Source organism: Lontra canadensis, unplaced genomic scaffold, assembly GCF_010015895.1.
Source record: "Lontra canadensis isolate GAN:19392208 unplaced genomic scaffold, GSC_riverotter_1.0 scaffold91, whole genome shotgun sequence".
In the NCBI taxonomy this organism is placed as follows: domain Eukaryota; kingdom Metazoa; phylum Chordata; class Mammalia; order Carnivora; family Mustelidae; genus Lontra; species Lontra canadensis.
Window position 1 is genome coordinate 7371814 of NW_022631085.1, and position 576716 is coordinate 7948529.

Genomic DNA, 576716 nt, shown 5'->3' on the forward strand with positions numbered 1-576716 from the left:
CAGGCTCCTTTGTGATAAGGTGTGTGCATGTGACTACATTTTGTCCAGTGGGATGTGAGAGGAAGTGCTGGTGAACAGCTTCTAGGTTTTGCCTTATGAAGCAAGCTGTGTTTCTTCCTTTTGTCATTTTTTCTCCTTTCTATTGATTGGAATGTGGACTTTGGGCGGGGAGAACAAGGATAACACCTTAGAGATGGAAAACACAATAAAAATGAAAGCCTCCAGGGGTCCTGACAGCTTTGCAAAGCAGAAATGCCAAAGCCGCTGGCATTTTGGGGGAAAAGAAAAATACTCTTATGTGTTTGCTCTCATAAGCCATTGTAATTTAGAGTTTCTTTTATTCATAGGTGAGTGTCTGTCCTTACTGTGAACATTATTATGAGATACGATTTCCCTGTCCATAGATAGGCCCATTTTCTGAATGAAAAGAAACACCGGTGAGGAGGATTGAAGCAGAAAATTTTTAGATTTAGCCCAGCAGGGTCACCAGTAGCCTGCATAGTTTTGATGAGGGTCAAGTACATGCTGTTTATACATCTTAAAGGGCCTCACAGCTGCTTCTACATCTCACCGATAGTTAATATCAGACTGAATGATATGCACCAGAGAAATCTTGTGAAAGTAGTTTTATGAGTAGAAATTCGAAGAAGACATTTATGGTCTGATATTCCCTGCGTGTCCCCTTCCTCTTGAGTACTAAGCAAAGGTGCTTCATACAGTAAAGGTGCAGCCCTTTCTGCCCACAGGTCCTGTCCCTGTGCTACTTAAATAAACTTACTAAGTTACACCATGTGATGTCTCAAGAATTCATTCTTGGCTGTTTTGCTTGACAGCCCCACAACATCAGGATTAAATTATGAATGTTTTAAATTCATATCACATGAATGATGCTTAAAATTATTCTGGGGAGGTTAATTCCAAGGGAAAAAACGTGAACTTTAACAGGGGGAGGAAAAAAGCAGTTTCTTCCCCAACTTCATCTTTAGTTTCCTCTTCAGAAAACAAGGACAGGACCAGAGGGGCCCCTTTGAACAGAAGACTTTTTGCTTACGGTACATTTCCCACTTAGCCAGTAGCAGATTTTCTGCTCATTTGCCTCTGAACACGGTGACTTTCTTTGGAGGCATTTGACTTTCCAATAGAAACTGAGGTTAATAGAGACAGGCAGCAAGAAGAAGACATTTTAAATACAAGAGTGGCCAAAGCAGAAAGGGTGAAGATCCTGGTACGTACGCTTCTCTGTTGTCTGTTTGCATTATGAGTCACATCCTTGAAAGCTGGAAAGAAGTTCATGTCCCCAGCTCTGGACCAAGTGTCAGACTTGATTATTGCCTGGTGAGAAGTTCCCCATCTTTGTCCTGACCGGACTTGGGAGCAGTAGAGAAATGGGACCACAGGAAAGCCCTGGTATAGGGATAGTTGGGGATTCACTGAGAGGACCAAGGGGCGGACACACGTTACCATGTACAACAACAACACTATTAATATGGGGATTAAGGTTTGCTAAGGAGAACCATCTAAAACATGGAAATAAGGCAAAAAGGTGATCATAACCAGCTAGAACATCTAAAGAGCCTACCTAAAGCTTAGTTGACACCCTGGGATAACTCAACTCTATTTGCACAACTGATGAGTGCCAAGATATCTCATCATTTTATAGAATTAGTAAGGTGTAATGACTTTCTTTTCTGTCTAATAGAGGTAGTTAATCCAAAGGTTATGGTTTTATTGCCCTGTAGGATATTAACCAGTTGTATGTCTAATTTGGTAATAGCAATTCTATCTCAGCTTCTTTTTTTTTAAGTGTTTACCACATTTCAGTCTCACAGTGAAATAGTCTTGTCATTATTTTGCTTCCGTCATAAATAAGTTAAATAAGACTTGGACACGTGCATAGTATCTATCTGAATGAGAATTATATTTTAAAAAAAGTCTTTTGGAGACTTACGCTTTGATGGAGTATAAGCTTTGGCCTCAGCCTTCTTGGTTGTGAGGACTGGGTCTGACACTTAAGCTGTATGATCGGAAGCATGTCATTTAGTCACTCTGGGCTCATTCATAAGAAAATAAGAATAGAGCCAATTTCAAAGTGGAGCTGGGATGACAACTACATGAAGGCTCTTAGCGCCATAACTGGCTGAAAGTACAAATCTGTTAAGACAGCCACTATTGTATGTGCCAGGAGTTGTGTGATAGAGAATGAGGCAGAAATCTCCATCCCTCATTTCCACCTCCAGCCCCATCTCTGTTCCTTGAGTCAGCCCCTACCCAGCCATGATAGCAGGAGGTCTTTTATGACGCAACTCAAGGAGGAAAAAAGAAAGATGCACTTATAGTATGATGAAGCCCAGATGTTGGGAAGAGACCCTGCCTCGCCTCTTGGGAGGTCTGACTGTTGTGTAGATGCTCTGCCTTAAACTGGGTAAGAGGCCTTTTTTCTTCATCCCCCAGCTTCTCCCCCCAGGGGTCCCAGGTCCCCTTCAAGTCTGTTCTAGGGAGCCAGATGCAATGTAAACACTGAAATACTGGCCGAAGACACAGAAGGCAGTCACAGGGGTTTGGGGAGTTGAGTGCTCATTGGAAAGACTCTGTCAGGTGGGTTGGGGGTTCAGGGAACTAATCAGAGGTAACTCCCAAGACAAGGAGGCCATGCCAGGGACTGAGCATCCTGGTCCAGATTTCCAAATGAGTGACTGAGGCAGAATTTGAACCCACTCACTGAGAGAGCTGAAAGAGGCAGAGGAGGGGATCCACTCACTTTCCCCACTTTCCTGCAGAAAGTGTAGGGGATAAAAATATTTTCCCTCCATCCTTCTAGGTTCTTGGCTGAGACACGCCCAGATGAACAAGAGAAAGCCATATTTAACTACATACGTATGGAAGCCCCACAAAAATATAAAACTCAAAGACGTGACCCAACCAGGAGCTTTTATACATTTCAGACAAAGAAACAGCATGTGAAGAATTGATAAGACAAAGGGATTCGGGCAAGGGGTAGTAGAATGGTGAAGAAGTAACAGGTTTTGTTTGTTTATACAGTCTTCTTGGCCCTAAATTCCCTGTCTCTGGTGATAAAGATGCCTTCTACCCTCCTGGCACAGGGAGGGTACCTTTCACTTGGGGGATTTATCTCCTGCTTTCAGGGGGACATGAGAGAGTCAGAGTGTTTTTTGGTACTGGCTATTTCCGAAATACCTTTAATTCAAAATAATCAGTATGCAAAAGTGGTGGAGTATTTTGGGGTGACATTCTGAACAAAAGCAACTAGATTCTCTAGAAAAGACCTTTACATTCTTTTGGACCTGAAAACATTTAAAAATTATTACTATTATTATTATACTATTATTACTATTATTATTATTAAAATAAAATCCCATAGACACTTAATTTTTGGATCTAGTTGACTTTTTTTTTTAAAGATTTTATTTATTTTCTTGACAGAGATCACAAGCAGGTAGAGAGGCAGACAGGGCGGGGGGGAAGCAGGCTCCCTGCCGAGTAGAGAGCCCAATGCGGGGCTCTGATTCCACAACCCTGGGACCATGACCTGAGCTGAAGGCAGAGGCTTTAACCCACTGAGCCACCCAGGTGCCCCTCTAGTTGACTTTTTAGAAAGATTTTATTTAAGAGAGAAAGCATGCACAAGTGGGAGGAGGGTGGAAGGGCCGAGGGAGAGGGAGCAAGAGATTGCCCACTGAGCAGGGAGCCTGATGAAGGGATTGATCCCAGAGATCATGACCTGAGCTGAAGGCAGATGCCCAACTGACTGAGCCACCCAGTTGCCCCAAATCTAGTTGACTTTTATTTAGGAATTCATGAATTGGGAAGCATCCAGTCTAGAGAACAGAAAGGAGCTCTGAAGGTTAGACAAAGCAACAGGGTTTGATAGCCCACGGTAAGCAGAAAGAAGGAAGTTAGCCAGGGCAAACACTGATTGGTTAATGCAGAGTGACCTTCCTTATTTGGCATAACAAGGAAACTTTTGGTTGGGTTAGGTACCCAGCTGAGCAGGCAGCTGACTGCCTGGCTTAGATTTTGGTCTGCTTATGTAGGCTGCTAAGGTATTAGAATCAGCCCCTTGTTTAATTTATTTAATGTCATTATTATTGCAATGAACTATGCCTGGGGTCAGCAAACTTTTTTTTTAGAGAGCCAGTACGTAAATCTTTTAGTCTTTGGGGCCATGCAGTTTTTGTAGTAGATACCCGGTTCTGCCATTGTGGCCAGAAAGTAGCCATAGACAACATGAAAATAAATAGATGTGTCGTGTCCCAACAGAGCGTTATTCACAAAAACAGGCCGCAAGCCGGATTTGGCCTGCGGGACTGAGTTTGCTTTGCCATAATGCCCTTTCGTTGCTAAGGACACGATAAAGCATAAGTTATTTTGAACCTTCATAGCATCTTTTGGACCCAGAGTATTATTCCCACTTACAGATGAGGAAATTTTGACTTAGGGCAGACCAGCGTCACCTTTCTGAGGCTTCACAGCTGGGAGGTGGAAGAGTTGGGATTTGAACCTAGAGGGCACTGTGCCAAAGACCATGCTCCATTGAGTAATATGAAGTCACATCCTAGATGCAAATATCTTAAGTAAATTCAGTGATACTCACTCAAGAAGGAGAGGGAGGGAGACAAGGAAGGAAAGAGTTTAAAATCGTGCAGGGCATCTCACATTCCGATCTGTGATCTGTGCTCTGGGGGGATTGTGCAATGGGGAGATGTGGCCACGGGTCCCTTGGGCAGTCAGGGCCAGCAGAACTAGAGTGGATAAGCAGATTGCCATATAAGAAGGGACAGTTTATCGTTAAGGTACACCCTGGCCGCTCCGTGTAGCTCACTCATACCGTCTAACACATCACAAAGGAACTAGTGAGGTTTCCCTTTCCTGGGAGCAACTGGCTGGACTGGCCCCAGCAGAGACAGGTCACGATCGGGGTCTCCAAGTGGATCGTGCAAGGGTAATTCTCTTTACCTATGACGGTCATCTTGCGTGCTGACTGTAGAACCTTCTCCGCTGGGTTCAGGCTGTCTGGTGGTAGCAGCAAGGTGACTCCAAGCTTGGTGAAACATGGTGTTCATCTCCTGGAAGACAGAGATTCTTGCCTGGGAGCTAGTGAATCCTGAGGCTCATAAGTGCCGTGGGGCTGAGCAGGACCCAGGCGGGTTGATGCATGGATCACAGGAGAGACGAAATGGTGGAGGTACATCCCATAGAAGCCGTTCTGCTTGATTTGTAGACACGTTTCCTCCCACCAGTGATTTTTGTTCAGGGCTCTCTCTTGACAGGTACTGTAGCTCTGACGGATAGCGTAGCGTGTTAGAGCTTGAAGCGGGAGGTGGGGACCTGAGTTCCCCAGCTCATTCTGTCACCTCGGGTCTGTCTGTTTCAGGGCAGCAATGTCTTCATCTGGTGGAGGTGGAGCTGATGTCGCCGGGGAAGGAAACGAGTATTAGGGTAACAGACGATCACAATGAGAAGGCTGTTCTAGACAGGTGGGCCATGGCCACGGTACGGACTTTGTGGGCTCCAGGCACTTTTGCCGTCAGGGGCCCTTTCCTCCATAAAAAAAAATTGAAGATCATATTTTGCAGCTCTGCAGGTACAAAGGTAAATAAAATCCAAGCTGGGATAATTATTGCCGTATTCATTTCTTTCTTCTGACTTTACAATGAAATGGAAACATGATACTTAAATGTATCGCAGGCCCTAGGTGGCCACTGTGCCTAACGGGGAATTCTGCCCTGTCTTGGGCACAGTGAGTGAACACACACACATACGCGCACACACAACACACACGTGCCTGTGTTACACACCCGAAGCTTCTGTCCAGTTCCACGAGTGTTTGACTTTTCATTTCCTTGAGTCTTGGCCGATCTGCCTACAAGTCTGTTTCCTCTGCTGGGCAGTACTGAAGGACGCTGTTTTTAGCGTGTGGGATTTGCTCTCGGACACTACCAGTACCACCAGTTGGATCCACACGGGGTCCTCCCGGCCCAGGGAAGTGCATTTTCACCATAATTCATTCACTTTGATCAACATCAGTAGGGAGTTGCTGGTCCATGTTTCTACTTTCTCAGCTTCCTTTGCTTCCCAGACCTGCCCCTCTCGGAGGCTTCAAAATCACACAGTCACTTCCAATGCCAGAGTGGCCCTACAGAGTTCCCTGTTTGTTTATCCAGGGCAGAGCTCTCTGACTAACTGCTGGGATTCCAAAGCCTACAACCCTGACAATAGGATGGTGATGACTGGGGGAGAGACTACAGCTGAGGAAACAAAGCGAGCAGATTGGCAGCCCCTCCGAGGCTGAGGAGACCCCTGGCTGACCTGATGGGCTGCTCTTTGGGGAGAGCTGGAGGGGCAGCCCCAACACTCAGACTCACACCAGCTCGCTCCATTGCATAGTTAATACTGACCAAGCTAGAACTAACATGTGGGGTTAGAGGAAGCGTCTCTTGGCGGCCGCCTCCCTCCCCCAGAGCTTAGGTGTCCAGGGAATGTTTCCACAGTGTCATCTGAACACTGAACTGCTCCCGGAAGTTGTCTGCAAATTCTCTGCGAGAAGAGACCCCTCGTATCCGCTTGTGTCATGGCATCTTGTGTGGCACATGGTAGCTGCTCAGGAAATCTTTATTAGATATCTTTGTCTGTTTGGGCTGCTGTAACAGAGATGCCCCGGACTGGGTGATGGGAACCACAAACCTCTTTCTCACTGCTCCGGAGGCTTGAATCTGCCGGCAAATTCAGTGTCTGGTGAGAAGCTGTTGCTGGTTCACCAATAGCGTCTTCTTGCCGTGTCCTCCCGTGGTGGAAGGGGCGAGGGAGCTCTCTGGGGTCTCTTTTATGAAGTTGCTTATCCCATTCATGGGCGCTCCATCCATATGACCTAATCACCTCCCAAAGGCCCCACCTCCTAACACCATTACATTGAGGGTTAGGATCGCAACATATGAATTTAACGGGTGGACATAAACATTCAGTCCATTGCATTAGATAAATACCTGAAATTCCTCCATCATTTAATTAATTTATTTACTTGAGGGAGAGCAAGAGAGCACGTGCACACTTTTGTGAAGGGGAGGGCAGAGGGAGAGGGAGAGAAAATCTCAAGCAGACTCTGTGCTGAGTACAGAGCCTGACATGGGGTTCAGTCTCATGACCCTGAGATCATGATCTGAGCTGAAATCCAGAGTTGGACACTTAACTGACTGTGCCACCCAGGCACCCCTGAAGTCCCACCATTATTAATCAGTTCTACTGGATGATACATTGCCATTTTTTAAAGGTGCCTCTTAAAATGCAAACCACCCTAGTGACAAAAATACATTCAAATCTTGGGTCCTTAGTTATTTAATTTTGTTAGTTTATAAAATCAGTGGTCTATTCCCATGGTTCAAAGTTATGATTGGTTGATAACCCAGCATCTTGATAATATTGGGTGCTTATGAAAAAGGAGCCTGGACATAGAGAGGAATGGAAAAGGAAGAGTGATCTGGCCTTCTGTTTGCTTTTTTGTGTTTATCCTTCTGTTCTGTGTCTATACTATATTATGTGACTAACTTAAAAAACAAAACAAAAGGGACGCCTGGGTGGCTCAGTTGGTTGGACGACTGCCTTCAGCTCAGGTCATGATCCCGGAGTCCCGGGATCGAGTCCCGCATCGGCCTCCCAGCTCCACGGGGAGTCTGCTTCTCCCTCTGACCTTCTCCTTGCTCATGATCTCTCTCACTGCCTCTCTTTCAATAAATAAATAAAAATCTTAAAAAAAAATAGCTATACTAACATACTAAAATCATTGGTATCACTACATGATTGGACATGGTGAAACACCTTTATATTTGCCTATATACACATACATATACACATACATATATGTATGTGTGTATATATGTATACATATATATGTATACATGTATGTATATATGTATGTATATATACATGTATATATGTATATACATATATACATATTTATTTATTATATATTATATATATTATTTTAACTGATATTAAATCATACACATGCATACACATACACACATACACACACACAAATCATTAAATGGTGTAATTAAAAAGTTCATAAAGCTTCAGGCATGGCTGGATCTAGGTGCTTAAATGATGAAATAAAGACCCAATAGTCAGCCTTCCAGGCTAGCAAACCCAGGGGAAAAAAATATGCATTTCCCAATAATTTTGCAAATATTTTCAGTCTTGGGACTAATGCTGATTATTTCTGCCTAGTTCCTACATTCCCTCTTGAGTAAAGAACAGGGAAAATCAGGATACTGTTATCAGAAGAAAGAGGGATAGATGCTGGGAAGGCAGAACTACATCCATCCATGACATCTGCGCATTCATGACTCATCCAAGGCCTGGGACACAGCCTACCAATCCATTGGCTTTAGATTTACTTTCTGAGAGCTCATAGGTCAGGGATGGCTCAAAATTTCTGGAATATCATTAGGATAATTTAATTACGAATTCAGGGTGGAGAAAAGAGTCAATTAGATATGATGACTAATTACCAGTGAGACTGACTTCTGTTCAAATTAGAGAATCTTGAAAGGAGGGTGGAGATACCCTCATCGGAGTATACTCATGGTTCTATACATGCCTTTTTTTTTTTTTTTTTTTTTTTTTTTTAGTTTTTTGGGTGTTTTTGGCCTCCCTGGTTTTTTTTTTTTTTTTCAGTCAATGGATTATACTTTCCTTTCAGAGATCTGCCTCCCCATAGTACACAGCCTTGTGAGGACCAGCCCCTGGCCACAGATGCACATATGATCCACCCCAGGGGAATCTGTTCCATGGTGTCAAAAAACAATGATTCTGACACTTGTTGAAGAGCAATACCGGGGCGCCTGGGTGTCTCAGTGGGTAAAGCCTCTGCCTTTGGCTCAGGTCATGATCCCAGGGTCCTGGGATCGAGCCCTGCATTGGGCTCTCTGCTCAGCAGGGAGCCTGCCTCCCTCTCTCTCTCTGCCTGCCTCTCTGCCTACTTGTGATCTCGGTCTGTCAAATAAATAAATAAAAAATCTTAAAAAAGAAAAAAAAAAAAGAACAGTACCAAGGACTTTATTCAAGGGGCCACTGCAGTGGGACTTGGAAGTAGGGGAGGGAGATTGGACTCAACTCCAAAGGCAGCACGAAATGTGGAGATTTAAAGCAAGGAGTGGGTTGAAGAAAGGGTAATTCTTGCTAAACCTACCTAACGGGATTCTTGATGAAGGCAGCCCAAGGTGAGCAGATACCCTCCCCACCCCACCCCCCTGCGCCCCAGAAGATGGTAGGTGAGGAATTTGATCAAATGTGGGAGGTGTGGCTTGAGGCTAAACTTACTTGACAGGATTTTTGCTCAAATGAGGCAGTGCAGTGATAAGCAAGGACACCAGAGTTTGGGGCCCAGAGGAACCTGACTACAGTTTGGTTAAGGACAGAGCCTTGGTCAGCAGCACAGGGCTCTAAATTTCGAGGACAGTGTTGGAAGATAAACTGAAGCAGGGTACGTAGGTGGCTCAGTCAGTTACGTGTCTGCCTTTAGCTCAGGTCACAAGACTGGGGTCCTGGGATCGAGCCCCACGATGGGCTCCTTGCTCAGTGGGGAGTCTGCTTCTCCCTCTGCCTGCTGCCCCCACTCATGCTCTCTCTCACATTTATTCTCTATCTCAAATAAATAAATAAATAAATAAATAAATAAATAAATAAGTAAATAAATAAAATCTTTCAAAAAAAGAAAAAAAAAGGTAAACTGAAGCTTAATGGGGTGCCTGGGTGAGTGTCCGACTCTCAGATTAAGCCTTGACTCTTGGTTTCTGCTCAGGTCATGATCTCAGGGTTCTGGGATTGAGCCCCACGTCCCTGAGGGCAGACTCTGCTTGTCCGCCACGCGCTGCTCCTCCCACCGTGTGCTCTCTGTTTCTCTTTCTCTCTCTTACATAGGCAGATAGATAAGAAGATGGATAATCTTAAAAAAAAAAAAAAGATAAACTGAGCACATTAAACATTTGAAGAGTTTATTTGAGCTAAAACTTGAGTTAGGAAGCATCCAATCTAGCAGACAGAAAGGCACTCCAAGTTGCTGTACAAAATGAAAGGCTTTCATAGGCAGAAGGAGAAGGAACAAAGACATGATACTAGGCAAAAAGCAGGTTGTTTATTGCAAGATCGCTTTCCTTTGGCGGATGGCAGGTGTGTCGGGCAGAGGACCTTATTAGTGCTGACCAGGTGATTCCTGATTGACTGGCTTAAAATTCCATTTCTGGGAAAAGCCAAAACTGTGATCAAAGTGCGTTCTTGGGGCTTAGCATAAGTAACTCCACTTTCGGTCTGTTGTCTTGTTTTCAACAACAGTAATACAAAGACTGGGTGGGGCGGGGAGGGGAAATGTGGACCTGGAGAGCTGCCCTGATTCCTACTGTTTTGAGCCCAATTCCATAGCCTTCTTTTTGATTCTCCAAGTTACCTGATATCTTCTCCATTCTTTCCTTTTCGTCATGAGCTCGCCAGAGCAAATTTCTATTACTTGCACCCAAATGACGTAACTAATGTCACAGCAGCTTGTAACAGGATCCCAGCACATTCACTGACACTCTTGTTTGTTGGTTTCTTCCCCTGTAAAGTGAGACTACGAATCCCTCCTCGATGGGTTGGTGTAAAGATTCAAAATAAAAGGCTTATTAGGGCAATGACAGCGTGTTTCATGTTAATGAATGACTTTTAAATTGGGAATCCGTGGATAGGCTCCCAGGAGTCAGTGCATCTACCAGAATTCATAGGCTGAATTGTGCTTCTGTGAGGGCATGTGCATATACAATTACTTAATTCAATTTTTTTTGTTGAGAAGAGGGTTCATGAGATTTGCCAAGTGGTCCCTGACCCCAAATTATGTAAAGGCCCATCCCTTTTGCGGTGCTGGACTGTGAGTTTTGTGAGGTCAGTTTCCCTCTCTGTCCCAATCTCCTAGCACAATGCCTGCCACTGACTAGATTAGTCAGTCAGCAGATACCTGTTGACTGAAGAAGAGATGAACTTAAAGTGCTCTGAGCTTTAGTTTCCTCCTTTATAAAACTGCAGACCTGCAGAGTTGTCTCTGAAATGTATTTCATTTGAACCATTTCATTGGACCACATGACCAATGGTCCCTGGAATTCTATATCCTGGAGTAGTGAAATGGCATGTCCAAGAGAGCAAAAACCAGGGCTCCTGTCCATAGCTTAGGGCTCTGGCTTCTATATACACAGGACACTAACTTGCCCCAAAGCCTTCCACTCCCACTGAAAGTCTGGTGTTTCCAAGGGTTGTTGCAAGGTATAGTTGAGATAGGTGGTTGGCAGGTGTTGCTGGTTAGGTCCTTTGGGAAGGCAGATACATGGCAGATATATGGCAGATACATGGCTGATCTACAGTTGATAAGTTCTTCTGGTCCTTCCAAGAAGTGGCATCCAAATTTAGGAAGACTTGGTTGATTTCTCTTCCCCAGACTATCCCATCATTCAGAAATGATATACCTTTGCTTTCTACGGATCACAGCAGCAAAGGTGATAGTGAACCCAGAGCTGGAGTGTGGGTCTGTGTGAAGGGGACATGCTTGTGCTCTGTGGGTGTCCCTGAAAGTGCCTAAGGCTCCGAAGGAAGGACAGCTTGATGACATGGATCAGAATTCTAAGGGTGCAAACCTTTTTTCTCACTCCCAAAATTTCAGTTTCCAAAAAATCAATTTGAATCTTAAAAAGTTTCAGTTTCAAAATTTTATATAATTTTCACTTTGAAATTTATGTAAATTTCACTTTTCCTTGAGAAAATTTTGTTAGCACAAAGAGTTGACGTGTCAAGTCAGACTCATGTGAATCACACAGCTAATCTAACATAATCCTAACTAGTGATTAAAAATTACAAGCAAGATGGATGTGCACATGTTACATTCCCTTATGGAAGAGCCCAGATATGTCAGCTGCGGCTTGCTAATTGCTCTGAGTTGGTTTTGGACTAATCAGGAGTACCCAGTGGTGGGTACGGATCATTGTCTTCAAAGGAAGCCATTTTGGCCTTGTGGTTTCCCAGTATGAAACTCCGTTTGCTTGATTGTTTATCCTGTCTAATTTGGTCAACCACTCTTGGTCAGTCTGATTAATTAATGTGGATATCAAGAGATGTTTCACGCTCTTGGGGGCCTTAGGTGACTTTCTGAATCTCCTGAAGTTGTTGGTTAGTTGAAAACAAACTCCGGATTCCAGGATGCATGCTTATATGAAGGAGGGAATTAGTACTTACTGATTTTGATTATTCTCATGTTCTAAAGAGAAAATATGTCGTATTTAGCACCTCTGTCTTGTACATGTATCATTTTTGTCCTGCTTGATGGTCCAGATCCCATCAAGATATCATTTAAGGATGCAGAATTTAAGAAAAAATAAAGCTCCTTCTTGGTTAAATGCCAAGAGTATGTTGAAAGATCCAGAGCAAACCAGTCAAGTCTTAGCCTCCTTCTACCATCTGAACCTCTGCTGCAACCCCAGACTGCCTCTTGTGACTTTGGAAAGTTACAACTCTGCTGAGCCCTCAGATGAAAGCAGGAGGAAGATAGAAACATTTCTCTAATCATTATTAGTGATAAGAATGGTTAACACTTAACGGGTACTTGGATACTGTGATCAGACCAGCACCCACATCATCTTGGTTCTCTCAATGATGCTGTGAATTAGGTTCGATGAGTTATTCCCATTCTACAGTCCAGGAAAGTGAGGCTCAGAGAAATTGTATCACTCCCCCATGCTGCCCCCATTAGCCTACCATTCTCATTCTGCACAAGAACATAAACTTCCTTGCTTTCAAATAACAACTATTCAGTGCTCTCCCTCTTACCAATCTCCTCCTCACCCCCAATTGAATCCAGGGTAACTGAGAAAAGCTATTAAGATTTTTTTCCAATCTGGGATGCCTGGGTGGCTCAGTCGGTAAAGCATCTATCTGCCTTTGGCTTGAGTCATGATCCCAGGGTGCTAGGATCAAGTTCTGCATCGGGCTCCTTGCCCAGTGGAGAGCCTGCTTCTCCCTCTGCTTCTGCTGTCTCTTTCTCTCTCTGACAAATAAATAAAATCTTAAAAAAAAAAAAGACTTGCTTTCAATCTAACATGAAGTATAGAAGTACAGTGGACGTGGGTTTCATTGTGACATTTTGCAATTTTTCTTAGGTTTTTGATTTTTTCATAATAAAAAGCTTAATTAAAAAAATACACAAAAGGAATCCAAAGCAGGGACTCAAAGCAGATTTCCACATCCATGTTAGCAGTGTTATTTACAATAGCCAAAAGGTAGAAAGAACCCAGATGTCCATCGATGGATGAATGGATAACACAGTGTGGTCGATCCACACAATGAATATTCTGGTGTGGGATACAGCGTGGATGAACTTTGAAGACACTATGCTAGGTCAAATAGGCCAGACACAAGAGGACAAGCATCGTCTTCTCCACTTATATGGGGTACTCAGAGTAACCAAATTCGTAAAGACACATGGAGGGCAGTAATTACCTGGGGCAGGAGGGGAGGGGATAATGGGAGTTTTTTTTTTGTTTTTTTTTTTTAAAGTTTTATTTTTTTTAAAGATTTTATTTATCCATCCGACAGAGAGCGATCACAAGTAGGCAGAGAGAGTGAGAGGGAAGCAGGCTCCCCACTGAGCAGAGAGCCCGATGCGGGACTCGATCCCAGGACCCCGAGACCATGACCCGAGCCGAAGGCAGCAGCCCAACCCACCGAGCCACCCAGGCGCCCAATGGGAGTTATTTTTAATGGGGGCAGAGTTTTCAGTTTAGGCTGTTGGAAAGTTCTAGGGACAACAATGTGAATGTTCTTTCAAGCCACTAGACAATGGTTAAAATAGTAAATTTTATGTTATAGGTATGTTTTACCACAATTAATAATAATTATGAAAAAGACAACAGCAAAAACATTTGGCTTCAAAAGGAATAATTCATTCAACAAGTATTTATTGAGCATTAGTGTGTGTGAGACACAGGGGCGGGCCCTAGAGACCTTCCGTGCGAGTCACTTCTTTCTTCTGGGAGCTAACGCTTGACTAGGGGAGGCAGACATTCCATAGAGAGCCCCGAGAATAAAAGCATGATCCGAAAGTCAGGTCATTAACACAGAGCCTTTTTGTTATCTGCTGTTACGTTGGAATGGCAATTCTGGCCATTGCTGCCTTGATTATAACTTTCAGGATCACAAGGAGTGTCTTACTTTCTTTCTTCTTCACAACAACAGCCGGAGTGGTATTCAGAAATGTCAGATCGTGTGACTCCCTCGCTGGGAGCCTGCCACTGAGGTCTCTTCACCCAGGAAACAGAGGCAAAGTCGTTCCTCTGGTCTGCCAGGCCCCAGGGACCTATCCCTGCCCTTCTCTTTCTTAGAAGGCTGTGGTCCAACGGCAGCTCACCCAGTGAGCCTCCTGGGAAAGAAGGGTTCCAGCTGGCCTGTCCTCTGCCCTCCTTCACCTGGGGAAGCCAGGGGAGAGAAGACAATAAAAGAAAGAAAAGATAAGGTCAGATCTCCTAGTGAACCATCTCCTTGCTCCTCCTGCTGGCATTGACCACGGAGAGATAAGGGCCGGTCCTCATCAGTAACACAGGGCTCTGTGGTTAGAACCCCCCCACCTCGGTTTAATGTTCCGTATCATCATCGTGAAATTCTTCAGTCATTTTTGGACACAGCACCCCTCATTTTCTTGTTGTACTGGGTCTGGCATTGTGTTGCCGGTGCTGGTCCTTGTTCTTGTTCTAGAATGCTTTCAGCAGGTTACACCTGGCCGTTTGAATTTACGAATGGTAAACAAACTTGGAATTAATGGACTTCTGGCAAATGTCTGAGTCAGCCATATAATGACTGGAGTATAAAATGGACATGTTGTAGTCCTGCCTGCATCACTTAGAGGCCATGGATGTAAATCCTCGGCTGGTGTTGTCCTAATACACAAGGCAGGGTCTGAGGAGTTGGACTGGCGACCCCAGACTCCCCCTGGCTTCAGCTGGCTCTCAGGGGCACTGGTATCTTTTGCATTATTAGTAGAGACAGCTTTTGGGTAAGATCTCTGTTACGGGGGCGCCTGGGTGGCTCAGTGGGTTAAGCTGCTGCCTTCGGCTCAGGTCATGATCTCAGGGTCCTGGGATCGAGTCCCGCATCGGGCTCTCTGCTCGGCAGGGAGCCTGCTTCCCTCTCTCTCTCTCTCTGCCTGCATCTCCGTTTACTTGTGATCTCTCTCTGTCAAATAAATAAATAAAATTTAAAAAATAAAAATAAAATAAAAAAATAAATCTCTGTTACGGGCTGAGTGTAGGTATGGCCAACACCCATACATACACCCGAAAGACCCCCAGTGTGGCTGTATTTAGGGTAAGGAAATAGTTACATTACGTTTCCACACAAAGGGGAGGTCATGTGAGCACCCAGTGGTGGGAGGCCTCCTCCAGTCCAAGAGGTGAGGCCTGGGGATGAAACTTAACCTCTCAGCACCTTTGAGCTAGTACTTCTGGCTTCCAGGAGCGTGAGAAACATCTGCCAGTCTTAAGCCATTGGGTCTGTGGTATTTTGTCATGGCAGCCAGAGCCCGGATAAGGTCTGTGGCACTGAGTTGGCAATCCCATCTTGGTGCGCTCTCCCCTGGCTTGGCCCCGTTACTGGAGCTAGCCCCCACCTCAATTACCCTTCCTCCCCTTTTCCTGCTTACTTTTCTTCAGACCATCTGTCACCCTCTGATACCCTGTTAGGGGTTGTTTTCCTTTCCTGGGGTTGTTGGGCAAACAGAGATGCTTAAGAACAACAAGTTTATTCTCTCATAGTTCCAGAGGCCAGAGGGGTGAAGTCCAGGTGTCAGCTGGGCCATGCTTCCTCTGGAGGCTCCGTGGGACCGTCCTTCCTCGCTTCTCTTCTCCCTGGCTCTCGGTGGCGGCCAGAAATCCTGGCATTCCTTGGTTTACAGATGTGTCCGTCCAGTCTCTGCCTCTGTCTTCACACAGCCTTCTCCCCTGCGCATCTGTGCCCCAATTTCCCACCTCTTATAAGGACACCAACCACGGGGTTTATTGCCTACCCTAAACCTGTAAGACCTCACCTGAACTTGACATAAACCAAGACCTTGTTTCCAAATAAGGTCATATTCACAGGTACTGGGTTTTGGGACTTGAACTTATCTTTTAGAGGGACATAATTCTACCCATTACAGACGTGAGTTTGTTTTGTTTATTTCTCACCCTCTGAGATAAGCTTCCATGGAGGCAGCCCTGGTCCTGTTCTTGCCCTGCCTCAAGCCTCAGGGTCAGGAGCAGCATTCTCTGCACGAAGCAGTTGCTCAGAAACAGTTTGTTGAATTAATAAATAAGTTTTAGGTGCAGATTCAGATTCATAATATTCAGATTACATTCATATTCAGGTGAAAGTTCTACCACTGACGCCTCCCCACCATCTCTCTCCCTCCCACAGTTTAGGACTTGTGCCCTGGGAACAGCATCAACCTTGGAAAAGCCCTGGGAAAAATGGTCTTGCCTTGAGATTTTTGAATATTTTCAACCAAAGCAAGAAAGAGCTTGTAGCGATTGATGCATTAGTATTAGCTTTTCAAAAGCAAGCAACAGCTAGCCTCCAAGATTTTGTGTTTGAATATGACAAAATGTGTTTGGACCCAAAAGAAATGAAACCCACAGAGAGGTTTAATGTCTCTGCTTGATCTGTATTAATGTGGGAAAGAGAATACATTTTTTTGGGTACATATCACATTTTTTTATACATCACATAATAGCATTCTCATTGGCGGGAAGGATATCAGAAGTGTTACTATTAATGTATTTTTATAGGTTTACAGGTTACAGTTTCACAGCTGCCCTGGGCCCTCCCCCCGCCATGAAGTTCGGTGATCTGGCCTCTGTCTTCCCCCATACACATTCCCTGATGCATAGAGTTACTATTACTTTCTCTCTGCTGACCTGCCAGTCTCATCAATAAGCCTGATGGAGCTCAGGACAGACACAGCTATGCAAATAGTCACAGTTCTCAGCTAGCAGAACCTCAAGTTCAATAACATTTATAACATCTCCAGCCCTCGTGAGAACATGTGACCAGAAAAAAATGTTTTTTTCCCCTGGGGCTTTGGGGTGAATTTACCTTAAATTACATAAGGCTGCAGGACCTAGACTTTTTGAAGACAGAGACCTGGTTTAGAACCGTCCCCGTGGTGTCCTTTCCTAGCTGTTGTGACTTTGGGCAAGGCGGTTCAACCACTGTGAACCTTAGTCTCTTCATCTGTAAAATGTGGACTGTGCTCTGCTTTATCGATTAAGCCAGGGATTAAATGAGATACTATGGGCAGTATTACTACACTGATTTTTCTAAAGGGATCAAGTAATTTTGGGCGTGGGTAGGGGGGAAGGCCGGGGTGAGGTGGGGATGTTACTGTTCTGAATGTCTCTGGGAACTGATTCATTACAATTGTGCAAGCTGAGCTGACATCCCAGACGTTTCCTGTTTACTTTAAGCCTTTTTGGACCATACAGGGTGCATGAAAGAAGCCAGAAAGGGATAGATTTGGTAACTCCCTCTTACTGCTGAATGGTAACTACCCCTCGCCTTGTATGTCATCCAGGTCGGAGGGGAGCGGAGCTACTGGAAAGAATCTAGTACATCTTGGGGAGAGACAGGGACTCTTTCTCCCCACATGTTTCATACTCCTAGCAGATAATTAAGCCAGGCATTAGTGGTATAAGTGCATGTTAAAACTTTTCTTAAAAACAAAAATAGCCTTGCTGATTCGTGCAAGTTCCTGAGGCTGCAGAAACTAGTGTTGACCTTGATTCAAAGGCCAGCTCCCGCCTGGGCCCACTTTATTCTCAGCGTTGCAATGGGCTCCTCTCTGAAGTGGGAAGGATCCTAGGACCCCACCCTTGCAGGGCTTCTGGGAGGACTGGCTGAGCCTGTGCTTCAGAACACCTGGAACAGGATCTGACAGTGAGCACAGGGCAGATGGTGGCTCTCAGGTCAACAAAGATCCTCTTTGTGCCTCTGGAATGCATCAACCACAGTGGTTTGTTTTGCTTACTGTGCATCCAGGTGGATATTTTAGCCGCAGACAAGATGGGCATTTGTCTAACCACATATACTTGAGAAACCAGAACCTGGAACTGAGTTTGCAGTTGGCAGTTGTCTTGACCGTTGTCCTAAGTGCCATGGGACAGAGTTGTCCTTGAATAGAACCGGGACCTGGGAAGAACAGCCTCTGGGGTAGGGGGTGGTGGTAGGAGCCATGGCCTTGGTGCGACAGATGCTTCCATGGATGGGAGGAGTGAGGGGCTATCACTTGATTAGCCACTTCACTGCACACAAAATGGCGCACGGAGTGCCCCATTTCTTAAAATAGGGAGTCCTTTTGTCAAGAGTCCCCAAGAATGCATTTTCTTTCCAGTCTCTCTGGGCTCCTTTTGGAACTAAAATAAAATGTTTTCAGTTTCTTTCGAGGTGGACATGAAGTCCTTGGGAACCGTAGAAGCCAGGAGTGAGCATTGCGGGCACCCTGCCTGTGTAGTCTCTCACCTTTTCCTCGCCATCTTGAGGAGGGCCTCATTTTCCAAAGTGTGTCTGGGGATCTCCAGTTGTAGGGGATCTCCCTGGTGGAGTGACCCAAAAAGTTTGGGAATGCTGCTTAAAGGACAGCCAAGCTGGCTTCCTTAATGAACAAGCTCATCCATGTAGATACTCGTTTCACGGATTGACTGGCCACATGCTCCTCATTTCGTTCAACACTGTTCAAGGAGCGGGGATACTGTAGGGAGCTAGGCTTGGCCCCTGACTTCCCAGAGTCAGGGAAACCAGTCTCTCAGAGCCTTTATTCACCAAACACGCTTAGCTGGCTCAAAAAGGAATGGGGGTCTCTGGCATTTTCTGGACTGAAAACCTTTTCCAGGAGAAATGCCTCTCAAGGCTAGTATTCCTTGGAATGCACCTTTAGGAAATTCTTGGGTTGGGGGGGTGTATGACTCACATTTGTCAAGGGCTCCCTGTATGTCCAGCCTGAAACCAAGCGCTCACTTCCTTCAGACAGAATGGTGCAGACAGCTGACAGTCCCCACGTGCACACTTCCCGTGAATCACTGGCTTTCATTCTTAGAGTGACTTCCATGTCAATCCTTTATGGTCCCTACTTGATAGATGAGGAAACGGAGGCACAGAGAAGTGACCTTCATGTTCCTCATTTATCGATTGGGGACAGCAGTCTGCTTGAGGCACCCAGCTGGGAAGTGGCAGAGCCAAGATTGGGTAGAAACGCTTGGCCCTTCCCTTTGACCCAGAGGTCCTCAGCCAAGGGTGACTTCATCCCCAGGGGGACAGGCGGCAATATCTGGAGACGTTTTTTGCCAGACGCTAGTATTTTTCCCTGATGGGATTACTGCTGGCATCTGGTGGGTGTGACAGGGACGCTGCTAGTCATCCTGTAACGCACAGGACAGCCCTCACAACGGAGCATTGGCAGCCCCACATGTCGTTAGTGCCAACGTCGAGAAACCCTGCTTCAGCGGATACACGATACGGGTTTTAGTTCCACTTGAGTCTCAATTTAGGCAGAGATGTGACAAACGCACGCACTCATCCTGATGCAGGCCGAAAGCCGTGCTGTGGGAGCTGTAAATCGCCTTTACAGCCCTCATTCAGGCCTTTTTCTTTCTCTATAAACTTTTTACCTCTCTAGCCCCCCCACGGCCAACCGCACTTGGGGCCGGCTCCCAGCCAAGGGCAGCTACTCCAGCCAGTCCCCAGCTTGACCTGGGGTGCCTCCTGGGGACCTGAGGACAAATGCCAGCCCCCTTAGAGACCCCATCGCCCTTCCCCACCAGGCCCTCCCTGCCCTGACTCTGGCCTCAGTTACTTTGCCCCACACCGCCCGCCCCCTGCGCCCCTCACTGGCTCCTAACGCAGCCATGGCTCCCTGTTGACGCTCCTCTCTTGCCACAGCCCAGGGCTCCTGGGGCAGGCTGCTGTCTCTGTTGGGGGCCCTCTTCGTTCCTCTCTTCGCTTTGCCAGCTACTCACCCTTTAAGTCCCCTCCTCCTGGATGCCTTCCTGGGTTTCCCAGAAAGAGAGAATTGCAGGACCTTTGTGCTTTTATAGCTCCTTGGACATAGCTCTGGGATTCATCATTACAACTTATTTTTTTTTAAATTTATTTATTTTAGAGTGCACAGTGCCGGGGGGGGGAGGGGGGAGATGGGCAGAGGAACAGGGAGAGAGAGAGAATCTCAAGCAGACTCCCTGCTGAGCGGAGTTCAACGCAGGGCTCAGGCTCATGATCCAACGATCATGAGCCTGAGCCGAGATCAAGAGTTGGACGTTTAACCAACTGAGCCATCCAGGTGCCCCACAACTTTCTGATTTATAAGTCTTCCTGTCCATCCATCTGTATCCCTGTTCCGTGACCTGTGGCTTCTAAGGATCGCTAAGAATGCCCTTGAGCATTCATTAAAAGAAACAAAAAGTACAGCCTTCACCACTGCATTTTGACACAGTAGATCCAGGGTGACGCTTGGGAATTTATGTATTTTTATATCCCCAGGGGGTTCTGAGGTGCCCCAAAGTATGAAAACTGCTTCATATGTCTGGTCTTTCTTATGAGTCACAGCTTGGCTCATGTCACCTCCTCAGACAGGCCTTCCCTGAGCATCCCTCTTGGCCTCGCCTGTCTCCTTCATGTTACTTAGGTTCTCTCTGTGCGGAGCACTTCCCACCATTTGACATGTTCCTTGTTTATTTGGATGATTACTAGGGAGACGGGATAACTTGTTCAGAGCATAGATGATATGGTCTGGCTTAGGGTCTTGGTCCACTTGGCGTTCACAAGCGACATGATTTGGTCACACTGTGGAATAGCAGCAAGCCTCTGTCCTCATCTGTGAAATGGAGATAAGCACGCCTAGGGCACGAGATAGTCATGAGGATTAAATCAGCAGGGGACGTGATGTGTTTAGAAGAACACCTGGAGGGGCGCCTGGGTGGCTCAGTGGGTTAAAGCCTCTGCCTTCAGCTAGGTCATGATCCCGGAGTCCTGGGATCGAGCCCCGCGTCGGGCTCTCTGCTCAGCGGGGAGCCTGCTTCCTCCTCTCTCTCTGCCTGCCTCTCTGCCTGCTTGTGATCTCTGTCTGTCAAATAAATAAATAAAATCTTAAAAAAAAAGAAGAACGCCTAGAAACTTGTCAGCCCTCCACACACATTAGGGGTAATTATCATCTGTCTTTCCCACTAAAATGTAAGCTCTGTGAGAGCAGACACTGTGACTGCTTTTGTCATTGCTGTCCACCCAACCTGAGCAATGCTTGGCATACAGTAGGAGCTCAGTCATTGTTTACTGAATGGATGGAAAGGTGGATGGTTAGATGGATGGACGGACAGATGGACTTCTGAGCTTGACTGTGAGGCTCTTGAATGCAGGGGACTGTGACTGACGCTGAGCAGCCGGCATGGTGCTCAGATAATGTTTGTCAAACGAGTGCGTGAGTCTATGAACAAGGACTGGGTAGAAGTCCATTGGGGATCTGATGGAAGACACAATGGCTAGGGATGGATCTGACAGAATTCTTGATGGACATGATGCTTTCAAGAGAGGCCACGAAGAGTCTGAGGATGTAGGAATATAGAGGACATTCCAAGCGAAGGCCCAGTTGGACCAAAGGTTATGAAGGCACGGGAATGAATGTTGGGTAGAGTGTGAGCTAGGGAATGGGCAGTTGGGTTCTGCGGCAGCCAGGGGGCAGGGAGGCTGTGGCTGGGAGCATAGTGGTTCGGTGCCCAGCTCCCGGCATGGCTGGCCCTGGCTCTCTGCTCTGGCTATGTGGCTGGTAGCAAGTGATCATGTGTCTGAGCCTCCGTGTCCTCAGCCTATAGGCTTGTCCTCCAGATCACGTACAATCTAAAGAATATTCCCAGCGCACTTGTGCACCACTCAGCCCAGTGATCGCTCCTGCATGGTGTATCTGTGAAGTAGCGTGAGTGGGAGAGGCAGTTGCTGTCGGGGCCCTGCGGGGCGTGCGGCCCCACCTGGCACAGGGTAGAGCTCCATCCACCTTTTCTATCACTACCACTATTACTCTCACCTCCAGTAGTATTACAGACAAGGCTAGAAGAGCTGGTTTGGGGATTTATTACTGGGGGCCTTGAATGCCAGGCTAAGGCAAAGCACTGGGCTGTGGCTCTGTGAACCATCAGGGCTTTTATGAGTGGGCTCGAGCATTGAGCCTGTGGGAGAGGACCATGAGGATATGCTGGCTCGGACGTGTCTGGGCCTCCAGCTGGCTTTGGGGAGGGTGGGCTGAGCGAGATGACCCCCGGGCTTCCACTACCGGTCCTGGGGAGCTGGTGCTCCTGACTGAGCTAGGGAAGTCAGGGGTAGTGCTCCTCTCCCAGGGGTGGATGGTGAACCTTCCCCTTGACCCCCTGAGTTCAGATCCTGGTAGGTCACCTAAAGGGAAATGCAGCGGACCAAGTGATGGGTTGCACAGATGTGACTCTTGCCCTGTAGTGGGGCAGACAGACAGAAGACATGTACCACACATTTCGTGTAGTTAGTAATAAACGTAAGTGCTCTGAAAGAGACCAAAGTACAAAACAAGAGCCAGCCTGTCTTAAGTTGGACTCCCCAAAAGCAGACACTGAGTTGGGGATCCCCATGTAAGGGATTTATTGAGGGAGAAAGGACTGTGAAGGAAGCCAGGGACAGCAGGGAAGGAGCTGCATGAAGATGCAACTTCAGGAGAAACCTAGCTTTGACCTGCTCCCATGGGAGCTCTGGGGTCCTGCCCAGAGGTAAGAAGGCTGCAGTCCCACATGTCCCATAAGTCACGGGCATGGGGAGGGCCTTACCTGCCAGCATTTCTGGGTGAGGCAGCTACTTGAGGCCAAGGCTAGTTCTCTGGAGGAGGGCGTGGGTGTGAGCCAGGAGTGGCCAGTACCTGCAGGGCCTGGTGACAGGGGTCTGGATGGGACACAATGGTATTTGCTCCCTAGTGGTCAGGGAAGGCCCCCAAGGAGGTGGCACTAACGCTGAGACACACGGGGCGGACAGGCAGGAAGGCAGGACTCAGTGTTCCAAGCAGAGGGAAGAGTACCGCATTAGCTCCAATGAAGGAATGAGTTTGTGTGGCTGGAACTTTCTGAACCAAAGCAAGTGTGGCCCAACATGCGGTGGGAGGATCACCAGGTCCGCACAAGCTGTAGAGAGGTATCTGGGTTCTATGCTTAGAGCCACAGGAAGCCTTTGTGTGGGAGAGTTTAGGTGAGCTATTGCCAAAACCTAATTTATGTTTCAAAATCATGCTCGCTGCTGTGCAGGAAACAGATGAAGGTGGGACAACAATGGAAACCCACCATGCCAGATACTTTACAGGCATCCGTGCATATTCCACAATTGATTCCCATTTTACAGAGGAGGTCACTGAGGCCCCATTCTAAAAAAAAGATTCACGACAGCTGTACTTTCTGTTTGGAAAGGGAAAAACCCTGGATTAATATTATAAAAATCTAATAGGAATAGAAGAGGAAAGGATCTTCACGTAGATGAAAGCGATGAAGGTAACAGTAGGCAATAAATGAGAACAAGGCAAAATTACATCGCATCAGGTGCTTACAGCATCCAATCTCGTCTGCTGGGCAAGCCCCGTGGAGACAGTCGGGCTATAGTCCTAAGTGAGGCCTGGCTGGAGCGTCCTCCCCTCAGCGGAGACTGCTGGCTGACCATCCCCATAATGGCTGGATTTATAACACAAATGATGGGGTCTGAAGTTAAACATTTCTTCTCCTACATCCAGTTTGGAGTGAGCTGCATTTCTGTTATGTTTGTACATTTTCAAGGAGCGTGGGCTCTGAGTGTCTGCCTCCCCTCCCAGATTCCATTCGGGGGGCCAGCCCAGCCTGGAGCAGGAGGTGATGGAAGGCAAGATTGATCGCTCTTGGCATCCAGAACAGAAGGGCCAGTTCTGACCTGGAGGCCAGCTAATATATTTCAAACAACCAGTCTCCTGAGGTCATTCATGCAGCACGAGTCTCACGAACAATGTTCTTAGCCTGCCTGCGTACGTGCAGGTCTGGGCGGTCGTGTATGCAGGAGAAATCCCAGAAACCTCCATCCATTTAGTACTGGTCCAGAGAGGGTAAGCAGGCTGCCTGAGGACACACAGCTTGCAGGCTGGCAGAGCTGGGATTTGATCCCAGGTGATGTTGGTGCCGTCTCCTACCACAGAAGCATGCTGTTGGAAGGGTCTGCCCTGTTCTTCATCATGTCCCAGCAGTGTCTGGTTTAGGGGAGGACCGCATTACGTGCTGTGTGGAAGAGTGTGGGAGTGAGTGAATCTGTACAGGAAGGGGCAGAACAGCGGGAGTGTGGGGTCAGAGCAACAGAGAGAGAGAGAGGAAGAACTTAGAATAAGATCGTGGGGAGGTGATTGTCCTCAAGATTAAATATTCCTAGGAGACACGCAGGACCCTAGAAAAGCTGCTGGATGTGGCATGGGAGAGGCATTATGGCTGCGGCTCAGGCAGGTCTGGACAGCTCAGAGAGGAAACCAGACTGTGATGCATTAAGGAGCGAGGGGTAGTGAGGCTTGCTCTCCTGATTCAGCTTTGGCAGTTGGGCGCTCCTCCCACAGGTGTGGGCCTCATGGGAGCACAGGTGGCCATGCACGCCATATGCAGGCAGGTGGGTGCTGGAGGTGGCAGGGGAGGCTGGAGGCGGTCGTGGGGGGTGGGAGGCTGGCCTCGGGCGTGCACGGCCTGATGTGGACAGCAACATGGTGTAGGCTGCAGCAGGACCACGTGTGCTTGGGTAGGGTGTATGGAGAACCCTGGGGGGGGGGGCGTTTGCACAAGGTCATAGTCTAAGCAGTAATGCATAAGAGCTAACGTTTATTGAGGGCCTACTATGTGCACTGTGCAGAGTGGGCTTCATCTTCCTGATAACCCCAGCCTTAAAAGAAACATATTAACAGCATTAACAGTAACATGGGGAGACTGAGGCCCAGGTTAAGTCTCTTGACCACGTGAGTCTATCATAGTGCTAAGATGGAACCTCGGATTGTCAGGCTCAAAGCTCATGCCCTTAACCTGTTTGGTGCTGTTGCCTTTGCCAAAACTTTCTCGTTAGAGTGTAAACACCCTTCTGGGAGGGGCTGACACATGGGGTTTGGAGGCAGGCAGATCTGGGTGTCAGTCACTGCCAGGCGACCTTGGGTCCTTCCCACCCCACAAGGCTCCATTCCTTCATCTGCAAAGTGGGGAGACAGAGAAGCTTACTTCGGGAAGGTTGATGTGAGAAGGAGCTGGTGAATGGCAATTCATTCTTTCATTCTCCATTCCTTCATTCATGCACCGATAGGTACGTATTGAGCACCTGCTATGTGCCAGCTGTTATGTTAGTTGCTAGGAATACAGTCCTGAGCTACACTAAGTCTGTGATCTCATGCAGCTGAAATCCAGTGGAGGAAGGTGGATAGCAAATGAGTAAATAAACGACGTAGATAATTCCGAGTGGTAATAGGCATACAGAGAAAAAATAACAGAGTAATCAGAGAGTGAAAGCACGTTGGCCGAGGCCTTTGCAAGCTGTTATCTGTGGAGCAAATGGCTATCATGATGCTCTGGCTTCTGCCCCAAACACTAAGGTCCAGAAACCTCAGCCCGAAGATGCTGGATCATGAGGAATCCAATCAGAAGATGGGGACTGGGGAAAAGACTCCCTGCCCTTCCACTGGTTATGTTATCTTTTGCACAGAGAAATGAAGGCTCCGAGAGGTTGATTGATCACAGAGCTAACCGCTGATGAGGCCAGACTTTGACCCTGGACAAATGGATTCTGCGATCATGACTGTCACCAGTGGGCTACTGGAGAGGACAGACATTTCTGGTGAGAATGCAGACATCAACCCTGGGAAGAATAATGCCCAGAGCATTTCATAGCTGTTACATGTGCCTCAGAGTATGACGGGCACTGGAGTGATCATTTAGGGCTACAGAACATGAATATCAGACAGGAGATATCCCTGCCCAAGGTCGTACAGCTAGGCTGCCGGGGAGCTGGGTTAGGAGCCCGAGGACAGATGTCTGTACAGGTTATGACCCTGTCTGTCTCCAGCATGAGGCTCATTTCAGGTGGTGCATGTCAGCTGATCATACTGGCCGCGTCAGCCACGCTGGCTATACACAGCAGCCGGTCTTTATGGGAACGGACATTTTTATGCCCTTTATTCAGGCAAAACTCATTCCAGCATTTGAGTAACTTTGCATCTGGGGACACGCTTCACGGAGCCCCGGGTGGCTGAGTTGGCTCTTGCTGGGTGACGATGACTCACTTTTATTGCCCTGTTGCTTTCAAGCCTGTGCTACAGATAACCTTGCAAGAGGTTGCCTGGCAAAGTGGCCACTCCCACCACTCTCCCTCCCTCTGCAAAGGTGGTAAAGTGGCCACTCCCACCACTCCCTCCCTCTGCAAAGGTGGCGTCCAGTCTTCCCACCCTGTGCCCTCCTCGCTCCCCCCACCTCTCTCCTCTGGTGTCTGTCCCCCTGGGAAGGGAACTTGCCACTGTTTGGGTCCAGAATGAGTAATTGGTACTCAGAAGGAGAATAAGGACGCCAAACAGACATGTCCACACGTGTATTAGTGACCTGTGTTTTTTCAGACCCTAGTTTCATGTGGCCCAGAGTGTTCTGACTTGCTTTCTCCAGCACCGTTTTCCATACTTCTCCCTGGTTTGGATATGGCTGGAAATGGGAGAGACCCCTAGTGGGCCCATTGGCTTTGGGGTACCAGATGATGAAGCCAAGCAGACAGAAGAAAAGGTGACCCCCACAGGTTGGGGGTGTGACCACCCAGATCCTTGTAGGCAGCCTTGAGGACAGCCCTTCTCTGGGCATCTTGTTTGTCAGAGCTACATTCATGGGGATCTGGTTCCCTTAATGCAGTCATCACCTGTGATCACTTACTCACTCAACCAATAACTGATGAGCATTCCAGTCCTTGCTGGAGATGCTGCAGTGGGCAGGACACAGTAAGTGTCAGTGTCGTGGAACTTAGGGTGTGGCATGGCGTGGCAGGAGGAAGATAATCCTTAAATGATATAATGATATAAATATAATGATATAAATCCTTAAATGATAATACCAGTTGGTATCATACTGTTACAAGTGCTATGCAGAAGAGTGGGGCACTTAAAAGGGGGCCTGAGTCAAGCTGGGCAGTTGTCAGGGAGTGTGTCTCCTTCCCAATTCACTGCCCAGTTGGGGACTGTTCTGGGCGACTCCCTAACCCCGCATCCTTTCCACATGCAACTGAGGCAAATGAGATGTGCCCACAAAGCAGAAGTGGCTGTGATGACCTAATCATCGGATCTGCTTCCCAGCAGCTCCTTGCTGTGGGTTAGCACCACTCTCCTGTGCAAGGTCTCGTAACCTTGCTTGGGATGTGCTTGTCCTCAAAGTAGAATGTGAGATAGTTTCTCTCATTGTAATTGTCCCAATTACAAACATGACTGATGGCACAGGGGTTATCTGTGTCTTTCTTTCAGTCTATCTGTCTATCAATCACCTATCCATCCATCCATCTACCCACCCATCCATCCATTTATCCATTTACCGATTTTATCTTCTACCTACCCCTCCACCTTCATTTTTTTTTTTTATAATAAAACAAATCTGAATGCTAGTAGACTGAAACCAGTATTATTCAACTATGGCATTACTGACATCTTAGGCCAGATAATTCCTTGTCATCTAGATGTTCTACAGTGTTCTGTGCATTGTAGGATGTTGGCCTCTACCCTCCTGGCCTCTACCCCTCTTGCTGGTGCTCCTAACACCTCTTACCCAAGCTGTGGCGACCAAAAAATGCTTTCATACATTTCTAAGTGTCCCCTGAGAGGCACAACTGTCCCTGGTTGAGAACCTCTGCTATGGGCCATTAACCTTCCATTGCCACCCAGGACTACCAGTTTCACACTTGACCTATTTTCCCAACATGGCCCCAGTTTTACTCTTGAACTTGGTCTTGAACACCTCTTGTGCACCTGAAGACCCTGAGGCTCCCAGTGGGTGTCATCATCCACCGGGTTAGGGGTAGAGCCAAGCCTCAGCTGATCACCCATCTGCCTCCTGTCCTGGGCTGCATCCCAAGGGATATCCCCGAGGATTTACACACCCCTGAGACTTTTCCAGCTACTGTTCTCCCTAGCCCCAAGCCCCTCTCCCAGCTCTGGGGGATTTGTCATTTCCCCCAATTTCCAGGCAGCGTTCTTCAGAAACTGATATGGCTCTAAAAGATTTCCCCAAATTTAAAGGGAGTTTATGTAAACACACTGGAAATTGATTGCCTTTTAGAATTATAGAGTCATAGAGTTTAATGAGACTCAGGGAAGAAACCAGTATTTCATACAGGTGGGGGATATTTCTACCAGGGGCCTCTTCCAGCCTTTCTGTCAGTTCCTTTCAGTCCTTTGGAAACTGTCCAGACTCCCTCTTTTCCCAGTCTCCCTGACCTTCCTCCATGCCTCTCTTTCAATGCATGGTTATCCAACAAGATTACCACCTGCCAGTGTTTGCTCTAAGTACCGGGATCCAGAGGCATCCTTGCATTCATGTTGCTTAAGGTCTATTGGATATCCACTCATTTTGTATTCTTGACTCTAAAATGCTCTGGATAATAAGATGTACCACTAATTGAAGGGTGACTTTTGGTAATTAAAAAAAAGGGGGGGGGAAGGAAAGGAGAAAGTGAAGGAAAGAACAAAGAAAGGAAGGAAGATGGTCCATATTCATTGTAAGTAGTTAGAGTAAGAAGTTTCAGAAATGTGAAAGTATGGTAAATTTTGATTTTGGCGGGGGGGGGGGCGGGACTGAAAAATATATGCCTACAGCTACAGAAGTGCAACATATTTAGTAACAGTATTCCAAAAATCTGGTAGGTGTGACTTGATGAAAGTGGGTGTTTTGGGTTACTAGGGCTGCCCTAGCAAAGGATCACAAACTGGATGGCTCGAAACAACAGAAATGTGTTATCTCACATGGGTTCCTGGAGGCTGGGGGTCTGAGGTCAAGGTGTTTGCAGAGCCACACTCCCTCTGAAACCCATAGTAGTCCTTTCTTGACCCTCCTCAGCTTCTGGTGGTGGCTGGTGGTCTATGGCCTTCCTTGGTTCGCTACCGTATACCTCCAGTGTCTGCCTTTATCATCACATGGCCTTCTCCCAGTACCTGTGCCTGTGTCCAAATTTCCCTCTTCCAATAGGATCACCGGTCCTATTGAATTAGAGGCCTTTCCTACTCCAGTGAGATTTGGGGACAGCCACCCTATTTCTTAATAAGGTCGCTGGGGGTTAGGACTTCAATATACTTCTTTTGGGGGAACACAATTCAGTCCCCATAACAGTAGGTATCTGTTGTACTCTGTTTTTGTTTCTATTTGTGATGGCATCTCTCTGTTTCTTTCTGACTCTTCTCCCACACTGCTGCTTCTTTACATCTCCCCTTGCATGAGTGTAACGCAGACCTGAAATAGCTTTTTATTTGCTATTTTGTGAAATGCAGTTTTATTTTAAGCCAGGAAACCCATTGTATTATTTTTCCAGGGCTGCTATAACAAATTAGCACAAATTTAGTGGCTTAAGACAGCACAAATTTTTTACCTCACAGCTCTGGTCAGAAGTCCAAAGTGAGTCTTAGGGAGGCCAAAGTCAGGGGGTCATGTGGGGAGGCTCCAGGGAAGAATCTGTCCCCTAGTCTTTCCCAGCTTCTGGAGGCTTCTTGCTTGCATCCCCCTGGCCCCTTCTCTATCTTCACAGTCCATCTTCCCGACCTATGCTTCCTCCCATTATTCCTCTTTTTTCCAACCTTTCCACCTTACTCTTACAAGGAAACTTGTATTACACTGGGTCCACCTGGATAATTGAGAATAATCTCTCCTTCTCAAGATCCTTACCTAACTACCTTTGCTAAATCTCTTGGCCAGATAAGGTAAGATATGTACATGTCCTGGGGACTGGGATGGGAACCTCTTGGGCGAGGTTCTTCTGCATCATGGTGGGACCATAGCGACAATGAGCTGCCTTCACACATGCTCAAAAGATCTCTTTCTAGGGAGGGCATCCCTTCATACAAAAATGGGCAATAGGATAGGAATAAATACCAAACTAGAGGTTGGGATAACCACCTGTAACTGTTTAAGGGGCTCATAGATTTTGAGCCAAAAATCAGTCCAATAAGTTCAAATAACAGAACATTGCATTCAAAGTAGGAAGGCTTTCAGATGTCTAGGACATCTGGTCACCGTTGACCCCATGTCCAACTCCATCGAGTTCTCTTCCTCTAGACATTTTCTAGTTTTCCCACTTCCTTCTCTGCGGCAGTCAAACTGTCCAACCCACTTTTGTGTCACACCTGGGTGACTCCAGCGGCCTCCTAACTGGTCTCTGCAGCCACCCAGAAGCCCAGAGAATCTTAAACACAAACCGGTCATGGTAGGCCCCTGCTGGCAGTCTCCAGTAAGGATTCAGTGCTGTCAGTATCATGTTAAAAAGCATACGCTTGGCCTCTACAGTCCTGTGTGGTCTGGAGACTGAGTGTTCTCTGCTGCCCCTGGTCCAACCAGCAGATGTTCCAGCTGACACCAGTCTCTAGCCCCTCTTTCTTTCCCCAACACTTGTTCTTCTAGAGGCTATCACACTAGCCTTGTCCTTCCTCATTAAGGACATCTTCCTGGACCACCAGAGATGTTCTCCCTATGGCAACAACGACTCACCTTTGCTCTTATCGCTTGATTAACTCTGTCCATTCTGTCAGACTTTAGGCTCCGTGGGAGCAGGCCTTGTCACTAGTGCCTAGCGCTGTGCCTGACACGTAGTAGACCCTCAACACATAGTCCTTGAATATAAGACCAATGAATTCTGATTTCAGCTGACTCTGTGACTTAGAGCAGGTTTAATTCAACCCTTAGGCACTTCAGTTGCCTCATCTAGGAAAGTGGGTGGTAGAGATATGTCTTCCATTTTATCACAGGTATTTTCAGTTTTCTCTCTTTCCTCTAGCTAGCTAGCTAGTTATCTCTCTATTATCTGTATGTCCATCCATCTCTAGCCTGCCTATCTCTCTACCTACCTACTTACTATCTCTATTTTATCTATCCTCTATTTTATCTATCTCTATCCTTTCTTCTAGCCATCCATCCATCCATCCATCCATCCATCCATTTATTGAGAAACAGAGGTGAATGGATTGTCTGAGAAGCAGCTTTAGAAGGGACAAGCTCAGAAGTCAGAAAGGCCTACCTTTGAATCATGATTCTGCTGTTTTATTCCGTCACTTAACCTGTCCGAGCCTCACTGTACTCATCCTTAAACGTGCGGACACTACCAGTATCACCAGCATTAAACGGAGCCATGTTTGTAAAGTGTAGAGCCAGGACAGAGTAGCTGCTTTAAGAACGGTAGCAATCAGCATCACTGCTGGTAAGAACGTTTGACATCCTGGAGTCCACCGCAAATCCTTCTCCTCCGCCAGAGCCTGCAGTTGGGCGGAGCAGTGCAGTTGACGTCCCATCATCCCAAACTCCATCTCTCCATCAGGTCCCTATTCCTCAGCTTGTTGTGTTCCAGAAACTTGGCAGGTAGTGAGCGCAGTTATTTTCAGAGGGATGAGTGGGTAAAATCAGCAGCATTTCCCCCGGAGTGCCTGTGCCCGGGGAGTCTGAGTTTCGGGTGCATCTGCTTTGTGTACAAAAGCCTTGTCCTCCCCCAGCACCATCCCCTGCCTCCGAGGCTGAGCAAGCAGGGCCCCAGGCTACTTTCTGCACTCCCCTTCCCTGCCAGGGGAGGGCTGGCTGACCAGCCCGCAGAGCTGCGGGGAGAGAAACAGCAGGGCGGCTTTGCTTCGGGGTGGCTGGATGAGCCGAGGAAAGAGGTCAACACTGGAGGGTCAAAGGCTTGGGAGGGACTTGAGAGCAGAGCTCAGGGGATTCTTCCAACACCTGCAGCCCGGCCTGGGAGGATGATGAGTGATAGTGACAATGATAGCAGCTAATGGGATGGTGACATCCACTCACCATTGTCTCAGCTAAGAATACCCAAGCAGGATCTCTTTAACCTACCGTCCATGCGTGCGTGTGTTTGGTGTGTTTCTCACTACCCTTCTAAGCACCCAGAGGTTGCCTTAGGCCTTATGTCTGTCAAGGGGTGGGGAGTTGTGTGCCCTTGGGCCATCTACACACAGCAGGAATGAAGACCTTGACCCTGGGACAGATGCCTCTCTTGCCCTAGGGGGTCAGCTGGAGAGGGTGGGCAGCAGGCGAGCCTCTGGTCTAGCAGAGAGGGTCCTGCTCACCTGGCATTTCCTGGGGACTGGTCCCACTCCAAACCTCTCTTGGTGCAGGGCCTCTGACACTGGGCTCCCACGACCCCTCATCCTTTTACCCTGCGAGCCCCAGTCCTGCCTGCCTTCCCATCTCTCACGGTAACCTTTGTCGGAAGTAGGGCAGCACGATCCTTCCTGACCATTAACAGTGGTGCTCACATAATATTAGCTGTAAAAATTTCATTCTTTTTTCTATAAGGCAGGGAGGGCCCAAGCTTCACTAAACACAAGTCTAATTTCCACTTTCTATACTGGGGATCTGAGTCTCCATAATGAAACAGATAGGTTGAATCACCATGTTGGCCTTTATTCTGTGCCTTCATGTTGTAGGAGGGACGTCCAGGACTCAGATAGGGAAATAACTTGCCCAAGTTGGCATGTAGTTACTAAAACAGCCAGGCCAGGGTTGGAATGTCGGGTTCACCCTGCGTTCCTGCCTCGATCGTGGCCTGGGGCAGATCAGTGTCTCTGAGCCTCCGTTTGCCCTGCTGTTCCACGGAGACAACGTTTGTCTTGCCAGGCGGTGATAATAGCAGTAGTTGTGATGATGCTGCTGATGGCGAGCACTGTCGCATTTGCCCCCTCGAAGTCTTCTTTTATGTGATGACACGACAGTCTTCGGAAGGGGTCCACCGGTTACAGGGTTAAAGACGGCAAAGGTAAGGAAAGCCATCACTACAGTGCCCCATACAGTGGGCCATGGCAGGTCTTCTCACTGTTATTAACAGAGACATGAAGGGAAGCTGGCCTCAGGTCTGCCAGGCCTCACGGAAGCACTGCCTTCATCAACCCCGGCTCCTACGTTTTGGGAATGTTTCTAGCATCTTCTCTCCAGTTTGGCTGCTGTATTCTCTTGGCACTTTGCAAAATACAGACATTCCCAGACAGCGGAAAAATTATTTTTCTTTTCCAAGAGTCGCGATCTCCCCCCTTGGCCACCATTTCCCTCCCTGTGTTGGGGAGTAGAGTCACCAAGGGCAGCATGAGTCTGGGGCAGGGCCCAAGGATCACCACGTCCCATGTGGGAGGGCCCTAGTGCTTCGCAGTGGGGGAACCAGGAAGAACTAACCCCTGCCTGGGAGAGAGGGAGCCATGCTAGGGGTCCAGCCACCTGCTGGGGGTCCCACTGCCCTGAGCACGTGAGCAACATGCCTCTTTCCCTTCAAGCGGCTGCCGCCTCCCGGAGCACAGGCCCCCTTCTCCAGAGGAGAAATCTGGCTCCGGGGAGGCAGCATCCCACTGGTCTCGGAACGCCAGCTGGCGCACTGGGACCAGCTACAAAACCGAGTTCTTGTTTCCTTCGGATCAGATGGGAGGGAGTCCAGGCCTCCAAGGCAGTGGGCATGATAATAGTGATGTTGACAAGGACAACTGTGACAGAAGCACCTACCGTCTAATGAGTGGCAGACTCTTCCCTAGGCACTTGTCACTCATCATCAGAGGGAAGCCTCAAACCACCCCGGGAGGTGGGCACCTGTCCCCATTGTACAGGTGGGAAGAGAAGCTTCAATGGCTTACCAGCTGGTGTGCCCCCGATCTCAGGGCCTGAGTGAGGCCTCCCACCGGGTCTGAGTGTGATGACAGATCGGGGTTCTCACTGCCTAACAGGGGGTCAGAGCGTGTTGTGCCCCCTAACTGTGAGGTAGATGCTAAGAGCACAGGCTTCGCGTCAGGCCTCCCGGGTCTGAACCAAGTCCCTCCTTCTTCCTGGCTGGGGGCTGTGGGCAGTTGGCCTCACTGAGCCCCAGATTCCTTGCTGGGATGTAGGGACACTGAAGGGCTGTCAACAGTGCCTCTCCCATAAATTGTCATCGTGAGGATTCAGTGACACGGTGCTTCTGGTGCTCAGTGTCTTGGAACATAACGGGGTCTCTCAACCTTGACACCATTGATATTGGGTATTGGATCGTTCTTCGTGGTGGGGTGCTGTCCCGTGCACCCTCCCCGCTGGGTGCCAGGAGCACCAGCACTCCCAGTTGTGACAACCGAACATATCTCCAGACATTGACAAAGGTCCCCTGTGGGGAAGAAATTGCCCGCACTTGAGAATCACCGGCGCGTACCAAGTGCCCGTTATGTGACAGGCATTTTATGATTTTTACTCTGATTGGCCCCTACGCTACCTCAAAGCCGGGCTGCTCGAAGCCCTTTTGGAATTCCTTAACGTCTTCTGCAGCCAAGATTGCAACCTTGGAGGAAATCTGGAGCTGCTCCCTGGCTAGGGTGGTCTGAAGGGAAAACCATCTCAAAGAGCTGTGATTTTTCCCGGGCTATAATCCTCAGTTTCTGTTCCCAATTCCTTTCAGGGGGATTATTTTAATTAAATTTGATTTTTTTAAGTCTTCATTTTAATTCTAGTTCGTTCACATATAGCATCATATTAGTGACAGATGTACAATATAACGACTTCTCACTTCCATCCATCACCCAGTACTCGTCACGACAACCTTCAACCCCATCCCCTGTTTCCCTCTTCTCCCCCCACCTCCCCGCTGGTCACCATCAATGTGTTCTCTCTAGTTAAGAGTGTGTTCGTTGGTCTGTCACTCTCTCTCTCTTTCTTTTTGCCCCTTTGCTTGTTTCTTTTGTTTCTTAAATTGGACATATGAGTGAAATCATACGGTATTTGTCTTTCACTGATGGACTTATTTCACTTGGCATTTTGCCCTGTAGATCCATCCAGGTCATTGCAAATGGCGAGATTTCGTTCTTTTTTTTTTTTTACGGTTGAGTCATATCCCATTGTGTGTGTGTATTATGTGTGTGTGTGTAGCCTACGTCTTCTTTTTTTTTTTTTAAGATTTTATTTATTTATTTATTTGACAGACTGAGATCACAAGTAGGCAGAGAGGCAGGCAGAGAGAGAGAGAGGGGAAGCAGGCTCCCCGCTGAGCAGAGAGCCTGATGTGGGGCTCGATCCCAGGACCCCGAGATCATGACCTGAGCTGAAGGCTTTAACCCACTGAGCCACCCAGGCGCCCCAGCCTACATCTTCTTTATCCATTCCTCAGTCAGTGGGCAGTTGGGCTGCTTCCATATCCGTAGACACTGCTGCAGCAAACACAGGGGCGTGGGTGCCCCTCTGAGTGAATGTTCTTCTATTCTTTGGGTAAATACCCAGGAGTGCTGTGGCTGGATTGTAGGGTAGCTCTACTTGTAACTTTTTGAGGACCCTCCGTTCTGTTTTCCACGGTGGCTGCACCAGTTTGCATTCCCACCAACAGTGCCAAAGGGGTTCCCCTTTCTCCACATCCTCGCCAACACCTGTTGTGTCTCATGTTGTTGATTCTGGCCATTCTGACAGCTGTCAGGTGGTATCTCATTGTAGTTTTCATCAGAATTTCCCTGGTGATAAAGGATGTTGAGCATTTTTTTCCTTTTGTTTTATTTATTTGTTTTGTTTTGTTTTTAGAGAAAAAGAAAGAGAGCATGTGAGTGGGGAAGGGCAGAGGGAGACAGAGAATCTTAAGCAGGCTGCCTGTTCAGTGCAGAGCCCAGCACGGGGCTCGATCTCACAACCCTGACATCTTGACCTGAGTGGAAATCAAGAGTCGGATGCTTAACCCACTGAGCCACCCAGGCGCGCTAAGCATCTTTTTATGTGTCTTTGATCCCATCTGATACCTTCTTTGTGGAAAAATGTCTGTTCCTCTCTTCTGTCCATTTTTTTACTTGGATTATTTGTTTTTCTGGGTGTTGAACATTTCAAGTTCTTTATATAGTTTGGATATTAGCCCTTTTTTGGATATGTCATTTGCAAATATCTTCTCCCATTCAGTGGTCTGCCTTTTGGTTTTGTTGGTTGCTTCTTTTGCTGTGCAGAAGTTGTTTATTTTGTTGCAGTCCCAATAGTTTATTTTTGCTTTTTTGTATCCTGTGCCTCAGGAAACTTATCTACAAAGAAGTTGCTATGGCTGATGTCAAAGAAGTTACTGCCTCTGTTCTTTTCTAGGGTTTTTATGGTTTCAGGTCTCACATTTGGGTCCTTCACCCATTTTTAGTTTTATTTCTGTGCATGGTGTAAGAAAGTGGTCTAGTTTCATTCTTTCATTTCTTTCATTCAACAAACACCATTTGTTGAAGAGACTGTCTTTGCTATTGGATATTCTTTCTTGCTTTGTCAAAGACTAAGTGACCATAGAGTTGTGGGCTCATTTCTAGATTTTCTATTCTGTTCTATTCTGTTTTTGTGCCAATACCATACTGTTTCGAGTACTAGAGCTCTGTAGTATAACTTGCAGGCTGGAATTGTTTTGCCTCCAGCTTTGCTTTTCTTTTTCATCATTTCTTGGGCTGTTCAGGGTCTTTTGTGGTTCTATACAAAATTTAGGATGGTTTGTTCTAGTCCCATGGAAAATGCTTTTGATACTTAGCTAGGAATTGCATTCAGTGTGTAGGGTGCTTTGTGTAGTATAGACATTTTAATGATATTTGTTTTTCTAATCCCTGAGCGTGGAATATCTTCCCATTTCTTTGTGTTGTCTTCAATTTCTTTCATTCGTGTTTTGTAGTTTTCAGAGTACGGGTCTTTCACTTCTTTGATTAGGTTCATTCCTAGGTGTCTTATTATTTTTGGTGCAGTTCTAAATGGACTTGTTTTCTTAATTTCTCTCTCTGCCACTTCATTATTGGTGCATAGAAATGCAACAGATTTCTGCAACATGGATTTTGTATCCTGTGACTTTACTGAATTCATTTATCAGTTCTAGCAGTTTTTGGGTGAAGTCTTCAGGGTTTTCTATATATAGTATCATGTCATCTGCGAATAGTGGAAGTTTTATTTCTTTCTTACCAGTTTGGATTCCTTTTATTTCTTTTTGTTGTCTGATTGGCTAGGCCTTCCTGTACATTCTGAATAAAAATGGCGAGAGGGGACATCCTTGTCTTGTTCCTGACCTTAGGGGAAAAGCTTTCAGCTTTTCTTGGGGAGATTATTTAAAAGGGCCTGGTTCTTCTGTAGCACCATGATAACCCAAGGGTACTTACTTTAAAGAAAGTTGGGTCTCCTTTCATTTTAGGAATTCAAGCAGCAATAACTGAGCACCTCTTGTATGCCCGATTCTTGCCATATAAGGAGAAATAACTAACACTTAGTAGGCCCTTGAAGTGTGTGTACAGCACTGGTCTTTGTTTTCAGCTGGTGTTATCGCATGCCATCCCTGAAACACCCTGTTATTACCCTCATTTTACAGATGAGGACAATGAGACACAGATAAGCTAAAGCATCTTGTTTATGATTCAATAGTCAGCAAGCAATGGAATAGCAGTTCATCCCCAAGTGGGTCTGGTTCCAGGCCATTTTAATCATCTGAATTGGACAGATAATAATAATCTGAGCGTCCTGTCTCAAGGGAGCTCACATTCTAGAAAGGAAGCCAGGCAGTGGAGCAAAGGGCCAAGATAAAGGCCAGCCCAGGAGACTGTGGGCACCTGAGAGCGGGGAAGCATCTGAGTCAGTGTGGTTAGGAAGAGCTCCCCCAGAATGTGGGCTGGAACTCAGTCTTAAAAGGCCAGGTGACGAGTGAGACAAAGGCATTCTAGCTATAGGGACATGATGTCCCAACGTCCCCAAGTCCAGCGACACAGGACAGTATACTGTGTGTGCTGAAGCACAGAGAGCTGGAGCAAGGGCATGAGGCAAGGAGTGTTGGGGGATGAGCACCAGAGATGGTCCAGGGCTGGGGGTGCAAAGTGGAGGCGAACCAGAATGTCAAAGAAACCCCTTATTCTCTGAAAAACATCCAGGATGAACTGGGTTGGCAGAAAATGGTTAAATGAAAAGGACAGCAGGTACATATTGGTTAAGTTGAGGGAGGGAAGAAGCCAATTCCTTTAGAAATGTTGCTTAAAAACTTAGCATAGGCAGTTACCCTTCGTGCCGGGAGACCAGGGCACAAGGTAGCTGGGTCACTGGACCAGGACTGCTCCATCACGCAACTCCAGGGGGCGCCATCTGCTTCATGGTCTATGTCTGTGTTGCCATCTAGAGCAGTGCTGTCCATCAGAGCTTTCTTCAAACAATGAATTGTTCTATGTCTGCACTGTCTATGAGGGCAGCCACCGGCCATATGTGGCTGTAGAGCATTCAAAATGTGTCTTGTGTGACTGAGAAACTGCATTTTAAATTATATTCAATTTTAATGAAATTTCACCTGATTTTAGTTAGCTAAAATTTAAGTTCCAGCAGCAGCCGCTGTCTGGACAGCACAGCCCCGGAGTCCTGCAGTACCCAGCCTGTGTGGCTAAACGTTGTGGTTCCGACATCTGTGTTTCTTGGGCACACCACGTGACTTTCATAACACTGCTGTCTGTCTTTGTGTCACCGGGAATGCTACAGTGAAACAGGCAATGGGACAAATTCACAGGCATCTCAAAGATAATTAATGGTTTGAATGATGTAAAAAAGCCAAAACCAACCAACCAGCAAACCAAACAACAAACAAACTCAAACAACGGGTCATGGAGAAACTTGGTGTGCTTGATATCCACGGGACAGAAAGTGTCAGCTGGGTGGCTTTGGTGGCGGTGGGGCAGGATGGCCCTCCCAAGTTGTGGTCTCTGACTCCCACCACACGGAAGCATCTGCCAGGTAGGGTGGTGACCACTTGTGAGTGAAATTAATGGCCCCAGTGTTTCAGACCCCTTGACACATGCCTTTGCAGCTCCTCCCATTAAAGAGGGAGGATTGCCCCTTGCATTTGGGTCTGGTCACATGACTCACTGTAGCCAGTGGAATGGCAACATGTGTGATGTTGCCAGGAGTCAGAAAGTGCTTGCATGAAGAGACTTGCCATCTTGTACACTCCCATCACCGTAGGAAGAACTTGTAGAGCCCTAGCCCACTGGTCCCGGGGAGAGGACGAGAGGCAAGGGGGAGGGAGCCACCGTAGCTGCCCACTGAAGCCATTGCAGCTCGGCCTCGCCCGTCCAAACTCAGCCAGCCCAAAGGAACCCCAGCGAGCTCAGCCTCTACCAGCCGGCCCCAGTCAGCTCAGACCTGTGAATGTCACAAATGACCTCCGTCATATGTCACAGAGATTTTACACTTATTCTGTGGCAAAGGTTAACTGATACATGGCTGTTAATTATCTGATTTGAAATGCCCTTATTCTCCGTGAATATTTGAAATTCCAGTATTTAAGGGTCTGTATTACTCTCCTCTCTACCCTTTGACATTCTGGTTTCTCTCTCGCGCGCGCGCTCACGCTCTTTTTTTTTTTTTTGCATGTCTATTTTATTTTAGTATTTTATTTTATTGTATTTATTCTTCTGTGTGTCTGTTTTAGATTAATCACTCTCCGAGGCAGCATGAGGGATGAATTGGAATGAGATCATTCTAGATATGTCAGAATAATGACATCGCATGTCCATGCACGCACACACACAGTGATTGGTAAAGACAATAAAAGAACAGTTGAATTACAGTAAAGTCACAGTCTGGTTTCTCTTGATAGCATTTACAATTTAAATGTTTCTTTTAAGGGGCACCTGGGTGGCTTAGTGGGTTAAAGCCTCTGCCTTCGGCTTGGGTCATGATCGATCCTGGGGTCCTGGAATCAAGCCCCGTGTCGGGCTCTCTGCTCAGCAGGGAGCCTGCTTCCTTTCCTCTCTCTCTGCCTGCCTCTCTGCCTACTTGTGATATCTGTCTGTCAAATAAATAAATAAATAATCTTTAAAAAATCTTCAAAATCTTTAAAACATAAAATATAAAAAAATTAAAATAAAGTAATAAATGAATATAAAAAATAAAAAATAATCTTTAAAAATATTAAAAATATATTAAAAAACATAAAAATATTAAATATTTCTTTTTAAGAACTATACCTACTCACTTCAGGATATGGTACTAGTAGGAAAGCTTTTAAGTTATCTGTAATATTAACCCCCAGAGATAATCACTATTAACATTTTGTTGTATGTCCTTTCAGATGCATACGGAGATAGATGGCTTCATACGTATATATGCACTTACAAACACACACATATGTGTGCGCACACACACCCCTGTACATGGGATCATATTACACAGAAACCTGTGTTCTGCATTATTTTCTTTAGCTCAACACTATATACCATCAGCATTTCCCCATGTCCTTAAATATTCTCCAGGAACATGATTCTTAGCAACTGCATATTAATATTCTATGGTATGGTTGTATCATATTTTATTTAGCCATTCCCTACTTTTGGACGTTTCGATTTTTTGCCATTTTTCACCATTATAAACGGTACTGCATTGTTCATCTTTGTACATAAATCTCAGTGTGCTTTTATGATTGTGCCCCCAGGCTATGTTCCTAGAAGTAAAATTCCTTTGTGAGAAGGTCTGGACAGTTTTAATAAGGTATTGCCAAAACGTCCCCCAGAAAAGGCAATTTATAGCCCCACTAGCAGAATGAGAAAGGGGTAGGTATTGGTCATTTATAAGGGAACACTGGAGAAATTTCAAAGCAGGGAGACTGGGACTGGGATGTCTTTGAGTTGGTGGCTTACACAGGACCCTCAACCTGGAATCGTGTGGAATTCCATTAAAGATAGCATTGAGGGAATCCCAACACTCTTGACCTGCCTCGTCACCCCTAACTGTGTGATTTCTGGCTGAGCTTGGGTAATGTTGTTTTGAATAGATAGACATATCTGATTTTTTCAAGAACAGGGGTGGGGGTGCCTGGCAGGTGTCTTCTTTGATGAAAACACCTGCCTTTATGGAACACCCCTATCACCTGAGGGCAAGCCCCAGGTCCATCACTCTGTAACTTCGAGATTTAGCCAATCCACTTACTCTCTCAAAGCCCAGGTTTTGTCATCGGTATAATGAGGGCAAGACTATGTCTTAGGGCGCCTGGGTGGCGCCCTAATGGCCTCTGCATTCGGCTCAGGTCATGATCTCAGGGTCCTGGGATCGAGCCCCGCATTGGGCTCTCTGCTCAGCAGGGAGTCTGCTCCCCACCCCACCTGCCCAAGCCCCTCTGCCTGCCTCTCTGCCTACTTGTGATCTCTCTCAGTCAAATAAATAAATAAATAAAATCTTAAAAAAAAAAAAAAAGACTGCGTCTTAAACTGGCAAATCATCTAGCAAAGGCCATGACATTTAGAAGGTACTCTGGAAAGAAATAATTTTGTCCCTTGGTTTCTAAAGAGGAGCCACACCTGCCAGGGTGGTGGGAAATGGTTACAAATTCAGAATCATTTCCAAACTTCTTCTCTGACTCTTGTATATCCCAGATGAAGTTTTCACAGGTTTGCGACAAAATGAAAAAGAGTGTGTAGGTGGTTATTAATAGAGGCACGTATATCTCTCAAGGCTTGTCCTTTATTATGAGATACTGCGCTTTTGATTTGTTTTTGAACTTAAAATCCTTTCTTATGTGAAATATGGAATTTTGTTTTATTAATAATGGCTATGTAAGTGCTGATTGAACTGATCTTCCCACAGATAACAAATGCCAACTCCGGAAAAAAAAAAAGATTTAAGAAAAAACGCAACTCCCCACAGGAAACTCCAGTAGGAAGCCTGCACTCTTTCTGTCCTGAAGAGACAGAGGACAGAGTTCTGGACAGCTGCCCTCAGAGGAATGGAGACAGAGTAGGGATCCTTAAATCCATGGATAAATTCTGCCCAAAACTCCAGCTGACTTCTGAAGCATCCTTGCTTTTGGAAAACCCTAAGCAGCCCAGACAACAGCTAAAAGAGAAGAGCACAAACTTCTGTTGATGCCCACCTGGTAGAATTTGCAGTTTGAGTCCAATTAAGTTCACTGGCTCCTAAAACAAAATTAAGAAATCAACACCCTTTGGGGGAAAGAGAACAGAATCCAGTCTCGACAGCATAGCATTTGAAATATCGAACATACAATCCAAAATTACTCGAAATGCGAAGAAATAGGAAAATGTGACTCATTCTCAAAAGAAAAGACAATCCGTGGAGGCTGAGCCTAAGATGACCCAGATGTGAGAATTAGCTGACAAGGACTTTTAAAGTAGCTGTTGTAACTGTGTTCAGGCATGTGTAGGAAAATCTGCTCATGATAAATGAAAAGATAAGAAATCTCAGCCAAGAATAGAAATGATAGGAAAAAAGCAAATGGAGAGTCTAGCTCTAAAATCTATAATATCTGAAATAAAAGACCCACAGCAAGGAGTTAAGAGCAGAATAAAGATAACAGAGGAGAGAGTCAGTGAATTTGAAAATAGATCAGTGGTATTTTTGAAGAATTAGTTGATGTGCTTTTTCTCTTTTTTTCTTTTTCTCTTCATGCTTCTTCCACCCTAAGCTAAGCTGATGGCTGGGCTATTTCCTTGGTGAACAAATAGCAGGGTATAAAAATTATAAGGGACGGTATAAAGAAGAAAGTCTGCAAGTGCCTGACTCTAGTGTTTGGTGTTCAAACATCTCAGCCATTGGGGGCATGAAAGGGATTCCGAAGAATTCCCAAGTGGCTGGAATGGAGTTTAAGGAGAGCGGGACTTCTCCCTTGTGAGTGGCGGGGGGTGAGGCGAGGGGAGTTTAGAAGAAATAATGGTGCATTCTGGAGAAAGACCAAGGTAAAGAGAGCTCTGGAAGGTCTGTGGTGTCAGTTAAAGTCCCAGTCCAGAAGTGACACATGTCATTTTGTGCATGATTCACTGTGTAGAACCAATCACATAGTCCCACTCTTTGGCAAAGGCCCAGGAACTATTATCCCACCATGAACCTAGAAGATGGAAACCAGAGAACATCTAGTGAAACAGTGCTGATGACCACAACAGGCACCTTTGGGACCCAAATACTCTCTGACAGGGATTATTACAAATACTTGTCACAAGATCTCCTGTCACCCAGTTCCCAGCCAGTCATCTTTCCCAACCCAGACTGACTACTTTCCAGAAAGCATCATCACAGGAGAAAAGGAGATGATCCAAAGTGGTACAGGTTGACCCACATTCGTCTGGATCACATTTTCCACAGATCCCTTCTTTTATGTGACTGTGTGGCCTGGTCCCATTGGTCCAGACTCAGGGTGACCTACAATTTTTTAGAATAGCCAGCTGCTTACTCTTTCTGTATCTTTCCCTTCTTGGCACACGGGAGGTTTCTTTCCTTTAGTAGCCACAAGGATTCTTCCTTTATCTCAGGAGAACTTGGGACATGCAAACCCACTCTTTCCATCATCACTCAAAGATACAGATGCAGCCAGTAATTGTAGGGACCTGCCTAGCTGGCAGGGAAACCGAGGTGATGGAAAATTTCCATCCTGACCTCCCATCTTCCTTCTCTTACCCTGTCTCAAGTGTCCTTTCTCCATGTGCACATTATTCTCTTGGCACACTCAACAGTATGTGACTCCCCAAAGTTTTACTAGTTTTGCATATGTTCTTAACTCTCCTGGGAATCTCCCTTTCCCTTATCTTGCATGCCTCCTTCCACTGATCTATTTGCTCACAAAGATTTATTGAACACTTACTGTGTGGTAGGAGGCCCCCTAGGAGCAGAGGATACAACATTGAAGAAGACAACTGGTTCTTGCCTTCATGGAGCTTACAGTCTAGTGGGGAGAGGCAGGCCTTAAAGAGAGGATCCCCAGAGAGTAAGAGAATGATGACAAGACGCTTGGAGTGAGAACAGTAGGGAGACCTAATTTGGGTGGGAGTGGGTCAAGGAATAAATGTATGGCTGAGCAATGGCATTCCCACTGAAACCTGGAGTGTGGTCAGAAATTAGCCAGGTGAAGAACAGAGAAGACTTCCCAGAGAGAGAGGGAACAGCGTCTGTGAAAAGGCCTGCATGAGAAGGAGCTCTGTGCTTTCGAGGAACAGTCCAAACAAGGTAAAGACTGGCGTGCCAAAGCTCAGCTCACATACTCTCTCTTCTGGGGAGCCTTCTCTGGCTCCCCTGTACCTCTTGTTACATCCTTCCTTTATGTATGCTGTATCAGTATCACTTGTTTGTGTCACCCAAAAACCATCTGGGGCTCCCCTGTCCCTGAGAAACTCATTTTCTCACTCAGCGAGTGATTGATGAGCATCTACTATGTGTCCCTATAGACACATTGGTAAATAAGATAAGGTCTCTGCCCTTCATGAGGCTTATGTTCTGGGGACAGAGAGATAATAAAGAATGCATGAGCCAACAGTGTAAGTTCGGATGATGGTGTGAGTCTTGAGGACATGGATATAGAATCATGTTGTATAGACTGAGGGGAGGTGCCCAAGTACACAGAGTGGTGAGCAAGGACTTAAGTGAGGAGGTGATAGTTGAGCTGGAAATTGACTGATGAGAAGCACTTGGCCCTGGGAAGGGCTGGGATTTGAGGGAGGGGTGCAGGCAGAACAGATAACCCTGGGCCGGTAGCAACACGGGTCTTTTCAAGGAACCGAAAGATGGACTTTACAGGGTCATGAAGGCCGGGGTAGGGATTTTGTTGTAAATGCAACAGGAAGCCATCAGGGGGGTGGACACAGCCCTGGACTCAGGGACTTTATAAATGTAGATGTCAAAACCTGGTTGCGTCTCAAAAGCTCCCTCTGGCTCCTGGTGGAGAACTGACAGTGTGAGAGGGGGCAGGCATAGAAGAAGGAGGCCACGTAGGAGCCTACTGCAGTCTTCCTGGTGGGCACTGGTGGCAGCTTGCACGCTTACCTCAAAGATCCCTGATACGATGGTGTGAGATGGTTCAAAGCCCTCCCATGATTTCTCAAGGGCCTGCTTCCTTGTGGTCTCTTTTGCTTCCAATCCCTGCACCTGCATGCTGGCTCCATGACTTGTAAAGATGAGAGGATCATGCCACGGGACACTGCTCCTGGCCTCCCCGCCATGCCTGGCACCCTCCTCCCTTTTCTGCTCTGGGGAACAAACCAGTGCTTGTCGTGGTCTCTCACAGAGCAGTTTCATCCTCTTCTCTTGAAGTCTTGGCACCAGCAGCACTCATGCCCATAGGGAACCGATTTTGCCCCTGGTGAACTTATTAAGACATCCTTCCAAACAAATATAGCACTTTCCCCAAAAGGAACCTTTCCCAGATCGTGGCATGCCAGCCTCTCTGCTTAGCAGAAGAGCCGCTTGAGGGCAGGAGCTGGGTGTGAATGTTTGTGTCCTTGTTACGTTCTCCCAGAGTCCAATCCCGGGACAAGGATTCCTGAGCACGTGATTTATTAAGAACGTGTTCCCCAGAGAAAATGACAGCAAGGGAGCAGGGAAACAGGACAGGGAAGAAGATTCAGCCAGAAAGGGCGCGATTTCAGACCAAGTTCAGGCTGATCTGTGGGGAGCTCTGGAGCGTCAGTGACATCTTCAAGTCTGTCCCATCTGGAGCCAAGCAGCAGCTGGGCTTGTACACACCTGCCCACGTGAGTCATTGGGGATGTCAGTTCACAGGCCCTCCTATGGCCAGGAAGTGGGCGATGGTGATCCCGTAGCTCAAAGGCAGTCCTCCGAGGAAGGTCACAGGAGTGTGCTGGGCACACAGAAGCTGGGAGAGGAGCAGAGAATGAATAAAGGGGGTTGGGCAGAACATCAACAGTGTCCACACACCATCTCTCCTCTGTTTCCAGAACCACTGGTGCCAAACGGGTGCTCAGTGGCTGTTTGTTGAATGAATAAGTGAACCAGTGTCCAAGATTTCATACTCGTGTGTATTACGGTGTGCACAAGGGGACGAGAAAGGCAGAAAACTCGTAGTGAAGAAGGCTCTTACGTACTTCAGGGATGGGGCGTGGACCGGCAGGGCTGGAAATCCCAGTGACGATGACAGGCGCGGTCTCAGATGCATCACTGATGTTTCACCATGCCCCTCTTCTCTCAGAATGTCCCAGTAATGGTCGTTAGGTTTGTGCAGTGTTTTGACACTTGCAAGTTGCTTTTCCATTTAATGTTCTCATTGGTCCCTTAAAACGTGCCCATGAAAGAGATTATTCCCATCTCAGAGAAAACGAAAGTACAGAGAAGTTAACTCACCAAATTTTCTATAGTGGAGGAGTGACAGGGCTGGACTTGAACTTGTCAGTAATCGTGGTTGATGATGATTAATTAGGTTCCTAAGGACGCTTAAGATGATTATTTAATGAAGTTGCTCTTTGCTTCTGAGGCAGCCAGATGTAAGATGAAGGTTGCAATTTGGTGGCCCACACGATGTTTCTCAGATGTATTCTGGCTCGCACAGCGCTGTGGTCTGAATGTTTGTGACCCCTCTTCTCCCAGTTCATCTGTTGAAATCCTAACCTCCAAAGGTGATGGTATTAGGAGGTGGGGACTTCGAGAACTTTCAAGTCATGAAGATGGAGCCCTCACGGATGGGATTAGTGCCTTAGAAACAAGTCTCGAGAGAGCTCTCTTGCCCTTGAATTCCCCTTGGATTCCTACGGACAGTGCCAGCCTGCGTTCTCCCCCATCAGGCCAGCTTCGTGCACTTCTGCCGTCTGCCAAGCTTACTAGGCACATGAATTTGCAGTCCCTACTGAATAAGAAGGAAGTATATAGCTTGACAAGGGGAGACTAGAGTTCAAGTCCTCGTGCTTAACACTTGCTGCATGACCTTGGGGAATTATCTCTCCTCTCCATGCCTGGTTTCATTTCATGATGAGGACTTTGGGCTTAATTTCCAACTTTCTACGACTGAAACTTTCTCTCCCACACACCTCTGAATTTACCCTTGGTGGGATGCTGCCTGCCAGCGCCAGTCTGAGCTTTCTCTGCTGCCGGCCCCTCCTCCCGCCCTGATTCACAGCTCCCTGGCTGCTTCTGCATCTTTGGGGAGCCCTGTCTTTGTCAGGGCCCCCCTCCACTTTCCACAGGGGTGTTGCATTCTGGATCATTCTGCTTGGCTTGTTGTTTACCAAAGGAGAGGTTGACCATGTTTCTCTTTCTTTTTTGGTTAATATCTGCAATTTGCCCTCATTTAATTCATATATATCCGCTATTAGTTTGCTCACCTTCCACAATTATTTTCATGCACCCTTGGGCTCATAAACCATTGTTCCAAGTGGTGTGTGGCCTATTTTAAGAACTTAATTTGTTTGTAATGTGCACATCAGCTGCCTGATTTGTTTCTTGCTTGTAATTAACTTTTAAGCTGATGCCATTCCCCCGCCAAAAACGAAACTCAAGGTAAAGTCGGTAAGATTAATCATGCTGGCTGCATCCAAATCTTCCAACATCTTCCTCGGACTCAGCAAGTTTGGGGGAAATGATATTTTTTTCCTTCCACTTCCATCTGTTAGCCTGCCGATCTTGGAGCTCGTCCATCCATTAGTGGGCTTGAGTGTTGGAGTTGGAATCTGACACTTTTCAGTTTCTGTACCAAGATAAGCAGCCTCTTCTTCCAAACCCTCTCACCCTGCAACTTGAACCCATCTCTTCCTTCCTGAGAGGGTTCCTGGACCCATGAGTCATGAAACAGTTGTATAATACGTCCTGCCTTCCCGTATCCCTGTTGCCAATTTCCACCATCTTCTGCAATGATATAAATTGGCAGTGTCTTGGATTCATAATTGGCACTGGTGGGGGCTGGATATAGATGACTTTCTTCATCTTCGCATTTAACGACACCCTCTCTGTGGGTCCTGGGTGAAATCGACTTTCCTTTGTGGCTAAAGCCGATTTAGAAATTGGGTTGTACTAGATCAGGGCTTCTCAAGACTTAACGTGCATCCAAGTCCCTGGGAGATCTTGCTAAAATAAAATACGGATTCTGATTTAGTAGGTCTGGGATGGGCCCTGAGAATCTTCATTTTTAACAAGCTCCCAGAAGAGGCCAACGCTGCCGGGTCTAGGACCACACTTAGAGAGGTGGGCACTAGGTTGCTGGCTTCACGAAGACGGGAATCATATCCGTTTTATTCCTCACTGGGACCTGGAAGCCCTTGACTCCTGGCAGACTGAATGAGTCCGTGAATGAGCTGCACTTAGGAATATGGATTAATCCCCTATCAGATCGATCTTGCAGGAGTGAGAGGTCTTACTTCTTATTCCCACACTTAGAGAGAGAAAAAAAAAGTAGTAATTTATATATTTCCCAATTTAGGAAGGGCTAAATGTCATACGCTGATTTATCTCCTGCATATATATGGTATTTATGTGTGTGCACACACATATGTTTGGCTTTTGGAGATGAATTTATAGTAACAGAACCGCTCTTCACCATGCGTCTCTTTCTAAGTATAGCCTGCCTGCCTTCATCCGAAAGGGCCCGCTTCCAGAGAAGCCTGCAAACTGAGAAATCCTTGTTCCTGTTTTAAAAATTTCTTCGCAGAGCTGCCTGGTTCTCCCTCTGAAGCACTGGCTTTTCCAACATTCTTCCAGGTCTCCGATGACATCCGTGGAAGAGCTTCAATTAAGTGCTTTCCGTAATCCTTCTTCTCCCGAACATCCTGAAGCTTCTGGTATTTTTCGGCTACTACAGATGGGTTGTTAATTTTTCAAGAGGCCGAGATCGTAAATCCACGCATATCCAAGGACTGTTTTTTGGAAACCGGAAGTCAGGATTTAGGATCCGATGAGGGTGCTCATTTAGAGTTCGAGGGGCAGAATACTTCAAATTGGACCCATTTCCTAACGCCTCTGATTTTATATTTGCAATTTCATATCTGTTTTCGCTAGGAGGGCCTTCAGATTGTTTCGGTGTCAAGGTTCACCCGAACCTCTTCCGCCACGACAGGCTGTGGGTCCTCTTGGATTTTCCCCACCCGGCTTCCTGGAGGATTGTGGACTCCTGGGGTTTCCTGGCTTAACCCCACTGTGGGATGTGGGGAAAAGCCAAAAGCAGGAACAGAGTCGATGAGAGGTGGTTGTGTGCCCAAGGCCTCGTGGCTAAGAGGTGGTGGAGATTCTCCAGGGACTCAGGCAGGCTGACCCAGAGCTGGCAGTCTGAACTAGCATGTTCCACGGTCCTGCTTCTCAACCCTCCTGTTCCGAGGACTTTCACAGGGACCTTGTGAAAATGCAGAGTCTGACCCTGATGGGTCTGGCATGGAGTCTGAGACCCTACAATTCCAGCAAGCTTCCCAGTGACGTTGGTGCTGTTGATCTCTGCCACCCTTGATCTAGCAGGTCTCCCCCTTGACTGCACACTGAAAGCTTACGAACGATAAAACCTGCCACCTTGACCCTACCCACCGAAGTTCTGATTTAACTGGTTTGGGATGCCGCAGCATGGATGTCATCAGTGTGAAAGCTCCATGGGTGAAACGAGTGTGCCGCAGGGCTGAGGACCACTGCTCTAGTTCTGGGACACCCCCCCCCCGCCCCAACCAGAGACCCCGTCCGTCTGCTCTGCAGAACAGTTCAGCACCCACTTCCAGGATGGAGACCAGACTAGGGCAAACTCAGGCTCTCCTCCTCACCCTGTCCTGCCATAGGCTGGTTGCTTGGACCAGAGTGCTCTGGGTAGCATGGCAATGAGGGGCAGGCAAGTGTTGGGCCAAATCTGGCATGCATACCACAAGGAGAGGAACAGAGGTCTCCCCTCAGGGAGCAGGGGCAAGAGACACTTCCAAGCTGTTTTTTTGTTTGTTTTGTTTTTGTTTTTTTGCCAAAATGCCCAACGGCTGAGCTGAAAATAGCTTCTACTTTGATATGATGCTACTGGGGACTCCCCTTCTGTCAGAAAGAGGGGCAGTGGGGGCCCTGGAGTCCCAAGGAAGCGGATACCGCTGGACTAGGACGTGTCAGCAAAGCCTGGAACACTGCCCGCCTAGGAGGTGGCTGTGTAGGGCAAGTGTAGGGCAAGCTTAGCGCATCTCAGCCGTGGGCACGGATCCGTGCTGATGAAGGTCATCTAGTCCAGCTGTGCTCTGTGCTTTAGGACTTTGCAGGAGATGCTGCTGGGGTGTGTTTGTTTCCTATTGCTGCTGGAGTCAAGTAACACAAACGCTGACTGCCTGGTAAAAAAACCACACGTTGACCTTACAGTATCGGGGAGGCTGGGGGTGGTCAGAAGTCTGTTGTGGTTCTCCCTTGGCTAAAATCAAGGTGTTCTCTTCTCGGGGCTTTGGGCAAGAATCCGTTTCTTTGTCCTTTCCGGTTTCCAGAGGCTGCCTGTGCCCCTTGGCTCATGGCCCCTTCCATCTTTGAGGCCAGCATCAGCGGGGCGAGCTCTCACATCTCTTCTCTCTGACCTCTTCCACTTTTAAGGACCTCCTTTGATTTATTGGGGTCACCCAGGTAATCCAGAATGATCTCCCTATTTTAGAGCTAGCTGATTAACAACTTTAATTTTATCTGGAATCTCAGTTTCCCTTTTGCCCAGTAACAGGACATATTCACAGCTTCTAGAGATTAGGACATCTTTCGGGGACTGGGATTCTGCCACACGTGGAGGCTGGGGATGAATGTGGGACCCCCGTTTCCGATCCCTTACTTCCTCTAGACCAGTTCTGTTAAAGCTCTTTCCATGTAAAATTTCCTTCCCTTAAAGTGTCCGAGGCTGGGGCGCCTGGGTGGCTCAGTGGGTTAAGCCTCTGCCTTGGGCTCAGGTCATGATCTCAGGGTCCTGGGATGGAGCCCCACATCGGGCTTTGTGCTCAGCAGGGAGCCTGCTTCTCCCCCTCTCTCTGCCTGCTTCTCTGCCTGCTCGTGATCTCTATCTGTCAAATAAATGAATAAAACCTTTAAAAAAAATGTCTAAGGCTAATAACAGTTTTTCAACCAGGAGTCTAGTCCCTCGCTGCTCCAGGTTGGCTCCCCGGACCAGCAGCACGAGCAGCACTTGCCGCATGCTAGAAATTCAGACTCTCAGGCTCTACCACAGAACCTGCTGAATTAGCATCTACATTTTAGCCCAGACCTAAGACAGTCCGTACAGTTTGGGAAGGCCCTGGGTGGTACCAGGCAGCCATGGCTGCTCACTGAAACCACCTGGAGGGTTTTAAAAACCCCCTGCCGTCTGGGTCCCACCTGATTCATCAACCTGGAGTGCAGCCTGGGCTTTGGGACCGTTCAGATCTCCCCGGTGATTTTAATGTGCAGCACCGTTTGGGAACGGCTGGTCTAGTCTAGCTCCCTCCTTGCGCAGAAGAGGATGTTTCCCAGGGAGTGAAAATGACTTGCGCGGGGTAGCTCAGAGGGTTGCTCGTTCTCCGAGGAGAAGAGTCAACCTCTTGCCTTTCTGGATTGAGGATTTCTGCCCCTACCCAGGGAAGCGAAAATAATAGCAACAACATCGGTGACAATTTGGGGTTGGAGAGGGAAGAGGGGCCCTCCCTCCACAATCCCCCTTTACAGTTTGAATTGTTCTTAATATCCAGCATGTTGTAGTTTTCATAATATAGAAAATACTAAAGACTGGTTAAGAAGCAAATCATAAAGGAAATAATGGTGTCCGTTTTTGGAAAAGCCACACCGTGCACCAGTAACTTTGTACGCCTCTTATCGGGCAGTCCTCACTGGGGCTCTGCCAGGCGAGAGATGGTCATGGCCCTGTTTTGCACATCTGGGCAAGGGTCTCCAGAGTTCTGTGGTTCAGGCACTGGAGCCGAGCTGGCAGCTGAGAATGTGAGTGGTCTAGACTAGCTGTTGACTTGGCCCCTGATGCAAGGTGGGGGGTGTGGGTGTGTGGAAGCCCCCCAAATTCTTGTCCCGATTTCCTGTTTCTGCCAGCTCTCCTGTCCTGTGCTGTGTGGGTACTGTACTTTGACCATCAGCGTAGAACCCAAAACGAGTCTCTATGTATCCACTGACCACCTCCTCTTTTGCTTTTCTTTTTCCTCTGCTCTGGGTGGAGGCTTTAAGAAACCACCTGCCTTTGCCTTTATTAATTTGGTTCCCAGGTAGCCTCCTGGCACAACCATATGTTGTAGAGAAAACAATTGGAAACCTTAATTATGATTATTAATTTTTCGAAACTCACAGCCTCTACATCGTGCTTACCTGCATTGTCGGGTTAGTGGTAAGGATAATCATAATGACCATAATCAATAGCTAAACCTTCACTGAAATGTCCTCCTCGCCAGGTTTTGTTCTTTACCCGTTTGAACTCATTTAAATCTCACGAGTCGACGAGGCAGCGCAAGGACAGCCCCATTTCGCAGGTGAGAAAATCAAGGCTGAGGGCCTACATCGCCTGATGCTTGGGAAGGGCCCAGCCTGCGGCCGTGGGCAAGTGGGCAGTCCTGGGCTTCCTCTCTCCCTCTCTGCCCTGTGGCTGTCTGGTCAAATCCCAGAGCTGCTTCAGAGGATACCTGCGAATTCGCCTCGGCCGAGGGGTCCTTACTTGGGGAGACCTTACCCCCTCGGCTTCACCTCAGTTTCCCCTCCGAGGCTCTGCCTTTCTCTCCGAGGTGCTGGGAGGATTCTGTAAATAGTTCCCTCGAGGTGCTGGAAGCACTGGGTGGAGAAACTCACTATAAATATCCGGCATTTATAATTAGTCTTCCTGGCGGCACAGTTCTGCATGTGGGGGAGGCAAACACCTGCAGGGGCAGAAAGTCAAAATGCAGGGCCCCGGGGGCTCTGGGGAGCTGGCTTCTTGGTGCTACCTGGGCTGGAGAGAATCCTTGGGGGAATGAAGCCCCTCAGAGGAGAACACAGTGGCAGAGGCCCCCTGGCCTTGCAGTAGGCTCAAACAAGGACCGTGGGGGCTAGGACGGGCTCCTAGCTCCATTGCTCCTTGTCTGTGACACCTCCTGCAACTGAGTTCACTCCTCTGAACCTCAGTTTCCACATCTTTAAGATGGGGATAATATTTCTATTGTGGCAAATTCAAGATAATATATATGAAGGTCCCGATACTGGTGCGTTGAGTAGATGCTTAATCCATATAAGATTCTTTCTGTTTCCTTTGCTTGCATAGCTGGGCAGATGTCCTCTACCTTGCAGATCAGATGGGCCTCTTCTACTTCAAGGCTTTCTGAGACTCCCCACTGGTGGCAGAGAGTCCCTGGTGTCCACACCTTATCCCTGTGGTCCTCCTCTGAGCTGAGACTCATGCTTGCTATCTCAAGGGTGTGTCCAGCATCTTCCCTTTCTGCCCTGGGGCCTTCTCAGGTGCTGCCAGAGCCTGCTCAACCTGTGCAAAAGTTCAGGGCAAACAGCCCAGGAGGCCTCCATTAACCAGTGGGGAAAGGGAGCTGGCGGGTAAATGCACTACCCTGCCTCTTTCAGGAGGAAATTTCTGGGGGGCTCCTTGCTCACTTGGAGGTCCCAACAGCTTTTTGAGCTTCTGTTATCCTCATTGGTGAACGTGTATGGCTTTTCCTCCCAAATCTTTCTATAGCCTCATTCCTACTTCTTGAAATCATCTCCCCAGTAAACCACCTGCACCAAACTCTTGTCTCAGGCTCTGCTTTTGGGGAACCCAATTCATGACATCCTCAGGCCTGGAGTAAGATCTAAATTCCTCACTGTTGCTGCAGGACCAGGCATGGTGGGCTTTCAACATTCCAATCTCCCTCCTACCTCTGTCCCCAGCACCTGCTGCCTTTCAGCCACGCTGCCCCCCTCCCCCGCTCCATCTTCTTTTAACTAAACAAGCATTCCCTCTGCAGGGCCTTTGCACATGATGTCCCCCCCGCCCCCCCGCCACTGGAATACCCTTACATCACTCTTCATCTATGTCAGTCCTTTGGGTCTCAGCTTAAATGGCAGTCCCTTAGAGAAGATCACTGCCCTTGGCCTCTGGGCTCCTATAGGCTCCAACCTCCTCCATTCTCTGTTATGATAACCTGTTTCCTTTCCGTTGTATGGATTTGAAGTTGTATAGTTAGTTGAATGTTTGTTAAATGTCTGTCTTCCCTACTAGGCTATAAACTCCGTGTAGATAGGGATGGCCTCTGCCTAGTGCCATGGGCTCAGTAACATCTGGCATATCTCTTAACCTACTGGGAATGGTTAATAGTTACTGAATGAAGATGGAAATCAGGTTGGTTAGTTCCAACTCCATCTCAAGCTTTCTCTGCTCCATCAGGCTGTGGCACGTTGGCAGAGAGCTTTTACGGGGGATAGTGGGAGAGGATGCCGGAGGGAAGAGGCAGAAAGGTAGCTTGTCCTCACCTCCATTGCTCCCCCTTGGCCAGAACCAGAGGATCAGTGGTCACAGAAAGGGACACTCCAGTCCGGACCCAGCCTCCAGGGGGACGTATTCGAATGTTTTCCCTGTGACCAGGAGATTTCTTTCCCACTTGGCACTGTTCTTATCTGGAGCCTTAGCTGGGTGTGATTTCCAGGAGCCCAGGAAGGCTGATTTTCAGTGTTGGCCTCTGTAGTGATACCTGCACCTGGTCTGTGTAACTCTCTGCTTATCTCAAGACGCTAGAACCACAGACTCGGCCAAGAAGGGATAGGATGTATTAATCAGTGATTTATAGTGTGCTCTCTGAAGCCCCAAACTGCCCAGAGGTGCGTACAAACTTGCTACATAGTTTACTGTAAAAATACAGATGGATGGTCCGCACCTGGCTTCAGCGACTATGCTGGGTAACACAGCCCAGTCTGGGGAGATAAAATGAACAAACGTCTCATTGAAACTTATGCCTTGCCACCTTGAGGCTCAGATCCTCCACGTGCATTGAGGTGATAATGGTCCAGGGATCAAACTAGTCCTGTGTGAATGAGAGGGGCCCTTAGCAACCGCTCATGGATGTTGAGTATCTCCTCTGAGCCTACTCACTCTCTTGTTCAGTGTCCTTTCCCCGTAACTGAACCTTAAGCGACTCTTTGTTGGGAGTCTTGTGAGTTGTTTCAGCCATCTGACCCGGCCTCTCTTGTGTGCTGGGTGTTGGCTCCTTGGCAGTTTCCTCTCTGGACACCAAAACTGTGGAATCCTGGCACATAGGCCCTGGCACTTGTTTCTTATGGAGAAGAAGAAGTCTTGGGGACCCAGCCTATGCATCAGGGAGGAGGGGGTGGAGCTGCTGGGACCCAACCCAAAGGCATTAATGGTATATAATCACCAAACTAGATACACTCAGAGGCGAGAAATGTTCCCTATAATCCCATTATCCAGAGACAACAATGGCTAACATTTTGACACATTACCTTTTAGTCTTTTTTTCTCTTCCCCCTATGTATTTAAACAGAATTAACATATCAAATAAATTCATATCCTACCCTTTACTTCAACATTACATTATGAGCATTAGTCGACGATCTTATAAAAGACTCAGTTTCTTCATTTCTAACCTGGGAGTGACAGCAATGATGGTAAGGATAATAATAATAATACCAGAACCTGTATGATAGGGTTATTGTGGGGATTAAATGAAATAAAATAATGCATGTGAAAGCTTTTAGCCCGGTGTGTGGTATATACTAAGTGCTCAGCAAAAATGATCATAATAGAACATTTTAAAATCATAAATGGCGGTGGAGTAGTCTATTGCTGTCATTTTTCATGTGACCATTACTCTACTGAATCCACAGGTAACAGTTAAGAATCAGGGAATCAAGTTAACTGTCAACCCTGTTTTTTCCATGTAGCACCACATCACCTTCTAGAAAAGCAAAATACCGATGTAGAGGCCACCAGAGCCCCTGCGTTTGTCCATTGTGATGGTCACAACTGCGACAGAATAAGGAGTGTCTTTAGCCACTAGACTTTATGCTGATGAGGAGATGGTCTCAGTGTCCAGGCATCCAGGAGCAAGTGCACAAATGCCCTGTGACTGTAGGCTGGGATGGGCTCTCTGCTCAGATGTTGGACACAGCAGGAAATGCAGGATCCAGTCCGCCTGGGGTTGAGGTCAGCAGGTCCTGTCCCTGAAGCAGGGACAGGGGTGCTGTCACTATAGGTTTAATCCTAGTCCAAGCTTCTCTGAAAGTAGAACCTGGGTCAAGGATGTGGGTGCGGGCGATTCATTTGGGAGAGGACCCTAGGAGGCAGGACAGAAGGACATGAGAGGGTGTGTCTTGGAAGGGAGGACAGTGAAAGTATATTATTGACCTGTGGGCAACTGGGCCTTGTTGCTTCCAGGACCCAAAATATCCTTCAGAGTTGTCCCTCTAGAGCACGGAAGCCTGGGTGTTAGCTGACGATGGCTGACAGTCACACCAGGGTGTAACTCCTTCACGAGTCCAGACGGCCCTGTATGTGGAGACCCAACTGGGTGAGCTTCTATAGTTCTGGAAAAAGTCCTGAAACAGAAATATGGAAGGACATGGAAGCCTGAGGAGGGAGGGTGTCAGGGACAGCTGCAGCCAAAGCTCGTGGTGGGGGGAGGCTAGAATGGAGGAAGGATCTGCTGTAGAAGAGAGGAAGATGCAATGCTCTGTGCCCTTGTGCTGGAGTCCCATGCCTTCCCCTGCAGCCAGGGAGTTCTCCCTCGTGTCTCCTAAGGCTCTCTCTGCATTTTCTGCTTGTTCCCCTTCGTGTTAGCTGAAAAGGAGATGGAGAGCGGCTGGACATGAGCAGACAGAAGTCCCAGAAAAGCTATAGCTTCTTGGCAGCCTGACTCCTCCAGGCTCATTTCAGGCTTATACTAATGGTCTGAGGACCCCTCTCTTTTCTCCTGCTTCTCCTTCTTAATCCACTTATACATCCTGTGAGCACAGAATGTGGCCAGATTATTTGCTCCATCCGGTTATTATTATTATTAAATATTATTATTTCCTCCACCCAGAGGCTCATGTCCCCCCTTTAATGATGGTTACAGCTGACATTATTTGAGTGTTCGCTGCAAACCAGGCTCTCTGCTAGGTGCCCACCTTGTCTCAATTCTAATAGCTACCCCCATGCTAGAACATTCTATTTTCCAGGTGAGGCATGTGACATCCAGAGAGGTAGTTGGTTTCAAGCATGAGGTGTACCTGGGTTTCAAGCCATCACCACGTCACCTGCTCCCCTCCCTTGAGCAGGTGTGCACCTGCCTCTCCGAGACACGCTGTGTGCCCAGATGCTCAAGGGGGCAGCTCGGGGTTTCACTAGGTGTTGTTCCTTGGGGGCCCTCTGCTAACCTGCCTGGGCTCGAGCAGGAAAAACCTCTTAGCAAGAGACTTACTCTGCAAAATGAAGCCGGATAGTTACTATTAATTAGCAACAAATGCCTCTTCTCCTTGTACCTGTCCAGTCCCCCTCGGGCAGACCGGGAAGCTGAGAGTCTGGGAGATGGAGATTTGCCCAAAGCCACACAGAGGGTCAGTCTGGGAATTGGTTTGGAATTCAGCCTATTGGGTTGCAAAGCCCATGAGATTTCCACCATCACATATGTACAGCGAGGCCTTCAAGTCCAGAAACAAACGTGAGAATGTCTAACAGATGATTTACTGACATTAAAATAGGACCCCAGGTAATGTGGAGTGCCAGACCTTATGGCCTCCCTGTGTGTGCCTGGTGACGGAGGGACGGGCAGTTACTAAGGTTGTAGACTACTTTGGGTGGTGAAAATTCTGATGGTGGCAAGGGGATGGGGGCTGCGGTATGCCTGGAGATTTTTTGGTTAAAATATATAGGTTTGAATATAGATATTCAGGCTGTGTGGTCTTGGGCAAGCATCACACCTACCCTATGTCTCAGCTTTCCCATCCGGAAAATGGGGACAATGACCCACGTCTCACAACCCATGGGGATTTGGGTGAGGATTAAATGAGTTAATACACATGAAGAATTTAGAACAGCGCCCGGGTGGGGGTGTGAGGACGAGGCACATGTGTTTCCTGTGCAATGAAAAATGTGCCAGTTAGAGAACATTTGGCTCAGAGGACCTCTGAGATGATCCCGTTCTTCTGCCACTTTCGGGAAGGGGCAGGGGAGCCCTGCGTAGCGGAAACGAATGGTCAAAATGCTTTTCTGGGGCGCAGCAGGGTCCCACCCACCGAGTCCTGGCTCTGTGCGCATGCTTGCCGGGATGCCGGCGTCCCACCCTGCATCAGTGGAGAATGCGAGGGGACTCGCAGTGACCTGTGGCTCCTTCTCCATGCTTGCCTCCCCCAGCCCAGGGCTGCAGCCCCCTCTTGCTCATTCCACCCCCTCTCTGACTAAGAGAACCCCGGAGGCCCCCCTTCTGCCAACCCTCAGCCGCCCCCTCTCCTCTGGAGCCCCCAGGCCGTGAGCAGTGGCTCCATGGAGAAGCAGGGCCGTGGGCGGGGCGAGCCAGATAATTATAATCTTGGAAGGTTTGGATCTCGGGCTGAGAAGCAGGGAGGCAGTTCTTCCTGCAGTTGGGGAGCTGGGTCTGAGTCAGAAACCATCTCCCACAGCCCAGCCTTCTAGAGAGGCTGGTCCCATTTTGCCCTTCCCCCTTTGAGCCCGACTTAGATCCAGTCCATTTATTTATGTGTGTTATGCATTCGTTTATGAAATGCTGATTCTGCACTGACTGCATGCCACGCTCTGTGTGGAGCCTGGGGACATTGCAAATAGGGCAGTGGCGATGGTGCAAGATGGGTTAAGAGTGTGTTCTGTCGCTCAGACGCCATAGGCTGTGGTCTCGCCTCCCGCATTTATTAGCAAGCGGTACAGTGTTCATGCTTTATTTAAGCTCTCCGTGCCTTTCTTTCCTCCTCTGAGCAATGGGCATTATAAATATCTCCCTTGGAAGGATTAAAAGAGGCTATATATAAACCACTAAAACGGTGTCCGAACTATACTAAAAGCATATGAAATGTTAGTTGTTGCTGATATTATTTTTTAAAAAATTGTATTAAAGGGGGCACCTGGGTGGCTCAGTGGGTTAAGCCTCTGCCTTTCGGCTCAGGTCATGATCTCAGGGACCTGGGATCGAGCCCCGCATTGGGCTCTCTGCTCAGCGGGGAGTCTGCTTTCCCCCCAACCCCTGCCTGCCTGCCTCTCGCCTGCTTGTGATCTGTCACTGTGTGTCAAATAAATAAATAAAATCTTTTAAAAAATTGTATTAAAGGGTTGAAAAATGTACAGTTCCTGCACTGGAAACAATCAGCCTAGAACGGAGATGGCCCAGAGGCTCTATCTAGTATGTCAACTCTGACTGATCGATAAAGCGTGCTTGGGGTACCGTATTAAGAAAGATTCTGAGGATCTATTCAGACCCATCGGGAAAAAAAAAAAGAAAAACACATGATTGATTAGCAATGTCTGTGGTGGGTTTTCGCTGAGGGAGAGGTGGCTTGTACACCTGGTGTCAGCTCTCTGTGCTACTGAATAAGTGCTGGAGAGGAAAAGAGGAGGGAATAGCAGGGCTAGTAAGAAATTTAGAGCAGTGTATGGTCAGACCGTATCAGGTATTTGAAGCGAATGGTGAAGAGGGTCAGGGCTGCCCAGGAGCTGTTCTGATGTGGGTATTTCTAAACATCCTCAAGAGATGGGGGTCCTCCCCGCTGCGGTATGCCTGGAGATTTTTTGGTTAAAATATATAGGTTTGAATATATATATTCAGGCTGTGTGGCCTTGGGCAAGCATCACACCTACCCTATGTCTCAGCTTTCCCATCCGGAAAATGGGGACAATGACCCACGTCTCACAACCCATGGGGATTTGGGTGAGGATTAAATGAGTTAATACACATGAAGAATTTAGAACAGCGCCCGGTACATCATAAACACTCAAAATGCTTATTTTGGTAAACAAAAATATTTGGTACATGGTAAATCAGCCATTAATATTTTGTCTGCCTCAAAGAACCAGGGGTGGGGAGGAGCTTTTCTTCTTCTATAAACCATTATCAGTCAAACAGTGCTCCTCTGTGTGAGCACTGGAAACAGTCAAGGATTGGGTGGAAAAATAAAATTGTTCAAAAATAGAGGATTAGTCGGAAAAAGCTTCAACTTCAAACAATCAGTGAATTGTTCAAATAAATTGTGGTAGGTTATACATTATATAAAATGCAGTTCCACCCTTATGAAAAAGTGTTAATTCATATATGACCAGAAAAAGATTTGGAAGCCTGAACCCCATGGGGTTAACAGTGATCAACCCTGAGTAGGTGGGTCGTGGGTGTACCCATTGGAGTTCTTAATAGAAGCCAGCTTGGGCTGATGAAGCAGAAAAGGAACCTGTTTAAAGTGTGTTGGGGAGCCCCAGTCCTCCCGTGAGTGTCTCCGCTCTCAGGAGCAGCATCTTGTCTTGTCTGGTGTCTTGCCTGGAGCCCTGTGCATGCCAGAAACCTGACCCTGCAACCTCTGATTTCTAAGTATCATTAACTCAGCTCTGCACCCAAGGAAGGGCCCCACCTAACAGTCTCTGTGACTAAGTGTTCGGGAGAATGCACAAGGAAGCCCTTCTGTTCGGGTTTGAGTCTTCTCTTCCATCTCATGGGGTCCACAGGGGTCCACAGGTGGGCCGCTCCCCACCACATTTCACTGGATCTCCGCTCCCTGGTGAGCAGGCTCTTCTGGCCCCATTTTGGGGGCTTCCCGGGTTGGTGAAGTCTGTCCATCCTCATGAGGGAGCAGTGTCCCTCGGCCCTCGCTGATCCCTTGGGCCCTTTCTCTCTCCTCCTGTTGGTTTAGGCTGTCTGTCTTTCAGACTCAGCCAGTACGAAGACCATCAGACCCTATCATGCAGCGTTTTTCCATATGAAAGAGTTCTGGGGAAGAGGTCTTAGGGGGAAGCGTCCTGTTCAGAAAGGTTCATGGAGGAGGAGGCTGCTGGGATGGATCGCAAGCGATAGTGGGGGTGTTCATAGACAGGCAGGGTGTGGAGACGAGGGAGGGCCGTGGAGGCTAGAGGAGAAAAGCACGAGATTTGGGGGAAAGGGATTTTGTTGAAGACCAGTTGGCTGATACAACCATGGGTCATGTTTTCTGTTCTGTCTATAATGCTCAAGCAAAGTGCCTGACGCTCTGTAGCCGTTTAATATTGAAGTATGAATGCGTGAATTAAGGAATTGAGGACTGTTCCGTCTGCAGGGGATGGGAAGTGGGGATCTAAAGCCCAGCTGGGTGGTCACTGTTTCTCAGGCATCAGCACGGTCATCATTCCCTGCCTGAGTGTCCGCAGTGATGCCAGCTGCTAGCCACGGGGAGAAGGGGAGGAAGGAGAGATCCCTTCTGCGCCCTGAGCTTGGAGTGAGAGCCTCCGACCAGCTAGCCCTTGTCTCTTTAAAGGCCTCCAACGGGCCAGGTCTTGATGCAGAAGTCCCTGTGCACCCGGCTTCTGCCTCCCTCTCCAGGTTTACCTTCCTGTGTTCCTCACTTTCAACCTTTCTGAGAAAGAGGAGAGCAGCCCCTGCTGGCTGGGAGCTGGCCTGGTGCTCACAGCTGGGCTTTGGCGGTCTGTTGAGTGGAAACGGTTTCCCAGATCACCAACAGCAGACAAGGCCCCTCTGGGATGGTGATGGGTAAGACAGAGAAGACCCCTGGGCTGTGTCTGAACACAGACAGCACAGGAACAGTGTCCAGATCACAAAAGCGACCCAACAGCCCCCATCCTGGCTAATATGAGGGACCGCTGCGTCGTCCTCAATTACAGCTTTAGCCTTACGTCCCTCCTTTCCAGATTAAACACGAAGCTACCCAGTTATAGATACAATATTTTATGGATAAGCAGCGCATCACAGGCCCTGGTCACACTCGGGAGAGGGGACCGTGCGGGGCATAACTCCAGGGTGTGGAGATCGTGGGGGACATTTGAAAATTCTGGCTACAAGGCAGACCTGAGGTGGGTTTGTAAATCTCACTGTAATGCTCCCACTCCCTCCGTGTGCCCAGTGGTTCAGGTGCAGGTGGAAAGTGTGGACCTGTCCAGGAGATAGTACAATGTGGTAGCGAGTATACGCAGGCTGCCCGGGTCCAGATGCTCTCCTGTGGGACCTGGGGCAAGTTACTTAAACTTCCGAAGTTCCATTACCCCTACTTAAAGAAAAAGCGGTCATCGTAGTAACAATAACGACTTCATAGGGCTGTTTTGAAGATTAATTGAGAGAACACGAAAAACTATCCCGACCAGAGTAAGCAATCGATAAACATTAGGGTATTGTCCTGTGATGTAATTCTTACTCCCAGCTCAAATTGGCAGGATGGTGTGTTTCCAGGACCCTTCTCACTCTGTCCTTCCTGGCTGGGTCTGGTGTTCTTCCTTGGGACTTTCAGCAGGCCCTTTGCTCTCCACTGTCACAGCCTTCTCTGTCTATGATGTCTTCCCCTTTGGACCAAGAGCATCTTAAGGCAACATACTGTGTCCGTTCCCAGAGGCTGGGTTTTGCTGCAGTAACAAACAACCCCGAAAGCTTCGTGGCCTCCAACCCCAGAGGTTAATTTCTTCCTCACGTCGCATGTTCACCAGTGGCCTCTCTCCATGTCCTCTTCACCCTGGGATCTGGCAGATGGAAGAGCCTTCCCTTGGAACACTGCCAGCTTCACAGCCAAGGGGGAAACAAAGTGAGTGATGTTAACTCTGCCTGAAAGTGACACGTGTCCGTTTCACCTGCAGATCAGCAGCCAGAAAATGTCACGTGGCCACTGGCTGAGTTTGACAGGGTGGGGCCATAAAACCCTTGTAGGAGGTAACCCAGAATCCTTGGCAAGCGTCGTGAAAATCAACCGTGGAGACTTCATCAAATTCATTTTATAAACAATAACAATACTAACAGTAGCAAAGTACCAGGTGTGGTTCCAAGTCCGTTCCATGGGGTAACCAACTGAACCCCCGTCACAACCTCGTGAGGAAGGGACTGTTATCGTTCCCATTTTACAGATGGGGAAGTTGAAACACCGAGCAGTCAGAGTTCCAGGCCCAACATTGTAGAGCCTAGTGGACCCTCCAGGGCTGGGTAGGGAGGGGCAGCGAGGCTGTGATGGGAATGAAGTGAAGGACGAAGAAGGACCCACGGGACAGAATTCCTGGATCCAGCTGGGGAGCCATGAGGCTCCTTCCCCCTTGGGCTGCTCCTTTGTGACCTTCCTTTGCACCGGGCTCCGTGGGGCCCCCTTCCCTTCCCATCGCTCACATTCAGCTTCCCACTGAAAATGTGGTGTTTAGGGCCTTCCAAACCCCATAAAAATATCAATTAAGTTGATTTAAAAATGCTTCAGTCTCATTAACAACAAACTGTGAGTCCTGCTGAAGACAGGCAGGACGAAGAGTAAATAATATGAATATTAAAAGGTTTCTGGTGTCATGGATTATCAATAGTAAATTATTCCCCACCCCGACCCGCTCTCTGGCGATCAGGGATCCCTTCTTCCCGGGGCAGAAAGAGTCATCACTGCAAGGCTGGGATTTCGCTTTTTCATCTTTGGAGAGGGAGTTCAGACACCGTAGACTCACTGTTCTTGAGACTTTTGGCCCAACTTATTTATTTATTTAAAAGATTTTATTTATTTATTTGAGAGAGAGACAGTGAGAGAGAGCACGAGCGAGGAGAAGGTCAGAGAGAGAAGCAGACTCCCCGTGGAGCTGGGAGCCTGATGAGGGACTTGATCCCAGGACTCCAGGATCATGACCTGAGCCAAAGGCAGTCGTCCCACCAACTGAGCCACCCAGGCGTCCCAAGCCCGACATATTTAAATTGTTAGCATTCCTGCCAGAGGCAGGAAATAGTGGGCCACCCCCACCTGACCCTCTTAATGTTTGGTGAATAAATAAATGAACGGAATTAAAGGAGCGAGCTTACATTTGTACCTCTGAATAGGAGTCTGGGCTCTGCCTCTTCCTAGCTGTGTGACTGTGAATAAGTCAATGAACTTCTCTGAATATTGGTTGATAAGAATAGTAGAGACTTCATGGGTTGCAGAGATTAAAAGAGATGTTGTGTGTTAAAGTGCGAGGCACGCAAGTAAGCACTGAGTGAATATTAACCATCAGCATCATTTTCATTATCATTATTAATATCACTTAAATGAAAATTATAACTTACCTATCCTTACTGTTGCCATTCTGTAGGTGGAGGATTGTAAAGGTTTCCTGTTTCTCAAAAGAATATTTTGTTTCCTATTCCTCAAAAGAATATTCTGCAGCCATTAAAAAGGATGCTTGTAAAGACATTTTAATAGCAGGGGAAAATGCTCGTGTTATAAGTTTACAAAAAGCAGACTGAAGGATGTCACGTATTTTGTGATTGCTGTGATGTTAAAACAGACCAAAACAGGATGGAGATACAACGAAATATTTTTAGGGATTTTTTTTTTTTTTTTTTTTTTTTTTGCCTACATGGTGAAATTACTGTTTTCTTCAGTGTTGTTTCTGTAGGTTTTAATTTTTTGCATAAGTATGTTTCGTTTATTATGAAAATTTCCCAACATACCCCAAAATAGAGCGGCTAGTTATGAATGTGTATTATGAACATAAACCCATCCCTTAGATTTAATGATTGTTAACATTTTGCCATGTTTGCTTCATCTTTTTCTTTCTTGTGGGTGACAATTTATTTAAAAAAAGATTTTATTTATTTATTTGAGAGAGAGTGTGAATGGGGGAGAGAACAGGAGCAGAGGGAGGAGAGGGAGAAGCAGGCTCCCTGCTGAGCAGGGAGCCCCACGTGGGGCTCGATCCCAGGACCCCGAGATCATGACCTGAGCTGAAAGCAGACACTTAACAAGCTCAGCCACCCAGGTGCCCCTTGGGTGAAATATTTTAAAGTTACTGATCTCATAATACTTTCTTCCTAAGGATTTTAGTTAGGTATCTCTAAAAAAATAAGAATAGCTTCCTACCTCGCCATTATACCATGATCTCATGTGATAAAATGAGGAATAAATCCTAATGGTACCTGGTACAAAGCCTATATTCAAATTTCCCCATTTGTACTTCAGTTTTTTTTATTTTTTTACAGTACGTTTGTTGGAACCAGGATCCATTAAGGACCCTAGTTTCATTTGGTTGTTTAATTTTTAATCAAGCAGAACAGGGGCTCTGGGTGGCTCAGTCGGTTAAGTGGCAGGCTCCAGGTTCTGGCTCAGGTCATGATCTCAGGGGCCTGCGATCAAGCCCAGCATGAGGCTCCACACTCAGGTGGGAGTCTGCCTGAAATTCTCTCTCTCCCTCTGCCCTCTCTCTCCTCCCACTCTCTCTCAAAAAAAAAAAAAAAAAATCAAGCACAACACAGGCCTGCCTTTCTATCCATCTCTCTGACCGTTGACCAGACCAAGCCAGCCGTTCCCCTGAATGTCCCACCTTCTGCATTACCTTTTCCTTTCCGGTTGCATCGCTTTTTGTAATATGACAACAATGGGATACAAAAACTACCCCCTCTGTAGTTCCCAGCCACTCTTCCAGCTCAGAAAGCAACAACAGCACCTAGGCATGCTACGTGCAATGCAGGCGAGTTCTAAGCGCCTGATTTGTACTATCTTACTTAATTTACGTCATAAACCCAAGGCATAAATACTCTTTTTTTTTTTTTTTTTTAATCAATCATCCTAGAAGTGATGGCGGCACAGAAGTGAAATAACTTGGCAGGGCCGGATCGCTGGGCAGACCTGCTCTCAAGCCAGCATGCTTCTCTGCCATACGGTGTAAAACTAGCTAGAAGAGGCACTGAGAGCTACGGAGGAAGGTAGGGCGGCCAACTGTGCCTTCCCTTGGGGATGCTCAATGCCATCTCCCGGGGGGAACCCTGCCATGATACCCAGGGAGGAGTCTGGAGGGAGGGGACGGAGTGGCATCTGCAAGGATGGAAGTCTTTTCTTCAGCTAGAGCTTGGAGCCGTTCTGGACGTCTCCAGGGTTTCCTTCTGCTTCCCTTCCTTTCCTTCCATTCTTAGCAGGTGGGAAGGGCCCTAAGAAGCTTGTGCTTTTCCTTGTCTGGGCTTGAGAGTCCCCGAGTCTGCTATTTATAGGCAGGGAGACATCAGACCCAGAAAGCAGCCCTCGAGAGAGCCTCTGCAGTTGCCAGAGTAAGGGACACGTGGGATCACCAACTCTTCCCTTCTTGGGACTGCATTCACGCTCATTCTGGAAAAACCAGGCAAAGGACACAGTGTATTTGGGAAAGGACACAGGGAGAGGGCAGGCACCTGGGTTCTTAGCTGGATTTGCCTTTGCTACGGACAGGCCCGGCTTCCCTGAGCCCCAGTGTCCTTCTGCAGTATGTCCGATTTAAAGCTGTTTGTTCTGTTTCTGCTGTGAGGTTGTCATAAAGATTATATGGGATTATAAAGATTATATGGGAGCGCTTTGAAAAGTAATGATGGGGCTATAAGAGCCCCCTCCAGGGTGCCCTGCAGGAGTTGCAAATTCAGATGTGCTGCTCTGGCTGGGGCAGTGGTGGCATGTGCTTTCCTGGAGAGCTGCCGTGTTCTCACACAACCCTACCCCCAGTGCCACAGTTGATGAGTCAAGGTGTCTGCTATCGAGCCAGGCTGGGCCGAGGAATCATGGCCTTGGGCTCTTTTGGCTTGGGGAAGGAGGGTGACCCGTCATTCTTTGCTCTGGGTTTAGGTTTCACTGGAAACAGGGGGCACTGATACGCTGTCTGGCTGTAGAGGAAGGCAGCGCTGTGGTGAGGGAGGGTGAGTCCAGCGAGCGAGAGAGAGGCGGAGAGACACGTGAGAGCCGGGCTCCAGCTGTTCTTGGGATCAAACTGCATCCCCGGGGATGGACAGTTCAACCCGTTTTTGGCTTTTCTGAGCCGACCATTTCTCCTCTCCCCCACCCCCTTCTCTTGTTTTTGGCTTCAGTGGTTTCGAGGTTCTGTTTGCCCTTTAAAAGGGTAGCTGAGATATTAGGCAATACGGCCCTCTCGGTATAGTCCAATGAAGGAGAAGGCTAGAGTGTACCCAGAGCTTAGAGGTCACCTCCTGACCCCTGCACCTCATTTTGCAGCTACCGTCCAGCACTCTTCACCACCTTGCCTGGGTATGTGGGCAAGGAAGTAGCAAAACCAACACAAGAATCCAGGCCTCCTGACTTCCATCCCAGGACCTTCTCTGACTACTTTTTATTTGGGTAGCATTTGATAATAAAACATGTTAAAAAATAGTAACTCTTTCTATCTACCGTGTATGTACTAAGTTCCTCCGTGCGCTAGGTGATGTGATTCTCACGCACTCTCATAATAGGAACCCAATGAGGAAACCGTTTTTTGTTGTTTTTTTTTTCTTTTTTCCCTCATTTTGCATAGAGGAACACTGAGGTTCAAAAAGGTCAAGCAGCTTGCCTGGAGTCACACAGCTAGTGAGTCCCAGAGCCAGGATGCAAACCCAAGTCCTCGTGTGCAACCGTGGAGCTCTGTCTGGTCTTTGACTTCCTGCTCTATGGAGAGCAACCATGACCACACCGTCCTTGGGGCCAGTGCCTTGCTGAGTCTGGCAGTGAGATTGAACGGCCCCAAGAGATCTGTCATTTCCAGCATCTCGTGGCTACTGGCATGGGAGTATTGTTCTTGGACTTGTGTTATTTGCCCAAGAATTTGCAAGGCTGCTTCTTGCTTAGGTAACAAATACCTCAGCAAATATGGGTGGAAAATTGGCATTGCTTATTTAGAAGTGGGGAGAACTGCCGGCATCCTTGGGAAAGCCGTTGGTGCAAACATACGAGGGTAAAAGAGGCCCAGGTTTTGCTTATCCACCCCATGATAGAGAAAGGGATTCTTGAAGTTTCCCTGCGAAGGTGGCTTTGGTGTTTATAAACCCTGTGCTTCCCAGGTTCACAGAGGTTGGCCAAGGGCATCTATCCCGAACTATTAACTTCTGGTCACCTGGGACAGAATCAGCTGGAAGTCTTGTTAAAAATGCAGTGTAACACACTGCCCCAAGTCTCAGTGGCTTAAAACAACAACAGTTCATTTGCTGATGAATCCGCAGCTCAGGCAAGGTTCAGCCCAAACAGCTTCTCTTGGCTGGGGCGGCTCAGCTGGGGCCTGCAGGGTCTGCTTTCAAAGTGACTCACGCGGCTGGAAGGTCGGTGCGCTGAGTGGTGGCTATAGGCTGTGGGCTGTGGGCCATGGTTCCTCCCTATGGAAGGCTCTCCATCTCCATTGGATGCTAGGGCTTCCTCGCAGCATGGCAGCTACACATTCCAAGAGCAAAGGAGAACAAGGTGGAATTACACTGCTTTTTGGCAGTCTAGCCTCGGAAGTCACTTAGCAACACCTGTTCTGTGCCATGTTGACCTGAGGAGGTAAAAAAAGGCTTCATACCCTGAAGCTCTCTTGATGGGGAAATGGCAGTGGCGGGGGCCCCTGGGGAGGGAAGCTAGGTGCCTGGGGCAGGGAAAAGAGGGAGAGGAGAAAACGACAGCAAAGAGAGACACAAGTGAGAGAGGAGAACTCCCTCTCACCGTAGGTCTTGATTTGTCTTTGATGTGCACATATATTACCCTCTGTTTAAGAAATGAATAAAAGGGGCGCCTCGGTGGCTCAGTGGGTTAAAGCCTCTGCCTTCAGCTCAGGTCATGATCCCAGAGTCCTGGGATCGAGCCCCGCATCTGGCTCTCTGCTCAGCGGGGAGTCTGCTTCCCCCCTCTCTCTCTGCCTGCCTCTCTGCCTGCTTGTGATCTCTCTCTCTCTGTCAAATAAATAAATAAAACCTTAAAAAAAAATGAAAGAAGTGAATAAAAGGCCAAGATGGCAAGGGGTGGTTGGTGGACTTGTTGGCCTGTGAGTGTGTGCGTCTGCGTGTGCTCACAGTCGTAGGGTAGGCATCGGCGATGCGCTGAAAGCAACAGCCCTGACGGAAGCAAAGGGGAGGCTGCCTCTGGGGCCAAGGCAGGGCCTTGAGCTCCAGCATACCCTTGTCCCCCGGCATCCCAGAGGAAGCTCATTCTGCCTGACTTGCCCCATCTCTTCCAAAGGAAAGAGATCCAGCTGTCTGCCAGGGGCTGAGGAATCCTGGAGACGGTGAAACACGCCCAGAGGCAGAAAGCATGAAAACCCCTCACTTTTCACTAAGAGTGAAACAAAACAAATCTTCAGACCAAAAACCTCCCCAAAACCAAAACAAACAAAAAACAAAATAGCGCACTCAACAAAGAAAGCTATGAAGTATAATAATAGTCCCTACCATTGATTAAGGACCCAGTACGTGCCAGATGCTTTGCCTCATTTCATTCCCACTGCAACTGTGATTTTGCAGACAAGGAAACTGAGGACCCGGAGGGCAGGGCGGCTTGCCTGCACTTGCACAACCAGAGGGGAGGCACGCAAGTGTGGTTGCAGCCAGGTCTGTTGGCACCTGTGTCTGGTTACTGGGACTTCAGTCTTTCCTCCTCTCCCCATAGCCAGGATCCTTGGGCGCCTTTGCCTAATGAAAAGAAATGTTCTTTATGCAATTTGGACCTGATCGCTGGACTTGGCGACAATGTATTTTCTGACTTCCCAGTAAAAATGGAGTTCTTTTGGGGCGCCTGGGTGGCTCAGTGGGTTAAAGCCTCTGCTTTCAGCTCAGGTCAGATCCCAGGGCCCTGGGATCAGGCCCCGCATCATCGGGCTCTCTGCTCAGCAGGGAGCCTGCTTCCTCCTCTCTCTCTGCCCGCCTCTCTGCCTACTTGTGATCTCTGTCTGTCAAATAAAAAAAAAAAATGGAGTTCTTTTTTAGGAACAGTGACTCTCAGAGGGCAGAGCTGGAAACTCCAGCTGGGGGAGAGGAGCAGCAAGTAGCAGAATTAGCACCAAATAGCTCGGGGGAGGGGGTATTGGGTGGGGGATGGGGAGGAGGGGGCCATGGAAGGAGCCAGGAGGCACGGATTCTAGTCCTAACTGGCTGTGTGACGTTCAGCCATAATATTAATGCTCATCAATAATAGGGAAAGCCTCTACTTGTCCATCTCTTCTGTACCAGGGGTTGTGCTAAAGAATTCATGTGTATCACCTGATCTCATCTCAGCAGTCCTTTTGGGGAGGGAGGTACAGATATCCTCCCCATTTTATGGATCAGGAAACTGAGGTCTCAGGCTTGGAGCCAGCAGCCACACACATCAGAAGAGATACATCCGAGATCTGGCCCTGGTCAGAGGAGTTGCAGTCTGTGCTTTTATCACTGTGCAGGAATTTTGATACAAATATGAATGTGACACAGACCCAGACAGCGGCTGCCGTGTACCGAGTATCTTCTGTGTGGCATACACTCTTCCGTGCACTGTATGGAATACAGCACTTAATCCCCGCCTGTGAATTAGCTATCACGGTCATTTCCATTTCCAGTGGAAGAAATTTCCTTCTCATTAGTCTAATGAGAGGCTCATGCCTTCCACGGCATGGCTGTGTTCTAAGAGCTGCGGCTTTCGGCAGAAGGGTAAAGGTAGGCATGGACTCAGGTCACGTGCAGTGGGGGCTGGCTTCTGACCACATCCCTCCCTCTCCCTCTCAGAGAGAAGCTGGGGTGCCAGAGGAGGTTAGGGAGCTGGCTGGACGAGTGCCTTACCTGTACCTTCTCCAGAGGCTGGAGGCACAGGCAGCTCCCTGGGGCTCACCACGCCTGTCTTCCATCAGTCTGGCCTGGGCAGCCTGCCTCCTTGGCACAGTGGGCTATAGCCCGAGGCTCCTGGGCCCTGTGTGGCTCGGTGAACTGTGTAAGGAAGGGACACTCTGCCAACGTGTCACTGGCCAGCTCCCCTGTGGGCACCATCTGGGATGTACTGAGCCAGGGAGCCAGGGCTGGCCAATGGCGTCCTCCTCCGCGCTGTGGGCCTCACGTCCCTGAGCACACACGGCAAGCGTTTAGCTGAGGGAAGTATCTGTCAAGGGAGCTTCTTCGTTAGGCCCCTAATGGCCCTATCAGGCAATAACGAGCATACTAATCACGGACATTGGTTAAACCCTGACTATGGCTGCCTGCTATGCTGACTGCTTACGCGTACTGTCCCACTGCATTTACTCTGATGCATCCCTACATTTAAGTACTATTATTATTATTCACATTTTATGGATGAAGAAACTGAGGCACAGAGAGGCCAAGAGACTTACGCACAGTCATGCAGCTTGTAAGTTTAAGAGCCAGGGCTCACAGTCTGTTTCTCAATGTCTGGCTGACTCGTGAGTCCTGGATTCTGATCTTTGCCCCGTCATTTGCTGATGAGCAATTCCGTGTGGCCCCCCTGCTCCTTCCAGTTCTTCGGTGTCTTCTGTACAGTGCTGGCATTGGACCCCATCCTCAATATGGGTTCATCAGAATCCTAGCATTCTTTCAGGAGCTATGTGTGCGTGGGGTTGGAGCTGGGAAGGGGCGAGGAACCTTCCAGCCTCCTCCCCTCTTTCAGCCTGGGATTGGGATCAAAGCACCGCTTTCCATTGCTTCCTGTGTGAGGTTTAACGAGAGAGGGATGGCATTCAGAAGGGGTTCTGCTGCTTAAGATAGAAGTTCGAGCCTTGGCAATTGCCGACCCGACATTCTTGTATCCTAGAAGAGGAGGAAAAGGAGCCCCAGAGAGGGCAAGGGACCCATCAAAAGAGGTCCAGCAAACGGGTGACTTAGATGATGTAGTGGTTCCAAGTGCAGGTCCTGGAGCCTGACACAAATGGGCTCAAGCGCTAGATCTGCCCGGTACTACTTGGCGTTCTCGGTCTTGACTCCTGTACCCTTTCATTGCTGTTAAGTGTTCCAAGTGGGGTGGTAATGCCCCATGTTCCTTCTCTGGAGAAAGAACTCGGTGACTGGGCCATCGTTCCTTCCCCACCTCACCCCTAGCCCCAACCTCCAGTTCAAATGCCGCCCAGCATTTGGACCTGCCTAGTTAGATGCAGAGACCAGGGCTGCCCAAGGACTCTGCCCACCTTAGGGAATAATTGTAGTGACTTTCCATGGGGCAGCCTCTACTGGAGTTCATGCCCCACAGAGTCTGTGTTCATGGATGGGGAAAGAGACATCCCGATGACAAGAAGACACAAGTAAGAGACTGTGTGTGACCCGTAATAACTGTGTGGCCTTCAGCATCTTCCTTCGTGTCTCCAGACTTCAAAGAACGGTATTGGAGGTTTGATGACCCCCATGGGCCTCTCCAGCTTCGAGGCGGCATGCTTCAGTGATCTTCGGCACCAGGAAATATGACCTCTGTCCTTGGCATCCAGACATTCTCCGAGAAGTCTTCTCCCTGCACGCAGACTCGTGAATCAGGCAGAATCATAATTGACTGAGTCTCCCTCTTTATCTGTGGGGTGAGTGATGAGATGCTCTGAGTATTCCTGGCCTTGGGAAATTGGCCTCGAATGGTCTGGCTGCGTGCAGGGCTCTCAGAGCACTGTCCCGAGGGTCAGATGCCAGAACACAGAGGGAGCCATGTTTCCTAGTGAGCAGGGTGACTGGTTGTTGAGAGGTGACACACCTGTTTGGCTTCCTCCTCTCGGAAGCCCAGGTCGTTAAAAGGCTCGGGCTCATTTCACATCAGATGCTTGACCCACTCTCTCCCTCTGTCTCTTCTCTTCTGTCCCACTCACTGAGGTGCCTTCGCTTGATCCAGACCCTTGTGATTGGTTGGGCAGTGTGATCCCAGCTCCACTCACGTCTCCCTGGCCCAGTAGGAAGCCCATGTGCTCCCCAGTGGCTTCCTGCATGTCCCTGCCCAGTGGACCCTGCAAGGGTGGGGAGTTACAAGTTTCATCCAATAATGGGTAAGGGGATGGGTTAATCCTGCCCCCCAGGCCCCATTTCTTGCCCCTGAGTGGGATAACCCGGAGGTGTATTCTGTATAGTTCCAACTGGTCTTCAGCTGGATTGGGGCTAAGTTGACCCTCTTGGCCCCTCTCTTATGAATGTGCCTTTTATTGGCTTCCTCCTACCCCACTTCCTCTTGTGCTTTCTAGATCACCTCCCAAATAAACTAAGGTTCTCAAATCCTGATCTTGGGGTCTGCGTGAGGTATTGTGATTTATAATAAGAAATATATAATTTGGTCTTTGTTCCTATTTCTGGCAGGGAACTCCTAAAACCCTTGGGATTTCCTAAGAGAAAGAGCAAAAGGTGTCTTTTGTTATGTGGTTTTTGGCCTGTACCCAAGGGTGGGGGCTGGTTGTCTGCCCAGTGGAGCCAACCATGTGATTAGAAGGTTGGAATGTTCAGTCCCATCCCTAGATCTCCATGGAGGGGAGACAGAGTGGAGGTGTGAATTCAGTCACCAATGGCCAATGATTTAATCAGTCATGCCTATGTAATGAAGCCTCCATAAAACCCCAAAGGACAGGGTTTGGAGAGCTCCCAGATTGGTGAACATGTGAGACGCTGGGAGAATGGTGCATCCGGGGAGGGTGTGGAAGTTTTGCACCCTTTCCCCATACCTTGCTATATATAATAATCTTTAATCTATTTCTATGTATTTACATATCTCTAATCTATATGTATTAGATATATATCTAATATATGTAATCTCTTCATCTGGCTGTTGATTTGTATCCTTTAATATCTATCACTTTAAGCCAATAATCTAGTCTGTAAGCTGGTTTCCTAACTTCTGTGAGCCTCTCTAGCAAATAACTCAAACCCAAGGAGGAGGTTGTGGGAACCTCTGATTTATAGCCAGTCAGAAACACAGGAAACAGCTTGGACCTGGCCGTTGGCATCTGAAGTAGAGGGAAGTCTTGTGGGATTGAGTGAGCTCTTAACCTATGAAGTCTGATGGATCTCCATGTAGGGTCAGATTTTAGTTGAACTGTGGGACACCCAGCTGGTGCTTGGTTGTGTGGGGACCCCTCCCCCACTTTGGAATTGGGTACAGAACCCTTACTGCTCTTGGAGGGGTTCACACTAAAACATACCCTTACACAACATTCGCTACAGCGCTAGGGGAGGGAGAGTGATTTTACTCCCATTTTACTGATGAAGGAACTGAGGCCTGGAAAGGTTAATGACTTTCCTCAAAGTGGTAGAATGTACAATCATTCTTTTCTCAACGGTGTGTTTTGGTGTTTCTCAAGCTCCCGTCTGATCTAAGGAGGACACTGGGTTGCACAGGGTGAAGACCAACAACATCCAAAATCTTTTGCTGCTGTCTTAATTTCAGTTCTTAAGCCTAGCAGTGGATTTGTTTAGAAAAAAAAGCCTTAAGCTCTATTTAGAACTATTGATATCTGAATGGGTTATGGGAGCAGGAAGGGAGTTTTAGCCTTTTGGATAAGATATTATGGGAGGGTTAACTAGCATCTCGGTTGATCCCAAGGTCACGACCTTCAAAAAAAGTTACAGAATCACTGAACATAAAACGTGGAAAGCAGCTCTGAGGTCTTCACGGCTAGTGTAAACCTTTGTTTCTACTTATGGAACTGCTACCATGTTAAAGAGACAATCAAGAAGGGACCATGGTTAGCATGCGAGGTAGGAATTTGGAGGGATGGTGAAGGTGGATCACCATTGACAAAACAAAGACTAAAGTGGTGGCTAGACTGGTGTTTCAGGATTTTGGCCACCCTCAATGTCTTTTTCACCCTCTCTTTCTCTCTCAGGATTGTATTATACTGCTTTGGAATCCCAGTAACCCTGTAGAATGCGAACACACCCAAGCTTGATTTTTACACAGCACACAGATAAAACAAAAATTCTGGGTCCTGGCCCAAATTTTGCCTTTGGCCTCTTGTCTCACAGTACTAAAGTTAATTAGTCTTATTTTCCCCATATGCATAATAAAGGTTTTGGGCTCGGTCTGAAATTCTCAAGAAGCGTTCAGGGAAACATTGGTTCCATAGGATGGCAGCAGCTATTCTGTGGAATAAAATAGGTTTCCCTGATCAATTTCTTCTGGAATATTGCTGGATTCATAAGCACATTCATCTACAGGACTTCTTCTAATGTAAGAATTCACTTTAAAGTGACTCAGGTAGGCAGAGTTCCCCAAACTTACTTAGAAACATAACACACACTACAGGATCATCTCTAACGGTCTTTCAGCCAAAATGCTGCCATTCTTTATTCTTTTCCTTTGAGAATAGAGATATTAAGAGAAGCACAATCAATGATCGGCTCATTTTACTTCTCTACTATGGACATGATACGGTGCTTGGTTTTTAACCACAGTGTTCATGTGCCTCAAAGCAAGTGGCAACAACAGGAGTCATTTCTTTAGTGAAGCATTTGAAGATAAATCAATCGGATTGAAAACAACAGAAACAGTTTGTTCCTAAAGACTAGACTAGGTAATTTCAGTCTCTTTAATGATGTGACTGGCAATAAAACCAATTGGCAAAATTGACTGCAGAATAGTGTGACTAGTGGCTCTTTTTTTTTTTACTTTTTTCTTCGCGCATAGTTTTTGTCAGCTTAGCTGCTACGAAGGTTTTTATTTTCCTTTTTTTTTTTTGAAGATTTTATTTATTTATTTGACAGAATGAGAGAGATCACAAGTAGGCAGAGAGCCCAGAAGCAGGCTCCCTGCTGAGCAGAGAGCCCGATGTGGGACTCGATCCCAGGACCCTGAGATCATGACCTGAGCCAAAGGCAGAAGCTTAACCTACTGAGTTACCCAGGCGCCCCTGCTATGAAGGTTTTCCATCTGAAAGTCTTGAGTAGCAAATCCTGCTCAGGGTCCTAAGCTCTGTAGTTGGTTTAGCTTTTGCAGACAACACGGGGTTCATTGTCACGATCACATACACACTGTTACAGTCTCTACCTGCATGCTGGGGTTCAAGGTGTGTGACCCTAAATGGCTGTCCACATGGGGGAGGTGTCTAGCCTGGGGCAACTCTAGCTGTCTGTTCCTTCAGATGGAGAACTGTCTTCTTTCTTTATTCAGAAGAGACCACACCTGTTTGATCTACCTTTCTATGAGTCTGGTCATGAATGACTTCAAACTCTCCATGCCACTAGTTGTTATCAAAGACTATTGTGGAGTCTGTTTTGATGTACAAGTGTGGAAAGTATGGTGGGTTATTAAACAGGGCATCATCAGAGTCATCTCTGGATTAAAACAAATACACATCCTTGGCTTCACCACTGAAGATTTTGATGGGGAAGATCTAAAAATGGGTGCAACCACCTGTATTTTAAAAAGTTCCATGGATAAAATCCACATGGCCATCAGTAGGAGGCTAGATACACAAAGTGTGGTTTATTCATACAGTGGGATGGTACTCAGCAACAACAAAGGAAAAGTAGCTGTTACATACAGCAACATCGATGACTCTCCCAGACGTTAGGTTAAATGAAAAAAGCCAGTCACCGAAAAATGTACAACGTAGGATCCATTCGTATGAGGTTTGGAAATAAGCCAAGCTGATATATCACGTTAGAAAAAAATTGTGGTTTCTACTAGGGGGATGTGGGATTAACAACAGAGGGACACAGGATACTTTCTGAGAGTGACTGGTTGGGTACAGAACCTAACATTTTTGGGTTGAGGGTCTACACAAATGCTTATAATTTTAAAACTTGAGCTGAATTCTTAAGAGATGTATGTTTTATTGCATATAATTTATACATCCTTTAAACAAAAGAGCCTCATTTCCCTGGAAGTCTCCAAACTAGGGTCCTATACTTGCGTCAGAATCCAGGAAATGATCATCTTCACTCAATCCAGCTCAACCCAATTACAGCCTCAAGAAATGGAATGCTCCTCTGTTCTTTGCTTTCTTCCACACAACCCACCATTTTCATTTACCTTCCAGAATTTCTTCCATATTCTTTCCATCTTTTGAATAATAAAACTCCAGAGAACTTAACATACAACAGCCAGCTTGATAATAAAACTATAGTTCTCTAAACTTTGTCCCTTTCCTGTCTCCATTCCAGTAGTCAGTATTCAGCATTCCTGGAAAGAGGCCCTTCCCTCTTAGGCTACCTTGTAGGGCCCTCATGTTGGTTGAGCACCTACTATGTGCCAGACTTTGTTGGCTCCTTTACTAAGGCTATCTCATTTTCTTTCTGCAATAACCCTGAGAAATAGATATTTTTACTGTCTTCACTTTCCAGATTAGCAATGGATAAGGGAAGATAAATGTAGAGCAAGCCCAAAGGTGACATCAAGCTAATGAGTGGAGATTGCAGGGTTAGAAAAGAACATGATTACAAAAACCTCGTGTAATTTAAGGCCTCTTTCTTTCCAGGCCTTGAGGTAAGGAAAGTGGGGACCGGAGAGCTGGAAGGAGAGATACAGCTGAGTGTAAAGAGGGCAAAGTTCCTCACTGCACAATGTTTTTCATGCGCAGTTGCCAGAATTCAAACCAGCCAGGCCTCATACACCCAGGCAGTCCCATGCTCTCTGGCTCACCCCTGCTGGTAGCTTAGAAGTGGCAGCCTCAGGGCGACTTTTGTTTGCTATAACTTAGAAAACAAGAAGGAAGCAAGTGGGGGATGTAGAGATGTCTTTACTTTTAGGATTCTGGCTCCCTGAGAGGAGAGGAGTGGGTTCCCTTCCGGGGGGTGGCGATGCACAGGGAGAAGCACTGAAGCAGATTCTGTGGTGTGTGTGTGTGTGTATGTGTGCGTGTGTGCGTGTGTGTGTGTGTGTGTGTGTGTCTCGGCGCGCCTGTGCGTGGAGGGGGATTGCTGTACCCAGCGCGAGGCACTGGGGGAGGAGGAAGCGGTAGCAGAGATCTGAATAATTGATTCTTCAGCCGCACCAGACGCTCAGGAGCGGGCGGAGAGCGTGGCTTCAGCACCGCGGACAGCGGCACGCCGCCGCAGGCGCCCCCTTCGCCAGGCTACCGCCTATCCTGGCCCTGTCGCCGCCGTGCGCTCCGGGAACCCGTGGCCGTGCTCCGCGCCGCCGCCGAGGGACTGCGGGGTCTGCCTCGGCCCGCCTCCGGGGAGGGCGGCTACGGGCGGGAGATGCTTTCACCCACTGGAGCTCCAAGCCTCTCTGACTGTCGCGGGGGCTGCTGCGTCTAGTCGACTGAGAACAAGTCCCTAAGTTGGCGTGGGGGCGCCCCTGCCTTCCTCCTCCTCTTCCTCCGAGGCGACCGCATCAGAAGCACGCCCCAGAAGCCCGCTTTTGCCAGTGCTGTGAGCCAGGGTGGCTAGGCGCTTTCCGACTCCCGTCGGGAAATGGGGAGCTGAAAGCCTGGTGGCGAGCTGGCCCCGCAGCGAAGGGCCCAGAGGGAGCTGCCATCCCCCGCCCGCGCCTCTCTCTGGCGGGGACCGCGGGGATCCCCGGCCACACGCGCGCGCGCGCTCCCACACTCACTCACACACACACTCGCCCTCACACACACCACCAGCCCGGAGCCTGGGCTGCGGAGAGGGCTCTCGGGCGCGCTCAGAGGACCGGGCAGCTGCTGTCCGGAGTAGGGCTGGAAGCCGAGCTCCGGCTTTTGAAGGGAGGCGCCGCGGGGCTGGCCGGAGCATGGGGCTGGGTGAGCGCTGAGAGTCGGGGCCGCAGCCATCAGCCCTGGAGATGACCAGGAGCGGCCACTGCTGAGAACTATGTGGAGAGAGGCTGCGGTGAGTGCTGGCGCGGGACGTGGGGCCTGGGCGGCCCCTTTGAGGGAAAGACGGTGGGAGGCCTGAATAGGAGGGGGCGGCAGGACCGCAAGGGGGTCGTTGCGTGGAAATGATCGCACCTCCCTCGGGGATCCGAGACCGCGGGAGCCCGAGTCCTTCCCTCCCCCTCTCCTGCCGGCTCATCGCAAACTCAGCCAGCCGCCCCCCCCCCCATTCCCTCCTCTTTTTCTCCCTACCCCCCTCGCTCAGCAGCTCCTGGCCGAACAACTCCCAGCAGCCGGCGCCGGGTGGTAGGGGGTGAGGGTGGAGATGCCTAGTTAGCTTCTCGTGCGTGTTCAACCTGGGGCTCCGGTTCTCCTGTGCGCCCCGAAGCGGAGATCTCCATATCGACCGCGGGGTCTGAGGATCCGCACAGGGGTCTTGGGCACCGAGCTTCAGCTCCCCCTCTCCGGTCTAGCCCCCTGTGCGCACAGGGGGCTGTCAGCATTGCGGACTGCAGCCTGCCCCCCAGTCCCCTTTCCCCTGCCGGTAGGCTGACCCTGCCTTTCTGTCTCTTCTCCACCCCGATAGAGCCCTGCTGCAGAGCCTCCGGCTGGGATAGCCGCCCCCCGTGGGGGCGATGCGGACAGCGCGGGACAGCCAGGGGAGCGCGCGGGGGCCGCAGCATGCGGGAACCCGCTAACCCCGGTGGCTGCTGAGGCGGCCGAGATGCTCGTGCGCGCAGCGCGCCCCACTGCATCCTCGACCTTCTCCGGCTACAGGTACGTCCCAGCGGGAGACCTGGGCTCGGCCAGCCGGGGAAGAGGAAGACTCGACCGGAGAGAGAGCGGGAGAAGGATCAGGAGAGCGAGGGAGAGGAAGCGGGAGAGGGAGCATCTGTTAGCGAGGCGCGGAAGGAGCACCAGGGGGCGCTGCGGCTCCGTGCTCCGCGACGCTCACCCGAAGAGTGCCGCGGCCAGAACGAGTTCTCCTCAACTTCCCCCGGCTCCGGCAGCGCCGGGCCCGAGGGGCGCGCGCCTGTGCACGCGTGCACGACTGTGCTGGTATTTGCAGGCACGCGCAGTTGTGCACCTAGCGCGATACATGTGTGTGCACCGACTGAGGACGTGTGCGGACTCCGGATGGCTGTGGGTATCGCTACGGCGGCCTGCGGCTGTGCGCAGAAACGCGCGAGTGCCTGTGAGGTTGTGCAGCCCACTGCCCACATGCCCTTACGACTTGGTAACAGGATCTGGGGTGGGAAGCCTGGGGAAGGGCTGTACAGTTCGCGTCCGTCGGAGAGCTGCTTAGGAGCCTACCTTTCCCCCCACGCACGTTCTCTGCCAGCTCCCACGCGCCTTCCCTCCTCTCCGGGGTTCTGCATTGCACGCGGCGCGCGTGAGAGAGGGCGTGTGTGTTTGTGTGTGTGTGTGCGCGCGCGTGTGTGTGCACGCGCGAGAGTAGGGGGCGGGCCCTGGGGCCCGCCTTCTGTTGAGTGGTTCCACGCGAGGTGGAGCGAACCCTAATTTCCCCCTAGGCACCCGGGACCCTGGGGCGCACGAGCGAGTGTCCTCACTCTCATGCACGGGGCCGGAGTGGGGGTTCCGGGTCTGCAGCGGGGGCCCTGTGGAACCAGGTCTGTGCTGCACCCGGCAGGTTCACAGGGGGCGGGGTCGAATAGCCCAGCGCGGGAGCGGGGATGCGGAGTCTCAGCACCGCCTCCGCACACGGGGGCTGGTCTGTAGTTCGCTCCTCGCCAGCGGGGGGCGGGGTTGGTAACTTGGTCTGCACTAGGCAGGTGGGAGACCGGTGGATGGAGGGTTTGCTCTGGGCGCCTACGCTCAGGGGCTGTGGTCCACAGCTAACTTGGGGATGTGGTGGGAGATGTGGGCAGAGTTACGTATGGAGAAGAGGCTGGAGACGGGGTGAGAAGGAGGTTGGATGCAAAGATGAACTTGGGGACCGGGGATGGAGAATTAGCTCCGACGGGAGTTGTGGATAGAGTTGGGTGGAGGGATGTGGATGGCATCGGGAATGGGGAATGGAGGCAGGGACTCTGTGAGCTTGCTCAGGGGATGGGTGCCTTACCTGGCTCCTAGAGCCAGGGCCTGGGTCATAGTCCCTTCCCTCTAGAATCCTTGCTCCCTGTGGTGCTGACTCTCCCTCTCCACCTTGCAGGGACCGTAAGTGGCGACTATGGGCAGACTGGGTTATTGGACCCTGCTGGTGCTGCCGGCCCTTCTGGTCTGGCGCGGCCCGGCGCAGGGCGCGGCGGCGGAGAAGGGTACCCCAGCGCTGAACATTGCGGTGCTGCTGGGTCACAGCCACGACGTGACGGAGCGCGAACTGCGAAACCTGTGGGGCCCAGAGCAGGCAGCAGGGCTGCCCCTGGACGTGAACGTGGTAGCCCTGCTGATGAACCGGACGGACCCCAAGAGCCTCATTACGCATGTGTGCGACCTCATGTCTGGGGCGCGCATCCATGGCCTTGTCTTTGGGGACGACACCGACCAGGAGGCCGTGGCTCAGATGCTGGATTTTATCTCTTCGCAGACTTTCATACCCATCCTGGGCATCCACGGGGGCGCGTCTATGATCATGGCTGACAAGGTAAGTCGGAGAGGGGATAGACTGCCAGGACCCGGGAGTGTGCCATCATAACACAGCCTCCACAGGTCTTTGGGAGCCCCTGGCATCTGTTTTGATCTGAAAGAGGGTCGTGGTCCTGGTGAGAGCCAGGTCCTGCCTCTTCAACCCAGAAATGAGTGGAAATTCTTTTTCCCTTGGTTCGGAGAGTGGGGTACTCAGAAGCACTTCGGCTGAGCCAGGAAGAACTCAGAAAATGCAGATGTGTGATGTGTAATGGGGTGGTGGAACGCTTGGAGGTTTCCAAATAGTGCCCAGAGGTGAGCCTGGGGATACTTGGCAATGCTATGGCTCATGTTTCTATAATATCAGCTTTACCCGATTTGTGGGGAAATGTCAATTTTTCCCTCTGTGGTAAGTGTCTAAAACTATTTTTAAAACGATTAAACGTGGGTATGTTACAGAATAGAATGCATAGTTTTTAGGTAAAGCACAAAAGGGCAGAGAAATGTCATGTTTCCACAGACTGTCTGCTGTTGGGGAAAATGGGGTAGAGGGTTTGAGAAGTCCTGGGCTAGAGGCACACAGGAAGGTGTTCCTCTAAGGATTGAGTAGAGAGAACTGAGCACAGACCCTGAGCATGGAGGGCCTGGCATTTCCCTACATGTTCCCTGAGTGGGACTAACAGGGGTAAATGGAGGGGTTGCCTCCCCAGGATGGGTTTTGGTAGGAAGTTGGAGAGTGTCCTAATGAAAGGTGTGTCCACATCTCTTGGCTTAGGATGAGAGATAAGGTCTTTCTGTGGACCCCCTGAGAGTATTGGTTTGGGGAAAAGTAGAGAGAGAGACTTCCAGACTGGAATGAGATGTTACGAGAGCCTGATTTGAGGGTCATGCAGAAGCGGAGGGATGGAAGAGGGCCAGAAGGGAGAACCAAAGTAAGGAAGGAGAAAAAACTAGACTCATGGATGCACTGTATCTTGAAGCCCCAGGGAAGGACTGGGGTGGGGTAGGAAGGGGAGGAGGGGGTGCTTGGCCTCGTGTGCCATGGTCCCCAGCCCTGAGAGCATCTTGAAGTGTGTTCCTTAGATAGCAGGAGACATCCAAATGGAGCAAGCAGACATTTGTCAGGGCACTTTCTTTCTGACGCTCTCAAAGCACTTTTGTATTCATCAAATCAGATTCTGCCTCTGCCTCAGCAATTCCCACCAGCTCCTTTGGGAACCGTATTAATTCTTTCAGGTCTCCTGGGCTGCATCACATTCAGCCGAAGTATACAACCAATGCAGTATCTTATTAAACATTCATTTGAACTGGTTTGCAGCCTAGCAGGATTTCTACGTGTGGCTGAGCCTTTTCCCAACCACCTCTCGGTTTTGGGGGGCTCCTTTCTTGGATGAAATAGAGTAGGGAACAGGTGGCCCTGCCACCAATTGCTCAAGCTGGGAAGGGTCTTGGAGTCTCCTAGATCATCCTACAACTTTCAGATGAAGTGCCTGAGGCACAGGGGGGCAGGTAATGACTTGGCTGAGGCCACATGATGGGCAACGGAGCTAGATCTCAGTGTTTTGTTCTCCAGCTGTGATCTCACATTCCAGCAAATTAAGCCTATCTTCTAATGTTGTCATCCCATCTTCAAGAGGGTCAAGGAATTAATCTCATTTTATAGGAGGTTCTAAGCCATGGAGAGGTGCAATGAATCAGAGCCTAGGGCTTGTGCGTAAGGAATGACCGACCCTCTGATGAAGGCATGAAGAAGAACTACAGTTTCTAGCAGGGGTTTGGAGTGTGATTTGGGGATCTAAATATTACCACTGACCCCTCCTCCCTTCTGAAGTTTTGATGAAAGAAGCAACACGCAAAAGACAGTAGCCATGTTGAAAGTGAAATTAATGGATTCATTAGGGCCAGCATAATCAGTGGGGAAATATGGTGAAATCTGACTTGGAGAAGGTGTCTTGAGGCTGGGAGGGCTGAGCTGGCAGGTGTGTGGTTCAGGCTCTTACTTGACTTACCTATCGGACTGGAGGCAAAGGAGCAGGAACAGAGTGTGCTCATAGTTGAGCACTTGTTTGATATACAGCTACCCTGCCTACTGTGAATGTCAGTCTTGGACCTACTGGACCAGCAGCTGCTCCTTCCTTAAAGGAGTATTAGAAGGGGAGTTTTGAGGGTATGGGCGGAAGCATCCTCCTCTTCTGTAGAATGAAGCTGCCTAATGGGGGGATTGGGCAAGAGCATGACCCCACTGAATAGTACAGAAGGAAAAGGGAATCAGGAAATGGCAAGAGAAAGATGAGAAAGGACATTTTCAGAGAATCAAGATTAGAGAAAGATTTAAGAGCTGACAAAGGAGAGAGGAAGGAAATATACATTGGTTCAAAGATGGTGAAGGGAATTGGTTACTCCTCATTATTGTCGGGGCTTTCCGAGTTGGTCTTAATGGCAGGGAATCAAAGAAGTGAGCACAGATAACGTTGGGGTATATGTTGGGCCCCATGTGTGGGATGAGCAGGTGATGTTGAGTGGAGGTGGGTTAAAGAGTGGTATTTTGAGAAACTTGGATGTGTTAAAAAAAGGAAAGAGATTGTCTGAGACGTGAACAGCCCTTCCTTCCATTAGTAGCACATCTAGTTGGCTTGTGCCTTTGCCACCTGTTTTTTTGGGAGCTGAATGCTGAATGCAGTTTGTTTGGCTCTGAAGAAGCAGCCATGAGACGTTGCCTAAAACTTACCTTGTGTGGTTGAGTGTGCCCATGGTGCTGTGGCCACAAAGTCTGCATCTCCCCAAAGGGAAACGGCCTTTCTGTCTTCCCCTAACATGATGTTCATTTGGTAAAGCCCAGAACATACTTGTGTTTGTTTTCACTTCCAAATTGGTAACATGATAGTTACTAGTGTCCCTGTGGACAAGAATGGTAGTTAATTTGATTATTATTAATTTGATTAGGTAAATGGAACACCGCCCCCCCGCCACACACACAACATTTTTACCTTTCCTTCAGTCTACTTGACCCAAGGAAAAAAAGAACAAAGGCTTATAATAATGGAAATGTGTTAAGTGGCACATTTTTGTGGTGTTAATTTACAACACAGATGTTAATGTTTCCTTCTATCAATGGGTGGTCTTGAAATATAGTTAAGTTAGAGGTGAAAATAATGGTTGCTGTAGAGATACAGTTCTACTCTTATCTTGGTTTGGTCATTTTGATCCTCTCTGAATGGAATACATTCTTGTTGCTGCAGAAGTCCCTAATACATCAGGCATATGCCCTAGACCTTCACATTTCTGCTCAGTGTCCTCACGTCCTCAACCCTCCTCTCCACTTCTAATGGCTCCGTGGGGAAAAGGCAAGGCTTGCTTAGATTTTAGCTACATCTGTCCATGGACTTTGTTTTATATGACATTTCTATCCATACCTCATCTCCTCTACTAGAATGTAAGTTCCTTGAGGACAAACCCTTTTTTAAAAAAGTGTGTTTATGTGTATTTGAAATAATGAATACTCTTTCTCCACAGTTTATAAACCTAATGCTTCACTGTAGACTGCTTAGAAAGTATATTAACGTTTAAAGAAAAAATAAAGTTCTCCCCTCTAAGTTCTGTCACCAGAGTAACCACAGTTGGACACATGGGTCTATTTCCTTCTAAGCTCTATTTAGTTACTTATCAGTTCAGGATTATACTGCATATATGGGATTTTTTTTTTTTTTTTGTACTTTGCACTCTGTGGGCTTTTTTTAGTCAGAAGATCCAGGGTTTTCTTTAATTCCGGAAAAAATCTCAGCCATTATGTTTTGGATCTTTCCTCTCCAACATTTTCTCTGTTCTCTCCATATGTAGTTTCTCGACCAGTTGTCCAGGTATCTTAAATTAAACTTTTTTTTTTTTTCAGTTCTCTGTCTCTCTGTGCAATGTTTGGGAAGGTTTCCTTAGTTCTATATTCCAGTTAACCAGCTCTTTTTATTTGTACCTGGTCTCTTATTTTGCCTCTCCGTTAAGTTTTTTTTTTTTTTTAAAGATATTTATTTATTTATTTATTTGACAGACAGAGATCACAAGTAGGCAGAGAGAGAGAGAGAGAGAGAGAGAGGGAAGGAAGCAGGCTTCCTGCCAAGCAGAGAGCCCAATACGGGGCTCGATCCCAGGACCCTGGGAACATGACCTGAGCTGAAGGCAGAGGCTTTAACCCACTGAGCCACCCAGGCGCCCCTCCGTTAAGCTTTTAATTTCAACAGTAGTTCATCATATTTCCAAGGTGAATGATTGGCCCCTTTTTATACCTCCTTGCTTTTTTTTGTTTTATAACAAAACTCTTTTCACTTTGTGAATGTAAATCCTTCCTCTGTCCCTTTAAGGATTAGAGGGGGAAAAAAAAAGGACTGCGAAGTTCTTCTCTGATTGCTTTAGCATCTTTGTTTCTTCAGGTATGAATTCTTTCATTTTGTAGATTCTGATCATTGGATGTCCTCATATGTCCCCTGATTTTTGTTTGTGAATTTTTAAGGTGATTTTATGGTTTCTTCTGCCCTTTGTCTGCAAGGGTAGTAAAGCTCATGTCAACAGCTAAGCTTAGAGCTTTCTCCCTGCACTGTATACCCTTTGGTGCAGGCTTGGCTCTAAGTCTAATGTAAGTTGCTTCATTTTGGCTCCTTGCCACAGACAGGGGCATCCTTTTTGGCCATGATTCCTAGCAGCATGATTCTGGGTACAGTTTTGCCTCTTACCCCTGGGTAGATGTTGGGACCTCTGCTTCCATGTCTCATATTGAGCCCATCCCCCATGAACCATGTGACTTTGATTCCTACATGAAATTGTAGAGTCCCATCTTTTTTTTTTTTTTAAATATTTTATTTATTTATTTGACAGACAGAGATCACAAGTAGGCAGAGAGGCAGGCAGAGAGAGAGAGAGAGGAGGAAGCAGGCTCCCTGCTGAGCAGAGAGCCCGATGTGGGGCTCGATTCCAGGACCCTGAGATCACGACCTGAGCTGAAGGCAGAGGCTTTAACCCACTGAGCCACCCAGGTGCCCCTAGAGTCCCATCTTTTGATTCACTTATTTTCAGGGAGTTCTCTTTATTTTTGATCTGTGATTCCTTTTTCCTATTTCCAAGCAGTACTATGTAAATTTTAAAACATCTAAAGATTTATCTATAAATTCTGTGTCTTAGGAGCAGAAGAGGAAGGTTACTGAGGGTGTTCACTCTGATTTTGACCCAGTTATATTTCACGTCCTGCTTTTATTTTTTTCAAACTTGATTATGTATTCATGGAATTTTCCCTTATTATTAAGTAGACTTCCCAAATGTTATTTTATTAATTATTATTATTATTATTTTAAAAATAATTTTAAAAATTATTTATTTGACAGAGAAAGAGAGAGAGTGTGTGTGCACGAGGAAGGGGAGTGGCAGGCAGAGGGAGAGGGAGAAGCAGGCTCTCTGCTCAGCAAGGAGCCTGATGTAGGGCTCAATCCCAGGACCCTGGGATCATGACCTGAGCTGAAGGCAGACGCTTAACTCACTGAGCCACCCAGGCGCCCCTGAAATATGATTTTAAAGGGCTGTGGAATATTCTGTTTTTACCACATTCATTGAAACGAATATTTCTATTTTTCCACCTTTAGTAAGGTTGATTTCTGGTTCACATGTGTGTTCTTCTTGGCACCTTGTGCTGATCTTGCCCTTCGCATTTGTTTCTTGGTAAACGTTTGTTGACTGAATGAATCAAGGTGTTGGTTCTGATGCCAGCTTGCTCCAGTTTCCAGATGAACTTGCCACACTGTGGTTTAGGGCTTTCTGTGCAGTGTTCGTTCCCTAAATGCCGGTTGATTTCATGGGTGTGTGCCAAGTCTTCTCTTACGTTATCGTTGGCAGATAATTACTAGACTAGCCACCCTTTCGATTAACGGAAACTGGGGGGTTCCATACAAAAGGCCCGGATGGTGCTGCTGAGTAATAGGTCATCAGCAGGAGGTGGAACTTTCTCTTATAACCTGGTAGCTCCCTTGTTTGGCTTTGAGTGAAACACTGATAGCTCATGGAAAGGGCAGACGCACACATTGCAATGTTGGTGGAACCCACTCAGCCCCTGCCATGAAGGCATCGGGTAGTTCCTGAGAGAGTGGGGAGGCCTATCTTTAGCCTTTGCGATGAGGCATGTCAGATGCAATCATCTACTCCTCCTTACATAAGTCATCGGAGAGCAAAAGGCATCACCCCGAGAGAATGACTAACTTCCCAAGTGGCCCTTGGAGTCATTGATAATCACTTGGACTCTGGATAGCTGTGTTCTGATGGGTTCGGAGGGGGCAGTGTGTATATTCTTTATGGTAGTCCCAGGTGGGAAATGCTTCTCTGGTTGGAGTGATGGAGGGGGGAGGAAGGGGCAGATAGGGAGGGAGGTGGAAAGGGAGAGAGAGTGAGAGAAGAGGAGAGGAGAAATACAAATAGAATCTTGGGTTTGTAACACAGAGTGATGGCTTCTGGTCAGGCCGTCATGAAAACAAGAGGTTATAATGTTATTAGCGGGTGTATTTTGTTTGTCCTGCACTGCCTGTTTATTATTCACATTTGAAGTTGTTGCCAGCATTAATGTTAGGAGACATCGCAGTTTTTAAGAAATCCGAATTTCATGCTTTATTGGAAAAAATCAGGCTGGGGAACACCAGCCCCATCTCTCCCCTTGGCAGGCAGCGGCTGGGTGGAGGTGACTGGCACCCCACCCCCTAGGGCAGGTGCTGTTCCTTTGTTCATTTCTCCGCTTGCCCACTTGACTCATTCATGTTAGAGACCTGGCCCTGAAGGTGCTGGGGTTTGAGATCCCTGATGCAGGTGAAGAGCATAGCTGGTCTTTATTAAGAAAGCCTTCCCCTGGCATTCTCCTTCTCTTCCAGGGGCTACTTCTTGGTAGGTGGCAAATTCCTGATGGGCACGTGGCCAGGCTGCTGTGTTCACTGCTGCCGTCACTAATCTGCTGTAGCATTTCTGAGCCCACTGGCCTTAGACCCTTCTCAACACAGTACTCCACAAAGCCCCTACCAAGCAACTTGAGTCCGAAGGCCCCAGGAAACCTTGCACAAAGGACCTACATTCCGTTTCCAAATATAGTATGACCTGGAGAAAGGCCCTTCACCTTTCTGGGCCTTAGGCTCTCCTGCAAAACAAGGCTTGAGGTGATATTATCTCTAAGGCCTATTCCAGCTCTGAAAATTCTTTCACCTTCAAGAAAAGACCAACAAGAAACATCCCCAAATGTGAACAGTGGTTATCTTTGAGTGGTAGACTCGTGGCTACGTCAGTCTTTGAAGAAATGTCATTCCGGCATGGTGAGTAAGTTGAACCTTTGAGTTAGGTTGTCTGAGTTGAAATTCAGGCTTTCACTTACCAGCTGGGTGATCTTGGGGACCCCCCTCAAAGGCTTTGGGCCTCAGTGTCTTTTGTTTGTTTGTTTCTGACCCCAGCCTGACCTCAGTGTCTTCATGTTCCAAATGGAGACAGAAATAGTACCTACTGGGGCGCCTGGGTGGCTCAGTGGGTTAAGCCTCTGCCTTCGGCTCAGGTCATGATCTCAGGGTCCTGGGATCGAGCCCCGCGTCAGGCTCTCTGCTCAGTGGGGAGCCTGCTTCCCCCTCTCTCTCTGCCTGCCTCTCTGCCTGCTTGTGATCTCTCTCTCTCTGTCAAATAAATAAATGAAATCTTAAAAAAAAAATAGTACCTACTTCATAGGGTAGCTCAGTGCTTGGCTCATAATAAGTATTTACTCCAGGAATGCTCTTGTTGTTGTTCCTGTGTTTTGTAGCTTTTATTTTTGTCAAATGTGCATGTGCTTTGTCATCTCTAGAGAAATGATGAAGGGCCATGTAGGGATACGAAAGTAGGGATAATTCCCTGTAGAACTCTGAGAAGTGGACAGTCCAGCACGAACCAATGCACATTTCCTTGATATGAACATGGAGAGGAATATGAATTTCCTGGGACAACCAGGTGCTTTTAGTTCTGCACACTTGCCGGGGGCTTTATCCTGGCAAAGTGAAGATAAATGTTGCCAGTGCAGAAATGACCTCGAGAGGAGCCGGTCTCAGGGAGCTTTGCAGTAAATAACTCCCCCGATCAGACCTTATGTTTGCACTGGGGCTTAAGGCTTCAGGGTGTGGATGGACACAGTTTCTCATTTTGTCTCTGCCAAGGATAAAACAACTCAGTGATAGCCCAGGGAACCTGGCAGCCCCCGAGGTATTTGATTAAAGAATCCTTACATGGTTCTATTTACGCTCTGATTTCATTGCCTTCTTAAGTTAATGATTGTGAATCCAGCTGGTATAGGCAAGGGGCATAGTTTCAAGAGGGACAATAGACTTTTATGTTACTATTTCGGTTGTCTTAACCAAGTTGGTTAAGATGTTGGCTCATGGAATTAGAATTCAGGACTGTCTTTCTGGATTGAAGGGAGGGACCCATGCTACACTGGAGGACTTCAGAAGAAATGATACTCTTACAGGAAGGGGGAGATGTAGCTTCTAAACCTGAGAATGATTTTTGCAAGGGTCATGAACTGGGGGACTGCCTGCTGAATCTGCCTCAGAGAGACATTAGTATTTTATTTCACTAATACACTATTTAAAATGCTTGAATTTCAATGCCCTTGCTCCCTGTTATCTCCCATCTATCCAGATTCACCCAGTTATGTTAATTGCAGGGTCTCTGTGAGCATTTGAGATTGTGATCTCCAATCACAGGGATTTTGTTTATTTGCTTGTTTGTTTTGGACCAGATGCACAGCAGATTCTAGGTAGTGAGATGGCCCTTAAAAAAGTGAAGGCCACATTTCTGCAAATATAATGTCAAATCAAGGGAGGTAATAGCCCCATTATACCTTTTCTGTTGTTAGGAGTGCTTTTAGCTGCAAATAACAGGATGTTTGACCAGTAGTGGTTTAAACAATTAAGACACATATTTTGTTTGTTTGTTTGTTTGTTTAACAAGGAGCCCCATGTCTGATTTAGTGACTCAGTACCCCATCAAGGACTCAAGTCCTTTCTATTTTTGTATTTTGCCTCTCTCAGCTGTTGTTTCCTCTTGGTCACAAGATGGCTGCTTCTGTTCCAGCCATCACATCTTCATAAGCCAGCATTCAAAAAGAGGGAGAAGAAGCTTTCTTCTAGGCCCTCTCTTTTTCCATTAGAGTTGATGTCCCCTTACATTTCATTGGCCAGAACTGGGTCCCATACCAACCCTTGAACATCACTGGAAGAGTTCAACAGTCAAGATTCTGTTTCAAGAATGGATAATTGCCAACAATGCAAAGATTGCTGCTATTAGCAGGGGTGTAGAAGCAATGGCTAAGTGGCATAACTGATGATGTCTCCAGCAACACAAAACACCATGATCTGTAGACTTGACTTTGTTTTGGGGGATGATATTTAAAGATGGATGTTGAAAAACTACAGTGCGTCCTGGGTCAGGGCCTTCGGGATTGCATGGATATAAATGACTTATAGAAAGAGTCTCAGAAGAAAATATTTAGAGAAGTCCAGCCTGGAGAAGTCTCAGAGACGATAGGAGAGATGGGCTGTTACGGGGTAGAAGGCTTAGTCTTATTTTTTGTTTTTATTGTTTTGGGAAAGAACTGAGGCCAGAGGATGAAATTATCAGGGGTAAAGTTCCAGCTTGATGTGAGGGCTAAGCTTTGGCCATTAGGTACTACCGCAGGCCGTGATGTTTCATGGAACAACGTCTGTCAGATGTGGCTGAGCCGAGAGTGACTGCCCGTCTATCAGGAGTGGGGCAGTGAGTTGGACTCCTAGTGGCAAGATTGGATGGGGTCACCTCTGAGGTTCTTTCTAACTCAGTCACTCTGCATTTCTCAAATCCTTGAATTTTTTTTTTTTTAATCCCCAAGTCCCGGTACTTTAGGCCCTTGGATTTGGCTGAAAACCAACATCCTCACTTTCTGCAAGCGTGTGAGTAATTCAGTATAAATTTGCCCGGCATGGGGGAGGAATTTATGATCCTGGCATCATCACCTCAAATCCCCAAAGGACTTTACATCCTCTTGAAGGGTAGATGGTATTTGAAAAGCAGAAAACCTATGTATATATCAAGTCACACACACATATAAAAATATAAACATAAGTAGGTCAGCCGGCGTCATATTTACTAGTGGGAATGTTTTTGGCTAAGAAGTACAGCTACCAAAGACAATGTTTAGAATAATTGCCAGCAATCTTCAAACGAGGAGTTTTGCTACTGCATCCAATTAATGTGATTACTTCCTGAAGTATATTCATGTGTTTGTACACGTTGTTGTATAAGGATACTTTCATACTGTAAAGAGAGAGAGCCAGAACCCTCTCTGAATTTCCAGTTGTCAATTTTTTCTTTCTTGTCTGTTGTACCCCCTGCATTTTGCATTTCCTTATGGCAGTAATGGCTCTGGATGGTAGTCATTAAGTTTACTTACTTCCTCTGTGTCTCCTTCACATCTCCCAAGGGGGAAAAAAAAATCCAGAATTGCTTTCCAAACGCTCTATCTTTGCATTCCAATTTTACAATGTTCCAGGTGATGGAAATGGCTCTCTTCTAATTATTTATTTATTAGAAGTAGGTAAAAAAAAATCCAAGTAATTATAATACAGAATTCAAGAGAAAGAATATTTGCTCAATTTGTGCATGACAGCCCCTCAGACGTGTTCCTCTCCGTGGAGGTGACCCTGTGACCCGTTCAAGGAGGAAACACGAAATGGGAGTGGCAGTTTGTCACCATCTGTAATTTTTGCTGGAGTTGGTATGTTTTGAGGATCTTTTCTTCTTAAGTCTCACTAAAGTGAGAAGACATCAATCATTTTCCCCTGGTCGCCAGCTGTGCTTGTTTCCCCAAAACAAAATAAAAACTCACTCTAGAATATAAGGTGACTTCTTAAAATCACTGGCACCTCAAAGCTAGGCCCACATACTCACCCAAGGAATATAAAATAATCTGGAGTGAGTCAGGGAGGGAGTCATGATCATTTTATACACCAATAAGAACTATGGACCCTCCCCCCACCACCCATCCCCCACCGAGGAATACACGTCCAGAAACATGCATGGCTCATTCGCGTGCAATTGTTGGGGGTTCACAGATTCTCTGAAACCCATTCGTCGACCTCTTTGGAATTGATTTATTTATTGGCTCATTAATAGGTTCATTCTTCAATCATTTATTGAGCCTCTACCCTGTGCCAGAATGCTCTGCGGCTGTATCTGTGATCACGTTATCTGCTTTGATGTGCATCTAGCTGGAGGAGGTGGGCAGGTAGAGCCCAGAGTGATGCATCTGGGATTGGGGTAACTCCGGGGAATGGGGAGGGGGAATGGGATGAGGGGGACTATGGGAATCTAGCAGAGGGGGCAACTCATCCAGAGCTGGGAAGGCGGGGACTTGTCGGAGAAGGTGTCCTGGAGGGCTGTGGTCTAGAGTCGCGTTTGAGGACTTGGGGCCAGAAGAGAGAGGCTGGCCTGCCACGCGTCTGCCCCTGCAGGTCACAACCGTCCGCGGCGGGAGAGGGTGAGCTGCGGAGGGGAAGAGACTGGCTCACGGAAGCCCCGGCGCCAGCTCACAATCCAGGCCTTTCCCTCCCGTTGCCGTGTTCCTCCAGGCTGCCAGCCCTGACTGTTGTTTTGAAAGCTCCTGAGTTTTCCTCTGGATGGCAGTTCTCACAATCAAAACATTGAGCTTTTCGCCGATTTCTGTTTTGTTGTCACCAATGGCTGGATGTCTCCTGCTCTATCTTGTCTCTTCCAAATTAGGAAACTCTAGCCAGAAAGAGTGAGTGGCATTTGAAATCCATATTGTCTTGCATGTCTGTAGTCCAAGGGCTGAAAAGCAACATATTTTTCTAGACGAATTGCTTTAAAGCTATTTGTCGGACCGAGGAAACGTAATATCGGTTGACTCGGGTGAATGGAGCCGGAACACGGGGAGAGGGAGCTGAGCTCAAGAAACTGACAGGTTTGCTGGGGCCCTGGTGCCAGGTGGCGGGCAAGGCTCCCACCCCCGGGGTTCTGAAAGAGGCAGCGCCCCCTACACCCCCAGCACCCCCCACCTCCTCCCGCACCATGAAGACCCAAACTTCACGGTCCAATTGCACTTGAATTAATTGCCGTTCGTCTTGCCCGGGTTAATTGATACTCATTTTTGGTACTGTTTTTTTCCTTATTTTTTTCATTCCTTCGTAAAGCTCTTTGGCAGCATTCGAAGCAACACTTTTACCATGAAAAATTCCAAACACATCCCAAAATAGAGACAATCCTGTGAGCCCTCCTGTCCCGATCTCCTGGCTTCAACAGTTACCAAAGCATAACTGCTCTTGTTTCAACTCCAGCCCCCCGCGGGGTCAGACCTGGTGCATTTCACCTGCAAATATGTCAGTATACATCTCGGCTAACATGAAAGTAGTCTTACGGATGTACAATTGAGGGGACGTGAGAGATCGAAAGACCTAGAAAGGAAATAAACATGACCTCTGACGTCACCAACCGCAGGAAGCTGCTGTCGCCATTTTCGTGTGTTTCCTTCTAGTCTTTTCTGTACCCGCTCTATAAGCATATATACGTGTCGATTTTATAATTGCATGTCTGCCTTCTGACTTACTTCCCGTTCCCTCATGAGCATTACAGATTACTTGAAAGCATTTTTACCTGCTACCTTTTCTTTTTCTTTTTCTTTTTTTTTAAGATTTATTTATTTGACAGAGATCACAAGTAGGCAGAGAGGCAGGCAGAGAGAGAGGGGGAAGCAGGCTCCCCGCTGAGCAGAGAGCCCGATGCGGGGCTCGATCCCAGGACCCTGGGATCATGACCTGAGCCGAAGGCAGAGGCTTAACCCACTGAGCCACCCAAGCACCCCTCCTGCTACCTTTTCCATTCTGTGGACACTTTGTGAATTCCTTCATAATTTAGATTTTTTCACATTTGTTTTTGTTAAAAGCAACACCTCAGTGAACATCTTCATAATAAAATGTCTGAGTTGCAGATTACTGAGGTTTGTTTTTTTTTAAGATTTTATCTATTTATTTGACAGACACAGATCACAAGTAGGCAGAGAGGCAGGCAGAGAGAGAGGGAGAAGCAGGCTCCTGCCAAGCAGAGAACCCGATGTGGGGCTCGATCCCAGGATCCTGGGATCATCACCTGATCCAAAGGCAGAGGCCTTAACCCACTGAGCCACCCAGGCGCCCCCTGAGTTTTTTCTTAAGGATTTTTTTTTTTTTTTTAAAGAGAGGCAGGCTCCCCACTGAGCAAGGAGCCCGATGCAGGACTCGATCCCAGTACCCTGGGATCATGACCTGAGCTGAAGGCAGCAACTTAACCAACTGAGCTACCCAGGTGTCCCTTTTTTAAAGGATTTTATTTATTTATATGACGGGGGGAGGAGCAGAGGGAGAGGGATAAACGGACTCTCCGCCAAGTGCAGATCCTTATTGGCGGGGGGGAGGCTCAATCCTGGGACCCCAAGGTCATGACCTGAGCCGAAGTCAGACATTTAACTGAGCCACCCAGGCGCCCCAAATTATGGGTTTTGAATTGAATCCGATATCTGAAATCACTGTGTCCCTGGTCATGAAGAATTTTAAGGCTCATGAGGCATCGCGCTGATTGGTTTCCGGAAGGATTGGACCCCTGGACACTTTCGGTAGCTATGCTGAAGTCCCTCCCTCACCTACCTGTGGCCTGCATTGGAAACAAAAGTTGTCCCGCTTGGTTCCATGGAAATGGTACCTCACTGTCTTAATGTGCGTCTCTCTCATGGCACCTGCTGCGGAATCCAATTTAATTTAGCCAGACTTCTACATCCCTAGGTGTTCCACGTCTTCACCTCTCTGATACTTCTCATCGTGTAAGTGGAAAACCTCAGAAAACGATGGATTCCGATATAAGGTGTGGTGGAATAATTTGAATTTCTAAAAAATAATAAATATTTTGAAGCCTGGCAGGGAGTTCTGTGATTATTCATTCTTAGTCACCAGGTATCGCTCCGTCATTGTGTCTGTATCAATGTTGCTTCAGAAAATTGCTTTACAATGTAAGCGTTCCCAGCAGAAAATCAGTTCGTGGGATCTGATGATGGCGGGAGGCCAGGACGTGCGACAGAGACCCTGGTCCCGGTGGGGCCCAGGGTGGGCTTGTGTCGCGGGCTTCGTGGTGAACCATGGGGATGTGGAACGGTGGGCCCTTCCTTTCTCTAGAGGAGCGAAGTCAGGTTGGTGATGTGACAGGCACATCCCTGTGATCGGAAAGGGATAGCGCGTAGGCGGCATGGAAAGGTGCTCCTTCCCGTGGCGGGGGTGAGCGCAGTGAAATGAATTTCTAAACAAAAGTAGAAGGGATTCAGGGCTGATACGAATGGGCGTGGGGGCAATCTTCAAAATATTTAACTACTCGTAAAGATCGATCATTCGCATGGACTGAATGTTTGTGTCCCCCATTCCCACAATCATATGTCGAGATTCCAACCCCAGTGACATGGTATTGGGAGGTGAGCCTTTGAGAGGTCATGAGATCATGAGGATGAAGCCTCACGAATGGGATTCGTGCCCCGATTGCAGAGACCCCACAGAGCTCCCTCGTCCCTTCCGCCATGTGAGGACACGGTGTGAACGTGGCCATCCGTGAACCAGGAGGTGGGGTGTCCACGGTCTTCAGACACCGAATCTGCCTGTGCCTTGATCTTGGACTTTTAGCCTCCAGCACTGTAAGACATAGACGTCTGCGGTTAATGATCCCTCCCCCACGCACCCCTCTCTGACATCCGGTTATAATTGCGACAGTCACCCCCCAGGAGAGCAGACATCCTGGAGCCCCTGCTGGGTCAGCTGTCAGTCCTGTAACGCTGCTTATGAGAAGATGGTGGGTTTCTGAGGGAGGGACTGAGTGGCAGAGGGACATGAAGACCCAGGAGGCTGTGGCTGTTCACTATTGAAATCAGAGCGTTCATCGTATCAAGCAGAATGGTTGTTCCCACATGTATCAGCTGGACACGGGGCTAGGACATGACTGATACCTCTAATGTCTTCTGTGCCGAATCCTGTGCAGAAGGTTTCCCCTGGGACAGAGGGACAGAGGGACAGAGGATGGCTGTTTCCTCTGCCATAGTCCCCCCTGCCATAGGTCATCTGAGTTGGGGAGGCGGGGCTGAAAACACGTTGAAGCTCCTTTCCCTAAAATATGGAGCAAAAACGTCCTTCATCGGCTTCCACCTCTGAGCCCAGGACTCTTCCCTTCTCTCCTGCAAGGTCATTGTCCAGCCGTTTCCTACAATCACGCCTCCCTCCCCAGAAAGAGGCAGGCATGGAGCTGAAGCCAGCTTCTGTCCTCGGCCCCTTAGCCTCTTGTCCTGCACGGCAGGACCTTCTCAAGGAATTGCTGTTTTCACTGGGGTTGGATGAAAAGGTCTGTTTCAGTCTCTGGTTTTGGAGTGTGAGGTGGCCATTTGCAGAAGCAAAAAAAAAAAAAAAAAAAAAAAAAAAATCTTAGTGGGAATACTCAGCAACCTAATGACACTTTTAAAGATCAGTTTTCAAAACAGGACCATGGATGTGCCTTAGTTGGAATCATGTACTTGATTTGCCGGTAGTGTCTGTGGCTTCCCTTTCTCCTTCAGAATGGGAAATTCTCTATCCCCTATGCATAGAGGCTTTCAAATTCTAGCGGTTTCTAGGAGAAAGGGGGCACATCTCTTGCTTTGTCTGAGGGTGGGAGGAGCCCGGGGCTGGAATTGATTGTTTGCAAGGTTATGGGCTGAATTGTGTCACCCTAAAAGTTACATATTGAAGTCCTAACACCCAGTATCTCAGAATGTGACTGACTTGGAGTTGGGGTCTTTAAAGAGTTAATTAAGGTAAAATGAGGTTATAATTTAGGGTAAAGTCAGCTCTAATATAATAGGACTGGTGTGGGGTACCCGGATGGCTTAGTCCGCTCAGTCCCAACTCTTGCTTTCAGCTCAGGTCTTGAACTCAGGGTTGTGAGACGGAGCCCCACACTGGGCTCCACGCAGGGCTTAGAACATGCTTAAGCTTCCCTCTCTCCCCCTCCCCTCACTTGTGTACACACGCCCTCTTTCTCTGTCTCTCTCTTAAAAAAATAAAAAATGACTGGTATCCCTATATGAAGAGAGTAGGACACTGACATGCGCAGAAAAGAGATCGTGTTGGGGCACAGGAAGAAGACAGCCATCTATACCCCAAGGAGAGGGGCCTGAGGAGAAACCAGCCTGCTGACACCTTGATCTTGGACTTCCAGCCTCCAGAACTGTTGTATGAGCTGTCCAGTGGGTGGCACTCTGTTTCGGCAGCCCTCGTGGACCAGCCCAGAGAAGCTGGAAGGTACGTGAAGCTCGGTTCTAAGGCTCCTTAGTGCTCTTCTTCTGCTGAATGGGGAGGGATTAGGTACCCCACCTCAGAATCCCGACCTTCATCTACTCCAAAACCGACTTCATCCTTCTCATGACAGGGTCTCCATTCTGGTAACAGGGCTCCTGCATGAGAAACTGAGTCCTTGTTTTGGATTCCTTCCTGGAACAAGTCTAGGACATCTAGGTTCAATGTTGCCTCAAATCTTTTACTCCAGGGGCCATAATAGACAGAATAACAGTCCTCCAAAGATGTCCCAGTCCCTGGACCCATAAATGCATTACCTTATATGGCAGAAGGGACTTTGCAAATAGGAGTAAATTAAGGATCTTCAAATGAGGAGATTCTCTTGGATTATCGGGTGGGTCCGGTGTCATCACAAGGATCCCTAGAAGAGCCAGAGAAGGAGGGGTGATGACAGAGCAGAGGGTGGGGTGATTTGCTGTGAATACAGGGGCGGTGGCCTCAAGCCAAGGAGCGCAGGTGGCCCCAGCAGCTGGGAAAGGCCAGGAAATAGATCCTTCCCTGGAGCCTCCAGAGGGAACACAGCCTCATCGACACCTAGATTTTAGTCCAGCGAGGGCCATTGCAGACTTGGGACCTCTGGAGCTATAAGAAGACAAATGTATGTTGCTTTAAGCCACTCAGTTTGTGTCGATTTGTTGGAAACCAGTATGGGGAAGAGTCTGGTAAACTTAGGCTGGAGGCCAGGCTGTGCTCCAAATGGCCTTCTCTCTGCACTTGACCTTGGAATTTCATGCAGATTCTGCATCCCATCTCATAACGTAACTGTGTCGGTATTAAGGCCACAATAATTTGAAAATGACTTACCAGATGGATGTGTCCATTTATCCCTTCACCAAGTAGTCAAGCGAAAGTAATACTCTAGGACACACTACTATATCCATTCCCTGCCCATGTACACTGCTGGGCTGTGCACGCCCCTGTCCGTGAAGCCTGGAAGAGTGTTGGCCTTGAATCCAGATGACCCAAACCCTGGCTCCTGAACTTACTAGCTCTGTATCCTTGGGCAAGTCACTGACCCACCCTGAGTCTCAACTTCCTTATCCATAAAATGGGTTCATAGTAACATCTGTCTTGCAAGGGTGTTGGAAAGACCAGTAATTACCCGTGAAAAGTACACCGCGCGTTGCTTGGCGCGTAAGGTAGACAATGCCATGCGGTGAGCCCCTGCTCGGATACAAATCTCTTCTCCATATTAACACCTTTCATCCCTGCGACAGCAGGAGGAGGGAGGTTTCGACATTAGATCATGTGTGTGAATTCACAGAGGCGGTAGGTGGTGGGAGCCAGGACGGGAACCCAGCTCCGATGGCGTTCTTGCAGGGTTTCTCAAACTCGCACTACCAGCTATGTTGGCTGGCTAATGTTTTGTTGTGGAAGGTGTTGTGTACTTTGCACGACGTTTAACAGCATCCCTGGCCTCCACCTACTGGATTCCAGGAGCACGCCCCCACCCCTCCACCCCCAGTTGTGACAACCCAGAATGTCTCCAGACGCTGCTAAATGTTGCCTGGGAGTTGCTCTCATCCCGGGTTTGAGGCCGGATCACACAGCAGGTGTTCAGGAAGCAGAGTCGTCATCGCACTCGGGGCTCCACGTTTCCTCAAACCTGCAAAGCTCTGAACGGACAAGGGGCGGTTCTTGTTCCCGTCTCTCTCTCTCAAGCCGGCGTCCTGGGGAATCTACTCCCCTCTTTGGGGGCTGGTGTCAAGACCAAGAGAGGCATTTTGTGCAAGGGTGTTGGCACTTCTCGTTGGCTTCTCTGGCAGCTGAGAGAGCCGAGGCAGAGTAAGGGCAGCGAGCAGATTGCAAAAGGTACAGACGCTTGTGCACATGGCGCTTAATATTCTTTTGAGAGGGATGATTCACGTCACTCACACAGGGCCTTACGGGGAGTTGTCTGAACAGTTGCTGTGCGTCCGCCGAATTCTTCATGAACAATTTCCCTATCACTGTTGGACCTGGGCGGGGGAGGGGGAGGAAGAGTCAAGAGATTTGGGATACCTGGGGAAGAGAAAAGAAAAACAAACAAACAAATTTTAATAATGAGCTTTTTGTAAATGTAGGCATCTCTCCAAAATACATTGAGATCACATTTTATTTCTTAAATCGGTTAACTTTTATGGGTGATTTGGGTTAGTGCGATTGGTTGGAAGTGTTCATTAAAGCAGCCAAGATCTCTGGCTCGCCTGCACTCAGGAAAGCTTTTGTTCCCTGACCATACGTCCACCCCCAAGCAGTTGTAGCAAGGAGTACGAATCCTCAGATCCACAGTGACAATGTGAGGGATCTAGGCAGATCGCTGGTCCCACCTGTTATCAGGAATCCTGCCACATCCGGTATCCTGGCTGGGGCTGAACTTAGAAGCTGGTTGCTCAAGTCCACGTCCCATCCACAGTTCACCTGCTCTAGGTCTCCTCCCCCTGTGGTGTGTGCTCCCTTTTATTTGGTTTGTGGGGACCGTGCCTCACTTACATGTATGACTCCATCTATGATCCTTGTTCCCAGGATCCAGGACACTGGTTTGGGGGAGGGTGGGTGGTCAGTCGATGTTTAAGTAAAATAGTGGGTAAGTAGGAAGGGCCAGGACTGTATTAATTTCCCATGACTACTGTAACCGGTTGCCACAAACTCGGTGTCTGAAAACAACGCACTGTCATCCTCCTACAGCTCTGGAGGGCAGAAATCGGAATTCGGGTTCGTTGCACTGAAATGAGGATGTGGACGAGGCTGTGTTGCCTCTGGAGGGTGTATGGGAGAATCTGCTTCCCGGCCTTCCCCACCTTCTAGAACTTGTGGCCCCTTCCACCATCTTCAGAGCCAGCAGTGCGGCCCCTTGCCTCCCTCGTCGTGTCTCCCGGAAGGACCCTTGTGATTTTATTTAAGGCTCACCCGACTATCCACGATCATATCTCCCCATCCCATGACTCTTCATTTATTTATTTTCATAAAATAACAGATGTACATTTATGTATGTATGTATGTATGTATTTAAGAAGGCTCCATGCTTAATGTGGGATTTGAACTCAAGATTCTGAGATCAAGAGTCAGAGTCGCATGTTCCGCCAGTTGAGCACCCCCCACCACCAAGATCCCTAATTTAATCACACCTGCAAAATCTCTGTTGACATTTAAAGTAACACTTGCAAATTCCAGGGATTAGGGCCATTGCGAGTGACTCAGCACAGGGCACGGCATTTTGGTGCTCGTGAGTGACCTTCACGTCACCGTGTTGATAGAGTGAGCTTGGGTGGGCTGGCGGGGCAGACTCTGGGGCTCAGTTCCCTCCTTAGTAGGTGAGGAGGTTGGGCTGGGTGCTATTCCAGCTTTAACATCTTTCCTCCTCTGGGTGAGCTGTGGGGTGAGAACCACAGGTCATACCAGGAAATCTGGGGGCTTTGAGTTAGGCCGACCTGGGATAGCATCTGAGCTCCAACAGGTTCCCCCATCAAAAAGGAATTTTATATATATGAGATCATACATCGATAATATATCTTTATTCTTTCTTTCTCCTCTCTGGGCCTCACCTTTTCTCATCTGCAAAATGGGATTGGGATTGGCTTAAGGGTCCCTCCTTGATAATGGGGGTCTGCTGCTTCTTGGAGGTCAGGAATCGCTCCAGCTTGGCTGAAGATAATCTGCCTTCTGCCTGGTAGAAGGTAGGACCTGTGCCCCCCAACAGGTGAGACAGGTCCTCCCTAAAAGCAACTCTGACAATTACTCTTGTCCAGATGTGGTCTTCCTTAGCTGGAGTTGCCTAGGGGCACAATCTGCCCTAGTCCCAGCCTCTTGCCCTGGCTTATGTCCCATTCCTCCAGCTGCTTGCTGGCCTCCTCCCCTTGACATGAAGTAGAACATTCTGTGTAGTGATCACTGTAGTGATCACTCAAACCAAACCTGTCTAGAACCTGTCCCCTCCTGACTTGTCCTCCTACTAGGTTCCCCATCTGTGTCATTGATGTCCCTGCTGTTCAAGTTATCTGCTCTCAGAAGGGGAAGGAAGGGTGGATATCTGTTGAGCTCCTAGATGTGCAGGCGCTATGCTGCTGGCCAGTATTGGAGGAACACCACCTTCGCTGTGTGGAAGGAGGTGAAACCCAGTGGATAGCAACGACTTGCTCTTGGTCACACTGCTAGTGGGTCACAGGCCCGGGACTTGAACTCAGGTCTTCTGACTCCACAGCCTGGGGTTTTTCCCACAAGAGCTGCTGCTGCTGCTGCTTCTTCTTCTTTTTTTAAGATTTATGTATTTTTTTAGAGAGAGAGAGAGCATGTGCAGGGAGGGGTCTGGGGAGGGGGAGAGAGAGAAACCCAAGCAGACTCCGTGCTGAACGCAGAGCTGATGCAGGGCTCGATCCCATGACCCTGAGATCATGACCTGAGCCGAAATGAAGAATGGGACGCTTAACCAACGGCGCCACCCAGGTGCCCTCTCACAAGAGCTTGTTAAGCTTCAGTCCTTCCCATGCTACCTTCACAACTTTTTGGCCATTTTGACTTTTTTTTTTTTTAAATTGTGGTACATACACAGAACGCTAAAAGATGTTGTTGTAACCACTTTAGAATCAATGATTCAGCGGTGTTTAGTGTCTTCACACTGTTGTACGACCTTCGCCTCTTTCTGGTTCCAAACATCTTCATCACTCCCCATAGCAACCCCTTAACCCTTAAGCAGTCACGCCCTCCCCCCCCCACTTCCTTCCCTGCTGCCCTGGCTTCTGCTAGACTTTCTGTCCCTATGGATTTACGTGTCCCAAATGGAATGGAATCATATGCTCCGTGGCCTCTTGTGCCTGGCCTCTTTCACCGAGCGTGATGTTTTCCAGGTTCATCTGTGCTATGGCAAGCGTCAGTGCATTATTCCCTTTTATGGCCAAAGGGTATTCCGCGGTGGGAAAAGACCACATTTAGCATAACTTTTCATCCCTTGGTGGTCATTTATGTTGTTTCTATCTTTTGACAACTGTGAATAGTGCTGCTGTGAACATTCTCATACAATTTTGTCATGTGAACACCTATTTTCAGTTATTGGGCATATATCCAGGAGTGGAATTGCTGGGTCAAATGGTAGTGCTATGTTGAATTCATTGGAGATTGACTTTTTTTTTTTTAACTTTTCTTTTTTTCCCTGCAATGCTTTTATTCACATCTTAAAAGAAAAGTAAATATATTTAAAAAAGAAATGCCATATTGTCACCAAAAGTAGAAACCAGTTTCCCTTGCCATTAATAGATGGCGGCAGTAAACTAACAAATAAAATTACGGAAATTTAAAAAAAAAAAAAAGGTCAAAGAAGAAATAAAAAAGAGGAAACACAATTGTGCTATTAAAATATAATAAGGTACCATTTCCCACTAAAGGCTCAGCATGTTACATGCGCCTTAAAAAGGAGATTAGCAAGTGTTAGAAAGGTGTTGAAGACCTATTAGCTCCAAAATGAGACTTTCTTGTCAACTAATTAGAAGGATCGAAAGAGGATCAGGGTTTTGATTCTCTGTGCTTTCATATTACTGCATGCCTCATAGGACAGAAACATCTCTGGTTGCCCATCTGGCCCTGGGGTTCCATCCATTCTTCCATCCCCCACCTCCTGGTTGACCTCCTTTCTTGCCTTTGTTACCCGGTCCTTATCACCTCTCCCTCGGACCCTGACTTTGCCTTGAGTCTTCTCATTTCCCTGCTCATGTGCTCACCATCAGCCTCTGCTCCCACCAGACAAGGCGGGGCTTGGAGCATATTGTCCTTGACTCTTCACAGCTTTGGTGATGTCTCCATTATTTACAGGGTCAAGTCTAAACCCTCCGCCTGGTGCCCAAGAAGTCACGGCTGTCTGCTCCCCATCACCTTCCAGCTCTTTCTCTCCCCTGTGGTGTCCCCATCAGGTGAACTAGAGTTTGTCCCACTGTTCCAGCTCTGTCCCCAAGGGCCCTCCCCACCCCTCCTCACCTGTGTTGATCTTCATCTTGGTTGACCTAACTCTCAGGGCTCTTGGGAAGATCAAATGATGTGTGGAGCCTACGGAGACCCTGAACCCTCTGAAAGAAAATGCAAATGCAAAACATGTCATTGCCCATCCTGTTTTCTCTTCAGTCCTTAGGTTTTCGATGTTAGGGGCTCCAAGGTGCCTTTTTCCATTTCATAGGTTCGAAGCGATTGCCTTCCCCACATCCCGTGCACTTGGTATCCTTCATGCTATGTGATGGTCAGAGTGGCCTCCCCACATGGCCAAACACATTCCTCTTCTTTGTCCTTGCCACACTGTGTTCATCTGCTCTTGCCCCTGGTGCCCAGAGCATGTGGTTTGAAAGAACAAATCTGTGCCCGCCAGTGAGAGAGCATCTTGTCTCCTAAACCAGGAGTAGAGGAAGATAGCAGCAGCTCCAGCTCCATCCTCTTTCCTGATTCTTCTTCCCCTATCAGTTGCACCTTTGAATGTGCTTCCTCTACTAGGAAGTGACAATTTAATCATTTGGACTTTGAAAAGTTTATATCGTACTACACGGCTGATCACACATAATGAGCAGGTAGCCCCGCCTTGTGGCAGGATTCCTTCCCTCCTGCTCTCGGTATCAAAGATTTGGGCGGAGCCACAGAATGGCTGATCCCATGAGTGACAGGAGTGTTGAAAATCATCTAACCTCATGTCCCTGTGAGTGGCCTGAGCTTCCTTGGGGAGGAAGGAGGCAGGTGTATGTGCAGGCACAGAGGTGGGGCACAAAAACAGACAGTTCTGGCCTTAGGCCAAGCCATCCCTTTTGTTGTCTGGGGTCCTCTCCACTTAAAATGGATTTTCTGCATACTTATTCACTCTCTCTGTTTCTTTTTGAGTCTTTTGAGCCTCTGAGCTCTTTCAGTGGGGAAAGATGGTTCCTTAGACCTTTATACCCCACACTGTAATCATTGCTGGTATCAAAGTCCTGTTATCAAACATAGTAATTCACAGAGTCCACAGAAAGGATATATTTAGCTGGGTCGTCATGCAAATGTGAAAGACGAGGCACAGAGAGGTGCAGGGACATGGTGAAAGGCACCCTCCTTCCTGAGTCCCAATTCACGAGCTTCTTGGCCCAGCAGATGTTGTCTGGTGCTGTCGAAAGGGACAGCAGTGACATCCTTTTTCTGTCAAGAAGAGAAAACCTCTTCTTGCTGCATACTCATCACTTACACCATATTGCTTTCAGATAAAATGTAAACTGCTGGCCACACAAGTCTTCTTTCCCTGATCTTTGACCTTTGCCCACCTCTCTCACCTATACTCAGTTCTCTCACCCTTTTGCAGTTTGCTGTAGTCCAGCATTTCCCAGAGAGACTTCTGGAAGCTGTTCCCTCCAGAGAAGAGGTACGCCAGAATAAGTTTAGAGGATGCTGAACGTCATGAAACTCTCAGACATTTACAAAACATGTCAGCCCATTCAAGGCTCTGAGAAGTCCTGCACTACAGATGTCTTCTCAACTGTGCTTTAAATTGTTTCCTAAATCAATTTGACCATAAAACTCCCAACTTGTTTTTTATACAATTATACAATGTTTTATTCTTGTTGGCTTGCTAAAATATAAGAAAACCCAATGCCCCAGTGGCTTCAGTAGTCTGAAAGTCTTTCATGTTTTCTGGTGCTTGCCCGTGTTGCTGCTCCTGCCTCTCTCACATCCTTCAGAACTCATCTGAGAAGTCATGCCCTTTGGGAAAACTTGCACCTCTAACCCCCAGGGGATGAGATGTCTTTGCTGTGCTTTTGTGCTTCTGTAGCTTCTGTAGAGAATATTCTCGCTGAGGATAGCAACCATGTCTTATCTATTTCTGTTCATCCACTCACTGCGTCATTCCTTAAATACATATTGTGACTCCTGCATCCCGGCACACTGTTGAAGGGACTCCAGATCCCGGGGGGAGACAAAGTCCTTTCCTTCCAAGAGCTTACATTTAAGGGGATTGGGACAAAATAGGAACTTAGGACAAATAGATAATGTCCGATTGTGGTAAGGGTTAAGGTAAAAGCTGGGAAAGAGACAGAGGGTGACAGGAGATGTCCTTGGGCTTAGGGATGTCAGAAAACTTGCATCAGCTAGGATGAGTTAGGTTATGCTGCAGAAACAATAACCCCTATAACTTGGTGGCTCATAACAACGAAGGCATAGCTCTAACTTATGCAGCGTGCCCACTAAGCGTCAGTGAGGAGCTCTGCTCCACATCCCTTCACTTGGGTGGTCAGGGCCTGTGCCACATGGACTGTGGCCAGTTGTCACAATGGAGGAGAAAGGGTGTGACGAGTTCACATACTGGCTCCTAAAGGCTTCAGCTTCCATTCGATTGGCCACAACTAAGTCAAGGGCAGAGGAAAGCGCTCTCCTCCTTGTGTCCCTGGAAAGAGAGGAAACTAGAGTGGTTGGTGGACACCATTAATGAATACACAGAAACCCTCTCTGATAGGATGACATGTGAGCAGGCCCCTTAGTGGGGGAGGAAAGGAGCCATGGGGGTACCGGGGAAGAGGCATTCCTGGTGGGGGAAACCACACATGCAGAGGCTGACCCGTCAGCCCTCAGCACAAGGTTTAGCACTGAGGAGGTCATCCAGCAGTGTTTGTTGAATGAATATTTTGAATTCCAGGACTCCCGGCATTCGTGAGATCTTGTTATTCCAATTGCACGAGTGACAGGTAGAGGTGCATGGACATTTATAGGAACAAAACATCTAACCAGCCCAAACAATGATTGTTTGATATTGGAGTCTTTTACCTAAGGGACTTAGATTATTAGTCAGTTTATTGAACTTGTCTCTGGCACGTGATTTATTTTGACCTGTCCTTTGACTGAGGGCTTTTTATTCAAGGATCTTAGGCTCTAGCCAAGAAACAAGGCAGAAACAGATAAAGTCACTCTAACCACATAATATGTACTAAGTGCATATAGAAAGGAAAGTGAATGTTTACTCATGTGTATACCTGATGGGTTTATTATCTTTTGTAGTGAGCCTATCACAGTCCAGATTCCCTCGTCTGCTCCAAAAAGGCAGGGGGTGTCTGTCTCCTTCACTGAGTATCCCCGGCACCTAGATTAGAGCCTGGCAAGCGATGGATGGCCAATACCTCTAATACTTAGGCTGGTTGGCTGAGGGAAGGGAAGGCTGTGCATCATTCAGGGTTTGGCTATGGAAAGAGCTCTGACTTCCATGCCATTGCCTGATGACTGGTGAAATGGTTGTAACTCAAGAAAGAGGGAATTTGTCTGGGAAGGGCAATGGTGAGCTGAACACCAAGTCAAAGGAGGATGATGAAGGCTGAGAACAATTAGCTGCAGCCACAGGGAAACAAACCAGGTTGGAGCGAGAGCTCGTGGGGCGGAAGAGCAGACCTGATGGATGAGTGGAATTTCAGTGGCGGAGTTTGGAGGAGGGGATGGAGGTTGCTACATGGGATCCATGGTGTTTGACCATAATTATGTCCATATTAAATGCTGACTTTGGCAAAAATAAGCCAATTTCCCTGAGCTTATCCAGCCAGAGAGGACAGCATGAATAAAGATGTAGGCGGCCAAGTACATGATGCGTATGGGGAACCATATGTGGATGGTTGTGGTTGGAGCATGGGGGGTTGCCTCTTACCTCTAACTCTTCTTGACTTTGATTCTAATTTGGGGCAAATGGAAATGGCACCAGCCGTATTCCTGAATCTGCCAGGCATCTTGATTTTCTGGGAATAGCTTGCTCAGTCCTGTGGGCCTCTCTACTCAGACCACCATCGTACCAGCTTCCCTGGTGGCCACTGCCAGGGAGAAGCTGCCTGAGACAGGCTCACCTGGGCATGCAGCGACTCCTTCTCAGAATGAGTGACAAGTTCAGCATCTCTGTTGGCATGAGGCTAAGTCAGCAGAAGGTTCTAAGTACGCAGGCTCAGCATTTATCTTCCTGCTGGTGTGGATAAATGTGTCGCCTGCAGCTTCCTTGAGAAAAGCTTCAGTGCCTGATGAGAAGGGTCAGGGGTCACATTGGGCCGGGGCCACCTTAGTCACTTTTTTTTTTTTTTCCCTAACGTGTTGGTATTTTTACCTGGAAAGCCTTTAATGCCTTGACCTCAGAGGCTTTGGGGGTGCCTCTGTGTTAGTGGATTTGGGAACTCTTTGAAAAACTGAAATTACTAGACAAACACAGGATAGGAGTGACTATCAGAGTAGTTATGGCAAAGAGAAGAGGAAAGTTTCATCTATCCAGTGGATTTCATTTTAAGGATGAAAAAATGGAGGCTGACGACATTGCCCCAACATTGATCTTGAAGAAATTGTCCTGTTTTCCTGCAGGTAAGAGATGTTATAGGAAAATAGCTCTGCAGCTTTCGAATCGAATGTCTAGGGAGTCTCCGGGTTTGGGGACAGTACATCTGTACCTTGAAGGAACATTGGATTTCCATGCCTCATTGTTTCCTTTTGTGTTATGCTTACTGAAGCTGGTTCAAGTTGTTGCCTGTGTCTAGGATGTCCCTTACAAAGTCACTTGTAAGCACATACTCTGGCCAGTGGAAGAGAGGTTGATTAGCTCCTAAAATGGAAAGGCTGAAGGGGCAGGGCCAAGAAAGCTCCTGAAGTTAGGGAAACAAAAATGACTCAAAACCCTCACACCCCTCCCTCCCAATCCTGTGGCTCAGATCTTGACCAGGAGAGGGCATGCAATAGATTCTTTCACCAAGATGGCAGGTGGTAAGAGTGAAGATTCCCCAGAGGCGTTCGTTCATTCATGGTAGCTGTGGTTGCTGTGCTGGCAAAGAAATTAACATATGAACATTTCATCAGCTTTCAGGCCCCAGCTCAATGGTGGTCTCCTCATGGAAGTTTTCTTTGACTTCTCTAGGCAGAGTTCATTCAACATGTAACCCTGGGAAGATATTTGAGCATTTGCTATGCTTCAGGTATGTTCAAAGCAACCAGATTCAGCAGTAAACAAGATAGATAAGGCCCCTGCCAACAGAGAATTTACTCTCTAGTGGGAAGATATATAATGAAGGAATGAATAACCACTTAAGATAAATTCAGGTAGCCAGCCATAAGTGCTGGCCAAGGAAATAAAGCAGGGTAAGATGAGAGAGGGCACTGGAGATGGCAAGGTGGAGGACCTTAGATAGACTGACCAGGGAAGCTCTCTCTGAAGGAGGTGGCATCTCAGTAGAGACTTGAATTGGGGGAGTGAGTTGTGTGGAGGGTGAGAAGAAGATAGCAACAAGTGTCTCGCCCCTGGGGTGGCAGTGGGAAGGCTTGGCACATTCGGGGAACAGGCCTGGGTGACTGGAGCTGAGTGATCAGATGGAAAGTGGGAGGAGACAGGTTCTGGGAGGTGGGCAGAGGCAGCTCCCATGAGACTTGTGGGCCATGAAAAGAAGTTTGGATTTTATTCCAAGTGTGATGGGAAGCCATTGGAAGTATTTCAACAAGGGTTGACATAACCTTATCTATGCTTTTTAAAATTAGTCTGGCTGCTGTATTGATAGTTAGAAGTGTAAGAGGAGGAGGCAAGAGGGGCACCAGGGAGGTCGGCAGGGAGGGTGTTATAATAATCCAGGTGGGAGACTAGGCTGGGGCTGGGGAGAATTACTTGGGCTGGCAGGTGCTGGTGGGCATGGTGACAATGATCAGATCTGGGATATGCTTGTAGGTGGACTACTCTTACTTGTGGATTGATTCAATATGAGGAAGGAAAGAAGGAGGGATCAGGAATGAGAAAGAGTGACTCCTAAGAATTTTACTCAGTGAACTTTTTGATTTGGAGAAATTTTAGATTTATGGAAAAGTTGTAAAGGTAATACAGACAATTTCAGTATACTCTTTAGCCAGTTTTCCCTAATAGGTAAAGCCCCAGAGTTCGTTTGTTTTTTTTAAGCCTTTATTTATTTTAGAGAGAAAGAGCCAAAGAGCAGGGGAAGAGCATGGGGGAGGGAGGTGGGGGAGAATCTCAAGCAGACTCTGTACCAAGCACGGAGCCCACCGTGAGCCACATCCCACAACCCCGAGATCATGACCTGGGCTGAAACCAAGAGTCCAACAACCCAACCAACTGAGCTGCCCAGGTGTCCCCAAACCCCAGAGTTTTAATGTGATTAACATGGTTGGATAGAGTTGCTAGTTGTTGATATGGGGGAAGGCGTAGAGAAGACGGGGTGTCTCTAGTGCTCCTTGGGCCATAGTTTCTTGCCATTTTTACATCTACATGGAGAGAGATGTCAAGTAAGTTGGCTGGATATGTGAATCGGGAAGTCAGCAGCGAGCCTGGGTTATAGACACTGCTGTATGCATTTACATGGTCTTTAACATCATAGAATTCTCTTCTCTTGTATATTCCATAATGTCTCTAATGAAAAACTCATTTAAAAATGAAGTCAATTTAAGCAATAATAATTAAATTCAATAGTAACATGGGGCAGGGGTCAGCACACTTTTCTACAAGGGCCAAATAGAAAATATTTTCGGCTTTGTGGGCCATACAGTCTCTTTTGAAATGACTCAACTCTGTGGTGTAGAGAAGGCAGTCTAGACAATATCTAAATGAATGGGTGTGGGTTCTAATGAAAGTTCATTTACAAAAACAGGGTGCTGGACTGGACTTAGCCCCCAGTCTCTAAACTCTTAGCTGTGTCCAGTGTTGAGAGGTCAGGAGGATGTGGAGGGATCAGCAAGGAGTCTGAGCCCATAGGTGGGCAGGAAGTCACAGAAAGGAGGAATCCACAGAGTCACATGTCCAGTCGGATCTCACAGCTTGGAGGTGGCAGAGCCCTTCACGACAGACTTAGAGCAGCGTGTTGGTGACCAGAACTGCCTGGAGTTGGTAGGGGACAGAATGGTGGGTTGAGAGGCAGACACAGTCGCTAGAGACATCTCAGATCATTTTTGCTGTAAAAGACAGTAGAGAAATGAACTATCCAGAGGGGGTCATGGGATCAAATATGGGTTTTTGTTTCTTTCTTTTTGAGGTCAAAGCTACGTTTGTATTTCAGAACTGATCTCTCCCCTTTACTGCTCTTGTACCCTGCACACGCTTCTGTAATTGATTCTTTCGCATGGCTATTTGTATAAAATCTGTGTCTTCTATGAGTAGGGTTTCTTAGTCTTGGGGCATTTGTATTTTGGGCTGGATACTTCCTTGCCATGGGCGCCATGTTTTGAAGCATTTAGATGACTATAGCAGCCCCCCTGCAAACTGGTTATGATAACCAAAAATGTGTTGAGACATTGTCACGTATATCCTAGGGATGCCACTGCTCCTGGTTGAGAACCACTGAGTTACAAGGTGAGCTCTGGGAGGGCAGGGACTCAATGCATTTTTCTTGTTCTCCCTAGTTCCCAGTACTGGGCCTGGTGCATTTTAGGGGCTCAATAAGGATGTGGTTGAGCGAATGGTATTTTGATGATCTGATGACAAAAACCACATCATCCCTGGGTGGTGCAAGGGGGAAGGAGGGGAGGTCTGCAGGGAAGAGCCCAGCACATCTGATCTTTGCTGGGGATCCAGGATTTGCTCTGCACTTGAGAGGGCTGTGTCATCTACAACATGGGGACAACCACAACCAGCTGTCTTTTTTTTTCTTTTTTTTTATTCATCTGACAGAGAGAGATCACAAGTAAGCAGAGAGGCAGGCAGAGAGAGAGAGGGGGAAGCAGGCTCCCCGCTGAGCAGAGAGCCCGATGCGGGGCTCGATCCCAGGACCCTGAGATCATGACTGGAGCTGAAATCAAGAGTTGGACACCCAACCAGCTGAGCCACCCAGGCACCTCGGGAAGCTCTTTATTTTAACTGTGACTATTAACTGAGGGTTCTAGAAATCAGGCTAGTGCCTTGAACCCTCCTGGAGTCATTTCCCCAATACTGGCCTGTCCTTCACCTCTAGACAGAAACCCCCTAAAGTAGTGGACTTTCGGAGTCAGAACAGTAAGAATATTAATAGCTCTTACTCTGAAATAGCGGTACCAATTTATACGAAGGGGTGGAGCTTTTATTCCCACACTGGTTAGACACAGTGGAGGGGACATCTGTGAGCTGGTCTCGGCAGGAACTGGAGATGACAAGGAGTGGGTTAAGGACCCCCCCCTTGCACCATCCCCTGGTGGTGTCATGACATGGCGTCATCCTTTATAAATTGTTGTTGAATAAGCGGCTGGATGGAGATACTTCTCTGTTCCCACCTTATCCTTCTTTCCCTTTTATCTGTGTCTCTGTCTAGCACATGCCTGGCTGGTAGTTGCCTCTCAGATTGAGTCCATAAGAACTGATTACCCTAAGGCAAAGAGTCTCAGGGTTCCAAGAATTGAACACTTTTCTCCCTGTTCCAGCCTTTTCTAAACTACCTTCATGATTTTTGCCATATCAGTGTATTACCTAATCAAGGATCTGTCCCCGTTTTGGTAATACAGTTTAATTGGAACAGAACGGCACCCATTCATGTACGTAGTGGCCATGGCTGTTTTTGCGATAGCTCCGCAGAGCTGAGTGGTTTTCATGGAGTCTGTATGACTCCCAAAGCCTAAAATGTTTACCATTTTAGGCCTTTTACCGAAAAGTATATTGATCCTGGGCTATATTATGTTTTCTTTAAATTGACTTGATTTTTAAATAATTATTATGGAAATTATCAAACACAAAGGTGTGGAGAGAAGATACAATGAAACCTCATGTACCCTCGATTCAGCTTTAACTTATGGCTGATTTTGTTTTGTTTTCCTTCTTTTTTTTTTTTAAGATTTTATTTATTTATTTGAGAGAGAGAGAGCATGAGTGGCAGAAGGGGCAGAGGGAGATGGAGAAGCAGACTCCCCACTGTGCAGGGAGCCCAGTGCAGGGCTGGATCCCAGGACCCCAAGATCATGACCTGAGCTGAAGGCAGATGCTTAACTGATGAGCCACCCAGGCGCCCCTAATTTTATTTTCTTAATATCCTATCCTTCTTAATACCCATCACCTCAATTATATTAAAGCACATGGCAGAGATTATTATCATTTTATTGTAAAACTTCGGTATGTATTTTACAAGATAAGGGCTCCATTTGTTGAATATAAACGTTCTTTTGTTATTACATTGAAAAAGATAATAAATCCCTAACACCATCAATTACTCAGAAATTGCCTCAATGTTTTTAAGCACAAATATCTACTGAAGCTTCGTCCCAAGCAACGATTTGCTTGGAATTATGGTTTGGAAATGCTGTTTATATATTTTTTCTCATACACGTTAGAATAACTACTGAATTATTAAAAAACTTGGAAGGAAAATGTATCCATGTACCCTTACTTTGGAACATGTCAAGGAGGCACTTGGTAGAAAGTTCTACCAACTTTCTGCTTTGTTTGTGAGAGGGGTCTTAGCATGTCCTTGTTTTTATCATGGTCAGTGCCGGCAGAGCCGGTCAGTGCCTGCAACGAACACCAGGGACATGTAAACCAACCATGACATCTGAAGGAACAACAGCTTTCGAGTCACCTTCAGGAGCTCCACACAACTTACAATACAATTAAGACCGACGGATATAATTGGATAAACAGAAAATAGAATTAAGGTAATCTATCCTAAGTGTACCAAATTCCTATAATGAGTTGCTTTCAGCAGTTGTGGAAACATATAATTACCAAACAAATTACATGTTATTTTTATCTAAGAAGCTAATTAAGTGTTCTGTGTAAATTATTATGTGGTGGCACAAGGATCCAAGTTGTATTAAGTACCTAATTGGAAAAAAGGACGAGACCCGAGAATTTTACATGGGAACACGATTGAGGACCGTCAGAGCAAGGGGGTCCGATTCCAAGGCAGGGGCTGTGTGTGCCAGGGAGGGAACTGGAGACCATTTGGATGCTTAAGGTTGGTTGAACTTGAGCCTGGGTGGCTGAGGTAAGTTAGGGCTCTTGCCTTTGTGGCGCCCTGGATCCTTACTATTTATTTGTTTTGAAATTTTACTCCCCTTTCTAAACATAAACATCTAAGCTGACTTTGATCCTGGGCCCTGTCTTTTCTGTAGCACTACGTTGTTGTCTTCTTGTGATTCACTAATTCTCCCAGTTTCTCCTTGTGGGCTCGTGCCCTTCCACTCCTTGGAACCTGTGGAAACAGGTATGGGGGGTGTCCTGTTCTTTCCGTATCTCTGAACAAGCAGGCTGGAGGAATTTTGCAGTGGAGCTTGGGGCGGGAGCCAGCCCCCCAGACACATTGGGTGTTGAGTGTTATGGGAGAGATGGACACATCTCCTAGTTGAGGCAGGGGTGAAGGCAGAAAACATTCTGAACTAGAGTCATAAGATTAGATTTATTGTCCTTCTCCCGCCGTGAGTGAGCTCTGTGACCTTCTGCAAGGCATCGTTCTCCTCTCTGCCCTGGCATCTCGTCTGTAAAATGTGGAAAACGGCCCTTGGCCTGTTTACCTCATAGAGCCGCTTTGAGGATGACACGCCATAATGCAAACGAACATTAGCTGTAAAATCTCAATCTCCGTACAATAAAAAAACAACAACCCAGTTTTGCGGTTATTATTCACCGCTGACAACTGTACAAAGTGAGACAAGTGGGTGATGTACCTGGAAACACTGGGAATCACCTTCTAGTCTGGCTAGAGGAATCCCCATGTCATTGGTCTCTCCCGTTTCCCAGCTTGGCTCTTCTCTGTATTGGCTTCATTCCCCTGGGGAGTACCCCTCACCCCAGCTCTCAAGGAGGAAAGATGGTTGCCAGAAATTCTGGACCTTCCCTCCACTGGTTTAATGACTCAGAGAAACAAGAATGCAGAATTTTCTTCCTGGTAGCTCCATCCAAAGAGCCAGGGCCGAGTCTGATTGGACTGACTCCTCCATATCATGTGACCATAGCTGAGCCAATCACCGTGACCAAGGGACAGAGTGCACGGATTGGCCAGGGGCAGCCGGAGTGCTGCCAGGCCTTATGAATATTCAACATAACCATGGATCCCTATTTCTTATCTACTGAGCCCCAGGAGTTACAGATGGTTGCCTGCAGATGTGTTAGTTTTGCTCACGCAGGAGTCTTAAAATATGTCAAGACAATTCACCGAAAAATTGGAATCTGGAGTTTCTGCTGAAAAATCAAAAGATCTCGAAATATGCAACCTGAATTTCCTCATGGCACCATCCGACGTGAGCAGAAAACTCGCTGCCTCCTTTAGCCGAGGCATGCTGCTCCGAGTTTATTCCAGTCTCTGTTGTTACATCCAGACAGTTTACATCACGGCTTTCGGGGTATTTGAATTTGCTTTGCCGGGCACAGACCACATTAGTGTTTCCTAAACCTCCCTCATGTCAAAAATATTGGGTGTTCGGTTATTTATTTATTTATTTACTTACTTACTTTTTAAAAATTTTTTAAAGATTTTATTTATTTGACACAGAGAGAAAGAATACAAACAGGGAGAGTAGCAGGCAGAGGGAGAAGCAGGCTCCTCACTGAGCAAGGAGCCCAATGTGGGGCTCCATCTCAGGACCCTGGGATCGTGATCTGAGCCGAAGGCAGCGGCTTAATCAACTGAGCGACCCAGGTGCCCCTACTTATTTAAATTTTTTTTTAAGAGAGAGAGTGAGAGAGAGCACGCAGGTGGGTGTGCGCGAGAGTGGGGGAGGAGCAGAGGGAGAGAATCTTAACTAGACTCCAGGATGCCGCACCAATGTGGGGCTTGATCTTACAACCCTGAGATCATCACCTGAGCCAGAGTCAGTCACTCAACCAACTGAGCCATGTCAGTGCCCTTGGGGTTTGCTTCTGGGATATTCCCCCCATCCCCCTCCCCATTTTGATTCAGTGGGTTTGCATGGGCTGAATAGTTGCCTTTTATTTTTTTTTATTATGTTCAGTTAGCCAACATATGATACATCATTAGTTTCTGATGTAGCGTTCAATGATTCGTTAGTTGCGTATAACACCCAGCGTTCATTAAGCCCTCCTTAATACCCATCACCCGGCTACCCCATCCCCCAAATAAACAAGGTCCTCCCAGGTGACTCTTATAAAGGAGGTTGGGAAACAATGGCCAAGCCTTGCTATTCAGAGTGCAGACTAACAGGATCTGCATTGCCTGGGGTGTAGTGTTTTGTTTTGTTTTTTTTTTTAAAAGATTTTATTTATGTATTTGACAGACAGAGATCACAGGTCGGCAGAGAGGGAGGCAGAGAGAAAGAGGGAGGCAGGCTCCCTGCTGAACAGAGAGCCCGATGCGGGGCTCGATCCCAGGACCCTGAGATCATGAGCTGAGCCGAAGGCAGAGGCTTTAACCCACTGAGCCACCCAGGCGCCCCGGGTGTAGTGTCTTGTTCAGATCACCCCTGTCAGCCCTACCCCAGAACCACAATGGGAATCTGCATCTGAACAGTGTAGTAGTTTGGCTTTTGATCTGACCTCTTTTCTGTTTTCATTTTAGTAAGGTTCCCCCCCGCCCCCCCTTTCCCTGCCCCCTGCCTCTCCCCACCTGAATGCCCCATTCCTGGGGGATGCTCTCCCCAACCTCCCACGGCTCAGAGACAGGGAAAGGGGCTCTGGGAAGCCAAAGAACCCCAACAGCTGTAGATCTTGCCTTGTTGGAGAAGGGCCGGCGTGAGCCCCGGCTCCTCCGACTGCAGATTCCAGACCCCCAGGCCTGGCTCATGATCTCAATTTTGGCGCAGGCTGCTCCGCTCGGTCTCCATCAAGTGTTCTGAAGTCTTTCACACCCGACTGGGCTTAGGCCATTTGGCCAGGCCTGATCTGTTCTCTCTCGGTTTCCTTAATTGCGAGGCTTTTTGTTTCCCCAGTGGAGAACTTCCATGTGAAGAATTCTGAAATCCAGGCCCTGCCAGGCCTTAGCTGATAATGTTTCTTTCACAGCTTTCATTCATTCAGGCCTTCTGCTAATGATGGCATGCTAATACTGATGATGATGATAATATTTGGCATGTACTAGAAATTAACTATGTGCCAGGCCTTGTGCCGGGTGCCCTAAATATCTCGTTTAATCCCCATACTAACCCTGTGATGCTGTTGGTATTCTTAGCCCCATTTGGCAGAGGACAAAACTGAGGCTCACCAGCGTGAAACCAAGGACGCAAACAGCCGGTAAGTGATTGGACCTGGATCCAAACCCCGCCCTCCCTGACTTCTGAGTCTGCGTTATTAACCCTGACACACGTGAGCATGAGTCAGAGGTGAGGCAAGGATCTCACGAGGGTTGTCGGTCTTGCTCCCGCCATGAGGTTGATGCTGTGCCCACTTTTAGGGGGAACTGTGGGTAAGTAGGCAGTCCTTTGTCTTTTAAGTGGAATGACTGGGACGCCGATGTTCTGTGCTAGATTCCAGACGTCGTAAGTTTCAGTGGCCCAGAGCTGGCTTTACAGGATAGCATTTCTCACTCCCTTTTCCTTCCCTGTCTCACTTCCCTGTGGCCCTCCCAGCATCTTCCGGGGTCATTTCTCAGATGTCTTATGTGTATCCTTGTGTCGGGGTCTCCTGCTGGGAGAACTCAGAGTATCCCAGGTTACAAAAATGACCAAATTAAATACTGTATGTAAAATGCTTAGCACAGTCGCTTGGCCCAAGCTGGATGGCACCCGCCGTCATCACCATGGTCACCGTCCTGAAGGTAGAAACGAGCTCACTCTTTCAAGACATTTGCATTGACAGATAAGTTCATATCCAAAATTATGAAGAAGAATGTGAAGGAAAAGGTCACCCAGCGTGTGTGCGGCAAAGTATTGAAATCGTTTTTTTTAAAGGAAGCAGGTTATTAATTATTAATCGGGATTTTTAACCTTCAGTCTTGTTGGGCACCGCAGTTAGCAGGTCGATGGTCGAGTACGATTAGTCAAGAACTTCTGCATCTGAATTGGTCGTTCGAATCACCCGTTTTGCTTTTCTTGCAAGAACTGGTTTCGTTAGAACCTGGTTGGAAACAGACCTCGTCTTTGAAGTTTCTGCTAGTATTCCAGCTTGCAGCCCTTGTTGGGGGCCAGAAAAATTTACTCGTGGATTTTCACTGTTTTTAGCTTCTATCCGTTGAGGCGGGAGGGTAGGGTCTGTGCCGTGGGTTGTTATGCTCTGGTGTTTGCCGTATTGGGTTCTCAGCCTGTAAGATAATACACCACCAACTGGGAGGGAAGGACAACGAGGAGCCTTTAAAACCAGGGAGGTTGGGTGGTGGAGCACGAGCGATACCGGAAGCTTTTTTGCCTGTAAACTTGCTCATTGGACTTATGTGTTCTTATCCTGGACGCCAGACCATGGGGAGGGGACAGAGAAATGCATGAGAGGCTGTCTTGAGTGTTACGAACATAACAGGATGAAGCTGGCGCCTGTTGGATGGGTCTTACGGTCTGGTTTCGTGAGTCAACTTGGCCAGGCTACATTTGCAGGTGATTTTAATCAAACCCTAATCCAGGTGTGGTTGTAAAGCTGTTCCATAGATATGATTCAGGTCTGTAATCAGTTGTCTTTGGGGGAGATTGTCCTAGATAATCTGGGTGGCCTTAATTTCAATCTTAAATCCGTGGAAAGCCTTGAGTGGAGCTGAGGCTTCCCAGAAGGAATTCCACCAGGGGATAGAAGCTTCCACTCATGTCCTGGGTTCCAGCCTGCCCTACAGATTGCAGACATGGCTAGCATTCCCTGCAATGATGTGAGAAAATTCCTTGGGATAAATCCCCTTCTCTATATAGCATACTGGGCTGTTCCTCCGATTAAACCCTGACTCAGATATTAGAGCCCGAGGCAGGCTCTAATTGTTGCTGTAACAAATACGTGGGAGAGTAAAGTGGCCTTGGAAGTGGACAGAGGCTGGAAGAATTTTGAGACCCATCCTGGAAAAACTCGAGATTTCCTTGAACCTATTGTTCATTGAAATACGAGCACCAATAACTCCAGTATCAAGGACTAGAAAAAACAGGGGCATCATAGAGAAAACACATAACACCTTAGATATTACCTAAATCATCAGGAACACGTTGTTGGTAGAAGTATGGATGTTAGAGGCCCTACCCTTGAGGAAGAGCAAGCTAGCTAAGACAGAAGTGAGGAACGTGTTTTTGGAAACTGGAGGAAAGGGGATCCTTGTTGGGTAGTGGCAAAAATGTAGCTGAATTGGGTCCTACAGTTATGTAGGAATCTGAACTTGAAAGCGATGAACTTGGGTAGTTAGCAGAAGAGATTTTTGAGCAAAGTGTGGAAGGGGCCGCCTGATTTCTCCTTACTGCTTTTAGTAAAATGTGAGAGGTCAGCGATAGATCAAGGGAAGAACTGGTAAGGCAGAAGGGCTGACTTGGGACATTTCTCAGCCTCCCCAAGTTGTAAAAGATGCTAAAATAGGAGACTCACTGCCGGGAGAGGCAGTCTGCAGAGAAGGCCAAGGGCGTGGCTAGATAACATTTTTGCCATTGCTTGGACAGGATCAGAAAGTCAGAGCATTTGATCCTACAGACAGATCTTGAAAGAGATTATGTGTGTGACTTGTGGAACCCTCAGCGATCGCTCTAGAAGCCAGGATGGAGATAGAATTATCTAGGAAGGTTCTCTGGCAGAGCCTCCTGTCCTATGCAGTGAATTCCTGTGAAATATGCAGGAGACCTACAAGGTTCTTGAACTCTCAAACCAGCAGAAACATTGCCAACTTGGACCAAAGAAGCAGGGAAAAGAGGAGATGAAAGAAGGCGGGGTACTCCCCATGGGCAGGAGATGGGCTTCCTAAACACGAGGCTGCGGACACCTGCCGCCTCTCCTGGGAAAGGAAGGATCACTCTGAAGGCAGAGCCAGGAGCCCCCAGGGATGGTCCCAGAAACCCTGATGCTACTTTGCCGAACTGGATTTCCACATTGCTTGGATGTGGTAACTAGTTTTTTTCTTTCCGGTTTTCTATTATTGTTGTGGTTTTGGCTTTTTTATTTTTATTTCTATTTTATTTTATTTGGTTTTGGCTTTTTCAGATCAGGAGTGCCTATAGCCAGAATGCTATGCCTGCCCCATAATTGGATGTTGGGGGAAGATAATTCATCTTCTAGTTTCAGAAGTCCACAGATGGAGAGAAATTGTGCCCCAGGAAGGCATAACCCCAGAGTCTCATACCTAAGTCAGATGATGGAGCTGATGAGATTTAAAATGAGATTTTTGGACTCTGAGTTGATGCTGCAACAGGTTGAAACTTTCAGGGATGACGTGGATGTCTTTTGCAAGTGCGACCATTGTGATCCTTTCGGGGGCAGACAGTAGACTCTGGAAGATAGGATCATGGGTCCCCAAAGATCTCCACCTCCTAACCCAGAACCTTAAGAATATGTTCTCTTTTATGGCAGAGGGACTCTGATGATAGGATTACATGAAGAATCTTCCCACATTGAGATGGGAAGTATACCCTGGATGATCCAGGAGACCCAATGTAGCCACAGCGGTCCTTAGAGGGAAGTAGGAGGGTCAGAGTCCGAGCAGGAGCTGTGATGGTGTGGGCAGAGTTCAGAGTCACGTGGCCATGAGCCAAGGGATGCAGGCAGCTTCCAGAGCTTGGAAAAGGCAAGATTCTGCCCAAGAGCCCTCAGAGGGAAGGTCTCGGAAGCCCGCGGGCCCGCTGTGGACCTCCAGAACGTGATAATAGACTTCCGTTGCTTTTAGGTGGCGATGCCTTCTTACAGCAAAGGCAGGAGGCCAATGCAGCCTCCCCGACCTTCTGCTGCACTTGCTACCTCGTTAATGTTCCCAGCAGCCCTTCAGGCGTGGCCATCGTGGTCTCCACAGTGTGACTGTGGAAACAGAAGCTTTTGAGAGTCCAGCAACCTTGACTGAAACAGTGGAGCTTGTAGCTGGTGGGTCTGGGGTTTAACCACACCCCCCACTGATTCCAGCATTTGCGGGCTGGGTTCCAAGCGGTAAATGCAGAGGGATGTGAGGGGCACACACAGGCAGCCTGGAAGGCCGCGAGGGCCAAGTTCACTGGGACGCTTTACACAGGCTGTGGGTGGTGCTCAGTGAGACGTGGTAGACCCAGGTCTAGGGCCCTCGAGTCACATTGCCGGACTCAAATCCAGCTCCGCCAGGGGACCTTTCACCTCTCTGGCCTCAGTCTGTCCTCACCTCTATATGGGGTGGGAAGCCAGTACTATCTGTCTTACAGGGATGTGGGGCTTAACAGAGAAAATGTGGGTAAAAATGCCTGGTGCGTTGCCTGGCACATAATACAATCATAATAACAACGGTGGTCGTGGTGCAAATAGCAAGGCAGAGTTCTCTCGTAACAGTGACCAATTACACTCCTGTTAGAGGTTTCTCAGCAAAGTGGTCTTCGGGGAAAGAACATAGGATCCTGGCAGGCAAGGGGTACACACGGGTAACGACGGGGAGGGAGATTCCGCAAACCATTGTTCATGCCACGTTTCCCTCTCGGACCACCCTTCTCTGCTGTGTACATTGGCTACTCTCTTTGGATTCATTGCTCAGTTCCAAAGCCACTTCCCCATGGGAGGTCTTCCCTGACCTTGGCCGGAGTAGCTGCCCTTGCCCGGTGGGCTTACAGCTAGGACTTACGTCCCTACCGAATGTCGTCAGTATGCTTGACGCCTCCCCCAGGTGCGTAGAAGCTCCCTGAGGGTACAGCTCCCCTCAGTATCTCGTGTATTGCTCTGGATGCAGATATTTATGTATTTATTTATTTATAATTGAATGAATGACAGGATGAGACCTGAGCGGTGCCAGGGAGGGGAGGGGCCCCTCAGCTTCCAGCTTCCCCATGAATTTCCTCAGAGTTGGTTTGCTTTTCCTTTAGTGACGAAGAGCACCCCAGGGAGAGGTGGACCCCGAGACACGTGGCGGTTGCTTAGCACCTCCATGGCCCTTTACCACCACAGCCCACTCTCTCTGCGTTCCTGGCCTCGTTAAACCGTGTTCTCCTACCAGCCTTGGTGCTGAATATTTATTGATTTGCCCACAGCATGTAGGCTGGTCAGTAAGCATGTTTGGGAGCCTCTCTCCATGCCTTCTCCGCCTGCTCCTTTCCCTTCCTCCATCCCCTGGCTCTTTGCGACCTTGCAGACCTGCCTTGACTTGTTTTGTTTTGTTGACCTCTAACTGGGGTCCCAGCCATGGAGACACAGTCGCTGAAGTTCTATTCCATTTGTCTCCCGAGCCTTGAGGGCTTGGTTTTTATATAGCAGCCTCTTTCCGTCTTATTTCTCAGTCCCCACACTCCTTGGGAATGCTGACAAGGAGGTAGAGCCCACGATGGGGATTGGCTCCGAGTTCCAGCTCCCCGGTAGCTCTGCCTGTGTTAATAGCACGTCTATTAGCATAATCCTTTGGACTCCCCCAGCTGTTTGCTTTTCTGGGGATCTGCCAGAGCCACACTGCTCCTGAACTTCCTTAATGAAGATGTGACAGTGGGTGGCTGGAGGGAGACAGGAAGTCGGAGGAGAAGGGAGAAGGGGAGAGTCCCTTGGGTTCGTTCTTTGTTACTCAATATTGTTGAATTGGATCCTCAACATTCCATCACGTGATGTTTGGATGCTGGGAGGGGAGTTAAATATAGAATTCCTCCTTTTGGCATTTCAGAAGGTTTATATAATGTCCTGTTCCTTTTGACAGCGAGGGAGGAGGGGGGGAGGAAGCGGATAGGTTAGTTTGGAAGATGGTTCTGTGTCCAGAGCTCCATTCAAAGCAAAGTCTACTCAGCAGCCTGACCTACCTGCCTACTCGGGGGATGCTTGGTGAATCATGTTTGCAAAGACGCAGGTGCCCTTTTGAGCCTAAGGATCTGCTCAGCTCGAAAATTCTATTAATTCTACGATTCTACAAGTAGCCCTCTCACAAGAGTGGGTGCTGCAAATAGATCAGCCACGTGGTGTGCCCTGAATTTGCCTGGGTTACCGATTGGATTTCTCCCTTCAAGTCCTCTTTGAACCTGGTTTGGAAATTCTGCTTGCTTTGCCAGTTGGATTTTGCCCAGGGGGCCTGTCCACCGGTGTTCAAACCCTGCCTCCATCCTGTCCCAGCTGTGTGACCTTGAACGGATCTCTGGGCTTTTCTGAGTCTCCTTTCTTACTGAGTCTGTTCCCAAAACTAGGCCTCCATCTACCCTTCCTGTCTGAGAAAATGACCCCACTCTCCATTTAGCTGTTCAGAGGAACCTAGGAGTCTTTGACTGCTTTCTCCTTTACTCACTACATCCATATCATCAGCAAGTGTGGCTGGCTCTGTCTTCAGGACATAGCCGTAAAACATTTCTGCCTGTCCAGTGCAGTGCCTTAAGCCACATCTGATGACAGCAACATCTTTAAGGGGTCTCGGCTTCCAGCCTTGACACTCTGTAGTCGATGATGTGCTAGCTGCCTGTGTGATTAAGAACATCAACAACAAAAATCCATAAACCCAATCACATTAAACCCTACTAAAACCTTCCTACAGCTTTGCATTTTACCAAGAATTAAAATCCATTCCTCCCCATGGCCCGGAAAGCCTGCCATAATCTCTTGATCACATACCATACCAATTCCTATTCTCCTTTCCTCTGTTCCTTCTTTGTCTTCCTGAAACAACCCTACCACCTACCTTGGGGCCTTTGAACTTGCTGATTCCTCTGCCGGGGTATTCTACCCCCAGGTCTTGGTTAGCTTCTTCTCATCATTCAGGTTTCTATTTCAGATGTCACTGCCTCTGACAGGCCTTTCTTGGTCACTCAAGTTCAAGTTGCCTCCTCCTTCAGCATGACTATAATAGCTCTCCCCCCCCGCCCAGCTTAGGTCTATCGAAACATTATTCTGTTTGTATTTTTATCTGATTCCTTCTATTAGAATGTGTGTCCTTTGAGACCAGGGAAACTACTTGCCTTGGTCACCTGTATATCTCTAAACCTTTATTTTAAGAAGAGAGTTGTGCACATAGTAGATACTTAATAAATACCTACTAAAAGAATGGATAAAGAATGAGCCCAGGGATGAAATAAAAGTACACACACACACACACACACACACACTCACTTGTATATGTTTTGGAGCTGCCGTGGTAAGACAGGCTATGTTAATAGCTGCGAGCCAGAATTTCCATGGCTCACTGGCTGCCTTGGGCTATCTTGGGTCACACCATACTCCCAGGAAACTTTTCTGCCTCTTGTTGAATAAAAATCCTTTAACTTCTCAGCTACCTGATGGGCCATTGCATCTGTGGTGCATCTGTGTCTTAGCAGACTAGCTTGGCACAGGGTGCCTTTTGGAGACATTTAGCATGTAAAGATATTTATAAAGGAGGAATTCTCATCTATTTTTGCCCAGTCATCTGTTAGAGAGAGAGGGAGCAGTGTGAACTAGCTACTCATGATTCATTCTCTTGCCTGGAGGCTGCTGCCCATCTTGATCCTGGAAGGGTGGGACCCAGAGGAAGAATCTGTATTCCAAGACTCGTTTTAATGAATGAAGCATGCACAGTGGTGGCTTTGCCAGTCTCGACGCTCTGTACATTGGGCCTGCCCTCTGTGGTTCACATTTTCCAGAAGAGTTGTTCTCACAGGCACCGCCTTCAGCGCATCCTTAGGAGCGGAACTGTGAAGTTAGAGGGGGTGGTCTCCAAAACCACCCCCATTTCTGGGACCTGGTTGCAAGTTTGGGAGTCCCCAAGACCACCCTTAGCATCAGCCATTCACGGGAAGCCCACAGAACTCACCGGAAGCTGGTACACCCGTGGCTGTGTGTTATTATAGCTAAAGATCCGGACCAAAATGGACCAATGGGAGTGTACGGGGTGGGGTCCAGGGACGTTCCAAACGTGGAGCCTCCAGTTGTCTATTTCCTAAGGAGTCCTGAATCACGCTCCTCTTCCTGCAAAGCAGTGTGACAATAAGCACGCAGTATGGCCAACCAGGGAAGCTTGGCTGAGCCTTGGTGCCCAGAGTATGGACCCAGAGTGATTGACGGCCCACGTGGCTAATCTCAGTCCCCAGCTGTGCCAATACTGTGGGACTCAATGTCCCCACCCTACATCGTATTGTTAGACAGATTACCCAGCATGAGCCAAGGCTCCCAGGAAGACAAAGACACTCCCATCAGCCGTGACGTTCCAAGGGTTTTTTGAGAAGCCAAGGGAAAGACCAGATCTCTTTTGGGCAAGATTTAATTCTTTACTCTATAAAAGGTAAACCTGATATTCCTGGTGTGGGCTTTTGCAGATAGCAGTGGGTCTAGCCCCTTTTCTTGTTCCAACACTTGAAAAGATCCATTGATTCCACAAATGGGTATTGATCGTGAGCCAGGAGCCCGGCTCTTTGCTAGTTGCTAGGGATACAGCGGGAAAGACATAGTTCAAGCCATCAAAGGCTGGGGAGACAGATGGGTAAACAGGCAATTATGCTCAAACATAATTATACAATAATGGGGCTAGAAATTATTCTAAGGCTTCTTGGTGGAGGGATGCTATTTCAGCCTCGTTGGGGGCGGAGGCTTTCCAAAGGCTGTGGTGGTTAAGGTGAGATTGGATGCATGACTAGGAGGTGGCCAGCCCAGGTGGTGCATGGGAGTGGGAGGTGGTGTTTAGGTAGAGGAAGATCACTGCCAAGGTGTGGGGGTGGGAAGGCATGTGATGAGATGAGGCATTGTACATTTTTTTTGGGGGGGTGCTACAGCTCACAGGTGATTCATACTCAGCGTAGGGTCAGCAGACACCATCAAAGAGCCAGTGCGGTTGGGTTCTGAAATCCAGATAATGGGGTTTCTGCGAGGGAGTTTTGGCCCTGTGGCTGTTAGGATGTCTTCTAGACAAAAAGCAATGGAGGGGAATAGGGGTCGAGTGGGACAAATTAGGTGAGCTGTGGTTTCTCATGGATGTCAGGGCATCGCCAAGCCATCCAGAAACCGTCCTTGGTCTTTGGTGACCTCAGGACTTCAGAGTTTAAACCAGAAGTTTCCTAGGTCTGGGCATAGGCTCTAGAGTGGAAGAAAAGAGTAGACAGGTGCTGTGGGCCACAGGGTTGTTTGTAAAAGCAAAGGCTTTCTAAGACATTTTGGGCATGGGAGCAGGTGATTCATGGAGATTCTAAAACCATATTTCTTTAAAAAAATTTTTTTTTATTTAAGTTTTAGGTGGCTAACATACAGTGTGATAGTGGTTTCTGGAGTAGAATTCAGTGATTCATCAGTTACATACAATACCCAGTGCTCATCTAACAAGTTCCCTCCTTAGTCCCCTTCACCCATCTAGCCCATCCCCCGCCCACCTCCGTCCATCACCTGTCAGCTTGTTCTCTATTGGTAAGAGTCTCTTAGGGCTTGTTTCCCTCTCCTTTTTTTTTCTTGTCCACCCTTCCCCTCTTTTCATCTGTTTTCTTTCTTAAATCCCACATATGAGTGAGATCATTTGCTATTTGTCTTTCTCTGACTGACTTATTTCACTCACCATAATATACTCGGGCTCCATCCCTGTCATTGCAAATGACAAGATTTCATCCTTTTTTTTTTTTTTAAGAATTTATTTATTGATTTGAGAGAGAGAGAGGATGGGAGGGAGAAAGCACTAGTGGGCTGGGGCAGAGGGAAAAGCAGACTCCCTGCTGAGCAAGAAACCTAACATGGGACTTGATCCCGGGACTCCGGGATCCTGACCTGAGCCGAAGACAGAAACTTAACTCACTGAGCCACCCAGGTGCCCTGACTTCATTCTTTTTGATGGCTCAGTATTATTCCATTATATATGTATGTACCACATCTTCTTTATCCATTCATCATTTGGTGGACGTTTGGGATCTCTCCATAGTTGGTTATTCTGGATAAAGTTGCTATAAACTTCAGGGTGCGTGTGTCCCTTCGAATTTGCATTTTTGTATCCTTTGGGTAAATACCTAATAGTGCAATTGCTGGGCCATAGGGTTGCTCTATTTTTAACATTTTGAGGAATCTCCACACTGTTTTCCAGAGTGGCTGCACCACTTTGCATTCCCACCAATAGTGTAAGAGGGTTCCCCTTTCTCCGCATCCTCGCCAACACCTGTTGTTTCTTATGTTGTTATTCTTGTTTGTTTTAAAAAAGATTTTATTTATTTATTTATTTGAGAGAAAGAAGGAGGGAAAGAGAAAGCATGGGAGGGGGTCAGAGGGAGAAGCAGACTCCCGGCTGAGTGGGGGAGCCCGATGTGGGGCTCGATCCTGGGACTCTGGGATCATGACCCAAACCAAAGGCAGACGCCCAACCAACTGAGCCATCCAGGACCCCTCTTACGTTGTTGATTTTCGCCATTCTGACAGATGTGAGATGGTATCTCATCGTGGTTTTGATTTGTGTTTCCCTGATGCTGAGTGATTATCGTATTTCAAAGACAGTATTTTCTTGACAATTAGATGGCTGCTTCAAGGTCCTTTCAGAGAGTTCAAGATACCATGAAAAATCAATAGAAGCCAGCCGACAGGAGGGGATGAGGTTGGCAATATTGAGCAAAAGGGTTAATATTGTTTATACAAAAAGCTTACCTACAAATGAAGAAGAAGGCAAATGTGTAGAAAGAAGAACAGTCCAGGAACATTAATATGCCGTTAGAGAATAAAAACAGGAAGGTTAAATAACGCCGCCCCCTACCCCACTGATAATGTGAGATTTTCAAAATAAAGTAACAAAATCAGTGTTAAGAAGGGCTCTGCCTTCTGTTAATAACTTCAGGACAGCAAAATCACAAGCACGCAAAACAAGACAGTTGGAAGGAATTCTCACCCAGGCCTTCGTGCTTCATTTTGGTGGAAAGCAGGGGGTAGGGGAGGGAGGTCTAGCTCCCTCCCTGTGCCCTCCTTTTGTCTCCCACTGCCTGCCCCCTGGTTTCCCAGCAGGTGTGTGTGTGTGTGTGTGTGTGTGTGTGTGTGTCAGACCTCCTTCTGTTCTGCGTGGGAGAGAAATGTCTGTGCTCCAGTGAGCTGAGGACAGGGAACAACTCGCCTTCAAGCCTCCTCCTACCCCAGCCTCTTCCCTTAGGCCTGCTCCCTGCAGGATGCCCGAGTTTCCTGGCAGAGGAGGAAGTAGCCTCCCTCCCTTTTCCCAGGACGCCTGAAACATTGCTGTAGTGGGTAAGGCAGCCGCTTTGCCCTTGACAACCCAGCCTCAGATAGACATACCTAAGGCTGAGCTAAACAGCCAGGGGCCAGGGGACGTGGGGAGCCCGGCTTCCTTCTGGCTGTTTGCGGTGTGGGGATTAGATTTTAGCCTCTATGCTTTGCTCTGGCCTTTATGAGTCACTGGAGGAAATCTCCGTAGCTCCCTGTCATGTCTTGGATTTGTATAATTGAGGAGGCTGCCAGGGCAATTGACGGTAGGATTTACTTACTCCATTGGAGTGCAGAGCCCGTGATGGAGGCGTGATCTGTAGCCTGTTTGCTCAGCACCTTCTCCCAGGGCGCTCACTAACCAAACAAGCCCTGGGGACAGATCTGTCCAGCGCCTCCTGGGACTTCCAAATACACCTGGCTTCTCCTGTTCTTTCGAATTGAATGCAAACGGCTTTAAGAAATTCCATGGGGGCAGGGAAGGGGGCTGCTTGGGTGGCTCAGTGGATTAAGCCTCTGCCTTAGGCTCAGGTCATGATCTCAGGGTACTGGGATCGAGCCCCGAATCAGGCTCTCTGCTCAGCGGGGAGTCTGCTTCCTCTCTCTCTCTCTCTCTCTCTCTCTCTCTCTCTCTCTCGGCCTGCCTCTCTGCCTACTTGTGATCTCTCGCTGTCAAATAAATAAATAAAATCTTAAAAAAAAAAAAAAAAAGAAATTCCATACCGGGATGGTATCCCTAAGGTCAAGGACTTTCAGTTTCTAGAGGGAGATAGAGGTTTTTTGTTTGTTTGTTTCTTTTCTTTTTTTTTTTTTTAAGTTTATTTATTTATTTGACAGAGACCACAAGTAGGCAGAGAAAGAGGAGAAAGGGGTAGGCAGGCTCCACTGAGCAGAGAGCCTGATGCGGGGCTCAATCCCAGGACCCTGGGATCATGACCTGAGCTAAAGGCCGAGACTTAACCCACTGAGCCACCCAGGCGCCTCTGTTTCTGTTTTTTTAAAGTAGGTTCCATATCCAGTGTGGAGCTCAAAGTGGGGCTCAAACTTATGTCCCTAAGATCAAGACCTGAGTCAAGGTCAAGAGTCAGATGCTTAACCTACCACCTGAGCTGCCCAGGCACCCTGGAGGTAGGGGCTTTTAGAAGGCCCACACCCCGTGGCTTCAGTCCACTGTGGGACTTGATGTTTGCAGTGTTCAATCTGTGGGTTCGTAGGACAGATGCATGGCGTTCTTCTGTTTAAAACTTGCATTAGGCTTTGATTCCTACCATTCTCCTCCTCCTTTCTAACCCCAGGGCCTTTGCACTTGTTCTTCCCTCAGCCCAGAAGGCTCTTCCACTACTTTTTACCTGACCAGTTCCTTCCCATCCTTCAAGACTCCTCCTTTCCCTGTCTTGTTTCAGCCTCTTTCCCCCAGAGCCTCTCCATGACCGTTCTGCTCACTGTCCTACGAGTCCTGCACCACAGCTCCCACTTTTGTCTGTTCCTTTGTGTGGTTCTGTCCCCTTCATGACATGGGCACTCTTTGAGGATGGTACCCCTGCCTTGTTCACCATTGGGTGACGGGTAGCGTAGCTGGCCCATGGGCCAACTTGAAATGATACGAAAGAATGGTAACTCTCTTGGAAAGCAATTGTGAGGGCATCTTTCCTGCCACACCCGGGCCACAGGAGAAACCACTCGCATCCGCTCATTTCAGCACCCCTGTATCTCAGGTCCTGGAAAAGCTCCGTACCCAAGCACGGAGCAGTCCTGTCAGCCTTGTCTGGTGGGCCAAGAGCTTCTGCCTGTCCTGGGTGGACAGAGCCATCCCGGCTGTGTGGCCACATACGCTGGTTTCCTCTCCTGTTCATCACTGCGCATGTGGGGTTTTGGTGGACGCATGTCACCAGCCTCCAGTTCCTGAGTGTCGGCTGCACGTGGGGGCAGACGCTTTGCCTGATTGTCCCTGATCCCACTAGCTTTCCTGGATGGAAAGTTTGACCATCCCTGTCTCAGAGGTGTGGAAACTGAAGTGGCCAGATGTTCCTTTGCATAGGGTGTTGCCAAACTCCAAAGCCTGTGCTCCTTGTCTACTAAATGGTGCGGCCTGGCTTCTGGAAGACACACACACAGACAGCCCTTGTCTAACTAGGATGCTCTGATGAGCTAGCAGCACCTTCCTTGTTGAAAAGATGAAGCGGGTGGTTTGAGATGTGAGGGTCAGAAACTTTCGATTTCACTTCTCCACCTTGGGGCCTCTTCCGATTTCCTTTGGCCAGGGACGAGGGGACCAGAGGGGATCGGGGGAAGATGGCAAGCAGTAACAGCCTGCATTGGGGATGCTTACTAGGGGCCACAGGCTGGGATGACTGCTTTACACACACTGCTTCATTTAATCTTCGTGGTGATGGGTATTCTGGTGACGTCAGAGATCTGTCTGCAGCCCCTGAAGCCATGGGACTGGGAAGGAAGTGAGGCCTTCATGAAGTCAAAAGCTGGAGGTTTAGGGCCTGTGTGCTGTTGGAGACAGCCCGTGAGTTCCCTGTCTTACAAATGGTGGCATGAATGAGCACTCGCTTCCTTTGCTTGGGCGTGAGTGATGACAAATTAATTTAGTACCTTCCACAAAAATAAAAGCAAAGTCGAACTTGTAGAGTTGATCCAAGGTTTACAAAAATAAATAAATAAAAGTAGGCTGCTGTAGTCTACAGAACCCTGTTGAAACCCTGTTCCGTCCAAGTCCCCAGGGAGTCGCTGAGCTCGGATGGCTGCAGGGGTCCAGATTAGCGGTGAATTTTTGGCAAACGGCCTCTCCACGGACTGGAAAGGTAACCATCACAATTGGGTCTGCCTGTGACTCACACATCTGCCAATGTGGTGAGCCCAAACAGAGCCTTTGATCTAAAAGGAACTGGCTCTGTCTTACTGTGTTGGGGGAAATACTTTGATTTCCTTCTTTGATTCAGGACCTGGGCTTTGCGAGCCATAGATTTAATCGCTGTTAGTGGTCAGTCACGGAGCTCCATATTCTTTATTTCATCAGGTCCTTCTAGATGCTCTGAGACCCCTGCATCCTTACACACAAGGAGACGTGGTTTTTGTTGTTTTTTTTTTTTTTTTAATATTTTCCAACCCATAAATGCCCCAGAGGCTGTGAAGCCTTGTGAGGTTTACTAAGGATGTATGTGATCATGTTGGAGTCAAAAGATGGGTGCTTTGTGGACAGGATGATTCAGGTCAAGTACCTCTAAGGCACCTTAGTTTTGGGCTATGCTCACCCTGCGTCTGCATCTGGAAGGTGGGCCAGCAGGGGACCCCAGCAAGGTCCGAGCCATTTCCATATTACTTGGCTGTTTCCTTTCATCTTGCCAAGTTCCATTTAATAGGTTATTCATCGAATTCCTTTTTCAAAATGTGAATGCTCCTCATTTTTCTTTTCTTTTCTTTATTTTCTTTTTCTTTTTTTTTCTTTTAGGGACAAAAAGAGTCTTTCAGGAAATAAGTATCAGGAAAGTAGTCAAAGCAGAAACTTTCTGGGAGCAATCTGACAGCAGCATGACTTTAATGACCTTGAGGAGATCACGTGCTCCAGGCAGTTACAGGATTTGGGAGAAAATAGCTCGTTTGAATAGCCTCGCTTGCTGTAATGTTCCTTCACTTTGCAGAGGCCCCCTGTGTCCCCCCCCCCCTCCCCCCGGCCATTGTAGCTTCTCTACCAAGAGTCTCCTGAAAGAGATTTTACTTGGATTAATACTTTTCCAGCTTAAACAGTCTGCAAAGCGGACAGCGGATGCTAAAAGGGGACCTTTTGCACCGTGCCAGGTTTCTGAGTTTTTGGCTCTGGCTACAGGAGGTGCGTAATGCCTTCTGACTCGGGGCCAAGTATTATTAGGGAGTTTTGCTGCTTAAGCTCCCGAGGATGGCTGCAGCTGGAAAAGTAACCCGTTCCTCAGTAGGTTACCAGTCTGACAGCTGGCAGTGCCTGGAACAAAGAGGTGTTGGGTGAACGGCAGCGGGGCCTATGCCCCTGCATGACCCGTGGAAGCCCCTCTGACTCGAAGCTCGTGGAAAGGGTTCTCAGGAGCCTGGAAACAACCTTTAACTTTCTCTTAATTAAACCACGCTGCCTCTCCTTTGCCAGGCCATAGATTTCACGCACATTCCGCTTTGCCCCCAACCCCGCCTTTTTTTGCCCGACCCAGTTCCTTTTATTTGAAATCTTTCATCCCCGAGTCAAGTTAGCCAAGGCCAGTGCTGTATCAGTGTCAAAAGTTTTTTTTTTTTTTTTAAGATTTTATTTATTTACTCAACAGAGAGCGAGAGAGATCGAGATCACAAGTAGGCAGCGAGGCAGGCGGTGGGGGGGGGGCAGCCTCCCTGCTGAGCAGAGAGCCCGATGCAGGGCTAGATCCCAGAACCCTGAGATCATGACCTGAGCTGAAGGCAGAGGCTTTAACCCACTGAGCCACCCAGACGCCCCCCAGTGTCAAAAGTTTTAACATTAGCTCACCTTTCCCAGGGAAGATGGGTTCTCTTCATGTCTGCCTGGGTGCTTTGCTATGAGTCATAGTTGAGAGGATCCCCCCACGTTCCTGTGCAATGAAAGACAATGCATGATGATTTCAACTCAGGCACAGTGGCCTGGAAACTCTGGATGCGTGGCTGGGCTGAGCCAGTGCCTTCGTTTGCGTTGGTGTTAACGGAAATCGATGAGCTTGTGCCTTTGTGTTCCCGAGTTTCTAGAGAGCTGCCTGATTGCCATGGTCACAGGCGCGGAGAATGAGAGCCTCTGCCTTGACTTCAGAGGAGTCAACTAGCTGTGGGGTGATCTGAGTGTTACCCTGAGAAGCCCATCTTCTTCCCCTTCGAGCTGCTGTGCCTGAGGACCGAGAATTGGGATCCTCTAAAAAGGTTCCTTTCCTGGAGTGCCTGGGTGACTCAGTTAAATGTTTGACTCTTGATTTTGGCTCAGGTCATGATCTCAGGGTCCTGGGATCGAGTCCTGTTTGGGGCTCCGTGCTCAGCGGGAGGTGAGTCATCTTCTCTCTCGCTCTGCTCCTCCCTCCACCGTTTGCCCTTTCTTTCTTTCATTCTTTCTCCCTCGCACTCTCTTTCTCTCCCTCTCCTTCCTCCCCCCCTCTCTCTCCCCTACCCCATATCTCTCTCTCTCTCTCTCATTCTCAAATAATAAAAATCTTTAAATAGGTGTCTTTCCTACTCTTTACGAATAAAAATGTGCTTGCAGATGTTAAGTTGGTGATGAAACCAGCAGCTTCACTGAAGGGTCCCTAACTTTCACTGAAGGTTGACTACCCTGGAGACCAGTTATGTGGCACCTCAAACCCATAAGAAAATCACAAAGAAGAAAGGAGGGAAGGAGGGAGGAAGGAAGGAAGGAAGGAGGTAGGAAAGAAAGGGAGGGAGGAAGGAAGGAAGGAAAACTTAGATCGTGGACCACAACAGTCCTAAAGTCTACGTGCTTTATTTAAAGGAGGACCCTCTCACTGGACACACCATTCCAGCCGAGGACTGGGAGTACCACATTGTAAGCGGTGGGGAATACCAATGGTCAGGGCTGTAAACACAGTAATTAAAGCAGACAGTTGGAATTGATGACGAGAAGCCAGTCACCTGGTCAGTGCTACCGGGAATATGGGCCCGCCGTTGTCACCTCTTCCAGTTTTTCAGGAAAAACTGGAGATTAGGATTCTTAAATGCGATCTATAAATATTAGACATATGTATATATAATATAAATATATATATATACTCAATATTTTTAAAATATAAATATTTAAGGGAAGTACATGAAAACCTTACTTTTACATAAAAACTATTTAAAGAAGCTTTTAAAACAGCATGACGCTCTGATAGATCAGGAGCCTGACTTGGCCTCATGAAAGGAGGCATGATTTCATCCTTGGCCGTGATGCTGGCTGGGCTCCTGTAGGACACGTTCATTTGCGATTCCTCGGGTAGATCAGCAGATGTGTGAGCACGGGCCTGGATTTCGTTTGGGAAAGGCTTGCTGGAGAAATCGATGACTGCGTAACTGTTTGCAGAAGTCACTTTGATTTTGGTTGAGTGAGCAGTGTTTTTAGCTCCCCAAAACAGACTAGCCCTGGACGTGCTGGGATCGATGTGGTAGGGGCCAGGGGACAGCTGGGGAGCACAGAGGCAACGCCTTCCTCCTCTCTGTCCTGTGTTTACACAATCGACTCTGAAAGGTTACGGTTCCTCTGTGGGTGACTGGCCTGCGGCCTCCTTTCTGCTCTGCTTCCTTGGGCTCGTTTCATCCAGATTGGAACTTCCAAGTCTGGAGTTTGCTGGGCTTTGCACACCTGTGCCTTGTCGGGCAGGTAGTAAAGAACCCCTTCAGCTCGCTCTCAGGTGTCCAAGCAGATTCCCCCAGGGGCTTTCCCAGGAGCACATTTCGGCAACAGTATTGCGAGACACAGGGACATTAGGTCCGGTGGTACAGTTTCATGAAGGGTTGACCCAGTCCTTAAGATGCTCGACAGGATTCTACTCCAGGTCACGCGATGGTGTTTTAAAAAAGTTAAAAAATCGGGACGCCTGGGTGGCTCAGTTGGTTAAGCAGCTGCCTTCGGCTCAGGTCATGATCCCAGCGTCCTGGGATCGAGTCCCACATCAGGCTCCTTGCTCTGCAGGGAGCCTGCTTCTCCCTCTGCCTCTGCCTGCCATTCTGTCTGCCTGTGCTCGCTCTCTCTCTCTCTAAAAAAAAAAAAAGAAAAAAAAAAAAAAAGTTAAAAAATGATATTCATTGTATTCCGTTTATTTTCGTCTGGTCCCAAGAACGTTATGTGTTCATTGTTTGGGAAATAATGAGTAAAATTAAAATGAAAACGATCAATAATCCTGCCACGCGTATTAAACACAAAAGCATTTTTCCTTCTGTTTCCTTCTGTGGATGCGTGTGTCGGGGTGTGTATGGTTGTGTTTGAGTCTGATCAGGCTGCTCCAACAAGGATCCCATGAGCTGGGTGGTTTATGAACAGCAAACACTGCTCACGGTTGATGAGCCTGGGAAGTCCAAGATCACGGCGCTGGCAGAGTCGGCATCTCAGGAGGACATGCCTCCTCGATGGCGGTCTATTTCTCGTGTCCTCACATGGCGGAAAGGACGGGCGATCTCTCTGGGGCCTCTTTTATAAGGACAACTAGTCCCATTCTTGAGGGCCCTGCTCTTTGACCTGGGCACTTCCCAGGTGCCCCGCTTCCTAATACCGTCCCCTTGGGGGTTAGGTGTTCAACATGATTTCTGGGGGAACAGAAACACTTCATAGCGTGTGTATGTATGCACAAGTGTGTGTTTACACACACACATAAACATTAGCTACGTGTATACCGATCATCGAGAATAGTTTATACATGAATTTTGTGTCTGCCTTTTTCACTTGCTATCAAATTCTCTGTAAGCATCATTTTTAATGCCTGCCTGAGGCCATACCCTGATGGTGCTGTTTAACTGCTTATCCAGTGTTGGACGTCTCGGCTGTTTTCGTGGACGCCGTAACTAAATACGAGTGACACTGTCACAAACCTCTCTGTGCGTATATCTTTACCTTCCTCGTCCTTTTTTCAGCGTAGATTCCTTTTAGAAATGGGATCAAAGTCGTCTCTTGGGAGCCCCCAAACTGTCGAACTTCTGATACATTCAGTCATTTCTTCTTGTAAGAGCCGAAGCCAGGGCACAAGCTGAAGCTACCTTCGGTCCGCTGGTCAACCCAGTAAACTAGTCTTTCTTCATTTCTCTCTGGATTCAGTAGGTTGACATAGCACAGAAAGCCCTGAACATCAGGGACTTAACCCAGTAGAAATTTATTTCTTGCTCCTTTGAAGTCTGATGTGGGGTTTGTACTCAGAGGGTAGGTTTGTTGTTGTTTGTGTGTTTGTTGTTGTTTTTTGTTTTGTTTTGTTTTTGCCTAGTGGCAAGTTAGGAACTTACTCGAACTTACCTTCTATTTCCTGCCTCTGCCTGCTCTCCCGGGTGGCTTCTGAGGCCACTGGGCTCCTCTGCATTGAGTATGGAAGTGGAGAATCACGGGAGGTTTTATAAGGACCAGATGTGCCCAGGAGGGAAAGGAAGGGAGTTTTGTGTCACTTAGCCAGGCCTACTATGCAATGTCTCATCTCCTACCTCTAGTCCCTGCTGGTTTCATCTTCAAAGTACACCTTGACTCATTCATCCCTCTTAGCCTACATTCATGGGATGAACCCACTTGGTTATGATGCATTACCTTTTGATATTTTTAGATTTGGTCTGGTAATATTTGGTGGAGCTTTTTTGCATCTGTGTTCATGAGGGGTATTGGTTTCTAGTTTTCTTATCAAGGCCTTTTCTGGTTTTGGAATCAGGGTAACACTAGCCTCATAAAATGAATTGGGAAATGTATCCCCTCCCGCCCCCTGATTTAAGCAATGATTTGTGTAGGATTGGTTTTTTCTTCCTCTCTTAAATGTTTAATAAAAATTCATCAGGGAAGACATTTGGGATTGAAGTTTTCTTTGTGGGAATGTTTTATTATTTTTTAATTTTTTAAAGGATTTTATTTATTTATATTAAAAATATAATATTATATTATATTTATTATTTATTATTATTTATTTATTATTTTGAGGGAGAGAGCATAAGCAGGGGGAGCAGCAGAGGGAGAGGGAGATGCAGGCTTCCTGCCGAGCAGGGAGCCCAAATCCCCCGGACCCCAGGATCATGACCTGAACTGAAGGCAGCTGTCCAGCAGAGCCACCCAGGCACCCCTGTGGGGATATTTTGAATTATGAATTCAATTTTTAAAACTGGTATAGGGCTGTTCAGCTTTTCTGTTTCTTCTGGGGAGAGGTTTGGTAATTTGCATTTGAGATATCGTGATTTATAAGAAGAAATGTATTTTTGGTCTTTGACCCCATTCCTGACACCAAGCTCCTAAAACCCTTGGAATTTTCTAAGTGTTAAGCGTGATAAACGTGTCTTTAGTTATGTTAAATCAGGTGACCTTTGGAAAGCATGGGTGGGGGTGGGTGTGGGTGGGACGTTTGCCTGTGGAGCCAGCCTTGTGATTGGAGGGGGAGAACTTTCAGTCCCATCCCCCTTCACCCCTTTCTGGGAAGGTGAGAAGGGGGATGGAGGTTGAATCAGTTATCAGTGACCAGCGATTTAAACTCATACCTGTGTATTAAAGCCTCCATAAAAATGCCAAAGACCTTCCAGATGAGTGATTCCATGAGACGCATGTCTGGAGAGAGTATGAGAGCTCCGAGCTCTTTCCCCAGATCTTGTCCTATGCTTCTTTCTCTTTCATCTGGCTGCTCCTGAGTTAGATTTTTTTGTAAAGTAACTTTGTAAGGAACTGAACCGGTAATCGAGTAAGTAAACGGTTTCTCTGAGTTCTGTGAGCCACTCTAGCAAGTTAATCAAAGGTGGGAGGATGTTGTGGGAACCTCTGATTTTTAGTCAGTTGGTGTGAAGCACGGGTGACAATCTAGACTCGTGACCAGTGTCTGAAGGAGTGAGGGGCAGTTGTGTGGGACCGAGACCTTCACATGTGGAACCGGGTGTAGTCTCCAGGTGGATAGAAGTAAAATTGGGTTGAGTTGAATTGAATTCTCAGACACCATACTGGTGACCAAGAATTGCTTGTTGGAATGGGGAGACCATCCCTGCCAAACACACTGAAACTGGACCCAGAACACCAGAAGAGTGTCCTTCAAGGAATTTGTCCATTCATCTAGGTTGTCAGAACATTATAAGTTGTTCATAATATTCCTTTGCTATCTTTTTAATATCAGAGGTCTGTAGTGATGTCTGTTTTATTTTTGTTACTGTCTTCTCTTTTTAGATACTTCTAAATGTATAGATATTATCTTTTTAGATATTTCCCTATCAGTTTTATTGTTTGTTTGTTTTTCCCCCAAAGAACCACCTTTGGGTTTCATTGGTATTTTCCTGTTATTTTTTTCATTTCCTTCTCTGCCTAAATGTCTTTGCAGAAGACTGGTTCCATTCTGCCTGTGGTGGTGTGTGTAATTATTTTTTCATTTCCTCATCGTCTGTTCGTTGTGTACCTTCCTTGCTTTTGTATAATTTTCAGATATTCACAAAGTTATATTTCTACGCAACATGCTTACGTGCGTTGCAGATTTCCAAGGATACGCAGGGCAGTTTCTGAGTGTGTTGGAATAGCACTATTTACAGTGGTTAAGAATACAGGCTCTAGAGTTGGCCACTGTGGACTTGACTCTTGGCTCTACCATTCACTAGATGTGTGACCTTAGATGAGCTGGTCAGCCTCACTTTTTGGTAAATGGAGATATAATGGTGCTTATCTCACGGGGGTATGGGAGAGAGGGGAGTTAATGTGCTTTTAGCAAGGTACCTGGTACACAGCAAGAGCTTAATAAATGCAAGCTACCTTTATTTACTTATCTATCTATCTATCTTTTCAAGAGAGAGTGCTAGAGAGAGCATGTGCTGGGGGAGGGGCAGAGGGAGAGGGAGAGAATCTTAAGCAGATTCTCCAGTGAGATGAGCACAGAGCCTGATCCCAGGGCTTGATCCCAGGATCCTGAGATCGTGACCTGAGCCGACATCAAGAGTCAGAAGCTTAACTGACTGAGCCACCCAGGCGCCCTGAGCTGCCTTAAAAAAAAAAAAAAAAAAAAAAAAGCCTCTTTGGGAAGCATCTTGCAGAGTAAAGTTATGTGGCGAACATTTGGGGAAATAGACGTTTGCCCTGAATGTTTATGATTTTTGACAAAAATGGCACGAGATCCTCTGAATCATTGCTGCTAAAAGCTTGCAACCGAGGGAGCCCAGTGGGGCTCCCAGAGCATGCCAGACTAGTGCGGTTTGGGGAAATCTCATGATTCCTGTGACAAGCCACAAGTACCCTTACTCCCATCTCACAGAATGCTAATGCCAAGAATTGTGCGCGACAGTGCAGGTTACAAATGTTGTGAATCACAGAGTCCTCTCTCCCGGATTCTGATCTTTCTGGGATGAGGGCTGTTCTGTGTGGCAGCGGAGAGCACTGGCTCTGAGAGCCGGAGGCCTGGGGGGTGAGTCCTGGCTCTGCCAGCTTGCTGGCTGGCTGTGTGACGTTGGAGGTACCACTTAACCTCTCTGAGCCCCAGTTTTCTTTTCTTTAAAATGATTTCCTACACAGAGTACTTAACTGTGGGGTTGTTGGGAGACTTGCAAAAGGAGGACCTAGCCCAGCATCTGTCTGTGTGCATGGAGCCCTCCCTCAGACTCCTTCCCTGGGGGGCATCAGCTCTTCCGCCAAGGTGAATGTCACGGTGGCAGACACTTGATATGTACTGCCCACCCGTGTACCCCCACCACCTGGAACGGTGCGGTCAGAGAGCAGGCACTCAGAAGCACTTGTGAAGCGGATTCTTCTTCCTGTTCATGAAGCCTGTGCTCCGACTTCAGTGCCTCGAACCTCAGCAGGTAAATAGTAGCCCTTGGTCACGTTCGCCGGCACCTGCTGGTCTCAGGTGAGCTGCTCATTTTCCTCTCGGGAATCTTCTAGATGGCTGGGATCCCTGCACAGAGGCAGGAACTTCGGGCGATCTTGGGAACCCCAGGAGAGCAGTTCCCTTCTGCGGGAGCTCCCGCCTCCCGTCCGGGGTCTGCTTGTTCCAGACGTGGCACTGTGCCGTTCGCTAGCCTGGCCTGGCAGGAGCCACGGTCATTTATTCCCAGGCTGTAGGACTAAGCGATAAAAAGTGCAGACGGACTCAGCAGGGGTCCTGTAAGTATTCCCCATGCAACTAGCTTCAATTTCAAGTTGGCTCCTGGCAGTTTCCGTCCCAGAACGCAGGAGAGAGTAGAGTTTCCACGTGTCATGTTCGCGGGGAAGGCGGTGGGTGGGTGCTGCGGTCTCTTTTGGTGCAGATGGACCTACATTGCCGTTCTCTATATTCCTATACCAACGTGTTCTGTTCTCTGGTAGAGGGAGCAGGGGCTGGAAACCGTGCTGAAGACACGGCTGACGTCTCGCAGCCCACCCTTCCACCTGCAGAACTTTTCTCTGTGGGCTGAAGAGGGTAGCACACCTGCCTGGGGCAGGGTCCCTTCAGTAGGGAAGTGTGGTCCTAAACATCCACCTCCCCCCCCCCCCCCATCTCCCCGCCCCATGATCTCTAGCTTCACGGTGCTCCTTTAGGGGTAGAAGCCTGGGCTCCAGTCGCCACATGTCCATTTATGAACATTATGTCTTTATTCTGATTCCTTTGTCTTATTTTCTTCACTTGAACGTGGAGGTGACAGCCTGTCCCCCTCCAAGGGTTCTTCTGTGGATGGGAAAAAAACAGAGCCTGCCCCTCCTCCTTTTGCTCCCCTCACGGCCCCCCTCACCCTCCCTGCCCATCGCATGGCTCTGGACCAGAGTATTTAGAATTTCTGCCCCTGATTCTCCCCCTCTCTCCAGAAGTGAAGGAATGGGCTTCCTGACATTTCTTGGAATGCCATTTGACTTTGTTAAAAAAGCACATCTCCTATTCGTTCACATTTGCTCATTGAATAAGCATCACGGGAGCATCTCTTGGCACCAGACTTCTTCCAGACACCAAGGATTCAGAGACAAACTAGCCACACTCCTGCCCTCAAGGAACGCAGAGTCCACCCTAGAGCAAGGCACTACAGACCACCCCATGTGTGTTGGTGTAGTCAGCGTGACTCTGTGAAGGTGGTTGGCATTAGAGGACTAGGTCTTACTTTTAAAAAATACTAAAAAAGAATTTTTTTTTAAGATTTTCTTTATTTATTTGACAGAGATCACAAGTAGGCAAAGAGGCAGGCAGAGAGGGGGGGGGAAGCAGGCTCCCCGCTGAGCAGAGAGCCCGATGGAGGGCTTGATCCTAGGATGCTGAGATCATGACCTGAGCTGAAGGCAGAGGCTTAACCCACTGAGCCACCCAGGCGCCCCTAAAAAAGAATTTTTTTAACAGGAGTTTAGAAAAAAGAAAAGGAAAACCCCAAGCCAAAAAATATTTTTTTTCCCTTTAATTTCTTCCTCTAGAATGCTCATCATCTCAGGTATTTTAGATGGGGATGTAGGGCTGCCTTGCTTTGCAGGCAGAGTTCCTGGGAGGGAAGGTCTTGCCACATTCATAATTCCATGTGTACGAGGCGGCTGGAAAAAAAATTTTAACACAGTGGTTTTCTATGTAACTTTGAGCTTGCTTTATCTGTTTGGAATGTCATAAGGAATTTCTGTGGCATTGAGATTTCTTATCTTATAATGGCTGCGGGCGCATCTTTTTTTTTTTTTTTTTTTTTTTTTTTTTTTTTTTTTTTTTTAAATTTTTTTTTTTATAAACATATATATATATATATTTTTCCCCCAGGGGTGCGGGCGCATCTTATGGCTGGGTTCTTTTGCATTTAACCTACCTACCCCCATCGGGTTTTTAAAATTTTTTTTATTTTAAAGAGAGCTGCCCATGAGCTGGGAGATGGAGGAGAGGGAAAGGAAAAGGATGGAGAGAATCTTTAGCAAATTCCCCGCTGATCGCAGAGCTCCATATGGGACTTGATCTCACGACCCTGAGATCACGACCCGAACCGAAACCAAGAGTCAGGCGCTTAACCGACTGAGCCACCCAGGCGCCCCCATTGTGATTTGAAAATGGAGTTTCCTTCTGTTTGTATATTTTTAATATCTCTGTTAACATTGGGTCATCTGGTCCTAACATCCAGGCTTGGGATGATGCCCGCCTCACAGGCCAAAGTTCTCCTGGCTTTCATGAGCCCCCCTAGGCCTCCCCTCTTATGTTTTTGTGTCTACAGAAAGACACAGTACCCATTGCTACCTTTGGAGGTTTTGGAAGTTTTACAAAAGGGTCAGGGTTTTCCTCTCTGGAGGACTATCTTTAAGTTTTAACTGTTGCTGTCAGAGTTGCTGGGTGAAGGTCCCTAGGCCCTTTATCGGGATTCCAGAACCTTCTTGCTTCTGATGAACAACTTTTCCGGGCTTCATCTACAGAAAAGATTTAGGATGAACCCTGGCTCCTTTGGGACCATGACTATGGGCCATGGACCCGAGGCAACACTGTTTTAATCTTGGCGGAGAAGAGCAAAGACTTTTTTTTGGCAACTAATTAAAAGTTGACCTCAGGCTTTTATTTTATGCCTCCTCTGTGCTCTCATAACACTGAGCATGAGCCTCTCTTATATTGTTTATCACATGGTGTTGTCTTTTCATTTTGTTTTATTTCGGCTTGCCCAGCAGTCTTCCTCGTAGGCTCTGGGCTCACAAAGGACTTGGGAATGTGGCCTGTTTCCTTTCCATTCCTGGCACCAGCTGGAGCACTTGTACACGTGGTAGGGTCTGTCACGTTGACTTGTCCGGGGCCAAGGGATCGTTTTATCGATTTTTAAGTCTGAGAATGTATGTATGTATGTATGTATTTGTAAGTATTCCTTGCACTTTTTCTCCAGGGACTCAGGATTCGGTGTAGAAAGTTGGCATTGCTGGGGCACTTGGGTGGCTCAGTGGGTTAAGCCTCTGCCTTTGGCTCGGGTCATGATCTCAGGGTCCTGTGATCGAGCCCCGCATCGGGCTCTCTGCTCAGTGGGGAGCCTGCTTCTCCCTCTCTCACCCTCTCTGCTGACTTGTGATCTCTGTCTGTCAAATAAATAAATCAAATCTTTTAAAAAAAAAAGTTGGCATTGTTAGGTGGGCGACCCAAAGCAGGCAGTAACTGGAAAAAAATGCCTGTGGTTGCATATACACACCCAGAGGGGATGCCATTCCTCCCTACTGAGGTCATACCCATGTAAGCTCATTTCATGATGAAATGCATTTCATCAAGTGGAAATCCAGTGGCAAAGGAGAATTAATGTAGCCTATATATTTATTATTTAGTTATTTCATGAAACAATCTATCCCAGCGGTGTGTTTGGGATTCCTATGCTGTTCAGGGCCCCCTGCGAGGCACCGGGGATAACACGACTGGAAACACTCTGTTCCGTGCTCATGCAACTCTCACATCAGAAGTCGTTCGTATAAAACATGTATTTATTGAGTGTCTGCTGCGGTTTGAGGGGGTGGGGATACCTCAGTAAACGAGAAGGATGGAACTCACAGACTCTCAGCCACAGTAGGGAAATAGAGGATAATGGCAGGAGCATTACTGTCACGCTGGGTTCTTGGCAAAAGAGCAACGTGGGGGGCGCCTGCGTGGCTCAGTCAGTTAAGCATCTGACTCTTGATTTCAGCTCAGGTTGTGATCTTGGGGTTGTGAGATGGACCCCCAAGTCGGGCTCCATACTCTGCTCTCAGTGAGAAGTCTGCTTGTCCCTCTCCCTCTGCTCCTTCCCCTGCTGTCTCTGTCTCTCTTTCTAAAATAGATAAATAAAATCTTTGAGGAAAAAAAAAAAAAGCGGAACACAAATCTTAAACAAAAAGTCCACCAGCAAACATCGTGTTCTGGATTCTCTTCCTACCTGCCCACCTCCGGTTCTGTTTCTTTTGGGGTTGGGAGAGGTTGCGGGAAAGAGAGTTTTTCCAGGAGTTATGGAAAATGAGCGTCATATTTGGTGAGAATCTTTTGGGAACCCGAGGTTGAAATATAAATAGTTCATAACCATGTCTGAATCATGCTTGTGTCTATATACATAAGCTGGTTAAAAGGAAAAGTTTGAACTCAACTTTCTTACCCAGCTTTTGTATTTTTGCTGGACTTGAGTCACACTTGTTCTCTTCTGTATATCTGCCATACCGGTATTTTCTGACTTTGAACCCCTGTTCATACTTTGATCAATCACCTGTTTTATACAGTGCAAGGTACTAGTCATGAGGGATATGTAGGAAGGCAAGTCTTAGCCTTTATCAAATTTCTAATCTCATCAGAGAGAAATACTACATGATGAAGAATGCAATAAATGATTTAATTGTAATCGCCATATTGCAGTGCGTGGGCATTACAGGCTGCTGTGAGAGGGGTCTCTGGGTAGAAGGTGGTGGCCAAGGAAGGCTTCTCCAAGGAAGTGATGTTTGGACCCTTTCTGAAGGGTAATGAGGACTTAGCTAGCTACAGACATGGACTGGAGTAGAGAGTGGCAGAGGAGCAGAGCATTCCAGCATGTGCAAAGGCCCCGTGGTTGAAAGGAATATGGTGCGTTTAAAGAACTGAAAGGTCAGAATAATGATGCTGAAGATCAGGGAGTGGTAGTAGAGGAGTAGAATGATGCTGGTGGACTCTGGAGAGTTTAGGCCATGTAGGGGTACGCAGGCTACTTTGGGGAGATCCGTGAAGGTTTTTTTTAGGCAGGAAGCAGCCGTGATCATACTTGTCTTTTTAACAATTTATTTTTTTAAAGATTTTATTTTTTATTTATTTGACAGACAGATGTCACAAGTAGGCAGAGAGGCAGACAGAGAGAGAGGAAGCAGGCTCCCCGCTAAGCAGAGAGCCAGACTTGGGGCTCCGTCCCAGAACCCTGGGATCATGACCTGAGCCAAAGGCAGAGGCTTTAACCCACTGAGCCACCCAGGTGCCACTAAAAATTTATTGATTTATTTGGGAGAGAGAGCATGAGTCGTGAGGGGAGGGGCAGAGGGAGAGGGAGAAGTCGACTTCCTGCTGAGCAGGGAGCCTGATGGAGGGCTTGATCCCAGGACTCCAAGATCATGATCTGAGCATTTTTGTTCTTTAAAAGGTGGGTCTCCTGGGCGGCTTAGTCCAGTAAGCATCTGCCTTTGGCTCAGATCATGATCTTGGGGTCCCGGGATCTCCCCACATTAGGAATCCCTGCTCAGCAGCAAGTCTGCTTCTCCCTTTCCCTCTGCTGCTCCCCCTGCTTGTGCCCTCTTGCTCTCTCAAATAAATAAAAATAAAATCTTAAAAAAAATAATCTCTGGTTCCTGGTGGGGAATGAACTATAAGGGACAACCATGGGAGTGGCAAGAAAGGCTAAGATGTTACTGAACTTGTCCAGGTCAGAGATTACAGGCAACTGGGCCAAGAGAGAAAGGAGAAATGTGGATGGATGGGTGGATGGTTATGACTGGTATGTGAGAGGCATAGTGACGGGGCATGGGTGTGAGGGAAAGGAAGGAGGAGAGAATCCCAGAGTTTCCAGCTGGGCACGTGGGAGGATGGTGGTGCCATGGACCGAAGTGGGGGTTAGTTTAAAGAGGGGGAAGTGAGGGATTTTTTTTTTTTTTTTTTTGAACGTGTTGGGTTGGAGGAGGCTGTAGGTGATCCTGGTGGAAATGTCAGGGAAGCAGTCTAGAGCTGGGTGGGGGCTGCTGAGCATTCTGGAAGCTTCACTGAAGGTAGGTAAATCACACTTAGGGAGGGAAGAGAAGAGGGTTGTGGACTGAGTCTTGATGATGACAATAAATATTGAGTTTCTTGGCCATTCCATGGCCTGCTCTTTCCTTAGGCCACCGCTGTAGAACCAGCACAGATCTGCGAAATGAATGAGCGAATGAATGAATGGGCAAATTTAATAGTTGGTTCAAACTGGTTTGTATTAAGAGAACTGTTGTTTTTATTCTTGCTTTGCTCTGGGTTGGGGGTGGGGATGGGGAATTCTTTTGCTTCTGTCTAATATATTATAGTTTTCAAAGCTCCCTCACAAATATGTTTTCTTTGGCTCGTTTCTGGGTTCTGTATTTTAAGGACAGTGATAAACTGAGCTTGTTCAGAGGAAAATGTCTTGGGGGGAGTGCGGGCTGCTGGAAATGGCTCCCTCGGAACCTCAACGGGAGGATAAATGTGTGTGTTTCTGGGAGTGGAGAAAAATGGGGGAGGGAGAGGATTTAGTAGCTTGTTATATTCGATTGTTTGAGAGGCTTTAGATGTGTTCCGTGGTGCTCTAGAATCTCAAGGAAGAAATAGAGCCCAGAGGAGACCAAATCTGGTTCCAAAAAGTACAGAGAAGAGCCATGAGTGGACTCATTAGGTTTAGAGTTCTTTTTGTCTTCGGAGGGTCATCAGGCTGAAGGAGTGTGTGTCCCAGAGGCTCCTATGGGTGTTTCTGTGCTGGGTTTGACTTGCATGTGTGTCACCTTTCCGGTCCCTCAGGTTCCGTGAGGCTGTTAGGTCATCTGGCAATAGTCCCATCATATGGATGGGTATTGCTTCAGCTGCCTAAACTAGTGTCTCCTTGTACCCCCCTGCTCCCCAAATTCTAGAACCATGGCCATAGAGTTTCAAGGAGAAATACTCTGGAGGTTAGTTAATACCCTTGACTGTTAGAATGATGGGCTGTTGTGATTCTCTTTGGATCTATTCTGGTCTCACTCAAGGTGGAAACAATTGATCATCGCCCTTCAGAAACCCCTGTGTTTTCTGTCCCACAAAATCTCTGGAAGTTGCATCCTGACTTGTGCAAGGAGAGCCCTCCCTGTCCCCATGTGTGTTGTTTCTTTGGGCGGTGGGGATCCAGAGGCTGTGATACGTCGGCCCACCCGGTTTGGGCTTGGAGCTTTGCTCTGACTTGAGGTTCATCTTTGGATAAGTCTGTGTCCTCCAGTTCTCAAAATAATGTAGCCCCTGGGCATTGAGGGTGGGTCTCTAATGCGAGAGCAGAAGAGAAACTGTTGCACAGCATCTCCACTGGTCTGTGAGCTTCTTGGTGTCAAGCATCATTCATTCTTTTCCTTGTCTGGCACAAGGTGTGGCTCAGGGTAGACAATGTTTGTCACATGACGCAGCAGCCAAAGCACCCGTGCACGTCTGTGCTTCGGGGACTGTCTCAGAGAGCGAGCGAAATCCCAGCGAACGAGAGCTGTAGGACGTTGGGGGAAGAATGAGAAACGTGGTCTCTGATTCTGGAGAGACCTCCGTTTGAATCCGAGCGCTGCTCCTTTCTAGCTCTGTGACCTCAAACAAGTCACTTCCCCTCTCTGAGCCTTTGTGTCTTTATTAAACAAATGGGTGACAGGATCACCGACGACAGGACGGTCCTGTGATGAGCAGATGAATTAATTATATCAGAATAGCCCACTCTGTGCTAGGAACACATTGGCTGCTCCAGAAATACTAATTGCTAACATGATCTTTAAGATTCCCTTCCTGTTGCCAGTTTTGCCTGTCGAAGGTGACTTGATGTCCTGGAAATTGAGACTAAACTTTGAGTGGATTTCCCCAAATCTGCCAAACTATCCCCCAAGTTATAGCAACAACAGTTCATTTTTTTTTTTTTTAAGATCTTATTTCTTTATTTAGTCAGACAGAGAGCAAGCACAAGCAGGCAAAGTGGCAGGTAGCGGCAGAGAGAGAAGCAGGCTCCCCGCTGAGCAAGGAGCCCGATGTGGGACTCAATCCCAGGACCCTGGGATCATGACACGAGCTGAAGGCAGAGGCTTAACTGACTGAACCTTCCAGGCGTCCCCTAACCGTTCATTCTTAGAGGATTCCTGCGTCTCCAGTAGGAGGTGCAGAACTTCTGTTAGAGATTGGGGTATGATATGTGTGTATGTTTTTTCCTTTTCCCCATCTGATTTCTCTTAGCCTGAGAATCTCGCTGATTTTCAAGGCAGGGAGAGGTAGAGTAGACGGACGTCCCTGGGTTTTCCTTGCTGGAAGATTAGGCTTTTGTCCCGGGTTTATAATTAGTATCCAGAATAATGGATCAAGAGGTGTTGGCCAGGAGGGGAGAAGAAGTGCCTAATCACAGCCCTAAATGACCCCTGGGATTCTGGCCAAAAGCAGGGAGCCATCTTTCCTGGAACCCCAACATCTGCTATTACTCAGAGGGCTTCCTGGTAATTTGAGCCAAGTTAATTAATTAGACTGTTCTCTTTTATAGCTCTTGGAGTTTTTAATCTTTTGAGCGAGCAGACAGTGTTGAGTTCGTTAGCTCATCTCCTTCTGTGCCTGTCATGTGGTCACGGTTCATTTCCCTTTTGGTGGGCTGGTTGCCTCCTCCAGGAAGCAGAGGCTGCGGGTCAGGAGTGCCAGAGGTGTGTTGGGAGGGGTGGGGTCAATAAGATGAGGGAGGGGGCAAGGAGGATTGGGCTGGGGGAGAACGAGATGGGGATCTGACAAAGCCTCTACCAACCCAAGAGAAAGTTCTGGGGCCGAGGTCACCCACTGGAGGAATCCTACAATGGGCAGGAATGGCCAGGCCCCAGTGTCCCCGCTGTGCTCGGTCACTGGCTGGGGACTGCCCCAGGAGAGCCTAGCCTCAGCTCCAAAGTGGGAATGATCTGGAAGGCATCTCATTGGAGAGCTGAGTCGGCCATGCTGGTCTGGCGGAGCCACGTGTTCTGGAAGGTGGATCCAAGCGGAGCGTGGACAGAAGGCGTAGCTGGAGGCCAGCCGGTCCACGACGGATCAACTCAAAAGATTAGGGAGGCTGGCAGCACTCCCTGCCCAGAGAGTCACTCTCTGCCCTGATGCTGGTCACCCTGGTGGGCAGCCTGCTTGGCTGTCCAGGGAATCCAGCAGGGACCTTGCCTTCGAAGAATCTCGAGCCTCGCAGATGAAATGAGACGTGTGGACAGGCCATCACTGACAGGGTGTAACAGACAAGGGTCTCATGGGAGCTGCAGAGAAGAACATTGTAACGATCGCTGACATTTCTTGAGTCCTAACGACCGGCCAGCTGCCCCAGGTCAGCTCATTTCATAAGAAAGTGTGGGTGTCGGTAGTGCTCTATGATCGGGGACGCGGAGGGTGGAGAGAAGTGACCGGACTGACCTCACATAGCCTGTGCAAATACTCGTCTCCGTCCCCATCCCCTCCATCCTCTCGGCCTGGCCCCTCAGCAGTTCTTGCCAGAACCGTGGCGGGTCCTCAGACCTCCCCCAGGCATCTTGGCTCTCTCTCAAACCCACCTGTCCGCTGACGCCCGGGCATCTTTCCGAACGCAGACCTGTCCTGTCCCTCCCTACTTCCCTCGCCTTGGGTGGCCCCCTTGCTGTGGAGACTGGAATCAGCGAGTCCTCCGTGGTCGTCCAGGCGCCATGGGACTGGTCTCAGCTACTGCCCCAGCCGCGTCTCTCCCGTGCTCCCTCGCTCCCTGCACAAGTCCCACTTGGGTCCCTTGCAGATGGTCCCCTGCTCCTTTCTGACACAGGCCCTTGGCACCCCTGGCATTCCCCGCTCTTCCTCCTCGATAGCACTCACTAATATTTGTGACTTTGGTGAATTATTTGCGTAGCTCCTGTCTCCGTGTACTCTTAAGCTCCAGAGGGTAGACAACTACTTGTCTGTCTTCCCTGTTTGGGGTTTTGCCCCTAGCAGGTGCACAAGAGCATGGTCGAAAGGACAGATGTTCTAGCCCTGGGCTTGAGCTGAAACGTTCTGACCTCACGCCAGGCGAAAGCCGAGTCCCTGTCAGGTAGTGAGGGAGGGTCCTGATGGCGTTCTGGAGGAAGTGGCACTGACATCCAGCCTTTGAAGCAAGTTACTTGGATTCTGTCTCTCGGCCTTCGTAAACAAGGCCGCAAATCAGAACAGAGAGCAGGACTGAGAAGCAGAGTGCAAACAGATCTCTTCTGACTCCTCCTGCTCTTGGAAGAAAACGGCTCCAGCTAGCACGGCCCCGTGAAGGAGCACCTGCTTCTGCATTTTCCACGGGCCAGGGGAGCACCAGTGAGCTGAGGAGGGGGTTAGGAGAGAGGGAGGAAGGATAACATCCTCTTTCCTGTCCCCGAGAGTTCCTTGTTTCCCCCGAGTGCTGAAACTAGGTGCACTGCTCCGGAGACAGGGCCTTGAAATGGGAGCTCTGGTGATTTGCATTTAATTACTGAGAATGTCTCTCTCTTTTAAAATTGTAGTGCTGCTCGCAGCATTAAAAGAAGTTCCTTTTGGAATGAGAACACCAAAAGCATTAGAGTAAGTATCTTTTATGCTGCACAAGTGGAGTTGTCTCAAAATAGGTAGTTGATTTTCATAATGGTTTTGCAATTAGCCATAATGATGCCCTTTATAAGTCTTTAAGGTCAAGGAGGAAATCTTTGGTCAGAGGCACATGGTCCAGAGAATTTTAGAAACCTCTTTGCTTTGATCCAAATTCCTGTAGGTGGGGGAGTTTAAGAGAGAATGTAAAGGAAGCCGGCGTGCAGTTTAAGGATCTGGCCACATGCATCTGCCCTGTCCTGTCTCCTCTGCTGTCCACCTGTGGCTCTGCAGCATCCAGGGTCCCCTGAGTTTCAGGGATGAGAAGGAAGGGCAGAGATGGGGTCTGCTGTCTCTTCTCCTGGAACGGGTACTCCGGGCTGTCCGGAGGCTCTGTTCCTTCCCTGCTGCCTCTCTTCCTTCCCTGCTGCCTCGTGGGTTAGATCATGGGACGGTGCCATCTCTCAGGGTCCTGTGTGTGCTGAGAACCTGCCCAGGGAAGAGGCTCAGGTCCTCCTTGTCTCAGAGTTCCAGCTTCAAACGTCTCTACGGTTATTTGCTTAATGTGTGCTTTAAATCATTTGCTTTTAAATTTAAGTACATTTATTTTAAAAAAAGCAACTTGGCATCAGAGCCGTAAATGGAAAATCAGTATCACTTCCCACAAATAGAAAATAAGTGCCAAAATAAACACAACAAAGAACAAACATGCTTTTCATTTCTAGCTGGGACCGCCGCCTGCCTAAGGCTCTGAGCCCGAGGCCTGATCTCCGTTTGAAAGGGGAGATCAGCAAGTGTTGGAGGGTGTTTGGGACTTTGTCCTTGCCGGTTTCAGAAGGGTGAAATGGACTTGAAAGGGAGGAGCAGCTTTCTCACCATGATTTAATGTTACTTTCTGTATCCTTGCGTCACCTAAACACCATCACAGTTAACACCAAGTGTTACAGACTCACGCTTTGGGAAAGGGTTCTAGGCTTTTCCAGCAGGTAACCCTGAACTGGTTGATTCTGTCAACTGGTCCTTTGTTTCCAGGGGAGGCTGGGGGAGCCTGGAATGAAAGTGATGGCGCGGAATGGTTAGTTTCAAGGAGTTGGTGGTCCTTGGAGCAGGGGTGGTGCATGGGGTGCTGATCCGCAGGGGCAGTAAAAAAGAGGGGACATCTAGCATGAGTAGGAGGGAATCTGGCACAGGTAGGAAGAGGGGAGGCTCAGTGCATAATTGCCCGGTTGTCCCTGGACTTTGTCCTTTCGCGGGTATTTGGGAAAGGCGATCTAGGGCTTGCCCTCTCCCCTGATTTAAAACTTTTCTGAGCCCCTTTGTCTGCTCTCATTGGGTCTAGACCTTTGCTGTTCAGAATGGGGTGTGTAGACCCCCGGGATCAGCATCACCTGGGAGCGTGTTAGAAATGCAGACTCTGAGGGTGCCCACCAGGCTCTCTCGAATCATGATGTGAAGTGCCCCCCTCTTCACAAGTGATTTGTGTAAACATTCCAGTTGAGATTGCGCACCGATGAGCGTATCAGCATTATTCGCAGAAGCCCAGAGGCGGGAGCAGCCCAAGGGTCCATCCACGGATGGATAGGCAGACGTGATGTGGTGTCTGCAGACAATGGAATATTATTCAGCCTTAAAAAAGGAAAGAAATGATGTTGCGTGCTATAATATGGGTCAGCCATGAGGGTGTTATCCTAAGTGAGACAAACCAATCAGAAAAAAAGCCAATACCATATGGTTCCACTGAGATAAAGTATCTTGAGTTGTTGAATTCATAGAAACACAAAGTAGGATGGGGTTGGTTACCAGGGGCTGTGGGGAGGGGGAAATGGGCAGTTGTTTAATGGGCACAGAGTTTCGGTGCTTAAACTTGCCCCAGTTTGGCCGATCAGCCCCTCTTCACCCCGGCACTTGTGTTCTTTTGCCATGTTCCTGTCGTAGTTGGCTAGGGCTGCTGTAACAAAAATCCCTTAGTCGGGCGCGATGGTTTAAACCACAAAAATTTATCATTATCGTTCTAGAGGCTGGAAGTTCAAGATCAGGGCTCCAGGATGGCTGGAGTCCGGCTTGCTGTGGTTCACACCTTTCCCGGGTACATGAACTTGTGCATGGACAGGGGTGCAAGGCTGGCAGGAGGGAGGGTGGGTGGGAGAGAGAGAGAAAGAGAGAGTGAGAGAGAGAGAGAAAATATTTTCTTGTTCTTATCTGGCCACTAATCCTGTCGGATTAGGACCTACCCTTGTGATATCATTTAACCTTCATTTTACCTCCTAAAAAGCCCATCTCTAAATACCATCACATTAGAGGTTAAGGCTTAAACACAGGAGTATGGCGGGGGGAGGGGTAATGGGCACCGTTCATTTCCTAGCATTCCCCTTGGTTTCTTGCATGCTTTCTGCAGCAACAAGGTGTTTCAGGCTCATTTTGTACTTTCCTTGCATTAACCCTGGAGTCAGCAGTCAGCCATTTCTCTAGGTGTCTAGGTTCCTTTTTAAAACTAGGCTCCCCAGGTGAGAATGAAATGCAGCCAGAATCAAGAACTATAGTTCTAAAGCAACCCTCTCATGCAGGCCCACGTCATGTAGATGAGGAATCCGGGACCCAGAGACCAGGAGGGACTTGTTCGAAGTCCCATAGAGCGGGCGAGCGGCAGAACTTAGCCAACAGCCCATCTTACTTACATCCTCGTTCCCAGGTCTGCGCTTGTCCAAAACCAAACCCCGCTGCCCCCTAACTGCTCTGGATGTCGCCGTCTCCGTGTTTCAGGGGTAGGACTCATGCGCTCCGTCACAGGTTAATGTACCAAATGCTCTGGGGGTTACGAATTAGGAACACGACTGGGTCTCTGGTTAGAATGTGTTTCCCTCAGAACACTTGTCCCAGCGCTGAGCAGACGGTACCTTCTTGTTCCAGGGCTGGTGTGCCCCTCCCCCACACTGCACCCAGATTTGTCTATTGAAATCCTAATCCCTAGCGCCTCAGAATGTGACTGGATTTGGAGATAGGGTCTTTAAAAAAGAGGTGATTCCGTGAAAATGAAGCCAAGGAGGGTGGGGCCCCCATCAGCTACGACTTGTGTCCTTCTAAGAAGCAGAGATGGGGGCACAGACGTGTACAAAGGAAGGACTGTGTGAGGACATGGCAAGGGGATAACCTCCTGCCAGGCAAGAAGGGGGCCTCAGAAGAAACCAACCTTGCTGGCCCTTTATCTCAGACTTCAGCCTGCAGGACCGTGAGAAAATAAATTCTGTTGTTGAGGACTCTAGCCTCTGATAGTTTGTTTTGGCGGTCCTAGCAACTGAGTATACTGTTGAGTAACATCCTGGGGTTTCGGGTTATTTGATTGACATCGGGGATCTCGGATGCTGGAAACCTAGGTTAGGAAGACAGAGGATGGTTGTGGGTTTTCATCATAGATGACTGGTGACACATCATTTCACCTTTTCGGGCCACGTTTCTCATTTATAAAAGGGGAGAGACCAGACTGCCTGAGCTCTGTACTGGTGTCTTGGTCCGTGGTCCCTAGGACCAGCCCCACCCTGGGCCCCCTAAGCAAGAGCCTCATGGTAACAAAGTGCATTGCTTAACCATTGCTATGAAACAAACCACTCTGAAAACAATAATGACCTTTTATCGCTTGCGAACCTGTGGGTTGGCAGGAACTTGCTGATCTTGGCTGGGCTTAGCAGCTCTGCCAGCCCTGGGCTCAAGGCTGCTCTGGTGTGTGTGTTCTTTGGCTTAGATGAGCAGGCGGCAGCTCTCTGGGGAAGGTCCTCTTGATAATTAATTGGGGCTTAAGAGAACAGAGCAGAAACATGCGAGGTCTCCTAACACCTAGGCTTGGCCTCGTGCTATTGGCCGAGCCAAGTCATATGATGAACCTCAAAGTAAAAGGGTAGGAAATACAGCCTGCCTGCCCCTTTTGTGGAAGGGAACACAGAATCCCATGAGAAGGGACATGTTTACCGTTAAGGAGTGAAAGATTGAGCTGAAAATACAATCTTCCACAAAAGGCTTCGGTCTTTGCTTTTTGGGTTGCCAAGGTGTCCCTAAAATAACCAGAGACTGTTGGTCTGAAATATAAAGCTGGTTGACGCCACCTGATTATAATATAGCACTTGTGTTCCAGGGCGAGAGCTGTGTGGCAAATGGGGGAGTAACACTGAGTGTTAGCTGTGTGCTTTGGAACCTGTGGATGCCTGGCCCCTCCTGTAAGTCAGGTCTGAACTGGGTCCAGTAGCTGGGTCCAGTACGGAAGACATGGTGAGAAACAGGACACCCCCCGCACCCTGTTCCCCTCCCCCCCAGCTCCCCCACCCTGGGGAAGTGCCTCAGAGAGTTGGGTTCTAACCAGGCAAGAAATAAAGGATAGTTTTTTCTGGGACCCACAGGCTGCTGGAACAACTGGATTCCCCCAGTCTGTAGTGTGTCTTCATTTTCTTAGCAATGTCTTCTGGAATGCAAAGGATTTTCATTTTAATGAAGTCTCGTTTATCCATGTGTTTCTTTTATGGTTCATAAAAACAATATGGTGCTCTCTCTAAGAAGTCATTGCTTAACCCAAAGGTACAAAATTTTTTTTTGTCTGTGATCCATTTTAAGATTTGTGTGGTTTGAGGGGCACCTGGGTGGCTCAGTGGCTTAAGCCTCTGCCTCTGGCTCGGTCATGATCCCAGGGTTCTGGGATCGAGACCCACATTGGGCTCTCTGCTTGGCGGGGAGCCTGCTTCCCCCCTCTCTCTCTGCCTGCTGCTCTGCCTACTTGTGATCTCTCTCTCTGTCAAATAAATAAATAAAATAAAAAAGATTTGTGTGGTTTGATATAAGGCATTAGGTTACCCAAATATATATATATATACATTTATATACATATACAAATATGTACATATATATATATTTGTAGATTCTTTGGGATTTTTTTTTTCTTAAGATTTTATTTATTTATTTGACAGAGAGAGAGAAAGAGAGATCACAAGTAGGCAGAGAGGCAGGCAGAGGGAGAGGAGGAAGCAGGATCCCTGCAGAGCAGAGAGCCCGATGCGGGGCTCGATCCCAGGACCCTGAGATCATGACCTGAGCTGAAGGCAGAGGCTTAGCCCACTGAGACACCCAGGCACCCGTTTTTGCGATTTTCTACATAAGGTATTTTCTACATAAGATATTCTACATAAGGTCACCTGTGAATAAAAACAGTTCTATTTCCTTTCTTATCTGGATCGCTTTAGTTTATTAACTAATTAAAGATTATTTACCAAATTGTGGTGAGCACAGTCTCTAGGACAATATTGAATAGAAATGGCAAAAGTTTTGCCTTGCTCCTGATCTTAGGAGGGAAAACATTTAGTTTTTTTTTTTAAACATTGACTGTGGTGTTAGGTGTGGATTATTTGGAGCATCCCTTTATCAGTTTGGAACTGTATCCTCCTCTTTTTGAGGGTTTCTTATCATGAATCATTTTTGGATTTTATTAAATTTTTTTCCCAAATCTATGAAGAAGATGAGGAGGCTTTAAAAAAAATCTGTTGATATGGTGCATTGTATTAAATGAACTTGTGATATCTAACAAACCTTGCATTCTTGGGATAAATCCAACTTGGTCATGGTGTACAATCCTTTGTAATATATTGCTGAATCCATTTTGCCAATATCTTGTTAGGGAATTTTACATTGATGTTCCTGAGAGATACTGGACGGTGGCTTTTCTTTTACTGTCAGTGTTTGGTTTTGATATCAGGGTAACATAGGCCTCATAGGTTAAGTTGGGGAGTGTGCACGTCTCTGTTTTCTGAAAGAGTTTGCAAAGGGTTAATATTATGTATTCTCTCACTAACTGATAGAATTGAGCAGTAAGCCCATCTAGAGTTAGGCTTTTCTGGAAAAATGCCTTGTTACTAATTCCGTTTCTCTGCATGCTATAGGTCTATTAAAATTTTCTATTTCTTCTTGAGTCAGGTTCAATAATTTGTGTCCTTCTAGAAATGTGTCCATTTCATCTAAGTTGTTAAATTTGTTGCCATAGTGTTGTTTGTAGTGTTGTTTCTTCTTAATCCGTTTGATTTCTGTATGGCTGGTAGGAATATCTTTTTTCGTTCCTGCTTTTAGTAATTTGAAATATTTTCCTATTTTCTTGGTCAGTCTAGTTAAGTTTATTTTAAAAGAAATAACTTTTATGAAAAAGAGTGAAGAAAGGCTGTGGGAATTATGGGATATCATCAAGTGAATAAACTGTTGCCTCATGGGAGTCCCAGAAGGAGAAGAGAGAAAGAGGCAGAGACTTTATTGAAAGAAATAATAGCTGAAAACTTCCTGCATCTTGGGAGGGATGTGGATACGCAGGTACATGAAGCTTAAAGGACTCCAAGCAAGATCAACCCCAAAAAGATTACCCCAAAACATATTATAATCAGTAAGTGTAAATGTCCATACTACCCAAAATGATTATTTGAAACACCTATTAAAATCCCAGTGGCATTTTTCACAGAAATAGAAAAATATCCTAAATTTCATTTGGAACTGTACTATCCAACTTGAGCCCCATCTTCCTGCTGTTGAGAAAAGGTGACTTGCCGGTGCTGTAGGTCTCCTCCGTCTCACGGGGGGGATAGTGGTTTCTGCCTCTTGCCCTCACTTCTTCTGATTACCTTCATTTTTATTTGAAGTTATCCTCTGCTGTTTGTTTTTAATCTCATTTTGTGGCAGCTCTTGGAGATGCCTCCCCTGGCATCTGTTAAGGGGTTGGGGATGGGTAGGATAAAATGGAGGACAGGGAGATAGAGACTCTGGCATTGTGGGTCTTGGTCCTCCCTGCATCTTATCATCTCATACATGGTCTGCCAGAACCCACATACTCTAACATATCTGTTAAGGAAATGGATAAATATATTCCAAGATCGTTTTTGGTCATGTAGCATCCTTTGTACCTTGGGAGTTGGCCAAGGTTCTGGCCCAAACCAGAGAGAGTGAAATTTACAAACATTCTTATCTGCTGTAATGTGAAAATACTTGAGCGTCATTTTCAGTTTCATTTCCCACCTGTCACAGTGCTGGAGGAGGATGGAATTGATCACCGGGGATTTGGGAAATTATTGCGGTGGTGTTGATTATACATTTTTGAGAGAGGGAAGAACTTTATCAGGATACCTTGTTGGTGATATCTTCTAGTTTACCACTTAGATCTGTGTTTGGTTATTGCTGTAAGTCGGAAGGTTTTATATGTCTGAAAATATGGTACTCGTGTTCATGCTGCTGTTTCGCCTGTAACAGCCTACCCACCTCGGCTCTGGATCACCCCGACCCCCAAACCCTCACATACATACTTTGTAAGCATCCCTCAGTTCCATCATCCTTTCCTTACAGAAGAATCTCCTAGATCATTAGCCCATGTACCATATACCCTCATAGAACCATGTACTTCTGGGTAATACTTAAGGATAGTTACATTTAAAAATAGGAATCAGTATGATTATTTGATTAATGTGTATCTTTCGCCGGGAATCATCAACTTCATAGGGGGAGGACTTGTATTTGTTTTTACTCATCATTTTTATCCCTAGGGCCTAGTACAGTGCCTTACAAAATATCAGTCAAGCAAGTCCTGTATGTATATTAATATATTTCATCACTACTGTGCCTCACTGGCTTTGAGGTGAGAAACTGAAGCTTGGAGAGAGAGAGAGATTGTATAGCTTGCCCAAAGTCACATAGGCAATATGTGATGGCATATAGAAGTTTCTCAATAAATGTTTATTTTGAAAAAAGATGGTCAAATAAGGAATGAATGAAATGATCCCTTTTGTTTCAACTTGGAAACCAGGCTTCTGCACAGTGTTGAGTTGCCTCTTCAGTGGGAGGATAGAATTATTAGGTTATGGAGAGGTATGGGGGATCTGTTTGGACTCCAATGCTTTGGCCATAGAGAGGAGTAATGGGGAGGGTTGCGATGGAGTGCATGGAAGTGCTGGGTTCCCACCACAAAGCTGAGTAGGGAGGAGCCAATGGTGGCCACCATTTGGGGACAGTCTCCCTGAGGGAAGAATGGTTCCTTTGAAACTGGACAGACAGTAACTAGTGATAGCTAATGGAATCTAAACATCGGGGAGCTGCACGTTCCCCCGTGAGCTCTGGACACCTGGATCGGGAGCCGGGAGCCATGTTGCGGGAACAGAGTGAGAGGTGCCATAGGTCTCAGGGATATCTGGAATTTTCTCTGCGCCGTCCTTGCTGACTGTCCGACTGCAGTAGTAAGGACTAGCACAGCCAGTTCTCTTCCACACCTATGGATTCATGCCTCCTTGTCATACCTTTGAGACTGATTCAGTCTTGGCCTGTTGGCCTCAGACAGAAAATGGGCCTGTGGCATTTTTGCCCATCTGGACCCATGATCGTTGACACACTGTGACACCCATCTCCATGCTGAGGCTTAGGGAATCTGTTTGAAGACTGCAACCTGTGTTTCTCAACCTGGGTTCCTCTGCCAGGGCCTGGGACCTGTGCGTCATTTTATCTGCAAGTGCATTTCTTAAGGGAGAGGGTCCGGAGCCTTCACTAGTTCCCCAGTGAGGTATGCAGCATCTCCGAAAGGTTGAGAATCAGGGATGACAATATGGATAATAGTCATGATAAGTGGGCTTTTTTGAGTCCTTGGAAAAAGCCAGATGTGTGGTAAGTGCATTAGGTACGTTATCCCTTTTAATCCCGCTATCAGTCCATTGAAGCTTACTTATGCTGCAGTAACAAACAACTCCAGAATGTCTGTGGCTTACAGAACAAAGGTTTATTTTTTGCTCTCACGGGTTATGTTCGGTTAGCTGCTGTTCTGCTGTGTATCTTAAAGCCACAACTCAGGCTGAACAGGTAGTAACTGGGTCATCGCTAGTCTCAGGGCACAGGAAAAAAGAGAAGGGTATAGACCATGAGGTGCAGCTTTGGGGTTCTTCTTAGGGGTGCCTGGGTGGCTCCGTCAGTTAAGCCTCCAACTCTTGATCTCAGCTCAGGTCTTGATCTCAGGGGTGTGAGTTCAAGCCCCCTGTTGGGCTCCATGCTGAGTGTGGAGCCTACTTTAAAAAAAAAGTGGTTCTTGGAAGTGGCACACATCACTTCCACTGGCTTCTGAGCTTGACATCAGGGGGGACTCTCGCTGCCCAGTACAGAGGGATCTTACAGAGGATTAGTGAGTATTTGAACAACAGTATAATCTCCTGAACTCTTTATAGGAATCAGTGGGGTGGGGGCTCCTGGGTGACTCAGTTAGTTGAAAATCTGACTTTTAATTTTGGCTCAGGTCACGATCTCAGGGTCATGGGATGGAGCCCTGTATCAGGCTCCATGCTCAGTGGGGAGTCTGCTTGGAACTCTCTGTCTCCCTCTCTCCCTGCCCTTCCCCATACTCGCACTATCTCTCTCTCTCTCAAATAAATAGTCTTATAAGAAAAAAAATCAGTGAGGTAGTTGGTGTTACTACTATCGTTCTCTTTTTATGGATAAGGAAACAGGCTCAGAGGGGGTAGATTTTTCTCAAGTGGGGTGTAATGATGGGGGGTGGGTCCCACATTGAAGTGGACTCAGTGTGAGCCTGTGGCTTTAACCCCTGCCTTCCACTGACTTCCCCTGCCCCAGTGGACGCAGACCTCTCCCCTTGCCCTCCTCCTCCCTTCCTCCAGCTCAGGGCGATCCAGACACACCAGGGTCTTCAGCCTCCGTCCGTCCCTGACAGTGTGCAAGAGAAAACCACTTCCCTAGCTGGCTTGCACGTTTTCATAGTCCCCAGCCCTGCGACTTGTGCTGGAGTGTCCGGCAAGGCATTGGTTGGGCAGGATTCTTGCCCACTAAGCGCTTCCCCTTTGTGCCTCGGGGGGAAGGTGCTGCGTATTTCTAGACGTTGGCGGCCTTGCCACGCCGCCTGCTCCTCTCCACAGTCCGTGGATTAACCCAGGAGTGGCAGGTGCCCCCCCCGCCCCGCCGCTGCACTGCCTGCCTATTCCTGGTACATGGTCCTCTCCACTGTTGGGAAAACAGATTGTTCCAGGTAGATCTGGAGCCAGATTTTTTTCCCCCTCTGCTTCCCTCCTCCTCTGAGCTCCCCCCCCCCTTTGTACGGTGTCGCTGCTCCTGGAGACCCACCAGGAATTTGCTGCTGCTCCGGAGCCAGCGGAGACAGTGGCATTTGCTCGCTTGCAGTCAAGTCTGGCCAGGAAGCTGCTGGTTCTTGCCACAGGCATCTTCCGTGTTTGCAGCTTTGCCTACCCTCCTGGGCAGGCAGAATGCACATTCTGGCTCAGGGAGAATGGGAGGATTCAGAAAGCTCAGGAAGTGATGATTTCCTTTGGCTTCATTGCTCCTCCAAAATCAGCTGCAAGGATGGAATACTCGCGTGGTCCTGAAACTGGTGGTGGTGTCTCTGGGAGGCGTAGTGGCTTTGGTTTGCTTTGTTGTCCAAGGCTCCGGATAAGGACCCGCGGCGCCACATCCGGTTGCCTAGGTGTTGTGAATCTCCATGGGTTGGAAAGCTGGGGATTTGCATGGAAAGGAACTTAGAATACTGAAAGCAGTAACTCAGGTGTGATCCAGTTCAGGAAACGCTTCCTGAGTGCCTCCTCTGTACAAGGCATAGGATTTTGCTTCGTGTAGAGGTTGGAATGTTCCAGAAGACACCTGGTGCAGAAAAGCACATCCCCTGATAACCCCGGGCATCACATTTGTAGGATGTGATAGACATTAACTTTTCAAACCTTCCTTCTTCCTCCCTCCCTCCCTCCCTTCCCTCTTTGCAGTGTTGTGGTTAAGAGCATAAATTATGGAGCCAGACTGCCCGAGTTTGCATCCTTATTCTAACCATGCAACGGGACAGGCGACTGAGCTGCCCTGTGGCTCAGCTAATAACAGTATCTTGCTCCCAGAGTTGTTGCATGGACTGTGAGCTGATATCACTATATGACAAAACACACAAAAGGCCCTCAGAGCAGTTCGTGGTCTGGAGGAAGGACTCTCAAAGCGTTGGTGCCTCTTCCTCCTGTCTTTGACTCCATAGTCACTGAACGTCTTCTACAGGCCAAGGTCTGACCTAGGTCCTCGCCCCAGAGCAGTGAGCCACAACCAGCCCCTTGACCTTGTGGAGCTTCCAGTTCAGAGATGGAGGCAGAAAACAAAGTAAATATATCCTGTGCATCAGCTGGTGATGCAGGTTTGGGAGAAATGGACACAAAACAGACTCTAGAAAAGTCGGAGGAGGGAGGGCCTCGTTGCTAATGAGCAGAGGCTACACAGACCTCCCCGACGGGGATGCTGGTGGCCAAAGATGCTTGCACACAGCATCCAGTCCCCAAAAGAGATTTCATTCAGACTTTGTGGTATCTCCTGCGGAGCCATATTTGTCCCATCCTCCTTCCCTTCCCTGCCTGTCAACAGGGATTCTCAATGACACCAGGATCCGGGGCTTATTTCGGGACGTAACGACGTTCGGGTTCGGTTAGGGTTCCCAGAAGGCCTTTGTCCCAGCTTCACATTCCCGGAGAGGATGCCCCAGCTTGCTAGCGTGACCCGAGGCCCAGAGCTGTCCCCTGGCTCCGTGCAGGGGACCGTGCTGGGCCCACACCTCAGCTGCTGGGAGAAAGGGCAGGGCCAGTGCCCGCTTGGCTCTTCAGTGACCTGCACGATCTTCTGTACTTAGTAGGTGCTCAGTGAAGAATAGAAATAGTCACCGAGGGCTTGTTCTGTGCTGAAGACATGTCGCCAGGGTGGAAAGCACTTGATCGGTGTTAACTTACTTAATATTTGCAGCTGCAGTGCTGTTCTCGTCTCCGCTGGGCAGGTGAGGAATCTGAGCACAGGCTCTCCTGAGATATCTAAGGTTCCATGGGAAGAGTCAGGGAAGGCTTCCTGGAGGCAGTGACAGCAGCACGTCTTGAGGGACAGATAGTAGCTGTCCCAGGAAGGGCACAGTTAGCAGAAGCAGCTTCAGGAGAGACAGCGTGGAGGGCCTGCAGAAGGGAAGGCAGACGGAAGTGAGGGCGATGGGGGTGGGGAGCTGGGCGCGGTGGGGAGCCCAAGGGGCTCTGGAGGCCGCGCTCCAGTAGGACTTCCAGCCTGACGGCATCGGGTAACCCCACGCAGGGTAGCCGCACACGTAATTGCTGGCACGCAAGTGTCCCACGGTCGAACTGGCTCCGCACAAAGGTCACCGCTGAAACCCACTGACCAGCAGTTGACACTTCATTAAATCCCATCTCGTGCATTTAATCCCACCTCCCAGCAGCCAGGCCTGTCTACCCACGTGCACAGGCACCCGTCAGGCGCCTGGGATGAGAAGCGCGTGGTGCAGGCAGTGCTGTGCATTGCACACCTGTCAAATTTGCACACGCCGAACGCGTTCCCTTTTGCATCATCGCCTCTAGCTCCTGCAAATGCCAAATGGTGGGAGTTTCTTCTTGGCTGAAGTTGTTGTTTTTTTAGGTTTGAGACTCAAATGTTTCCTTTGAAAACATGTTCCCCCGGCCCCCCCCCCCCCAAAGAGCAACTTGTTCCTCCTGTGCTAACAAAGTCCTCTTAACTCTTAGGGGAGGCTTATCTACCCCTGCTGGGATCAAGTCAGCCCAGGGTGCCTGTGTCAGCCTTTAATTTTCAAAAAGAGAACCTCCGGTAAAGGAAATGGGCCAGTTGGGTTTTGAAGTTTTTTCTCTTTTATTATAATTGAAGGTGGTTCACATAGGGGCCCGCCTGGTGCTAGCAAATTCCTCGTTCGGGTACTGCTGACGTCATCCCCACCTTGGCCTCTTTAGGAACTGTAGGTTCTCAGCTGTGTGTTGCTGCGTCATGAATTACCCCAGACGTCATGGTTAACGCTTGTTTATTATCTCACAGATTTTGTGTCAGGAGCCTGGGCGTGGCTCAGCTGGGGTCTCTGCTGAGGGCTGTCATCCAGGGGTCGGTGGGGCTGGGGTTTCCTCTGGGGCTGGGGTCCTTTTCCAAGCTCACAAGGTGGTTGGCAGGGGGCAGGAATCATTTCCCTGCAGGCGTGGGACTCATTGAGGCTTCCTTGTTCAAAACCGGTGGGGGGGGGCAGGAAGAGGAGGAAAGTCTAGCCCCTCTTTTTTTTTTTTTTTTTAAGATTTATTCAATTATTTGCGGGTGGGGGTGGCAGGGCAGGACCTAGGGAAAGAGGATCCTAAAGCAGACTCCACGCTGAGTGCAGAGTCCAATGTGGGGTTCAGTTCCACAGCCCTAAGATCATGACCCTGAGCTGAAACCAAGAGTCAGACGCTGAACCAGTTGTGCCACTCAGCTGCCCCTCTAGCCCTCTTTCATTTAATTTTTAAAGATTAATTGATTTTTTTTATTACGTTCAATTAGCCAATGTATAGTACATCATTAATTTTTGATGTAGCATTCAACGATTCATTAGCTGCCTATAACACCCAGGGCTCATCCCAACACGTGCCCTCCTTCATGCCCATCACCCGGTTACCCCCTCCCCTCTCCCTTCTGTAACCCTCGGTTTGGTTCCCGGAGTCCAGAGCCTGTCATGGTTTGTCTCCCTGTCTGACTTCTCCCCCTTCAGATTTCCCTCCCTTCCCCTGTGGTCCTCCACACTATTCTTTCTGTTCCACATATGAGTGAAGCCACACAGGAATTGTCTTTCTCTGCTTGACTGACTTCACTCAGTGTAATCCCCTCCAGTTCCATCCTTGTCGATGCAAACGGCGGACATTCATCCTTTCTTTACGTTTAGCCTCTCTTGTAAAGCACTCACCCGAGGACGTCCGTCCCACCTGGGTCACTCTCCCTTTTGATTTGCTCAAAGCTGACCGATTAGGGCCCTTCATGGCATGCGTGACCCTCTTCCTTTAGCTCGTGGTGGAATCCTCACAGGAGCGATCCCCGAACACATGCAGGCACCACCCCTACTCGGGGAGGAGATGATGTGAGGGGTGGGTCCGCAGCGGTCCTCTTGGACTACTGCGTGCCAGAGCTGGAACCTAAGTCAGGGAGAGATTCTTTCCTGTCTGTGGATTAAGTGTGCGGCTTGGAGAACAGCTGTATGGTTAAGCCGTCTGATAATGCCCTTTGTCGAAGAGGAGGTGGAGTGTGACATACAGTGTTGTGGGGTTTTCAGATAGGGACGAAGTGGATGGCGGCGAGGCATCCCTTGTTTGAGGAGCCAGGTACAACCCGCCTGTTTCTGGGCGGTCTTCGTTAGAACTGATTTCTCTGCTGGAGAGAGTAGGGCAGTGGCTTTGTAACCTTTTGGAAAAAGAAGGGTTCTGGAGGCTGACCAGTTCTGCGGGGGCAGCTAACCTCGGGCCTCCCGAGGCCAGGTCTGCGTCTGTCAGCAGGTCTCAGCTTCCCACTTGGAAAGGGGGTGGAGTGGGATCCGAGGGGGCGCGAGCTTCCTCCAGATTGTCATAACCTGGATGTGGCCAACCTCAGCCTTGGAGCACGTGCCATTTCGGAAGCGGGCAGGTGTGGGGAGAGGTACCTGTGGGCGCATCTCGGGCATGTTGCCCTTTAAAAGTAACCAGTCCCAGCGAGACGCTTTGTCTTTGTGTGGGTAGAGAAACCCTCTCAGCAGAGAAATGTTTTCTTTGTATTTACAGCTGTCCCCAGTTGTATTTGGAAACGGCGGAGAGCCAGGCTCAGGGGCCCCCTGGGTTCCTGCGCTTGCGCTCTTCATGCCTCCGTTGGACTTTTAATCAGAACAAACCTCGGGCATTCATCTTCGGTGATTGTTCCTGCCATTTCCAGCCACTCGACACTTTTTCATAAACAAGGTGACCGTTTGATTGAATGTGGTTTTTAATTAAGCTCCTTCCACTTGGAGCGACTTTCTGGGAGCGTTAAGTAAGGAGCAGGAGTGAAGTGCCATCGGAGGCTGAACTTAGAGACGCATCATGGGCACCAGCTCCCGGTTGGTCTGTCCCGGGTCCCAGCCCGCTGTCCCTGTAACAAGTGTGCAGATCCTCTGCAGTGGGGTGGTTGCCCCATGACACAGCCCGTGGATCTTCAGAAACTGCCTCCAGTGACTTGATATCCATGGATTTTAAGCTCTTGAAGGCATGTCACTATCTTCCACAGTTGGGACTTTGCAAAAACAAAACGGGAATAACCACTGTTACTCTGCCTTCAGGCACAACTCAGAGTTTTAGGAGCCACGGTGAACTCCGCATACAAGACCTGTCGAGATCTGAGAGCCCCACAGGGAGGTGAAGCCCCTTCACGGGGAAAGAACCCACGATAGGAATTGATGAATGGCTCCTCAGGCACAGACCCCGGGGCGGGGGGCAGCTGCGCACTGCTTTTCCAGCCCTTCCCAGGACCGCGCGTCTATAGTGGGGGCAGGGGGGAGCAGGTCACAGAACCTCATTTGGCCTCCTGCGGTGGGCATCTGCGTGGAGAGAGGGTCCCCAGCGTTGCCTGGATACGATACAAGGATGCAGGTGGGGGCTGGTACTGTCCTAGCATCATCAGACCGGAACCACCCCTCCTTTGGCGGTCTGGTGCTCTGTGGCCTCCAGATCTGCCCCGGTAAATAGCTACCTCGTTGCGCAGAAATCCATCAAGCCTTTCCCCTGTGCATGACTCATCTCTCTGTGGCAGGCGCGGCGCTCAGCTTCCAAGAATAGCCTAGCCGGAGGGATCCAAGCTCGGAATCCCTTCCAACTTTCAGGGCTCTGAAGTTCGGCGCCCACGGAGGTCTCTGCTTAGGTAATGGGCTGCAGATGGCTTGGTGTTTGCAGAGACGGTGGCTAACAACCGTCCCCCTTCCACCTTTTCTCCGTGCAAATTCCAGCAGCACAGAATTGCAGGCCAGACCCCACTGCTGACGAAGGAAGCCTCAGTTACAAGGAGGCCTGACGGTGCATTTCAGTGGCTTAGAGATAAGGTAATCAGGAAGCCCACTCATTCATTTATTTGCTCATTCAACAAATATTTGCTGACTGCCTCGTAAGTGAGAACCACAACAAGGAACTCAATGGGGAAATCTTGCAGGGGTGAATTGGAATTAAGTGCGGAGCCCGGGACGTGTTCTTTGGTATCAAATCCCTGCCTCCAGGCCACGGTGGTGGTGGTTGGGGGGGCTGCGGGGGGAAGATGTTAGAAATAATAGCCAACATTTATGTGCTCAATAATGAGCACTTACTGCATGCCATGGTTAAACCTTCAAGCCTTCCCTTGAGTTAACTAGATCAATCCTCACAACGATGGGAGGACTTGGGTGCCATCAGGAACCTCATTTGCTGGTTGAGAACAATAGGGTAACTTGCTGAAACTCTAGCAAGCCGGTCCGTGGGAGCGTCGGGAACTGAACCCAGGATTCTCTGATACAAACCTTGTAAGAATTGTCATGCTTATGCTGTTCCATCAGCACAGCAGCCTTCTGTCACTTCTTTCTAGAACAAGCCAAGCTCTTTCCGACCCCGGGGTCTTTGCACATCCCACGGCCCGAAACACTGAGTTGGCTCTTTCTTGTCTTCCTGGTCTCAGCTCGAGGACCAGGCCTTTTGCAGACCTGCCCCTGTGCAACTGCTAAGCACTTCTGTTTTGTCCTGTCACTCAGCACTTTCTTTCCCAGCCCTTACTGCATTGCGACTGTCTCAGGTCTGCTTTAATCCGCTTGTCCCTCCCCACCAATCCCCACTAGCATTTACACTCCTGAAGGCATGGACCTTGTACATCTTGACGACCTTCGTATCTGCGGCCCCATGATGGAGCCTGGCCCAGGGCGGGTCCTCGGTAAATCTCTGCGGGGTGGTCAGAGAAGGGACGCAGGCACAGAGCTAATCTCAGAACTAATCGTGGGGGCCTCGTTGTTGGGATGGATGGAGCCGTGACGGTGAGGCTGTGCGGCTTTTGTTACTCCCGTCATTACCGTGGCTGGTGAAGAGGAGAGATGCCGGACACTCCGAAGGTGTGACAGGACATTTGGGACCAATACACAACCAGCGTCGTGAAAGTCCGTCAACAGGTGCCTCTCCTCTGAGGTGACAGGAACCAGACTCTGTCGGCCAGCTGCGGGGTGGGTCGGTGGGTTTCTGCTTCTGCATGACGCATGGGTGACGGAGACATCATCTCCCCGACAGCGGGCCCCCACCCTGACCACCGCACAGCTTCCCCCCTTCCCTCCGTGAAGGGGGTGCTGTCCTGAGTCCTGAGCAGCTCTGCAGGCAGAGACAGGGAGTGGTCCCCTACACTGGTTACACTGGCTACACTGGTCCCTCGCAGGACAGCAGTGACCCAGCAGGGAGCCCTGGGGGCAGGCTGCATCCTCCCTGAGGACATCACTTCAGGAGGTGGGGACCCGTCTGGTGCTCAGAGAATCTTTGATGCTGTTGGCTGCCTCCCTCACAGCCCCTTGATTTATTTCCTTCTCTTATGCCTTATGTCATCTGTCACTAGTGCCTGCCAGAAATAGGACTTTGTTCTAGAACTTTCTACGTGTGTGGCGTCTGAGTCACACTTTGTTCCTCTGTGACATGGGGATTACGCCGAGCAGTGCCACCATCGTGAGGATTACATGCTGCCATTTGGGACTCTTGGCCAATCAAGGTCTGTGGTGCCTGTCGCATCCCACTAAAAACTGCAAATCAGTGTCTCACGCTTCATGAAGATGTTTCCGGTATTGGAATAAGTAGGTTATCAGTATTATTAAACGTCTGTGGTTTTAACAGCTTTCCTGAAGCACCGTTGCCATGCAGAGAATTGTGCAGCTTTGCAAGTGTTGACGCATACACATGTACACGGAGGAAACCATTACTGCTATGTTACCCACGCCTCCTGCGTCCACCCGCTGCAGATGAGGAAGACGGACATGGAGAGACATAAGCATCTTCTCCTGGATCCCACAGTGGCCAGAGGCAGAGCTGCCTGATCTGTATCTGAGCCCCTCACCCCTGCCTCCTCCTGGGCTGGTGATGTCACAGGATGGGCGATGGCTCGCTCCTGCCTGGAGGTCTGTGGCAGGAAGAGCGCAGCAACCTGGGTTGTGTGCGGTCGCCTGGCCCATAACTCTACCACCTACAAGCGTGAAACCGTGTCGCTGAGCCCGCTTTGCAATGAGATGGACAGCTCTACGAGGGGAGTGGGTGGTCTCAGCAAGTCAGGCCGCCCAGATCGACAGCTTCCAGCTTTCCAGGAGCTGATCCACCTGCTGGATGTGTCCGGAGACCACAGACCGAATCCAGGCCCCTCAACTCAGTCGCATATGGGGATGCTTGGGAAAACCCTGCAGGTGTTATTAGACATAGTATCTCAGTTGCCTGGACCTGCATTCCGGAGGTCCTGGAAGGTTCTGGAAGGTTCAGAGGTCCTGGAAACTGCAAAGGTGTGAGACCTGGTGTCTGTCCACTTTGCCTTCTCCCCCAAATCCTGTGCGTGGACCTCAACTCAAACTCTACGTAGTTTTTGGAAGTTTTCCTTAGATTCCATGCATTTGTCTAGACAGTTTTGCACCCCTCACCCCCCACACTGACCAGGTATCTTTTCTCCATCTCCTTGACCTGTCTACTCCATGGAGTCATGCTGCCTGGCTTAATTTCCACCTCTACTGCTTGCTAAGTTGAAGACCTCGGATGAGTAATTTAATCTCCGGGCTCTCCATCTCATCAGTAAGGATGCCAGTTGTGCTGACCACGAGTGTGTGTGTGTGTGTGTGTGTGTTATATGCATGGATTGCAGCAACACCCAATGAATGCTTAGTATGTGTCCAGACCAGAGCAGAGTCCCCACGCTCTTTGTGTCGCCGTCGTTGCTGTTGGTGGCCGTTTTTGTTACTAATACCACATGTTTGCCCTGCTGGTCCCTCTTCTCGAAGTAATTTGTCCTCTTGCCACCTCTACCTCCTCCATGTAGACCATTCCACTGCCTTCTCCAAACCTTCTCTGACATGACCCACCCTTTGTGTTGAGAGCCCCTCTCCCGAGGCCCCTTCCTTCATCTCGTCAACGGATATTGACTGAGCAACTACTCTGTGCCGGGGAAACCAACAGGATGGACAGAACTCCTGCCCTTGGCTCTCTGCTTGAGTGGGAGGAAGGGGAAGAGGCAGCAGATAAACAAGGTTGACGAGTAAAATCTGTAGTTAAAAAGTTGTAAAGCTGCTGTGGAGAAAAACGGAATCGGGGGAGGTTTGGGGGTTTTGTCCCAGTTTCGGTCTGTTGTTACAGAATGATCATTGTTAGACTCAGAAACATCTCAGTTGGGACAATTATATCTTCATCTCAGAGACACCCTAAGACATGCATCTTAGAGATTAGAAGTGTCAGAGATGAGGCTGTGGTTTTAAATAGTATGTCAAGGAAGTTGATAGGTGAATAAAAACCCCAAAGAGGCAAAGGAATAAGCCATTCAGAAGAGCATTCTAAGTGAGAACAGCAAGTGCAAAGGCCCTGAGGTGGGGGCATTTCAGGTATGTCTGGGGAGCACTAAAGAGGCCAGAAGGGCTTGGGAAAGGAATAATAGCACAAAGGTAGGACTGTAGCTTGACTCTAGAAGGTCTTGTAGGATGGAGCGAGGTCTTACCTGGGCAACCATTGAAGGGTTTGGGGCATATGAGGGAGGTAGACTGACCATTGGGTCCATCATGGCTGCCAACCTGGCTGTTGGTACTGGATTGTAAGAGGGCATGGGTGGAAATGGGGCCATCGTCCAGAGAGAGGTGAGAATGTGGACCAGACCACTAGTGTCTACCAGATGTTGGGTGGATTTGCTGATGGATGCCATGCAAGCTGCCAGAGGAAGGGAGGAGTTGGAGATGCTTCCAGAATGTCTGGGCTGAGCAGCTGGGAGCGGGGGGCTCAGGGATGGACGGTGAAGGGATGATAGATTTGAGAAGCCGTCAGATGTTGTATTTATCTCCTGTGACTGCCTGAGCAAGGTACCTCAGACCCAGTGGCTTCAAACACCTCCATTTCCTGTCTCCCAGGTCTGGAGGTCAGAGGTCCGACACAGGTCTCATGAAGCTGAAATCAAGGATCAGCAGGGCTGGTGCCTTCCGGATGTTCTTGGGGGAGATCTGCCTTTTCCGCCTGCCTCCTTTGGCCCGTGGCTCCCTCCTCCTTCCCCAGAGCCCACACATGGTGTCCCTGTGCCTTTCTCCTACAGGCTCGTCTCCCTCCAACCAAAGCTGGGAGCAGCCCTCTGCTTCTAAGAACGCATGTGATTACAGCTGACCCTGGAAGGACCTGGATTTAAACTGTGTGGGTCCCCTTTGGTGGTTTGTTTTTTCTTTTCTTTCTTTTTTTTTTTTTTTTAAGATTTTATTTATTTATTTGACAGAGATCACAAGCAGGCAGAGAGGCAGGCAGAGAGAGAGGAGGAAGCAGGCTCCCTGCTGAGCAGAGAGCCCGATGCGGGGCTCGATCCCAGGACCCTGAGATCATGACCTGAGCCGAAGGCAGCGACTTAACCCACTGAGCCACCCAGGCGCCCCTGTTTTTTTCTTTAAAGACAGTACAGTACTGTCGACATATTTTCTCTTTTTGACTGTCTTCATAGCATCTTCTTTTTTCATCACAGCTGCAAATTCGCCTTTGCCACATAAGGTAGCAAATGCACAGCTTCCAGGGACTTGGCCGTGGACCTGTCTGGGGTCATTACCCTGCCAACCCGCACATGGATCCAGGTGGGGATGCCGGGGGACGGCTGGATGTCTGAGTCTGCATTTCAGGGGGAAGCTGTAGCTGAAGCTACAGCTTTTGGGGGGCGGGGGGAAGGGACACAGTGCTCTCTGCTCTTTCAGGCTCACACTTTGTGTTCTGTGCTCGTCGTTCTCCAGACCACGAGAACAGTGAGGGCAGAGATGGCAACGCACTGGGCACGTGCTTCATCTCTGCAGGTGGGTCTCGGGGTGAACGTCCTCATGGTGTGTGAATTCTCTCCCTGCCCTTCTAGAAGCACCGTGGCTAAGAACAGTTCCTGGAGTCCCTCTGCCTTCATTCAGAGCCTAGATCTGTCCCTGCTAGCCTCGGGATCGTAGACTGGCCGCGTCCTCTCTCTGAGTCTGATCCCTCGCCTGATCGTGTGTGGTTGTGAAAATAATCAGCACTCACTGGATGGTTACTGTGTGCCAGGTCCCGTCACAGATGTCTCCTCCAGTATGCAGAGTAGGAGACTGAGGCCCAGAGAGATGAGATGGGCAGTGCAACACTCCACAGCCAGCAAGGTCAGGGCTGAGGGCTTTTTTTTTTTTTTTGGTCCAATTTTTTTTAATGGTCATAAAATACACTTAATGTAAAATTTATCATCTGAACCATTTTGATGTGTGTGGTTCTCTGGTATTTAGTTCATACTTTGGTGCAATCGCCTCCACTAGCCTCCACAGAACTCTTCTTCCCGCATGAGACGCTCGCTCCCCGTTTCCCTCCCTCCAGGCCCCTGCACCTGCCTGCCTGCCTGCCTCCTTCCTCTCTCCCTTTCTCTCTCCTTTCTTACCCTCCCCCCTCCCCTCCTTCCTCCCTCCCTCATCTCCCCCTTTATCCACACCGAAGTTTTTGGTAACCATCGTTCTACTCTGTCACTGGGAGTTCAGCTTTTATTAGTTTTATTATTCATGATAATTATGCTTAGGTTTCACACAGAAGCAATTATTTGTCTTTCTCTACCTGGCTCAGTCCAGTTAGAATAATGTCCTCCAGGTTCATCCACGTTGTCACAAATGGCCGGGTTTCCCTCTTTTTAAAGTCTAAGCGATGTTCTGTTGTGTCTACCCCCTCGTCCATCACCAGCGCTTAGCTCGTCCCCCCGCCATCTCAGCCTTTGTGGATGACGCCGGAGGGAACGTGGGACGGCCCGTCCCTCACCACCAGGGACGCTGAGCATCTCCTCTTGTGCTTTTGGGCTGTTTGTGTTTTGCCTTTTGAGAGAAGTCTACCGAAGCCCTTGGCCTGTTTTTCAGTTGGTCTGTTTGTCTCTCTCTCGTCGAGTTGTGGGCGTTCTTTGTATGTTCTGGATAGCAGCTCCTCTCAGACGTCTGATTTTCGAACATGCCCTTCCATTCTGCGGTCTGTCTTTCCACTTCTTGGCAGTGCCCTTTGATGCAGGAAACTTTTTAGTTTGGATGAAGCTTGCCTCGTCTTGTTTAGAATCCATTTCCCACTCTGGTTCCTTTTCTTGTCTAGAAATTGGCTCGCGCGCTATGCTGGTGCTGGGGTGAGGAAGAAAAGCAGCCTTCTGTGCCTCGGCGGACCCCAGACTTGGGCTGGGCAGGGTTGTGTGGTCCCTCGAGGCTGGCCCCTCGCAGCCTCCGTCACCTCCCTGGCGTCAGATGCCCGTCCCCAGGCCCATCCCGCCTGACATCAGCGCGTGACGGAGCAGCTCCTTGGGTCTACGGAAGCACCTGACTGTGGCTGGTTTTCCCTGTCTCCCTCAGGCCTCACTGGCAAGCACCTTCCCTCTCCCTCCCTAGATGTCAGGACCGCTCAGGAGTTACGGGGCCTTGTCCCTGCATTTCCTCAGTCTGCCTTTGCATCTGTCACAGTTCATTTGTCCTCTGTGTCCCCACCGCCTCCTCCATGAGGCCAGCTGCAGGCATCAGCTGCGCTCTAGTCTTTGGGGTGGGGGGTCCCAAACCCTTGGGTGTGTCAGAACCCTCATCCCCCAGAAACGTCCTCATAAACCTGCAGCTGCCTGGACCATCCCCCAGAAACACTGAATCCGAATTTCCCAGGTGACTCGGATGTTAGGGTCCACGGGCCACATAAAATGAGAAGCACCTCCCCAGTTTGCCCTGAGGCCCCGGAGATGGTAAGCCTAGTGGTTCTTGAGCTTCGCTGCATGTTAAATCCCTTGGGGAACCTTAAAACCTCTTGACTGCCAGGCCACAGGCCACACCGCCTGGCCTGGTCCGAGTCTCTGAGCGTGGGACCCCAGCTCCCCGGTGGCTCCCAGATGCAGCTAGGGTTCAGAATCCCAGGTTATGTAATCTGCCTTGACCAGCAGCCGTAGAATTTGATGTGCTGTTTCCCTTTCCTGAGCCCTCGACCCTGCTCCGCTAGGCCAGACTCTGGAGTTGACCCTTCTTGTTTCCCCGTGTGATGATTCCTTCCTTATTCTCACGCTGCAGACTGAGGGCACAGAATTGTAAGGGGTGGCGTGGGTGCACGTCTCCGAGTTCCTATAGCAGGGGTTGGCTCACCACCCAGGGCAACCCTGGACACATGGTTGCTCGTTCTCATGATGGCGCTCAATGGACCTGGACTTTTGGAGGGAGCCGCTGATGGCGCAAGCCCCCCGATAAAGGGCTTGTCTTTTCTGATCATGAGCCTGTGGCACAAGAGTCTTTCTGGGGATGGGTCAAGAGTGTGGGCCTCAGAGTCAGGCTTGCCTGGTTTGAATTCTGGCTCTGCTGCTTAGGTGGGTGAGCTGCCGGTCCTCCCTGAGCCTCTGTTTTCTCTTCTGTGCAGTGTGGGATATAGAAAAATACTGCACAGTGGTCTTAAGTAGATGGATGGAGGGTGTTGTATAGACGTGTAATGGGTTAATAGCCTTAGAAAAGAAGGAAATGTTGCAGTGGCCAACTTGGATGACCCTGGAGGACATTATGCTCAGTGAGACAAGGCAGTCACAAATAGTCTGTGATTCCAGTGATGCAAGGAATCTAAAGTAGTCGCGTTCGTAGAATCAGAGAGTGGAATGATGGTTGCCAGGAGCTCGGGTGAGGGGAAGGTCGGGAGTTACTAATCACAGGCAGTCAAATTTGGTTCAACATGAGGAAGAGGTTCTAGAGAGCTCCTGGACAGCAAGTATCTGTGCTCGGCACCCCTGTGCTGTGTCTTTTGAGGGTAGATCTCATGTGAAGTGTTCTTTCCATAGTAAAATAAAAATAAACATAAGAAAGAGAGAAATAAGTGAATGTGATTAAGCTTCCAGAAAGAAATGAAAAAAAAAAATTGTCTTAAGAATGAAACAAGATGAGCCTTCGAAAATGTTTAGCCCCATGGCTGGTGCCAACTCTCCTTCTTCCTCTGGGACTACCTTCCAAGCAGCAGTGTGGACAGGCAGGGTGGGTGCCTGGGGATGGCTGTGCCGGGGATATAGACAGTGGCCTGGTACCTCGTCCGGAATGTTCTCAAGGGCACACGCGTGCTAGATCCCGCTCGTTGACTGCCCCCCTCCCCAGCCCTGCTAGTGAGACTCACCCTTGCCCTCCACTTCACACCTTCGCAGACTCCATGTCAGTCCCTCTCTGAAGGCACAGCGTGCGGTCTCACTGTCCAGCGCCATCCTGGCTATCTAACGCACTGCGAGTTCTCAGTTTAATGTCTGCAACATGAGCAGGGGCCATTCCCGTTGAGGCTGCCAGGAGGGATCTGTCTCCCTCTGCTTGGTGAGATCATGCCTCACCTGGTCAGATTCCCAGCTACCCTGTTTGATTGTTTTGCAGACGGAAACTAGACTCTTAGGGCTCCTTCCCCTCACCTGGATCAGCATCCAAGTGACTGACAGTGACATGTTCTCTTCGAGCCCGGAAATGTATGACAGTGCACTTCTCCTAACATAGCTTATAGAATATCTCCAGGTTTATGTATCTACACGGTTCTGCCTTTACAAACCCCCTGACCGCAAGCCCCAACTTTTCATTCAACAGTATTCAACGTTGGACCACGTGCCGGGCGTGGTTCTTTTACGTACCATTACATTAACTGGTTTCCCAGGTTCAATACGCTGGATTTCCCCTTCCGATCAACGCCGCCCGTCGCTGGCACGGGGAAAGTGTCGGATACGTGACGGTTGTCACTCTAGGAGGACGCGATCTCCACGCCTGGGGATCTCAGGGCACTGCTGTGGTGATGCTAGTAGCTACCCCAGATGTGGGGGTCAGGGGGAGAAAGGAGGGCAAACCGATTTGGCAGAAGTGAGCCGACTTCTTGGAGGGGAACGTTCCCCTGAGAAAATCAGACGAAGGAAGGAGGACCCTTGGAACAGGTCTTCTTTGTAAAAACAGGCCCAGATGGTCTGTGCATGACACGGCCGCAGAGCTGACCCACCCCACCGAATGATTTGAGCCAGTCCACGAAATCTCAGGAAGCAGCCACAGAGATGCAGACGAGAGCAGAGGGAAAAAGAAGGGCCTGCTTAAAATTTACTATCTGGCAAGTCTGGTGATTAGTGCTCAGACAACACAGGAGGGGGAAACTCATCACCACGTCCACATCCCCAGGATCCTGGGCCCCTGGTGCTGCTCAAAGTTTAAGAACAAATCATCTCAGGCCACACTGGTAGCATTTTTTACCATAATTATAAACAGCTGACATAGAGGAGTGTTCTAGAAGGCTGGCTTCTGAGCCGTAGACCAGCGCTTCTCAGCCTGTAGTGCGCTCACGGATCTGGGATCTGGTTCAAATGCAGATTCAGGTTCAGCAGAACTGAAACGGAGCCTGGGACTCTGCATTTGTGCAAAGCTCCCAGGAGATGTGCCGGCGGGTCCATGGACTGCACCGTGAGTAGTGAGGCTAGAGGAATGCAGGGGTCTGAGTGGAGGTGCCTCCTGGGGACATGGAACCAGCTGGGCTACCTAGAAACCATTGCGGGCTTCCCTGGGGCCCTTGCCTAGGGGAGAGAGGCTTGGAGAACCCTGCAGGGGAGGGTGAAGAATCCACCTCTGTGACTTTGTCTCAGAGAAGAAAAGAGGAAGAAGTTGCTCTTGAAATCTTGCTGGAGTTGAGAACATTGCCACTAAGCTTAGGGCAAGGGAGGAGGGGGAGTAGGAGAGGGTGAAGGAGGAAGCGGAGTAGAAAGTGGTTAGGGAGGAGGAGAGTAGAGGGTGGTCAGGGAAGAGGGGGAGTAGGGCGTGGCCAGGGAGGAGGAACCCACAGATAGTGAGTGTTCTTGACCGTCTTTCCTCTTGCTTCCTGCCCCCAGCTGTTTCTTCTCTCGTCTTTCTCTGCTCCGTAATTGGCACCCACCATTCACCCAACTGCTTAAGCCAGAGACCTGGGAGCTGTCTGTCCTCCCTTCTCTGCTAGGAAGCTTGGACTCTTTGTGTGTGGCTGAGTAAGAGCAGCCTTGGGTCCCGAACATTTCCTTGCAAAGAGAGAAAGGGCCCTCATAGCCTATGCTGGATTTGTCTCCTTGCTTGGGCATATCTTTTTTTTTTTTTTTTTTAAGATTTTATTTATTGGAGACAGAACAAGAAGAGGAAGAGGGAGAGGGAGAAACCGATTCCTGCTGAGCAGGGAGTCCACTGTGGGACTCAACCCCAGGACCCCAGGATAATGACCTGAGCCAAAAGCAGACACTTAACCAACCAACCCAGCCAGGTGCCCCTGCTTGGGCATATCTTGCACAGTTCGGGGCTTGATGTGTTCTTCTTTGTTCTGCTTATGCGTCTGTGTCCTACGGCACCCAGCCACCCCCCACTGCTGTATTTGTTCCCAGTGGGAAGGGACTGGGGTCCTTCCCTGCAGCACGAAGTGGTTCATGCAGCCACACTGCAGCCTCAGCTCCGGGATGGAGCCCCTGGCCATGGGGTCTGATGTATTGCAAAGGACTGGATCTTGTACATTCTCTTTCTCCTCTTGCTGTAAGTAAACACTGGGCCATCTGAGCCCAGTGTGCAGGTTTTCTGTTCTCAGTGACCTTGAGTCATGCATTCATCTCTTCCCTGGGTGACACTTAACCTTTCAACCTTGGTCACACAGCCTGACTGCTGAACAGGGAGATGACCCCTTTCTCTCTTCCCTCATACCCAGTCTAGTGCAATTTATAATTATTAACCTTCAAATGTGTGTCTCAAATTCCTCTCCATTGCCACTGCCACCACCATCATCCACCCCCACCCCCGCCCCCGGACCTCTGGGATCGCCCTCTCTGTGGTCTCCCTGTCCCCACCTCTGCCCCTCTCCAGTCCATCCTTCCAACTGCCGTCGGGTCACTGCTCTCCTTAATGGCCTTCAAAGGCTTCTCATGACCTCTCGGCTGGAATCCAGGTGCCTACTCTTGACCTTCATGGCCCCACCTTTCTTAACCCCTCTCCCTTTTGCCAGCTGTGCCCCACCACATAGGCTCTCTCTCAGTTCCGAACACACCCTTGTGTTCTTCTTAAAGTCTTTGTGTATTCTGTACCCTTAGCCTAGAACCAGCCACCTCCCACCAAGTATTTCTTGACTGCTAGCTCCTGCCGCCTTTAGAACTCTGCTGTGTTTTCCTGAAAGGCTTTCCCTGACCTCCCTGTAGGCAGTGCATCTCAGACCTGTAGTTTACCCTCATGGCATTAATCAGAAATCTGGCTCATGCGTCATCGATTGCCAGCCTGCGTCTCCTGCTTGGCTGCCGGCTGCACCAGGGCCGGGATCCTGCCTTTCTTGTCCACCCTTGAATACCCAGTGCCTGGGTCTAGGCTCAGAGCAGACACTCAACACAGAATGATTAAAGGAGAGTGTGAATTCATGAATAAATAAGCTTTGGGAAAGTGGAGGACAGGGATGAGTGCTCTCAAGAGGCTCACATTATCGAAGCACCTACTCTGTGCATTACACATCTCCTGTCTCATTTTCTCTCTCCCACCAATGGCTGTCTCATTCATCCGTGGCCCAGAGACTTGGATCATCTTGCCCAAGTTACCCAGCCGCTGAGCAACAGAGTTGGTTTGCAGCTGCTTTGTTCTTAGCCTAGGGCTTCTTGACCTTGGCTTTATAACGTTTGGGTCCAAGTAATTCTTTGTCATGGGGTGGGAGAGGTGGTCCTGTGCATTATAGGACATTGGCCGCTACCCTCTCAATGCTGGTAGTGCCCTCCACCGTACGATGACTACAGTGTCTGCAGACATTGCCAAGCAGCCCTTGGGGGCCACACTAGACCCTTATGGAGGATCAGTAGCTCAGCTTGTGGATAATTTCAGCCTCTCATCTGCCCCCTACTTTGATGGCTGCCTGTCCCGGACCTTTTCGAGAGCCACTGTTCTTCTTGTGGGTTCTTGCTTATCCCATCATATCCTGCAGCTTTTCTGTGCATCCCTCTGGGAACGCAGCAAATGGATGTTGTGTTCCGAGTGTTGCCATGAACATTTGTTTTTCTGGTTTATTTAACATCAGCCCTCCGTTCAGATGCTTGTGTCATTGGCATGGACGCTAGCAGACTGTCTAGAAAATGTGCAGCGTATTTTTTGTCCTTTGCCTCAATGGCACGTCTGATTGTTTAGCAAGAGGTAAACCAGGGTGTTTATGAGGAGATAACTTGTCAAAATAGACTCATGGCTCCACCGCTGAAACAGCCTAGCCTCCCAGCCTTTCTTCATTCAAAGACGAGTGTGGCTTTTTCTTGGGTGTTTTATGTGCATTTAAGGTAAGGATTTATTTCCTCCCTAATTTGGGGGCAGATGAAAGCTCCCAAATGCAGGTGTCTTTTTACGCACAAGAGATGAAGCTTCAGGAGAAGCACCAAACACAAGTGTCTTATTAAGTACAAGGAATGAAGAAAGGCATAGAAGAGGAATATGTATGCCAGAGAGAGAATGTGAGTGAGTTCCTGGCCAGGGGATACAGTTAGAGGGTAGAGCTCCCTTTTTGGTTCATTCATCCATCCCCCCATCTACCCATCCATTCATCCTTCTGTCCTTCCATCCATCCATCCTTCTGTCCTTCCATCCATCCATCCTTGTGTCCATTCTTCTGTCCACTTTTCCTTCCTTCCTTCCATCCATCCATCCATCCATCCATCCAATTCACTTGCCTGTCTTCCCATCTGTTCATCCATCAGACATACTATGCTAGGGACCTTGGTAGTGCTGGGGGCTGGGTACACATTTGTTCCCTCTCTCTAGGTGTCTTTATGGAAGACACACAAGTCAACACTTATTACATTATGACATACTTTGTCAAATGGTGGGGTGGAGGGAAACATAGGGGCTAGGGTAGTCCGAGGAAGGGCCCCCCGTATTTGCACAGCACACACCTTCCTTTACCGTACCATCTTTACCCCACAGACACTGGCTAACCTTGAAACTCTCTGCCACTTGTTCCCTCTGTCCTTTTTATGACCGGGGCATAAGTAAGTTGGCGATCTCCTCAGAGGAAGGACATGATGAGACAGACAGGATCAGAATCAGGGAAGGACCCCAGGGGCCGCTTTGTGAGCTATATTCAGCCAACCCTCACCAGAAGTGCAGTGTAGCAGAAGACCCCTGAGAGGCACAGAGGGGGAGACACATCCTGAACTCCAGAGGCTGTCAGATTCCTGCTTCCACACTGGGAGATAAGAAATCCTGTGGCAGGGCAGAGGGTCATCTGCTTTTCAGAGACTGAAGGACGTTTTCACTCAACTCCTCAGATGGGGTTGGGGTGTCAGTGGCGACAGAAGGTGCGAGGAGAAATGATTTCTTGGCTGTTGAAGTCATGATGTCTCAATCCATTTCTAAAAGCTCCCCAAGGAGCCACCTTTAAGGAATGGGCAGGTAGCTTTCAGCATGCTGTTAGTACGGTCTTGCTTTAGGCTGGGGTTCCAGTAAATGGTACATCCAGCCCTTTTCCGGTTTAGTGTTCTACCGGGTGGCCAACGAAATCTTCCCTAAGTACCAACACCGTTGATCTCATGCTGCACACCACGCCCCGTGCCAGGTGCTGCTTCCTGTCCGTGATCCCACTGAACTCTTTTAAAAACCCTATGAAGTAGAGGTACAGGCTATTACTAGCCCCTTTTTACAGATGAGGAAACTGAGGTTAAGTAAGTTGCCCAAGGTCACACAAGGAGCAAAGGACAGTGATCTAAATGTGCATTAAATGAATTTGGGGGATAGGTGGATCCTGAAGGCACCTTGGAGAGGTAGGTAGCGATAGAGAAAGAAACAGCGGTTTGAGCAAGGAGCCGTAAATAGAAAGTCATAAGGGTAGATGCTCTGAGCTGCGGGGGCATTATTTTGCTAACTAGTTGTTTCCTATGTGGGTACCTCCACACAGCAGGCTCCCGGGTGGGTAGTAGCCAGCTTATATTTATTTAAAATGAAGGACAGAACTCGGGGCGTGTGGGTGGCTCAGACGGTTAAGCGTCTGACTCTTGATTTCAGCTCTGGTCTTAATCACAGGGTTGTGAGTTCAAGCCCCACGTTGGGCTCCATGCTGGGTATGATGCCTACTTTAAAAAAAAAAAAAAAAAGCTAAAATAAAGCACAGAACTTACAGGCTGTGTGAATCACAATTGGGTTAGAGATCTGTTTCACCCTTTGTGTGGAGAGCAATTGATCTCTAATGTGTTACGGTAATTGATCACGCGTAGGCACTGGTCAGTTTGAATGATTGCACTGAGAAAATGAATGGAACCCCCCCACCCCCCGCAAACGACTGGCTGGGTCTGAGTTCTGTCCTGAAGCTTCAGAGATTCTCTTCTGCTTTAGTCTGTGGATCCAAACGGACTGAGCCAGCGGGAGTCAGAGACTGGCACACGTGGCAAAGCTTTTCAGTTGAGACCGACAACGTATCTAAATATTCCTGGGCCGGGGTTGTCGAGGCTGCTGCACACGACTTGGTACGTTTTAGTCACAACGTTAATTTATCTTGAAATTTCAAATAACGTTGGAGGAAGATGCAAGTAAGAAATGGATATCAAGATGAACGAAGAAAGAAAAGCTCAGGGACTATTCAGCCTAAAAAAGAAGGAAATCTTGTCCTTTGTGACGATATGGTTGAACCTGGTGGACACTGTGCTAAGTGAAATAAGCCAGTCATTGTCAAATTCATAGAAGCAGAGAATAGAACCGTGGTGATCAGGGGCCAAGAGGTGGGGGAAGTCGTCTAACTGGCATGAAGTTTCCGTTATGCAAGATGAATTTGTTCTAGAGACGTAATGCCTGTGGTTAGTGGTTCTATATTATGTGCTTGACCTGAGCTCCGTCTTCTTAAAATGTAAGTGTTCTTACCGCAAACAAAACAAAACACACAGAGACACAGGGAAACACCAAGGTGATGGATAGGTCAGTTGTCTTGGTATTATGGTGACAGTTTCCCGGGTATAGCCATCTATCCAGACTCACATTTAAGCTTTCAGTACAGACAGTTGGTTGTATATCACGGATATGTCAATAAAGCTGTTGAAACTGTGTATCAGAGGGGCATGGGTTATAAAACTTGAGAAACACTAACATAAAGGCGTGAGTAGTTGATAGAAGCATTGGTTTGATTTGACTGGGGTGACACAGACCGAAACTGTTAATTTTTTTCTCGTTGTTCTATAAGGTCCTCATTGAAAATGTTTGAGGATCTCTGCTGCCAGGCTTTGAGGGTCAGGCCTGGCCTCAGTCTCCAGAAAGCAGAGTCAAGGAGAGGTCTGTGGAAGTTGTTCTGGGGCGTGAAAATGGGCAGGGGAGGGGAAGTCCCTGGTACTCAGCAAGGAGCAGTCATCGCCTGCCTGTGGGGGCAGAGCTTGTGGATGTGGCTGTCAGTCTCTGCTTCTCCAGGAATTCCTGTTCTAGCAAGAGAAACAGAACACTCCCCCAGCAAAGATAGTGACTTCTACAGGTATCGATCGAGGGCCTACCATGGGTTAGAAAAGCTCTGTGCTTGAGATCATTGCAAAATGACAGCTCAGTGGGAATCGAAAGAAGCAGGAGAAAACAGTCTTAAAGTGTTGCTGTGAGACACAAAACCCCAGAAGTCCAGGAAGGCTCTAATTAGGAAAGGCTTCCAGAATGAAGGGACTGTTGGGTCGGGGATGTAGTGACCGCCTCCTTTGGGAGCCTGAGGGAGGGGGATTTTGTTCCATTACCAGCCTGGCTCTGGGTAGTGATAGAAATGAAGGCTACCATATGCATAGAAATTTCCAGTATTTTCACCCCCAAATGTGGTTCTTATTTTGGCCCCTCTGGACATTCTGCTTGGAAGAATCATCTCTGTTAATCAAATCTCCCTGTAACTTGCAATCCAGATTCTTCAAATTTGCTTGCGGTTGATTTACTCATTCAACAAATATTCACTGGACAATGAGCCAGTTGGATTAGGTTTGGTGGTTTATGATAGAAAACTCAAATTTACAGTGGCTTAAGTAAGACAGAATTTTATTTTGCTCTCACATAAAGGAAATCTGGCAGAAAGCTCCATTCCTATAAGTTGGCCACATAATGACAAGGGTACAATTTTCTTCTGTTGTTCCTTACTAGGCGGCCTCTATTCCCAAGGTGGCCTCATGGTTCAAGATGGCTGCTAGAGCTCCAGGCATTATGTCTACCTTTCAGACAGAGGAAAGGGGAGGAAAAGGCTGTCTTTTAATGGAGCTCTCCAGGAGCTGCCACTCAGTTCTTTCTTTCTTTCCTTTTAAGATTTATTTGACAGAGATCACAGGTAGGCAGAGAGGCAGGCAGAGAGAGAGAGAGATATGGGGGAGCAGGCCCCCTGCTGAGCAGAGAGCCCAATGCGGGGCTCGATCCCCCTGAGCTGAAGGCAGAGGCTTTAACCCACTGAGCCACCCAGGTGCCCCTGCCACTCAGTTCTTAACCTTACATCTCAGTGGTCAGAATTTTGTTCTCTGGCAAAACTAAGCTGGTAAGGGACCCTGAAAAGTGTAGAAACATAGGCTTTATTCTGTGCAGCCGTAAGTCCAGTTGAGGCTGGGGATTCTAACAATAAGAGAGAAGCGTAGAATAGATTCTCTGGATGGGAAGCTAGTAGTTGCTGTCACGGGCACCTGCCACAAGCCACACAGCAGACGGTGTACTCCGAATGGCTACGCAGGGTAGTGAGTTGCTATGATTCTGCTGGAGCTTGATGGTTTTCAAACTCTGGTGTGGTGTCAGAATCATCTCGGGGGCCTGTGAAAAAACATGTGTAGACGTCACCCTTGGAATTTATGATTCAGTAGGTTTGGAGGCGGGAGACCGAGGATTTGCGTTTTTAGCAAGTTCTGGATGCTGCTGATGGTGCTGGCTCAGGGACCACGTGGATACAATGACTTTGGTAAGGGGACAGCAACCTCTGGTGGGGGGAGGTGTCCAATCCAGCTGTTGTTTTGAACACATGTTGTCGGAACATAGTCACGCCCACTGGTCACTATCTACTCTCCTCCTTGTGCTACGCCAATAGAAGAGTTGAGACTTGCCGCGGAGACCCTGGGGCTTGCAGACCTAAAGTAATTTGCTCTTTGCGCCCCCTACAGTGGGGTTTGCAGACCCTGCCTTTGGGAAAAGCAGAGTCTCGCAATCCTTGAGAAAGCAGTGTATCAACAGGGAAGTGGTAAATATGGGGGCCCAGATTCCTGTCCTAGTCCATTACTTTTCTGTGTGACTTTGTTCAGGATGTTACCTGTCTGGGCCTCAGCGGCCTCACAGAATGGGGACACCGAGCAGCTGATTTCCGAAGCCCCTGGTGGACCTTGCTTGACTTTAGCAAGAAGCCGATTTTATGGGCTGACAAAATGACAGGCACGGGCTGAGTACATACCACCCGGCGAGGGAGTTGGAGTTGCCTTTGTGTTCTGCTCCTGGTGAGGGAGTTGGAGTTGCCTTTGTGTTCTGCTCAGGACGGGGTCCCCTTCCCCAGCCTTAGTGGGGACTCCTTACTTTCTTTGCTTTGGGTTGACAGCTGGCATTTGTTGAAGCAGACGTTCCTGAGTCCCTACTTCCCGCCGCCACTCCAACATGATCCATTCATCACGTGACTTTTTGGTGCTTTCACTGCCACTGACCTTGTCCGAGTCAAAAGAGGCCCTTAGAGTTTATGATGACGTATGTAATGCCACACCACCTCTCTGTGCCCCAGAGTTCCTTCCCTCTGGGTTGGAGAGTCTTTTTCCAGAGCAACAAGGGAGAAAGGGTCTCCTTTGGATGGCACCCAATCAACCAAAGTGAGACACACAGTTGACTGTATTTAAACCAGAGAGAGTGAGTGGAGGTGCGCTTACGAGGTTCTCTCTTCATTTGGGTTTTAGTAAGCCCTGTGGGCCCACACCTGCATGGGGTAGGGGTTGTGATCGCCAGTGGGCAGGTCTGAGTTGCTAATGGGAAGCAGAAGTTTGCTTCCTTCTAGCTCAAAGCAGCCTGGAGGCAGGTGCGGGAGGCTGGTTTGAGGGCTTGGTGGCTTCATGGTGTCATCCTAGACACAGGTCCTTTCTGCATTTCTCTTGTGTTCCTAAGCACATGGTTTGTGTCAGCAAAGTGGCTTCATGGTCTCGAATGGCTGTTGGAGCTCCACGGTCTTTTGTCAGGACATATATTTCATTTATTTTCAAGTAATTCCGTTTCTTTCACTCCATGAGCCTTCCTTAGCTGCCAGAGAAAGTCAGAATTCCCTTCTCAGTTTTTCAAGACCCTCCACGGACTGTTGCATAAGCTCCTTTCTAAAATTATTACTCACTTCTGAACTTTAGATTCCCAGAATAATTTTTTTTTTCTGTCTTGCCCATTACCTCCAAAATATATCTTCCAACTGCCCACGTCTTTCTATCTCTGCCACCAGTACAAACCAGGGCTATCTGACCTTGCACTTGCACAGCCCGGAAAGTGAGTGCTTCCTGGGATTTTGTACCCTGGGTACCTCACCCGCCTCGCCCCAGCCCCAGCCCCCCGACCCAACACGCGTTGCCTCTCACTTGGATGAATGTGATCCCTCCAAACTGGTCACTCTTGCCAATTATCTTTTCTCCTCTATCATTCATTCTCCACTCAGCAGCCAAAGAAGTATTTTAAAGCAATATGATCAGATCCTTTTTTTTTGGTGTGGGTTTTTTTTTTTTTTTTTTTTGAGAGAGAGAGAGGGAGTGTGGGGTGATGGGGGACAGAGGGAGAGAGAGAATCTTAAGCAGACTCCATGCTGAGTACGGAGCCTGATGCAGGGATCCATCTCACAACCTGAAATCATGACCTGAGCCAAAATCAAAAGTTAGAAGCTTAACTGACTGTGGCACCTGGGCGCCCCTGATCAGGTCTTTTTATTTCCCTGCTTAACCTCATTGGCTACGCACTGCGCTCCAGGCCAACCTAGTCCTCTTTCCATGGACTCAGAGGTGCAGCTGCTGTCTTCACTCCAGCCAGATGAGCCTTCTTCCTGCTCCTCGGATCCCAAGCTCCTCTCCTGATGTCGGGCCTCTGTGCTCTGCATACTTCCCTGTGTGTGATGGTTGTGTGGTGTGTGTGTGTGTGTGTGTGATGGTTGCCCAGCCTCTGGCATGGCTCAGGCCTTGTAGGTTCTCACCCCAAGCGTGCTTCTCCTCTCCCCACCGTAGTTTGTCTCTACCACATCACCTGAGGACTCCCTTCCCGGAAGTTACGGCATTCTGTAACTGTCCTGTGTATTTACCTACATCTCGACTGTTGATGCCTGAGGCAGAGACCCCATCTGTCTTGGTGCCAGTGTGTTCCAAGCACGTTATCCTGTTGTCAGGCATGCCATGAGCATTCAGGATGTGGGAAACAAATGAATGGGTACATGAATGGATCATGGGATAAATATTTAAATGCTTAATCAGGGGTTCCGAACCTGGGCTCCAGGTTCCCCAAGGGGTCTGTGGATGGAATTCTGTGGTCTGTAAACTTGGATGTGAGGAAAACCACCTATTTCCACTCACCTGTAACTGAAATTCCCAGTTCCTCTCATTTTGAATGGTAGCAACAGACCCCAGAGATAGAAGCAGTTCTCGATTCTTTTCACCACGAGAAATCACTTTTTCATATCACATCACCATTGTTGTAGAGGTCTCAGAATTATTACCTTCATCAAATTACTTTGTAATCACTGTCTTTAGTAGACAGAGCATAGATCTTTTTATTTAACATGTTAATATCGATGTGCATGTTTCACAGATGTATTATCTTTTAATTATTATTATTTTTTAAAGATTTTATTTATTTATTTGACAGAGATCACAAGTAGGGAGAGAGGCAGGCAGAGAGAGAGGGGGAAGCAGGCTTCCTGCTGAGCAGAGAGCCCGATGCGGGGCTCGATCCCAGGACCCTGGGATCATGACCCAAGACAGAGGCAGGGACTTTAACCCACTGAGCCACCCAGGCACCACTATTTTTTTAATTATTGATAGGACTGTATTTTGATGTAACTTTGTAATTTGATGTGTGTTTCGTCACCCAATAGCTTTGTTCTCAAAAAGAATCTGAAGGTCTCACCAGCCTGTCAGTGTGGTCCTTGGTACAAAAACGTTAAGATTCCTTAAAATGGATAAATAATTTCTGCCCTTGAGTTTACTAAAGGCTGCCCCAAGAACAGGAACATCTGTCTCTCCCCAATCACCCTTCCCCAGTTACTCATTTATCCTTCAGGGACCAGGCAGATCTTTCTCCCAGAAGCCTTTGCGTCCTGCAGCGGGTTCCTCCTCCTCTGCAAGCGTGTAGCACTTACCCATATGTTTGGCAAACCCAATAAACCCCCGATCCGGCATTAAGCCCCTTTGGGAGAGCTTGTGTCAGTTTTTAGGAGTTTGTCTACATTTTCCTACTCCTGGAGGCCTTCCTGTTTATCATTAGCACCCTGGCCCCCTGCGGTACTGCTGTCTTCTTCACAGGCTTGGGATTTCTCCTTCACGGAATTTAGCATAGCTTGCAAATATGCACTTATTTGTAGGATTATTTATTTCATGTCTTTATTCTGTAGGAGAAGAGGACACGGGAGTTTTGCTCCTCACCTAGTGAAAGATTGAGAACTTTAATTTCAGAAAGGCCTAAGTGCCACCATTGCGGTTGTGGGTGCCAGGGATGACTAGGGAACTTGCCTCGAAACACAGTTTGCTCCGCAAGCCATGATATTTGCTTAGTTTGTATTTGTACTTGGGTTCTGGGGATATTTGTGGGGATGTTAGCATGTATGGGAGGCAAAACTCATGACATCTTGCTACTGCCATTGTTACTTGTATACCTAGCACGCAGAACAAGACCTGGCACAGAGACCCTAAATAGACTGTGGTTAGATGGATGGATGGATGGATGGATGGTTGGATGGATGGACAGACAGAGTGAATGGTGGGAGGATGAATGAAATGAAGGATGGATGGATAGATGAATGGATCGGTTGATGGAATGAATATTGGATACGATAGATGGTGGAGAGTTGGATGGTTGGAACAGTTACTGGTTGGGGATTGGAGAGGTAGAAGAGTAGTTGGGTGGAAGAGTGGTGTATGGGTCACATAAAGTTGCTGAAACAAAGTACTACAAATTTGGTGGCTTAAAACCACAGAAATTTATTGTACCAGAGTTCTGGAGGTCACAAATCCAAAATCAAGATATTGACCAGTCTGTGCTCTGTCTGAGGACTCCAAGGGAAGGTCCTTCCTTGCCTCTCCCAGTTTCTAGTTGTTGCCAGCAATCTTTGGCATTCCTTGGCTTGTAGACACATCAATCCATGTTATATGGCATCTTCCTTGTGTGTGTGTCTGTGTCTGTTTTCTTCTCTTACAATGACGCCAGTCATTGGATTAGGGCCCCCAGCATGACATCCTCTTAACTTGTAAAAACTCTGTTTCCAGATATGGTCACATGCTGAGGTTCTGGGCAGATGTGAATTTTGGGGGCACACTATTTAACCCAGTACAGATGGTCAGAGAGTTGAAGTGGGAGGAGTTGGGGAGGTGAGTGGAGGTCATAAGGGAGGGTGGATGGGTGAAGACGTTGTTGTATGGATGACTAGAAAGATGTCGGATTGAATGAAAAGTTGGACAGGGTGGAGGTAAATGAGTGGAGAGATGGCTGGCTGGTTGGTTGGATGGATGAATGGATGAATCAGTTAGATTATGAACTTCATAGTAGAATTCATGGCATGTATGTCTAACTTTTGTCTTTATTACCTAGTATGACACTTGACATTTAGGAAGTGCTCATTAAATGTTTGTTGTCTTGTTTTCTCTGCATTTAGAAATTCACCGGAGTGGCTACTGACTGCTTTCCTGGTCTGTGAACCTCCATAGGAAAGGGGTGTGTGTGTGTGTGTGTGTGTGTGTGTGTGTGTGTGTGTGTGTGAATTCACTTGGTTAGATGTCCAGTCTGGATTTCTGTCCACACTGGCATGTGCTTCTAGCTTCTGGAACAACTCTGTTAAGACATTATATGTTGGGTATAATTTGTGTGGTTTAGGAACTAAAAATATATATATATATACACACTGTTTGAGATCCTCATTATCATATATTTAAAATCTTAAACCTGATGTCAGGTAAATGGGCCATACGGCTGTGCATTTGCTCTCATGAGTTCAGATCCGACAACATTTCACGTTATGGTGCTGATGATTCCAAAGTCTGGGTACTGGTTTCCGGCGCAGGTTTTATTGTATTTGTCTAAAGAAGGGCTTAGTTGGATTTAAAAGCACCTGCTCTGATGTTGTCTATAGAAGTGGTTTGCATTTGCCAGCCCTCTTTTAGTAGGAGGCTTGCTGGCTGGTGCCCGATGGATGACTTCATCCCATGCCAACAATCTCCCATGTTTTGTCTGCTTGGAGCATTCCTCAGCGCTGGTCCAGATACGTGAGCTCGGAAGTCTCGGAAGTAGTCCCATCGCTGTGCTTGAAAGTTTTCTGTTTAACGAGAAAAGATTTATAAATGCTAGATTGCTTCAGACCTCCAGAGAAATACAGAGATGAAAATAACAAAACCCTATAAATCAATTATTGAGATGGAACAGAAGTTCCCATTTTTGTCACATTTCTTTCAGATTTTTAAAAATACAAAGGAAAGTCTACTTGAATCCCTCCACCCTCATGCCATTTCCTCGTCTCCCTCCTCAGAGGAGACAGGTCTTTCCATATGTGTGCAAATCCCGACAGTATGTGATACTAGTATCATAAAGCGTTTTAGCAACAGTATCCTATTTGACGGATCCTTGCGCAACTTGTATGTTTCTCGATAGGAAGTTACTGAGCTTCGTTACGGTTTACGTCCGTTCCTTTCACTGTTTTATAGCGACTGTTGTATGGATGTGTGAAAGTTTTATCTGTGCGTTAGCTGGAGCAGTGAAGATCCTTGCACATCTGAGAGATTTTCTCAGGCAAATCTATCCGTACATGGAGTTTCCGAGACACAGGGGATGGCGTCTTTGCCGCCACTGGAGATTGCCAGTTTGTTCTGCAGGATGACTTGAGTCTTCGGGGCGCCTGGGTGGCTCAGTGGGTTAAGCCTCTGCCTTCGGCTCAGGTCGTGATCTCAGGGACCTGGGATCAAGCCCCGCATTGGGCTCTCTGCTCAGCAGGGAGCCTGCTTCCTCCTCTCTCTGCCTGCCTCTCTGCCTACTTGTGATCTCTGCCTGTCAAATAAATAAAATCTTAAAAAGAAAAGAAAAAAAGGTGACTTGAGTCATCTTACTCTCGCTCCCACAGCAAAGAACGAACAATGCTTTGTCCTCGCATTCTTTTCAAATCTTGTCTTGCCCTTTTTTGCGTATGGGATAGGTGTGAGGTGTTTTTCAATTTGTGTTTATCTTATTACGTGGGAAATTGAACACATTTTCCCGTTTATTATCCATTTGGGTTTCCTTTCTGTTGGGCTGTTTATTTTCTTCTTATTCATTTGCAGGCATTTTTTTTTTAAATATATCCTAGATACTAAGTTTTGAATCTCCTATAATCATTGTAGAATTTTTTTTTTTTAAATCCCAGTCTTTAGTTTGTCTTTTAAACTTACGAATTGGGTCTCATAATTTAAAAAAAAGAATTGATCAAACTTTCTCCTTGTGGGTTTTGCTTTTTGCATCTTTTCAAAGAACTCATTTCATACCCCAGTGACATAAAGATGGGCCCTTTAAAGTTCAAAGGTTTGCATTTCATGTTGAGATATTGATATCCTCTGGAACATCTTTTGTATGTGGTGTGAAGTAGGGACTGACTCTCACGTGGGGAGCCAATTACTTCACGCTGTTCCTTGATGACCGCCATGTTGTCAGTTAACACCTCTGTCCCATCACATAATTATCGTTTCTTTGTTGTGGTAGGAACAATTGAGATTAGTCTCTTAGCAGCTTTGAAGTTTAGAACACAGGGTTGCTGGAGGTAAACACTCAGCTATGCTTCCTTAGGTCTCTAGAGCTTCCTTATTGGCTAGGTTCAAGTTTGTGCCCTTCGATAACACTATTATCCCCCATTTTCCCACCTCCCAGGCCCTGGTAATCACCACTCTGTTCTCTGTACACGTTTGGCCTTTTTTTTTTTTTTTAAGACTATACATATAAATGATATATCGTACAGATTTGTCTTTCTCTGATTTATGTCCCCAAGCTCCATCCGTGTTGAAAATGGAAGGGTGCGGAGATCTCTTTGAGATCCTGTTTTCATTTCCTTTGGATTCCTCCCCAGAAGTGGACATGCTGGATCATATGGTCGTTCTATTTTAAAATTTTGAGGAACCACCATGCTGTTCTCCATAGCGGAGCCCAGGCTTCTTAACTACAGAGCGCTGATACCTGTGTCCACCTTGCTGGTGTTCAGGGAAAGATTGAACATCATAGGCTCTTTGAAAAGTCGTTTCCTCTTCCCCTCTTCCAAATGGGGAATTGCTTAAATTATTGCAAGAATACATCTATCATTAAGATTATCTTCCCATTATTTTCCTCCGTGGTAAGATTTAATCACCTCTCACATTTCCTGATGGCATTGTTTTCAGCATGTGTGATGTCTTCTGGCCTCAATCCGTGTCCTGCAGGGACTTACTTTCCAGCCCATTATGATTCTGCAGTTTCTCTACTTAAGTCTTTAGTAAAACAGGTAGCTTGGGATCTCTTAGCACAAAGTAAAGAGTTTTTTGTTTTTTTTTTTAAAGTACTTCACAGCAATCTGAGAAATGAAAATGCATCATTCTGATGATCACCCAGCCACAAGCACACTCTCTTTATTATAAAATACCGGTCACTTTCCTGCTTGAATGTCTGTGCCGGCCCCAGGGCTCACAGGACCAGGTCAGCCCGGCTCGTCAAGTGTGACCTGGTCAACCTGTCTCCTGTCTTTCGGGCCACCTGCCCAGTGTTGCCTTGTCCTGGAATGCCTTCCTTTCCCTGGCAGTTTCCCACCTCCTTGCTCCGGGCTTGTGCTGGTCCTCTGCTTGGAATGGCCCTTCTCCTGGACAAATCTTACGAGTCTTGGAAATTTCATTTCAAATGGTTCATTCCTTGATATCTCCTCTCCTGTGCCCGTAGCCATACAGCACACCCAGGGCACAATTAATCTATTCCAGCTTTGCATGCCCAGAGCACTTTAAAAATACTCAGATGGATGAACCAGGGCAGGGGGCCATTCTGCTAAGTGAGATAAGCTTGACAGAGAAAGATAAATATCATGTAGGTGCCACTTACACATGGAATCTTAAAAAAATAAATAAAAAGGAAAAAGAAGTCAAATTCATAGAAACAGTAGAATAGAGAGTAGCTGGGGGTTGGGGAGCAGTGGAGAGATGGTCAGAGAGCACAAACTTCTAGTTTTAAGATGAACACTGGGGTGCCTGGGTGTCTCAGTGGGTTAAGCCTCTGCCTTCGGCTCAGGTCATGATCTCAGGGTCCTGGGAATGAGCCCCACATTGGGCTCTCTGCCCGGCAGGGACCTGCTTTCCCCTGTCTCTCTGCCTGCCTCTCTGCCTCCTTGTGATCTCTGTCTATCCAATAATAAATAAATAAAATCTTAAAAAAATAGATGAATACATTCTGAGGATCTAATATAAACCATGGTGACTGTAGTTAATCATAGTATATTATGTACTTGAAATTTGTTAAGAGAGTAGATCTTAAATATTCTGATGAAAAGAGGAAAAATAAAAGCTACTGGGTGAGGTGATGGATGTTTTAATTAACTTGATTGCAATAATTTCACAGTGTATACACATCAGGCCACATTGTATATTTTAGATATATACAAACGTATTCATCAGTTACACCTCAATAATAGCTGCCACCCAGCTGCCTGCAGGACCTGGGACACAATCCCCAGTCCTGGCTTCGGCCTCTGAGTGATGGGTGGATTCGTTTCCTCTGGCTGCTGTAACAGGGGACCACGAACACATTAATTTAAAGTGACAGATAGTTATTATTTCCTATCAGTTTTGTGTTCTAGGGGACAGGGGTCCAAAATGGGTCTTAGTGGGTTAAAATCAAGGTTTGTAACAGCAGGGCTCTGTGTCCTGTAACAGGGGCAGAACGGACTTCCTTGCCCTTTCCACCTTCTAGAGGCCCCTGCTGCATTCCTTGGTTCATGCTTGGTTCCTTCTGTCTTTAAAGCTAGCCACCTCGTGTCCTCAAATAACTTTGTCTGACCCTCCTGCCTCCCTGTTACAAGGACACTTGTGATTACATTGGGTCCGGTCAGATAATTCAGGATAACCTTCCCATATCAAGATCCTTAATCACATCTGCAAAGTCTCTTTGCCATGTAAGGGAACATTCACAGGTTTCTGCTATTAGAGCATGGACATCTTTAGTGGGGGGGCAGGGGGCATCTTCTGCCTGGCACTTATGAATAGTATGGTATGAGGATAACCTTGGCTTTTCTATCAGGTTGTTGGAAGGGTGCCAGGAGATTGATTGATTGATTGATTCATTCATTCATTCATTCTTTCTTTCAGCAGATGCTAATCAAATGTTTCCTATGAGCTAGGCACTGCTAACACAAAAAAAAACACATACAGGGGCGCCTGGGTGGCTCAGTCATTGGGCGTCTGCCTTCGGCTTGGGTTATGATCCCAGGGTCCTGGGATCGAGCCCCACATCGGGCTCTCCGCTCGGTGGGAAGCCTGCTTCTCCTTCTCCCACTCCCCCTGCTTGTGTTCCCTCTTTCGTTGTGTTTCTCTCTGTCAAATAAATAAGTAAAATCTTAAAAAAAAAAAAAAAACAACCATACAGACTTCCCTGTCCTCATAGCGTTTCCATTCTAATCAGGAGAAATAGACCAGCAACAGAAAGGGGAAGGACTGCTGTTTTCCCTGCTAGCTCTGGGTTGGTGCAGCGGGGGCCCTGGTGTGTGCACTGACCCAGACAGATCATTTGTGTCTATCCTGTTTATGTAAATAAGCAGAAGGCACTCGAAGAGGGGAGGCAGATCCCTGTAAGCAAGGCTGCTGAAATCCCGCAGCTGCAAAGATTCGAGACTCATGCTCAACAGTTGTACTTAATATATTTCTTGAGAAAAGAGAAAATGTACTCAAGAGAATGGAATTGTGTTCAGTCCCGGGATAGAGTCCTGGTCCAGCTCAGATAGGAAGATGTCATCCTCCCTCCTCGTAAGGTTCCCATCATGAGTCGATAATGTTGTATGCCATGGGAATGATACCTCAATGAAAAACAAGGACCCCCAAAGACACGAAGTGGTAACCAAAATCTTCAGGAAGGAGAGGGGAGTGAGAAAGGGGAGGGAAAAAAGACATGCCCTGATATGAGAATCAAATATGTGATTCTACTGTGAGACATGCATGAATAGAGGCTTCTGATCTGTGTTAAGAGAAACCGAAGCTTTTTTTTTTTTTTTTTTAAAGATTCTCTGTGTGTGTCAAATAAATAAATATATATATAGAGAGAGAACCTATGAGCTCAGGGAAGGGGGAGAAGGAGAGGGAGAGAGAGTTCCAAGCAGATACCCTGCTGAGTAGGGAGCCCAATGTGGGACTTGATCCTATGACCCTGAGGTCATGCCCTGAGCCAAAACCAAGAGTAGGGTGCTCAACCTACGCTGCCACCCCGACATCTCGAGAAATAGAAGCTTTTTGTTGGCATCATTTAACTGAGTCATGAAGATGTGTGCCTCCCAGCTTCGGCATCAGAGTTAACAATGAAATACATTTATGTCAGAAGTTTGCATCTAGTTCTTGAGCAGTATAAAAGAAAGATTTTTGGTGGGTTTTTTTTTCCCCCTTTCAATACAGAATTTGTTGTGGAAGAAAGAAGCAGATTTTCAAGTTCGCAATGGTCTCTACCATAAGTTACTTGAAATCTTGTATCTGTTCTCTGTGGTAACGTCTTTCACATAAATGACTTTAATAAGATCTGAAATACACATTTCGTTCACCTTATAAGTTGATGAAATCAAATTTGAAGTTAAAAAACCCCCAAAGGAGGGGCGCCTGGGTGGCTCAGTGGGTTAAAGCCTCTGCCTCCGGCTCAGGTCGTGATCCCAGGGTCCTGGGATCAAGCCCCGCATCGGTCTCTCTGCTCTCTGCTCCCCTGCTTCCCTTGCTGCCTACTTGTGATCTTTGTCTTTCAAATAAATAAATAAAATCTTTAAAAAAAACAAAAAACCCCAAAGGCATGAATGATGTAATATATTGGAGGGTGCTGAGTGTGATGGACAAAAGTCAAGGCAGGGAGGAGAATGGAGAGTGCTGGGAAAGGTGTTGGCCATTTAAAGGAGCTGGTCTTGCTGGGGCTCCCTGAGAAGGTGGCGTTTGAGATAACGTAAAGTGCTTAGCACAGTGCCTGGTACAGAGTAAGCACTCTTAAAGGTAGTTTAGAAATTAAGTTCAATACATAAATAGGCAATCCATCCCCTTATTTTCACCCCACCACCTATAAAACAAAATCCAGGCCTTTCTGCATGGTAATACTCACTGAAGTTCACTGGGTTAACTTGGGAAGGGCTCTGTCAGTATGGAGTATGGCATGCTAGAAAGTTAAAATACTTTTACAGATTTTCCTCCCCTTTGGCCCCCTTTTGGAAGAGCAACAACTGGGAGGCATATCGCTCAGAGGAGGGAAAGTAAGTTTCTGATGCAAGATTGTTGAACAGGCTGGGGCCAGAGAAGTCTCTTCCTGCTCCTTCCCCTATGTCAGCAGGAAACGGACTTGTAGAACTTGGCCCTGGAACTTGCACTGAGATCCCAGATGCAGGGTAGAAAGGTTTCATGAAATTGAAATCCTACAGGGTGAAAATGAAGAGAGGAAGTAGGGAGAGAAATCCTTAATGGATCGGAACATTTGGGGCCACTTACAGCACCAGCCCAAGAAACACCAAGTGTGGTTGTGTTGCTGTCTTACAGGATGGATGGCTGCTTGCCCATCCCATGACCTGGGGAATGAATGCCTGTGTCTGCAGGACACAGTGCTGGGGTGTGTCAGCATTTGCGGACACGGATACCTCTGGTCTTCCCCAGGTCAGAGGGATTATTCATCAGATGCAGATCTAACCTGGCATATCTCCTGAGTGGTAATTGAAATTCAGAAATTGAGGCCATTTGCAAGCAACATGTCCCCACATATGTCTCCACCAGCAAAGACTGGCATTGTGCTTGGGGCAAAGTTGGTGAAGCTTCCTTCTCGCTGTTGATTGTGTTTGAAAATTAGATTCTCAAAGGGCTCCTAATGTGTTTGGCTTGAGATGGGAGGAAGCAATCCTAAGCCCTGGAAACTTGACCTAGACTGCCAAGGAGACAGATATTCATTACGAAGGCATTTAAAGGAATAATTGCTTATGTGGGGCTTACTACATACACAGCACTGTTTGAAGTATTTAATGCAGGTGAACCCGTTTTGTCCCCATCATAACTTTGTGAAGTAGGTATTATATTTTCTATTTCACATAGAGAAAACAACATCCTGGAGAGGATAAATAGCTCTCCCAAGGCTGCAGAACTAATGAATGTGGGAAATGGGATTCCAACCAGACAGTATAGCTCTAGAGGCTGGACTCTTAATCCCTAAACTCAAGGAAGAGTCTAGGTCCCCTAGAAACAGATCCTGACCAAAGCCAGTGCCCATGGTTGGTTTATCTGGGGCCAACAGAGGAACCAGCAGGGGAGAGCAGAGACGATGCAAGGAGGGTTACGTTACTAAGCCAGATAGCAGAGTGGACAGCTAAAGCTTAGTCATGTAGGGAAGTCCTAGGAACCTGTGAACGCATGCCGAGCAGTGAGGTGAGTGAGGGTATTTATACTCCCATGCCCGTTATCATTTATCAGCTCAAAACTGTCTGAGGGTGGAGTACGCATGGGGGTCCAAAGGGTCTGGGGAATGTGGGGCCCAGCATCTGCAGGCTTGCCCTCTGGCAAAGACGCAGGTCCTGGCTAGTGGAAGTCATGCCAGCGTTGCTGGAAATGGTAACATCTTCAGTGGAGCACCAACGACATCTGTTTTATCAGGTGTGGGACCCAAGTCTGTAAAATCGAGGAATGAAGTATAGAAAGTTAATAGGAACTAAGGCCTCATTCCTAAAACCAGACGGTCTTTGAACTGGGATCATAATAAGCAGAGCCAATGTATATTAAGTACTGGTTGTATGCTAGGCATTTTTGTTAGGAGTTTTCACACCCTATCTGATTTAAGTCTGAAAATGATCCAGAGACGTAGGCCTGGTTGTCCCCATTTTCTGGATAGGGAAACTGAGTTCGAGACAGTAATCTCCCAGGCCAGTAGAAAGTAGAGAGAGGAGCCAACATTTGATTCTAGATCTTGGATCTGTCTGCTTCCAGGTAATGGTTGTGGCGGTTTTATAGTATGAAAATAAATGTTGAATTACCCAAGAGTGTCAGTTTCTCGAGGTCAAGGAACAGATCTTTTCCTCTGTATATCACCATCTACGCCAGTGGTTTTGAAAGAGGGGCCATCTTGTCTTTCAGAGGCAAATGTCCCCTCTTTGGCAGTGTCTTGGAGGCATCTGGGGGTAGTGGGTGCTGCTGGCATCTGGAGAGCAGAGCCAGAGATGCTGCTAAATCCCCCACAGTGCACAAGTCAGCCTCGCCCATTGCAATTACCTGACCCAAAATGTCAGCAGTGCTGGGGTTGGGAAACTGATCTACATGGTGCTTAGTGCAGGCTTCATAAATGGTAGCTGAACGTCTCAGTGTTGGGTGATGGGATTGAAAAGGAAAGGATACTCAGGAAGGATTTAGAGCTCACCAAAAGCATATTTATATGTGTTACGTCTTTGGACCATCTTGAAATCCCAAAGGGATACAGAATTAAGGGTATTATCACCGTCGTAAAGATGATGGAAATTGCGTGACTTCTGAAGGTGTCACAGCTGGGTGTGGACCTGCTGCTTGAACTTAGCTCTGTCTGACTCAGAATCCAGAGCTCCTTAAAAAAAAATTTTTTTTTAACTGATAAAATTGACACATAACATTGGGAATTTTCCATGTGTACCCCTTGGCTTAATACATTTATATGTTACAATGTGATGACTAACATTGCATCCTGGGCCCTTGAAACTCTCCCATGTGGCTTTTGAGTACATTCAAAGGTGACATTTTGATCTGCTTAGAAGTGAGAGAGGCAGAGTAGGTTTGTGATGGAGAAGACAGGAAGGTGTATCTATTAGTGTGCTTTTGGCTGCAAGTAACAAATCAACTCAGGTTTTTTTATCAGAAACTACATTATTTCACGTAACAAGTTCTTAAGCTATGGCAGCCTTCAGGTTGGTTGAGTCAATGGAGGAGCCATGGCTTTTAAAAAATAACTTTCTCATCTTTTTCGCTGGCTGCATTCAGGGTGGTTATAAGATGCCCTTAAGATTCCTTCCTCTCGTGTTTCATTGTCAGAACTGGGGCATGTGTTCACCTTCCACCCAGTGACTGCCTAAGCCAATGGGGCTGCCATATTGGCTTTGAACAGTGGTATTTGTTTTCCTTTCTCCGAAGGGCAGTGTTTTCAGATATTTCTGGTTGTCACCACTGGGTGTTGCGGATGGGGGGTTGTATCAGTATGTAGCACAAAGTGACAGGGGGGCTACAAAATATCCTGTTACTGCACAATCCCACAAAGTCCCCACAGCAAAAAATGATGAGATTCAAAATATCAGTAGTGCAGAAGTTGACAAACTGTGGTGTGGGGCAAAAGGGATCGAATCCCGAGCTTCGTGGTGGGGGCGTGGACCCCTGAAAGAATGGGGGCTCCATCGGCATGGAAGGAGGGAGGCATAGAAGATGGATGGGCCACCAGGAGAGTCTGCTGCAGAAGCACTTTGCACATTTTTGATGACTGATGTCACAGGAGACATATAAAGTTCTTTTCTACAAAACCTCTCTGGATGCCTCTGTCAAGACACTGCTGTGGCCTGAACAGGCCATTGGTCTGACCCAGTCTGGCATTTCTTATCTCCATCAGGCTTGCTGCCAAACCCCGAGGATAGGACGTCACCTCTGGCAGGAGATCAGTCAGGATTAATTGGTGGTGAAGCTGTGTCCCCCTTTGAACCTCTCTCTTCTGCAGCCTGAGCAGTACCGACCAGTTTCCAGGAGGCCTGGGAGGGGAGCCTCCTGTGTGGAAGGCCATGGTCCAGCTGGATTCCCCTAGTGAACAAAAGGGGTCTTCTGGAATGTAAGGAAGAACTTTTTTTTTTTTTCTTTACAGATTTTATGTATTAACTTGCCCGGGGAGGTAGAGCAAGAGAACACAAGCACGGGGAGCAGCAGGCAGAGGGAGAGGTAGAAACAGACTCCCTGCTGAACAGGGACCCCAATGTGGTACTTGATCCCAGGACCCTGCGATCGTGACCTGAGCCAAAGGCAGGTGCCTAACCGACTGAGCCACCCAGTTGTCCCAGGAAGAACATTTTTAACTTGCTTCGTTCATAGGGAAGGAAATAATCATTTCCCGGCCGAGGGTTATCTGTATGTTTTCAAATGCCACTTTGTGATGCTGAATCCTGGGATGCATTTTCATAGGCAGGACTTACCAGAAAACTTTGGGTCAGGTCTGCAACCTTCCGATGCAAGGCACTAAGGAAGGCTTTGGCCACTTGGCAAGAACCTGTCACCAACTCAAGTTTGGGATATCAACTCATGGTCCCTCTCCCAATATTTTCTAAAAATTTTGAACTGTATCCCCCAGGTCTTGTGTATAGCAAGTTTTTAACTCAAGACCAATTTCTTTGTATTGTCCAATAATTCGCTGGTGACCGATGGAGGAGCAGTAACCCCTTTATGCTCAGCTAAACACGTAACAACCATTATCCATTCGTGTACAAATACTTGCATGCTTGCCTTGTGCCCTATGCTTGATTGAAATATAATCAATTTTTTTGCTCTTGGGAACTCTCCCCAGTAGAGGAGACCGTCTCAAACATGCAACTGCAGTGTAGGGGCTGAGAAGGCGGTCTCTGTTACAGAAGCAGGAAAGACTCTGGATATCATTTGAATCATAAATGCATTCGTTTCATCAGCATTTATTAAGCAGCTACTGAATACCAACCTTTTTGGTGCTTGGGAATTGAAAATACATTTTTCTTTCTTTTATTTTTTTAAAGATTTTATTTATTTATTTGTCAGAGAGAGAGAGAGCACAAGCAGAGGGAACAGCAGGCAAAGGGAGAGGCAGGCTCCCCACCGAGCAAGGACCCTGGGATCATGACCTGAGCAGACGCTTAACAGACTGAGCCATCCAGGCTTCCTGAAAATATATTTTTCACATACTTGATTCCACAAGAGCTTTTCAAGGGCAGATAATCATAAAGCAATAGGATTCTTGCTTTATTAAAGATATATATATATAGAACCCAGTGGTTGCCTAGAAGGAAACTTACTTAATTGGGGGGTTGAGGATGGTGTTAGGACAGACTTCACAAAGGCTGAGCATAGGCACGGGAGAAAGAAAAGGCATAACAAAGGGCAGGAAAACCAAAGTTTTTGATGCAGCAAAGAGCCATTTATTTAAAAAACAATGTGGAATGGGCCCTGGGCGGCTCAGTGGGTTAAGCATCTGCCTTCGGCTCAGGTCATGATCTCAGGATTCTGGGATCAAGCCCCACATCAGACTCCTTGCTCAGGGGAGAGCCTGCTTCTCCCTCTGCCTGCTGCTCCCCTTTTTTGTTCTCTCTCTTGCTAACAAATAAAATCTTTAAGAAAAAAAATTATAAGGCAGCCCCTGTCCATTGATCAGTGTGAAAGCGTATGTCAGTCACCCCCATTATGCCTAATGCTTTGATACGTAGACTTGGGGGCCAAACAGAGAAGAGTTTGGCACAGGCACTTGATCCGAAGAAGCAGACAGCTAGGATGATGGAGGCAGGTTTGGATGCTTGAAGCAATTTGAAAACCCTTTCAGCACGAAACTACGCAGTTTGGGTTGTCATACAGTAGGGGTTCAGAGCAGGGAGCCTTCCGTGGGCTAGAGTGGTTATGGAATCGGACCCAGCTGAGATAATTGAAGGTTGGTGGTGTCTTTGCTGGAAATTGAGAAATAATACCTTGTACAGCAAGAAATGGAAAACCACATCAAGGCCTTTCCAGCTTTGGGAGGCTGCCTGGTTGAGGGCAGTGCTCAGCTCTACGCAGAGATAAGGAGTGAGCATGTAAGGCTCAGTCTTGCTGCTGATGAAGTCCTGGCTGCCTGTCTCTGTGAATCTTGGGGAGCTGTCCCAGCATTCCATTTGTTCGCTGGTGTGGTGTGTTGGAAAGGATGCAGAACTGGGGTTTCCGTAAAGCCATATACTGAATCCCATCTGTGCCTCCCGCTGGCTGTGTGACCTCAGACAAGTTAGTGATGCCTTTGGGCCTTAATTTCCTCATCTTTAGAATAGGGATGGTAGGGGTGCCTCGTGGCTCAGTCGGTTAAGCGTCTGACTCTTGGTTTCAGCTCAGGTTATGCTCTCGCAGTTGTGAGATCGAGCCCTCGTTGGGCTCCATATTCAGCATGGAGTCGGCTTGACATTCTCTCCCCCCTCTGCTACTCCCACGCACCCCCCTTCCCGACTCATGTGCTTTCTCTCTCGAGTAAATAAAATCTTAAAAAAAAAAATAAGGATGGTAATACCTAAATTGTAGGATCCTGCAGAGATTAGAAGTAATCTTCTAATTAGAGGAAGTGTCAAGGACAGGATCTTTTAACGTGAAGTACGGGGGATGCATTGCCCGTAGCTCGTTGCGTGGCTTGGTATGTGTCTACTTGCAAGTGAGAGAAGTTTGACTTGAAGTAGCTCGAACAGTGTGTCTGTTTGTTATCTCACGTGACCAGAAAGTGAAGTAGACCAGCCTTTGGGATTGGTGGATTCTATGGTTCCATGTTTTCATCCAGAACCAGCTTCCTTCCTTCTCTCTACCCTCCCGTCCGTGGTATTGGCTTCATTCACAGGCTGGTACCAAAAGGCATCACATCCAGACACAAATCTGTTGTAGCAGAAGACAGACTTTATCTCCCTCTGGGCCCCTTAGGAATGAGTAAAAAAGCGTTTCCCAGATCCCTCTCCCTTAGCTCTTTCCTCTAAGGGCATCATTGTCCAGGATTGGATCAGATTTCCAAACTACGTCCTGATGGAAGGTGTTAGCTAGCTGCCAGCGCCTATAACACATAACCCCCAAACTTAGCAGTTTGTGACAACAAACATTTATTATCTTCAAGATTCTGCGGGTCCGGAATTCAGGAACAACGTAGTTCGCAGATTCTGGCTTGGGTGTTTCCTGAGGTTGAGGTCTGTCTGTTGGTTAGGATGCATTGGGTAAAGGTTGGGTTATAGAAGGAACTGGTTTTACTTCAACTAAGCACATGCGTGGAGAGACTTCCCGGAGGAGGGGGGATTTCACCTGGCGGATTTATAGTCAGACATGGGAATTGGAGCTGGTGAGCATGACTATGTATACCAAAGGTGCTAGCTAGCATTTATTGGACACCTAATGGATCCACACCTTGTCCACGCATATTTTTAACGCTTATGACACTTCTGGGAGACAGGCAATATTATCCCCATTTTACAGATGAAGGAACAAGCTCCTTGGCTTAAAGTGATTCCCCCCCGCCCCCCAGAGGACCAGTTGCTTGTGAGAGGCTGCACTGAAGGCTTGCCTCTGGGATCCTGTTTCAGCCAACTTGTGAGCCAGAGTCTTGCCTCCCGAAACGTGACTAGCTTGTTCGAAGTCAGGCTTTTTATAGAATAATTGAGTTTTAGGAAGTAGGTACAGCAGTGAGTAATTTCTTTACAAAAGAATTTGTCGTTTTATTGAGCCTTTACTGGAGATTATCCCTAATTATTAAGCCCACACCCCACCCAGGGCATTGAAAATGTGATTCAAAATTGATTAAGATTTACTTCGCACATCTCTCCCCCTGGAATTCCTCCTCTGTGTTCTGGCTCCTGTGGATGAGAAAAATTAGCTTTGGAAAATTTAGCTTGTAAAACTGGGAAGGTCTCATGGCAGAAGTGAGGTCTTAAAAATTAAGTTCTTTTTTTTTTTAATGTAAAGATGACAAGGTTTATTGAAGTGAAAACCCCATTAATTGTTGTTAATTAACACCTGGTACTCCACCCACTTACTCGGACAGCACTTTCGGATGGGAGTAGAACATTGGAGGCAGGAGGGAGTGCGTTCTCCGGGATTGCTTTCCCTGGATGCTTTAGCATCAGGCAGGGGCTGGGAAGGGCTCCCAGGAAGCGTGGAGACCTCCCCCGCCACAGTCCAAACCCAAACAACCTGAGCCCGAAGGGAAAGTTACGGGCTCTGATTGCTCTGGCTAGACCTCCCCTGGACCCCACAACTGGAGCAGTGGGGGACCCCCCCAGTAGCCCTCTGATGGCTGTGTTCACCCCACAGTCATATCTCAGCCTCTAAAGTGGCTTTCTGAGGAACTGAGAAGCCGATATAAAGAAAACAAGAGGTACAAATGTGAGAGTGTGTTGCATGTGTATGTGCCTCCATGTGAATTTGTGTGCAGAAGTGTGTGATATGTGTGTGTGTGTGTGTGTGAGTCTGACTGTGTGCTGAGTGTGTGTTGGTGCCCACACATCCCTGCTTTGAGTAAGTGGGGAGAAGGGGCTTCTCTGTCTCCCCTCTAGCCTGGCTCCTCTGTCCCTAAGAGGGGACTGATTTCTGCCTAGCTCCCTGTTCTCAGAGATTTTCTGCAAGGCAGTCTCCTCCCACTAGTGGTGGGTCAGGAGCCGGCCCCTCTGAGGCGCTGACCCCCTCGCCCACACCCTCCTTCTGGAGGGGTGCCCTCGCCTGGCCCCTCCATCCCCTTCCCTGTCCCGCAGAGCTCCTGGCTGCTGCACTGTTCTCTAGGCAGCAGCGTTGATAAGCCTTGCTCCCATCTTTGCATCTGGAGAGATCAGCTTCAGCAAAAAGCCTTTACGATTTTAGCTTCTTGCCTTTAAAAAAAAAAACAAAAAACAAAAACAAAAGTAAAACCAAAAACCTATCTTTTAAGAAAACCTAGAGAGCAGGGTTGAAAGAAGGCAACGTATATTTGAGAGCCCAGGGATAAGAGGGCAGGTCTGGTGTGGTTCATACAGGTGCCTCCTTACTTGCCTGTGAATGGTGAACCTCAGCAGGACTGAGAAGACCTCCCAGACACGGTGAGACCTCTCCAGGTCCTGGCACCTGGGGGCAGGAGCAGCCCCCCTCCTCTCCTTTTCTTTCCCGCTCACTGGCTTTTTCATTTGCTGGGTCCACACACAGCACCTGCCAGGTCCTGCTGGGCACACACTGTGTTAGCACCAGGGGCATGAAAGAGACACTGACGTGGTCCGTTCTAATTCGAGGGAGACCCAAAGTAAACAGCCAGCAGTGTGGTAGGCACAGTAAAAATGGGACACTGCATGCTGAGGGTGGGAGGAGGGCCTGGAGAGCTTCCTGGAGCTGGTGATGCTGCCCTGATTTTTAGAGGACCGGTTGGAATTATCCAGGCCAGGGGAGTTTGGCCATGTCCAAGGACATCTTTGGTTGTCAAGACCAGAAGTGGGGGAGTATTGCCACTGGCCTTCAGGGGAGAGAGACCTGGGAAGCTGCTAAGCGTCCTATAGTGCCCAGGACAGCCCCTCCCCAGGCAGAAGTATCCAGCCTTCAGTGTCAACAGGGCTGAGTTTAGAAACCCCGGGATCAGGCAGAGGAGGAGGGAAGGGCATTCCAGGTACCATGAGACAGGAGTTGCAGGGAGCTGGTCCTTTCTGGAAGGACTGGATGTGGGGGAGGGCTTGGAAATGGGAGTAGAGACAGTGTCACATGCAGGTTAAGGAAGACCCTCTACTGTCCCTTTATCTGGGGGGGGGGTCTGCTACTGTGTTTGAAGCGGGGGAGTGTCATGGTCAAGTTTGGTTTTAGAGAGATCACTGCACTGTGGGCTGGGCCGGGTGGAGGGGCGGTGGGATTGGCCCATGAGATAGAGGGGGAGGGGCTGCCCCCTGCACTTGCCCTCCCCACCATGGGGTGGGGGGTAGAGAGCCCCTTACTGCAGGCCCAGCCCAGAGGAAATCACTGTTCCCAGAAAAAGGGCTTAGAGTCGGCTTAGTTAACTCTGTGCAGTGGAATGCAGTTACATAACAGGCTCGTTTTTATATTTCAAGAAGAAAGCTCTGGAAAGACAAGCATTGGTGAGATGTACATCCAACGTTTTGCATGGCTGCCAGCGGGCTTTCATTGAAGTTAGCAACCGGGTCAGCACATTTCACAATAACACAAGCAATTCGCTTTTGCTAACCCGAGCAGAATTCTCCAGGAGCCCAGACCCTGATACTCGGACTGGTGACCAGGGATGCCTATGTGATGATGAGGCATCACAGCAAGTGAGTGGTTTGTCTCCACGGCCTGGGTCTCTTGGGATTGGAGGTGTGAACCGATGGGCTATCGTGGGTCCCCTTATGTCCACTCCCCCACCATATATGTTGGAGTCCTAACCCTCAAGACCCCAGGATGGGACCTTATTTGGAGATGGGTGTTTATGGAGGGAATCGGGTTAAAATGAGGTCATGAGGGTGGGCCCTAGTCCAGAATGACTGGCTTCCTTAGAAAAAGCAGAGATTTGAACACAATGTCAGACACGCATGGAGGGAAGATGATGTGAAGACATATGTAATTTTTTAAAAAGTAGTCAAGTATTAATATTCTTTTTATGGCCTATATGGGAGAGTACCACTTACAAGCCAAGGAGCGCCCAAGTCTCCCAGAAGCTGGGAGAAGGGTCTACAACAGATTCTCCCCCCTGGCCTCAGAAGGAAACCAACACTGCCTACACCTTGACCTTGGGCTTTTGGCCTCAAGACTGTGAAAGAACAAGGGTCTGTTGTTGAAGTCACGAGCTGGTGGATCTTTGGTGTGCCGGCCCTGAGAACAGAATATGTCGGGGTGCACAGATGGGAAGGTCCTGGTGTATGTCAGAGACCCCCTGATCTCAGTGTCACAAGCGGGGGGTTGTTAGCAGGGGGATCTAACAACAAAGTCACCACTGTCACCGGAAGCAGGAGGCAGAAAGGAAGTGAAATTCCACAACACCTGTGGATTGCCTAGCGCAGTGCTTGGTCCCCAGATCAGCAGCATCAGCATCCCCTGGGAATGCAAGTTCTCAGGCCTCCCTCCAGACCTCTGGCGTCAGAAACATCCAGGGGGTGCTACCAGGTGCTCAGGGTTGAGAGCCAGTGGCCTGAGGTCGGGGAGACCCAGGGGAAGCCGTGGGCGGGGGGCGGCTCCCTGGTGGTGATGTTCCCTGAGGGATGGGCAGGGTTTCAGGAAGGGAGCAGGGAGGACGTTTCAGACGGTGCAGAGTCAGGGAGGAGTGGACGCGGGACACACGTGTAGGGGAAAGTGAGTGGTCCGGTTTTGCCTGGGGGCGGGACCCAGGAGGAAGAGAGCGGACAGGAGGACAGGCTCCTGGTGGGGAGTGAGGAGGAAGCCGAAGCTGTCATGTCCTCGAGGATTTGAAAGCCAGGAGAGCCCCTACCTAATGGAGAGCCCCTGACGGAGTTTTTGGACAACTTCTGTGGGATGAAGCATTGATGGGCACTTTGCGTAAATGACACTCACCCTGGCTGAACACGTGGGGAGGCTCCTGCCAACAGGTCCCCAAGGACACGCCCTGGGCTACCATCTCTCCCAGCGGGGGCTGCAGCCTGGTGCCTGGCGAGATGAAGGGAAGGGCCACGCCCGCACCAGAGAAAATCGCTGAGCCACAGACCGGTTCTTTCCCAGTTTCCCAGATTGCCTTGAGGAGAAGATGGTACTTGGAGGTTTCCCTGCCTCTGGCACTGGCTTCTCCCTTCTTAACAAACCATCAGCAGATCTCCAACTGAGGGCCTTGGCTCCCTGTGGTCAACAGCTGGAATTCACCCCCTTTGTCTCGTATTCGTGGTTAATTGTTTTTATGGTGGCCTTGATGTCCTGGTGAATGTCGCTGGTGTTTCACTGACGGTGCTGCAGATCAAGTTGTCTCTCAACACAGATTGATTTATGTGCAACCCAACTTAGTTTAAAAAAAAAATAGTAAGTTGCTAATACAATAGGTGGTTTGCGCATACGGTAAAGATCCCAGAGATGGTTTCTGAACGAAGGACGCTGGAGAGATACCAGGGTGGGAGATGCAAAGAGAAGTGTTCAGCGTCACAGAAGGGAATGGTCAGACGTGAGGAGGGTGAGGTCAGATGGGGGAGGTCTCGGCCACGGAAAGTGTATTCTTCATGGAGGACCACTGGGTGAGTGTGATGGGATGTTACCGCAGAGCTCATGTGCGTGTGCATCTGTAGACACGTGCATCTGTGTGCGTACACATGTGTCTGTCTCTACATGTGTGTGTTTATGTATACGTATGTCTCTGCATATACGTACCTCTTGATATGTGGGGACACATATATGTTTACATGTTTGCATATATGTCTATACAATGTGCATGTCTGTATACACTGTATGTATACATATGTTTGTCTTTATGTACATGTACGTGTGTCCATATATGTGTGTCTGCATATGTGTGTAGCAGGGATGCCAGGAACGCCTTCATTCGGGGCATCTTTAAGAATGCCACAGCCAACAGATCTCCTAAGTCGATGTACCCGTTTTCTCCCACCTGGGGCTGTTAAAAGGTGAGCCACCCCTTTATCTCTTGACCTTGACCATTAGCCAGCAAATCAGGATTCTTCCCCCAACCCCTACCACCAGAGCCTGGCTCTATCATATCTGAGTCAGTTTTGACCGGATTTGCAGAGCTCCCCTGATCACTGACCCAGTCCGAAGGCAGGAATGAGGGGCTGTTGTTGTTTCTGGAGCAGAAGGATTTGGTCACATAGCTCGCAGTGCTGTCCGCCTGCCACTCTGCTGATCCCGGCTCTCATGGCAGCCTGGCTTCCTGAAGACATCCATCTATGCCAAGCTCTGGCCTCTTCCCATGAGGTCTCTGAGCATCCTTGCTGGCTTTTTGGCCCTGGGGCGAGAGGAAAAAACACGGGAGAGGCAGAACGTGGGCCCATCTTCCTCTGTCTCCTCTTTGCTCGATGACCCAGCAAGGTGGGAGGACAAAGGTGCATCTTGCTGCCTTTCTCTCATTGGCTGCTGGGCTGGGTCGGGCTGGAGAAGCTCGCCAGTTCCAGTGGGTGGCAGACAGGCACACAGGAGGCTGCCTTGGGAGGAGCGGGGCACAGGGCTCTGGGGAGGACTGATTGTGGCTGCTGGCACATGGCTCCCTGTGGTCTGTGTCCCCTCCCAGGCTGCAGACAGATAACTACCATCCGCACTCCTGGGTCTGAGAGCCGTGGCTTGGTGGGTTAAGAGTCTTAGCCAAGGGCACGATCTTGTCTGGGGCACATGCCGGCCTTGATTTAAAGGTCTCCCCAACCCTCCAGTCTCGGTGTCCTCCGGCCACATCTCCTGGCTTACTTCCTTCACCGCAGGCGGTGCACGTGCCAATTTTCCTGTGTGTTCATGTGTGGAGTGTCTCTGTGGCTCTGAGTTCCTGAGGGCAGCTCCCCGGTCTCTCGGGTTCACCTTGGTATCCTCAGTGCGTCCCAGAGCCCCACCGTGTGGGCAGGCTTCTGCAACAGAATGAATGAAGGAGGGAGCGAAGGAATGAATTACTTGAACACAGGCCTGACTAAAGCCTCACTTGGTAGCCTTTGCTCTCTGCCCAGTTCTGTGCAGTAGAATCCTGGTGGATGTTGATGGAGTGGAAGTACTGCCTGCGGTTGACCTGACCAGTGGGGGCACTGGGTCCTTGCACCTGGGGAAGTCACAGAAACGACCCCATAGGGGTATCGACATATGTCCAGGAAGGCAGGGGATCTGTACCCATAGGTGCAGCCTGGGTGGGACATCGGGGGTGTCCTGGGAGCCTGGTGTGCAAGGGAGGATGGCATGGTGATGGGCTCAGGGGGCTCCCCATTGGCAAGGACGTTGGACATGGGTCTCTTTCATGGGCGTGGTGGCTTCATACTCTGAGTCAGAGAGAACATGTGGCCAACTCTGTCTAGGCCTCAGTTTCCTTGTTTGTCATTTGTATGTGGGTTCCATCACTGCTGAGGGATGGTTCAGAGCATAGACTGGCATTAGAAGGCATAGGTTCAAACCCCAAATCCACCACTTTCTAGTTGTGTATGTGTTGGCAAGTCTCGCTCTTCTGTGCCTCAGTTTCCCCATCTGTACAATGAAGAGAATAGGTTACAAGTGCTGAATGTGTTCATTATATAAAACATTTAGAACACATAGTAAATGCCTAACTTACTGGCTTGGTGAGGAGATCCTCTGAAAAAACTTTTTAAAGGATTTTATTTATTTTTGAGAAATAGAGTGTGTGAGCAGGCAGAGAAACTGGGCGGGAGGGATAAGCAGACTCCGTGCTGAGCACAGAGCCGGAATCAGGGCTTGATCCCAGGACCCTAAGATCATGATCTGAGCCAAAATCAGGAGTCGGAAGCTTAACCGACTGAACCAAGGAGGTGTCCCAGGAGATCCTCTGAAACACTGACTTTGAATAGTGCAGTGGAGTGATAGACTGAGCGGTATTTCGGTTCTCGCGTGTTATGGAAGCTTCCAGATTCAGTGGCTCAGATGAGAGATGTAGAGGTGGGTGGGCCCATGTCTTTGAGTAACCTGTTCGTTTGTGTGACGCATGCCCATTTCTGTTGACAAAGCCTCGTTCTGACATAAGTTTTCTCTCTTCAGGGACCCCCCCAAATCCCTGCTATTGCTGCCCCAGGATTGGCAAGCCCATAGTAGCTTGTTTGAATATCATGTTCCTTTAGCTGTTGGATCACGCATTTCTAGAATGCCTGCCATGTGCGAGGTGTCAGACAGGGAGTAAGAACAGTGCTCTCTCTGCTCACCTGAAGCTGACAGTCCAGAAGAGGGGGCAGATAGGAAGAAAAGTATCACCCAAATACAAATGCGGTACCCAGAGCAAGTCTTGGGAAACCGCAGGCACCATGAGAGCAGGTGATAGGGGCTTTGACCCATGAGGGAGGTCAGAGGTTGCCTGAGGACATGGACAGAAGCCAGCATATGAGGACGAGCAGGTGGTGAGTGAATGAGGAGAGAAGAGTGTCTCAGGTGGTGGGAGCGACCTGGGCAAAGGCCCTGTGGCAGGAGGGACTGGAGGAAATATAAAGTCTGAAAAAGTACCGCAGAAGACTGGAGCTTGGAGGGTGAGGCTGAAGGTGGGCAGGTACAGGGGCGTGCAGGCCACCTTGGGAAGCTGCCTCTGTGACCTGACTACAGAGAGAAGCCCTCGAGCTTGCAGAGCCATGATGGAGGGTGGCAGTGAGCCTCAGATGTGCCTTCTGGAAGCTCCCTCTGACGCAGAGTGGGCGCGGTGAGTCACAGCTGCTGAGTGGCATGCACCATCCACAGATCAGCCTCCGAGAGCTGATGTTCTGGAGAAGGAGAACGGACCACAGAGGCCAGCAAGTGCGCAGACAGCGTGTCAAGGGGTGGCGCGAGCTGGGAAGAAGAATTGGAAGCTGGTGTCTCAGCCCTTTCAGGCCTACTGCAACCAGTTACAGTAGACTGGGTGCCTCAAACAAGAAGCACTTCTCTCTGCTCTGGAGCCTGGGTAGTCCAAGATCAAGGTGCCGACAGATTCCATTCCGGGTGAGGACCCATTTCCTCATTTACAGATGGTTGCCTTGACCTGGCAGAGAGCAGAAAGCAAGAGGGACACCGGCAGAAAGAAAGCTTTTCTGTCTTTTCCTAAAGGCACTGACCCCATTCATGAGAGCCTTACTCTCATGACCTAATCATCTCCCACCTCCAAATACCATCACATTGAGGGTTAGGATTTCAGCATGTATTTTCAGGGGACACAAACATTCAGTCCATAGTAGCAGGGCAAGACGGTAGCTTCTTGACTGCTGTTTAGATACGAAAGATCTCTTGAGATGCTGACATTTGAAGTGAGCGTGGCAGCCCTGTGAATATCTGGGGGAAGAGCAGCCAGGGGGAGTGCACAGCAGGTGCAAAGGTCCTGAGGTGGGGCCAGGCTCTGTCTGTATGGAAAAGAAAGAAGCCAGTGGTCTGGAGAGAAGAAATAGAGGTGTGTAGGGAGAAGTAGCAGAAGCCTATCACATCGGGGTCTTGAAGTCCACCTAGAGGATGAAGATGCTATTCAGGGAGTGAAAAGAGGCCCACAGAAATTGGAAACAACATGACCTGAGTGTCAGAAGGACTCCCGCTGAGGCCATTTGGTCTCTGATTCTGAGACCCCCAGACCATTTTCCCAAGTTCAAATTTCTCTCTGCTCCCTAAGATTTCTTAACAACTGAGGCCAGTATGGCAGAGCCCACCCTGTGAACAGTGTAGGGAACGTAAACCCAGAGAGGCTTTGCTTTCAAATTTTGGGGGTGACACAGTATACATGTATTGTTTTCCCCACTAGAATGTAGGCACCTTGGTAGGGACTATGATGAGCTCAGCACAGTGTCTCCAGAGGCTGAAGTTGTCTGTGAGATTGTAGATGTCAGTGACTATTTGCTGAGATGAACAGACGGTCACCCTGCACTTAATGTGTCTAGGTAATGCCTCCCGGCCTGGGAGTGGAGGTTCGGCAGGGAAAGGGGGAAGATGGGGAGAAAGAAGACAAGGAAAGGAGAGAGACCCTTTTGCAATTCCTCCCTCTAAAAGTGCAAAAGGAAAAGCCCTGGGCTTGAGACAGAATGCCCAGTTTCTTGCGCGGGACCTTCCCTAGGTCCCACATATTTGTAGAAGAACAAGTGCGGGCAGGAGACCAAATGCATACCTGTGGGTTTCACAGCCCCGGTGCCCATGGAGCACCTGGCTGCAGAGACCTGATAGGTGGCATCCCAGCTGCACAGATGCCGCGAAGGCAGCCGTGTCACCATCTGGAGCAGAGAGGGGGAAGGGAAGATCAGCAGGTGCCTATTCCATTTCCTGGAAAACTGGAGAGCGCCTGGAAGGATTTCTTCCCGCCTGTGGGCAGTGGGGGCAGCCCCTTGCCCGCACTCCGTTCCCATCGCTGGCAGCAAAGTCCGTGTGCATGCGGTTTCTACTCTCATTGGCTACATTTTGCAAACAATCAAAAAGCCGCTGTAGGAGTAAGGCGGGGAACTTTCTAGTCACAGACCAGGGGAAACACATGACATATGCTTCATTGCCTAGATAAATGTTGGGACGTTAACTTTTAAGTGCTACATTGGGGTTTTCTATTTGATATTTTATTCGGCATTTCTGTCCTCTTTTTCATTTGACTTTGCATGACTGCAGCCTTTGGGAAGAGGTGCGAATGGAGTGGGAAACTGAGTGCCCTCTTTGGGGACTACCCCTTCTGGTTCTCCACAGGCAGTGATGCCTACGGCCTGGATTCAGGGCCTGCTCAAGGTTTGGGGAGGAAAGATGGGGCCATACTGGGAGATCCCTTTCAGTGTGTAGGGTCGTGGATGATCAGGGGACCAATGAGGACTATTTGTGATCATTCCTCTCCCTTCCCCTATACTGTTTGATTCACATTAGCTGCAAAGACCAGTACTCCCCCCACCTCCCAATTTCCATGTCTTAACACAAGGCTGGGCAAACTGCAGCCTGTGGGCCACATCTGGCATGCTGTCTGTTTCATTTGTATACAAAGTTTCATTGGAACAAGGCTACACTTGTTTCTTTACAGATTACCCAAAGCAGCTTTCGTGGTACAATGGCAGAGATGGCAGAGTTGGGTCATTGTGACAGAGACTGAATGAAATGTAAAGCTGAACATGTTTGTTCTCTGGCCCATTACAGGGAAATGCTGACCTCTGATTAATGATAAAGCTTATTTCTTACTCATCCAGTGGTCTGGTGTGGGACAGCAGGCAGCTTTCCATCATGTGTGGATTTAAGGACTCAGTCCCTATCATCCTGTGGCTCTGCCATCCTCCAGCACCATAGAGTGTTCCACACCCAGCCAGTGGAGCAAGGAAGCAGAGGAGAAGTCTTCTCACCTTTTAAAATGCTCACCTTTTAAAACTGGCTTGCATCCTTTTGGTCAGAACTAGTCACATGGCCACACCCAGGTACAAGGCGTGCTGGGAAATGTAGTCCGCGGCTGAGCCGCTGCCTCCAGTGACAGGGCTGTACTGTTTCTGTAAAGGGGAGCACACATCTGTTTTGGACAGGTGGCTGTCACCATCTTACTCTTTTGTGGCTATGCTGGATGCCTGGCTTTGAATCATCATGGCCACTTATTGACTGGGGAACTTTGGAGAATTTAATTAAACACTCTGTGCCTCAGTTTCCACATCTTCGAAGTGGGCATAACAGCAGTGCTTGCCTCATAGAGCTGTTGCAGAAGCTAGTGACATTGCGTGCTGCATGGAGTGCTTCACGCAGGGCTGGCCTAGGGCAGACAGAGAGAAAAGTGGGTCACCAGTGATCATGGTGGCATTTCCAGTGACTGCCCAGAAACCAAAGGCATATGAGCAACATCTGTAGAGTGTCCTGTAATAAGTCGAGCTCTTTTCTGGGGGGAAGCCATGTGGGTGTGAAAGGGTATGCTTCCTGGAGAGATTTGTCCAGGCCAAGGGCAGTCCCTTGGAAGATGTCCTCTGTCCAAGCCACACAGTGTCTAGGGAATGTTTAAGGAGAGAGGGGGAAGGGCAGGCACACCCAGGCAGAGAGAGTGCTTGGCTTGTGGGCATGGCAGCATCCCTGCTTCTGTCCTTTACTGAGACAACATCCCCTTGCTTGTGACAAGTGGCGGGGGAGTGTCTGAATGGGAAGTCACTGAGGCACGGAGCCAGCCCTTGCTGGGAGCACACTGACTTTAGCACTCCCCATAGCATACCAGCAAGGGTTCCCCATGTCTCACTGGGTTCTCTTCTACCACGGAAGGCAAGAAACTCTCCAAATTATTCAACTGGTGCTCAGTGCAGCACTGGTTGGTGGTGAGAGCAGAATTTACTGTTCCATTGTGCAGATGGCCAGATGGAATCACTGAGGGACAAGCCAACCTCCCAGAGCCAGACCCAGGACTTGCATCTGGGCTCCCGCCCTCCTGCAGCGATCACAGACGTCATTTCTGAGACATGGGAGATGAGCATTCCCCCAAGCACTGAGGGGTAATGCATTGTGTTCCAACACTGGTATCGGGGTGTTCTCGCCAACCGAACTGCTAACCTTGGCTGTGAGATCTTGGACCAGTCCCTTCTCCTTCCTAGGTGTTGGTTTCCTCTTCTGGAATAGGGGCAGCTGCTTTATAAGGTCCCGTACATCTTCCTGCTGTTGCCATGAAGGTCTGCATGAAGGGGGAGCTCTAAACACTCCTGTGTTCTCTCTTCCAGCTCTGAGTGCTGTGGGTACATAAAATGGGCAAAAATCTCTCTTTTGGGCTCTAGGCTAGTGAGGGCAAGGCGAAGAGAGACGTAAGCAAGGACAACGCATAATACGGGAGCTAGGAAACACTAGGGAGAAACAGAGCAGGGAAGGGCACGAGGGAAGTTCAGGATGCTGGTGTTGGGTGTTTTGATTCTCTAACTAGAGCCATCCGAGGGGGGCTTCCCTGAGAAGAGCCATTTGAGAACGGACGGGTCAAGTAGGAGCAGGCGTGATCCCCGCAGGTGCTGGAGGAAGGGCATTGCGAGAGAGGGAGGAACAGGTGCAAACAAGGACCTTAATCAGCAACAGCATCAGCTTCTTGTACATGCCAGACCATGCATCAGGCATTTCATTTTGTTTTCTCGTTTTGTCACTTCTGTTGAGAGCTGATGAGGAGACAGGTCCAGGGAGGTGCAGTGCCTTTCCCCCAGATCACCCAGTTAGTGAGCACCTAAGTCTGGATAGGATCCCAGCTCTCCACCCGCCGAGCTGTGTCCTCGTGGCTGACCCTGGGTCCGGGCTTCCGGACATCTCTGCATCCTTCTGCCTTTGTGTCTGCTCTGTCTGGTTAGCTTACAGGGCTGGTACAACCAGGAAGGAGGCAGGGCCGAGCACAGCAATGCCATGAAGCCAAATAGCGCCATGAGCCGGACCAGTGGCCTGGGGGCTGAGTCATTGAGTCCAGGACTCTGGCCACCAAAGTGTGTGTTGTGGGGCTGGATTAAGCCTCTTGCCTCCCTTGTTCCTTTGGAGGAAACTTCCACTGCTTGCAATACGTAACGTCACAGTGCAACCGTGTCCACAGCCCCGGTCTGGAAGTCTCCTGGGTCTGCAGCAAAATTCCTTTTGAGCCAGGCCTCGGGCCCACCTGTGAGCCTTTGCCTCCGCTTGCCTGCCTGTCCCAGCCAGGCAGGACCCGGGTGGTGGCTCTTGTCAGTACCCTTGGGTGGACCCCACCCGATAGGTTACCTTTGCGTCCTTATTTTTACCTCTGGGGCAAACTGTCCTTTTCCTGGAGTCAGATTAGAAGGCACACGGGCCTCCTTCCTTGGGCAGATTCCAGAAGTCCTGCTGCTTCCTCAATCAGGCAGGTTGAGGCATGACCCCTTTTGTGAAGCCCTGGAGCCATGTTTCTAATAAACATGAGAGTTTCACGATTCAGCTGCACCAGTGATCACTTCTTGTCCTTGCCAGCCCCCCCCAAATCTGCCGTATCTCTTTATTCTCTCCTGCATGGTCTCCCCCGCCTTGCCCCCTGCCAACCCCCCCCTCATCTTGTCCCACCCCTCTCCCCTCCTCACCCAGCCAGATGCTTCTGTCTCCCCAGATCCCCTTCACTTCCCCTGTCACCTCCTCGTTGTTCACTCTTGGGTTCATTTGTTGGAGGCTGTGTTTAAATTAAAAGCTCTTTCCGTTTCCTCAAAAAATGAACAGCCAGCCAACCAAAGAGCTGTTCTGTGTCTACAAGTGGTCTCATGCCACTCGATGATTCTCATTCGACATAAAATAAGGCCAAGCAGCAGGAAAGCTGTTGTGCCTGTCTTTCCGGTGAGCGGGGAGTAGGGGGTGATGCTCGAACACGGGCCTCCCCAGAAGTGTTGAGGCCTCTCGTGTTCATACTGCTCTGACTCTGGGGCTCCAACGGGACTGCCACAGGCAAATCCCTGAAGGCCACGCCCGCCCGTGGTCTGTCGTGTGGCTTCCAGCAGGCAGCAGGACACAGAGAAGAGGCGGCAGGGACCCAGGTTGGCTGCGACCGAAAGGCGGCTTTGCTCAGAACAGTGTGTGGCATCCCGGATATGTCACAAAAGCCTCTAATGAGCCACGAATCCAAATGAACTGGCAGGTGTCTGGTGGTTTCAGGTGGAGCCCTTGTCTGTGCTGGGAAGAGGCAGGAGGCCTTGCTGGTCAAGGGCATGTCTTGGGGTGACGGTTCTGGCTCTGACGACCACCTTGGCCGTCCTTGGGTGAGTCCTTTAACGTCTCTGAGCCCCAGTCTGCTCTTCTAAACAGTGATAACTTCCCACGAGTGGATTCAACTGCATTATGCACCAGGTGCATGCTCGGTACACATTTGTCATCACTGTTCTCACCATTGGGGGATCTCATTTCCTTTGTGAAACGGCATCAGCCCCCACCCACCCAGGGCCACTGGGGGATTAGCTGAGGCACCGTATACCAAAGACCTCCTAGGAATGCCTGTGGAAATGTGTGGACTTGGTCCCACACCTGTTAATTCTATCTGCAGGTTCAACCAGCAAGACGACTAGGTCCATTTATATCAACACACTGTCCTCCCAGGACAGGTCATTGAACCCGGGCAAGAGGAAGTTCCAGAAGGCTTTCTCTACCCTGCTAATTCCATCATCCCCACTTCTTCCATCTCTGGGTGTTGAGGATGTTTTAGTACTCTGCCGTCAGTGTTAATAGTGGAAAACGAGCTCGTGTTGGGGCTTAAATCCTGGTGTGTCCCCTTAAAGTGGTTTTAAGACTTCGCCAGATTACTAAACAAATGTCATCCTTAGTTTCCTCGTCTGTAAAATTGTGACCATGATACAGACTTCAGACCATGATACAGACTCTGTACTAGAAATAGCGAGTAGGCTATTGTGATATCTCCCCCATATTTTCTCCTTGGCTCCTGGTGGTATTTGTAGAGCCATTGGCTTTTTTGGCTGAATTCCTCTGGATTTGGGAAAACCTAGCTTTGGAACTCACCTGAGACCAGTCAGTGGTCAGCCTTTAGTTTGCTTACCGTGTGGCACAAGGTCAACTTCGTTGGAATCTCCCATCTTGATGTCTGGTGGTGGCTCATTCTGTGGTGTATTGCTGAGGGGAAACTCCTGGCTTCCTCACTTACCCACTGCTGGAATATGGGGCCAACTGCCTGGGCTCCATTGTCCTCTCCTTGAAGATGGGGTTACCAGTAGATCTTTCCTTCCAGGAGCGTAGAGCCTGGCACCCAACAGGTGGTCAAGAAATGCTGACTGTCCTGTTGAGTTTCTTCATTTGCTTTCTGATCTATCTCCCCTATACGACTCTCAGCTCCATGGGGGGACAGGGAACCGACTGTTCTATGCATGGCTGTACCCCAGTACCTAGTGCACTGCCCAATAGACAGTGGGTACTCGATAAGTATATTTGAATGGACTCATGCTTGGTCACTGTGTCGTTCATGTGTGTTCCGTGGCTGCCTCAGAGCTGGGAAGGCACAGGTTTCTGAAAGGACCTCATTCTGGTCTTCCTCTCCCAGCCCGAGTGGCTGCCCCCGCCAAGGCCATGGGTATCTGGGCATTCTGGCAGCCACCTGCTCCCTGGAAGCACTTCTCCCAGAGCCCAGCCTGCTGGATCGCAGCTAATTATGACTGATGAGATGTTAATGAGTCTGAAGCTGCTTGGTAAGCTGTTTCGCACATACTGAGAGGTGCGAGAGAGAAACTCATGGGATGGGACCGCGCAAAGGCTGCCAAGGTGCAGGCGCCCTGACTGAGACCCATAGCAACTCCCACTGATGTGGCCAGACTGCATCCACGGTCCCCTGTGCATGGCTGACACAGGCAGGACCCCGCCACACCTGGCAGGAGAGGAGCAAGGACAATAGGGCTGATGGTGGTTATTATAGTGCAATACCGCTATTTACACAACCTGTAACTGGGGCCAGGCACGATGCCTGGTGCTTTATATGTACTTAATTTTATCTCATCCTTATAATGTCATGGGTTACACCATGATTATTTACCCTCATTTTGCAGCTGAGGATTCGAACAGTTAATTAATTCACCTTATATCCTAGAGCTGAGATGCACGTTTGCTCTCTTGGCTCCAGAGTCCGTGCTCTCCTTGGTTAGTCAGCAGCTCAGTAGGGAAAAATCTAACCTTGCATTTATTGAGCACCTACTGTGTGCCCTATGCTTTGAACTTCCCTCTTGTACTATAGTCATAGGCAGAACTTCAGCGTTATCTTTATTGGTCTCCTACGTGAAAGGTGTTTTCTACATAGATGAGTCCTGGACTTGTCAGAAAAATAACACAGGGCGGGTAGGTATGTTCCCATTTTCCAGATGAGGAAACTGGACCCAAAGAGCGTCAGTGAGTGCAAGTGCATGCCAGGAATGAAGGGCCAAACCTGGGTCTGGATAGAGGTTCACCTGACTCCATGGCTGGCCAGTCTGCCCTACAGCAGCACTTCTAAATCAGCAGCAGTGTGTGTGTGTGCGCGTGCGCACGCACACGCACGCAGACACGTGCGGGGGAGGGGCGTCCACTTTTATTTAAATTATGAACCCTTCATTGTCAGGAACTCTTGTAAAATGCAGTAACCTTGAGTTACTACACGAATGACCCTAGCCTTGGACGCTGCCGCAGTGCCAAGTTATTGATGAAAGTTTCTAGATGCTTCTCTCTCTGTTTCTGTACCGTCTTGTCAGGGACCCATAACCAACGGGTCCGGGACGCACTTGGAGCACCGCCCCGTGAGAAGCACTCGCTTGTCCACGACCTCATCTTGTTGCCCGCTGGCTCCTGACCCCGCATACCCCTTAGCAGCCCTAGAGCTTTCTGATTTAGTTGTCCCGAATCTGAATTTTTAAAAAGGACCCAATGGGGTGCTTGGGTGGCTCAGTCAGTTAAGCGTCAGACTCTTGGTTTTCCGCTGGGGTAGTGATCTCGCGGCTGTGGGACTGAGCCCTGCTTGGGGCTCTGTGCCCAGTGTGGGGTCTGCTCAGGATTTGTTCTCCCTCTCCCTCTACCCTTCCCCTCTTCTTACCTCTCTATCTCTCAAATGAATAAGTACATTTTTTTTTCTAAGAAAAGTACCCTACATCGTGCTAATGTGCAGTGAAAGTGGAGATGGCCCTTGAATGTGTCCATCCGGGATTTCATGGGAAACAGTTCTTGGAAGGTGGCAGACGGGGATCGTTCCCTGTTTTTCCCGTGCCTTACAGACCCAGAAGCTGAGGGCCAGAGAGATTGGGTTCATGCTAGAGCCAGATCTCGTACTGTCTACAGTCCCAGCTCAGGGCTATTGTTTTTTTCCTTCCAGTAGCTCATCTCCTTCCTGCAGGATCCTGGAGGGCACCTCTGCTTCTTAGTAGGAGACTGGTTTCCGTGGGCATCCTCGTGCATTCGCAGGGCCCCTGGCTGGATGGTAGGAAAGGAGAAGGGACGGGGAAATTAGTACCTGGCAGGAAGGACAGGTCGGACCAGCCTCTGGAGGTCGAGCTGCACCTGAAATGGTAGGGAGAGTTTGTGGGCACCCTCGGGGCCTTGCTGAGAAGCAGGGCTTGGACCAGCCAGCAGCTGGACCAGTTCTGTGATTCCAGTATTGTTGACCTCCATAGCCTTGGTGCCATGAACCTGCTTTTTTCTTCTTCCTCTTTATTGACAAACTATCTCCAACACAGGACAAATGCAGGTCGCCACTGTATAGCACCGTCTCCCAGACTGACTATTTCCTCCAATCTGTGGCCCAGAGTAGCATCTGTGACAAACTTCTTTTAAGATGGGAGACTAAATGTCTCAAACCAGCCATCCGTGGGGAAAAAGTACAATTTTGTGGTTTCAGACCCTGAGCATGGAGCTACGGAGACTTTTCATTTCTTTGGGGTGATTTCTGAGTTGGTATGGGGGTCCGTGGGAGGCAAATCCACAAGCGACTACTTCTGATGCCTATGGTTCTGAAACCTTTCTGGGCTAGGCTAGAATGGATCTGGCTGCAGGCTCAGAGGAAAGCATTTGCCAAGCAAATGAGCAGAAAGAGGAAATGGAGGTGCGTGGGTGCCCCAGTGGTCAGGCAACTGCCTTCGGCTCGGGTCATGATCCCAGAGTCCCAGGATCACGTCTGGCATCGGGCTCCCATCTCCACAGGGAGTCTGCTTCTCACTCTGACCTTCTCCTTTCTTATGCTCTCTCTCTCTCTCAAATAAATAAATAAAATCTTAAGGAAAAAAAGAAAAAGAAAGAAAAGAGGAATTGGGGCATGGGCGGGGGTGGTTTAATCCACTTGAGAGCAAACTGATTTTTTTTGTTGTTTTTTTGTTTTTGCCTTGGGTAGATAAGTTGTCTTACCTGTAAATAATGTTGCCAATTATAAATGCAGTTTGTATCTCTATTTCGTTTTCCTAGAAAGGGAGAGAAATGGAGAGAAAGAGGGAGCAGAGGGAGAGGGGGAGAGAGGATCCTCAAACAGGCTGCATGCCCAGCACCTAGGCTAAAATGGGACTTGATCCCCTGACCCTGAGATCACAACCTGAGCTGAAATCAACAATCGGACGCTTAACCGACTGAGCCACCCAGGCGCCCTGAAGTGCATTTTGTCTTTATGTTGACATGGGCCTGCAGATTCTTCTTGGAAATACTATCTCCGCTCTCCTCTTTGAAGTGCCTCCCAGATTTTTGGTTTCCTCCCCATCACCCTTATGACAATGCCTGCCATTTCTTGTGCTCCGGCCGTGTGCCAGACAGGGATGGCTCTTTCCCACACAGGATCTAATTCTGATCCTCATAGACCAATAGTAATGATAATAGAGATGATTGGAAAGGAAAATTAGCAATAACTGTCTCCTATGGAACCCTCGTCATGTGCCGGGCATTGTGCTGGATATTTGCTTTATCTGTTCGATCACCATGGAGGAACCTCTTCCGGTGTCTGTTTCCCCACACTCCCCCTGAGCTCCCTGGGGGCAGGGGCTGAGTGCTTTTTAACCTCCTGTCCGCTGCAGTTGCAGGAGCCTGGTGAATAGTACGTGCTCAGTAAATTCAAAGGAATGCAGTGAACCAATGATGGCACAGGTGAAGGGCTTAGCGCGCTTCGAGCGCACTGTTAAATGTAGGCAGATTAACGTAGCACACACGGCGTGCAGAAGGGCAAAGTGATTTTCCAAATGTGAGTCTATTCAGACATTGGAAGTGCTTTCAGAATCAGCAGGAAGCCTACCTCCCCTCCCAACCTTTATGGAGCTAGTCGTTGTCACTGACTTGAAGTAAGTCACCAGAAAGCAGTCTCTGGTGGTATGTCGCAGGTTTCTGTGCCTGGGTCTGTTCTTCGTTATTTTACGTGGCAAAGGGTACTTTGTAACAGGGATCAGGACACGGACATCTTTGGGGGCCGTTACTCCATGCACCCCACATGGCCACCCCCGTAGAGTACCCAGAGGGCTTTCTGCAGTTCCTTTACCTCTCCTCTCTAAACGTTTGCATTTGTGATCTCTGAATTAAAGGACTTGGATTAGATTGACTGAAATTGATTTCAATTAGATTGATATCAGATTAGATTGAAAAGATTAAATTGAAAGTAATTCATAGGTTGATCTCAGCGATGCTCTGGAAAAGCACATCTCTACAAGAACAAAAGGAGGGGGCCGCCTGGGTGGCTCAGTTGGTGGAGCATCTGCCTTTAGCTCAGGTTCTGATCTCCTGGTCATGGGATCGAGCCCCATGTCCGGATCCCTGTTCAGCAGGGAGTCTGCTTCTCCCTCTCTCTCTGTCCCTCTGCTACTGTGCACTCATGTGCGCGTGCTCTCTCTCTCTCTCTCAAATAAATAAAATCTTAAAAAAGAAACAGGAAGGAGGGACTCTCTGGGGACCACCAAGGCAGGATCTGATGGGCAGTAGCTTTAGCACAGAGCAACCAGGGTGGATCAGCTCTGAGCTTGTGTCTTCCCCTTGAGATGTGAATTCTTGGGGGAATGAGTCTGGTTGGTTGGTCTACGCTGCCCCGGGGAGGGCAGGCGCCTTGGTTGATGCCCTCACCAGTGTGGCTGGGGGATGAGCCCCAAAGGGAAATAGGATGTTGCTGCTGGTCCAAGAGGAGTTGGCTACTCATGTCAGCTTTTTGTTTGGAATGGTTTCTAGGTTGAGGCCCAGGTAATTCCAGAGATCCCTCAGCATCTGACTGAGTATGGAAGGGTAAGCTGGCGATGTGACAGTGCAGAGGGTCGCATGAGCTCCGTGGACTTGGTCAAACCCATTTTCTTTCCTGGGTTTCACTTTCTCCTCTTCAAGCAGGGAGTACAGCGTGGAGCGTCTTTAAGATGCCCCCGCCCCTGCTCCGCCACCTCCCAGCCTAGAACTCTGTCTGGCATAAAACCTGGGCAAGTCATCATAGCATTCAAAAAGTTAGTTTAACATTTTTCTGCAGTTAATGTTACAAGCCGTCTTCACAGGAAAGGCACAGATATTCCCGATAATTTCAAATTGATTCGTGAATCAGAAAAACAGGGGGAGAGGTGGGTGTATGTATCTGCCCAGGAGCTGGTGCATGACTGTCGCTAAGGAAGGAGTGTGGCATCCATGATGGCCATGAAGAGTGAGGGCGAGGTCCCCTGGAAGCAGATGGTACGGTGATAACCCAACACACCCGAAACTTGAACGTGGGAGGGTTGCCATGTTGCACGACCCACAGATGCCCGTGGAAGACTATGCTCATGGATTACAATCTCAGCGCTGCCCCCTTACAGTTGTGCGTGGTGGTAAGTCATGGCCGAGAGACTAGCACGATATAAAAACACAAAGGGCTTGGGACCAGGATAAGGGCCTTAGGTGGGCGAGTCTGCTCTTTCAGTTAATTATCCTCCCTGCCTTTTTAAAAAAGGATTTTATTTATTTACTTAGATCATGAGCAGGCAGAAGGCAGAGGGAGAGAGGCAAAGAATCCCAAGCCGGCTCCATATATAGTGCCAGGCCCAAGGTAGGCTCAGTCTCATGACCCTGAGATCATGACCTGAGCCAAAACAGAGAGGCAGGTGTTTAACCCACTGAGCGAGCCAGGCGCCCCTGTTACCCGTGTGCTGCATACCCGCGGCATTCCTGCACAGGCGGTCATGAGGGGAAGCCTTTATTGAGAATCTACAAAGTGCTAGGAACGGCGTTAGGGTAATTTTACAGTAGTTTTCAGAGGTAGGTACAATTGTTAACCCTCTCAAGACTAAAAAGTAAGTTGGTGCCTGGAACATTCTGGAGGGTTCAGAAGCACAAGGATGTGGGAATTCACCTGGGGTGGGGGTTACTCTTGAAGAAGCGTATAGAGTAACGTGAAGGGCTAGACATACAGGCTGAAATGAATACCTGGATAATTCAGTAATAAAATGAGGGTGCCGGTCAGGTCTTGTGTGAATCTGTCTTTTCGTCCGGAGCTGGGGGTTCAGAGTTGTTGGTTGGTGTGCCCCGGGGCACAAAGCTAGGAAGTAGAGAAGGGAAATGTAGATGGAGTTCAATGTTCATGCCTGTCTCGTCAGGCCTCGCCACCCACACATAGAGGAGAGGGGACTGGGTTGGCGTCTCGCCCACGATAAGTGTCTGCCCCATGCCAGGCCGCGTCTTCAGGAACCTCGCGTCCGGTCTCCCTGTGCTGGCCGTCATCCCGACTTATTTCTGTCTCTTGCTCACTCTGTCCCGTAAGATCCTCTCCCTGCTGAGTTTGCCTCTGGTCCCAAGACCGCGCTGTCTGGACTCCTCTCTGGTCTGTGCCGGAGTCATTTATGTTGGTTTTCATTTCCTGCAGGATGGATCGGTTAGTGGGTTTGCTCATTCTGGGGAGGCACTGAGGACATGAAGGGTGACAGTGGGAACCGACCTTTTGCAGTCCCTGCTGGGACTGGAGAATCGAGGGCAGCTCAGAAAGACCCACGACGAGCATCAGTGGGAGCAGGTGTGCGGTGAGCTGAGGCACAGAGACAGAGCCCCTGCGCTCCATCCTGCCCGGGTCTGTCCCCAGTTACCACTGGTCTCCCCCGATCTGTGTCCAGGGGTTGTGCCATCCTTAGGGACCGAGTTCAATCACGGATAAAAGGCCACTCTTAAGTTTCTGGCTGAGCACACCTGTGTCACTGTACTGGCTGATTTTTGCATTAAAAAAAATTCCACCTGTTCTTAGCTCTTAACCCTCACTCCGTCCCTATCTACATTCTCCCTCTCTGTGTGCCAACTCCGTTCTGCTCCTGTGATTACATATTTTAAAGTATTTGTTGTGAATAGACATTGCATGCGTGTGATCAAGTAATGAATCAGCCCACCATGTGAAAAGCACATTTTTCTCCTCCTTAACTCTCCCGCCCTAGAGGACCCGCTGTTTGTTTTTGTCTCCCCTTGTCCGTGTCTGTGTGAGGTTAGACCTTCTGAAATTACCTTCTAGGTCAGAGTCGTCGCATGCTGGTGATTTCACATGGTTCAGTTGAATTTGAGCAAAAATAGGGTACCTGTATTTTCTCACCGCCTATTACAGAACATATTTTCATGTGTATTTCCTGTCTCTCTCCATCAGATTGTCGACTCCACGGAGCCACAACCTGTTTGGCTCACTGCTGTTCCCCCCCTACTCCCTCCCAGTGCCTGGCACCAAAAAAGGCTCTCAAAGTCACAGGTGAACAGACCACCCACTCTTCTGACGAATGGGACTGTCTGGTGACGCCGGTCTGGCCCTTGCCTTCCTCGTTTAGCACTGTGCTCCTTCCATAGCTCTTTCCCATATGAATCTGCTTTGCTTTCTAATCAGCTGCAGAGAATGTGCACCCATGATGAGAAGGTCCCCTAACCCATGGGACCGGTCCCCTTCTGATGGCCATCTAGGTTGTCCCCCATCTCTTGCTATTAGAGTGCCATGAACATCTTTGCACACACCTCCTTGTATAGATTTGAGCACATCGAGGACGCATCCTCCAAAGGGCACTGCTGGCTTGTGTTGCACATGGTGATTGGTGTGACCTGGAGTGGACGCTGCCTCATTGTTTCATTGTATGCGGGTGGTTACTGTTAGAAACACTCCCCGCGCTTTCCCGGCTCCGTAGAGTGGCAGTGATGGGGGAGAGTGGTTGCTCACCGAGTTCAACCTTCCCGAGACTGTCCCGCTGGCCCCCGTGGTCACCAGCAGGCCATTCTTTGCCTGCTCACCTGTTACATTTGTATTAGGAGATGGATTTCTCAGCGTGATACAATCAAATTAGTTTTCCTGTTGGAAGCCGCCGTAGGATGCTTGTTGGGGCACAGTTGCGGCGTTGGCGTGAGACATCGAGTCAGGGGTGGGGGTGGCACTGCCTCATCATCGCAGTCTCTCTGGGGGAGCTGGGGCTGTCGGGGATCAGGAGAGCCCTTTTTCATAGCGTGCCTACTCTCTGCCAGATGCCTTCTGCCTAAGATCCAATTTAACCATCTAAAGCATCCTATCGACATGGATTTTAGCCATATCTTAGAGGGGGTATAATAGAGGCTCAAAAAAGTAGAATGACTTGCCAGAGGGCATTTTCTAAAACCCTAGGGAAGACAAAAATCACTTCCTGCTGAAGACCGTCCACTTGAAAGCGCTCCCCTGTACTTACCTGGTCTCCGCCAGTGGCCTTGACTTCATCTTAACCCCACTCACTTCCTCTCCCACCTTGCTCCAGGTCCTGTGCCTTCTTCCCATGATGCAATTCTGCAAGTTCATTCCTACCACAGACCTTGGCATTTCTGCTCCCCTCTGCCAAGCATGTTTAGCCCCTTAAGTTTTACATGATTCGTTTCTTTCCTAGCACGAATGTCACCGCCCCAGGAGTGACACATCTTTCTTGACCTACCCTTATGATCTCACTCTTATCTTACGGCTTTGTTTTGTCTTGCCCAGAGCTCTCAAATATCTGAAAAAAATCACTTTCAATGGTCACATTTTATTTGTTGGTGTGGGCTTTGGAGTCACTTTCAAAGAAACAAAAACAAAACCTGTGTTTTGAAATCTGGGTGAATGCTTGTAAGTCTGGGATAGTTCCATTCAAGACCTAACCATAGGCCAGGAGGACACGGCCAGCGACCTCTCTGGCTGCAGGTTTCTGGAACTATTTTGCCTAGCTTGGTCTCTGAGGCTGGGTATTCAGGAGGATTGTCTTCTCTCCCATGAAGTAGATTATTATTACAACCACCAATAGCTCTAGATCTTCACTGTATGAAAACCAGTGATTGGGCAGTGCTGGCCAAACCTGTAAGAGGAGGATAAAAGCTATCCTTTAAGAATTTATTGTTTCAAAAGTCATTCAGTCACACAACCATAGGCTTATGTAGGTATAGGTGTGTATGTGTGTGTGTGCAAGTTGTTGCATTAGAAATAGCAAAGTCAATATATACCACATCTTCTTTATCCATTCATCTGTTGATGGACATCTAGGTTCTCTCCATAGTTAGGCTATTGTGGACATTGCTGCCATAAATATTCGGGTGTATGTGCCCCTTCAGATCACTACATTTTTATCTTTAGGGTAAATACCCAGTAGTGCAATTGCTGGGTAATAGGGTAGCTCTATTTTCAACTTTTTGAGGAACCTCCATGCTGGTTTCCAGAGTGGTTGCACCAGCTTGCATGCCCAACTATGCAGCCATCAAAAGAAATGAAATCTTGCCATTTGCGACGACGTGGATGGAACTAGAGGGTATTATGCTTAGTGAAATAAGTCAATTGGAGAAAGATGACTATCATATGATCTCCCTGATATGAGGAAGTGAAGATGCCACGTGGGGGGCTTGGGGGGTAGGAAAAGAATAAATGAAACAAGATGGGATCGGGAGGGAGACAAACCATAAGAGACTCTTAATTTCAAAGAACAAACTGAGGGTTGCTGGGGGGAGGGGGATCGGGAGAGGGTGGTTGGGTTATGGACTTTGGGGAGGGTATGTGCTATGGTGAGTGCTGTGAAGTGTGTAAACCTGGTGATTCACAGACCTGTACCCCTGGGGCTAAAAATATATTACATGTTTATAAAAAAAAAAATTTAAGAAATAGCAAAGTCAACACAAATATGGCCATGTCTTGCCACTAGGTGAAACCTTTGCATCCTCAGGTTGGAAAGTAAACATGTTCAACAGAATTTATGCTGGATTTTACAGAGTATCAAGCCACAGGTTGCACGAGCTTTGGCCCGCATGGTGTTTTGAATCCAGAAAATACTGCATGAAATTCTGGGTGATTAATGTCCCTCAACTGCTTAAAAGCTGGAGGTATTGCTTTCTGAAATGGCAATAGCAAGATAGAGGTGAGCACTGGCTTCTTTCTCGAGGCGGGGCTGGTGGACGCTCCTACCCCACACCACCCATTGGCCACGTCTCCCACCTGCACTGCTTCTGGGACTTCACGTCACATGCTTGGCTCCAGTAGCATTTGGTTTTGTGACCTTCATCTTGAAATTTCTCATCCATTGCTCTTCAGAATGGGACATAGCTTTCATGTGATTGATAAAAAACCAAGATATCCGTGTCTGTTAGTTGATACAATTGCCCAAGCTTACCAGTACACACAGCAGACGTCTGAAAGAGAGAGAGCAGGTGAGGGGCAACATTTTAGATGACACTGGCTTAGCTGCTAAGTAGCTTATTTCAATATGTGAAGCTTCTCTTACTACTTTGCCCATCAATACTTGTTTAAAATAAGTGCTGGCGAACAAGTCGTTACTTGAAATGATGACTTTTAATGATGCATATGGCTGGATGCCATCCCCCCTGCCAAATGATTATTTTAATTGGTGAATGTGTGTAACCTGCATATATGCCTGTGCCCCTTGTGGTCCAGCATCAGATCTGTGTTACGTTCAGAGGAATACAGCTAACAGTTATTAAAAAGAAATCCCCATCTTTACTCGTATCTTGCCAAAAACATTAACAGGGTTCTAACTTACAAGGCACTTCAGGTAATGATTCATAAAATCACCTTGCCCCTCCACGTCTCCTCTCTCTTGTCCCATGTTGTAGGCTGGATAATGACCCCTTAAAATGTCCACATCATGATCTCTAGGCTCTGTGAATGTGTGAACCTGTTACCTAATATGGCAAAAAGGCATTTCGCCGACGTGTTTGAATTAAGGGTCTCGAGCTGGGAGATTATCCTGGACTATGCAGGTGAACTAAAAATACAATCACAAATACCTTACCAAGGGGAAAGTAGAGGGAGACGCTTCCGTGGGAACAGAGGAAGGCATTTGATGGCCGAAGTGAAATGCTATACTTCTTTGAAGATGGAAGGAGCTACTAAAGAATGTAAGGGCTACAGCTCTGGGAGCTGGAAAAGACGAGGGAATGACTCTTCCTTGAGAGACCCGGGAGTCCTGGCACCTTGATTTCAAGCCAGGGCCATTGATGTAGGACTTCTGACACTTAGAACTGTAAGAGAATCTACGTGTGTTGTTTTAAGCCGTGAAGTTGGTGGCTATTTGTTATAGCAGCTGTGAGAAACTATTACATTCCATGACCAGCCTCTTTCGTTCCATGCTGATAAGCCACTCTGTGGAACTTTCCCACGTTCCTTTTGATTCTCTTTTATGGGCACCAGTGAGATGGCACTCACCCAGGGAACCGGGACAGTAAACCACCATCTTTCCCCCTTCCATGGTTCCTTCCCAGGAGCGACACAGGAAAAATAGAGCTGATGAGGCAATGTGGACACATGACTCTATTATCTGTTGCCCATAATGACCAGAATCAATGGGAGAACCAAGTCAATAAAACTCAGTCTTTCAGGGCACCTGGGTGGCTCAGTGGGTTAAAGCCTCTGCCTTCTACTCAGGTCATGGTCCCAGAGTCCTGGGATTGAGCCCCACAACGGGCTCTCTGCTCAGCAGGGAGCCTGCTTCCCCCTCTCCCTCTCTGCCTGTCTTTCTGCCTACTTGTGATCTCTCTCTCTCTCTCTGTCAAATAAATAAGTAAAATCTTAAAAAAAAAAACAAAACAGAAAAACCTCAGTCTTTCTCAAGCATATTCCCTTTTATTCATAACTCAATTTCTTTGCTGTTAGGACCGCATTCTTTGCCGGACAGGCCCCACCAAACTGTATTCTAAGCTTTCCTCGGACACGGTGTTATCGAGACTACATGTGGCCATGCCTCTAATCACTGTGTACTTCATTTGCATGGGGTTTTACTCATTCTAATGTCATTAGTATAAAGTAGGAGTCTCATTGCCAAGGCAACCAGAAATGCAAGCATGCACAATTCCAGTCTTGTCCAAGAACTTAGCGCTACTTGGTACGCTCCCACTGTGTTCTTGGTTTTCCTGTCTCCTGGAGCCGAAATAGTACAAACCATTCCATGGTCAAGGCCATTCATTTTTTTCTCTTTTTAATTAATGCTTTAGTGGGTCTTCTACCGTTTTTCCTGAATCTACTGACTTAGTTCTCTAATTCCTCCTAGCTAATCCTGTCTTTTCCTTTTCCTGTGTAATAGATTTGCTCTCCAAAGTCCCTCTGTGATAATTACCTCCGCCATCTTCAACATGGGCTTTTTTTCTCTTTCTTCCTCTCCACTCTTGACCACTCCGTGCCTCCGCCATTGGAATCGACACCCAAGATTTCTGTTTTTCTGCTTCTCTACACCTGGACTTCACCAGTCGACATGGATGGAGGATCAGGGGCTCTATATTCCCCATGAACAGACACATGGAGGGCTCCCAAGAAATGTGGTTCTAATTTTGCAGTCGCTGCTATATTCTTTATTTCAGAGCTAGTTTGGGCCTTAACGTCCATAGGGCCAGTCCCTGCAGCTCCATGCTCCCTCAGCAGAAAGATGCCAGCCATTTTTAGTACTTAATGCTGAAAAGTTTATCACGTTTTATAAAATGTTGATGAATTTTGACAGGAATGAAAGACCTCACGGTGGCATATATGGAAATTATCTTTCCCTAAGAGGCCTCAAGAGGGGGATGTGGGGTGGGGGTGGGGGTCCATGGGATGGTTCTGGTTCATCACTGGGTTCTCTTTGACCTACACGAGATCTGAAATATGAGTGAGTTGCCGACTTTTAAAAATAGGACCATTAAACACAAAACCCTGATTTCTGGATTATCTTTAAAATACTGAAAGATCTGGCAACGTGACACTTGTATTTTTACGTGGCCGTGGATGGCTGGATTTGAGCAGTGGCTGCCCACAGGGATAAGGCAGCAATCTTTGGTTCATCTTGATCTGGTTTTTATCTACCCTACATTGCTGCGTCATGTTAGCTGCTTGACGGAGGCATATGAGTTTGTGGCTTCTCTTGTGGAGTTCTGGGCTCACAGACTCCATACAGGCATCGACACTAATCCCTCCCTCTCCTACCTGGTCCCTGAATGTTCCTTTCTACACCTCACATCTGATCATCGAGCCTCCACAGATGTGCATATCACCATCCCACCTAGCTGTTCCTCCCATCACCAGCTCTCCCTGGAAGAAAGTTCTCCCGCAGATGGAAGTAACATTTTCATCTCTTAAACCCTCTACGCTTTGGTTGGATGGAGAGTCATGGGGCATTGATATGGATTATGGTACCCTCCCGAACTTGATTCCCACTGCATTGCCAAGGGCTCAGGCCCACTGAGGGCTGTAATTCAGCATAAATATTTACACTGTGTTGGGGTGCCTGGGTGGCTCAGTGGGTTAAAGCCTCTGCCTTCGGCTCGGGTCATGATCTCAGGGTCCTGGGATCGAGCCCCGCATCGCATCGGGCTCTGCTCGGCGGGGAGCCTGCATCCCCCTCTCTCTCTGCCTGCCTCTCTGCCTACTTGTGATCTCTGTCTGTCAAAAAAAAAATATTTGCACTGTGTTGATTATAAAGTATTAGGGAATGCATGTTCTTTCTCTAGTTATATGCCATTTGAAAGCTGAAGCCTGATGTGTGTGGCCATCTGAGAGATTTCTCAAGGCTTACTTGGCAGGACCTAAAGGAAGATGTATTAGTTTCTATAGTGATGATGGTGTTGATAATTTTAATGCTATTAGTAGCTACCTTTTATTGGAAAACTGCAGCCAGGGTAAACCCTTTGCCAGGATAAGTGATTCACAAGCATCATTGTGTCTAACCCTAATTAAAGGTAGGTATTATCTTCGTTTATAGATGAGTTAGCTGAGGATCAGAGCAGTTAAATGTATTCTCAGAGGCCATTGCGGTAGACATTGTGTTTGTCTCTCCAAGAGTCCTCTGCCTTCTGGGAGCTGCCATCATTTTCCTTTGGCTCTCCACCCCCGCCCCACGTAGTTCATACCCTCCGGGGAGGGCAGACTGTGTGACTCAGGCTTAAACTAAGCAGCGTAATTCCCATTCACTGACCTCAGTGACTGGTTCATTGCTTAGTATGAGCCACAGTTAAAGCAATGACCTCGGAGAAGACTTGGTCACGGGGATTCTGAGAACCTTCCAAAGCGACCCTCTTATCATTATCCAGGACATGGAGGAACAGGCACGTGGCTCCTGGAATGGTTGGTATGTTCCTGTCTTGTGTCCAAAGCCTTGTCTTAGCATTAGACATGCAGAACACAAGAGTTGGAAAAAACAAAATCTTGGTGGCATCTTCAGTCCACCAACTCAGAATAATCCGGAAGCCTTCTTTGTCACTGGTCATTTGGCCATATGCACTGATAGTCACATGATCACATGATAGTCCCATGAGCTGTGATCTTTTTTATTGTTTAAGATGGTTTGAATTTTCTGTCCTTTGCATCCAGATGAATCCTGACTGATGGATACACTCAGCTAGTACACAGTGGGGCCATGATTCAAACCCAGGGCCATCTAGTCCACAAACCGATGCCGTTTCTACTCTTCTTAGCTGGGTTTGGATAGACCTTCTTTGCATAGAATCATAGCGTTTCAGAGCTGAAAGAGACCAGTGAGATCGTATTGTCCAGACAGAGCAGTGGGGACGGAAAGCTACAGAAGCTAGTGTTGCAGCAGGTTTTGGAAAATGAAAGAGGAGGGAGTACGTGAGCACAGTGGGAAGGGAAAAGGAAGAAAAAGGCCAGAGAAAGAGGACACGGGTGCTCATGAGTTGCTGCCTAAGACGGAGTGTGGGGAATAAAGAAGCAGCTTTGCTTTTCTTCTCTTCAACACAGTGAAGTCAGCATGGTTTCGCTAGGCTGAGATGCCCAGAAGGCTTCTTCCCTCCTCTCTTCTTCCTTGCACATTTTACGCCACAGTCCCTTCAAATACTTGAGGGCCACTGGATCGTGCTGTAGAACTTAACTCAGTGCTTAGTACTTCAAACAGGTGGCCTACTGGCAAAAAGGAAGATGTTTTATTAAGTAATTTGAGAGGGTAAGAGAGAAAGATACTGGTTCTTGATAGCTCGGCTATCAAGACTGCTTCTCATTTTCCTTGTGGGAGGACAAGAAGTCCTCTTTCTCTCTAGTAGGAGGAGGGATACAGAAACAGCAGTGGCTAATACAGGCGTCTTACCATATATGGTAGGCACCGTCATGGGTTCCCAAAGATGTCCATGTACTAGTCCTCAGAATCGGTGGATATGTTAGTTCATATGGCAAAAGGGACTTTGAAGTTGTGACTAAGCGAAGGGTCTTGAGATGGGGAGATGGTCCTGGATTGTTTGAGTGGACCCCATGTGATCCCAAGGAGCCTTCTAAGTGAACGATGGAGGCAGGAAGGTTAGAGGCAGAGGAAGCGGAGATCTGAACATTGAGACTGCTGGGGGTCGTGGGGTAGGACCCAAAGGATGTGGCAAATCCTAGAAACTGGGGAAAAAAACAAATCAAGGAAATGGATTCAGTCCTAGATCATCCGGAGGAACACAGCCTGGGGACACTTTGATTTTAGCCTGGTGCAGTTCATTGATAATCTAGGACTTTCAGAGTGGTAGGATAATAAGTAGCTGTTGGTCTAAGCCCCTCCTGTGCTTATGGTAATTTGTTACAGCAGCAGCTGGAAACTGATAGGCCAGCTGGCAAGGCGTGAGCTCAACATTGTATGTGCATTCTGGCTTAGTTTTCAACCCAGGCTTCATTGTAAAGATTACAAAATACTGCTCAGAGCGGTAAATTAATAGACCTAGAAGTCTTAGACATGGAAATGTCCTTTTCAGGCCAGCAGGTGCCTGGGAAAGATTGCCTTACATGTTGTGCTGTTCTTAGGGAAACCCTTCACCTGTGTCGTAGGGATTCTGGCATACTGGGGCCCCTGACCTCCCCTGGCCTATATTCTACTGATGCAGTATTTCTGCTGCAGTCAGGTCTGACCTGACGACGGGGATAAGGTTTCCCTGCGTCCTCACCGTGCTTATGTTCTTCGTCCAGCCGTCTAGGGAGTCCCCTGGAGGCCACAGGAAGGGGAAACCCAGCCGTGTCATTCCAGCCGATATGTCATCGGGGTGTTTTGTGGGGCAGAGGGAGTGTTTGTGACTATGTGATTAGGGTCGGAACTATTTGTAGAATGAGAGAGGAAGGTGTGTGTGTGTGTGGGGGGTTCCCTGATCAGAGCTTTGAAGGGGTGGGGAGGGAGGAAGAGAGAGGGACAGGGGAAAGGGAGAGGGAGTGGCAGACCCTGAAATAAACCGAGAAAGATACATCGAAAGGGATACGCAGGGTTACAAACACCAGAGAAAAGGAGGAAGGTTTTGCCCAGCAGTTTGGCGATCTTTATTAAAATTAAAGGAACCTGTAGTCTGCAATCCAGCAGGTTTTATTTTACTCAAATACCCGTAATGGAATAGAATTAGTTTACTATTGTAAAATGTACTATTGTAAAATTTAAAATAGAATAGTTTACTATTGTAACCATCTTTAAAGTGTAAAATTCACCAGCATTAAGTACATTCACTGTATTGTATGGCCATCGCCCCTCTCTAGTTCCAGAACCTTTGCCTGACCTCCAAATGGAAACCCTATGCCAGAGAGAGGTCACTCTCCATTTCCTCCCTCCTCCAGCCCCTAGCAACCACCAGTGTGTGATGTAGCTCTAGGCATTGACCTATTCGGGGCATTTCCTATAAACGGAATCATACAGCATTGTGTCTGGCAGCTTTCACGTAGCACAGTGTTTTTGAGGCCAACAACTAGCTGTGGGCTGACTATTCACTGTAGGGCCGTGGCTAACCTATGACACACGGCACCACGCAGGGAGGGGATAAAAAAACTTGATAGAATGAACTAGAGTCTTGTGCTGATGTGGAGAGTTCACTAAGACACCATTTTAGGTGAAAACAGCAAGTTACAGCACAAAAATGCGTATCCTATTATTTAGGATAAATTATGTACTTATTTATGTAAAAAGTTATGAAACGGGGTGATTTAACGCTCTCTAAAAATACAGGAACATTACGTGCACAGGCTGAGGTTTGGAGGGATATAGGATATAAATACATAACACAACGGGGTTTGCTGGGGGGGCTTGACCTGGGATGAGGGATGGTGGTCAGGGGACGTCCGCTTCGTTTCTCGGTGTCTGGATTTGCTGAAGGAGAACGTATTTCTATATGGAACGTGGATGTATAAATGCGTCAGATTGAGAGGAAGAAGACCGAGTGAACGACAGAAAGAAACCAACAAAGAGGCACAGAGGGAAGCCCACAGAGGCAGAGACGCCCTGGGGTGGAATTTGGGTGAAACCATCCATCACATCATTACTCTGCCCTCTGGAGCCCAACAGCATGAGAGGGGGAGTGTTGCACAGCGAGAGATTTCTAGATCCGGCCTTCTCCCCATTGTAAAATCCGACTTTAATTATAGCATCCCCCGCGCTGGCAATTATCACTCTATTCCAGTGTTAGAAAGTCTAGAGGCCGGTTCAGGACACATGTCCTGTTTTGAGTCCGACCCAACAATCAGTGTTTCGATTTTTCGAGCAAGTTTTTCAAGTTTAATCAAGTTGTTCTTTCTGTGTTGTCAGGATGATAAATTTGGGGGATGGTGGTGATAAAAAAAGAGAAAACTGCGGTTTGCTTAAAAGAATGGAGGAGCTTAGCTTTAGGAATTGTGTAAAGATTGGCACCTTTTGTTGGCAACTTTCTGGCGATTAACTGTTCAATGTGGGAGACAGAATTTTCGGATTTTTTTTTTTTCTTTTTTGGAGAGAGGGAAGACATGAGCAAGCCCGGGGGAAGGGGGGGGCATGGGGTGGGGACAGAGGGAGAGGAAGAGAGAGAATCCTAAGCAGACGCCACACCCAGCACAGACTCCACCAAGGGGCTCGATCTCAGGACCCTGAGACCGTGACCTGAGCTGAAGGCAGAGGCTTAACCCACTGAGCCACCCAGGACCCCCCCCACCCCCATTTTCCTTGTTAAGAACTGTGAGTTCTGGGCTGGAATTTCTACTCCTATTCATTTGCTCATTCTTCAGGATTATAGAATGAGAGGTTAGCAGGCACCAAATGGTAGGGGATTAAAAAATTAACCATGGCTTGTCCCCATGGACGGAGTTTATCGTATATGGGGGGAGACAGACACTCAGCAACCATCACCCCAGTTATGTATATGCGATTGTAAATCTCAACAAAGGAAATTCCGCATAGACACACAAGTTTGGAATATTACTTACAGGTGCGCCCACCAGGTTCCACTCAGGGACAGATAACCTGGGAGTCAACGTCTAGTTAGATTTCCATCTCTGGCCTCAGACAGTTTTCTCTCTTAATGACTACCATAATGGCAGGAACCAGTTTTTTGGAGACTGGTGCGCGTTTAGTTGAGCTCCGTTTCCATGCATGCCCGAGTCGGAGTGAGTTGCTGTTTGGGGGGCACAGGAGCATGCATGCCGGTGGTGGTCTGACACAGTGCAGTGTTGTAGGGGAGGCTCTGATGTCCTCCATCTGTGGGTGACCCCCCGAGGCAGAAAACAGCACGTAAGGACCCCCGCTGGATGTAAATTGTTGGAGATGACCTTCCACCTTGCCTAACTCTGGGTTTCTTGGTTATCTTGCTTCCCCCCCCCCACCGTATCTTAGACTCACTGAAGGTGCTACATGGACCCCACAAGCGTTATTACTTGGGTCGCAGTGAGGGTTCTAGGGACCACTTACCCTTGCTTGGAAAAAGCGTTCTGAGGACAGAGTCAAAGAAAAGGGAGAACATTGGGGAATGTGGATTAAAAGAATCATTAACATTTTAAGCACAGTGTTATTCATTGTGTTGCTGGGTGAGGGCAGGGCAACAAGGACACAGTGGGGGGTGTTATTGGGGCACCAGAAGCTCAGGTACATTTATCCGTTTCAAGGGGCTTCATTCTGGCCATGGGTCAGACCGGTTGGAACCCTTCTTCCATTTGCTCACCCAGGTCCCAGCCTTCCCTCTTGAATCTGGCCAGTGTAGCTGGAAAAAGTGGGACTTTCTTGTGATATCTTGTCTTTATTGAACCGCCCAAGGGGGTGAACACCTAGGAAGTCTTTTAGAAATCCTTTTACCACCTCTGTCCCCTCCACGAACCTGCTTAAAAGCCTCTCATCTCTCATCCCCCACTTCTCTTGATCGTCCATTTATCAACTCCGTCTGCTTAGCCTTACCTCTCTTCAATTTCCCCCAACTCCGCCTGGTTTCTTCTTGTCATCTGGGTCCTCAGTGGCCATCTCTCAGGATTCTTTCTTGCAGTTATTCTTAACCTTTCGGGGGGTTGGGGGACAGGAGACATCTTGAAGAATTTGATAAAATGCAGGGACTCCCTCCATGGGAACATGCACGTACGTATAGGAATTTTCATTTTCCCCAGTTTCAAGGGATTTCTCAATTCTCTGAAGCCCAGCCCTGGACGTTTTGAGCATCTGTACCATCCGATGAGGCTCTAAGAGTACCCCCCTCCCTCATCACACCCCATCCCATCAGCTTGATGTATTTGCTTCTTAACCCTTATAACCAGCGGGAACTGGGTTGGTAATTTGCTTATTTATTGACCTCAAGATCCTGGCCAAGAACACCTTCATTACCATAGCAACTGCAGGCAATGGGAAGCACTTTCAGGATACAGGAAATCTGATGACACGGAGATGTTGAGCCTGGCATTTTGCTTAATATTGGTTCATGTTATGGTGACGTAGGTGCCCCTGGCCTGAAATGGAACTCAGTCCAGAAACTCTCAGTGTTATTTTCCATTGGTATTCTAGTCCATCCCTGTCCATAGTCTTCACTCCTATTTGCTCTTTGTCTCTGCTGATAGAAATCAGTAGTTCCTTTCATCTTGCTTCTGCATCTAGAGAAGCAGATCAGCCCTCCAGTCTCCCCACTGCATTGGCACCCAAAGGTTAGCATCTTTGGGAAGTGGATCCTTGGGGCAGAATTCAGTTAAGAGAATGTTTTCCTCCTAATTGATTGGATCCCCGTGCTGAGAACCTTTCATTCCACCTCTCACCTGGGGACGTGGAGGACTCCATGGTCCCCCGAACAATGACATTTTGCTTTATTGCCTTGGAGAGAAGGAGATGCTAGACACAGGCCCAGGCAGTATGAGATGAGTAACCCAAGTCACCTCTTCAAATAACTGAAGGGAACCATCCAAGAGCCGACAGATGGGTTTTGTATGCTGACAAGGGCAAGGCCCCCTTCGGCGGTTTGCCTTGGAAATTGGGAAAATGAATCTCCTAGTTGAAGATCTAGAGGTTTTTTGTTTGTTTGTTTGTTTGTTTTTGTTTGTTTGTTTTTTGTTTTTTTTTTAAGTGGGAAAGGAGGTGTTTCACGGTGTAATCCTTACCGCTCGGTGCTTACCCTAAAGATGTGAGGGTATAGGATGCTGGATGGTATCCCCTGTGAGGGATTTCTTCTTCCCTTGCTCCAGAATGTTCAAGAACCGGTTCTCCTGCAATTCCTGTACAATAGCAAATACTCTTTGCAAGTAAGTAGCAATGATAATGCAACAGAGCACCAGACAACGGCATGATGCTTCTGAAACGTGAGACCATAGCAAGGACAAGGACTGCATTCTCTTCCTCCCACGGGCCGTGCTTGGTGCACCGTGAAGCCTCTTGCCTCTGCTGATGTGGAGCCTGGGGTCTTTACTAGCAGGGGAATGGTTGGCAACGGGGTGGGTGTAGGTTATGCCCTTAGTTCTCCCATTGACAAGGGTTTTTTTGGTGCCTTTGGGGAAGTCATCCATTTACCCCCTGTCTTCGTGTCATCACCTAAAATATAGGACAGAGACGTGTTCCGTGCATGGGAGAGATTCGAAATGGAACAGTCTCCACTCCTAGGGAAAATAATATTTTAAAAAATGAGTTTATCGTCATTCTTTATTGCAGGGAAAAGTAGTGTTGGAAGCGAGACTGAGAGGGGACAGATCGGCACCTGGGTGTGGCTCCCCTTGTACTTCCTGCCGGGCTCCCCTCACTCAGTTGGTGGCACGTTGCCTCTTGGTGTCCTCTTTGCCCCGTGTCCACATTTCCCCACGAACTGCATTTTGTGTGGCTGCTTAGATTCCTCTCGGGCCTGATTTATTAGGCTTGGTGGACGCAGAACGAACCTCTGTGCAAAATCAAGGACAATTTATAACCTGCGCCATCAGCACATACCCAGAACATTATTCACAATAAGTGAGTTGGTTGGTCCTGTTGAAGGAGCTAAAACAAAACAGGTTATTCCCACCACGGATACCGTCTCCTTCGCTTTGGGAACCGAGAGATAGATTGGCCTGTTTCTTACCTGTGATGGCACAAAGACACAGGACACAAACACTTTGCAGTTAACTGGACAAGAGGGAAGCTGGCCCTCTTTCTTCTGAGCGGGTAGAATCTCTCTTGCCTGTTCCAACTTCACAGGCGAACATGAACTCCAAGGACCTCTAGGCACATACGTCCCTGTCTTCTTCCAGCTCTCTCTAGAAGCTGTCTTAATATCTGAGAAGGCTTCATACTAAGAACTCTGATTGCAACTTGAAATTTCAGCATTTTTTTTTTTTTTTTTTTTTTTTACCAGTTGGGCCATTGAATAATTCAGAGCTAGGTTTCAGGGTCTGACAACCAAGGTTCAGTTTTTTTTCTCTACCTTGGGCATGTCGTTTCTTATGTTTCCTAAGCTGTAAATGGAGTTAGTAATACCTGATATTGTGAACATTGGGGCGCCTGGGTGGCTCAGTAGGTTAAAGCCTCTGCCTTCGGCTCAGGTCATGATCCCTGGGTCCTGGGATCGAGTCCCGCATCAGGCTCTCTACTCAGCGGGGAGTTTGCTCCCCCACCCCCGTCTCTGTCTGCCTCTCTGCCTACTTGTGATCTCTGTCAAATGAATAAATAAAATTAAAAAAAAAAAAACAAAAGATTATTGTGAGCATTAAATCTGAGATCTTCCCTGATCTGCTGAGTGGAGAGCCTCATTAAGAAATGCCAGGCACTTGCCTTTTCCTTTTTTCCTTTTAATGAGGACATTGGCATCTTATAAATACCAGGTTATTTGTTAAACCAAGAAAACCGTATTATCTAACACCTACGTTACAAGCTCTGTTAAGCAAAATTTCTCCTACACTTGGCCTTTATGAGAAAGGCAGGTGAAAGAAATGCCAATGTTACGAATATAGTCGATACCCTGAATCTAGGCAGAATCTAGCGTCCGCACCCATTTTCTCACATAATCCTGTATTCTCAGTCCTTCGCCAAAGATCCTTGGTGTTCGGAGTAAGAGTACGAGAGCCCTGCCTGAATCCCCCATCACACCTCAAGATTTCACACCCATTAAGATTTCATCTCCTTATTAAGGCTGGGAAATGGACCAACACATTAAGTTTTCAACATTGACTTGGGGTGAAAATTAAGGCTGATTGTAGGATGAAAACGCTTAGCTAGGTAGGTATGTTGATGACATCTTTCTTGCTTCTCATCTCTCTGGTTGGTAACATTTGGTTCTTGGGGATCGTCAGCTATATTATGTCAAAAGCGGGTGTGCTAGGAGCTCCGTGGTGTGGAAAGACCATGGCCTAGGGGTAGTCTGATTTGAGTTCTACTCAAGCCTTGGCTCATTTCTAGCTGTGTCATCTTGGGGAAGTTATTTGCTATCTCTGAGCCTTAATTTCCCTCCTGGTCATATTGGAGGTAACAATGGCCTTTTCAGAGGGCTGTTGTCAGATGAGAGAAACTGAAGGTGTTCTTGAGATATTCTTTGTCCTTATTAAAAAAAAAGTGTGTGTGTGTGTGTGTGTGTGTGTGTGTGTGTGTGTGTGTGTGGTTGAAAGGGAGAGAGAGAGAGAGAGGTATAACCAGAGCAGCACACAACCTTTGGGTGGAGTAGACTTGGAGGCAAGTTTCTGTCTATGACTTGCTTTGGGAAGTGACTATTAGGGTGTGTTCATATTGTAGAAAATTAACTGAGTGGTGTACCATCATGATTTGTCCATTGTCCTCACGTACTACAGTTTTACTAAGAATGTGTGTCTCTGAGATTTATCACACCCACACACGCAACTTTGTAACAATGGGCCTCTTTCTTTCGGTGTCCAGGAGAGAGACGATCCCAGAACATCTTCGCGCCTCCTTCCTAGCGCTGTTGGTCCCTGCCCCTGACGAAGGATGTGACTTAGGCTCATATCTTCCTTTTGACGCAGCATTCTTCTACTGCCTCTGTTAAGTGGTGGGTTGGGATAGCGGGAGCCATGCAGACCTGGGAGGCAGAGAACCAGCGTTTGAATCTGGAGTTTATTTTGTACAAGATTCATATTTCTTTTCTGCAGAATGGTTGCTGGAGGGTTGAAGATGATTCAGGTAAACCCTTCAGCACAGTGCTGGCTGTTGAAATATTAGCCTTACACTTTTTGGACTTAAGAATGGGTAGACTCGACCCCTATGCCCAATCTGGAAAGACATCAGCTTTTATAGCACAACCTCTTGCTGTTTATTTAACTGGCTCTGTGCTTGGGAAATGTCCCCTCCTAGAATGGGTGTGTATATACTCAGTGTAGACCTGAGTTCATCTAGGTCCCCCTAGAACTTTCTAAGATCACTGCCTCTGAATTGGGCTCAGCAGAATGAACAGATCTTATGTGAACAATGTGTCTTTTTTCTGCTTGCTTTTATTTAAGCCAGATGTATACAACTTGAATGTCTAATAATTTGCTTCTCTTTGGGATTGATGGTTTTGTTTTCTCAGCTTAGCTCCAGGTGGAGGTGACTAGGTATTTTTAGAATGCCACTTTTAATATATGTGTGGGTATATTTGTTTACCTTCACATGCCCGCCTGGACAGAGCATAAACTAGCCGTTATCAGACAGATACTATTCTTAGTAAAAAGGTAGAATTTCCATGTAGGTTCCTAAAGGAATACAAAGAAAACCACATCATTCTAGCTGTTTGCCCCCACTCTGCTAGTTTCTGAATCACAGATGGAAGTGAGTAGACTTTGATATGCAACTCCACAAAAAAAGGAAGAGGTAAGCACATTTTTGGGTCTTTATGGGTCTGTTGCCCAGAATAATTTTAAAGGGTTCAGGGACAAGTTGTGGCTCTTCTTCCGTAATTACTAACCTGGTTGCAAGCCCTAGACACACTCCATCATTGCAGACAGCCATACCAGTATCTAATTGTATGCCCAGTACAAAGTTAGGTCCTTAATACAGTGTCTCAAAGTGGGGTCCGTGGAACACCTGCATAAAAAAATACCAGATATAGGGGGTACCTGGGTGGCTCAATGGGTTAAGTCTCTGCCTTCGGCTCAGGTCATGATCCCAGGCTCGTGGGATTGAGCCCCACATCGAGCTCTCTGCTTGGTGGGGATCCTGCTTCCTCCTCTCTCTGCCTGCCTCTCTGCCTCCTTGTGATCTTTGTCTGTCAAATAAATAAATTAAAAAAAAAATACCAGATATGCTGGTTCAAAAGACAGATTCCTGGGCGTCCTCTTGAGACCTGGTTCGGTGGGACGGGAGTGGAACGCAGACATACATATGCCTTTTAAAGAGCTCATTTGGGTGATTCTGATGCTCATTGAATTATCAAATTAATGCTTTAGCGCTCTCAAAATTTAGAGAATGGAAAATCCCTGTGTGGGCTTGTAGGGTTTATGGAAGAGGGTGAGTGACCTCTGAATCTTTTTTTAAAGTGACCTCTGAATCTTGAAGAATGAACAAAATGTTGACAAAATTGGCATATTTTATTTCTTTAAAAAAGCCTTTTGTCTGTTATAATAAACGTGTGTTGTTAAAAATGGAAAGTACTGAGGCACCTGGGTGGCTCATTCAGTTAAGCATCTGCTTTTGGCTCTGGTCGTGATCTCAAGGTCCTGGGCTGGAGCCTGGCTCAGGTTCCCTGCTCTGCGGGGGGTCTGCTTCTCCCTCTCCCCCTTGTGCGCTTGCTCTCTCTCTCTCTCTCTCTCTCTCGCTTTCTCTCTCTCTGACTCTTGCGCTCACTGTCTGTCAAGTAAATAAATAAAATCTTTACAAAAAAATAGAAAGTACTATAAAATATAGTAGAAAAAGATCCCTTTTCCTGCCATCACTGTTGTAATATTTTGGTCCGGTTTCCAGTGTTTCTTTTTGCTAACTTTTAAGTTGCAAACTTTTAAGTTGCTAACTTTTAAGATTGTCTCATACATAAACTTTGTGACCTGCTTTTCATCCCCTGATATCTTAGCATTTCCCATGTTATTACAACCTTTCCACCGACACTTCTTTCTTGGTTGTAGAATTCCTTTTTCATTGGGTATAGGATGTTCTGTCGGGGGGATTTCCTTTCTTATCAGCATATCTTAGTACCCAGGCAGAAGGGACAGAGTTGCGGATGGTTTCTGTTTCCAGAGGAAGATGGATGCTTCTATTTTCTTTCAAAGTTGTTCCCGCCAAATGGTTGAGGACGCGCCATTTGCCAGGAGCCAGGTTGACTGTGATTACATATGGTTTTGTCCAGGTAACAGCCTCATTCCGATATATTTTCCTTTTCAAACCCTTAGTAATGTTTTAACATTACTTCCTGATGGTGAAGGCAGATAGGAACCAGAAGGATAATTTGAAATTTCTTCCCATTCCTTATGGAGAACCCGGTAGAAATGAACATGCAGATTATATGTACCCACCCATAGCTGCATGTTGCAATAACACCATTTAGTTTATACTGATGGCAAGGGAATTGATCTCCCTAGGAGATCCACTGTGGGGTACAGTCAGAGCTGATGAATCAGGCAACATTGGTCAATAGTTTAGTTTCTGGAAGAGCCTCACAGAGAGCCGTTGCTCTGAAGGACGTGTGTGCACGTGTGTGTGTGCGCATGCATGTAGGTGGGTGTCTGTGTGGCAGAAGGGGGGCATACTGGTATGCGTGCTTCTGTAGCTGGAAGATAATCCCATCTAGGGCAACCTGGAGGGGAGTAGTACCTTGGCTTGTGAGCCACTTTGAACCCAGTCTTCAAAAAAGAGCATCGGAAGTAATAAAACACACAACACTCATGGGTAGTATCTACAAAAAAGTGATGAGATGGGACTCCCCGCCAGCATCCCAGATGAGTGTGTGGATAAAACCAGTCAGAGCTTCGTGACGAAAGGTGTAGCCCTCAAAAGGGTGTGTGAGAAAAGAGAGGACTGTTGCTTACCTTGACACTGAGCCTCTGAGAAGGCCAAAATCACCATCAGGCCCTCCTGGAAAGCTAGGCAGGCCATTAACGATGACAGCAGAAATGACGGTTGGCAGGGAAGGGAGTATCTCGCAGGCTCTCATCAAGTTTGAGGGCATGGGGGCTGTAGGCAGAGCTGCAGGCGTGGGAAGATTCTGGTGGGTCAGGCCTACAAACTCTCCATAAGTGACCGACTTGAGTCTTCTCCTAGGACCAACTCCTGTGCCAAGGAGAAAGAGCTAAAGATGGGGACCAGGGCAGGCAGGACAGAGACAGTAGGGCGTCGTAGAAGTCCAGACAAAAAACGGTGACAGGAGCAGAGAGGAAGCTCTCCCAAAACTAGAGGCCATAATTTTAATCACTTTATGATAAAAACAGAACAGGGGACTCTAGAGCCGTGAAGGCAAGAAGCTACCTTGGTCCATCTCTCCCTCCTGAAGGTCTAGGACAATGAATTTGCCTTTTAAAAAAGCAACAAAAAAAGGGATCATAGTTGAATCCCATACAAATGCAGACTAGAATATGCGGGCATGCATTCGAAAACACTTGGGAACTACCATGTTCTCTATGAGTGGAGGGGAATCTATGTATTCTTCTGTCCTTTTAGGTTCTTGGCTCAGATGCCCCTAGAATAAAAGAGAGATTGAAAGGAGAAAAACAGACAGGAGTTTAATAACTTGTATACCTCCTACAGACATGGGAAAACCAAGGAACTCCCTGGAATGGCTCAAGCCACCAGCTTTAGCACCATCTCAGGCTAGAGACAAAAGAGTTGTTGGGAGGCGGGGTGGTGAGGCCAGTGCTGGGAGGTTCTCAGGAAAAGCACAGTGAATGAGGGTGAGGTTGTCACACAGATTTAGGTCCTTGTTCTCTCTAGAGATTGTTACCTCCTCTTCCTGGTAGCAGGAGGGACACACCCCTACAAACTTCCTTATAAATGTGTCTTTCACAAAAGGGTAACTTTTTACTCTTTACTCAGTTTTCAGAGCTTCTCCAATGCCTGCTGTTTCTGGAAAATAACCAGCCCAGTGTAATCAGTATACCAAAGAGGCATAGTTTGGGGCCATATACTTTGTTCCCCTTTGACGTTAAGAATGCACATTTGGTCCTAAAAAAAAGAGATCTGTGGGGCTGAGGCCTGAGCTTGCATAAAAAGTATCAGTATGAACTTGGGATGTATTTTGACTTAAAATACATTCACTCTAGAAGTGACCAGCCCAGTAACAATAACCACCCCGTAGCATTCAGATTTGGGTTTTTAAATAACTACTTACCACTGAGAGACATTTTTTCCATTGCAGAAGTGACTGTTTCAAGGTGAGGGGCTGGTCCTTCTTAGAACAGATTTCCTTCCCTTAATAGCAGTTACCAAAGGAACTGGTTAAGTCAAAGAACTTGAATCGAACATGAAGTCCCTCCTGGCCAGAGATGGAACAATGTGGGCATCAGTACGAGTATTGGCTGCAAGGGACGGAAGCCAGAAAATCCGTAAGTTTCTAATAATCATTCACGAGTTTATAATAAAATATTTTTTTAAAAATAACTCACAGAGAACCTTTGGAGGAAGCTAAGAAACCAACCCCTTGCTTTTAAAAACCTACCTAAAGGGAAAGAATCAGCATTTATTCTGCCTTTTTTATTTTTGTTTTAAGATTTTATTATTTATTTGACAGAGAGGAGATCACAAGTAGGCAGAGAGGCAGGCAGAGATAGAAAGAGGGGGAAGCAGGCTCCCCGCTGAGCAGAGCACCCGACGTGGGGCTCGATCCCAGAACCCTGGGATCATGACCTGCGTGGAAGGCACAGGCTCAACCCCCTGAGCCACCCAGGCGCCCCTTATTCTGCCTTTCTTAAGATAAACTGCCCTTAAGGCTAACCAGATCATTGGTGAAGGGCGCATTTCTCTTTTTGTCATTGTTCCAAAGGTGACCGTTGGCGTGGTTTCAAGGTCACGAGTGAAGGAGATAGAGTTTGCAATGTAGTGACTTTCCGATTCTATTCATGAATGGATGGATCTGGGCAGTGATCATCATTGCTTGTTAATGTTACAGAAGGAGACGACTAGGAAATTTTCATCTCTTAAAGAAAGTACACGGATCACCTATGAGATAGTCTTGGAAAAATAAATGAAATCTGGATCCAAGCAAAGCTTTAGATTAAACTACCAATTTCCAACAAATACCAGAGGGGGCATACATCTGATAAATGACACTGTTAACACAAATTGAACTGAATAAATTCAAAGACCGAATTGGCTTTATTAAGTGATTCACGAGTTGAGGAGAGTCCCATCTAGTAAGCAGAGGGGAGCTCTGGGGTTACAGAAAATAGGGTTTTAGAGGAAGGAGGGAGAGGCAAGGAAGCTATTAGCAAAAGGAAAGAAAGAATTGCTCAAGGCAAGGTCAACTTCCCTTGGGGGTGGGAAGGGCAGGGGTTTTTACCAAGCAGAGGACCTCCTCTCCTTCTGGAGGTTAGAGAGGCCCGGTGGGACCTTATCGCACTGGTGCTTATCAGAAAATTCCTGACTGATCAGTTAAGACTACATTTCTGGGAGTATTTGAAATTGCCCTTAAAATAGCCATTGAGCCCCAGTTTGGTGCTTTGGCCTGAGTGTCTCCATTTGGGGCCTGTGGTTTTCTTTTTAACACCACATGGGAATGCCATCGGCAGATTCCAGACTGCTGGAAGCTGAGACAGAACACCCAGTTTTCTTGACTGATGAAATACCAAGGTGGGGACGCCTGGATGGCTCAGTGTTGAAGTGCCTGCCTTTGGCTCAGGTCACCATCTCAGGGTCCTGGGATGGAGTGTCCCATCGGGGCTCCTTGCTTGGCAGGAAGTCTGCTTCTCCCTCTGCCTGCTGCTCCCCCTGCTCGCTCACTCCTTCTCTCTATCTGATAAATAAATAAATACATAAAATCTTAAAAAAAAATGCAAAGGTAGAAGGGGAGCCTATACATTAGAAGATTTGAGTCATATTAGTCAGCATGCTATATGGACCCTGTTTGTGTCTAATTAAAAAATAAACATTTTTAAAGGTTTATTATTTATTTGGTGGTAGGGGAAGGGGCAGAGGGAGAGAGAGATCAGGCTCTGTGCCCAGCACGGAGCCTGGCACAGGCAGGATCCCACAACCCTGAGATCATGACCTGAGCTGAAAGAAAGAGTTGGATGCTTGACCGACGGCACCATCCAATTTTTAAAAATATTATAGGAGAATCAGGGAAATCGTGAACACAGAAAACATACTTGATAATATTAAGGATTTAAAAACGTGTTCTAGTGCGATGATGATGTCTGAAAAGGACAGTCCTTGGCTCTTAGAGATGCTGAAATACTGACACATGAACCAGCATGACATCTGGGGTTTTTCTCCAGAATCATCCAGGGAAAGGAAAAGGAGGGAAAGGAGGGAATCATCCAGAATCATCCAGGGAAAGGAGGACATTGGTAAGAATATGAGTGAAGCAGGACCATCAGGAATTGAAAATTAGTGAAGCTGGGTGATGGGAAAGTAGGAGTTCATTGTAATACCCTTTCTCTTGCCTCTGTTTGCCATTTCTCCTCATGGCAAGTTTAAAAAGAATATAGTGACCCGAGTTTACATGAACATTCCTGTGAACGACTTAACTGGGCTACCGCGAAGCCTTGCAGATGGGGAAAAAATCTACCAACCCAATTTCTTGTAAACGTCTTTGGAATCTCTGAACAGCATGGCCGCGCGCTGCCTTCAGATTACAGAGGAGAATCCGGGGAGTCAGGAAGTTAATAACAGACAGCCCGGATGGCATTTCAGTTTTTATTCTAATGCTAATTTGTGCATTTCCTGGCGGGTGCAGGACAGGTGGAGAGACTGGTGTCTTTTCAGTCTGGAGCTCATGACTGTCTCTTTTCCTCCTCTGAGTTAGCCCGGGTTGAGGGACTCCTCGGTGAGATGGTCTCTGGTCTTCCAGGATCAGCAGCATGAATCTGTGCTGTCACTCTCTGTCCGCTGTGTGGGGGTGTGTATGACGTGACAGGTCCCAAATGCCTTCTAGTACATTCATTCACTTGGTGAATATTTACGAAATGCTGAGGTAGGACTGGATTCTAGTTTACTTCTCATGTAGGGAGACGTGGATACGCAGGGGAGTAAATTAAGGACAGATCTGGAAACATATTTTGGGAAACAAAGCCGAGAGCTGTGTCCAGGACTAATGGGCAGAGGCCCTGCTCCAGAAAAGGAGGACCTCTCAGAGCAGGTGACGCTTGAGCTAAAACCTGAAGGATGGAAAGGAGCCGCTAGTGATGGGAAGAGCTGGGGGAAAAGCATTCCAGGCACAGGGAACAGCCAGTGCAAAGCTGCTGAGCCGGGAGCCCGCTGATCGCAGTATGCAAACTTTTGAGGTCTTTTGTGGGTAGAGCATCATTAGTGACAGGGTGGCCCAAAGCATGGGGTCTGATTTGACCTTCAGACTAACTACGTGGGGCCGGTCTCTTGTTCCTCCCCGTTTACAGATGGTGGAAGTAAGGCAGCCGTCCCTGTCATTTTGCCAGTAAGTCACAGAACAGGAGAGAGCTGGAATCCTTTTCCTAGAGCTCCCCGTGTGCTTACCAGGCGGACACGATAAGCCCTCTAGCATGTGGGTCTCCTCTGGCTTTCCCTTTCTCCCAGCCAGGGAGGTCAGCGTGAGCCGGGCGTGACGTGACCGGACGGAGCCGCTTAGAGAGAAGCAGGATGCCACGTGCGGCTCAAACCGACATCAGGATTTCTTCACGGGCTGCGCTGTGGGAGTAGGAAATGTGGGCACAACTTTTTAATGTCTTAGAAGCGTCTGTGGGTACATAGCAGAATTTACTGTCACATCCATCTGCCGCTCTCCCTCTGTCTCGCTGAGTAACCTGCCATTTGAGATGAAGAACCCCGAGCCACGTGTCGCCGTCAGAAGAGAGATGAAGGCATCGCTCTGATTCCGGGGGAGCCTCAGCCTGGGATATGGAGCAACTTTTATCTTGTGAGAGATGCCAACTGTTGGTCCCTGGCTTGCTTTTCTTCAAAGGGAAAAGCGATAGAAAGCCTTCTGGAGGGTGCTTCTACTGACACAGTTGTTTCCATGGTGAACTTGACCCAGGTCACGGAGCGGGAGACATGTGATGTTAGCACTGAGAGTAGACCCTTCCTTTATGGAGGAGAGCCCGAGGAGGAGGAGGAATGGGAGGACGGGGAGGAGGACGCCTCTGGAGCATTTCCCATGCTCCCATGAATCGCACAAAACCCCAGCCAGGCTAGGAATTGATACTCCTCTTTCTACCAGTTGAGGCTCCATGAGGTTAGTGGCCCGCCCACATTCACACAGGCGGGAGGAAGTGGAACCAGGCCTCTGCACCCGCTTCCCTGCATCCCACAGCCTCTCCACGAGGGCTCTGAGAAGTGAGGGGTTGGTGCTTTGCTGACGCTCTAGCCTCAGACTGTTCTAGAAACGTTGCACCCAGCTGTCTCGCGTTGCACGCAAGAGGAGGCTCAGAGAGGCGAACAAGGTGTCCACACTCGCCCAGCTAGTTAGCCGCAGAGCCAGGATCCAAATTCTAACCCCACGTCCACTGCCTTCTCACACTGTGGCTGCCTTGTTCTCGCCAAAGGTCTTTATCTTTGTTCCCCGTGGGGTCAAGCTCCAGGGGTCAACGGAATTAAGGGCATCCTTCCTTTGTGAATTGGAAAGGATTTTCAGTTTGCTAGGCGTGGGGACTGAGGCTAAGAGAGGTAGAGTCACCATGGTCTACTCTGGAAAAGCCAGCCAGCTGAGCTGGGGCGTGTGTGTGTGTGTGTGTGTGTGTGTGCGCGTGCACACACAGTGAGGGGTAGGGAGGGGAGTGGGCGCATTTACGCATGGCCTGGATAAAATTCAGTGACATTTGCCTGAACACATGCTTGAGTTCTGCCCTCGACACAGCCTTGGCGTGGGCTGAGTACCGCGAGCGCCCGGACGTGTGGCCAGAGCTCCTTGACGTTCTGCATACGCGCTCCAGGAACACAGGAAAGGCTCAGCATAGCATCTGGCAGATGGCACGCAACGATCGTGATTAATCTTTATTATAATTTTCCCATTTTGAGAGAGGCAAATAACATTTCCTTAGTTTTGTGGATGAGGACATTGGGATGGACAGATCGCGCTGACCTCCACAAATGACACGGAGAGCCAATGGCAGGCCCAGGACTCAGACCCGGGTCTGTTTAATTTCTGAGATTGGCACCTGGTGTGCCGGCTTTCCGTGAGTGGGGCCGGGTAACAGAGTGGCTGATTGCAGATTTGTCCCCGTGATCGGTCGGTTTGGGAACCTGGAGAGTTAACTCCCTCTTTGTTGCTGGAAAAAGCAAACTTGCTTTGAGCTCCCGTGTTTCAGGCCTCAAAGGTTGTACAGAGCAGGGAGCCGAGCATAGGCAGGATAAACCATTTAGTGCTCCATGGATATGGTAACCCTTCATCTGACCAGGCTTGGACCCTGGGCTCATTCCTCACCCTGTGTGTCCCCAGTCAGGCTGCCTAATGGTTAGTAACACCCCTCCCCACCCCCAAAGATCAGCTCACAAGTCACACCAGCTGAACAGCTTTGGAAGAGGATGGTACATCATTTGCAAGGTTCTCGTCGGGGTGTCAGGGGGCGAGGTGGGGAGTTACCTACTTGAGAGTCCATTCCTGGAAGTGGAGGGGTCGCTCCCAGTTTTGTGTAAGTCCGCGGATGACCTCAGTCATATTAGAAAGACAGTGTAGACTTGGTTCTGAGTATTCTTGGATGCTGGCTGCTACCCGCACGCTGAGAGTAGATCCTTCCTTTACGGAGGAGAGCCCGAGGGGGAGGAGGAGTGGGAGGACGGAGAGGAGGATGCCTCTGGAGCACTTCCCATACTGGTCTTAGTCTGTAAAGGTGATCAAGTGACAACGTGGGGAGGCCAGTGCCATTGAAAGAAAGTGTGCATGTTACTTATAGAGACACACAACTTGTGGGAGGACCACCAGGTTTTGATCCGGAAACAGAAGTGGCAAATTTTGGCCAGAGCTTTTATTAGGGTTTCTGGGGGGGGAAAGGCAGGACAGGATGGGGTAAACAGTTTAGGATTGGCTTCCAAACCACAAGGGCAGGGGTACCAGTTGTTTGGTAACTAGTCCTTGGATGATTAAGGCAGAGGACTATTGTCTCCTAAGGGTGCCCTGCCCAGATGGGAGCTCCAACTCAGGCCTGACTATTAAAGCCATCATCCCACCGAGCCCTGGGTCATCTCTAGGAATTGGTTAGCCCAAGAAGCACAATCTTTTCTGAGCCAGAAAGCTTTTTTAAGATGACAAAGCCTCCTAAGATACAGAAAATTAAAAGTATATGCAGTACCCAGAGCTGACTCTTAAGTTGGTTCTGGATCTGGGAGCCTGGGGTTTCTGCTGGGTTCTCAATACCGACTTCAAGGGCGGGGAGTCTTGGGGTTTGCTGACTATGAATAGGAAGGAGATCGAACAGAACAGGGCAGAAGAAGGAGCACCCAGCTAAGGATGGGGAGGTGGGGGTCTGGCGGTAACTTGTTTTATGGCACAAACTCCGTTAGTTATTCCCCCACTTGGCACATGTGAGGGAGTTGGGTTACATCTGCGTTTCCCAGAATGTGGGCTACATCCGGTGAGTGGGGCGGTTTCAGGAGGTGCAGCTCCAGAGAAAGAACACGGATCACAAAGCAGGGACGGATCATGCACTAACTCTGGGACCTAGGAATACCGTGTGCTTTGTTTTCACTTGGATGATTTAAGTGACACAGTCTCCCATGGATGCATGGGAATAAAAGTTACATTAAAATATCTTAATTATATTTTAAAAAGTGAGCTGACTTATAAGCAAACAGGGGTAACGGCAAATGTCTGCGATTGAAGTTGAAGAGGACTGACTGTAGAGTGGTCTCTGTCTCCGTCTGTATTTTGGGACTCGGTTGTTAAGTGCATACACATCTGTGACTGTGATATCTTCCTTTCATCACTCCTAAACGTCCCTCTGCTTTGACTCTTCGTCTTGAAGTCTGATGCCTTGCGTGTGGGGTGGCCTATCTTTTTCCATTAATTTACTTTTAATCTGTTTGTGCCTTTAAAGTTCATCTCTTGTAGAAAGCAAAGAGTCACTCTTGCTTTTTTTTTTTTTTTTTTGGATCCATTATGATAATTTCTGCCTTTTTCATCCACTGCCTTTTAATGGGATTGTTGATGTGTTTGGACTAGATAGACCATTTTATGACTTGTCTTTTCGTTCATCCCTTCTCCCTGTCCTGCTGTGGTATTTTCTATGGCTGCTGTAACAAATTAGCTGGCGAAAGGTGGTGGGTCCGAGATCTGCACTCACCTGCTGGCTGTGGGACGGGGGACTGGTCTCTGGCAGCCGCCTGCTTCCTTCTCAGGCCTTCCCTGCGGCCCCTCCAGCAATGGCCAGTGGTGTTCCTCTCCCACGTGGAATCTCTGAATCTCTCCAACTTCTCTGCCCCGTCTCTCTGCTTCCAGATGGAGAAAGCTCTCTGCTTTTAAGGACACATGCAATTAGATCAGGCACAATAGGATAATCTCCTGCATTTAAGGTGCTTGGATACATCTTCCGTCTTTTTTCCATGTACGGCATATTCACAGGATCTAGGCATTAGGGCATAGGCATCTTTGAGGACTATTCTATCTACAACATCTGCCTTGAAATTAAAAAACTTTTTTTTTTTTTTAGGACATTGGAGAGTTCCATTTTAACTTATTTATCAGGTTTAGCCATATGTCTTGCATTTTTAAAGGAACTGCCCTGGGGATTACGTTAAACATCCTTAGATTTTCACAGGACTACACAGGGTTGATACTGTACCAGAGTAAGTGAAATGTGAAACGTAAAAACCTTCCATTGTATAAGCCCATGACCACCTCCCTCGCCCCTCGGACTGTGTAGTGTGATACGCACTGCATCTACGTTCATTTAAACCCCAGGAGACAATTTAAGAATTTTTGCTTTAGACAGTCATATGCATATGTATTTTTTAAAATCGAGGACAAATAGTCTTTTACATTTACTCAGATATTTACCAGTTTTAATGCTCTTCATTTGTTCCTGGAGAAATCTGGGTTTCCCTCTGCAATCCTTTCCCTTCAGCCTGACGAACTTTTTTAGCATTTCTTGGAATGCTTGGAATGGTGTTCTGGCAATGAATACTTTTCATTTTCTTTTATCGGAGAAGTCTTTAATGTGTTTTCATTTCTTTTTTAAGATTTATTTATTCATTTGAGAGGGGGGGACAGGGAAAGGGAGAGAAAGAATTCTAAACAGGCTCCATCCCCAGCAAGGAGCCTGACGCAGGGCTCGATCTCACAATGCCAAGCCAAAATCAAGGGTCGTCCACTTAAGCAATTGAACCACCCAGCTTGCCCCAGTTTGCTATCATTCTTGATGAGCATTTCCACGAAATATAGTAAATTTAGTTTTCTTTCAGCGCCTTAAAGATCTAGTTCCACTGTCTTCTGGACTCTATAATTTCTGATGCTAAGTCTGTGGAAAATTTGGAGCCTCGTGTTCTGTATATAATGTGTCCTTTTTCTCTTGTGAGTTTCAAGATTTTCTTTTTCTTTTGATTTTCATTAGTTTGACTTTGTTGTGACTGGCATGGTTTTCTTCACATGTATTCTGTTTGAGGTTCTCTGCGATTTTTGTGGTTGTAAATTTATGTCTTCCGCCAAATTTGGGAAGGTTTAGCCATTATTCTTCAATATTGTTTTCCACTTCATTCTTGCCCTTTGGGGCACTTTAATCACATGTACGTTAGACATTGCTCTGCTAATGTTTTAAAAAGATTATTTATTTACTTATTTATTTGAGAGAGAGAGAGAGAGAGAAGAGCAAGAGGGAAATCAGGAGTGAGGGGGAGGGCAGAGGGAGAGGCAGACTCCCTGCTGAGCAAAGAGCCCAATTTGGGGCTCCATCCCAGGACCTTGAGATCATGACCTGAGCTGAAGGCAAGATGCTTATCCGACTGAGCCACCTGGCTAACATCTAATTTTTAAATATCTCTTTTTCAGGTTGAGTAATGTCTATTGCTTCACCTTCAAGTTCTCTGATTCTTTCTTACGTCATCCTCATTCTCATATCCAGTATCAGTCTTTAGGTCAGATACTTTTCAGTGGTCCTACGGTCACAGGGCCAACCAGATTTAAGAGGAGGAGAAAGAAACCAATACCTGTCAGTAGGGAGGGTGGCAAAAACATGTGGCCGTCTTGAATTCACTCCACTTGTCACTGACTGCTCTTCCCTATCCCTAGCACATGGCCTTGATCATCAGGCCCTCATCATCTCTTTACAGGATCCTGAAATACTGACTTGTCTCTTTCCCTTCCTTCCTTTTTGCCTCTCTCAAATGTCTATCTGCACAACTCCTTGCCTTCTTGAGAAAGCCTTTCTTAATCCCCCAGAGTGAACGAACTTTCCATCTCTCTGTTATCATTAGCATTCTGTGCATACCTCAGCATTTACCACATTGTTCTGCAATTACAAGATCTGTTTGCCTTCCTCACCAGCCAGGTTGAGCTACTCAGGGGCAGGGACCATATTTGATGCATCCAACATTTCTTCAGTTGTGAGTTCACCGGACTGCAACCTCTCTGAGGTTGGGGACTATGTGTGCTTTGTTGATTATATATCCAGTGCCTGGCTCATCAGAGATGCTTGACAAACATTTCTTTTTTTTAAAGATTTTATTTATTTATTTGACAGAGAGAGATCACAAGTAGACAGAGAGGCAGGCAGAGAGAGAGAGGAGCAAGCAGGCTCCCTGCCAAGCAGAGAGCCTGATGCGGGACTCGATCCCAGGACCCTGAGATCATGACCTGAGCCGAAGGCAGAGGCTTAACCCACTGAGCCACCCAGGCACCCTTAATAAACATTTCTTGAGCTAGAATGATTTTTTTTTTAAGTTCACACAGTCAGTTGGCAGAACCAGAAGTAGATTCCAGATTTATTTTCCTCTAAGTTAATTCCTCCTAGGGTTCTCTGGCAGCTGAGTGAATCTCAACAGTCCTTAAGGTCCATTTTCCTTAGTATATCCCTGTTACATCCTTATCCTATTTCTTAGAGCACATCCTTTCATAAACGATAAACTGAGTTTAATAGGGTAGAAGGGATTGGGGATTTTCCTGCATGGGTCTCTGTAATGGGCAGTGCACCAAACACTGCTCTGTTTCTTGGTTTCAGACTTGAAGAAATCAGCTCTAAGTTCATGACCAAGAAGCAGATTGTGCATACAGTTCTAGTTGCCTTGGACCATGAAACTTACAGGTTGATTTCTTTTGGAATAATGCTAATAAAGGGAAAAAAGAATTAAATTATTTACCTGGAGGTCCAGGAGGTTGGATCCTGAAGGCTGAAGTCATGTACCCACTCAGATTTTGAATCCGACCTTCTTTTTCTGTATCAGTGTCCTGATGCTGGTCCCAGGATTAGGGACCCTAACCCTAACCCTAACTCAGTAGATGTCTTTGACATAAAGGTCATCTCACTTAAAGGAATAACTCTCAGACTTTAGTGTGCATCTGGAAAGCTTGTTAAAAAATTAATTCTGGGCCCCACTTCAGAGATTCTAATCTTGTAAGTCTGGGTTGGAGCCCAAGAAGAAGCATGTCCCCTAGGCTCCCATGTGATGCTAAAGCAGCAGGTCCCTCAGCAACTCCTCAGGCGACAAGGCTTTAAAGCAGTGTTTCTCAACAGTGGAACTCTTGATATTTTAGGCTGGATAACCTTTTAAAATTATTATTATGGTAAGAATGCTTAACATGAGATCAACCCTCTCAAACAGATTTTCAAGGGCATTCTACCCTATTGCTGACTGTAAGCACAGTGTTGTCCAACAGATCTCTACAACATATTCATCTTGCGTAACAGAATATACCTGCCAAATAGCCACTCCCCATTTCCTACCACCACCAGCCCCTGGCAGCCACCACTCTACTCTCTGCTTCTATGGTTTGGACTATTTTAGATTCTTCATTTAAGGGCTGGCACAGAGTAGTTGTTCTTCTAGATGTGTCTGGCTTATTTCATTCAGCATAATATTCCAGGTTCTTCCGTGTTGTCACAAATGGCAGAACTTCCTTTGTTTAAGGCTGAGTAATATTCCATTGTACATATATGCTACGTTTTCTTTACCTATTCATCAACTGAGGGACATTTAGGTGGTTTTCTGATCTTTGTTATTGTGAATAATACTGCAGTGAACATGGGAGTGCAGATAATCTCTTTGAGATCCTGATTTCAATAGGTTTGTTCTGTTTCCCAGAAGTGGGATTGCTGGATCATACGGTAGTTCTAATTTTTTATTTTTTATTTTTTGCAAAGCAACCGTAGTGTTTTCCACAGTGGCTGCACTAATTTCTGTCTCCATCAGCAGTGTGTAGGAGTACCCTTTTCTTCACATCCTCTTCAGCCAACACCTGTTACCTTTGTTTTTTCAATAATAACCACACTAACAAATGTGAGGCAATGTCTCATTGTGGTTTTGATTTGCATTTCCATGATGATGAGTGATGTTGAACGTCTTTTTATATACTTGTTGGCCTTTGGAGAAATATGTTCTTGGGAGAAATGTCTATTTAAGTTCTTAGCCCACTTTAAAAATCAGGTTATTTGGTTTTTTGTTATGAGCTGTAGAACTTTCTTATATACTTTGGAAATTGGCTCCATCAGATATATAGTTTGCAAATATTTTCTCCCACTCTGGAGATCACCTTTTTACTCTGTTGGTTATTTTCCCTTTGCTGTGCAGAAGGTTTTCAGGTTGATGTAGTCCTACTTGTCTATTTTTGTTTTTGTTGCCTGTGCTTTGGTGTCATATCCAAGAAATCACTGCCAAGACCAATGTCATGAAGATTTTCCCTTATGTTTTCTTCTAGGAATTTTACAGTTTCATGTCTTACATTTAAGCCTTTAATCCATCTTGAGTTGGTTTTTGTGTATGCTGTAAGATTAGAACGCAGTTTCACTGGAGAATTCTGTGTTGTATGGAGTTTTCTGGAGCACTGTAGGGTGTTTAGTACCAACCCTGGTCTTTATCCATTAGTACCAGTAGTACCCCTTCCTCCAAAGCTGTCACAACTAAATATGCCTCCAGATAATGCCAAATGCCCCCCTGAGGCAGGAGTATAATCCCCCCCCGCGCCCCTGCTGAGGACCATGGCTTGAAGTTTTCTGGACTGGGTGGCCCATGGATTGATGTATCTGTCCTTCACTGAACAGGTTTGAGTAATGGATTATAAGGTCCATTTTAGAGCCTGTTGAATTCAGTTGACTTCCAGGGTACTATGAATGCCTAGTGATATGGATTTGTGATCCATCAGCATATAGTTAAAATGGCAAAGAATGGATACAAGTTCCAAGTAAATGAGGAACAGAGAGAGGGGCAATGGGTAGGAAATAGAACCTTTGAGAACATCACCAACTCTTTAAGAGGTGAGTGAAGGAAGAGGTCTTGTAAGAACGAATGTTCGGGGATGTAGGAGGACAAGGAGAAAAAAGGGTCTCAGAAAAAAGGTGTTTCCTCTAGTGTCTCCACTAGAGGATAGTGGACAAAGAAAAAAAGGGTAATAATCAGAAGAAAGATTCACTAACACCGCATCTGAAAATGGTTCTGGTAGATGTGCGATATGTCTACAAGAAGATCATCTTCGACACAATGGCTACTGACCATGTGAGGCTCTTGGCAGTGGAAACATGACTTGACATGTTGGAAAGCTGACATGAGCCATAAATATAAGATTCACATTGGATTTCAGATTTGCTATGAAAAAGAACATGAGATATCTCATTAATGATTTTTTGGTGATTGCACATTGAAATGATAATATTTTGGATAGAGTGGGTTGAATAAGATACCTGATTAAAATTGATTCCACCTGTTTGTGGAATACAATGTAAAATTCCATATGTGGCTGGCGTTATGTTTTTCTTGTCGTCTTAGGAGAAGAGGCAGCGCTACAGAGTTTATTTTTGGGAAGGGAGACTTGGGCATATTTGAGGCCAAGGGTAAAAGGGTCAATAGAAGAGAAGTGGTAGGTGAGGCAGGAAGAAAGAACCAAGCAAGACAGGCCTAGAAAGATTGCCAGTGATCACGTGGGTGGCATGGAAGGGAGAGGATCTCATCTCGACCCTCCACCCTGTTAGCCTCATTCTTCTCTCCTGAAAAATGGGGAGGAGGATCATACAGTAATAATCCTTCCCCACAGGGTTGTTCTGGGGTTTAAATGAGATGATTGATGAAGATCACCTTTGTAGGAGATGAAACATGGTGCAAAAGTAGTTTAGCCACAGTCACTGAGCACCCTACTGACAGTTTGCTGTCAGCTTCCTGATGTATTCATAGTTTCCATTTTTTATTGCCACAGAGCTGCCAGAAGAATTCACCCCACATGTCACCCCCACCCAACCCAGAATCTGCAGCTGACACTGGGACATGAATGACTCTTGAACAGTGATGGGTACTGGGTTATCGTTGTACAATTGTTCTCAAAGTGTGGTCCCTGGACCAGCAGCCGCAACAGCATCTGGGGACAGGACTAAAGAGTGCATCTTCTTGGGTCCCTACGAGTCCTACTCTTATCAGAAATTCTGGGAGCAGGGCCTGTCAACCTGTGTTTTAACAAGCCTTTTGGGTGATTCTGGTTTAATGTCAGCATTTAGAACCCTGTCCTCGTGAAATCAGCTCAGTGCCCTTTTAGTGCCAAGGTCCTCAAATTTGCAAAAGGAGTTAAAATACAGATCCTGGCCCTGTGTGACTGCACATTTAAAATGTCCCCAAATTATCCTGTTGAGCTGCCATAATATATTGTAAAGCAGGGGTCCACACATGTGTTCTGTAAAGGGCCAGACAGTAAATAGTGTAGACTTGGCAGACAAAGAGACCACATGCTCTGCTGTTGTAGCAGAGAACAACTAGGGACAATATATTACAGAATGAGTGTGGCTGTGTTTGGGGGCTGTAGACAATAGGCTGCGTGCTAGTTTGGCCTTTGGGCCACAGATTGTCAACTCCCACTTTAGGATCTAAGTATCACTCCTGGGTGTGATCCTGGTTTGCTCATCTTTCAGTCATTCTCTATCCGTCCATCCCTTCATTCTTTAACTGAGCACTTTTTGTCGCATCCCAACCGTGTGCCTGACACTGAACCAGGCACACAGGGAAATTGACTACTGATTCCAGGCAAGCTCTAATGGAGCTTGTGGTCTCATCCGGTGTGTGTGTATGGGGCGGGAGAGTTAAACAGTGCCAAAGTCGATTGCAACATCTCATTATAACGTGGGGGAGAGAGTTATAGCCATCTGAAGAGCCTCTGTTCTGTAGCCCAGCCCTATATGCTTGCACTCAGTTGCCTGGCTTCCTAGCTGCCTAACTTTTAAAGAGGTTGAGGCAATTTAGGGGAGCTTTCTCAGTTCCACCCCACCAGTTGCTGGGGGTTCTTTGCAAATGGCTCACATAACTGTCGTCACCCACCACCAGACCATCATCATTTCTGAGTCAGACCAGACCAGCTGGTTGATCCGGCACAGGGAATTAGGAGAGGAATCTGTTCTTGCTGTTGGTATGGAAATGCTGAAACACCATCAGTGTTCTGCCAGCAGATGAGCATGCAGTGGAGAGTACTGAGTGAGAAAGTCTTACTTTATTAGAAACTTTGTCCAAATGGAAATTCCAGATTTGCGCATCTTTCGGAGCAGCTTCTTAAGACCTGAGCATTCCCAGGATTTACAACTAGTCTGCTTTCAATTTGCATGCCTTCTGGCCCCAGGGGCTCTGGCATTTCCTGCCATATTTCTTTGAATCTGGTGTCATAACAAGAGCAATATCGTAGCAACGAAGCATTCTCCAGCACAATTCTTTTTTTTTAAGATTTTATTTATTTATTTGACAGACAGATCACAAGTAGGCAGAGAGGCAGGCAGAGAGAGAGAGAAGGGGAAGCAGGCTCCCCGCTGAGCAGAGAGCCGGATGTGGGGCTCGATCCCAGGACCCTGGGATCATGACCTGAGCCGAAGGCAGAGGTTTTAACCCCGTGAGCCACCCAGGTGGCCCTCCAGCACATATTCTGAGCCAGCCGTTGTGCTCGGTAATATGGTATGTGGTAGGCACAGTAACAGCTCCCAAAGCTGTCCATGTCCTCATTTCTGGAATCTGTGAATTTGTTACTTTACATGGCAGAAGGGACTTCACAGTTGTGGCTAAGGTTAAGGACCTTGAGATGGAGCGATTACCCTGGATTAGCCAGCGGGGCCTCATTTCTTTCACATGGATCTTTAAGAGCAGAGAACCTTTCCAGGCTGTGATGGGGAAGGATGTGATGATGGAAGAATGGTCAGAGAGATGGTGTACAACTGGCTCTGAATGTAGAGGAAGGAGCCACGGGCTAAAGAATCCAGGTGTCTCTAGGAGCTGGAAATCATGGGAGTGGATTCTACCCTAGAGCCTCTGGAAAGGAAGGCAACCCTGCTGACACTTTGATTTTAGCTCAGAGACACCCTCTTTGGACTGTGACATCTAGAAGTGAAAGATAACAGACTTGCACTGTTTAAGCCATCAAGGTAATGGCAACTTGTTATAGCAGCAAGAGGACACTAATACACCATGGTTGACCTTACTAAATCCTCAAAAGATCCCTATGAGTTAACTACTAACATTACTAACATTTTAAGGAAGAGGAATCCAAGGCTGAGTCATCACCCAACATTCCGTGTTATGAGTGGTAGACCCTGGATTGGACCGGTGGTCCCAGAGCTGTACTTATACTGAGACATCATGTTGGTGCCTGGTATCATACTCCGTGTGGACCCGTGAGCATCCATTCCCCACCATTTTGTTACAGCTGTGCTTCTGCCTTCACACGGATCTTTGAGATCCACTGGGGACCATTGAGAATACTCCCTCCTCCTCCAAAGATCCACCTGGAAACTCCACAACGTCCCTCAACTCTTAGGCTGTGTTGTGTCTCCAAAGGTGTGGTCAGGCCACAGGCTCTGTTCCTCCTGTGCGTCAGTAGCACCAACAAAGTCCACACACCCCATCAATGCACTTTCTACATAGTATGGCATCACCTGTGTCCGTCTTCCCACTAGACTAAGTTCTCCCAGTTTGCAGATTGCACTACCTCTCTTTACTGGGATGTAGCACTAGTTCTGGCCCGCCCATCATTGAGGTGTTCCAGTGCCTAGAACGGTGCCTGGCACATGGTAGGTACACAACAAATGCCTGTTGAATGGGTGACTTAGTGTATAGCACCTTCTTTTTTTTTTAATATTTTATGTATTTATTTGACAGAGAGACAGAGATCACAAGTAGGCAAGAGAGCCAGGCAGAGAGAGAGGGGGAAGCAGGCTCCCTGCTGAGCAGAAAGCCAGATGCGGGGCTCGATCCCAGGACCCTGAGATCATGACCCGAGCCGAAGGCAGAGGCCCAACCCCCTGAGCCACCCAGGTGCCCCATATAGCACCTTCTTAATAAATGTACAGAGAATGGGAGTTAGTGAACCTGGAATAATTGTTTAAAAGCCTTTTATTTATTTTCTCAATGATACTTTATGGAGGTATAATTTACATATACTATAATATACAAATCCGAAGTGTACAGCTCAGTGGGTTTTTACGTGTGTGTATAACCATGACATCCCCACCCGTTTCAAGATGCGGAACATTTCCAGTGCCCCAGGAAGTTCTCTTTTGCTCCCTTCCCATCAAACCCAAGAGCACCACTACTCTGAATTCAGTCACCATAAATTAGTTTTGACTGTTCTTGAGCTTTATATAAAGTTTCTGTCCTTTTCTGTTATAAGTGATTTGTATAATATGCATTCTTTTTGTGGGAAGCTCTTTTAAAAAATGTAGTGTAGTGTTTTAGAGGTTCACCCAAAATGTTGTGTGTAGAAGGCTCTTTATTTCTGCTTTCTCCCAGTGACTCCCATACTCTTACGATGAGCTCCCAGTATGGCGGGTGAGCGCCTTATTGGATTATGGGTCCTTCTATACATCCGAATGGTACCTGGTGATTTAGGCTCTGAATGTCTTGCTCATGGGTGACAGCTTCAGTGGGAAAGTGGCTGCTGGTACATATTTGAGGCTTAATGAAGGGCCATTAACAGAATGAGTATATGAGCAAGCTCTAACATCTATTGGGTGTTTATTAACCAGGCACTGAAGTGCTGAGTATTTTGCATTCATTGTCTCATGTAAATGAAAACAACAACTCACTTGAATGGTAGATGTTATGACCCATAGTATGTAAGTCAGGAAATTGAGACCAAGAAAGTGGCAGGTTGGGCCCGGGTCCTATGTTAAAAGGGGAGAGACTGGTTGATTACAATGAATATGTTCCCCTCACCTGTCAGGGCTATTTTTGTTTTTATTTTCTTAAAGATTTTATTGATTGGTTGGTTGATTGCACTTGGGGGAAGAGCAGAGGGAGAAGGAGACAGACTCTCAACTAGACCCCACGCCGAGCACAGAGCCTGATGTAGGGCTCGATCTCATGACTCTGCCATCACAACCCAAGCCAAAATCAAGAGGCAGATGCTTAACCAGCAGAGCCACTAAGGTGCCCCTGGGCTAACTATTTTTAAAGTAAATGAAATGGAATTTTCCTTTGTAAAGGAAACAGGATAATCATAGCAAATTTGAGAAAAGTAGAGGAAGAAAACATAGAGACACCTCTGGGTCGACCCCCTCAGGACAGTCACTATTAATATTTTTGTTTATGTTACATCTTACATTATTTTCTATGCACAGCACAGTACTTTTTTTTTAAAGATAGTTATATGATCATGGTGCATCTATAAAATTGCATCTTCCTTTTTTTTTTAAAAGCTTGAAAAAGTTTGCATTTATTTTTTTTTCCTGTTGCTTTTTGTATTTTTCTTCTTAAATATATTTTAATTCCAGTGTAACATAAAATGTTATATTATTTTCAGGTGTGCAGTCATGATTCAACAATTCCATATATAACTCGGTGCTCATCATGATAAATGTACTCTTCATCCCCTCCATCTAGTTCAGCCATCCTCCCACCCTCCTCCCCTTTGGTAACCATCCATTTGTTTTCTGTAGCTAAGAGTCTATGTTTATCTCCTCTTTTCTTTGTTTGTTTCTTTTGTCTCTTGAATTCCATACTGGAGGGCACCTAGGTGGCTCAGTTGGTGAAAGCCTCTGTCTTCCGCTCAAATCATGATCCCAGGGTCCTGGGATCGAGCCCCGCATCGGGCTTTCTGCTTGGCGGGAAGCCTGCTTCCTCCTCTCTCTCTACCTGCTTGTGATCTGTCTGTCAAATCAATAAATAAAATCTTAAAAAAAATCCATAGTGGATGAGAGAAATCATACAGTATTTGTCTTTTTGGGAGTGACTTAATTCACTTACCATAATACTCTCTAGGTCCATTTGTGTTGTTGCAAATGGCAAGATCTCATTCTTTTTTACAGCTGAGTAATATTCTTTATACACACACACACACACACACACACACACACACACCACATTTTCTTTATCCACTCATCTACCAAGGCACCCTTGGGTTGCTTCCATAGCTTGACTACTATAACTAATGTTTCAATAAGCACACAGGTACATATGTCTTTCTAAACTAGTGTTTTCATATTTTTTGAGTAAATACCCAATAGTGGAACTACTGGATTATGTGGCAGTTCTACTTTTGATTTTTTGGGCAACTCCATGCTATTTCCCACAGTGGCTGCACCAGTCTGCATTCCCACCAACTGGGCAGGAGGATTCCATTTCTCCCCACATCCTCACGAACACTTGAAGTTTCTTGTATTGTTGATTTTTGCCATTCTGACTGGTGTAAAGTGATACCTCGTTGTAGTTTTAATTTGCATTTCCTTGATGATGAGTGATGCTGAGTATATTTTCATGTGTCTGTTGTTCTCTCTGTAAGTCTTCTTTGGAGAAATGTCTGTTTTTGTCTTCTGCCCATTTTTAATTGGATTATTTGGTTTCTTGGTGTTGAGTTTTATAAGTTCTTTGTATATTTTGGATACAAACCCCTTATCAGATACATCATTTGCAAGTATATTCTCTCATTCAGTAGTTTTCTTTTTGTTTTGTTGATCATTTTCTTTGCTTTACAGAAACTTATTATTTTGATGTAGTCCCAATGGTTTATTTTTGCTTTTGTTTCCCTTACTGTAGGAGATACATCTAGAAAAATGTTGCAGTGGCTGATGTCTGAGAAATTAATGCCTGTGCTCTCTTCCAGAGTTTTTATGGTTTCAGGTCTGTCATTTAGGTCTTCAGTGCATTTTTTTTAAAGATTTCATTTATTTATTTGACAGACAGAGATTACAAGTAGGCAGAGAGGTAGTCAGAGAGAGGAGGAAGCAGGCTTCCTGCTGAGCAGAGAGCCCGACGTGGGGCTCGATCCCAGGACCCTGGGATCACGACCTGAGCTGAAAACAGAGGCTTTAACCCACTGAGCCACCCAGGCGCCCCTTCAGTGCATTTTTAAATTTGTTTTTGTGTGTGGTGTAAGAAAGTAGTCCAGTTTCATTCTTTTGCATATAACTGGCCGGTTTTCCCAACATCATTTGTTGAAGAGAATTTTTCCCATTGCATATTCTTGCCTCCTTTGTCAAAGATTAGTTGACCATGTAATTGCGAGTTTATTTCTGAGCTCTCTATTCTGTTCCCCTGACCCACGTGTCTGTTTTCTTGCCAATACTGTATTGTTCCAATTATTACAGCTTTGTGGTATAGCTTGAAATCTGGGATTGTGAGATCTCCGGTTTTGTTCTTTTTCAAGATTGCTTTGGCTCTTCAGGGTCGTCTGTGATTCTGCTTTAGGATTCTTCTAGGTCTGTGGAAATGCTCTTGGTATGTTGATAGGGATTGCATTGAATATGTAGGTTGCTTTGAGTCATATGGACATTTTAACAATATCCGTTCTCCCAATCCAGGAGCCTAGAATAACTTCCTATTTGTTTCTGTCATCTTCAATATCTTTCATCCAAGTTTCATAGTTTTCAGAATACAGGTCTTTCAACTACTTGGCTAAGTTTATTCTTAGGTATTTTATTGTTTTTGCTGCAATTACATGTGAGATTATTGACTTAACGTCTCTTTCTGCTACTTCATTATTAGTGTATAAAACTGCCATGAATTTCTGTGTATTACTTTTGTATCCTGCAATCTTACTGAATTCATTTATCTGTTCTAGTAGTTTTTTGATGGGAGTCTTTAGGTTTTTCTTACGGTATAGTATAATGTCGTCAGCAAATAGTGAAAGTTTTACTTCCTCTTTACCAGTGTGAATTCCTTTTATTTCTTTTATTTGCCTGATGGCTGTGGCTAGGACTTAAACAGTACTATGTTGAATAGCGGTGTTGAGAGTGGACATCCTGGTCTTTTTCCTCATTTTAAAGGAAAAGCTCTCTGTTTTTCACCATTGAGGTTGATGTTAGCTGTGGGTTTTTTTATATGGCCTTTATGATGTTGAGATGTGTTCCCTCTAAACCTACTTTGTTGAGGATTTTTATCATGAATGGATGGTGTACTTTGTCAGTGCTTTTTCTGGTTTTTATCCTTTTCTCTTGTTGATGTGATGTATCATGTTGATTGATTTGCGAACACTGAATCACCATTGCATCCCAGGAATAAATCCCACTTGATGGCTGTGAATGATTTTTTAAAATGCATTGTTGGAGTCGGTTTGCTAATATCTTGTTGAGGTTTTTTTCCCTCTGTGTTCATTAGAGATATTGGCCTGGAGTTCTCTTTTTCTCTAGTCTCTTTATCTGGTTTTGGTATCAGGGCAACGCTGGCCTCATAGAATATATCTGGAAGCTTTCCTTCCTCTTCTGTTTTTTGGAATAGCTTGAGAAGAATAAGCATTAATTCTTCTTTAAATGTTTAGTAGAATTCATATGGGAAGCCATCTGGTCCTGGACTTTTGTTTGTTGGGAGTTTTTTTTTTTTTTTTTTTTTTTTTTTTTTTTTTTTAAAGATTTATTTATTTATTTGACAGACAGATTACAACCAGACAGAGAGGCAGGCAGAGAGAGAGAGAGAGGGAAGCAGGCTCCCCGCCGAGCAGAGAGCCCGATGCGGGACTCGATCCCAGGAACCTGAGATCACGACCTGAGCCGAAGGCAGCGGCTTAACCCACTGAGCCACCCAGGCGCCCTGTTGGGAGTTTTTTGATAACCGATTCAGTTTCATTGCTAGTTATGGGTCTGTTCAAATTTTCTCTTCTTTCTTTTTTTATATTATGTTATGTTAGTCACCATACCATACATCATTAGTTTTTGATGTAGTGTTCCGTGATTCATTATTTGCATATAACACCCAGTGCTCATTGCAACACATACCTCCTTAATACCCATCCCCAGGTTACTCCATCCAACCACCGCCCCCCACAAAACCCTCAAATTGTTTCCATACCCTCTCCCGGTTCATCTCCTCCTCTCATTCCCCCTGCTTCTGTTTTCCAGTCCTTCCCCTAATGTTCTCTGTGGTATTCCTTATATTCTATGTATGAGTGAAACCATATGATAATTGTCTATCTCTGCTTGACTTACTTCATTCAGCATAATCTCCTCCAGTCCCATCCATGTCGATGCAAATGGTGGGTATTCATCCTTTCTGATGGCTGAGTAATATTTCATTGTGTATATGGACCACATCTTCTTTATCCATTCCTCTGTTGAAGGACATCTTATCTCCTTCCACAGTTTGACTGTTGTGGACATTGTTGCTATGAACATTGGGGTGCATGTGCCCCTTCTTGTGAAATATCTATATCTTTAGGGTAAATACCCACTAGTGCATTGCTGGGTCATAGGGTAGGTCTGTTTTCAAGTTTTTGTGGAACCTCCATACTGTTTTCCAAAGTGACTGTACCAACTTGCATTTGCACCAACAGTCTAAGAGGGTTCCCCTTTCTCCACAGCCTCTCCAACATTTGTTGTTTCCTGCCTTGTTAATTTTTGCCCTTCTTACTGTTATATAAGGTGATATCTCAGTGTGGTTTTGATTTGAATCTCCCTGATGGCTAATGATGTTGAACAGTTTTTCATGTGTCTTAGCCGTTTGTATGTCTTCTTTTGAGAAATGTCTGGTCATGTCTTCTGCCCATTTTTTGACTGGATTATTTGTTTTGTGGGTGTTGAGTTTAAAAAGTTCTTTATAGATCTTGGATACCAGCCCTGTATCTGTAGTGTCATTTGCAGATATTTTCTTCCATTCTATTGGTTTCCTCTTAGTTTTGTTGGCTGTTTTCTTTGCTGTGCAGAAGCTTTTTATCTTGATGAAGTCTCAAAAGTTCATTTTTGCTTTTGTTTCCCTTGCCTTTGGAGATGTGTCATGAAAGAAGTTGCTGTGGCCAATGTCAAAGAGGTGACTGCCTATGTTCTCCTCTAGGATTTTGATGGATTCCTGCCTCACACTGAGGTCTTTGCTCCATTTAGAGTTTATCCTTGTGTATGTGTATGGTGTAAAAAAATGATCGAGTTTCATTCTGTATATAGCTGTCCAGTTTCCCCAGCACCATTTATTGAAGAGACTGTCTTTTTCCCATTTGATATTTTTTCCTGAATTGTCGAAGATTAGTTGACCATAGAGTTGAGGGTCCATTTCTAGAGACTCTATTCTGTTCCATTGATCTATGTGTCTGTTTTTGTGTCAATGACATGCTGTCTTGGTGATCACAGCTTTGTAATATAGCACAAAATCAGGCAATGTGATGCCCCCAGCTTTGTTTTTCTTTTGCAACATTTCCTTGATGATTTGGGGTCTTTCCTGGTTCCATACAAATTTTAGGATTATTTGTTTCAGCTCTTTGAAAAGTGCCAATGGTATTTTGATAGGAATGACGTTGAAAGTGTAGATTGCTGTGGGCAGCATAGACATTTTAACAATGTTTATTTTTCCAGTCCGTGAGCATGGAATGTTTTCTGTTCTTTCCGATTCCATTTTGAGAAGTTACATATTTCTGGGAATTTATCCATTTCTTTTACTTTGTCCAGTTTGTTGACATAAAACTTTTCATAATATTCTCTTATAATCCGTTGTATTTCTGTTGTGTCGGTTGTTGTTTCTCCTCTTTCATTTCTGATTTTGTTCATTTGAATACTTTTTTTTTTCCCAAAGAGTTTGACTAAAGGCTTACCAATTTTGTTGATCTTTCCAAAGTACCAGCTCCTGATTTCATTGATCTGTTCTATTGTGGGTTTTTTTGGTTTCTAATTCATTCATTCATTCATTCATTCATTCGTTTCATTTATTTCTGCTCTCATCTTCATTGTTTTATCTTACTTTTTCATGTAACTTTGTCCTTGGCCTGTTATAGACTCAGTGGCTGTGAGGAATTTCGTTCAATATTCATTCAGCTAATGTTTATGGATTACTCACTGTGCGACGTTATTTACTGAGCCCTGCTATATGCGGGGTACTATGCAAAACTCCTATTCTTTACCATTAGGCTCTAGTGTCCCCTATCTGAGCCAGTGTAGCTAGGTCCCAACTAGGAAGCCACACCATCTCCTCTCAGACTGTTGCGATCACTAGATTTTGTGCTTTTCATGGGTTCCTAGTTTTGCTGCTCTGCGTTACTTTTTTAATTAATAAAAGAAGAAAACCACAAGAACACCATCAGCAGTTCTCTGCAGATTCCTTGGGCTCCTTGCTCTGCTCACCAGGAATCCTGCGTAAAAACTAGAGCAGGGACTCTGGACTACATCATCGCAGGTGAGGAGTTCAGATGTCGCATAATGGGAGTTTGGGTTGCGTATTTAAATACTAACAAGGCTTGCTCTGCAATTCGATTGAAGGGATTCCAAATCCCGAGTGCCATAACTCAATTTTCAGACTCAGGCGTCATCTGCAGGCCTCTTATGAGCTTTGGGGAACGTGCAGGGCATGAGATGTTGAAATAGGCAGAGACAAGTGTCAGATAATTATCCCTACATTCAGCGATGAGAGCTGGTGGGTGGGTCAGGGATGGGCTAAACTTTTTAATCCCTTGTGGGGCTGAAGAAGATCTTTTCAAGACGGCTGTGAGTCCTGTGAGACAGAGTTTTTTGGGGTGATGCAGACGAGTGCAAATCCAGCCTATTTCTCTGATCTGGATTGCTGCTTATCCTTGTGATACTCAAGCACAAACATTTGAATGGAAGCAGGTACTCATGAGGCTGCCTAGAGGCCTGATGGCCATAAAAATGTGTGCCAATGGGCATAATTGAGCATTTTTCTGTACCAACATAAATTGGCGCTGATTCTTCTCTTTTCCATACCAGTTCCTCTATATTCATCCACTAATTAATTCTTTCGGTAAAATGTCTCGCACACCCCCTGTATGCCCACTCAGCCAGTACAGCTGTGAGCCAGGCCATGCCTGTGTCGACTTTGTAGTCTGCTTGGCTTGAACAGCTAACTGCCTAGATACATATTTTAGGTATTTACTGAGCACCGGCTCTCTGAGGCTTGGTGGAGGTAGACGTAGGAAGCTCTTCAAGTTCCAATTTCCAATTTCTACCCTCAAGGAGCTTGCAATCCAGTATGAAAGTTAAAATGTGCAGCGGATACCTCCCATGTAGCAACTTTTCCCAACTCACTGCACATTTTGACAAAGATGCTGCTCTCCCATGCGGCCTGGCCTAAGGCCAGTGTGAAGATCAGGTGACTCAGAATCTGCTTTTTAAAATACGGATTTCTGTGCCGCACCTCAGGCTACTCAGACCAGATAAAATCTATGGGAATAAGGCTGTAGGGGACCATGGATAAAACTGTGGAGGGCACGCTGAACTTATGTGCGTGTGTTTGTGTGTGCGCACGCGCACATGTGGCCCTTGACAGGTTTGAAGAGTACTCAGTCACCAGTTTGGCAGCTTATAGTCTGGACCTGGGACTGCCCATTTCAGCAAGGGAAGCCATGGTCCTGTGACCAGTGAGTGTTCAAGGAGGATGGACTTGGGAGGAAGCCCCAGGGGGGTGGGGTTGGGGGGACAACTGAGTGACATGTAGTGGCATTTACAGGCCATTACAGTCACAGCTCAGTGTGTTTGGAGTTCACTGTGGTCCGGGTGCTTTTATCTCATTGACATCTGTTATCCTCATAGCATCTTCTGCAGAATGTACCATTGTTAAGTCCACTTATAGAGGAGGAAACCACGGCACAGGGAGGTTGAGCAACTGGCCCTAAGTCATCCGGTTTGGAGATCACAGAGTTGGAATCCTAGTGCGGTTTATCACTATCCTTCCCCCCAGCGTGAGTGAGAGGACAAGAGAAGTGCGTGTCATAAATGTGAAAACCAAGCCAGCCTGTCCTTTGGGGAGGACTTCAGTCTCACTGATAAGTGTTTTTCATGTCTACATCATGCTCCGGAGCTCTAGGAGTGTATTGCAGGAAATCTCTGGGAAGAGGTGCAGGCGATGTTCTCCTGCCCAGGTTTATAGAGCGGTTCTTAGGTGGGGTTCAGAGAGGTCCAGGGACTACCTCTCTGAGCCACCTAGACCTTCAGAGTCATCATTGATCATCTCAGTGTTGTCTGACTGCCCTATTAGAGGAGATCTGACATGGCCCCACCTCTTGCTCCCTTTCCTGTGGTTGGGATTTCTCACCCCGTCTCTGGGCACGATGCGATTGCATTGCTCTGGGAACCTCCTTTCCTCTAGGAACTACCTCTCGGGGTTTGTATTTGCCTCCGTTCTGCTCCTCCAGTTGTCCTGTGTAAGCAGAGGGTAACTGTGTGTTGCAATTTTGTTCCTGATAATGTCTTACAAGGTAAATTGGAGTTCCACAAGGGAAGGCAAGGGAAAGAAGGTTCTTCAAAGGAAACCAGAGTCTTGGATCCAAGTACTGAAGAGTGCTTTTGGAAGTGAAGGCCCTGCCCCTCCTTGGATGGCCCATGGGGCAGGCTGTGGCTGCGTCATGTGGTACGAGCAGCCCTGGGTTTGCAAGGTGGGCCTGGATCCACCCCTCGTGAGCTGATGCAGGGCAGGTCCTTTAACGCATCTTCCCCATGAGTAAAACTAGGGTCTCGTGCCAGATAGTCCTGACAGGCCTGGATGAGCACAGGCCCAGGGCAGGGAGCATGCAGGGCCAGAGTGACAAGCCGGTGGTGTTCCCATGGCGGAAAAAGTTAAGAGCGTTTTGTGATCACAGAGAAGCAGAGTGCTAATAAGGTAATTAGCACCTTTTCTCTGATTACCAGCCAGGGAATTATTGAAAGAGATTAAATAGAAACTGTGAAAAGATCCCTGGGTAACTGAGAAGTGAGAGAAAGGTAATAGCCTATACTCTGTGTATAAAGGAATAAAAATACGTTTTATAAGCAGAGAATGGATCTCTTCCACCCTTGCCCCAATGGCTTCCTTTTAGACCCTCCCACTTGTCCGGTACCACAGGGCCTTTGTACATGACGCTCTTTCTTCTTCTCTTTGCCTACATCACTCCTACTTCCTCAGGAGTATCTCTGACTGTCTAGGTTGTTGAGTTTCCTTTACTGTGGATTCTGAAAGCACCATACAGCTTTCCTTCAAAACATAAATGTCAGCACAAATTACACATTTGAGTGACTATTTAATCCTTTTTTCTCCTTTTGAGACCATAAGGTCTGTGGATACAGATTCCATGGCTGTTTTTGTTTTTTTTTTTTTTTTCATCACCGGATCCCCAGCCTTGGCATTGTGCCTGCTACAGAGATGAATGAATAAATGGAATTAACTAATTAATTAATTAAAGATACAGTTAAGTGATACTTGACATCTGGTCCTTTGTATAGTTCTAGGGAGTTGGTAAACCTGGTGCTATTTGTCATTCCAATAAAGAAACTGAGGCTCTGGGGTCAGTGACACAAATCGACTTTTCCAGGATACATACCTCATAGACTGGAATTTGTACAGAATCCTGGAGAATCTGAGAGTTTATTCCTCTTTGCTCTAAATACAGGCATCAGGTTGATTGTCATAAAAGTAGAAGTTTTAACCACTGAGATTGAAACAAGCATACAAAAGCAAAAACAAAAATCGAAAGACAGACAACAAAGCCCAGGGGACAATGGGTTCTGATCAAGCTGCTTCTGGCTCAGCTACATTTGAAGAAAGTCTCCTTGTTGCCTTTAACTTGCCTGGAACAAACCTTGGGGAGGGGCTGATTCTATCCCGGGAATAGTTCTGTATCTCGATCACCAGCTCGAGCAAAGTAACCTTCCAAGCGACTTTAAGGAACAAGGTGGAAAATGATGGAATGATGGTAGGAGCCAGCACCCAACGCCCGACTAAGATTTGTCAGCACAGTGATGGGTACGTAAGCTGCTGGGCATTTCTGCCCAAAGGTCGTGCAGGCCCCTAAGCTTCCTGGCTTGTTGAAGTTGGAGGTGGAGAGAGAGCCCGAATTAAGTGTCTTCCTTGGTGCTGCATGACTTGAGGACCTAATTCACGCCAACACACTTGGGCAAGGCTCCTAGCCTCATTCAAAACAAACCAGTCAATCCAAACAAAAGCAAAAATTGCATCAGAGCCCTCTTTGTGCGGGGGATACAGTGATTAGGAAAACGAAGTGGGACAAACAGGATAAAACCACACGTGGTACTTGCCTCTGTGCAGGTCCCAGTGAGGGACACAAGGACTCAAGATGCCTGGGAATAAATCTCAGTTATCAGCCCTAGTCAGTGCTATGAAAATACGAGGCAGAGCATTAGAAGGTTGGAAGTTGACCTGATCGAGGAGGGCAGGAGGAGCATCACTTACAAAGTGATGATTCAGGAGTGAATTGAAGGACGAGGAAGAAGGTGTAACCAGAACCTGGGATCCCCTCTTCGTGGGTGTGGGGCCAAAGGACACAACCGAGCCAAACAAACATTTGCAAGAGGAAGGGGTTTCCATGGAACAAGTCGAGACCACCAGGGCTTTTTCCCAAAACAGTGTCCCCGCCTCCCTGTATAACAAAGTTGGGGAAGTTGTAATCTAAGGGTGCATGTGTGTTCGTGATGGGCTTGGCAAGGGAAGGCCAGAATCGGGGCAGAAGTCATCCAGTAAGTTGATGGCATCCAGGTCCTGGTGGATGGATGTCCCAGGGGCTGGCGAGAGTTGGCGTCATCAGTTCACCAGCTGTGTTTAGTCCAGTTGCGTTTGAATGCTCAAAGGGGTTTAAATTCTGCAAAAATGACTCAAAACTGTGTGTTAGGTCAGTCTTTAGTTTTGAAAAGCACTGGGAGTTTTATCACTGATTTACCATCGCTAATACGGTTAGGGTATTTCCTGGCCTGGTAGTCCTGTTTGTTCCTACATTTTTTGTGCCCTTAAAATTATTAACTACTGAGGTCTGTTTTTCTGCAACGGATCCCAGGAAGTTCTGAAAGAAATGTGCTTAAGCCAGTAGTGCCGGTCAGGCATCAGTCACAAAATGCTGGGGCCTAAAATGATTTCTCTTATGGTAAGAACATGATGTCTCCTCTTTTCTTTCTCTGGTACCCCTAGCCTTATCTGCCTACAGAGGGAGATTTCCAAGGGAAATGGAACAGCATGAGCAAAGGTCCTGTGGCAGCCACCAGGGGATGCGAGGTCACTGCAGTGGAAGGGGAGAGAAAGCAAGGCAGCGTGTGGTCTGAGACAAGCCTGTAAGGTAACAGGGTTCAGACCCTGCTGGACTCTACAGGCCACAGGCTGGTGGTATTACTTCTAAGAGCGACGTGACAATGAGTGGTCAGTGCCACCGTGGAGGTGAAGTCTGCTGTCAAGAGGGTGAAACCCTCTCCTGAGTCAGACGATTGGCTGTAGGAATTTGAGTGTCCATAGGATCAATACCAAACCCTTCCCCAGACCTGACCCAACAGCCTGCGCAATAAGGACCTCAGGATCGCAGGTGAGGGTGGCCCTGTCCTCAAGGTCGTCGTTTGCATAATGGCTGTGGAGTACATCCATTACCACTTGCTACAAAGTCTTCACTTGTTGACGTGATGAACAAACAGTGTGCTAGCCTGGAGAAGGGAGTGGGGGGTGTCGTTGTTGGATGTTGGGGCTCAGGGCACAGCCTGACTTGTGCCACGGAGGCATTTCATTTGGGCATGGAGAGTACTGGAGTGTCGGGAAGATAGATTAGTTTAGAGGCAGAAGGCTCATTAAAATCTCAACTTTTTTTGATGCCTGCGGTGCCTCTGCTTTTCTAATTTGTGGGCTGAAAGTTCTGCATGGCCAAGGATGAGAAAAATGAAGAGAGCTGGGTTTTGGGTCTTGGGTTTTCTGTTTGCTTTGTTTTGTTTTAAGCACCTAGGTTTGCTTTCTGCCCGAGAGAGAGCTGGGTTTTACTGTCCGTGTTGTCTAATGCCCATTTCAAGTGAGTTTCAGGAAAGAGGCACCTGTGTGAGCTGTGAATGGGCTCCATGTACAGCGGCCTCTCGGTGTTCCGCTCTGTCTGTCCTGTTCGGATGCCGGGGTGCTGGCAACCCTCAAGGGGCCAGCCATGGAAAGATGACGTGGCACGTAGAGCCCTGGAGGGCTTCTGTGACCCATCTCAGTCCGCAGACCGTGCACCATCCTGACTTCTGTTATGCTCTCGGGAGCAGAGCACACCTAGCTTGTCTCTCTTCTCTGCAGAGAAAGCAGGACATGCAGAGAGAGGATGTGAGGGATGGCGTTCTTCAGCATTCTGGAGCGGTTGTGCGAGCATGGTTCGGGGGTTCAACAGAAAGAAAAGCAGTGAGCTCATGGTCCTTTATTTACCCTGTAGGGAGTTACTGTCGGGCTTCTTATGTTTTCTCGCATGCGTTTCTTTCCCAGCACTGGAGGGAGGACGGGGAGGTGCTGGCGGATGGGAAAAGAGACCAAGGTGGTGGAACAGGCACCTGGCCTCGGTTGGAACCCCAGCGTGGAGAGGGGTCTTCTCTGCCTCCGAATACATTTGTGTTTGAGAAGAAGCACGGTGCACGGTTCCATTGGGGAGTGCTGGGCCTTCTTCTGTGGTCGCCTTCCTTTTTCTAGTGTCTCCTTCCCTCCTGTGGGTCACTCTGAGATCTGGCTTCTGTCCCCTCCACTCATGCTGAAGGACCCCCTCCCCACCTTGTGCAGCTGTACCTTCCCATCTCTCTGTTCTTAGACCCTCGAGACCCCCTCCCCCTCCCTCTGTCATCCAGCACCCTGCTCCCCTGCCGTCTCCTTGCACCTGTCCTCGCCCTCTGTTCCATGCTCTCTGCCCGGCTGCCAGCTCACCCACCATTAGTGCTCTCTGCAAGCTCTCGAGGCTCTTCTCATGGCACATGTGTTAGGAGATGTCATCCACAGCTACAGTCATTCACGTCCTGCAGGTGCGTGACTCCTAGACCCCAAACTCTGGTCCTCACCCCACCCACCAAACCTCGTACCCTCATGAGCAGATGGTCCTATGCCGCCTCCCATGTGCACGTCCGCCTCTCGTCCCTGGGTCCTCTTGGCCTCTGTGCTCGCTCACTCACTGAGCCACCGCTCTATGCCAGGCATGGCGCTAGCTGCCAGGGGTACCACTTTGAGGATGAAAGCAAGGTGCCTCACCTGTTCTCCACCTTTCTTTCTTTTTTTTTTAAAAAAAAGATTTTATTTATTTATTTGACAAAGATCACAAGCAGGCAGAGAGGCAGGCAGAGAGAGAGAGGGGGAAGCAGGCTCCCCGCTGAGCAGAGAGCCCGATGCGGGGCTCGATCCAGGACCCTGAGATTGTGACCTGAGCCGAACGCAGGCTTAACCCACTGAGCCACCCAGGCGCCCCTGTTCTCCACCTTTCTAAGTGACATCACCAGTCACCCAGCCAGCCTTCTCAAATCCCCATCCACTCTGCACCCAAGAACCCCTGCCCATCCCCTCAGTGGGTTCCCAGAGCCAGTGGATGGCATCTGCCAAGCGCCCCCTGACTCTCCTCCTCTTGATCCCCATCGCCACTACCCAGGTCCAGGTGTCTCTTCTTGTCCTATGATGGCCTCAGTGGCCTCTCCACTTTTCCTGCCGCAGTCATTCCGTGCTCTAACCAGAGCGCTGCTTTCCGACGACAGAAGTCTGCTCACGTTGCATCTCTGCTCTTCTTCAGGAATCTTCACTCCAGAAAACCTTAGCTCCTTATCTGTCATATCTTATCTTCTTATCTTCTGCTCTCTCTCCGTGTCTCTCCTCTCCCACCCCTCTCTTCCTTCCTTCCCCCCCTCCTCTCTCCCTCTCTTCCTTCTTTCTCCCGCCTTCCCCCACTCCCTCCTTGCCTGACCTCCTCCCTTCCCTCCAGCACTGACGTGAATGGGTTCCACAGACAGATCCGATTAGTTCCCTTGCATGGCAGGCTCTGCCGCACATACAGAGAGATAAGACAACTGCTGACCTCACAGAGCGTACACTCCATCAGGGCCCACCAGACAGGAAACAGGCATAATAAGGAAATCAGATGAATTAGGTGGAACCTAAGTTGTCAAGTGCTCTGGATCCAGAGTATGTAGTACCCCGCATCCGAGCCAGAAGCAGGGCCCCCTCCCCCCAGGCCCACCTCCTTCCCGAGCAGTATGCTTCCCCTACCCTCGGCTTTTCTGCATCCATTTCTTTGGCGCCAAGCTGCTGGCCATTCTGAGCGCACGCGTGTTCATCTCCTTGCTGCATCTTTGCACACTGTCTGCCGTGCATGGGATGCTCTCTCCAGACCTCTCCGGCCTGCGCCCATTTGCCTTCCACTCAGGAACAGCTTAGGCGTCACCTTGCTCTGGACCCTTATAGCCCCTTCTTGCTGGGTGGATTCTCTCTTTCTGATCCCATCCCTGGTTCCCTGTTCCTTCTCTGCTCTTGGCTGTCAGCCCTTCTGGACTGTGGGCCCCCTGAGGCTGGGCTGAGCTCTGCCGCTTTCTCTCTGAACGTGTCTAGGAGGCCAGCCCCTCCCCACCCTCTGGCCTCCATTTTCTCATGTGGAGAAGGAGAGCCATGCACCGATTTCTCATAGTTGCTACCCAAAGGTGAGGGGCATCGCCAGGGCTGGGTCCGTGGGTGGTGTGTTGGGGTCCTCCTTGCTTGGAGACGCTAAAAAAAGGGTCCCTTCTGTGCTCAACAGCTCTGGACAAGACAGACCAGCCTGAGCCTGCAGAACTGGGCAGCTGACCGGGTCGTGGCCCGGAGCCAGCACTGAGTGTGGCCGGAACTGGACGCCTGGGGGCTGTGCAGGGACGCCAATGGACTGTCATTGATTGTGGTTTTCTCCTTTCAAACGGTCATTTGGAACCCTTTTCAGAGGCTGCACGTCACTTTGAATCCACATTGAATTGACATTCAATTTTCCCTTTTATGCCGCTTCTTAGGAAAACACCCAAACCATCAATTTTTCTGTTAAAATCTCTCCCTTCCCACTCCTGTGTACATTTTCTAATGCCTTTTGTGCTCGGAGTTCAACAACAACGGCGAATCCCGGTCACGATGAGTCCAGCCTCTTTTTCCTGCGCTTTGTGGGGGTCCAGGCTTAGAATTGCTCTTTGCCGTGTGTGTCTACACGGAGCGCAAACACGCACATGAGAGTTGAGCGCTGCCCTGTTCAAGGGGTCGGTGGTGTTCCTCGTTTGGTCTACTTATCTTCAAGAGTCAAAGATGAACAGACCTAAGGTTCTTCAGATTCCTAGGTCTGCTCATGGGATGGAGGCTTCACGTTCTGTGGGCTTCATGGGGAGAGCCGTTAACAAGCAGAATGTTATGTCCCTGCAAAACGGGGCCCCTGATGCTGCTCAGTCTCCTGGCGTTGGCCCGGGGCTCATTCTTCTACCCAGAAATGCCACCTCGAGAAGAAGACGATGGCAGGGGGTGAGCACTTTAGGTGCTTTCTGAATCCACGCAGCACGAAAGGGCACAGGCAGGTTAAGATTGAAGAAGAGGAGGGTTGCCAGGGATGGTGAGCCTGTTGCTCTGGGATCCAGCAAAATCCGAGTGAATGTGCTTGGGCCTGAATACTGTCCACTCCTTGTGTTCAGACTGATGGTGCCATGAGATACCGTGGAAACGGTGAGTGGCCTGTAAGAAACAGTCGGTGGATGGTGGCCATGGTGGGTCAGGCGCGGCCCCGGACGGGCTGTGGGCCAGGCTCATCGACGCCACGAGGGAGGTAGGTGGCAGTTGCTTTTCCTGTCTCATGGCGGAGGAAACAGGGGCTTAACACTGTTGAGTCAGTTTCTCAAGGCCACAGAGCTGCTATGTGGGAGAACAGAGGTTCGAACTCAGAAATGTCTCATCCCCAAATCTGCGTGCCTCCCACCGTGGCACCGGCTTCCTCCCTGCGGTCCCGTCCCGGGTGGTAGGGGGAGGGTCTGTGCTCTGGCAAAGCAACTAGAATCATCCTGACAGAGGGGAAGGGCTTGGTGGCCCCCTGTGGAGGAGGCTGGTGGGAGAGTCCACTCCTGCTGGAGGTAGTGCAAGGTCAGGGGTGACTGATGACCACAGGGCTGTGTGGGGAACTTTGCAAACTCGGGGAAACAGAATGATGTGGGCGGCGGTGGGCTCTTTCCAAGACCCCAGGATCATCTTCCTTCCCCCTAGGCCAGTCCCTCAGGCCACTTTGAGGTCCGAGGGCTCCTTAAGGGACCCCTTCGTCCCAAGGGGGGCCTGCAAGACTGAAGGAACCTGCTTGCTTATCTTTTTTTGTATTAAAAATCCACATAACATAAAATTTAGCGTGCAGTCATGTTAAACTGTACAGTTCGGTGGCATCGAGTACCGTGACGATGTTACACAACCACCATCTATTTCTGGAACCTCTTCATCACCCCAAAGGAAACCCCGGACCCGGTGGCCATCTCTCTCCTCCCTCTCCCTAGCCCAGCCCCTGGCAAGCACTGCCGTCCTCGCTGCCGGTCTGATCTGCCTGTTCTGGGCGTGTCCTGTACTTGGAGCCTTGCAGTATGCAGTCTTCTGTGTCTGGCCTCCCGTGCTGCGGATGTGGCGGGGGAGGGGTTTGGAAGTGGGGGGTGGACCGGGGAAGCCCCGAGCAGTGTGGACACAGGTTCTGTTCCCAGGTGTGGACGGACAGGGGTACCATTTTGTCCGAATCAGCTGGATTCTTGAGTTCTGGAGGGCACATAGCAAGCCTTGAGACCCTGAGGAATCCTAGCCCGGTCGCGCCCCGCCCCCCCAAAATCGTGCATTTGTTTCCTGCCTGCACATCGTCAGAGTTGGGGCAGCAAAGGGTTCCTTTGTTTCAGACACGGAGATCCGCCTCTGGCACCTTCCTCCTAACGCCCACGTTCGCACCACGCTCCCACCTCCCCAGCTCCCTCCGTGCCCCTCACTCAGCCGCATTTTCTCTCGCGGAACATTCCTTCCTTCCTTCCTCGACTCTGTCATTCATTCATGCGTCCGCTTACTCATACCTTCAGCGAACGTCTGCTGAGCTCCGCCAGCTACGAGGGGCTGGGCTGGGTGCCGTTGCTGCGGGGATGAATTTACCATGAGTCTAGTTGCGTGGAGACAGATATTTAAATAGACACTCAAAATACCTGCTGACGAGATCGACAGTAGAGGCGTGGACAGTGTGTTCCGGGAGCACCGTGGGGGTGGAGCGGGGGAGAGAGGACAGGAGAGGTGGCAGCCGCTCCGTGTGTAGTGGGTGAGCTGGCGTTGGTCCACGCTCTGGTTCCAGAGCTCTTGAGCGTCATCCCCAAGTCCTGGGTCCCCCACACCGTCCGGGGAACTGGAGTCGCACTAGGTCCATTTTACAGAAGAAAAGGTGGAGGTGCGGGGAGGCTCAGCGGCAGGGCCAGTGTGTGGGAGAGCGGGAGGCCACGCCCAGGGGCGTCCTTTCTCACGCGGCACATGGACGTGGGCACCATCTGGGTGGTGGCCACTGCCCGCCTGGTTCCTGGGTGGCTCTGGTTCTGTCCCGGGAGTGGAGAGGTTCACGCCAGCGAGGCCCCTCTTCCTTTGCTCCCCCGTGGTACATTCTGACTCCCAGCATCCTCCTTCTCCCCAAAGCGCTTTGTCGGATGAGGCGAGGGGGCTCACGGGCTGGGACATGTGGCTGGCTCATCAGCTGGAGAGGCCGGATGGAAGCACATGGAGGTGGGGGTGACACACAGCAGACCCCATCCGGCCTCCCTCCCCATTCTCCCTGCAAGCCAGAGGCTGCTATGGGGTAGATCTGTAGGTTGGAACCTCTGCTCTGCCAAATGCTGGGGGACCGTGGGCACGTGACTGAACGTCTCTGGTGCGGCTCCTCAGAGCTCAGTCCAGGGACCAGCAGCTTCGGTGCCACCTGCGAGCTTGCTGGCAATCCTGCAGCCGCCACATCCCAAATCTTAATCCGAGGCAGAGCAAGATCCCCCCCGTGACCCCTGGGCTCCTTAACATCAACAGGCACCTCTCTCTAAGCCTCAGCTTCCCCACCCTGTAGAATGGGAACACAGATACTTTCCCCTGGCAGGTCAGCGAGCACATGAGACACATGCGGCGCTCTCTGCTTAGCTGGTGGCTTGTCCTGGTTTGCCCAGGACCGAGGGGCTCTGAGGATGCCGGACTTGGAGTTCTAACCCGGGGATGCAGCTCGTGCCTGGCACCCAGTCCGCGATCCCACAATTAGGACCCTCGGGAACCACGTGGGGCAGAGCCACGGGAGAACCGTCCGTAGCTGCACTCATGCTGAGCCGGCGGGTTGTAGTGTTTTGGGTGTCCTTGTCGCCAGCGTGGTTGATTCTGTCGTGAGGACAGCACAACCCCCGTAATCCCAGCTCTCTTGAATCAAGCTCTCAGTGGGAGCCAGCGGCGCTCACATTGTCTCCATCACAACATCCTCCTTCGAGGAGGGACTAGATCCCCTTCATGGTACACATGGGAAAATGGAGCCTTACAGATACCGCCTCTTTTGCCTAAGCCCAGACATCAGTGAGAGGCGGGGCCAAGATGGGACCCTCTGTCTGAGAGACACCAGCATCTGTGCCTTCAATCACAGCGATATACAGACTCCCCAAGGGAGACGCCATTCCCTCCCGAGGCTCAACTCTCAGAGCTGTTTGTTGATGTTTCCTAGAGAACAGGGACGTTTTGAAGAGGATGTTGCTGCTCTAAAGTTGACTGCCAGGGCCTGGCCCCGGCAAGGGTTATGGGACAGCCTGCAATTCTCCCTTTTCCAAAAATAAAGCTGCCTCCTTCAGTCCAGCAGTGGCCCCCGTGTGTGTGTGTGTGTGTGTGTGTGTGTGTGAGAGAGAGAGAGTGTGACAGCTAGAGACAAAAACTTAATGAACAGGACCTGTTTGCGTTTTCTCCTCGCTGGAGCAGCTTAATGACAAGCGGTTATTATTGGCTGCTACTTGTCAGGTCTTTCGTCCGGGTCACAACAGTGGTGGCTGTCAGACTCCTAGAGAGGAACCAATCTTGGTGGCATATTAAAGAAAAACAAAACAGAAAGGGAGGATGAAGAGCTTATGCGCAGAAGACAGAGCTGTGTGGAGAGAGGCAGCGGCCCCTGGGGAAGAAGCATGGACCAGAAAAAGGGAGGATAGGAATGGAAATACGCTACTGCATTGTTTGAGTTTTTCTAATCTAAGCTCAGAAGATGAGAGAAGAATGAACCCTGTTATTCTCTACCTTCTTCCTTAGCTAAAGTGGTGTCAGGAATCTTTGGTTGCCAGGGACGGAAAAGCTGATTCAATTGGCTTAAGCAAAATGAGATGATTAACTGGGATATGACAATGAGGGCAAGATAGCTTCAGGTGTGACTTGAACAAGGTGCTCAACAAGGGTATCAGGTCTTGGTAACTCTTTATCTTTCAGCTTTGCCTTTATGTCTTACGGTTTCCTCTTCAGGATGGTATATGTTGGCATGAGGCTGCCAGAAATCCTTGCTGGACCTCCTTCCAAAATTCAAGTTTAACAATAAGAGAAACTGTCTTTTCCTAGTCACTTTTTCCTGAAACTCTGAGAGTCACTCTGAACAGACCTGTTAGGATACATTCCTACCCCTGAACTCACTGCTGACACAATGGGGACTGGATGAGCCAACAGGGTTGGCTGACAGAGGGGAAGGGATGGCTCTCCATGGAAATTCACTATTACCAAGAAAGAAAGAAAGAAAGGATGTCCAGTGGTTAGAGTAACAAATGCCCATGAGGTATCCCACAGAGGCTTATGCTTCTCTAAGAAAAGAAATGTGAAAAAAAAAAAATGGCCCTGGTGCATAGAGCCAAGGCCAGTAGATACTTGCAGTTAGGACTGGCAGGAAAAAAAAAAAAAAAAAAAAGATCCCCAGGATTTGGGTTTATCAGCAGCTCAGAGACCTGATTGTGTGATCTCTGATCAGGTAGAATTTCCCTCTGGCTTTCTATGTGAGAATGGCTGGACCCAGCCTCAGACAATCCATCATCACTAACGACCCTGTTTAGAAACCTTGAGTCAGACGATCACCTGCAGGTTGACGGAGCACGGGGTGAAGCCAGCTTGGGGCTTTGCTGTGTCCTTGCATAGAAATAAGAGCGTCTTTCTCAGCAGGTGTCTCTTCTTGGTCAGCCTGCTAACGATGGAGGAAGCAGGGCTGGGTCCAAGAGCGGCAATCATCGTGTGGTTTTGACGAATGCAGAGTGTTGGGCTGTCATTAACTTTTTGCTTCGAGGCTCAAGGAATACATTTCTCCATGCATTTGTGTACGCTCCCTTCCAGCATTGCGTTACTTGCCCGAGGGAGAGCTTGGGTCTGGATGATGGACTGGGGAACTAGGTCTGGAATGCCTGGGCCGATGGGGGGAGTCTAGGCTCACTGTTCGATGTTCATACACCATTTGATTGAACGATAGCACAAACATTCAGGTGCTTTACTGCACCTTCAATGTAGGCTCCTGTCTTGGCACGGATCAGAATTCCAAAGGGAAGAATAAAGCTTGCTCATGTAAAACCCTAACATCCCCAGAGTTCCAGACCCTCTCCCAGCTTCCCTGCCGGAAGTGCATTTAGTAGATGAATTGTTTGGAATAAGGTTGACTTAGGAATTAAATCAGACCCCTTACCATGACTGTCAGGACACCTCCGCTATGTGATACGGCCTCTGCTTCCTGTCCTAACTCATCTCTCTTCGCTCATCCTCCCTCAGTCATTAAACCTGAGCTGTTCTGATCTCCTTCTGTTCCCCGAACTTGCCAAGCCCCTTCCTACCACATGCTGCTCCTTCCTCTCCGATGGCTCTCCTTATGCCGCCCCACCCCTCCGCTTTGCCTGGCTGATTTCTTCATATTCTTTTGATCAGCCCCAGTGTCGCAGACCAGCTGCTCTAAAACAGTGCTCCTCTCCACACCACTCCGAACTGTTACGTCATCTGAGCTCCTTGAACTTATTCTGTGTGTCGAGTTCATTCTTTCTTGTCTCTCTGCTCTCTTAAGAATGCAAACTTCATAAGTGCGGGGACCTTCGCTTTTGGTAGCCTCTTTCCCTAGATTCACTCCTCTGGACCCATGCCCAGCACATCACCGGCATTTGTTAAATTCCTTGAGTCGTTGAAAAGCAATCAATAGATGAATGTTTCTCGAGCAGTAGATCTGGCAGGTCTGCTTAGAGACATCAAGCATTAGTCTCTCTTTCCACCCACAAGCATCCTTGCAGACTCAGAATGATGCCCCCAGTTTGATCCCCAAAGCAGTGGCCTGATGCTGGCAAGGTGCTGAGGGGAGGGGACTCCGAAGGCTGTTGTGCCCTGCCCTCAAGAATTCTAGTCTGAGCAGCAGGCAAGAGGCATGGCTCTCAGTAATTGGGCACCTGCGCACAAGTCAGGGCTGAGGAGTAAGAAGTAAAAGCAGAAATGCTGGGAATTCAGAAGTGGGAGAAGTAACAAGTCCGCAATGAATGCGGGAGCTGGGGCTTGATGGTCAAGGCTACCGTCTTCACCACTGTCATGGCCAGCTCAGGTTGACCGAGCCCTTGCCCCACGCCAAGGGCTCTCTGTGCCCCATCTCTCAAAGTATGCACAGCAGCCCTCCAAGGTGTGATGCCTCCTATTGTCATTTCCATTTTTCAGACAGGGAAACAGAGGCTTAGGTCAAATAACTTCTTTGCAGGAGAAAGCAGGTCCTGCTGAGGCTGCCAGCAAAGCCATGTTCCTCTTACACAACCCCCACTGCTTGTGGTTTCTCTGTGTAGAAAATGGTTCATACTTGACGGCATCGTGCTACATTAAGGTAGAGCTGAATTAGGGGTGTCTGTCCCTATGGTGCCCACTGATTTAGGTGAAATTTGGAGCAAGTCATCATAGATTTTGCAGCCTTCGTTTCCTCACCTTGAAGATAGAACGGTTGGACTTGCAGTACAGACTCTTCCTAAACATGAGCATGTTCTGGAGAACATATGTATTCTAGAACTCCTCAACAAAGGCTCTGGTTCAGTGGCGGTGGCCTGGAGCCTGGAAATCTGAGGGTATGAGAAATCCCCCCAGGGGAGCACAGCTACAAGGCTGGATACTGAAGACTTAGATCTGCGTTTTCAACCCTGGCTGTGTATTACATTCACCCAGGGAATTTTTTTTAAAAGTCCTGGACCCTATCCCAGACCCAGTCACTTGGCATCTTTAGGTGTGGGGCTGGTGGGAATGGATCAGCTTTAAAGTTTAAAGACTGCTAGCTTTTGAGATATGGCTAATGGGACTGAGAACCCAAGTAATTAATTTTATTTACTGCTTTTAAATGAAGTTTATGTAGTCCTGTGCGGTCAGTAGGTGTTACATTGGAAGCCCAAGCTAGCATAAGGTTGAAGGCTTGGTCGTTCTAAGAGGCTTTGTTCATTGCTCCATCCCCAACCACAGAGCTCTTAGAAATTATTTTACATGATCTCCATCTCTTGCATCCTAGTCTGAAACCCGAGTGCTCAGACTCTGAGTTAAAACTGGAGGGCCTCTCCTGGTCTCCAGCTCAGAGCATGGCAGCCACCCTTGTTTTTTGGGAGCCCACCAGATACTTAAGGTTAAACTTCTAATTTTTTTTCCTCTTTTTAAAAAATAATTTTAAATCCAAAAACTAATGATGTACTATACATTGGCTAATTGAATTTAAATAAACTTCTCATTTGTAGAGAGATGAGAGAGCAGAGAAAGGTGCTGCTAGGTTATTTTAGAAGAATGATGGTGGATTGGGTCACAGGAGAAGCATAGTGAGGGGGACAGAATGTAAATCATGAAACAGTCCAATGAATGGGGGTTGCTTAGAGTAGAATTCTGTGTTTGTGGGTGAGGGAGCTGATGTGCTTTTGTGAAATGATGGACATAATGGGAAATGATGGGGTAAAATATGAAGCCTTCCTTTGGTTTTCCTCCCAAGTACACGTTACTTGGCTTCATTAACTCACTCAGCAGTTTGCCTGATCACATGCTTGTTGGAGTCCCTGACCCCTCTCAGGTGCTGAGATGGACTTTGAGTCCTAAACACTTGAGTCCAGATTGTGATGGGGCTGGTGTGTGTTTTTACTTTATCTTGAAGGTTGTGAGAGCTGCTGAGAAAAAAAATTTAAGAAGGAGGACATCATGCTCCAGTTTGAACTTTAAAAAAAGTAACTGGAGCAGCAGTGTGGAAGGTGGGTGGGAGAGGGACAAGACTTGGGCAGGGACTCTGTACAGGAGGTTCTCACTCTTGTTTGAGAGAGAACTTCCAAGGGTCTGGAACATGGGCAGGTACAATAGGGAAAGGAAAAAGAAATAATCCTCTGGGATGATGAAGAAATAATGGGTGCCCCTAAGTGGAGTGGCGGGTAAGCACAGGGGTGAATGTGGGAAGAGATCCCTCCTATCCCGAAAGGAGAAAAATGAGTGATAGAACATAAATCATAGAACACTCCAATAAATGGAGGTTTCCTGGAGGGAAATTTTGTGGACGATGGAGCTGATGGGTTTTTAGGTACAATTTCCCCTCTTAGGCTCAGACTTCTGCATCAACTGATTGCTAGTTGATGTGAGATTATGGACATTGGTTTTCTATTTCTGGGGCATTTTTTTTTTTTCTAGTTGGGTGCCTCAGTAATGATTGAGTGGTGGTTATTAATCACACACATACACACACACACACGCACACACTTCTGTTTCCTGTTCTGCACACCTTGTTATCAGTGTTTTCCAGGAGCTTTGCATCCAGTTTCTGGATTCAGATTGCCTGATCTTGAATCCTGACCCTGATATGTACCAGCTGTGTGTGTTTAGGCAAGTTACCTTCTCTGAAGCAGGGTTTTGAAATCTCTAGTACAGGGATGATGATATGACCTCTTGCTACATGCTACATTGTACTGCATATTGCATATGCCCAGTAAATGTTAGGTGTGGTGAGGACCATGGTGATGGTAATTCTGATGAGGAGGAAAGGGAGATGGATAGATGGGGGTGTTGATGAATGATGACGGCAGACAACAATGTTGATGACAGTGGTGGATGATGAGGAAGAGGAGGAGGAGGAAGATGGATATGATGGTGGATGATGATGTGGTTGATAATGATGATGGTAGTGATGGTCGGTGATGATGGTAGATCAGATGAGCGAAGGTAGGTAATGGTGGTAGTGGATGATGATGGTGATGGATAATGATATGATGATGATGATGATGGTAGTGATGGGTGATGATGATGCTGGATCAGATGAATGAAGGTAGAGAATGGTGGTGGTGGATGATGATGGTGATGGATGATGGTGATGGTGGATGATAATGAATAATGATGATGGTAGCGGTGATAATGGTGATGGTAGATGATGAATAATGGCAGATGATGCTGGGGGTGGATAATGATGATTATAGCAATGGTGGATGATGATGGTGAATGATGATGATGGTAGATGGTGGTAGATGATAAGGGTGGTGGATGATAGTGATGGTAACTGATGCTGGTGGATGGTGATGATGGTGATGGTAGAAGATGATGGTTGTGGATGATGATGGTGGTAAATGATACGATGGATGATGATGATGGTGGTGATGGAGGAGGAGAAGGAGAATGACTGATGATGGGATAGAGATCCTTCAGTGGCACAGAGTTAGCTTGTGAGAATGCTGTTCTTCTAAACTCTCATGCTTATCAAATTTGGTGCCTTTAGTTTTCCTCTCATCCATGGAAGCAGAAATAAAATCTATCTAAAAGCTCAGTTAATACGCGGTAAGAGTGGCGGAAACACCCCAGCGTTTACCAGGACAATCCTCCTGTGGGAAAAAGAGGATTCCCAAGGAGTCTCTCTCAGTTTTTGCTGGGTCACCTGCATCATTATCTTTGTTTTGGTGCTCACCCTGGCAGGCAGAAGGAAAATAAGCTATGGAAATGGGTACAGGGTTGACAACAGTGAGCATTTCTCTCAATGCTTCCTAGGGATGAGCTTCCTTCTCCTTTATCTCCTCACCAAGTACATATGGAGCCCCTGCTGTATGTCAGGCATTGAGCTAGGTTCTGGCAATACTAACTTGAATAATACTCATGCTGCTGTTGAGAGGAGACCGAGAAAAATTAACAACTCAGCACTGGAGCTCAGATACTCCACTCCCAGAAATTCGGTTTCACTTGTGCTGGCATGGGGCACAAGCACTGGGATTTTTTTTTTTTAACAACCCTCAAATGATTCCCTTGTGCAGCCAGGAATGAAAGCCACTGGTGTGCATGAGGGAACATTGGATGACGTTGCATCTTGTACCAAAGCTGTTGTTAGCAGGGTGAGGTGGGTGGGTTTTAGGGAAATCACTTAACCTCTCTTCCTGTGACTTGATGAGGAATGTCATCCATGAGGGTTCTAATCACTTGCAGTACCTCATTCCTTGAGTAGTTAGACTCAAAGAGCTAATGGGTATGCGTGTTCTTTATAGCCTTTGTGAATGGGTAAGTGAAATGAAAGTTGGTATCAGACTCTGTTAAACATCATGCCTTGATACCCATGCGGTCAGGTCTCACCCTGAACACTCGCTCCGGAACATTCTAGAACATGAGATCAGGAACTCTCATCTAATGAGACCTCGGTTTAGGGTGGGACCGAAATGCAGAGTGGAGAGCAGACACCCAGAATCCCACACCCCCTGCCTCCCTCGCTCTGTGTTTAAAACAGTTTGTTCTGTCTTCAGCAGAGCAGTGAGCCTGGGGAGAGAACTGCTCTTGCTGCAGAACCAAAGTGGGTGTCTGAAATCTGTTCCTCTCCCCCGGCTGCGCACTGCTGAGCAAGCCGGTGCCAGAGGTGGTCAGAGACTGCTCTGTAGAATCTGAAAAGGACAGGCTGAGGGATGGCAGGAGGTGGTGAGTGCAGGAGAAACAGCCTCTGCTACTCAGGTAGGAAGCGGGAAGAATGTTCAGGGCCTTGAAAAGAGGGCCATGTGGCATATCAGATGCCAGGCCCTGGGAGTGTGGCCAGATTCCTCCGTCACCTCCTGCCAGTCCGTAAAAATACCTTCGAAAAATCCGGGGCTAAACGTGAGCCTCCTCAGTGTCTCGCTGTGCAGTTCTGTTTTGCAAATACCTTCTCCCTTCCATCCCTCCGTAGGGCATACAGAGCCTTGGGTCTGGAATGGGTTTTGAAGTTTCAGATGCCAGTGGAAATGATGGTGGTTCAGGGTAACTGCGGGAGGTCCATGAAGGACATGAGCGATGGTTTCTCTCCAAAGCATGATTCATCAGTGTGAGGAAAGATAGTCCCTTCTCTTCATGTGGCCTCCTTGGGCTCAGAGTGAGTGGGCTAATTTGCAGAGGGCAGGTGAGGAGAGGGGGCAGGCAGTGTGATGCTGGCATGTCAGTAGATCTGGACATACCAGTTTCTGAACTGGGATCAGGATCCCCTTAGGTTTCTGGCTCTGTCCATGTTGTCTAGAGGACTGAAGACGTGGAGAGGCATCTCTAGACTGTGGGGAGTCAGGCATAGATGATAGATGAGCCTGCCATCCCAGTTCAGCCCTTCTTCCTGGAAGCCCCTGGCCCCTGCCCACCCTGAGATGGTGCTTATTATGCCCACCTTATAGGCAAAGAAACTCAGATGCAGAAAGTTTCAGAATTCACCCACGGTCATGTGGTTAAGTTTACGCCGAGCCACAACTTGAACTCAATTCCAGTAGACCCCAGAGCCCACGCTGTTTCAATTATAAAGTGACTGGTGTGCATAAAGGGGTAGGCTGGGGAGTCTCTTCTTAATGTGATTGTCTAGGGGAGCCACTGATGACCATAGAGGAGGGGAGTGGCATGGTTAAAGCAGTGTCCAACCAGGAACTTCCATCAGGCAGTCATGACCCAGGTGAATTGTTGGGATGCTCGAGTCCAGAGTGGGAATTACACCTGACCCATGGGGAAAGTAACTGTGACGCCAACTTGTTGAGGACTTGATACGAGATGGGTACTGCCCTGGATGCTTTTCTACAAGGAGGTCATTGAATCCTTCCTGCTCAGTGAGGAAGTGTGATCGTCACCAGCAGGGTCGTGCAGGGCTGAAAACCTTGGAATCTCAAAGACAGGCCAATCTGATTTCCCTGCCCGTATGACCCTGGAGGAGTCACTCTGGCTCTGAATCTGTTTCTTCGTTTGTATGACGGGATCATGCTGGGATCCGTTGAGGAAGGTGGTTGGAGGTAGGGTTAACTGAGCTACTACACTGAAAGCGTTGAGCCACTTAACTCTCATAGACACATTAACTAGTATAATCATTGACATTGCCATACCCATTGTACAGATGTGGAAACTGAGTCTGGGAAAGGCGAAGTGAATTTTTCCCCCCAAGGCCACCCAGTTAAGATCGGTACCCAGACAGCATGACCCCAGAAGTTACACTGTTGTCCATCGTGGGGAGAAGATACTAATGGGGACTAGAAGAGAGTTACAGGAGAGATTCAGCCTGGACTAATGCACCACAAGACCGGGGTGGGTGTGTGGGTAGGGTGGGAATGGCACAGGCAAGGAGCTTGCACATGTTTTTACACAGACGGCTGTGACAAACAAGCTTGTGGCTAATGAACTGCCATCCCTATAATTATCTTTCTCCTTCACGAAGTTCACAGTGCAGCCGTGCCCTCCTCCCCACATGGGGAGTTAGGTAACGCTGCACTTACAGAGCTTCCAGCTCTGCTCTGTGCACAAAGCTGCTTGTGGATACAGTAACGTCTGGCTCATAGCACAAGGAGCAGGGGCGTGGGAGCATCCCAGACACCCCCCCCTCTCGACATCTAGCATGCTAGATCTCCACCTCTCCGCTAATTCCGATTATCCCTAGCAAGTGTGTCCATAGGATCATCTCAGAGATCCTTTTTATTGAGTTCCGACCGTGCCCTGCTTAGCATCTGCCCTCTTGAGATCTTTCTCCATGCCTCGTGTGCTCAGGGCAAGAAGATGCTGATCCCTTTGCCTTTTGCAGTCCCGATGTGACTCTGGTCAGTAGCTTCCTTGGAGCCATCTTTGCTCCATGGGAATTGTTACACTTCCTTGGTAATTAAGTTTGGAGCTTCTCGGTGCCATTCCAAGAAGCACCTGGCAGTGTGTCGTGTTGGTGGATGTAACTGCCTTGAGACTTGACTTCTCCCCCTTCATCTCTTGCTGGGTTCTTTAGGTTATTGTTGTTTTGGGTATTGAACAGGGTTCTATGAGCAGCTTTTGAGGCTTGAAGGACTTTTGTATTCCTTTTCTGATCAGAAAAGGTCACTCTGTATGTTTCAGAGATTGGATGGTGGACTGGTAGGTTGGTGATGTTGAAAGATTTAATTGTTTTGGACATGACATTCAAGAGCCATAAACCTAGTTCTTCTGTTTTGTTTTGTGTTTAAACCAAGGACATTGCTCTTAGACTTCATTCACACATTCATTTACTCACACGTTCCCTCATCCTGCATTTCCCGATGTGTCATGTGCCAAGCCTTCTGCCAGGTTCTGGGGACAGAGAGATGAGGACAGCAAGATCTCTGCCCTTGAGCCGTTCATGGTCTTGTTGAGGCATGATTTAAAATGATTAATCAATCCAAGAATATTGGATTTCTCCAAAAGCTACTATAGGGAAAAAGATAATTATCCAAAGTCTTTAAATCTGTTACCCACTTTAATTGATTTAATTAGGTAAAATTCATAAAGCTGTATTGTTGGAAGGAGCCCAGAGACATTTATTCCTGTTTTTTTGTTTTTGGTTTTGTTTTTTTTTCCCCCCTCTTTGCCTTTAAGCCGAGCTGCACTTGAATTATCCCCCAAACCCATGCATTTCAGAAAATGGAAGTATTTTGAACAACTATGGCTTTTGGCCCATTCAGATAAAACTTTCTATTCAGTGAGCACCCCAGGGAAAACTTGGCAGACTTCTTGAAGGGTTGACATGCACGGCTACAAAGTATTGTTTTGAAAGACAAATGGAACCATCCACTCTTAATACACACACACACACACACACACACACACACACACACAGATGGAACCCCCATATTCCTACTATTGAGGTGAGTGCATATCCCGTAACTTGGATTCTAGACTATGGGAATGTAATCCCATAGCTCAGAATGCAAAACGAAAGCACGGCTGCACTATAGTAAGGACCCCTTGAGAATTCTTTTAGTTCCCGGGGATAGAAAACCATATCTCAGCACTTGTCACATTGGGTTTTGTTCTAACACAGAGGCACACCTCCCATTTAGCTGGCTTTTTGTGCACCTTGCCCATCAGTCAGCAGCCTGGTCTAAGCACCTGCTATCTGCAGATCTTCAATGATCCCAAGAAAGTTGTGGCTGTGTTCTGGAAAGGGGGCTGGTCACGGAACCAGATCCCAAGATCGTTTCGAGCCTCATGACCCCCCTGCCAACACCACCACCTGCACAGAATCATCATGGGGATTTTAGGAGTTATGGGGTGTGAAGGTAGTTTATAAGTTGTCCAACTGTATGCACTGCCTGCCTTTTCCAAATGGAAGTCTGTCCTCATGATCAGATCGTGACTTAGGGAGGTGTTAGAGCTATCAGAGGCCCTTTAACCCAACACAAGTTGCCACGTGCCTTTCCAGAGTCAGAACATTAAGCAGTTCCCCCTTATGCCTGAATAAGGTCTGAGGCCACACGTGGTGGGGTTCCTGCCGAGTTCTTCACCATCCTCTCATCCCCCTGCTTCACGAGCGATAATGCGTTTACCTCTGGCTTCTAGAATCCTCGAGATGTATCTGTAGGGCCTCTGAGTATCATGTCCCTCCGTTTCCCTTCTTCCTCACCCGGATACTCCCTCAGCATCCCCTTACGCTTCTCTCAGCCTCTAGTCCCAGGACATTGTTCTTCCCCAAATTCCCACCAGATCTGCGAAGGTAGAGACCACGTCTGTGTCCGTGTTCCATATCATTTCCCCATGTTCTGAAATGGTATTGTTGCATAGTTAGGGGGTCAACAAGTACTTGTTGATCCAGAGAGACAATGAGGTAGAGTGTCAAGCGAGCATTTATTATACTTTATAGTACACAGGAGTCTAGAATCCAAGCGACAAATCCCACTTGGACTAGCTCAAGCAACCACGGCTTATGTTGGCTTATGACCAACAGGTCCAGAGTCGGTGGCTTCAGGCATGGCAAACTCCAGGTGCTCCAAGCGCGTCATCAGGACTGTGTCTCGGTGTCCTGATGTTGTCTCTTTTGGCTTCATTTTCCAGTTCTCAGCCTGGGACCAGATAGGGTTCATTGTGTTGAAACCCCAGGGGCCCCAGAGGGTAGAGGCAACGGGATTAGCCAGAAGCAAAAACAACAAACGTCCTTCATGCGCCAGGCTGTGGGCTCCCGGTTCAGGGTCTCTCTCCTCTCTTTCTAGTGGACACTAGAGTGTGACCTATAGTAAGTGCTCAGGGATGTTCGCGAACACATAGGTGTGTGATGTTTTTGCTCTCCCTTCTCAAAAGGCGTTTTTTTAAGCCTATAAAGACAGATGGTTGTATATAAACCACCTTCTGCCTCATCCTCTGTTTTTTGTTTTTGTTTTTGTTTTTTTTTTGCACCTGTTGGCAGGACCCAACATCAACCTTCTTCCAGTTCGGAGCGTCCATCCAGCAACAAGCCACGGTCATGCTGAAGATCATGCAGGATTACGACTGGCACGTCTTCTCCCTGGTGACCACCATCTTCCCTGGGTACAGGGACTTCATCAGCTTCATCAAGACCACCGTGGACAACAGCTTTGTGGGCTGGGACATGCAGAACGTGATCACCTTGGACACTTCCTTTGAGGACGCCAAGACCCAGGTCCAGCTGAAGAAGATCCACTCCTCCGTCATCCTACTCTACTGTTCCAAAGACGAGGCTGTCCTCATTCTGAGTGAGGCCCGCTCCCTGGGCCTCACCGGATATGATTTCTTCTGGATCGTCCCCAGCTTGGTTTCTGGGAACACAGAGCTCATCCCGAAGGAGTTCCCGTCAGGCCTCATTTCGGTCTCCTACGACGACTGGGACTACAGCCTGGAGGCGCGGGTGAGGGACGGCCTGGGCATCCTCACCACGGCCGCGTACTCCATGTTGGAGAAGTTCTCCTACATCCCCGAGGCCAAGGCCAGCTGCTACGGGCAGACGGAGAAGCCGGACACCCCACCGCACACTCTGCACCAGTAAGCGGGCCATCTTTGCTTGTCTCCCGAAACGGGACCAGAGTTTTGTTTGTTTCTGTGCCTGTTTGTTTGAAAACTCAGAGCAGTACATACATATACTCCCTGCTGAAAACCTGCCCTGCAAAGAGTGAATGCTTATGGGATTCTCTCCGATTGGCGCTCCTCTCCTCTCTTCCCCCCGACTCCTCTTCTGTTTATAACTTACATCCCACTTTGTTTTCTGCAACTTTTTTTTTTTTAACTCAACAATAGACCTTGGAAACCGAGACCTGTGTCTGTACCCATCTGTGTATCTCTCTCTCTCTCCATATTCTGTCTGTAGCTATAGCTCAAGTGTGCCTGTGTGTGTATGCATACATAGAGATGGATTTTCTTTTTAAAGATTTTATTTATTTGACAGAGGGAAAGAGATCACAAGTAGGCAGAGCAGCAGGCAGAGAGAGAGGGGGGAAGCAGGCTCCCTGCTGAGCAGAGAGCCCGATGGGTCGAAGGCAGAGGCTTAACCCACTGACCCACCCAGGCGCCCCTAGAGATGGATTTTACATGCACATACATACACATCATGGATGAATGTACCTAGATGTACATGTGTGTACATGCATGTGCACAGACATGCACACATGAAAGTATGTAGATAGTAAGTACGTGTAGATGTGTGTGGGGGTGGCTGGGTGGGTGGGCGTGTTCTTGGCAACCTTCACGTTGCATTTCTCAACAGGGAGATACCGTGATTTATTTACCCATTCTCCATAATGATAGAAAATCTAAGTTGTCTCAGATCTTGTTCCCCATGAGAAACGAAGCGGCAGTGATGGTCACCCCACAGGTCTCCAGGCTGGGTTCTAGGCAGCTCAAGTTGGGGGTCACAGAACACATGCATGTAAACATCCAAGTACTTGTTGTCAGACCGTCCTGCCAAGGAACTGTCTCGATCTTATTCACACAAGTCACTCAACTTCCCACATCCTCACCAGCGTATTACACTTTGGGAAAACTGTCCACGCTGGGCCTTCCATCCTCTGTTGGACTGTGTGTCTCAATGTCTTTCCTTCTTCGGTCCTTTGTGGGTCATTGGAAATCTTGGCAAATAACGTTTCGAAGGTGGCAGTATATTGCATCCTATGGACGTATCCTAATGTAGTTAACTCCGCCCGTCTTGGTGGGCATTTCAGTTTTATGTTGCTGAGAAGTGTCATTGGTCTTTGCGCCCATCATTATGGCACAGCTGTTGACAATTAGAATGATCCCTCCTGCACCCCACTTTGCATGCTTTTGACTGATGTTCGATGATTGAATGCACGTGCCTTCGTTTCCTCAGATGACAAGCAGCACAGCTCTGTGATGAAGGCATGGGGCTCTCGGGGTAGATTTGTCAGGGTTCAAATCTTGTCCACTTCCTGTATGCCTTGGCCGATCACTTTGCCTTTCTAGGCGTCCGGGTTCATTGTAGAGGGATGATAATAGCACTGCTCCCTCTAGGCGGCGCGTCACAAACTTGAGCACACATCGGGATCACCTGGAGGGTGATTTGTTAAACCAAAGGTGGCTGGATTTCACACTCAGAGTCTGTAATCCAGGAGCCCTGAGGAGGGCTCCCAGAATTTGCAATCCCAGCAGGGCTCCTGGGTGATGCTGGGATTGCTGGTCTGCGGATTGTGCCCTGAGAACCAGCGTTCTGTGGATTGAGCTCAGTATCAAATAAGGTGAGGATTGGGGAGTACTGTGTAGCTCAGGGCCTGGCACCCGGTGGTGACTGAGTGTCAGAATGACCAGAGAGGTGGGTTTTGGCCATCAGAACTTAGAGTCAGCCAACGAGGTTGGGTTATTATCAGCAGAATAATACGTCACTCCCCAATGTCTCTGGAAGGTTTTAGGACTTTGAATCTGCTACAGTTCAGGGATTATCTCTGAGCGGAGTCTGGAGACGTGTTGAGCGTGTGTTTATGTGTGTGTTTATGAGCTAGAAGGATTATGGCTCTTTAAAATCGGTATACACCTGCAAAATGAACTCTTGAGTTAAGAAATTGTGGTCCTTTGCAGTGTTCCCTTCCCCTCTCCTCATTCCCTCTTTAGGGATCCTCTTTCTACACTGCCACTTCCAGCGTCTTAAAATAATTGTCTAAGTATCAGGAAGCAACTCTGATGCATCAGTATGAAGCATGGAAGCCTCTTAGGGAGGCAGGATTGCTGTCAGCCCAGTGACAAGGGCTGGGCTAATGAATGCTTCCTTCCCATAAGAAGTGCCCTACAGCTGGAACAGTCACAAATGTATAATTTTGATGAAAACATAACTCAATTTTACAGCAATTGAGATATAATGTATACAGGAAGAGGAATTTGAGAAAGATAATTGTCAAGACATGCAGAGCTCCTTCCAGTGACCACCCTGAATTCCATTCCTTAAAAAAAAAAAAAAATTCTGCTGTGAAATGCTGTCAAGCTATTTCTAAGAGTTATGCTCTGAAGGCAGCAATTTCGTGGACAGTGTTTGAGCCCTAGAGTAGCGGGCATCAGGTGGGAGGCGTCATCTACTGCCTGGTGTTTCATGAACCGTCCCTCCATCCATGGGGCACAGCTGGCGCTCACCCATGTGTGAGGATGGACCGTGGCACCAACAGTGGCTCCTTACCACACTTGCCCACTGTCCCAGTGTTTCTTAAACTCCCCCGGGAAGAAGAGATGCTTGCCAGGCAAGGAAGGGACTGGGAACTGGAGAAAGCCCCAAATGGCCATTTTTCAGAACAGCATTAAGGACAGTGCTCTCTCTCCATCCGTCGTTCCTTCCAGCCAGTGGACCCGGTGTTGGCCCCTGGAACATGGATAGGAATGAAGATAGAATTTCTCAAAGAATGAAGAAGGAGGAAATCTGTCTCATGACATACTCTGGGAACAGGGACTTTAAAAAAAAAATACTAGGGGAAGAAAAAAATAAAAAAGAATAGTACAGAGTCTGATAAAACACCCACCCCAACACTCATCACAGAGAACAAAGGTGAACGTGTCACATTTGTTTCAAAATTTTAAAAGAAATAAAACATTCCTGATGATGTAACAGTCCTGTTATCTCTCTCCCGAATCCCACTTTCTTCCCTTCCTCTCCTCAGGAGGAAAGAACACTGGCAGGAATTTGGTAGGGACCAGATCTGTGTGTCTGTCTTGTACTTCTCATCTAGATGTCTGTGACACCTTAGATCCAATGCACAGTTCATTTTAATGCCCATAAATGATGTCCGATATGTTCAAATTGCCTTGGCTTCAACCTTGGGGTTCAGGATGGATCTCGGAGGACACTTGGCCTTCTTGCATATTCATCGTGCTTGGGCTTCTGTGCTCGGTTGTGTAAGTGTTGTCATGTTTGTTTGATCGTCACCCCCACGATGGACATTCACGTGGTCGATGGTAAGGGGTCTTCATTATTAGATCCATGAGGTCGTTCAGTGGAAGCCCAGGACTCTGGAGTTCCAGCTTTTGCCAAGCATGCGGTCGCCAGGTAGCTCTCATTACTCCCACTTTGTGGAAAGGAGGATACACGTAGTTTCAGAAGAAGCTCAGATGAATTTACACAATGGGTATCCTCGTACATTGCTGCGGGGATCCAGGGTCCGGCTTGGACTGGTTGAGCGCACCATCTTGGAAGCAGTGACACATGTCCTTCTATGGTCTTCAGGGACGTGGCGTGTAATCTCCCACCCAGAGCTTGTGCGCACAGGATGCCATAACCATGACTTACTGCCTGTGATGCGGGATGTGGTAGGAGAGTCAGCTTGCTGAGGATGACGTGGGCCTGTTTCTGTCCCTGGGATTTCAGGGGGAAAAAAAAGGTGGGGACAAGGGGAAAATGTTCTTTATGTTTAATATTCCTGGTTTTACAGAAGGCACTTTGAAAAGAGCAGTCAGCATTTTATAAAGTTCAAAAATAGCTCAGCCATGTTATATAACCTCCTTCTTGCTGCTGCGAAGTTATTAAACATCTGTCCCTTCCCCGAGCGTCAGGTTTATCGCTGTTAACTCCTGGAACGGTGACGTAGGTCAGTATCTAGAATAGAGGCTGTTCTGTTCAGTCCTGTCCCAAGCGTCCCTCCAGGACGCTGGTGGACAGGGCCCCCTGGGAGGCAATGTAGCCTCAGCATGAAGCATCTGGCACTGAAGCTGGTCTGCCTGGGTTTGAGTCCCAACTCAGAACTCTTCTAGATCCAAGGCTTTGGACAAGCCCCTTAATTCCTCCAAGTCTGCCTCCTGAGATATAACATGGGGACCAGAAAAGTGTGTGGGTCTTACCCCAGAGTTTATAAAGCAGTTTATAAACCCTTACTCCTAGGGCAGAACTTGCAAATATAAAATTTTGAGTGAGACCAATGTATCCGCACGCCATAGTCCACAATATTGCCATTCATTCATTCCCTAGAAAGGTATTTATTACCTGTGTAAGCTAGATGCCAGCTCTCCATAGATGGCAGGGTTGGGAAAGCCCCATAGGAATATTGTTGCCACGTGTCTTGCTGTCTTCGAGATGTGCGGGTCAGGGGACCGACCGTTCCATAGTAGAGGCTCATCTCACCAGTTGGAGGTACAGGAGGAAAGGGAAGATCCTCCTGGGGAAGCAGAACCCCTAAGAAGAAGAGGACTAGGATTGGGACTACTCGATGGTCTGCTAATATGTCCCACACTTGTTCCTGGTAGCTTTTATTCCTTCCCCCAATGCCGTAGCTCTGGTCATACTTGGTCATACTCATGCTGTGTCTGGGTTTGAGCTTGTAGACCCAGGAGAAGTTCCTGTCGCATTTTAGGCCTACAATTCTATAGAGCATGGAACATTACATGTGTGTTGTGAGTGGTGTGTGTGTGCGTGTGTGTGTGTGTGTGTGTTGTAGTTGTCTCATTGTACCAGAATTAAGTGAAAGCATATGCAAAACATCACTGTGCCCAACATGTAATAGACATTTCACAAAAAACAGTCGTGTCACTATTGTCATCTCTATGGTGATGGTCATCATTATTATTTCTTTGATTTATATCTGTTACACCGCAGGCTGTTCTCAGGCAGGGGAGGAAGCAATAGATTTCTCTCTTATTTTTTAATGGTGGAGTGATGATGTGTGTCCTGTGGCTCCCATTTTGGTGAAGGGGACAGGACGTGGAGAGGTGAGTGCATTAGAAGGCAGGTGCTCAAGGACATGTATATAACACAGATGAGTGGGAAAAGAATAACTTCTCCCAGGAGAGTTAGGGATTCGGATTGAAGAGAAGTTATTTGGCTTTAATTGATGATATCTGGCTTGACCACTTATGTATTTTATATTAAATTCTTGATTTATGAAGTGAGGCTTCTACATCAAGAAGCAACAACACGGTAAATGATGACCCTGACAGGAAAGGAAATGGAAGGAAGATATATACGTGCATGTCAATTAAACTGACATGCACGTATATATCTTTGATACTTTTTTCCTACCTTCATTTCTCAAACAATCATGGAAAAGTTCCTGGCTTAATGACCCATTGAGAGACTGCACCAACCCGGGTTGGCGTGGTTTTATTTGATAGTCAGAATTGTCACTGTGGGTTTCTTTTTTTAATGCCAGGAAAAGAGCCGCTCAGTTAAATCTCAGAGCTTGACCAGAGTTAAAGCTTCCCTGGGCGAATGAGATAACTCTTTGCAAATATTTATCTGTGGGATCACCCTAGGCTCAACAAACATTTCTGGCAGTGGCATCAGGTACTCAGGAGACCAAGGCATCCTGTGGCTTGTGCTCTCAATCTGGGACTACACTTGGCAACGGTATGGGGAAAGGCTGACCTTCAAAGTAAATCCGCAAGAGACGTGTCGAAATGAGATAGGATAAGATCCAGGGGCATGTGTCACATGGAGGGCCCAAAGCACATTCCAGAAGGCTGTGTGACTTTTTGTGAAACGTGGCTTTGGACGGTCCCGTGTGTACACCCTCACGTCCGGGTTATCATGGGCAAGTTCCTTAACTTCACGGAGCTCCTGCTTCCTTGATTGCAGACACAGATGGTTGCATCCCTAGGGAACCGTTGTGACATTCAAATGCATGTGATATTCTCAACCAAACATCTAGGTTATAGTTGGCACCCACAGATGTTAATTGTCTCCCTTCCCTGGGCCAGAGACACAGCTTGATCTGCCCCCCACTGTGTCCTGATGGACCCGTGAGAGGTGTTCGGTGCTCCCCGGGCATCCAGCCTGACAGCTAAGTGAACAGCCTCTCTTCAGCATCATCTCCGTTTGTGGCCTCCCTCCTAGAACACAGACGTCTCTTTGTTGGCCGGGAGTCAGAAGGACCGTATGCCAACCCTGCCATGCAAGTCAATCATTTCCAACTGGCACCCAGTGACTAGCTCGACTAATGGTGGAAACCCGATGCTGGCAACTTGAAGGGACCAGAAATTGGCCCTTCCTCTACCTTGAGGGGAAGGTGGCTTGGGTTGTTTTGAGGTCACGCGGGAAACATGCCCGTTGTTCACATTTGCCTCAGTCCAGATGCGAGTGTTTGGATTTGGGGACTGGCATGCCTCACAAAAAGATGTGTCGTGGGTTGAACACTAGGAGAGTTTTTATTTTGAAACTTGTTAATTTGGTGACATCCAGTAATAATTTGCTGCAACTCCCTTCTGTGAAAAGATGAAGCAAAGAAAAACACTGTGTTCATTACTCTGGTGCCTGCTGACAGAGAGTATACTGGGAACAGAGGCTCTTGATGTGTTAGGAGGCCAGTGAGGGGACCGTGACACAGTCCAGGAGAGAGCACGCGGTAGCTTGGACTGGAGTAGCGGCTGTGTGTTCAGGGGGACGTGGCTGGGCTTAATGCATGTTTTGGAGTAAAATGAACAAGACCCAACCGATGAATATGAAGTGTGAAAAGAGATCAAACAACCAATCATTTTTCACTCGTGCAGCCGAATAGATGGTGGTGCCTTTTACAAAACTGGAGAAGAAGCAAATTTGGGGAGGAGGAGGAGGTCAGGAAGAACATCTAGCCTTGAACATGCTCAGGGGAGCACATCTAAATGGAAATCTCAAGTAGGCAATTGAAGAGGAGAGTCTGAGTGCAGACTGCGAAACGCGGCGCACGGGGCGGGAGCTTATTAGTGGTGGTTAAAGCCCCGGGAGTGAGTAACGTCACCGAGCCGGGGGAGGGGGATGAAACATCAGAAGAGGGACTAGACTCAAACCATGTGGGACATCACAGTCATTGGCAAATAACCCCCTAGGGAAAGGAGAATCCTGGGGAGAAAGAGTTGGGCTGGGAACTTCAGCTGCCTTTTTTTTTCCCCCCATGGAGACTGTCTATCCCCTGCTTCTGTTACGGAGTTTGGGGGGTATCTGTACAGTGTCTGCCGTATGCTAGACATCGTGGCAGGTACAGTGGGCCTGGCAAACATCTGTCATCTCTGGCTGTTGCTAATATACCTGGATTTACTGCTCCCGAGGAGACTTAAATAATCCTACCAGCAGTTTTAATCAACACATGGAGAAAGTAAAACTTACCACATGATAAAACTTATCACAGGCCTGTCATCAGAGCAGTGAGGTCTTGGAGCCCTAGGAAACCAGTACCATACTCGGCCGAAGCCACAACACAGATGACAAGCCAAGCTTTAGATCAGCAGAGGTGAGGAGGTGATACTTCCAGAAGGAGGAGGGGAAAAAAAAAACCCACCTCTGCTTGTGCTTCCTTCTTCACCTGATCTGGAAAACATCCAATATCACACAAAACAATAAGTTAAAAATTCTTTCCACCACAAGGGAGGTACAAGTGACATAGCATGAAGGGCTAGTTTATTTACAGGCTGTCTTTTGTTTGCTGTCCTGGAAGAGCGTCTGTGCATCTTCTTGCGTGTAGTGTAGGATAGGAGCCCTCCTTGTCATCTCTTCCAGGTGGGAGCTGGCCAGCCAGAAAGGGCCTTTTCGACTATTCTCTGCTTCTATCCCCTTGCTTCTCAGCTTCCCCACAGAGGCTGCCTGCCTGCGGGTGTGACTGAGTCCTTATGCAGCCTCCTATTGCCTCAGTACCCCGTCCTGGATCCCAGGGATGGAGGAGTCACTAGGAGTCACTGTTAGGTTGTGGTGCTAACTAGGTTTGGCACGGACACAGGAGGCCAGCCAGGGCCCACAGTTTGGGGACTAAACTGGCTGATGTGCTGATGGCCTGGTGTACTCTTCTCCAAATCCCCACGGCCAGTTCCTGAGGATTTGTTTCATTCGGTTAAGTCCTGTCCAAAAACAATAATAAATACACGCACCACTCCGTTTCCTGTGTGATGGAGAACGGCTCTCCTGAGACATGGACTCGTTTCCATTTTATTTCCATCACTATTAGTAAAAGGAACTTGTAACAATTAAATTAAGTACATCATTATGTGTGTGTTGGGGAGGGGAGAGAAACTTCAAGTTGCATAAGTTACGTGGTAGAAGTGTATATACTTTAAAATGTGACTAATGGAAATTTTAAAGTACTCTAATGATACAACCTGTCATGTATTAACTGCCTCCTATGTGCTAGTCACTTTAAATACATTATCTTTAATCCTTAGAGATGAATTAGGCTATTTTTGCTGCAGGTAACAATCAGTTAAATTCAGTTATGTGATAGAATTATCTGATTGGAATTCCATAGCAGGGTGGACTTCAGATACAGTATCATCAAGGTTCTGGCTCTTTTTCCCATGATCTCTTGACTCTGTTCTTTGGAAATTATAGAATCTTTGTTATCAGATTATTCCTTTGTGACCTTAAGCTGGCTGTCAGCAACACCTGACTTCTTTGTTTATGGCCATATTAGGTCATGTGCCCATCTTTGGGCCAATAACTGCCATTTTATAAATGCCATGTACCAACTGGCTTAATTATGGATTCCCTGTCCTATCACTGAAAAGGCAAATGGGATTGCATTAAACCAAACCAGACCTACTCTAAGAACTGGGGATGGGGTCAGTTACTGCCAAAGCCCATGGAGTCTTGAAGGAAGCATGAAGTTTCAACCAACATGAATTCTGTTAAGAACAAGGAAGAAGGTGGCACCTGGGTGGCTCAGTGGGTTAAGCCTCTGCCTTTGGCTCAGGTCATGATCTCAGGGTCCTGGGATCTAGCCCTGCATCAGGCTCTCTGCTCAGCAGGGAGCCTGCTTCCCCCTCTCTCTCTGCCTACTTGTGATCTCTCTCTCTCCATCAAATAAATAAATAAAATCTTAAAAAAAAAAAGGAAGAGGAAAATGGTACCAGAGAGACTACCAGCAGGCCAAATTATAAATCATAAAAACTCACATTACAGAAGAAGAAACTTGGGGACCAGAGAAGTTTGGCAATTGACAAAAGCCACACAGCTAATAGAACATAAAGCTAGAATTCAAATCTAGTTTTGTTTGTATCTAAATCCCATTATACTGCTTCCTGTGGTTGCAAATTGACCTGAAGTTGTGGTATTTTCCTATTTTGTTTGACCCCTAGGGTATTTTTATTGTTTGCAAAAGTTGAATAACACCCAGCATTTAAAAATTGAAAGATGTTACAAAAAATATATTTTCAGCTAATGTTGAAGAAAATATGAAAAAACCCATGATGATAATTCCACATTCCTATCTGAAAGTCTTAGAGGTTGGGACTCTTGGTATTGAGATCCAAACCCTTCTTCCCTCCTCCTGGAGAAGCTGGGAGTCGTGAGTCTCACCCTGACTGTATTTTGCCTTGTAGAGTGTGGGGTTTATGGCAAGAGCATCTCGGCCTTTCCGACCCATTCTTATGTGGGCCTTTTCTTGCTTACTTGATGTATAGGAAGGAGTCAAGGAGTTAGTTTCTGGATTTCTTTTAGTGTAGTTCTGGATTTGGTGTGTATGGGCAGAGGTGAGTTCAGGACCCTCCTGTACTGCTATCTTTTAATGGAACTTTCTTTAAAAAAAGTTCTCTAAACTAGGTGTTGTCAAGAATGCCAGCCCATTTCCTCTTAGTCCCCACCTGGACCACTTACGTATTCCTACTACATCCATGGCCTCTTTAAGCATTCTCCTCTATCACAAGGTAACTTATATTTGCTTTATTAACTTTATCTTGATCATTCTCATTTATTATCATCACCAAAATAAGAACTTGATGAACCTTAAGGCTGGTAGATATTAGAATGAGTGATAACAGGAAGTTTTGGTATCTTGCCTCCAAGGATCATTACACTCGGGTCTGTACAGCTTGGTCTCTGGACATCGTAGGTCTCTCTCACTCTGTATGCTTTCCTCATGGCTGGACAGACATTCTGGTGAAATCACATTAAAAAAACTGCTGCTGTGTGATTCTCTGTGACCGGAGGCCCTGTAGGATTGGAGAGGGGCCTCTAATCTCTCACTCACATTTACTCAAAGCAAAACAGGCTTTTTAAATTCTGGCTGAGGGTGCCTAGGATGCAGTCATCAGGGACTAAGTGGTCATTCCAGGCAGCCCTGGGTCATAAACCTACTTTTCTGTTCAACTTACAGATGGGAGTTTGAATTGTTTGTGCCTGCAGTGACTTTGCCCAAAGACAGGAACTTACAGAATTACCCAAGGGGAGTTCTCGCCCATCAGTTTGGATTAAGTTGTAGATGTTCTTCTAAAGCTGGAAGAAAATACTTGTGTTCTGGGTGGTGATGGGGCAGGGGTCCTGCTTTTTGCAATATCTCCAAATCTGTCAAATAAATGGCAGACCAGTAGGCAGAGAGGCAGGCAGAAAAAGAAGGGAAGCAGGCTCCCCATTGAGCAGAGAGCCCGATGCAGGGCTGGATCCCAGGACCCTGAGATCATGACCTGAGCCGAAGACAGAGGCTTAACCCACTGAGCCACCCAGGTGCCCCAGGCCTCTTTCCTTCTAATAACAGTGTGGTGGTGGTGATGATGGTGATGATGGTGATGGAGATGAACAACTCCAGGACCTCGTCCATCTCATCTGTGTTCACCACTACCTAGCATAGTGTGGGCACTTTAAGCGTATGTCAGTGGGTAACGATAGTTGCTAACACAGCACTGGCTCTGATCATGATGCTGTGTTAAGGATATTTACAAGAGTTACTTTATTTTATCCTCACAACAACGTCCTGAAACCCATGGTACTGTTACTCCCATTTTTGCATGAGAAAAAAATAATCTTAGAAAAATGACTTTCCCAGGGTCATGTAGTGGTGGAAACGGGACCAAGATTGCCTCTCTGACTTGAGCACCCTCTGGCAGCCCCGGGAAACGACATTCGAGGTGTGTTTTCAGGAGGCCCTCGGGAGCCTTGGCAGTGCTGCAAAGAGGGTATGAAGATATGCCCGTTGTGGGCAGGAGTCCTTGGCGTGTCTTGCAAGTTAACTTGCCACAGGAATGCAGTCACTGCACGGGATTTCATTTTATAAATCACCAGACCTTCCTGAAAACATTAATACTCTTACCATCAACATCAATTATTGTTATTGTCATTCGCATAGAGATCGCGTTGGTGTTGCCAAGAAAAGAGAGAGTGGAGAACAAAGGGGAGAGATTGACCTTTCCTGGGAGAATTTTTATGAGAATAGTCAAAGGCTTAATTGCCGAGTCATCAGCTCCCTTTAAATTAGTTCTAGAATGAGTCCCTTCAGACTTTGTGCATCTCTGAGTGTCAGTAGATATTAACTGGAGGCAAAGAATTGAACAAAGACACATTAGCACGGGAGCCTCCATAATTCCGATGAGGCAGAAGGAAGGAAATAAAATGTTGAAGGGCAAAGGGAAGCCCCTATTCAATTTGACACTCGGCACATGGCAGGTCGTAATGGGGTGGCCTGCCTTGATTTTTAAGTTGTGCAGTGGGCCACCCTGCTGGAGGAAGCCATCGGGCCGGCCTCTAAACCACTTGCAGAGCTTGAGTTGAAGAAAGCTTCCGCTTTCCAAACAGAGCCTTTCTTAAATAGACTCTGAGCTCCAAACACAGGACAAGGAGAACGTGTTTGTCTTCTGCCCACTAGGTGAAAACAAAAAACAAAACAAACAGAACAAAAACAGTCCCTTGGCACCTGTTACCCACATTTGTCTCCTGCCTGCATCTCATTCTATCCTCTGTCCATTCATTTATTCACGCGTGCCTTTGTTTCCGTTCACGTAGCTGTCCGTGCGGTCAACCCTGTAGAAGGAATGAGACACAGACGGCCGTGATCACAGCAGGCAAGGGCTCCCCCAGGAGCTCCGGTGCTGGTGGGGAAACCGGAAATCAATGATGACACATATGATGTCAAGTTAGGGTTGACATGGGATAGGACGAAAAATAGGGTGGGGCAAGGGGATAGAGAATGAAAGAGGTTATTTTATTGTATTTCTTTTTTTATTTACTTTTCCAGTATTGATTTTTAAAAAAATTTTAACTGAAATTCAATTTTGTTAACATCGAGTGTATTATTAGTTTCAGGGATAGAATTTAGGGATTCTTCAGTTGCGTGCGATACCCAGTGCTCATTATACCAAGTGCCCTCCTTAAAGCCCATCACAAAAGGGGTTATTTTATTTTTATATTTTTTTAATTTTTTAAGAGAGAGAGAGAGAAAGAGCGCAAGCCGGGGGAGTGGGAGAGGCAGAAGCAGGCTCCCCGCTGAGCAGCAAGTCTGACGTGGGGCTCGATCCCAGGACCCCGGGATCACAACCTGAGATGAAGGCAAACCCTTAACTGAGGGAGCCACCCAGGCACCCCTCCAAAGGGGTTATTTTAGATACAGTGGTTGGGAAGGTGACATTTTGGCCGATATCTCATGAAGCGAATAAGAAATCTATGTGAAGATCTGGGGAAAGAATGTTCTGGATGGGGGGACAGCACAGGCAAAAGACTGGAGCTGAAAAAAACTGCTTGGTTGGTTTGAGAAGCAGCAGAAGTTCCAAGTGGCAGAAGCAGGATGGGTGAGTAGAACATGCCTTGGGAGAGGTAGACCAAGCTGTAGAGTCTTGGAGGCCATGGTGAAGGTGTGGGGCTTTGTTTTAAGTGTTATGGGAAGGTGCTGGAGAGGTTTAGTAGGAGAGTGAAGTAGGCTTCCCTGGGGCAAACCCTGAGCCTCATTTGTTTTTTCTTTTCCTGGTGCCATTTCTTTTCTTGCTTTGAAACAAGCTTTGAAACAAGGCACTTGCTTCTGCAGATTCCATTCCTTTCCTCCCCCATTATGCAGCCTATGGTGTGGGCAGGCCCTATTTGGCCACAGCCAACAACAAAAAAAATATCCCCTCCATCTCTCTGTGCCAGTTGGTTGATGAGTAGGCATGAGATCTGAGGTGGTCTAATAGGTCATATATCATTTCCATCTGATAATATGGGAAATGTGGTGATGTGAAGCCTAGAATTTTTGCTGCCATTTCCCACCACTAAAGAAATCAGGCTGAGGATAGAGGTGACTCACACATAAGACAACTAAGAAAAGTATAGTATGGATAACAAACCAGAGCCATGATCACACCACACCTGAAGTCCACCCTGTCACTGATCTTTTCAGATGTTAACCGCCAGACTCCCTATTAGTGTAAGTTGGTTCAAGTTTGTTTCCTCCTATTTGGAACCAAAATCCTTTTGATGGATATGTGGATTTGGCAGCTAATCTCTAGTATTATGCTAATTAATCCATATATTATGTCCTTTAAATTAATGTGGTTGCCTTTGGTAAAGCTCGATTTGACCAACAGCAGATTATTATAAATAAAAATTTTAGAAAGATTATTTTACACAAAACACAATGGCTCTATAATTGCAAACAGAAAACTCCTTGATGGACAGGATTCATGCTTGGCAATATGTTTATAGCCTTTGGGGATTCCAGCGTATAAATCCACACCCTTTGGAATCAGATCCCAACTTTTTCTGCACGTATTAGCTATGGGACCTTGAACAAATAACTGGACCCCATTCTTGTCATACATAAAATGGAGATTGTGCTGGTCCCCACTCATGGCGGGGACTCTGAGAATCCAGTAAGGCTTGAAAAGCATTTAGCTCGATGCCTTGTACATGTTCAGTGATGATGTGAATGTTCTTGCATAAGAATAGAATCCTTGGAACGACCAACGAAAGTGGGACGAAAAATGCCACCTAGATGGCAGGATTGTTCTGCATAGCTTAATTAAGTGTGTTTCATTATTCTAACTCCCTGGGGCTTTTGAAGGAAAAATAGATTATTAAAAATTGGGGAGAGTCATCTCATTAAGAGAGTAGGGAGGAGGCTGTCCTTAGAGGGGAAACGAGGAGGCAGTGGTGGAATTGTGGAGTCGAATGCATTAGTGTTGGTGTTAACTTCCTTCTTAAATGATAAATGTCTACACGGAACCACAGAACCATAGCTTTCCGGAGGACTTTGTTAAATGCCAGAAGGACTTGAGTCCTCTGTAAGAGTGAGATGTTACTATACTGTACATAATCTAAGACCCACGCAATTATAAAATGATATTTATGTGAAAAAGGTTAACACATGGGGCATCTGGGTGGCTCAGTCGGTTGGGTGTCAGACTCTTGGTTTCAGCTCAGGTCATGATCTCAGGGTCATTAGATCGAGCCCTGTGTTGGGCTCTGCACTCAGCATGGAGTCTGCTTGAGATTCTTTCTTGTCTCCCTGCCCTTCCTGCTTATGCTATCTCTCTCTCTCTCTCTTTCTCTCTCTCTCTCTCAAATAAATAAGTAAAATAAGCAAAGCCAGAGGAAGTCATTCCAGGCAAAGGGAACAGAGTGTGCAAAGTCTCTGAGCTGGGAAAGACTTTGGTGCATATAAGGAAATGAAGAAAAAAATGTGAGGATGGTAGACTCAGTTCTGGGTCATTCTGATGAGGAGGCCACACTGCCTCCGCAGAAGGGACTGTTGAGTGAAGGGCACGAGGGGACCATGGAGCAATGGCTGTTGCCTTCTCACGTCAAGAACTTACTCCTCAGAAGATAATTCCTCTCAGCCATTCGCTGACCAGCCCCACCCCCGTACAGTTACAGCAGAAAGAGGTATTTGAAGAACTTCCACAGGAGATGTGCTGGGGAAGGGAAGCCTGCCTTAAAGGGGTTGGAAAAGAGAAAATGGCGAAAGAAGAGGTTGGGGTGAATGATGCTTGTTGACTTGAGCTAGCTGCTAGTCAAAGCTGCTTCTTGGGCCAGCTCCGAGCCCCCCGCGGGATCACGAGATATCTCTGTCAATCCACTGAGTGGAAGGCACATTACCCCTGTGGTTCTTAAAGTTGTGCCTTTTAGCCCCGAATGGTTTCCTCCAGCACCTTTGTTCCCAACAGGAGGTGCTGAAAATACAGGGAGAACGAGAGGGCCCGGATTTACAAATGGCTGCAGATTCAGGGTATAGGAAAAGCTCCCACTCTCAACTCCTTGGACCCCCTGGGAGGTTGGGTGGCACTTTAATGTCACTTTCCTTTCTGCTTTTCCCAAGGCTTCACGTCCTGTAACTTTGTGCTGTGTGGGAGGATCTATGACTAATGGGACCATCATTCCGCCTGATTCTGCTTCTGCATAGACACAGTTAATAACTGTCACAATAGTATTACTTAGAGCGCGTGCGATTCAAATACGAAGGTCCCTTTCTCCTTGTAACAGTTCTATAAGTCACACATTAGACATTCCCAAGTAGCAAGTGAGGGCAATAAAGTTCACAGAGGTGACGGGTTGTCATCAAGATCACACAAAGACAGTGACCCAACTCTGCCTCTCAATCCAGGAGATAAAAGGCGCAAAGCGGTGGATGTGGGATGTGGTCCCACCTCTCTCAACCCCAGGGGACGTAGAGATGTCAATGAGTAAGAGGAACTATGGAATCACCTCTATAGCAATGGGTGTTTATTGAGTGCCTGGCCCCCTATGCTAGGTTTTTCCTACTAATTAACCAACTCAAGCCTCCTAACGCCACCATGAAGTAGGTGCTGTTATTTTGTCCATGTAACAGATGAAGAAGTTGAGGCTCACAGAGATAATCCACAGACCCCAACAGTTAGTGGTGACTTACATTGCTTCTCCTGAGGACATGCTTTTGTTTTACAGGCATCACACCAATTCGTTGTACTGAACATATTCCTGGTTGTGGATTTCTTGGCTTGCTCTTGGTTACAAAAAAAAAAAAAAAAAAGGAAGGGTGCCTGGATGGCTTAGTAGGTTAAGCGTCTGCCTTCAGCTCAGGTCATGATCTCAGGGTTCTGGGATCGAGCCCTGCATGCGGCTCCTTGCTAAGTGGGAAGCCTGATTCTCCCTCTCCCTCTGCTGCTCCCCCCGCTCCCCCAGTCCTGCTCTCTCACTCTCTCTGTCTCAAATAAATAAATGAATATTTTTTTTTAAAGGCAGAAGTTTTAGGAACAGGATGGCATTATGCTCTTTCCACATAAGCAAATGGAAACAAGTCATAGAAGCAATTACCTTGGGGCGCCTGGGTGGCTCAGTGGGTTGAGCCTCTGCCTTTGGCTCGGGTCGTGATTTCAGGGTCCAGGGATGGAGCCCTGCATCGGGCTCTCTGCTCAGCGGGGACCCTGCTTCCCCGCCCCCACCTCTGACTGCCTCTCTGCCTGCTTGTGATCTCTCTCTCACTCTCTGTCAAATAAATAAATAAAATCTTTAAAAAAATTGATAAATAATCAGACTGTGAAGCTGCCATCATGGAAAAACTCGTTCCTGTGTATTTTCCACTGGAATCAGAATGTTTGGGTAGTTGTGTGGGTCCCTGCCATGCTTCCTAAGGAAGGGGGTTCCTCTTGTTAGGGAAAGCAGCCTCTGTTCCAGCCTTCCTGGTTTTGATGTGTTCCTTAACCGGTTGATTCCTATTTTCTTGACTTGTATTTTGCTGTCAGCTTCTGCTTCTTCCGCTTGCCTTATTAAGAATTCTGCATAGTCAATAGGATGCAAATAAATGGAAACATATGCACCTCCCCGCATGTGGGAAATGTCGCTGTTGGCTGTGCTCCCGCCTCCCTGCCTTTGCAAGGGGGAAGCTTTAGTTTCCAATTCAGGCTCTTGCTCTTGGGGGGCTGGTCTGACCGCTGCTGTCATAGCCAGGTGAGGGAGCTAACACGGCGTCCACGGCAAGTTCAAGGCACTGACTTCTCCCTCCGCTTTGGGTCTGAAAGCCCCTTAGGCTCCAGCACCTTTCACTCTGGCGCCATTGGTGCCTCTCTGATCAACCTCACTTCTGTGCCAGAGCACATCAGAGGCACTGAGCTCGTTCCTGAATCTGTGCACCGGGCAATTTCGTACCATGTTTTACCATGGTGAGAAGAACGAGAATAAACTGCTATTCCGAAGCCAGATCTGACTTTGAAAGCAGGTGCAGACCTGTCAGCCACACAGCTGGTTGAGTTAACTCTATTAGACGGCGTTGGACAATTTCGTTGTCTGAAACAGAAGCCAATATGGTGGCAGGCTGTCCCTTTGCCAAATGGTGCCCCTGCTAGGCTGGTGAGGTCTGCCGTTCTTGTTGGTGCATCTGCTGGGTTTGGCTGCCAGCATGTTGGAAACTGACAGTTCTGTAAAGTTTTATTGTCTTTCTAGGTGTTTCTGTCAGAGAGAGATAGGAGGGTTTGCCATTTTTTAAATGATGACTGGGCATTTTTGATTCTTGGCTCCGCTACAACAAGAAGGAACGAGTCTCCGATTTTATGTTCATATTGGAAGTGCATCACCTTCTTGAGCAAGAATGATTTTCTATCTCCCTTTAAATCATTGGTTCTCAAGAGCGTCTGTCCTAAATTGTTTTCTCACACTCGATGTTAATGCTTGCACATCATGGAGTTTGGGTTTTTTTTTTATTCCTTCCTTTCTTTCTTTGTTCTTCCGAAAATCAGCAACAAGTAGGAAGAACCCCTGTGGCTGAAGTACAGTATCCTTCCCAAAGCAGAGATGGGGGGAAAGATGTTTTCCCCAACCTGAAGCCCACACCAGTGTGATCCGCCTTCTACATTTTAAGCAGGCTGCAAGCCTTTGAGGATTGAGTCAGAGAATGCAAAACGTGACCTCTTAGTTAAAGCCAAAAGCTAAAAAAAGGGACCTTGTACATCAAATGGCTCTTACCAAAGGGTGTTTTTATGACTGAAGTGCAAATGAGGCATAGAACAGAGCCCCTTTCCAGGAGCCAAGACCCAATTTCCAAAACACGTGAACACTCTCTCCACTGATTGTGTTTGCGGCTTAGCTATGGAGCTGTTGGAGGGTGAAATGGGATAACTTAGGATAAGCACTCAGCACCGTGCTCAGCACCGTGCCCAGCATGGCTCGGGCCCTCAATTTAACATTATTATTCATGGGTCCTACGTAGAGGTGAAAACAGAGCGCAAGTCGTCCCGGGTACTTCTTTGACCAGGGATACACGATTGTGTAGCTGATGGCAATGAATGCCTATGGTCTTTACCGAAAGGTCCCTGGGATAGGATCTCACTCTGAAAATGTTCCGAAAATTTTACATCCTGTCTCGACACAAAGGAGAAGAACTGGCAAGTGTGTTTCTGGAGTGGGAAGGAGCACCATGTCTAACGCATCCCTGTTTGAAGAACGGGTCGAGGAGTGCACGGAAGAGGCTTCTAAGGGGCGATGGGAGAGTCGTCTTTGGCATCTTAAGGGTTTGTCATAAGATTTCTTCGCTGATAACAGTGACCTAGAGCCGGTTGATTGTGTTCCCAAGGAAATAAATGTGGAAGGATGTCTTTGCTAAGCACTTTGAGCTGTCAGGGGAAAGGAACCTCCTCCGAAGTGGGGGGATAGCGCCCAGACACTGGGAACTTCTCGGCAGGTAGAGCAGCGTCCATCAGGCAGGCGTTGGACAACGTGTGGAGGGATGGAGTTCCTCAGTTGAGATCAAACAACCTTAAACCCCTTCTGTGTGGAGACCACACGGGTCCTTTAATTCCTCTGCCTTCGAATCTTCCCGTCCACTCTGACAGCTCTCACTGCTCTTTAGATAGGGAATTAGTAGGAAATGCTCCTTGACCCAGACCACTCCGTCTTCCATCATGCCCGCTGATGCCAGTGTAACTACTGGTTACTCTTTGGTTACTCTGTTTCCTGATTGGCACAAAGTGTTTTTTTTTTTTTTTTGCTTGTTTATTTTTTTTAAGATTTTATTTATTTATTTGACAGAGATCACAACTAGGCAGAGAGACAGGCGGAGAGACAGAGAGGAGAAACAGGCTCCCCACTGAGCAGAAAGCCCGATGCGGGGCTCGATCCCAGGACCCTGAGATCATGACCCCAGCCGAAGGCAGAGGCTTTAACCCACTGAGCTACCCAGGTGATCCCGGCACAAAGTGCTTTGTGTACACAGCTCTTTTAATACTTACAGCGCCCCCATGAGTATTTATGTTTAATCGAGGGATAATTAGCATATTGTATTCATTTCAATGTAATGATTCAGTATTTATACATATATATGGAAATGATCATCATAGTTAGCCTAGTTAATCTGTTACCATGCATAGTTACAGATTGTTTTTTCTTGTGCTGAGGACTTTGGAGATGTATTCTCTTAGCAACTTTCTGATATGCAATAAAGTGTTATGCGAACGGTAGTCACCATGCCACACCGTGCCGCAGCATTATGGCCCCCGGATTTTTTTGTTTTATTTCTGGAAACTTGTACCTTTGACCTCCTTTACCCATATTGCCACCTCTTACCCCCACCCCCTTGCCTCTGGCAACTACCATCCTGTTCTCTTTGTCTGTAAGTTTGTATTTTGGGTTGTTTTTTTTTTTTCCTTAGATTTCACATGTACGTGAGAGCTTATGGAGCTTGTCTTTGTCTGACTCCCTTCACTTAGAATGATGCCCTCAGAGATTATCTGTGTTGTCGCAAGTGGAAGGACTTCGTTATTTTTTATGGCTGGATAACAGTTGTGTTGTGTGTCTCCCCTGTTCTTTATCCATTCATCTGTGAAAGACACTTAGCTTGTTTCCCTGTCTTGGCTGTTGTGATTAATACTGGGATGAACATGGGCGTGCAGTATCTCTTTGAGATTCTCTTTCTGTTGTCTTTGGATGTCCACTCACAAGTGGGATAGTCGTACCAATTACATTTCCGCCAACAGTGCACCATGGTTCCCTTTTCTCCGTATCCTTGCCAGCTCCCATCTCTTGTCTTTTTGATGATAGCCATTCTGACAGGTGTGAGTGGTATCTTTTGGCTTTGATTGCATTTCCCTGAAGATGAGGGACGTTTGGCAAATTTTCCTGAGCCTGTTAGCCATTTGTATGTCTCCTTTGGAGAAATGACTATTCCCATTTCTAAGTCAGAGTATTAGTATTTTTGCTTTTGAGTCGAGTGAATTTCCTGTATGTTTTGGGTATTAACCCCCTTCTGATACATGGCTTGCAAAGACTTTTCTCCCATTCTGTAGGTTCCCTCTTCATTTTTTGGACTTTTTTTTTTTCTCTATGCAAAATCTTTTTAGTTCAATGGGGTCCCACTTTTTTTTAGTTGCTTTTGTTGCTTGTCCTTTTGGTGGCCAGGCGCACCTGTCCATCAGAGGTAGGGTAGAAGGGACTCTTGGGTAGAATGTTGAATCCACACAACTCAGATCTCTGGTAAACCTCATATCCCAATTTAGGCTCCTTATTGTGTCATTCAAATTAGTTCATTCTCTATTCAGCCATCTACTTACTGTCTTCATTGCTTGTTTAAAAACAATTTGGCAAAATACGTATAAAAGAAAATCTTCCATTTTAACTATTTCCAACTGTACAATTCATTGGCAGTAAGTACATTCGATAATGTTCTACAACTGTTGCCACTATGTATTTCCAGATAGTGGTTTCAAAGATACCTAGTTTTACTGCCTTTTTCATTACCCCAAACAATTCCACTCCTAGTTACAGCCCCCAAAGAATTAAAGACAGGTATTCAAACAAAAACTTGTGCATGAATGTTTATAGCAGCACTATTAACAGTGATCCAGAGGTGTAAGCAACCCCAATGTCTGTCGGCAGATAAACGGATAAGCTAAAAAACGGATAAGCTAAACCTTTTTCCACTATTCATATAGTGGAAGATTTTTCATCTCTAAAGGGATGAAATGCTCATACCTGCCCCGACCTAGATGACCCTTGAAGACATGCTCAGTGAAAGAAGTCCAACACAGAAGGGCATATATTGTATGGTTCCAGTTACATGAAATATGTTCATTAGTCTTTAAAAAAAAAGATTTTATTTATTTATTTGAGAGGGAGAGCAAGAGAGAGAGAGAGCATGAGTGGGGTGAGGGGCAGGGGGAGAAGCAGGCTCTCTGCTGAGCAGGAAGCCCAATGCAGGGCCTGATCCCAGGACGCAGGGACCATGACCTGAGCCACCCAGGTGCCCCTGTTCATTACTTTTTGTCATCTCTGTAAACCTTCTGCAGTGTTTTTCACATAGTTCTTTTTATTTACACTGATTTACTTTTTTAGAGATATAAAATTTCACTGTCGTTTCTTCCTAGGTACGGAAATCTATGAAACAATGGGTTTGATATGCGAGTTCCATTTTAAAATATACATTAGTGGGGCACCTGGGTGGCTCAGTGGGTTAAAGCCTCTGCCTTCGGCTCAGGTCATGGTCTCAGGGTCCTGGGATCGAGCCCCGCATCGGGCTCTCTGCTCAGCAGGAAGCCTGCCTCCCCCACTCTCTCTGCCTGCCTCTCTGCCTAGTTGTGATCTCTGTCTGTCAAATAAAAAAATAAATAAATAATATTAAAAAATAAATAAATAAAATATACATTAGATAAAGCAAATTCAATTCTAAAAATAAAGTTAACTCCTGTGCCATCTAAATGTACCTGTCTGTGTACCACCTGAATTACACCGATGACATTTAGGAAAACGGTCTTTGGTTCCTCTTGGCAATCAGTTCCTTCTTGAATGTGATCCACATGGCTTCTTGCCCTTGATTTAAGCTGTCCAATATGGCGGCCGCTAGCCGTATGTGGCTATTTAAATCTAAATTAATTAGAATGAAATAAGATTTAAAATTCAGTTCCTTAGTCATAGTGTTCACATTTCAAGTGTGCAGTAGCCCCAGGTGATGAGTAGTCCCCATCTCGGACTTCACAGATAGATGACATTTCCATCCGTGGGGAAGGGTCCGTTGGCCAGTATTGTCTAGAGTTGGCTTTGGTTGTTCCTGTTGAACTAGGGAAGCCCCCTATCTCCACATCCCGTGCTGAAGTCCATCTCTCACTCAGCATCCTCACTTCTCATCACTTATTCCTGGCTGACCATTCATCCCCCAGCCAGCTCCGAAACTGACCTACTTTTCCAATGTCACCAGGGAGGGCCTGGTGCCAAACCACAGCGTGGGACCTCCTCTCGCCGCTCCCCTTCCTGCTTGCTGCTCGGCCAACTCTGGCCTCCCGCCATCTTGCCACTCTCTCTCCCTCTCGTGCTACTGATGCGAGGATCTCCTCCCACATAGCACTTTCCAGCTTTTCTGAAGGGCCCCATTCTGCTTCACACTCCATTTTGTGTTGTTAGTCAAGTGTGAGAAGACATGGCTTCCTCCTTTTTCCACACTTCTCTCTACTCTGTCTTGTCCGTCTTGCTCTCCCTTTCCCTGGCTTTTCTCTTCCTTCTTTTGTCCTTTCACTCTTCCTTCTACTCTCCTCACATTTATTTCCCTGTAGTTATAAACTTAACCCCGAACTATTCGGAAAGGAAATAGGAGGAAGGGCTATGATTTATGCAGGAAATCAAAAGATTGCCAAACCCCTTGTTGGCCTAACAGTTCTCTGCTCTTTAGGAAGCAAATACATAATTTTCTTCTCCATCAAGGAAGTGGCCTAGCAAGCGTGGGCGGAGATATGGATATCAGGGCAGTGGCTGGGATTGCAAAGCTGAGTCTTCTGGGGGACACATTTCCACACCAGAAATCCGTGGCAGGACGTGAGCCATTATTATTGCTGAATTTACACAGGGCTGTCAAGTTTCATAACGCGACAGGGCAGCATTTAGACAGCTGTTTAAACCAGGACATAGTCAACTGTGTCATGATGGTTCTGAGGTGTCAGCCAGCACAACGGGACATTCTCCACGCTGCTGAGGACTCCAGCACTGGCCAGATGAAAATCCGTCCTGTTCATTCAGCAAATGGTCACTGGTTCCCTACCATATGCTGGACGCTGTGTTCAGGGTGTGGGGCACACGGTGAAAATTCAGGCATGGTTTCTCTGTTCCCCAGGAGTTTAGCCTGCAGCAAAGAACATTGTGTGTGTGTGTGTGTGTGTGTGTGCACGCGTGCATATGCACGTGCATGCACAAGTGTGTGAAAAACTATAAAAGGTGGAAAGGGAGGTGCAGAGGAAGTGATGGGAGTCCTCAGGATGGGATGTAGGCTGGAAGCTCGGTCAACCTTTTGGGAAGAGGTGAACTCAGTGGTAGGCGGGCTGAGTGGGCAACTATTTAGGGGATAAAAATCTTGGTATTCATTGAGACTTTTGTGATTTTAAGTCACGGAAAACCAGCTCTCATTGACTTTGGCAATAATGAAAGAAAAAGCCAGAAGGATGGAGCAGCCCATTCAGCTGGAATGGATGGGGTGTGTTTGTGATCTGGCATATCTAGATCCAGGCTCAGATGATGTCTTCAGATCTCTCTCTTGCTCTCTTTTGTGTTTCTGTCTATTATGGTTCACTGTTTCCCACCATGAAATGGGGAAGAGTATCATCTAGGTGTGGATTCACATATTTTCATTGCCACGTCTCCTTAAGTCGGTAGAGACAGTTATCCCCTTTAGCTGTAATTAAAAATCCCAGAGAAGGAATCTGATTGGATGAGCTTAAGTCAAGTACCCACTGCTGAACCAGTCACCATGGTCAGAGATACTCCCTTTGGCCATGTAGAGGAAGATCTAAGGAAATGGAAGTAGCCAGAAACAACGAGCTATGACTGCTTTCCCAGTGGAAGGAAGTGTAGGAGCAAAAGCCAGGAAGTGGGAAATCACAAGGACATCATGAGCAGTTTGGGTTTGCTCCAATGCAAGATATGTAAAGAACAGTTTTAGGAAGTAAGGTGGGAAGTTAAACTTGGCTAAGGAGCATGGATTTTATTTCTGGACAATAGGGAGCCATTTTAGGCTTTGGAGCAGAATTTTATATAATCAGGACTGAGGTTTAGGAACATTGATCTGGCAGGTAGACTTGTTAGGAGTGTGCGGGATGATGTACAGGGAATCTGGACGCCAGGTGAGGTGTTGGAACAGTTTAGCCAGACTAGAGTGAGCCCTGCTTAAGGTGTTCTGGTGGTAAGCAACGGAAATGAACTCTCACTCGCTTAATTTGAACAAAAGGAGGTAATGAAGAAGGAATCATAGAAAACCTGCTGGGGCTTTACTGGGGCATCTTAAAAAATCAGAGTAAAAGTTGAACAGCCCAGATTTGGAAAAGTCAGAAGGGGAGGCTCAGTCATTGATGGAAGAAAGTCACTATTACCCTGGTCCAGATGAGACAATTCCCATTCTCTGTCTCATCTAGTAGGCTTCAAATTCCTAGGAGAGAGAATCTGGTAGATCCAGCTTGGGAAGGGGTGTACCCTCTCCTCTCCCACCAGACCTATTTTTTAATGTCCAGAGGAAGAATAGACATTCAGGTATACAGATAGGACGCCTTTCCCAAAGAAGAGGGCGTATTGCATGTCAGTTAAGCCACCCTAGCGGGGAAGCCCGGGTTCTGCTAGGGGAAGAAACATGCATATTCTTAAGGTTGAAATTAGGACAGAGTTCACGTGAAGGGTCTGCAGATGGGTTTTATTTCATTGAAAATACTATTTTTACATGAATTTGAGTGTGTCCAGCTGGGATTTTTACCGCTCTTAGTAGATAACCTTGCACCTGCCCATTTCACTCCTGAGTTTTACCTGCCCTGTCCTAGGAAGCGTGAGAGTTTGTGATTCCCCCTAAGAGCTCCACTTGTTGTTTGCCCTGGAAAAAAAAAAAAAGTAGAAATGGAGTAATAGAAGACTAAACAGGTTAGGTCCTCCTGCTGATACTCCTCTAGCATCAGGAACTTTGGCTGCAAATAGATTACCACCTGTTGTAGTTATTGATGTTGTCATCTTTACTTCCTGATACTGATTATTTGTTCTCCCTAAACTCAGAGTGACTTTGGAGAAAGGACTACAAGTGTTTTACTTACCGTCTTACCTTCTGCATGTTGGTGGCGTTGTAGTAGGTGTTTGAACTGATGTGTTTGTTAAGGAATGGGTTCGAAGCATTTCCGTAGATGTGCTTTGGAGGTATTGCTCTGAATTCCTGATTCATAATCTATGGTCCAGGTTTTAGCACCAAATGTGCCATGTCCCAGGAAACACCTTCATGCTGGGGAAACTGGGATAGTTCGTTACTTAATGGAAGTTGGTCAAGAGATGGGTGAATTGTAGGCCCTTGTCACACTCGGAGTAGCCCTGCCGTGAAAGTTCTCAGTTTCACTGTGTGCTTGCTGTGCACAGAGTGCTGGTGTCCTCCCCCAAAATCATAGGTCGGAACTCTAATCCCCAATGTGATGCTATTTGGAGGTGGGGTCTTTGGGAGGTAACTAGGGTCAGACCTCATCTGATGGGATTAGTGCCCTTGTAAGAAGAGGAAGAGAAACCAGAGCGTTCTTTTGCTCACTGCCATGTGAGGACATCGCGAGAAGATGGCCATCTGTAAACCGGGAAGCAGGCTCTCCCCGGATGCCGGATCTCCCAGGCCTCCATCTTGAATTTCCAGCCTCCAGAGCTGTGAGAAACAGATTCTCATCGTTTAGGCTCTCAGCCTATGGTAGTTTGTTAGAACAGCATGAACAGCATAAGCCAGTGGTGTTACCCCCTTTAGACACAGGACTGAGCTGAATCTCAGAGGCCTTGCTTACGGGGACGGCGCCAGTAATGGTGGGTTTAAAACTCAAGCTCCTCTACCCTGCACCTGTTCTTCCATCTACCTGACATTCTCAGAGTTCAGAGTCCTGGGTTATGAAATTTGTCTTCAAGAAGGTTATGCTCTAGCAGAGGTGGCAAAGTCATGCAGGTTATGATGACCGCCAGGCTGGGAACCTCCCTCCACATCATACTCATCAAAGACCTGTATTCTCTTTTCCTGGCAGATGGTAGAGTATGGGGTTGCATTAGCCAGGGTCTTCCAGGGAAACAGAACCAAGAAGCTCTAAGGTCAGAGCTTTATGATGGGTACTGGCTCACGTGATTATGGAGCTGAGAGCTCCCACCATCTGCTGCCTGCAAGCTGGAGGCCCGGGAAACCAGTGCCATGGCTCGTGGTGCAAAGGCCTGAGAAGCAGGTGCATAGATCCACAAAGGCAGGTGAAAATGCACGTCTGAGCTTGAGCAAAGAGAACAGATTCCCCTTCCTCTGCCTTTTTGGTCAACTTATACTCCACAGGTTGGATGAAGCCCACCCACACGGGTGAGGGTGGTCTTTACTTACCCTATTGACTCAACTGCCAGCCTCTTCCAGAGACGTCCTTACTGACCCATTCAAAAGTAGTGTTTTACCTGCTGTCTGGGCATCCCTTGGCCCAGTCACATAAAAGTCACCAGTACAAAGGTCTTCAGAAAGAGATGTCCTTAAAAAAATCCACTCCAAGTGACCTAGATAATGGTGGTCCTGTAAGAGGGGAGCACAGCCCATGAACAGTCGGGGTGGAAAGCCGACAGGGGATGTATCCAGTTTGGAGGCATCAGGGAAGCCATTATCAGGGGGCCATTCCCCCTTGACATGGTCTTGAAGGGCAGCCAGTAAACATGGCGGAGGGGATGAGAAGGAATTACAGCCACTAGATATTGTGTGGACAAAGGCATGTGGCTTGGCTTATTGTCACCACTCGGTGCTGGATTTGGTGTTTGGTCTGGAAAACGCCGTCCTGAGGTGAAGATTAATGCACTGCTTTGCAAATCAAGTCAATAACAGTTGAACACACTGTGCCCGACAGCATGGTGCTTGATAAACATGAATGGCCGAAGCCAAAACCTGATCTCTGCTTCTGTTGAGACCAAATGTGTGAATGTGAAATGTTTAAGGAACAGTCGGGGATGCTGGATTGCTAAGGGCTATAAAGTGAGGTGTGGATTAAAATGAAACTAAGGAAACGAAGGATTAGCGGGAAAGGCCAAATGGGAGAAACAGAGCTTGATTTGCCACTTTACCCTCCCCTGAAAGGTGTTGGGTTTAGATTGAAGGTAACGGGGAGGGAAGATATTTTGAGCGAGAGGAACAGCATATACTAAGAGATGGGGGCTAGGAACAAACGCATTGTGTACTGGGGGGAGAATCAGGAGAGAGGATCGAAGACTGCAGAGCTAGGAAGGAAACAAATATACAGTAACATGCCCACTTTTTTCAGAGAAGGTTAACCAAGATGAAGAGAGGCCGACTGGGAGCGGGTGCAGCTTAAGTCAAAGGCTTTGGATTGTATTTTGGTTCAGATAGTCACTCTGGCACTTAAACCAGACAGAATCGGTTTCATTTTCAAGTGACAGAAAGCCCAAAACATAAAAGTGGCTTCAGTAGGATAGGCATTGAATTGTCTGTCTTGTCAACAAGTCCAGAGGTAGTCCAGAGCTTGTGTGGTATTGCGTGGTGCCAGGGACCCGGCTTCTCTGCCTCGTGGCTTTGCCATCCTTAACCAGTGGTCTCCACCTCACAGTCCAGACTGGCTGCCAGTGCTCCTGCCATCAAAGAAGGGTCCATCCCTTCCATATATGATACTTCGTACACATTATGAATATCATGCCTTCTCCCTTGCTTTTGGCCAGAGCAAAGGCACATGGGCATACTTAGCTACACAGAGGGCTGGGAAATGTAAACTTGATTATACAAAGCTAGGTGCACTAAAAATGGGGGTTTCCAGTTACTAAAGTGGAAGAGGAGAGAGGATATTAAAGAAGACCCAGAAGTATCTGACACCCTGCAGAGCCTTTGGCACCATCAGAAAACCCTCCAAGCCTCTGTTCTTTCCCTGTAACATGGGATAATCCATACTTAGTTCTTGGGGTAAAAATTCAGGTAGCCTATGGAAAGTATCTGGTCCAACATTTAACACCTGTTTGGTGCTAAATATGTTTTCATTCCTTTTGTTATTTTTTTAAGGTAATTGTTATTACTCACTGTATCTGGGGAAGTGGACAAGATCCTTTGGTCTGCCCAGTTGAAGACCAGGGTCTTTGTACGCTGCAGTGTCAGGGAACAGCCCCTCAGTTGTTTTCTGGCTTGTTGATTTCATTGATTGATGTGAGCAGTAGAACGTTTTTCCAATAATAATGTATAAGGGAGTGCAGGCTATTAGTGATTCAAGCAGAGGTGGGAATATAGAGGCCCACGGGCTTTCCCTTCACTCCCAGCCTTTCTCCTCTGCCGTTGAGTTCCTTCCTTGGTTCCCCAGAGACCCACTGAGCACAAGTAGACCCCCACTGGTAGGTAGGTAGGTAGATAGATAGATAGATAGATAGATAGATAGATAGATAGATAAAGGAGGGCTTATTGTCAGAGAGTAAGAAAATAGGACCGAACCGAGGCCTTTCAGTTCCTCGGTAAGTAGGTGATGAGCACTTAATTTATGCCAGGAACGGTTCCCGGTTCTGGAATGGGGTACAGCAGAAAATGAGAGATGGATGGCTTATCCTTAGGGAGCCCGTATTCCCGGGTGGGGGCGTATCTGGAAATTCTTGGATACAGTCACCCTTTGAATTGGTGTACATCACCTCATTCTGCATACTGTGTGTGTGAAGGGGTTTTGGGGATGTAGGGGGGCTACTTCCACGTACATCTGCCTGTTAGAGATCCTGAAGAGCTTGGCTACGTAGACACAGGTGATCAAGTGAGCTCATGGAAATTGCTTGTCCCGTGACCTGGTTTTGTTCCCCCTGCCCCTTTGGCTCCCTTAGAATTGATGCTTATTACATGGGATTTTTCCATGAACCCCTGTGCCAGCCAGTTCTGAATAGTTAGGTGAGGCAGAGCCATTAGAAGTTAATGGTGATGTATTTGGTGCTGCTTGGGCGGCAGTATAGAATATGATCCAGAATTGCAAACATTTCCAGAACCTCCACCAGGTTCCTGAGAGAACCGCATGTAGAAGGAACAAGAGCCCACATGGGATGCCGAGAATGGCTTCCAGCAACTCCTGATAAAGTATAATTAGGGCATGTCTCCTAGATCCTAGTCTGTATGTCCCTCTTCCAGTGGAAACCTTGGCCAAATGGTTCAGCAATGCTGTTTGGCAACGTGCGTAGGAGGAATGGTCCTCTTTACAGAGAAAGCTTTGTCCTAACTTACTTAGTACAGTTTTAGACTACAAGGTTGCGTTACAAAAGACAGCATGTGGGTCTAGTCCCCCCAAAGCCACCTTTGGCTCAGATGTGCTCACCAAATAGAGGCGGGGACCCCAGGCGGTGTGAAGGGGTCTATGTCCTTGCACCATAGCCTGGCCTGGAGATCCCTTGGGCTCTGAGCAATGAGACTAGCTCCTCTTTCCTGGGGGTTGGGATGTAAGGGAGCACATCGCCTCCCTTGCAGGACTGGGATTAGCAACCAAAATAGTCCTCCAGCATCTGAAAGATGAAAGCCATTTAATCTCACATTTTCAGAGGAGAAAAGATAATCATGTGAAACCATGACAACTCCTGTTACTCCTGCCCCCATCACTTATTACGTGCCGAAGACTTGGCTGGCCACGGCACACACCTTACCTTATCACGTTCCATCTAAGCTCAGCCCTATAATTACACAGTGGTGTGGCCGTTACAACCTTGCTTCTATAGAAAGGGAGACAGATGGTCTGAGAGTTTAGGATACTTACCTGTGATGGGAAGCAGCAGCACAGCATTCTAACTCAGGATGATTTGAAACTAAACGGTTGTCTCACAGATGCACCTTGGTCAGGCTGTGGCATAGGACATGAGCCTTGAGTGAACGAGGTCCTGGATTCCTGGATGCCTGCGTCTGGCCATTCCTTTGTTCCTTTATCCAACACATACTTCTAAGCTCATGCTGCAAGCCACCCTCTTCCAGGTGTTTTAGAAGCCCAGTGATAAGACAAAGATCCCTGCCTTTGTGGAACTTACCATCTCCTATTCTCATTTTTAAAAAATTCATTCTTGCCCAGTCAAGGCAAGTGACGTTCCTAATCTTTGAAATGGGCCACAATAGAATTAGAGTTGAAAGAGCAAACATGGTGATCTCTGTGTTGGAGTGACTATACTTCTGTCCTGACATTTGAGTCTGGGTGAGCTCTGGGGTCATACCTTGGGCAATTGTTTGGGGGAAATGGGAAAGCACTGATGAGCCTGTGAAATTGAGCACCGGGGCAAAGAGGGGGATGCAGTCAGCTGGAGGCTTGCAAATGATGCGGTGCACGCGTGCATCTGGGGAAGGGCCCGAGCTCGGGCTGGGAGCTTAAGAGGGGAGAGGGTTGATGCCCATCAGGGACCGGTTTAGGGAAGATGGGGTTGCAGGGTGGCGCTCAGACACGCATCAGAGTTGGAGGGATCCCAAATGACCACAAGAAGCGTACAGAGAGCAGAAAAATGTTTTCAAAGAATGGGAGTGTCCTGAGGAGTGAAAAGAGGCTCAAGAGAACAGTGACTGTTTTCAGAAACATGTAAATTATACGACAGACGAAGAAGGGTGAGGAAGCATTTCAGGGAGAGTGTGATTTGGCGGGTGGGGGGCGCCCCCCCCCCCCGCACAAACCCCGGAGTGGGGGGGATGTGGGAAATGGCGAAGCAGATGGGAAATGAACCAAAAATTGAGAAACACTAAATGGGTTATAGTGGCATCTGTGACACAGTAGGAGAATTAGTCTGAAGGGGAATGGTGAATAGTAAATATGTCTTGAGAACATTTCAAATAATCAGATTTTAGAAATTAAAGGAGACTTACGCCCATAAAGATGAAAGAGAGGCGAAATCAGAGGGAATGAGACATTTTAAGTGCGAGTTCAAGGAACTTCGACAGCCCGTATATGGTTGGCTTTTGACCGGAGGGCAGAGAGACCCCTGGTCATAGCCATGAGAAGCATGGCCTTAAAAAGACCAGGTTGGGGGCCCCTGGGTGGCTCAGTGGGTTAAGCCTCTGCCTTTGGCTCAGGTCATGATCTCAGAGTCCTGGGATCAAGTCCCGCATCGGGCTCTCTGCTCAGCAGGGAGCCTGCTTCCTCCTCTCTGCCTGCCTCTCTGCCTACTTGTGATCTCCCTCTGTCAAATAAATAAATAAAATCTTTAAAAACAACAACAAAAAAAGACCAGGTTGCCTCTGGGGTGGGGTGTTAGAGAGTACGACAGGGTGGGAAAATTGTAAATAAAAAAAAATGCACAGGAAATGTCCATAAATCTTAGCTACTAGTTATTAGGTAACAGCCATAAAGCAGGCATAGTGCTGGGCATGCTAAGGGCACTGTCCCTAAGGCTACCCTGAACCCAGGAGTTAGGTAACGGTGAGCTGAAACCATGTGAGACTGTCTTGGCTGGTTCATACGGTTGAACCTGATCCATTTTTTATAAGGAAAGAAATGAAGGCTCAGAGAATTTTAAATACACTGCCCATCGTGACACAGGTGGGAGCAAAGAGCCAGGCTTTGGATCCCTGTTCCATTTTCCAGTATCCTAGAAATAGAAATTCATGGTTTTATTTATCAGCACCAGCTCTGTGCCAGGCTCTGTGTCTGGCACTAGAAATACGATGCTAAAGGCGGACGCGGTCCCTGCCTTCATGATGCGTCCCGTCTAGTGGTTAAAAAAAAAAAAAGAAAAAAAATAGCAAAAACCCAAACCAAGGACAGTCAAGAAGAGCTGACCAATCACAGTAGAAGGCAAGCCTCGTGCAATCTTAAACTTTCTGGCAGCGCGTTAAACAAGGAAAAAGAAGCCGATGCTATTAATGTTAATAATACGTCTCATTTCACCCAAGACGTCTGAAGTGTTTCAACACGAGATCGGTATAAAATGTCGCAGGAGATCTTCTTGCATGATTCTTCCCTCCGGAGTCTCCGGCTCCGCGGTGCGTTCCGTCCTTATAGTGTCTCTCCTTCAGACTCACACGTGGAGGTGCTCACCGGCCACATGTCCTGGTGTCTGTTAACACCAGGCAGTGCAGGTCTAGGAAGAACTTGACAATGCAGGCCGAATTTCATGGCAGTCCTGTTATAGGAAAAATTGCTATTTTTCCAGAAGAACAGTGTTCTTTCTGATCGCCTTCTGTCAGGCCTTCGCAGGGTACAGAGTTTGCGCAGTTGACAAGTGTTCCTTTCATCTGGTCTTAGCGTCTGTTACACGCCTAAGCAGATACCGAAGGAAACTTGTCCTTGTGTACGGCCCATAACTTAATGTATTTTCTAGTTTAGCATTGTGTATGTCATGGACATCTAAAACAAACAAACAAACAAACAAACAAAAAACCAAACCAAAACAAAACAAAAAAAAAACAACTACTTGGCTTTGTCATCAGTGGTTGGTAAGAACACAGTGGTTGGACCCCTCTGCAAGCCCCCGGAATGCCCCCATCTGGCCACATTTTGCCAGCATTGCTTCCCTGCTATTTGCGGCTCCCGATGGAAATAGCGAGGATGGAAATGGAAGCCTAGAAGCCGCCCGGAATTTCTAATATTTCATCTGGTCACTAAAAGTTTATAATCCATTTTGGAGAGAGAAACAAAGCAGTGTTAAGATTTTATGGTTTAATACAAGTACCCAGCAGGTGTTAATGGGGACCAAGCAGTGGGGTGTGTAATGGGATTTCCCTAGGTAAAGAATTCTGCTTGGGAGCCAGTTTAGATGGGGAGAAAGTCTGAGAAAATATGAATTGTCTTTCCTAGAAATTGGTTGGGGGAATTGAAGGTAGTCGGTGCTCGCATCCTGCCAACTTCATAATGAAATTACTGTTCAGCAAAAAATTCTGTTCGTGCCCTCCCCCATACCTGCCCAAGGGAGTAAGGACTGTTAATAAAAAAACAAAAGGAAAAACAATAAAATGATATTAGTGTTGAGTATACAGACTCATCGGTCCAGAATAGTGAATCCTAAAGGAACACAGAAAATGAGGGGGCACGAGAACGTCTGTATCGTGGTTTCCATGTAATCAGAAGAGGAGTGATCGTGTCTAATTCATCTCCCGGCTCATGCCATCTGATCTCACCGCAAGACGGGAGAAGGGGAGTGAGTAGAAGAAGTAGAGATGGGAAGTAAAGAAGAGGGAGATTTGAGTAAATTCAGCTGGCAAATCGAAAGATCTGGTTGCTCATCAGTACACTCTAGCTCCTTGAGCCAAATGGCTACTGTGATGTTCCGGTCACGCCCCACATAACCTTGAGAATGGCTCTCGCCAGGGCCACGCGTCTAGGTCAGAACCAAAGCATCTGCTCTCTGGTCCGCCTTTTCCAAAAAAGATAACCAACTGGATATTTCTGAACCTCTTGATAATCGGAATTTTCAGTTCCCCTGCCTTTGGGTCATGGGGTAGATCCATCCTGAGCTCTGTCCATCCCAAAGTGTCGGACAAGTCCAACCCTGGCCTGGTAGCTAATTTGAGTCAGCAACATCAACCAGTACGATAAATTAAAAACCTCTGAGTTTGGGGCAGCAAATACGGAGACTTGATAATGGATACCAGACTAGCCCTGGTCAAGGCCGCTCATGGGAGAGTCCATGACCAGTCTTCCATCCTGTTCCATTGGCTTGGTGGTTTCCCCCCTGCAGGGCATCGCCACCCCTCGCCCCTGGCCGTTCACCTGGCCAGCCCTTGTTCTTCCTTCCACTTTGTCTCCTGATGCCAGCTGTGCCTCTTATAGTAGAATCAGCCACCTTCTTCCTCGGGCTCTTGACCAGCCTACTTAGTACATGTCTCTGATTTTAATACTTCACTGCTCTCGACTGCAGTTTCGTATTGTAGAACTCTGTGTGTTTACTTTGTTGTTTTTCCCACCACAGTTCTTGGCACAGGTCATGGCAGGGAGTAGGTATGCCAGTGTCTTTTGGGTGGGTACACGGATGAATGTATTGATGGATAGATGGATGAATGGATGGACAGAAGGACAGACAGACGGATGTAGGCATGGTTGGCGGCACTTCTGGTGAGGATATCTTAACGTACTCAACCACCAAACATGAACCCCAGCCGTACAGCGTGCCAGACGATATAATAAGGCTAAAAATAACCACGGGAAACAAAACCGAAAGTCCACTGGGAAAATATAAACAACTTAATTTACACCCCTCACACACACACAATTAATGACGTTTTTTTAGCCATAAACAAAAATGAAGTTGTCCTCCAGTGCAGAGAAGGAAAGAAGCAGTTTTATCTCTGCTTCTCTTGCCAGCAAATCTGTGCATCCCTCCTTTGTTTAAAACCTTTCATAGATCTCTCCAGCCTTCTGAACAAAACCCAAATGCTTTAGGGTAGCATTCAAGGTCCTTTAGGATCCGGCTTCAGGGATCCACACCAGAGGAATCCCACTGCCCTAATAGCTTATTAAGCTATTCCCTGTTTTCCCCAGCGTGTGACACGCTGCTGACCTTTCCTGACTCTTCTTTTCTCAAGGCGATGCCTTTGCTCAGAATTCTTTTCTCCTTCTCCTCGTTTTTTTTGTTTTTTTTTTTTAAGTAGGCTTCATGCTCAACACTGAGCCCGATGCGGGGCTTGAACTCATGACCCTGAGATCAAGACCTGAGCTGAAATCAAGTCAGACGCTTAACGGCTTAACCAACAGAGCCACCCAATCACCTGTCTCCCGCCTCTTCTTAACTCCTTCTCTCTTCAAGATTCCCCAGGAAGCCCCACCCCCGAGCCCTTAGCTTGAGTGAGGGGCCTCCCTCTGCATTCCCGCTTCTCCTACTTCTTAAGCATCCCTACATGAGCGGCGTTCTTCGTGCTGTCATTGTTTATGTGCCTGTGTTACTGGGTGGTGAACGTGTGGGTAGGAGGGTGGACAGGCACTGTGGGTTTTATTTCCGTATCTATAGGACTCCCCATAGGGCCTGACACATAATAGACATGCAGCAAATAGTTGTTGAATCAACAGAAAATATCCTACTAGGAAATGATCCCAGACACCTCACGTGCCCCCAGTAGGAGAGTGGTTACTCTCTGCTCCTTCTGGAATTGCAGTGGTATATTTTTTTCTGTTTTTTAACAGACACTATTTGCAGAAAATTTGGAGAACACAAAGATACACAAAAGAAAATAAAAGGTACTTGTAATCCTTCTATGCACAAACCTTGTTTTTATCCTCTTCTGCTTATTTAATGTGAAAGAGTGAGCATTTTCTCCTCTCCATTAACTTGTCATCGAAAATACGATTTTCAAAACCCCAAATAGTTCATTGAGTGGATACACAATATTTGTTTTTTTGCCTTTTCCCCAATTTCTTTACCTTGTCCTGGGAGACCTGATTTTCCCCCCATACGACACAGCTCAGGGCAGACATGTGACCAGTTAGGACAGTGTCTCGCTTTTGAATTTTTTATACTCTATTTCTCCTCGTTAATATTTTACTTCTTCAGCTACTTTCGGAATTAAAGGCGTATAAACCAAGAAAATGCCATGGTCTCGAGATACCCTGTCTCTCTGGGATCTCCAAATATTTCAGCCCACCATACAACCTTCATTGAGTTTCTGTTAATTGATGTGTTCCCTTGGAAGTCTCCAACAATATCACCTTTTTCTCAAGCTACAAAAGATGTGGACTCCTGGGGATCCTGCCCCCCAAATCCTGGGAGGGGAGCTCTGCCATGCCTCCCTCCTCATCCATATCCAGCCTGCCTGCAGGCAAGGTGGCTTTTGAATAGGGGTGGAGGTAAGATGGTCATAAGGCAGACAGACGTCCTGCACAACAGAAGTGCTAGGACAGTGGTTGACCACGCGGATGTTATATAAGGCAGATGCTGAGATGTTGTCCTTGTTGCTTCTCTCTCCCCAACCTTCACATCACCGATTACCTGCTAAATATTCTCCACCTGATCTTGTTTGTGGCGACTCGTAGTCCTCATTCTCCTCCTCCGTTGGGGCCATGACAGAGCCAAAGCCAACATCATCTCTGACCTGGAGAATAAGCACACCGTAACCCACCCCTGTGCACTCGCTCTGGTTGCCTCCAACCCACTCTCTACACAGCCCTCCAGTCAAGTCCGATTGTTTCGCCTCCTTGATTAAAATCTTCAGTGTGGTCTTAATGTTTTAAAACAAGGACAGATGGGACGTCTGGGTGGCTCAGTGGGTTAAAGCCTCTGACTTCAGCTCAGGTCATGATCCCAGGGTCCTCAGATTGAGCCCCGCATCGGGCTCTCTGCTCAGCGGAAAGCCCGCTTCCTCCTCTCTCTCTGCCTGCCTCTCTGCCTACTTGTGATCTCTCTCTCTTTGTCAAATAAATAAATAAAATCTTAAAAAAAAAAAATAAAACAAGGACAGAACTCTTGAATGTGGCCTAAAAACCTTGGCACTATCTCCCCTATTCACCTTCTCAGCCACAACACATCCCACATTCTTCTGTCCCTTTCTGCTTTGGTCTCATTGGTTTGCAGTCAGTCCCTTGTGTGTACAGCCACAGGGCCTTTGCACCTACTACCCTTTTTACCTCTAATTTACTTATGTCTTTTTTTTTAACCTAGTTAATGCTGACTCATCTTTCCAGTGAAGCCAGACTTCCTCATAGAAGCCCTGCCTGACCCCGATTCACTTCCAGACAGCTCACCCACCTCACTCTGATAACACTTGTCATAGATCTGTAAATGATTAATTCCAGTTCTCTCCTCTAGACTGGAAGCTTCATGAGGGAAGGGATCATGTCTGTTTCCTTTATTTTTTGTTTGTTTGTTTGTTTCCTTATTTATCCTCGGTCAAGTGTCTGAGTCCTGGCATGTAGCGAGCATTTAGTAAGATTAGCGGGATGAGTAATGAATAGGTGGGATACCATTTCTTTGAGGTTGCATCCCACATGGTCAAAGAGCCAGCAGCTTCCTTTAGGGAAACTTGTTAAAATGTAATAGAACATGCTTTAAGATCTTCTGTAATGTCATTTGAACAGAGGTCTGTGGGTGCGGCTGGGCCAAAAGATTCTGTCGCATGGGCTAATGACAGTCCACTGCTAACATCGTATAGGGTGGGGGATTCCAAGAGTGAGTACAGGCTCCTGGAAACGAGTGCCCAGCATGGGTACCAGTACTCCCACACATAGAGGCCACTTGTCACAGGTGATGACGGCCATGTAAGCCTATCTTCCGTGAGTTACGCAGATGGTGCTGTCCAGTCATCTGACCTCTTTCCTTCTTCCCTAAAAACTTGTCTTTCTCTCTTCTTCTCTCTAGATTCATGGTCAACGTGACGTGGGATGGCAAAGACTTGTCCTTCACTGAGGAAGGCTATCAGGTGCACCCCAGGCTGGTGGTCATTGTGCTGAACAAGGACCGAGAATGGGAGAAGGTGAGCGTCCTTCTGCATTTTGAGTGCTGGGAGTGGGAAGGCTGAAAGCGTGGGCGGTGGAAGGGCTCAGCAACTCCTTTTCCCAGCACATTTCCTCTGAGCCACTCCAGATCCCATCCCACCGCCAGGAGCAGATCTTTCTTGGCACGAGTTGGACCGAATATCATACGGTGTAGCTGGAATTCTTTTTCTGGGTCAGCTGTGGTAACTGTGCTGTTCCTTGTGTCAGCTTCTCCAGTCTCATTGGGAAGGGTCCTCGAAGGATTGGGGATAAGTGATTTAAAGACTAAAGGTTGGTTCACGTTGTAGGAATAGCAAAGGTTTACCGTAGAGCAGCGATCTCACCAGTTTGCCTATACCCATATTAAGTACCGTGTTGGCACATTTTGCCATGTACCTAAACCCCTATATTTTCACTTACATTGTCTTTTACTTTAAGTCAACTAATTCCCAAAACTTAAGTGTATGACTTCTGTAAATCACAGATAGGAGAAGGAGGTTATAGTTCTCATAAGGCACATTTTCTAGGACATATATATCAACTCTTGAAAAATATAAAACATTGGGGCACCTGGGTGGCTCAGTGGGTTAAGCCTCTGCCTTTGGCTCAGGTCATGATCCCAGGGTCCTGGGATCGAGCCCCGCATCAGGCTGTCTGCTCAGCGGGGAGCCTGTTTCCTCCTCTCTCTCTCCACCTGCCTCTCTGCCTACTTGTGATCTCTGTCTGTCAAATAAATAAATAAAATCTTTTTTAAGAAAAGAAAAATATAAAACATAACTCTACAGGAAAAATTATCACACTCCCCCACAACAAGCCGTGTCCTTGAGTTAAACAGGGGAGATGTCATGGGGGTTTTATAGACAACCCCACGCAAACAGTGGCAATATCCGCCCCACTTGCCCTCTCTCCCCACCAGATCCCAAATTCCTTGCCACACCATCACATAAAGAGCAGAACAAAATATAGTGAAAGGAAGCCTGGGTCATTATCTTGTCTTTCTTGATAAGCAAGGCACGGCTTCTGAACCACCTCAAGCAACTTGAAATTTCACTTTGCACATCAGATGGCACTTGAGAGATCCTAGGGGATAGGAAGATGTGGGATATGTGGTGGGAGCCATACTGTAATTAACTAGGATCAGAAGAAAGTACTGTGGAAACAAAAGCATTGACTTTGGGGAATCTGGGATGGTTTCCTAGAAGGAAAGATAGAAAGAAAGCTCTGGAAGATTTTTGCTTGCTACCCCCATCAGCTACAAAAGAGACTTACCTTCAAGCATACTTAGAAAAGTCACCAGCAGTCTGGAAAGTCACAAGCAGACTGTGTCCTGGAGCATAAAACAAGTCTTGATATGTTTCAAAGGATGGAAATAATGGAGAATACATTCTTGGACCACACAGTGTTAAAATAAAAGGTTATAATAAAAGTAGATCTAGGGAATCCCCAGATGTTTGGAAAATGGATAATACTTCTGAATAGCTCGTGGGTCAAAGAAGAAATCGAAACACATTAGCAAATATTTTGAATGAAATGACAATAAAAACACAGCATAGCAGATTTGAAGAATAAAGCAGAAGGTGTGCTTAGGGGGACGTTTATAGCTTGAAATACTTATAATTTAAAAAAAAAACAAGGCATGTGTAAAGTCATTGATTTAAGCCTTTGCATTGAGAAGCTAGAAAAAAGAAGAACAAAGTAAACCCAAATGAAATGGAAGGAAATCACAAATATAAGAGTAAAAATCAAGGTAGAACACAAAATATAGAGAAAATCAACAAAGCCAAAAGGTAGTTCTTTGAAAAGATTAATGAAATTTGTAATTTCTAGCAAGAGTGATCACATGAAACAGATAAAAGACAAATACTAATGAAAAGATACTAAAAATGCAAGAGGAAATATCACTACAGTCGTTACAGATCCTGCAGACACTAAAATGATAAAAAAATTATGAATAATGTATGTCAACAAATTCCACTATGTAGATAAAATGGGTCCTTTTTTTGTAAAACAAACAATAAAACCCACAAATTTCCAAAATTGACCTAAAAATGAAATAGACGGCCTGAAGTCTCTAAGTTTCTAAAGTCTAAACTTGCTAAGAAATTGAATTCATAACTGAAATCTTCCCCATTTCAAAAACAATAAAAACTCCTGACCTAGATGGCTTGGCTGTGAATTCCATCAGACATTTTAAAAAGAAATAACACCAGTCTACACGGTGTTTCAATATATTAATAATCAAAATCAAGTAATATATTTAAAAAATAATATATCATGGATAAATAGTGTTTACCCTAGGAACTCAAGATTGGTTTAACATTCAAAAAATAAATCAGTGTAACTTACCATATTAATGTAATAAAGGAGAAAAATGTCATCTCAGTAGATGCAGAGAAAGCATTTGACAAAATCTGATACATCCATTTGTGATAAAGGGGGGAGATTTTGCAATCTGATAAAGGTTATCTATGAAATTCCTGTAACTCACATCTCATACAGTGATGAAATGATGAAAGTATATCCACAGGCATGCTTTCAGTTGTTTTCTGAGGAATAATTATGAAAATAGGGAAAGGAAAGTCTTTTTTTTTTTAAAGATTTATTTATTTTAGAGAGACAGAGAGCTTGGTGGGAGTATGGGGGGTGGTGTAAGGACAGAGGGAGAGGCAGAGAATCTCAAGTAGATTCTACACTGAGTGTGGAGCCCTACTTGGGGCTCAATCTCGCAACCTGAGACCATGACCTGAGCCAAAACCAAGAGTCAGACAGAACCGACTAAGCCACCCAGGCACCTGGAAAGGAAAGTCTTTTTAATAAATGGCACTAAATTAATCAGATACTTGTATAGAGAAAAAAAAAAAACCTTGACCCATAGCTCACATTATACATAAAAATTACTTAAATTTCAGACCTAAATGTAAAAGCTAAAATTGTGACGTTTTTAGAAGAAAATTTAGGAGGATATCAGTGTGATCTGAGAAAGCAGAATGCAAAAGGCATTTAGTGTATAGTAAAAATAGCAAACTGGGGACACCTGGGTGGCTCAGTCAGTTAAGCGTCTGCCTTCAGTTCAGGTCAAGATCTCAAGATCCTGGGATCGAGCCCTGCATCAGGATTTTTGCTCAGAGGGGACTGTGCTTCTCCCTGTCCCTCCATGCTCTCTCTTTCACACACACACATGTATATGCATTCTCTCTCTCAAATAAATAAAATCTTTAAAATAAATAAATAGACTGAACTCCATCAAAATTTAAAAGTTTTTGAATTTTTCTCATGTACAGACATTGTTAGAAAATGAAAAAGGCATGCCACAGGTTGGGGAAAAAATACTAACTCTCTGTGTATATCCCAAAGGGCTCATGTCCAGAATATATAAAGAACTCCTATAAATCAATAATAAAAAATAAAACAACACAAAAGTGGGAAATTAAGTTAGACACTTGGCAGAAGATATTACTCTGATGGCCAATAAGTAAGTGAAAACTTGTTTACCACCGTTGACCATCAGAGATATGCAAACTAAAACCATCATGATCTATCACTTCCCACCCACTGAATGGCTAAAATGAAAAAGACTGACAATAGCAAGTGTTGGTAAGGACATGGAGCAACTGAATCTCTTCTATATGTCCACTGGGAATGTAAAATTACAGTCACCATGGAAAAGTGTTTGGCAATCTTTTATAAAGCAAAAAGCATACACAAACCTTCCCACCCAGCAATTACATCCTAGGTTTTTACTGTAAAGAAATAGAAACATATATCCCAAAAGTAATATCCGTATAAGAATGTTCATCACAACTTTACTCATCATGGCAAAACATCAGAAGGAGTGCGACTGTCCATCAACAAAGAATGGATAAATAAATTATGGCATATTCATAAAGTGGCATGCTACTCATTAAGAAGGAATGAATTGGTAATACCTAGAACACGGATGAATTACCAGAATATTATGTGGAACAAAAAAGCCAGAGACCTAGAGGAATATACCATATAAATCCATTTATGTGAAGTTCAAGAAGAGGCAAAACCAGTCTATGCAGTTCGATACAAGGATAATGGTTGCTTTTGTGATGGGGGGCCGTCCATAGGAAAGGGGCCCAGGAGCTTTCTAGATTGATGGCAATATTTCCCATATTGAACATTTGTCAAAATGTGTCAAACTATCACCCAAGATCTCTTTATTTTATTGCATGTCATTGTACCTTAATTCAAAATAATTTTCGAAACTCTTCAAATTGTGATACCCAGCACAATTAACTATTAGTGTTTACTGAGTTTTTGTATTTGACTTCCAGACACGAATACTAGTTATGTCAACAATAACCATTGTTCATTGAACACTTACTCTATTTCTCCTCTAGGTTGTACACCCAAGCACTGAATCACACTTCATTTATTCATCCAAGAAATATTCAGGGCTGACTGTGTGCCAGGCACTATTCTTGATGCTTGGAATCTATTAGTGAATAAGAAAGACCCCCCCCCAAAAAAAAAAATTCTGCACTCATGGAACTTAGATTCTAGTCTGCATGTGCAGGAGGGTGGGGTGGGAGTCTGTGTTTTTTGTGATACTTGAGGAAAGCATTGGATTCTAGTGGACTGGCATCTGGTCTACCCTGTGGCCCACATCTCCATCACTGAGCTGGACTCTTTTGTGCATCTGGCACACTGAACAGGCTGGGTTTTTGTTCTTGGTTTTTGTTTTTACCTGTTATGTTTTTCCGTACCCACACCTTCTTTTATCCATCCTTCAAGCTCTGGGTTTTCTTTCCTCTTAGAAATGCAAAGCCAGCATGCAAATTATTTTTTCCTATTCTTAATAGGAGATAGGGAACATGGGCTTTCTGCTTTCTGTGATTCTGTTTTGGGGTTATTTTTCAACCATTTGAAGTTATACAACCTGAGGATCACTGTGGAACTGTGAAATCATTCTCCTTGGTTGGATTTCACTTGTCCTGGGTCAGACTTGGCTCACACCTATGAATTTTCAGTGCTGCCTTTAGGTCTGGCTCATTTGCTGGGGAGCCTGTTTACGGCAAGGCCACTGCCATGCAGGTGATAACATTCCATAAAAGAAAGCTGCCCTTGATCTCCTTCGTTTCCAGATACAGAAAATGCCCTTTTAATATTTTGTGTGTCCTTCTTCAAATTCCTGTTGAAATACAACAATTTCTCAAAAAGGCAGCTCAGGGAATTACTGCTAAATTGAGCTGAGAATGTACAAATGCTTCCTGTAGTTGGTCTATTCTCTTGGCACTCGGGGGATCCAGTTCTTCAGAAATAACTCCTCGTGCTTCTGTCTTGAAGAAAGAGGAAGCCAGTGGAGCAGGTAAATACCAGTCATGTTATCCTTCAGTCTGTACGCCAGCAGCATGCAGGGTACAGTGCGTCATCAGACGGGGCAGCCTGCAGAAGGAGGGAACTGATATTCGGGGGCTCAGAGACGACGACTTTCTATCTCTGAGGTCACCCAGTGGCGTCACTGGAAGCAGCAGCATGTAATGAGGGAGTCTTGGAAATTGTGACAAGCCCTTGGAGGGGCCTTTGCTTTCTGCTGGGTCCTTGTGTGTGGCTGGTGTGGATTATTCCAACACCATGACCACTGCCTGCCTGTGTCTAGCAGATATAGAACTCAATGCCAAGCAGTCTTCTTCTTACAAATCAGGACTTCCATCCTCTTTGCCTCCACTTTACCCCAGTAGTTTTGTTCTGCCTTGGAGCTTGGTGGGTTTTGGAACAAGGCCTCGCAGAGATGTTTGAAAACAGTACCATGGATGCAAGGCAATTGGCAGCCCAGGCTGGTGCAACCAGAACTCCCTGGGCATCAACTCTGTGCCCACCATTCTAGCAGGCAGTGGGGCTTTTCCAAGGATGAGTAAGAAACCATCCTGCTCCTCAAGTAGCTCATGAGCTAGCTTTTGCTGGGGTGAGAAGGATGAACTTGACTCAGCCAGTTGGGGTAGTCTCCAAGATGGTAGGGCCTTCGGAGCTAGGGTTTGAGCATAAACTGGATTTCTCCAAGTTGAATCATTTTCTCTTTACCTGAAAAAAAATGCTTTGGAAATAATTCTGTTTACCATTTTTGGGTTACACTAGGTATAAAATGAAATTATATATGTGTATATGCACACACAGATATACACATACGTACAGACTAGCTTTAAAATGGAGATAGATTTAGAAAGAGACATAGAAAGGGAGAGATTCAAAGAAAGATTTTGAAAGCAGTTTTGAATTTTTTGACCACAAGCATAAATAGGACAAAACCCTTACATACTAAAATAAAACGACCCTTTTGTTTTCTAGAGAAGCAGTGATTAAGGATGATAGCGGTGCCCCAGAAGACATGAGAGAGACCCATCGTGTCTTCCCAAACCAAGAGTCTTGCTCCAGTGTTCTGATGCATCCGCCTTCCCTTTTTCCTTTCTGGTCTGTTTTGATTCTCTTTGGTGCCCTTGGTGCCAGCTGCCTTACTCACGGGATGGCTCCTACATCCCTCACACACCAGCCCAGACCTCCCGATCTCCATGCTTGCTTGCAGAACACCCCTATGCAGAGAACCCACCATCCTCCAACTTCCTCCTGTCTAAAGCCAAAATCATCCTCTGTCCCTCCCAAATATGGTTGTTCTCCTTTGTCCCAGCATAGATATCTTCATTCTTATCCTCCCAATGGAAGATATTTGGTTGTCATGGGCTCATCCTCTGCTCCTTGATATTCCTGTTCCTTTGAGCATTTTCCCCATTTTTCCAAGGACACCCTTCCTGGATAATCTCAAGTGGGTTAGGTCCTTTCCACCTTATTTCTACAGACATGCATACTAACTCCAAGAGTGTTAACACTTGACATTGTCACTGTTTGCTTGCATAGTTATCTACACTTAGACCACGAGCCCCATCTGGGAAAAGGTCAGTTCCATTCATGTTTCATTAGATCTGCCATGGGACTTTGTTTCTGGTTCCCAGAAGGGTCTCTGTACAAGCTGTTGGGCCTGATGACTTCAGACTTCAGATACCATTCATTAAGAGCTACTCTGTACCAAGAGCTATGATAAGAATTTTATGTGCATGATTTCATGTAGCTTTTTCAACAACTCATCTCAAGGAGGCTTTTTGATTTCTGCCTCACAAACAGAAATTCAGACTAATGACCAGTTTCAGATACCCCAGCTAGTAGGTGAAGGAATCAGGATGTGAGTAGAAGGCTACCTGACCCCAAAGGCTGCATTCCTAATCACTACATTTTACATAAAGCCTGGCAGAGGGACAGGGATGTTTTAGAGAAATTGAGAGTTCTTCCCACCTTTAGGATGGCATCCACCTTCTTTTTCTCATGGGGGACAGCAGATTCCACCCAAAGCCAACTCACTGGAGTGTGGGGGATAAATATCATACTTCAGAGACCATGTCTTTTCTGGTCTGTAGCAGTTCCATCTTCTAGGATCATACCCTTGTCACTTGTTTCTTGTGCATAATTAAGGAAATGCCACTTAAGGAAGGAATTCCTGGTGCAGATATGATAGAGGAGATCTTTGAGAAAGCTTGGACTGACATCTGGAATGTATAGTTCTGATGAGACCCGTCAGCATGTGATCAGATCTAGGAAGGCTTTCCCCAACAATGGTGTATGCATGGGGTACAGTTGTAACATGACATGATTTCTACTTGTAGATTGCTGTCAATCCCTTCTTTCTAGATCACTGCATTTTAAGTACCCCTTCGTCACTTCCCCACCATATGTAGCCTAGAATGACTCTGTTAGTCTCAAGAACTGATGTGAACATGCAGAAGATCTCTGGTGTGTGTTTGCTTGTATGAGTTTGTGCATGATAACAATAATCTGCAAACAGGTTCATCCTGAGAAAGGATTGAAGTAGTTACACAAGCATCGTACTTGGCTTCTGCACACACATATTCCAATGATGATGTGAAGGAAGTCATGGAAGAAAATGATCATTGAGAGACCACTAGTAAATGATGAATTGGTTGAACAATTGTGTGCATTGCTGAAAGGGAAGAGCAATGTTGACACCTTTTGCAGGCAGGTGGAAGGACATTCTGGCTTCTCTTGTGTGCTCACCTTGCTTGGAAGATGGTGGCAGCTCACTGAGGAAGCCATGAACTCTGGCTATCACTAGCCCTTAGAGAAGACAGTTTGTTTTCAGGTTTTCACTTTTTCTCTTACTGTTCGATCTCTGGTGCTCAATCGCCGAGATTCACTATTTATAGAATGAATATAAGAATGGATGGAAGGTTGATTTTCCAGGGACTTTCCCACATAAGGAACATCTTTCAGTGTTGGCCATTCAAGTGTAGTTCGTAGGACTCCTTGTATCAGAGTCACTGGGGGAAAGGTGTGAAGGTCTTGTCCCTACTTTCAAACCCATGGAATGATCATTTCAGATTCTGCTTTTTTCATACGCTCTCCTCATGATTCTCATGCCCCTTGAAGACCAGGAACCATGGCTTTAGAGCATAGATAGACTCTTTGTGACCCTGAAAAAAATGGTCTCATCTATGTCATCCTGGTTATCAGAACTTTTTGTTTCTTAGACTTTGTGCCTCTTTCTTCCTTTGGAATGCAGTGTTTAGTGGCAAAGCTTAGGAGAAATGGTATGGGAGAAAAAGAAATAAGGAAATAGTAGTTTTGTTGCACCTTGGGTAACCTCTGGTGAGTGAGACAGTACCAATGCCAAATAAAATCTTGTTTATGCATGTAGATCAGTTCCTATCACCTGGTGTATCCTCCATAGATCCTATTACTAAATGATTTCTTTTTTTGCTAAATCTGTCCCCCATAAACAGAGATGGTTGGATATAACCTTTATGCATTCACACATGTATTCCATCAAACAAAATGTCTAGAATGCCTACTGTGTGCAGGTCATTGTGGAGGGTTGCAGTAACATACAGACCAGTCTTCAAGATATGTAGAGTCTAGTAGGGCACGAGGAGATGCTCTTGTGGTATGTGCCACAAGAGATGTTCTGATAGAACTCTACAGTATTTAGAGAAGATGGACATTATTTATAGGCAGAAGGCTTGAGGGCATCTGTACAGAGGACTTCTCGTTTGGACAAGTGTCAGAGAATAAGCATGATCTGGACTTCTGAGTATGTGTGGGAAGGCCATGCCATGCAGAAGGAACATTGTAAGTGAAGGCCTAGAAAGAAGGAGTTCAGTGTGTTTGAACCATAGCTTGTGTGATAGGCAGAATTCTAAGAATGACCCCCCTGTTGACCTCCCCCCTCAGAGGGTGTGTGGGTGTATGTGATGAGATACACCTTCCATGATTGTTACGTTAGGGAGCAGAAGGGGTTGTCTGCTGACGTTGGGTTAATCAGGCTGGGCCTAATGTCCTTCCATGAGCCTTTAAAAAGTAGAGACTTTTCTGTAACTAGTAGCAGAAGAGGGCAGACAGATTCAAGCATGGGAAGGATTTGACTGCTAGGCTTGAGGATTGAGAGGCCATGTGACAAGGCATGTGGGGTCCACTGGGAGCTGAGTTCCATTCCTGGCCAACAGCCAGCAAGGAAGCTAGGGCTTCACTGTCACGGCCCTCAAGGAGCTGGACTTGGCCAACCACCTGTAGGAGTTTGGAAGTGGATTGTTCCCAGGTCCTCCTCCATGAGCCCAAGCTGGCTGACACCTTGATTTCGGCCTTTGGGAGACCCTGAGTGGAGAACCCAGCCGAGCTCCACCGGACTGTGGGCCTGTGGAACTGTGAGGTGTTGTCAAAGGCTGCTGTTCCAGGCGGTGATGTTGGAGACCATTTGTTCTAGGACCACAGCAAATGAATGTGGATCATTGCAAGGGAATGATGGGAGGAAAGGGCTGTGCTGGCGTGTTAATTTGAGGCTATAGGACTTTATTCAGGAATCGTTAGGGCGCCATTGAAGAAGGAGAAGAAAACAAAAATAATAAATAGTAATAGTCAAACACATAAGCTCATCTAGTCCTCACACGGACACTGGAATACAGATGCTGTTACCCTCTTTTATAAACTAGGGAATGAGTTCCCAGACAAATTCAAAAACTGTGCAGGGTCATAGAGCTGGGATAGCAACCCTACTGCCTGCTCTCATAGACACAAACTCTGCTGCTTCTTTAAAAGTGAAATGGTCATTGGTGAGGATCTTTGGGAACATTTCTTAGGGGTGCTTTAAGTAATTGGGGTCAAAGGGGAGTGTAAGGTTTAAACAGAGACAGTGGAAGTGGGATCTGAGAGGAATGTCAGAAGGGCTTGGAAATGCATGGTGTTCACCGAATGATCTCCTGAGAGCTTCGTGACAGAGCAGAATCAGTCCAATTTTTTTATTTCTTTATTTTTAGGCATGGGTCTGAGCTTAGGCATTTTGGGATTGAGTATTTTCCAGAAGAAATCTGGCATGTGCGTAAAAGACATCGTCTTTCTTCTCTCCCTACTCCACGCCCCCTCCCCTGACAACCCTGGCTTCTGTCTTTCTCTCTCTTCCTTTCCTTTTTCCTCCCCAACCCACATCTAAAGTAAAGGCCCATTTGTAAAATGGGTTTGGTGATATCACTACCTTATCAGAGTCTCTGTGAAATTTAACTTGTTTCCTTATGTAATGATCATTAAGTTTTTCAAATGACGTGAGCCGTAGAGAGGGAAAGTTAAGCCATCACAGAAGTTTTAAAACAATCATCTGACTTCCCCAGAGTCATGAGTCCTGGCTGTTTTAAAGATCCACACAGTACAATCTGTTAGGTCACCGTGGGGAAAATACAGTAGGTCTCTAGCAAATTAACACTGCAAGCTGAAGTAAGTGGTACCATCTCGTGTGTGTGTGTGTTTCTGTCTTGCATTGGTTCTCTCTCTCTCTCTCTCTTTTTGCATTTGTAACATCAAACCAACCCCCAAAAGAATAGCAGTTAGAGCAGTGCTCTCCTGCAAGGCAACATTCTGCTAAAAGTTTTCTCGATTTCAGATGTTGAAAAAAATTTTTTTTTCACAGACAAGATATCTCTGTGGAAACATGCATTGATGGGAATGTTAATGATAAGGATGTTTGGTGATGATGTTGGTGGTGATGGTGGCAGGTGCCGATGGTTGAGCTCCTTACTATTCCATGATGCAGTTGAATGTTTTCAAGGCATTATCTCATTTAAATATTATAACATTCTCTGCATTTTATCCTATCTAAAAGGGAGGGGATAAGAGTGCCTACCTCTTAGGTTGGTTGGAAAATTTAAAATTATCTGTATCTGATATCTCGCTTAGAACACCAACTGGAACACAGTAGCTGGTCAGTAAATGCCAGCTTCAATTTAACCGGAGTTCCATGTCATTGGAGAGAAATTGAAAGCCACCTAGGATAAATGACTTGCCCAAGGAGACCATGGGGAAGGCAGAATTGGAACCCCCCTTGGTATCTCTCTCTCTCTCAGGAGAGCCAGAGTCCATCATGATGTCATCTGGACAATCCATGTCTGTGGAAATCATAAACCCAACTTGATAAGGAAGCTATCTGAGGGTGCTGGGACCATGATTAAGCTGACAGATGGTATAAATTGTAAGACAAAAGCTGTACCCTTGATAGTGTGCCATTGCCATCAATTATGAAAATGAGTGAATAGATTATTTAAATGATCTCAGATGAGTGAATTATTCAGAGAGCCTCTCAGTCAAAAGTATTTCTAGAAACTCCTGAAGAGACGGATGAAAACCATTTTTATTTTCTGACAGGGTCATCAACTCGTCTTTGCATAGATGAATGCAAAGCCCTGGGCTCCTCTGACAGAAGGGGGAAGAGATGGAGTTGGGAGAAGGACAGGGAGAAGGAAAAGGAGAACAGCGGGGTTTCAGCCCGGCACTGCAGGACATAGAATGAGACTTCCGTGCATCATATAGAAAAGAGCATTTTTCTGTGTTCTCTGGGATGCCAGAGTCAGAGTGCTACAGTGGTCTCTGAGTGGGTAGGGGTTAATGAGACAGGATCCAGCTTTAACCAGAGGTGGTAATGTTCTCTCTGATTGGCATATTGGTATCCCAAGTGAGCTCTCATTTGGGGAAAAGATAGAATATTTCTAAAACAAATTAAAAAATGGGTAGATGAAAGAGATCGACTTCAGGGCTTCTCTGAATGTAACACACACCTTACAATACTGGCTTTCATATTTACAGTTTGCTTTCAGCTACGTGAGAATCCTGTGGAGTAAGTGATACTCTCTGATTTTTGAGAAGGGAGTACTTGAAGATATTCAGTGACATATTTGTCAACAGCTCATCCAAGACTCAAATTTAGGTCTTAGGCATTTCCACGTCTGGTGCTCATTCCACCATTTTGTACAGTTTCTAGGATGAATAATGGCAGTTTTTACAAAGAGCCAAGAGATTCTTGTAGCTGTTATCTGCCTTGGAAGTTGAGAGATGTATATTCAAATCCTTTATGTAGATTCAAATCTTGCTCTTTGGGTTAACATAAATACTAACTATGAATGTCTGATACGATTGAACTATTTGTCCATCCATCCAGTCCATCCATCCATCCATCCAGTTATCCAGTGTTCAGTCACCTAATAAACCATCTGTCTGTCCATCCATCAACCCATCTGACAGACCATCTTTCATCCATCCATGTGAGTCATCTGCTCTCGGACCCACCCACTTACCCCTGCTAATCTGTTCGCCAGGTGTTTACCCGTTACCTCCCTGTGCCAACCCTGTGACAGGCATGGGTGAAACAGAGATGAACAGTACAATGTCCCTGCCTTCCAGAAACTCACAGTCTAATAGGAGAGACAGAGAAATGAATTTCTTTCATTTTTTTAGAGAGAGAGAGAAAGAGAGCAGAATGGGCTGGGGAGAGGCAGAGGGAGAAGGAGAGCTAGAATCTTAAGTAGGTTCCATGCCCAGTGCGAAGCCTGACACAGGGCTTGATCTCATGACCCTGAGATCATGACCTGAGCCGAAACCAAAAGTCAGATCCTTAACCGACTGAGCCACCCAGGTACCCCGCAGTGACCTTCCTGTTATAACATCCTCATAGTAAGATGAGTGCTAATCGTAGAGGCAGGCCTCGGGCATGGCAGGACATCTCCGCAGCCTGACTGTTGGGAAAGGGACAAACAAAGGCTTCCTAAAAGAGCTAACACGTGCCCTGAGTCCTAAAGGACAGAGAAGAGTTGTCCAAGGGACGTGGGCCATCTGACCTACTTAATGAACTGAATCACAAGCATCAGAGGCTCCTCCTATTTTTCTCATTTCACGGTTCGTCTGGTTGGTGGCAGCTGGATTGCTTCCCCGACCGCCACCCCATCCTACAACGACCAGCTCTCAGTGGTTTGTGCTTTGGACCTGCTCTTGACTTTCTCAGCATTGTCTCTGTCGGTTTCTCTTCCTTCCCCGTGTGCAGGCTGTTGGTGCAGACAGGAATGACATTTGCCTGTTAGAAAAGAGAGGGAGCGGTAAAGTGCTCTACCCCAGCAATCTGCTTCTGCTACAAGTGGCTGTGTCAGGCTGCCTTCTGTAGCTGCAGTGTGGTTTTCTCATCTGTGCCGTTGCGTTGGCAGCAGAAGCTGTGCTCCCTGCTACGCTGTTTTTCTTGGCGTTGGAGCCTGGGTCGGCCAGAGGGAGAGGCGGAGATAGAGAGGGGTTGAATATTCCCAGTGTCGATCTCTGAGCTGTGGAAGACTTCGGGTGCTTTCAGACCCTGAAGACAAAGAAATTGGCTGACTGTACCTCGAGATAATCCCCCACGTTGTATGCAGTAATTAATAATAATAATAATAATAATAATAATAAATAATTATTGTATCCTGGTTATAGCATAAGGACTTTGTATGCATCCCTTGAATTCTTTTTTAACAGACATTCAACCTGAGCACTATCGGCCCTGCCCCTAGTTTATATCTGAAGAAACTGAGGCCCTTTGAGGATTGGTGTCTTGCTCAGGGTTAGGGAGTAAGTAAATGGCAACTTCTAGATTCTGGCTCGTGTCTCTTAGCTGCTAAAGTCCATTTGATTTCAGTGATACCATCTGGTTGAGATGGAGGGTCTTTGTGCACTGGTAGCGAAGGTTGTCATTGCTTTAATTATGACAAGCTACATTGGGAGTCCCCCATCCCTGCATGGTCGACGTGCTCCCGATGTTTGCAAGGAGAGCTATTACAGGTACAAGATTCCCTGCTGGACCAGGCATCTCCCTGAGCCTCGCTCAGAGCATCCCGCTGAGCAGCATGCAAATCTGTCACATAATCAGTCTCTTGCATCTTTGTGCAAAACCAGCCAGCAGACCTGAAGATGTAAATGCCCCTACCCCCCGCCTCCTGCAGTGTGGGCCTCATTCAGTCCTCATTACTCCGCCATACGGCTCCTTATCTATAGCCACTGTCATTTGAAAATGTGTTTTAAAACTCATTGCAATCACATCTAGAGAGTTCTTAGAGTCTATTTTCCTTCCATTTGAATTATAATTCTGCAAATTAGAAAGACTGAATGGACCTGTTTGAGAAGGAAGGAGGTAGGGGCCCAAAACATCTTGGTTTCTCTTAGTGTGCAAATAAAGACTCCATTGGAAGTGCATATGAGAGAAAAATCTGAAGCTGAGAAAAGACGAGATAATCAACCTTTATTCCCTTGAAGGGAATTGCAGAGTGATGTGAAGAAACTAATGGCCTCTCTTTTATGTTGTGTTTAATTTTCACATTGAAACGGATGGTCTGAGTTGGAAGAATCCTCATTCTTCACATCGTTTCTCACCATGCTGGCTTCTGTGTGTGGTAGCAGATTATAGCTGATGGTGTATTTTTTTTTCTTTCCATGATTAAAATGTGTTTAAAGAAAATAGGACAGGCAGATATGAGGTAGAAAAAAGGAGGGCAAGAATCAGATTTGGACATCAACTCCCGACAAGCACCATTTTTATAAGGGGAGCAGGAACATTTGCCTCCTTTTAACAGGTGAGGACACAGATTCAGGCAAAAGAAGGCTTCTCAGCAAGGCCCGAACACCTCTCTGTCCCCAAATAGCATTTGAGTTGGTAACTTGAGTCATCATAGCGAGATTTGAATTTCATTACCAAAATGACATCCTAGGCTTTGCATTCAGGAATTGTCATCTCTTTGAAAATGGATGAGCCTTCCAAAAATATGGAATACTCATCAAGTTATACTATAAATCAATTAGGACAGAAGTTGGAGACAAAGATATATCTAACCCAGGGCCCCAAGTCCCAAATCATTGTCAAAAGATAGGAGAGTGGGTCCATGCAGACAGAGCAAGGTCAGCACCATGGTCAGCAGAAATGGGTGGGGACTGTCATTCCTGCTGCTTCGGGAATGGCGCTGGTTAGCCTCTGAGACATAGGGGAGAGGGTGTTTGATCAGCTCTGTAGGATTGAGTTTGGTCATGGGTAATGCTTAGTTCTGAAACCCAAACCCACCCTGAAAAGTTGTCCTTCTTTGTATTTCTCAGATTCTCAGTGTCTCCATCCGTCAGACCGAGGTAATGATATCATCCACTCCACGGGCTTCCTGTGAGGATATTAATGCTACCACTTATTAAATGCTTCCGGTGACCGGAAACAGCTTTTAGGTTTCTCTTAAATCACACGTAAATTCTACGAGACCACTGCTATTATCATCCCCATCTCATAAATGAGAAAAGTAAAGCATAGAGAGGACAAAGTTAATTTCCGAGAATCTGTGCTGGACTTGAACCTCCATTTGTCTGATTCTGAAACCTACGCTCTGACCACTAAGTTCTGTTGTTTTTCTCAGCCAAAGTCGGCCACGCAGGGGACATCATTCAGTGTCGTGAGAGGCACGGGAGTCAAGTGGGGGGAAGTACAGAGTTTATCTAGTTCCAAATAGTGAAAACAAAAAGCCTCACAATGTCTGAGTGTTGACCACGACATAGGCCCTGAGCCCAACATATTCCATACGTTATCACACTTTATGTTCTCCAGAACCTTAAATGGGAAGTATTGTAATTATTTTTTATTTTATATATATGGGAACGTTGAGGATTGCGAAAGTAATTCATGTTGGTGACCATGTTCCCATGGTCACCAGGGCCCTCCGTAAATCGTGGGTATTATAAATAACGAATGTAAAGCACCTAGCATAGGACCTGCTACACAGTAAAGAGTTTAATAAATGGGAACTATTATGCAAAGTGCAATACAGATTTTTAAACGGCCCGTATAGGACATTTTTTTTCCCCCTGCATTTTGAGTGGTTTTCTAGAAGCCTGTTGCTAGCATTCTCTTTTCTTAGAGGAGCCGGATCAGACTTTGAAGATCCACTCGTTTCCTCTTGGCTTCCCGCACAAGAAGGTGAATACCAAAACATACAATCACGCAGGTCCTGGGCCAGCGGCCACAAAACCGCCTCCAGTCCTTTCACGTATGTGCTGGTCTGCGTTCCTTGAATGACCATTAGTTTGTACCACTCTGAAAAAATTGTAATACTGTCTCTTTCCCTTTCTGGGACAATCCACCATAAGACTCAAACAAAATGAGAAAATAAATAGCAACTGGTAGCCTGTAAAAGGCTGTGTAAGCTTGGGATTTTATATTCTTATTCTTGTAATGACACACAGCACTCCAGCCAGGATGCTTTCCCAAGTGTGTCTGTTATCTGAAATTTCCTCTTTCTGTTTCTTTTCTCTTTTCTCCCTCCCGATACAGATTCCTAGCCAGTGGAACACTAACAAGCATATTCATAAGTTGCGCTTTTTGGCATAAGGATCCAAGAAAGCTTGGGTTATATTTATAGTTATGAAATTAATGGTATGAATTAATTGTGCAGAACCTCAAACTGGCAAGTGGAATTAAAAGTAATTGTCAAGCCTTTGGATTTATGGATTGAGCTAAAATAACACCAGGCTGCTCTTGGCAGGACCTTCTTCTCTGTGCACGGAATTATATTAATAGGGCCATGTCAGTTCCATCCGAAGTAGAGAGCAGTAAGGGAAGAGCGTATTTGTTTCCCCGTAGGGGGAAAAGAGCAAATGCATTTCCTAAGTGTCATCTTCTACAAGAGTTCTTGTAAAATGAGTGCCTTGCTCTGCCCTGTTCTGGGGTTCCATCCAGGGGTTCACGTTAGCCTCAGGAAGACGTGCACCCTGCAGACGGGATGGCACTCACCTTGACCAAGTACCCATGCTGGGCCTGGCTGGGAGGTTCATAAAAATGAATTAATATAATGCTCACCAGAGCCCTGTATATAATAAAACACCTGATACTGGTCAAGCTATGATGGTGTGTCAAGTGGGGTAGTAGAGGCATTGTAGGCATTACTTTTTTGAAATCTTACAATGATCATAAGATACAGTGACTTGTGTTGTACCCACTTCACAGAGGAGGAAGCTAAGGCAGGGCACGAGCTTATCCCAGGTCACACAGTTAGTAAGCAGGAGAGCTGGTGTTCAGGTTCAGCCTCCTCTAGAATCCACATTACTCTGTCATTTTACTGGAAGGGACCAAAGGAAGTTGGTAACTGATTACAGGAAGGTCAAGGTTATGGAGGTCATGCTGATATCATTTATTTATTCCATCGCTTACGTGTAAACACGTGTCTGGTCTCTAAGAGGCTCTGGGCTGGGCATACGGGACACTAAGGCAGAGAGTGGGAAAGGGTTTTCTTTGCAGGGTGAATAGCGGATGTTGATTATTACTACCAAGAGAGGAGCTAGATGTACTCAGAAGTCTATGATTAGTTCTATGGGAATCGAGAGTTGACATGTGGGGGGCAGGGGTGCAGCAGGGATTTGGTTGTCAGAAATGATGTTGGCGTGAATGCAGCCAGCGACAAGAGACCTGAGAGCAGGCCAGGTTGTTCAGACTATGGTCAGGCATTTCTGCTTGATTCTAGGTGTAGTCAGAAGCCATCAGGACCGATCACATATGCAGAGATGTTTAGAGTGCTGGCTTGGGCTACTGCGTGGGGGATAGGCTCGCTCTGGGGCAGGGAGACCATTCCAGAGGCTGTGGCAGAAAGCAGTGAGTGGTGAAGGCCAGGACAGAGTGTTGATCTTGAGTTAGGAAACAAGCGGATGAGGAGAAATATTCAAACATTAAAAACTGTCAAAGATTGACGATTGATTTAATATATGTGGGGGTGTGGGGAGACAGATGAATTAAGGAGTGTTTGCTGGGTTGGGAGTTCCAAAACTCATATTTGTCTTAGGGGGAGAAATTATGCATTTTTTTTTTAAACTGAAGGGAAGATGTTAAGTTCTACTCTTAAGTCTGTTGAGTTTGAGGTTTCCTGGAGCAGCTGAGAATTCACTGGGGGAAGAGAGATCTGAGGGTGGTCAACGTAGAGATGATACTAGAAGAGTGGGAAGTAGGAGAAGCCTGAGCATGGAGGTCAGGCCAGGAGGGAGAGGCAGGACATGTAAATGTACAGAAAAAGAGGAGCTTGCATTTTGGGAGAGCCGGAGCAGTCAAAACGGTGGGAAATAGCCTGGAAAGGGTGGGATTATGACAGTCCAGGGCAAGGAGACCCATGGAAGATGGGAGGGGCTCTCGATGTCACATGTGCTGTATTTGCTGGGTTTGGTGGTGAGGATGCCCTGGGTGGTCTTGTTTGCATAAGAGGACAGTGTCCCGAGCACAAGTGATGGTGTTAGGCTAGAGGAGACAGGCCTCTTTCATTCCTGAAGGAGAGAAGCAAGACATGTGTCCGGAGGCAGGTACGTCTGTGGGCTATGTGGGTTGTCCATAAGACTTTCTGGAATAAGAGAGACATCATCTGGGAGCGAGGATAGCGCCGGCTGGGCTGCAGTCTCGTGGGCAGGTGTGAAGGTTTGAAATAGTTTCTAGGGAATGGGATAAGAAAGGACAGCAGGATTTGGGGCCAGAGAGGGAGTCCTTGCACTTGAAATGATACTGATCTCTGTGGTTCTGTAATGAGCTTCGCCTCTACTTGCTGGTTTACAGGTGAGGCAGTGGTCGGATCGATGACCTGGCGGTGATGCCAGGAAGGCGTGACAGGAGGACAGAGCAGGGGTTGCATAATTACGGGTACAGCAAAACATCGAGGGATGGGATGGACGAAGAGGTCTAGTTTGGATCGGGGTGGAAGTGAAGGCATGAGTGAGTAGACCGACTGGGGAAAAAGAGAGTGCCCTAGGGATGGATGGCCAGAGGGATGTGGGGGAAGAGAGATGACGTAGCTGAGTGAGAGCCCTGTGGGTTACCTAAATTTAAAATCATTGAAATCAAGCAATTCTAAGAGAATCCCCCCCCCCATGAGGAAGGATAGCTACAGTGGGCTGGAAGGGGACAATGGAGAGAAGGCACAAAAAAAAAAAAACAAAAAAAAAAACTGACCTCTAACTCTGTCCGGGTCGTCTGCAAGTAGGAAAGTATTTAGAAGGAAATGATACGATTATTTGAAAATAGGATAGTTCCCAAAGATGTAGGAGATGATAAATGCCAGCCGTCCCTGAATAAAGACACCCTGAATAAAGACCTGGTGTTGAGTAAACCATCAGGGGACCACAAAACCAATTGCCAGTCTGAACTCGTATGCAACCAGATTCCAACATGTACGCATGTGAGCCACCATCCAGGGGCTGCTGTAATCCTGCCCCGGTGGATCCCTTTATCGCTCTCTCTCTCTCATCCCCTTTGTATATCCTGTGTCTTTTCTCCCAATTCAGGCAACTTCCTTTCATCCCATTTGTTGAACTTCCTCCAATAAGCATGTCCGTTGGCTCAACTGTGATGCTCTGGTCCACGCGATTCATTCATCCGAGAAGTCACTTCTCTCCACTCTGGTTTTCCCTCCTCTGTGCCTCCTCGGCAACCCACCCCCTTCCCAGTTGCCCCTCCATCTGTAATGTCTCACCTCTCCCATCCCCGAGGCCCATGCCCCCTCCAATTTATTTTACCTTTCCACCTCTGGCACTTGTCATTCTCTGTTTTATTTTATAACTGATTCCTTGGGCCTTTTATTTCATTCTTCTGGTAAGTGAATGGGTCCCTTGGAGACAGGAACTTAGATCAGGGGTTGGCAAACATTTTCTCTAAAGGGCAGCTAGTAAATATTGTGGGCTGTGTGGGCCACTTGGCTGGATGGCAAGTACTCTGTGCTGTCTTAGTGTGAATATGACCTTAAACAACACATAAGGAAATGAGCATGGCTGTGTTCCAATCAAGCTTTATTTATGGACACAAATTCAAATCTCGTACAGTTTTCACGTGTGACAGCATACGATTCTTTTGCGGTTTTTTTGTTGTTGTTGTTGTTTATTTTGTTTTTTTCCCCAACCACTTAAAAATGTAAACTCCATTCTTAGGTCAAGTACCTCGGGCCACAGTTTGCTGACCCCTAGCTTTGAGTCTACTTCCTGCTGTATCACCAGTGTTAGGACCATCTGTTGCACATAGTGGGCACTCAGTAAACATTTGTTGAATGAATTCCTCCATGAATCCATATAATCCCACCCTACGTGGTGACAGCCTAGGGGCTGGCTTCGTCTATCTGTTGTTAATGCTCAGAGTCATTGGAAATAGTTTGTGGAGATCTGAAAAGCTTGATTTAACTGAGATGACACAGCTCATAAGCACCGTAGTGCTTGAACTTCGGTCTTCCGACCCCAGGAGGCTTTTGAACTATGAGTTTGCCGGTATAATTCAATAGGAGATGCCGAGGAGTGGCTGATTGGTCGCCAAGCTCCGAATTTTGTCCCAGTGACGACACTGCTCTGGAATTGTTCATTAGTGTCCAAGATGAGGATGATCGGTTTGGGTGAAAGTGGATGGACAGTGGAGGGTTACTTAGGCTCAGTGTTCTAAAATGGCGAGTCTCATCTAGCCCATCCTAAGGGGATCCTCGTCTCCCCCACTGCCTCCTACTAATCATGTTTTTAACAGTGGGCAAAGCTGTGGATAAGCTTATTACTGTTTCCTCACCATTAAATCTTCTGTTGGCTTTAGTATTTCAAAGGATTGTCTCGCTGGAATCCTTGAGGGCTCAGACAAGCCTGGAGCAAAGTAGTTTGGGGTCTGAGCTGAGCAAAGAAAACGATTGTCAGACACCGTCTCACCTAAGGAGAACTGGGGCTGTGATCTGTGCATTTCATCAGAGGGATGGAGCTCACCCCCATGGAAGGGTTTTGGTTACCATCCTCATAGTAACCAGCAGACCCTCAGATACCAACCCCTGGCTCGCCCTTTTCATCTGGAAGGAGGAAACCGTGCAGCTCAAAGGTTTAAATGTATTATTTTGCCCCAGATACAGAAGCACAAATGCCTATCAGAGACATGACACCAAGTTCCGAGCACCCCACTTTGACAACCCAGGAACTTCACGGGCAAGGGGGATGAAATGCTTTGCAGCTTAATTGATACCCTCAGGTCTTCTAACCTTATTTTAAAACTGCAGACACTGTCAATGAGGTTAACTTTGTTCAGGGCCAAGGTCCAAATGGAATTGGCTTTTTTACATAACGCTGAGTGCGGAAATCCATCAGCTTCTGGCCTGTTCCATCCCCCAAGTCAGGGTTGATGCATTGAAGTCTCTTGCTTCCTTGGCCTGCAATTTAATTAGCGGGAACTTATCTCCTCTTACAAACTGTTACACACTCAGCCCAAAATGTTTGCCGCTTTTCAAGGTTTTCATTTAAAAAAAAAAAAAAAATTTGCCCAAGAGTAAAAGGAGGCATCCCATCTGTATTCACACCCAGCCTTGGTGTAATTTTCAAGCTGGTAAGAGTGAAGAGGGAGTTGATAATCCCAAGCCAGGAGCCGTCCCCCCAGGTATCAGCCCAGACCGGAGCACGCCTCTCCTGACTACATCCTAACACTTCCTGGCAATTCTGCCAAGGAAGCACGAGCTGCAAAACATCCTTCAGGTAAACACTCAAGGAAGAGCTCTTTACTCGGCCACATCACAAATGGCATTTCATTTCTCTCGCAAGTAGAAAGCACACTGATCTCTGAAATTTACCCAGAAAAGGTACATTGGAAGGTCAGAAGGGAAACTGTGAGCCTATTTCTAAATTGTCTTTGCGAAGGTATTAAAAACGGCAGTGATTATCCCTAGGACGGTTATAGAGGACCGACCTGAGCTCAGGTTCTCGTTCAGCGTGATGTGTGCCGCCGCCCCCTCCCCCCACCGCCGCCCACGTTCTGTGATTGTCTCCCCCACCCTTCGCACCTCTTCCTAAGCTGCTTTTGCAGACCAGCATCCACTCGGGTTTTCTTCTCCAAGGCAGCAGCCCTACAAGGATTTCAACCCAGTTTACGTTGCGGTTTTCATTACAACACATGCAGCAGCGTAAACGGAGGCCGACCTTGAGGGTCAGCATCTCAAGTCCACCGTGGTACAAAGAGAAGATCGACTCCTCCCTTCTACAGCCCCTTATGTAACACTTGGAGATTACCACAGAGGCCAAGAAAAGTCTAATCAGCTGTTAGAGCCTTAATTACATTCCTCTTGGTTGAAATCCCCAAATTATCTAATTGTCACTCAGTTCACATTTGAGCGGTTGATTTTTTCCCCCTTGATCTATTATTATTCTAATCGCCTTTTGGATGTCGATGTTGGTAGCGGTGGAATTCAGCGTCCAGCCGGCAAGGGCTGACTGCTGTTCAGCCTTTCCCGGGGAGGAATCCGGGGTCTTTAGAAGAAAGCTTACGGATAAACTGAGGAAGTAAAACAGACCACCACTCCTGACTGCTCTCTCCCCTCCTCTACCTCCGTGTCCCAGCTCCCCAGGACATGACTCTTTCTGCAGCACGGTCTTTCTGATTGATCCGTGGAATATTCCCTCAACAGAGCAATGCACTCCTGTTTATTCTAGTATTTTCTGAAGCAGAGATGATGGCAGCCTTGGGAACAGGGCGGGTGCTGGCAGAGGTCCCAGGCTCTGAAGTCACAGTCGAGAGGCACCCGATCACTGTTTGGTGTTTTTTTTTTTTTTTTTTTGATGATTTTTTGATGATTTTATTTATTTGAGACAGAGATAGGAAGAGAGAGCATGAGCAGGAAGAAGCAGGCTCCCCGCTGAGCGGGGATCCTGATAGGGGCTCAAGCCCAGGACCCCGGGATTGTTGACCTGAGCCGAAGACAGACGCTTTGCCGACTGAGCCAGCCAGGCGCCCCGATCACTGTTGGATCTTGGGCAAGTCACGTGAGCTCCCCGTTTCTCAGCTGGTCACATGAGGCCAATAAGGGTCTCTCCCTTACAGAGTTGTCAGGGTAAGACAAGAAAAGGCAGATTGGGGTGATCACCGTGGCTCAAGAAATGTGGTTCTTACAGTTATTAATTACTTAATAATAGTCACTGCAGCCTGGGGAGGACCGATGGGTCTATCCCCAGAGCGTGTTCAAAAACTTAGTCATTGTGAGTGAGCTCTTTTTTATGCTTTGCTGAATTTTCACATTTCTGCTATTGTATCACCCCATCGTGGAGCCAGAGAAGACAAAGGAAACACGATTAAGTGTTGAGCTAATTATCGGGACACATCACTTCTGAGAGCACACAAAAAATTAAAAATAAACCAAAGAAATAGAACTTCTGTCCATCCCTGGGGACCTGGCATCACAAGGATTCCGCAGGACTGGGGATTGGAAGTGAACGTCTGAAGGCGATGGTGGCTCATTGTTCCAGAGACTTTCACTTTTAAATTTGTGGTTGAACAAGGCTTGAGCTCTTCTCCTGTTGGCTGAAGCCGAGGAGGAGAATATGGAAGCTGATATGCGGGTTCGTGGAAATAGCGGCGATCAAAACTCCTCTCCATGAATTACCAGATCAGTGCTGGGTTCCAAGACAGTTGAAGCTACCATCCATAAAGATATTAGATTATCCTGAGAGCAGTTATTATGGGAGGGGGAAAAAAAAAACTGCTCCAATATGAGCTGTGTAACAATTAGGCAATTCTGAAATTTCAACTGAGAGGAATTTAATTAAGGCTCTAATAGCTGATTAAACTTATTTTAGATCTGCTGGCAATTGCCACTGGTTACATAAGCAACTCGAGAAGAAAGATTTCAGTCTTTTACTTAACGCCGTATTTAATCCCGCTGGTGGCCAGAGGTATGATCCTTTCGGTGCTTCCCGAAATGTGGTCCTCGACCACCTAGAGCAGAATGACAGAGGATCCCGGTTGAAAAGTCAGATTCCCAGGCCTCATCCCAGACCTACTGATGTGGACATTCCAAAGATCTAGAAGTCTACATTCCTGACCAGCCCCCGAGGAGAGATTCTCATGCACACCAAAGTGTCACTGTCCTACCGGCTTGGATACCTGCATTTAAGACCAGACATTCAAAAGAAGCAGACGCTGTACCTCGTCATTGAAAGGCAGCTCTTGTTTTCATTCTGCCGATGGCCACTGGAGGACACGTGGCCTCGAAGACAGAGTAGGTTTGCCCCAGACTGCCCTTCAGCAGTATTTTTCTAGAAGCTTGTTTGCATACACCGTGCAGGAGAAAGCTGGTCTCAGCATGACCCCTGGTTTCAGCAGACACTAGCTGTCTTGGACAAAACTCGAATCCGGTCTTGGTTTAAAACAACAGTCGGCTCAACTGAGAACTGCTCCGGGTAAAGCACATTTTGACTTCCTCTCAGGCCACGGGCGTGACTCTGGCATCCTTGTTGTGATTTCCAGATCAGTCAAGTTCAGATCTGCTTTTGGTTTCAAGCAGCTACCCCAAGACACGGAATTACTCGCCTGTAAGGCTGCCCCCTGCTTGCTTTTGCATTAGATTTGCATGTAGGGGCAAGAAGGGATGCTAATCGATGATGCTGTTTACGCTAAATACGGACATTAAATCATTTTAAATTCCCTTCATGGCCATTTATCTCATGTCCTTTGGAAGACTTGATATTTCAGGTGGAGAGAAATTGGCCTCCTGTTTGTTCTGTTCTTCTCCTTAAATTCATCTTCCTGAAGAGTTAATTACTCATATTTTCTCCAGCTTGGGAGTAAATCATTGCTTATTATCTGGAGTGAAATGCACTCTGATGTTTCGCACACGCCAAGTGTTTGTTTTAAGGCCTGTTTGCCCCTTGGTTATGAAATGAGCTAAGCGGGGCCAGACAGCCAGAGCACAGGCCGCATGAACTCTGCTCCCATTGTCGGTTTTAATAAATCTCCTCTCTGATTTTTAATTTAGCAATCCCTATTGTCTTGTCTCCAAGGAGAGGAGAGGAGTAAACAGGCTCTTCTCCCCTTTTAACTTGGAATTCCAAGTGAAAAAGGGAGGGTGTGTGGCAGTCGAAACCAGCTTCCATTCAACAAATATGTATTGAGCTGAGTGGTAGGTGAGCTGGTTCCATGCCGCGGCTGCTGGGAGGTCACGTGGTCGTGGAAACCGGGCCGTCGGTCCCCACGCCTGTACAGTCCTACAGGCCGTCTCTAAGTTCTCTGGATGGTACCGCACGCAGATCTCAAGTTCATGTCCGCCTCACCAGCGCGGGCCGGTGTCCCGCTCACACAGCTGAACACACTCCCAGCCCATCGCTCTGCCTCCAAAATCTATTAGCCTCAAACCCTTTCTCTGCACCGCGTCGGGAAAAGCCTTCTAATACATCAGGCTGATTTTATCCCTCCCCTGATGAAAAGGTCTCCGAAATCCCTGCACTTCGGTTGCCCTAAGGATAAAGATGGAACCCCTTAACAAGCCATACACCAGCTCTGCTGGTCCAGCTCAGAGTCAGAAGTCACGTGCCGTGGGAAGCATCTTTTGGTCCCCTTCCAGAGCCGGAAGCTCTCTCTCGCGCAGCATCCTGTGCTCACTCCCGGCATGGCCATTATCCCTTTATTGCTAGTGAGCTTTGACTTCTCTTCTCCAGCCGGAGTGGAAATGCTGAGGCTAGGGGCCAGCCCCGCGCCGTTCATGCCTGCAGTCTCCGCGTCTCCTGCCATGCCTGCAACAGTGTAAAGCACCAGATGCACGGATTGAGCCCTGAAGGAACAAGGGAGACAAGTCGGGGGCAGGAGAGAAGGTTCTAGAAGCACAGAGCATGCAGAAACGCATTCCGCCTGGAGAGTTGGGCTGCATGGAGGAAGCGGCATTTGAGCTGGATCTTGCAAGCGGGGGTGGGATTTCAGTTTGTGGAGGTGACAAGGAGAGGGGTTTCGGGTAGAAGGAGCAGTGCAGACGAAGGCAGGGAAGTGGGTGTCGACCGCAGTGTATTTGGTGAGAAGTGAGAAGTGTATGCAACTTTGTGGCTTAGTGTGGTGGGTGTGTAGAGGCGTGAGTGTGTGTGCAAGGTCTGTGTAGCTGTGTAGTTGTTCCTGTGTGTGTGTGTGTGTGTGTGTGTGTGTGTACACAGGTGTGGGTTTGTTTTGAGGTTTACATATAAATGTTTAGGTATAATGATATATATCTGTACGTATTTACATAGATGAGTATCTGAGAGTGTGTGTGTGTACGTGTTAGGTGTGTACATGTGTGTGAGAGTGTGCATAGGGCATCTGAGAGAGAGAGCAAGACTGACCGAAAGCAGAGAGCAGAGAATATGGTGAGATCCACTGGTTAGTGTAGGGCTGATCCCTGTTAAGGGGAGTCTGCATGATTCTGGAAGGATCTGAGTAAGGGTTGATGTATGACTTGGGTGTTTTGATGTGTTCTAAGGGGTGCCTTAGGAGACCAGTTACAAGGCGATTTTAGTTGTCTCTGGTAGGCATGCCGTGTACAGATCAAATAAAATCAAGCACATCTCTTGGAAAAGTGAGCACAAACCCTGTTAACCTAATTTTTCCCAGCTGCTTGTGGCCTCTGTGAGGTCTCTCTGAATTTACCCGGACATGAAGGGGTGAATGTTAACTATGACAGTTGCTGGAGATGAAATTATCTCTGTTCTGAGAAAATAGTGGTTGAACATTTTGATAACAAAATCGCTGTCCTTTCACAAAACATTTTCCAGGAGCTGAAGAGCAATTAGCTTTCTAAAGGCACTGTATTTAAATTTTATTAATAAAAATGGATAAAAAAATCATTACAAAGTTAATTTCCCCTTTTTATAGTTCTTTTCACAGAATCGCTTTTCTCCATCAGAGGTCAATTTTTTTTTTTTTTTTTTTTGTCCTCGAAACCTCCCTATTTTTGCTGGAAATCACTCAAAGGTTTATCACCAAAATTCAGTTTATTTTGAAGGTAAAGATTTCTTTTCCTCCTCCCACACAGCCCATTTGGGTGAGTTTGGGACTGTTTTTAATTATTAAAAAAATTCATGATAGACATGAAAATCATCTGCCTGCACCTAATTATTGTGTATGGAGTATTTATAAGAATTAAAATCATGCTGGGGCGCCTGGGTGGCTCAGTGGGTTAAGCCTCTGCCTTTAGCTCGGGTCATGATCTCAGGGTCCTGGGATCGAGCCCCACATTGGGTTCTCTGCTCAGCGGGGAGCCTGCTTCCCTTCCACTCTCTCTGCCTACTTGTGATCTCTGTCTGTCAAATAAATTTTAAAAAAAATTAAAATCGTGCTAAGAATAGTGCCTAATACATACCAAGTACCCACTGAATGTCAACTTTTGTTGTTGTGAGAGCACAAGCAATGCCATTCACATTTCACTGCTGACCTGTTACTGAAATTTGCCGTCTTTCTGTGAGGGGTTCTTCTGCCACGACTACCCTGTGCTAATCATCCCGGTCAGAGTCCTGTGGGAAACTCCCATGGGCTCAGCCTAAGTCACGTGCACACTCCTGAGCCAGTCACTGTGGCTCAGGGGCCAAATGCACGGATGTGCCACATAAGGGCCACATGCCTGTTCTTGACCTTGGAGCCCTGGATCTGTCCAAAGGCAAACCAACATGTTGTCACCAAAAACATGGGACACTGACGATGGGCCCACACGCGGCAGAAGGCTGTCACGGAACCCTAAGGGGGAAAATGTGGAGAAGGTGGTGACTTGTGGCCAGAAGCACTGATGAGGGGAAAACAAACGAAAACAACTCAAGTTTGTATCAGGAAATGCTTTTGTGAAAAAAAGAACAAAGAAATGCTTTTATGGAGTTAAAACATGAAGTGATATGAACTCCCCTCTACTTATTTATTTTTTTAAGATGTATTTATTTGAGAGAGGGAACGGGGAAGAGGGGCAGAAGGAGAGAAAGAGGGGCAGACTCCCTGCTGCGCACAGAGCCCGACACAGGGCTCCATCTCATGACCCCAAGATCATGACCTGACGTAAAGCCAAGAGTCCGCCACACAACTGAGTGCCCCACCCGGGCGCCCCAATGTGAACTCCCCTTGCAAAGCTTTTTTTTTTTTCTTTTCATTTCTTTTTTTTTTTTCATTGATCTAAACCACAACAAAACAACAATGTACAGCACCTCCCCCAGTGCTGGGCCTTCCTCCTTGCATTTTTCCCTAGAGTAACTGATTTAATTGTCTCAGCAAAACTAAGAGTTCCACGACTGTCCTCATCCCCTTTTTCTGATGATGCCCTCAAAGCAGAAAGCAAAGCAATACAGCTGACCCTCGAATGGGGTTAGGGGCACGCTTCCCCCCCCTCCATCCTGCAAAGTGGAAAATCCACATAAAACTTTTTGATTCTCCAGAAACTTAACTACTAATGGCCTCCCATTAAGCAAAACCCTTACGGAGGACATAAACAGCTGATTAACACATGCCGTGTCTGCCCTTTGTATCACGTACTGTGTTCTTCCAATGAAGGAAGCCAGAGAAAAGAAAACATGATGAGGAAAATCACAAGAGAAAACGCGTTTATGGTACCGCGCTGTCTTGACCGAAGAACAGCCGCGTATTACAGGACCCGCGCAGCTCAGACCCCCGTGGTTCTGGGGTCCACTGTCTGTCCAACTGGCATAGCTGGGATCTGAAGCCAGGATGCCCGAGTTCACACTCTGGGCCACTCCACTACTCTGTCTCTCCGAGACTACATATGCTTTTTAAAAAAAATTTCCCTCTTTTGAATTTAGAAAAAAATCTAAATAACCTTTGTCTTTTAGAATAGTTTTAGAGGGGTGCCTGGGTGGCTCAGTTGTTAAGAGTCTGCCTTTGGCTTGGGTCATGATCCCGGGGTCCTGGGATAGAGTCCCGCGTCGGGCTCTCTGCTCAGCGGGGAGTCTGCTTCTCCCTCTGAAGCTCCCTCTGCTTGTGTTCCCTCTCTCCCTTGCTGACAAATAACATCTGTAAAAAAATTCTTTTTCAGATGTTATTTTTTTCTTTATTTGAGAGAGAACATGAGAGGGGAGAAGGTCAGAGGGAGAAGCAGACTCCCCGCTGAGCAGGGAGCCTGATGTGGGACTCAATCCCAGGACTCCAGGATCATGACCTGAGCCGAAGGCAGTCGCTCAACCAACTGAGCCACCCAGGTGCCCTAAAAAAATCTTTTTTAAAAATAGAATAGTTTTAGATTTACAGACGGATTGCGAAGGCAGTACAGCAAGTTCTCGTACCCCTCCCCCGCTGATTAGCTTCTCCGAGTACTACGCCTGGCATTAATGTGGTGTTTGTCCCATTCCGGGAGCTGGTATTCATACGTGGCTGTTAACTGACGTCCACACTTTATTCACACCTCCCTGGTTTTTATCTAGTGTCTCTTTCCTGTGCCACCCTATTTTCTCATCTAGGATGCCCTACTACATTTAATCACAAGGTCTCCTCTCCTCTTGGCTGTGACAGTTTCCTGGCCTTTCCTTATATTCTGACGACCTTCCCCTTTTTGAGGAGTTTCAGTCAGCTCTTTTCTAGGATGCCCCTAAATTGGAATATTTCTGATATTTTTCTTATGATCAGACGAGGTTATGTGTTTCAGGAGGAAGACCACACAGTGTATCAAGGGGACGTACTATCAAAATGACCTGTCCCTTCTGGCATTGACCTTAGTCATCTGGCTCCGGTGGTATTTGTCCGATTTCTGCATTATCAAAGTTTTCTCTCTCTCTCTCTCTCTCTCTCTCTCTCTTTTGTTTTTTGCCCCAGCAAAAACTTCTAGTTGCATTTCCTCATCGATTTAAAAGCAAGTGCTGGGTTCAGATCCTGATTGTCCTACTGTCAAGCGATGGGGACTGAACAAGCTACTTAAACCTCATGCCTCAGTCCCCTCATCTCTGAAATGGGGTAATAGTAGTGTAATATCTTACTTATCAGTCTGTTTTTAGAATTACACAAATAAATATTTAAAGCTCCCAGAAGAGTGAAAACAAAGACTTATTTTTTCTTTCTTTATTTGAGAGAGAGAGAGAGAGAGCATGAGCGGGAGGGGCAGTAGGAGAGGGAGAGAGAAGCCCAAACACCCTGTGCGCTAAGTGCAGAGACCAACATGGGGCTCGATCTCACAACCCTGAGATCATGACCTGAGCCAAAATCAAGAGTCAGGCACTCAACCAAGTATACCACACAGGCACCCCCAGAAAGATGTATTTTTGTCATCATCTGTAATCCTTACAAGAAGTCTGTAAGGTGGAGAATCTTACTTAACTTTTAAAATACGAAGAAACCAAATTTCATAGAGGAAGGGAGAGATTAAGCCATGCTCTGCATTTTCACTGACCAAGTTTATATTCTTCCTTTGACTTTTGCATTATGATCTGAGCAGGACACCTAATCTTTCTGAGCCTCAGTTTACCCCAAGCAATAAGGATAGCCCTCATTCCCCACCTCCTGGAGTTGCTTGGAGAATCGAGTCGGGTAATGCATGATAAAGTCTCAGTACCGGAAACACACAGGAAAGCACCTGAGAAATGTCCACGATTGACTTTGGCATCATTGTTACCCCATTTGTTAGCTGAGTTACCCCAGCTAAGGCCTGGCCAAGTCAGGATTTGAACCCTCGCCCCTGTGTATAGAATGAGCAAGAGTCAGCTTTGTGGGAAGCTTCAGCTCTGAGCGCCACTGGCTTCTGTGCAGCAGAGAACTCCCAACCAAGAAGGCTCTGGCGACCTCATTCTTCTTGGTCTTCCAGCTTGGTTCTCAGAACCGTCCTGTCTTCTTCAGAGCTGGGCATGTCATTTCCCTGGCCTCTGCTGGCACAAGGCCTCCTTCCTGAATTAAACATCAAATTGTGAGCTGTGCTGCCTTCATTGACCCCTTGCTAATGATCCATTTGTTATCCTGATCCCAGTAAGGTGCGAGCTGAGAAGGCGACTTTCCTTTCACTTTGCCTAGAACTTTGGGTCTCAGAGACCTTAGAGATCATCTGGTCTACCCGCACACCCCATCTCTGTTGCAGCTGAGGAGACTGAGACCCATGGAAGTCAAAGGTCAAGGGTGTGTTGTCATGGGAACTCAGCCAGTGCTTCCGCTGCAGAGGCTCACCGTTTTCCCAAAGAGAGGCTTAATAGATGTTGAATTAATGGTAATAGTGCCTGATATGGAGAACTCGCTGTGGGCCAGGAACTGACCTTCAGAAAGATCATGTGACTTGCACAAAGTCACCCGACCAAGGGCATTGATGAGATTTGAACCTGCCTGACTCCGAAGCTCAAGATATTGATGATTCTGAAACGTTTTCCCTCTGTAACCTGTGAGGGAGAGAAGAGAGGGGTCCTGTAGGGATGAGGCTGATCCTTGGAAAATGAATGAATCAGTACGTGCCCATAATCCAACATACACGCTCAAGTGCACCTTCCCGTCCCAGTCACATGGAGATCTAACCAGAAGTTTAGCAAGGCCTCCTGGAGCTCCCTTTTCCTTTGGAGTGCCAGAAATAGGACCATGTGTGTAACAGAGACCAGAACACTTCACTTGCTCTGATGCCGTGAAAACTTACCTGCACGTGTGGTGCAGCCTCAGAACGTGCTAACTTCTCTGGGACAGGCGGGGCCTGCTGCTCTAACATTACAGACTCTGTCCCATGGGATGTGCCCGATTCTGGAGGGGACTGGGGGCCAGAAGAAGGTCTTGTTTAAAGAATAGCAGGACAGGGGCGCCTGGGTGTCTCAGTGGGTTAAGCCTCTGCCTTCGGCTCAGGTCATGATCTCAGGGTCCTGGGATCAAGCCCCGCATCGGGCTCTTGCTCGGCGGGGAGCCTGCTTCCTCCTCTCTCTCTGCCTGCCTCTCTGCCTACTTGTGATCTCTGTCTGTCAAATAAATAAAATCTTTAAAAAAAAAAAAAAGGAATAGCAGGACAGTCACCATCAGCTCAGAATGGGAGCAGGGAGGGAGAGATTGATGGCTACTGTCCTCAGAGGGCCCAGGGTTCTTCTGTCTTGGACGTGACCTTTAGAGAAAGGCACAGGGAGCATTCGTAGTCTGTGTCCATTTAGGGCCTAGGGACACTGAGGCAAGCAAGCAGAGATGGTGTGACACGTTTCTTCTCACTTCATGGTTTATTCCACTGACACTTGCCATCTTCTTGAGTGCTTCAGAGTGGCCGGAGCCCCTTTTAGATTTAAATTGATTGGCATGGGCATGATGGTCTTGGTTCCATCTGGAAAATAGGATGTAGTCACTCTCGATGGCTCTGCGTCGAGGGGGCTGAAGTCAAAGTGAAAGCAAAGCACGAGCGAGGGAGAGAATACGGGTTTTGTTACTTCAGTATTGTGCTTGGGGCGCAAAATCCCACAGCTGAGGCCGATACGGACACATCGATCAGTCTGCTAGTATTTTCCAACTCACGGACGTTTTTAGAAATTCAGGTCTCGTGTTCCTTCATTCCATCAATAACTGTCCATGAAGTCCCTCCTTGCGCCAGGCCCTGAGTTAGAAGCTGGGGAACCTCACACCCAATCAGTGTCTGTAGGAAATCCCTCCTAGGCAGGAGAATCCTAATCTAATCAGAGAAACAGATAGCTTGTTGAGATGTAATGTTATTAAGCAAATAGAGATTAGATATTTAAATCGAATTAAGGATTTATGAATGAAATGTTGCCGTGTCTGGGAGTTCCTGCAATGTGGTATAGGAGAAGTGGGTGGTAAATAAATGAAACAAGGCTGGCCATGAGGTAGTAATTACTGCAGCGAGATAATGGGAACATGGAGATTCATTACACTGTCCCACTTTTGTAGGAGTTTAAAATTTTCCATCAAGAAAGAGAAGCAAAGATGCACTGAGGGAGCACGGAGCTTTCTCCTTTGGGCAGGTGACATGTGGACATATATCCCTGGTCACTTCCATCCAGCCTTTCCCTCCCGGCCAACAGACTGGATGAACTCCTAGGGTAAACCTCAGCTCCTTACGAGGACCTGCAAAGCTTTGCGTCATCCAGCCCCTGCCTATGTGAGGTTTTCTCCCTCCGTTCACTCCCCCAGACCCCCACCTACTCATCTTGGGGTTTCCGATTTCCACTCAAGTGCCACCCCCTCAGGGAAGCCCTCTGTGATTTCTCCCCCACCCCCACCATCTGTTCTCTTAGACCCATTTTTTTTCTTTCTTCTGCCCAGTTTGTATGATGTGTTTTTGTGTGATTATTGGACTCATGTCTGTCTTCCCATTTAGTGTAAAAATTCCGTGCAAGGGAAAACTTAATTGCGTGTTCTTGAGTCTCCTCGGTGCCTAGGGCCGGGCTTGACACCTAGTGGCCACCCCATAAAAACTTAGGGAGTGATTGAATCTTTTTTTTTTTTTTGAAGATTTTATTTATTTATTTGACAGAGAGAGATCATAGGTGGGCAGAGAGGCAGGCAGAGGGAGAGGGGGAAGCAGGCTCCCCACTGAGCAGAGAGCCCGATGTGGGGCTCGATCCCAGGACCCTGGGATCCTGACCTGAGCCCAAGGCAGCGGCTTAACCGGCTGAGCATGCAGGTGTCCCAAGGAGTGAGTGAATCTTTGTTCTTTCTGTCTACAAGCACTGGACTGACTCAGTTAGAATCCCTTGTGAAAGTGCACATAGGAGGGGAAAGTCTCTTTTCCCCATGTGGTATGGAGAATCCTGGAGTGGGGATCTGGGGACTTGGGGAGCCTATCAGGGCAGCCGGCAGACTCAGGGGAGTCATTGGGAGCTTTGATGATGCCGGCAGCATTGACAAAGCAGCTTTGGCTGTTCAAGTTTCTCCGCCCACCGCTTGCTTCCAACCCTCCGTGGCTGACCTGCTGGGTACTTATTTAGACATGGGGAGGGAGAGAGTAACGTAGGGGAGACTTGGGATGTTAATACACTCTAGGAACTCAGATACCTTCGCTGACTCTCTCCCCGGGAGTCAGTCTTGGATGGGAACCTTTGCCTGACTTCATGGTGTAGGGTATAGTGATGTGGCCAATGACATCACCAAAGATTCTGCTGGCTAAATGGTCTTTGCCTTGATTGCTGTTTCCTGGGGCTCCCCCGGGGCTGTCTGTGTGAGGGAGGAAGGGTCTCGGAGCTCTGACATGGTTACCGCAGATCACTTAATAGAAGCAACTTTGGGTTCACACAGCCCTGTGGTATGGCTCTGGTTCCACGGCTTCCCAGCTATGTCTGGACAGGTTCTATGTCTCTGTGCTTCCGTTCTCTGAACTGCAAAGTTGGAAGGAGAACCCTTACCCTGTGGGATTTGTGGGGGTCAGAGTCACAGGTGGTATCAGTACATTCCCCGACAACACAGGAGAGCTCAAAACTGACACTGTGAATAATTACAGCATCGAAGAGCTATGGTGGACAGGTGCAGAGTTCCGTACTGCTAGGGAAAGGAGGCATGCCCTTGCAGATCAGGTGGTCTTTGAGCTAAGTCCTAAATGCAGACTACAACAATAATAAAATAATGGCAGCTACCACGCACGTGACATGCTAAGTTCTGTGCTCGCTGCTACATAGGCATTTTGGCTCATCGGAAACTTACTACAGTCCTTAAGGTCATGTCCTGTAGCTACCAGCATTTTGCAGATAGAGAACATAAAATGCAAGAGGTTCATTGACTTTCCCGAGGCCACTCAGCTAAATGGATGAAGCCGGGATGAGCCCTTAGCTCTGTGTGACTCCAAAAGTCATTCTCTTACCCGCTGAACTACCCAGCCCCTCTTGAAGGTGTGGCTTTTCCGAGAGAAGTGGAAAGAAAAGGAATGGAGGGAACATGTCCCAAAAGGAAAAGCATGGCCATCTTTTTTTTTTTCTAGTTGCATATTTATTTCCATTAGTCTAGTCTTTGTCCCGCAGCAGACTGACGGTTCCGAGAAGACAAGCATCATTCATTTTTATCCACCATCGCTTCCAGGCTGGTGGCTACACACAGTTGGTGTTTAAGAAATCCGTGTGGAGTGAATGAGGAATTTGACGGGTTCAGCATTCTCCCCGGCCTGTGTTACACATCACAGCAGTGGTAGACGAACCTATTTGTTGGACCAAATTCTCCTACAGCCCTTCCTGTCTTACAAAGGAAGGGATCGGCGATGCTGGACAGTTCTGTAATTGGCTATATGCAATGTTTCCCTATAAGCAGCGAACGTTTTCCAGGATGGTCTAGGAGAGCACTGTCTGCCTTTTCTCCTGCCACCCCATCACCCCTTTGGGTGTCCGGGGTTTCCGAATTCTCTTTACGGGCCTGAAATTCATTTTTGGCGACACTCACATTACAGGAGGGGTGGTGAGTGGGTCACGTCAACACAGACAAGCCGGGACTTGGCACTTAGCTTTTCAGACGAGGTGCTTCCTTGAGGTTGGTATTACCAATAAAGCGCTGACCTGTGGTGTCGAGCAATTGCGCACGGGCGCAGGAGGAGGGAGGAAGCGCGGTGCCGGGAGCAGCTTTCTCCCGGAGCAGTATACGAATAGTGCCAATACGCTGTCAAATAAAATTAAGGTTCAAAACATACAGCCTTCAATTTGATTTTGCTAACATGCCGACTGCTGCTCAGAGGGAAGAGATCGATTCTGTTTTGACAGGTCTTGGTGCACGCTAAGCGTTCCAAGTCTCTGCTTCGGGCCAGATTAATAACAGTTCACCTTAATTTGCAACTTAAATAGAACCATATCTGGGCTTGAAATGATGCTCCTGATTTCCTCTCCTGTGCGTCCTTCTCATGCTGACTTCTCCCGTCAGTCCTCCTGCCTTGTCTTCCACATCCTCTTCCTCTCTTCAAACTCCTTCCCTTAGCATCTTTTAAAAATTTCTCCTTCTCTTGTCTCTCTCCTACACTTTAAAAGTATGGAGTCCATCCTACGTGCTGGGCACGGTGCGGGTCGCTGTTCCCAGACTGTCTTACTTAATTTGCCACGACATCCTTAAGAAGTATGTGGAATTGTGCTGTTTACAGAGGAGAAAACAGACGTTCCCAATGGTCCAGAGTTTGCCCGGTTTGTATAGCTACTGAATGGCACAGGTGGGGGTCCCAGCCTAGACTTCTCTGATTCTAAAAGTGCACGCTGCTCTTGCAACGTCAGTGGCCCCAAACTCTGGCAGAACATTAAGATCATCTGGGGAGCTCCCCCCCCATCATGTAGGCACCATCGCCATATTAATTAGCGGGGGACAAGCCAGGGTGTGGGGGCTGTGCAGTGCTCTGTTCTCCCTTTATCCCTATCTTTTTTAACATGTACACAGAAGCATATGTGGAGGTAGGTAACAGAAAAGCCCTCAAGATGGGTAGAGTTCATGCCTCGGACCTCACTCAGGGAAGGAGTCGCCTTTCTAGAAGTCGGTGTTGCAGAAAAGCACAGGTGTGCCTTTGTCTCTCTGATGCAGGTGGGCAAGTGGGAGAACCAGACCCTGAGCCTGCGGCACGCCGTGTGGCCGAGGTACAAGTCCTTCTCAGACTGTGAGCCGGACGACAACCATCTGAGCATTGTCACCCTGGAGGAGGCCCCCTTTGTCATCGTGGAGGACATAGACCCATTGACCGAGACGTGCGTGAGGAACACCGTGCCGTGCCGGAAGTTTGTCCGAATCAAGTGAGTCTGGGGGTGGCGTCTCTTGAATGCACCCGGTCCTTTAAAGCCAGCACGTGTCCTCGGCAACGGCACCCGCAGTACCGTAATAAAATGTCATACAAAATAGGCTGTTCTGATACTAGATTATAATCTGTAATATTAGATTTTTTTTAAGAGGTAATAACTGGAAGTACGCCAGGTGGTTTACACTCATTAAATTCCAGCAACAGCAATAGGAGGTAAGTGGTTTGGGCCCCTTTAGATATTTGTACTGAGTTACGGGGAGATTCAGAAACACGCTCAGAGCCGTCGGACGAGCTGGGACTCAGACGCTCGTCCAGCTTCCTCCACCACAATATTCTTAGACTATCCTTAAAAATATATATATATTTCTATTTTTCTGACTGCTCCCTCCTCCAAACTGCACACCTCCTCCCTCCCATCTTTATTAGATATCCCAGATACACACTCTTGAAACACTCTGGAAACTTCTCTCTGGGGGCGGGGGGGCATGGTACGCCTTCTGTAGGACTCTCTGATGTGATTGGCATGGACCTGACCTTCTGGGTCTCCTAGCTTACCGACAGCAAGCCAGCGTCCCATCCGTGCCATTTCCTTTTTTTTTTTTTAATTAACGACAGAAGTAAGAACTGCCAATTTTTGTGAGAGCTTCTGGTGGAGTTTGTCCCTAACCTATCAGCCTTCTGGGAGAGCATAAAGCTTTGTGACCAGGTCCAAGGCCCTGACTCTAGTCTTTCTAGTGCGAACAGAAAGGAAAGCACGCCCTCGTGGGATTTTCACGAAGGGAAAAGGCCTACCATTGGAGTATTTTTGTCAGTATTTTCCGAGCCCCTCCTTTCATCTGGATAATTCTCCCCGGTCCTTTCAGTCCCTCCCCAAGTTGGCTTTGCCGTCCCTCCTTCTGCAGAACCCTCGGTGTGTCTCTGTGCCTTAGTCTGTTCAGGCTACTGTGACAAGTCACCACAGACAGTGTGGCTTAAAAAAGAGAGACACTTACTTCTCACGGTTCTGAGGGCCGGGAGCCCACCAGCCGGGTGTCTGGAGTGCAGACGTCCGTCTTCTCTTGGTGTCAGCATGTGGTGGAGAGCAGACAGAAAGGAGGCAAGCTCTCCTGTCTCATTCTAAGGGCACGCATCCCATTCCTGAGGGCTTTACCTCCCAAAGGCCCGACCTCCTAATGCCATCACCTTGGGGTTTAGGGTTTTAACACACAACTGTGAAGGAACTCAAACGTTCAGCGCCCACTGCTCGATTTCTCTGTCGCCTGTTTCTGTGGATTACAGTTTGTCTTTGCCCCTGGAGTGGGAGTTCCCGAAATATTGGAAACGTGGCTTACTAGTCTTTGTATGCCGGTGATAAGCACGGAACGGGACCCCACAGTGTTGATAATGCTTAAACGTATGAGTGAACAGGTACCTGTCCTCCCACATCCCAGATTCCAATGGAAGACGTTATGCAAGATGCAGATCCCCGGAGCCCAGTGCTTGAGATAAAGATCATTTTTTTAAAATATGATTGCAAAATGGATTATGAAGGTACATTGTAGATTGGAGAAAACTCCCCCCCCTTTTTTTTAAATCAATGAGGAGCCTCATTGAAGTTGAAATTTTGAATAGATTAGTCAATGAATAAATACACAGGAAGCACAGTTCATGTGTGAGGCTCAGTGCAGGGCACGGAGGCTACATCAGCAAACACAGAAGACGAGAGACGGGGGTCTTGCCATATAGAGCGCACACAGTTACAAAACAGCTCAGCCACTAAAAGATCAAGACAGCTCCATGTTACGATAAACCTTGTAAAGGGTAAGAATAAGGTGGTGTGAGGCGAGAGTCACTTGAGGTGTGTGGGGCTCCTTCAGCTCATACAGGTGAGATGTGAGACGATACAAAAAAGGACAATGAACATGTGAAGAACAGGGGGAGAGGCTTCTGGGTGGAAGGAACAGTGGGTGCAAAGGCCCTGAGGTAGGAAAGAGATTGACAGGTGTGGGAAACAGAAGGAAGCCCAGGTTGGTGCTAGAGAGTGATGTGCTGGGTGGGAGACGGAAGGGGTAAATGCGGGAAAGTTGTCCAATCAGGGTTAGATTTGGGTGGGTGGTCTTTGAGCACAGCTTGGTCAGATGAAGAAAGCAGGGCGGTTGGCACACAGTGAGGACCCTTACCTCAGTCAGGGCACCTCCTTTATGACAATGGTGCCTTTCTTGTTTTGATGGGGCCATCAAGTAGAGCCTACAGTCAATCATGGGAGCTTTAAATCTTTAACATCAGAAGCCTTGGAGCTGACAACAGTAGGTCCACGAGTCCTGAGCCACATTTGTATGGAGAAAATAACCAACCCCACCCCCCCCCAATAAATTACTCTCTTTAAAAGAATTAAGTTTTTTAGTAGAGACTATAAACAGATCAACAGGTTCAAATTCATATTTTTGCTTCCTGTGGGAGGTGGTGGTTTGTAGCTTCCTTCTCTCACTTGGCGACGGGACAAGGTTACTGCACATCTAGGCGACATCAAAGTCTTTGAAAGCCATAGGCAATCTCTGGGACCCATTCATCTCAATACTAACACAGATCAAATCGATTGCATTTCCTAAAGGTGATACCGTTGAGGCAGGCTGATTGGTTCTAAGAAGGATTCTGGTAGGTAACATGGCTCTATTTTTCTTGGTGACGTTCTCCCAGGGAAAACGTTTTGTCTCTCACTTCTGGTGAATGGTGGGGTCTTTAAGACACACATCAGTCTTCTAAAAACATAGGTAACAGGAAATGAGCTGGGGAATCAAGCATTTCTTTTCATCTGTTAGTTGGGTCTTAAGGCATGAAGAGAAAATCGAGAAAAAATGATCTGGCTTGTTACATTGGGGGAAAATGGCCATCCTGTCGATTAATTCCCCAAACTGTCAGATGGTCAGTGAGAAGAGAGGATATGTATTTTTAAGCACTTATGTGAGAAGTGCTGTAGCTACTTTATTTTATTTAATCTCCCCAACTATCTTGGCAAGGTAAGCACCAGCCTTCTTAATTTGCAAGAGAGCATGCTGAGGCTCATTAGTGAAGAAACTGGTCTGTGTCTTCCTGATGGTGAGGCACAGACCCGGGACCTCTCAGCGGCTCTGTCCGACCTCCACAGCCATGATCCCATCCACTGGCCACACTGGGAAACTGGAGAGCTGGGGAGCTGGATTTCTTATTAGATCCCTTTCTCCACATAGGCTTTTATGGGTCACTTTTCTTTTGGGTGATGGTGGGGAACGGGAAAAGATTGCATTGGGTGCCATTTCTCAGATGTCTTTGTGGTCAAATCACACCCCCCTGCGCCCATACACCAGGGCTGTGATTAGAACTCATGAAAGTTTTCAGTTACAAACCGGTCTGTGTTTCCTTAATCCCAAGGAGAAATTCATCTGTCGCATCTGCTGCATGCTTTTCATCCCATGGTCCCGGGGTATAATTCCATGTCTTGCACACAGTAGGTAATGTGAAAATGTATTAATGACTGCTGCATCTAGACATAGACCTGAATCTAGATGTACGCCTACTATTAGGAGACTAGGGGAGGTACTTACTTCATTAGCTGGCTGAGGTTCTCAGTGAGGCCAAAGATTACCCTTGTGCACCTGTGACCCCGAATCTTAAGCTTGGGGTGTTTGTAACTCCTATCCAGGCTCTCCCAGGAATCCAGACCAGGAGAAGGAAGACCCTTTGACAGAAGAAGGGATGGAGCAGAGGACAAAGGAGACAGAGATAGAAAGAGGTTGAGAGGAGACATTGATGTGTGGCCCGTGGTGGCCAGGAAAAAAAAAAAAAAAAGAATTGGCTCTTCCACATTTTTCAATGAGCCCCAGATAGATACTGAGAAGGAAATTGTATTTGGACATGCCATTGATTTAATGCACTTAGGACACATTTCTGTCACGTTCATGGCATTTTGCAACCCCCTACCATTACTCGAAGTCACACTGTCAAATCTCCCTGTGTCCCTGGGCTGAGACAGACGTCAGTGGTGCTTGGGTGTGTGTGTGTGTGTGTGTGTGTGTGTGTGTGTGTGTGTGTATCTAATTATATGTGTAGTATATACTCACTGCTCTTAATTTGTGGGGGGAAGAAAACCTAAAACCATGAAAAAGAGAAGAAGTTATTTTTCACCATTCAAAAATAGCTACGCTTCCTATTTCATTGTTTTTCCATCCAGATATTTCAAAGCTCATCTGTTTTTATCTAGCTGGGACTGTTTTGTATGGAACACTGTGTAACCTACTTTTTTTCCTGTGATATGGAAATGGAAGTATTTTCCTATTGTGATGTTGCATCTCCATAAGCATCACTTAGTGCTTACGTAACAGTTGGGTGTGTGGATGGCCCCGCCGTGGGATATCCAGAGCACGTATCTCATGACACTCGTGACTCAGGGAGCTGAGCTCGTGTGGACCAGCTGGGCCACCACCCGGAGTGGTCTTGATCTTCCGACAGAAATTGTCCAAGTAGCAGCTGTTAGTTGGGAAGACACTCTTTCTTTCCTTTTTTGAAGGCACTTTATAGTGCCTTTACAAATTTATATTTTTGTATAGTCCTTTGATTTGTATAGTCCTTTGAATATGACTTGGCCAGGTGAATAAAGTAAGAGCAGGGTGGCTGGCACAAAGCCACCTTTGTCACCTTGGTAGTTGATGACAGCTTTTAAGATGCTAGTACCCCTCTGTATTTTAATAGGGCTTTTTCCTGATCAAGGACATTACTGTTTCAAAGTGTCAGCTTTTATACTTCCTGCGATGTAGGGAGGGAGGGAAAGTGTTAGGAAGGAGCCCTCATTTGACAGATGACTCCATCAAGATACATTAAGTTCATGGACTCAGACATGAGGTGGATCCCTGTCTTCTGGTTCTCAGTTACGGTTTCCTCAGGAAGCAAAGTGCATTTCCTAAGGAAGACACCTTTATTTGTTCTCTTTGGTTGCAAACCTCTATCTGCAGTGATAGGATAAAGCAAAACCCTCCTTCAGCTGAGAATTTCGTGTCTTCTGTCTCTCTTCCATTTTCTGATAAGCTTTTATAGTTCAGCTCAGATCATGTGCCAGAACTTTCTAAAGGGGCTGTAGGTGTCATAAACATAAAGATAAGAGGTGGTATAATGGAGAAACCATTACTGTTAACTAAGAGAAATGCCATGGAGTTTATTTCAACAATTATCCTGAAGCATTGTACATGGCACAAATAATAATCACTCAATAAAAGTTAGCCGTTGTCGTGGTTACCGTCCCATGAGAACACTTAGTCCTTTTGCCGACATAAACTACTGCCTGTCCTTGGAAAAGCCCTTCCCTCCTGTTGAGCCTCAGTTTCCCTCATGGAAAACAGTGGAAACATCTTAGGTCATGATGGTGAGCAGATCTCCCCGTGCTCATATTCTACGGTCTCGGGGTTTTTTTTTCTCCTACAGCAATTCAACCAATGAGGGCATGAATGTTAAAAAATGCTGCAAGGGTTTCTGCATCGATATCCTGAAGAAGCTTTCCCGCACTGTGAAGTTCACCTATGACCTTTACCTGGTGACTAATGGGAAGCATGGCAAGAAAGTCAACAATGTGTGGAACGGGATGATTGGGGAAGTAAGTGGCCTTCCTCCCGTGGGCTCTAATCTGGACTCCGCACCTGCGGTGCTCGGGGGTGGTGGGAAGGGCAAGTAAAGGGTCTGTGCTACTTTGCCTTGCGTGCAGGTGGTCTACCAACGGGCAGTCATGGCGGTCGGCTCGCTCACCATCAACGAGGAGCGCTCGGAAGTGGTGGACTTCTCCGTGCCCTTTGTGGAGACGGGGATCAGTGTCATGGTTTCAAGAAGCAACGGCACTGTCTCACCTTCTGCTTTTCTAGGTAGGTGGACACCAAGGTGACTGCTGTTTTCCTAACAGGGAACTAGAAGCATTTGTCTTGTTTGCCGGAAGGATGGAACCAGGCAGGACCTTGGTCAGTTCCTTGCAATGACATCACCGCATTCCCCAGCCTGTCCTATTTGAATGATCTCAATTCTGTACCCCCACACCCCCAGACAACCCCATTAACATCTTTTGTTTATCTCGGATTCGGAATGATCCTGAATACACAATCGCATATTCACTTATTGGTCCCGATTGTACAGAATGGAGATTAGCACATACACGTCTCAGAGCCTGGAAAACATTTAAAAAAATAAGCCTGCCTGTCCCACAGTTAATTTAAATCAGCCCATAAGTCTTTATTCCGCGTCCTCATTCCCATCGTCCATCCCTCACTGGCATGACAGCCGTTTATTTACTGGATTTGAGGGTGAAATGACGATGACTGCACCGTGATTTATACCGGCACTCGGATAAACAAAATGCAAGTACACTGGAGAGCATACACTGATGGAAAATTAATGGAATCATATTTTAAATGTGACTATCCTTCCAGCGGACTGGCTTGTAAGGGAGAAAAATTCCTTGCTCTCCTTTTAACTATTTTCATAAATACATGTTTTGACATAAAACTTTTTTTTTTTTTTAAGCGAGGTAGAGCTCTACTTTTTTATCATCCTGTTTCCTTTAGTACTGTATGCATAGTTGCCTGGCCAGAGAGGGAGAAACCGCGTGGGACGCAGCCATGCATGATTTATTTTTTCTTTAAAGGAAAGTCTGATATGGAGTATCAGGTTATCATCAACAGCTTTTGAGAGCAGCTGCCTTGAAGATCGTGGGATTCCCGTTCCCTTCTCCTTGGCGCCCCTGTATCCGTGGGTTTGTCCCAGATTTGGGAAGGCTGAGGCCAACCCCTAAAGCAAACTGCACGAGAGAGGGGAAACAGATCAGTGTCAACCAGATTTCTTACACGTTTCCGGACACAGGCGCAGCTGCTGGAGAGCTCGCACTCGCAGCCCAGAGCCAGTCTGTGGCCAGCGGCTCCCGGCTGGTGGTCTTCTTTCCCCACCATCTTCACTGGTCCGTCGTGGGGCCCTCCAGGGAAGCTGTCCCTGCTTCCTTCTCTTGAGCGGAATGCTGACCGCAGGGATTTTGGATTCCGCCTCACTCGCGCGGGGACACCTGGATTTGCTGTTTGCATTTTTTGATAATGCACTGAAGCAGTTGAAATCCTTACCTCTGCCCAGATTTCACATTGCACCCCCGCTTCCATTCTCGACAGATACACGTCTTTGTCTGATATGGATAATGACCCGTATCTCAATTAGGTAGTCTCAGGACACCAGGAAAAATGCTACCGACTGACCCGGACAACTCAGGCAGAGTCTTAGCAGTGATTGGGTGGTGTGAGTGAGCCTGTCCTTATCACGGTTTCCCACTCCCTAGGACGCCCTTTAACAGGGCTCTTTGGCCCTGGAGGTTAAGAAGAGGTTGGAAGAAGTGAGTTCATGGAAAGAATGAGGAAAGATCTGTTTTCTTTTCTTTCTCTTTTCCTTCTTCTTCTTCTTCTTTCCTCTCCTCTCCTCTCTTTTCTTCTGTTTTTAAGAGAGAGGGAGTGCATGGGAGCAGGAGGAGGGGCAGAGGGAGAGAGACATTCTTGCGCTCAGCGACCGAGCCAGCCAGGAGCCCCATGAGATCTGTTTCTTTCTTTCTTCTTTTTTTTTTTTTTTAAGATTTTAGTTATTTGACAGAGAGAAACACAGCCAGAGAGGGAACACAAGCAGAGGGAATGGGAGAAGGAGAAGCAGGCTTCCCACGGAGCAGGACTCGAACCCAGGACCTTGGGATAATGACCTGAGCCGAAGGCAGACGCTTAACAGCTGAGCCACCCATGTGCCCCTAGAGATCTGTTTCTTTTCACAAGTTGTCGCCATATCTCCATAGTGAGCTAGAGAAAACTTTTTTTCCCAATTCAATCAGAGGGGGGGAAAAGTACCATCAGCTGGCTTGGCTCATTAAAAAATGGGTCGCTGATATCGAATTTGGCCTCAACCCAGTTTCCCCTGGATTTTTATCTTACCTGCATTCGTAGGACATTTCCATAAAAAAGTCAGGTAGTTTTGCTAAGTTAAGCCTCCTTTCCACCCTTACTCTTCCTACCGTATCTTTAAAAATAAAATAAAGATATATTGTAGCCAGAGGAAACTATTTTCAAAGCTGTTTTAACATCAGTAGCCTTCATATTTTTTCGACTCACTAAATTACATCCCTATTGGATTGTGTGCCCCCTTATTTACGGTCATTATTGGCAGGTTTTGAAAGTCATAATGAATCATGCTAAGCTACATTTTTCCATTCACTGGCTCAGTCATCTGGAAGAGCCCAAACATTCAAAATCTGATTGCATTACTCTTCAGTATTTCCTGTCCTCTCTCCACAAACTCCATTAGCTCCCGCTGGAAGCACTAGCAGGTAATGCCTCTTGAGTTTTTGTGTAAAAATGTAACCGGTGGCTCTTCAAGGACATAGGTGGCGTCTCTTGTGATATTGCGATTCAGTTACTTCCGAAGACTTGCCAAGCATATGGGGTCATTCGATCCAAAGAAATGCTGACCCAGAGTCTCCTAGATTGAAGTCCCTTCGTGAATGAATGCATCTGCTTTAAACCAGTAGAGGACGTAATCCAGAGCCACCCAAAATATTTCTGGGTCCCTCCTTAGACACTTCTAATGGTGGTGTTTCACCATTACTGTGATGCTTTTCTACACGTGGTGCTGTGTGTGTGAGAGAACAGCAGTCCTTCAGGGCGCTCCTAGCTACCCAACTTATTAAAACCAGAACACTGTCGCAGAAGCCTTTTATCCCCCTGCCATGATCACAAGTCAAGCGACACATGTCACTTCCAAGTGGGAAGACATCTGGGATCAGTTGCTTGATTCGGCTTCCTTCTAAGCCCACTGCACACTTATAGGTTCTGATGTGCGAAGGAAGAATTCAGAAAGGATGCCCTCTTGTATTTTTTATCATGTTATCCCAACCTGCAGAGAAAAGTTATCAGATTAATAAACGCGCAGGTTTTAAACCAGGATGCCTTTTTCAGGAAGCGCACTCCCCCCCGCCCCCACCCCTGCTCCGGGTTCCAGCTTTAACCATGGAATCAAACAACTGTTCCATTTCACATACTGTGTGTGTAGTGCGCAACACACACCACCACACGCCACCCAGCACTTTCCATGTCCATGCTCGCTGACTCCTCACGGAGATCTCCTGTAGTAAAGACACACTGTCCCATGAACATACCCAACTCAGAGAATGACTTCACCATTTCTGTCTTGAATGTTCAGTATTTTTAATCCCCTAATTACCCACTTTGTTCTGTGTGGATATACCTCACTACCAAACTGCAATGATTTCAAGGCCATGGTATTGCTACCACCCAAAGTAATTTCAGCGAAGATACGTTGTTGCAATCTCGTTGATTTCTTCAAAATCATCTTGTCTTATTCAGACCGAATGGGCTGTGTTGTTACCTGTTCCTTTTTAACATATCCGCACTGTGAAAACTGCAGTGCAAAGCATTCCTTCTGGTTTCTAAATTATCCAGTGTAGTTAAAGCTTTGGACATATTAGTTTCTTGCTATGTAGTAAGCTCATTAAGTTGGAATTTACGATGACCTCTAGCTGTGTTAGGGAGTCACAGACTTTAATGATAAGGTGGCTTGTGACCAGCCTAGTTCCTTACGATTATTACTAGCTCCATCAGAAAAACAATTTAAAAATAATAAAATGTCTGCTCTTCAAGAAGTGTTATTGGCCTTCTTATATTTTACCCTCAGAAAATGTTTGCTTATGAGGCAAAGAATTATACATTTATTAGTATCCAAGGGCAGTTTCTTCCCAATGATGCATTCAGGTAGAGATATATTCATTTTTCAAAATTTTAGCCTTTGTTGATTTTCTAGCAAACTTGTGTCACAATCGGATACAATGGCTCCATTCGGCTCCCTCAATCAGACTGAATATAAACGCTCTTAACTTTCTTGAGTGTTCTAGGATATAGAACCTTGTGACTTGGCCTGCCCTTCTGAGACATCTCTATGAAAATGAGTGTGATCTAAACTCCTTTCGGTGGGGGGGAAATAACCATCTGTCCATCTACTACTTCATCGCCTCTACTCTCAGTGATGTTTTTCATTGAATTACCATGTGAGTGTAATATCTTCAAATGACTTTTCAAATGCATTTAAGCCCATTACCAACATCAACAAGATTTTAAACTTGTAGAAATCTCATCTGTCTGGAGCAGAGGGTGAGGTGGGGAGCATGGGAGTAGTGGGGGCAGATGGTGACCTTCCAGTGTTGCTGTCAACTCCGTGATTTTATAGTCCTTTCCTAACAGGTTGTAATGTTCCCTTTCCTTCTGGAATTCCCTGCCCACCGTCCCTCTGGCATGTAAGGATAAAAATGAAAACAAGAATAAAGCCTGTGCTGATCTGCAGAAGCCTTAGGCTTGACTGTTTGGGTCTAGTCTTGCTTCCCCTTCTAGCGTTGGTCCCCTGCGCGTTACTATGATCATAGGACTGGATGGTCTCGTTATTTGCATTCTTTCTCCCATTTGTTTTTCCACTCCTTGACCCAATTTGGAAAATGTCATGTGCTCTTCTCTATTTTTATCCTATTATATGCAGCCTTATAAAATACCTCAGATCTGTTGTAGAATGAAGGACGGTGAAGACGTGTGAATCCACATTGACTAGCTTCTTTCGAATGGTCAGAGTCACGTGAGGGCAGGTTTCTCAGTGAGCCTGCCAGTGGACCTCTGGTCTTCTTGCTGGTCTTGCATGACCATGTCCCACTGACCATGTCCCACTCCTCTGGCCTGTTCCCCTGCAGAACCGTTCAGCGCCTCCGTCTGGGTCATGATGTTCGTGATGCTGCTCATTGTGTCCGCCATCGCTGTTTTTGTCTTCGAGTACTTCAGTCCTGTTGGATACAACAGAAACTTAGCCAAAGGGAAAGGTGAGCCCCCCTCATCAATATGACCCAAGGTTAACGCTCTTTCATTTACTCTCTACAAAGTTTCCCATTCAGAACGCCTCACCCTATACTGTCTTGCTAGTCTGTGATAGGAATGGAGCTGGGCGACCAGTACTACTTCCTTCCGCCCCGTGGTGGGATGTTTGCCTCAACTGAAAAGAGATACAGCCAAATGAAGCGTTTTCATCATTTTATCATGTGAAGTCTGTAGTTGTTAGGTGGAAACTACTGACGATTTGTTGAGAGAGCAGATTTAAAAAGAAGTTTTTCTGGCAATTAACTTTTGAAATCTGTCAAAAGAAACGTTAAGATTGCAGTGAATCTCGCCTTCCGTCTATGCAAAGAAAATGGCTTTTATAGAACCTAGTTTAAGAACATGCTGCAGATTACTGAATCACACTTGCATTCATTTGACAATAAAGATAATTGTAAGGGGGGGGTATTTTCTCCCAAAGAATTGCATTTTCCTCTTGACAGTGCCTGACATTAGTGCATTATACTTGATAAAGCTGCAATCAGTAGATAGAAAATTGCACCTGGCCAACATACATCCCTAATAAAATTAAGTAGTTCGTAAAGTCATTGGCTATAACTTGTGAAGAGGGTCCTATGCGAACCAGTATTCATGTGACAGACGTAAACACATTATATCACTTTGAGTGACTCTTCCTCTATGCATAACAGGTTCTAAGTGGATGGCTTCAAAAGGCTGCTGCTAGGACCAAATCTTTTTCATTAAACATGACTTAACTCGGTGGAAGACAGCAGGTCTTTGACGTAGAGCCATCCAAAATCAGGGGCACTTGAATTTGCCGCATACTCTTTTCACTGGGAAGATTCAGTACTGGAAACAGCCAACAGGTCATGGGAATCTGTTAGGAACTTAGTTCCTAAGTTCCTGATTCCTGTTAAGAACTTACTGAGGTCCTCCCACTTCTTCACCATTGAAGCATGGTGATTACTGTCTGTAAACCATCTCCCATCCACCAAACCCGGTGAAAATGCCGTGAATAATCGTGTTATGTTTAAATGGGATAATTGTCAGCCTCCACTAAGAGGCCAATGTCATTAACCAATACGGAGCTTCCAGCAGTGGGACCTGAGAAGGTTTTCAGTGAGCGGTAATATTTATGTTCGTGGGATCAGCTTTTGTGCTGTTTGTGAGTTCATGCGTGTCTTTGATGAGTATTTACCGAGTGGGTACTATGTGCCAGGCACTGTGCTAGGAGAGGGGAATAACATGTTAAATCAGGGAGAGATTTCCTGACCCCCAGAGAGCCGAGAATTTAGTTGCAAAGACCACACATGAACACATGCATTAATAATCACAGGCGGTAATAAATTTCAAGGAGAAGCAGGACAGAAACCAAAGTGAAATGACGGGAAGGGGTCCCTACTTTAGATAAGATGGCCGAGCAGGGAAGAACTTTCAGAAGACAGGACATTTAAGCTGAGAGCAAAAGGATGAGAAGTCATGTGAAAAAAAAAACGGAGGGAAAGGCATTTGATGCAGAGGGAACAGCCAATGCAAAGTCCTCATCGGGGACTCGAGCTTGATAAAACAGAAGAGAGTGAGGGAGGTTGATAGGGATACAAGATGAAGGGAAGAAGTGGGACGAAACATGAACAGTGTGGGAAGGTCACTGGGGCTACTCTGTCAAGACAAGGGGAGGGGCAAGCAGCAGTGGACAGAGGGAACCCAGTGAGGAAGGTGTTTGTTTTCTGAGAGCAAGGATTCCGGTGGTTTGGACTTGGCTGAAATTAAGCAGGTAAATCAGGGTTATATCTTGGAAGATCAAACATGATCCAAAGGCCAGTCACTTGTGATTCCTCCTTTGGCTGAAGCCCACAGTTCCAAGACCATGGTAAAGCGAGGAACCCCGCCCACCACCTCCCTAGCCCTTCCATCACCCCAAGGCGTCTCACTCCCTGCTCATCTGCTTGTGGAAGCTCTCCAGAAAGACCAGCGACCTGTTTCTTTGTGCAGTATGGTTTTCTGTTACATTTCACTGCACTTTATGGGGAAGATTTTATGCACGGCTCAGTAATGGTATTCATGAATCAGGAATTCCCAAAAGTCTTGGACAGAACTCCTACAAGGGCCTGTTTCTGATTCCCATACAGCCATCACTCCTGGCCAGCACACATCCCTAATAAAATTAAGTAGCTCATGAAGTTAACTGGATGGGCTCTAATTATTTTTTTTCCTAAGAGTTCTTGGCATCTTGGGAATAAGCCCAGAAGATTTATTATGAAACTAGGCAAAGAGAGATGGAAGAGTTTGAGATGGAGCATACCAGAATTAATTGACTTCCCTTTAATGTGCTGAATGGGGGATGTTATAAATATTGGTGTAGCCAGAGTTTGGCCTCCAATGTGCAGAAAGCTTGCCTCTCCCAGGCTCCCTGACCGGATCATCATACCTTCGATCTGTGATTTACTTCTGCTGCTCTGCTGATGTTGCCAACTAAAGTCTGAGTAGATCATTTTTTCAAATCTTCATTTACTTAAATGACATATAAATTAACCTTCTGTTAAAGGAAGACCTTTTGCCTATGAAATGAGGGCAGACATTGGTTGTTTTCCCCCTTGTGCAAGAGTTGTGAAAGCCCTATGGAGTGCATTTCCCAGTGTGCGTAGCCCACCCTTCCCTACCAACACATTGGGCCGTGTTGCCCTGCTTCTTTAGTTCAGCTGGCTACAAGGCCCATTTCAGAATCTTCAAAGGGACGCGTAGGTGTTTCAAGGCTACACCGAGGGAGAGAAAGTGCTGGGATATCAAAGCTCGTGGTCCATTACCTGCAGCCACATGTCTTCCATTTGGGAAGTGCTGGAAGAATGAAGCTCTATTGTTTGGCTCCTTGATGTCTCCATTTGCAGAGGGTTTTCATTTGGTTTCATTCCTCTACTGTGGAATTCCTCTACTGTGGTTTCATTCCTCTACTCTCCTTTTCTTTTGGTTTCATTCCCATCTGAGTTTGGGCAAAGCAGTTGCTAGGGACAGTCGGATTAGAATACCACACATCACCCGGTGAGAACCGAAGCCGCCCCCACGCACACGTTTTTGTAAGGCGCGCTCTATCTATTAAAGGAGATTGGTTCCCCCAAATGGAAATTGAATCCAAATTTACAACCGGCCCGAATGCAACGTCTCATCCAAACCCACATTTTACATGGCCATTTGCTTCTCCTTTCTTGCTTATTTTTGATTTCCCCTTCTTTCAAGAAATGTGGCAAGAATCTAGCCAGAAATGCGGGAGGAGTACTCATTGTTGAAGATAAAGGGAGCTGGGGCGGTCGGGGTTCTGGGCAGTGACGGGGGGCAAGCATGAGAGACCCGTTCCATCTTTGGACCTGCGGCAGGGCTGCGGGTGGCCGCCATGATGTCCTTCGGAGATGATACTGTCCTTTCTGTTATTGGCAGCACCCCACGGGCCTTCTTTCACGATTGGCAAAGCTATATGGCTCCTCTGGGGCCTGGTGTTCAACAACTCCGTGCCTGTGCAGAACCCCAAAGGGACCACCAGCAAGATCATGGTGTCTGTGTGGGCCTTCTTCGCCGTCATCTTCCTGGCCAGCTACACGGCCAACCTGGCTGCTTTCATGATCCAGGAGGAATTCGTGGACCAAGTGACCGGCCTCAGTGACAAAAAGGTAAGGTCACCTCGCTTTCCTCGCTGCCCTCAGAAGGGCGCGATGCAGGCTTCTATTATCCAAACCCATCAACTGACTCTAAAGCCGAAAGCCAGACGGGTTTTGTTTTTGGGTTTTTTTGCCTCTGAACTTAAATTGACCTATTGCTAAGAATTTTAGAAACAGAACCTTAAGCTCAGCCCTGAAGGGGCTAAAAGATTCCAGATCTCGTTAGGAAGCATTGTTTCCGCCAAAGGGTCCCTTCTCATATTTACAGGATCACGACAGGGACGGTTCCCAAAGCTCTGTGACTCGTGGGAGGGCCCAGGCTAGGGTTCTCCCTTCAACCTTGGGTTTCTCATCCATGATATGAACGAAAGTCATCTCTAAGGCCTAGCCTATCCGGAGACCAGATTGACAGCTCCTTTTGACCCGGGTGGTCGGGCAGCCCCGCCGTCTGCGTCCTTGACTCACCTGGAATTTCCTCAGGGGAAACAAAAGGAACAGAGAGGGCTTTTCATTCACCACCGGCAACTTTTACTCAGGCATGTCTCCAGCCCCCGCCACATGGGGCTGTGCTCCCCGAATCAGCAAGATGGCAGGACTCACATCTGCCGTCTCCATTCTCCGCTGTAGCGCTGCGAGGGGGGTGGGCTGTGAGTGGCTATTGAGAAAGGCGCACGGGGGAAGAAGAGAGGTAAACTGGGTGCATCCTTCCATTGAAATTGTGGGTTCAGCAAACAGACTCTGACTTGCTAAGCTCAGCAGTGTGTGGATTGCTGCTCGGCCAAGATTGTCCGGCTCGTGTATGCGGGTGATCGTCTCTCTTTATAAAATCTCACCAGCGTGTCTTGCTGACATAAGTCTACGTATATTCTTTTGGCATTCATCAACAAACTGCTGAATAGAAAATCAACCATGAAAAGCCCTAACCGCTTTTCTGTGACATACGCTGTGCTTGAAAGAGGCGCAGAGAAGGCCTGTCATCAGGGAGATGATGAGGGGCGGAGGCTGGGTTGGTCTCTCTCTGATGGCTTCCCACTGCAGCTTGAGTAAATGCCAGGCTGCTTCTGGTGGCGGCAGAGCCCTGGATCCTCTGGCCCACCCCCCAGGAGTACACTCCTTCTTGCTCGTGAGCCCCCTCCCCCACTCCCGCCACCACGTTCCTTCAGTATCCCAAGCATCTTTCCACCACAGGACTCTTGCTCTGGTCACAGGCTTTGCCTTGCATGTTCTTCCCCGGTATCTGTGGCTGGCTCCTGCTTGATTTTCAGGCCTGAGGGGGAATATCACCTCCTGAGAGAGGTCTTCCCAGCCACTATGGCGAACTTTGCAGCCTGAGCTTATACTCCCATGAAAATTAAATTCTAGTAGAAAGTAATAAGCAACAGGCAAGTAAACGTAAATGGGGAAGAACATCTCAGGCAGGACCAGTATTATAAAGGAGGTGAGACTGATGAGATTAGAGGTGGTGCTAAGGGTAGAGTTAGTTGGCGTGTGGGGTGCTCAGGACATACTTGTATGTTGAGTGAGAAGTGCACGGTGTGGAGGGCACTGTGGGTGCCCCATCCAGCAATCCCGGTGTCCCCTTTTCCAGGTCTGTGTGCCCATCCCCCATTTGCTAACAGAGGCTCCTAATAGGAATCTTCAGAGGGTATTAACCTTGGTGTCCTGGAACAGTAAAGGCCTGGAGATTGGATTTCCCCCAGTCCTTTAGTTCCCTGTAACCAAGAGCCAACCACTGTGGGCCCAAAACCCCAGCGACTCCATTGCGTCCAGGCGCCCAGGGGACGCTTTCTCTGGAGCTCCCTGCGGCATCAGGTGGAAGCTGAGACATTGCCCCAAACCACCCCTCGGTTGGCTTCCTCTCCATCCCTGACCTCCTACCCATGCTCCCTTCCAGATCTCTCTGGGAGCCCTTCCTTACTATACGGTATTCACCCAAGCCTTGGCTCTGGTTTAGCTTCTAAAGCTCCTGGCACCTGTGAGATAGCAGATCAAGTCAGGAAGGCTCTGTTCCTGTCCCCGTCCCCCTGTCCCCCTCTACCACCTGCCACGTGCGGGCTGCATGGGCCCCGCCACCTCACCCCTCCCCCTACATTTGGGAGAAGAGGCTGGAGCAAGCGCGATAGGAGACAGCCATCATGAATGTGCCTTGTAGCCCCTAGAGTCCCCTACGGCTACAAAGCACCGGGCCATGACGCCGTCACACCGTGGGGGCCAAAATAAGCAGCTGGAGCTCCTGCAGAAGCAGTGGGGACCGAGTCTTCAGCAAAGGGTTTCTCAAGAAAGTAGTTGGTAGCCCACGCTGCTTTTTGTTGCCATGTTCAAAGGCAAGGGGAGAAAACAGTCCCTTGCCACATAGTTTTGGGTCTAAATAACATGACCGCTTATGGGAAAACTAATTAGAAGCACTAATAATTTGACTGACCTTCCCTGACTCGGAGACACCCAGGAACAGATCCCACATCCTCGTGGGACACAGCTCGGCCTCCAAGCTCAGAGCGTTAGCGGCAAGCGGCTAGCTCTCTTAATTAAATGCTTGATACGATTAGATAAATAGCAAAATTCTTGGAGTACATAAGCTAAATGCTCCCAGAAGATTAATAGCAGATATCCCAAGAAAGTCTGCAAAACAAAAATCTGTACTGAATCAATTTATTTTAATACTGTACACGGTGGGCTTCCCTCCCCCCCCCTTTTTTTAATCACCATTACCTATGGAATAACTTGGGTTTATGATGCTTTTCAAGCATTTGCAGCCTCGGTGCTTGCTGGGAAAAGCACCTTTGAAGCCCACAGTGCTCAGATGAGCTTGGCTTCAATTATAAATAAGCAGATTTGTGGGTAGATGCTCCCCTAGGAATTACTGAAGGAAAGTTGAAATGTTGGTGGGGAACCTTTCCAACGTGCAGGCGATCACTAGGGTAGCGGAGCCCCATCCCTGGGAAGCAGGGTAATGTGGTGGGAAGAGCAACTGTTGTCTTCGGGGTCCGGTGAACCTGTGGTCTGAACTTGACCTTGCCGCAACATGGTCATGGGGCCTTCGGTATGTCCGTATCCCCAAGGCTTAATTTCCTAACAAGAGTGGGGGCGCGTATTAATGCCTCGCTGGCAAGGTTGATAGGAGGCTTAGAAATAATTGCCACCCTGTGCCTGGCACATGGTGGATAATCCTATTAGAAGGGCTCGTCCTCCTTCCTCTTCCTCCCTCCTCTTCATCGCCCTCCTCCTCCTCCTTCGTGATCAGCCTCCCTGCCCGGTGAGCCCCTTCCTCACGTCCGGGGTCTCAGGAGCCGCTTCATCAGCTGGCCTTTGGTGATAAAAGGGGGTTTTCCAGGAGTCTCCTTGGCAGAGGAGCCCTGGCACGTGTCCCCGTGGAGCTGGGCTGTCTCTCAGCGCTGTGTCCAGACTGCTGGGTGGTCACTGGCTGAACAGAGAGGCCTCTGTACCTCTCCTCCCTGCGAAGGGCCCCCGGTTGTTTCATGCTGAACCCCAGAAGCGTGTGGCCCACCACCCGCTGGAGAAGACCGTACCTGAGACACGGGGCTCCCAGGTGCCAAGCCCCTTATTTATAGCCACAGAAGGCAGATATTTTTAACGAGTGTATAGTTTGGGTGTGTTAAAGGAATGAAGCAATGTCCTGGTCAGTTGCCATGTTTTCCCTAAACGTTTCATTTCCCGTATCTTGCATCTCTACTTCCTCTACCCTAAAGGGCTTGCCTTCAGAGCGAGAAGTCCCAGGGAGTTCTCCTGCCCCCAGGCATCGTGATGACATTGCTCTGTGGTCTCAAGCTGACCAGGGACCTCTCTGCCTCACCCCTTCCTTTGCTTGAGCCCACGTTTGTTTCTTTCTGTTTGCACACGGAACTCTCCGGGAGAAGGTGGCGCTGGAAATCATTCCGGTCAAGTACATGGACTGTGTCCTCAGTGGGAGGCCCCGGGATTTAAGAGATGAGCTGCGCTTGCCCCTGTTTTTCACTGTGTAGGTCCTGGCTTTTGAGTGAGTCATGAAAATAATTCAGGGGTTGTGACCATTTAAAAAAAAAAAAATAGAACGTAGCGGATGACGTTAGAATAGATCCCCCGTAGGAGAAGTGCCCCGCAGGGGTGCCCACGTGTGTGTGCGTGGAGGGGGTGGGCGTGAAGGAGTGTCCTGGGCTGTGGACTGTGCCCTGAGAGCCCTGCTTTAAAAAGTTTGACAGCCTTTACATAATGGGAAAGGTTCTTGGATCTCAGTGCTGGGCTGGATTTTGCATGCAGGGAGGGTCCAGTCCAGGCCCAGGACGCACGGAAATTCATCCCTGAGGCCAAATATCCATCTCCATCACTGTGTGAAGAGAAACAGGGACGGAAGGAAACCTGAAGAGCTACGTGGCTTCCATGCCGCGGATGGGGACTGGAGCGGATGGGGACTGGAGCGGAAGGCGCCTGGTCCAGGGGTCCAACGGTCCACGCCCCCGGAGGGTTGGCGGCTGCTCTTAACAGCTGGATTTACGAATAGCATCATTACCGCAATCCCCAGAATCGGTGGCTGCCGTGCCAACGAGCCCGTGCCGGTGCCCCCTCCCTGCTTGGTGATGAGCTGGGGTACTGTCTGCCACACTAAGTGCAAAGAGCATTTTGCTGTTCGCGCGTGCGCACACACACACACACACACACACACGCAGTCTCCCAAGGCAAGGCACCAGCAGCAGGGTCTCATTTGGACAGGGTATGGCCACTTCCCCCAAATGCGGTGGTGGCTGCTTATTACACAGCGGCGTGCCTGATTTAGGGGACACGGTTTTCAACTAGAAATTTTAATTAACAGTAAAGCGGAGTGTGAATCTGGAAAAGAAAGATGTTTTTGGTTCGTTTGACTTGGGTAAACTCGGACGCCTTCTCCAGCAGCTCTGAGCTGCACAGAAGACAGGCTGGCTTGCAAGTCGGAGACATCTGGGGATCCCAGCCTTGGTCCCGCCGTGGCTTTGCTGGGTGTCCTTCCCTTCCCTCTAAAAGAGGAGGGGTTGCTAGTGATGGTCTGTGAGGAACGACAGAGTTCGTGAGGACAGGCATACGAAGGATTGGATTCTGGGCTGCTGCTTGTAAGCAGTGGGATCCTAAACAGGTCAGCTAATCTCTCTGAGCCTCAGTTTCTTCATCTGTAAAATGGAGCCTCCAAGATGAACTACTGGGCAGATTCATCATGAGGATGAAATGACCCAACATTTGTAAAGTCCTTGGCACATGGCTGGCCCCAAGCAAGTCCTCAGAGAGGTCTGGCCATTGTTATCATTCCTTTATAGTACCAGAATATCATATGTCATGGAAAAATGAAGCCCAGGTTACTTTTTTACCCATGCTAATAGTAAAAATAAAAATAATAGTAACTATTTTTGAGTGCTTAGTCTGTCGCAGGCCGTATTTTAATTACTTGACAAATTAAAATAATTTTAGAACTTCCCGTTGACCCTGCAAGGGGAGGACTGGTATGTTTTCCACTCTAGGGACAGGAAACAAATGGGGACAGTGTGAAGTGTTTTATCCAAGGTCCCGCAGTTTGTTAATGACAGAACCCGATTTTTTAACCTCTAAACCTGAGCTCACACTTGTACCTATTTCCCTGTGCTGACGCGAGATTTTATTTCTCTGTCTGGGACTCAGACCTAGGACTCTTGACTCCGAATCTGGTTGGGTTGCCCCAAACACTGATGTCGTGAACAGATGGTATCCGCTAATGAGGGAAGAGAAGCAGAATGTGGACATCCAACCTTTCTGGAGGCCTGAGAGCCAAGCAAGATGTGGGCATCACCGGGAGGCTAATGGTTAGGAGGAACTTCAGCTCCAGAAATGTTCATGGAGCCTGTCATTGTGCCTGGAATAGATCAGGCCCCCAATAAGTCTAGGATGCATGTGTGTGTGAATGAATGGGTGAGTGGAGAACGAATGAATGGCAAGCTTGTAGGGGAGGAAGGTAATTTTCCCTCTACCCTTGTAGGTTCTTGGCTGAGACTCCTCTGTAATAAAGGACAGATTAACAGGAGAAAAACAAACACAAGTTTAACAGCATGGATACCTTCCGTAGACATGGGACATGCCCAGGAAAACCGAGTACCTCCCTGAAGTGGCCCAAGCCTCCAGCTTGAGCGGCCCCTCCAGCTAACCACAAAAGAGCGATGCTGGAAGCCAGGGTGGGGAGGCCAGGGATGGGAGGTTGTCAGGAAAAGCACAGTTAAACAAGGGTGAGGTTATCAGGCAGATTTAAGTTGGTGCCTTCAACAGTGGTAAGAGTTTCTACAGTTCAAATCCTCTTCCTTTTCCAGGCACTGAGGGGAAGACCTCCCTCTAGATAGAGCTTTCCCTTATCCGTGTAAATGCCTCTTACGGAAGGGTTAACTTCTCTCCAGAGCTTCTTTTGTGTCTGCTGTTTCTTAAAAATAGCCAGCCAAAGAAGCCAGCCTCTTATGCCAAGGACGCATATTTTGGGGTGATACGTTCCATTGCTCATCATTTCCTGGGGGAGGTGACGGTAATTGTCAGTGGGATTCGGAGAAGGGAGCGATTGATGGGGAAAGCAGAAAATTTCACTAGAAGATAGATAAATGAACCGAGTAAAGCGATACCTTCATTCTAGCCCACTTGGTGTCTCCTGAATATGGCCCACGTGCCCACCACACAGCTAGCTCTATAACGGGGTCGAAAAAGTCGATCCAACAGATGTCTCTAGCACACCCAGCCCGGCCCATTGCTGGGCACTGGGGGACAGGTGGGAACGAGACAGATGCTGTTCCTGACCTCCTAGAGCTCGCAGGCCAGTGGCAGGAGTGATTAAATAAAAAAGGAAGCCCAGAAATTCTCGGTTTTTTCAGCCGTCCTGTGCGGATGTTGTAAGTCATGCGTATGTTGAACTCTGACACAAGACAGAATGGTGGCTGACTTCTTCTCTCTCTGTCTCTGCCCTCTCTGTCCGTCTGTCTCCCTCTTTCTCTCTCCAGTTTCAGAGACCTCACGACTATTCCCCACCTTTCCGATTTGGCACGGTGCCTAACGGCAGTACTGAGAGAAACATTCGTAATAACTACCCCTACATGCATCAGTACATGACCAAATTCAATCAGAAGGGAGTGGAGGATGCCTTGGTCAGCTTGAAAACAGGGTAAGGATGTGATGGGTTGCTTTTTTTTTTTTTTCCTTTTTTCTTTTTTTTTTTTCTCCCTCCGCAGGCCTACCAGCCCGTAAACCTCACAAGAAAATGACTCTCTCCGTCTTGGTGTTTATTTGCCCTCAGCTCTGTATTTTCTGGAAAGCAGCTGCGGTGCTTAAGATGAACCCCAGTGGAGGGCTGCTTTTGTGCACCTGATAAGTATCCCTGGCTTCCCTCCGAGTTGTGTTAAGGATAAGCAAAGCCAGGACACTTTGAAATGCAGAGAACCAGAGGGTTTTCTTAAAGCCATTAAGAGCTGGCGCCGACTCTGTGGGAGATTTCAGCCAAAGAGAGCGATCTCAAGAGTGTGTGAGCTTCTTGACAGTGCTGAAAGGGAAGGGCTATGGGTTCTTATCTGGTTTGGGGTAGGAGTTTTTGGGGTGCAGCTTTGCGTGAAAGCCGATAGTATCGCACTGATAGAGAAGAGAGGAGACGGGGAGAGAAAAGCAGTGTGAACTTGTTCTCTCAAAAGCTATGGCTGAGGTTCCCATCTACCTGTTGGCATCGCAGAGCCTTGCACGCTCGAGATAAGGAGCCGTCTAGAAAAGACGGCACCGAGGCCGGGAGTTGAGGATGCAAAGCTGGAGTGTGGCTCCCCTCCCGCTGCTGCTGTTTCTCTGACTCAGGGCAGATGCCTCCTTGTTCCCAGCCTCATCGGTAAGATGGGACTCGTACCCAGAGCTCCAGAATGTCAGGAATGTGCAAAGTGTGATTCGGGGAGGGTTCCACTCAAAACAAGTCTGTTTCTGAATGAAGTTCTTTCACGAGGGCAGAAAATGGATTTCCGTGGGCCACGTGGGTGATCGGGATTCTCGAGCAGTGATCCGTGACTGTCCTGAGCCCGCCTGGAGCTTGGTCTGCGGCCTCTTCCTCTCGGCCGACCTGCAGGCCCACTGGGGCTGCTCCCTCGTGTCCAGTGGGGCACACGGGCTCCGTCTAAAAAACCTCAAGCCTCATCCCTGCACTGTCCAGGAGCTTTGGCTGGTGGCATTTTGTCTCTTCAGTCTGTGTGGAATCTCTTTAGTACCTCAGCAGGGACTTGAGAAGCTGAGCCCATGACTTATCCACACTCCGCTCGCGCTGGCTTGGGGTGATTTTTAAAAACGTATTCGAGCATAACACGAATGCAGAAAATATACACATGTAGCGTAGAGGGCCTGAGGACTTGGCACAAACTGACCATCCAGGTCCATTCATAAGACCTGGCCAGTTCCCAGAAAGCCCACCACCCCCTTGTCCAGGGGCCAGTCTCGCTTCTAAAGCTGTGGATGCTTTCGGCCTGCTGTTCTCACGTGTAAGTGAAATCACAGCGGATGTTTTCTGTTCTGTCTTCTTTCAGCTGAGCAGGTCTGTTTGGGACACGGTTGCGTGTTGTCCTGGGCCCGCCTTCTCATCGCTGCAGGGAGTTTCAGGATGGGGCCAGGCCCCAAAGCCATCCAGCTCTTCTCATCTTGGGGAAACGTGTGGGTGCTGTCCCATCCGGGGCTCTGGCGGCGAGGGCTCCTAGGGGTGTTCTCCGCCAGCTCTGTCCTTGCACAAGGGGGCACGTTGTTCTCAGTGTGTACCTGAGACAGGACTCACCAAGCTACAGATGCGCGTACGTTCGATTTTACGAGATACCAGAAAATTCTGACGACTTTCCAGCTGAGCCCCACTTATGGGTTTTGTTTGTTTCTTTCTGCCGTGGTCTTTTCATCAACAAACACTATCGCTCGGGACAGGCGGCGAATGCAAACATGGATGACAGTGGTTAGAAACAGCGGGTGGAGCCTGGCTCGCCCCCTCTCCATCCATCTGTCACCCAGCACACAAAATGCGTTGTTTTCTTTCTTTTCCCATTTTTTTTTTAAACAATGCGAACAAAAAGGAACAGAGGAATGGAAACCGTTCCTGGTCATAAATTGTACAAATTGTTTTCGGGAAGCCATGTAATAATTATGACATCCATCCCAGCAAACTTGGGCAGATGGCGGGTCTGCCCTATATGCAGTCTTCTGTGTAGGGGACGTTTTGTCCTGTTACATTAAGCTCAGAAACTAGAGCTAGAGGGGTAGGAGTCTTTTTTAAAGAAAGAACTCTGGAGATGCCTCCGTGGCTTAGTTGGTAAAGTGTCTGCCTTCAGCTCAGGTCATGATCCCAGAGTCCTAGGATCAAGTCTCTCATTGGGCTCCCTGCTCAGCAGGGAGTCTGCTTCTCCATCTGCTTCTCTCCCTGCTCATGCTCTCTCTCTCTCAAATAAATAAAATATTAAAAATAAATAAATAAAAGAATGAAAGAAAGAGCTCTGCGCACCCAGAAGGGTGAGGACATGGCCATGCTCTTTCCGGGAGGTTCCATTTCAATGGAGTTGAGGTTGGGAAAACCACTGACTGCTTTAACGAGCTCTGCTTAGCTAACTATTTAAATTAATTAAATTAAATTTTGAACAGAGAGCACATTTACATAATTCAAAACCAAAAGGTATTATAGAAAAAGATAAACAGGGAAAAACCTTCCTGCCACACTGTTTCTCTCCTATCTTGTACCCCCCACAGTGGCCACATTTCCTGAGTATCCTGTGTCCCTCCAGATCAGTCAGGGCGTAATTAAATGCCTTCTGCAATTCCTGTTGTTGATAACATTCATTATTTTTTTTTCTGTTGGTCTGTTGGTCTCTTTCTTACTAATTTACAGATTGGAGAAATAAACCTGTTGTTTATAGTATGGTTACCAATGGTGTTCCCACCTTTCTTATCTTTTGAGCTCCCAGTTGGTGTTTGTTTTTCCATGCTGGGTTGTTTTTTGTTTTGTTTTGTTGTAACAGTCAGATTTATCAATCTTTTTTTAAGTCTTCTGGATTCTGAGCCCTTCTCCACTCCAAAGGCAGAAAGTTATTTTTCATGCTTGGATGCTATCTTGGGGGATAGCATGAGCTAGGATTCAAACCCCTCGAGGGATTATGAGAGACGAGATGTCAACACAGAACCAACCCAAGATCCGACCAACTCCATGTGGGTCACGTCCGCTCCTCCTTCTCCAAGACTTCTGTCCTTCAAGTCATGTCGTCTCTTGTCATCTTGCTTCTGATCTTTTCCTTCCTTCTCACATCTTATTTCCGTTTTATGTTTTTTTATTGTATGTGTTAGTCACCATACAATACATTATTAGGTTTTGATGTAGTGTTCCAAGATTCATTGTTTGCATATAACACCCAGTGCTCCATGTAATCTGTGCCCTCCTTAAGACCCATCACCAGGCTCGCCCATCCCCCAACCCCCTCTCCTCTAAAACCCTCAGTTTATTTCTCGGAGTCCATGGTCTCTCATGGTTCGTCCCCCCCTCTCATTCTCCCCTCTTCACTTTTTCTTTCCTTCTCCTAATGTCCTTCATGTTATTCCTTATGCTCCACAAGTAAGTGAAACCATATGATAATTGACTTTCTCTGCTTGACTTATTTCACTCAGCATCATCTCCTCCGGTCCCATCCATGTCAATGCAAATGGTGGGTATTCATCCTTTTTGATGGCTGAGTAATAAATATTCCATTGTATATATGAACCACATCTTCTTTATTCATTCATCTGAAGGGCATCTTGGGCCTTTCCATAGTTCAGCTATTGTGAACATTGCTACTATGAACATTGGGGTACATATAGCCCTTCTTTTCACTACATCTGTATCTTTGGGGTAAATACCCAGTAGTGCAATTGTTGGGTCATAGGGTAGCTCTATTTTTAGTTTTTTGAGGAATCTCCACACTGATTAAGTGGCTGCACCAACTTGCATTCCCACCAACAGTATAAGAGGGTTCCCCTTTCTCCACATCCTCTCCAACATTTGTTGCTCCCTTCCTTATTAATTTTGGCCATTCAAACTGGTATAGGGTGGTGTCTCAGTGTGGTTTTGATTTTGATTTCCTTGATGGCTAATGATGATGTGCATTTTTACATGTGTCTGTCAATCATTTGTATGTCTTCATTGGACAACTGTCTCTTCATTTCTTCTGCCCACTTTTTGATTTAATTACCTGTTTTTGTATGTGTTGAGTTTGAGAAGTTCTTTATAGGTCTTGGATTATCAGGCCTTTGTAGTATCATTTGTGAATATCTTCTCCCATTCTGTGGGTTGCCTCTTTGTTTCGTTGACTGTTTCCTTTGCTGTGCAGAAACTTTTGATCTTGAGGAAGTCCCCAAAGTTCATATTTGCTTTTGTTTCCTTCACCTTTGGAGACGTGTCTTGAAAGAAGTTGCTATGGCCGATGTCGAAGAGGTGACTGCCTGTGTTTTCCTCTAGGATATGGATAGATTCCTGCCTCATATTGAGGTCTTTTATCCATTTCAAGTTTATCTTTGTGTGTGGTGTAAGAAAATGGTCGAGTTTCATTCTTCTACACATAGCTGTCCAATTTTCCCAGCACCATTTATTGAAGAGACTGTCTTTTTTCCATTGTACAATTCTTCCTGCTTTGTCAAAAATTATTTGACCATAGCATTGAGGGTCCATATCTGGACTCTTCTCTGTTCCACTGGTCTATGTGTCTGTTTTGCACCAGCACCGTGCTGTCTTGGTGATCACAGCTTTATAATAAAGCTTGAAATCAGGCAACATGATGCCCCCAGCTTTGTTTTTCTTTTTCAACATTTCCTTGATTTGGGGTCTTTTCTGGTTCCATACAAATTTTAGGATTGCTTTCTTCTGGCTCTTTGAAGAATGTTGATGGTATTTGATTGGGAAGCTGTTGAAAGTATAGATTGCTCTGGGCAGCATAGACATTTTAACAATGTTTATTCTTCCAATCCATGAGCATGGAATGTTTTCCATCATTTTGTGTCATCTTCAGTTTCTTTCATGAGTGTTTCGTAGTTCTTGAGTATAGTTCCTTTTTACATTTTTCATCATGAAATAGGTCATTTTAGAATATGATGCATAGTAGAAAATAATTTCACAAGAGTAAATATCATGGGGATATACTGTTGAAGGAGTGATAATAACAAAATGAACTCCTCATATACCCACTACCCAGCTTTAAAAATATAGTCATTCCCCTCCTTCACCACAGCAGCTCTGGAAGGTAGAGGAGGCCTATGCACCCCTGAATTGTTAAACTTGAGGACGTTCACTTTATGGGGCCCCCAGGACCCTAAAATCCAGCAAGCCCTGGCTTAGAAAACCCAGAACATCTAGCTCAGTGGCTGGGTCCCACCTCGGTGCACAGAGGTCTGTGACATCTGCTGCTCTATGAAGACTTGGGTGTGTACACCAGGGTCAGTGGATGTGGAGGCCCCTTTATGGAGCCTGGAAGGGCCTGGAACCCAAGAGAGGCCTTGGATTATGAGCAATAGTCCCAGCTTGGTCTCCATCTGGGTTCTATCATTAGCTAGCCATGACCTTGGGTCAGTCACATCATGTCTCTGAGTCTCAGTCCCCAGCTAAAAAGCAAACACACTGAATCCTTTGGTCTCTGAAATGGTTCTGATATTCTCTTATCTGTGTCGAACACTTGAACACTTCATTTAGAACTTTCCAGAGGTACAAAATCCAGACAAGCCATGTACAGAAACATTGTTCCTCGTGCAGAAAGAATGTAGAATAACTCTCAAAAGGTGCGGGGTCTCCAAGCCTTGCTAGGGAGCCACCTCCACCTGAATCACATGGTCACTCATTAGATGCAAGTTCCTGGGCCCAACACGGGACCTTCCCGCTAGTGCTGGGGACTGAGTCCGCATTTTCACAAGCATCCTCCTGCTCCTGGTGATTTCGATACATGCTGAACTTTGAGCACCACTGTTCTAAAGGAGTTCATTCCCTAAACACATTTTCTTGAGACAACACATAAGAAGTAGACCAGTCAATACAACCATGTAGCTTGCTTCTGGGATTCATAATTGTCCTAAGAGCATTAAGTAGAGAGAAACTTGAAACCAAGTACAGTTTCATTGTTTCTTGAAATTGAAGATAAATGAAGAGGAACCATCCCAGAAATGATCAGGCCAATCAATGAGAAAACAAAGTTTGACGTGAGATCATCAACAGAGATAGGACTTTTCAGGAAAAAGTCTGTTGGGACCTGCGGGGCTCTCCTGGGCCAAAGACGGATGAGTGGTTCATGACTGTGGCTTTCTAGACCAGGGTTTCTCAGGAATGTGGCCTGAGCCTCAGTCGGTGGGTGTGCTAATGAGAATGTGGGTTCCTGAGCCACCAGATCCTCAATCTCCAGGGGCAGAGGCCAGGGGAATCTTTAGGTGATTCTCAGGGGGCAGCAATCCACTTTTGAGAACATCTGCTCTAGAAGACAGAGCCAAAGCTGAGATGAGTGGAGGCAGATTTAAATCTACAAATGGGGGTGCCTGGGTGGCTCAGTGGGTTAAAGCCTCTGCCTTCGGCTCAGGTCATGATCTCAGGGTCCTGGGATCGTGCCCCACGTCGGGCTCTCTGCTCAGCGGGGAGCCTGCTTCCCTTCCTCTCTCTCTGCCTGCCTCCCTGCCTACTTGTGATCTCTGTGTGTCAAATAAACAAATCAATCTTTAAAAAAAAAATAAAATCTACAAATGTTCTGTCATCAGAAGCTGATTTTCTCCGAGCGGTTTTGGCAAGTGGGCAAAAGTGTAAGCAAAGTGCTTATGCCAGATTTGAATTAAACAGTCAACATCCCCAGGACTCCTACGAGCCTCATATTTCAAGACACAGGGGGATGGTTTATGTTTAACTAATGTTCATGTACAGTTATTTGTATGTAAGTTTATGGAACATCCTAACTTCCTTCAGAGGCATCCACCTTTAGCCCTCGGCCTCTGGGTCCCCCAGCCGAACAGTGCTGGGAAACTGGGGGGCATCTGTCGGCTTCCCTAACACGGAGGAGTCAGAGAGAAGAACCGAGGGTTGGTTGCCTTGTGACCCTTAGCCATGTGCTACAAGGCTTGCATTGTGCGCAGGGTCTGTAAAACAGCTGTAAATCACAGCTGCTTGCCTGTGTCAGAACTGTGTTTGTGGGGTGCAGAACCCCTATTCCAGAGCACAGCGTCTGTATCTGGTGCCCCAGATACAGGTCGTCTGTGGTTTTTAAGAGGCTCTGTAGTTGCATATGGGGAGGTGGTGTTCCGCCTGGAGCAGATAGGACAGGGAAGAGGAAGGGCGTTTCGGGAGGAGGGCACAGAAGGAGCGGAGGCATGGAAGAAAGTCTGGGCATGTTCATTCAGTTGGAAGTGCCTTTGGGACCATGTCCTCGTAGACCCTTCTCATCTCTGCACTGATTGAAACCTAACAGTCTGTGAGATGGGCCCCAAGTGCTTCACGTGCATAATCTCATTTAATCCTCACGACACTCTCTGTTTTTTAAAGATCTCTTTATTTGAGAGAGAGAGCACGCACAAGTGGGAGGGACAGGGGGAAAGAGAAGCCCAAGCAGACTCCACGCTGAGCACAGAGGCTGACGCGGGGCTCGATCCCACGACCCTAAGATCATGACCTGAGCTGAAATTTACAGTCCGACGCTCAACCGACTGAGCCCCCCAGGCACCCCTCCTTGCAGTACTCTAAAGTGCTGGGTATCATTATTCTCTCTTTTTAGAGATGAAGAACCTACACTTTAACTAAATTACTCAAAAGGCTATTTGACTACATTGTAGAATTATTAGGAATTATCAGTGGGTTTGGTTCCCCACTTGGCAATGCTAGCTAGGTGGTCGGGTGTAAGTGGTTAGAGCTCAAGGAAGAATTGGAGACTGAAATTATATGTGTGTGTGTGTGTGTGTGTGTGTGTGTGTGTGTGTGTGCACGCATATTTAATACTGCATATAATATGCATCTGCTGTATACTGTCTGTGTATCACGCAACTATCTGAGAGCTGACGAGGTCATGGCATCCTCAAAAGAAACTGGTCCAGAGATGCGGAGATGGCCAAGGCAGAAGTAGACTGGGAAGGCATAAGGATCGTCCCTGATGGTTAGCTGCTACGTAGAGCATGATTTTCCCAGGATGCCTTGTGGGCAGGTTTCATTCACCGCATTTTATGGGGCAAGCAGAATCAAACCCAGAGGGTTCATTTTCCGCTGCTGAGTTCGAGTGCAGGCATAGACGTGAGGGTGTGATGAGACCTTGTCCTAAGTGGGGTAGCGTCGCCTCCAGAGAAAGTCAGATCCACCATGACCTGCTTTCTGAGAGCCACCCCCCACGCTGCAAATAAAGCTTAAAAGTAATTACTACCACATCAGAGTGAGGGACTTTTCCTTAAGAAAAAATCAGGAAAGCACAGGCAGTGTTTGGAGTGGACATGTGTTCTGTGTGTGGCTGCAGTTACTTTTTTTTTTAAAGATTTTTTTTTTTTATTTGACACAGAGACAGAGATCTCAAGTAGGCAGAGAGGCAGGCAGAGAGAGAGGAGGAAAGCAGGCTCCCTGCTGAGCAGAGAGCCCAATGCGGGGCTCGATCCCAGGACCCTGAGATCATGACCTGAGTCGAAGGCAGAGGCTTAACCCACTGAGCCACCCAAGCTCTCTGCAATTTTTTCTTTTTAAACTCGATTAAAACTATACTAGTGGATTTTCAAAGCCAATCATAAAGCGTCAAAAATAGGCAAGAATGGGGGCGGTTAAAATGGGGTCCCAATTCTGGAAACCCAGAGATGGAGAGAGAAGGACAGAGAGAGAGAAAAAGGAGACAAAAATAAAGTACACCAAAATGTTATCAGAAATATTGCCAGATCATGAGATGGTCTCCTTTTTATCCTGGTACGTGTAACAAATGTTTTTCTTTTTTTTTAAATAATCTTTTTAAAAATTTTTTTATTTATTATTTATTTGAAAGAGAGAGAGAGAGAGAGAGAGAGAGAACATGAGCATGGGGGGGGAGAGAGAAAAAAGCAGACTCCCCGCTGAGCAGGGAGCCCAAGGTGGGGCTCGATCCCAGGCCCCTGACATCAGGACCTGAGCTGAAAGCAGACCCTTAACTGATGTAGCCACCCAGGTGCCCCTGTAGCAGATGTTCTAGAACATGAGTACCACTTGCAATCCTCACGAAAAAAATTTTGTCCTGAACACCCCACTGCATTTCCTCCTGGGGCTTGCCCCCTGTTTGTACAGTTTGCGTGCCAAATCGGGGTGCGTGCAGAATCCATGCCTTGCTTTCCTCGGTTGAGCCTATCTCATTTCGTTGGACTGTTTTCACATTTAACGACTGGGAGAGATTTCCCCGAGCGAGAGAAATATTAATTAATTTAACTGTCATTGCTCTGCATTTTCATTATCCTTGGGCTGGCAGTGGAGCCCCTACAGGAAAGAGCTATTTTAAAAAGCTTGCTGATACCATCTTCGTAGACCGATTTGTTGAGAACACCATCCTCCACCATCTCTTAGACATCTGCGCCCTGAACAGCACTTCTTTCCTCCACTTGAAAGCATGTTTTTATCTGGTGGACAGCACAGTCCCTCTTAGCCACTTGGTGTTTTCTTTTTCCTCGAGCTACGCCATGCTTCAGAGCTCAGTGTAGCATCCTCTGTTAGCAGCTGCAGGGGAGAGCGTATGTCCTGTCTGCTTCCTGACTTTCCCTACGGCCTTAGCCTGGAGCCCACCTCTGAATTCCCTTAACTCAGACTGCTCTATCCGTATGTTTAAACCTCATTGTGTCGCAGTTGGCAAAAACTACGTGAATTGCTTTGGGAACTAAGCGAGGTATTTCTAACTAACAGATAACATTTATGGGGCGCTTACCTACATGCCAGGTAGTGTCCCAAATGTTGTGTCTGCATTATTTAAATCTCACAGCAACCCTAGGAGACAATGACTGTGATCATTTCCCCCATTAACAAAGGAAGAATCAGGCACGCAGAGATTAAGGAGCTTGTCTGGGTCACACGTGCTCTGGGGCCTCCTTTTTTGAGCCACAAGTTAAAATAATAAATATGCACATCCCCATCACACGGCCCAGTTAGCCGCTTTCTATTGGCCCGCTAGTGTCCAAAACCCAGAACCAGTTTTATTCATACTTGAATCTTAAAATGCCTTTTGTTTCCCTTGAAAATCTTAATGCTGTTTTCAAAGGGGGCAATATTTCTCTTTCCATTGAGATAGGGAGAAGAAAGGAATCCATGGACCAAAGAAACCCCCCCAAAAAGGATGTATTTCTTTTATCGGGGTACACATGGTTAGAAGTTCCTTCCCGAGACCACGACGGGGCATGAGCTCCCTGGCCGATTCCCTCTCCCCAGGGACTGCCTCTTCTTACCACCTGCTGAACTCATGTGGATACTTGGAATGTATGATCTCGTTTCCTCCCACTTTGACTCGGCCAGATAGGCCTTCTCTCCCATTTTACGGAAGAGCAAATTAAGGCTCACGGAGCAGAGGCAGCTCATCCAAAGGTTAAGTGAGTGGGCAGAGCTGGCGTTCAAACTTAACCGAACATCTCTTTCTACCCATAAGTGCTAACTCTCTGCTTGTCCTGATGAGCGAACAGCTCTGGGAGAGTTGGATGCCTTTGTCCTGAGGCCGGGGGGCCGGACCGGAGAGGCAGGGGCTGGTAAGCTTCAGAGCTGGGATCCAAGCAGCCTCAGGCACCGTGCCCTTAACCACTAGGCTGTATTGCTTCTCGTTAAAAAAAAAAAAAAAAAAAAAAAATCTCACTGTTAAAAACCACACATACAGAAACATAAGTCTCCCTTTGACCGTGACCCAATCCCAAACCACCACTCCCTCCCCACCCCCAACACACAGCCAGGTAGGCCCTGGTATCTGTTTGGTATTACATGCCATTTCTCCCAGACTTCTGTTGGACACATTTGCATATATGTCTCCGTGCACACATAATTATCAGTACAATGCTGTCCGACTCGGAGCAGAATAGCGGAGTTTGGTGTTCAATTAATAATACGCTGTGAATGGTCTTCAGTATCCGTAGGTGTGCTTTTGCCTTCATTCTCTCTGACCGCGGGGACGATTTCTGTCGTATATATGCATCATGGTCTGTCTGACCATTTCCCTGTGCGGGCTCTGGGTCATGTGGCTGTGTTAGAAATCTGGACGAGTTCTCTGCACAGATCTGCAAGTAGTTCCTCGGCACGATCGCAAGGAGTAGAGTTTCTGAGTATTTATATACCTTTTTGAACAGCATTAGTCTTATTCGGCTGATGGACCGATTTAGTTATTTTCTGAGTGGACTCTTGGTACAGAACGTGAACTTTGGAGGGAGAAATAAGTAGCCTCAAATCCTGGTGATAATGACCAGCTGTGTGACCATTGGGAAATGAATAACTTCTCAGAGCTCTTCCCACATCGGTACAATCCTTGCCCCCTGGAATTAAACAAATTGACTTTATGGAAAGTGCTTGGTACTGTATCTTGACACATGCTAGCTTTTTATCATATGTTGATTCTTTTTCCATTCTTTCTTTCATTTTCATGTTTTTTGGTCTCCGAGATGCCCCCATCCTTCAGTTCTGATGTGGGACATGTTCAGCAGGATCATGGTCCTGTGCTCTCCTACCAGCAGTACAATGTGATGCTTTCAAGCTGCACATCCTGGGTTCAAATCCCCCTCTGCCAACGTCCAGCCGTGGGACCTTGGAGAAGTTAATTAACCTCTTAGACCCCAGTTTTCCTATTCAAAAAAATGATGCTCCTTTTGGCTCCTCTGCTTAGGAGAACGTTGTAGGGTTAAATGAGATATGCAGGGGAACAACATGGTGTCTGGCGCCAAGGGAACATTCGAGAAAAGTCTGAACATTTTTGAGCATTCTTTATAATACGCCATGGAATCAGCAGTAGAATGGTTAGCATGATCCGAACCCTCGAAGAGTGTCATCTAGGGAACTCTGTAGACAAGACTGATGTTCCAGAAGGAATCAGTACTTTCCCAATGTCTGAACGAGTTGTAGGGTGAAGAAAAATAGCATTTGCCTAGTGCTTAACAGTTCACCAAATGCATAGCTGTTACTTCCTGCAGCCAGGGCACATGCAGGAGAGACTGTTTCCTTCCAGTCAGGTGGGGAAATCAAGGGTTATTGAGAGACACAAACTCACCTGACAGGGGCAGAGATCTTGGGGCCTCAGTGTCCTTAATCTGAAAAAGTGAAGGACAGCGTTACACGAGCTACCGACTCCTTGGAAGTGATTCCTTTGGGTCCAGCGTTAAACTTAACAGAAACAAAGCAGGGATTTGCTCTCTTTTTTAAAAACTGTTTCTTACTTTTGAGGTTATTACTCCATAGGCAAAGGGTGCACGGTGTCTCCCATGTTTGCTTTTGTGTTCTCGCTCGCTCTCTCCATGAAGTCCATCTCCCCTTTCTTATTTCTTACTGTGTGTGTCCTTCTTTCTCACCTTCCCCATCTCTCTTTCTGACTCCCTCTTTTCTCATTCTTTCTGTCATTCCGTTTTGCTCGGTGCCTGTTTCCATCTGTATCTCTCCCTCCCTGTCTCCCTTCTTCTCTGCCTTTCTCTGTCTAAGAAGGTTCTCAGTGAAAAAGTAAATATTAACCATTTTTTTAAGATTTTATTTATTTATTTGACAGAGATCACAAGTAGGCAGAGAGGCAGGCAGAGAGTGAGGAGGAAGCAGGCTCCCCCCCCAAGCAGAGAGCCTGATGCGGGGCTCGATCCCAGGACCCCGAGATCATGTCCTGAGCCGAAAGCAGAGGCCCCAACCCACTGAGCCACTCAGGCGCCCCAGCCATCGGTCTTTTCTAAACCCAGTTCACAGCAACTATTACCAGTGGATGTGATCGATGCAAATTAAACTGACAACATTTAAAAGCACACGGGGTGAAACTGCTTATTGACTAAAAATCCATAGGTGACCCCAGTCTTCCTCAGCCAGTTGGGGTCTCTACACCGTTCTGACCCAGGAGAACGGAACGTGGTGGAAATAATAACCACGTAAGAAACTCCAAATGGCAGAAGCTATCAAATAGTAAATTTTTTTGTGGCCCCCGACGCTGATCAGTGAGTCAGATCCTTATAAAATTTAAATACGAAGGAATCGATCCCAGTGAAAACAGTTTCCAAAAAATGCTGGAAACTTAGGCCATGGGAGACATCGATTTAAGAATTAGCTTAGGGGCGCCTGGGTGGCTCAGTGGGTAAAACCGCTGCTTTCGGCTCAGGTCATGATCTCGGAGTCCTGGGATCGAGCCTCGCATCGGGCTCTCTGCTCAGCGGGGACCCTGCTTCCTCCTCTCTCTGCCTGCCTCTCTGCCTGCTTGTGATCTCTCTGTCAAATAAATAAATAAAATCTTTAAAAAAAAAAGAATTAGCTTAGCTTGGGACGCCTGGGTGGCTCAGTTGGTTGAGCAGCTGCCTTCGGCTCGGGTCATGATCCCAGGGTCCTGGGATCGAGTCCCGCATCGGGCTCCTTGCTCATCAGGGAGCCTGATTCTCCCTCTGCCTCTGCCTGCCATTCTGTCTGCCTGTGCTCGCTCTCTCTCCCTCTCTCTCTCTGACAAATAAATAAATAAAATCTTAAAAAAAAAAAAAAGAATTAGCTTAGCTTAATGGTGTTTGTGAAACAAAAACAAAAACCCAAAACGCATCCTTGTCCATGATTTTACAACTGTGTCCACAAACTCGGAGTCCAAATGTGACTCCAGGCCATTCTCCTACAGCCAGTCTTAGGCCATCCTGTGCTGGCGGCTGGTACGGTCTCTGCGCACGTGGTCTCCTCCCCAGGCAGGCACTTCCAAAGGTTGTCATGCCTCAGTGGTACCCCTTATTGGGCCAGTGAATGCCCTCCACCCCTTAACAGCCTTGTACCTGGGACCTCGTGGCAGGTCTACAGGGTCCCGGCTTCTGTGAGTGATGATGTCATCACTTCCATCTTTACCCACCTAGCAGCCACCCCCCCACCCGCCGCGGGAGAGAGGTGTCAGTTCCCCGTCTTAAAGCTGAGAGAACCGAAACTCACAGAGGTACCAGGACCGGGCCTCCTTCACGGAGCTGGCAGAGTGACCCAAGCCCCCTCCGGTGTTGCCCCATCGTGCTGATTGGTTTAAATTGCCGACTGAAGCCGTTCCCTTCTCCGCAAGGCTTTGATGTGACCTCAAAAACTATGTTCACTTATCATCAAACTGATACTTAATTTTCATAACACTTTAGACAGACTCCAAAACAGACACAGGCGTGTGCACACGCACACACACACACACACACACGCACGCGCGCGCACACACACACACACACACACACACGCCCATCCACACTCCGGTTTCATTAATTCATCAGAACAAGTCAATGTCTTGTTAAAGGCTTCTTGAATGTTAATGAATGAATAATTAACTATATAATTAGCCTTTAAATGTGCTGAGACCCCCCAGAGAGCATCTGAAAACATGCATAAGGAGACGATGAGCTAAAACCGGAAACTTTTGATTAGGAAATGTCAAGCTGCCCCAGGATACAAGTCCCTTTCCACCGAAGGGGGCCACGCCTGGACTCCAGGCCCCGGCCGGCCCTCATGCAGGGGGACGGCTGGCTCACCCTCAGACCGCCTTGGGGTTGTGAGTGAACTTTCAGGCCATCACACGGGTACACGAGAGACCAACTGAAGTGACAGGGTCAGAGCGACACTGGGGAATGTGGGAGCAGCTCGTGAGAGCTATCGAAAACTCCGGCAGGAAACCGCGGGGTTAACGTCGCATGGGGCGCCTGGGACTCTGATTCCTCCATTCCTCGTTCTTGGCTTCTCTGCACATTTTGCAGACAGGAGATTTGATTTCCCCCTCTCCTGCTGAATTACAGTCGTTTTTAATCATTCGCTTTCCTTGAGGACTGCCCGTGACAGGTGGCAGGGAGTGTGACGGCACCCACAGCACCTCCACGGCGCCCGCCGGGGGCTGTAGGCAGGTCTTGTCCCAGGCACAGCACAGCAGGGCATGGCTTCCTTTCAGTCTCTGGTTCTGTCCCAGCCCTGAGGCGCGGGAGCTGAGTTGTCCTCTCATTTGTCATGGATGTTTGGAGAGGAGAGTCCCCCTTCTGTGGGGAGTGGAGGCAGAGAAGGGGGCTGGGTAGGCGCTCTGTCCCCATCACTGCTCTCACACCCCCTCCTTTGAGCCTCTCCTGGCCCATGGGAGAAGCTTTCAGCCAGGGACAGCCATGGGACACGGGCAGGAGCTGGGAAGTTGGGGACAAAGACGGTGTCCTCTTGAAAAGCAGGAGCAGGAAACCTGGAGCAGAGAAGCAGAACCGGCTTCCTTACCTGGGAGCCCTGAGCTTCCAACCGACTGCTGTGAGCTCCGAGGCTCCCTCTCCTGCAGGGCCCTCCTTTCATCCGGGGAGCTGCAAACCGGGGTTGGGGGTGGGCTGCCTATTTCCTCACTGCAACCCGAAGCATCCCTGTCTCCTGCGAGTTCAGCTCCGGGCCCCTGGACACCTGTGGTCTACGTGGGACTTTCATTTATCTTCCTTACCCTCTACCCTCAACAAGAAGCTATGGCTGTCTATGCCTAAAGGTCTCTTGAAGGCAGGCATAGGATGTGCTGGGGGCAAGAGAAGGTCTCTGCAGGGGTGCCTCTGGACCTCCCAGGGCCGTGCACCTGTTGGGAAGGAGACAAATGAAGCTGAATGACCCATCAAAGCTCTTCAAACCCAGAGGCTTTGCTCTCATCCTGCCTTCTTCTTCCATTTCACTGGGCTTGACTTAGAGCTGTAACCCCCAGTCTGAATTTCATAAGCAATAGACAGAGTTGCCTTTGTTTACCCCCATAAGCGTCATGGACATCATGGTCACAGCGGTCATGTCTGTGGCCACTGGCATCAGGCTGTGGAAGTCCAGATGCGGCAGTGACCCCTATAAGCTGGGTGGTAGCTTTGTGTCCCCTGATCACTTAGTGACTCAGTTTCCTCATCTGGCAATCGGGATGGCGGTGGCACAGCCAGTGGGATGAGATAATGGGTCACAGAGCATGCGTAGAACGTCGTGGCAAATGCCATGAGCACTGCCATAAAATTCTGAACTCAGCTGACCACGTCCGTGTGTTTTGAGCATTTGTTTCGTGCCAGGCTTGTGCTCACGTCTTACTTATATAACTTCTCTTCACTCCCTCTGAGGGCAGAGATGCTCTGCTCCACTTTGCAGAGAGAAGACGGGGGCTCAGAAACACAGGCTCCTTGCTCCAAGCCTTTGACCACAGAGCCCTCTGTTGAGGACAACAGGGCCCTCTGTGGAGGACATCAGACAGTCTTAGTTTTTTCTTTAACGAGGGGGACATTGTTCTTCCAGTTGAAAAGAGCAGGTAGATCTTTTGGAGTTAGAGCGAGGAGGAGACCCAGAGCCCTGCCCCCTGAGCCTTCCCCGCTGCTGTCCACTTAAGGAGCCACCAGCCATGTGTGACCGTTTATGTCAGAATCTAAATGAATGTGATGAAATAAAATTAAAACCTCAGTTCCCCATTTGCACTAACCACATTTCAAGTGTGTGATAACCGTGTTAGCATAGATATAGAGCATTTCTCCCAGAAAGCTCCGCGAGACAGAGTCTAGCAGTACAGAATTCGGAAGCCATACCGAGGACCTTCAGGCTGCCTCATGGGGCCTCCTCTGCTCAGAGACAACATAGGAAAATATTTATAATAACAATTGTATGTCTCCCTATTGGACCCTCGTTTGTAAAGCACTGTGCAGACAAGCCATGTCTATCAGAGGGGGCTGTGCAAGCCCCAGGATGTTTCTGAACATGCACTTGGAGCTCTCTAGAATCATTGATGGAGAGAAACCCCCATTCCATGGCCTCGAGGTTTCCTTCATGAACTGTCCTCATTTTGGTTCTGATGCGGCCCCAAGACCAGAGTCAGCCCATGGAGGGCGGACCCATTAGTGGCGTTTCCTGGCCACCAGCCCACCCCAGGCGCACCTGTGTCATTGCTTCACTCGTGTCTTTGGTGACGGCCTTCCTTACTTTTGCAAACTTGGTTCCTGGAGAAAACTTGCTGTTTTCTTTCGGCTCATCTGGCTGTATCTCAGCTCAAGTGTATTTTGTCAGGAGATACGGTAATGATGTGCAGAAATCTGCACCTGGCGGTAAATACTGACGTAAGCCGGGGCTGGGCAGTGCTGGTGCCGTTGCAGGTACAGGTTTAGAATTCCATCCCAGACACACCTCTGTGGCTAGTGGGTTAACAGGAGAGGGAGAGGTCTTACCGCACGAGTCCAAACAGATGGCCTGAAATTTAAATGGCTCTGTGCACGTGTATGTGTGTATTAGTTTATTTTTTGGGGAATGAAGAGAAGGGAGTGGGAAGGTCTCTGTTAAGCCAGGCTCCAGGCATCTCCGTGGCAACTTGGATAGGTTGAGGTATGGACGTTGCAAGCACCTAAGCTTCATCGAGAGAACACAGACCGTCCGTGCCCTGAAGTCTTCGGGAAACACGTGGCATCCGGAGCCTCAGTTTCCCTGTAGATAGTCACAGAAGGTGACTGCTGGCTTGTGGAATCAGAGTCGCACAGCTGGGTGAGTATCGCAGCGGGCCCGCGGTGATCACTTCATCTCACAGATGACGAAGCTGCCACTCGAGAGAAGGAAGGGACCTTCCCGAGGTCCCACCATTGTCCAAATCTAGAGTAGAAACCAGATCCCCTCTACCTGCTCCCCCAACTGCTCCTGTCACGCAGGCCCTGCCATCATACACAAACTGCTTTCGGCTCCCCATTCCGCATTTCCACGGCTCTCCGTGTTGCTGGCTTTCCAGAAGGCTGTTGTCAGTTCTGGTTTACCATCACCATTCAGGAGGTTTCGTTTCCTTCCCCTTCCACCTGGACGATCTGATCTCCTTCTAATACTCTCCCAGGATAACGCCAAGCCTCCAGGGCTCCAGCCTCGGGAGAAAGGCCGCAGAGGCTCTGTGTTGGTGAGATGGGCCTTGGAGCCTTGCCCCACCTCTCACCATCACAGACACAGAAAATGAAAATGAAAATGACGCATGTAGCCATAAACATTCCAAATAGTTTTTTTTCCCATCGGGAGGCCTTCAGCAGCTGTCTCGGAAAGGATGCAACATTTTACCTCCTCTCCCTGCCACTTTTATTTCTTTTCGCTTCGCTGTTTTATGTGTTCTTGTTAAAGAAAGCAAAGCTGTAAAGTTGAGAAAGTACCAGGACACTGAGTAATCTCCTTTTTAGCTTTCCTGCCTCCTTTAGGTCGTCCGCACCCTGTCCTTACCTAGTTCGGAGCCATCCATCCCCACGCGCAAGGGCGATTACTTTAGCCTTTCGAAATAACTCTGGAGGTTGGAAACAGTACTCAGGCCCACTGATAGTGACCTGGGTAATGACTGAGTCACAGCCATGCCTTTCGGGGGATGATTTGATGCTTGCCTTTTGGGTGTGCGGACCGGGAAGGGCCATGCGGGACTTCTGAGATAGTAACGCTCAATGCCTTATTCTGCATGGTGATTTCCAGGACGTACACATGTGTAAGAATTTATCCCACACTTTATTACACATGCATAATACATAAATAAAAATAAACACATCAACAAAGGGGGAAAACCACTCTCTTTCTGGACATGGAAGTACATTCACTGTGTGTGGTTTGGAGCAAGCAGGGAAGGCTTGGGGGGTTGAAACAAGGACGCACTGTGGCCCATGGGCCCATCTGTGTTTGTAAATAACCTCTTATGGGCACAGAGCTCAATTCATTCATTCATGGGTTCTTTAGGGCTGCGTCTGTGCTCTGTATGCATTTCCTAGGTCTACAGTAACAAACTACCACAAACGGGGAGGCTTATGCAATGGGAATTTCCAGTCTCATGGTTCTGGAGGCTGGGAGTCTGAGAGGAAGGTGACAGCAGGGCTCTGCTTGCTGGGAAGGCACGAGGGCAGCCTCTGTCCTGCTCTACTCTCCCAGCTTCCGGTAGTTGCTTGGCTGGTGGCCGTGTGAAGTCCAGCCTTCACGGTGCTGGTGGTCTCCCTGTGTGTGTCCATCCGTGGTCAAGTGTCCCCTTTTTTTTCTCATAAAAAAATGAGAACATCAGTCACATTGGGTTGGAGGCCTCTCCTTCCCCCCGTGTGACCTCATGTTCGCTAATGACATCTGCAATGACCCAATCTCCAAATAAAATCCTATTCTGAGGGGCCAGGGGCTAGGGCTTCAACACACGAATTTGGGCTGACACGGGTCAGCCCAGAACAGCAGCAGAGCAGAGGAGCTGTGATACAGACCGTATGGCCCACAGAGTTTATACTATTCTCTTGTCCTTATAGAAAAAGTGTGCCAACCCCAGTTCTAAAAGGGGTGTGTGTTGTGCACGCGTGCGTGAATAAGAAATTTAGAAGGCTCTTCCCCAATGTGTTAGCAGAGATTGCCTCTGAATTATGGAATTATGAAGCAATTTAAATTTTAATTGTGGTTTTGATATGTCCCATATTATTTGGGTTTCTAAAATTATGATGTAGTAATTCTTGTAATGTATGTCGATCGTAAACATATTTCCATTGGGAGGAGAACATCGTTCCTCTGAGCTCACTCTCCCTTCCCGCACCCTCCACCAAACTCTCCTGTACCTTTATTTTGGTCTGATGCAAACCTTTCTAAGTAGGCCGCCGCTCTCCACTGTTGGGAGTGCTAAGGGCAAACACGGAGCAGACCAGCAAACTCAACTGTTTACTCACTTGGGCATAAGGATTCTTCATGTCTTTATTTAGCTGCCTCTTGCAACTTGGAGAGAAAAGGTCTGGCTTTTATCTCGTCATTAAAAATAGATCCTTTGATGACGAGGGCATGGGGTGGCCATGAGTCACCCTGTAAAAGTGTGAAAGAAAGTGTGTGGTTCTAGATCGGGCCTTGGGAGCTGGGCCCCAAAATGGTACCCTGCCATCCCCATGACTCCCTTTTTTTTTTTTTTTTTTTTTTTGGTCATTGCAGGAAACTGGATGCTTTCATCTACGATGCGGCAGTCTTGAATTACAAGGCTGGCAGGGATGAAGGCTGTAAGCTCGTGACCATCGGCAGTGGGTACATCTTTGCCACCACTGGTTACGGAATCGCCCTCCAGAAGGGCTCACCTTGGAAGAGGCAGATTGACCTGGCCCTGCTCCAGTTTGTGGGTGATGGTAAGCCCTTGGGTGACCCCCGCTGACTTTCAGGGGACCCGACACCCTCTCACTCTCTCTTGGCTTTCCACGGGTCTTCGTGTCCTGCCTTGACTCACTATGTATTGGGTGCCTCTCGCATGATACCACGGTTTTTTAGGCTGCTTATAATGGAGACCAATTTTAGACAACGAAGTTTTCAAAAAAAAACTTATTTTAAGGACGCAGAAGTGTCTATCTCAGTGAATTTAGGAAAGCGTTGAGCAGATAGGTTTAGGAGGAAAATCAGGAGCTGGAACAATCCTTGGGCCTTGACAGCAGCAATGCGTAGGTCCTGTCCTAGAGCAGCAGTTCTCAGCAGGGGCCATTTTGTCCCCCGGTGGGCACTTGGCTCCGTCTGGAGACATCTTCGATTGTCATGATTGGGAGGCTCTTTGCTACTGGCATCTGCTGGGGAGAGGTCAGGGATGCTGGCAAACATCTTATAATGCCCAAGACCGCCCCCTTATCTCAAAACACAGAATTCTCTGACCCCCAGTGTTGGTAGCCCTGGGGTAGAGAAATCATGACGTTACACGACTAGGCTCCGGTCCTAAACTCTGTTCTCTAAGTTCTAAATTTCAAATTCCAGTAGGAGGATTCCTGATGCCTTGTGAACCAAAGACTCTTTCCTGGACCTGTCAGGAGTGAAGGAGAGGCTATCTCTAGAAAAGGAATATGAGCAGGAATCCCGTGGCTTTCCACTACAGTCTGCCTGCTTCTCCTGCCAAAAAGCCCGTTTCCACCCCCATGGGTCTTATAGTTTGTGGGGACTATGGCGTTTATGGATCGGTATGGGGGATAGGGCGGACCGTGTCTCCAGCAGCACTACCCTCCGCTTCCCAGTTGATCTCACTGCCTGGAGTTCCAAGACGTGGTTTTCAGGCTCCTGTCCTGGCTCGAATGGCCTGTTGGTTTCCCTCTGAATTGCCGACACTGAGGCAGGAAAACCAAAGCCAGCAGAGATGGCAGGTTAACCCTGAGGACGTGAGTAAGCGTGAGCGGGCTACCAAAGCGCAGCCCCAGGGCAGACGCTGCCTTCAAGGACAGCTGGAGGTCACGTTCAGAGATGGTTGCCCAATAGGCCGTCCCTCCTGGAGCCGGGAGAGGAGATCCGGCAGCCAACTACGGTCAGCTGCAACACTGAAAGGCCCAGACGTTCCTGTGCAGTGTGGTAGGAATTTGAACGAGGTGCATATTTCCTTGCAACTTTTCCTTCTCTCTTGGCTCCCAGAAGGAAGCCCTGGATGCTCAGAGTGCCATCAAAACATCTAAATGTGTTTTATATTTAACTCCCAAATAAGAACATCTGATCCTCCGAACTCCCCACCGGGCATTTGTACCTTCTTCTGATCCTGAGCCATGTTCTCTGTTGTGTAAGAGTGATTTGTGGCTGCGTCGGTCAGCTCTGGCCGTGAAATCTGAGAGGCGTACCCCACTAGGTGTTTATTTTGCTCGTGGGAGGGCAGGTGGAGTGGAGGAGCTGTGTGTCAGGCTGCGGTGGCCTTGGTGGCTCCGGGCCCCGCTGTGCCCCTGGGGATCCAGTGCGCTGTCTGCTGTGTATGCGTTTATTCTGGGGCTCTGGCCAAAAGGGCAGGAGCCTCCTGGGAGAAGTTCTTTTCTTGCCTGTATCCCAGGCACAGAGGAGGAGACCCAACTGTATGTGTGCGTTTCGAGTCTCTGCTTTGCCAAGGTCACATCTCCCAACACCCTTCTGTCTAAAGCAAGTCGGATGGCCCAGCCCAGGGTCAAGAGATCAGAGGCGTGCTCTGCCTTTTACGGGAGGGGTTTGGAGTTACAGGACAAGGGGTGTGGACACCGCAAGGGGCGAAGAGTTGGGACCATTTCCTCCACCTACCAGGCTGCTCGCCCAAGTCCCGTTCCACAGGGTGAACTAGTCAACGAATGAGAGTCTTGTTTCCATCAGTAGATACCACAAAATCCTGAACTTGTCCTGATCCGATAACCAGCCGTTGAAGGACTGAGTGCAAAAACACATGCTCGGATGAACGGGGGAGGGGGTTGAGAGAGATTTCATTTGACAGGACACTTTTAAACATGGTGGACAGCTGTCAAATAAGTGACTTCTAACTCTTCTCCTCCTGGGGCTCCTGGCTGTTACTCTGACAGCATCGGCTCGGGAACAGCAACATATTTAGGGAGAAGGATAGGCCAGCCCCCATACTGGATATGTTACTGGGATTCTTTATTATTCACAATAACTTTATGAAGTGCAGTGTTGCTTCTGCACATTTTACAGAGGATGAAATGGAAGCACAGAGGGCTCGCTAGTAAATGGCAGAGCCTCTCCTGCAGGGGCCTTACTCTGGAACTGGGTCAATTACGTAAAACTGCTTCAATTAATTCCCTAGGTTGCCTATGGAAGTTGGCTACATAGATCCTCTAGGAAGGAGTAATTTAGTGTCTATCTGAACTAAATCTATTGTCCCATTGAGAGATACGTCTGTGGACAGGGTAATCTTTCTTAGCCTCTGTTGACTCATTGGTAAATGAGCATATGCAGGAATAGTTACCGGATAAGGTTCGTGTCAGGATGAAATGAGAGGATACATGGAAAGAGCTTAGCTAAGCACAGCAAATGAAAATAGAAATGGTTTAATAAATGTTGGCTATGACGGTCATCTCCATCATCGTTATCATGACCATCACCATCATTATCGTCATGGCATCATCTCCAACACTATCACAATCATCTTCACCACCATCAGCATCACCATCATCACCATCATTATCACCACCACTATCATCATCATCATCATCATTACCACCAGCATCATCTTGGCCAACATCTTCACCACCATCATTACCATCACCACCATCACCACCAGCATCAACATCACCATCACTACCACCACCATCAACATCATCACCATCATTATCACCAGCACCATCAGCACCACTACCATCATCTCCACCATCTCTACCATTATTATCACCATCTTCATCAGCATCACCATCATCATCACTACCATCACCACCATCACTACCATCATTATCACCATCAACATCACCATTATCATCACCATCATGATCACCAGCACCATCAGCATCACCACCACCATCTCCATCTTTATCACCAGCACCATCATCACCAGCACCATCATCACGGCCATCATTATCACCATTTTCAGCAGTAGCAGCACCACCATCACCATCACCACCGTCTTCATTGTTACCATTCTCCACCTCAACCTCCTCATTGTTGTCCATCCACAACTCCAGGGTTCAGCAGAGCCTACTTAGTGTTGTGTTGGTGATAAAAGTATCATGGAAACAAGCTTTATTTTGCTGGGCAGAATTTTTATTTGCCTCTTTGTGGCAAATAAAAAAATACAAAGTAAAGGCCCCAGATAGTCCAGAAGTGCATTCCTTGTACTAGCAGAGCACCTAGATTCTTACACATATCTTCAGCACTCGCTCATTGCTTCCCTCGTCGGACTGTAGGGATTGGGAGATGTGTCTTCTCAGCTTCATCTTTAGAGACCATCTGGAAGCAAAGACTTGGGAGAGAAAATGACGTTGCTCCAGGGGGCATCTTAAGTTAATCTTTCCGGAAAGCCATGTCCAATTCTGAATGTCTCTCTAGGAGTAAATACATGAATTAACACAGCTGCATCAATATTTCACTTATCTTACGCAGCTTCAGCAGGATTAATTATGCTCTAAAATTAGACCTGTAAAGAGCACAGGGCTAAGCAGTACCTCATTATTATTCATCCTCCAGAATGGAGTGTTTATCTCTTGTTATAGAGTAGCTTTGGTGGACGATTACGAGTCTAATGAGTGTCAAAAGTGTAAAAAATTTTCCTAATGAGCTGTGTAAATATAACCTTTGAGTGGAGTGTTTGGTTACTGGAGGAACCTCTTACATGAAGCCCGCCAGGCGTTTCCCTAGGAAAAGGACTGGTGATTTCCCTTAAGGGGTACACAGGATCCCAGTAAGACCTGACCTTACCTGTTCCTGTCTAACTGTTGTGTCCTTTCTGAGACCATGGAGGGCGCCGTGGGGATCTCCGGTTCTCAGTACCTCAGTAACCACACTCACGGATACTCTTCAGCATTGATTGTCAGAATCCAGTATTTACTGAGAAACGTGCTTTTCTAGGCACTGATGTTCCAAGAGGGGGATGTCATGGTCTTTTTACTCTCTCCTTCAAGGAACTTGCAGTCCTGTTGGTTGGCAATGTATGAACTTTAAATAGCTCATCTCAAAATAAGAACATATTTATAATAATTTATATATATGAATTTGTATATACATACAAAGAGATATTCTTAGGTGTCTTGGATAGGTGAGAGAGGAATCAAAAAGAAATATGGGATATAGGGAGTTCTAATGGAGAGAGAAAAGGCAGAGCAGGTCTCCTCTCTCTCTGCCTGCCTCTCTGCCTACTTGTGATCTCTTGTCTGTCAAGTAAATAAATAAAATCTTTAAAAAAAAGAAGAAGAAAATGGGATATAGGGGGTTTTAATGGAAGATGAAAAGGCAGACTAGGTCATGAGGAAAATGAGTATAGTAAGAGTTCAGTGAGGAAGAGACTGGGCTAGAGTCCGGAGAACGTCATTCCTTAATTCATCCAGAAGCCAGCCAATCTCTCTTGAGTACCTGGTATGTCCTGGGCACCTAAGAGGTGACACTTGATGAAGAACACAGAGAATGAGTCAGTCTGGGACCTAAAAAAAATGGCATTTCTGGCTTCAGAGGAGAGGTTAAATGAGATCTGTTAGGTCCCATCAATCTCAGGGATTTTGTAGTTTTTTTAAAAATGTGATCCTGGGATTTGAAGAGACAGAAGGAAGATCATAGAGGTTAAAGCCCTTTTGGTGTGTAGAGGTCAGCAAAAAGTTATTGAGAACAAGGTTGTATAATAATATTCAGCAGCAAGCGATGCTGAGGAAAAGGAAGGAAACCATGGTTTTTGTACCCATATTCAATGGCCCGGCATGATGCCAAGTAACTCACAAATATTCTTCGCAACCCTTTGTACGGTATTCTGGGGTACATCTTACTGTTTCCATGTTGCAGAGCAGAAAAATGAGACTCCATTGGGTTAAGTGAGCTACAGCAGAGCTTTCACAAACTTTGGTGTAAATGGAAATCCAGATCGGCGGGGATCGTGTCCACCACCACATTCTGTTCCAGTCCCTCTGGAGCGGGGGAACCCAAGTTTCTGCATTTCTCCCATCCAAGTACTAACCAGGCCCGACCCTGCTTAGTTTCCAAGATCAGAGGAGATTGGACGTGTTCAGGGTGGTACGGCCGTAGAAGAGTTTCTGCATTTCTAACAAGCTCTAGGGGATGCTGAAGCTGCTGGTCTATGGATGACACCCTGTATGGATATTTTTTTTTTTTTTAAGATTTTATTTATTTGACAGAGACCACAAGCAGGCAGAGAGAGAGGAGGAAGCAGGCTCCCTGATGAGCAGAGAGCCTGATGCGGGGCTCGATCCCAGGACCCTGAGATCATGACCTGAGCTGAAGGCAGAGGCTTTAACCCACTGAGCCACCCAGGCGCCCCCTTGTATGGGTTTTTACAGCTCACGTAACGCCAGTTCTGATCGTCTTTCCATTAAACCATGCTCCGGGGAAAAATTCTTGGATGCTAGTGGCCAGATCACCTTAGCTATAAATAACACGCTCTAGCCCTGAGAAGCATTTAATCTTCCTCTTTGTATTCTGCCCGGTTTTCATGGTTGTTGGTTTATTTTGAAACACAGAAATACACTACTTGCCCCTGGTAGCTCATCTGAATTCACAGAATAAATCCAATCAAATGTATGTATGTATCATATATCTTTATAACGTACCGATACACCGCATTCTGCTGCTAACGTCGTATGAATAGGGCAACTTGCCCAACCCCTCTTGCTGAGACGCGCCCGGTTCAAAACTAGTTAGTGCCCCCAGTTATATCCTGTTTGGGCAGTATGAGAGCATATGCGAAATATTTGAAAGATACCATATATGTCATTTCAGCTGGATAGGTCCCGGGGGGCCCCTCTGGCCATTTGCACTGCAACTTTGCATGTAATTGTTGTAAAGACTCACCCAGATCGATAACGAAGTGGACGGGACCACACGCTCTGCTCTTGTACGTGTAAGGCCCTTGCTGCAGTAGGACTCAAGGGCTTTGGAAACCACGGCTCCAGGATTAACAACGCTTCTGCTCACCGATCGTGGAGCGGGGTGTGCTGGAGGGGAATCCGTGGAGAAGCCCACTCCCTGCTTCCAAGTGGGTCAGCGTGAACCGTTCCTGATTGCTTTGTTGGCTGCCGTGTCTCTCCCTGGAGCAAGCAGGACGGCTGGGCTGGTGAGGGACCCCACACTGCCGGCCAGAGTAGAGAGCGTGTGATTACAGAAGTTCTGTGTGTCTAATTAGGATTCTCATAAATTGCTTGGAGCCGCTGGATGGGTTGCTAATATCCTCCTCCCTGCCTTAAGCTTAATATCTTTGGGCTCGTGTCTGAGTCTTGGGGAGAACTGGACACCCCCGCAGCTTGGGTGGCGATAACCACCCATGCCCACACTCTGAGGGTGGGCTCATCCCTAAGTGGACTTCGCAGCCTATCTTCTTTTTTTTTTTTTAATATTTTATTTATTTATTTGCCAGAGAGAGAGAGAGATCACAAGTAGTCAGAGAGGCAGACAGAAAGGGGGGAAGCAGGCTCCCTGATGAGCAGAGAGCCCCATGCAGGGCTCGATCCCAGGACCCTGAGATCATGACCTGAGCCGAAGGCAGAGGCTTAACCCACTGAGCCACCCAGGTGCCCCTCGCAGCCTATCTTCTTAGGCTGGCTTAGGAATGCGTGGGCAGCAGTGGTCGAGGAGCTCACTGGGTGGGGGGGGGCTCCTAATTGTTTCCCCTCATTCAGCTTTTTATTGCGTCGGCAATTCCACCGTTTGAAGTTTTCTCAGAGAAGCAAGATAAGCCTGGAATCCTCCATACAACTCCCTTTAAAAATGAAATTCCTGGGCCCCTGGGTGGCTCAGTCAGTTAAGCATCTAACTCTTGGTTTTGGCTCAGGTTATGATCTCAGGGTCATGAGATCGCGCCCCACATGGGGCTCTGCGCCGAACATAGATCTGATAATCTCTTTTTAAAAAAAAGAAAAAAATTTCTTCTTCATTCTCCTAAGCCCATTTCCCGATTTGGTACTGGACCTATCCTTCAGTGTACGCGTCTCCCTTTAAGATTCCTTAAAGACCGCAGCTCTAAAGTAGGTAACGTTTATCAGCCGTGAACCCTTTCAGCTCCGAGCTCGGTGTTCTGTGGCCTTCAGCAAAGCAAGGCTGGTGGAGGGGAGAGACGGAAGGTTCTACAGCGTCCTATCTGCATGATCTCAGGTGAATTAATTTCTCTGAATTCCAGTTTTCTGATCTCTGCATCAGAGTGGTTTGGGGATGAAATGGGAAAACAACGGAGAGAGACGAGCCCAGTGTTGAGCACGTGCTAGATGCCTGCTCACGGCCGGCCTCCCCATGTCCCTGCCCCAGCAAGGGACACTGCGTTCTCAGTCCCTGGAGGGCAGACACTGTCAGGCCTATTCTTGTTGCCTTTTGGCACACAGTAGGTGCTCACAGGGAACTCACTGATGAGCAAACAGGCAGGTGCCGCCTTCCACGGTTTACTCCGCCTGCTCCTGTGGCCCAACATCGGTTTTGCGTTGTCTGTGTAACATGGTGTTCTAGGAGGGCTAGAACCGCCAAGAAGATAGAGTTCCTGGCTTTTAGCATTGAAATGGCTCGTAAATGGTTCCCCAGTTTGTGGTCTCCGCGTCATGTGGGTAAACAGGAAAACCAGTGTTTTCCTCCAGGTTTAGCGAAGTATGGCCCCAGCATGGAATCTGACCACTGCCTGGTTTTGAAAATAACATTTTATTGGAACATAGCCATGTCCGTCCACTCGGGAACCACCCAGGGCCACGGTCACCCCGCACAGGCAGCGTCTAGTTGCCGCAAGTGCCCCCGAATTTTGCAGTCTGGCCCTTCATTGAAAAAGCATGATGGCTTCTGGCCTTAGGCTATCTGGGGGAGACCAGAAGGGCAGGGCAGACTTGAAACTCGAGGTTGTCCCGTTCTCCTAAGGGAAGGGGCAGGTGGGAGAGGAGGAGAGGAGGGGGCAAGCCTGATGGAGAGGAAGGAGGCGGCGGCCCAGGGGAGCCGTGGAGAGCAGACTCGGAGGGAGGTGTGTGCGGGCGACTGGGCAGGCGGGACTCAGCCCGGGCGGCTACAGAGCACGCCACCCTGGTTCCTCGGAGCAGCAGCAACTAGAAAAGCCTCAGAGCCAGCGGCCGCCCTGTCTCCGCGCCGCAGCGAGGCAGGGACCGGGGCTGACTCACTCCTGCCTCGGAGGCCTCCTCATCTGTCTCCTGCTGGCTTCTCTGCCGGCGGTTCTTCGTGACATAGGTCCCCGTGTCCTCGGATGACTCAGCAGCACCCTATTGCAACCAGCAGCCTTGGCCCATTTAAAGAGATAAACACCAGAATAAGGAAGGGGGCGGGGGCTGGGCGAGAGGAGGTGCTGAGGACCGGAGAGCCCCTGGTGCCGGGAAGAGATGGTTTACGTTTCTCTAAACGGATCCGCCACCTGCTCACTGTTACTGTTACAGGCGTTCATAACAAGAGGTGACGCTTACCGAGGGAGAACTGTGGGTCCCGGAATAACTTTGCTCTTCCTACATATTAATTTCATTCGGTGCTTGCCATGGTTACATGGCATGAGTTATGATCATCAACCGCTGGGTGCAGATGAGGAAACTGAGGCACAGGCAGGTTAAGTCATGTGTCCAAGCTCCTAAGGGGCACATCTGAGATTGGGATGTAGACCAATGGGCCCCAGGGCCTTTGCTTTAACCATGATGCAGTACTGCTTCCCGTTTGCTGTAACTCTTGTAGCTGTCTCTCCGTCTCTACCTGGAAAGGGTCAAAGCTGTGACTGAAATGCAGATTAGTCAGAATCCAGACTCAGTGTCCATTCCTCTGTCGCTGGAGGAACAGCGTTGGTCCCCTGCAGGTCATACTGGGCAGAATAACTTGGCGACAGAGGCTGAGGGTGGGAGAGCAAGTGACCTATGCTTTTTCTCATTTTTCCATGGAGAAGGAGACTTGTCCATGCCCCAGGCCCTGGCATCATGGGAACAGGCTCAGCCTCATTTTTGAGCTCATTCAGCCCTGGCAGTTTGGGGAAAACTCAGGACCCAGAAGCCAGAGAGGAGAAGGAATGAAACAAGGGCAGAATGTAATTAAGAGGAGTCAGATGTTTGGCCAGGATACAGGCTCGCAGAGCGGCCTCTCCAGGTTCACAAAGACCCATCCTGACTGCCGGAATTGCTTGCTCCCCACAGAGTTCCTCCGAGCTGCATAATCCCCGGCATTTCAGAAAGTTACTGTTCCTCACTAAACGGGTTTTAATCAAATTGAGACTTCAAAGGCAGACCTCACAGTTTGGGCTGAGCCCGGCTACCTACTGTATAAATCACAGACTTTCTGGCCAAGTTAGCAAGACCAGATGCCATTGACAGAGGCCCCCAATTTATTAACTCACTTGTTCAATCATTCACTCACCCTGCCTCTAGACATTCACGCAACAAAGAGTAACTAGGCAGCTTCTAAGCTCCAGGCGGTAGAAAGTAAAAACGACGAGAAGCTCTGTTGCCCTTAATGGTTCCTTCCCTGCGAAGGGCCGTGGCTCGTCTGTGTCCATCAGACTCGCTTGGAGAGCCTGTTGAAAGTACAGATCCCTGCTTTTCACCCCATGGGGCCTTTTTTACACTCTGGAATCCCTAATGCCCTAAGATTTAAGAAGCACTAGACTAACGCTGTTTAGCACTCAGACGCGTTACTCTCTGACTGCCAAGCACAGGATACAGAGGCCAGCGGCCAACAGGTCACGCGTCTGGGCTCCGTGAAACCCGGTCTTTACCCTGAGTTTCATGCACTCTCCTCTCTAAAGGCTCTTGACTGCGTTTCTGTATCCAGAGACCTTCGGAGGCTGAGAAAACACGAGAAGTAAATCGTGTGGAACGTGTAAGCGTCAGCTGGTCACCACATGGCGGTCCACAGCGACCACAGCGAGGGTTGCTGGAGATGCTGTGTGCATGACTTTGACAGGCAGCCCAACCTCCCTTCCACCCAGCCCAGCAGCTTCGATGCTATACCACAAGGGGCTGGTGATCAAAGACCATTTTGACGCCCCAGCAGCCGAGTCACTTTGACCCTCCTATGACCTAAAATCTATGTCCACGGCCCACTATTCTCTGAGAAATGAAATGTTTCGAGAGGAGGAAATGAAATCTGTCCTAAGCATAGATTAGCAATAAAGGGTTTAACTGCTTCTTCATTGGCCTGTGACCAGATGGTACCATAAAAATTAGACTTGTTTATCTCCCTCCTAATTTTAACTAGAGACATATTTGGAATAATAATGGAATGGCACTTACTTAAGGAACAGATAAAATCCATAAATATCCTGGAGGGCCATTGACTTTCGTGCTGTGCTGGAGAGCACGGATGGTTTTCATGGGCGCAAGTTTGCAGTTAATTTCCCGATCGGTCCCCGGAGATCCAGAGCTGCAGTGTTTATGACCAGCCGGACGCCAGGATTAGAACAAGGTCAGCGGTGCCAGATTCGGGCCCGACAAGCCGTGAATTGCTCCAGCCAGGGAAAGTCAGATGTCAAGAGAACCGTCAACGTTGAAATGAGACACAATGAATGACTTGCTGGGAAGTCAAACGCTGATGTCACAGAACCCAATGTGGGAATTACCAGATGGATACACACCAGCCCCAGGTCCCTTTCAGTCTATGATTTTGTAAACACTTATTTGGAAAGGCAATGTAATATCCACATAAAATCACCCGGTCTGCTACCTTAACATAATTGTTTTCGGTTGAGGTATTACCTTCTGGGCCTTTTTCTGGCAGACGTGTCACTTAAAATACGTTTAATAAGTGGTTATATACACTTTCTATATTCCACTCTTTTACATTATATTTGGGATTTTTTTTTTCATGCCATTACATAAGCAGGTCCTCACAATGATTTTAATTTGTGCATAGAATGCCATAGTCATTATTAAACCATAATTCATTACATTATTTTCCTAATGGTAAAATGTCCCCTTTTTTGCTACAGGATATAATGATGGAACGAACCTATTCATGTCCCCCCCTTCTTTTTTTGAACTGTTTGTAACAAACTCTTTGATGTAGAATTTGAAGGGTTCATGGCTGTAAACATCCTCAGGAGCCTTGGACCTATAGTGTCGTATTAATGCCCAAAAGGCTCGCTCCCATATAAAAGTACTATGCACCGGTTCTAAAATGGTCGAGAAGGCTTGAGCATTAGTGTTCTTTCTGCTGTTTCAGAAGGTGCATCTCAGCGTTGCCTCAGAGCTCCACGGATTAGTGAAAATGAAAAAAAAAAAAAAAAAGTTGTCTTTTCATCTTTTTTGGCCATTTAACTTTTTACGTATGGATTTTAATGGAGTTTCTATATCTTAGTAACTTATTAAAACTTTGATTGTAATATTACACACACACACACACACACACACACACACACAGTCCTAAATATAGCTGCATGGGGTGAGACCAAACGCTTAGAGCTGAAATATATCAACTGAGGTCTCCTAGCTCTGTGGCCTTGGGAAAGTTATTTACCCTTTGTAAGGGCCACGTTCCTCCCCTTTAAATTAGGGATTGTAGGGGTGCCTCAGTGGCTCAGTGGGTTAAGCCTCTGCCTTCGGCTCAGGTCATGATCTCAGGGTCCTGGGATCGAGCCCCGCATCGGGCTCTCTGCTCAGCAGGAAGCCTGCTTCCCCCTCTCTCTGCCTGCCTGCTTGTGATCTTTCACTTTCTGTCAAATAAATAAAATCTTAAAAAAAAAAAAAAGATTTTAAATTAGGGATTGTAATGGCACCAGCCTCACAAAGTTCAATGGTATAATGTCAGAGAACTGCTAAGTATAGTACTCGTCCGTGGGTACTCTGCAAGTATCACAGATCTAACATAAGAGTCTCCCTAAATTGGGATATATTCTTATTCATGTATATATTTTTTTAAGAAATCATTTTTTTTCTTTTTTTTTTTTAAATTGCTTAAATCTGGATTCTGCTAACTACGGCCCACATCACCCTGTAGGCTGCTTTTGTTGATAAAGTTTTATTGGGACCCAGACACGTCCTTTCATTCACCAGGCATGTCTGAAGGTGGTCCTGTGCTGCGGGGGCAGAGTGGGGTAGTTGGGACAGAGACCACGGAGAGCACAGAGCTGAGAATATTTACTGATTAGACCTTTTCAGAAAGATCTGTGGCTTTTGGCTTCAATATTAAAGGACAGCGTGTTCTTTTGAAATAATTCCAACAATATGGAAGAATTTAACATAACTCATCCCTCTTTATCCTTTAAGAACTTTTTCTTTGTAAAAAAAAATCATGTTTCTAAAAAAAAATTGAGGTTTTCTTTTTCATTTTGGGGGTAGAAAGTCCTTTTTTCCCCCTTTCCTTATTTTCTCTCTTAACTCCCAAAATGGAAGAATGTTTCTTTTTTCTTCTGTAAGTTATAACATTCATTACATTGCATAAATCTCAATGTCCAAATAATTTTTATACAACTGTGTGACCACCACTCAGATCAGAGTCAAGAACATGGCCAGTACCCCAGAAAGCTCCCTTCCAACCAGCTGTCCCCCCGAAGATGACCACCATTCTGACCTTCATGAATATAGATAGTTTTTGCCTCCTTTTGAATCTCAAATATATGGTAGAATCATAAACATCTATTGTATCTTTTTTTTTATCTTTTAGGACATTAATCCGTATCAGTGCATATAACTAAAACTCCTATTTATTCATTACTGTGTGGTAGTGCGTTGTATGAATATATAGCAGTTTATTTACATTTGCTAATGATGAACATTCGTGGTGTTTTTCACTTTTGTCTGCTTTGAACACTCTTATACCTTTTCGGTGCACGCAGGCACTTAATTGTTTGGGAATATACCTAGGAATGAAATTGCTGGGTTATAGAATGTGCATATACTCTGTTCTAACAGATACTTCCAAACAATTTTCAGAGAAAGAATGACCAGCTTAGGTTTCCATCAGCAGAGCGTGCGGTTCCCGTAGTTTCTGAGGGCCCGGTCTCTCCCCTCTGGGACAGAGGTACTGTGGGAGTCACTGCAGGCAGGAGTGTTCATGTTGGATTTTGTTGTACGACCGTAGACCACAGTTGAGAGACCCGAGTTCCTTCTCCATCTCTGTTCTTGTATAGAATGGAGCAAGAGGACTGTAGTGTCTCCCCCACATTCTTTCCTGAGTTGGCATCTGAATTTAAGCATGCCCCATCCCCCTGCACTCTCCCCCTCATCCCTGGCAGTAGTCTCACCCTGGACCTTTTGTTGCTTCAGATTTGGGAGCAGGAAGAAGAGGTCCAAGGAGCACCGCCACCTGTAAGGGGGGGGGAGAGAGCTATCATCAACGAGGTCGGAGAGTTTTTTTTCCCTTTTAATTAACATATAATGTATTACTTGTTTCAGGGGTACAGGTCTGACATTAATCAGTCTTAGGCAATTCACAGCACTCACTATAGCACATACTCTCTCCAGGGTCCATCACCCAACCACCCCTACCCCTCCCCACCAACACCCCCAGCGACCCTCAGTTTGTTTCCTGAGATTAAGAGTCTTTTGTCTGCCTCTCTGGTTTCATCTTGTTTCATTTTTCCCTTCCTTCCCCTAGGATCCTCTGTCTTGCTTCTCAGATTCCTCGTATCAGGGAGATCATATGCTAATTGTCTTCCTCTGATGGACTTACTTCACTTAGCATAATACCCTCTAGTTCCATCCATGTCATTGCAAATGGCAAGATTTCATTTTTGATGGCTGTATAGTATTCCATTGTATATATATACCACATCTTCTTTATCCATTCATCTGTTGATGGACATCTAGGTTCTCTCCATAGTTTGGCTATTGTGGACATTGCTGCTATAAACATTCAGGTACATGCGCCCCTTCGGATCACTACATTTTTATCTTTGGGTAAATACCCAGTAGTGCAATTGCTGAGTCATAGGGTAGCTCTATTTTCAATTTTTTTGAGAAACCTACATGCTGTTTTCCAGAGTGTCTGCACCAACTTGCATTCCCACCAACAGTGTAGGAGGGTTCCCCTTTCTCCGCATCCTCACCAACACCTGTTCCTGACCTGTTAATTTTAGCCATTCTGACTGGTGTGAGGTGGTATCTCATTGTGGTTTTGATTTGTATTTCCCTGATGCCAAGTGTTGTGGAGCACTTTTTCATGTGTCTGTTGGCCATCTGGATGTCTTCTTTGCAGAAATGTCTGTTCATGTCCTCTGCCCATTTCTTGATTGAATTATTTGTTCTTTGGGTGTTGAGTTTGCTAAGTTCTTTATAGATTTTGGATACTAGCCCTTTATCTGATATGTCATTTGCAAATGTCTTCTCCCATTCTGTCAATTGTCTTTTGGTTTTGTTGACTGTTTCCTTTGCTGTGCAAATCTTGATCTTGATGAAGTCCCAATAGTTCATTTTTGCCCTTGCTTCCCTTGCCTCTGGCGATATTTCTCGGAAGAAGTTGCTGTGGCTGAGGTCGAAGAGGTTGCTGCCTGTGTTCTCCTCAAGGATTTTGATGGACTCCTGTCTCACATTGAGGTCCTTCATCCATTTTGAGTCTGTTTTTGTGTGTGGTGTTAAGGAAATGGTCCAGTTTCATTTTTCTGCATGTGGCTGTCCAGTTTTCCCAACACCCTTTGTTGAAGAGACTGTTCCCCACCCCCATTGGACATTCTTTCCTGCTTTGTCGAAGATTAGTTGACCATAGAGTTGAGGGTGTATTTCTGGGCTCTCTATTCGGTTTCATTGATCTGTGTCTGTTTTTGTGCCAGTACCATACTGTCTTGATGATGACAGTTTTGTAATAGAGCTTGAAGTCTGGAATTGTGATGCCTCCAACTCTGGTTTTCTTTTTCAATATTCCTCTGACTATTCAAGTTCTTATCTGGTTCCCTATCCATTTTAGGATTATTTGTTCCATTTCTTTGAAAAAAGTTCATGGTATTTTGATAGGGATTGCACTAAATGTGTAGGTTGCTCTAGGTAGGATAGACATTTTCACAATATTTGTTCTTCCAGTCCATGAGCATGGAACGTTTTTCCATTTCTTTGTGTCTTCCTCAATTTCCTGCACGAGTATTCTCTAGTTTTCCAAGTACAGATTCTTTGTCTCTTTGGTTAGATTTATTCCTAGGTATCTTATGATTTGGGGTGCAATTGTAAATGGGATCGGTCTGAGCATTCTCCTAAGTTGTAACCCACCCTCTCCATAAAAAGACAAACTGGATCTTCCTTCTGCGTTGGTTATGGCCAGCACTGCCAACAGATATCAGGTCCTTCCTATAAAGGTCTCATTTCCCCTTTCTCTTCTTTCCTCTTCTCCATCTTCCCTCATATCCTCCTTCCTTCCTCTCCCCTTTGCTTTCCTCTCCACCCTCTCCTTCTCTTTCGTCCTCTACACCACAACCAAATCCCGAGTGCCCTTTAAGTCCCTGCACTGTTCTGGGTGATGGGGAATGCAGAGAAAATGGGCAATGGATGTGATCCTTTTGCTTAAGGACTCCACAGTCTCGGGAAGCTGGGTGACCAAAACAAAAGGAGCCAAAAGGTGGGGACGCCATTTTACCTGCTAAAAGAGTGAGCGTTTTCAGTGGGACGTGGGATTATCGCTATCCTTTTCTTTTCCTTCCCCCTTTACATCTACAGCCTTTTCAAATGCAAGGACCCCTTTGTGGCATTAAAAAGCCCTCATCATGTAGGAACACGATGAGTCATAGGATTTTCAGGACTATCAATGAAAAAATGTGCAGTTGTCCAAAAGTTACTGTGGATTCATTTATGCTCACCAGTACGCATGCCTTCCGAATCCTGGCAGCTGGACCATCTAGGGGTGTGGGAGGCAGACGGATGGAGCCGACTCCAGAGGTGCTGGGCATACCCAGGATTCACCAGTGACATCTTCCTGCAGCCTTACTCCAGAGAACTGGTTCTCGCCAACCCCGCCTTCTGTTGGAAAACTATGACCAGGTGCGTTGCCTGGTGTTTGATGGGACAGCCCAACCTCTGTGCTCTTCCTCCTCCTTCCTCAAGAGACACAGGGTGGGGACCCATGGCACATATTTCCCCCACTCCAAACTGCCGGGTTGATCCAGTGGCCTGCAGACCCCCACCCGATGCCCCCCCCCCCCCCCCAGCAAGGCCTCCTGCAGCCTCGGGCTCTGTCCACAGAGCAGAGACTTCAGCTGGAAGGTCGTAGCAACACATTAATGCCCAAGAGAGCCTGTCTCTGCATCTGACTGGATCCTTTTAGGCTTAACCCTATTTTTATGTTGCTTTTGTGACTTCTCAGCATTATACAGAAATGGAAGATTCTGACATTTCAATAAGAGAGACACATCTTCCAGATTTAGTCTCCATGTGTCCAGAAGCTTGTACTGTCCCCACTGCCACAACCTTACTCTGTTCCAAGTCCATGGACTGGAAGAGTTCCAGATCTGACCAGCAGCTTCCTTCTAGGACAGCTGGGCAAGGAGAGCATGTGGTCCCCACCCTGCAGACCCCGGGCTGTCCTCGCTCTGGGGACCACAGTGCAGAGCTCACAGCCACCAGACCTGTTCTCCTCGAGATGATGCCCTAGATTCTCTACAAAGAAAATTGTTCTTTTGCCATTTCCAGTTCCATTCGGGCTTCTGAGGAACCTGAAGTGCCCAGTCCCTGGGCCAGACATGAAACGGACTTGAAACGGGGTCAGTTCCCCTCTTGGTATTCACAGCAAACCCCGACGGGATCAGCAGCAAGCTCATCCTGACGTCTTTCGGCTATAGATGGAAGTTGCTTCCCACTGGGGAACCACCAAAGTCTATCGCTTGACTTCTTTGATTGGAACTTACTTGCCCTGAGAGTCAGGCTTGATTTCTGGGCTTCAGACATTCTTCCTGACCCCCTCTGCTTGGGGCTTACCAGGTTCCTTCCACTCTTGGGCTTTTGCTGATGCTCAGAACAGTGGATCACAAGCTAATCAAGGAGAGGAGCCTCATGCCATCGGCAGTAAACCTGGCTGTACGGACCCCCTGCTGTGGGTCAAGCCCTGCGCCAGGGACTGGGGATACAAAAAGAATATGGCAGGATGCCCACCCTGAATAAAGTCACCTCCTGATGGGGACTTAGATGCAAATGGAGATTAGACTCTAGTGTGACAGATGTCCTATTGACTAGAAACCCCGGACGTTGTAGAAGGAGAAACCTTGGTCTTATTCCTACATTCTTATGCATTCAGGGAAGACTTCCTGGAAGTGGAGACCTCTGAGCTGCATTCCACAGGTAGCCATTGGCAAGATTTCAGCATGACACCATGCAACAGGCAGTGGTGATAAGGATTATAATTCACAGTAGACCCTTATCAGTGTCTCCCTGCAAATTGGTTTCTCTCTGGGTCACCATATATCCTGGGAGCAGGAGAGTTTAAACTGCATGTCCTGCCTGCCTCGGAGACCAGGACAGGGCCCCAGTGGTGATTATATCACTGGAATGGAATTTACTGGAGACCGCCGCACTGTGTCCCTGTCCTTCTTCCCGTCTGCCATCCGCACGCACCTGTAACAGCCTGCCCGACATGATGGGTGAGAACACGGCTTCGGTCCAACTGGTCTCATCCAATGGCCCCCTGTTCCCACGACACCCCCACTCCTGAGCACAAAAGCCAAGTCCTTGGCAGTTGGCCCCTTCTTTCATTGCTTCTTCCTTCCCCCAAATTCTGAACCTCTCTCTGATGTCCAAACACTGACGGTGCACACCCCATCATCTCATCCGGCCAGAAAGCCTGGCTTGCGGGACGCTGTCTCCCACAAGCCTCTGAGCTCACGGAACCCAAAGACTGTGCACGATTTGTCTCCGAAAATATGGAGATGCTGCTCACCGTGTGCTCAGTGCTTTAGAAATGTTTTTCTCAATGACTGAGTGAGCGAGTGAATGAATGCAGAAGGGAGGGAGGCAAAAACCAAAGGGAAGTCCTCAGAGAACCAAAAAGCATTGGCTTCCTTGATGGGAAATGAAACAGGATATCAGAGCCAGCATCTCAAAACCACACACGGAATCTCCCCATACCAGCACTGCGTAGGGTCGGGTGCTCTGGCTGGAAACCACGAGAAACTATGTAGACGCATGCCCTCAAAGGTCCGTGAGTGGGCTGATCCAAGAAGATGCATGGCAGCCCGTTCTCGGGCCCTGGACAGGGCCTAAAGGTACAGCTTCGCAATGGACTTTCTACAACCGACCCCAGGAGAGAAACGCTCAGGAAGCCTGAAGGCCAGTCACGTGGCGCGCTGTAAAATCCTTTCCTGAAGCAATCCGCTTAGTTCTCCGACCGTCTTCTGCAATAGAATGGAATCTCATCTGAAAAGCTACTGCCGTCCCTCAGGAAATGCAGAGAACGCGTCGGAGGGCAAAGGAGCTGATTCCTCTTACTTTGGACATAACAGATTCTTCTTGCAGGGCTCAGCCTCCTCTCTGGACATGCCCTCTGCAACTGCAGGCTCCATGAATTGGCAGGGCAGAGGGAGGGGTGAGCGATCCACACCCCTCACCCCTGCCCACCCTGCCCCCCCCAAAGGCAACAAAGAACCATGTGTGCAGGGAAACGTGCTGAGTAATGAGTGTTTGCCAGGGGAGGGTCTGTGCAGCCTCATTCAACTCCAGCACGACTCCTATGAGCTAAATACCGTTGTGCTCCACTGGGTTCACACATGCCCGAGACGCTGAGCAAATGCCTCTCCCTGCCTCATCTGTGAAATGGGTATGATAGCGACACCAGCCACAGTTGGTTGATAGGAGGGCCACGTGAGTTAATGTTTTAAAATCCTAGTACAGTGCGCGAAATGGAACGGAATTTATGGCAACTCCGTTAAATAAGAGAATAGGAAAATAGATGAAGGAAGGGACGAGTGGCTGGATAGGTAAGTAGAATCTCGGGGCCAAGGTCAGATGGGTCGAAGGTGTGGAAGGCAGGTGTGTGTGGGCAGACAGGCTCACCCTACCTCCTGGGGCAGTCTGGACCTGCCAGGATGGCTTGCCGTGCTCCCCAAACCCTTCGGGGAAGGGCGCTCCCTTTTGTGGCTCATTCTGGTGTTTTCCACCTGGGATTTCTGGGATGGTGTGTGTCTGCATTGTCATTGATTCCTTCTCGCCAGTGAGAAATGCATGGCTGGTACCTTGTGAGCGAGTAGCCGGACGGGTATCCCACAGCCTCCTGCAGTAGCACAGCCCGAGCCGCTCGTGGAGGCACATGCACGGCGCTGTCTCAATTATTCTCGCATATTCCCTTTTAGATGTTCTATCTTTCCGGCTCCCACCTCTTAATGCCACCCCCTGACTCTGCCTTTTAGTGGCAACACTGGGAAGGGAGAGCTGGGATGCCTGCTCTGTGAGCCGGCCTCCCCGCCTTCCTCAGGCCGGCGCAGAACCCCGAGGTCCGGACAGATACCTGTAGCACACAGCATTCCCCCCAAAGACCAGACCCAGCAGGACTTCTGATCGGACATGACATGCATGGTTGCACAAGTGCTCTCGGATACGTAGGAGCTTCCCGTCCTTTGAGGTACGAACAGAGGGGGAAGCTTCAGCATCCTGCAGGGACGAAGACAGCGGGAGGGGGCCGGCTGCAAACCCGCAGTGGCCCAGGCTGCCTCGGCTCCCTGGAGAGCGCTCAGCCTCCGTCTTCCCAGCAAGAACGTGTCTGCTCCGGCAAACAGAGTTAACTGTCCCACTTCCCAGCTCCAGTTCACAAGACCACAGTGACAGAGATCACGGCCTCTTTGTCATGGAAGAAATGGATGGCGGAATGAAACGCAGAATGAGCATCTCAGAGCTGCTGCTTCCACAGCTGGCCTTTGCCGCCTTACCCGAGCTGAGGACACAGGCGCTGCTCAGCCTCCTGCTCCCGAGCCCATGGCAAGTTCCCTTTGGATCTGTCATTCCTTCTACTTACCTGGCAGACAGACTCACTAAGCACATCTGAGCGTGTCTGCAGTGCTGCCTAATTTAAGTCCAAGGATGCAAGGAAAGAACTAGAAACAGAAAATACAGGGGCGCCTGGGTGGCTCAGTGGGTTAAGCCTCTGCCTTTGGTTCAGGTCGTGATCTCAGGGTCCTGGGATCAAGCCCCGCATCGGGCTCTCTGCTCGGCGAGGAGCCTGCCTCCTCCTCTCTCTTTCTGCCTACTTCTGATCTCTTGTGTGTCAAATAAATTGAAAAACAAAATCTAAAAAAAAAAAAAAGAAAAGAAAATACGGATTCAGTGCTGCCGGCCATGAGAAATACCAGAATCCTAAAACACCTGATCACCCCCGAGGAGATTACGATATACTTGAGTAAATTAAAAATGAAATAAGAACATATTTGAACTACAGTTCTGTGCGCCAGGAGAAGGCCATGAGGCAGGAACTAAAGGACTTCGAAGTGACGGCAGCAGAGGCCGTAACTGGGATTGAGGACGGGGCATGCGCCCTCTTTGCGTGGTGCGGGTCTGGTTTCCCAGATCGCCTTCCTGGGAGAGAGGTGTTGGGTCAGAGGGTGGCACAAAGAGCTTTACGTTTACCCCATGAAAGGAATCCAGTGATATTTCTTCCACCCAGATGGACCCTGGTCTTGGCTCACAAACCTGGCTGTGTCTAGGACGACCCCAATGGGAACAGAGCGAGGTTCAGAGACCCGCTTTTGTGTGATCGTAGAGTCCAAAGGGAGAGGGACGGCGGCAGCGTGCTGGGGCGTCGAAGGGAAGGCGTCCGGGTCTCTGGGAAGAGGAAGCCGTGCTGTACATCAGGCACGTGGCAGGCAGAAGCGAGGGGATGAGCCGAGGGCTGCTGGCTGGACAGCCCCCGCCCCCAGGACAAGCATAATCCGCAGCAGCCCCCGCAGGCTGTTGGAAGGACAGGAACAGAGACCAAGAAGCCCCTTCCCCCACCTACACTGCTGATTAACCACACCCTTCCTGCCAGGCAATGAATTTATGAATTTATGAAAGGATAGGTTTCCTGTTTTTCCCTCCCATAAATGTGAATGTATTTTTAGCCATACAACAAAAGGTATACACATCTGTGTGGCTGGGGTACGGTGAGAGGCTAAATTGACAGGAGCCCCTTTCCTGCTGCAAACACATCCCAGTGCAGGATCAGAAGGGAGTGCTTGCGCACACACACATTTGCACGCACCGTGAGCAAAAGAACGGGGAAGACTTGGGTGCCGGTAACAGAGGGGAATGGGCTAGTCTCACATCACCTTCCACGGACACTCAGCAGCCTAAGGGGGTGTAGGGCTCAGGGGTGGAGACCGAGGCTTTAGCATCCACAAGAGGGGCCTGAACTATGCAGAGAGCAAAAAATGATACCCCTGCATGAATCTGAGAAACCCCAGTGAATCAGCGCATCTGTGAAAAGACTAGAAAAAAAAAACTGTCCATCAACACGAAGAAAGTACAAGAAGTTTTTGCCATCTGTTTGAAGCTCCGAGGGAGAAATTAAAACCTGGATGACTGGAGGTCCAAGCATCAACCCGTGGCAGGGAGAGCCACGTGTCTCATACAAAAACAGGTACACTGGAAGCCTCTGGAACCATGGCAGAAGCAAACTCAGCACCCCGCTGTAGGAACGTTTCTATAGCCCAGTGTGCTCGGGGTCCTCATGGGGTTTAGAGGGAAAGCAGCCCTGCTGAAGATGAGCTCATCCCCCGAAGTTACAAATGTCACAAGGAAGAACTCCACCGTGAGAGCCAGCACACGCAGCAAGCAGACAGTGTGAACCCCAGGAACCAAGGTGGTGGGTAGGAGGAAGGGCAGAGACTAATCTCAAATATGGTGGGTTTGAAATTATTAAATGTGGAGAAGTTTTTTAAGACTCGTAACAGAAGAATGAGACGTTATGATGAAAAAGAATGGGCAGAATTTTAAGATGGCGGGACGAGTATCACAATTAGAACAGATTAAATGAAAGCAGAAAGCTAAAATTATTAATGAAAGAATAAATGAGCTGGAAAATAGGTCTGTGGGAAGCATCTAACTGTAGGACAGAGGCATCAAGGAGTGGAAAAATATTAAAACAAAGTTAATAACCTGGAGGACAGAATGAGAAGGTTTAGAATATTTTAAACACAATTTTCAGGAGAAAAGATAGAACGATCATGTGTTCTTAGGGGGTTGCTGATTAAAACGGTGCGATACCTCTATGTACCTTATTAGAACGGCTAAAATCCAAAACACTGACAATGCTGATAAATTCTGGTGAGGGTGTGGAGCAACGGCGACGCTCATTCATTGCTGGTGGGGTCACAAAATGGCACGGCCACTTGGAAGAGGCAGTTTCCCACAAGGCTAAAGATATTCGTACCATACAATCCCACTGTTGTGCTCCCATATTTACCCAAAGGAGTTAAAAACGGCTGTCCACAGGAAAACCTGCACACAGATGCTGACAACATCCAATGATTCCTAATTGTCGTAACTCAGAAGCAGCCAGGATGTCTTTCAGCGGGTGAACGGTAAACAAACCATACCTCTATGCGATGGAAATTACTCGCAAGTAAAAAGCTGTCAAGCCACGGACAGAAGTAGAGGAATTTAAGTGCACGTCGTTCTCAGCTCATGTGCTAACACTGTGGTCACAGTTAACGGGGACTTAAAGGAAGGATCCAGAAGATACCTGGAGTTCCCACCGTGTACATTTCTAACCATAAATACAAGAGTAAGTGATGATGCCAGATCACTCTGGAACCCCTCAGTTCTAGTTCTTCAAAGCTAGAGTGCCTCTGCCTTGATCAGTTCCCCCCACCCCACCAGGTCAAACAGCAAACTGCTACAGCGTGAATTATCCCACTTATCCGCTTGGTCTGCTATGAACTGAGCAAGTTAAGTGCGAACGCTTTTTGATGTTGCTTTGAATTGATACTTTGGATCATTTTAAATTGTTTCATCTTTTTACAAATCAGAGGACTGCTCCCCTTGGAAAAAAAAAATACATCTTGTTATCATGAAAGAAGTCAGTTGGAAAAGGCTGCCATGTGCACTGTGGTTCCAGCTGTAGGATATTCTGGAAAGGGCAAAACTACGGGGACCATTAAAAGATGAGTGGTTACCAGGGGTTAGAATGGGGCGTGAAGAGAGTTGAACCGGCTGGCACATGTGGGACTTTGGAGGCAGAAGGACTATTCTGTCTGATACTGTAGTGATGGACACATGGCATTAGGCATTGGGCAAAATCCACAGAAGGGGACAACACAAAGCATGAACCCTAATGTTAATTGTGGGCTTTAGTTAATGTATAAAATATACATATTTATGTATAATATATTTACGTATAATATGTATATATAATAGATATTTTTCCATGTATATTATACATCAATATATGTATTATATAATATATATATATAATGTATATAAACCCTAATGTAAGTTGGGCTTTAATGTATCAAGATTGGTTCATAAATTAGAAAAAAAAATTACCGCCCCAGTGTCACATTTTAGTAAGAGAAATAGAGGGAATGGGAAGGAGTTATGGGAACTCTGTACTATCTGCTTAGTGTTTCTGTAACCCTAAAACTACTCTAGAAAAATATAGTCTACTGATTTAAAAAAAAAAGGGGGGGTATAGGGAAGGTTGATAGGCAAAGCAGGAATAGGTGAGATATTTTTCCAGAATTAAAGTCCTGAGTCACACCTCAAAGAATGACACAGAGTCCAGAGCCGAACAAATAATAAATCAAATCTACACCTAACATTCCACACCAAAGACAAAATGAAAGTCTCAAACCCCATCCAAAAGAAAACACAGATTGCACAGGGAGTAGCAAAAGTTAGATTATTAGCCAACTTCTCAACAACGGTAATCTAGATCAGAGGAAAACTCAGTAACATCTTCAAAAGGCCTGGGGGAAATAAGGATCAACTTAGATTACTCTGTTCAGCCAAATCATTCAAGAGGTGAATGAACCAAGAGCGTGACACACTAATTTTACGAAACTTAAAAAAAGAGCATTATGGAAACAGTAATTATGCTCACCTCTTCAAACGAGAAATCAAAGAAACATTTGGAGTGTTTCCTTTACTTTTTTTTTTCCTTTACTTTTCTTAGCATGTTTCGTATTGTATCTACAGACACGCGCGCGTGCACACACACGCACACACACACGACATGGTCATACTTTTCATTTGATATTGTATGCGTCCTGTTTGATTTTCGGTGTCCTTGAAGGATAATTTTTGAAGACTGAATCATAGTATAAGTGCACAGTTTAGTGAATTGCTAGACAGCTTAATTGCTAGACATCGAGATCAGAGAATTTCCTCCTAAATGGCAGCTGGATGAAATCCACAGAAACACAACGCCATGCTGAGCACGCCTCCTTTTTCTCTCCCCCTGAAAGCCCCACCTGCTCCTTTAACTAACTGCCGAAGTGAGGAGGGGTTGCATTTGCAAGGGGCCATTCAGAGCTGATTGGGATGTCTCTTTCCAGGGCTTTCTGCCCTCAGTGGGTGGCATCTTGGAACAATCCCAGATAACCTAAAGGGAGACGCAAGAGGGAACTGACCGCCGTGGGCCCGGCACGGTGCTGGGCGCTTCCTTCGATACAGCCCCGGGAACGCTACTATTTAGGAAAAACTTGTTGTGAGCCGGGCACTGCGTTTAGGACGTTTGCAGACTGCGCTCCTCTGGTCCTCGTGTGAACGCTAGGACGCGTGCAGCGCTGCTCTGGGTAGTTCACAGACGGGAGAGCTGCGGCCTGCAGCCCCCCAGCTAGTGAGGGGTGAAGTCCGAGCTGGGATGCGAGCGTTTCCGTGGTGGCAGCTGCCAGTTCGTGCCCCGCCCTGTTCCAGGCGGGAGTGGGTGCCGGGGACGGGGGTCGAGAAAAGGAGGGTGGGCGGAACAAAATGTAATTTAACTGTACTCGACGACAAATTGCCCTATTTGCCCTCCCGACAGCGGTCTTGGGTCCTGCTATCACCGGAGCGTCCCCGTGCGCGTGCGCATGCGCAGGCCTGGAGCGCTCGGTGAGGCGCCGGAGCGCCCCCCAGCTCCGAGTCCGCTGGCTCCGCCCCAGACCCCCCAGCGCACGCCCCGCTCCTCACTGCCCGCGGCTCTTGTCTCCCGTGCAGGCGAGATGGAGGAGCTGGAGACCCTGTGGCTCACGGGGATCTGCCACAACGAGAAGAACGAGGTGATGAGCAGCCAGCTGGACATCGACAACATGGCGGGCGTGTTCTACATGCTGGCGGCCGCCATGGCCCTCAGCCTCATCACCTTCATCTGGGAACACCTCTTCTACTGGAAGCTGCGCTTCTGCTTCACCGGCGTCTGCTCCGACCGCCCGGGGCTGCTCTTCTCCATCAGCAGGGTCAGTACCCCCGCCGGCTACTCCCTTCTGCGGCCTCCAGAGATCCGGGGCTTCCTGACTCCTGGGCTGGGGGTGGGGGGCGGGGGGCCCATCCTCCCCCCGGCTCGCCACCCCTTCTGGGGCCTGTGGGGAAGGAATCCAGGCTCTGGGCCTTCAGAACCCAGCCGCAGCAAGCCCAGGTGACCGTGCAAGCCCGAGGGGGAAGGAGAACGGGGGTGAAGCGGCTTGGGCATGAAAACGAGCTGAACGTGAGATGAAACCCAGCAAATGCCCCTGGGGTGTCAAGGTGAGGGAGCACTCGAGGATGCCAACCCCCCACCCTGCGAAGGGGTCCGTCCTCCTCAAGTCCTGCAGAGTATTATGGGACTGAAAGGACATTACTGGGTCTTCTAGTCTTTAAGAGGGAAAGTAGTCATCTGACTTGACGCAAAACTTTTCAGTTTTTAAATATTAGTAACAAATTCAAATAATAAAAAAATACCCGATAGGCCAAACGCAGCTGTCTGTGGGGGTCCACCGCTAAAATCCCCGGATAGGACATTACAGCTCACGCACGCGTCCCAAAGGGACATGTGTGCCAAAGCAAAATCTCGGTACAGTGCCATGCTTTGTGTACACACATCTAACCCAACACAGGGAGCGCGTGTAATGCGACAGAGCCTCAGACAGAACAAAGACCTCACTATGAGAAGATGCACACACATCAAATAGAAAACCAAAGTACACAGTCAGCCCAGCATAAACAACAGCCCAGAACACACCTGATGTCCTGAGCGCACACCGTACACAAGGAAACCCCCTCCTGGTGCACAGTACAGCATGTGTATGTCACCATAAAACGGTCCCTGTAATTCATCAGTAATGACAACAATCACGGAAATTGCTTCTACTTGCGGAGCCCCTGTATGTGCCAGGCACCCTGTAAGGGCTGTGTACTCTTCATCTCATTTAAGCCACAAGCCGTCTCTGTGAGGTGGGTACCCGTTACTGGCCCCAGATTACAGATGGGGAGACTCAACGTTAGGAGGTTAGGGAATTACGCAAGGCGGCACAGTCTTTGGTGGAGCTGGGACTTGAATCTGGGTGGCGTCGTACCAGCCAGAGCACAGACTCTTATAGAAACCAACGTCCAATACAAGCAACCCAAGAGATTTGATACAAATCATACTACACAACACATACGTGCACACAACGGACATGTTTACATGTTCAACACAGTCTCGTCACTTGGTTGCATCATATGTACATGTTCACTCCTCTTCTAACAGAATGTAACATTATCTTGCACTCAGTCATCTTTCCATCCGTCCACCCACCCATCCATTCATCCATCCATTCCACTCATCTGTCCATCCACCCACCCACCCATCCATCCATCCGTCCATCCATCCGTCTGTCCATCCACCCACCCACCCATCCATCCATCCGTCCATCCACCTATTTCATCCATCCATCCATCCGTCCATCCATCCATCTGTCCACCCACCCACCCTTCTATCCATCCATCCATCCATCTGTCCATCCACCCACCCACCCATCCATCTGTCCATCCATCCACCTATTTCATCCATCCATTCCACCCACCATCCATCCACCTATTCCATTCCACCCACCCATCCGTCCATCCATCCATCCACCCATCTGTCTGTCCGTCTGTCTGTCCATCCACCCACCCTTCCATCCATCCATCCATCCACCCACCCACGCACCCATCCGGCCATCTGTTTCATCCGTCCATCCACCCTTCTATCTCCTCTATCTACCCACCCCTCCATTCATCCATCCATGTGTTTACCTATTTCTCCTGTGTACTCACCTTGGAATGTTTTCACTCTCAAAGAATTTAATGAAAAACATCTGGTGGAAAACACCTGGTTTAGGGATGCTAATGGTTAATAATAATCATTTTTAAAGGAACTTGTATATTCTTAGCATTTGGTGATTTTAAGAACTTTGGAGATTTAGAAGGCACAGATGAGCTTAGTGAGGAGGATTTATTTTTCCGTTCAGTGGCACTCTTGCATTCTGTGCAAATACATATTTCCTAATTAACTTGATGGCATCTAAACACAGATTCCTTAAGAATAACAACGTGTGTGCACATAGCTAGGTATTATGCCAACTTTAAGCTAATTCTCTCCACCAGTTACTAAAGGCCTTCCATATCCAAACGACTCTGGGATGATCACGAGCAAATGCACACTTGTGCTTTTCCTTGTAAATCCTGCTTGTATCTGAAGAGTGCTCCCTCTGTCTGAGACGCCATTAAGGAAGCCGAGTGGAGAGGACTGTCGTTATGAGAAGTGAACTAAATGCCCCACTTGGAAGCATCTTGAGGGACAGGATTGGAGGGGGGTGGGGCACACAGGAGCCAGGCATACTGGAATCCGAACTTCAGTCTCCCCTCCCTCGGGGAGAGAGGACCCCGTGTCTCAAAGGAGCACTGCCAGGACTCCCGTGCCCCTCTGGGGACTCTCAGCCACCATCATTCCTGTGTCCTCAAAGGCGGCACGGAGCCCTGCTTCAGCACTGACCCTCCTTCTCCCCAGATAATATCTTTTAAAATGAGTGCAGCTTAATATGTATGAATAGAAGGATTTCATGTTTAATATACTTTCCTGCCTCTCTTGTTTGTTAGGGGAACTCGGAACGGCTCAGGCCCTGATGCCATGCATTGCTTAAAAAAAAAAAAAAAGTTCTCCCTTTCTCATCACGGGCTAACACACATCTCTAAAACTTGTCTTATGGGCACACTCATGCATATGCCACCTTACGTCTATATCCCTTACACAGAGAACACAGACAAAATCATCTCAGTTGTGCACACACAATTTTTTCTTTTTTCTTTTTTTTTTAACAAACCTGCAGTACAGAACCTCCATGTCAAGAACCCACCTTCCTACAAAGGCAAGACCACAACCCCACAGTTACTTACGGTTGCATGTGAATAAGGGCTGGGCCAGTTAGGTTTCCTCCATCCTCTCTCACAACCCCTGTGAGTTTGATACGCTCACCCCCATCCTATGGATGTGGAGAAACTGAGGCCCCAACAATGGCTGGAACAGGACCCTTTGGCTTCACCTTAAATGTCCTTGAAACTACAGGGTTCTTCCTATTTCACGGAGCAGGCCAGAAAAAGGCAGGAAAGGGGAAGCCTGTCCGTTGCACAGGGCTGGGTCCCGGGGTCCCCTGTGTCTGAGGGTAGGTTCCCTTCTGGGGGACAGAGATGCCTGCTGCTCTGAAATGCGCTTGCCCCCGAGGCACGTTCCCATCTGCCCAGGAGCCAGGTCTCTCTGTGAACCAGCTCGTGGGGCAGCTGGAGCACCCAGCCCATAAGCTGGCTGTCACTGCAGCAGACACGGGCAGTCCTCCCTGTGGGCTGGATGCCCCTCGGGAAGCTGCTGGATCATAAAACGGAATACAGACCACACCTACGGCCGCTCCTGGCCACTCCTGCACAGGGGAGAACCAGAGCTCCAAGAAGTCATTAGAACCCACTTTCTCCCACAGCCATGGCCTGTGCCTTGATTTTGACTTAAAAACAAAAACAAAAACAAAACAAAACAAAAAAACTGTTCTCTAGTCTGTGGGAGGCTCTTAATTTTTCTCTCCAAGATGCTCTCCCTCTCACATACAACGCAGTATTCACTCTCACCAGCAGAAAGAACTGCCTCGGTTTTCGGTCACGAGGAATGGGAGACAAAGCAAAGACAGACACCAGGGGGATGGAAACTGTGCGGCCTGCCCAGTGGGCTCCCCTGAGGGGAGTCTGGGGACAGTGAAGGGAGCTTCTGGCTCAGCCACACCCGGGACCAAGAGAGCAGAAATCAGACACTGCCTCAGTCCGTTAGCGCCACGATAACTACCACAGACCAGGTGGCCCAACAACAGCAGACATTCGTTTCTCAGAGTTTTGGAGGCTGGGTGCCAGCAAGGTCAGGTGACGGTCCTCCTCTGGGCCACAGACTAACCCTTGTGTCCTCACAACATGGAGGGGCTGAGGGTGCTCTCTGGGGTTTCTCTTCTAAGGGCACTAATCCCACTCACGAGCGCCCCACCCACAGGACCTCATCCCGTCCCAAAGGCCCCACCTCCTCACACCATCTACTTTTAGGGGGAGGATCTCAACATGTGAACTTGGAGGAGGGTACAAACATTTAGGCCTTAGCATATACTTCAGGGGTCAGATCCAGACTCCAGGGAACCATGGAGGGCTGCAGAGCCCACGACCCTTCTAGAATATTCTGAGAGAAGCCCTTGAGGGGAGAAAAGCAGATTGTCTGGGGCAGCACACAGTCCTCAGTGCGGCTCTCCTCACGGCCACAGTGGGGCCAGGAAGGCATCTCATTCCCACCCCTGGAAGGATACAGCCTTAGTCTCCATGTAACAAGACGAGACATGAGCAAGAGCTCTGCGGCCTGGGGCCCGCTCCTGAGGGAGAGTCTGGGCTGCTCCCTAACCAGAGCGAACCTTCTATAGCAGACCGCAGACGGCGCTTCTTGCCACTTTGGGAACATGGGCCCCAGGTGCTGGTGCTAACGTGTGAGGTGTGGAGGGGACATTGTAGGGCACATCGGGGACGACCCATGACGCAGGTCATCCTGCTCACGCTCATGGAGCCTCTCCTGAACCTGGGGCTTTGTCTGCATCGTATTATCCTGCCCTCTACCCCCCTGGAGAGTGTGTGGTTCCCACTTTGCAGATGTGGAAACTGAGGCTCAAAAAGCTTAGTGGCTTGTCCAAAGTCACAGAGCCAATGACAGATGGAGCTGGGACTCACTTCCATTGGGTTCCAGGCTCTCATTCTCTCTGCATTTCGCTGCTATGCACCCCCCTCCTCGGCAGCCCATCAAGAAAATGAGTCAACTCAGTGGGAGAAGGCTGCCCCCTACCCAGGCCGGGGGTGGGCTGGGTCCATCACCTGGACTCCTTCCCGAGGCTTCACCAGGCACATCGGCGCCTGGGAGCTGCCTGAGCTGCAGCCTGTGAGTCCCAGGGGAGCCAGGGGTGACAGAAAGCCATCAGCGGCCATCCCCCCATTCCTGAGATGTAACTCAGTTCCCTGACCACTTCGTGGGCCTCCCCCACGCGGACAGCCAGCTCCTCTTGGCCAGTGAGGGCATACTGCTGTCAGGGGAGGGGTGGAGGAAAGTTCTCAAAATCTCTAGCAGGGCACCGGGAGCTCATTAGAACAGTTACAGGTTTAGAAAAAAAAAATGTAAACTCTCTTTATAATACTAACCAAAGGAAGAAAAGGCACAGACCTCTGCTGACCCAAACATGCAGGAGACACACCAGTTCTCATCCACACAGGCCACGCCTCCCTGGGTCCGGGTGTAGGATTACTCTGTTACCGAGCTGGGCAGGGCAGGCACGGGTTCACATACACAGCCCAGAATCTCTGTGCTAGGTGAAGCCCACAGCGCACTGGTGTGACTGCAACCAGCCGTGGAAGCAAGGCAGAGGGGACAGAAGACCAGGCTGCAGGAAGGCGGGAAAGGGCACAATGCCAGGCTCTGGGGAGCCCAAGCCATGCCGCCCGGGGTGCAGAGGGTCAGGGAAAGAGATGCTCAGAGTCACTACTGCGGGTTCCCTGTGTACCGCTCCTGGAAGGCGGAGTGGACATTCTCCAGAAAGCTCCAAGAAAAATGCAGCCGTGCATACAGATTGAGGGTGTTGCAGTTCTGTGAGCATCCCCACGGCCGGGAGCCGGCGGGGCCACGGTCGTCAGGGTCCACAGCTACCTACGCACCCTTTCCACTAGTTCACACCGCAGTCAGCAGCGGCCACCACGTCTGCCTTACAGACCCCTGCTTGGACTGGCTCCCTGTCGGTCTTGGGAGGACCTTGTTCTGACCATCCCCTTTAGGTATGGCTGCCAAAATCTGGGGCCCGCAGCAGGGGAAGGAGGGCACAAATCACAGTGTTCCCGAAGCCGCCTTGCCTACTGTTGGGCCACAAAGCAGGAGCTCCTCTCTTGACTTACTTTGAAGTAAACAGCTATTTTTACGAAAGGAATGAGGCGGCGTGGAAAACCAGAGACCCACAGTCGGGGGTGCTTATGTCTGAGACACCCAGTAGTTCCCAAGTCCCTCCGTCCTTGGGCGGGTTTCAGGGCTGCATTACTGTGGCCTTGGGATTCTCCACCGTTCCTCATGGCTAGTAACCAACTCTTTGTCGAACAGACACACACACAAAAGGATATACTCGGTGGCATCTGTGAAAAGTCCCAAGTGGCCTCAGGGGTTCAAAGAGTGTCCTGTCTCTCCATCCCGGGCTCTGCTCTTTCCTAGGATGGTTTCACTCTCAGGCTAACACCCCCACAGGTGGCAAGACTAGTCCCTTGCAACTGCTTCTTTTAGCCTAACTTCTCCATCTTTCCTTCCCCAAAATGTCTCATCACCCACGGATTTTTATGCCCAGCCTTCAAGTAACCACAAAGGGTTTTCTCATTCACCTGCTTGGGTCTCATGCCTTGACGGCTAGCTTCAGCATGTGGGTAGGGGCAGGTTCCCCTAAAGAAGGAATAACCGGTGGTCCTTTTATGCAAGTGTAATAGCTGACTGGTATCCAGACTCCAGAGATGATCCTGAGAAACTGCAGTGAAACGTAAGCTAGCGACCCGCTACCAACTCGGTATCCTCCCCTGCCAGTGTGGAGGCCCTGAGACCGTCATCAGATACACAAGCACTAGCTGATAAGGACCTTTCCTCAGACTCCGCACATGACTCTTGGCAAAAGTGTTGGATAATCTCGAGCCAGAGAGACGAGCTCACTGGTCTCGTAGGTCTAGGAAACATTCCCGGGATTCAGACTGGACTTCAGGATCCCCTCCAAGGCCCCTCCAGGAAGGACACATCCCTCCTTTGCAGGTAAAGGCCGGCGTGCGGCGGTTTCGCGCTCCTGCTGCTGCTGACCCTGTCTCGTGTTCCTTCCCCCAGGGCATTTACAGCTGTATCCACGGGGTGCACATCGAGGAGAAGAAGAAGTCTCCAGACTTCAACCTGACCGGGTCCCAGAGCAACATGTTAAAGCTGCTCCGGTCGGCCAAAAACATCTCCGACGTGTCCAACGTGAACTCCTCGAGAATGGATTCCCCCAAGAGGGCTGCAGACTTCATCCAGAGAGGCTCCCTCATCGTGGACATGGTTTCCGATAAGGGAAATACGATCTACTCGGACAACAGGTCCTTTCAGGGGAAAGACAACATTTTTGGGGACAACATGAACGAGCTGCAGACGTTTGTGGCCAGCAGGCACAAGGACAACCTCAACAACTACGTGTTCCAGGGACAGCACCCCCTGACTCTCAATGAGTCCAACCCCAACACGGTGGAGGTGGCCGTGAGCACCGAGTCCAAAGCGAACTCGAGGCCCCGGCAGCTGTGGAAGAAATCCATGGAGTCGCTGCGCCAGGACTCAATGAGCCAGAACCCGGTCTCCCAGAGGGACGAGGGGGCGGCAGAGAACAGGACCCACTCCCTGAAAAGCCCTCGGTACCTTCCAGAAGAGGTGGCCCACTCGGACGTTTCGGAAACCTCGAGTCGGGCCACGTGCCACAGGGAGCCCGACAACAGCAAGAACCACAAGACCAAGGACAACTTCAAGAGGTCCGTGGCCTCCAAATTCCCCAAGGACTGCAGCGAGGTCGAGCGCTCCCACCTGAAAACCAAAGCCGGCTCCCCCAGGGACAAGATCTACACCATCGACAGCGAGAAGGAGCCCAGTTTCCACCTGGACCCGCCCCAGTTCGCGGAAAACATGGCCCTGCCCGAGAACGTGGACTTCCCCGACCCCTACCAGGACCCCAACGAAAACTTCCGCAAGGGGGACCCCGGGCTGCCCACGAACAGGACCGCCCTGCACACCGAGGACGTGCTCCCCAACAACGACAAACACAAATTCTACTCCAAGCACTTCACCCTGAAAGACAAGAGCTCCCCTCACAGCGAGGGCGGCGACCGGTACCGGCAGAACTCCACGCACTGCCGGAGCTGCCTGTCCAACCTGCCCGCCTACTCGGGCCACTTCACCGTGCGGTCCCCCTTCAAGTGCGACGCCTGCCTGCGGATGGGCAACCTGTACGACATCGACGAAGACCAGATGCTCCAGGAGACGGGCAGCCCGGCCGCCCAGGAGGAGGTCTACCAGCAGGACTGGGCGCAGAACAGCACCCTCCAGTTCCAGAAAAACAAGCTCAGGATCAGCCGTCAGCACTCCTACGATAACATCGTGGACAAGCCCAGGGAGATAGACCTCAGCAGGCCGTCCAGGAGCATCAGCCTCAAGGACCGGGAACGGCTCCTGGAGGGGAATTTGTACGGGAGCCTCTTTAGCGTGCCCGCCAGCAAACTCTCGGGGAACAAGAGCGCCCTCTTCCCGCAGGGTCTGGAGGACAGCAAGCGGAGCAAGTCCCTCTTGCCCGACCACGCCTCCGATAACCCCTTCCTCCGTTGCTATGGGGACGACCGACGCTTAGTCATCGGGAGGTGCCCCTCGGACCCTTACAAGCACTCGCTGCCGTCCCAGGCCGGGAACGACAGCTACCTTCGATCGTCCCTGAGGTCAACGGCATCCTACTGCTCCAGGGACAGCAGAGGCCCCGGCGACGTGTACATTCCAGAGCATGTTATGCCTTATGCTGCAAACAAGAACAGTATGTACTCTAACCCCAGGGTTTTGAACCCCTGCAGCAATAGACGTGTGTACAAGAAAATGCCTAGTATTGAATCTGATGTTTAAAACCTTCCATTGATGTTTTATCTATAGGGAAACATACGTAGCGGCCAACGTGCTGGAGGGTAAATGTCGGATGTCCGATGGTGCCCTGCAAAGAGGAAGAGGATTTAGGAAGGTATTTTTTTTTCCTTTTTTTTCTTTTTTTTTTTTTCTTTTTTTTTTGTCGGTTCTTTGCACATGGCTCCTTGCCATCGTCTTCCACTCAAGGAATCTTGGGAGGTGCGAGCTGAGCATGGCAGATACCAGATGGGTGAGTCCTTAACCAAAAACACAAACACACACCCGGGCAGGTCTCCCGGACGTGCTCACTAGGTATGTTGGCAATAAGAATGCGTTGGATGCCGGTGGTGATGCTCTGATTTCCTATATTCCAAACCCCATTACGGCCCGTCCGCCATGTGCCCTCATCAGAAATGCCTCGCGGTCGCTCTTGTTGTGAATAAGCAGTACGGTGTGCATGGACCCCCCGACTCAGACCCAGCAGTGACGAAAGCGTCTGCACTGTAGCGAGATTGACGTGCAAGAGATTAGCGAGTCTGGCCTTGTACCTGTTTTCAGCTTTAATGTTACGCCTCTCATCACTGCCCAGGCCCAGCCCCCGAACTCCAGGCTTCCCCCCAAAGAATAGCAAAAGCGTGTGTTCACAGTCACTATGCTACCTTCGTTAGAGTCTATTTCCAAGACCCGTCTGGAGTAAGCGGCCAGAAGGGCCCTCAGGCGGAGAGCTCCGAGGACCTCTCCGGACGTCAGCCTACGCGTCTCACGGAACGCTCTGTCTCCCTCGGCTTCGACGGTCTTGATCGGAGCCGCAGACTCACGCGTGTCTGTCTCCGATCTCTGACTTGCGGATCTCCCGTCTCTGACCCAGTGGCTGTTGTAGTCTATCCTGAAGACTTCCCGCGTACGTAAGTTTGCGTTCCCCCCCCCCCGCCCTTCTGGTGGCGACTCAGGGTTGTATAGTATCTGTTACCCCTCCTTTCCTCCCGGACTGACCCTCGCTCGTTCCATCCCCAAACGGCCATGGTGGCGTCTGATTACGTGTGTGTTGCTCTTCCCAGAGCGGTTACCGAGGTGGCTCGCGCCAGCAGCCGGGTGTGTCCCGCGATCTGTAAGAAGTTCAGGGCCCTCCGTCCACTCAAGGCTAGCCCTAGCTTTTGCGTCTGTCTTCCTCCACGTCATGAAATTCGGTTGGACGCGCGTTTCCACCCCAGCCTCAGATGGAAAACCTCCAGAACAGGAGACACGCTCATGCCCCCACCCTGAGCATCCTCCCAGTGGTGGATCAGCCTTAGTGGCAAAAGTGATTCCTCTCTCCCGAAATGTTCGCTCTCTGGAGTCAAAACCACTTCACCAGCACCAACGGGAATCTCTGAGAAACTCCCCAGAGCATTTGTCATTTCCGAGTCACCCCCCCACCGTCCTTTTACTTGACTCAGACCTGTGCCTCTATGACCTGGAATGAGAGTCGTTTAAAAACACCGGGGCCAGAAGGGGTGTCTGCCACACGGGAAGCTTGCAGCACAGGGAGACCCACGCCAGGTGCCAAAAAAAAAGCGGGGGAGGTAGTTGTTCTGCGGTGACACACCAGAATTTTGTAGCTTAAAAGTTAAATATAAAACCCACAGACCACATTAGTTAACCCTTTTTTTAAGAGTTCGAATTCAGTGTGTTTTAACTTCACGAATGTCCCGGAAAGAGCGAGGGTAACTAGCCGTCAAGTCTGGTGGAGTCGCTGAGTTGTCCTGGCGACAGTCAGCACCAGCCTGGGCTAACGAGCCTGCCCGTCTGCTGGTTTCCTCCTGCGTTTTGCTCTGGGTTCCTGGAGAACGGCACCCGAGTGGCAGGTTGAAAAGTCCCCCTGTTTCTTTTCCTGACGGCACGTTGTGCTCGGTCAGTAGTGTTTTCCGGCGAGTGGGCAGGTGCCACGAGCAATTCTCTTAGAGCTTGAGGACTTCGTGAACGGCCCCATCTTCGGGCAGGTGCGCCCAGTAATGATGAGAAGTGGTTGCAGTAGTTTTAGGATCTTCAGTGGGGAGGCAGCGGCGGCCACGGGCGAGGACATCTTCCTGTCACCGTGCGGCTGAGAGGCGGAAGGGGACGGCTAAGGCACTGCTGACAAACATATCCAAATGTTGCATTTTCTTTCTCAGATGTTGTGCTTTTGCCCCAAGACCCAGGAATGGAGAAGCCCAGACTAAAGGGCCTCATCCAATTTCTATTCTTTGGCAAACTCCTGGCTGTCTTATCTTTCAGAATTCTCTGCCTTTGCCCTCCCATCGCTTTCCAGACCTACATTCCCCCAGCCAGGATTCACCTCATTTCCCCGACACGAAGGGCATGTCATGACATGAGATGAATTAAAAGTCTCCCCCAGCACACAGAGCAGGGACATGTCATCAACCCAAAGAGGCTTTCTGTCTTCCTCCTGTGTCCTCAAAACCCGGGCGGGGGTGGGGGGCTGCCAAAAGTGACTCGAGACCTCCAGGGAGAATGGGAATTACACTCAGAACTGTTCCATAGATCAAACCCCTTCTTCTAACAACAGCATTATTTCTGCTGTTAACCCTCTGCTTCTTTAGATTTAAAAAAAAAAAAAAAAAAAAAAAACTATAAATGGGGCTTTTGGAAGAACCAATGGTGATGTGCTTCCTTTAATACCCAACGCAGTTTTAAAAATAAACCCTGAGGACTGGAATGCTTTCGATAACGAACACATCATTTTCCTCGTCCACAAATTCATCGACTCTTCATTGTGATGATGCCAGGCATGAAAAAAACTGACCGCTGCTCAGATAGGCAATCTCCCCAGTGAAAGAGGATGACGTAGAGATGTTCAAAAGTGATTCGAGTCAGTTCTGTTCTTTGGAACAAGCGTATCAAGACGTAAGTAGAAAGCTCTCCCACTCTGGGTTCCTTACAGAGGGTTCATCTGACCTCCCCGCCTGAGAGCCCAAGAGCCAGCATCTCTGAGGCCAAAATTGTGCCTGGGTTTCACCTGACTCAAGTCAGAGCTGGCATCCGTAATGACACTGCAAGGACCCTAAGCGGCTTTCTCCCCTTGAGGAGGGCCCGACGGATAACAGCTCAATGCAGACGTTCACATTTCTGTCAATGGGTGATGGTACCCACGGGCCCAGCTGAAAACTGGGTAAGAGGCGAGTCTTCTGGGCTTGAATTCTACTCTGCAGCCCTTGAGTTCCCGGAACACGGTCTTCCCAGTTGTTCTCCCTGCAGGTCTCGGGCCACTCCTGACGTCAGTGCTCCGAGCAGACAGCTCCCTGATGGGTCTGTTTTCCTGCCAGCGAGGCTCCCACGACAAGTGCAGGGTTCCAGTCTCCCCACTCTGCCGTCCTCTGCAGATCTCCCTCCGTAACTGCGGGCAGCACCGCGACGGGGTCTGGAGGATCATACCTGGTTTCTCTCTCCCGTCCCAGAGGGCCTGCGAGCTTGCCCTACTCGGCTGCTCTGAGCAGACCAGCAAAATTCACCCACGGCAGCAAAATCAATCCCGTCGACTCACGCTTCTTTTCAAGGGAGAAACAAGAAATTGCACCTTGTTTACAAATGAAATAGTTTCACTTAAACGGGACTCTAGCCACGGCAGTTCATTAGTACAAAGAGCCAGAGCGGCCAGACAGTCCCACATTGTTTATTCTGTTTGATAAGTCTGCTGCTGATGTGTACTTAATATTCTGCGTCCTGCTCAGGAAATGACAAATGCCCTGAATTCTTTGCAAATAGAATTGCTAATGAAAAAGGTGGGGGAGAAAAAGTTGGTGTTAATTAAATGGTGATTAAAAATTTATTTCCTTAAACCTAAAAAGTGCAGATCTAATAATCAGTTGTCGCATAAATAAATACCTTGCACTGAAATCCCGCACAGTGCAAGACCTAGATAAACACAAATTGGAGAAACCAAAGTGTCTTCCAGAAGAGCCGAACGGGTTTGCTCACTGCAGGCGCATCTCCGTGCTGTGTGCACGCAGATGTCCTTGCACAGGGGACACGAGTCGTTCCTGAAGACAGAGCCGTCTGTGTGGACCGCGGCTAGAGCGCACGAAACTGGAGTTCGGGGAGTGGGTGTGGGGGGAGGAAAAAACACTGAGTCCGCGGAAACAAACTCACTGGCTGGCGTCTAACAGGACTTAAGGATTCCACACCTCCCAGCGGTTTTCAACGCAAAAGCAGTGTTTTCACTTGAGACAAAATTAGACCTTTCGGATGCCCCGTATTCTTTCGGTCAACAGGGTCGGAAGCGCTGGGCGAGGGTCTGGTGAGGTCTGCACCAGCACTCGGTGTGCTTTTCTGTCCCACCCCCTCACGTCGTACTGTGTTCGCGCCGAGCCGGAGCCGACAGGGCAGCCGGCCCCCCTGCTGGACGTCGGAGGAGAGGAAGCGCCCTCCGCCCGCGAGTGCCCATGCTCGTGCACACGTGTACATACTCTCCACGCTTGATTTCCACCATTCACACGTGAAGCGCATCCTCCAAACACGGTTGTATACAGTGTAAAGTTTATGCTAAAAATTAAACCGTGATGAGGGTCATTCACACCTGGAAAACCCATTCTGGTGATTGATGGGCTGATATTTTAGGAAGAGAGGACGCTCTTGTTTTTATTTTTTTTTTTAAATAACAACGGTTCTAGGGAGGATGGCAGGGCCCCAGGGGGATTTGGGTGCTGGTGTTCTTGGCCTCCTTTCGAAGAAGCTGTCTGGGGTTCGAGGTGGGGTACACGGCCATCTCATGTTAACTTCTGAAGACGAAGCCGACGGGGACACGCGGGCGACTTCTGCGAACCCACGGAAGGGCAGATTCTCTGGTTCAATCCCTTATCCTCTTCCCATCCCCACTCGTTCTGTGCCCAAAAGTACTCTCAGTATAGCAGCAGCTAAAGGGGCCTGCCCAGAAGGGTCTTAGAAAAATAAAACTTCGAGCCTATGCTGAGATTTGGAGGAAGGGAGGAGAGAAAACGCAGCGCTTGCGCTCCAGAAGGGCCAGCCGGCTGTACGGGATCGTCGGAGGGACAGTGTCAGAGCCAAGTCCAGAAACCAAGACCTTGGCACATGTCCGATTAATTCCTCGCCTCGTTCCCTTTCTCAGGCTGACTCAGTTCTAGGTTTCTCTCAGAAGTGCTCTCCGGGTCCCTCTGGGATAAGAGCCGGAGAACCTCACAGAATGGCCCCTGCTTTCTTTGCCTCTTGCCTTATACAAACCCATCCACCCCCTCCCTCACTTTTAGATTTGGTTTCTTCCCTTAAGCTTCCCAACACTCCCTGCCTCAGAATCCGGGAGGAGAGAAAACTCTTCTCAGGGACCTATTCACTGGGAAGAGCCAACAAGGGATAAGAGTTTAAAACCTCAAACCAAAGACGAAAGCTGGTGGTGATCACTGAGGCGACGAGAATTCTATTTCTCGCGAGCCAAGGATGAACAAAGGACCCTGATTTGCTGGTCGTACTTGACCGAGTGTCTTCTCTCCTTTTAAGGCCACTTTGGGATTGGGAGATGCAAAGGGGATAGAAAACACGGTCTCTTCCCATCAGCAACTTAGGATCTAGAAATTCAGCTCCCTAACACATAGGGCAACCGAGGGCCCGCAAAACCCAAACACAGAGTATAAAAAGTACAAGTGATAATCACACTGATTCCATGATCAAACCAACCGACGCACCCTTCCCTAGACCCGTAGGTAACCTCGGAGAATACAGCTGGCGCTCCTGGAGACATACCCTTGATTCTTTGAACGTTCAAAGACAGCACCTGGGAAACCCAGGAGCATCCCACCAGGTGACCGGACTTGCCCTCCCGCATCTGTGTGCAGGAGGCCTGGGTCTGGTTCCGCCGAGTTCCCCAGCCCTTGCCAGATCCTGCCTCCTTCCAGCCCTGCTTTATGACGTGGGCTTCCAGAAAAGGTGAAAAGGAATCCCCCAAAGGATAAGAAAACAGACCGTGATGTAAAAAAAAAAGGCTGTTTCCTGAAAGCTTTTTCGTTTGATTTTATTTTTGTCTTAGGAAGAATACCTTGGATCGTTCAGGGTATACACGTATCAGGGAAGGGAGTGGGGAGAATTCCTCGTTGAGTCCCAAGTGCCTACTGTGTGCGGCTGACAAAAGCGAGCGCATCAGGTTTCCCTAAAGATAAAATGGGGCAGAGAGTTGGCATGAGTCGTCAAGGTGTGGCTCCAAAGGGTGGCGGGTGCAGAGGGAGCCCCTTCTCTCCATCCATCCTGCCCCGGGCATGGACGGGGATGTGGGATCCTCTGCTGATCTCACGTGCACGCCTGGGCTCAGCACCCGAGCCTGGAAGCAGCAGAAGGGATCTGCACTGAGTACAGACCGTATTCTACACGCAACCTAGAACGAGATCCTCAGAATGACTATAGGGTAGAAGTATGGTTGCTCCCATTTTACAGATTAGGAAACTGAGGCTCAGGTTGGTCTCAGCCTCATCAGCAGCAGGAGTTTGCTAGTCAATCCCTCCTGTTGGGCATATTCTTGAAGTGCCTGATCTCCGGCAGGAAGGTCAGAATGAAAGTCGGAAAGAGAGGTCTGCTGTTCTGAGGTCCCGTGGGGGCTCTTTCTCGAGCTTCCGCCTCTGAGGGGAGCAGGTTCCTTAGTGCCCTACCCCTCGTCGTCTGGTCTGGGGTGTACTGAGAACTCCTGGGGATCTCCCCTCTGTTCATGCCCCTTCTGACACCTGAAGGCTGTTTGTGTCTCTCCCCGTACGCTTGCACACTGCATTCACTTTTTGGTTGCTGGGGAGTTACTCTATTAGCATGTGCCTAATTTTAAGTAGCCACTTGCACATCTCCTTTTTCTCCGCAGACATCAGGGTTCTTTCCATTCAACACGTCCAAATAGTATACCCTCCCATGCGTGTTGCACCCCCTACCCCGGTCCTAAATACTGCGGCCCACTTTCAGAAAGGTCATGGTATTTGCAAGGGACTGTCCCTGCTAGGTCATCCCTGGCGGCAAGATAACTATTGTTATCGTGTTCAGTTTGCCTCACTAATGGCTGTTGAACTGAGAGGTCTCCATGAGGCTTAGCAATGCATTGGGGGGGGGGGGGCGACACCGAGCCCGTGCACCCCTCTCCTGCCCCGCTCCTGTGTTGAGCCACCCTCCCCCCGCCAGGCATTTCTGTTTACTGTGAACTGGGGCCCCGTTAGGCCCATTCCGGAGGTGAGGAAAGGGCGCTGGGATTTGAAGGAATGTTTTTCTGGGAGGTTCTGTGATTCAGTCCTTCTGGAGGGTCAGTGTCACTTGTCACTGTCCCTGAGGAATTCTCTAGCTGTTGACATCTCTCAGGCTGGCAGTAAATAAGTCTCTTCAGCCAGAAAAGTTAGCATTATTTAATACCTATTTTAAGATCCCGTCGTTGGGTCTACAAGTACGTGACCACATGCTCCCAGGGAGGTGGAGCGGTGTGGAAACTGGAACATTCAAAAGAACCATTTGGCCAGTAGGCTTTCTTCTCCGGGGCTGTGTTTCAAAGCACACAGCTCTCCAGGGAGCCAGAACCAAACTGTTTCCAGCAGAGTCATTTCTCAGATTAACTTCTTCAAATAAGGTGTCCGCAGTATTGCAGAGACAAACAAGACAAAACGGAGACGATCCCTCATCAACCCCTGCTGGGCGCCAGGTCCGTGAAATGAGAAGCTGGCGTTTCTGCAAGTCTAGAACATTCCTCATTAGCCATAGCCCTGGGTCATGACCTCCCCCAGTTAATTCTCTCCCACACCTTTTGGGAAGGACGTAAGATGAGCCTTCAGAAGAATATTATCGTCACGCGTACCCAATACCACAGCTGCCTTTTAAATTAATAAGGTTAATTGTTCTCCAGCAAACATAAGTTTGTCTTCGGCATTTTAAATGCTTCTCATTGACCTGACATTTTGCTGTTTCAAGCTTTTAAAGGGCTCAAATCAAAGACTACTGATAGCTGAGCAAATACTGAAGGTCCAGCAATACAAAAACATTTGTCAGTTTTTCCGTGAAAAATAATCATAGCCTTTCGAATTCAACGGAGGCTTTTACATTACATTGCATCTAAGACCTATTGAATTATTTCTATTCTCAGTTAAGCTAACTCAAATAAATGGGCAGTATTGACTTTTTAAAACCCATTTTATTTTAAAAAAATAAATAAATAAACTCTAAGTTTATTAGGTTTGTAGACACAGCTCTGAAGCCATGACCGCTAAGGAAATGTTTCAGGTTAGAAACTGAAGTTTCGGATGACTCTGGGTCAAATTCAGGTGATCATCTTTGAAAATTCTAGTGGATTTGCAAAGATGAAGGGGGCACTTGTAACATTCACATTCCCCGTATTTTTTCACTGGGAAAGGATGCCAATTGCCTTTTTTTTTTTTTTTTACATCAGAGAGAAGGTCGAGAATAACATTTCCCTATCAAATTCAGGAAACTACTCAATGCCATGCATTACGTGGCTAGGTGGGGTTCCGATGCCTTCCACTCCCGAGGGTCCCCAAAGATGATCGGTTGCCTTTGAGCTCTGAGTCTTGATCATTCCCCGGCTCCAGCCTACTTAAAGCACCTGCTTGCCCAATTATTTCATCAGTAGACTTTCCTGGAGTTGATCACAACAGAGTGTTTGTGCATCTGTGTTTACGTGTAGTACATGTATTTCAAACTAAAGATCCAGAAAGAATCAGGCGAGTCTCGCCAGTGGTTTGAGGAGGAGCGAGGTCATCAGGGTCACAAACAGCGGCCTTCTCAGACAGAAAAAGGGCATCCACTCGTCACCTTCCAGGTCCCGTTAGGAGACCCCCATTGCCCGTGTAATCCACAAGCTGGTCATTACCCACAGGAAGTCACGGGATAAAGCAGCAGTCAGGACCCATGTCTGAGTCCGCCTCTCAGCCATCATGGGCAGGATCGACCTCCATATGCAGAGGGCTTCCCATTCCCAGCCACGCACTCACACACCGTCCACAACCCACGTCAGAACCAGCTTGATCTCTTGTACGGTGAGCCCCAGGCAAGCCGCGCGCTCTGCTCAGTGGTCCTCATCGGGGGGACAGACGTTCACTTACCAATCACGGCAGTCTCTGCCTGTCCTGTTTTAATCCACTGCATGAGGAAGTGCTGATAACTGTATTCAATATTTCCAAGCATAGCTACAAAATTACACGTTTGCTTAACACCTTTCTATGATAGAGGAAGTATATACTATGGTTGTCTTCTTGTCGTCTGTCTTTTCTTTCTGTTCAACGTGTTATCAACTGTTTTAAGGAATGGGGTTTGAAATGTGTGTGCAAACTGATGTGTACAGAACTCCCGAGGCAACAGAAGTGCCCAGTCCTATGGTGTAAAAATGTAAATACGGGAAAATTTCATTTTTCTAATAAAACTAATTTCTGCCAATTGATACGAAAACAAGACATAGAGTCGTGGTCTCTGTTGTCCGAGTGGCTGCCGTGGCGGGCACTCAGCCGCTAACGTGTCCGGCAGGCTCAGAAGGTGTACAAAGGGTAAAGGACTTGATCCCCCCGCTCCTTGGCGCCGTGCAGGAGTGTAGAAGGGATCGTGGAACCTCCACGAACCGGCGGCTTGGCTTCCAGATGGTGGCGGCAAGCTTTGCCACCGTCCCTTAACGTGGTCCTGGCCTTCCTGCCCGCTTCCCACGCTTGCAACCTTGACTCCGATAATGAACTTCCCCGAGCTTCTGCGACTCGTGCTTCGGAAGGGTGGGGGAAAGTGGTGGCAAAAGACCTCCCCTCCCTTCTGAATTCCAGGAAATTGCTTCCTGCAAAGAACTGCCCTTTTCCACAGGATCTTGGTAGGATGCACCGACACCCCCCACTGTTTCCCTACCCCGGGGCCAGACGCACCCCCTCCCGCTTCCCGTTCCTTGTTCATAAGTGAGTAGCTCAACTTCCCTTCCCCACCCATCCATCAGAACAATTTGCTTGTCGACCAAACACTGGGTAAGCTTCTGTCCTCCTGATGATCCCGGAACAGGGTCCGCTCGCATCAGCACACACCCTCTCTCTAGGACGAGGCTGACCTCCTACCGTCTGACCTGTCCTACCAGGCCAGCCCCCTTCACCTCACTTCCCAACTCTGCCCTATGGGAGAAAACCTCTTGCTGACTCTCCCCCTATTATAATAGATCTTGTCTCCTCTCCCTTGAAATAAGTTTTGTCCATAAAATCTCTCCTTACTGAATCCAGATTGGGTTTTTATTGGACAACTCCCTTCCCCAGATCAAGCGACATTTCAGAAACCGAGATCCAGCTGCGTCCCCTTTAAAACCCTCAGCTTAGAACAGTGGCCCACAGGGAAAGCCCGGATTCCGTAGCCCAGCACACAAAGCCTCCAGTCCCTGGCACGCTCCCTCCTACCACGGACCTCACAGGACTTCTGCACCAAAGGTCTTCACGCTCCACCCCCACCCCCAGAGCCGCCATGAGCGCTCTTCCCACATGCCCTCCTCTCTTCCTGGGGCCCTGGCTACCCTCCTTTGAGGCGTGTCTTCAGTGAAGCCTCTTCTTACCCCTTCCAAACTCTCCCCGATGGCAGAGTTAACAGGGGACTTCTCCAGGATGCCACCCCGTGCACACACGTCTATCGGATCATTCACCAGGCTTTGCTGTATTTTTCATGTGTGCTGCTTCTCCTTCTCTATGAGCTCTTCCAGGACAGGAGCTATAGACCTGTTCACCTTTGAACCCCAGCACCTGGCCTCTGACCAAAAGAGGGCATTAACAGGACACTGCTGGAGGAACACAGGGACAGCCAGACAGCTGCCGGGTGGAGAACGGCTGGGTGGACAGGTAGACCGAGGACCTGGGGACCTCCTCTTGGTTTCCCTCACACTCTCTCTACCTCGTCTACCATATCTCACCCAATCCGCGGACTCTAAAAAGCACCGATTACCCCCCAAGTTTTATATTTGGGTCCAACCTCCTCTATACACCGTGAACTCATTTATCCATACCTGTCGTTCCTATCTCCACCCAGCGATGTTACAGACATTCAGATTCTAGAATGTCTTGGAAAGTACTCTGGGCCACTCCCCCCAACCGAAATCTGACGTTTCCCAGCGTTCCCGTCTCAGGGAGCAGCGCTGCTGGGGACATGAGATCTCAGACCCAACGCCCTGCTGCTCATCCTTCGCAGCTCTCTCCCGGTCACAGGCGGCCCGTTGGCCAGCTCGGTCTGCTCGATCTTTAAAGCCCACTCGGGGTGGGGAGCCTGGTGGATCAGTGGGTTAAGCATCTGCCTTCATTCAGCTCAGGTCATGATCTAAGGGTCCTGGGATCGAGCCCCGCATCGGGCTCCCTACTCAGCGGAGAGCCTGCTTCTCCTTCTCCCTCTGCCTCTCCCCTGCTCATGCTCTGTCTCAACTGAATAAATAAAGTCTTAAAAAAAAAAAAAATGAAAAACAGTGCACTCGGGAACCACTGCCTTTCATCCCTGCTACCAGAGTCACCCCAGGCCTTCACCTGCCTGTCCTAGCTCTCCAACCCTCCCCCTGCGCCTCCTCTCACCTCCACCAGTAGCCATTCTCCAGAAAGAGGAGGACAATCCTTCAAAGAGATCACTGAGACCACATCTCCCACCCGCCCTCGAGCCTGCCTGACCTTTCCGTTACCACGAGCATAAAATCAAAATTCATCTCCATTATCACTCGGTGTCCCACACTCGGCCATGACTGCACGCTCCCAAGAAAAAGGGCAAAGTTTCTTCCCCGTTCTCCTTCCCTCAACGCCCCCCTCTTCTGAACTTCTCGTCCCCGACCTTTTCTCTTTTTTTTGAGCAGCTGAAGATGGGCATTTCCAACACATTTTTCCATGAGCTGAAGTAGGACTAAATACCATCGCTGCTATGAAACTAATCGGCAATTTGTGAAAAGGCTTCGCATCCATCTAGCCCCATTTGGGGGCATAATTATTTCCTAATTAGCAGCCGATTTATACTTGGAACTTGGGATGCTGGCTTCTGCCAGGGATGCGGCTTTCCAGAACGGCTCGGTTCTTTCTCTCCCACCCCAAGATCGTGCCGGCTGGAGTCAGATGACCGGGCAGCCGAGCAAACCTAACGCACGGGCAGCCCCGCGGGAGGGCAAAACGCTCATTTCCCGGTCAGATGTGCTCTCCTTCTCTCGGAAGAACCTGCGGTCTCCTGCTAGAAGTGGCGCTGGGGGGCCACTTACCTTCTTTTCCAAGAGTCCTGATGAGATGTGCCTAAGGTCATGACACCAACCCAACTTTGGAAGGAACCTTTATAAAATCTTCACAGCCCTCCTCTGTCGCAGGAATCACAATCCCCGTATTACAGATTAGAAAGCAACGCTCAGAGAGTCGAGGGGACTCCCAGGGGCTGGGTCGCTGTGCTCAGGGGGAGCCCTTGCCAGCAGGGTGCCCCACCCCATGACCTTTCATCTCTACTCCTGTGCTTGCTGCCATACGGACCCTGATAGAGAGTGGACAGGTCTGCCTTCATGCCTGATGCCTTATACCCTGTAAGTGCCTAGGAAGTATTTAGTAAACAAGGAGCAGAGAGAGCAGCCAGCAGGTCCGGCTTCTTGGCCACAGCCCAGCCGTGCGACCTTGGGCCAGTCCTCGCCCTCTGCTTCTTCACACGGCCTTCTCACGCCGATCTGTGACGCGAGCTTGCCCTCTTCATAGGGCATGTGCAGAAACACTGCTAACCATACAAAGCAAAAGACAACTTCCTTCTGTACTTTGTTTTAGCTCCAGAACTTCAAAGTCATGCTCAGGGCATGTCCAAGGAAAAGCAGCTTCCTTACGAAGTGGCTGGAAGCCCATGCCACAGGGCCCCAGCTTTCCTGGGGACAGAGAGTGTCTTTCCCTAGAGGGGAGGATGGCCCGGGAACCACAGGTCACAGGTCAGGCCTTCGCCCTCAGGGGGCAGATGGAAAGTGGCCTCCTGCTCTGCTCCTGAGCACTCTGGGGAGCTGGAAATTCCGGGACTCAGTGTGCAAAGCCTTCACTACCATCCCAAGACAGCAGACAGAAAAGAGCTCCCTGTTTCTGCCTCTGGGAGCTCCAAGGTACTAAAACTTCTGGGGCTGTTGATGCAAAGGCGTCCTCGCTCTGGTTTGGCAAGAAGGTCTGCCCCGCGTGCACAGCAGCAGATGCCATGAACAGACTGCGCCGTGACTTTCCCATTTGAAATTCCTTATTTCCCCCTTGAAGAAGAGCCCAAGTCTCTCCCGGGTCCCAGTCCCTACGGACACGCCAGCACGTATCCCAAGCGCCCCTTTCTTTCCCCCCTCTCTGTCTCCTTCCGTCTCTGCTCCAGCCCGGGGAGGGAGCAGCTAGCAGCCTTGTTCTTCTGAACTCAGCGGGGCTGCAGGGGGGCCTGCCCTCTGAGGACAGCCTCCTCCTCCCCCCTTCCTTCCCCAGCAGGTAAGAAATCCTGGTCACTGAGGCAGAGGCGGGGGGCCCCAGGGATGGACGACATCAGACGTGCTCACCGCCGCTGCTTGGGGCCTTTCGTGGCCATGAGAGCCGAGGAACAGTGATGTGCAGTTAGAGAGAAAGAAGGGAGGGCGAGCACGCGAGAGGAGAGGGGCCAGCCCCATCAGTCGGCGTCCAGATCCCCCTTTGTCTCCCCTTTCACTGAGCCCAGTGGGCTGCCCACTTGGGAAATTAGAACGCAGGTGACTCCCCGTGGCCCCCCCCCACCACATGTTCAGAGCAATATACAGAAGCCGGGGTCCAGTCTGGCTCACGGAACCACGGCATGTTTCATGGACTTGAAGATGTTCAGATGACATCAGAACCGGGAACGGGGCACCACGAGCCTCTTTCCGTGCAACCAACACACACAACAGGCTTTACAGTCCCAGGCATCCCGAATCCCACCCCCCACCTGCAGACCCCGTTCTACATCACCCCCCAAACCCCCGCCGTCAGAAGCTGCAGGGGAGGGGAATCTAGAGGAAGCAGCGTGAACCTTGGTATTGCCCGCAGCGCAGGAAAGCGTTTAACTGGTTTTGGGGGCATTTATGACGTTTGGCTATAAGGGACAGAGCTCATCGTCAGAAAGCTCACATTCATTCACTGACAATGAGGTAAGTAAGAACGATACCACGGATACACACCTTTGCTGCCTCTTGGATATCCTGAAGGCCCTCCAAACTCAACATGTTCAAAATGAAACACATCCTCCCCCCGCACCCCCGCCCCCACAGCCAACACCTGCTTCTCCTTTAGGGTCTCCCCAGGTCAGAGCGGAGCAGCGTCTGCGACCCCCCACCCCAACCTTGCCAGACCGAAGTCCGGACCCTCCTTTTTCTCCTGTCTCCCATCCCTCCCTGGCTTCGGTTGAGTTTCCTGCCCCGTGCATATCCCACACGCCGCCTGCCCTCCGTCCCCACCGCCTGCCCTCCATCTCTGACCTTCGCCCTCAGGACTGATGGCGACAGTCTGGTGACAGGTCTCCTGGCCTCTGATACAGACCCACCTTGAATTCTTTCTCTACGCACCTGCCACAGTAATTGCACCAAAATAGAATTCTGACCGTGTCATCACCCAAGTGAAGCGCTTCTAAGGGTGCCCCATCGTCTAGAACGTGAGGACCGAAACCTGTGACCCATCTGGCCGGGAGGCTCCCGGTCTGCGGTTGCGGACACCGGCCCCCCGACCTTGTCTCCCACTACTTCCTCGTGCACACACACAGATCCAGCCGAAACACACTTCCAGAACCTCTCAAATGGGTCTTCAAAAATACCGTGGCCTCTTCCTAAAGCACCTGGAACCATCTGGCAAACACACAGGTGTCCTTTAACTCCCAGCTCACACATCAGCTCTGGGAACCCTGTCTCGGTTCTCCCAGACAGAGTGGCCCGAATTTCGAAGTGACCCTGACTTTGGGGGACACGTACTTCTCCAATATAGGGGATCCCGTATCTCTGTACGTGTTTATTTTCCCCTGTTGTGAGGCGCCCCTTAAAGGCCTGAGGGCCTCCGCGGGGAGATGGAAACATGCTCCGCATCACAAAAGTTCAGGGAAATGCACACTGAAACCACAACAAGCTGTCCCGCCTCACCCCTGTCAGGACGGCAGTTACTAAAAGACACAGGGTAACACTTGGTGGGCACGCGGAGGAAAGGGATCTCTGCTGGGGGGGGGTGCAAACAGGTACAGCCTCTCCGGAAAACAGTTCGAAGGTTCCCAAAAACCTTCAAAATAAAGCTACCACCCACCTGATCCAGCAGTCCAGCTCCTGGGTGTAGATCTAAAGGAAATGACTTCGCTGTCTTGAAGCGCCAGCTGCTGGCCCATCTTCGGGGCAACACTGTTCCCATCAGCCGAGCCCTGGGGACGAGATGAATGTCCGTCAGTGGTGAATGGGGAGAGAAAAGGCAGTGGACAGACACACAACCTACTATCACTCAGCCTTCAACAAGAAGGAAATCTTACCACTTGTGACAACATGGATGGGCCTGGATGACATTTGCTGAGTGAAATAAGCCAGAGACAGACACATACCGTGTGATCCAAACTTTATGTAGATTCTAAGATAGTCAAACTGAGGCACCTGGGGGGGAGGGTTAAGTCATTAAGCCTCTGCCTTCAGCTCAGGTCATGATCCCAGGGTCCTGGGATCGAGCCTGGCATCGGAGGTCCCTGCTCAGCAGGGAGCCTGGCTTTTCCCTCTCCCACTCTGCTTGTGTTCCCTCTCTCCCTCTCTATCAAATAAATAAATAAAGTCTTAAAAAAATAAAAAACAAAAATAAATAAAATAAAATAGTCAAACTCCACAGAAACCCAGAGTAGCATGGTAGCTGCCAGGGGCATGGGGAGCTTGGCAGGGGGGTGGGGGATGAAATGGAGAGAGGCTTATCGAAAGGACATGAAGTTTAATTTATGCAAGGTCAGTAAGTTCTGGACAGCTACTCTACTACATGGAGCCTATAGCTAAAAACACTATTATGTACTTAGAATTTTCTAGAAGGGTGGTTTTTGTTTTTGTTCTTTAAGAGAAAGTGTGTGTGAGCAGGGGGAGGGGCAGAGGGAGAGAGAGACTCTCAAGCAGGCTCCCCGCTAGTACAGAGTCTGACACGGGGCTCAACCCCAGGACCCCGAGATCATGACCTGAGCCGATGTCAAGGGTAAGCCACAACCAACTGAGCCACCCAAGCGCCCATAGGAGTGTGGCTCTTATGTAAGCGTTCTTACAATGCTAAGAAGGAAAAGGAGGAGGAGGAGGGGGAGGACAGGAAGCAGAAGCAGAGGAATGAGGAGAAGGAGCAGGAGGAAACTCGGGAGGCTGCAGGTTCATCCGTGGCCTTGATGGTGGTGGTGGTTTCCCACGGATGTAGCTTATCCCCAGACTCCCGAGTTCAGTATGTGAAGCCCTTTACGTGTTGGTCATACCTTCATAAAGTGTTTCTCCGGAAAGACAGTGACCCAGATGAGGCCCAGGGAAAGGACACAGCTCATTCGGAAGTCACCAAGCTAGAGATGGTGCCCACCCCGGGAGGCCTCCTTTCCTCACCCCATGACCCTCTCTGTAGGCCGCTCAGGGCTACTCCCGACGTGAAACCCGCTTGTCCGGGGAGCGCCAGCGACGTGCGAGAGAGGGGAGGCTGCGCCGCCCTCTGTTGCGCAGTCTCAGGAGGGCCCCCCTCCCCCAGCTCTCGCTCCCCGTCTACACCACAGTCCCTAAGTCCAACCCACTTTCGAGAGGAGGGAATCGAGCTTCCCTTTTGGAGATGAGGCATGTCAGAAAATTGGTGGTTGTCTGTGGGCACAGTCTCAAGACAAAGAAAGCTAGGTACGGGAGAAGCTCAGGCATGCCTGCCCTCCCTTTATTCACGGGGGTTCAACTCTTGCTCTGATTCCCATCTTGGCTGCATGGGAACAGAACTGGCATTGGTCCCAGCCCTGCCCATGGAAATGGAAGTATCCGTTGGACCCCTCAATGTCTTGGGGCTCTTCCTCGCCTAGAGAGAGGGACTGAGCCTGCAGCCACCCACCACCCCTTGCGTTAAATTGCACCCCTCCACTGTCAGCGCCGAACTGAGTCTGGAGACAGCAGATCTGTGTTTTCTCAGATGAACAGATTCTCCCATTCCAGTGTCCGCTCATTACCGCACTGAGCACGTACTATGTGCCAGACCCCAGACAAAACTGTGAGGCGTGCGACGGTGAATACAACATAGCTCCTGTCTTTAAGGAACCCTCGCTTTGCTTAATAGCCATTAACCCTCCCTGCGCAGCCTCAAAAAGTCCTAAGGGTGGGAATCAGCCCTAAGCTCTTAAGGGCAGAAGCCAGGTGTCCTTTTAGAGTGATGGCTTCTGGATGTTCTGAATCAGAACCTCAGAGATGGCAGACCGGGGGTCCCTGGGGCAGATGCCTTGGCCCAAGTTGAGGGGGAGACATCCCTCAAGGGCCACTGCCAAGCTGGGCTTCCCAGAGCCAGATGGAGTGAGAGGTGCGGGCCCAAGGTGAGACACCGCGGGGAGCCACAGGCTGAGGCAGAAGGACTGTCTCGTCAGTTCCCGGTTCCCGTCTGGCCTTGTGACATCCGGGAGGAGGGAGTCAAAGGGAAGGTGACGTACACATGCCCAGCCCCTCCTCCCGCCTTCTTCTGAGGCTATTTTTGGAACAGGTGCCCTAGATTTACTCCACGTCACGAGAAAATTGTCACTTTAGAGCTGGTGGGGGGAGGTTGGATGAGATTTTCAGTTTAAAGGGCCACTGGGGGCTGTCGAACCCAATTTGATGAGCAGATCTGTCATCTGTCGTTCCCGTGAGGAGCTATCTCGCCGAGGTTTGGGCAGCTCCCGTGACGGGGAGCTCACCACCCCTTCCCGAGGCTGCTCCTTGCCCTGGGGGTCGGCCCTACCTGTGTGAAAGACCTGCCTCGCCCCACGGAGATGAACCGAAGTCTCCATAGCTTCTCCCCATTTGCCTTTATCTTATCTTTTGGATTCCCCGAGAGTGAGTTCAATTCCCTTTCAACAACAATGACAACTCCGCCACCAGTAATAACAACAATGGTAATAAACATCCACGTTTCTAAAGGACTACGTGTCAGACACAGGGCTCGGTGCTTGAGGGGCCTTACGTCGGTCATCCCTAAAATAGCCCCATGTGCTCAGTACTCTTCTCATCCCCACTCTACAGAGGAGAAAATAAATACCAAGTCTGTATTTCCAAGGCTAAAAATCCGTCCACTGTAGACAGTAGAGGAGAAAAAGCAGCAGAGTCAGGCTGTCCCAGATTAAAACTTCTCCCTCGTCTCTTACGAGATGCCCCCACCTTCTGTCAGTCACTTAAATATCTGAGCTGCCACTGTCCCTCTGCCAGCGGGGATGACGTGTTACCAGACTGGGAGGAGAATGAGGGGCCAGTGTGTGAAGGCTTCCCAAATGCGGATACAGAACAGGAGCCCGGATGATGGGATGCGCTTCCCCGTCAGGATCCCGGACGCCGTCCCGACACGCAGGGCGAAGCGGTTCCCTGGATTCGTGTCACGTGGGATTGTGTGTCCCACTGTGTCTTCTGATCACCTCAGAAGAGACAGGGGTATGTGTCCCCCGCCTTACGGGGGGGACAACCTGGGACAACAGGGCTTCTTCGGGTGGTCACGTCTCACAAAGGACCCACTGGTCTCCCACTGACTCGGGACCCAAATACTTTCCCACTACATGCTCCGCCTGATTCTAAACTTATTCCAGTTAAACTAGAACCAAGTCTCTGTAGATCACCAACTGTTGACTCCTGTCCCCCCAATTCCTTTCCCTGGGACCAGCGTCAGCTCTGGTCACCAGCTCACCACACCCTTGATCCAACAAGCAAATGTTCACGCTTCCTTTGCCCCCCCCCAACCCCACCGCACAGGTTACCCGCAGACGGTGTCCGTGTCACCCCTTGGTGGGTTTTCATGTGTCGGCTTTCCTCCAGCTCCACGGTCACCTAGCCGTCTGGGCCTCTGCCATCTGAGCCTGGACCAGGACATGAGTCTCCCAACACTGGTCTCCCTGCTTCTTCTCCTGCTGTGCCTTCAACCTGCTCTTCCCGACGCAGCCAGAGCAAACTTGGGAAAATGCAAACCCTTCGTGAACACCCAACAGTTCTCGGGTTAAAGACCAAAACCTCCAACCCAGCCTTTGTGGTCCACCCGGGCCTCTGTCGCCACTGTCCCCAGCTATCGCCCTGAGCTCCCTCCAGCTGCCCTCAGCCCTGGGCACACTCTGCACCCTGTGCTACACCGGGGGGTGGGGGTGTCTGTGCATTCCGTCCTCTGCCCCCCGCCCCATTGCCTGCCTCATGCCTCTATGTCCTCCAGATGCCGGCATGACTAAGGACACCGACACTGGAGCCAACCGCCTGGTCCAGTTCTGCCATCTGCCGTGGGACCGCGGACAAAGAATTCACTCAACCTTTCTGGGTCTCACTTCCCTCGCCTCTTACAACAGGCATCGCAGCAGCAACATAGGACAGGGCTGCCGCGAGCACCGGGGGTAAAGCTGAACAAGGAAACCCAGAGCCCGGCACACAGTCATGCTACACGTGCACGAGTAATTATCAGTACTGAATGATTCTAATTACTCAGGGGAATCTTCCTTGAGCCCTCAGACTAGGCCAGGGAGTCAAGGACACAGTGTGTGCATGCGTGTGTGTGTGTGTGTGTGTGTGTGTGCGCGCTCACACGTGTTAAAAGGAGAGACCCTACACGTTCCCAGTGTAGAATTGACCTGCTTTGTAATTCTGCGCTTATCTGGTGATTTTCTGCCTCATACAAGCCCCTTCCACCAATCGTAAGCTCCGGGAGGAGCTTTTAACCCCCACGTGGACTCCCTCGGTGTCCAGCCCGGCTGGGGCACTTCAGGGAGCTCCGCTGGTGTCTGCTGAGTGTGGGAATGCGTGTGTCAAGCACGGCAGGCCTGTGTTCAGGCAGATGGCACACACCCGAGAACACAACCCTCCGTCCGTCACACGTCACCACCGTGGCGCGGTCCCTGGTTTCCCGACACATATGTGGGTTATGGGTACAGAGGAAAAGCTGCTGGCCGTGGTGAGGGGAGACTCAGATTCAAATCCCAGGTCTGGCACCGACCCTTGGATCGTCTCTGGATCTCCCGATCGGTCCTTCATGGCTCAGAGATTCGTGGCAGGTGAGTTGGGCAGAGAGAGGATGGGATTGGACAGAACAGGATATTGTCCCCACCCTAAACAGTAAGACGATAAAAAAGGACATTCATGGAGCAGTCACCACATTCCAACTAACGTCCTTAGTTTTTACCATGATCGTCTCCTTTAATCCTTATGACAAGGCTTCGAGGCAGGGGGCCTCCTGTCTCCCGTGTTACAGACGAGGACGTAGAAACCTTGGGTGATACCTACCCTGCCCAAGGTCACAGAAACTGGACAAGACCACATTCAAACCCACCCTGTGTGGACCCCAGCCTGCGCCCTTCACCGTCTTCCCTGGGCCTCGAGCCCCACACTTAAGACGTGCCTGGTGGGGCACCTGGGTGGCTCCGTTGGCCAAGCATCTGCTTTCAGCTCAGGTCAGGATCTGGAGCTCCTGGGATCAAGCGTCAGGCTCCATGCTCAGCAGGGAGTCTGCTTGTCCCTCTCCCTCTGCCACACCCCTGGCTTGTGCTCGCTCTCAAATAAATAAAATCTTCAAAAATACAGACAGACAGACAGACATAAGACATGCCTGGTGGGAGTCCCTGGCCTGCTGGGGGAAGGCGGCCTGCGGAGGGCCGTGCCCTGCTCTGCACGCACCTGCCCACCCTCATCTGTCTCCTGCGGCTTCCCCACAAGCTTGTCTCCCGATCGTCCTCGGAACCACCCGCGACCCAGTGAGCAGCAGGGTCCCATCGAGAGAGATTTGCTAAGAATAGCTTTTATTTTCTTCACCCCACTGGCTAACACCGTCCCCCAGCCACACCGTCTCATCAGAACCTTGCTGATTTCAAAGCAAATATGATAACAATAAGAACACGACTTATTAGCATGCAGCTCAGAAAGTGGCTCATTCCCCCAAGTCTACGCTTTTTCCACATGAGGAGTTTGGAGATTGCTCAGATGAGCCCGATAGGACACGGCGGCAGGAAAATTGGAGACTTATCTGAAATCACAGGAACCCCACAGAGAGTTATCAATGGTCTGCCTTTCGCTGCTGGGGGTTCGGAATGAGATCAGGAGGGAGTGTGGGAGGAACCAAGGAGCTGCAGGGCTGGGGAGGCAGGCAGGGAGGTCAGGGAGGGGGTCTAGGAGGACACTCTCTCATTTTTGGTGCCCTGATGCTGTGCCCAGCGGCTCTGGCCTACGACTTCTAACCCCCGTGAAGGCCTCGGGATGTAACCTTCTCCTCTTCTGTGGATGAGGGAAGTGGGGGTCCAGAGGTGGGGTAACTTGTCCGAAGCCATGATGGTTGTAAATTAGAGTCGAGGCAGAATTCAAATAGCCACATCCCCAAGGGCATCATTCATGGCGTGTGTGTGTGTGTGTTTCATTACAGAGCATGAAGGTCAATGTCCTCTTCTGCCTGTATTCCGTCCACGTGCCCCTTCCCTTTCGTGGCATTCACAGGAGCCGCAGGCTGACAACTCTCAAACTCGTATTTCTCGTCTAGACCTCCCTGGAGAGCTTCAGGCTTGCAATTTTCATCTGCCTGACATTTCCACTTGGAGTTCCAGCAGTAATCTCAGACCCAACACTCTCCGAACTAAGAACTAAAATCCCGAATCCATCCCCAAAGCCCAGTTACTCACCCCGCAGCATTCCCCTCCGCTCCTCCACATTCAGGGCGGACAGCACGTCGTTCTTCCCTCCCAGCCTCACACGCACCCACCACACGGCCCCGTCCTGCCCTCCTCCTCCCTCCAGCCACTTCCACCAGCTCGTCTGCTACAACGGTGAGGTTCCCTTCACCCTTGCTCTCCTCTTGAATCTAATCCCTACTCGACCCTGGGAACGCAACCCAGCCTCTGTGAATGACCTTGAAGGTACCAAGTCAGACAGCCCTTTTCCTCACTGGGCTCTAGGTGCCGCGGCTGTCGGATTTCTGATTATACCCCCCTTTGTTAGGTGTTGGACCTTCACCCAATCTGCATCTACTCTCCTAAGACCAATCTCCTCCTACTTTCTCCACTGGCTCCGGTTCACCCTCTAGATCTCAAGCTAATGGTCCTCTTGTCCAGGAGCCCCTCCCCAGGTGCATAATGTACAGCACGAAGATGCTCTCCGTGTACTACCTGGTTTAATCACTGTTTTTTTTTTCTCATTCACTATTTACCTGTTATTCTTCTTCGCAATGACGCAGTAAAATAGGCATATTATATTTCTCCTTCTTTGATGAGAAAACTAAGCCACTCAGTAACTTTTCCAGGGGTCACAGAACTAAGGAGTCATGGAATCAGGACTTGAACCCAAGTCATCCTGACCCCAGAACCAACCCCCTGTTCACCAGCCTGACGCCTGGGTACATGGTAGGTCCTCAAGGCCAGGTACGTCTCTCTCATTCCCTTCCCCCTCACTCAGGGACTTGAAGCTTAATCCCATGTTTGCCTTCCCTGCCCTCTCTGCCCTGTTCATTTCTCCCACACTAGTAAAGAGAACTGGGAATCTTTCAGATAAACTCTCAGCTTGTTCAGAAAGGCAGCTCACAGGGAGTACCATGTCTTTATTTACTAAACAACTCTGAACTCTTTCTCTGGGGTTCTTTCCCTGAGATGGTTGCCCTTTTTTTTTTTTTTTTTTTAAATGGCTACCCTATGGGATGATGGACAGAGCCTTCAGGTTCCCATTCGTTTAGCACACGGAGATATTCAGTACACAGCCCAGCGCCCTCTTGACAAGCCCTCTTTGTGCTCCAAGAGTCCAGATGGGGAGACTGACAAGCAAACAATTACTAGACAGTATGGAAAGTGCCGTAATAATGGGCTGACTGAATAGCAAGCAGAGCGTCAGGGCAAACTGCCAGACCCCAGACACAACTGCCCGAAGATGTCTGATTAATGATAAAACCATTTCTCTGTTCATCTGCTACCCAATTCCTGATTGCCACTCCAGCCAGCTGAGTCATTCTAGCTCAGAGATCGTGGGATACAAACCACTGAAGGATGATTCCTGACCCGAGAGCAAGAAGCAACACCTGAGGGGGGAGGCAACTGGTCCCATTTCTACCAGTCCCCTGAATTGAGCTGCGTATCTACCAGACCATTCTGAACACCCACGAAATCAGCCTGAGATGTAAGAATACAGATCCGGAGCTCTACAAGCAGAAAAAGGCCACCAGTCGGGAGGTACAAAGGGCAGAGTTGTGAATGTGATGGGAGATACTGGAAGATAAACGGAAGGGGGAGGGAGGCTCCGTAGCTGGCTCCTAGAAAGGGGTAGAACGCCAGAGCGCCATTGCTGAGCCGTTAGAAATCTGCCCCAGGGAGTGACATCACTCTCTGCAAGGGGCTCTGGAAATGAAAAGGCAGAATCCTAGAGAGGACCGTAGTCTCAGGGTACGAGAAGCCTCCCAGTCAAAGGGGCTTCCTGGTCAAGCGGGTTATGGTCAGCGAGCCCAGGAGGGGTCTCTCAGCTTGGATGGCTGGAAACCGCAAGCCAGACCTGTTGACAACCGCTCTTCTCTTGGGAAGCCTGGACAAATCCGGAGCCTGTGCTGGGCAACAACTCGCAGAACCTTAGTGGCCGGTCTGGGGCTCCAGAGCCCCACACAGTCAGGATCCAGGGGTGGGGGCCACTCGCGGGTTTAAGAGGCACAAAGGGCAGGGCCACGCCCAGGTCCCTGGGATGACTTCCTAGAGAGTCACTGTGGGTACGCACCTCGGAAGGGTGGTTTTCGGGGGGCATATGGAGAAACAAAGACATTGTGTCCTGGAGGGTTTAGTGAAGACAGCGTCCTGGGGGAGGCCATTTTTGCTCTGACCCAGCAAAGAGGCGTGGAAAGCCCCAGAGAACAAGAGCTCCAAAGACCAGTTTCTGGAGAACCCAGACCACAAACCACCCCGACCCCGGCAGTGGGCGGGGTCACTCTGCCCAAACTACTAGAACTCATACAGCAATTCAGCCTTGTGGCAGGATACAAAATCAATGCATAGAAATCAGCTGCTTTTCTATATACTAACCATGTAATTGTAGCAAGAGAAATTAAGGAATTGATTCCATTTACAACAGCACCAAAACCCATAAGATACCTAGGAATAAACCTAACCAAAGAGGTAAAGGATCTATATGCTAGAAACTACAGAACACTTACGAAAGACATTGAGAAAGATGCAAAAAGATGGAAGACTTTTCCATGCTCATGGATCGGAAAAATAATCATTGTTAAAATATCTATGCTGCCCAGAGCAATCTACGCTTTCAACACCATCCCTATTAAAATACCATTGGCATTTTTCACAGAGCTGGAACAAACAATCCTAAAATTTGTATGGAACCAGAAAAGACCTGAATTGTCAAGGGAATGTTGAAAAAGAAAAACAAAGCTCCAGGCATCATGTTGCCTGATTTCATGCTATATAACAAAGCTATGATCACCAAGACAGTAGGGTACTGACACGAAACAGACACACAGATCAGTGGAACAGAATAGGGAGTCCAGAAACGGACCCTCAACTCTACGGTCAACTAATCTTCGACAAAGCAGGAAAGAATGTCCAATGGAAAAAAGACAGTCTCTTCAACAAATGGTGTTGGGAATACTGGACATCCACGTGCAAAAGAATGAAACTGGACCATTTCCTTACAACACACACAAAAATAGACTCAAAATGGATGAAAGATCTCAATGTGAGACAGGAATCCATCCAAATCCTTGATGAGAACACAGATAGCAACCTCTCTGACATCAGCCACAGCAACTTCTTTCAAGACACCTCTCCAAAGGCAAGGGAAACAGAAGAGAAAATGAACTTTTAAGGACTTCATTAAGATAAAAAAGCTTCTGCAGAGAAAAGGAAATAGTCAACAAAACAAAGGGCAACCCAGGGAATGGAAGAAGATATTTACAAATGATACTACAGATAAAGGCCTGTATCCAAGATCTATAATGAACTTCTCAACCTCAAGATCCCAAGAACAAATAATCAAGTAAAAAAATAGACAGAAGACATGAACACATGAATATCTTCCCCAAAGAAAACATACAAATGGCTAACAGACACACAAAAAACAGTTCAACCATTGTACTTTCCTTGTAATTATGGGAAGTAATGTCCTCCAACAAACAAGACCAAAATAACACCCAGGAACAATTGAAACACCCTGCTTTGACCACACTAAGAGATTACAGACCCCCTTCGCCTCACCCCCTTCTTAATATTTAAAGTTTTTTTAATTTTACAAATTATACTCTTGATTTTCATTTTGGCTTTTTTCTTTGGTGGTGGCTTCCAAGCACTCGGGATTTTCCTAGGGTACATCTTGCTTGGGTCGTTGTTGGTATTTTGGACTCCACTCATTCACTCAACCATCACGGACAGAAAGACTAGGAGGAGGAACTCTCAAAAAAGAAAACAGAGGCAACATCATCTGCCACAAAACTAACATATGGATATAAGCAAAATATCAGAATTCAGGATAGCATTCAGGAAATCAATAGTTAAGCTTGAAAGAAGTACTAGCGACGGTAGAGTATCTCTAAAGGCAGAAATGATATCAATCAGACTGAACTTTAAAATGCTATGAATGCTCTGAAGCTAGAAATCAACCACAAGAGGAAAGTTGGAAAAAACTCAAAATGCATGGAGGCATAAGGGCATCCTATGAAAGAATGAATGGGTCAACCAAGAAATTAAAGAAGAAATTTAAAAAATCCATGGAAACAAGGGAAAATGAAAACACAACTGTTTAAAACCTTTGGGACACAGCAAAGGCGGTCCTGAGAGGAAAGTATACAGCAATACAAGCCTTTCTCAAGAAATAAGACAAGTCTCAAATACACAACCTAACCCTACAACTAAAGGGGCTCGAGAAAGAAGAGCAAATAAAGTCTACACCCAGCAGGAGAAGAGAAATAAAGATCAGGGCGGATATCAATGAAAAAGAAACCAAAAGAACAGTAGAACTGATCAATGAAACTAGGAGCTGGTTATTTGAAAGAATTAATAAGATTGATAAACCCTGGCCAGACTTATCAAAAAGAAGAGAGAAAGGACCCAAATTAATAAAATCATGAACGAAGGAGGAGAGATCACAACCAACAGCAAAGAAATATAAACAATTATAAGAACATATTATGAGCAACTATACGCCAGCAAATTAGACAACTAGAAGACAATTAGACAAACTACGAGAAATGGATGCATTCCGAGAGATGTACAGACTACCAAAACTGAACCAGGAAGAAAGAGAAAACGTGAACAAAACAAAACCAGTAAGGAGATTGAAGCAGTCATCAAAAATGTCCCAACAAACAAGAGTCCAGGGCCAGATGGCTTCCCAGGGGAATTCTACCAAATATTTAGGGAAGAATTAATACCTATTCTTCTGAAACAGTTCAAAAATAGAAATGGAAGGCAAACTTCCAAACTCATTTTATGAGGCCAGTATTACCTTGAACCCAAAACTAGAAAAAGACCCCATCAAAAAGGAGAATTACAGACCAATATCCTTGATGAACATGGATGCAAAAATTCTCACCAAAATACTGGCCAATAGGATCCAACAATACAATAAAAGGATTATTCACCATAACCACGCGGGATTTATTCCTGGGCTTCAAGGCCGGTTCGACATCCACAAATCAATCGACGTGATACAACACGTTAATAAAAGAACAAGAGCCACATGATACTCTTAATAAATGCTGAAAAAGCATTTGACAAAGTCCAGCGTCCTTTCTTGATCAAAACTCTTCTCAGTGTAGGAACCGAGGGTACATACCTCAATATCATCAAAGCCATCTATGAAAAGCCCTCAGCAAGTATCATTTTCAATAGGGAAAAACTGAGAACTTTGCCCCTAAGGTCAGGAACGTGGCAGGGACGTTCACTATCACCACTGCTATTTGACACAGTACTAGAAGTCTTAGTCACAGCAATCAGACAATAAAAAGAGATGAAAGACATCTGAATCGGCAAAGAAGTCAAACTCGCACTCTTTTAAGATGATATACTTTATGTGGAAAACCCAAAAGACTCCACTCTAAAACTGCTAGAACTCATATGGGAATTCCGTAAAGGGTGAGGATATAAAATCAATGCACAGAAATCAGTTGCATTTCTATACACCAACAAGAAGACAGAAGAAAGAGAAATAAGGAGTTGATCCCATTTACAGTTGCACTCAAAAGTGTAAGACGTCTAGGAATAAATCTAATCAAAGAGCAAAGGATATGTACTCAGAAAACTAGAGAATACTCATGAAAGAAATGGAGGAAAACACAAAGAAATGGAAAAACGTTCCATGCTCATGGGTTGGAAGAACAAATATTCTGAAAATGTCTATGCCACCTAGAGTCATCTATACATTTGATACAAACCCTACCAAAATACCATCAATTTTTTTCAAAGGAAAGGAACAAATAATCCTAAAATGTATAGGGAACAAGAAAAGAAGCTGAATAGTCAGAGGGATACTGAAAAAGAAAACCAGAGTTGGCAGCATCACAATCCCAGCCTTCAAGTTCTTTTTTTTTTTTTCAGATTTTATTTATTTATTTGACAGACAGAGATCACAAGTAGGCAGAGAGGCAGGCAGAGAGAGAGATGGAGGGAAGCAGGATCCCTGCCGAGCAGAGAGCCCGATGCAGGGCTGGATCCCAGGACCCTGGGATCATGACCTGAGCCGAAGGCAGAGGCTTAACCCACTGAGCCAGGTGCCCCCAGAGTTCAAGTTCTATTTCAAAGCTGTAATCCTCAAGACAGTATGTTACTGAGACAAAAAGGGACACACAGATCCATGGAACAGACTAGAGAGCCCAGAAATGGACCCCTGAACTTGATGGTCCACTAATCTTTGACAAAGGAGGAAAGAAGATCCAATGGAAAAAAGACAGTCTCAACAAACTGTGCTGGGAAAACTGGACAGCCATGTGCAGAAGAATGAAACTGGACCATTTCCTTACACCACACACAAAAATAGACTCCAAATGGCTGGAAGACCTCAATCTGAGACAGGAATCCATCGAAATCCTGGAGAAGAACATAGGCAGCAACCTCTTCATCCTCAGCCACACCAACTTCTTCCTATAATCATCGCCAGAGGCAAGGGAAGCAAGGGCAAAAATGAACTACTGGGACTTCATCAAGATCAAAAGATTTGTACAGCAAAGGAAACCAAAAGACAACCAACAGTATGGGAGAAGATATTCCCAAACGATATATGAGATAAAGGGCTAGTATCAAAAATCTATAAAGAACTTACCAAACTCAACACCCAAAGAATAATCATATCAAGAAATGGGCAGAAAACATGAACAGACATTTCTGCCAAGAAGATATCCAAATGGCCAACGGACATGTGAAAAAGTGCTCAACATCCCTCGGCATAAGGGAAATACAAAACAAAATAATCGTCAGATACCATCTCACACCAGTCAGAATGGCTAAAATTCTGGTGGGAGTGGGGTGGGAGGGCTGGGGTGGCTGGGTGTCGGACACTGGGGAGGGTATGTGCTATGGTGAGTGCTGTGAATTGTGTAAGACTGATGACTCACAGACCTGTACCCCTGAAGCAAATAATACATTATATGTTAATAAAAATATACGGTTTTGAGGAGGGGTAAGATGGTGGAGTAGGAAACCCTGTTTCAACCAGTCCCCTAAAGTGAGCTAATTATCTACCAGAACACTCTGAACACCTATGAAATCAGCCAGAGGTGTAGAATTATACACTTCTGGATCTCTACGGGGGCAGAAGACACCAGTAGAGAGGTAACGCGGAGTGAGAACGCTGGGACTGATATTGGACAATAAACAGAAGGGGGAGGGAGCCACAGAAGCGACCCATTGGAAAGTAATACCCCAATACGAAAATGCACTGTGATTGGGGACCAGCATTAACTCGGAGCCTGGTTAAAAGCACCCACAGAGCCACCTGGGAGCCCCACCCTGTGCCGTTTTATGGGAGCATTTAGGTCGTTCACGTTGAGAGTGATTACTGAAAGACATGTTTTTATTGACATCATGTTGCCTGTGAAGTCCTTGTTTCTATCGATTGTCACTGTAAATTTCTGTTCTATGTCACTCTTGGGTTTTTCTTATATGGAACCCCCCCCCCTTAATATTTCTTGTAGTGCCAGCTTGGTGGTCACATACTCTTTTAAACCTTGCCGGTCTTGGAAGCTCTTTATCTCTCCATCCATTTTGGATGTCAACCTTGCTGGATAAAGTATTCATGGCTGTGTGTTCTTCTCATTTAGTGCCCTGAATACATCTTGCCAGCCCTTTCTGGCTTGCCAAGTTTCTGTGGAAAGGTCTCACGTTATTCTGATGGACCTTCCTCTGGATGTAAGGAATTTCTTCCCCCTAGGCGCCCTCAGAACCTCTTGTCCAAAATTAGGATTCATCAGTCTCACAATCAAGTGCCTCGAGGTCTTTCTAGATTCGTAGGTCTTTGTGGGGGGGGGGATTTTTCTCTCTGCCTCTAGGACACGAATGCTGTTTCCATTCCCCAGATTGGGAAAATTTTCATCCAGAATTTGTTCAACCGTATCATCTAGTCTTCTCTCTTTCTCCAGCCCGTCAGGAATCCCAATAATTCTGATGTTGGAACATTTCATGGTGTCACTTATTTCCCTAATTTCGTTTTCATGGCTTATAAGTTGTTTCTTCCATGCCTCCTCCTCATCCTTTTTCTCTATCAGTTTGTCCTCTAGATCACTAATTCTGTCTTCTGCCTCAGTTACCCTAGCTGCTAGAGTATTTAGATCAGATTGGATCTCTGTGATGGCATTTTTAACTGCTTCCCGGACAGCTTTCACTTCTGTCCTTAGAGATTCTATGTTGTCACTGATGGCTTTCTCCAACCTAGCCATTGCCTGGATAATTGTTAGCCTGAATTCTCTTTCTGACATACTGTTTATGTCCATATCCAGTAGTTCTGATGGACAGGGCACAGTCTCTGAGTTTTTCCTCTGTTGGATGTTTTTCCTCTTAGTCATTTTGTTGAGAGGTGATTGAGGGGATGTAACACTGAATATATCAACCACGATCCAGGCAAGGCACACTCTTGGACGCTTCTGAGCAATCGGAAGTCACCCCCCAAAGGAAAAAAAAGAGTGATAGGAAAAAAAGAGAAGATCCAGCCAGAATGAACCCCCAAAGTAAGATTTATATGGTATACAAACAAAAATGGACAAACAAAAAGACGGACAAAAGTAAGTGACAAGAAAAAAAGAACCCAACCCAAATGAACCCCAAGACTAATAGCAAAACAAAACAAATACACAGAAACCCTGACAGAAGAAAAAGATGGGACGGTGGTTATAAGGCCTCGATGGGGGCGAGGAAGGTTATTGTGATTCTCCCTGGGTGTATGTTGATATCTTTGTTAAAGGATTCAACTTTTCAGAGACAAAGGGAGATTAAAACTGGTGTATATATAGGGGTAGTATTGATTAGGGATAGAGGATGACCTTGAAGCTTATATCTATATGTATGTTAAAAAAAATAGAAAAAGAAAAACACAGGTATATGTATGAAAAAAGATCAAGTTAAAAGGTTATTTTGGAATATGTTGTATGAAACCACTAGTTGTAACGGGAAGTGGTTTAAAAAAAAATTCAGGGGCGCCTGGGTGGCTCAGTGGGTTAAAGCCTCTGCCTTCGGCTCAGGTCATGGTCCCAGGGTCCTGGGATCGAGCCCCATATCGGTCTCTCTGCTCAGCAGGGAGCCTGCTTCCTCCTCTCTCTCTGCCTGACACTCTGCCTACTTGTGATCTCTGTCAAATAAATAAAATCTTAAAAAAAAAAAAAGGCACAGGGTTGCAAAACGGATAAAATGACAGGACCCATACATGTCTACAAGAGACCCATTTGGAACCTAAAGATACATCCAGACTGAAAGTGAAGGAATGAATAAGCATCTTTCATGCCATTGGGCCTTGAAAGAAAGCTGGGGTAGAGATTCTCATATCAGATCAATTAGATTTTAAAACAAAGAGTGTAGTCAGAGATAAAGAAGGACACTACATCATTCTTAAAGGGTCTCTCCACCAAGAAGATCTAACAATTGTAAATATTTATGCCCCGATACGGGAGCAGCCAACTATATAAGACAACTGTTAAAATAGAGAGTCATATTGATATGGATACATTAATAGTAGGGGATCTTAACACACCACTCTCAGTAATAGATGATCCAAACAGAAAATCAATAAAGAAACAAGAGCATTGAATGACACATTGGACCAGATGGACCTCATAGATGTATACAGAACATTCCACCCTAAAACAACAGAATACTCATTCTTCTCAAGTGCACATGGAACTTTCTCCAGAATAGAACACATAACCACATACTGGGTCACAAATTAGGGCTCAACCGATACCAAAAGATTGAAATTATTCCCTGTGTATTCTCAGACCACAATGCTTTGAAACTGGAACTCAACCACAACAAAAGTTTAAAAGGAATTCAAACACTTGGAAGCTAAAGACCATTCTGCTCAAGAATGACTGGCTCAACCAGGAAATCAAAGAAGAACTTAAACAGTTCATGGAAACCAATGAGAATGAAGATACATTGGTCCAAAACCTGGGGATTCTGCAAACGCAGTCCTAAAATGGAAATACATAGCCATCCAAGCCTCACTCAAAAAAAAAAAAAAAAAATGAACAAACAAACCTGAAAAATCCAGAATACACCAGCTCTCTTTACACCTTAAAGAACTGGAAAATCAACAACAAATTAAGCCAACTCCACACACAAGAAGGGAAATAATCAAGATTAGAGCAGGGATCAATGAGATAGAAACTAGAGATACAGTAGAATGCATGGACGAAACTAGAAGCTGGTTTTTCGAAAGAATCAATAAGATTGATCAACCACTGGCCAAACTAATCCAAAAGAAAAGAGAGAGGACCAAATTAATAAAATTATGAATGAATAGGGAGAAGTCACGACTAAAGCCAAGTTAATAGAAACAATCATCAGAAATTATTATCAACAGTTATATGAGTTAAGCAACCTAGAGGAAATGGATGCATTCCTGGAAACCTATAAACTTCCAAAACTGAATCAGAAAGAAATTGGCAACCTGAATAGACCGATATCTAGTAACGAGATTGAAGCCGTGATCAAAAACCTCCCAAAAGACAAGAGCCCAGGACCTGACAGATTCCCTGGTGAATTCTACCAAACATTCAAAGAAGAAATAAAACCTATTCTCCTGAAGCTGTTTCAGAAAACAGAAACAGAAGGAAAACTTCCAGACTCTTTCTATGAATCTAACATTATCCTGATCTGCAAACAGGCAAAGACCCCACCAAAAAGGAGAATTTCAGACCAATATCCCTGATGAATATGGATGCCAAGATTCTCAACAAGATCCTAGCTAATAGGATCCAATAGTACATTAAAAAGGTTATCCACCATGACCAGGTGGTGGTTCAACATTCGCAAGTCAATCAATGTGATAGAAGCAATCAGTAAGAGAACCTCATGGTCCTCTCAATTGATGCAGAAAAAACATTTGACAAGATACAGCATCTGCTCCTGATTAAAATGATTCAACATAGAGGGATAGAGGGAACATTCCTCAACTTCATAAAATCTATCTACGAAAAACCCACAGCGAATATCATTCTCATTGGGGAAAAGCTGACAGCCTTCCCTTTGAGATCAGGAACACGACAAGGACGTCCACTCTCGCCCCTGTTGTTCAACATAGCATTAGAAGTCCTAGCAACAGCAATCAGACAACAAAAAGAAATAAAGGGTATTCAAATTGGCAATGAAGAAGTCAAACTCTCTTTCTTCACAGATGACATGATACTTTATATGGAAAACCCAAAAGACTCCACCCCCAAACTACTAGAACTTACACAGCAATTCAGCAATGTGGCAGGATACAAAGTCAATGTACAGAAATCAGTTGCTTTCTTATACACTAACAATGAAAATACAGAAAGGGAAATTAGAGAATCGATTCTACTTATGAGAGCACCAAGAACCATAAGATACCTGGGAATAAACCTCACCAAAGAGGTAAAGGATCTGTACTTGAGGAACTACAGAACACCCATGAAAGAAATTGAAGAAGACACAAAAAGATGGAAGAGCATTCCATGCTCATGGATTGGAAGAATAAACATTGTTAAAATATCTATACTGCCTAGAGTAATCTATACTTTTAATGCCATTTCGATCAAAATCCCACCAGCATTTTTCAAAGAGCTGGAACAAACAATCCTAAAATATGTATGGAAGCAGAAGAGACCCTGACTTGCTAAGGAAATGTTGAAAAAGAAAAACAAAACTGGGCATCACGTTGCCTGATTTCAAGCTTTACTACAAATCTGTGATCACCAAGACAGCATGGTACTGGCATAAAAACAGACACACAGACCAGTGGAACAGAGTAGAGAGCCCAGACATGGACCCTCAACTCTATGGTCAAATAATCTTTGACAAAGCAGGAAAAAATGTACAATGAAAAAAGTCTCTTCAATAAATGGTGCTGGGAAAATTGGACAGCTATGTGTAGAAGAATGAAACTCAACCATTCTTACACCACACACAAAGATAAACTTGAAATGGATAAAAGACCTCAATATGAGGCAGGAATCTATCCATATCCTAGAGGAGAACACGGGCAGTCACCTCTTCGACATCGGCCATAGCAACTTCTTTCAAGACACGTCTCCGAAGGTGAAGGAAACAAAAGCGAATATGAACTTTGGGGACTTCATCGAGATCAAAAGTTTCTGCACAGCAAAGGCAACAGTCAACAAAGAGGCAACCCACGGAATGGGAGAAGATATTCGCAAATGACACTACAGACAAGGGTTGATATCCAAGATCTATAAAGAACTCCTCAAACTCAACACACACAAAACAGGCCAAAAAATGGGCAGAAGATATGAACAGACACTTCTCCAAAGAAGACATACAGATGGCCAACAGACACATGAAAAAATGTTCATCGTCACTAGCCTTCAGGGAGAATGCAGTCAAAACCACATTGAAATACCACCCTATACCAGTTAGAAAGGCCAAAACCAACAAGACAGTAAACAACATGTGTTGGAGAGGATGTGGAGAAAGGGGAACCCTCTTAGACTGTTGATAGGAATGCAAGTTGGTGCAGCCACTTTGGAAAACAGTGTGGAGATTCCTTAAGAAATTAAAAATAGAGCTTCCCTATGACCCTGCAATTGCACTACTGGGTATTTACCCCAAAGATACAGATATAATGAAAAGAAGGACCATCTGTACCCCAATGTTCATAGCAGCAATGGCCACAGTTGCCAAACTGTGGAGAGAGCCAAAATGTCCTTCAACAGATGAATGGATAAAGATGTGGTCCATATATACAATGGAGTATTATGCCTCCATCAGAAAGGATGAATACCCAACTTTTTTATCAACATGGACAGGACTGGAAGAGATTATGCTAAGTGAAATAAGTCAAGCAGAGAGAGTCCATTATCATATGTTTTTGCTTACTTGTGGAGCATAAGGAATAACACGGAGGACATGGGGAGGAGAGAAGGGAGTTGGGAGGAGGGAGACACAAACCATGAGAGACTGCAGACTCTGAGGGACAAATTTAGGGTTTTGGAGGGGAGGGGAGTGGGTGTATGGGTGAGCCTAGTGGTGGGTATTAAGGAGGCACATATTGCATGGAGCACTGGGTGTGGTGCATAAAAAATGAATTTTGGAACACTGAAAAAAATTAAATAAAATATTGTTTTCTTGAATACAAAAGTAGTAGAAAAAAATCCCTAATGCACAAGCTAACGTTACATCTAAAGAAGTTGGAGAAAGAACAGCAAATAAAGCCTAAACCAAGCAGAAGAAGAGAAATAATAAAGATCAGAGATCAATTAAATAAAAACCAGAAAAAAGTATAAGAGATCAATGAAACTAGAAGTTGGTCCTTTTAAAGAATTAATAAGATCGATAAACCTCTGGCCAAACTTACCCACAAGAAAAGGGGAAGCACCGAAATCAATAGAAACAATTATTAGAAATTATTACCAACAACTATGGGGTGCCTGGGTGGCTCAGTCCTTAATCATCTCCCTCTGCCTACTCCCCCTACTTGTGCGTGCACTCTCTTTTTTTTTTTAAGATTTTATGTATTTATTCGACAGATGGAGATCATAAGTAGGCAGAGAACAGGCAGAGAGAGAGGAGGAAGCAGGCTCCCCACTGAGCAGAGAACCCTACACGGGGCTCGATCCCAGGACCCTAGGATCATGACCCGAGCCGAAGGCAGAGGCCTCAACCCACTGAGCCACCCAGGCACCCCTCTCTCTCTCTTTCTCACGATCAAATAAATAAATAAAATCTTTTTTTTTTTTAAAAGAAATTCTTACCAACAACTCTATGCCAACAAATTAAGCAACCTGGAAGAAATGGATGCCTTCCTGGAAACTTACAAACTACGAAGACTGAAACAGGAAGAAACAGACAATTTGAACAGACCCATAACTGGTAAGGAGATTGAAGCAGTCATCAAAAATCTCCCAACAAACAAGAGTCCAGGGCCAGATGGCTTCCCAGAGGAATTCCATTCCATATTCCATTCCATTCCATATCCTCATTCCATTCCATTCCATATCCCAGAGGAATACCAAACATTTAAAGATTTGATACCGAGTTTCAAAAATATGAAATGGGAGGAAAACTTCCCAACTCATTCTATGAGGCCAGCACTACCCTGATCCCAATACCAGGCAAAGACCTCATCGAAAAGGAGAATTACAGACCAATATCCCTAGGAATATCAATGCCAAAATACTCAATAAGATCCTAGCAATAGGCTCCAAGAGTACATTAAAAGGATTTTCCATCACAGCGAGGTAGGATTTATTCCTGGGATGCAAGGGTGGTTCAATTTTCACCCATCAATCAATGTGATAGAGCACATTAATAAAAGAAAAGAACCTCATGATCCTCTCAACTGATGCAGAAAAAGCACTTGACAAAACACAGCATCCTTTCTTGATTAAAACTCTTCAGGGTGTAGGAATAGAGGGTACATACCTCTGTATCATAAAAGCCATCTAGGAAAAGCCCACAGCGATTAACATTCTCAATGGGGAATAGCTGAGAGCTTTTCCCTTAAGGTCAGGAATGGGACAGGGATGACCTCACACCATTATTGTTCATCATAGAACTAGAAGTTCTAGCAACAGCAATCAGACAACAAAAAGAAATAAAAGGTATTCAAACTGGCAAAGAAGTCAAACTCTCTCTCTGCAGATAACATACTTCGTGTGGAAAACACAAAAGACTCCACTCCCCAATTACTAGAACTCATAGAGCAATTCGGCAATGTGGCAGGATACAAAAATCAATGCACAGACATCAGCTGCCTTTCTATACACTAACCACGTAACCGTAATCAGAGAAATTAGGAAATTGATTCCATTTACAACATCACCAAACCGGATAAGATACCTAGGAATAAAGCTAACCAAAGAGGTAAAGGATCTCCACTCTAGAAACTACAGAACACTTATGAAAGAAATTGAGAAAGACACAAAAATATGGAAAATGAACTTTTGGGACTTCATCAAGATAGAAACCTTCTGCACAGCAAAGGAAACAGTCAACAAAACAAAGGAGGCAACTCACAGAATGGGAGAAGATATATACAAATGACACTACAGACGAAGAGCTGGTATCCAAGATCTCTAACGAACTTCTCCAACTCAACAGGCAATAATCCATCCAGTCAAAAAATGGCAGAAGACATGAACAGATGCTTCCCCAAAGAAGACATACAAATGGCTAACAGACACATGTCAAAATGCTCATCATCATTAGCCATCAGGGAAATTTAAATCAAAACCACAATGAGAGACCTCCTCACGCCAGTTAGAATGGCCAAAATTCACAAGGCAGGAAACAACAAATGTTGGAGAGGATGTGGAGAAGTGGAAACCCTCGTACAATGTTGGTGGGAATGCAAGCTGGTGCAGTCACTCTAGAAATCAGCATGGAGGTCCTCAAAAAGTTAAAAATAGAGCTACCCTATGACCCAGCAATTGCACTAGTGGATATTTACCCAAAAGATACAGATGTCGTGAAAAGAAGGGGCACATGTACTCCAATGCTCATAGCAGCCATGTCAATAGCCAAACTGTGGAAGGAGCGGAGATGCCCTTCAACAGATGAATGGATAAAGAAGATGTGGTCCATAAATACAATGGAGTACTACTCAGCCGTCAGAAAGGATGAATACCTACCATTTGCATACACCTGGATGGGACTGGAGGAGATTATGCTGAGTGAAATAAGTCAAGCAGAGAAAGACAATTACCATCCAGTTTCACTTGTACATAGAACATAAGGAATAGCACAAAGGACATTAGGGGAAGGAAGGGAAAACTGAAAAGGGGGGGATTTAGAGGAGGAGACGAACCAGGAGAGACTATGGAAACAATATGAGGGTTTCACAGGGGATGGGGGTGGGGGGGATGGACTAGCCCAGTGATGGCTATGGAGGACACCTGCTGTGATGAGCACTGGGTGTTATATGCAACTATTCAATCACTGAACACTACATCAAAAACTAATGATGTACTCTATGTTGGGTGAGAATAAAAAAAATATTGTACACCTGAAACTAATACTGTATGTTAGTTATACTTGAAAATAAACAGATACCAAAGCAAACAAAAAACCAAAACCACAACCGAAAAACAAACAACAACAACAACAACAAAACAACAAAGAGCAAGAAGGATGGGTCTTGCTCCCCATTGCCCAGGGCTTTCATGAACTTTCTTCCCTCCTTCTCTTCCTTTCTTCTTTCCATTGGTATTTATTAAACATCCTCTATGAATCGAATACCATGCATGGTCTGGGAACCTTCCTCTGAGGGCAAGGAGCCACTGTCCTTGATCCATGGACAGTTCCCAGTGTAATCGAGAAGAACCAATTTCACTAACTGGTATTTAATTGCAGAACGTGGTTAGGGAATGAAGATGATCAAAGAAACCTGATCTAAATAAGGAGACCAGGGAACTCATCTGTAATGAAGTGAAGGCTGAGCAGACTTAACTGGGTAAAGCCGGTTGGAGCAGACCATGCTAGATGTGGAGGACAGTCTATGCAAAGGCCCTGTGGAGGAAGTAGGGCTGCAAAGCATAGCCACTCCTAAGGATGGTCAGGGAACATGCTGGAAAACTCTTAGAGAGTGATTATGTGAAATGGTAATGATTATTGCTTTGAACGTGACATAGTCCCAGGAAATAAATAGCCTTATGGACTTCTTTCAGCTGGAAATGATAGGTCATCTCCACCGCTGCCCATCTGTTAACGCCAGCTCTCACACGATGGGATGAGGCGTTATCACGAAGGACCTCTCCAGGGCTGGGCACTGATTCAGCCCATGTATCTGTTGTTCGGTACAATCCTAACTCTGCAGCCACAACTCAGACACTGTTGCTAACGCACCACGCAGAGGAGGGGGCCAGGCCTAGCCGCGCCCTTGCTCGCTTCTGGCTCATTCTGCACTTTGAGATCCCGTGTAGTTTCCTGGCAATGTCTGCCACCCTGCCTGAATGCCCAAGGGGATTTTGAGGGTACTTACCCGCTCCCTTCTCCCATCCATGCCAGCGCGTGCTGCTAGATGCAAGGCCGCGTCTCCTTCGCCCGTCCCCTGCGGCACCAGTTCACGTCATGCACCGTGGGGCAGGGGGCAGCCAACAGACCCTCTGGTCTGTTGGGAGTGGATCCCCCACTCCCAACTTGTAGCTTAGAATTGAGGGGTTTGGACCCCACATCTTGGGCTCTTCCCCGAGGGCTGCCTCCCAAGTCACACATCTCTTGAAGCTAGTGACCCCATCACTTGCCAGTCCCGCAGGGCCACAGAAAACAGACTGGCGGTTTTCAACGTCCAGGTGCAAGCATGACCTGTCCTCGTGGCTCGCTCCAGTGACAGACCCTGGCCCCCAGCTTCTCTGTGGAAGGGTTCAACAGGACAGCTGGTGGCCCCCGCTTTTCCATCTGCTGTCCTCGGGGCTGGCTGATAAGGGCTTGATCTCCAAAACATATAAGGAGCTCAAATAATTCAACAGCAAAAAAACAATAATAATTAATCCCATTAAAAGAGAAGCAAAGGACCCGAACGGACATTTGTCAAAAAAAAAAAAAAAAAATCCAAAATGCCCAGTATATACACACGCAGCCAAAAGGTAGATGAAAAGGTGCCCGACAGGACTCGTCACCAAGGAAAGGCAAATCAAAACCACAAGGAGACATCCCCTCCTTCTTGTTAGGAAGATTGCCTTCCAAATAGGAGAGGCCACAGGTGTTGGCGAGTACGTGGAGAAGAAGGAACCCTTGTCCGCAGGGAGAACAGCATGGCGGTCCTCGAAAAATTGAGGAAAGAGCTACCATCAACCCCCACGGCTGCCCTTCTGGGTATTTTTCCAAAGGAAACGAGCTCTGCTTTTCCATGAGGGATCTGCATGCCCGGGTTCCCTGCAGCAGGGTTCACAAGAGCCAAGAGACGGAACCGTCCCGAACGTCTATCAGCAGACGCGTGGATAAAGACAGTCATTTTGCAAGCAGGACTTTTTGCAGTTTGAACAACACGCATGGATCCATACGTCACTTTGCTCGGTGGGACAAGGCAGACACAGAAGGAAGACGGCGGTTCTGAACTCACTTGGGAGGAGAGATCCCCTGTTGTCCCAGTCGCAGAAGCCGAGAACAAAAGGGGAGGACGGGGAGATGGTGGGAAAAAGTACAGAGTTTCGGTGACGCAAGACCAATGAGCTCCGCGGATCTACGAAACAGCACAGGGATTTGTCGGAGGACCACGCAGAGGGCGTGCGCCCGGCCCACGCCGCGATGGGCGGCTCCCGCTCGGATCCTTCTGGAACGCACGCTCCACGGGCCCTGCCCACCTGTGCGCGGCGTCGGTGCGAGCGCGGGGTCCCGGGAGCGTCAGGTGTGCCGGAGGCCGCGCACCCGGCGGACGGGGCCGAGCCCCGCGAAGGCTCCTCCGCAGACTCGGACGGTCGGGACGGCGGGTGCGGAGACCCACAGCTCTGGCGACGTCCCCGACAGGCCTCCCGGGTGAGTCCCCTTGCTCGGGATCCCTGTCACCTGCACGCGCTCGGCGGCCCGCCGGGCTCAGGCGTCCTGGTCCTGCGTCCCGGGGCTGGTCTGCGAGCCCAGTGGCCGGGCAGGAACCGGTGCTGGGCAGCGGCAGGGCAGGCGGGGGCAGCCCGGGTCCGCCGCGACCTCTGCGCGGGGAGGGAGGCGACCGTCGGTGCGGGCGGACCCGGCAGGCCCGGGACCCCGGGAAGGCCTCCGCGGCGCTGCGCGCTTCTGGAACTGCGCCGGGAAGGCAGGCGCGGGGCGCGGGCGGGCGGGCCTCTCCTGGGGCTCCCTGCCCCGGTGGGCTCCGCGCGGGCTGCAGCCCGGGTTGGAGAGCTGGCGGCAAGGCCGCGTGAGCCAACGCCTGGCGCCTCCGCGGCTGCACACGGGGTGGGCGAGCAGGAGAAGAAGCTGGAGTCCTCAGCCGCCTTCTGCAAGGCCGATCTGGCCACGGAGCGGTGGGCTCCCAGGGAACGGGATGGAGGAGGTCATGGAGAGGGCACGACCCCGGTGACCCCGGGAGCCTGTCCGGGCGGTGGGGGAATGTGGGCTCTGCTCATTGCCCCAGCTTGGGAGTCAAGAATCCGTCTAAGGAAGGAGCTTGAAGAGTGAGGTTGGTGGTGACCATCCCCACCATAGACGTGGTAGAGCCCCGCTGGGATCTTTCTGGAAGCTCCTTAGCATTCCGCCGCAGGTGCAGACATTCGCTCGTCTTGCGGCTCCGAGAACAAGCCTCAGGAGTCAGTCCCCTTGCTTGTTGACTCCTTGCCTGTCCGTCAAAAGTGGCCTGCTTCTCTCTCTCTGCTCTGGCCCTGCCCTCCCTGTGTGCACCAGCCGGTTTCCCAATCAGTATGATTACAGCTATCCAGAATGTATTTTGTGTTTGAAATACGCTAAGAGGGTAGATTTTAAGTTCTCTCACTCCAAAAAAAAAAAAAAAAAAAAGAAAGGAAGTCACAAAGGTGACAGTGTAGGGTGATGGAGGTGATCATACCTTAATTAACTTGATCATTATGCTCGTTCCGTAAGGTGGGCACACACCAAAACCTCAGGCTGGGCATCTTAAATACGCTCCATTCCTATGTGACTTTTATATATCGATGAGGCTGAAAAAATGAAGGGTTCTCCAGGAAGGACCTTAACCCAGGTCAGTGATTAAGACGCGGCCCCATAAGCGCACACAAATAGTGACAGGAAACTGAAAGTCATGAGCTGTGCTGCATTCCTGTCCTGCCCTTTAGAGGAAAGTCCGGTGTTTTTCGTGGGGCAGCCTTTGTTCGCCTGGGCCCCCACGGTGCCCATGAAAAACAGCCTTGTGGGCCCCATCTGTGTGTACTGAATGCCAATCCCTTTCTAAGACCTCATCGAGTGCACAATTAAAAAGCAGATGGAAGGCGTGCACAGGTGATTCTAATGAATCTCAGCCTCCCCATAATTCTGTGCTTTTTCTCTCTGACTCACCTGGATTTAGCTCTGGTTCTAAATGAATCCATAGCAGGTGCTGAGGTGTCCTGGAGCAGGAACCGGCTCGGGGAAGGTTAATAATGGGCATCCTCTGGCGTTATCCTTCGTGGTAGGAAACCTAAAAAAAAACCCGGGACTCTCCTTCCTGCATCACAAATGGGGTCCAGCAAGGCAGTGAAGATGCTCTTGATCTGCCACAGGAGATGGGGTTGAACAGTTACCCAAGCCCGCCCTCCAGCTCAGGGAGTAATTTCATGGTTTTTTTTTTTTTTAAAGACTTTATTTATTTATTTGACAGAGAGAGATCACAGGTAAGCAGAGAGGCAGGCAGAGAGAGTGAGAGAGGGAAGCAGGCTCCCCGCTGAGCAGAGAGCCTGATGCGGGACTCGATCCCAGGACCCTGAGATGACGACCTGAGCCGAAGGCAGCGGCTTAACCCACTGAGCCACCCAGGCGCCCCAGTAATTTCATGTTTTATATTTTAAGCTCAGTATTTGAATGGCTCCATGGCAGGGTAAAAAAGTCCTGCCGGAATCCAATTTCCAGCTTTGCCCACTGGGAGACGTGTGATCCCAGCAGCCAGTAAACCAATCTGAACCTCAGTTTCCCTATTTGTGAAATGGAGGTGATAGCCAGCTGTCTGATCACCCCTGCTGTATCTTTTAAGAAATAACATCTGTTGTTATTTAAATACTTGCTTTGTGTCAGGCAGGCATATTGTTAAATAGATACATATTATGATAGGTTTATTTTTATTATTTTATTATTTTATTTATTAGGCATGTGCATTGCTAAGTAGATACATATTATAATATTTATTATAGGTTTATATAATATGTAAAAATATGAATATATAATGTATATTATGAGTTATAAATATATAGTAAGATTATAGTATATGTTTTATATTTATGTTTATGTACTGTATGTAGTACAGCTTGTATTTCATAATTATATATTAGGTAATATAGTTTATTTTATAATTGCATATTTATGTAATGTAGTTTGTATTACATAATTATATATTAGTAATATGTTAAATATGTTTATGTAAAATATGTAATATTACAATGCATAAAATGTGATATATATGAACACATACACTGCAGTTGATGTATTATAACATATATGATAATGTAATATACATGTGTCTGTATATATATATATATATATAGAGAGAGAGAGAGAGAGAGAGACACTAGTATCTTCATGGGGTAGACTTCACCAGCCATATTATCCACATAAGAAAATGGAAGTCTGAGAGGATCAGTGACCTGCTCATGGTCCTACAGCAGGTAAAGAGCAAAGACCCATGTGTTTTCAGCCCACGTTCTTGCTGCTGACCGAGGGGATCTACTGTTTTCTCCTCTGCTAGCTTTCTCTCAGGGCAGAGTTGGGAGGAGAAACTAACAAGCGTTGTTCTGCGGTGCTGGTCCAGAGCTGGTGTAGCTTTGCAGTAAACATCCTGGGTTGTTTTAAGTTTTTACTTAAATTGCAGGTAGTGGGGCACCTGGGTGGCTCAGTGGGTTAAAGCCTCTGCCTTCGGCTCAGGTCATGATCCCAGGGTCCTGAGATCGAGCCCTGCATCGGGCTCTCTGCTCAGCGGGGAGCCTGCTTCTTCCTCTCTCTCTCTCTCTCTCTCTCTCTGCCTACTTGTGATCTCTTTCTCTGTCAAATAAATAAAATCTTTTAAAAAAAATAAATTGCAGGTAGTTAGCACACAGTGTAATATTAGCTTCTGCTGTACGGCATAGTGATTCAGCCCTCTGTGACCCCGTGCTTGCTGTGACAAGTGCACTCCTTGATCCCTGTCACCTGTTTCACGTGTCCCCCGCCCCCTCCATGACCATCTTTCCTCTATAGTGAAGAGTCTGCTTCTTGATTTCTCTTTTCTTCTTTGCTCATTTGTTCTACTAAATTCCACCTATGAGTGAAATCTTACAGTATCTCTGACTGACTCATTTCACTTAGCATGCAACTCTCTTGCCCCATCCATGCTCTTACGAATGGCAAGATCTCTTTCTTTTTCCTGGCTGAGTAGTACATCCGTTTATCAGTCGATGGACCCTGGGGCTGCTTCCATAATTTGGCTATTGTAGATAAATGTCCTGTTGAAAGACGACAGTCCCCCACCTCCCACGCAGCCCCATGGCCTGACCCCCTGCTGGCTTAGCCAGATGCCTCTTGGTCATGTTTTATTTAAGACCGTGCTGTCTTTCGGAGAACTTTAATAAAATACCCATCCTGGCCCCAGTCAGATCCACCTCCCTCGAGTGGGGACCCAGGCATCCCCACTGTTTCATGCTTCCCAGATGGCTTCCATGTGCACAGGGCTAAGACTTCTAACGAGTCTTCTGTTCTGGTCTTGTCACACATCTTAGAACTGGTGTGACGTGCCACCTATGGGAAATTCCATAGCCATTTTAAAATGACACTGGGGGGGTGGGCAGACAGTCCCAGTTACTGGCCCCGTGGCCCTGGGCAAATTACGTATCTCCCGAGCGTCGATTCCGTATTCTAGAAAACGCGCCTCACGATGCCTACTCTGTTAAATTGTAGAGATTAGAAGCCATATTCAGAAAAAGTAAACAAGACTGTGTCTGGCACACAGCCAGCGCTCAGTACGCAGTGAGGGTGAATAGTAATATTTGTCATTAATTAAGCAGATCTGGTTGGACTGTGTAGCATGTGCCGTCTTATAGGCCAGAAACGCGTCGTTAATCTCCTGGGGTTGAGGCTCATGCAGGGTTCCCTGGCTGCAGATGGAGCGTGGCGTTTAGTCTTAACCGTGATCTCTTATTACCCCCGTTTCATACATGAGCACACTGAGCCCTGCCGGGGTTCAGCGCTTTCCCAAGGTCGCAACAAGTGAATGGCATTCATCTCTCTGGAATTCCCGTGCCGGCTGATTCTCATCCTTCAGGTTCTTGCTTGAAAGCCATTTCTGCAGAGAGATCTTCCCTGATCCCCCGTCCTCCTCCCTCGCAGCCCCGAGCCCCACGCCCCCACACCCCCGGCATCCCACCCTTTCTGTCCCTTGTCCCTCAGCACCCTCGGCTAGGTTCTTGCTTATAAGCTGTTTCTCTCCCTTGGCATGACCTGAAACCTCATGAAAGCAAGGGTGCTATCTTAGTGACTGGTAGAGACTCAGCCCCTAAAACAGTGCCTGGCACATAGTAGGAGCATAATAAATGTTTGTGAAATGAACGATCAGAGGAGCCAGTCTGAGTCAAGTTCTAATCCCTTAGCACTACTGTCTTCTGAATGGTCGTTTAAATTAGGGCCTTATCTCTTTGGGCTTTGGTGCTTGCTTTATTGCCTTCTCGAGCCCAAATTTGGAGGGAGAATTGGGGAAGGAGAGCCTGACTTCCTAGGGTAGGATTGGTTTCCTCGGCCCCCAGGCCAGGCCCAGAACCTCACGTGTTCACATGGATGGACACACGTTATCCGCAGCGTACGTTCTTGCTCCGATGCATGGGGCGGGAGTATTGGAGGAGGGGGGGTTCATCATAAACGCGCAGGCAGAAAACCATGGCGACCATCTTCTGGTTCTAATAAAAGTGCGATGAGTCAGTTTCTCGAACGACTATAGCCAAATTGAGCCTGATCACATTCATTTTGAAAAGACCATGTTTCAGTCCCAACGTTTTGTTGAAATAATTATTCTGAACGCCCTTCTTAGCATCCTCTCACACAGGTAAATGTTTCTGTTGGTGATCAGGAATGCTGGGCTTACCTTTCAGACAGGCTTGCTGCCTGGGGGTAAAACATGAACGTCTTCTGACCCCCAGCAGCACATTCCTGTGCCTGGACACTCCCCGTTATGTTGGAGAGCCCTGCGAGAAACCACAAATGATCTGTCCACCTCTCTAGATGTGTTCCTCTCCACGGGCTCATGTCCTTGAACCTCCAGCTCAGGTCCTTGAACCTCCAGCTTCAGGCTCTGCAGGCAGAGATAGATAACAGTGAAAAGGCCACTGTCTTCAGAGTCAGACGTGTGAGTCTGAGTCTGGGCTCTGTCTCTTTCTAGCTGTGTGACCTTGGAGAAATTGCTTAACCACTCTGAGCTCTGAGTGTCCACATTGAACACGGACAATGTGTCCTTGAAGTCATTCTAGAAGGTGAGGCTAGAATCTGGTGTCTCAGATATCAGTCCCTGAGCCCGCTTACTGTCCGCAAAGTCCACATTCTGTGAGTCTAAGAATAACCAGTTAATTTATTTTTCTGTTCCAGAGCACTTACACAACAATGTGATACATCACCTACTGCAAGTTAGAAAGCTAGCTTTTTTAAGAAGAAAATAAAACCCACCTCTAATCTAACCAACCACTGCTAATATGTTGCAGTGTTTCCTATCTGATATTTCTCCATGAAGATATAAAGGGAAAATATTATCTTCAGATCTGTGATTCATCTGCAATGAATTTCTTTTAGTGTCTGAAATCATCCATCGGAGAGCTATTTGGTGTAGAAGATGAGCTTGGGGATATTGGCGTGGTTCCGGGAGGAGGGTGCTCCTCGTGTGGGAGACAAGGGAGAGGGAGTGGGAAGGGGAAGGAGAGTAGAGGAGTCGGCAGGACTGTGTGAGGCTCTGGGCTAGCGGGAGTTTTCTGGGGAGAGGATGGACACTTGGAAGAGCAGGGATCTGTGTTCATGTAAACTTGGGTGTGCAGTTTTCTCTGTATTTATTCAACCAAGACATTCACAAGTGCTGTGTGTGTGTGTGTACGCGTGTGTACGCGTACTTTGGGAGGGCATGCATCTCACGCTGATCAGTGAAGGCTGGAACAGAGGTGGTTTGAGAGAATCAGGATCCTGAAGTCAGAGGTGTCCTCAGGACCCCACCACCCTTCCTTCCCAGATGCCCCAGTTCATCTTATCTTGGTTTCCAGAGGAAAGAAGCTGTGTGTGAGTGTGCACGTGGGTGCGTGTGTGAGAAGTACGGGCTTTGGGTGGCTCAGACACAGCCGATTGCAGACTGTGTCTTCCTGATGTTACACCCCACCTTGTCACCCCAGACTCTTTGCATTCATTGATTTGTAAAGCCATTTTATTAGGAAAAGAAAGAAGGAGTTTTAGTTTATAGCAATTAGGAAAAGATTGACAGAATTATGGCTGAATTTCCATGTTGGGTAGGGTTGCTGGTTTCAGTGGATGGAAACACAACTGACATTTGCAGAAGCTGAAAGAGTGAAAGAGAGAGAGACCAATAGAGGGGGAGACAGAGAGAACGGTATTGGCTCATATAACTGACAAATTCAGTAAATATGCAGCTTCAGGCGTGGAAGGATCCAGGTGCTCAGGCACCATCATCTCCCTCCATCTCTTGTCCTTGCTTTCCTCTGTGTCAGCTCCATCTGCAAATGTGCTCTCTGTATGAGATATTAAGATGGCACCAAGAGTTCCAGCCTCTCAATGTAGCCCCTGAGCAACAACCTGAAAGAGAGTGTCTCCTCCCTGAGATGTCCAAAGCCCCATGGCTGACTATCAGTGGTGCTGACCGGCTTCATTAAATCTATCAGTGTGGACAAGACATGGAATGTGTGCTAGGCGTGCTTCCCAGAGGAAAGTCAGGGTCCCAGAAGCTGATGCAGGATTTGAGGCTGGACGAGCAGAATCCACAGTGTCTGTTTCTGCCTCAGGTCCCTAAATTGATTTTGGTCCTTTCATTCAAGCCCAAAAGCTGTTCTCTCCCTCCTCCCCAAGACAGAAGCCTCTTGCAGACTGAGTGAGTGATGCAGGGACCGAGATGCAGGGACCCGGGCAATGATGATCTCATCCACAGGGACTGTAAAGGGAAGTGGCATGCCCATTGGATAATGTCCCATTCCAGGCTTGAGCTCCGGGCTCAGACTACCCGGATCGGAATTTCAGGACCTTGGGCCTCTCTGAGCCCTGCCCCCCTTATCAATAACTTGTGTATATGCTAGATGGATTCCAAAATTGTCCCTTAGTCTTGACCAGTCTCTGCACCCATAACTTTGCCATGTGACCTTGCAGTTTCTCTCATCAAGGGGTGGGGTCCCGTTCTGCACCCCTTGACTGCGGGCCGGCCTGTGGATTTGCTTTAGTAAACAGTGTGCAGTGGGGTTCACAGCCGGTGCCAGTTCCGAGCCGAGGTCTCAGGAGGCCTCAGGGGCTTGCACACCTGTTCTTGGAAACTCACCTAGCTGCCTGGTGAGTGAACCCAGCTAGCTTGCTCGATGACAAGTGACATGTGACCCAGTCCCTACCCCGCTTCCCAGCCAGCCACCAGCCAGCCAACCGCAAGGCGTGTGAGTGAGGTCATCCAAGACTGGCCAGCCCCTGCCACGGGCTCAGCTGACCGTGGATGCGTCTGTGAGACCTGTTTGCTCGTTCTAAGGTGGGACACGATGGGGTTTGACAAACGAGGGGAACACATCCCCAAGAGAAAGTCGGATGGCTCAGAGAACACAGTGGAACCATTCCCTCCTCATCCCCCGTGTCTTATTTTGGGCTTCACATCTGAAAGCTGAGGCTGATAGCCCAACCATCAGTGTTTGCGATTGGCATCCACCAACCCAGAAACATCCGCTTCCCCGATGATGCCCTGAGTCACATCAGTCCTGAGAACGCAAGTCTTTCTCTTTCCCAGCCCAATGAGCCAATGTCTTAAAAAATAGGTGTATATTTAGGGTTTCTGAAATACATAATGAGCAATTGCTAATAACAATTTGAAGCCATGAGAGCTGGATCCAGCACAATTAATGGTGCCATTGAATTCTGATGATACCAGAAAGATAATTTAAGCTCCGTGCAAGGCTGGCTACCAAGGCGGGCTCGACAACGGAGATGAATTTTCAAACACACAGATGTCATCCTTCCAAGCGCGTGAATTCAAGGGATGATGGTCTCTTGAACGTTCCTAGAACATTCAGAATGGAGAGGCAGATGTTTCCGGGGAGGGGACGAGCTGGTGGGGGTCTGGCCTGGTTCTTTGGGAGCTGGACAGGGTGCCGACCCAAAGCACCAGCCCGGCGCAGAGCAGGGGTGGGCTCTCCAGGCCAACTTTGAGTTGTAACTCCTGTGTGAATTTCCTGTGGCTTCTGTAGTAAGTCAGCCCACGTCCAGTGACCCAACACAGCAGACTTATTCTGTCACAGATCTGAAGGCCAGAAGTCCAAAGTCACGGTGTCAGCAGGGTTGGTTCCTTCTGGAGACTCTGAGGGACTCTGGAGATTCTGTTTCGTGCTCTCTGCTGCTTCTGGGCGCTGTTGCCAATCTTTGGCGTCCCTTGGCTTCTAGATGCATCCTTTTAATCTCTTCCCCAGTCTTCACATCACCCTCTCATCTGTGTACCTTCTCTTTTTCTTTCTGAGGACACTTGTCATTGGACTGAAGGCCCATCTTAATCCAGGCTAATATCATCTCAAGATTAATTATATCAAAAAAGATCCTTTTTTCAAGTAAGGTCCCAGGTACAGGTTCTGGGTGGGTGTATACTATGGGGCGGGGGGCATCACTCAACCCACTGTAACCTCTCAGGCCATAGGCTGCCATGTTCCCTTTGCTCATTCATTCCAGGCACCGCCTCATGACTATTCCTCAAACACACCTGGCTCCCGCTTAGTCAGGAAAGCTGGTGCCTTTGCAAGAATGGTATACTACCCCCTGTCCCTTCAGCTGCCCATCCCGGAGTCCGTGTCTCCAAAGGACCTTCCTTGACTGCTCTCTATAAATGGGCAGCCCATCCCCAGTCTCCCTCCATGACCTGCTTTTGTTTCATTTTGTTCATGACATTGACCACCGTCTGAGATTATGGCAGGCATCTCTTCACCGTCGTCTCCCTTCATTAAGGTATAAAGTTCAGCGAGTTCGTGGACCTCACGGTCTTAGTGAGGAAAAGAACGTCTGCAACAATTTGAGCATTTCTGTCCCATTCGGGATCTCAATGCAGAGTAATTGAGGGATTCGTGGCTATACCCACCATCCTGGGTATCACAAAGTCAGGTCCGTAATGTAAGGACTTCTCTGGCCCTCCACAATGGGGTGGTGGTGGTTCCCAAATGAAGATGACAAGGAGGGAGAACTATATCCATAGGGAGAACCCACTTACAGATGTGTTTTTCGGACATCACTATGGTGCTAGAGGGCAGCTGGGACCGAGAACCACTGATCTGAGACCATCATGGAAATTCCATACTCTTTATCTAGTGATTGATGCCATAATCCAGGCATGTGCATTAAAGCCGTCCACCAAGCCACAAGGCTAAGTCAGCTGGGGTATTCTTGAGAAATGGGACACACACAGAGGTACTGTTTTTTACCCCTGGGTGGCACTGTCCTTGTGGGATATGGACCAGACTTCCCCTCTATGGCTGTGGAGAGATTATAATGCGTATGTCCCTCCTTCTATAATTTTTCTGTCCATTATCCCACTGGTAGTCACACAGCGGAGATCTGGTCCATGTTCCATCGTCCGAGGACATGGCATCTTCTAGATGTTTCCAGGGCTTAAAGATTAAGAAGCGTGATGACAGGGGTTCACATTCTCTCCCTTTCTAATACACCCTCACCAGACAGGATTTACTCTTACCTCATGGCCTCAAGATGGCTGTAGCGGTCCCAGGCATCACACAATGGCAGTGCCACCTGCGGTCAAAAAGGAGATTGTAAATGTCTCCTGTGCCTCTTCTCTGTGAAAGGCAGGCTTTCCCAGAGTCCACCCCCAGTGGACTTAGGCTCCATAGGTCGTTGGCCAGGTAACCACACACTAAGACAAACACTGTTGGATGGTAATGCCCTGTGAGTGGGACGGTCAAAACATAAAGACTCCTAAGTGTGAAAGAAAATAGACCTGGGTTCAGAGACCCCAGTGTCCTGAGTTCAGATCCTGGCTCTGGCTGCTTTGCCTGCCCTGTGGCCCTCTCAGGCTGCAGCTTCCTCCCCGCAAAACTGAAAAATGGCTCTTTGTCACCGCACACCGTCTCCCACCCGAGATTGCAGAACCCAGCAAGCAGCAGGGTTCTTTGGGCGCCTCTGATTTTTCTCTCAGAGGAGCCACTCTGAGGTGCCCAAGGAAACCAGTCATTAAAGAGAATTACATCCCGGGAAGCCTAAGCATGTGCGAATTTACTAGTTAGAAGCTAGAAAACAATTTCAACCAGACGGAGGTGCCCTGCGCCCGACACGGGCCACCAAATCGTTCCCATTTTATTTCTGTCGAGGAGGCTCTGCTGTGAGATCTCAGAGAGGAAATAAGGGCTCTTTCCTACCCTTCACTCCAGACTCTCTGCTCTGGCATAAAAGACTTAAATTTTTCCAAGTGCTAAAAAAAAAAAAAAAAAAGCCTCCTGGATAGACAGTCTTAATATATCCATGAAAATACACCACCGAGTAGATGTGGGCTCAGACGTGTGAGGTTAGAACGTGTCATGTCAAGTGAAACGTGTGCCTCTGAATTCCACCCCTCCCAAACACTGACATTCTCGCCTGTTTGTGGATTTTGGAGGAAAAGCATCCTTGGCTTCCTCCCTCCCCGTTCTGAAACCCAGCCCCCTAGAGACCCCTTGCCCCGACCTTTCTCCCTGCTCTTGGGTCCCCTCCAGTGGACTCGAGCAAAAGCAGATCGACCGTGGCTCACGCGAGTCCGTGTTTGCTGCACGCCAGGCACGGTCCCAAAGTGTATGAACGGTCGTCCCCGAAATGCACGTAGAACTCGCGAGGGGCTGGGCCTCGCTTCATTGCTTCCTGTGCGGATCGACTTCGATGAGGTTAATAACCGTCTGCGTTGTGCATTCGAGGAAACAGGCTCAGAGAGGCTGAGTAAGTTTCCCGAGGTCCTTCACCTGCGGAGCGGCAGAGTCCGATTCCAAGCCCCGATGTCGAAGTTACAAGTACCCGCAATTACGTAAATGTGTCTGTTTTGCGTGAATGTCTGTGGGTCACTCAGAGTCACGTTTTATACTGAACTGATTGGACTTAAGTATTCCGTGTGTGAAAATGTGGCTAATGCGCTTCCTGTGGGAATCCGGAAACTGCTTTTATGTTGTAGGTGGAACCGAATTCAAATACTGTTGTATTTGGTGGTTGGGGGGGGGGGCGGGAAGCAGCCTTTGCTTTCTGGTCAATATCACAAAGGTTTAATTCTATTAAGTAGAAGCTCTTTCCTGTCCAGTCATGCCTGGTGGTGAGGGAGGGGACTCGCATTTCCTTAATGTTTGATAGATGCTGGGGACTGTCTGGGGGACGGCTGTGTATTTTTATTTGATAAAGAAACCACACAAATAAAGGGAAGATCTCATGTTCTGCTCAGGAGAACCCTGAGTCTCAAAGATTAAGTGAGGTTCCCAGCCGGAGGTGGGGCTGGGATTCGAACCCAGGTCCTGGAGGTGCCAAAGGTCCACTAAACAGGGTTTCTTTCTAAAGGGACTGTTCTAATATTTAGAAACCATTTGAAGATATTTCCTGTAATTCATTGTATATCGGATAAGGAAGGAGCAGGGTCACCCTGCAGAATGGGCCTGAATGTTCAGCTGTTTTCTAGGCATCGACTCTACGTCAATCACAAAGGTAAATACTAGGAGTACAGAGTTGACAAAACAGACACACTCTCTGCCCTGTAGAGTCCAGACATAGGACTGTTGTTAAACGTAGGATGAGTCGTATCATTTCAGACTGTGAACGGTGCTGTGAAGAAAAAGAGATAGTCTAATTCACTTGGGGTGGAAGGTGGGAAAGTGTGGGGGGGGGTTAACTGAGAAAGTCTGCTTTAAAGATGTATCTTGAGCCCTGAAGGATGAAGCAACATTTGCAGAGGCAGGGTGAAATGGAAGTTCATTCTAGGCAGATGTGGGTAATGTGGACAGCACGTGCAAATGTCCTGAGGCAGAAATGAGCTTTGCACTCAGAAGAACCAAAAGGTTAGTGTGTTTGTATTAATGTTGTGGGAGTCTGTGCCACCGGATGACGTTAGAGAGGTGTACTTCTTAGAGTCCAGCCAGAGAAATGATGCAGGAGGTCCTGGTTTGGGATAATCAGGAAGAGGTCAGTGTTCATAGCAGAACCCCCAAGGAATTGGGAATTTTGGAGGTCACAGGGGAGGCCTAGAAATGAATGTAAGTTGCAGAGCCATGAAAGTTGACAGGTTGAAGTTGACGGTGGGGTGGGTGGCTCTGAGCCTTCCAGCATAGTCCTGTACGCATGCTGGGCCTTTGCACATCCCAAATTCTCTCTGTGACCTTAGATCAGACTCTGGAGTTTGATGGTCTTCCTGTCTCTTAACTGGTTTTATTTTACTCAAGTCTACCATCACGACCCTCTAAAACACAAATCTGAGAACGTGACTCTTGAGCTTTCAGGATAAAGGCGAGCCCCAGCCCCTTGGTGACCTTTGAGGGCCTCCCCACCTCTCACCCCGTGACTCCCCCCTGCCCCTCCCACCCACAGAGTTGAAGCTCCGCCACATTCCATGGCATTTCTTCATTCCTTGCCTTGCACTTGCCGATGGTTGACGAGATGGTGTCCAAAATCTTTTCTAGCTCTAAGAGTCCAAGAGAGAGATGCACACATTGGATGTGTGTAACAAGTTTTGGGGTCTTTATTTGGCTCGAGATTTACTCAAGGTTACAAATAGCTCAAGGGACCCGTTGTCAGTGCACCCAGACCTCACATCGTCTGGTCACAGGCACTGAGATGCTGTGAAGTGAATCAGACTTTCCAGCCAGACCAGACTGGAGTCCAATTCCAGCCTTGGTTACCCACCAGCACCGTGCAGAGACTGGTCCCTCATCCCCAGGATTTGGGGTGCAGAGGCTCAGAGATGCCAAGTGCACGGCCCTCGAGTAAGATAGACACCTCCATCTGCATCCGCGGGGGCAAAGCGCATCACCGTCCTCTCCTCCTGAGATTGCTTCCCTCCCTGCCCAGCTGCCTGAGGGAGGGACAGAGCCCAGACACTCTAGAAGGGGACCCCCATGAGGGCAGAGCTCACTCTGTGTCCCCAGAGTCAAGTCCTGCTACAGTAGACATTTTGTAAACAAATGATTGAGAAGCACCGGGGTCTAGAATTGGGCCAAGATCGGGAAGTACACATCTGGTACTTCTGGGAGTACATGAAGATTTTTACTTTTCCAGCTGTTTCAGTTCTAATTAAGCCTGTGTTTATTTGAAATCTACAGCCTCCCAGACACATCTCACTACCCCCCACCCCGCCCCTCGCCGATGCCCGTCTGGCTCTTGCTCTGGGCAACTCTGTCCGGCCGCATCGGGCCCAGCTCAGCCTCTGCCTCTAACCTGGGCAATTACTCCACGCCCGGCCGCAGCTCATTACCTCCGTGCAGGCGATCACCGAAGCAGAACTGACCCTTCAGGAGTTCATTAGTCAGATGCCAGACGTGGAACGTGGACTCTGATTGCGGGGGGCGGGAAGGGGGCTGCTCTGTGATGGCTCAGCAGACCAGAAGTTTCTCTGTTGGAGTCGTTTTCACATCAGCATGTTTAAAGAATAAAATAGCAATGACCTGTTACGTCTTGGATATGCCCCTGTAGGGGCGCCTTCTTGCCAAACTTGACCTTGGCCTGATGCCACTCACTTGCCTTGAGGGACCCGGACCCGGTGAGAAAACGTCTTTACACTTGTTTCCGTGTTTGCTCCCAGGCGGTTGGTGGCAGCGGGACTCATCCCCTGACATGGGGCCGTCCCTCTGAGAAGCCCTCCGAGAAGGTCTGTTTGGTTATCGGTAGAGGGGAGAGCTGTCTTCTGAGCAGTTGCTGGTGGAGATGTGCAGGGACAGGACGGACGGGAAGGGGTAGGTCTTGGAGAGATCCGACCTGGATAGGAATTTCCTCCTTACCGCTTTTTAGCTGTATGAACTTGAGCCTCTCTCTTGGGCTTCTTCCAACATGGACAGTCACCATCAGCTCACAGGTTAGTCGTAAGGACTAGATGAGGTAATGTGTGTGCAGCCCTGGGATTCAGTCTGTGCTCAGTAACTGCTCATTGCACTGTTGGCACCTCTACTTAGACCCCTAACTCGTAATTGTCCTTGCCTCTCGCCGCTCAATGTTAGGAGGTACCAAAGCCAGCAAGCACCCAGGACTCCTTGGTATGGATTTTGTATAAGAAATCTTCAGGTCTTGCCTCTGGTTGTCCCTCACTTTATTGATCTTTTGGTTGGGGTTCTACGTGTGTGTGTGCACACACACAGTCTCTCTCTCTCTCTCTCTCTCTCTCTTGCATCTTCTTAATTAGTTACAATGTATCACATCTGAAATATTGTGTATTTTCTTTCATACCTGCCTGAAATCCCATCTGAAACAAGCTGGGATAGAAGCATCCTCATACAAAATTAAAGGGGAAAAAAAAAAAAAAGATCCTGACAGCCTCTGGCAATTTCCAATGATCAATTAAAAAAATTTGGAAGAAGAAAATTCAGTAGAGAGGCTAGAGGCTACCACCAAGAAAATGATGCATATCCACGCTAAGGATGGAAAATGTCTTTTGAAAATTAATCCTTTATCAGATACATGGTTTGCAAATATTTTCTCCCATTCCACATGTTGGCTTTTTACTCCGTTGTTAGGCACGGCGACGAAGACCCAGAGCTCGTCTGTGCCACGCTGCGTCTGTCCAGAGAGACGTCCATAACCACACTTCCTGTACAGCTGAAACTTTCACAGAATAGGTCTCACATTAAGGGTTCTTCTACAGTAAAGTTAAAAACGAGGGAGATACCTGCTCTTTATTCCCCGTCTTCCTCTTGAGGGTTCAGGAATAGATCGATCGTCTCTCTGCTGTCTCCCTTAAGGTTCTTCTCTTGGAAATCTACTTGGTACAAGTTGAGCCAAATGCCAGAGTTTTCCAATCAAGGCTGCTTGGCTCCTGTTCTACTTGCGCATTGTCATGTCCCCACTTTGTGAGCTAGTTGCCTTTCCCGTATGCATGTTATCATCTGATCCTGGTGGGCGTCAAGGACTCTCCCAGTGGTCAAGGTCATCAAGAAGGGTTTATGAGACCCGGGTGACCCTTGGCATGTCGTTGAACGTCCCCGGGTCAACCTCCTTCTGCTTCACCTTTTCCGCCGCAGACTGGAGACCATAATTTCTTCCCTACAGACTATTCATACTAAAGGCAATAATGCATTTGAGGCCATCTGGCAGGTGCTCAGCAAATATAATTTTGTGGTCTCTTCCTCTGCAAAGCCTGGATGAACCCAATTTTAGGATTTTTAGTCTGAGCTTGTCGGAGACAGCTGCCCCGTCTTAGGCGATCTCATCTCATTACCGTCTAAGTTCAGGTAATGCCTCTCCAACATTAATGTTCTGGACCAGTTCCCACTCTCCTAAACCAGTTTCTGCTGAAATTGGATGATAATAAATTGTATTGCAAATAATGGTTCTGTGGCTTGGCCTGCAGTCACTCGGCCGTATAGATGTCTGAAGAGATGGCATTCTGCGTACGTACGGAGGGCCCCAAAGTGGGCTCCCTCCAGCCCAGAAGGCTGTCTTGGAAGGACGCAAGGAGGTTTATAGCTTTGTAATGTTTGAAATCTACAAAGCCCAACTCTTTCATTATAATCTTAAGAATAGCTAATATTGAATACTTAGCTGTGTACCATCTAAGTTAGTGCATTTTCCATGCATTATCTCATTTATCCCTTGTATTAGTTTTCTGTTGTTACATAACAAATTACCACGGATTTAGCGGCTTAAAACAACAGATGCATATTGTCTCCCATTTTCCATGGATTAGGCTTCCAGGCGTGGCTTTGCTGGCTCCCCTCCTCCGGGTTTCCATAAGGCTGCACTCGAGGTATTGGACATGCTGCCTTCCTGTTTGGAGTCCTGACTGGGGAAAAACCCAATTCTGACCTTCCCCGGGCTCTTCTGGCAGAATCCGTGTTCTTGTGGTGGCAGGACTGAGGTCCCCGTGTTCTTGCTGGCTGTCAGCCCAAGACCTCTTGAGAGTCCTGGAGGCTGCCTTCTAGTCCCCGTCCTGGTCCCCTCCCCTCCTAACAGAGTAGCTTCTTTGCATGAGAAAGGAGAAACCGCCCACCCCCAGCCCCAGTTGGCTAGACCTGTTGGACTTCCTGAGTTTGAGGTTTCTTTCAAATGATGACATTTTTGATTTATTGCTTTTTTTTTACGTATTAGATGGGGTCTTATGTAACGTAACAGAACCATAGAAATAACTGTCCTGTCACCTTTACCATACTCTGTTGGATAGAAGCAAGTCAAGGGGCGGGAGTGGGGGTGGGGGCGCCTGGGTGGCTCAGTCAGTGAAGCCTCTGATTTTGGCTCAGGTCATGATCCCAGGGTCCTGGGACTGAGCCCCGCCTCGGGCTCCCTGCTCAGAGGGGAGCCTGCTTCTCCCTCTCTTGCTGCTGCTCCCTCTGTTCATGCTTTCTCTCTCTCTCTCTCTCTCTCAAGTAAATAAAATCTTAAAAAAGAAAAAGAAGCAGGTTATGGGTTCCTCCTCATTCAGGGGAGGGGATGAGGCAGGGGAAACCGGTATCAGGTTGTGGGAACCCCGGGGCCATCTTTAGATTCTGCCTGCCTTGCCCTTCATCCCCACTTGCTGAAATGGGTATTGTTATGATGCCTGCTGGACACGTCAAGGACCGGGGCCGAAGTACTTCCCATAGTACTTCAGGAAGTCATCAGGGATGGAAGCCTAAGCATTCAGCTCCATTGTCTCCAAACAATAAATTCTGCCACGAAGGTGGTTCTTGTGGTTTTTTTTTGTTTGTTTGTTTTTCCCCAAACCGTCTCCTCTTAAGGTCCAGGTGTGGCGCTCCTTCAAGTTCCCGTACTGTCTGTGATGTGGGATTTGAGGAGCATCTGAGTGTGGATCAGGTGTCATCCAAGAATACTTAGAACTGGAAAGGATCTTAAGCATTTGTCCACATCCCTCATTTCTGTGCACGAAGAAAGGGAAGCTCAGTAAGGAAACAGATCTGCTTAAGGTCACAGGGAAGTAGTACATGGCAGCACCAGTCCTGGACAGCAAATGTAGCAGACAGGGATTTTCTGTCTTCCTTTTACCCCCACCCCTCCCTTCCCTTCCCTCTTATTCTCCTACCTGGCACCCATTGCCCTCTCCATTCATTTGGCAACAAGACCTCAGTTTTTCTTGGATGCCCCCCTCTCCCTTCTTTGTCCTTGTGATTTCACGTTGAGCTGCTCTCTCCTAGGGAGTAACAGAAATGACCAGATAATCCAGGCAGAGCCAATCAGAGAAATCTATCTTCATGACTACAGTGATGGGCTGAAAGTAGGCATATAACCCAGGCTGGGTCAAGAACAGTTAATGAGAATCTGCCCTAAAGCCTTTTCTAGAATTACTGAGCTAGACATGCCATCTTTCTGGTAGGATTGCTGGAGAGCTAGGCTGGAAGTCAGGAGCTGCAGGTGACCATCCTTGCCATTGTACATGGACAGTCATCTTGAGAATAAAGCCAGCATGAAGAAAAGTATGTAGAGGGAATCCAGATGTTGTTGAGTGCCTTGATCGAGCCATGCCTGAAGGTAGTCCCATTCCTAGAATGTGCAGAGACCTCCCCCCCGCCAGTTAGTACCTTCTTTTCCTCTCCTTAGGCTAATTGGGTTTCTGACACCACCTAAAAGAATCATAATGGATGCAGTCTCCTGACTTCTCTTTTAGGGCTCTACCCCTGGCATTTGTGATTTTAAAACTTCCTGGCAGAGACTTCAGGGCCCCATTCTCTTCTGTAAGAACATTAGAGCTTTCCATCAGTTCTCCTGAGCATCATCCTCTGTAGTCTGCATATACTAGGACTTTCCTGACATCAGATGAATAGGTATCAATTCCCTGAGAATTTCCAGTGGGTCAGGAGGATGCTTAGGTGAATTAACACCTTTTCTCCTAAAACCGACCAATATTTGTTGGACCCTTCCACTCCAAAGGAAACAGAACTACTGGGCAGATGTTGCCCAGAGATAAAGCTCATGGTAACTCCTGACTCACTGTCTGGGTCTCAGCTGCTGGCTTCATGTGCCTCGTTTTCACAAGTACAGGAGGAATTGTTTTTCCTTAAGTGTGTTGCCTGCATTCAACATGAGATGCCTCGGCTTTGTCTCTTTTCCAGAAACGGTTATTTGCAAAATTGGAGCAAAGGGTCGGGATTCTAGGGCGGCTGTGTTTTCAAAGGATAAGGCATGAAGCCAGAGAATGTGGCCATTCCCCCCACCCTCACAAGTCTCTGGGAGAGAACAAAGGCTCAGGAAGCAATGAATTGTCATAGGTTTTTATTGTTTTATTGAGCAAAATTGTGTTGGGACTTGATAATCCAATTGCAGCATTTAATGGCTGCCATCAGTCACCATTATCTGAGAAAGGATAGCGGGAGCTTCGGGCTTGCAGGTAGAGAGTGGAGTCCGTGATTGCTGTACCGGATACTGGAAGAACAGTGGGTCTGTGGGCTGCCACGAACCGGGTTCCGATTCTGCTCATAGGTCATTACCAGTTGGGTGCTCCCAGGGAATTTGTTTCATTCAGGTAAGCCCTCATAAAAAGGTGCAATTCTTTTTAAATTTTTCAAGTTTTTATTTTATTTATTTATTTGATTTTATTTTTTCAGTGTTCCAAGATTCATTGTTCATGCACCACACCCAGTGCTCCAGGCAATCTGTGCCCTCCTTAATACGCACCACCAGGCTCATCCATAACTTCACCCCCAAACCCTCAGTTTGTTTCTCAGAGTCCACAGTCTCTCGTGGTTCATCTCCCCCTCTGATTTCCCCCAATTCACTTTTCTTTCCTACTCTCCATGTCCTCCGTGTTATTCCTTAAGCTCTACTAATAAGCGAAACCATATGATAATTGACTTTCTCTGCTTATTTCACTCAGCATAATCTCTTCCAGTCCCGTCCATGTTAATACAAAAGTTGGGTGTTCATCCTTTCTGATGGAGGCATCATACTCCATAGTGTATATGGACCACATCTTCCTTATCCATTCGTCCGTTGAAGGGCATCTTGGTTCTTTCCACAGTTTGGCGACCGTGGCCATTGCTGCTATGAACATTGGGGTACAGATGGCCCTTCTGTTCACTACATCTGTATCTTTGAGATAAATACTCAGTAGTGCAATTGCAGGGGTCATAGGGAAGCTCCATTTTTAATTTCTTAAGGAATCCCCACACTGTTTTCCAGAGTGTCTGGATAAATGTGCATTCCCACCAACGGTGTAAGAGGGTTCCCCTTTCTGCACATCCCCTCCAACACTTGCTGTTTCCTGTCTTATTGATTTTGGCCATTCTCTCTGGTGTAAGGTGGTATCTCAGTGTGATTTTGATTTGAGTCTCTCTGATGGCTAATGATGGTGAACACTTTTTCATGTGTCGGCCATTTGTATGTCTTCCTTGGGGAAGTGTCTGTTCATGTCTTCTGCCCATTTTTTCAAGCTTTTAATTCCAGTGTCGCTAACCTACGTAATACTGTTTTCAGGCGTACATTACAGTGATTCAACCCTTCCATCCATCACCCAGTGCTCACCACAACAAGTGCATCCCCCACCCACCCACCCACCTCCCCTCTGATGACCATCAGTGTGTTCTGTATAATGAATTTCACAAGTTACTTGGGCAAACCCCTAAGGTTAAGACCCAGGTTTCAAAGTTGAATTACGTTGACTTTAATGAACCAGCCTTTACGTCTAGTCTCTAAGGATATCGTCCTTCCCTGAAAACAGCTGTAAGTTTCCGATGCTGGGTGGGATGGGGACAGAGGCAGGGTGTGGGGGGGGGCTGTGGTACACACCCCCCTGCCTCTCTCACCAAACAGAGCTATGAAAACTGGGCCTATGCTGTGGATCAGCTCTTGAGGACTCTGAAAAGGACAAAGTAGCATGCAGAATGCAGTGAAGACTTTAACTGGATGGTACCACAGTACCTCGGGAAGCTTGGCCTTGTTTCTGCGGACATCCCCTAGCCTGGACATCCCCCAGACCAGGAGGGGAGCATCAGTGAAGACAGCGCTGGGACCAGTCCTATAGGTCAGGCTCCAGGAACGGGAACCGGGGGCTCCTGCGACAGTAGCAGGGAGCCTCTGTTTGGGGGAGCTGCGGTCCCAGGCCAGCGAGGCAAAGACTTGCTCTTTCCTACTAGTTCCATACCGCCATGGGAGTGTTCAGTCAAATGAGGAAAACAAAGCTTAGCTCCCCAGATGGAGGACCCAAAGACAGAGAACCAAGGAGCCTGAAAGTACTGGAAGATCCCAAAAGGGTAGGAGCAGGGGGGAGATGCCTCCATAATGTTGTTGGAGCTCCTGGGCTCATCGCTGAGCTGCATGCGCATGGATCTGGGTCTTCATGGTGGAACGGACCGCTGCCTGGACCCCAGACTGACTGTGCGTGGCTCACGCAAGAGCCAGCTGCACGTAGCACTGCAGACCCTTTGAAAGTGGAGGCGACGTTGAACCCATGAGCTATACCGGGGCAGTAGGAACATGTGGTCTCAATCGAACAGAGTCAGTGGTCTACTAAAACAGGAACATCAGCATTCCTCTTAAGATCTAAATAACATTCAGTCTCGTAATGTAACACAAGGATACAATCCAGAATTACCCAGTCTCGGAAGACCCAGGAAAAACCTCAGCTTGCTGGGGAGAAGACCCTGAGATGCCAACCGCACAGTGACACAAATGCTGGAATGATCTGAAAAAGACATTCAGGCGCCTGTGACAGAACTGCCCTGATAGGCACACGCTCTGGAAATGAATGAAAATATTAAAAGTGCCTGCAAAGAAACAGAAGCTATAAGAAAGAGCCGAATGGAAGCCATAGACCTGAAATTTCAGCAAAAATTAAAAAGCTTCCTGGAAGGAGGTAAGAGCCAAATGGAAATAATGAAGGAAAGAGTCCGTGAACCCCCCAGACACCTCAGCGGAAATTACCCAGTCTGAGCCACAGAGAGGATTTTTAAAAACGGAACACATTGGCACAGGTAATACTAAAGTGTGTACCATTGTCATTGTGAACAGAAGAAAGTGGGAATTAGGGAAGTGGGAATTAGGGACACCTGGGTGGCTCAGTGGGTTAAGCCTCTGCCTTCAGCTCAGGTCAAGATCTCAGGGTCCTGGAATCGAGCACTGCATCGGAGTACCTGCTCAGCAGGGACCCTGCTCCCCCCCCTCTCTCTCTGCCTGCCTCTCTGCCTACTTGTGATATCTCTCTCTCTCTCTCTCTCTCTGTCAAATAAATAAATAAAATCTTAAAAAAGAAGAATGTGGGAATTGGAAAAAATATTTCAAATAATTGCTGAAAACTCTTCCCCCACCCAAACCACATAAACTACAAAACCTTGAACTCCAAACGGGATAACCCCATAAACACCTTGCCCAGATACAGCATAAAATTCAGGAAATTTAAGATGAAGGTGGACAGAGTGGGTGAGGGGGAGTTGGAGGTAGAGGGAATAAAGACACAGCACAGAGAACGTACACAGTCAGTGATACTGTAACAGTCATGTATGGTGACAAGGTAACTACATTGGTGAGTGCAGCATAGACCCTGGGAATCACTAGGTTGTATACCTGAAACTAAGGTAACATTGTGTGTCAGGTACACTTCAATTTTAAAAAAATTATTTGAGAGGGAACGAGTGAGCAGTGGGGAGGGGCAGAGGGAGACAGAAATGCAGCCTCCCCGCTGAGCAGGGAGCCCAACGAGGGGCTGGATCCCAGGACCCTGAGATCATGACCTGAGCCAAAGGCAGAGGCTTCACTGACTGAGCCACCCAGGCGCCCCTAAAACAATTGATTTTTAATAAAACAGAAATCTTAAACAGAGCCAGAGAGGGGGAAAGTATATTGTTTATAAGGCAACAAGTTGAGTGACTGAATTTCTCATCAGAAACCATGGAGGCCAAAAGGAAGAACAATATTTTTAACATGGGCGAAAGGGTCTGTCAACTCCGAATTTGATATAGAGAGAAAATATCCCTCAAGAACAGAGGTGAAATATAGACATTCTTATGTGAGGGGAAAATAGGAGAATCTTCTCCACCAGCAGATCTTCTTCAAAAAAAAAAAAAAAATTGTGAAAGGAAATTCTTCAGTCTAAGGGGACTACACTGGACAAGAATTGGGAACATCGGTAATGAGAGCAGAATCAGAGAATATCTGGGTGAAATAAAACAAGCTGTTCTCCTCTTGAATTCTTTAAAGTAGACTTACTGAGGGGCTTCTGGGTGGCTCAGTGGGTTAAAGCCTCTGCCTTTGGTTCAGGTCATGATCCCAGGGTCCTGGGATCGAGCCCCGCATCAGGCTCTCTGCTCAGCAGGGAGCCTGCTTCCCTTCCTCTCTCTCTGCCTGCCTCTCTGCCTACTGTGATCGCTGTCTGTCAAATAAATAAATAAAATCTTTTAAAAAATAAAAAAACAAAGTATACTTACCGAAAAACAACAAAGTATCATTGTCTGGTGAGATTTATAGTGTATGGAGATGTAATACGTAAGCTACACCAACATAGAGAATGGGGGACCCGTGTGGCATTAATGTTTCTATATTCCACCAGACGTGGTAAAAATTGATTCTAAATATGCTGTGAAGTTAAAGCATTTTTAAAGCAACCACTACGAAAGCCAAAATTTTACAACAGATACACTCAGAACCACAATTTGTAAATAAAAATGGGATGTTCAAAAGGTTCAAATCAAGAAAAATCAGAAAATACCTGGAACTGAATGAAAATCAAATGCAGTGCATCACAATTGCTGGAATGGAAACAGCAGTGCAGGAGGCAGCATCATAGCATTGAAAAAGAAGAAATGTCTCAAAACAACTGTCTAAGCCTCCACTTTAAGAAATTTGAAAATAATGAGCATAACATCTCAAAACAAATAGAATAACACTATTATATTTGCTTGCAACAAGGAGATGATTAAGAGAAGAGTAGCAGTCTCAAAAGACTTGAGAACAGAAAAAGAACGTGGGGGGAAAGAATCCATGAAACCAAGAAATACTGGTTCTTTGAAAAAGATCAGTGCATCTTTATAATATCTAAGGAAAAGAAAAAATGGGAGAAGACACAAATTACCAACATTAGGTTTGAATGATGGTGTATCACTACAGACCCCACAGCCATTAAAAGGCTAATACGAGAGCCTCACAAACAACTGTATATGCATAAATCCGAGCACTTAGAAGAAGTGGACTGATTTCCTTAAAAAGTGCAAGGTACCAAACTCCCCAAGCTGAAACAGATCATATAAAAGAAGTTGAATCCATAGTGTAAAAAAAAAAAAAAAAAAAGTTTTAAATAAAATAAAGCCTTCCAAAAAATAATCTCACAACCCAAATCTAAAATTTTAATTGGAAAGTCAAAAGACCTAAAAGAGCCAAAATAATTTGGAAAATAAAGAATAAAGTTAGAGGAATTGTATCACCCTGTTTTAAGATTTCTTAGGAGAAAATAGAATTGTCAACACACTATGGGACTGGCAAAAGAACGGGCATATGTAGATCAACGAACAAGAATAGAGAGCTCAGAAAGAGACCCAGAAAAATGTGTCTGGTCAATTTTTTGAAAAGATGTCAAGGACATTCCATGAAGAAGGGGCTTCTCTTTTCACCAGAATGGTGTTGGAACAGTTGGACATGCATGGAAATAGTACTCAACCTGCACTCACAACTTTGTCCAAAAATTAACCCTACAGTGGGTGATAGATCTAGATGTAAAAAGCAAAGCTGTGGAAGTTCTAGAGGGAAATAGAAGGAGAAATAGATAAGATGCTAAAAGCACTCTCCATAAAGGATAAATTGATGAATCGCCCTTCATCAGAATGTAAATCCTTTGCTTGTGGAAGTTGCCATGAAGAGAGTGAAGGCAAACTTCCAGACCGTGAGTTTGCAGATGGCACAGTGGATGAGGGACCCGTGTCCGCTACGTAGGAAGAGCTCTCAGATCCCAGCGCCGGGAGACAGTCACGTTACAAAATGCGTGAAAGATCTGAGCAGACACTTTGCTGAAGAGGTAGACGGAAAGCAACTAAGCACAGGAAACTGACATTCGACATCCTTAGCCAGTAGGGAAATTTGACCTAAACGCACCATGAGCTCCAACTAAACAGTGCAGAGATGGCTGAGGTGGACAGATCAGCCAGTACCAAATCAGGGATTCAGACAGATGGACTAGGGCACCCAACTGGCTCAGTCGGTAGAGCACGGGACTCTTGGTCTCCGGGTCTTGAGTTGGAGCCCCACGTTGGGTATGAGCCTATTAAAAATAAAATCATTTTTTAAAAAGTGGCTTAAACATTGGGGGAAAAAAAAAAAGGACTCTCATAGTTGACTAGGGCCAATGAAGATGTTGGTTGGAAAACAGCAGTAGAATTTAATGAACTGAAATATGTACCTAGTATGTGACCCAGAGGTCCCATTCCTGGGTACTTATCCTAGAGAAATAAAAAGAATATGTGCAAAAACCTGTCCATCAGGGCGATTGGGTGGCTCAATCAGTTGAGCGACTGCCTTCCGTTCAGATCATGATGCTGGGATGCCGGGGTGGAGCCCCCGCATGGGGCTCCCTGCTCGGTGGGTGTCTGTTTCTCCCTCCACCCTTCCGCCTGTTTGTGTTCTCTCTCAAGTAAATAAAATCTTAAAAAAAAAGAAAAAAAAAACATTTATAATAGCCCCATTCATCCCGGACCAAACTTAAACAGCCCAAATGTTCTTCAGGGAATGGACAGATCGACGGTGTGGTATGTCCACACACAAGGGGAACACTATTCCGCAGTCAGAAAAGTCAAACTACATACACCCCGCGGGTTTCAGAGTGTGGCGTGCTGCGGGATTCCATCTCGGTGGCATTCTCCAGAAGACGGAGCTCTGGGGATGGAGAGTGGCTACCAGGGGTCCGGGCTAGGCAGGGGGTGGGAGGTCACTGCAGAAGAGCAGGAGAGAGTTAGCGGCAGGTGTTACATATGTTCTGTGTATACTGATCGTCATGGACGGCATGTTGTGTGTGCCCCCCGATGTGTATTTCTGAATCTTCACCCCGCAGAATGACGTATTAGGAGGTGGAGCCCCTGGGTTAGAATTAGTGCCCTTACGAGAGGAGGCAGAGACCCCAGAGCTCCTTCTCTCTGGCAGGTGAGGACAAAGTGAGAAGAAAGGTCTGCAAGCAGAGAGAGAGACCAGAAACCGGACCCAATCCACACCTCAACCTTGGACCTCCAGCCTCCAGAACAGTGAGAATCGAATGTCTGTTGTTCGAGCCCCGAGCAGACTAACACAACGATTGGGGCGGTGGTTTATACAGATGTAACACTTGTATTCGAATTCACGCCAAAAACATCCACGTTGATGCACCTCAATTTAAGAAATTCAGTTGAAAAAGCAACTACTGTGTCACCTGTCCTAGAGGAAGATGGAAAAGGGGAGGCTCTGCTTCTAGAAGCATCTTAACAAGAGAAAAATGTCACACAACGAATGGCAGACGTGGAGCTCTCTCGAGCGAGAAGTGCTGCGTTACTCCATTTTCCTGAATGGGATCTTCGTTTCCATCACTAGGATATTGGCTCTATGATAATGCCCATTTTGCGGATAAGAGAAACTGAGGCCCAGGTTAGGTGGTTTGCCCAAACCCTTGGTGGGAAGTAGAGCCATCAGTATCTGAACTGAGATCTCAGTGACTCCCGAGTCTGGGCTTTGTGCCAACCACATTCTGCAGCTTCTGGGTGCTGGCATTTTCCTGCTGCCGTTTACAATCCTGCGTGTAAACTCGGTACCATCTTGCCGGTGACAAACAGCATCTCTGCTTCACGCTAAGTGCTCCTCTCCACACTGACCTCCAGCCCACGAGAAATGCTGACTCTGTGTTGGAGGAAATTCACCTTTATTGATTCCCCTTGTTTTCTTTCTCTAACGCAGCTGTTAAGTTCATTTAAACAATGTAATTCATTAGGAGATGGCCAGACCTGGGTTTTATTGATACAGCAATGAATCAGTCAGCCATGTAATCCCACAAAGTCCTGGATGAATGAGCAGCCAGTCTGGGGGCTTAGGGGGGGAGCCCTGGTACAAATCTAGCAGACAATTGGACCTTGCTGACTTAATCACACGGGAGATGTTATCAGGGCAGGTCCCTGCTGGCCTCTGGGCCGGCTGGTGACTGAGTCTGTTAGGAACAAACTGGGGGCTTGTCATTCCAGACCTTTCCCGAGTTGGGTTCCTGGGCCCCATGAGAAAAAGCTTCTGTGACCCAAGTTCAGAATTTAGCCGCATGCTGGAGTAAGGCTGTGCTGTGCGGTGGACAAGAGATGGGGTCACACGGGGTGACCCTTACTGGTTTATGATCTAATTTGCATAGCGTACTGTCCACTGTACTATCCACTCTAAGCATACACTTCATCGATGTCCAGCATATTTGCAGAATTGTGCCGCCATCACCATAAACTAATTTTAGAATATTCTAGAATATTACCATCTCCCCCAAAAGAAATCTGGTGTCCATTAGCCGTCACCACCTATCTCCCCGTCCCTCTCTACCCCGCTCCCTCCATCTCTTAGCTACTCCTCATCTCCTTTGTGACTCAATAAATTCGCCTTTTCTGAAAAATTCATGTAAATGAAATTAAACAATGTCCGGTCTTCTGTGTCTCAGTTCTCCCACATAGCAAAATGTTCTGGGGTTCATCCGTGTTGTGGCACGTATCAGCACTTCCTTCCTTCTCGTGGCTGGGTCATCCATATGGATGGACCGTGTAGTGTTTATCCATTCATCAGCTGATGGACATTTGTTAGGGTTGTTCCCATGCTTGGGTTTAATGAAGGATGCTGCTACAAATATTCATGGACAAGCTTTCATGCGAATATGTTCTCGGTTTTCAGTCCATCCAAGGAGTGAAATTGCTAAGTCGTATGGTTGTGCTCTATTTCATATTTTCAGAAACTGTTGCACGGTTTTTCAAAGTGACCAAATCCTTTTACATTCCCACCAGCAGCAGGTGAGGGTTCAAATTTCTCCACATCCTCTCTGACACTGGTTATTGTCCCCCTTTTTTTTTAAGCCATCTTCATAGGTGTGAAGTGGTATCTCATCACGGTTTTGATTTGCCTTTCCCTGATGGCTAATGGTGTTGAGCTTTTTCATGAACTCAGGGCCGTCTCTGTGTCATCTTTGCAGAAATGTCTATTCACATCTCTTGCCAATTTAAAAATCAGGTTGTCTTCTTATTGATTTGTAAGAGTTCTTTATATATGATGGGTACAGGTTTCTATAGGTCAGTCATGTAACTCCTCAGCCTGTTCTTTCTCCAGACTGCACATCAGTATTTCATTCCAGGAAATACAGACTTCTATTCTTACCTTGTCTGTCCCTTTTTATTGTTCTATAATCCTTTCCCTGCAGAGAAGGGATTTGATGCAATGTACTTGCTGCCTCAAGAGAGTAAAGCCGTAGATCCAACAGACCTAGAGAAGAATCAGCTTTTCAGAAACTCAGATCTACCAGTCTGAGTTTTATTTCACTTTTAAAAGACATATTTCCTCTTCTACTTCCCACTCATTTGAAATATTTCCTTGGCCCCTTCTTCCTCCAAAAACCTCTACATTTGAAATCAAAATTCCATATTCTCAAGCCCTTGTAGGAGGTCTTGAGAGGCATAGCCAAAAGAGGCACATGCGGGGTTTGCTTTGCATTCAAATCCCAACTATGCCACCTTCTGGCTCTGTGTCTCCAGACAAGTTATATAACCTCTCTGGGCCTAACTTTGTTCAATTGTCAAAGAGAAAATAAAACTTAGTGCTGAAATGAGTAAGAGCATTAAGAAAAACATGATTGGGGAATTGAGTAATCACCTCACGTATACGCTAGAAGTTCAATAGAAGAATTCCCTCTTGGCTTATTGCCGACTTGGTGCGGTGGGGGTTGTCTCCCTTTTAGAGGTAACAGAACAGAGACTCAGGTGAACTCGCTAACCCTGTGTCACACAGCCTGGGATCACCAGAGCCTGTGTTCTTTGTAATGATTTGCAAAAGAGAAATCCGGCACTATCTATCATTCCATTAGAGGTACGTATTCAGAGAAAAAGGAATGAAACCAGAATCAAGAACCTCCCCATAGGGGTCGTTTGTCTATGATACGTTTGCTCTATGTGACCGATTTAATCTTTATTGAGCAAAGGCACTGCGCTAAGATCAGGATGCAAAACCAGGAGGAGCTCTGCTCTGCCTTTAAACAAACAAATGGCCGGCTTGGTGACTGTTACAGCCTGTGCTGAGTCAAGCGGCCAGGTTGGCGTGCCCACGGAATGTTTATGGCTTAGGTTCTTGAAGCATCAGTTGACGAATCTGTACAATGGGAGGGTTAAATGCTGCCGCTCCAGACTGTGGCCCAGACGAGGGGTCTTAGCCCCAGAAGATCCTGCCTTGAAGCTGACGTCTCATCAAAGGCTGCGAGAGTGATCCTTGTCCTCAACCCCTGTTTCTAGATGTCCGCTTGCAAAAATCCCGAGCTGGTCTCCGCTGCCGTGAGGCCGGAGGCAGCTTCCTCTCCTCCAAGCTGCAGTGGCCCAGGCTGATCAGCTGGGAGCCGGCCCGTGTGACTTCATTGGAGGGGAGGGGAAAAAAGGAAAAGGGGGGAAAAAGGAGGGGAAACAGACCCGACAAGCACGCGTTGGAATCCCGCATCTCCACGAGGACCTACAGAGAAATCGCCGTGCCCGTGATTACCGTTTCAAGGAAGTGTCACAATAACAGAACACACTAGGACTGGGTTATCCTGCCACTCAGGAGGGAAAGCCTGAAGGCACGGGGAGAGCCTTCCATTGATGATATTGAATAAACAAGGGCGGTTGCTGTTGCCTTGTATTTAGAAACAGGACAGAGCTCCCTGGGCCGGGCAGGGGAAGGCGGGTGATTCCATGAACGCCTTGAAAAATCCTCTGGTCCAACTCTCTGCTTACAGATGGGAAATTCATTTGCCTCTGATGCTCACTCCTTAAGGGCAGTGTGTGCTAGTGAGTGAGAAGGTGACGAATCGGTAGATGAAAAATATTTAGGGATTATGCAACAGGTGTACGCCCCAACCCTGTAACGTGCATCCAGAGACCTTCAAGGCAGGGCCGCGGATTTCTGGGTCATGGCCATTGTTACCGGGGAGCTGGAGCTTGAATCCACACTCTGCCTCATACCCTGTGACTGAAGTGCTCAGAGCCTTGTTTTCCTCGTCTGAGAAATGGGGATAAATCCACGACTCACGGGGCTCTGATAAGGAGGAAAGGATTCAAAGCCTGAGCTGGGAGTCGCACAAGGTTCCTCAGTCTGTGCACTCCTGGCTTTGGGAGCTGGTGGTCTCATGCATTGAAGGAAGCTTAGAGGCATTCCTGACCCCCTCCTCACTTCAGCTGTGATAACCAAAAACTGTCTGTAGCCTTTGCCCCCAGATACCCCCAGGGTCACACTACATCCTTGATTAGGGCCATGCTTATCAGCTTCCAACACCTGTCTGCCTCTCAGACCCTTGAAGGGGAGTAGAAAGTGCCACCCCAGAGTATGCCTCGTTGGCATAAGGGTCATTTTAGGCTATTTTTTTTTTAAGATTTTATTTATTTTTTTGACAGAGATCACAAGAAGGCAGACAGGCAGGCAGAGAGGAGGAAGCAGGCTCCCCGCTGAGAAGAGAGCCCAGTGTGGGACTCGATCCCAGGACCCTGAGATCATGACCCGAGCCAAAGGCAGAGGCTTTAACCCACTGAGCCACCCAGGCACCCTAGGCTGATTATTTTTAAGAAACTGCAGGCACAGGAAATGTTCTGAAAAGCCAAGTAGAAGTTACCCTTTTGTAAGAGACATTTACATTTATAGGGGAAAAAAAAATCTCTCTTCGTAGAGGTGTCTTCCTTTCTGTACCTGGAAGAGAAAGTTAACTAAATCTCTAGGAAGTCTCTGCAGAGAAGAGAAGGACCTAGAAGTGCAGAACCGCCTCACCCTTGTATTTTTTTTAAGGTTTTATTTATTTATTTGTGAGAGAGAGAGAGAGAGAGAGAGAGAGCGCAAGTGTAAGCAGGGGAAGCAGCAGGCAGAGGGAGAAGGAGAAGCAGGCTCCCCACTGAGCAGGGAACCTGATGTGGGGCTCGACCCTGGGATCATGACCTGAGCTGAAGGCAGATGCTTACCCGATTGAGCCACCCAGGCGCCCTAATCTCACCCTTGCTTACCGTGCTTTTCCTGACAACCTCCCCATCGCTGGCTCCCTCCAGGCCCCCCGGCCTCACCTTTTGTCTCGAGCTGGAGATGGCGTTTAAGCTAGTGGCTTGGGCCATTTCAGGGACTTACTCAGTATTTCCTGGGTGGGTCCCATGGCTACAGAGTTACTGAAATCCTATTTCTTGTCTCCTGTTAATCTTTCATCACGGGGGGTGGGTTTCAGCCAAGAACCTACAAGAGTAGAGGGAAAATTCCTTTTCCTCTCCCACCACCTTCTGCCCAAATGGGAGTAACATGAGATTTCTGGACTGGGATGTGCTTCTTAACAGGCCTTTATGAATTCATTCACGTCTCCTTTTCTGCCTCAAACTGCCCCATACGTGTGTTGTCTTTTCCTGGGCCCTTCTGCGTCACTTCCTCCAGGAAGCCTTTCTCTGTTACCCCTTCCCTCCCAAGGTGAGCGTGCTCTATCTCCGGGCCCCCAGAGCTCCTTGTGCTTCACTGCATTCATTCATTCATTTCTCTGTTCATTCATTCAAAAAATAACCTTGCCTGGCACACCGTGGGCACTCCACGAAACACATATTACTAGCCCGGCATTTTCACTGTATGTCTGTGTGTCTTTCCCACACCCTGGGGTCCTCCAGGGTCAGGGTCCCTGGCACACAGGAGGAGGGGCTGGTCGACAACCCACTGCAGAGAGCTGGGGACGGGACAAGTGTTTGGCCGGGGCCCTTCCCGTGAGGACAGAGGGAATGACAGCCGAGGCCCAAGCTTCTCCCTCCTGCTCTCATCGAGTTCCCCAGGACACAGCCCATGAAGCCACAGGCGCTGCGTCAGCCCCACTAAATAAGACCCGTTCTTTAAAAACATCATTAGAAACTCATTTACCGCAAACCACCAATGCCGCGTGAGGCAGAGAAAAATCGGCCCTTTCCCGGCCGTCTTTCTCTTGTTCCATTTTCTCTCTGCGTTTGTCTATTTTTTGCCTCATGTTTTGCTGATTCTCTTCATTCCCAAAGAATTATTTCTACTGCTCCTTGCCGCCAAGTCCCACACAATCGAGCGTGCATTATCTGCGTGCCGCTCGAGGCGAACAGGATGCGCTTTCTGCAGCTCGCAGGGCTTTTGGTTCCAACACCCCGAGTGCTTGGAGCCCAGCCCTGTCCATGTATCGACCCCCAACTGTTGGAATTACTTCTCTGCATAGAAAATGCACATAAGGGTCTTTAATAGAGCTTAATAGCTTATGTTTTCCGAAACTTTGTCTCTCGTGTTCCCAATCTGAATCAGTGCTATTGGTTGGCGCTTAACATACTTTAAAAATCGTCTTAAAAATGAAGTTATTAAAAGATTTTATTTATTTAAGAGAGAAAGTGTCCACACAAAGAGAAGGGGATGGGCAGAGGGACAGCGACAAGCAGACTCCCCCCAGCCTTCCCTGGAGCAGGGAGCCTGACGTGAGGCTCGATCCTGGGACCCTGAGATCATGACTTGAGGGGAAGGCAGATGTTACCCGACGGAGCCACCTCAGAAATGCATTTTTTAAAAATGATTCATTCAGAATTTTCTTACTTTTTAGCAGGGAGTCTGTCTGGTGTCTTTGTGCTTCTGTTGGTCTTCTGCTCTGAGAAGACCAGGGCCAAACCCCTCGGGAGAACTCAGGAGACCCAGAGAACTTTATGCTGCTAGTGAGTGGCAGGATTTGTAGCAGAACCAGCTTCTGGAAGCTTTAAGGTGGTCCCTTTCTCTGTCCCCCTGCCCCACGTGCTTTGAGTCCTAAGAATGTTTTCATATCTCTTGCAAGGACCCATCCTTTGAAGGAGCACTGGCAATCCTCTCCAGTCCGCCTACTCTAGAAGCAAATTCTAGCCTCCATCGTCCTAAGGGCCACCTTGAGGATTATGCCTCACAAATCTGTTTGCCCAGCCAAGCACCCAGAAAATACTTTTTTTTTTTTTAAAGATTTTATTTATTTGACAGAAACAAAGTGAGAGAGAAAACACAAGCAGGGGGAATGGGAGACAGAGAAGGAGGCTTCCTGCTGAGCAGGAAGCCCGATGCGGGGCTCGATCCCAGGACCCCCCAGGATCATGACCTGGGCCGACATCAGATGCTTAATGACTGAGCCACCCAGGCACCCCCAGAAAGCATTTTATAATTATTAGCTGGAGTTATTATCTCCTCCTTTACAGCATTTAGTCTCCTGTCCCCTTGTCCCAACCCTGACTGTTAAGTGAACCTCGAGGAGTGGGTCCACGTTAGGAACTGTCCCAGCGTGGAGTGCACTGCCTGGCCCCAAGATCAGCAGGTACTGGGTGGATGGCGTGGCAGCCCTGGTCACAGTTGCTAAGTGAATAAACGGGGTAATAGCAAATACCTTGCCCTGCCAGGACAGTCCAGTGCCTGGGACGGTACAGAACGCACCTGTGAAGCCCCTAATGGATCAAGCTAATGGCAGAAATCAGAGCCGTGGTAGCACATGAGGAAGGGAAATATTTAAGGGTAGATGAACTTTTGTCTCCAAATTATATTATAAAGAGGGCGATGGCTTCTTTTCTGTGCGTTGGAACTGTTCTATTGTTTTTTAAAGATTTTATTTATTTATTTGACAGACAGAGATCACAAGTAGGCAGACAGGCAGAGAGAGAGAAGGGGAAGCAGGCTCCCCGCCGAGCAGAGAGCCCGATGTGGGGCTCGATCCCAAGACCCTGGGATCATGACCTGAGCCGAAGGCAGAGGCTTTAACCCGCTGAGCCACCCAGGCGCCCTGAAACTGTTCTATTTTTAAGTTAGACTTTCTGATGTTTTGTTCTTCGATCCCACCTGTGTGTTAGGCACCGTGGTCAGCGCCTCTGTGGATAAAGGGTGGTGAGAACATATTCTCCCTGACGGTAAAATGAGCTTTAAGTTAACCGAAGTGACATCAGGAGCAGCTACATACAGGGCTCCTTCCTTTCAGGTACATGGGGCGGGGGTGGTTTATCACCTGGCCCCCCCAGTGGGCTTGTGTGTGCCTCGTTCTGGCTAATGAGTGTCGCACTTCTCTTCTGAGCTGAGCCTTTCATTTGATTCGTGAGACTCCCCCCCCCCCCCCCCCCCCCCCCCCCCTCTTTCTTCTTCAGCTCATGACCGGTGAAATTCAGTGTGATGGGAGACCCAGAACTCCCCTGCTAACTTCAGGGGCCACGCAGCAGGTGGGGAAAAGAAAGACTTGTTTGCAGCCACTGAGTTTTTCCGGGTTAGGGGATGTTTGTTACTGCACTATAAGCTAGCCCGTCCTGACACTTACAAACTAACCTCATCTTGGATCCTTCCTGTTAACTACATTATACAGAAATTAGCACATTGGATCATTGTAATCACCCAGGAAGCGATACTTCGGCAGGTTTCTAATCGAGGGCCGGAAGTGGAGAGCCCAAGGTCACGATGAGTACGGAGGGCCAGGAAGGACCCAGGACTCTCTGACTCCCGAGACCTGTTCTTTCCTCCTGTCTCCTGCCACTTGGCTGCCTCTTAGGTAAATCAGTGGGTGCTGTCAGAGGGGGGAAAAAAGAAGCCCCCAGGATCTGGGAAGAGGGAGAGATGATCCAGGTGGATGGGGGGACTTGGGTGGGGAGGTAGAGAGGGGTGGTCCCCTCTGAGGCACAAGCAAGTCTGTGGTAGGCAGACCCCAAGGTGGTCCCAAGATTCTAGGCTCCTGGTGGTCACATCCTGGACGACATTCTCCCTTCGAATGTGAGCAGGACATATGGTATATCCTAGGCAATAGGGGGGCCTCTACGAACTACAGGCGGTCTCCCGCCAGCAGCCAGCAAAACACTAGGCCCTCCATCCTCTGTGCAAGCCAGTGACTTCTACCTGTGCCTGAATGAGTCTGGCGGTGAACCCTTCCCCAGTCAGGCCTCCTGCTGAGAACACGGCCTGGCTGACCCCCCACCTCCTTTGTGGTTTCGTGAAACTCTGAGCAGAGGACCTAGCTATGCTGTCCCCGAACCTCCAAAGCCCAGAGACTGTGACATAGCAAATGCATGTCGTGTTAAGCCCTGACATTGGCGGTTCATTTGCTCAGCAGCAACAGAGAACAAATACAGAGTCCAGGATGGAAACTCAGCTGGAAGGATGTCCCAAGAGGCAGAAAGAGGACATAGTGGGGAGGCAGGACTTAACACCTCCAGCGGAGGGCACGGGAAGGGAGGAGAGGTTTGGGGTCTGCAGCGTAGTAGATTAACGTGATTTTAAGTAAAAAATGAAAAGGCGTTGTGGGCCTTTTGGCAGGGAAGTGGCGTGATGCCAGGAACATGAATGGGTTTGCCAAATATTGACCTTGAAATGGGCTGTGGGGTTTGGGATGTGTAGTAGGTGGAAAGTTGACACCTCCCCCCCCCCAATCCAGAGAAAGGAATGTCCCCAAGAACCATGTGACCATGACCTACTTTGGAAAAAGTATCTTTGCAAATATAATTAATTTCAGAATCTTGATCTGAGATCACCCTGGTTTACCTGGGTGGGCCCCAAATCCGATGACAGGGCAAAGCCTAGAAGGAGGTTAGACAGACGGGGGGAGACCCCAAAAGAGAGGCGAAGGCCATGTGGAGGCGGGAGGCAGAGGATGGAGGAATACATCTGCAAGCCGGGGAATGCCAAGGGTCGCTGGCAACCTCCAGAAGCTGGGAGAGAAGAAAGGGATAGAATGTCCCTCAGAGCCTCCAGGAGGACCCCACCCTGCCAACGACCTGACTTCACACTTCTAGTCTCCAGAGCCGGGAGACAGTAAATTAATGTCATCATACTCTGCCAGTTGGGTGACGATTTGTCACTGCAATCCTGGGAAACCAACACAGAAGGAACTGTAAGGAGAAGATGGAGAAGCAGTTGCAACCAGTCAGGAGGACACTGTAGTGGTCCACACGGGAGCCGTAAACACATCAAGCCAGAGAGTGGTGATGGGGACGGAGGGAGCACAGAGGACTCTCTCCACCCACATTTTCACCTATAACCTCCCCTCCGCACCCCCCGCCCTGTTGTGTTTTATCTTTGCTGAATGACCCATGTCATGTGCCCAGGACTGCACACACTGGCTGCATTATCTGGTTCACATAATAAAAACATGTTAAAGTCGAGATGATCATTATTCCCATTTCATGGATGAAGAAAACTGAGACACAGGGAGTCGAAATAACTTGCCTACAAGATTTAGCATCAGTAAGCGACAGAGCCGAGATGGAGAAGCCTTCCACCACATGCTGTACTGTCTCTGAGCTCTTTCTTTCATAAAGAAGCTTCATAAAGTGTTCTTCGATATGGGAATTCAAGGAATCCTGGAAACACAAACACCAGGCTTGGGTCTATGCCTGTAGCAGCCTCTGGGTGCAGACCGAGTGCTAATTAGCATTTGTTTATTGCCTCTAATTACCCGAGACTCTCTGACAGTTTGAGTTCATGAATGTTAATGCAAGGGCAAAGTCAGGAGAAGTTAGAAGCCGAGGCCTGGGGCTGACAGGAACAAAACTCTGTGTTTTAGCTGACCCAGTGGGTTTTGGTGGCGGAGTGAGGAGATGGGGTTAAAAACGGGACTTGGCATGAAGACAGCCACCCATCGCGCTGCCTCCTGTCCCACCTGCTCTGGCCTTGGAGAACGTCTTGTCTAAATCCGCTGGCCTAGGGATTCCCGAGTTTGGAAGACTGACCTCATGTTAACGTTTGTATGGCAGAAGTTTGTAGAGTACAAGTGATTGGGGGGTTTGCCAGACTGGAAACCATTTCTCTATCTTCTCATAGTAAGACCTTGGTTTTGCTTGGGAAGCCCCTGACCCTGACTTTCTGTTGGTGGGATTCTGATGTGGTTGCTCTCCGTACCCACCTTCACCGCCCCACCCAAGGTCCCCACAGTCCCCAATGCCCCCACCCCCAGCCCCAAGGCTCCCACACTTGAATGGCCCCCAGCCCTTCGCCCAATTCATACTCCAGCGCAGGCCTCCCAGAAGGGTCACGTGATTCTGACCTGCCCAATCAGCATATATTCCACCCCCTCGGTCCCAATGATTGACTCAGGAATAAGCCAATGAGATTCAGATCTAATTTGTGGGCGGTGTTGGAGAAGAGAAGTGAAATTGCAGACAGATGGGGTTGACTTGGGGCTCCGCAGTGTCAACAGGCTCCATTGTGTAGTCAAGATCTTCCGTCTCTGGTCCTGTTTCCCTCGATGTCGCCTCATTTTTAGGTTCCTTCCCCACGCGCGTTTGGAATGCTGGCCATGCCTCCGACCCAGCGTGCACACGTCAGATGACACAAAAGAACCCTCGTTTGGTCTTTCTTGCCTGCAGAGTGCGCCTCTGGACCAGTCCCAGTTTGGGGAAATGAAGGTCTGTGACCAGCCTCAGTCACCCCCGCAGCTGAGGGGAGGTGGGGCAGGCAGGTGCCGCTGTGAAACTCACTGCCAATGGAGGATGAGTAGTTCCTTATGCCCTCCAGAGCTCCTTGAGGCTGGGGATGGCGGTCTGTCCTTTGCGGGTGCGCAGAAAAATGACTTGCTTATTAGACTTTGCAGACTTGGAAGGGCACCCAGCTTCTCTGTGAGTGGTCTCGTGGGCCAACCGTAATCCCTGCGAAGACTTAGAATTCAGTTTATGAGCACGTATTGATTACTCCAGACATGCTGCTGTCAAGACCACAGTCTTAAGGCTGATGGACTCGCTTGGGGTGTGGGGACCCTTAGGGACCCTCCATATCCCTCCAGACATAGGAGACAGGAGGAAATAGTGACTCCTTCTGTCCTGCCACCATCCTGGAACAGTCTCTCTCACTTTTCCTGTCTCCCAGTCTCCCTCTTAGATCCATTCTTGATGCTACTTACTACCTGGCAGGTCGTTCCTGACTCCAGGCTGCCCACGTCGTTCCGCTTCTTAAATGCCATTGGGTCCCCATCTTCCTAGGTCACAGTCCAAGGTTCTCACCTGGCGCTTGGGGCTCTTTCCAGCCCATCTGGAACCTGCCTTCCCCAATGACGTGTCTTAACACCCTTCTGCATCTTCTCATCCCCTCATCCCTTGTTATGCTCCCATGCAGTGAGCTGGTTTTTCCCTCTATGTGCAGACTCTTTGGCACCTCAGGGCCTTTTCCATGTGTGGCTGCCTCCAACTGAAACACCTTTGTCCGTGCACAATCTTTAAAACTCCAGTCCCTTAAGCTGTATTACTATAAGGTATAGTAATTACAGAAGCTGTAACATAGTGGTTAGGAGCGCGGACTCTTGATGTCCACCTTCCAGCTCCTGCCACTTCTAGCCACAATTTTAGTTAGCCTCGGTTTCCTTATCTGTAAGATGGGAACGTTAATGGCACCTTCCTCTTGGAATTGTTACGAGATTTAAATGTGGCAAACTCTCACTTAGGACAGTACCTGCCCCACCCACCCCATGGAGCTTGAGAAGTGACGACTGTTGTTTTTATTCATTCCCATTTCTGTCTCCTTGTAAACTGTCGCCTCACTGAGGGTGCTGACATGGCTCCCTCCCCTCAGCTCCCCCCAACCCCGGGTTTATTATTTGCTCTCTTGTCTTCCCTTTGCTGCAAAAAGGAGACTGGGTTTCCAAGCATTGGGAGCATTTTCAGCCCACGCCCATCCGTTCCCCCAGATTCAGTGTGGGGGAAGCTCATGCATGAGCAGATCTCAGCAAGCAGGTAAACTGAGTCAAGGCAGGGGGCTGGAGCTGGGCAAAAGTGCCACCATTAGGAACGATGAGGATTTCTTGCCCACTGCCCGCCTTGTGACTGGGCTTGACTGTTTCAACAGGTAGGAAAGCAACACCTGTGCAGGGCAAGGGAGAGGCGGGACCCTTGGGACTATGCAGGGGGCAGCACGGGGATGTAGTGAAGGAGGGGGTTGCACTGAGCAGGCTGAGCCGTCTCTTGGGTGGCTGGCAGAGGGCCAGTGTGCAGAGAGGTATTTAACTACCCTGCTGTTGCTCCCAGCAGCTGGGCTGTAAATGCTCATACCTCCAATGAAGGAGAGAACCAGTCTAATCTGAAATTGCATTTGGGTGCAAGATAAAAACCAGGCTGGGTGGGAAGAGAGAGCTGTGTTGTCTTTGATTCTCAGCACCCGCCCCCCATTCCCTTTTATTGCAGGAATCCTATGGCTGCTTCTCCTGCTGTGCTAACTCTTTTAGGAATAATAAGAGCTCTCTTCTGTCTTAAACACACCAACCCAAGAATTTACTCTTTCTGATTTACCTGTTTGCAGATTTTGATCCCAGTAGTAACTGGCATTTATATATTATTTTAAATGCACGTTATCTTATCATTGGGCCCTCAGGGGAGTCATCGGAGGTAATCCCCGCCATCACAGATGCGGAAGGGAAGGATCAGAGAGGGTAAGCAACTTCTTCAGAATCACACAGCCAGGGGAGAAGGCAAGCTGGTGTCAGGGAAAGAGCCCCACTTTGAGGTGAGATCTGGGTTCTGTTTTCCACCTGCTCCCCAACAGTGGAGTGACCTCAAATAAGTGATTTTTATTTTTCTGAATGTCACTTCTTAGTCATTTGAGTGATACTGTATTGCCTGCTCCACAGATGGACTAGAAATGGAATGAAACCATATATAAAAAGGTCTCAATATCACGTATACTGCTCTGTGTTTGCGCCCTTCTTTTTTTCTTTTTAGTAGGGGTGAAGAGCATTGTAGCTTGAACCCACATCCCCCAGCCCATGTTCTTTCTGCCTCTCCATGCTGCCGGGAGCCTTTATGCTCTGCCACTCTGACAATGCAGCGGCAGGGGTAGCAAGGTCATGCCCTCTTGTATGCCATTTGTGACACAGCAAGGGAGATCGCCTGTTCTAGAGGAACCTGCGTGTCTCCATTGGGCAATGAGAGAGCTCTGTGGGGGATGGTGAGTCCAGCTTTGTGTATCATGTCCCTTTTGGACTGCCGGCACGGGCTCCAAGCAGCACTATTTGGCAGGGAGACGGGATCACTGAACTTTGGGTACAGATTTATGACTCATTGTCACACAGGGGGCAGGATCTGATGCCTGCTCCCATGACTCCAAGGTGGGGGACAGGAGGTGTGGCATAGACAAAAATAATTATAATTTGGTCTAAAAGATGACAAGTGTTAGATTATAACAGTTGAAAGCAGATAAGGCGCTGTCCTCCTAGAGCTTAAGTTATAGTGAAATTTAAGAGACAGGAATCAAATTATCATTCAAATGTAGGCCGAAAACTGAAGTGCCAAACTATTCGAGTAGATTCTAGGTGCGTCCCAGACTCATTAATTGATTTGTTTGTTCTTACAAAAGATACTTATTCTGCTCCGGCTGTATGCGACACCATGCTGGGTGCTGGTGATATTGGTGATTAGTACAAGAAGATCCAGTCTCTTCCTCCCATGGGGCTTAGAGTCTATTGGAAGAAACAGGTAATAACGGACTGTCTGTGAAGTATACGTAAAATGGCAATGTGATACGGGCTATAATGTAGTAGCAAATGATACTAGAAAGTTTTAACCTAGATAGGGAAGTTGGAGAGGACTTCCCTGAGGAAATGATGTTAATTCTGGGAACCAAAGGATGGTGAGGTGTTAATTAGGTGAAGAAGGTTGGAAAACTCAAAAGAACAGCATATGCAAAGGTCCTGTGGTGAGAGAAGCATTGTGTGTATGAGGAATTGATAAAAGCCAGTGTAGTTCCAGTCAATGAGCATCTGTACACAATGCAAAGACTATTCTGTATCTCCTTTGATAATTAGGTCCCATAATCCTTAGCTACTTTGATACTTAAGTCAAAGCAATCCATCCACCCACCCCCTCCTATGGTTGACCAACATACTCAAGATGCCCTTGACTATCAGTTACACTACTGGTTTATTAACATAATTTTTCTTTAAAAAGCACTGGGTCTGGTGCCTAAACAGTGAATTTTGGAACACTGAAAGAAAATTAAATTTAATTAAAATTAAAAAGCTAATGAAATTTCCATTACCACCTGAAATTAATATATCAGTTCCTAAATAAACTCTGTATTTTGGACAACTTTAGATTTTCAGGAAATGCATAAATTGAAAGATGCATTCAGTACTTCAAAATGTGAAGAAGCTCTGTCTTGGAATGGCAGGAGTTTCTATGATTATGACAGTCACCTCTAAAGCTTACTGAATTTTTGCTACGTACCACACACTGTGCTAAACAATTTTTTTTTTAAGATTTTATTTATTTGACAGACGTGAGAGGGGTAGCACAAGCAGGGGAGTGGGAGAGGGAGAAGCAGGCTTCCCGTGGAGCAGGAAGCCCAATGTGGGGTTTGATCCCAGGACCCCGAGATCGTGACCTGAACCAAAGGCAAACACTTAACGACTGAGCCACCCAGGTGCCCCTGTGCTTAACATTCTTGATTTAAAACTTAGACAGTACAGATGGGAGAAACTGAGGTGCAGGGATATTAACTGGCTTCCCCAGAGTCCCCCTGTTAGGGCTGACCAAGTCAGGACTTGAATGCGGGCAGGCTGGCTCCAGAGCTCTGTAACCATGACATATGACCAGGCTTGATAACCTTGGGCCAGCGCCAGTCCCCATGACAGACTTTTCCTTTAGTCACATTTGGAAACTGTTGATGACCTGTGTGCCAGTGGAGGAGGCTGAAGGGGGGCTCAGTCCTTACCCAGTGACCCTTCCTATGCCTATGGGTATGCCTCTTTCCCCCCAGTACTCTCTCCCCGTGCAGACCCAGTACAACAGGGTGATGTCATAGACTCCCTGGCCTCAGAGGAGAAGGTGGTCGCCTCCAGGGTCAAGACCAGCTAGGTCACACTGGTGACACAGATCTGCTACGTGAACACCAGGACCTTGACTTTCCAGTGGGTGGAGAGCCCAGGGGCCTTTGAGGGCCACGTGATAGTTCATGTTCCCATCCAGAAACTCAGTCATCCCTCCATCTCATTGACTTGTCCATAATTCTCTTGAGAGAGAGAGAGAGGGAGAGAGAGTGAGGGGCGTTGGAGCTCAGAAGTAAGAAGAGGGCCCTCCAGAGTTTCAAGTCCACACTTCCACATCATAGATGAAGAAACAGAGGGTCAGAGTTACCGATTTACCTCAGGTCACGTGGTACCTTGATTCCTGAAGCAAGATTCTGCCTGCATAAGTATGGGGAAACACATAGGGGTGAATTCATTCCAAATATTTTTATCTTTTGCACTGCTCTGTGTACTTTTAAAAGTCCTGAGAGGGAGGAGCTGAGTGGCCCAGACATTTGGTCAACCACAGGTTGGGTTTGGGTGGGTCACCTAGGCTGACGGTCCCACCAAAACTGTATTCGATCAGTAGCTCGCCAATGGAAAACAGGTGTTGGTCACCAAGAGAAGGGGGATGATTCCTGAACAGGTGGCTGGCACCCATGGGTACCCACTGCAACCTTCACCATCCCAGGAGAATCCTCCTTCCTTCCCGAAGACCCTAGTGAACCCTTTAGGTAGTGCTTAGACTATTAGATGCTCTGGCCAGGTGTAGTGAAAGGCTCCAGGTAAGCTGGAAGGGAAGGTTTGGAATCGTAGGTGTGTTCCTTTTTTTTTTCTAAGCAAACTTTTATTGAGCGCCTACTGTGTGCTGGACCCTTTATGGGGAAGACTGACGTAGAAAAAAATGACCTCTTCTCCCACAGAGATTGTTATAGGTGCTAAAATAAATGGACGAATTCCAAGAAATAGAAATGAGGTTAATTTTGGCACTGGGGGGACGAGGGTGTTGGAGAAGGCTTTCCAGGAAGGCGTGCCGTTTTTGCTAAGCTACTGATACAACAAACAGCTATCGTGCATCCATCTTTGGAGCTGGAGATGCTGCAGTGAGTAAGAAAGACAAGGTCCGTGTCTTCTTGTGGTTTCCAGGCAGGTTGGTTCTAGAGAGTTCCATTCTAACTTGTCCACATCACCCGTCCAGCTCAGTGCACCCCCCCGCCCGGTCCTCACTGCTGTTCTCATATGGTTTTAACCACGTGGTGACTGTTCCTTCTCATATTAGTGCCTCGTGTTCCCTCTAGCATCCACGGATGTGCTCACGCTGTTCTCTTGCCCTGGACCCCTTTCTCTCATCGGACAGCAGCTGTTTGTAACTACTCCCTCCCCGGAGGTTTACCCGGAGCCCCCACTTCCTCTTCTGCCTGGGCTAGGTGCCCCCCTCTCACACTCTCATGGCCTCCTCTGTAAGTTCAGTAATTACAATATAAACCTTGATTCAACCCTCTGTCTCCTTGAGGGCATTGGATTCATTTTATTTTTAAGTACACGTTCATGAAAGGTTTGACGAGTGAATGAACGAACACTGGAGAAAGCCCAGACTGAGATCTAGGTCTTTGTGCCAGTGTAGCTCCAGGAATCAAGTTACCACGTAACCTGAGGTAAATCGGTAACTCTGACCCTCTGTTTCTTCATCTATGATATGGAAGTGTGGACTTGAAACTCTGGAGGGCCCTCTTCTTACTTCTGAGCTCCAGTGCTTCTCTCTCTCTCTCTCTTTCTCTCTCCAGAGAATTATGACAGTCTTTGTGGAAATGATAACTCATGGTTATAAAACATTTAAATAGTTGAGAGAAGTATAGAGAAGAAATGCCAAGCTTACCCCAAATCCCACCATCTAGAAACGTTTGAAGAAGGTCACTCCAGACACCTTTCTAAGCTTATATACTAGTAGATGGAAGGTCAACAGATAGAACCAAAATTATTTTAAAAAGGGATCTTAGTATCCTGACTTTTTGGAAATACAGTAATATTTTTTCCTGGGCCTGCTGGGTGGCTCAGTTGAGCATCTGGCTCTTGATCTGAGCTCAGGTCTTGATCTCATGGTCCGGAGTTTGGGCCCCGTGTTAGGCTTCACCCTTCAGGCATACATTTTGTCCTGGACATATCAGAAGAAAAGAAACAAATTCAAGGAATTTCTGGACCTCAAAAATCCTTTTGCTCTGACATTCCGCACTTATGAGGTTATAACCCAACAAATACCAACAATTCAAATGCAAGGAAATTTCAAATCACGGGGTAGAACAGAAGGTTTTTAATTCTGACTGCAGCATCTCAAGCCCTAGGCTAGAAGAGGAGGAGGCTGAGGGGCCCCGACAGTTCGGGTCCAGCGGGCTGGTGCAGGCAGGATGGATAACACAGTGCCCAGCCTTGAGCCATAATTGATGACAGCGCAGTACTGACGCACACTATTCGCATGAGAGACCCAGTCCCTGAGCCTGTCAGCTGGGGCCTGGGGTAGACCCCCTGAGCCCCCATCCTGGGGAGCTGATGCATCTGACTGCCTGACAGATTCTCCCAGGAAACCGAAGTGATTGAGGGCAGACCAGGAGGACGTTCTAGGAGATGCGGAGACGATGTTCTTATTTGATTCTGGGGAAGGGAGGAGAGGACCTTCTGGCGATAAATGATACATTTGGCTGAGATGGACGCATCCCGACCCCAGGCACATCCCAGTCCCCGTGCCCCCACCCCCCACCTCCCCGGCCTCTATAGACGGATGAACTTCAGGTCTGATTTTATCTGCTCAGAGGTGGGGGTGGCTGCAATGGAAAACAGAGATGTCTTGACTCAAGAATCAAGAACCGAGGACAGCATGGGGTAGAACAGCAGCTGTATTTCAGGCTGACCAGAGCAAAGAGGCCATGTCACTGTGGGACGGGGCAAGTCCTAAGTTCTGGGTTTGAATCCGTGGTCCGCCCTTGACTAGCTGTGCCAGCTCAGGGAAATGTCTTCACCTCTCTGTGCCTTGGTTTTCTTACTCGTTGGTGGAGATGAGACCAATAATGAGGGACGGAGTTGGCCGGGGGTATGAGCGGTTAGTATACACAGGGTTCTCACTAAACAGAAGCTCCTTTTTGACCTTCAGGGAGTCTAGTGGCTTCTTTGTATCTCTGTTTTCTCATAAGGAACGAGCTCACAATGTAGTAATAGCTAATGGTGAGTACTGTGTGTTGGATTCCTGGTGCGTGGTGGGCATACAGCAATGAGGTGAGTGAGGAGAGTTTGGTAAGAGTTCTACTTACAAGGATGGGGGTTAAGTTATGGGGTATGATGGAGTACCCCAGCACTAGCCCACTGAGAAACCAGAAACTTCTCCGAGGGAGCCCAGGCTGCCATAGTCTGAGGAGTTTCAGCTCTCGGAGCCCAGAGAGGGCTGAGAAGGGTGAGGGAGATGCCCGGCACAACTGCGCAGGCCTCATCTTGTTTCATCCTCGCTGTGACCCTGTAAGCGAGGACTGTTGTACCCCCATGTGTGCAAGAGGGGACGGAAGCCTTGAGAGCGTGGGAGCCTCATCTGGGTCACACAGCTGGTGGGTGTCAGAGCTGGGGGCCAACCTGGGTCTGAAACCAGGGCTCTGCAGAGATACGGAAGTGAGAGCAGAGAGAGAAAGAGAGGTGTAGACGCGCTCATAGGAAAGAGATTTACTTCGAGGAATTCGGGGCTGGTAAATAGGAAACCTGAAAGGGGGCCCATCGCGCTGGAAGCCCAGGCAGAGATCGGTAGTAGTCGCGAGGCAAAATTTCTTCAGCCGGAAACTTTGGTTTGGCTCCTAAGTCCTTAAAAGTGAATGAAGGAGGCCCACCGACCAGTTCTCCCCTTTACCTAAACGAGCTGGTTGTTGATGGTAACCACACTTACAGCCCGCCTTCTGGGCAACACCTAGGTTAGCATTCGACCAGGTGACCGGGTGCCACAGCCTGGACAGGTGGAAACATAAAACCGACATCGCAGCAAAGCCTTTCCCACTCTGTTCCCTCTGCCTGGGTCTCCCTCCCAGCCTGCTCACTTTTGCAAGCTATAGAGGCACAACTGAAATGCTCCTCCTCCTCTGTGAAGCCTTCCCAGATTTCTTCAAGCAGAGTGGGAGCCCGCCCTCAACCCCACCTTGTGTCCCAGGTCACCCCAACCCGATTCTGCCATAACACGGATCACACAGCACAGCCCGGCGCCATCCCCCTCCCTCCGACTAGACAGAGGCTGAGGATTTTTCCCCAAACCGCATCCCAGCATCTGGCCCATGAGAGGGGCTCAGTAAGTATTTGTAAAGTGAGCTTCTTTGTACCAGAAAAGAAGGAGAATGAGAAGGTTTGAAAAGCTACGTGAAGCCGAGTGGAGATACAGGGAGATCTCATTACTTAGAAAACGCACCAGTGTGTACATTTCATTCCGCACGGCCGTGGTTCCCGTGTGCCTCCTTCCCTGCTGCTCAGAGCCAAGTCAAGGCAGCGCTGCCGCGGGCCAGCTGAGCCGTTCGTTAAAGAGTATGTGCGGGCTGCGGGTGGTGGCAGGCAAGTCTACAGAGAGTCACCGACGGCCGCTTTCCGTGAGAGGCTCTGCAATTGGTGTTCTGTGGTAGGCGGCATTCTTCAGCTTCCTGCTGGAAAACGCTACGTGGTTGTAAATCATCCCGCTGCAGCTGTCTACATGATAAGTGCCCGGGAATTGGAAAGGGATATGGGGACATGCTCCCACCCTCAGGAGGCACACGGGGCTATTTCTGACGCTCAGCACTTTATGCTTAGATGCAAGGGTCTCAGTCCCTCAGCTCATGAATCAGCGGGAGTCAGGGCAACATTTGTTCGCATGCTGGGGTCCACGGGGGAAGATTCCAGGGGTCAGATTTCCTGGGAGAACAGAGCCTTCAGCACTCTGGAGGTGTAAGGATCTACCTCCAAGCTCAGTCCACCTTGGAAAAATTATTTAAATTCTCTAACCTTTGTTCTACCTATATGTTAAATGGAAACAAAAGTATTAGCTACTACCTGGACTTGTGAGGTTTAAATGACTGCTGTGTAAAGCATTTAGAACAGTGCCTGGAACGTGGCAACCACTATATATGTGTTTGCAGTTATCACCATCATCACTGCCACCACTGTCACCATTGTCGTCAACCATCAACATTACCACCATCACCATCATCACCGCCATCATCACCACCATCACCACCACCATCACCACCATCATCATCACCAACCATCACCATCATTACCACCACCATCACCACCTCCATCACCATCATCACCAACCATCACCATTACCACCACCATCACCATCATCATCACCACCACCATCATCACCACCACCATCAATCACCACCATCATCATCACCAACTATCATCATCACCATCACCACCACCATCACCACCACCATCACCACCAACCGTCATCATCACCATCATCACCATCACCACCACCACCATCATCACCATCCACCACTGTCATCAACTTCATCACCATCACAATCCTCACCATCACTACCTTCCCCACCAACATCACCATCATCACCATTATGACCAGCATCATCACCTTCATCACCATAACATTGTCCTCATTATCACCATCATCATCATCATCTTTGTTTTAGTCATCATTATCATCTTGGCAAATATTTACTTAATTCTTTCATGTACCAGCTTCTGTATTAGGTTCAGAGACTCTCTGAGATTGGAGGATAGGGTCCTGTAACAGGAAGTTGGGCATGCAGACATCAACCAGTAGTACAACAAAGGCTTGCTCAGGGGCCCAGAGAAGAAATAGAGGAAGACTTCCAAGAGGACCTGTGTTTGAACTAGTTCTTTAAGAAGGTCCAAGAGGAGAGGACATTAGTAGGACAGACTCGGAGGTGCTGTTTAGGGTATAACACTGCAGGTGAGGAAAGGCATGGAAACCCAGGCCTTCCAGGCTCAGGCTGAGAGCCATAGGACCTGGCACAAAGCCTGGTCAGGGACTCCAGAGCAAAGTTCATGCCTCCTCAGGTCATTCTTAAGGTGCATTTGTGGCCCCATCACATGCCCAGACTTTAATCTGTGTTCTACATGGATGACAGTCTCTGCTGTAAGCTGTCTTCATAGCTTTCCTCCATAATCTCCATGGGAGTGTGGATAGTGTCCAGTGGATAAATCCCAGGTAGCTTGGTCTGGATTCCTTCTTTCCTTCTTCAGCCCCTGAGAGCTCATGACACAGAAGATTTACCACCCGAGTTTCTTTCATGCTTTGGCTCTCCTCCTGCCTGCAATTGAAATGATAGCCGTAACCGCTCTCACCGAATAGTTTCCATCTTATGTGCCTGGCCCCAATCAGGACCCTTCCTATACAGTATATCATTAAATTATCATGAGAGCTGCAGGGGAAAAAATTGACTTAGCCTACCTAATAGACGAGAAAACTGAAGCTTAGAGAGCTTAACTGGCATGTCCAAGGTCGTGCAGGCCGTGATGGGCAGAACTGGGAATTGAATCTCCTTCTGCAAAATCAGTCTTTTAAACACTCTAGCGCTACACTGTCCAATATGGCGGCCACCGGACATGTGTGGCTCTTTACGTATAAACAGAAAATCACTGATTCACTGAAATTAAAAATTGAGTCCCCCCCCCATTTGAAGTGTTCGATGGCCACACGTGGCTAGAAGCTGTTGTATTGGATGGCATCCTGTATTTCCCTCAGCACAGAAAGTTCTGTAGAACGGGACTGCTCTGGAGAACTCTCAGTGTCCTTCCTGTGTCTGTCTCGTGCCATCAGGTGATCATGCCTCATTTAGTTGTAGCTTTGCAACATCACTCTTAAGACACTCTGGTGACCACAAACCTCCCTCCTGAGGTTACCAACCAGAATAACCCATTTAAAAAGCAGTTGGGCAATATGAGTCATGAAAGGTGCAGTTAATCAAATCCAACGGCATAGGGCGAAGCCATGGAACGTGGCAGCTGGGCCACCTGTGGAAAGTGTACTGAGAAAGGAGCAGGTAAGCCCAGATGAGCATCTGGTCACCCTCCCTGGCCTCAGAACCACAAAGGTGTGTGTATCGCACCATGTTGTTGGGTGGCTGTCCTGCACATCTCTGGAGTTGGCTCCCCCAGCCCTGCAAGGATGCATTCAGCTTCAGCAGAGGTCTGCGCCTGCTGGGTGCTGGGCAAGCTGCAGCCACCATAAAGAAGCATCTGTTCGGGATTTTTGACTTGACATCTTGGTCTCTAGAGCGGAGGGCAAGTCTGACTCTGCGTCTCTCTGAGATCTGGCACAGGGCCGTTGGTGGTCCTGAACCTCAGTGACCCATCTGGAAAATGAGATGTCAAAAAATGTTTGCGATGATCCAGTGAAAGGATATTTGTGGAAACCGTCCTGCTCTCAAGGTCACTGTTGGAACTGAACTTGAAGCTTCTGTGGCACCGGTGAATGTCAGATGATAGACTCGGAGAAGCGAGGCGAGGGGTGGTCTTCATTCCACTTATTCCAGTGTTCGTGGTGTCTACGAGAGCAGGTGGGCCCAGGCTAAAGCAGCTTACTGGACTGACACGCAGCCGGAGAGACAAAAGGACTGAATCTCAAATTCCCGCATCTCTCTTCTTCCCACTTTGATTATCTCCTCCACCCCCCTCCTGCCCCCAGCCGAGCTGTGAGTCCCTCTCTGATTTCAGGACCCACCAGCTGTGCCTGGACTTTCATTCTTTGAGGTCAATAATGAAGACCCGGGAACCCATTTGCTGAGCACCTACTATGTGCCAGACAATCGACACACATGCTGATGTTTAATCCCTGTGGTCAGACCCCAACCGCAGAGAAGAGGAAGCACCACCCAAAAGGCGAGAGGTTCACTGTCCAAGGCCATACCACTGCTCATGGGCAGAGGAGGTGACCCAAGCAGATTTTTCTGAGTCTGAAGGCATTTTGCAACACACGGTGTCCAAGGGCAGCAGCATCTTATAGTTGCCAGGGGCTACGGGGTGGGTGGGGAGAAAGGGCGCCCAGGCATCTGGGCCAAGGCAAAGCATCGCTGGGGCCCTTTACCCAGAGATCCATCACCAAGGTCAAGATCCATCCACCAGGACTGTCCACCCTGGCACCTGTTGTTTTGTGAGATCCCCTTGGCCTCTCCATCTGCTGACAGATGACAGTCATTGGCACAGCAGGGCTGCTGGAGAGGAGAGGCAGACATGGGTCCCCAGAGAGTCCTCCCAAGGCTCCTCTCCCTTTGAGAGGCTCCCTCCACCCACATGCTTTGAGTTCCCCCCTCCTTTGGGATCTGCGTGCTTATCTTCTTGATTATACTTAACTGATTTTTTTTTCCACTGAAAATAATTCTGCAGGAATTTCCAAATTAAACGAAGAAGCAACATTCTCAAATTATTCCAGGCAAACTTCATCTCCATTTCCTGCTTAGAGAATAAATGAAAAGCCTGCATTGACCTTTGAAAGAGACCAAGGCCGGTTTTATTTCCGTAACCTCCGTGCTAGCTGCCGCCGCAGCCTCTTCCTCCTCCTGTCGTTACTCTTCTTGCAAACTCAGGTCTGAGGGTCAGAACAAAGGTGGTGAAGGTAACTGGAGATAGGAGGGTAGAATTGATGGGAGCAATTGGCAGAGTCCCTGCTTTCTGTGCACGGTTGCTTTTCCTGGTTGACCAGCAAGCCCTGGGTGATTTCTGCGCTGTTGTAGCTCTGAAGAGCCCTGCGAAGATTGTTCGATATTACAGCATGAGTCTGGCTTGTGATGTCACTTCTGTGTTCATCAGGGGGCTGCTCCCCCAGGCTCCATAACCCCTGACGGTGTGGTGTGGTGTCCGACAATTACTGGCTTCTTTGACTTCCTACGTCTTTTGTAGCATTGAACGCTCCCCGTCCTTACTTGATGTATGTTTTCCTGTTCTCTCTCCCTAGGGTTTAAGCCGCAAGACCACAGAGACTCTGTTTCTTTCATCTGGAGCTCTGTCCCCAGCCCCAGGAAGAGGCTATCAGGGAAATGAAGCGTGGAGGAGCCTGGGGAGCCCAGTAGAGGAGCTGCCCCCGCCTCAAATCCCGGATGTCAGGTGAAAAGGGAAATGGAAGGCGGTCCCTGGCCTCTGCAGGGAAAACAGATGGGGGGTTTGTGAACCCGACCATGGCCGGGAAGCCACCCGACAGGAGTGCTATGAGTGGTAAATATTTCATCTACAGCTCATGCAAAGAATGTCCGACATCCTCTGCCAGCCACCTGAGGTGCATCTCGTAGACCTTATCTCCTTGAAACCTTCCCAGCTGTTGTTTTCTCCTTTTTAAAGGAGGTCCTTCTGGGAAAATTGCATACAGATGAGAATATCAGGGTATCCAGAAGTGAGGGAAATGGTCGAAATCACGGGGCCGGCAAGCGGTGAGGCCCCGGACTGGGCCTTTCCTGTCCACCTTGCTTGCGTACCTCCCTCTGGGTGAAAACCAGAGTCTTCGAGCTGTAATCCCCCCAACCATCCGGTTCATACATGACAGAAATGGCCTGAACACTATTCAGACGTCATGGAAACAATCTAAATGGAAGGACTAGAAAAACCCACTGCTCTCGGCCTTAACTTTGTGTTCTGACAAGCATCTCTACGCATCTCAAGAACGAATCCTTTATTTCCATAATTGATTCTTCTCCTCTTTGCTTTCCCAGCTAAGCGCTTTAAAATACCTTTCCCACCTATGCTTTTCCTCTTCTCTCCTGTGTGAAAGCTCTCTTGACAGGGGTCTAACGGGCCCCTCTTGGTTATTTGCAGGCTTGCGATTACAGGATTCCTGACAAAGCTCCAGGAGAATGGAGAGCTTGTCTTCTCTGCTCTGTTCCATCTGACCTCAGCACCTACCCCCGTTCTGGGCAGAGAAAAGACATCCCAAGTATGTCTGAATAAACAAAAAAAGGGTGCGTCAGGTGCAAATAGAATGACAGGACTTAGATTGTGCATTTTGAGTGAGGGAACTCTGCCTGCCTGCCAATCGGGAGGTGCTGGAAAGCTGGAAATAAGCGTCTATTTTATGAAGGACTCTGGCCACATACTATAATCATAGAAGGGGGCGGGAGTGGGAAGAAAATGCAGATAATATCATAATGCTGGGTGAGTCTGGCTTGAAGCCAAGTATGGTCTGCTTTCCAGAAGCTAATGGAAGGGAAGGGAAGGTTCTTTGACCTTCTTTACTTGGCAGAGGTGGGGAGGGTCCTGGTATTGGTGCCCCCATGGGCAGATGATACAGTAGAAATCTTCACTCTTAAAAGTAAAGGTCTCTAAAGATGCGGCTGATCTTGACAAATTCTACGAAAGTCACGTTCCATATTTGCCTTGAGCAAAAGAAAGGCAGTGAACCCTCTGTAAGGTACTTAGGAGGCTCTAGGTACTGGAGATCCTCAACCTCAGTCCCCAGCGGACCGTGATCTTTCTGCTCTGCGGCTCTCTGGGCAGAGCTATGGGCCTTAGGTGGTTCCCATTCCTGTTTGAAAAAGGAAAAGTCAGTGGATATATTCGTTTCCAAGGGCCACGGTCACAGATGACCACAAGACTGAGTGACTTAAAACAACAGGGATGGATTGGCTCCCAGATTTGGAGACTAGAAGTCCAAAGTCAGGGTGTCCCTGAAGGATCCGGGGGGAGGGTCCTTCCTTGTCTCTCCTGTCTGTAGCCCGAGGCACAAGCAATATCATTCTGATTATGCCTCAGCTGTCCCATGACTCCTTCCCTGTGAGCCTCGGGACCTCCCTCACCTTAGCACTGGATGTAGAGCACCCCCCCCCCAATCTAGTAAGACCTCATCTTAACCGGACTGCTTCTGCAAAGACTATTTTTAAAGAGGGTCACCGTCACAGGCCCTGGGGGTTAAGACGTCAACAGATCTCTGGAGGGAGGACACAGTTCAATCCATGACACCAAACTCGTTCTTACCAAGCTTCTGTGTCCTTTGAGTGAACTCTGAATTGAGCATTGACTCATCAAGAGTCTTCCAGCCAAAAGAACCAGAGGAATCCGGGCGTGGTGGTGGGATGGCATCATTGATCACAGAGGATGGTTCTGATCTCGGATACCCCGAGTGAGCAGACTGCACTAAGTCTCGTGGGTCCCACAGCTCATCTTTGAACACCTCTTTGAGGCAGCCGACCAGCTCTTTTCTTTCCACCATCTGGCGCGCCCTAGAAAGCACATTACAGCTATACGCCCACCTCACGACGGAGTAACCCGAGGCCCGGGGAGGTTAACGGACACCCAGGACATCTTTGTAACTGCCGCTGGCTGGTGTCACACTGGGTTGCAGTGCCCTAGTGACTTCCGTGAAGATCGACTCAGAATATGAGTCACGGGCAGTTCCCTTCCTTTATATACAAACAAGAAAAATAGTACGAGGCCCCTTTTTTCCATTACTTTTTATGCCTCTGAGGTTCAAAGACACCTTGGGACTGACCATTCCTCCTGCAGTTTGCTCCTCCTGCCTTACGCGTACCTGAAATCTGGAATTACCGTCTATATACGTCTCATTACACGCCTGGCTTCTCAGGGAGACCAGGAGCTCCCCAGCGGGAGGGCGAGCTTCTCTAAAATCGTCTTCGATTCCATGGCACAAGATACATCTTGGCTACACCTCAGAGTCACCTGGGGAGCTTTACAAAATATTGATCTCTGGCTTTCATCCCTGAAGGTGATGATTTATTTGGCCTGGTATGGCTGGGAATCAAAATTTTAAAAGCTCCCCAGGCGGCTTTCAGATATAGGCAACCAAAGGTGGAGAACCAGCCCCCTGGCATCCAGGGCTGAGGTCCGGGAGCAGCAGCAGCACCTAACCGAGATCCCTTGCTGTGTGGCCCAGGCTTTGCAATTCATACACATTGTTTCATTCATCCTACAACCATCCTAAAGCAAGCAACTTGCGTTGACCCTGTATTTTATTACATAGCAGGAGAATGAAGTCTAAGGGCGTCGGGTAATTTACTCAGAATCACCCCCCTGTTATGGGTGCCTGAGCCTGGCTGTCGATTTCCTTGACGTTGGGACACCTGCTCCCCATCATTGTGTCCAGCCCTCCACCTTCTGCTGGCACCCAAGAGATGTTCCGTAAGCTGCATCCCCACCACCTCCAAGCCTTAGTGAGGTGTAATTGACAAATAAAAATCGAGTATCTTTGAAGTGTGCAACACAATGATTTGACAGACACATGCACTGGGAAGTGATCACCGCAATCAAGCTAATTAACATATCCATCGCTTTACTTTTGTGGTGGCGGTGAGGATTCCTGAGGCCGCACGTGGATTTCATCAAGAATTGTCACAACACTCCTGTGGGTATTTGATTGATCTGAAACCTACCGAGAGGAAACTGAGAGGTTTCGGAGAAGGGACATCCCTCGTCCAGAGAGAGGGAGAGAAGGAGGCGCTGGGCTTCATCCCGGGGCTGTCTGCTTTCTGCTCCGAGTCTTACAGAAGGCGCGGGAGCTCGTCAGGGGCAGACCCTCCGTCCCCGTGTCACTGTGTGTAGAAAGGCCCCCAGTGAAGCTGTTACAGGTATGGGATAGGGAGGCACAGCGACGTTTAGGCTGTTCGTATTTCTTGTGCACACGGTGGTAATGAGGATCGTCCTCTCTGAGGGTTAATGTCAGAAATAAAAGAGATAAATCATATACCCCGAAATGCCCACACAGTGCCTCGTCCTGTAATAACCCAAAAGAATTCCAGCAGGTCCTGCAAAAAGGAGCAACTCTTCAGGTTCTCATGAAACCCTAGTCACGGAACACGGCCTAAAGAATTCAACATCAGATGCACAAGAGCGACGTACAGAACAGTTCCCGTGAAAGCCTCCGGGCTGTGTCCCAGCCAGGGCTGGAGCCGGAGGTCACGAGTGTGCTTCCGGATCTCTGATCTGGGCCTCTGTGTTCGGCAGAGTGACCTTGGGGGAGATCCCTCCCGTCCACCCCAGCTTCCCAGAGATCATCGTGGTCCCACGGATAGAGCAGTTGAAATCCGTGCCGTGGGAAGCTATCGGTGTCTGTTCTCAGGATCCTTGCCACTTAGACTCGTGGAAACTCAGACTCAGCATGAGGGAGAATGGCCTCAACCAACGTGACAGAGTCCAGCGGGGACTTCAAGTGTCTGCGGATCCAGGTGCCGAAGTGGCGTCAGTAGCAATCGTTCACACGCCGTCTCCTGGCTCTGGTGCCCTCTGCGTTGGCTTCTTGACCCATTTTCCAGATGGTGGCAGAGAGGTGTCCGGCACCAGCTTTACTGCCTTCTAGCTTCGTGGCGCCCCCTGGACAGCTCCACCCGTCACCATAATTCACTTGGCTCCGGATACGTCCAGGCCAGAGCGCATCACCCTAAGGAGCCATTGAACCAGGATTGTCCACTCCCCTTACCTGCCTCCGCGCTTCTCCCCACCCACAAACTGGTCCGCCTCTTCTCTCCCCACCCTCACGGGTTGCCGGGCCATCAGTTCTGACCCTGCCTCTGTTTCCCCTCCCTCGTGTCCCCTTTGTGTGTCTGCTTTTCGATTTTCTCATTGGCGAAGAGAAAAGAATGGCGGTGATCCTTTAATCAGTCCCTCGGGGTTGCTGCAAAGCTGAAGTGACAGATACCAGAAGCATCTTCCCCTTCGGATCTCCTGTAAGTTCCTGGTGTACGCTATGGGGGCGTGCACAGCAGGGGTGCACCCCTCCCCCGCCCGCCATGGTCAAGAGCTCAGACTTTCAAGGTAGCGCTTGGCTTGACTTCCAGCTTCTCCCTTTCTAGTCCGTTGACTCTGAGCAAGTTGGCCGATCTTTCTAAGCCTCCTTCCTCATGTGTAAGGTGGGGAGCGTGAAGGCCATGCCTTAAATCTGTGTAAGAGAAGAGGCTACAAGCCCGGCAAGGAGCTCAGTGCCGAGCCCTCGTATGCACACCACGCAGGTCAACAGACTTTGATTCCTAAGCTCCCGGAGTCCCCAGAGGGCATGGAGGACGAGCTTACTCTGTGCTCATCTATGACATATGCTTCTGAAAGTCAGTGAAGTGATCATCGTCTAGAAAGTGCTTTCAGTCTTCTGTGGGCGACGGTGGATTGCTTGTGCTACTCCATGTCCGTTTGGGTTGGGACGAGGGAACCAGATGGAGTATCCTAAAATACGTACGTAAACAGAAGCCCCCGGTCATTTGCCACATGAAAATATTTCACACATGCCCAAGGCGTGTGTTCTGGTACATGAAATGCTGCGCAAGACCTTTGATTCACGCTTTGCTGACACCCGGCGTGTGACGCATACACTTTTTACATCGTGACTCCTCCAGAGAAGGTCGGTGAGGGTTTCGAGACTGCGTATTTAATATTTTCAAGGAAGGGGGGCAGTGAAGCAAATCTGAGACCTCAGGGGCTTGCGGATCACCAGATATTAATAATTCCCGGGAAAGCCTGGGGAATCCCACATCGTGATTGCCAGCACCCGTTTTGCGAATGTGCAAGATGACTGAGCTGGGGACGCCTACCCACATGCCGTACTTGCCAAGGCATTTTTATACCCTCGCTTTTGTTTAATCTTCATAACGGGCCTTGTGGACTAAGTCGAGTATTTTCCCAGTCGTGGGGATGGGAAGACCGAGTCACAGAGAGATTGGATAGCTCAGTTTGATCGTACACCTGGGTCACGTTGGGAACAGAATCAGAATCCCAGTGTTAACTTCCCTCCGCCTCGAAACTGGGAGTCGTTAGTACGTGCTACTGTGCTTCTCCTCTTCTCGAGCTTACGCTGTCCTTGGGTCTTGGAGAAAGAGCCTAAGTAGTGCAAGTAGTGGAACACATGTGGGATAGAAGCAACTGTGAAATGGACAGTTTTGAGCCTTCCATTGCCGGGCATTACGTCCATCCTTTTTGGAATCTTACTCAGCGTCCATGTCTTACCTTTCTGCACACTGTCTAAGCGTTAGCCACAGGGAGTTCAGTTTCGTAAGATATGTTTAAAAATTAATTTTACGATGGATTTTAAACATTTTTATTAGAGCCGTGTACATGGCTGAGCGTTCCACAGAACCAGGGGGCTCACGGCGGGGGCCCCTGCCCATTGCCAGCCCCACATCCTTCCCACTCCCAGGGAACATAATGGCAAAGACGACCAGCCACCCTTGTGCCCCCTTCGTTGTTTCTTAGGATCGTTAATCCTGTATTTCTGAGTGACGTACTGGTTCTGCTATTTACGGATCAATGGGTTTTATACATTCTCTATTGATTCCTCGCTGTGATAGATGACGATTTGCTTCATGTAAACTACTTCACCTCTCTCTTCCTCTCGAATGTATCACATTTATAAATTCCTTTGTTGTAAATATTCCTCACATAACTTCTTTCCTTGTTCTGTCATCCAGAGGTGAGATCTGAATTCCACTTATCAAGTCTGCTCCCTGCCCCCACCGCTCCATTTATGTCACCTGGGCTTTTGCGTTACTATCCAGACTGGCCGAGTTTCTACGTGATGAGCAGTTATCACGTCCCAGCAAATCCAAGATGGTATGGATCGCAAAATGGGTCATTTTATTAGCCACGAGGAAAGAAAAGAGACATTGCCCATTCTCCTTTTACAGTGTCATCGATTTTTGAAAAGATTTTATTGATTTGACAGAGATCACAAGCAGGCAGAGAGGCAGGCAGAGAGAGAGAGGAGGAAGCAGGCTCCCCGCTGAGCAGAGAGCCCGATGCGGGGCTCGATTCCACGACCCCGAGATCATGACCTGAGCTGAAGGCAGAGGCTTTAACCCACTGAGCCACCAGGCGCCCCTACAATGTCATTGATTAAAAGATACATCCCAACTTCAGAGATGTTAGAAAATGTCTGATGTAACCCTCAGACCTTCCTGATAGGAATGCAGAATGGGATTGCGACTGCTTTGGAAGCAGTTTGGCACTTCTCCAAAATGGTAAATGTAAAAACAGCATATGATCCAGCAGTCGCACTATCTATACGAAAGCTTCTATCTATACGAAAACTTGTATGTGACTATTGATAGCAGCATTATTCATAACAGCCAAACAGCAGAAATAACGGAGACATCCTTCAACTGCAGAACAGATAGATGGGCTCTTCATACATGGAGTATTATTCAGCCACAAAAAAGGAAAGACATACTGACACCAGGTTCATTAATGAACATTGAAAGTATTATGCGTGAAAGAAGCCAGCCACGAAAACTCCATATTGTACAATTCCAGTTACATCAAATGTCCAAGAACGGTAAAACTCCCAGACACAGAATGCAGATTACTGGTCGCCAGTGGTGGGGGGCACTGGGAAATGGGAAAGAACTGCTAACAGGTATGGAGTTTCTCTTTGGGGTGATGAAAATGTTCTAAAAGTAGTGGCGATAGTCGCACAGCTCTCTCCATGTACCAAAACCCCCGAATTGTACATTTAAAAACAGTGAATTTTACAATATGTGAATCAGGTTCTCAATAGGGTTGTTATAAAAATATGTGACAGACTCCTCTTAGAGTTGACGAAATATGACAAAAATAATGAGGGTAGACCTCTGTTCTTGGGAGAGATGGGGTAGGCCTACTTTTTCCTATTCCTCTTACTAAGTACAGATAAAAATCTTAGAAGTTACATAGAAAAAAAGTATAAGAAGATTCTGAAACATGGCGAGGGGACAAGCTGGCTGAGGACTCTGGAGCCTGAGGAATGGCATAGGACTGAATTCTCTGGGGCTTCAATGTGCCTTCTATTTTCAGATACAGAGGTGAAGAAGCTGACATTCCAGAAATGCTAGTAGGCACAGACCCCCCCCCCCCAAAAAAAAAAAAACCACAAAGCACCCAACCAGAGGATAATGATATTCTAAATGAGGATAGTAAAGGTACATAAAGGTAGGCAAGATTTCTATGCTTTGCAGAAGCTGGTACAATGATGATAGCAGGAGATTGTGGTAAGTTTTATATAGAGAGTGAAACAGCACAGCTGGAAAATCTGTACAAAGAAACACTTTAGATACATCCAAATGGAATTCTAAATGTTCAGGTAATGTACAGGAAGGCAAAGAAAGGAAAACAGAAATTTAAAGCAGAAAGAAAAAGCAGGGAAAAAAATTGCATGCTGAAGCCCCCAGCCAATCAATAATTATATTAAATGCAGATCATCTAAATATACCGATTAAAAGACATAGATTGGCAGAATGGATTTAAAAGTATAATCAAATGCATGCTGTCTACAAGAAACTCATTTTAAATACAGCAGCAGAGGCCGATTTAAAGTAAGTGGTTGGAAAAGGTATATTCTATGAACATTAATGAAAGGAGGAATGTCAGTATTAATATCAGATAAAGTAGAAGTCATAACAAAACCAAAAAAAAATGCCAGAAACAGACATGGACATTAAAATATAAAAGTATTACTCCATCAAGAAGACAGTCCTAAAGATGTCAGCACTAAGAAACAGAGTTGCAAAGAATGCGAAGTGAAAATGGATAGACGTGAAAGAAGAAGTAGACAAGTCCATTATTACAGCTGAGACGTCAACCCCTCTCCCTCTGTAATTGATGGAACAGTTAAACAGAAAATTGGCAATGATATGGGAGAATGCAATATCATCAATTAACAAATCTAATCGACATTTATATAACACGCCACCTGACAACAGAGTAAAGATTCTTTTCAAGTACCCATGGGACATGTTCCAAGACAACCATGTCCTTGGCTATAAAATAATCCTCAATTAATTGAAAAGGATTGAAATCATGCAGCATATATCCTCCAACCACAATGGACTCAAAATAGTTATCAGTAACAGAAAGATAACGGGAAGATCTCCAAACAGTTGGAAACCAAACAACACACTTCTACATAATCCCCGCGGGGCGGGGTGGGGGGGGGAGGGGGGCAAAAACAAAGTGTCAAGGGAAATTTAGGAAACATATTGACTTAAATGAAAATGATAATACGACACGTGAGAATTTGTGGTCCACAACTCAAGCGGTGCTGGGAGGGAAATTCTAGCACAGGATGCACGTCTCAGGGGCAATATCAATAATTTAACCAGTAAGTATCAATAACTTAAGCTCCAACTTCATAAAGCGAGGAAAAGAAGAAAAAAGTAAACCCAAAGCAAGTACAAAGAAGAAGAAATAAATAGAACCGTGCAAACCAATGAGATTGAAAATAGGAAAACGATAGAGACGATGAAACAAATTACTGGTTCTTTGAAAAGATCAATCAGTAAGCTTCTAGTAATACTGACACAGGGGGAAAAAAGGCGCAAATTACCATAATCAGGAATAAAACGGGGGCACTGACTCCACCGCCATCGAAAGGATAAGGAAATGGTATAAACAACTCTATACACATAAATCTGACAGCTCAGACGAAATGCACCACTTCTTGAAAAACACAAATTACCACAACTCCCTCAATATGAAACAGGTAATGTGAATACTCTCAGAGCTATTAAGGAAATTGGATTTGTAATATAAAATTCCTAAAAAAAGAAACCTCCAGGCCCGATGTTTTCCCTGAAGAATTCTAATACACAAAATTTAAAGAACAAACAACATGAAATCTATGCTGTCTCTTTCAGAAGAGCGAAAATTTACCAGTTCCTTTTAAGAAGTTGGTGTTACCCTGACACCAGGATGCCAAAACCAGACAAAGATAGCACAAAACAGGAAAAGCACAGACCAGTATCTTTTGTGAATATAGATAAAAAAAATCTTTCACAGGATGTGAACCAACAGAATTCAGCACTATATAGAAAGAATTACACACCCGACCAAGTGGGGTTTATTTCAGGGGCGTAGTATTTGAAGGTCAGTCAGTGTCCTCCTCCATATTCATACCCTTACAGAGTAAGGGTAAATCACATGTTCATATCAACTGGCAAAGAAAAAGTATTTGACAAGATTCAACCCTTATTTATTTGGTAAAGATTTTGTTTATTTATTTATTTATTTGACAGATCACAAGTAGGCAGAGAGGCAGGCAGAGAGAGAGGAGGAAGCAGGCTCCCCGCTGAGCAGAGAGCCCGATGCGGGACTCGATCCCAGGACCCTGAGAACATGACCTGAGCCGAAGGCAGAGGCTTAACCCTCTGAGCCACCCAGGTGCCCCTCAACCCTTATTTTTGATTTTAAAAAAACTCTCAGGAAGACAGGGATTAAAAACAAACTTTCACAGTTTTTTAGAAGATCCTGAATATTTTTTCAAGATTGGGAACAAGGTAAGAACATCCCTCTGGCTCCGTCCCCTTAACCAACATAGTGTTCCAAATTCCAGTGAATGTAGTAAGGCAAGAAAAAAAAAAGCTGTCCCTATTTTGAGATGACATGATTGTAGAGAAAACCCCAAATTATTTGCAAAAAACAAAAACCCACAAAACACAAACAAACCTCCTAGAACTGATAAATGAGTTCAAGTTTACAAGAGACAAGATTATTCTAAAATTTATATGTAAAAGAGAAGAAGCTAGACTAGCTGAAACCACTTTTGAAAACGAAATACCTTGGGAGGAATCAGCCTGATTTCAAGATTTGTTTTATAGCTACAACCTATAATAATTACCAAAAATTAATACTTATTTTGTAATAATGACAGTATTTAAGAATCGGTGGTGTTGATGGAGGGATAAACACAGAGACCAATGGGAAAGAACAGAGAACTCAGAAATAGATTTCCACAAATCACATAAAATTATTTTGACAGAAGTGTAAAAGTCTTTTGATACAGATAAAAATAAACTCTTCAATGAAAGATTCTGGAGAAATTGGACATCTGGGGTAAAAATTAATAAAATAAAAAAAGAACCTCAACCTAAGTCTTATGTTTTTTATATATAAAATATATATGTGTTACGTGTTACGTAACGTGTTTTATATGTAACATATTTTATATATAAATAACATGTATAATAACACATGTAAATAAATATATATTTATAAATAGCATACATATAATTATAAGTAATTAATTATATATTAAATATAATTATTATATGTATTTTATTTATATTTTATATATATATTCCAAGTGAACTACAGTGTGAGGTGTAAAAGCATAAAAAAAGCATAAAAGACCATCTTTAAGTTCTAGGATCAGGCGGAGTTCTTAGACTTGATACCAAAAACATGATCCATTAAAAAAAAAAAAAACTTGATAAATTGGACTTTATAAAAATTAAGAACTTTTGCTCTGTTAAAGGTCCTGGTAAGTGGAGGAAAAGACAGGCCACTGATTGAGAGGGAATATTTGCAAACCACACATCTGATAAAGGACTAACATCTAGAATGTGTAAAGAACTTTCAAAATTCCACTGTTAAAAAAAAGAAATATAAAATGGGCAAAAGCTGTAAAGAGATGTTACACCAAAGAGTATACACAGGTAAAAATAAACACATGAAAAGATGTCTAGCATTAATATCCAGCAGGGAAATACGAATGAAAACAACGAGGTATCACTGTACATCTATCAACATGGCTAAAGTAATAGTGATGACACCAAATGCTGGGAAAGCTGTAGGGAAACTGGACCGCCCCTGCATCGCTGGCGGGAGTGTAGAATGGTGCAGCCACTCTGGAACGCTACTTGGCAGTTTCTTTAAAAAAAAAAAAAAAAAAAAAAAAATGCTGCTACCATATAACCCAACAGTTGCACCGCTAGGCATTTATCCTGGGGAAATGAAGACGTGTGTTCCCACAAAATCTGTACACAGATGTTTACATAAGCTTCATTTATTATAGCCAAAAGCCCAGATGTCCTTCGGTGGGTGGCTTAGTTAAATGACCGACCTGGTGTGTCTGTAAAAGGGCATTGGGAAGGATGCGTGTTGACAGAAATGTTCTGTATCTAAGTGTATCAGTGTCAAGAGCTCGGTTGTGATACTGTACACAGTGTTGTGTGATGTTATGCACTTGGTGGAGACAGGATAAAAGGAGCACTGCAACTTTCTGCGTGAATTCTTAGGACTTTGGGTGAATTTACATGATCTCAGAATGAAAAATTTTTTTGGTTTTTTTTTTTTTTAATTTATTTATTTGACAGAGACATCACAAGTAGGCAGAGAAGCAGGCATGGGGGGTGGGGGGAAGCAGGCTCCCTGCTGAGCAGAGAGCCTGATGCAGGGTTCGATCCCAGGACCCTGAGATCATGACCTGAGCCGAAGGCAGAGACTTAACCCACTGAACCACCCAGGCACCTCAGAATGAAAAGTTTAATTTAAAAAAAAAAAAAAAGTGTGGAAACGTTTTTCACTTGGGAAGCACCTGGCATCAGCCCGTCGTCATTGCCGTTCCTGGATTGCCACGGATGAGACTTCAAAACATTTCAGACGGGCTGAGGACTCAAAGTCAATCAAAACCATTTACTTTTTAAAAGCTGATGCGGGGGTGCCTGGGGGGCTCAGTCGGTTAAGTGTCCGACTCTCGATTTTGGCCTAGGTCCTGATCTCAGGGTTGGGAGATTGAACCCCATGTCAGGCTCTGTGCTCAGTAGGGTGTCTGCTTAAGATTCTCTCCCTCTCCCTCTGCCCCCACACTCTCACACTCTGTCTCTCTCTCTCAAATAAATCTTTTAAAAAAGTTAGAAAATAATTTAAAAAACTGACGCTCAGGTAGGTCAGGTAGCTCCTGCAAATCCATAGGGCATTTCCCATCCATGCTAGCCTTGTCTGGGGACCACGTGCCAATCAGAGGGCTGCATCCTCTGGGTCGGGAGACTGTTTTCGTGCCAGAAGGTGGTGCACAGAATGAAACCGTCAGGTGCAGATCTCAGGCACAGGCCTGGCTGACATTTGGGGGTGGTATTGAACAGTGCATGTGTTGTGAGTTGCCGGAAATGAGGCATGGCAGAGGACATGGTGACAGAATCCCCAGGTGTCTGAGCAGCAGACGGAGGAGCCCGGGAAATGGTCCAGCCATTGGTCTAGACAGATAAGAAGCCCCCCCCCACCCTGCGCAGGGACACAGAGTGGTTTTTACTGTCTCCTAAACTGCTCCGTCTGTGGTTGCTGTGGATGCGGTTGGTCTGATGTTACAGACGGCGAAGTCTGGGAAGCAGAAGGTAGCAGGCTGCGATGCTAATGGGCTTTGTGGGGTTAGCTGTGTTACAGAGAGCACGGCGGCCGTTGGGGTGCAGTGGGACCAGAGCCATGCTGAAAAATGAGGCAGCCTTTTTTAAAATTAGGGCCAGAAGCTCTCCTGGTTCCAAACGCAAGGCCACAGCTGAAAGCATTTGGCCCATAGTGGGATGTGCTTGGTGCATCTGGAGTTGGCATTGTCGGGTTCTAGGGGCTGATGCCAAAGCCAGAAGCAGGCAGGTGAGCTCTGAGAACTGAAAGTGTGGGTTCCTCTTACATGCAAAGCTTTCTCTGGGAGATGTTAGAGGACAGAATTAATCGAGCGTCTCTCCTGATAGGTCGAAGAACAGTTTGGCATTCCGGACCACGATCTCCCACCCACACTGTCTGCTTGATGCGTGTTAATGACCCATCGAGATGGTTTTGCTTCTCTGCTGCATAAATCCAACGCTGGGCCTGTTGACCTTCTCAAGAGCAGACTGGGAAGCCTGAGCCACAAGGAGATTAGGTAGGTGACCTCCAGCTCTCTCCTGACTGATGGGCCGCAGACCACAGAGGTGAGATGTCGGGGCTGAAGCTTATCTTTCTGAGAAAATGTTTCCTCCTCTTGTCTGTTGGAGAAGATGTCACCAGGAAGACATATAACGACTCGAGAAGCCTGGCAAAGAGGGGCAGGCAGGAGTTCTCATATGGGAGAGGTTGTCAGGGCTGGGGACGTGTGCCAGCAGTGGGCAGCAGTCAAGTGACTCCGTTGTTTTGTCTGGATCCGTGCTGCTTTGTTTTAACGTACACACAAATCGCCACAGCCTTGTGAAAAGGCAGCTTCTGACTCGGTAGGTCTGGGATGGGGCCCGGGGTTCCGCATTGCCAGCGAGCTCCCAGGTCAGGCCAGTGGTCCAGTGACCACACTTCAAGGGGCAAGATTCCAGACGGTGATGTGGCCTGAGGCATTGGTCCCTCGTTTGACCCCCCCACCTCTGACCCCCTGGGAAAGAAGATGGATGACGGGCCGTTGGGTTGGTCCTAGGAAGGACGTGTTTGTTCACCAGGCTTTCCATGCATCATCGTCCCTATTTGAGAGATGAAGAGGTTGAAGCTGAGGGAAAAATTTTGGTGGGCCTCCATCACGGGTTGAATTGTGTGCCCCCAAATTCGTATGCAGAAGTCCTAATGCCTGGTACCTCAGATGAGACCGTTTGGGGGGTCTTTAAAGAGGCAGCTGTGTTAAAATGAGGTCATTTGGGTTGTCCCTAATCTAGCATGACTGGTGTCCTTATAAGGGGCAGTTAGGATACAGGCACACACCCAGAAGAGAGACCACGGGAGGACACAGGGAAAAGACAGTCATCTCTAAGTCCAAAGAGAGAGGCCTCAGAAGAAACCACCTCTGTCCATACCTTGGTCTTGGAGTCAAGATTGACTTTGGATCAACATCTTGATCTTGATATGGAGACTTTCAGCCTCCATAATTATGGGAAAATAAATTTCTGTTGCTTAAGCCACCCACCCAGACTATGGGACTTTGTTACGGCAGCCAGAGCAGACTAACACACCAAGAGGTGAGGAAGAACGTGCTAGACCAAGAACATTCTAGAACACATGAGCTGAGGTCCGGAGTAAGAGAGAGCTTCACACTGTTGAGAATCTGAAAGGGCATCTGAGTGGCTGATGGATAGTCAGGGAGGTGGGCACGGGAGAGGAGGCTCGAGAGACAACCCAGCCCCAGTCTGAGACAACCCTGCCTCAGTCTTCATCACGGGCAGCGAGGAGCCATGGAAGGGCTCTAGGCAGGATGGTGGTGTGACCAGACGGCTCTCGCTGCAGACTGGCGAAGCCTGGGGGGCTGAGACCCTGAAGTGGTTTCTGTGAGGCAGAGGGCGGGAGGCAGGATCCACGGTGGAGGCCTGCTGACTTCGGGTGGAGCGTCGTCATTCTGAATACCTCCAGGGATGGAGAAGACAAGCAGGGCTCTTCAACTGGGACACAGGTGACATTTCAGACCTCATAATTCTCTGTTGTGGGGGCAGTCCTCTGCGCTGTGGGGTGTGCAACAGCATCTCTGGCTCCCCCCACCCAGGGCCAGTGGTACCTCCCCCCAACCCAGCTGTGAAAACCAAAAACCTCTCCGGGGGTTGCCACACGTCTCCTGGGAGGTGCTTGCGTCGATCCCCGGTTGAGAGCCACCAAGGCAGAGCAGCATGGTAATAAAAAAGGTAGTGGCTTTCTGAGTGTGGTTCTCAGAACAGCAGTTGGCTCTGGGAACATGCTAGACAAGCAGACCATTTGGTCTCCCCGAAACCTACTGAGCAGAAACTAGGGGCTGGGACCTGCATTCTGTTTGAACAAGCCATCCAGGTGATCGGACTCTTGAGGGTGAGTGTCACAAGAACTCGACCCAGACTTGGAGGGAAGTTCCTGGATGCCGGGAGTCGGGGGGAAGGCTCCGAGAGCTCGATTCACTTCAGGAAGCAAGGGGCTTGCGTTAGGGGCTCGTGCCTTCTAGGAGGGTCCCCTGTCCACACACTCATCACTTCCTTCGCTTACTAGCCACGGCAGCAGGTCCAGAAATGATGAAGTCCTAGCCCTTACCCTCAGGAGTTAAAATCCTGCGGCCCGTTATAATAAGCATTTTTTTTTTCCTGATATAATGAACGAGCAGACATTCGTGGAGTGCTGGTTTTGTGCCAGAAATGCTCCTGGCCAACCTCACTGTCCACTCAGACTCTACAGCCGGATGAATCGTGGAATGTGAACAAGCTCATTGAACAGATGATGGGGCTTAGCTCTAGGGGAGATGTCGCTGGCCCAAAGTCAAACAGCGGGCAGGTCAGTGGAGCTCAAGTGCATGGCCGTCGGCCCCCAGAGGTGCGGGACTTGTCTTTAACGCCGTGCTGTATGTAAATGATCCATATCCCCCATGTGAGTGAGGGATGTCATAAAAAGAAGCAGAGCTCTGGAAGTCCTCAAAACTGCATCAGAGGACAGGGGAAAAAATCCGCAAGGGCAGGAAAGAGGATTCGGGCGGATGTAAGGGTGAGTGCCATCTAGAACACAGCCAGCACCGGTGCTTTACTGAAGTGGGTTAAGCAGATGGGACACGCGTTGGGAGAAGTCTTAAAGTCGAAAAGGCAGTTAGCCTGAATCAGGGGTCGTAAGAATGTGAGCTTTCCGGTAAGAAGTGGGGTGGAGTCTTCCAGGGAAGCAGAGGAGGGAGGCCCAGGGCCAGGAAGGGATGGCCTCTTTGGTGTGGCAGCACGGTCCAGGGCTCTCAAGTTAGGGGCTCTTACCGCCACCGCCTGAGTCAGTCAGTAAGGTTGCAGATAACGTGACATGACACAAGAAAATACCACTGTGCAGCTGGACATAAATTGGGTGTAACAGGCCCGGGGTGATTCACGGCATTCGATAGAACACTGTGCTACCAGGCACGGTGGCCCCATGAGGCTCAAGCCACGTAATTCAGCATGACGGCCGAAATGGCCAGAGAAGAGGCATCTGTAGCTCCATCAGCTGTGTTAATTTTGGTGGTCGCTGGATGAGTAGACATTATCCAAAAAAAAAAAAAAAAAGGAGCCCCGGCCAGAGCTCGCAGAAGCCGGCCAGGGATAGAGATTCCAGACACGCAGGACAAAATGCCAGGAGCTTATCGTTGGGCTGTTAATTATCATAAGAGGGAGCCTTTATTTGTGCCAGGCTATGGACAGTCCACAAGTGTAGGTTCATTCTGAACCATCATTGCGTTGTGGCACTTGTCATAACATCCTAGAAAATTAGGAATCATCCCCATCTTGGTGATGGGAAGATCGCCCAGTGACATCATAGCTCAGAGGTGGCACAGCCGGGATTCGAAAGAAGGATGTATGATTCCAAAATCCATAGCTACAAACACTGCACTCCACTTTTCTCCAGCTGATGCCTCCTCTGGTGTTCAGCATGAAGGCTTTGATTTCCATAGGAAGTAGATATGTGTAGGATACATGAATAACTGTGATTTTTACAGGACGATTCCATGGGTGGGAGATTTTGATTAAGGGCCTTTGCTGGCCATGTATCCATCAATGTGTTTTGTTTGGCCCATAGATGGTCAGCCCACATATGTTTTTTTAAAAAAATGTTATATAAATATTGGAATGTTTCCCCCATAAAAACCCAGATTTCCTGTGTCTTTGGAGGGTTTGAGAAATCTAGCAATGCTAGGCCCTCTTGTCAGCCACCTGTTGGAGCTGACAGTGTCTCTCACTCACTGATTTGCCCTACTCCCCACCACTCCCTGTTGCCTCTCTGAGCCTACATCCAAGTATATCTAGACATTTATAACTGTGTTTGGCTTCTTTTGCTGTTGGGATCACTAAGGGGAAAATGAGATATTTATTACACCCGTCTTTATCAAAATATAGACCAACAAGACCATGCACTTCAAGAAAACTTGGGATTGTGGAATTGAAATAGGTCATATGTGTTTAATATGCAATTGCGCTATGTCTGTGTTGAAAGCATCCATCTTACCCAGACGGTTTCACTCATTTTCATTTCCAGCTTGATCTCTGTAAGGATTTGATTTTTCAGCCCACGGTGTAGACCATCGATTTCAGTAACTCAGTAACATGTGAGGGCTTGTCATTTTGAGGTCTGGTCTGTTTGTGACCATTTGGGGAAATCTGTAACAAGAACTGCTCGTCTGGTGGTGGTGGTTTTGGTGTGAATTTAAGGAATCGTACGTATTTCAGGACTTAGATCTTGAAATTGTCAGTGATCTACTGCGTTTCATTTCTAGAGCAGAAATCTGTTTTGAGGTAATGATAATAGAAATGATAGATCTGACCCTTTATTGAGCTAGCTGCCACGAGCCGGGATACTTTAGTGAGGTCTACGCAGAAGACTTTATCATTCGCTTTAATTATCACAGTCGTGAAATGTAAGTATTATTTAATCCTAACTTTTCCATAAGGTGCTTGATGAGCAGTCAAGTTTAAGACAGAAGCTGAGGTCCAAGTCCAGAATCCAAATTCTTGAAACCACCTGGTTTGTAATGCGGCCAACTCCTCTCTCCTTTTTGTCTTCAGTTTTGTTTCCTGAGGTTTGCTTGCTGGTTTTTCTTTTCTTTGCCATCTTTATTTCTCACTGAAGACACAAGCAACATAACTTGGATTTTTTTAAGACAGTTTTTATAAGGAGTTTTTGCCTTATAAAAGAGAAGTGTGTCTACTTAAGTTTATCGTCGTTACTGACCCTGCTGTATTTATGTGTCTTATTCTTTCTTTTATTTCTTTTGTAATTCCTCATAGCGAAACGTGTCGGGGCTCTGTGTATAGCAGGAGATCGATGCACACTTGAGGACACGGGGTGGTGCTCACCGTCAATTGGGAGAGGAGATTTTAAGTTAAGCAGAATTGGGCCATTCATTCCTTAGTTCCTGGGAGCAGTGGTGATGAGGTAGCCTAAGGTTTGCATCCTTTTCTTCTTACCCTCTCCTCCAAAGAGACTGAAAAGGTTTCGTGTCTGGGGCCCTTAATGAATACAATTGCAAATTCAGGGAAGGTTACAATGCCATATAAGCCAGTGTCCACCTGCCAGGCCCCCGGAGGCCACCACTCCACTCTTTGTGTCTATGACTTTGGCTTTCTTACTATTTTTTTTTTTAATTTATTTGACAGACAGAGATCACAAGTAGGCAGAGAGATAGGCAGAGAGAGAGGGGGAAGCAGGCTCCCCGCTCAGCAGAGAGCCCAATGCGGGGCTCCATCCCAGGACCATGACGTGAGCCGAAAGCAGAGGCTTAACCCACTGAACCACCCAGGCGCCCCATGACTTTGGCTTTCTTAAGTCTACATATAGGTGGGATCCTACAATAATTGTTGCTCTCTGTCTGGCTTATGTCACTCAGCATAAAGCCCCCAAGGCCCCTCCATGTCATTGCAAATGGCAGATGTCCTCTCTTGTCCCTGAATTCTAGTCCATGGTCTGTGGGCCCCAGTTCTTCTATACCCTTGGTTAGAGAGAGAAATGGGCAGAGGACTTGGGCAGAGCAGAGGGCAGATGCGTCTCTAAACTCTGGGTTCTCTCCCCCCACGCGCCTTCTTTCCTTCCTCTGACCATCCATCCTCCCCTTACTGCCTGTCATCCTGCTGGCCGGCCGTCTTCTGCCCTTCCTTCCCACTTCCCCGGCTCCCTGCTCCCTCCCCTCTCCCTCAGGAGGTCAGGGGCACAGCCTGCCATTCGTCTGAAATGCTCTGTAAGAGCCACTCTTGAATGAAATCCCACATCATAGCCCTGCCAGGTGGAGGAAGAGAGAATGTCAGCCAGAACCCCAACGCAAAGCATCTCAGTGACCGAGTGATAACGGAGGGAGAGAGGATGGCAGGGCTTGTGCGTCGGGTATGGGCATGTGACCGCAGCTGACTGTGCCTGAGCTTCCCCTCGGGGCAGCTCCATGACTTCCTAGGAGCAAGGTCGGCCGAACACAGACATGGATTTTAACCTGGCAGACTTTCTGCAAAGCTCTGTGCTCCAAGGCCCCCAGCAACTCACAGGGGCGAGACAACAAGGGAAAAGCTCTTCCACCGGCCTCTGGTTCTGACGGCCGCCCCGCTGGTGACGGAGCTGAGAGCATGGACAGCCCCCAGTCCCCATTCAGGGAATCCAGGTTCCTGGGAGTGCCTGGTGGCCGGCAGAGGACCCCCCCGCACACACACCCGGACCCTACTGGTTGCTCCTCCAACCACCCCTGTCCAGCTCCTGTCTCCTTTGCCAAAACACAGTCCACCCCAGGTGTGGTTTTTTGAATATTCCCTCTTCCTGCCAAGACCACGTTCTCAGGGAAGGCATATTTTCAAACGCAGGTATAATTGACCTACAGGACACACAGTTCTTTTTTTTTTTTTTTTTTTAAGATTTTATCATTTTATTTGACAGAGATCACAAGCAGGCAGAGAGTCAGGCAGAGAGAGAGGAAGGGAAGCAGGCTCCCTGCTGAGCAGAGAGCCCCATGCGGGGCTCGATCCCAGGACCCTGGGATCATGACCTGAGCCAAAAGCAGAGGCTTTAACCCACTGAGCCACCCAGGCGCCCCATAGGACACACAGTTCTTAATAGCTCAGCTCAATTAATTTCCCCAGGTGTGAACTCCTTGGAAAGCACCACCCAGATCAGGACATTGAATATTTCCATCACGACGGGAAATGCATTCCTGCTCTCTGACAGTCGATACCAATCACGATTCTGACTTCTACCACCAAAGAGTCGTTTTTGCTTCTCCCTGAACTTCCTATCAATGTGGGAGCACACTGCTCTTGGGTCTTCCTCCCTCCTTTGGTCCACGCAGCATTTTTGAGACCAGCTCATATTTTTATGTGTAGGTTGCTGGTTCTTCTCATGCACAAAGGTACTTGAAGGGGGTCCCTCCATTCCCCTATGGGGGGGAGGCACATTTTTAGATGATGAAATGCAGATGTTTGGAACACTCTCTGTAGAAAAAGAAAGCACGTGCTGTTGAAACAAAAATGCCGCCTACGCTGGGATGTTAAAACTCGCTGGGTCTGTCCTGCCCTATCCTGGTACGTAGGCAGGGGACATGGAGGCTTACGTCCAGGTGTTTTCCCTGGAGAAGCAGGCTGACCAAGTAAGATGTGTGTGGGGGCGGGGGAGAAGCATGAACCCAGACAGACAACCTGGGTTCAGTTCCCAGATGTTACTTTTAGTGAGGTAATGTTCAGAAAGCTCTTTAAATGTTGTAGTCCCCAGATTCCACATCGTTAAGTGGGTTTTATAATACTTCCTAATACCACTGTGGGGTTTCAGGGAGGCATCTGGTACAACCCTCACACGTGGCAGTAAAATGCAGATTCGGGAAGGAAGCTCTCTTTCTGTGGGAAGTTTCCAGAAGCTTCTTAGAGAAATGAGATTTTTGTGTGGGGGGGTTTTCCCCCCACCAGGAGAAAATGTGAAGGAAACTTCTGACTTGTGGGGAAGAATTCCGTAATAGGACACAGGGACAGTGAACATCCCCTCCAGGACTTGTAGAGTTGTCGTCTGTCTGCTTTGCAGGAGTTGGCACGGACAAAACACACACCCTCTACCGTAGTCTGTATGTAGGATCTCGGGCACGCTCGGCTCTCCTGCTGTCTCTTCGGACCACATTGAGTCCGTGTGGAATTCTATCTGGTCCTGGCATCCCCCTTCTCTCCTTTGTCATTCTTCTACCCTACTTGGAGCATCCCATAGATGTAAAAAGAGGATGTAACACACCCTGTAGGATGCTCTTCCATTGACTCTCATGCTGTCCACATAATGCCGAATTTCCCTCCTGTCCGTTAGAGCAGAGTTCCTCAAAGGAGTTGCCCTAACTCACGGTGTTCACGTCCTCTCGTCTTCCCCTCGAGCCATACCATGGCAAATGACTGTCACCAGAAGCTGGCAACGACTTGGGTTTTGCCAAGCCAAGGGACGGTTTGCTCTCTCCTTCGGCAGTTAACGTAGTGAGCATTTCTTGGAGCTGTGTTTGCTCTGGGTTCTGACATCTGCTCCTGAACAAAATAGGCAAAGGTCCCTAACGCCCGTGGAGCTTACCTCCCAGAGGAGGGATTGAGGTCGAAAGCTTCTCCCATTCTCTCTGCAGCCCTCCTCTCACCTCCTCCTTGAAACGCTTTCTAGCCGTCTCACCTTGGGCAAGACACGCTTCAGTGCCTCAGTTTCTCCTTGTTGGAGGAGTTCAGTGGGGAGGGTGTGACCCCTGCTTGAGGGAAACGCTTCTGGACAATGCCAGCCTCCTCACCCCATCCCCTGTCCCTGGAAGGTGTGATCCACCTCTTGGTCCCACAGGGGAAGCCATTGCCAAGGACGCAGCCTTGAGATGGCCGTGTGTGGTGGGGACCATCTGGAAGGTAGATGTGACTGAACCCCGTTAAGGCCTCTGTGTAAACTTTTAAGATTCTAAGCAGCAGGTGTGGACATCCACTCGTCTTCTATCACCTGGGACAAGCCTCCTAAGTAAGGTCCCTTGCTCGTTAACCCTGCCACCCTGCCACGTCTGGGGTGGCCTGCTTCTCTCCCCGCCGTCGGTGTGTGGGCCCAGTCTGCAAACACAGCCTGCTCCGGAAGAGGCCGATGGTCACATCTACAGGAGAGGGGTGTTTAGGGAGACCCCGGGAAGTGGGTGCCCGCTGCAGGCGTGCAGATGCTGGCTCCAACTGCTGACGTTTTTCCTTCCCCTACAAAAACCTTAACCACCAAGTATGTAACTTTTTATTACTTATGCTTGTAATTAGAAAGTAACCTTCAGAATAATATACGTAAAGGAATTACATTGCCTGTAGCCCAACATGCATTTCTTTTAACTTCTGATTTTAAGGTCTAGACCAGCTCTCTGATTTACAGGCTTCTCATCATCCATTTCTGCCTGTCAGCGTCTGCCAACCCAGGCTCTGCATCGGCTTGTTTAGCCAAGAACTTAACGGCCTGGCCTGAGGCTGTGTTCTTCCGGAATCACCTCCTGGGCCACACTCCCTTTCATTCCCTCAACTTTTGATTCTGATATAATGTCAGACTTAAAAAAAGCTACAAGATGAGGCCAAGAGGAATCCCAAATACCCTGTAACCATGCTTTTTTTTTTTTAATTAAAAATTTTTAAATATATAATGTAGTATTTGCCCCAGGGGTACAGGTCTGTGAATCATCAGGTGTACCCAGTTAACAGCACTCACCATAGCGCATACCCTCCCCAGTGTCCATCACCCGGCCACCCCATCCCTACCCCCTTACCCCGCAGCAACCCTCTGTAACCGTATTCTTAAGGTTGTATCCCATCTCATTCATCACACTGCATAAGTATTCTTTTTGAGGCTTTGGAGAGGCTGGAGACATCATACCCCTTTGTCATTCATTACAATGTATCTCTTCAGAACAAGAATACTCTTTTTCAGGACCACCTGGGTGGCTCAGTCAGTTAAGCTTCTGCCTTTAGCTCAGATCATGATCTCAGGGTCCTAGGATCGAGTCCCACATTGGGTTCCCTGCTCAGTGGGGAGTCTGCTTCTCCCTCTCCCTCTGTTCCTCCCCCCTGCTCATTCTCTCTCTCTCAAATAAATTTAAAAAAATATTATTTTCATAAATACAGTATAATTAGCAAATTTGAGACACATAGCATTAATATATAGTCTCATGAAACCCACAGTCTGTATTCACATGTTGTCAGTTTCCCCAGTGATGTCTCCTCTAGCCCCCACCCCTCTCCAGCCCACCTTCCAACCCAGGATCACACACTGATTTAGTTAGCAGTTGTGTCTTTCTGGTCTTTCATCTGGAATGTTCCTCAATCTTTGTCCTTTTTTTTTTTTTTTAAGATTTTATTTATTTATTTCACAGACAGAGTTCACAAGTAGGCAGAGAGGCAGGCAGAGGGGGAGAGAGGGAAAGAGGCTCCCCGCCAAGCAGAGAGCCTGATGCGGGGCTTGATCCCAGGACCCTGGGATCATGACCTGAGCCGAAGGCAGAGGCTTTAACCCACTGAGCCACCCAGGTGCCCCAGTCTTTGTCTTTCTTGACCTTAATTCTTTTGAAGAGTTCTAATTGGTTATTTTGTAACATGTTCCTCAAAGTCATTGGTTAATGTGATAGCCACCAGCTTCTCTCCATGAATCTTTACGGCATCTCTACCATATTCCCTTTAAAATTCATCGTTTATGCATAGATATATTCTGTATATATCCCGTTCCTTTATCAAACGTTCCCAACTGTGGTTTAACCTCAATTGAAGGTCTTCTAACTCTGCCCATTTTCTGCATTTACTTGTTGATTCGTTTATCATTTGCATCATTCCGGACTCGCGGATTCTTACTTTACTCCGTGAGCTGTAATCTGTTAGTGTGATTCATTTCCCTGCTTGAACGGTACCAGACTGAGCCAGCAGCAACTCCCTTCATGTTGGTGTCATGTCTTGTACATATCCGCATCACTCTGGAGCACTTCCTTCTCTTCTGGCACAAAATGGATTTCTAGCCCCGGATTTGGCCTTTTCTGCAAGGAATCGGGTGCCTTTCAGAGGAGAATCGTCTTTGGAAACCAAGACATGGGTCTGGGGAAGTGTTAAATCACCATATTGCACTGTATAATAGCCAAATGAAATTTAAATAAAGCCTAAGGAAAAAAAAGGTGTGAGTGTGGGTGTGCACACTGCTACCATTGTTATCATTGCTCCTAGACCTTCTCAGCAGATAGAATAGGATACATGCATGTCTATACACACACACACGCGCGCGCACACACACACCTATATTAAAAATCACAAGTTTTGGGGTTCCTGGGTGGTTCAGTGGGTTAAGCCTCTGCCTTCAGCTCAGGTCATGATCTCAGGGTCCTGGGATCGAGCCCCGCATTGGGCTCTCTGCTCGGCAGGGAGCCTGCTTCTCCCTCTCTCTCTGCCTGCCTCTCTGCCTACTTGTGATCTCTGTCTCTGTCAAATAAATAAATAAAATCTTTAAAAAAATTAAAAAGTAAAAACCAGGGAACATTCTGGTTCCCCACCCCCATATTTGCATCTTCCTCTTCTTCCCTTTTTAACGGAAACCTAGATCTCATTATCTTCAAAATATTTACTCTCTTGCTCAATTCCAGGATACACAAAAAAGTACTTTCCAGACCTGCTAACTCTCACCACTATAAGAGGCAAACCAATTAACTAGAGTTCAAATATTGTTTTTAATTCTTTTTTTGTTAAGATTTACATAGAATGAAATGCACAGGTCAGTGTAACGTGTAATCCTGTCAATATATACAGCATTTTCATCACACCTGAAGGTTCCCTCGTGCCCCAGTTTCTAGCCCGCTCTTCACAAAAAGTAACCATTTTTCCAACGGTTTTCAGCATAGACAGGTTTTACTGATTTTAAAATGTTATGTAAATGGAATCTTACAGTATGTTCACCCAGCATATCGAAGTGATTTATCTGTGTTGTTCCATAGATAAATAGTTCATTCCTATTTATGGCTGAGATGTTACCCAGTGTGTAAGTATGCTGACAGTGGTTTATGCATTTTCCTGTTAATGCTTCGTTTGGCTATTTGCAACTTTCAGCTCTGACGAAGCTGCTGTCAGCATTCTTGTACAGGTTTGTTTGTGGATATATATTTTTTTAATTTCTCATCAGTTTTTACCTAGGGGTGGAATTGCTTCATTGTAGGAAAGAAGCTGACCGTTCTTTCCAAAGCTGATGTACCATTTTACACGTCGGCCAGCAACGGGTGAGAGTTGTGGCTGTTCCACATCCTTGCCAACACTTGGTGTTGTCTGTCTGGTTTGATTTTCGCTGTTCAGGTGAGGGCTCAGCCGTATGTCACTAGGGCTTTACTTTTGGCTGATGACTGACGGTGCTGAGCCCACTGTCATGTGCTTATTTGAAGTGTCTTACTCGTGAGAGGGTGCTCAAGGCTTTGTCCATTTTTTAGCTGGATTGTTTGTGTCTTTATCATGGACTTGCAGGAGATCCTTCTATATTCTTATGCAAGTTGCTTGTCCGATCGATCGGTGTTTTGCAAACTATTTCCTCGCCACTTTTGGTATTTGGTATTTGGTAGTTAATTCTGATGAAGTCAGCTTATCATTTCTTTTTCTCTCTCCCTCCTTTTTTTTTTTTTTTTTTTTGGATCTTAAGAAATTTTTAACCATTTCCAGGTTGCAGACCACTCGTGTATCTTTTCTTCTAAAACATTGTACCTTTGCCTTTTATGCCCAAGCCTGTGGTCCATCCCAAAGTGGTTTCTTTTTATATGGTTTAAAAAAGAGGCCAAGGTTTTCTTTCCCTATGAAACGTTTTTGCATCTGTGACCGTGTCAGTTCGAGTCTGTTTCCCAGCTTTCCAAACAACACCGCTGAATTATATGTCTTTCCTTGTGCTGATACCACAGCTTGATAAAAAGTCAGATGCATCTGGAACTAGGATATGTGCTAATTGTACAACATCACATAACTGTACACTGGCATGGTAAATTTTAGGGTCTGTGTATTTTACCACAGTTTTTTTAAATGCCATGGAAACTTCTCAATCCCTGCTGTATTTGACCTCTCAGGGACATTCCGCTCTGTTATTCCCTCCTTCTTTGACATCATCTCCTCCCATGATTTCTAGGACCTGAAGGTGTCTGTTATTACCCTCTCCCGGGACCCACCCATCTGTCCAGGTCATCCCTGATCCATGACATTGATTTTTCTCTAGACTTGGTTCCGCCTACTCTTCTTCTGAATGTGTTCCTGGGGAGGCTCTCATACCATCCCATGGCTTCCCCTCCATTGCCATCTGTGTCCATCAGCCCAGTCCCCTTCTGAGGGCTTGGGACCCTGGCTCTCAGACCCTTGACTAGGTTCAGGGAGTACTTCAAATCCAACATGTCCAAACTCTAACTCAGCTTTCCTCTCACGTACAAATCTGCTCATTCTCCAGTGCTCCCTATTGTACTTCCTCCCCGTGTTACTTTTGGAAGGTTCTAGAAGCTCACCTTCGCTATGGGGGCCATGGCCAGAAAAAGGCAGCCACAGAGAAGAGTAATGATGGAAGTCATGTGCAAAGTTCTGGGAAGGTTTAGAAAACCTGATGAGGGTCGTTGAAACACCCTGAGCCAGCAAGTGTGGAGAGCCATCCACCCCCTTGCTGGCGTGGGAAGAGGGAGCATTTCCCAGAATTCAGCAGGCGCCATCAGAAACGACCATCTGGCATGAACTGTGGTCTGCAGCAAAGGAATTCGGTCGCTGCCGACCTGCAGCCGACTGGCAACAGAGGCAGGGGTAGAAATACCTCCAGTTACTCTTCCCTTTCCCACCCCAATCCCTTGCTGATGCCTCTTATTGGCTGAACCTGATCGGAAGCCGGCTGGCTAGGGAGTCTGGTAGAGGTGGTCCCTAGCATTCAGTGCCCAGGTCACAGAGGAGGCTGGAGAAACACGGAGAATGAATGAACCTGGAGGGACGAGCAGAGACTACCAAGCACACCCACCATGCCTCAATTTTCTCATATATAAAATTGGGACTAGAATGGTAGCGACTTAGTGGATGTTTTGTGAGAAGTAAATGCTTTATTATATATAAAGCTCTCAGAACAGTGTCTGACATGTAAGAAAAACTCAATAAATGTTTGCAACCATGTTTCTCATCCCTCCTTTCTTGTCCGCCTGATGGAACAAATAAAAATACGATTTGAATTAAAAACTCCTAGCTCCAAGAGAAGGCAGCTGTCCAACACATGCCTAGGAAGTTCTGGTTGTTTCGATTTATACAGTAGTATGGTTTGCTTATTGAGATCTGTTCTTTCGGGGAACGGACAGGTAATTTTCCTACCTAGTTAGCCACCGATCTCTCATATGCAACAAATACCTAAGAGTATCCATCATGTACCGTGAGACTGACGTTGAGCAGGTCATGAAACCCAATGGCCTGTTCAGATTATTTCCGGAATCCACAGGTGAATTCATTTGCCTGGAGTTTTATGAAAAGCTTATCATTCATCATCATCTCTTGTCACATTGGCCTTGTGTTACTGCTTTAAAGTACTGAAAAGAGGGGCACCGGGGTGGCTCAGTGGGTTAAAGCCTCTGCCTTCGGCTCAGGTCATGATCTCAGGGTCCTGGGATCAAGCCCCGCATCGGGCTCTCTGCTCTGCAGGGAGTCTGCTTCCCTCTCTCTCTGCCTGCCTCTCTGCCTACTTGTGATATCTCTCTCTCTCTCTTTCTCTGTGTGTATGTGTGTCAAAAAAATTTTTTAAAATCTTAAAAAGTTTTTTAAAAATTACTAAAAAGAATATGTAATTAAATACACACACACATGCGTGCTCAAATAAGTTATATTTAAAATACAATTAGAAAAATAACAAGTGGACCTGAGAGCAAATGGGGCACACTCATGATCATGTAGATTATATGATGGAAATGCTGTCTCCAGAGTATATCATGTTAGATACTATACACGGCATTTTGGGTGTTATAGACTACATCATGTGTTACAACATAAAAGATTTTAAGTCAGGCAACAGGTTCAAATACAGGTTCCTCCCAGGGTGCCTGGTTGGCTCAGTCAGTAGAGCATGAGACCCTTGATCTTGGGGTTGTGAGTTCGAGCCCCATATTGACAGTAGAGATTTTTTTTTTTTTAAGTGAAAAAGAAAGAGGCCCCAGGGTGGCTCAGTTGGTTAAGCATCTGCCTTCAGCTCAGGTTGTGATCTCCATGTCCTGGGATCGAGCCCCGCGTCACGCTTCTCCTTCTTCCTCTGCCCCTCCCCCCGGCTTGTAATGTGTGGCTGGGGGATGGACGTTGGGGAGAATATGTGCTATGGTGAGTGCTGTGACTTATGTAGGACTGATGATTCACAGACCTGTATCCTGAAACAAATAATATGTTAATAAAAGTAATTAATTTTTTAAAAAATTGGTTCCTCCATATACAGATTCTCCAAGCTTGGGGAATTTATGTATTCTCTGCAGTTCATTTATTTCATCACAGAATGAGCACAATGGTGCCTAATCCGCACTGTCGTAATGAACATGAATTGTCGATCCATATATAAGAGGTCTCGTGTTATCCGTAATAGACAGTTTGTGCTCTATAAGTTAAAAGGTTTTTTAATAGTGGAAATCCTACCTGTGTTTATCAATATTTAAAGTTTAAAGGATGGACCATCACTCTACCCCACCCCCGCAAGGAGCGATATCCAGGAGGAGGAATTCTGGGTAATGGAACATGTAACAGTCTGAAAGTCATCTTTACCATGGAGGGAAGGAAAGGATTTGGGCTGGGATGTGGGGTCGTCTTTTGGGTGTGGGTACTTCTTACTGTAACATGGCTGCTTCCTGATTGACACTTGGGACATGCTCCTCTAAAGATGGATTTTTAGGGAAGGCCTTTCACAGCCCTTCCCCCATACCAGCTCTCTGGGGATCAGTGGTCACATTTCTCTCATTTCTCACTGTCAACCCTAAGACTCGGGAACGGTGTCATCTCCACGTAGCACCCCTCAGGATGAAACATCCATGAGCAACTCACTCGTGTCAAGGGGTAAGGTCAGGAAACAATCACAAGCTGGCCCTAAATAGTCAGCACTACGGATTGGAGAGCTCCTTCCCATCCTCATACCCTTCTGGGCACGAGCTGAGAGATATATTAAACCAACAGATAAAAAACGAAATATTAAAAGGCACAGGGAAATGGATTTTGTTATCATGGGCCCTGGACCAAAACTCTCTGTTAAAAAAACACCCAGATGAGAAGGCGGCATTACATTAGAACTACACCGTGAACTCCAAGGGAATAATAATAATAATAATAATAAATATAATAATAACAATGGCTAATTTCAGAGAATGTTTACTTTGGACTAGGCACTATACCCAATGCTTTCTATATATTAGCTCTGAAACCTGCAAAGCAGTTCTATAGAATAAGTACTATTATTTTCCCTATTTCTCCAATGAGGGAATAAAACAGAGAAGGCAATAAGCTTGCCCAATATAACACAGCTAACAAGTGGCAGAGCTGGGATCCAAACCCAGGAAGTGGGTTCACCGAGAGACAGCAGGCTGCTGACCCCGACTTCTGTCTTAGATGAAGTTGTGGTCTTGCTGATGTGAGTTTAGTCAAATAACGGGAAGATTTGGATATCTGTAAACATCCCCTTAAATAGAAACACATACAATTTTTTGTCACATTTGCTCTGGCAGGTAGAGAGATTTCTGTGGAGCCCCCAAAATACAGACACAATAGCATAAAAATGCTTGTGCTTGCCTGCTTGCTTGGCAGGAACCTTTATGTTTGGACACTGTCATCAGTAGCCCAGTGTCACGGGGAGGGGGGGCACCCTGGAACTAGGGAAGTCCCTGTTCAGATCATGCATCTGCTGTTGTCCTATGCATTCACTCCGCACTCTTAAAAGTTGTAGAATTTTGGCTAACAAAACTTGGAACCTACAGTGGGTCTGCGTGTGCACCCACGTGATACGTAACCCACCCGAAATGCTGAAAAACTAATCCCATGGCCCTTACAGAGCTTTGCTTCTGCACGTGTGATCTGTGGCCCCACAGCACAGTGCCTGGGAGCTTCTTAGGAATGCAGTCTCATCCGATCCTTGGGCATGGAATGTTCTGCCATGTTTTTGTGTCTTCCGTGATATCTTTCATGAGTATTCTGTAATTTCTAGAGTGTAGATCCTTTACCTCTTTGGTTAGCTTTATTCCAAGGCATCTTAGGGTTTTGGGTGCTGTTCTAAATGGAATCGATTCCTTAATTTCTCTTTCTACAGTTCCATGGTTAGTGTATAGAAAAGCAGCTGATTTCTGTGCATTGATTTTGTATCCTGACGCATTGCTGAAGTGCTGTATGAGTTCTAGTAATTTGGGGGTGGAGTCTTTTGGGTTTTCCACACAAAGTATCATGTCATCTGCGAAGAGAGAGAGTTTGACGACTTCTTTGCCAATGGAATACCTTTTATTTCTTTTTGTTTTCCAATTGCTCTTGCTAGGACTTCTAGGACTGGGTTGAACAATAGTGGTGAGAGTGGGCATCCTTGTCATGTGTTCCTGACCTTAAGGGAAAGTCTCTCCACTGAGACTTTCCCCACTGAGAATGATATTCGCTGTGGACTTTTCCTAGATGGCTTTTATGATACCTCTGTCCCTACACTCTGAAGAGTTTTAATCAGGAACGGATGCTGTATTTTGTCAAGGGCTTTTTCTGCATCAGTTGAGAGCACCATATGGTTCTTGTTGCTTCTCTTAGTAATGTGTTCTATCACACTGATTGATTTGACAGTGTTGAACCACCTTGCGTCCCAGGGATATATCCCACTTGGTCGTGATGGATAATCCTTCTAATATACTGTTGGATCCTATTAGCTAGAATCTTGTTGAAAATTTTGGCATCGATATTCCTCAGGGATGTTGGTCTGTAGTTCTCCTTTTTGGTGCGGTCTTTGCCTGGTTTTGGGGATCAAGGTAATGTTGGCCTCATAGATTGAGTTCTGTTTCTATTTTTTGAAACAGCTCCAGGGGAATAGATATTACTACTTCTTTGAATGTTTGGTAGAATTCCCCAGGAATCCATCAGGTCCTGGACTTTTGTGGTTTTTTTTGGTTGGGGGGCGCTCAATCATTGTTTCAATCTCATTACTGGTTATTGGTCTATTCAGGTTGTCGATTTCTTCCTGTTTTAGTCTTGGTAGTTTATAGGTTTCCAGGAAGGCATCCAGTTCTTCCAGGTTGCTTAGTTTATTGGCATATAGTTGTTGATAATAATCTCTAACAGTTGTTTCTTTTTCCTTAGTCTTAGTCATGATCTCTCCCCTTTCATTCATTTTTTTTTTTTTTTAATTTGGGTCCTTTCTTTTTTCTTCTGGATAAGTGTGGCCAGAGATTTATTGATCTTATTCTTTCAAACAACCAGTCTAGTTTTGTTGATCTGCTCTACTATATTTCTGGTTTCTAATTACTGATCTCTGCTCTAATCTTAATTATTTCTCTTCTCATGTGTGTCTTTGGCTTTATTTGCTGTTCTTCCTCCAGTTCTTCAGGGTGTGAAGTTAATTTGTATATTCAGGATTTTTCTGTATTTTTGAGTGAGGCCTGGATGGCTATGCATTTCCCCCCTTAGGACCACCTTGGCAGTATCCCACAGGTTTTGGACCGATGGGTTTTTTTTCTCATTGGTTTCCATGAAATGCTTAAGTTCGTCTTTCACTTCCTGGTTGACCCAAACATCTTACGCGGGATGGACTTTAGCTTCCAGGTGTTTGAATTTCTTCAAAATTTTTTCTCATGATTGAGTTTAGTTTCAAAGCATTGTGGTTTGAGAATATGCAGGGAATAATCTCTGTCTTCAGTATCGGTTGAGCCATGATTTGTGACCCAGTATGTGGTCTGTCCTAGAGAAAGTTCCATGTGCATTTGAGAAGAATGAGTATTCTGTTATTTTAGGGTGGAATGTTCTGTATACATCTATGAGGTCGTTCTGGCCCAGGGTGTCATTCAAAGCTCTTATTTTTTTGTTGATTTTCTGCTTAGATGATCTATTGCTGAGAGTAGAGTGTTGAGGTCTCCTCCTGTGAATGTATTATTATAAATATGCCTCTTTGTTTTGGCTAACAGTTGGCTTATGTAGTTGGCTGCTCCCATGTTGGGGGCATAAATATTTACAATTGTTAGGTCTTCTTCTTGGATAGACCCTTTAAGAATGATATAGTGTCCTTCTGTATCTTTGACTACAGTCTTTAGCTTAAAATACAATTTGTCTGATAGGAGAATTGCTACCCCAGCTTTCTTTTGAGGTCCGTGGGCATGAGAGGTGGTTCTCCATCCCTTCGCTTTCAGTCTGGATCTGTCTTTAGGTTCAAAATGAGTCTCTTGTAGACAGCATATGGATGGGTCCTGTCTTTTTATCCAGTCTGCAACCCTGTGCCATTTAATGAGAGCATGTAGGTCATTCACATTGACAGTGACTATTAAGAGATACGATTTTATTCATTCATCATGTTGCCTGTGAAGTCCTTGTTTCTATAGATTGTCTCTGTAAATTTCTATTCTATATCACTCTTGGGGTCTTTCACCTTTTACAGACACCCCCTCAGTATTTCTTGCAGGGCCGGCTTGGTCACATATTCTTTCCATTTCTGCTGGTCTTGGAAGCTCCTTGTCTCCCCATCCATTCTGAATGACAGCCTTGCTGGGTAAAGTATCCTTGTTAAAATGTTTGTGCTGCCCAGAGCAATCTATACTTTCAACACCATCCTGATCAAAATACCAATGGCATTTTTCACAGAGCTGGAACAAACCATCCTAAAATTCGTATGGAACCAGAAAAAAAACCTGAATTGCCAAGGAAATGTTGAAAAAGAAACACGAAGCTGGGGGCATCACGTTGCCTGATTTCAGCCTATATTACAAAGCTGTAGTCACCAAGACAGCGTGGAATTGGCACAAAAACAGACACATAGATCAGTGGAACAGAATAGAGAGTCCAGATATGGACCCTCAACTCTATGGTCAACTAATCCTCGACAAATCAGTAAAGAATGTCCAACAGAGAAGAGACAGTCTCCTCAATAAATGGTGCTGGGAAAATTGGACAGCCACATGCAGAAAAGTGAAACTGGACCATTCCTTTATACTGTACACAAAGATAAATTCTCAGTGGGTGAAAGACCTTAATGTGAGACTGGAATCCATCAAAATCCTAGAGGAGAACGTAGGCAGTAACCTCTTTGATGTCGGCCACAGCACGTTCTTCTAAGCCACATCTCCAAAGGCAAGGGAAACAAAAGCAAAAATGAACTTCTGGGACTTCATCAAAATAAGAGTTTCTGCACAGCAAAAGAAACAGTCAAACAAAGTAAGAGGCAACCCACAGAATGGGAGAAGATATTTATAAATGACACTACAGATATAAGACTGGTATCCAGATATGTAAAGAACCTGTCAAACTCAACACGCAAAAAACAAATAATCCAGTCCAAAAATGGGCAGAAGACATGAACAGCCATTTCTCCAAAGACGTCCAAATGGCTAACAGACACATAAAAAAATGTTCATCATCATTAGCCATCAGAGAGATTCAAATCAATACCGCATTGAGATACCACCTCACACCAGTTAGAATGACAAAAATTAACAAGGCAGGAGACAAATGTTGGCGAGGATGTGGAGAAAGGGGAACCCTCTTATACTGTTGGTGGGAATGCAAGCTGGTGCAGCCAGTCTGAAAAACAGCTTGGAAGTTCCTCAAAAAGTTAAAAATAGAGCTACCCTGTGACCCAGCAATCACACTACAGGTATTTACCCCAAAGATACAGACATAGTGAAAAGAAGGGCCTCATCCCACCCCAATGTTCATATCAGCAGTGTCCACAATAGCCAAACTGTGGAAGGAGCTGAGATGCCCTTCAGCAGATGAATGGATAAAGAAGATGTGGTCCATATATACAGTGGAATATTACTCAGCCATCAGAAAGGTTGTATACCCAGCTTTTGCATCAACATGGATGGGACCGGAGGAGATTATGCTGAGTGAAAGAAGTCAAACAGAGGAAGACAGTTATCATATGGTTTCACTTATTTGTGGAACATAAGGAATAGCACGGAGGACATTAGCAGAAGGAAGGGAAAAATGAAGTGGGGGAATCAGATGGGGAGACGAACCATCAGAGACTATGGACTCCGGGAAATAATCTAAGAGTTTTAGAGAGGAGGAGAGTGGGGGGGATGGGGTAGCCTGGTGATGGGTATCAAGGAGGGCACGGATTTCATGGAGCACTGGGTGTTATACGCAAACAGGAATCATGGAACCCTGCGTCAGAAACTAACGATGTGCTGTATGGTGACTAGCATAACATATTAGAAAATAAAAAAAAAATGCGGTCTCAGGCCATATGCTCGACCTTCCAAAGGAGTAGAATAGTGTCCCCCCAAAAGATCTGTCCACCTAGTACCTCAGCAGGTGACCTTATTCAGAATAAGGGTCTTTGCAGGTGTCCTACCTGCAGGATCTTGAGACCAAATCATACACCCTGGTGTCCTTAGAAGAGGAGAGAGGACAGACAAGGAAGAGGGGATGCAAGGAGGGAAGCCGGAATAATGCATCCACAAGCCAGAGCGTGCCCAGGATGGCCAGCAGCCACCGGAAGCCGGAGAGAAGCAGGGAATAGATTCTCTCCCCTAGAGCCTCCAGGAGCAGGAGGCTGCGCCAACGTCTTGATTTCAGACTTCTCACCTCCGGAACTGCGAGAGAATAGATTTCTGTTGTTTTAAGCCACCAAGTGTGCGGTAATTTGTTACAGTAGCCCCCGAGGACATGAATTCACTGACTGGATCAGAATTTGCATTTTAACAAAACCCCAGGTGATTTGTATGCACATTAAAATTTAAGAAGCACTGCTCTGCGTTTACCACGAGTGGTGACATCTATCAGAGCTGTGCGGTCTGAGCTCAGGAATGGGGTCGTGTCATCAGCTCAGCTGCAGGAGAACTGATGGAAGGGGCTGGTCTCTGCTAGAGTCTAGGGGTTGACGGGAAGCACTCGGGGTGCCCCACTTGGCTTCTCTCTGCTGACTTCAGCTCCCCAGGTGTCTCCTGCTTCTGCGTATCACCTGCATGTGTCATCGGACTTGGGAGATGCTCCTCGGGAGTCAAGCAGGGTCTCGGTGTTACCAAATAATGGAACGGGAACTTACACCCACTTCTTAGGACTCTAGTTAGTTTTGCTTTTTTTTTTTTTTTTTTTTAAGATTTTATTTATTTGACAGAGAGCACAAGCGGGCAGAGCAGCAGGCAGAGGGAGAGGGAGAAGCAGGCTCCCCGCCGAGTAGAGAGCCCAATGTGGGTCTCGATCTCGGGACCCTGGGACTGTGACCCAAGCCCAAGGCAGATGCTTAACTGGCTGGGCCACCCAGGCACCCCTAGTTTTGCTTTTAAAAATCTTATTTCCTGGGGCACCTGGGTGGCTCTGTTAAGCGTCTGCCTTCGGCTCAGGTCGTCTTCTCAGGGTCAGGGGATCGAGCCCCACATCAGACTCTCTGCCGAGTGGGAAGTCAGCTTCTCCCTCTCCCTCTGCTACTCCCCTCCTCGTGCTCGCTCACTATCTTTCTCCCTCTCTCTAAAAAATAAATAAAGTCTTTTTAAAATAAATAAAATTTTATTTTCTTCCTGAAGTCCTGCAAAATCTTACTCAAAAAGGATGTGGTGCTTAGAGAAAGATCTTTCCCCTGGGTCTTCTGTCACAGACGAGAATTCTGAATTTTACTGGGAGTAGGATAAGCTTCCAAATGGGGGTGTTTCTTAAGGCCTCCTGGTAACGGCCTTCTCTTTGAAACTGGACCCACCTGGGGAGTGTATATCTGGCTTTGGTTTTGTTAGAGACGACCCCCTGATACTAACCCTCAATACTCGCTACTACTGGCTAGAACTAACTACCATGACCAGGGAGAAGCTTCCCTCATCACAGAACAGTCAGAGGCAAGGTACGGTTACAGGTTTTCCATCTTTTGGCTGCTTGAATGGGAGCATCACGGCTTGATAATTGGATACAACCCAAATGCCCCAACCAGAGTAGATGCCCATGTGGCCAGCCACACCCTTCCCGAGGCCAGCCACCAAATGCCACTGAACACCACCAGGTATCCAAGCAGACCTCTTTTGAGCCTGAGCCCACTGTGGCTCTAAAAGTGGCACAGGTCCCATGCCTTCCAGAAGCCGTGGTTAAAGGCAGGGTCCCCAGAGCTGGGAGATCCGAATCCCCACCTTCCCCAGTGGAAGCTCCGCGAGCCTGGACCACGTCATCTCCTGTAGCCCATACAGTACTGGTCCTTACAAGGTGATTGGCAGGAATGACGTCATGCCCATCACGAGCTTGTCCCAAGGCCTCACCTATGCACAGAAGAATCTAGCTTGTTCTGACGTGGGTTTTCAACCCTCGTGGAGGTTAAGACTCCTTTTGCAGCACCTAAACTATGAAGAATGCTGACCCCAGGCCCTTGTCTCCTCTCCACGGGGCAGCAGCCCTCACTCTACCTGCATAATTATGTAATGATAACGTAGTAATAATTCTATCATGAGCCACCCACTCCACTCCACGTTTCACGTATTTCTCTAGGTCCAAAACTCCTCAGCCGAAGGGTCCGTTTTGCCCCATTAAAAAAAAAAAGTCACTATTTTCACGTGTCTTTGATCCTGTTCACTTACAAGCTGCCTCCTTTCAGCCTGACACTTTCATGTACCTAACGTCTGTCCCCCGTCCTGCTTCCAGGGTAGCTGCACGTCTTCGTGGCCCATCTGCATCCCAGTGCTCAGCCCTAGGCATTACCCAGAATTATTTGGGGTTGCAAGGAAATGTAGAAACTCCCCATTTTTAAGATGAGAAGACAGACGGGGATAAAGGGAAAGAGAATTGAAAGGTATGGACATGGGGTGCCTGGGTGGCTCAGTGGGTTAAAGTCTCTGCCTTCGGCTCAGGTCATGATCCCAAGGTCCTGGGATCGAGCCCTGCATTAGGCTCTCTGCTCAGCGGGGAGCCCGTTCCTCCCCCCCACCCTCTGCCTGCCTCTCTGCCTACTCGTGATCTCTCTGTCAAACAAATAAGTAAAAATCTTTAAAAAAAAGATGTATAGACATTCTTCGAGCCCCCGTTGGTGTCAAAGGCTGTTGCGGTTTTCCTGTGGGATTCCAATGCTGCGGCCACAATACAGTCATCCCATGTTGGTGTTCTGATCTCTGCTAACCAGCTGACACGTGAGAGGTTCACAGAGGGCTGGATATGTTGCCCAAGGCCACACAGCTGGAATATGGGTAAATCCAAGATTTGAGCCAGACCTTTCTGTTTCCAAAGCCCACTTTGGTCCTCTGGCTAAATCTTGTGACTCAGCTGCCACGTGATTTCCCCGAGGTCACAGAGCTCACAGAGGGTGCCTTGGATTTGGATGCAATCCCCACCCATCCCCTGAAGTCTGATGCATCGCAAGGCCGTTTAAAAGACACGGTTAATAATCTGCTGGAGTTACAGAAATGCTCAAAGTACACACGCACCATTGTTCTCGCAGAAATACTCAACGGCGTGCGTGCAAAAGGCATCCTCTGACGAACCAGCTACTTAGAGTTTGTCAAATCCAGACATTGTGATAAACTACTGCTTACCGTGAGAGAATGGATTTATGAACCCATGAGAGCATATCCCAGCGGTTATTAAATCCCCTTTCTCTTATTTTTATAGAAATGTTTTTCCTTCTCAGCAAGCAGAAGTGGGGGGGGGGGGCGTCTCTTAAGTTTCCAATCCAATTCAGAAGTCGCTCCTGTGAGCCAGCCTGCCCCTTTTCACGTCTTTGGGCTCTGAGGTCGGCAGGCTGAGGGCCAGGCAAGAGCGTTTGCTTCCTCCTAGTGGGGCACGCACCGGGACCCTCACTTAACATGGATTTAGACCCCACGGCTGTGTTCCCAACCGCGAGAGATCCTGGGGATCCCTCCAGAGTCCAGGGGCCATCAACACCACAGCAGCAGCCCCCTGTTGAGCAGTTCCGTGCCATGGGCTTTGCATGAATCATCCCATTGATCTGCCCGCCATCCTAGGAGGTAGATCATTTTATCATCCCCATTGGGCAGATGAGAACCCTGGGGGCGCCGGGGAGGTCGCACAGCTGGAAGACGACCAAGCTTTTCAAACAGACCTTTCCAGCAGGACGTTCTGAAGACTCCAGAGAATGTCTTCCAGAAAGAACGGTCGGCAGGGGTCTTTAGCCATCAGTTCCATTTGTGCTAGTGGTTGAGGGTGCCCAAAAGGAGTGTTAGCTGCCCACTTTTCCAGGCTTTGCTTGCACATGGGCCAGACAGTTGCCTGCAGCAATGGAGAAGGTTCTGGGACAGAAAGCAGAAAACCACATGGTACTTGCTTGAGGTGGGATGTCTCTACCGCAAGGTGACTCTGAAGTCACACAGAGCTGTCCGTTGGAGGTGTGGCTGAAAGGATGGTGTTTACTTACTTTTTTTTTTTTTTAACATACAATGTATTATTTGTTTCAGGGGTACAGGTCTCTGAATCATTAGTCTTTTTTTTTTAAGATTTTATTTATTTATTTGACAGAGAGACACAGCGAGAGAAGGAACACAAGCATGGGGAGTGGGAGAGAGAGAAGCAGTCAGAGTGGGAGAGAGAGAAGCAGGCTTCCTGCTGAGCAGGGAGCCCAGTGTGGGGCTCGATCCCAGGACCCTGGGATCATGACCTGAGCCGAAGGCAGACGCTTAACGACTGAGCCACCCGGGCGCCCCCTGAATCATCAGTCTTACACATTTCACAGCGCTCACCATAGCACATACCCTCCCCAATGTCCAGCACCCAGCCACCCTGTCCCTCCCTCCCCCCTCCCCTCCAGCAACCCTCAGTTTATTTCCTGAGATTAAGAGTCTCATTGTTTGTTGCCCTCTCTGGTTTCATCTTGTTTCATTTTTCCCTTCCTTTCCCCATGATCTTCTGTCTTGTTTCTCAAATTCCTCATATCAGGGAGATCATATGCTAATTGTCTTTCTCTGATTGACTTATTTCACTCAGCATAATATCCTCTAGTTCCATCCACTTGGTTGCAAATGGCAAGATTTCGGTTTTTGATGGCTGTATAGTATTCCATTGTATATATCTACCACAACTTCTTTATCCATTCATCTGTTGATGGACATCTAGGTTCTTTCCATAGTTTGGCTGTTATGGACATCGCTGCTATAAACACTCGGGTGCACGTGCCCCTTCGGATCACTACGTTTGTATCTTTAGGGTCAATACCCAGTAGTGCAATTGCTGGGTCATAGGGTAGCTCTATTTTCAACTTTTTAAGGAACCTCCATGCTGTTTTCCAGAGTGGCCGTACCCGCTTGCATTCCTGCCAACAGTGTAGGAGGGTTCCCGTTTCTGGGACATGGTGTTTTCTAAAGATGACCACGTGGTTATATTTCCAGCCCCATATGTTCTTCTCTTCCTGGGACATGGACACTCCCCCTTCAAGCACTAGGATCCATATTTCCTTTCCTTAAAATGGGACAGCGGTGGATCATCTTGACTGCCTTATCCAATAGAACAAGCAGGAAGGCATGCTGCATGACTTCCAAGCCCAGGTCATAAACGACAAAGGCACTTCCAGCTGCTGCTCTCTGCCTCTCTTTCCACTCCCACCTTTGGAGCCTAAGCCAAGCAAGGAGGCTGTGGAGCCTACAGCTGCCCAAGGAAGAATCTCAGAGCTAGAGAAAGACGGCCAGGGAGCCCGTGTGTGTGAGCTTCTGTCACTCTGAGTCCTTCTGGCACCAGTGGCTGAGCAAAGGAGTGACTGTCAACCTAGTCCCCACCTAAGAGCAACTCATGAGAGATTGTCACCCCCTGCAGCCCCCACCCCCCCACCACACCGGATTGCCCAGCGCAGCTGTGCTCTAGTTCCTGATCTAGAGAAACCACAAAAGAACAAATTACGATTTTAAGGCACTAAGTTTTCAAAATGATCGGCAACCCTTCACCGTCATTAAGACATGAGCCATGCATGGAATCAAGGCATCAAAGGCATTCGTTAAAGCCGAGTCCCCAGTAGACTGTTAGGTTTCACGATGGCAGGGCTGTCTCCATTGGTTTTCTGATTTATCTCCATGAAACGTAATCCCCTCTCAGTGAATGTTGGATGGATCCATGACTGAATCAATCCATCAGTCAATCCATCAGGAGAAGGGTCTTATCTGAGAACAGAGAAAGACACCGATCTCAAGCAAAGAGCTGGGCAAGTGTGATTCTTACCACAATATCCTACATGGTCTCCACTCGGGAATTTTGTATTTTGGTTTTTGTTTCTTAAGATTTTATTTATTCATTTATTGATTTGTGAGAGAACACAAGCGGAGGGAAGAAGAGAAGCACCCCCCCCCCCCATGAGCAGGGAGCCCGATGCGGGGCTCAATCCCAGGACCCTGAGACCACAACCTGAGCTGTGGGCAGATTACCTGACTGAGCCACCCAGGCGCCCCAGAAATAGTTGGCCACTCTGGAGTTTTATTTCTGGCATTTTCCGGAACCTTGTGGCAGGTCTGGCAAGCGCACGGCAAAATAGTGCTGTGTATGGAAAACAGGGAGGCGGAACTGTATGTATTTCATGAAATAATTTGAATCCCGAAATTGTGGTGTCTGGCACTTCTGGTCCCTTCCGTCAGGGTCTACATGGTTCAGCACGGATACATTTGGGGGTTATTTATGTAAGAGTGTTGGGGGGAAGCTGGAAAGTGTCTACGTCTTTGACTCTCTGGTTCAATGCTGTAGCCAATTCACTGTGGCTGTGTACATTTAAATTAGTTTATATTAAATTAAAAATTCAGTTCCTCTTTCATACTGACCACATTTCAAATGCTCAGTAGTATCCTGTGTCTAACGGGAGAACTACAGGGCAATACTGATATAGGACATGCTATCCGCACAGACAGTTTTGCAGTACAGGACGTCTTACAGTCACCAACCTCTAGTCACTTCATCCCCTCACCTTGATGGTTTAAGGACTTTTTCTTGTTCAGTCATTGAACACCTCTTGTCTATCAAGCATTAGGGATAAAGCATCCCATATATTATCTCCTTCAATTCCCCAGATTCTTAAGGTTAACAGCACCCTCCCCATCTTACAGCTCAGGTGATTAGTTCTTTGAAGGTCCGCTGCTTTACCCAGTGGCACCTGCTTAGGCACAGTGGAGCTGGGGTCTAAGATCAAGGCTATTGGATTCAAAAGCCAGGGCTCTTTCTGCAGTAATCACCTGCTTCTCACTGAACGTGCAAAATTTCCCACAGGCACCCTGAAATCTCAGATTACAAGACTCTTGAAGTTCACTTGTTCTGTCCTCTGCATCCCAGATGAGTGGTAGGATAAGGGACAAGCTCTGTGTCCTGCCATCTTGACTTTTGTGTGCATCCAAGGCCACACACCTGGTTTTTATTTTTTTATTTTATTTTAACATTTTATTTATTTATTTGACAGAGGGAGATCACAAGTAGGCAGAGGGGCAGACAGAGAGAGGAGGAAGCAGGCTCCCTGCTGAGCAGAAAGCCCAATGCGGGGCTCGATCCCAGGACTCTGAGATCATGACCTGAGCTGAAGGCAGAGACTTAACGCACTGAGCCACCCAGGCGCCCCCACACATCCGGTTTTTAGAGGAGTGTTTTCCAATGCAAGAGTTGGACAAAAGACCACCAGTCTTTTATGCAACTCCTAACGGGCAGGACTCGTGAAATTTCATGATGCAAACTGAAACTGACAAGTGTTAAATCCGCACATGGCGAAATTTGCGATACCAGAATAACTGAAGAATCACAGCTTTTTAAGAACACGGCAATCTGCAGAGGGCGGATGACCCGAGGGGGAAGAAAAAATGAGACGTGGTAGAAGGGTGAAAAGAAGGTACGGGTGGCCACAGTTCACACCATCCTGCCTGGTGGAATCTGTTGTTGAGGAAGAATTGTTGACAGACTCAGATACTCTTGACACAACGTAGACACGCAGAATTTTGCCTGGGAAAATTGGATTTGGTTACAAAAAGATTAGTAATGATGCTTTTAAGATGGCGAGCACTAATCGGAGCTGTCTGACAATCAGCCAGTGTGACAGACGTTGTGTGTGATTGATCTTACCCAGTTCTCAAGACGGGAAGATGGATATTAATGTTGCCTCATTTTACAGTTATGAAACTGAGGCGGAAGGGTTTTCGGAAACTTGCCCGGATTGATCCTACAGCTAATACAGGCACAGGGAAGAAGAGAACCCAGGGAATTTGGTCACCGTGTTTGCATTCCTCAAATACGTATTTCACTCTCGCCTGCTTTTTCTTTTTTTTTTTAAGATTTTATTTATTTATCTGACAGAGATCACAAGTAGGCAGGGCGGGGGGGAAGCAGGCTCCCCACTGAGCGGAGAGCCTGATGCGGGGCTCGATCCCAGGACCCTGGGATCACGACCTGAGCCTAAGTCAGAGGCTTTATCCCACTGAGCCACCCAGGCACCCCTCGCCTGCTTTTTCATTTGGTTCCTTTTTTGTCTGTCTGTGAAGTTACTGTCTGCACCTCTCTTGGTTTATATGAAATAGTTTATATTCAGTGATGGCCAGAGATTGGCTATATAGAGGGAGTTTGTTCAAATAAGGCAATGTATTTACCATAATATATAAAATATATTCCCATCATATATATAATATATTTATTATATACAATATGTAATCCTGTTTTATATATATTTATATATTATATGCAATAGTTTTTATTTAACAATGAAAATATCAAATTTTGGACTTTGTATCTCAAAATTATTTTAAACATAAACACTACAGGGATGGTCCAGTAAGACTTTTTTGTACCCTTGGTAAATGCTTTGCTGACATAATGCCTCATGATTCCCAAATACTTAAATATCTTCCAGGACAAAGATATTCTCCTAAATAACTACAGTATAGCCATCAAAATAAAAAATTAATACCGATCTGTTTTTGCCATCTAGTCAATGGATGCCATTCTAGTTTTGCCACTTGTCTTAATCATGTCCTTTATTTTTTTATGTGTACTTCTTTTATTTATTTTTAGTTTTATTTTCTTTCAATTCAATTAATTAACTATTATTAGTTTCAGAGGTAGAGCTCGCTGATTCACCATTTGTATATCACACCAGGTGCTCATGCCATCAAGCGCCCCCCCCTTCATGCCCATCCCCCAGTTACCCCATCCCCCCACCCACCTCCCCTCCAGCAACCCTCAGTTTGTGTCCTAGAGTTAAGAGTCTCTTATGGTTTGTCTCCCTCTCTGGTTTCATCTTTATTTTCCCCTCCCTTCCCCTAGGATCCTCTGTTTTGTTTCTTAAATTCCACATATGAGTGAAATCATATGTAACAGTCTTTCTCTGACTGCAGCTCTAAAATCACATGTTACATTTTCGTTACAGTGTCTCTTTCCGTCTAGAACAATTGCAAAGTCTTTCTTTGACTCTATGACCTGGATACTTTTGAGGATTATAAACCAATTCTTCTGTAAACATTCCCTCATTTTGGGCTTGTCAGATATTTCCTTATGGCTTGCTAGATTTGATTTGTGCGTCTTTGGCAGGAATACCATAGGAATAAAGATGTATCCCTCTTGGTGCATTATATTTTGGATATTAACCTAATGGCCTTTGCAAATCAAGATCTGGGCATGAAGTGTGCTGATTACTGTTGGAGTGTTACTATTCCTAGGCAGAATCAGGATATATATTTTTTCCTTATAAATATATTACAGAATATAATACATAATCATATAAATATATTTATTCCTATTGGTTTTCTCCCTTTCTGTATCTATAAGTCCTTTATCTGACAGAGCGGAAACTGGCTCATATGATGCTCAGTACATTTACTTATTTGGTCGAACTCCCTGTATGTAGCCAATCTCCCACCATCACTGAATGGATACTTTCTCATTCCACCCAGGCTCCGATCCTTACAAGAGCTGCACCTTCTCACCAAGTATACCCCCACTTGCTCAGTCCAAACCAGTGGGAGGAAATCAGGGAGAAGAAGAGGTAGGGAAGAAGGAAAATGAATTCTAGGGGGAAAAAACTGCAGTGTATAGAAAAATGATGATTCAAACTGATTTAATGAAATTCGTAGAAGAGGGTGCCTCGTGGCTCAGTTGTTAAGCATCTACCTTCAGCTCAGGTCATGATCCCAGTGTCCTGGGATCAAGCCCCGCATCAGGCTCCCTGCTCAGTGCGACACCTGCTTTTCCCTTTCCCACTCCCCCTGCTTGTGTTCCCTCTCTCGCTGTATCTCTGCCAAATAAATAAAATCTAAAAAAAAAAAAAGAAATAAATAAAAAAGAAATAAATAAATAAAATTCATAAAAGAAAATGCCTTAACATAAATTGATCACGTGGGGATAATTCTAATTGAAGATCTATATTTAGAAATACAGAAAGATTTCCCACACATCAAAATTTTGAATGATGAGGTTAAATATTCACAGGGTCAAAAGTGGGAGTATCGCGGTGATGCTGAACACTTTTCGCCAGTATTTATGTGAAGAATTGATCCGGAGGAGAATAAGGGTAATAAAATTAAAAATAGAAATCAGAGGAAATGACACTGCTCTGGATGTATTATATAATACAGAAATGGGTCAGAAATCAGATTGGCCAAATTAAGCTAATGGCCTCGAGAGCAGTCCACATCCTGAGGCAGTACTGAGGACTGGATGTGTTGAAGGTCATCTTGGATGTGCACTGCTCAGCCCGTGGCCTGATGGTGGAGATGATGACGGTGATGACAAAGAAAATCTCCCAAGAATGAGCCCTAGGTTCCTTGTTTCGTCCCTGGAGGTGGCGAGAAAGGTAGAGGCGACTGCGGTGTAGACACATGAAGAATTTGTATTGAATGGCTTCACTTGTCATGAACC

The 576716-nt window shown here is 47.6% G+C and overlaps 1 protein-coding gene across 2 annotated transcripts; it reads left to right on the top strand.

The window, feature by feature from the left end:
• The first annotated feature begins 77602 nt into the window (after positions 1–77602).
• GRIN2A (glutamate ionotropic receptor NMDA type subunit 2A) lies at positions 77603–442236 on the top strand. Of its 2 annotated transcripts, XM_032836344.1 has the most exons (15): positions 77603–78457; positions 79028–79218; positions 80615–81046; positions 290589–291181; positions 328416–328530; positions 365034–365239; positions 370675–370843; positions 370952–371105; positions 376001–376126; positions 379569–379798; positions 386755–386915; positions 406785–406972; positions 432230–432468; positions 439410–441123; positions 441237–442236. In XM_032836344.1, the coding sequence occupies exons 3-15, from the start codon at positions 80633–80635 to the stop codon at positions 441248–441250; spliced, it is 4323 nt and encodes a 1440-aa protein (XP_032692235.1). In that variant the 5' UTR covers positions 77603–78457; positions 79028–79218; positions 80615–80632; the 3' UTR covers positions 441251–442236. The 2 variants fall into 2 exon arrangements, with proteins under 2 accessions (XP_032692235.1, XP_032692234.1); XM_032836343.1 differs by having other exon boundaries at positions 439410–442236.
• The last annotated feature ends 134480 nt before the right edge of the window (positions 442237–576716 follow it).

What these genes read in the sequence shown, in the direction of transcription:
- GRIN2A (XM_032836343.1), top strand. Translation starts at nt 80,633, where the DNA reads ATGGGCAGACTGGGTTATTGGACCCTGCTGGTGCTGCCGGCCCTTCTG. An exon ending in CTCACCTTCTGCTTTTCTAG is followed by an intron (nt 371,106 to 376,000) that starts GTAGGTGGACAC and finishes GTTCCCCTGCAG; the next exon opens with AACCGTTCAGCGCCTCCGTC. An exon ending in TTGGTCAGCTTGAAAACAGG is followed by an intron (nt 386,916 to 406,784) that starts GTAAGGATGTGA and finishes TGGTCATTGCAG; the next exon opens with GAAACTGGATGCTTTCATCT.